General features: G+C 42.5%; 7 protein-coding genes, 1 non-coding gene and 2 pseudogenes across 16 annotated transcripts; 5 read left to right on the top strand and 5 right to left on the bottom strand.

The window, feature by feature from the left end:
* Positions 1 to 46632: 46632 nt before the first annotated feature.
* On the bottom strand, positions 46633 to 47156 carry LOC103215573 (transcription initiation factor IIA subunit 2 pseudogene; annotated as a pseudogene).
* Positions 47157 to 52956: 5800 nt separating this feature from the next.
* On the bottom strand, positions 52957 to 104174 carry LOC140712269 (uncharacterized). Its single transcript, XM_073018614.1, has 5 exons — positions 104037 to 104174; positions 102558 to 103981; positions 101847 to 102057; positions 84822 to 84938; positions 52957 to 53268 (listed from the first exon to the last, which is right to left on the bottom strand). Exons 1-2 carry the CDS (start codon positions 104172 to 104174, stop codon positions 103166 to 103168), a joined length of 954 nt encoding a protein of 317 aa, XP_072874715.1. The 3' UTR covers positions 52957 to 53268; positions 84822 to 84938; positions 101847 to 102057; positions 102558 to 103165.
* RBPMS (RNA binding protein, mRNA processing factor) lies at positions 103921 to 292048 on the top strand. 3 transcript variants are annotated; one of them, XM_007962088.3, is made up of 9 exons: positions 103926 to 104595; positions 192624 to 192701; positions 195934 to 195972; positions 197474 to 197536; positions 222842 to 222992; positions 264610 to 264740; positions 278597 to 278666; positions 285794 to 285897; positions 290435 to 292048. In XM_007962088.3, exons 1-7 carry the CDS (start codon positions 104530 to 104532, stop codon positions 278657 to 278659), a joined length of 591 nt encoding a protein of 196 aa, XP_007960279.1. In that variant the 5' UTR covers positions 103926 to 104529; the 3' UTR covers positions 278660 to 278666; positions 285794 to 285897; positions 290435 to 292048. The 3 variants fall into 3 exon arrangements, with proteins under 3 accessions (XP_007960275.1, XP_007960276.1, XP_007960279.1); XM_007962085.3 differs by lacking the exons at positions 278597 to 278666; positions 285794 to 285897; positions 290435 to 292048 and adding an exon at positions 267361 to 267584 and having other exon boundaries at positions 103924 to 104595; XM_007962084.3 differs by lacking the exons at positions 278597 to 278666; positions 285794 to 285897; positions 290435 to 292048 and having other exon boundaries at positions 103921 to 104595; positions 264610 to 265736.
* A 5571-nt stretch (positions 292049 to 297619) lies between these two features.
* GTF2E2 (general transcription factor IIE subunit 2) lies at positions 297620 to 380166 on the bottom strand. Of its 2 annotated transcripts, none has more exons than XM_007962095.3 (8): positions 379914 to 380166; positions 375308 to 375477; positions 354173 to 354264; positions 336376 to 336483; positions 334066 to 334248; positions 325494 to 325587; positions 299373 to 299488; positions 297620 to 298131 (listed from the first exon to the last, which is right to left on the bottom strand). In XM_007962095.3, exons 2-8 carry the CDS (start codon positions 375471 to 375473, stop codon positions 298015 to 298017), a joined length of 876 nt encoding a protein of 291 aa, XP_007960286.1. In that variant the 5' UTR covers positions 375474 to 375477; positions 379914 to 380166; the 3' UTR covers positions 297620 to 298014. The 2 variants fall into 2 exon arrangements, with proteins under 2 accessions (XP_007960286.1, XP_007960287.1); XM_007962096.3 differs by having other exon boundaries at positions 379727 to 380133.
* SMIM18 (small integral membrane protein 18) lies at positions 357648 to 367739 on the top strand. 3 transcript variants are annotated; one of them, XM_007962092.3, is made up of 3 exons: positions 357650 to 357790; positions 366397 to 366486; positions 367208 to 367739. In XM_007962092.3, exon 3 carries the CDS (start codon positions 367245 to 367247, stop codon positions 367530 to 367532), a length of 288 nt encoding a protein of 95 aa, XP_007960283.1. In that variant the 5' UTR covers positions 357650 to 357790; positions 366397 to 366486; positions 367208 to 367244; the 3' UTR covers positions 367533 to 367739. The 3 variants fall into 3 exon arrangements, with proteins under 3 accessions (XP_007960285.1, XP_007960283.1, XP_007960284.1); XM_007962093.3 differs by having other exon boundaries at positions 366416 to 366486; XM_007962094.3 differs by lacking the exon at positions 366397 to 366486 and having other exon boundaries at positions 357648 to 357790.
* Positions 365585 to 365698, top strand: LOC119618938 (U5 spliceosomal RNA). The gene has a single exon (XR_005235285.1). It is a non-coding gene; the product is annotated as a U5 spliceosomal RNA (small nuclear RNA).
* A 25788-nt stretch (positions 380167 to 405954) lies between the features above and the next one.
* On the bottom strand, positions 405955 to 465932 carry GSR (glutathione-disulfide reductase). Its single transcript, XM_073018024.1, has 13 exons — positions 465612 to 465932; positions 445641 to 445667; positions 442774 to 442862; positions 440561 to 440630; positions 434497 to 434644; positions 431471 to 431525; positions 425805 to 425904; positions 421995 to 422081; positions 417988 to 418146; positions 412436 to 412547; positions 409599 to 409730; positions 408546 to 408679; positions 405955 to 407303 (listed from the first exon to the last, which is right to left on the bottom strand). Exons 1-13 carry the CDS (start codon positions 465915 to 465917, stop codon positions 407154 to 407156), a joined length of 1569 nt encoding a protein of 522 aa, XP_072874125.1. The 5' UTR covers positions 465918 to 465932; the 3' UTR covers positions 405955 to 407153.
* LOC103215582 (small ribosomal subunit protein eS26 pseudogene) lies at positions 442232 to 442750 on the top strand (annotated as a pseudogene).
* An 11731-nt stretch (positions 465933 to 477663) lies between the features above and the next one.
* UBXN8 (UBX domain protein 8) lies at positions 477664 to 499744 on the top strand. 4 transcript variants are annotated; one of them, XM_007962100.3, is made up of 8 exons: positions 477667 to 477798; positions 484759 to 484881; positions 486399 to 486469; positions 488298 to 488420; positions 490086 to 490208; positions 493780 to 493818; positions 496122 to 496196; positions 499455 to 499744. In XM_007962100.3, exons 1-8 carry the CDS (start codon positions 477711 to 477713, stop codon positions 499620 to 499622), a joined length of 810 nt encoding a protein of 269 aa, XP_007960291.3. In that variant the 5' UTR covers positions 477667 to 477710; the 3' UTR covers positions 499623 to 499744. The 4 variants fall into 4 exon arrangements, with proteins under 4 accessions (XP_072874124.1, XP_007960291.3, XP_007960293.3 ...); XM_007962101.3 differs by lacking the exon at positions 477667 to 477798 and adding an exon at positions 477839 to 477977; XM_073018023.1 differs by lacking the exon at positions 488298 to 488420 and having other exon boundaries at positions 477664 to 477798.
* Positions 499745 to 518396: 18652 nt separating this feature from the next.
* Positions 518397 to 545679, bottom strand: PPP2CB (protein phosphatase 2 catalytic subunit beta). The gene is made up of 7 exons (XM_007962105.3): positions 545153 to 545679; positions 532355 to 532564; positions 530387 to 530560; positions 527036 to 527125; positions 526761 to 526922; positions 524248 to 524366; positions 518397 to 519089 (listed from the first exon to the last, which is right to left on the bottom strand). The coding sequence occupies exons 1-7, from the start codon at positions 545252 to 545254 to the stop codon at positions 519017 to 519019; spliced, it is 930 nt and encodes a 309-aa protein (XP_007960296.1). The 5' UTR covers positions 545255 to 545679; the 3' UTR covers positions 518397 to 519016.
* Positions 545680 to 563435: the final 17756 nt, after the last annotated feature.

Raw genomic sequence — 563435 nt, forward strand, 5'->3', positions numbered from 1 at the left:
ACCCCAGCATTTGTGGGTTTGATTTGCTATATGGGAGGGTATCTCTGTTTCTTTTGCCCACATTATTATTTGTTATGAAAAATTATGAGCATGTTCCCTAAGACTAGGTTTTCTAGCTTGGTTCCTTACGGCCAGGGCTGTGTGACTCTCAGATTGGAAAGTGTGTCGAGGAATGAGTTAGTTTTGTCATTTTTAGCTTTTTTACACTTTGAGCTCTTTGAAAGCCAAGGCACACATTTTGACCCCTTTTATCAATGCCCTCTCCATGGAAAGTAAATAAATGAATTACCCAGAACTTCTGGCCGTTGGGTCCTTGAGGGTTGGAGGGATGGCGAGAAAAATCTTTTGTATCAGCCAAACACTTACAAGCAAGGGAAGAAAGGAAGGAAGCACTTTACACAAAAGCCAAGCATCTATTAATATATGAAAATGAAATTAATTTAGCCAGATGACACATAGTCCAAATATCTAGACAATGAATTGAATTTGTTTCCCCATAGATTTGGGGTTGCCAGATTTAGTAGATAAAAATAATAATGCCCAGTTAAATTCGAATCTGAAATAAACCATTTTATAACAGATAGATAGACAGACAGACAGACAGACAGACATTAGTATAACTACGTCCCATAGTTTAGTTTAGCAATACTTGGAACATACTGTGATGGTTAATTTTATATGTCAGTTTAACTGTCCAAAGGGTACCAGATATTTGGTTAAACATTATCCTTTGTGTTCCCGTGAGGGTGTTTCTGCATGAGATTAACATTTGAGTCAGTAGACTGAGCAAAGCAGATCGCCCTCCTCAGTGTAGGTGGGCCACATCCAATCCATTGAAGACCTGAATAGAATAAAAGTCTTGAGCAAGGGACAATTCACACCTCCTCTCTGCCTGGCAGTCTTTGAGCTGGGACATTGATCTTCTCCTGCCTTGAAACTTGAACTGGAACTTACACCATTAGCTCTCCTGATTCTCAAGCCTTTGAACTGTGGGTCTTGGGACTTCTCAGCCTCCATATCATGTGAGCCAGTTAATTAAAATAGGTAGGTAGGTAGGTAGATAGACAGATAGATATATAGTAGATCTATTGGTTCTGTTTCTCTGTATAACCTTGATGAATACAATATTTATACTAAAAAAATAAATTTGTAATTGAAAATTGTAGTTTATATGAAATTCAAATTTAATCTAGTATCCTGTCTTTTATCTGGCAACTCTGCAAAGATCAGATATTTTGGCCTTGTATAGACACAGTCTGAATTTTACTTTCAAGCTAATAATGACTTTGTTAAAGCTATATATCCATAGAAACTAAGTTCTTCCCATGGTTTATCCACTGTCTTTGAAATTGAAATTTAGACTGTTCTTCTTCATTCCAAGCTTTTCTTTGATACAGCGCACAGCCTCAGCATGGGGCGCTAAAGCGTGGTTTAATAATGGATAAGTTGAGTTAATGCTCTATTCTGTTAGTGTGCCCTTTATTAATTTGCCTCTAACTTTGAGTGCATCATAGTGTTTAGTCCAGAGTCACAACCTTTCACCCTCTTTTATGCTCCTAAATAATGGTGATGCAGTCTTCTATTCAAGGACCATTTGTCAAGCATATATTTCTAGACTGTATGGGGCATACAAAGATTTATAAACTTCATTCAATGACTGTATTTGAGCCTATGGTGCCAGGCATTATTCAAGGTGTTAGAAGTGTGAAAGAGTTTCCACCCTTGAGGAACAAGGGAGTTGAGGAGGACACATCAGAGAGGGTGGTGGAAGAAACCAAGATCCTTGACCCCAAAGGACATGCTATTCTGCTAACTGCCTGGGTTTAATTTTCCGGAATGGAATATACAAGCTAAATTTTTTTTCACTTTTATTTTAGGTTCAGGAGTACATGTACAGGTTTGTTATATAGGTAAATTGCATATCACAGGGGTTTGGTGTACAGATTATTTCATCACCCAGGTGATAAGCATAGTACCTGAAAAGTTTTTTGATCCTCACCCTCTTCCCACCCTCCGCCCTCAACTAGGCCCTGGTGTCTGTTGTTCCCTTCTTTGTGTCCATGTATACTCAATATTTAGCTCCCACTTATAAGTGAGAACATGTGGTATTTGGCTTTCTGTTCCCGATTTAGTTTACTAAAGGTAATGTCCTCCAGTTCCATCTGTGTCCCTGCAAAGGACATTACCTCATCTTTTTTATGGTGGCATAGTATTCCATGGTGTATATGTGCCACATTTTCTTTATTCAGTCTACTGTTAAGGGGCATTAAGGTTGATTCTATGTCTTTGCTATTGTGAATTGTGCTACAGTGAACATGCATGTGCATGTGTCTTTATGGCAGAGTGATGTATATTCCTTTGGGCATATGCCCATTGATGGAATTGCTGGGTTGAATGATAATTCTAAGTTATCTGAGAAATTACCAAACTGCTTTCCACAGTGGCTGAACTAATTTACCTTCCTATCAGCAGTATGTAAGCATTCCCTTTTCTTCACAACCTCACTAGCATCTGTTATTTTTTGACTTTTAATTAATAGCCACTCTGACTGATGTAAGACGGTATATCATTATGGTTTTGATTTGCATTTCTCTAATGATCAGTGATGTTCAACTGTTTTTCCATATGTATGTTGGCCACATATATGTCTTGTTTTTAAAAGTGTCTATCTGGGCCAGGCACGGTGGCTCACACCTGTAATCCCAGCACTTTGGGAGGCCGAGGTGGGCGGATCACGAGGTTAGGAAATCGAGACCATCCTGACTAACACAGTGAAACCTCATCTCTACTAAAAATACAAAAACTCAGCTGGGCATGGTGGCGGGTGCCTGTAGTACCAGCTACTGGGGAGGTTGAGGCAGGAGAATGGTGTGAACTCGGGAGGCAGAACTTGCAGTGAGCTGAGATTGCGCCACCGCACTCCAGCCTGGGCGACCGAGCGATACTCCGTCTCAAAAAAATAAAAAATAAAAATAGTGTCTATCTGTCCATGTCCTTTGCATACTTTTTAATGAGGGTTGTTTGATTTTTGCTTGCTAATTTGTTTAAGTTCCTTATAGATTCTGGATATTAGATCTTTGTTGGAGTTATAGTTTGCAAATACTTTCTCCCATGCTGTAGGTTGTCTGTTTATTCTGTTGATAGTTTCTTTTGCTGTGTAGAAGTCCTTTAGTTTGATTAGGTCCTATTTGTCCATTTCTGTTTTTGTTGCAATTGCTTTTGGCATCTTCCTCATGAAATCTTTGCCAGTTCCTATGTCTAGAATGATATTTCCTGGTTTTCTTCTAGGGTTTTTATAGTTTTAGGTTTTACATTTAAGTCTTTAATCCATCTTGAATTGATTTTTGTGTATAGTGTAAAGAAAGGGTCCAGTTTCAATCTTCTTCATATGGCTAGTCAGTTTTCCCAGCACCATTTATTGAATAGGGAGTCCTTTTCCCATTGCTTATTTTTTTTTGTTTGTTTTGTTTTTGGTTTTTTCTTTTTTCATAGTTTTTGGGGAATTGGTGGTATTTGGTTACATGAGTAAGTTCTTCAGTGGTGATATGTGCAATTTTGGTGCATCCATCACCCAAGCAGTACACATTGAACCCAATTTGTAGCCTTTTATCCCTCACCCGCTTCCCACTTTTTCCCCCAAGTCCCCAAAGTCCATTATATCATTCTTATGCGTTTGCATCCTCATAGCTTAGCTCCCACTTATGAGTGAGAACATGCAATATTTGGTTTTCCATTCCTGAGTTACTTTACTTAGAATAATAACCTCCAGTCCCATCCTTTATTGCTTGTTTTTGTCAACCTTGTCAAAGATCAGATGGCTGTAGGTGTATGGCTTTGTTCCTGGGCTCTCTATTTCTGTTCCATTGGTCTATATGTCTGTTTTTATAGCAGTACCATGCTGTTTTGGTTACTGTAGACTTGTAATACAGTTCAAAGTCAGGTAATGTGATGCCTCCAGCTTTGTTCTTTTTGTATAGGATTGCTTTAGCTATTTGGGCCCCTATTTGGTTTCATATGGGTTTTTTGTTTTTTGTTTTTTTTAAGACAGAGTCTCTCTCTATTGTCCAGGCTGGAGCGCAGTGGCACAATCTTGGCTCACTACAACCTCTGCTTCCTGGGTTCAAATAATTCTCGTGCCTCAGCCACCCAAGTAGCTGAAATTGCAGGTGTGCGCCATCATGCCTGGCTAATTTTTTGTATTTTAGTAAAGATGGAGTTTCGCCATGTTGGCCAGGCTGGTCTCGAACTCCTGACCTCAGGCAATCCACCGGCCTCGGCCTCCCAAAGTGCTAGGATTATAGATGTGAGCCACTGCACCCAGCCTCCATATGGATTTTAAAATAGTTTTTTCTAATGCTCTGAAGAATGCCATTGGTAGCTTGGTAAGAATGGCATTGAATCTATAAATTGCTTTGGGTATTATGGCCATTTAAGTGATTCTTCCTATCTATGAGCATGGGATGGTTTTTCATTTTCTGTCATCTCTGATCTCATTCAGCAGTTTTGTAATTCTTATTGTTGAGATCTTTCACTTCCCTCATTAGCTGTATTCCTAGGCATTTTATTCTTTTTGTGGCTATTGTAAATGGGATTGAGTTCTTGATTTGGTTCTCAGCTTGGACATTGTTGGTGTATAGAAATGCTACTGAGTTTTGTACATTGATTTTGTATCCTGAAACTGCCGAAGTTGTTTATCAGATCTAGGAGGTTTTGGGCAGAGTCTGTGGGGTTTTCTAGGTATGGAGTCATATTGTCTGCAAACAGGGATAGTTTAATTATCACTCTTCCTATTTGAATGCCTTTTACTTCCTTCTCTTGCCTGATTGCTCTGGCTAGTACTTCCAGTACTACGTTGAACAGGAGTGGTGAGAGTGGGTGTTCTTGTTGTGTTCTGGTTCTCAGGGGAATGCTTCCAGTTTTTGCCCATTCAGTATGATGTTGGCTGTGGGTTTGTCATACCTCTTATTATTTTTAGGTATGTTCTTGTAATGCCTAATTTGTTGAAGGTTTTCAACGTGAAGGGATGTTGAATTTTATCAAAAGTCTTTTCTGTATCTATTGAGATGTTCACATGGTTTTGTTTTAGTTCTATTTATGTGATGAATCACATTTATTGATCAAGCTAAATTTCTTAAGATGACAATGAGAAAATGTTAAGTTGGATAAAAGAGGAAAGAAGAGGCAACTAGCAGAAGTGAGCTTTTTGGTGGGCAGAGAAAAGATGACTGACAAGGTAATAGATTAAGTTTCTGCTTGGTGGTAAGCATGGGATGTAACCTCTTTTTCGCAGATTCCATAGGCTCCTCAATAAAACATTAATTTTCTCTTAAATGTGTTATGAGATTGAACATGTTTTGGATGATATGACAAAGTGATGAGTATGGTCTCAAAGTGGGTGTAAAGTAAAAGCCAAGGCTTTCAGTGGGAGGCCTACCCTATCTGGGTTACATCAAGGGGAGCCTCATCTCCCCGAAGAGAGACAAGAAATCTAGCTGCATTTCAGATTAAGTTGCTAAGAAGACAATCTCATCATCTGTGCCAAATATCTGGATTTTTGTGTAAGGAGGAAAATAGCCTGGCATGAGCCACAGTGGTCCTTGGCATCATTAAGTTTCTTTTGTTGCAAGCAAACCAAGGCTGGTTAGGCAAGAAAAAAGAGGATGTAGGGAGAAGAGATTGCTGGTAGAACATCTTGAAATTACATGGAGTAATTCACAGACTCAAAGGAAATGCTGGACAGCAAGGCCTTGGGAAGGAAAGGGTGACAGGGAACACGGCTCCTCTAGGGGCCTTGGGGGCTTGTAGACATTTTTCTGGGCTGCTGCCATCGTGTGTTTCAGCCCTACTTAGTTAACATCTTTGTTCATGCTTTCAAGTTTGTGTGAGAGTACAGCTTGAGTCAGAGGTTTCTACCCCTTGAGAACAGTTAATGCAGAAGTGGCCCATGGAGGGATTGATTGATTGGGCAGTCTCTTGCTTTCATGTCTCCCACCTATCTCATGGCTAAAGGGAAATAGTGTAATCTTGGATGCTTATTCTGCTTCTCTTAGTCTGTTAAGTGTTGCTATAAAGGAATACATGAGGCTGAGTAATTTCTAAAGAAAAGAAGTTTATTTAGCTCACGGTTCTGTTGTTCAGCAGGTTCAAGACTGAGCATCTGGTGAGGGCCTCGGGGTGCTTCCACTCATGGTAGAAGGGGAAGGAGAGTTGGTGTGTGCAGAGATCACACAGCAAGAAAGGCAGAAAGAGGAATCAGGCGTGGGACCAGGTTCTTTTTAACAAGCAGCTCTTATAGGAACTAATAGAATTCACTCACCCCTCCCCACACACATCCAGGTAAGGCATTAATCTATTCATACGAGGGATCAACCCCCCATGACCCAAACGCCTTCCATTAGGCCCCACTTCTAACATTGGGGGTCAGATTTCAACATGAGATTTGGAGGGGTCAAATATCTAAACTACGGCACTGTTGTATCTTTCTCTTTGATTAACTGAAAGATTTTCCTCATTCCATTCCATTGGGCTGAAGCAATATTTGAAGACATATTAACTAGACATTTTCGGAACTGATCAGGTACTGACCTAGACATCCAGGAAGTCCACTGAATCCCAAGCAGAGTAAGTAAAACGTTCTTAGATACATCATAGTGAAATTGCATAAAACTAAAGAGAAAAATTATAAAAAGCAGCCAGGAAAAAAAGAGAGAGAGAGAAAGAGAAAGAGACAAGAAAAGATTGCCCTCTACCTTTCCCCACAACCATTAACCTGGAAGTTATGCACTCTGTCTCTGTTCTTTTGTTGGTTACCCTGGGAATTTCAATTTGCATATTTACTATGCCAAAGTTTCAGTTAATCAATATCTGTGCTTTTTCCCAACCAATACAAAAACCTTGGACTACTTAAATTCTATTCCCCCTTATCTACTTATTTATTACTTTATTTTAATTTAATTTTTAACACACAACTAAAAATTCCTAATTATGATCTTAAATTGTCAGTTTATTTGCATTTACCACTTTCTTTGCTCTTCACTCCTTTTTGTATCTCAAACATTTTATATGGGATTACTTTCTTTCTACCTCAAGTATATCCTTCATCATTTCCTTTAGGAGGGTTTTTTAGTAATGAACTAACAATTTTTATTTATCTGGAACATTTATTTTGACCTTATTCTTGAGAGAGATTTTTACTCAGTATTCAATTTTAGGCTGGTAAATTATTTTTTCAGTATATCACAGATATCATATAACTGCTTTGCTAGCTTCCACTGTTGCTATTGAAAATCTGCTTTCAGAAAGGACTAATATCCAGAATCTACAAAGAACTCAAACAAATTAGCAAGAAAAAACAAACAGCCCTATCAAAAAATGGGCTAAGGACATGAATAGACAATTCTCAAAGGAAGATATACAAATGGCCAACAAACATATGAAAAAATGCTCAACATCACTAATGATCAGGGAAATGCCAATCAAAACCACAATGCAATACTACCTTACTCCTGCAAGAATGCCCATAATAAAAAAATTTTTAAAAAATAGATGTTAGTCGGGATGCAGTGAAAAGGGAACACTTTTTGCTGATAGGAATGTAAACTAGTACAACCACTATGGAAAACAGTGCGGAGATTCCTTAAAGAACTGAAAGTAGAACTACCATTTGATCCAGCAATCCCACTACTGGGTATCTACCCAGAGGAAAAGAAGTCATTACATGAAAAATGAAAAATATACTTGCACATGCATGTTTATAGCAGCACAATTTGCAATTGCAAAGATATGGAACCAGCCTAAATGCCCATCAATCAATGAGTGGATAAAGAAATTGTGAGATATATATATATATAGGAATACTATTCAGCCATAAAAAGGAATGAAATATAAAGAAATGGTGAGAGAGAGATATATATAATGGAATACTATTCAGCCATAAAAAGGAATGAAATAATGGCATTTGCAGCAGCCTGGATGGAATTGGAGACTGTTATTCTAAGTGAAGTAACGGAGAAATGGAAAACCATTGTATGCTCTTACTCATAAGTGGGAGCTAAGCTATGAGGATGCAAAGGCATAAGAATGATACATTGGACTTTGGGGACTTAGGAGAAAGGGAGGGAGAGGGGTGAGGGATATAAGGTTATAAATTGGGTGCAGTGTATATTGCTCAGGTGATGGGTGCACCAAAATCTCACAAATCACCAGTAAAAAACTTACTCATGTAACCAAACACCACCCGTTCCTCCAATACCTATGGAAAAAAATAAAAATAAAAATAAAATAAAAAATAAAGAAAATCTGCTGTCAGTCTAGCTACAGCTCCGTTGAAACCAATCTTCTCTCTCTTTTTCCTGGCTACTTTTATGATTTTTCTCTTTGGTTTTATGCAATTTCACAATGATGTGTGATACAGTTTGGATCTGTGTCCCCACCAAATCTCATGTCAAATTGTAATTGCAGTCTCCAGTGTTGGAAGTGGGGCCTGGTGGGAGGTGATTGGATCATGGAGGTGGATTTCTTTTTTTTTTTTGTGAGACGGAGTCTCGCTCTATCGCCCAGGCTGGAGTGCAGTGACCAGATCTCAGCTCACTGCAAGCTCCGCCTCCCGGGTTCACGCCATTCTCCTGCCTCAGCCTCCGGAGTAGCTGGGACTACAGGCGCCGCCACCTCGCCCCAGCTAGTTTTTTGTATTTTTTAGTAGAGACGGGGTTTCACCGTGTTAGCCAGGATGGTCTCAATCTCCTGACCTCGTGATCCGCCCGTCTGGGCCTCCCAAAGTGCTGGGATTACAGGCTTGAGCCACCGTGCCTCGCCATGGAGGTGGATTTCTCATGAATGGTTAACATCATCCCCTTGGTGCTGTTCTCATGATTGTGAGTGAGTTCTTACAAGATCTGGTTGGTTAAAAATGTGCAGCACCTTCCCCTGTCTCTCTTGCTCCTGTCCCCACCATGTAAGACCTGCCTGGTTTCCCTCTCCCTTCCGCCATGATTGTTTCCTGAGTTTCCTGAGGCCACCCTAGAAGCCAAGCAGATGCAAGCATCATGCTTCCTATACAGCCTGTATAGCCACCTCTTTTGCTTATTCTTTTTAAAAATATTTTATTAGTATACTTTAAGTTCTGGGGTACATGTGCACAGCGTGCAGGTTTGTTACATAGGTATACATGTGCCATGTTTGTTTGCTGCACCCATCAACTCGTCATTTACATTAGGTATTTCTCCTAATGCTATCCCTCCCCTAGCCACCCATCCCCCGACAGGCCCTGGTGTGTGATGTTCCCCTCCTTGTGTCCATATGTTCTCATTGTTCAACTCCCACTTATGAGTGAGAACATGCAGTGTTTGATTTTCTCTCCTTGTGTTACTATGCTGAGAATGATGGTTTCCAGTTTCATCTATGTCCCTGCAAAGGACATGAACTCATCCTTTTTTATGGCTGCATAGTATTCCATGGTGTATATGTGCCACATTTTCTTTATCCAGTCTATCATTGATGGGCATTTGGCTTGGTTCCAAGACTTTGCCATTGTGAACTGTGCCGCAATAAACATACATGTACATGTGTCTTTATAGTAGCATGATTTATAATCCTTTGGGTATATAGTAGTGGAATTGCTGGGTAATGGGATTGCTGGGTATTTCTAGTTCTAGATCCCTGAGGAATCGCCACATTGTCTTCCACAATGGTTGAACTGATTTACACTCCCACCAACAGTGTAAAAGCATTCCTATTTCTCCCATATCCCCTCCAGCATCTGTTGTTTCCTGACTTTTTAATGATCACCATTCTAACTGGTGTGATGGTATACAGCCTGTAGAATGGTGAACAAATTAAGCCTCTTTTTATATTACCCAGTCCCAGGTATTTCCTTATAGCAATGTGAGAATAGACTAATACAACGTTTCTACAGATGTTTTACTTATCCTACTTGGGATTCAATGGGTTTCTTGGATGTCTAGATCAGTATCTGGTTCTGCTCTGAAAATGTCTGGTTACCATGTCTTCAAATACTGCCTCTGGCCAGTTCTTTCTCCCCTTCCTTCTAAAATTCCTTTTTAACATTATCTTTTATGTCTCTTAACCTCTCTGTCATATTTTCCATTTTTTGATTCTTTGTTGCCTTCAGAAAAATTAATTTTGCTCTTTCACTAATTGTTTCTTCAGTTGTGTCTAACCCATCACCTGAGCCTTTAATGTTGGCAAAAGCCTAAACTTAGATATTTTTAAAATCCTTAGTTATTTAAAAAATCCTTAGTTATTTTTTAAATCCTTAGCTTTTTATTTTTACTTTTATTTGTATTTATTTTATTTATTTATTTATTTTTGAGACGAAGTCTTACTTTGTTGCCCAGGCTGGAGTGCAGTGGTGTGATCTCAGCTCACTGCAACGCCTGCCTTCTGAGTTCAAGTGATTCTCCTGTCTCAACCTCCCAAGTAACTGGGATTATAGGCACCAGGCCCGACTAATTTTTGTATTTTTTGTAGAGATGGGGTTTCACCATGTTGATCAGGCTGGTCTTGAACTCCTGATGTCAGGTGACCTGCCCATCTCGGCCTCCCAAAGTGCTGGGATTACAAGCATGAGCTACCACACCCAGCTGATCCTTAGCTATTTTTAAAATCCTTAGTTATTTTAAAAATCTTTGACACAGTCAGCAGAGATGTTTTGTAGCTTATAGCTGCTCATTCAATAATATAAAGTCTACATGAATTTTTTTGGCTTTCTTTTGTTTCTGTTGGTTTCCTTGTGGCCTTGGATATCTTTAATTATGTGCTGCCCGTTGGCCTTAGAAAATGATCTGGGGAGATGCTCTGTGGCCTAAGATGAAGTTGCCCTTCTTCTAGGAGAATTTGTATATGCCTCTTTTAGGTACAGAGGTACCTTTCTGTCTGGTACTACTGTAAGCTTCATTCACGGTTTAAGGTTCCTTAGACCACCCACATCTTTTGAATTCGTGGGAGGAACTGTAATTACAACTTCCCATGGATTTTATATTTATCCCTTGCTCCTTCTGGCCGAGTTAAATTGACCCAAACATCTCAAGGGTAGAAGCAGGAAGGTGGATTTACCTTTGAGAGTCCCTTTCCATGCAGAGGCTTCCATTAAATCTTTGTCTTCAGAGGGGACTGCACGTTGGCTTCTGTCCCTCTCACACTGAGGGTCTGTGAAAACCACTGGTCTGTTTCTCAGACCAATTTGCAAACACTGTCAGGACAAAAGTAATTCAGAGTGCTCTGCTGGCCTCTGGATTTTTTGCATTTTCTTAGCTTTTAACCCAATATTTAAAAAAAAAAAAAATTGATCAATTTTATGAAGATTTAAAAAATTTTTGTCATTATTTGTATTATTTTTATTATTATTTTTCTGAGACGGAGTCTTTCTCTGTCATCCAGACTGGAGTGTGTGGCAGGATCTTGGCTCATTGCTACCTCTGCCTCCCAAGTTTAAGCAATTCTCCTGTCTCAGCCTCTCAAGTAGCTGGGATTACAGGTGCGCACCACCACACCTGGCTAATTTTTGTATTTTTAGTAGAGATGGGGTTTCACCATGTTGGCCAGGCTGGTCTTGAACTCCTGACCTCAGGTTATCCACCCACCTTGGCCTCCCAAAGTGCTAGGATTACAGGCATGAGCCACTGCACCAGCCTTGTCCTAATTTTTAAATATTCTTCACCGAAGAGTAGCTCGTGAAGAAGGCATCTGAACACATAGAGTGAACACTTCAGCCAGTTTAACCTCACTATGGGAAATTAGCACTGCATCCTCGTCTGGGAGGCAAAGCTACCAACTCTGCATCCATCAAGTGTTTAGTGATCTTTGGAAGACTAGAGGTTTATAACTGTCTTGAGGCAAATAATTAAAAACATAAAAATAAAAATAAAAAAACTTGGAGGTGGCCAGAATTTTCTTTCTGGAGTCTTTAAAATACTTCTTCCATCCTGCACCAAAAGGGCTCCCTCCACATCTAAATTCCACACCTGGAAAGGGGAAGCATCTGGTGGGTGACCTACCTATAGTAGACTTTCCCCTATGGTCTGTGGCCCCGATTGTGGTAGATAGATGGCGCGTTCACACTTCATTCCTCATGAGTGGAATTTGCCTCAAGAAAGAGGGGCACTTGCACCTCGCAAAGTCAAGTTCTGTCCTTGTTTCAGTTTTGAATTGGCTACATCCATATTTCTGGGGCTTTTATTCCTTCCAAAATTCATGGTGGAACTTAATCCTCAAGGTAACAGTATTGGGAGGTGTGGCCTTTGGAATGTGATGGAATCATGAGGGCTCTGTCTTCATGAATGGGGTTAGGTGCCCTACTAAAAGGGCTTGACAGAGGGAGCTCATCCTTCTTGCTCTTCTGCCTTCTGCTAAGTGAGGACACAGCATTCCTCCCTCCAGAGGATGCAGCATCAACACACCATCTTGGAAGGAGAGAGCAGCCCTCAGCAGACACCAGACCTGTCGTCACCTTGATCTGGGACTTCCCTGCCTCCAGAACTGTGAGGAATAAATTTCTTTTGTTTATATTAATAAATTACCCAGTCTGTGGTATTCTATCATCGCAACACAAAACACACTAAGACATATATCGAGGCTGTGTGGGAAAAAGAAGGCACATAGGTAAGATAGTTGGTAAGGAGAAGATAGAGAATTTGATTGTTTCTGCTCCTGGTGTTCAAATGCCCTTCCCTGTCTTTCCATAGGATTTTGAGCAAGTTAATCATTTCTCATGGTTAACTTGTGTTGAATTGGTCTCTGGTGAAGATGAAAAAAAAATTAATGAATATGATGTCATGATTGGTTTGAGACCGCCCATGGAAAGCTGAGCATATCTGCTTTACTTAATTGTTTACCTGTTTGGCCCCTGTAGCTATTGGAACTTGCAACCCTGGATGATGATGATCATATGAGATACCCAAGAGAATTAACCCAATGAGGAGATGGGAACTTTCATTTAAATGGCACAGGGGAATGAAATCTTTAGCCAGGAAGACTTTGAAGTGAGATGTTGCCTAAGTAGAGTATCTTAACGAGAAGGCAGTCATGATAATCATTTGCAGCTACAGATTCAAGTTCAACTAGCATTTATCAAAGACCTATCGTGCAGGAGGCGTTAGGCCAGGCATTTTGATTTTTTAATTTTTATTTACTTTTTATTTTTTAAAGTAGAGAGGGCATCTCACTATGTTGTTCAGACTGGTCTGGAAGACCTAGCCTCAAGAGATCTTCTGCCGGGCGTAGTGGCTCACACCTGTAATCTCAGCACTTTGGGAGGCCGAGGCAGGTGGATCACGAGGTCAGGAGTTTGAGACCAGCCTGACCAACATGGTGAAACCTTATCTCTACTAAAAATACAAAAATTAGCCCAGTGTTGTGGTGGGGACCTATAATCCCAGCTACTCGGGAGGCTGAGGCAGGAGAATTGCTTGAACTCAGAAGGCAGAGGTTGCAGTGAGCGGAGATCGTGCCACTGCACTCCAGCCTGGGTGACAGAGTGAGACTCCATCTCAAAAAAAAAACAACAAAAAAAACTTCTGCCTCGTCCTCCTAAAGTGCTGGGGTTACAGGCATGAGCCACTGTGCCTGGCCTAGGCTGGGCATTTTAAAAGGCATAACTCATTAAGTTCAGAACAAAAGAATTATGCCCCTTCTTTGGTGCTGAGCAGGGAAATGTGAAAAAAGAAAACTATTTTAGGACTAAGGAAGGAAGGTTTTCAAAAGACATTATGCCATATAGGGAAAAATATTTCAGAAATATTTCCCGGAGGCTCAAGGGCACATTTTAAAGCTCAAACTTGAATAATACACCACTCAATTACATCCTTAGTTTTTCTGAAGAATGTGGTAAGAGTATTCGACATAAAAGATTTGCATTTTCTCCATAGTAGTTCATCTTGCATGTTAACTTTAAGGCAAGATTGTACAACGTGTTGTTTCTATGAAACCCACTGTACATGAGAAGAGGATTCTCAGAACACAGAACAAAAGTGCCATGCAAGTCTGCTAGGGAAGGAAGCACGTGTGTCCACATGGGGAGGTATTTCTGCAAGAAAAAGCACTCTGTTTCTTTCTCTTTGATGGTGTGTATTATACACTGTCTTTTTTTCTTTTCTTTTCTTTTTTTTTTTTTTGAGGCAGAGTCTAGCTCTGTCGCCCAGGCTGGAGTGCAGTGGTGTGATCTCGGCTTACTGCACCCTCTGCCTCTGGGGTTCAAGTGATTCTCCTGCCTCAGCCTCCCAAGTAGCTGGGATTACAGGTCCGTGCCACCACACCCGGGTAATTTTTGTATTTTTAGTATTTAGTACAGACCGGGTTTCACCATGTTGGCCAGGCTGTTCTCAAACTCCTGACCTCAAGTGATCCACGTGCTCCAGCCGCCCAAAGTGCTGGGATTACAGGTGTGAGGCATTGCACCTGGCCTATACACTGTCTTTCACTCTAGCTCTGTGTGTCTGCCTTCCATCTCATACTGAACTTCTGGCTTCTTGGGATCTGGTGTTATTTCACCGCAGTACCTAGCACAGTGAGTTGCCTATCACAGGCAATAATTAATAAGAGGTTGCATGGAGTGCAGATATTAATGCTAGATCTGGCTCTGCCTCTAAAGATGGGAAAACTCAAGTATAGCAGATGCTTGTTCTTTTCATGTTGCCAGTGTTTGTTCTTCCTACTTCTCAATGGCAGACTCTACATTTTTATTGGTTATCTATTCCTTACCTAGGCAATCTATACCTTTTGGGGAAAAACTGAACCTACTTCTGGCTCCAGGGGCAAATCCTGTTTAACTTAGACCAATCATGACATTCTATCATCCTCCTGGCCCCAGGGATTGGGTCAAAGATGGGCAGGTTCCCTGCTCCAAGCCAATGAAATTCCAGATGAGATGACGCTTGCTGGAGATTTTAAGGAAAGAAACTTTGTTACTCGTCTGTGGGTGCTATGGACAATGACGCTCTTTTCTCCCCTGATATGAATAAAGAAACCTAAATTGGTCAGGGGCATTGGCTCACGCCTATAATCCCAGCACTTTGGAAGTCTGAGGCGGGTGGATCACCTGAGGTCAGGAGTTCAAGACCAGCCTGGCCAACATGGCGAAACCCCACCTCTACTAAAATTACAAAAATTAGCCAGACATAGTGGCTCATGCCTGTAGTCTCAGCTACTCGGGAAGCTGAGGCAAGTGAATTGCTTGAACCCGGAAAAAGGAGGTTGCAGTGAGCCGAGATCGCGCCACTGCACTCCAACCTGGGTGACAGAGGGAGACTCTGCAAAGTCCAAAGTCTATGAAAGTTGCCGTCAGTCTTCTTGTGACCACAAAGAAGCCAACCTTAAGATACAACAGGCTGCTTGGAAAGCAGAGAAGTAGACGAAAATAAACTGGATCATTGTCGAGATTATTGAGAAACATGTATCTGGACTTCTCAGTTGCATGAGCCAGTAACTTCCCTTTATTGTGTGAGGTGGTTGGATTGGATTTTTGTTACTTGCAACCAAAAGAATCCTAATTTAATTGGGGTGTAGACATTATGATCAATAATGACTCCTTTCAGCTTTTTTTTTTTTTTTTTTTTTGAGACAGAGTTTTGCTCTGTTGTCCAGGCTCAAGTGCAATGGCATGATCTTGGCTCACTGCAACCTCCACCTCCCAGGTTCAAGCGATTCTCCTGCCTCAGCCTCCAGAGTACTGGGACTACAGGCATGTACCACCATGTCCAGCTAATTTTTAATTTGTAGTAGAGATAGGGGTTTCACCATGTTGGTCATGCTGGTCTCGAACTTGTACCCTCAGGTGATCTGCCCCACTTGGCCTCCTGAAGTGCTGAGATTACAGGCGTGAGCCACCGTGCCGGCCCATTTCAGCTTTTTAAATTATTTATTTATTTATTTTTGAGATAGAGTCTTGCCCTGTCGCCCAAGCTGGAGTGCAGTGGTGCAATCTTGGCTCACTGCAAGCTCCGGCTCCCAGGTTCACACCATTCTCCTGCCTCAGCCTCCCGAGTAGCTGGGACTACAGGCACCCACCACCATGCCTGGCTAATTTTTTGTATTTTTAGTAGAGACGGGGTTCTACTGTATTAGCCAGGATGGTCTCGATCTCCTGACCTTGCAATCTGCCTGCCTCGGCCTCCCAAAGTGCTGGGATTATAGGCGTGAGCCACCACACCCGGCCCCGTTTCAGCTTTTAACATTCAATGATTCTATTAGAACCTGCAGTTCTTGGACTGGAGTTCTTAATAGAAGAGCTTAAAGACTCTCTAAGGCATGGTGACACGTGCCTTCAGACCCAGCTAATCAGGAGACTGAGGTAGGAGAATCACTTGAGCCCAGGAGATCAAGGCTGCAGTGAGCTGTGATCGTGTCTCTGCACTCTAGCCTGGGCAACAGAAATCCACCAAAAAGTATAATAATTTTAATATGAAATGTGATAAGTCAGTATTAACCACGTTGCAACAACACCTACGTCAAGAGAGTTGACCATATACCCAACCTTGAGACCCCAGAGAAATTCTCCAGAGCCACAGGGTACATTCCTTCCTTCTCTCCAGCTGCAAATGTCCCTCAACGTTGCCCGTTTTCCACAGGGGTCCAGGTCCATGTTTTCCCAATTGCCCTGTGAGGGTCCTCAAACTCAGAAGTTCCCCTAACCAGGGAGTCTTTCCAGAAAGAAAAAGTATCTTCTTTCTCTTTGTGTATTCAGCACCTTGAACAGTGCCTGTCACAGACAGGGCACCTAATAAGTATGCATAAATAAATGTTGGAGTTATACAAGAAGTATCAAACACCTATTGTATGCCAGATTCTGAAGAAGGTGCTGGACTACAGCAACGTACAAAGCAAAGTCACTGCTGCGGGTGGGTGGCCTGAAAGGACCTCTCAGGGACTGGTAATGTCTCACTTCATATCGCCAGGTGCTGATTCTATGGGTGTGTTTACATTGCAAACATGCATCAAGTCATTCACTTATGATTTGTGCAGTCACTGCATCTTTGCTTTACTTCAGTAAAAATGTTTGTAGAAACAAAACAAACAAGTTCTTACTCTCAGGGTGTTTATACTCTAGTCAGAGGAGGCAGACAATACAAATAAATATGTACTACGTTGGGAGGTAACAAGTGCCATAAAAATATGGATGTAAGAAGAAAGAATTCAGTGAACGCTAAGATGAGACAGAACAAGTATCCTTTGCTAGATCTCCCTTAGTACAGGGTACCCACACTCCAATCATTTATCTGAGAGGGCTCAGATCCCAACCCACTTTCTGAAGCCAGGCTCACACCCTCCTCCATGCTTCTGCTGAACTGAACTAGGAAGTAATTCCAGGAACAGATGTGGAAGTGAGTAGGGATGGCTGAACTTAGACTTACAACGTGACTCACAAAATAGCACCAGGAAATCTGTCTTCAGCTCTGATTTTTCCACCCACTGGAAACACTCAATCAGAACTTGAGCAACCATTCTTTATACTTTAGGATATTTAATGAGAAAGGTTTAGATTACAAAGATGGAAAAGACTATTTCCCCCAAGCCCAGCAGGCAGTTTTGGAGAATCTGTTGGGTGCTCAAGCACAATGGAGATTCAATTCTAAGTTCAGTTCTAAGATCCAATTCTAATTAAAAGGAGTTTAGCATTTTGTTAAGTAACAAGACCCACACACATAAAACAATTATAGAATAATATCAGAATTTTTAAAACCAAACTTTATGGACTTACATGCTACCATTTGCCTCTCCTTTACAGTATTTGTCATATTTTCCATTTTATTAGTTTTATGTATGTATATATTTATTCATTTATTTTAGAGAGAGAGTCTTGCCATGTTGCCCAGGCTGGTCACAAACTCCTGGTCTCAAGCAACTCTTCTGCCTCCATCTCCCTAGTAGCTGGATTACAGATGCGAGTCACAGCATCCAGCTTGCAATTTATTTATTTATTTATTTATTTATTTACTTGCTTACTTACTTGAGACGGGGTCTTCTTACTCTGTCACTCAGGCTGGAGTGCAGTGGTGCAATCACAGCTCACTGCAGCCTCAGCCTCCTGGACTCAGGTGATCCTCCCACCTCAGCCTCCTGAGTTGCTGGGACTACAGGCATGTATCACCACGCCTGGCTAATTTTTCTATATTTTGTAGAGGTGGGGCCTCCCTTTGTTGCCTAGGCTGGTCTGAAACTCCTGGGCTCAAGCAATCCACTTGCCTTAACCTCCCAAAGTGCTGGGATTATAGGCACGCCACCAGGCCCTGTCTCAGCTTGCAATTGTATGTTTACACATGTGAGTATTTGATTATTTGCCCATGTTGTTCACCATGCACCAGGCATCGTACGAGTCAGACCCACCCATAATCCCCTAGTTTTTGTGGTCGTGGAGGAAGAGGACAAATGGAGACCCTGACCTGTAGCCCATTCTCCTTCACATCTCTCCCAGTTCTGCCTCTGCTTTATCTCATACCAGGAGGGGCCTTGTGCAAACTGTATGGACGCCGCAGCCAACCAACCTAAGCTCTGTCCATACTCCTTGGCTAAAGGCTAAGTGCAAGATGGACCTGAAGAAGTGGCCCATGAGACCCTGAGGTTGGCTTGGGGCCATTTGTGCAAGTAAGTGCAAGGAGTGAGTTCCTGGAATGTCGTCCGGGGTGGGAGTGGGGCTCCTGTGGCACATCCACTTGGCCACAGAAAGTTTGCAGCTGTAGAGATGGGGCAGCGGCAGGTGAGGACCAGAGAGGGCCCCTAAAGCTTGACTGGATGCAAAGGCAGTACTAAGTCTAGGTGCTGAGAATACAGGAAGGAAACGTACAAGCTTCTCCACTTTCATGGTGATTACATTTCAGTGCATGGAGCCAGACGACAAACAAGTACGTGGGATGCTATATAAATCGTCTAATATATAGTGTGTTTAGCAGTAATAAGTACTCTGGAAAAGAGAAGGGAAACAGAGCATATGATTTCAATAATGCTGGTCAAGGAAGGTGTATTGGTTGCCTGGAGCTGCTGTGACAAACTGCCACAAACTAAGTGGCTTAAACAACAGACGTTCATTGTGTCACAGCAGCCCAAAGTCAAAGTTTCAGCAGGTTTGCTCCTCCTGAGGCTGTGAGGGAGAATCAGTCCCCGTCTGTCTCCTAGCTCCTGGCAGCCTCAGGCTTTCTTTGGCTTGTAGAGGACAGGTGTCCTTCTGTGTCATCACATAGTCTTACCTCTGTCCATGTCTATCTCTGTGTCCAAATTTCCCCTTTATTTCTTTTCTTTTCTTTTCTTTTTTTTTTTTTTTGAGACAAAGTCTCCCTCTGTTGCCCAGGTTGGAGTGCAGTGGCTCAATCTAGGCTCACTGCAACCTCTGCTGCCTCCCAGGTTCAGGAGATTCTTATACCTCAGTCTCCTGAGTAGCTGGGATGATAGGCGCCCACCACCACACCCAGCTAATTTTTGTATTTTTAGTAGAGACGGGGTTTCACTATGTTGGCCAGGGTGGTCTCGATCTCTAGACCTGCCCTCCTTGGCCTCCCAAAGTGCTGGGATTACAGGTGTGAGCCACGGCACCCGGCCTCTATAATTAAAATTTGGATGAAAAGGATCTTCCTTTAATGGAAACCTGGCAGCTACTAATCTATTTCAGCATTACGAAAGGACCATTGTAGCCTCAAGAGTTCTCTGTGATTTCTCATGTTAATTCCCCTCAGGAGGCAAATAAGCAGTTCTTTGGACTTCCAAGGAATCATCTCTGACCTTCTGCCTCCACTTATCTCCGAGTTGGAGTGGTCTCTGAGCTGTGAGCCATCACCCGCACCCCAAACGCCTCCCCCGTCCCTCCATCCTGCCCTGGCCTCAGAGAAAAATCACTTTCAAACAGGCTTTGTTCCCACCACGTTCAAAATAGTTCAGAGTAAAGCTGTGTATAAGAAGCAAAGTCATAATGGGTGCCCTGGAAGCCCAGTCCCACCAGTATGCAATGTTCCCATGTAACAAACATGCACATGTACCTCCTGAATCTAAAATAAAACGTAACAGGAATTTTTAAAGCAGCAGCAAAACCGCTTCGTTCCATTCCATTCACCTTCCTCTCACACTCCATATCTCACTCTTAGCTGAAGGGGCCTGACTGTTTTCCCCTCCTGACTTCTCCAGTTCTGCTTGACCTAGCCGGGCTTGTCGTGAGACTCAGTCCTTTGTTCCTATCTTCCCTGTGGCTGTGGGCGTCCTTGCTCGCTGCCCTATGTCTGTAACAGTCTCTTCCTTGTCTGTCCAAGCCTGTTCCGTATCCAAATCCTTGTGTAAGACTCTGGCCCTGCAGCTATTTTCTGGTGACATATGCCCTTGGCTTCTCTCTAGGGACAGGATGCACAGAAACAGACTCGAAGAACAGCGGAGGGAGAAAAGCCACAAACACCAGCCGACTTCAGAGCCTGACATCTTCTGGGGGTTTCACAGGAGAAGTATTTTTTTACAGCTTCCTTTCTTTCTTTCTTTTTTTTCCCCAAGAATCTCGCTCTGTCACCCAGGCTGGAGTGCAGTGGTGCGATCTTGGCTCACTGCAACCTCTGCCTCCCGGGTTTAAGCAGTACTCCTGCCTCAGCCTCCCGAGTAGCTGGTTTGTGCCACATATACTACAGGTATGTGCCACCACACCTGGCTAATTTTGTATTTTTGATAGAGACGGGGTTTCATCATGTTGGCCAGGCTGGTCTCGAACTCCTGACCTCAAATGATCTTCCCATCTCAGCCTCCCAAAGTGCTCAGATTACAGGCCTGAGCCACCGCGTCTGGCCTAAAGCTTCCTTTCTAGAGCTCCATTCTCTCCTCCAAAATAAAGGAGCTTGGTGGAGGTGAGAAATGGGCCATTTAGGCCTGGTTTGTTGTTTCAGCAGATGGATGATAAAGGGAGAAGGATGAACAAAAGGCCTTGTTTGTGCCTGGCAAAGTCTCCTGGGAACCAAGACACACCCAAATATACTTAAAGTGCTCAGAAACCAATCCACACTGAGCCCTGCACATTCATACTTCTTGTATAGTTTTATCTTCACACCACAAAGCCCACTGTGGAGTAGGTTTTATTTTTCTCATTTTATAGATGCAAAAACTGATATTTTCAAGGCTAAGTCCCTCACCTGGTCACAGTGTTAGTAAGAGGTAGAGCCTGGACTGAATTCAGTTCTGAGCCCAAAGTCTGTGCTCTTTTATTTCCTTTTATTTAAAAATAAATGTTGTTGTTGTTGTTCTGAATATCTAAGTAATATATGTTCTTTATTAATAATTTAGAAATGAGAACATAAAATATAAAATTAGCCACCTATAATTCTACCATCTAGAAATAGCAACCATTAACATTTTAGTGCAGTTGTCCTCATTCTCTGCAGGGGATTGGTTCCAGGACCCCGTGGATACCAAAATCCATATATGAAGTCCCTCATATAAATTGGTGCAGTATTTCCATATAAACTATATACATCCTCTGTATACTTTAAATCATCTCTAGATTATTCCTATTATCTAATACAATGTAAATGCCATGTAAATAGTTGCTATACTCTATTATTTAGGATAGCATGACAAGTAAAAAATCTGTCCATGTTCAGTACAAACATAATTTTTTTTCTGAGTATTTTTGATCTGAGGTTGGTTGAATCCATGAATGCAGATGACCTCCTTTTTGTTGTTGCTCTGGTTATTTGTTTTATTTATTTATTTATTTGAGACAGAGTCTCACTCTGTCGCCCAGGTTGGAGTGCAGTGGTACGATCTCAGCTCACCTTAACCTCCGCCTCCTGGGCTCAAGTGATCCTCCCACCTCAGCCTCCTGAGTAAGTGGGACTACAAGTGTGTGCCACCATGCCCAACTAATTTTTGTATTTTTTGGTAGAGACAGGGTTTAGCCATGTTGCCTGCCTGGTCTCGAAATCCTAGGCTCAAGCAATCTGCCTGCCTCGGGCTCCTAAGTGCTGGGATTACAGGCATAAGCCACCATGGCCCAGCCTGTTTGTTTTAAATAGCTTTATTTTTTAGAGCAGCTTTAGGTTCACAGCAAATTGTGAGGAAGCTATTGAGAATTCTCATACATCCACTCCCCCTGTACGTACATAACTTCCCCCGTTATCAACATTCCTAAACCAGAGCAGTACCTTTTTTACAATGAACTTACATTAACATGTCATATCACCAAAAGTCCATAGTTGCATTAGGGTTTACTCCTGGTGTTGTGCATTTTATAGATTTGCACAAATGTATAATTATACATATCCACCATCATGGTAACAAACCAAGAAGATTCAGCGCCCTAAATCCTCTGTGCTCCATCTATTCATCCTTTCCTCCTCCCCGACTCCTGGCAACCACTGAACTTTGTACTGTCTCCATAGATTTGCCTTTTCCAAATGTCATATAGTTGGAATCATATAGTATGTAGCCTTTACAGATGGGCTTCTGAAATGGACTTAAGTTTCCTCCATGTCTTTTCATAGCTTGATAGCTCATTTGTTTTTAGCACTGAATAATATTCCATTGTCTGGATGCATCACAGTTTATCCATTTACCTACTGAAGGACAACTTGGCTGCTTCCAAGTTTTAGCAATTATCAGTCAAGCTGCTATGAACATACATGTACAGGTTTTTGTGTGGACATAAATTTTCAACTCATTTGGGTAAATACCGAGGAGTGCAGTTCCTGAGTGGTATGGTAAGAGTATGTGTAGTTTTGTGAGGGACTGCCACAATGTCTTCCAAAGTGGCTGTACCATTTTACATTCCCTCCAGCAATGAATGACAGTTCCTAGTGCCCCAAATACTCACCAGCATTTAGAGTTGTCAGTGTTCTGGATTTTGGCCATTCTAACAGGTGTGTAGTGCTATCTGATTGTCATTCTGATTTACTTTTTCCTAGTGACATATGGTGTGGAGCATATTTTCATATGCTTATTTTCCATCTGTATGTCTTTGGTGAGGTGTCTGTTAAGGTCTTTGGCCCATTTTTAAAATTGGGTTGTTTTCTTATTGTTCAGTTTAAAGAGTTTTTTGTATACTTTCGATAACAGTCTTTTATCATATATGCCTTTAGAAAATCTTTTCTCCCAGTCTGTGGCTTTTCTTCTCAATCTCTTGATAGTGGCTTTCACAGAGCAGAAATGTTTAATTTTAGTGATATTCAACATATCAATTCTTTCTTTGATGGATCATGTGTTTAATGTTTTATCTAAGAAGTCATTGCCAAACCCAAGGTCATCTGGATTTTCCTCTCTTACCTTCTAGGAGTTTTATAGTTTTACGTTTTACATTTATGTCTATGATCCATTTTGAGTTAATTGTTGCAAAGGATGTATTGTCTGTATTCAGATTCATTTTTTTTTTTTTTGCATGTGAATGTCTAGTTGTTCCAGCACCATTTGTTGAAAAGACTATTTTGCTCCTTTGTCGAAGATCAGTTGATCATAGTTATGTGAGTCTATTTCTGGTCCCTCTCTTCTGCTCCATCGCTCTATTTGTCTATTTTTCACCAACACCACACAGCCTTGATTATGTTATCTTTATAGTAAGTCTTGAAATTGGGTAGTCTCAGTGTCTAAATGTGTTCTTCTCCATCAACACTATGTTGGCTATTCTGGGTCTTTTCACTCTCCATATATGCTTTAGAATCAGTTTTTCAATATCCACAAAATAACCTGCTGGGATTTTTACTGGGATTGCATTGAATCTATGGATCAAGTTGGGAAGCACTGACATCTTGACAATGTTGACTTTTTCTATCAGAGTGTTGTGGTTTTATATATAGCTATATATATAGTTTTATATATAGAGAGATATATATAGTGTTATATATTTAGTTATATATAGTGTTATATATAGTTACATATAAAGCTATGTATAGTTATATATAGTTATGTATATATAAAACTCTATAGTTATATACATAAAACAAAACATATGGGAAATATATATTATATATATTACATATATTATATATTTTGTTAGATTTATACCTGAATATAAATATGGTGCTAATGTAAATGGAATTATCTTTTTACTTCAAATTCCACTTGTTCATTGCTGGTATATGGGAAAGCGATTTAGTTGTGTATATTGATGTTGTATCCTTCAACCTTGCTATAGTTACTTATTAGTTCCAGGAGTTTCTTTATCAATTCTTTTGGATTTTCTACATTAATGATCTTATTATCTGCAAACAAAGACAGTTTTATTTCTTTCTTTTCAATCAGTATACCTTTTATTTCCCTTTATTGTCTTATGGTGCTAGTACTTCCAGTACTACATTGAAAAGGAGTGGTGAGATATTCTTTCCTTGTTCCTGATCTTAGTAGGAAAGCTTTTAGTTTCTCATCATTGAATATGATATTAGCTGTAGGTTTTTTATACATATCCATTATCAAGTTGAGAAAGTTCCCTCTCTATTCTTTGTTTGCTGAAAGTTTTGATCATGAATGGGTGTCGGATTTTGTCAAATGCTTTTTTCTGTAGCTATTGATATGATCACGTGATTTGCCTCTTTAGCCTGTTGGTATGATGGATTATATTCATTGATTTTCGAATGTTGAACCAGCCTTGCACAGCTGGGATAAATCTCACTTGGTTGTAGTGTATAATTCTTTTTATACACTGTTAGATTCAACTTGCTGATATTTTGTTGAGGATTTTTAAGTCTACATTCATGAGGGATGTGAGTTAATAGTTTTCTTTTCTTGTAATGTCTTTCTCTGGTTTTGGTTGGAGGGAAATGCTGGCTTCGTATAATGAGTTAGGAAGCATTCCTTAGGGTTTTATCTTCCGGATAAGGTTGTAGAGAATTGGTATAATTTATCCTTTAAATATTTGATAGAATTCACCAGTGGACCCATTTGGGCCTGGTGATTTCTGTTTTGAAAGGTTTTTTGTTTGAATTCAATTTATTTAATAGATGTAAACCTGTTCAAATTGTCTATTACTTTTTGTGTAAATTTTGGCAGATTGTGAATTTCAAGGAATTGGTTCAACTCTGCTACCAAATTTGTGGGCATAGAGTTGATCATAGTATTCCTTTGTTATACTTTTAATGTCTGTGGGATCTCTAGTGATGTCCTCTCTTTCATTGCTGAGATTAGTAATTTGTGTCTTCTCTCTTTTTTTTTAAGCCTAGTTAGAGGCATATTAATTTTACCAATAGTGTCAAACGATCAGCTTTTGGTTTTGTTGATTTTCTCTATCAATTTCCTGTTTTCAATTTCCTGGATTTCTGCTCCAATTTTTATTTCTTTTCTCTGCTTACTTTGTATTTAATTTCCACTTCTTTTTCTAATTTTGTAAAGTGAAAGCTTAGATTGTTTATTTTTAATCTTTCTTCTTTTTAAATATATGCATTTAATGCTATAACATTTCCTCTGAGAACTGATTTTGCTGTATCGCACATATTTTAATAAGCTGTATTTTCATTTTCACTTAGTTCAAAATATTTTAAAATGTCTCTTGAGATATCTTTTTTGAACTATGTGTTATTTAAAGGGGTGCTGCTTAATCTCAAAGTATTTTGGGATTTTCCAGCTATATTTCTGTTATTAGTTTCTGTTTTAATTCCGTTGTGGTCTGAGGGCAGTGTATGATTTCTATTCTTTTAAATTTTTAAGGTGAGTTTTATGACTCAAAATGTGATCTATCTTGGTGAATGGTTCACATGAACTTGAGAAGAATGTGTATTCTGCTGTCTTTCAATGTCAATTATATTCAGTTGATTGATGGCGGTGTTGACTTCAACTGGGCCCTTACAAATTTCATGTCTGCTGGATCAGTTCATTTCTAATGGGGGATTTTGAAGTCTCTAGCTATAATAGTGAATTTATCTATTTCTCCTTGCAATTCTATCAGTTTTGCATCATTTTGACACCGTTGTTAGGTATGTGCACATTAAAGATTGTTATTTCTTCAAAGTCACCACTTAAGTCTAAGTTTATGTTATGTTGTACAATTTTACACTCTGCTTTTTTCTCACTAAAAACATGATTTTTAATAGGCACAGGCTGTTTTCACTCTACAAGTCCAATATTTCTTAATCAACTTGATTGAGACCAATTTGTAATGATTCAAGTTACCACTGCAGGAAGATGCTATTTGTGTGCTCTGGGGAGTGGTACGATGGGGTCCAGGACATCAGGTAGAGAACAGGTTGTGAAGGAGCCCTAGACAGCCGGCAGCCGTCATCACAAAGAGAGATAGCAGAAAAACAAGTGGAAGCTTTAGTTGGGATTAGGCGAGAGAGCAGGTCGGCACCAGTGCAGAATGGACCAGCAATGCTTCGTCCATTGGAACACCTGACTCTTATTTCAAAAAATTAGGACCAGGAATCCAAGATGAAAGGGAGTTTGAGTACTTCTTAAGAGATGAGCCAAGGACCTGGGCAGAGGGTGAGCCCAGGTTCAGAGTCCACTCAGACCAGTCACCTAGGCTGACTGTCCAGCAGATCTGACCGATGGGACCTCCAGCCTCTATCCTGAAACTCAGGGACTTTATTTCTCTGTGCTTTAACTTTCTCACCTGCCAGCCTGCAGTGTGTATAACTTCATGTGTCCTGAGCTGCTGAAGCACAGTTTGAAAGTGAGTCATGGTAAATGCTTGCTATGTAAAACTTCTTTAGTAACTGCTTCTGGGAATCGCTTCAATTATTGCCCCACTCTGTTTGCCTGGCTGTGGGTCAAGCTTTCCCCTCTCTTTGGGAAACCTGGCCTCGATTGGCCTTGTCTCTGCTTAGAATGGAAAAGGGAAAGGGGACTCTGACATGATTTGGCTCTGTGTTCCCACTCAAATCTCATCTTGAATTGTAATCCCCATGTGTTGAGGGAGGGACTTAGCGGGAGGTGATTGGATCACGGGAGTGGTTTCCCCCATGCTCTTTCCCTAATAGTGAGGGAGTTCTCATGAGATTTGATGGTTTAAAAGTGGCATTTTCCCCTGTGCTCACTCTCTTCTGCTGCCATGTTAGATGTACCTTGCTTCCCCTTCGCCTTCCACCCTGATTGTAAGTTTCCTGAGGCCTCCCTGGTCATGTGGAACTGTGAGTCAATTAATCCTCCTGATACGGTTTGGCTGTGTCCCCAACCAAATCTCAGGTTGAACTGTAGCTCCCAGAATTCCCACGTGTTATGGGAGGAACCCAGGGGGAGGTAATTGAATTATGGGGGCCGGTCTTTCCCGTGCTATTCTTGTGATAGTGAATAAGTCTCACAAGATCTGATGGGTTTATCAGGGGTTTCCACTTTTGCTGCTTCCTCATTTTTCTCTGGCCACTGCCATGTAAGAAGTGCCTTTTGCCTCCTGCCATGATTCTGAGGCCTATCCAGCCGTGTGAAACTGTAAGTCCAATTAAACCTTTTTTTGTTACCAGTTTCAGGTATGTCTTTATCAGCAGCGTGAAGATGAACTAATACACCTCCTTTCTTTATAAATTACCCAGTCTCAGGTAGTATCTTTATAGCAGTGTGAGAAAGGACCAATACATGCTCTAAAGAAAGGATGAATCATCATGAAATAAGAGGTTGGGTGAGAGGTAGAGTTAATGGCAATGCACTTGATGCTACTGAATCAGCTGGGTTTCAGACTATTCTTCTGTCCCGAGGTCTCCAAGGCCTACTCACAGTGCAGTCATGTTTTGGGCTTCAGGACCTCCAGCTTCTTTACACAGTGGTACCCCTGAGCAAGCTTTCAGTGCCAACCAACTTATTGGCTTCAAAGGCAAGGGTTTGCCTTATCTTGCCCTCTGATTAGGGCTGTGGAATCTTTTGTGGACTAAAATTTCTCCTGAGCCATCTTTTGTTTTCATTGGAATACAGTTGCTGCTTTTCCATAATTGGTTAGTAGAGAATGCTCTGTGACTGCAGTAGGATCCTCCAAAAATCATGGCCTTGAAGCAAGGAGACACTGGTGTAGTAGAATTCAGAGAAGGACTCTTTTCAGCACAAACATCAGAAGCATCGAACTTTGAATCAGTATGTGACTAAGTGCAGTGGAGGAACAAGTGAGAGCAAGGCGGAGAGAAAGGCGTAGAGTGATGTGACCAGGAGGCTGAGGCAGATACCCCTTAGTTCCTCCCTGCTTTGTTACCATCAAGACTTGTGTTCATTTTTCACTCAGAGCTTCTGTTTCTCCACGGATTCCCAGCACGGCCTCTCAGGGAAGGGTCGTTTATTCAGCAACTGTTTATTGAGCAGCTACTGAGAAGAAGGAGCCCCTGTAAAGCAGAGCCATGTGTTCATCTTGTACACAACGCACCTAGCACTGTATCTGGCACATCTTAAACATCAAACCAATGCTTATGGAATGAGTAAATAAACGCATGGGTGAGGAAAAAATAAATGAATGAAGAGGAAGAAATGAATCAATATAGAAGCACTGAGGTTTGAAAATCTTCTTGGAAGAGTTGAGGTAAAGATGAACCTTTAGGTTTTTGTTTGTTTATTTTTTATTTAAAAAAAATTTTTTTTTTACTTATTTATTTTGAGACAGAGTCTTGCTCTGTCGCCCAGGCTGGAGTGCAGTGGCGTGATCTTGGCCCACTGCAACCTCCGGCTCCCAGGTTCAAGTGATCCTCCTGTCTCAGCCTCCCAAGTAGTTGGGACTACAGGCACATGCCACCACATCCAGCTAATTTTTGTATTTTTAGTAGAGACAGGGTTTTACTATGTTAGCCAGGCTGGTCTCGAACTCCTGACCTCAGGTAATCCACCCGCCTCGACCTTCCAAAGTGTTGGGATTACAGGTGTGAGCCACCATGCCTGGCCTGTTTTTTATTTTTTGAGACAGGGCCTCATGTTACCCAGGATGGAGTGTAATGGTATGATCATGGCTTACAGCAGCACTGGGCTCAATGATCCTCCTGCTTCAGCCTCCTCAGTAGGTAGGACTACAGGCGTGTGCCACCACACCAAGATACTTTTTTTATTTTTTGTAGAGACAAGGTCTTGCTTTGTTACCCAGGTTGGTCTTAAACTCTTGGCTTCAAACAACTCTACCACTTCAACCTCCCAAAGTGCTAGAATTACAGGCATGAGCCACTGTACCCAGGCAAGTTTTGATGTCTCTAGCAGTCACTAGCATATCCATGGAAGTAAGTGGGAATAAAAGAGTGGACTCCCTTAAAAATACACAGAAGAGAGAGACAAGGTCGCTAGAGAAGCAGTGAAAGTCCAGATGTTAACCAGCCCCATTGTGTAAGGAGCAATGTGGCCCAACCAGACCAATTTTGTTAATACCTTTAATGATTAGTTTCCTAGTTAATAATTGACACATCATAACAAAGAAAGCTGAAAACTGATAAGTCAGTTATTTCGTCGTTTTGGATTCTCCTGTATGTCTAGGTCCTGGTGATAGTCACCAGGTGACAAACCTGGAAACATTAGCAGGGAAGGTACATTTTTAACCTTCTGGTATAGTTAACTAAAATTCAAATAACTTAAATACAATCTCCTCGCTTACCTGAAGAGTAATGCGGGTTGTCAAGAAGGTGTACTAGGCTGGGTGCGGTGGCTCACACCTGTAATCCCAGGACTTTGGGAGGCAGAGGTGGGTGGATCACTTGAGGCCAGGATTTCGAGACCAGCCTGGCTAACATGGTGAAACCTGTCTCTACAAAAATACACAAAAATTATCTGGGCGTGGTGGCAGGCACCTATAATCTCAGCTACTTGGGAGTCTGAGGCAGGAGAATCGCCTGAACCTGGAAGGCGGAGGTTGCAGTGAGCCAAGATCGTGCTGTTGCACTCCAGCCTGGGTGACAGGATGAGACTCTATCTCAAAAAAAATAAATAAAATTAAAAAAGAAGGTATACTGACTGCCAAAAAAATCTGGGTGCCCTAAACAGATCCTTAAATTTTAGGATTTGAGCCCTCAGGACAGTACTGCCGTAGAACAGAGTGGCCCCACACGTAACTGGAGAGCTCGCTTTAACAGGAAAAGCTCTAGGGATTTTTGCGTCGCCATTTCCTCTTTAAATACAACAGAAAAAATCCATTTAGCTAGGATTCTGGAACTCTGCCAGCTCTTCCTGCCCTATCTGACTGTAAAATTCAACAAGGGATCATAAATAATAGACTCTAGTCCAAAAATACATTTGGGGAATCCTGTCCAATAGAATCACTGACGTCAATGACTTCTGCATGGCCTCTGATATTTACTTCAAACAATAAGAAGAGAGCTCACAATTCCCAGTGTTGGTTCCGCTAAGCAGAGCTGAGTGACGGAAATGCAGCCCAGCAGAGGCTTTGCACAGCCTAGGGAGCCCTGGCGTTTAGTTACCTTTTGCTGTGTAATCAATGGCCCAGAACCTAGTGGGTTAAATCAACAACATTGTAGCTCATGACTTTGTGAGTCAGGAATTCCAGAGTTCAACTGGACCATTTTTCTGCTGTGCATGGTATCAGCTGGGGTCAGGCAGCGGTGTTCAACAAGCTGCCTGCCTCCTCTGCAGTATCTAGCATGGCTCCACTCACATCCCTCAAGCTTCAGTGGGGCTGGTTGGAACCATCGACCAGAGGACATTCCCAGGGCCTCTAAGCCACGGCAGTCTCAGGGTAGTCTAGGTGGCCCAGACTGGTGGCCTAGGGCTCCCAGAAAAGGTGTTGTAAGAGACCTGAGTAGAAGCTGCAAAACTTCTTTATGTCCTCTCCTCAAAGGTTCTAGAATGTCACTTCTGTAGCATTTGACTGGTCTAGGAAGTCACTAAGAACAGCCCAGCTCCAACAGCAGGAGCATTAGGTGCCACTTCTCAATGAGAGAAGTAGTATGAAACTGTGGCCTGGAACGTTGCAGAGCAGAAGAAACTTTACTGAGCAGACGTGGACCACCTGCACATACATCCTTTCACTTCTCCAGCTCCTCCTTCCGCAGCAGGAAGGAGACCAGAGAGATCCCAGGCAGGTCTTGAACACATCCTCCCAAGCCCTCTTAGAGACAGGGGATGCTGCAAACATCCCTGGAGATTTGGATGGCCTTCTGGGAACAGCTTTCTCTGTAAGGAACCACTTTCTCTGATGTGTCCCCCTAAGCTCCTAGTCCATCTCTTCTACAAACCTTTTATATCTTTGGAGGTCTTGAAAACTGGAGCTGCTCTTCCTTCAGCAACAGGTTAGGCTTGAACCTGGCACATCCTACCAACACTCAAGTGCATGTGCAAGTTCAGAAATTCCTCCTCTCCTCTCTCCTCTCTCTCCTCTCCTCTCCTCTCCCCTCTCCCCTCTCCCCTCTCCCCTCTCCCCTCTCCCCTCTCCTCTCTCCTCTCTCCTCCTCTCTCCTCTCTCCTCTCTCCTCTCTCCTCTCTCCTCTCTCCTCTCTCCTCTCCTCTCCTCTTACATCATAGCTCACTGCTGCCTCAACCGGCACCGCTGCCTCGACCGGCTGGACTCAAGTGATCCTCCTGCCTAAGCCTCTTGGGTAGCTGAGACTACAGGTATGCCCCAATATGCCCAACTAAGTGTTTAAAAATTTTTTTGGTAGAGATGAGGTTTTGCTATGTTGCCCAGGCTGGTCTCAAATTCCTGGGCTCAAGCGATCCTCCGGCCTTGGCCTCCCAAAGTGCTGGGATTACAGGTGTGAGCCACGGCTCCCGGCCCAGAAACTTTTCTGTTTTTCTAATTCCTAAACACTGAAGCAAGATCATGGGTAAAGACAATCTGTCCAGTCCACAACAGACATTTATTACCCCCAAGCCTGGGGCGGCACAGAGCTGGATGCTGGCAGTACAAAGGAGAAGGAAGAAACACATGGTCAGTCCCCACACACTAAGTGACTCATAGGTAACAATAATAGTGCAGCACTACCGAACCTCATTTACAGATAAGGAAGGAATCAGGCTCAGAGAGGTTAGGTAACTTGTCTAAAGGCACACAGCGAAGAGGTGGCAAATCTGGGCTCAGGACCCAGGTCAGGCCATGCAACTCCATCTCAGAGATAAAAATCCTCTCATGAAAAGGAAGCAAGATGCATTTCTGGGTATTTTTAGAGAGGTTTACTGGGGGTGCTGGTTTTCTCCAACCATTGAGATAACTGGAGCTCACAGTAGAAGACTCAGAAAGGGTCACTTAGAAGGGACCTGATGGCCACACACAGGCCCAGCTTTTCCAGTTAAACTACAACTTCTGCAGGCCTGCACTCTCTTATTTGGTGCTCTCAAAAAGTATCCATCCCCTTGAAATCGGTCTGGCAATATATGAAAAGAGTTATAAAATTGTTCCTATCCTTTGACCCAATCGTCTTGCTTTTGGAATATACCCCAAGGAAATATGCAGAAGAGAAAAGAAAGCAAACAGCACAAAGATGTTTACGGTAACACCGTTCATAACAGTGGAAACATGGGACATGACCCAATGCCCAAAATTGGGAAAAGGTTATGCAAACGATGGTACTTGAAGACAATGGAATGTTAAGTTGCTATTAAAAGGAATTAAGTTTACAGATTCTGTGGATGGATCAAAGTACGTGCATAAGATATTAAGAGAAAAGAATGTAAAAAAAAAAGTATGCTTGGGCTACAAATATAAATCAGTCGGCGTGCTCATTGATAAGGATCAGAAATGAACACGGTGCTGCAAATAGCTGGTACTCTAGATTTATAGCATTGTTTTTTCTTCTAAAGTTCACAGTACCATGAAAATACTAACTTTTGGTGTGGAGCAAGAGAGTGGAAAAAAGATCCATCATCTTTTGCTCATGGTGAGAAGAGAGGGGATTTCCTCATCTGATAGGTCAATGTGCATCTACAATGTAATGTGTCTGCAAGAACAGCCCACTCTGTGTTAATCTACCTAACAGAAACACAGCGCTTGGGAGGCCAAGGTGGGAGGATGGCTTGAGCCCAGGCATTTGAGGCTGCAGTGAGCTATGATCGCGCCACTGCACTCCAGCCTAGACCATAGAAGTAGACCCTATCTCAAAAAAAATAATAATAAAATAAAATAAAATAAATACAGCTTTCAAAACATCTGGCCCTACACCCACTAGGTCACGTCTTGAAAAGTACATATAGTTGTAGGCACCATATTTCAGGGAAGACTGACAAACTAGAGCTCATTTCAAGGATGATAGTGACTAAAGACCATGAGAAAATCTTGAAAAGACTTGAGGATGTCTAGTCTGCAGCAGAAAAACCTCTTGGAGACCCAAGAAGCTTCTGTGTAGGCCTTGGGAAGGATTCGTGTACCAGCCCTTGGTGGTACACAAGCACCAAGACTTGTGTACAGAAGTTATGGAGAAGCAGAGTTTAAGTCAAGATGAGGATCAGGGTTATTCAAAAGAGGCCGTGGGATCCACACTACTAGAAGTGTGTAAGCAAAGCACGAAAGATTCTATCACATGAACAACTAATGGTCTCTTTTTCTGTAACCCTCCAATTTGACTTCCAGCAACTTAAACGGGTTTATGCTTCTACCAGGGGACATAGTTTTGCTGATTCATGAGGCTCTGAGGGAAAGGCATATGGTAAAAATGGAATTATCTGTTTGCCAGATGCTAAGATAGTTCTACTGACCCACTGTGCATGGGAATTCCATTTTGAGCTGTTTTCCCAGGACTGGTCAGAAGTGTTTACAGAGTGATGTGGTGGTGAACTACAGACAACTAGAGGTACAATCTGTTGATTTTTTGTTTGTTTATTTTCAATGAAAATTTAACTGTGTGGCATTGAGCAGCATCTGTGACCTTTGACCCTTTTTTTTTTTTTTTTTTTTGAGATGGAGTCTCGCTCTGTTGCCCAGGCTGGAGTGCAATGGTACCGTCTGGGCTCACTGCAACCTCTGCCTCTTGGGTTCAGTGATTCTCCTGCCTCAGCCTCCCGAGTAGCTGGGATTACAGGTGCCTGCCACCATACCCGGCTAATATTTTGTATTTTTTTTAGTAGAGACGGGGTTTCTCCATGTTAGCCAGGCTGGTCTTGAATCCCTGAACTTGTGATCTGCCTGCCTCAGCCTCCCAAAGTGTTGGGATTACAGGCATGAGCCACCATGCCTGGCCCAGAACAGGCAACTTTTTTTTTTTTTTTTTTTTTAAGAAGGAGTCTCACTCTGTTGCCAGGGCCGGAGTGCAGTGGCGTGATCTCAGCTCACTGCAACCTCTGCCTCCTGAGTTCAAGCGATTCTCCTGCCTCAGCCTCCCAAGTAGCTGGGATTACATGCACCTACCATTACGCCCAGTTTATTTTTTTGTATTTTTAGTAGAGACAGGGTTTCACCATGTTGGCCAGGCTGCTCTCGAACTCCTGACCTGGTGATTCACCTGCCTCGGCCTCCCAAAGTGCTGGGATTACAGGTGTGAGCCACCGCGTCTGGCCCTTTGACCTTATTAATAAAGCAAACAACCATCAGTCAGCTATTTGTGTTTTCCAGTAGTTATGCTATGCCCTCTGAGAAATCCAAAATCTAAGCCATGATCCCAACCTTCAAGAAACATACATGACGCCAGCCACGATGAAAAATGAAGTCAGAGGATCTGAACTTGTGGAGATAATAAACAAGTATATAAGACAGAAAATACACATGCAAGCAAACAAATACCTAACTGCAAATTGCGATCCGTACTATGAAGTAAATAAGCAAGCCAACGTGACTGAGGGGGAAGGGAGGAGGGAGGTGACTTCTTTAAATCAGATGCTCAGAGCAGGCCTCTCAGGGGAGTGTTATTTCTCCCAAAAGCTGAAGACAGAGAAGAGACTGCCACCCAGAAGATGGGAAAGAGAGAAACAGCACGTTGCCAGACACAAAGCATGACACCAAAAATCCTCTAAACCAGAGGGCAAACTTAAACTCATCTTTCAGATGCCTTTGGAGCTCATCGTGTCTATTTAAAATGCCCCCTACAGAGTCTAGAGCAGAGCTTTACTCATTTTTGGTGCTCAGTACACATGGAGTGAACAGACAAGTGGCTCTGAGAATAGCTTTCTTATTGTTGGGCAATTGATACCACATTCAGTGTGTATGTACAAGCCCCTCTTCTTAGTTACAGCTTCCTGGGAACTCTTGTGGATGACACAAAAGTAAGAAGAGGCCGGGCATGGTGGCTCATGCCTGTAATCCCAGCACCTTGGGAGGCCGAGGGGAGCAGATCACATGAGGTCAGGATTTGAGACCAACCTGCCCAACATGGCGAAACCCCATCTCTACTAAAAATAGAAAAATATTAGCCAGGCATGGTGGCACACACCTCTAATCCCAGCTACTCAGGAGGCTGAGGTCCGAACCCAGGAGGCAAAGGTTGTTGTTAATTGAGATGGTACTACTACACTCTATCCTGGGTGACAGAATGAGAATGTCTAAAAAAATAAAAACCTTGCTCTAGACAAGCCGCCCCCTAGTTCTGCCAATGGTGAACATTCCTAGTTAATCAGGGTTACCATAACCCACACCTGGACGTATCAAAGAAAACTGTGCATCTATCTGCTCAAAGTTGTTCAAATTCCCAGCCAGGGCACCTGCTCTTTCTCAAAATGTAAGACTCTGGAATGAGCACTTTGTAAGTTTCAGGTCCACCACAGACGTTAATGTCTGGTGGGTGGGTTGGATTTATGATCAGCATCATCTGGGAATCACATTCTGTCCATTAGGTTGAGCTAAGTGCTGTCAGGAATTTGAGGAAGAGCTCTGCTGAGTGAGGGAGCGAAAAAGTGGTTATGACGTTTTAAGTGACTCCAGATGGCCCCGCAGGTACTGCGGTGGCAGCTCCACACAGGGCACAGTGACCGAGCAGTCTGCGAACTCACTTAACCCTCAGAAGTTTGGAATCCAAAACACTTGCCATTTGCTGTTTAATTTCACTTGCTTTTTACATGCACTAAGATGACAAGAAACCTCGAAGAGAAATCACCCAGTACACATTTTAGATTGAACATGAAAACTATAAATCTGCCCTTGAAAGTCAAACTTGCCTCACATTATAGAGTCTTGTGGAAGACCAAGTCCCATAAGCACAGCTCCCAGGAGTATAGTTAACACTCATTTCTGTTCTGAATGTCTCCGATGAAAAAACAGTGAGGAGGAAAGTCCCTTAACTTTGTTTACAGAGCAATAACTCTGAAGCCAGTAAAAAATTGGACATTGAAACCATAAACAGAAAAAATAGAGAAAGATGTCTTTCTAATGGAACTAGGAATAGCAGAGACACTTCTAATATAAACACGTAACTTCAAAGTAACATGAAATACAGCCTATGGTACTACAGAAATGGAATTTGAGCCATATTCATCATTGTTTATGAAATTAAACCAGGTAGCAACCAAATGTGACAACATTCAAGGGAAGAAGAATATATTCCAGGAAATATTCTTTTGATTTTGATTTTGATCTCTAGCAAATCCCCAAAATTGACAAATAACAGGTGGTAAGTAAGCACTGAGAAAAGGAACGAGTGCAAGATACATCGATTAATCAAAATAAAACAGGGGACCATGATTTGTGATAGAAATCTAACAAAATCTCTCATGGTCTCCTCGTGGTCTGAAGGAGGTCTGCAGCCTCCACGGAGAGGTAATAGCTTCCATAGTTGATAGAACAGCTAAACTGGGCTCTTGGCCCCATACGAGCCTGCAGAGAGATCCCAGAAGCCTTCAAGTGTCTATCCTTAGTCCTGTCCATTTTGATCATATTGTCCACCTTCTAAATGGAAACGAAGACTAGCTGATCAGGTTTATGACTGACCACATGCTTAAGCAACTGCTGACATATTGGAAAGTGCCACACAGGGGTCCACTCACCCACTCACCAGCTGCTGGACCTTCTCTGAGCTTCAATTTCCTTCTCTGAGTGTTGGTCAAATGAGAATACCTCATAGAGGCTTTGTGAAAATTAAACTACACAACAGAAGTAAAATACCAAGAGAGTGTCAATAAATGTTGACTTTCTTCTAGTGTCAGAAACTGCCAGGATTCAATATCATCTCAATAACTGAGACTGATAGATTAAAACTCCACAGTGAAATGTAATAGGACAAATATACATCTTATTTTAAAGTATGCCAAGGGAGGCTGGGCGTGGTGACTCACGCCTATAATCCCAGCACTTTGAGAGGCCAAGGTGGGTTGATCATTCAAACTCAGGAATTTGAAACCAGCCTGCCCAGCATGGCAAAACCCCATCTCTACTAAAAATACAAAAATTAGCCAGGTGTGGTGGCACGCACCTGTAATCCCAGCTACTTGGGAGGCTGAGGCAGGAGAATCACTTGAACCCGGGAGGTGGAGGTTGCAGTGAGCAAAGACCGCGTCATTGCACTCCAGCCTGGGTGACAGAGGGAGATTCTGACTCAAAAAAATAAATTAATTAATTAAAAATAAATAAAGTATGCAAAGGTAGCCTAGAGGAGAATTAACCCAATATCAACTTTGATTTCAGAAAAACAACTCAGGGAATTTTTAATGGGCTACAAATTTAGCATAAAGAGGTTTTTTGTTTGTTTGTTTTAAAAAAGACAATCTGAAAATAGAGTGCTAATGATGCGGTATATGGAGTAGGGCTAATGGCTGAATGTTGTAACCAGGCACGGTTTGTTCCATAAAATGATACCTTAAGCCACATTGAGTTGATAAGAAGTACACAATTAATATGGTCTGTGCTTATCCTATAGAAGCCCTATATTTGACATCACTGTAATAGTCATCAGTTCAAGCTATTGTATACTTATTAAATGATAAACCTAATTATCTCTTAATAATGAAGTGTTCTGTAATTCAAATTTTATAATTTAAATGACTCCTTTTTCTCTCTGTTAGTCAAAAGTATTGTGATGATTTATAACCTAGTCCCACAAATTCGTCTCAAAGAAGGACTACTGTCATATATATGACAAATGATATTAAATATGCAAGAATCCATCCCTTGAATTTTGGCACATTTGGTTGCTACCTGGCTTAAGTTCATAAACAATTACTGAAAATGACTAAAATTACATTTCTATAGTACTGTGAAGTGACAACATTTTTATATATATTAGAAGTGTCTCTACTATTCCTGGTTCCATTAGAAAGACATCTTTCTCTGTTTTTTCTGTTTATGGTTTTAATGTCCTTTTTTTTTTTTTTTTTAAACTGGCTTCAGAATTAATAAAATATAAGTGGAACCTAATTTTTAAATATTCATATTGACTGAGATAGCATACTTTTCAAATGCTGTTTACAGAAACAAGGCTTCACTGAGTCATGTTTACAATGAAGGAGAGGAGAGAAACGTTTAAACAAAAAAAGAAGACTGCACTGGGTCTGTGCAGACAGACATTATGAAAACTTTCACAGAGATACTCAAAATCCACTTTCTTTAAATAAGGCTTTGCTCCTCATCTAGCACCAAATACAGCGCATACCAAAGTCGTTAAAAACAAAGCCATTCTTTTAGCTCTGAGTGTAAAAGTGCATCTGCTGTTTTTTTCTGACAAAAAAAGGGAATTATTTTCACCATTTTTAACATGGTCAAAAAGAACCAAATGGATTTTTAGGGTGTTTTCCAAAAGTGAAGAAAACGGGAAGTGAGCTGTTACTAAATATGTAAGAATCTGGATAACTGAATGAATTTAAACCAAATATTATACATAAAACTTCAGTTTAGCAAAAATCAAAGTATAGTATGTTTCATGGGTTCAGAATTGCTGCTGAAACATAGGTACACATAGATCAGTTGTTACCCAATTTATATTGCTATAAATGCAATATTCATGTGAATATGCTAAGGCATATTAAGAATGTAAGTCTTCTCATGCCTATAATCCCAGCACTTTGGGAGACCAAAGCAAAGCAGGTGGATCACCTGAGGTCAGAAGTTTGAGACCAGTCTGGTCCAACATGGTAAAACCCCATCTCTACTAAAACTACAAAAATCAGCCAGGTGTGGTGGCACGTGCCTGTAATCCCAGCTACTCAGGAGGCTGAGGCAGGAGAATTGCTTAAACTCGGGACATGGAGGTTCCAGTGAGCTGAGATCACGCCATTGCACTCCAGCCTGGGTTACAAGAGCAAAAAACTGTCTCAAAAAAAAAGTATAAGCCTTGCAGGCTGGGTGGGGTGGTTCACACCTATAATCCCAGCACTTTAGGAGGCTTGAGCCCAGGAGTTCAAGACTGGCCTAAGCAAAACAGTGAGACCTAGTCTCAAAAAAAAAAGGGAGGGAGAGAGGAAGGAAGGAAGGAAGATAGATAGATAGATTAATCAGATAGCACTGGATCTTCCAAAACAAAAAAGTGTATAGGCCTTGTAAGCAAAGTACACTATATTACAGTGTTCTATTGTTAGACGTTGTTATCAGTAATTTTGTATCTCTGTCCTTCTCTTGTCACACTTTACACTCTTTACACTAAGCAGAGCTTCCCAGTTAAGAAAACATTCAAAACACTTTCTTTAGTTGCCTTGAATGTGAGACACCTTGAATGAATTAAACCTGCTTAGTGCTACCAACACTCATGTTTCTATTGGCTGCTAGTGCTGACCACAGGGTTGAGGAAGGTAGAAAGATACCCAGATTCCCTCCAAAAATAACCAACATGTTTGTAGAAGCAGTCACTGTCTTCACCACACTTCCTCTTTTTTTGGTTCAAGTCATTTCCTCCATGGGAAATTATCTATAAATGAATCAATCTTGTAGCCTAACAGGTTGCCTTTTCTTCGAAATTCTGTTTACTTGGGATTCTTCCCTAATCTCTCCACCAAATATATTTGGAGAAGGAGAAGGGTTTAATCCTTCTCCTTCTCTGGTTAGCTCTGTGGTTAGAAATGTAAATAGTGAATTTAACGTGACTTCTCTGTGCTGTTTGGAAGGATTCTTGCAGCAAAATATCCCCCAACCATAAAAAGGCAAGGTAAGGTAATGCAAGGAATTAATCTAGCTGTAGATATGTGTATTGCTATAAATGTAAATAAATATCTGACAGGTGTGATTTAAGTTGTAAAAGAGTCTACTAAAACACAACTATTTTTTATTTAAAAAATCAGACGGGGCCAGGTGGGGTGGCTCAACACCTGCAATCTCAACACATTGGGAGATCAAGGTGGAAGGTTCACTTGAGGCCAGGAGTATAAGACCAGCCTGGACAACATAGTGAGACCCCCAACTCTACGAAAAAGCACAAAATTAAAATGAGCTGGGCATAGTGGCATGCACCTATAGTCCCAGCTACTTGGTAAGCTGAGGTGGGAGGATCACTTGAGCCCAAGAGTTCAAGGCTGCCGTGAGCTGTGATCTTGGCACTGCACTCCAGCCTAGGCAATAGAGTGAGACCCTGTCTCCAAAAAAACAAAACAAAACAAAACAAAACAATAAAGGAGAACAGCTTCAAATTACTCATTTGTGTTCCATTATATTCATAAGCCAAGCATTTTACTGGGGCCTGGTTTCAAATTTGCAGTGCTTGCCTACACTCAATGGCAGCTATCTCCATTTCCAAAAGCCCTTTGGCTCTCTCTCTAAAAATACATGAGGCCGAGAACAGTGGCTCACATCTGTAATCCCGCACGTTGGGAGGCTGAGGTGGGTGGATCACCTGAGGTCAGGAGTTCGAGACCAGCCTGGCCAACATGGTGAAACCCCATCTCTACTAAAAATACAAAAATTAGCAGGGCATGGTGGCACGTGCCTGTAATCCCAGCTAGTTGGGAAGCTGAGGCAGGAGAATCCCTTAAACCCAGAAGGCAGAGGTTGCAGTGAGCCGAGATCATGCCATTGCACTCCAGCCTGGGTGACAGAGCGAAACTCCATCTCAATAAATAAATAAGAAAGATATTTTTTTGTCCTAAAAAAAAAAAAAGAAAATGAAAATCACACTATTTGTAGATCAAACCAAGTACATAGGTTAAAAATGTGAAGAGAGGGATGGAAGAGAAATCAGAGTCAGTGTGGATGCTATAGCTTTCAAGCCCAAGCAGTTGGGGAAATGAATGAGTTAAAGTGAGAGGACAGGTTTTATAATCTGCAAAGTGCTACAACAATGTCCGTGATTGGTATAGGTACAAGAACACAGAGAGGAAAAACTAGGAAAGGTGGATGTGGTTAGCAACAAGAGCAATGAGTTCAGCTGGGAACTTCCCATCTTTAAGAGTGAAGTATTTAAGCAGAGATGTACCAGACACAGTGAAAGATTTCCACTTGGAAGTTGAGTAAGGTAGCTCACCTGGAGGCAGATTTAGGAGTCATCACATAGGGGTGATGTTTGAGTCTTTGAGCAAATAAGGGAATGTGGACAGGAAACATCATTAATGATGACAACCCCTTTGAGTTTCACAATATAAATCTTTCCACTGCCTTTTTCTCCAGTACATAGTCAATTGTTGAGGTCTTGTCTATGTCTGCCTTTTCTCTGTCCTTTGTTTGTTTGTTTTAGCTTATGCACTTCCAAAAGTAAGAATGTATCTGTTTAACTCACTTTGAACAGTAGAGAACTCAGTATCACTGGCACAGAGGCTCTACAAGTGTAAAGTTCTTACCCAACATGAGTTGGTTTGGCCTAAGCTTGGAGATGGAGGGTCTGGCTCCAGGATACAAAGCATGGAGCCAAGGGTAAGTGTAGAAGCAGGGCTTCAAAGAAAACCCTGCTCAGGCTAGGCGCAGTGGCTCATGCCTGTAATTCCAACACATTGGGAGGCCGAGGTGGGTGGATCACGAGGTCAGGAGTTTTTGTTTGTTTGTTTGTTTTTTGAGACAGAGTCTTGCTATGTCGCCCAGGCTGGAGTGCAGTGGTGCGATCTCGGCTCACTGCCAGTTGCGCCTCCCGGGTTCATACCATTCTCCTGCCTCAGCCTCCCGAGTAACTGAGACTATAGGCGTCCGCCACCACGCCCAGCTAATTTTTTGTATTTTTAGTAGAGATGGGGTTTCACTTGTTAGCCAGGATGGTCTTGATCTCCTGACCTCATGATCCACCCACCTCGGCCTCCCAAAGTGCTGGGATTATAGGCATGAGCCACCGTGCCCAGCCAAGGTCAGGAGTTTGAGACCAGCTTGACCAACATGGTAAAACTTTGCCTCTACTAAAAATACAAAAATTAGCCAGGCGTGGTGGCACATGCCTATAATCCCAGCTACTAGGGAGGTTGAGGCAGGAGAATCGCTTGAACCCGGGAGGCGGAGATAGCAGTGAGCTGAGATCGTGCCACTGCACTCCACCCTGTCTCAAAAAAAAAAAAAGAAAGAAAGAAAAGAAAGCCTTGCTCAGAAGGCAGCACCTATGAAGGTATGTGGTTGCCTGGTGGAAACCACAAGATAGCAAATGGAATGGGTTAGACAAAGAGGGCACCAGGTCTAATGAATAAGGGGGAAAGGTATAACATATGACGGCTTCCCTAACCTCTAGCCCTCTAGTTCCACGTTCCTGTCCCAGCACCATTCTGACACAGTCTCTTCACAGTTCACCCTGTATTGTAGGCTTTGGAATATGCCTAAGGGCATGTGTGTTCCTATGCATCTCAGCTATTTTGTGCTGCTATAACAGAATACCACAGACTGGGTAATTTGTAATGAATATACATTTATTGGCTCACGGTTCAAAAGTCCATTGTCAAGGGGCTGGCATCTTGTGAGGACCTTCTTGCTGCATCATAGCATGGCAGAAGGTGTCACATGGTGGAAGGGCAAAAAGAGAGGGCAAGGGATAGGCAAGCCCACTCCCACAATAACAAACCCACTCCCATAATAACAAACCTACTCCCTTGATAACAACATTAGTCCATTCTTGAGGTGGGGCCCTTGTGATCTAAACACCTCTTAGAGGTCCCACCTCCCAATACCATTACAATGCCAATTAAATTTCAACATGAGCTTTGGATAGGGACAAACATTCAAACCACAGCGCTCTGTGTACTTTACTATCTTTCCTTAAAGTCAGCTGTGGTTTTGGCTGTCTGTGAATAACCAGATTGTAAGCTTCTCAAAGGCAGGGATGAAGCAGAAGCCCACTGTTCATGGCCTGTCCTGGAACACTGGAGGAACTCCAGTTTTCCTGCTACCTGGGTCTGAATTAAGGACGTCCCAAATTTAAGAATTTGGTTTACTACATACATCACAAGGGCGTTGCCCTTGCTTTACTTTGTTCCTGACACCATTCCCTTCATTCTGCCAGGCAACCGCCTCACTCTCCATCTAGTTATTTGCTTTCCTTATCCCTCACATCCAGTATCTTCTGATGTCCTTAGGCAATGTCTGCATCTTTCTTCTTTGACTCAGCACTCTCAGAAAACCATGCTTTGGAGCACATGCTTAACCTGACCCTAGGATCTCTGCACTTTCCCTGCAAACAGGCCCTGCTCAATGTGTCCCAGAAAGAGATCTGGTCATTTAGTGTTTGTCTATCTCCTCCCTTCTGGCCTGTGAATTCCACATTTCTGACAATCTTACCCTCATATCTTCTGCTCTGAAGATGAGTGAAAAGTTGTGGGTTGAAACCGTTCCAATTGTGATTAGAATGTATGTGGTCATTAGCAAACAAAATATAATAAAATATAACTCAAATGAATAAGTAAAAGCAGTTCATTTTCTGTGGCTATTCAGCTTTTTGGTTATAGTTGCCTCTTTTTGCATAAAATTAGAACTAGTTTGCTGTGTTTACAGAAAAGGCTTGCTTTGCTTTGCCAAGCAAATTGGCAGAGAAAGTGTTCTTGCAATAAAAGGACACAACATTCTAATATCCTTTCCTAGTTCTGCCCTATAAAACGCAGTCTCTATTGCATTCCCAAGCATCAGGGAATTATAACTTCCCTCCATCACCACCAACACTGCTACAGACCAAGAAAGAAAAGCCAACATCTTTATTAACTCTTTGAATAAATTGTTATTGTGCGCACATCAAGTGGTGGGAGCTGGGCTAGGCGTTGTGAGAGTTACAGTCACAAGGAAGCCACGATCCCTGGCCCACAGCTACTTGCAGTCTAGCTGGGGAGATAAGACATGGCTATCAGCCACTATCAGGCAGTTGCCATAAATGCCGTGTACATGAGTGGTGGGATCTCAAGTGCCGTAGGATTTCAGAGGAGGCGGAGAAGAAGTCTGGCTTAACAGAGGAAGTTTGAATCTAGTTGGCCTTTTGTTTTCTCAATAAATATTTATGGGGTGTCTCTGAGGACTGGACTGAGTTCCGTGCCAATTGCTAAGGAACACAACAGTGGGCAAAACAGACATCATCTGTGGCTCTGATGAGAACCTATAGGGGAAAAGATATTAACCAGATGATCATACAATCATATAATTATACCACCTGCTAAATTATCTGAAGGAAGTAGAGGAGCCTACGGGGGCCTATGGGGTCAGGGAAGACTTCCCTATGGAGGGGATGTGGGAGCTAAGATCTGTAGATAAGTAGGAGTTAACCAGGCCACAAAAGAAAAGAAAAGAAAAAAGAAAGGAAAGGGAGAGGGGAGTGAGCATTACAGACAAAGGGAACAGTACGTCCAAAGTTCTTGAGGTAGGAGTAAGCATGGCGATTTAAACAATGAGAAACGCTCTGTGTGTGAGGAGCAAAAATGACAGGGAGGGGAGAAGACTGGAGCCAGACCACCAGGATCTAGTGGGCCCTGGTAAGGACTTGGGTCTTGATCCCAAGAGGAATGAGAATCTACTGAAGGGATTTAATAAGAGGAGAAATGATCATATTTGCATATTAAAAACATATCCTGGCCAGGCACAATGGCTCATGCTTGTAATACCAGGACTTTAGGAAGCTGAGGGAGGAGCGCCTGAGCCCAGGAATTTGAGACTAGCCTGGGCCGCATCATGACATCCCGTCTCTGCAATCAATCAATCAATCAATCAATCAATAAACTAAATAAATAAGCTGAGCGTGGTGGCACATGCCTGAGTCCCAGCTACTTTGGAGGCTGAGGCAGGAGGATCACTTGAACCCAAGAGTTTGAGGCTGCAGTGAGCCATGATCACACCACTGCACTCCAGCCTGGGCAAGAGAGACCCTGTCTAAATTTAAAAAAAAACAAGCCAGGTGTAGTGGCTCACACCTGTAATCCCAGCACTTTGGGAGGCTGAGGTGGGCAGATTACAAGCTCAGGAGTTTGAGATCAGCCTCACCAACATGGTAAAACCCCATCTTTACTAAAAATACAAAAATTAGCCAGGCATGGTGGCACACACCTGTAATCCTAGCTACTTGGGAGGCTGAGGCAGGACAATTACTTGAACCTGGGAGGTGGAGGTTGCAGTGAGCTGAGATCATGCTATTGCACTCCAGCCTTGGCAACAGAGCAAGACTCCATCTCAAAAAAAGAAAACCAGCCAAATAAACAAAAAAAAAAATAGAATAACCAAATAGGTCAGGCATGTCAGTTCATGCCTGTAATCCCAGCATTTGGAGAGGCCAAAGCTGGCAGATCACTTGAGGTCAGGCGTTCAAGACCAGTCTGGGCAACATGATGAAACCCTTTCTCTACAAAAAATACAAAATTTAGCCGAGTGTGTTGGTGTGTGCCTGTAGTATCAGCTACTCAGGAGGCTGAAGCGGGAAGATCACTTGAGCCCTGGAGGCTGAGGCTGCAGTGAGCCGCGATCACACCACTGCGCTCCAGCCTTGGCGACAGAGCAAGACCCTGTCTCAAAACAAAGCAAAACAAAAAACAAAACGGAAACATTATTCTGGCCACAGTGTGGGGAATGATTGGTTGTAGGGCTCTGGAGTAGTTGCAAAAGATCAACTGTAGGCAGTTATACTGATCCAGGCAGCAGATAATGGTGGGATTGGAGGAGAAAAGTGGATGTACGCGTCAGATACTTGAGAACAGAAAGCTGGTATCGGTTCTTAGGAACAGATCTTGAGAGCATGGAAGGTGTTTTCCTCAATCCCAGTGTTTCCTTCCTAGAAAGGAGTTTGTCTCAGCCCTTCTTCTTCCTCTTGAGAGTGAGCTGCCACAGAGAAGAATTCTCTGCAGGTCCTCCTGGCGTTGACGGAGCTGGGAGTGCTGCCCAGGAGTGGGTGGGTGAGTGGATCTCTGTCTTCTATTGTAGTTTGGATGCAGGTCCATTTGGCCCTCACACTGGATTAAGTCCTTAACACTTCTTTATCGGTAAAGCTAATATCTTGGCCGCCATATTTACTCTTTGGTTTATTTCTCTAACTCTGGGCAGAGAAGAGAGAGACGCTATTTATTACAGAGTATTTTTTTTTTTTTTTTTTGAGACAGAATCTTGCTCTGTTGCCCAGGCTGGAGTGCAGTGGCATGATCTCGGCTTGCTGCAACCTCTGCCTCCTGGGTTCAAGCAATTCTCCTACCTCAGCCTCCTGAGTCACTGGGACTACAGGTGCATACCACCAGGCCTGGCTAATTTTTGTATTTTTAGTAGAGATGGTGGTTTCACCATGTTGACCAGGCTGGTCTCAAACTCTTGAACTCAAATGATCCGCTCACCGAGGCTTCCCAAAGTGCTGGGATTACAGGCATGAGCCATCGTGGCTGGCCCTTCTTGAGACTCCAAACAGATTGGATATGGGTGATGGGGCTTGATGGATGGATAAGATTTTTTTTTTTAAGTTTTAAAAGGAGTTTATTGAAGAATATTCTTAGGAAGCCAACAACTTTTGAATTATCATTTTTTAAATGTTATGTTTTTTTCATGCTGTATAATAAAGGTAATGTGTAAGAGGCTATGAGTTACAAGCTTCTTCCTACTGGAATTCTCTGGGAGAGCACAGTATAGTCATTTCTACAATGCTAAAATAATTTGTTTTAAGTTTCTTCTCTGCTTCTCTTCAAAAAGTGATGAATAATAACAGAAGACAGCATTAAAAAACCATTTTTTCCCCATCATTCTGTAGTATTGGAGCCAGTATTTTTACCATCACAGTCTACTATTTTTGCTTCATCCACTTTAATAAGTTCTGTCACCTCTCTGAATTCAACATCATTCAATACAAAAGTCCACAGATTATCACAGAATCTGTACGTATTTAGAAAGCTCCTGAAATTGACTCTGTTCCTAACCCTCTGAGCCAATGTTGAATTTATAGCCTTATCAAACTGAGGTAGAATTTGTAGGTGGTCTGTTGAGACTGTATGAGCTCATCTAGGATCACCTGAAGACTGTTTCCCAAAGCAGTATTTCTGTATAATTGATATGCCATGGCTTAGGAAAAATTGCTCAAACTGCCTTTCTTTTTCCTTTTAGCTTTTTTGTTTGTTTGCTTGTTTGTTTGTTTTTGAGACAGTCTTGCTCTGTCACTGACGCTTGAGGGCAGTGGCACCATCATGGCTCACTGCAGCCGCTGCCTCCCAGATTCAAGGCACACACTACCATGCTTGACTTATTTTATCTTTTTTTTTTTTTTGAGATGAGGTCTCCCTATGTTGCCCAGGCTGGTCTTAAATTCTTGGGCTTGAGCAATACTCCTGCCTTGACCTCTCAAAGCAGTAGGATTATAGGCATGAGACCCTACACCTGGCCAAAAAATTGCCTTTGTTATTCAAGCTTGCATTGATGTACTGCGGGGAAAGGGCTTTCTGCTGCAAAGCAGACAGAAACCACCAGGAGCCCAGCAAGATGTTCCTACTTCCCCAACCACAGAAACCCAGAGGAATACAATTTTGATAGAAATGGAGGGAAAGACATCACAGGTGTGGGGACAACATAAGTAAAGAAGCAAGATGGCTGGGCACTGTGGCTTACGCCTGTAATCCCAACATTTTGGCAGGCCAAGGTGGGCAGATCACCTAAGGTTGGGAGTTCGAGACCAACATAGTGAAACCTCGTCTCTACTAAAAATACAAAATGAGCTGGGCACGGTGGCACATGTCTGTAATCCCAGCTACTCTGGACTCTGGAGACTGAGGCAGGAGAGTCACTTGAACCTGGGAGGTGGAGGTTACAGTGAGCTGAGATTGTACCATTGCACTGCAGCCTAGGCAACAGAAGAGTGAAACTCTGTCTCAAAAAAAAAAAAAAAAAAGAAGAAGCAAGATGACAGAAAAGCATACAAAGTATGACTGTGGAAAACGGAATGAACCAATCCAACTAGAGCTGAAGATGTGTGTGAGGAAGTTAAAGTAGGGCTGGAAAGATGGTTGCATTCAGGTTATGGAAGGTGCAGAGGGCCATGCTAGAGTCTATGGATCTTATCTTATAAGCAAAGGAAAGTTACTATAAGGTTTTCAAGTAGGCAGCATGAGCTAAACAACTTGTGGTGTGTAGAGTAGATTAAGCACAGAAACCAGTCAGGAGATTATTACAAGGTCCTGAACTAGTGTGACAATGATAATGAAGGGATAAATGCAGACATGTGAAGGAAGAACTCACAGGTCTTTCTTGGAAGGTCAGATGGAATGAGTGAGGGACAAGAAGAATCCAAGATGGCTGCAGGGTTTGTGGCCTCGATGCCTGGAGAATGGGAGTGGCATGGGAATGTCAGGAGGAAGATGATGAATTTGGCCTTAGGCGCACTAAATTTGGAATGGAAGAGGGCTATCCAGGTGGAAATGTCCCGTAAGCTTTTGGGCATGAGAAAGATGTGGATTTACAATTGTAGGGAAACGGTCCCTTACCCTATGGGGAAGAAAAGGAAAACCCCTCTGCAACGTCCCCTTTCCCATCTGAGTTTCCAGTGCCTAACATGCATGAGGAGCTCTGTCATGCTTGTGAATTAATGATTTAAGAATGAAGGCTCTGTTCGCCACTTTGGCTTGAGATGCAGTCTTCCCAGGGCAAGGGGCGACTGAGATTCCTAAAGAAGACCCTGATGTCTGTAACCAGAAAGGGGTCAGTGACAGGGGACAGAGGACAAAGTGAGGGACAGATAAGTGGCTGTCTCAGCATGTGGAGCTGACACTGAATGCCTATCTGTCAGGACATGACTCCAGCCTAACTTTCTTTTATGGCTACAGCGTAGCTTCTCTGGGTAGGGACTCCTAAAGAGACTGTTGATGTAAGTGGCTTCAGGCATCTATAAGCTTAATATACCTTCCAAGAGTGGGAGACAAGAAGACGGAAGAAGATGGTTTTCTCATCCAGACGCAAGAATACATTTTACTTAATGGGTTAAACACTTAAAAGTCAAGGATACAGAAACCATATTCAGTAAGGAAGGAACAGTCTTTTAAACAAATGGTGCTGGGAAAATTGGATATCTACAATTTGAAGATATGAAGTTGGATGCTTACCTTATACTATATACAAAAAAAGAAGTCAAAATGGATCAAAGACTTGAATTTGCCTGGGCGCAGTGGCTCACGCCGGTGATCTCAGCACTTTGAGAGGCCGAGGCAGGCGGATCTCCTGAGGTCAGGAGTTCAAGACCAGCCTGGCCAACATAGTGAAACTCCGTCTCTACTAAAAAGACAAAAAATGAGCCAGGCGTGATGGTGGGCACCTGTAATCCCAGTTACCCGGGAGGCTGAGGCAGGAGAATTGCTTGAACCCAGAAGGTGGAGATTGTAGTGAACTGAGATCTCACCACTGCACTGCACTCCAGCCTGGGCTACACAGCAAGACTCCGTCTATTAAAAAAAATAAAAATAAAAAAATTTAAAAAAGACTTAAATTTAAGAGCTAAAAACTATACAACTCTTAGAAGAAAACATAGAGGCAAACCTTCATGACCTTGGATTTAGCAGTAGTTTCTTATATGTCATGCCAAAAGCACTGGCAACAACGTAAAAATAGATAAATTAGACTTCATTAAAATTAAAAACTTTAAAATTAAATTAAAAATTTTTGTGCATCAAAGGACATTATCAAGAGAGTGAAAAGATGATCCACAAAACAGGAAAATATTTGCAAAGAAAATATTTGTATCTGATAAGGGTTTAATATCCAGAGTATACATAAAAATCTCTTATAACTCAACAACAGGAAGACACACAACCCAATTTAAAAATAAGGAAAGAGGCCAGGCGCAGTGGCTCACGCCTGTAATCCCGGCACTTTGGGAGGCTAAGACAGGTGGATCACCTGAGGTCAGGAGTTAACAGTCTGGACAACATGGTAAAACCCTGTCTCTACAAAAAAAAAAAAAAGACAAAAATTAGCTGGGCATGGTGGCCTGCACCTGTAATTCCAGCTACTCGGAAGACAGCTACTCTGCGTGACAGAGCAAGACTCCATCTCAAAATATAAAATAAAATAAAAAATAAATAAAAATGAGGAAAGCACTTGACTAGACATTTCTCCATACAAATTGCCCAAAAGCACATGAAAACATGTTCAACATCATCAGGCATTAGGAAAATGTAAACTGAAACCACAATGAGATACCACTTCACATCTAGTAGTGTGGCTATAAATTTTTTTTTTTTTTTAGTCGGAGTCTCGCTCTGTCACCGGGCTGGAGCGCAGTGGCGCGATCTTGGCTCACTGCAACCTTCCCCTCCCAGGTTCAAGCAATTCTCCTGCCTCAGCCTCCTGAGTAGCTGGGATTACAGGCACATGCCACCATGTCTGGCTAATTTTTGTATTTTTAGTAGAGATGGGGTTTCACCATGTTGGTCAGGCTGGTCTCGAACTCCTGACCTCGTGATCTGCCTGCTTCAGCCTCCCAAAGTGCTAGGATTACAGGCGTGAGCCACCAGGCCTAGCCATAAATGTTTGTTTTAACTGAAAATAACCAAGCATTGAGATCATTTGGAGAATCTGGAGCCCTTGTGGTGTTGCTGGTGGGAATGTAAAATAGTATATTCACTGTGAAACACAGCCTGGCAGTTCCTCCAAAAGTAGAACACAGAATTACCATATGATATAGTAAGTCCACTCTGTTAGTCAGCTCTGGCAGCTATAACAAAATGCCATAAACTAGGTAGCATAAACAACAAACATTTATTTTTTTGTTTATTTTTTCTTGAGACAGGGTCTCTGTCGTTCAGGTTACAGTGCAGTGATGCCATCTCAGCTCACTGCAACATCCGCCTCCCAGGTTCAAGCAACTATCCTGCCTCAGCCTCCCAAGTAACTGGGACTATAGGCACCTGCCACCACACCTGGCTAATTTTTTGTATTTTTGGTAGATATGGGGTTTCACCAGGTTGGCCAGACTGGTCTTGAATGCCTGACCTCAAGTGATCCACCCACCTTGGCCTCCCAAAGTGCTGGGAGGCCAGACATGGGCCAACACGCCCAGCCACAGACATTTATTTCTCACAGTTCGGAGCCTGGAAGTCTGAGATCAAGGCACTGGCAGTTCAGTGTCTGGTGAGGGCCACTTCCTGGTTCATAAAGGGCGGTCTTCTTGCTGTGTCCTCACATGGCAGAGAAGAGACACAAGCTCTCTTGGGACTCTTGTAAGGACACTAATCCCATTCATAAAGGCTCCACTGTTGTGAGTGCATCTGATCCTAATTACCTAATTATCCTAATTACCTGCCAAAGACCCCACCTCCTTGCAAAATCCATATGCTGAAATCCCACCCCATCACATTATGGGGTGGGATACAAGCATATGGATTTTGAGAGGACACAAGCATTCAATTCTGTAGTACATTCTTTGGTACATACTCCAAATAATTGAAAGCAGGGACTCAAACAGGTTCTTGTATATCAATGTTTACAGCAGCATTTTTCACAATAGGCAAAGGCAGAAGCACCCCAAGTGTCTATCAACAGAGTCGAATGGATTTTTAAAATGTATTATATACATACAATAGAATATTACTCAGCCTTAAAAAGGAGTGAAATCCTGATACATGCTACAACATGGATGAACCTTGAAGACGTTAATGAAATAAGTCAGACATTAGCCAGGTGTGGTGGCGCACACACGAGTAGTCCCAGCTACTCGGGAGGCTGAGGCAGGAGGATCCCTTGAGCCCAGAAGTTTGTGGCTACAGTCAGCTATGACTGTGGCACTGCACTTAGTAACAAAGCAAGATGAAAGAAAGAAAGAGAGAGAGAGAGAAAGAAAGAGAGAAAAGAAGTAGGAAGGAAGGAAGGAAAGAAAATAAGAAAAGAAAGAAAAAGAGCTAGACACCAGACATAGGAAGACAAATCTTGCATGATTCACTTGCATTAGATATCTAGAATAAATAAATTCATAGAAATGGAAAGTCAAACAGAGGCTCCTAAGGAGTGCGGTAAGGGCAAATAAGGAGTTATTGCTTAATGGGTGCAGAATTTTGTTTAGGGTGATGAAAAAGTTTTAGAAATAGAGTTGTGATGGTTGCACAACATGACACTACATTTTAAAATGGTTAAAATTGTGAATACTGGGGCCAGGTGTGGTGGCTCATACCTGTAACCCCAGCACTTTGGGAGGACGAGGCGGGTGGATCATCTGAGGTCAGCAGTTCTCCGAGACCAGCCTGGCCAACATGGTGAAACCCTGTCGCTACTAAAAATACAAAAATTAGCCAGGCATAGTGGTGCAAGCCTGTAACCTCAGCTACTCAGGAGGCCGAGGCACGAGAATCGCTTGAACCTGGGAGGCAGAGGTTACAGTGAGCCAAGATCACACCACTGCACTCCACCCTCGGTGACAAAGCAAGATTCCTTCCAAAAAAAGTTTTTTTTAAGAATTGCAAATCTTTTACCACAAGAAAATCAAGAAGATTCCTTTCACTATTAATTAAACATAATAATCATAGCTATCATTTATCAAGTGCTTCCTACATGCCAGGAGCTATACCAGGATTATTTTATTTATCCTCATAAGAACCCTATAAGGGGCATGTATTATTAGCCTTATGTGATATATAAGGAAACTAAGGCTTACAGAAGTTAAATAATTTTCCCAGGGTCACAAAGCTGGTAAATAATCAGTTCAAAACTAAAATGATTTCAAGTTACTTAATTGGAAGTTAAAGGAATTATTATTTATTTATTTTTGGTTGAAGTTAAAGTTTGTATTTGAGAATAATTCTTTTTAAGAAAATAGTAATAGGACTAACAATTATGTGGTTTTCAAACAACACTAAAATACAAGTTTTTGCTTGTGGAATTGTAAAATTTTAAAAATACATGACAAGCAATGTTTTTCAGGATTAATGAATCAGAAACCTTTGAACAACAATTTGGCAATTTAACTTGATACAATCCTTTAAGAAAGATATTTGGCAATACATACCAGATTTTTGTTGTTGTTTTTTTGTTTTTTTGTTTTTTTAAGACGGAGTTTCACTCTTGTTGCCCAGGCTGGAGTATAATGGCGCGATCTCAGCACACCGCAACCTCCCCCTCCCAGGTCCAAGCGACTCTCCCACCTCAGCCTCCTGAGTATCTGGGATTACAGGCGCGTGCCACCTGCCTGGCTAATTTTTTAAATTTTTTGTAGAGATGAGGTTTCTTCATGTTGGTCAGGCTGGTCCCGAACTCCTGACGTCAGGTGATCCACCCGCCTCGGCCTCCCAAAGTGCTGGGATTACAGGCGTGAGCCACCGCGCCTGGACAATATATATCAGATTATTAAACATTCATTTTCAAAGTAGTTTTACTTCTGGAAATGGGTTCTAAACTAGATACTGTGTACAGAAAGAAATTTTTTATGCAAAGGTGTTCATTGAAGTTTTATTTATAAAATGGCAAAAAAATAAAAAATCTAAACTGTCAATTTTTGAATGCTTATAAAAGTTATTATATATTTATTCAATGGAATATCATATTTCTTTAAAATATCTACTTATGTAATATGAGGAAATACTTTTTTACAATGTTAAGTTTTTAAAACTACATATAAAATTGAGTGTCCAGTGCAAGTATAATTCAGTAAAAATATACAGAAGAAAAAAATCACTTTAAACCAAAAATATAAATATGAGATTATTTTTGTGTAGTGGAATTCTACAGTTCTTTCCTCTTTCATCCATTTCCTTTTTTTAAAAAAAATTAATTAATTAATTTTTTTGAGATGGAGTTTCACTCTTGTTGCCCAGACTGGAGTGCAATGGCACGATCTCGGCTCAACGCAACCTCTGCCTCCCAAGTTCAAGCGTTCTCCCACCTCAGCCTGCCAAGTAGCTGATATTACAGACTTATGCCACCATGCCTGGCTAATTTTGTATTTTTAGTAGAGATGGGGTTTCTCCATGTTGGTCAGGTTGGTCTCGAACCCCCGTCCTCAGGTGATCCGCCCGCCTCAGCCTCCCAAAGTGTTGGGATTACAGGCATGAGCCACTGTGCCTGGCCATCCATTTCTTATCCTAAAGTGAGTGTGCATTACTTTATAGTTGTAAAATTAAAAAACTGTTTTTTAAAAGAAAGGTATGGTTTAAAAAGACCAAATTTGGCTGATTGTGGTGGCTCACATCTATAATCCTACCATTTTGCGGGTCTGAAGTGGGAGGATTGCTTGAGGCCAAGAGTTCAAGACCAACCTGGTCAACATAGCAAGACCCCTGTTTCTATTTAAACAAATAAATAAATAATAAAAATAAAAATACCAAATCCATATTCCTCTTTCAAATTACTGAGTAAAATAAAATATTTTCTTTTTCCACTTTCAAAGATGGTATTTTTTTTAGTTTGTCTTGAGGGCATTGGTGTGATTAAAAAGACTGATAAATGACCAAGAATTCATGAGTCATCAAATATTGCTCCCTGATGTATCAGGAGAAAATCTCAAGCCTTGAGATTAATAGTAAAATACCGTTTAAAAAGTCACAGAAATCTACCCAAACTGAATATTCGGTGCCTCATTTATTGTTTTGTAAAGACATGCTCAGTATATCAATGCTGTGAAACTGAAACAAGTTTCAATAACTGACAGCAAAAGAGGCTTCACTAAGTTAGCCAGAGACCCAGCCAGATAAAATTTTGAAATGATTAAAATATCATAAAGGTCCAAGCGCTGTGGCTGATGTCTGTAATCCCAGGACTTTGGGAAGTCAGGATGGGAGGATAGCTTGAGGCTAGAAACTGGAGACCAGCCTGGGCAACAGTTCAAGACTTGGTCTCTAAAAGAATTTTTTTAGTTAGGTGGGCCTGGTGGCATGAGCCTATAGTTCCAGCTACTTGGGAGACTGAGGTGGGAGGATCACTCTAGCCCAGCAGTTTGAGGCTGCAGTGAGCTATGATGTTGCCATGCACTCCAGCCTGGGCAACAGAATGAAGCCCTGTCTCAAATAAAATAATAAAGTAAAAATCAGAAAGAGCTGAAGACAAAATTGGTGTAGGAAGCCCATGACTGATTTAAGCATCTGGATCACTGTGTCTTCAGACTGATGGCTGTGCCTCAGGTGACCCTGGGACAAAACTGGCTGAGAGATGGGGAGAAGCCGATGACTCAATCAAGCTGAGACTCAGGTGTAATTAGGTGAACCTTTATACCAAATGGACATCACAAATCTGTGATTTGATCTGCAAGGGATTTTATTTTTACCCGGACTCTGTCCTATGTCAAAACTTGCCGATTATTTTCATTAATCCCATGACAATTTTACACGGGTCCAAATAATTCCTCTTACTTTTAAATATCCTTATTTAGCCATTAGATTTTGATGGATTGATTTTAATTTTTAATAATGAGTATATTCTATATTTTAGACCAGGGAGCATGAAGCCATTATGCAGTTAATGAGTTTCATCATTATTTACGATACAATAAACAGTGTGTTTATTTAAATTGGGCATACATTAACATAAATGCACAGAACATTTTTAAAAATTCCTCTCTACGCTATTTATGGCACATGGCAAAGTTTAATGGTAGATGGGAAGAAAGAAAGAGTAAGAAACGAGACCCTTGGGTAGCCTGAAGGATCAAGATAGGACCAACTTGGATTCATTAGGGGGCAGCTTTGTGGGAAGGGCTCGGGTGAGCACCCACAGATTGCACTGAGGTGCTATACTCTGAGGTTATGATAAACAGACTTCCCAGCCCCCACAGATCTTTCCTGTAGATTTATCACAGTGCCTGGGGTTCTGCCATTCAGAATTTTCCCTATAGTCTTGAAGGTTAATTATGTTTACAGTTCTACTTTGAAGATTGCAAAGCACCTCTAGGAACCCTTCTTAGCTAATCCCTTGGGGCAGGGGCTGTAACCAGTTGATCAAGCTTGACTGGTGCATCTTTTCCGGAAGAGGCAGTAGCACTGTTAAGATCTCGGGCTTCAGAGATTAAATCCCTGCCTCTGCTGAGAGTGGCCTGAGGCAAGTTATCTTCCCTAAGCCTCAGTTTCTTCATCTATAAAGGAAGGATAATAATATTTACCTGGAAGGCCAGTCATAAAGGAAACAAAAAAACACATGGAAAACACTTAACCACAACAGATGGTCCCCATTTAAGGACAACAGGTGGGTTGAAAGGCAGCTGTTAGCCCTTCATTGAGCATGTGCGCCTCCCTCAGCTCAGGTGCATCCCAGCAGGTGGGCTGGGGAGAGTATTTCCAACTGCTGGGAACCCTACTTCCCTGCCAGCTGTGAGCTGTAGGGAAGGGATGCCTAGGTGGACCAGGTCAGCACCTCCTCTAACATCCGACTTCACCTCCATGAAATCAACACCCTCGCAATCTTGGTATCCTGGGAGACTGGAGAGGGGCCCTAAATGGGAGGGTTCCCAGAAGAAACTTCACCAGCTAGAGAATTCTGCCTAGGGAAGAGGTGTGTGCGTGTGTGTTTGTTTGTTTGTTCTCTGTTGCCCCAGTTGGAGTACAGTGGCACTATCTCAGTCCTCTACAACCTCCGCCTCCAGGGTTCAAGCGATTCTCATGCCTCAGCCTCCCCTGGCTAACTTTTTGTGTTTTTAATAGACAGGATTTCACCATGTTGGCCAGGCTGGTCTCGAATTCCTGAGCTCAAGTAATCCTCCCTCATTGTCCTCTCAAAGTGCTGGGACTACAGGCGTGAGCCACCACACTTGGCCTGTTTGTTTTTTAGAGACAGAATCTCTGTTGCCCAGACTGGAGTGCAGTGATGTAATCATAGCTCACAGCAGTCTTGAACTCCTGGGCTCAAGCAGTTCTCCCACCTCACCTTCCCAAGTAGCTGGGACTACAGACATGCATCACTACACCCTTAATTTCTTTGTAGAAATGAGGTCTCACTATGTTGCTCAGGCTGGTCTCAAGCACTTTTCCTGCCTAGGCCTCCCAAAGCACTGGGATTACAGGTGTGGGCCACCGCACCCAGCCTTAGGGGATAGGTTTTAATATTCATTTTCTAGCTCCAGGAAGGGTTGGTGCCCATGAGTCATCAGGGGTCTTGGCCACTTTCATCTTTGCACACTGGGTCTGATGTTGCCAGGGACAGATGAAAGTGCGGCAGATTGGAGAGAACAGGGAAAGCATGTGGCTCCAAGACTCTACCGAGAAAGGTCTGTTTCTTCTAGAGAGCCTGAAGACAGATGCCGTGACCCAGGACTCTGACGCTTACTGGTACGTGTAACTGTCTACCTTGGCCTCTTTTCTCTTCTCTAATACATTATCACTACTGCATCTTCAGGAGGGTTTTTGACCTAGAGGTCCAAAACCTGGCAATCCATCATCTGCGCAGATTCATTTGTTTTCTAGAATAAGAGATTCTCACATACCAACTCCTTAGAGATTCTGATTTAGGAAGTATGAAAGGCGTAGGGGCCAAGAGTATAAATTCTGGAGACAGATTGCCTTGGTTCCAATCCCAGCTCCCTGGCTTACTATGTGTGCATGTAAGCAAGTCACTTATGATCTCTGCACTTCAGTTTCTTCATCTATAAGATTAGGATAATAACAGTACCTGGCAGAGGGGCTAACAGGGTGAAATGAGTTACTGTTATTAAGCAAGGCACAGGGCCTAGAATTTGGTAGGTATTTTTAAAAAGGCTGCTGATCATGAGACACTGACCAGCTGAGGAATCACTTTGATACAAAACTATTTCTAATTAGCATCCAACCATTGGTCTGTAGTGTAATTTCAGAAGTCGAAACAGGAGATTCAGGGACATCAAAGAATAATTTTTGGCAAGTTCCTGACACTGACAAGAAAGATGAAAATTAGGAGGCATTACTTTTTGATCACTCCTTATATGGATACATTTATGAAACACTGGACAATTTTCAAGGTAAACTATTGAACATCAGGAAGCACAAAGTCAAGAGAGAAGAAAAACCTAAAATTACAGGATTTCACATGACAAATCAAAAGTAAATTAATCATTTTTTCACTGACCTTAATCACAGGGAAAAAATTAATCATTGTCAGAAATGTTTAAAACTGCTTGAGTACTTTCCAAAGGTTCCAGGGAATGAGATATATTCATCATAAGATGAAGAATTCCATCAAATTTGATCCAGGTGCATTTAGAGCAGCACACCTGTCTATGACAACTAGACCAGCTTCTCTAATGGTCAGAAATTGAATGTAGACAACACAAAGAGGGAATTTTAGTACTTTTAGCTGCTTAGTATGTCATCCATACATCCGAACTTCAGAGGTGCCTTGTCAGACATTTTTCATAGCTTCTCCCTACCCTGTTTTGCTTTTTATTCTTTTTTCTTTTTATCTTTTTTGGAGACAAGGTCTTACTCTGTTACCCAGATGGGAGTACAGTGGTACAATCATAGCTCACTGCAGCCTCCAACTCCTGGGCTCAAGCAATCCTCCTGCCTCAACCTCCTGAGTAGCTAGAGCTACAGGCATATATCACCATGTCTGGCTAAGTTTTTTATTTTTATTTTTTGTAGAGATGGTGTCTTGCTATGTTACCCAGGCTGGTCTCCAACTCCTGGCCTCAAGCAATCCTCCTTCCTCAGCCTCCCAATGTCCTGAGATTACAGGCATGAGCCACTACACTGGCCACCTTTCTTATTTTGTTTTGTTTTGTTTTTTTGAGATGGAGTCTCACTCTGTCACCCAGGCTGGAGTGCAGTGGCACAATCTCGGCTCATTGCAACCTTCGCCTTCCAGGTTCAAGTGATTCTTATGTCTCAGCCTCCTAAGTAGCTGGGATTATAAGCGTCCGCAGCCACACCTGGCTAATTTTTTTTTTTTAGTAGAGACAGAGTTTCACATTGTTGGCCAGACTGGTCTCAAACCCCTGCCCTCAAGTGATTCACCTGCCTCGACCTCCCAAAGTGCTGGATTACAGGCAGGAGCTACCATGCCCAGCCAGATTTTTCTTAATCACCTTCTCCAAATTCCTTTCTCCTCCTTTTGAATACTGTCATTTACTCTTCTAAGCTATTACAAAGCAATAAGCTATTGCAAAAATTTAAGTTTTTCATTTTTATTTTTTGTAGAGACAGGGTCTTGCTATGTTGCCCAGGCTGGTCTTGCTATGTTTTATCTTTTGTAGAGACAGGGTCTTGCTATGTTGCCCATCTAGGCCTCCCAGTGTCCTGGGATTATAGGCATGAGCCACTGCACTGGCCGCCTTCCTTGTTTTTCTCATAATTACCTTCTCCAAATTCCTTTCTCCTCATTTTGAATACTGTCATTCACTCTTCTAAGGTATTGCAAAACCATCCCTGCTACTATTAAGCATGGCACCTACGTATTTACACCATTTTTTTTTTTTTTTTTTTTTTTTTTTTGGAGATGGAGTCTCACTCTGTCACCCAGGCTGGAGTGCAGTGGTACGATCTCGGCTCACTGCAACCTCCACCTCCCACCTTCAAGCAATTCTGCCTCAGCCTCCCAAGTAGCTGGGATTACAGGCATGTGCCACCACGCCCAGCTAATTTTTGTATTTTTCTTAGAGATGGAGTTTCACCATGTTGGCCAGGCTGGTCTCAAACTCCTGACCTCATGTGATCCACCCACCTCAGCCTCCCAAAGTGCTGGGATTACAGACATGAGCCACCAGGCCTGGCCAGGGTTACACAATTTAAATTACAATTTTTATCCAGATAATTGTAGATGTACATGCAGTGGTAAGAAATCATAGAAAGATTCTTACATTTCGCCCAGTTTCCCCCAAGGGGAATGTTTTGAAAAACTACAGAACAATATCACAACCAGGTTATTGACAATGCTACAATCCACTAATCTTATTCAGATTTCCTCAGTTTACTGATACTCATTGATGGACATGTGTGTGACTGCTTATTAATATCTATTCAATTTTATCCCCTGTGTAGGTCCAGGTGGCCAGCAACAGGGTCAAGATACTGAATAGTTCTAGCGGCACAAGGATGCCCCTTTGGTTGCCCTTTTATAACCACATCCACCTCTTCCTGCTCCATGCACCTATGGCCCTAAATCCTTTACCCTGGCATCCATTTGTCCTCCATTTCTAAAATTTTGCCATTTAGAAAATGTTTTGTAATTGAATCACATATCATGCAATCTTTTGGGACTGGCTTTTTTGACTCAGTACAATTCCCTGGAAATTCATCAAAGCTGTCACACGTATCAGTAGTTGGTTCCTTTTTATTGCTAAGGAGCAGTACTCCATTGTACAGGTCTTTCACAGTTTGACTATTCACCTGTTGAAGGTCATATGAGTGGATTTCTTTTCTTTTTTTTTTTTTTGAGATGGAGTCTTGCTCTATTACCCAGGCTGGAGTGCAGTGGTGCAATTTCTGCTCACTACAACCTCCACCTCCCGGGTTTAATTGATTCTCCTGCCTCAGCCTCCCGAGTAGCTGGGACTACAGGCGCCCGCCACCACGTCCAGCTAATTTTTTGTGGTTTTAGTAGAGACAGGGTTTCACCACGTTAGCGAGGATGGTCTTGATCTCCTGACCTCATGATCTGCCAGCCTTGGCCTCCCAAACTGCTGGGATTACAGGCTTGAATCACCGCACCCAGCCATATGAGTGGATTTCAATTTTTGCCTGTGACAAATAAGGCTGTGAACCTTCATGTTCAACTGTTTGTGTGAATATAAGTTTTCATTTCTCTGGGGTAAATGTCCTGTTGTACAATTGCTGGGTCATGTGGTGATTGCCTGTTTAGTTTTTTGGGGGTTCCTTGGTTTTTGTTTTTTGTTTGGAGACAGGGTCTCACCCTGTCACCCAGGCTGGAGTGCAGTGACATGCTCCCACCTCCGACTCCCAGAGTGTTGGAATTACAGGCATGGACCACTGAGCCCGGCAGGTGTTTAGCTTTATAAGAGACGGCCAAACTATTTTCCAAAGTGGCTGTACTATTTTACATTCTCGCCAGCAATAAATGAGTTCTCCAGTTTCTCTGTAACACCATAAGCCCTTAGCACTCAGACTTTTAGCCATTCTGATAGCCGTGTGGTGGGGGGATATCTCGTTGTGGTTTTCTTAAATACTTTGCTTTTTTTTTTTTTTTTTTTTTAATGAGCAGTTTTAGGTTCATGGAAAAATTGAGAGGAAGCTATGGAGAATTCTACATGCATAACATACCCCATTATTAACATGCCCCACAGGGTGTTACATTTGCTACAACTGATGAGCCTACATTGACACATCCTTATCGCCCAGAGTCCATAGTTTACATTAGGGTCAACTCTTCGTGTTGAACATTCTATGGGTTTGAACAAATGTGTAATGACATATATCCATCATTATAGTATTATACTAAGTGGTTTCACTGCCCTAAAAATTCGGCTGGGCGCAGTGGCTCATGCCTGTAATCCCAGCACTTTGGGAGGCCAAGGTGGGCAGATCACCTGAGGTCAGGAGTTCGAGACCAGCCTGGCCAACATGACCAAACCCCATCTCTACTAAAAATACAAAAATTAGCTGGGCGCGGTGGTGGGTGTCTGTAGTCCCAGTTACTGAGGAGGCTGATGCAGGAGAATCGCTTGAACATGGGAGGCAGAGGTTGCAGTGAGCCGAGATCACACCACTGCACTCCAGCATGGGCAACAGCGTGAGATCCTGTCTCAAAAAAAAAAAAAAAAAAAAATTCTCTGTGCTCTACTTGTTTAACCCTCCCTCCTCCCAATCTCTGGCAACCACTGAGCTTTTTACTGTCTCAATAGTTTACCTTTTCCAGAATGTCATACAGTTGAAATCATATAGTAGATAGCCTTTTAAGGTTGGTTCCTTTCACTTAGTAATATGCATTTAGGGTCCCTCCATGTCTTTTCATGACTTGTTTCTTTTCAGCATTGAATACTATTCCATTGTCTGGATGTACCACCATTTATTTTTCCATTCACCTATTGAAGGACATCTTGGTTGCTTCCAATTTAGACAATTATGAGTAAAGTTACTATGAACATCTGTGTGCAGGTTTTTTTTTGTGGACAGAAGTTTTCAACTCATTTGGGGAAATACCACGGACTGCAATTTCTGGATGGCATGATAAAGGTTTTTAGTTTAGTTTTTTTGATTGTTTGTTTGTTGAGATGGAGTCTGTTGCCCAGGCTGGAGTGCAATAGCATGATCTCAGCTCACTGCAACCTCCACCTCCTGGGTTCAAATGATTCTCCTGCCTCAGCCTCCTGAGTAGCTGGGACTACAGGTGTGTACCACCACCGCACCCAGCTAATTTTTTGTATTTTTAGTAGAGATGGGGTTTCACCATGTTGCCCAGGCTGGTCTCAAACTCCTGGCCTCAAGTGATCAGTCTGCCTTGGCCTCCCAAAGTGCTAGGATTACAGGTATGAGCCACCACGCCTGGCCAAGAGTGTGTTTAGTTTTATAAGGGACTGCCACAATGTCTTCCAAACTGGCTGTGCCATTTACATTCCCTCCATCAATGAGTGGAAGTTTGTATTGCTCCACATCCTTGTCAGCACTTAGTGTTGTCAGTGTTTTGGATTTTGGCCACTGTTTGGCCAAACAAATGGATTTGGCCATTCTAATAGGTGTGTTATTGTTGCTTTAATTTGCCTTTTTCCTGTTGACATATGATACAGTTTATTTTCATAAGTTTATTTTTCATCTGTATATCTTTTTTTTTTGAGACGGAGTCTCGCTCTGTCGCCAGGCTGGAGTGCAGTGGTGCGATCTCGGCTCACTGCAAGCTCCGCCTCCTCAGCCTCCCGAGTAGATGGGACTACAGATGCCTGCCACCACGCCCGGCTATTTTTTTTTTTTGTATTTTTAGTAGAGATGGGGTTTCACCGTGTTAGCCAGGATGGTCTTGATCTCCTGACCTCATGATCCACCCACCTTGGCCTCCCAAAGTGCTGGGATTACCATCTTATTTAGTGAGGTGTCTGTTAAGGTCACTGGCTCCTTTTTAATGAGGTTGTCTTTTTCTTATTGTTGAGTTTAAAGCATTCTTTGTATATTTTAGATAACAGTCTTTTATCACACTTGTCTTTTGCAAGTATTTTATCCTAGCCTGTGGCTTTTCTCCTTATTCTCTTGAGAGTGACTTTCACAGAACAGAAAAGTTTTAATTTTAATTAAATCGAACTTATCAATTCTGTCTTTCATGGATCATGTTTTTGATGTTGTATCTAAAAAATAATCACAAAACTTGAGGGCGTCTTGATTTCCTTGTATGTTATCTTCTAGGATTTTTATAGTTTTGTGTTTTACATTTATGTTATCCATGTTGGGTTAATTTTTGTGACGAGTATAAGACTGTGTCTAGATTATTATTATTTGCATGGGGATGTCCAGTTGTTCCCGTACCATTTGTTGAAAACGTTCTTTTTGCTCCACTGTATTGCCTTTTTCCTTTGTCAAAGATCAGTTGACTATATTTATGTGGATCTATTTATGGGCTCTCTATTCTGTTCCATTTATCTATCTTTGTGTATTCTTTTATCAAACCACACTGTCTTGACTACTGTACCTTTATAGCAAATGTGGAAGTCGGATAGTGTCACTCCTCCAATTTTCTCCTCCAGTAGTATTGTGAGCTGTTTTGGGTCTTTTGCTTCTCCATATAACTTTAGAATCAGTTTGTCAATATCCACCAAGTAAGCTGCTAAAATTTTGAGTCAGATTACATTGAATCTACAGATCAAGTTGTGAAGATCTGACATGTTGTCAATATTGAGTCTTCCTATCCATGAACATGGAATATCTCTCCATTTATTTACTTCTTTGATTGTTTTCATCAGAGTTTTGTAGTTTTCCTCACATAGATTGTGTATGTATTCTGTTAGATTTATACCTAAATATTTTGTTTTTGAGGGTGTGCTATGATTTGAATATGGTTTGTCTCCCCAGAAAATGTTGCACTTGATGTAACATTTACATCTAATGTAGCAGTGTTGGAAGGTAGTGCCTTTAAAGCATGATCAGGTCATTAAGATTGATCAATCTTTTTTCTGAAAAAACTGGGTTAGTTCTCTTGGGATGGATTAGTTCCCAGGAGAGTGGGTTGTTACAAAGCGAGGTTGTCTCTTGTGTTTGGACTCTTTGTATGCACCCACTTTCCCTTCCACTTTTGAAACATGCCTCCAAATATGTTTCATGCTTCCATATGCGTGCTTCCCTGATGCTGTGAAGCAGCAGGAGGCCCTCACCAGATGCAGCCACCCATCCTGGACTTCTTAGTCTCCAGAACCTCTTTTCTTTATATATTTCCCAGACTCGGGTATTTTGTTGTAGCAACAGAAAATGGACTAAGACAAGGTGCTGATGTAAATGGTATTGTATTCTAATTTCAGATTTCCCTTGTTAATTGCTAGTATATAGGAAGTCATTGACATTTATTTATTTATTTATTTATTTTTTGAGACAGTCTCACTCTGTTGCCTAGGCTGGTGTTCAGTGGCACAATCTTGGCTTGCTGCAACCTCTGCCTCTTGGGTTCAAGTGATTCTCCTGCCTCAGCCTCCCAAGTAGCTGGGACTACAGGTGCACATCACCAAACCTGGCTAATTTTTGTATTTGTAGTAGAGACAGGGTTTCACCATGTTGTCCAGGCTGGTCTCGAACTCTTGGCCTCAAGCAATCCTCCTGGCTCAGCCTCCCAAAGTGCTGGAATTACAGGCAGGAACCACCATGCTGCAGCTGAACACCCAGCTGAAGCAACTGACTTTTATATATTAACATTGTGTCCTGCAGTCTTGCTATAACAACTTCTTAGCTCCAGGAAAGGTTGTCTAGAGTGCGGTGGCATGATCACAGCTCACTGCAACCTCTGCCTCCCAGGTTCAAGTGATTCTCCTGCCTCAGCCTCCCAAGTAGCTGGGACTACAGGCTTGCATCACCACGCCCAGCTAATTTTTCGCATTTTTAGTAGAGACAGGGTTTCACCATGTTGGCCAGGCAGAACTCCTGGCCTCAAGTGATCCGCTCACCTTGGCCTCCCAAAGTCCTAGGATTATAGGCATGAGCCACCACGCCTGACCCTGGTCAATTCTACATAAACTACCAGATCATCTGTGAACAGATTTTTTTCTTTCTTTCCAATATGTATAGCCTTTCCCTCCTTTTTCTTATCTTACTGCATTAGCTAGGACTTCCAGTACAATATTGAAAATCAGTGGTAAGGCCAGGGTCAGTGGCTCATCCCTGTAATCCCAGCACTGTGGGAGGCCAAGGCAGGCAGATTACTTCAACCCAGGAGTTCGAGACCAGCCAGGGCAACATGGTGAAACCCTGTTTCTGCAAAAAAAAAAAAAAAAAAAAAAAATACAAAAGTTAACTGGGAATAGTGGCATGCACCTACCTGTAGTCCCAGCTGCTCAGGAGGTTGAGGTGGGAGGATTAATTGAGCCCAGTAGGCGGAGGTTGCAGTGAACCGAGATGACACCATTGCACTCCATCCTGGGCAACAGAGTGAGACCCTATCTAAGAAAAGAAAGAAAGAAAGAAAGAGAGAGAGAGAGAGAGGAAGGAAGGAAGGAAGGAAAAAGGAAGGAAGGAAGGAAGGAAGGAAGGAAGGAAGGAAGGAAGGAAGGAAGGAAGGAAGGAAGGAAGGAGTGATCCGTTTTAAATTGATTTTATTTTTGGTTTTTTTTTTTTTTTTTTGAGACGGCGTTTCACTCTCACCCAGGCTGGAGTGCAGTGGCACGATTTCGGCTCACTGCAGCTTCCGCCTTCCTGGGTTCAGTGATTCTCCTGCCTCAGCCTCCCAAGTGGCTGGGATTATAGGCACATGTCACCACACCTGGCTAATTTTTGTATTTTTAGCAGAAACGGGGTTTCACCATATTGGCCATGCTGGTCTCGAACTCCTGACCTTATGATCCGCCCACCTCGGCCTCCCAAAGTGCTGGGATTACAGGCATGAACCACCATGCCCGGCCTTAAATTAATTTTCATTTAAGGTGTAATGTTTAGGTCATGGTTTGCGTTTTTGCCTATGGTTGTCCAATTGCTCCAGTACCATTTGTTGAAAAGGTTATCCTTCTTGTCAAAAATCAATTAAGCATATTTCAGTGGGTCTATTTCTGGAATATTTACTCTGTTTCACTGATCTGTATATCTATCACTCTGTCAATACCATACTGTCTTAATTGTGGTAGGCATATAGTAAACCTTAATATTGGATAGAGTGATTCCTCTCACTTTATTATATATCAAGATTATTTTAGCTATTCCAGAGCCCATTCCTTTCCACATAAATTTCCGAATAAGTTTGTCCATGTATACAGAAATGCTTTCTGGGGTTGTAATAGAAATTGTATTAAATCTGTAGATTAATTCGGAAGAATATCTTTATTATGTTGAATCTTTCAATCTATAATCATAGTAGGTGTCTCCATTACTTTTTGTTTCCTTTGATTTCTTTCATCAGGATTTTGTAATTTTCAGCACATATATTAAATAAAATATATTTCGAAGTATATCTAGCCCAGGTGCAGTGGCTCATGCATGTAATCCTAGCACTTTGAGAAGCCAAGATAGGTGGATCACTTGAGCCCAGAGGTTCGAAACCAGCCTGGGTAACATGGTAAAACCCCACCTCTACAAAAAAACAGAAAAATTAGCCAGGCATGTGACCCATGCCTGTAGTCCCAGCTGTAAGGTGAGAAGACTGCCTGAGCTCAGGAGGTCAAACCTGCAGTGAGCCATGATCATATGACTGCACTCCAGGCTGGGCAATAGAATGAGACTCTGTCTCAAAAAAAAAAAAAAAAAAAAAAAAAAAAAAGCTATCTATCTAAATATTTCATTTTGTCTGAGTGTCATATGGAAATGCAAAAGTTTTTTTGTGTGTTGATCTTGTATTCTAAATCCTCACTAAACTCATTTAGTTCCAAGAGATTCTTTGTAGACTTCTTGGGATTTTCTACACAGGCAATTATATTATCGGCAAACAGAGATAGTTTTGCTTCCTCCTTTCTAACCTGTATACTTTTCTTTTTCTTGCCTATTGCAATAACTTCCAGGACCATGTTGAAGTGGTGAGAGCAGACTTCCTTGCCTTTTTGTCGTGATCTTAGTGGAAAAACATTCATTCTTTCATCATTAAGTATGATGCTAGCTCTAGATTTTTGTTTTTGTTTTTGTAGATGCTGTTTATCAAGTTTAGGTATTTCCCTTCTATTCCTAACTTGCTGAGATTTTTTTTATGAATCAATGTTGGATTTTACACTTTTTTGTTTTTGAGATGAAGTCTCACTCTGTCACCCAGGCTGGAGTGCAGTGGCACACTCTCAGCTCACTGCAACCTCCACCTCTTGGGCTCAATTGATCCTCCCACCTCAGTCTCCCAAATAGTTGGGACTACAGACACATGCCACCACGCCTGGCTAATTTTTTTGTACTTTTCATAGAGATGAGGTTTCGCCATGTTGCCCAGGCTGATCTCACACTCCTGGGCTCATACAATCTGCCTGCCTTGGCCTCTGAAAGTGCTGGGATTACAGGAGTGAGCCACGGTGCCCGGTCAAACATTTTTTTCTACATCAAATGGATAGAGTTGTATGATTTTTCTTCTTCAGCTTGTTAATATGGTGAATTACACTGATTGATATTCAAATATCAAACCAACCTTATATACCTAGAAGTCCCACGTGGCTGTGGTACCTAATTCTTTTTATACATTGTTGGATGCAGTTTGCTAATATCTAGTTTAGATTTTTGCATTTAAATTTATGAGAAATATTGTTGTATTCTTTTTTTTTACTGTCTTTGATTTTAGGATCAGGGTAACACTTGTTCCATAAAATGAGTTGGGAAGTGTTTGCGCCTCTTCTCTTTCCTGGAAGAGATTGTGTAAAATGTGTGCTGATTATTCTTTAAGTGTGTGATGGAACTCTCCAATGAAACTAAGCCTGATTTTACATATTTATTTATTTACTTTTCTGGTAGGGATTGAGAGTGAGTAAATTTTTTTTTTCTTTTTGAGATGGAATCTCACTCCGTCACCCAGGCTGGAGTGCAATGCTGCAGTCTTGGCTCACTGCAACCTCTGCCTCCCGGGCTCAAGCGATTCTTGTGCCTCAGCCTCCCAAGTAGCTGGTACTACAGTGTGCATCACTACGCCTGGCTAATTTTTTATATTTTTGGTAGAGATGGGGTTTCGCCATGTTGCCCAGGCTGGTCTCGAACTCCTAAGCTCAGGTGATCCATTTGCCTCAGCCTCCCAAAAAGAGAGAGTAAATTTTTTGGAACGGTTTAGATTTACAGAAAAATTGAAAATATGGCATAGTTTTCAAATACTGCATATCCATTTTCCCCATTAATGTCTTAGATTAGTATGATACATTTGTTAAAATTAATGAATAATACCGACACATTATTATCAACTAAAATCTATACTTTCTTCAGACTTCCTTAATTTTTACCTAATGTCCTTTTCTTATTGCAGAATTCCATCCAGAATACCACATTACATTTAATTGCCTTGTCTCCTTAGGCTCCTCTTAGCTGTGACAGTTTCTCAAACTCTCCTTGTTTTTTGTTTTTGTTTATTTAGGGTTTTTTTGTTTTGTTTTGTTTTGTTTTGTTTTGTTTTTGAGACAGAATCTCACTCTATTGCCCAGGCTGGAGTGCAGTGGCGTGATCTCAGCTCACTGCCATCTCTGGCTGCCTTCCAGGTTCAAGTGATTCTCCTGCCTCAGCCTCCCGAGTAGTTAGGATTACAAGCGCCCGCCACCATGCCCAGCTAATTTTTGTATTTTTAGAAGAGACGGGGTTTTACCGTGTTGGCCAGACTCGTCTCAAACTCCTGTGAGACCTCAAGTGATCCACCTGCTTCAGCTTCACAAAGTGCTGGGATTACAGGCGTAAGACACCGCGCCCGGCCCTTTTACTTAGTTTTTATTTCATAATCTTAACTCTGCAATTCAGCTAGATGTAAAAGGGAATAAGGAAAATATAGAACCCAAAGAACTGCAGTGAGGGTACAAAGATTATGGAAAGCTGCGAGTGAATGGGGTGGTGAGATGCTCTCCTGAGCTATAGAAGGAAAGGCCTGGTAGTTAAAATAAAACACAAGTCAAATGTATTAGAATGATCCACAGTCAGCAATGGTGATCTTCTTGCTGGTCTTGCCATTCCTGTACCCAAAGCACGCCATGGCTTCTATGATATTCATGCCTTCTTTCACCTTGCCAAAGGCCACATGCTTACCATCCAACCAGTCAATCTTGCAGTGCAGATGAAAAACTGGGAACTGTTTGTGTTGGGTCCAGCATTTGCCATGGACAAGATGCCAGAACCCGTATGCTTCAGGATGAAGTTCTCACCATCAAATTTCTCCTTGTAGACAGACTTGCCACCAGCACTACTGTGGCGCGTGAAGTCAACACCCTGACACATAAACCCTGGAATAATTCTGTAAAAGCAGAAACCCTTATAACCAAATTATTTCTCGTCAGTGCTCAGAGCATGAATGTTTTCTGCTGTTTTTGGAACTTTGCAAACAACTTAAAGGAGATGCAGCTCAAAGTCTCGCCGTCAATGGCGATGTCAAAGAACATGGTGGGGTTGACCGTGACTTGTGGCATAGGGCTATGGGTGGCCCCAGCATCTGCAAAGCATCCTTGTTTTTGATGAGCTTAACAATTTTAAGAAGTTCTGATAAGGTTTTTTTTTTAGAATTTCTCTCCATTAGAATTTTTCTGATGTTTTTCTTATTTGAGACTGAAGTTATAGGTTTCAGGGAGAAAGACCACAGACAGAAAGCGACATATTCATCTCATCATATCAAAGGTACATGCTGTCGGCTGGGTGCGGTGGCTCACACCTGTAATCCTAGCACTTTGGGAGGCCAAGGCGGGTAGATCACCTGAGGTCAGGAGTTGAAGACCAGCCTGGCCAACATGGTGAGACCCCATCTGTACTGAAAATACAAAAATTAGCCAGGCATGGTGGTGGGTGCCTGTAATCCCAGCTACTTGGGAGGCTGAGGCAGGAGAATCACTAGAACCTGGGAGGCAGAGGTTTTAGTGAGCCGAGATCACACCACTGCACTCCAGCCTCAGCAACACAGCAAGACTCTGTGTCAAAACAAACAAATTTTAAAAACCACACAGAGAGATACACATGATTCTGTGTTGCAAACTAACTTCTGAAAATTCTGTATTCCTGGCCGGGTGTGGTGGCTCACACGTGTAATCCCAGCACTTTGGGAGGCCAACACGTGTGGTTTACCTGAGGTCAGGAGTTCGAGACCAGCCTGGCCAACATGGTGAAACCCTGTCTCTACTAAAAATACAAAAATTATCTGGGCATGGTGGCACACGCCTGTAATCCCAGCTACTTGGGAGGCTGAGGCAGGAGAATTGCTTGAGTCCAAGAGGCAGAGGTGGCAGTCAGCTGAAATCGTGCCACTACACTCCAACCTGGCCAACAGAGTGAGACTCTGTCTCAACAAAAAAGAAAAAAACAATTCTATATTCCTCTCTCAGAGATTCACAACTCACAATTGTATATTCAAGGCTCTGAGAAGTCCTGTTACAAGGAAACACTCTTATTATTGCTTAATCTGGAGTTACTCAGATCACACAACTTTTTTGGTTGCCACAAAATATCTATTAACATATTTTAGAACTAGTGTTCTGAAGCACATAGTTAGGAAATGTGGATTTGCTCATTTTCTAGATAAGGGAACTTGCGTTAAGTGAGTTAAGTGATTTGTGTCAAGTAACAGGACTACTTAGTGATACAACTGGGTCTAAAACCCAGGGTTCCCAAATTCCTAATGGTCCAGTATTTTTGCATCGTACCACGTCGTCACCTATAAGCCAGGTAGTAAGGCTGCTGAAAAACAATAGGGAATGGCTTTTAAAAGTAATTTTATTGGTTGGCTGTAGTGGCTCGTCCCTGTAATCCCAGCACTTTGGGAGGCCAAGGTGGGAGGATTGCTTGAGCTCAGGAGTTTGAGACCAGCCTGGGCAACATGGTGAAGCCTCGTCTCTACAAAAAATACAAAAATTAGCCAGGCGTGGTGGCATGCGCCTGTAGTCCCAGCTACTCAAGAAGCTGAGGTGGCAGGATCCCTTGAGCCTGGGAGGTCAAGGCTGCCATAAGCCATGATCATGCCACTGCACTCCAACCTGGGTGACAGAGTGAGACCCTGTCTCAAAAACAACAACAAAAAAACCCCACAATTTTATTATAAAATATTTATCTACATAATATGTTGTTTATGACATGTTATATGTTTGGCATAAAACATATGGCATAAAACAATATTAAGAAAAGCAGGCCGGGCGCGGTGGCTCACGCCTGTAATCCCAGTACTTTGGGAAGCCGAGGCGGGTGGATCACGAGGTCAGGAGATCAAGACCATCCTGGCTAACACGGTGAAACCTCGTCTCTACTAAAAATGCAAAAAATTAGCCGGGTGTGGTGGTGGGCGCCTGTAGTCCTGGTTACTCAGGAGGCTGAGGCAGGAGAATGCTGTGAACCTGGGGGGCAGAGCTTGCAGTGAGCCGAGATCGCGCCACAGCACTCCAGCCTGGGCGACAGAGCGAGACCCCGTCTCAAAAAAAAAAAAAAAAAAGAAAGAAAGAAAAGAAAAGAAAAGCACCTGTGTATCATCACCCAGCTTAAGAAGGAGAATATTATTGGAAACTTGGAAGCAACTTGTAGGCCCTTCCCCAATTACACCACCCTGTGTTTATCATTGTGATTATCATGCTTTGCTTTTCTTTATAGTTTCACTACATAGACGGATCCCTAAAATGCATTATTCTATTTGACACATTTTGAACCTTTAATTAATGGTATTACTGTAGTATTCTCTTGCAACTTGCAAAGCTTTTGCTCATTAATTTCTTGAGATTCGTCAATGTTACTAAGTATAGCTGTAACTCTTTCATTGCTACACAGACTATTATTGGGTGAATACATCACAATTTTTTTTTTCTTTTTTGAGACAGAGTCTTGCTCTGTCGCCAGGCTAAAGTGCAGTGGCACGATCTCAGCTCACTGCAGCCTCCACTTCCCGGGTTCAAGCGATTCTCCTGCCTCAGCCTCCCAAGTAGCTGGGACTACAGGTGCACACTACCATGCCCAGCTAATTTTTGTATTTGTAGTAGAAACAGGGTTTCACCATGTTGGCCAGGATGGTCTTGATGTCTTGACATCATGATCTGCCCCCCTCAGCTTTTCAAAGTGCTGGGATTACAGGCGTCAGCCACCACACCTGGCCTCATCACAATTTATTTATTCATTCTCTGTTAATTGATCTTTGAGTTGTTTCTGTTGTAGTCCATCACTGTAACAAAATACCTGAGACTGAGTAATTTATAAAGAACAGAATTTTTTTTTCTCACAGTCTGGAGGCTGTGAAGCCTAGATCAAGGTGCCAGTGGGATCCTTGTCTGGTGAGAGCTGCCCTCTGCTTCCAAGATGGTACCTTGATGCTACTGGGTCTTCACATGGTTGAAGGAAGGAGAGAAGGGGGAAAATGGCTGAACTCCCACCATCAATTTCTTTCATAATGGCATCAATCTACTCATGATGGCAGAGCCCAAATGACCCACATACCTCTCAAAAGACCTCACATCCCAGCACTGTTGCATTGGGTATTAAGTTTCCAACACATGAATTTGTCAAGATATATTCAGACTATAGCACCTTCTCTTTTTCTTTTGGTTTAGTATAAACCATGTCTGAAGTGTTTTACATGCACAGACATGTATAAGCACACTTGCTAGTGTTTGTGTAAGTTATAACCTCAGAGAAATTGCTGGGTTATAGCACCCATCTTCAGTTTTATTAGAGAATATGAAATTGTCATTCAATTGACAATTGACATTGTCACCAGCAGTTTAAGAGTGTTTCCATTGTTCTATACTTAGCAACATTATCTCACCAGACATTTTTTAAAAACTTTATATTATGGAAAATTTCACACAAGTACAAGAATTATATTATAAACTATCCCCTGGCTTCAACATTTACCAACTCATGGCCAATCTATCATGGGCTATTTTGGAACATTTGAAAGCTAATCTCAGATATCTGAGATTACCTCATCTGTAAACATTTCATAATGTATCCCTAAAAAATAAGGACTCTGCCTTTTAAAATTTGAGGTAAAACATACAGTACACAAATCTTTTTTTTTTTTTTTTTTTTTTTTTTTGAGACAGGGTCTCTCTCTGTCACCCAGGCTGGAGTACAGTGGCACGATCTCAGCTCACTGCAACCTCCACCTTCTGGGTTCAAGTGATTCTCCTGCCTCAGCCCCCCAAGTAGCTGGGATTATAGGCATGCACCACCACGCCCGGCTAATTTTTGAATTTTTAGTAGAGACAGGATTTCACTATGTTGGCCAGGCTGGTCTTGAACTGCTGACCTCAAGTGATCCACCATCCTCAGCCTCCCAAAGTGCTGAGATTACAGGAATGAGCCGAACCTGTACACAAATCTTAAGAGTACAATTTAGTGAATGGTGATTTGTTTTTTTTTACATATACATGTACACAACTGTGAAACCACCATCATGATCAAGATCTAGACTATTTCCAGCTCCTCCAGAAAGTTCCTTTGTAGCACTCTTTAAAAACGTAAGAACAACACCACTATCATGCCTAAAATAATTGCAATAATTCTTTAATATCATGAAATATCCATTAAATGATCTAAGTTCAATTGTCACTTTTAAAAATTTGTTTGCTTGTTTTATTGTCACTCAAATCAGGATCCAAATAAAAACCATCTTTGTCCCCTTTCAGGCAATTTATTTGGTGAACAAACCAGGTGGTGTGTTCTGCAATTTCCCAGTCCGGGTTTTGTTGAATGCAGTCACAAGGTGCTGTTTAACATGTTCCAGCAATGTGTGTGTTACATCCAGAGAACTGATCAAATTTCCAATAAGAACATTTCTTAAGTGGTGGTATATTCTTCCATTAGGAGGCACATGACATTTTGTTATGTCTGTTTCGTGTGTTAAGGCAGCAATTATTGATAATCACTGCTTAGTTCATTATTTCTTTGGAGATTCTGTCATTCTTTTTCAATATATTAGCAGACTATGTATCTGAAGAGAAATATTTCATTATCAATTACTTGGTTACCATGAGGTGTAGCTTATACAGGAAACTGCCAGACTTTCAATTTTCAATCAGTATAAAATATAAAATGATGTTGTGGTTTTAATTTTCCATTTCTCTGATTTACTGGTGAAATCATCGTATGTTCCATGTTTTCTTTTTTTTTTTTTTTTTTTTTTTTTTTTGAGGCGATGTCTCGCTCTGTCGCCCAGGCTGGAGTGCAGTGGCACTATCTCGGCTCACTGCAAGCTCCGCCTCCTGGGTTCACGCCATTCTCCTGCCTCAGCCTCCCGAGTAGCTGGGACTACAGGCGCCTGCCACCACGCCCGGCTAATTTTTTTGTATTTTTAGTAGAGATGGGGTTTCACCGTGTTAACCAGGATGGTCTCGATCTCCTGACCTCGTGATCCACCCATCTCGGCCTCCCAAAGTGCTGGGATTACAGGCTTGAGCCACCGCGCCCGGCCCATGTTTTCTTTTTCTTCTGTGAATTGCCTATTCATTTTTTTTTTTTTTTTTTTTTTGAGACAGTCTTGCTCTGTCCCCAGGCTGGCGTGCAGTGGTGCAACCTCAGCTCACTGCGACCTCCGCCTCCCGGGTTCAAGCAATTCTCCTGCCTCAGCCTCCTGAGTAGCTGGGACTGCAGGCATGTGCCACCATGCCCAGCTAATTTTTGTATTTTTAGTAGAGATGAGGTTTCAGCATGTTGGCCAGGATGGTCTCAATCTCCTGACCTTGTGATCCACCCGTCTCGGACTCCCAAAGTGTTGGGATTACAGGCGTGAGCCACCGCGCCCGGCTGTGAATTGCCTATTCTTACCTTTTGTCCATTTCTCCCCTTGGATTGTATGTCTTCTTCTTACTAATTTTTAAGAATTGTTCACATATTTTAGATATGAATTATTTGTTGGTTGTAAATATCTTCTTCCAGTTTGTGGCATTCAACTTTTGGCCTCTGAGGTTTTCCCTTACTTTGTTACCAATTTGGATATACACTTTTAAAAGATGAGCCGAACACAGTGGCTCATGCCTGTAATCTCAGAATTTTGGTAAACTGAGGTGGGAGGATCGCTTGAGGCCAGGAGTTCAAGACCAGCCTGAGCAACATAGTGAGACTCCATCTCTACAAATTAATTAATTAATTAATTTGAGACACAGTCTTGCTCTGTCGGCCAGGCTGGAGTGAAATGGCATCATCTCGGCTCACTGCAACCTCTGCCTCTGCCTCCTGGGTTCAAGCGATTCTCCTGCCTCAGCCTCCTGAGTAGCTGGGATTACAGGTGCATGCCACCATGCCCAGCTAATTTTTTTTTTTTTTTTTTTTTTTGTATTTTTAGTAGGACGAGGTTTCACTGTGTTGGTCAGGCTGGTCTTGAACTCAATTAGCCAGGCATGGTGGCTCACATCTGTAGTCCCAGCTACTTGGGAGGCTTAGGGGGGAGGATTGTTTGAGCCCAGGAGTTTGAGGCTGCAGTGAGCTATGATCATTCCACTGCACTCCAGCCTGGGTGACAGAGCAAGACCCTATGTCTAAAAATAAAAAATAAAAATAAAATAAAAAAATGTTTGGCCAGGTGCGGTGGCTCACGCATGTAATCCCAGCCCTTTGGGAGGCCAAGGCAGGCGGCTCAAGAGATAGACACCATTCTGGCCAACATGGTGAAACCCTGTCTCTACTAAAAATACAAAAATTTACCTGGGCATGGTGGCATGAGCCTGTAGTCCTAGCTACTTGGGAGGCTGAGGCAGGAGAATCACTTGAACCCGGGAGGTGGAGGTTGCCGTGAGCGAAGATTGTGCCACTGCACTCCAGCCTGGCAACAGAGCAGGATTCCGTCTCAAATAAATAAATAAATAAATTTAATTAAATTAAAAGATGTTTATCTTGCCATGTAAAGGACACAGATATGCACACCACTAGCAACATGTGGTGTAAACGTAAGGTGAAATTTACTGGGAAACTTACAGGCAGAACATCAGCAGTCTACATGGATCCCATGTCATCTTGCTGTCTTGTGGATCCATGTGCTTGTACAAGGTACCTCTAACTGACTGAGAAATTAGGCTATAACAATAGGAGCTTCCTGGTCATTGAAACTAGTTTGTTCTAAAGGAAGAGGCTCTGGAGCTCAGCCACCAGCAAACCTGTTCTTCTGCTGAGCAAACACAGACCTGCTGAGGCAGCCTCTTGCTAAGTGTGGGAGAGAAAATGAGCCTCCAATGCCATCTGGATTTGTGTCTCCTTGTATCTGAGGTGTTTTGTAATGGGATCTTTTTTTCAGACTATCTAGCCTGCCATTTTACCAGAAATGGAAGTCCTCTAAAGGATGTTTTAAGGTCAACAGAGTGCTTACCATTAGACTGCGCATAGAATAACATAAGCCAAGCTACACATTGCGGCTAGATCAATCTTCTTGACATTTTCACCTAGTTCATGTTACTCTCTGGCTGAAAAGCTTGCAGTCATACCTCAATTCCTACCTATTAATGTAGGTAGGAATTCTGCAATCTTGTCCCAATCTGGTTCTCTGATCTCACCTTTATATAAATCTCCATCCTACTAAATTGAACTCTTTCATGTCCTTTAAGAGCACCAAGAAATGCTGCTGTCTTGCCTCTTCCCTCCAATTATCCAAGCCAGAAGTCTCCTCTGAGACCTGAGACAAATTCTCCCTTCTCTCTGAAGTGTCCTCTGACCCTTCCTGTCCCTTGTGAACAATTTGACTGTGGAGCAGCAACAATGATTTTTTTTTTTTTTTTTTTTTTTAAAAAAAAAAAAAAAAAACAGGGTCTTGCTCTGTGGCCCAGGCTGAAGTGCAATGGTCTGGTACAATCTCAGCTCACTACAACCTCCACATCTTGGGCTCAGGTGATCTTCCCGCCTCAGCTTCCCAAGTAGCTGGGACTACAGGCATGCAACACCACACCAGGCTAATTTTTGTAATTTTAGTAGAGACGGGATTTCGCCATGTTGGCCAGGCTGGTCTTGAACTCCAGGACTCAAGTGATCTAACCACCTCAGCCTCCCAAAGTGCTGGGATTACAGGCCTGAGCCTCTGCGCCCAACCAATGATGCCTTTTGACAGTCCTCACCAGATTCGGATGTGCTCCCCACATCTCTCAGCATGCTTTGCAGTTGCGTTGGGGCTGTGAAACTAGCTCTAGCCAGGAGACCAAAAAAGTGACATGTGGCACTTCTGGGCCCAAGGCACTTAAGAGTGAATATTTTTCCTCTACCCTTTACTTCACTACTGTGGCAACTGCACGTTCTAGATGGCATTGCTACAATACTGAGGAGAACCATCCTGCCCACGTTGAACATTATGTGAATGAGAAACCATGGAACTTTGAGAATCGATTTATGTCTGCAGCATTGACTAACCTATCCTTCTTCATGCAGATCTCCTTTCATTTGAACAATATAAAAGTGTTAATAGATTATGTCTTGACTCTGACATTATTTTTTCTTTCTCTTACTCATTATTTTTGCCTGCCAAACATCGCCACCCCATCCTCTGAAAAAATACCCCTTATTCCAGAGGGATCTTTGTGGGACTGGTTATGTTCTTACACCCCACAGTTGACCAGTCGAGGGATCTGACCCAAGCCAGGCCAGTGAGCTCCTCCCCATGATTTTTGACTTGGAACCAAGAGAGTCAACTCAGACTTTTCTAGTGATTTGGAGGCCTAGGATATAATCCCAGCAGCTGCCAGCAGCCATGCCCTGACCTGTGGGGAAAGCAGGTCTGCAAGAGGATTGAGTTGACACAAGGCTGCAGAGACACTTAAGACCCTACTTCTGATTGTTTCTGAGGCCTACACATGTCCTAAATCTTCATTTTAATGTGCCAAACCTTTCTTGGACTTTTAGAGGCAGCAAAGCCCAGCTTGAGTTAGGTGCCTTGGACTGTCTGTTACCCAGGGTCTGTCACCTGCAACCTAGCAAGTCCAGCTGATGTCTGTCTATTCTTTCTCCTGCAGAAGCATCCTCAAACCAACAAACCAGGAGTGTGGAAAACTGTTTGTCTCTAAGGTTGCCCCCCAAGTGGTAATGCTCCTTAAGTCAATGAGATGCCCTGATCCACAGTCATATATGTTCCTATCAGACACCTTCTGCCACTGTGTCAAAAAGAGATACATGGAATTTGGCTCCATAGAACCAAAAAGAATGGTTTGGAAAATGAAAGGAGTAGGGACCCTGAAGGCACAAAACCAGCCATGCAGAGGAAACACAACAGCAGGCTGGTTGTGTGGTGTTAATGGGTTCGATGAGACTGTTTTGAGAACAAATCAGTAGGACATCAAGGTTCACACAATTATCAAAGTCCTACTTCAGCAGGAGAGGGTTTTCTTTTAAATGTTTTATAATCAATGAAAACACTGCAGCAGATGCTACTGATGCCCACGCACATCCCTTCAGCCCACCCTCGAGATCACCTGCAATACCTGAGTCTCCTTCCCTGAGGGATTTCTCTGGCTGCAGAGGAGTACCAGGGAGTGGAAACCCCCAAGAGAAACTTTAATTCATGAGGAATGGGAATTGGTGGATAAACATATCTCTCCCTTTGGTAGGACAGGACAATTCTGAGGTGCGTTTTACAGTCTCAAAAAGAGCCCCTTTGGAATGAGCAGTTTCCTCTCTTCCCTGCACTTCTCCACTTCCTCACCATACTAACCATTGATTAATAAACTGCTTGCACCCAAATTCTGATCTCAGGAACTGTTTCAGGGAAACTCAAATGAACACATGATAATAATGGTGATGGCATAATTTACGTGCAGTAAGAGTCACATTTTTTAGAGTACAGTTCTATGAGTTTTGATTAGCAGTTGTGTAAATACCACCAACTACCTATCACCACGCCCCAAAAATTCCTTGGTATTCAACTCCTCCACCTTCGCTACCATTCCCTCATAACCACTGATCTTCATTCCAGGATATCATATAAACAGAATCGTTCCACTATTTAGCCTCTTAGTTTATTTGAGTCTGGCGCCTTCCACTTACCAAAATGCATTAGAGACTCATCCATGTTGATATGGCCAGTCAGTCTATGAGCGCTTCCTTATCTGGTACAACAAGATGTTGCAAACTCATCTTGTGCTTTCCATGCTCCAGACCTCGAACCAGCCATTTCTACAAAGAGCCCTTTTAGTGGAGAATGGTACTTACATACGAAGATCTGGGCATTAGGCCTGCTCATTGTTATGGAGCCTCATAGTGGAAGAGCTAGGGAATATATAAATCACACACACACATACCCCAAGCATATCAGTATTTTATTGCATGGATATGTCATGTACTACGTGTATTCATTCACCAGATGGAAGACATGATGGTTGTTTCCAGTCTTTGGAGGTTATACATAAGGTCATTACAAACATTCCATACAGGTTTTTGTGTGAATAATGATAAGTTTTTATTTCACTTGGGTAAATACCCAGGAGTGGGATTGCTTGGTCAAATGATACATTTATAAGACATTGACAAGTTGCTTTCCAAAAAGCAGTGTAAAAGTGTTCCAGTTGTCCCACTTTCTTATCAGTTCTTGGTATTATCTGTTTTTTAAATTTTGGCCATTCTGACAAGTGTGTAGTGTTATCTATTGTGGTTTTAATTTGCATCTCCCCAGTAATTAATTATGTTGAGCATTTTTTCATGTGTTTAATTGCTACTCATATATCTTCTTTGCTGATGTATCTGTCAAATCTTTAGCCCATCTTAAAATCGAGTTGCTCTCTTATTACTGAGTTTTGAGCATTCTTAAAACATTCTTGGGCTTCAAAATGAAAAGTATTTTTTTTTTCTGATTAGAAATGTAGTGTGTTCTAATTTTTAAAAATCAGGGAGCAGATAAAAAGCTAAAGAAAGTGAAAACAAATTAGAGAACTTTACCACCAAGAGGCAGAGACCCATCAAAGGTGGGTCATTTTACTGACGATGCTAAGGACCTTTCCAACATTACCCCCACTGCTTCCAGCCCTCTGCTATAGGTGGGGTTTCCTCCTACACATAGGACCTCCAAGCTGGTGTGGCCCATGTGATCTGAGGGGCAGACACAGACCCACTGCCAAGTTCCACTAGTATGGCCAAGCCTCTGCTTCAAGGTGAGGATGTAAGCCATGCGCAGTAGCTCACGCCTGTAATCCCAGCACATTGAGAAGCAGAGGCGGGCAGATCAGTTGAGGTCAGGAGTTTGACACCAGCCTGGCCAACATGGTGAAACCCTGTCTCTACTAAAAATACAAAAATTAGCTGGGCATAGTGGTGGATGCCTGTAATCCCAGCTACTCAGGAGGCGGAGGCAGGAGAATCGCTTGAACCAGGGAGGCGGAAATTGCAGTGAGCTGAGATCACTCCACTGCATTCCAGCCTGGGCAACACAGCGAGACTCCATCTCAATTTAAAGAAAAAAAAAAAAAAAAGGCCAGGTGAGGTGGCTCACGCCTATAATCCCAGCACTTTGGGAGGCCAAGGCAGGCGGATCACGAGGTCAGGAGTTTGACACCAGCCTGGCCAATATGGTGAAACCCCATCTCTACTAAACATATCAAAATTAGCCGGGTGTGGTAGCGCGCACCTGTAGTCCCCGCTACTGAGGAGGGTGAGGCAGAGGAATTGCTTGAACCCAGGAGGCAGAGGTTGCAGTGAGCCAAGATTGCGCCACTGCACTCCAGCCTGGACAACAGAGTGAGATGCTGCCTCAATTAAAAAAAAAAAAAAAGATGAGGATATGGTCTATACACTTTTAGTACCTTTTCTCAGGTAGAAACTAGCAAACACCATTCTCTTAGCTCATATAAGCCTGTGAAATGGTGAAATCCAATTACAGTTTTGTTATCTCTGATACAGATACCGAATGGAGAATCCTCTGTTCTGTAGTAAAACTATTTAATACCAGGCAAACACTCTTTCCTTACAAAGAACAACGTCTCACAGAATTCTACAAATGTCATACATTCTTTCCTTGTTATATGTCTATGTGTATTTATATATTCCCTAGCTCTGTCCACTATGAGGGCCCCTTAGCAATAAGCATACCTAATGCCCAGATTTTGGTATCTAAGTATCATTCTCCACCAAAAAGGCTCTTGAAGAAATGGCTGGTTCCAGGTCTGGGGCATGAAAACCACAAGATGAGTTTGCAACATCCTGTTGTACCAGATAAGGAAGTGCTCATAGACTGATGGCCCATATCAAAAAGACCCAAAAGTCAGCTTGAATGGAATTTCTTTTGGCCAAATCTGGGACAATTTGAACATCAAAACAAATAATGATAGCAACATATGACATCCCACTGAATAAAACAGAAATTTACAAATCCATATTATATAAATAGATATACAGAGGGGGAGAAGACAAAAACTCTCCTTGGAGTAGAATGCCAGCTAGTAAGTGTAAAAGGAGTGATGGAATTGGAATACTGCCACTTGTCAATCATTATGCTAATAATTCAGGCACGAAACATCAACCAATGCTAAAACTGCAAGGTGAAAGTTGGATGAGAAACAGGATATTTACACAGCCTCAAAGTTCCTCCCCATGAAGTAGTTATTCATGATAAAATGCAAAAGAGTAGCTTTGGTCGGGCATAGTGGCTCATGCCTGTCATCCCAGCACTTTAGAAGGCCGATGCAGGAGGATCACTTGAGATCAGGAGTTTGAGACCAGCCTGGCCAACATGGTGAAACCCCATCTCCATTAAAAATACAGAAATTAGCTGGGTGTGTTGGCAGGCGCCTGTAGTCCCAGCTACTTGGAAGGCTGAGGCAGGAGAACTGCTTGAACCCAGAAGGCAGAGGTCGCAGTGAAAAGAGATTGTGCCATTGCAGTCCAGCCTGGGCAACAAGAGCGAAACTATCTCAAAAAACGAAACGAAGAAAAAAGAGTAGCTTTGCCATCAGACACTATTAACCTCATTCTGGGACAAACTAACATTATATGCTACCTAAGGGGAATGCAGTCAGTAAAGCTCTCACCATGACTCTCGCCAAAAATGCATAGCCTTGACTGGTGCGATGGCTCACACCTATAATCCCAACAATTTGGGAAGCCAAGGAGGGAGGATTGCTTGAGGCCAGGAGCTCGAGACCAGCCTGGGAAACACAGTGAGACCCCATCTCTACATAAAAAAATTTAAAAAATATTAGTTGGGCATGGTGGTATGGAACCTGTTGTTCCAGTGGCCTGGGAGGCTGAAGCAGGAGGATGCTTGAGCCCAAGAGTTTGAGGCTGCAGTGAGCTATGATCATGCCACTGCACTCCATCCTGGGTGACAGAGTGAGATCCTGTCTGTGAAGAAAAAAAAAAAAAAAACAGAAAAGAAAAAAAAAAGTATAGCTTAATCTAATCATGAGGAAGGAAACATCAGACAAGCTCAACTGAGAGACAGTCTACAAAATAACTAAGCAATTATTCTGGATGGAAGGAAACTACAGAGATGCAACAACTAAGTACAACGTGTGGCCCTGGATTAGATCCTTTTGCTATTAAGGACAGTAACAAGATAGCAAAACTTGATGTTGTCTCTGGACAAACAGGAAATGGGAGTTCCCTGAACTATTCTTGAAATTTTTCTGTAAATTTGAAATTATTTCAAACTACAAAGTAAAAAGAAACAAAATACAGGCAGAGGAAAGCCAGAAGAGTGCTTGATTTATAGGCAGATGCAGAACTAGGACAGAATGCTTAATCTCTTCTTTGTGGCAGAAGGATGAAAGAAACGTCTTTAAACTAAAGTAGAAAAAGAAGGTAACCATGGCTGTAAAATATCAGCATCTCTTTTACAGGCCTTTAATGAAAAATATTTCAGCAAGTAAAATTTTTATTAGTTAGCAAAACTATAACAGAAATAGATCAATCAGGAAAGGAGGCGGGTCTACTAAGGTCAATGTGATTATTGCCACCATCTCATAAACAACTATAGGTGGAAAGCAAGAGTTTAAAGTGGGTAAAATCACTTGCAGTTCAAAATCTAATAAAAATATAGCATTGTGGGCCTAGAGCCAGAGGTATTATTAGAATGGGTTTTAGTACCTATATTTATCCATATGGCACTTTTTTTTTCTTAAGAATCATCCTACTCAACCTTTTCAAATAAAAGATATGCTTTTTAATAAGAAATCTGTGTTTCATCATAAAGATAGAAGAAAGTATGCCATGCCCTTAGCTGAGTTAATCTGGAGACAAACAGACTCTATTTCAAAATTGCACAGTATACTATAGAGACATTGCTTATGGTACGTTTATTTCATGTGGTAAGTCATGTGCAAACATATCAATCAAGGAGCTTACAAACTGACAATGTATGGCCGGGTGTAGTGGCTCATGCTCGTAATCCTAACACTTTGGGAGGCTAAGGCAGGTGAATCACCTGAGGTCAGAAGTTCAAGGCCAGCCTAGCCAACATGGTGAAACCCTGTCTCTACTAAAAAATAAAAAATTAGCCAAGCATGGTGGTGCATGCCTGTAATCCCAGCTACTTGGGAGGCTGAGGCAGGAGAATCGCCTGAACCCGGGAGGCGGAGATTTCATTAAGCCCAGATCGTGTGCCATTGCACTTCAGCCTGGGTGACAAGAGTGAAACTCCATCTCAAAAAGAAAAAACTTGACAATGTATGTAGTAACTCAAGATTGAACACCAGTATTCCCTTGTCGGTGGTTTTGCTACCCATGGTTTCAGTTACCTGTAGTCAACCGCAGTTGTAAAATAGGTAAGTATAATATAATAAGATATTTTGAGAGACAGAGACCACAGTCACATAACTTTTATTACTGTATATTGTTATAATTGTCCTATTTTATTATCAGTTATTAACCTCTTGTGCCTAATTTATAAATTAAACTTTATCATAGGTATGTATGTATAGGAAAAAGCATACTATATATAGGATTTAGTACTATATCTGAGGTTTCAGGCTACTAGATACTTGGGGTCTTGGAACGTAACCCCCATGGATAGGAGCGACTACTGTACTTCCATTGAAAATAACATGCGTACTCTCTCATATGGTCTTGATACCAGCTCAGAGAGGAGGAAAGAGCCATAGTCACTAGTTCAATTTTACAAATAAGGAAACCACATCTAAGCAAGGTGAAATACCCTTCCCAAAGGTGACACAAGTGGCAGAGCTTAGACTCAACATGAGTATCTTAAATTCCCTGCAATTTCCCTGACTCCAGGCTCACTCAAAACAACCATGAACCAACATTAATCTGTAACTCCACGATCTCAAACCATTGTTCATATCTTTCACGTACGGCACAAAAACTCATTTATTCAATAATCACTAGCATAAAGTACTCATATGTAACCCGTTTCTAAAACATTTAACTTTTCTTGAAGTATCAACAGGTGCTTAGGCCAGGCATGGTGGCTCACGCCTGTAATCCCAGCACTTTGAAAGGCTGAACTGGATGGATGACTTAAGGTCAGAAGTTCAAGACTCAACTTGGTGAAACCCCTTCTTTACTAAAAATACAAAAAATTAGCTGGGCATGGTGGCAGGTGCCTGTAATCCCAGCTACTCGGGACACTGAGGCAAGAGAATCAATTGAGCCCAGGAGGCAGAGGTTGCAGTGAGCTGAGATTACACCACTGCACTCCAGCCAGGGCGGCAAAGTGAGACTCCATCTTAGAAAAAAAAAAAAAAGGGCCAGGTGCATCGGCTCACACCTGTAATCCCAGTACTTTGGGAGGCCGAGGTGGGTGGATCACCTGAGGTCAGGAGTTCAAGACCAGCCGGGCCAACATGGCAAACCCTGTCACTACTAAAAAATACAAAACTTACCTGGGTGTGGTGGTGGGTGCCTGAATCCCAGCTACTCGGTAGGTTGAGGCAGGAGAATTGCTTGAACCCGGGAGGCAGAGGTTGCAGTGAACTGAGATCATGCCATTGCACTCCAGCCTGGGCAACAGAGCAAGACTCATCTCAAAATTTAATTAATTAATTAATTAATTTTAAAAGGTGCTTAAAATATTTGTTATTGACCAGACATGGTGGCTCATGTCTATCATCCCAGCACTTTGGGAGGCCGAGGTGGGTGGATTGCTTGAGCCCAGGAGTTCGAGACCAGCCTCGGGAACATGGAGAAACCTTGTCTCTACTAAAAATACAAAAATTAGCAGGCACGGTGGTGTGCACCTGTAGTCCCAGCTACTTGGGAGGCTGACATGGGAGGATCAATGCCTGGGAGGTCAAGGCTGCAGTGAGCCAAAATCACGTCACTGCATGCCAGCCTAGGAAACAGAGACCCTGCCTCACCAAAAAAAAAAAAAAAAAAAAAAAAAAAAAAAAGGTTTGTTATTGATTGTGTTACATGAGCTGAAGCACAAACTTTCTTCCATAATCTCCACATACACACTCTACAACTTTTGTTGACTAGCTGCTGTTGAGTTTAGACTGACATTCAGGATGCAAGGAAAACTGGTAAAATCAGACCAAGTTATAGCCCAGAATATGTGAGAGCAAGTCTGATTATCTCTGGTCAGCTAGAAGTCCAAATCAGCACTCATAAAATAAGTTCCAGACAGCTTCAGAACAAACAATGCGCTTTCAAAAAACATTTTCTAGAATGCTTAACTGATGTGGCCATCAAACTTGAAAGAAATTCAGTGGATTTGCATCACAGTTTGAAAAAAAAAGGATCATCTAGCCAAGTCGGCCTGCCACGGTTTTCACATGTTTTTAATATGGCACAAGTAGACATAATGGGAGTGTCAGATGTGACTATGTCACTTTTTGGTCTTTAAAAGTGAATGATGTGGATTGGAGACTTATTTATTTAAAAGCTATTCATTCTACAAACATTTTACCAATAAAGTGTTAGGCAAGGCACACAATCTAAGTGACTGTATCATTATTTATGTTAATAGTGGAAATTAAGTAAGTCTTGGTTAACATACCAGTGGCAATACCAAGCATACTGAGCGTCCTTGTAACCCAAAATGTTAGTTATTTTAGGACATTTTAAAACATCAAGTCAGGCACCTTCTATTTAGGGCAGGCTGGGTGCTGGGGTTCATGCCTGTAATTCCAGCACTTTGGGAGGCTGATGCAAGCAAATCACTCGAGGTCAGGAGTTTGAGACCAGCCTGGCCGGTATGGTGAAACCCATCTCTACTAAAAATACAAAAACTAGATGGGAGGCCAAGGTGGGCAGATCACCTGAGGTGAGGAATTTGAGACCACCCTGGCCAACACGGTAAAACCCCATCTCCATTAAAAATACAAAAATTAGCTGGGTGTGGTGGTGCATGCCTGTGGTCCCACATGCTCAGGAGGCTGAAGCAGGAGAATTGGTTGAAGCCAGGAGGCAGAGGTTGTAGTGAGCTGAGATCATGCCACTGCACTCCAGCCTGGGTGACAGAGTGAGACTCCATTACAAAAAAAAAAAAAGGAACCAGGCATGGTAGCTCAGGAGGCTGAAGTGGAGAGATTGCTTGAGTTCAGGAGTTCTAGACTAACCTGGGCAACATAGTAAGACCTCTTCTCTTTAAAAAAGAATTTTTTTTTTTTTTTTTTTTTTTTTTTTTTTTTTTTTGAGACGGAGTCTCGCTCTGTCGCCCAGGCTGGAGTGCAGTGGCACAATCTCGGCTCACTGCAAGCTCCGCCTCCCGGGTTCACGCCATTCTCCTACCTCAGCCGAATTTTTTTTTTCAAACTGTAGGAGAACTAGGTGAAAAAGTGGTGGTTGAGAGTAGAGGAAGGAGGTGATGGAGAGTAATGCGAAAGGAGGAAGAAGACCTGGAAGAATACAGAATTAAATATAAGCCTGATCACATCATTTGTTTGCTCAAAACTTTCCAAATGCAGAGAACAACACTGTTGGTTTCCTATCCCAAGGTTATCACTCTTCCCTGCAGATAGAAGTGCCTCCCACCACAGATAATGAAATACCAGATGCTCACCTTCCCAGCAGTCAGTGCAGCTTGGCCCCTGTGTTTGGGTTCTGGCCAATGAGAGATGAAGAATTCTTACAGAAGCTTCTGGGAAAGACTTTCCTCTTTAACGGAGATAAGGCCTATTTTTTCCAAGCCACTGAACATGATTGTGTGAGGGTGCAATGCTTAGAATTGCCACAGCTATTGTGAGTATAAGGGGAGATATCACAGGACCAGAAAAAGAGGTATCATAAAATTGAGAATGGCAGAGTGAAAAGATGAAAAGATGAACCAACCCAGGTACCACACTTCTCATTATGTAAAATTTTCAGAGTTCTGCTTAAGTCACTATTTTTTTTTTTTGAGACAGAGTCTCATTCTGTTGCCTAGGCTGGAGTACAGTGGCGTAATCTTGGTTCACTGCAACCTCTGTCTCCTGGGTTCAAGCAATTCTTGTGCCTCAGCCTTCTAAGTAGCTGGGATTACAGGTGTGTGCCACCATGCTTGGCTAACTTTTTGTATTTTTAGTAGCCATGGGGTTTCACCACATTGGCCAGGCTAGTCTCGAACTCCTGACCTCAGGTGATCTGCCAGCCTTGGCCTCCCAAAGTTCTAGAATTACAGGCATAAGCCAACATGCCTGGCCTCTTAAACTCTTAATAATCTGTCCCTTCTTTACTTATCCAAGCTTATCTCCCAGCACTTTTCTATTTTCTACTCTTCAGTGTTTTCAATTCACTAGTCAAAAATTCTCTCTAATCCCTTTAGCCTCATTTCTGACTGGAACCCTCTTGGCTCTTACCACTCCTACTTTAACTGGCCACTACGCTCATCCTCATCCAGGGAAATATCACTTCCTCATGGAAGCCTCTACTGACCTCCCAGAGTGTGTATTTGTCACATTTTTGAACTCTCTAGAATAGTGAACTTCCATAGGTATAGCACCGATCCCACTTTGTTGTAACTCCTTACCAATTTGCCTAGCCTGTGAAGATAGGGTCTGTGACTCTCTTGCATATCATTTTATTCTAAGAACCTATCATGGTATGTGGCAGTCATATCTGTGGAACACATAAACAGGTTGTAGGATACTGGGGGCAAAATAATTTCAAAGATCAATTAGAAAAAGGCAAACAACATATTTCAAAACATGTTGTACATTACAAATATGTACAATGTTTGTCAATTTAAAAATTAATAACCGGCTGGGCATGGTGGCTCATGCCTATAATTCCAGCACTTTGAGAGGCCAAGGCAGGCGGATCACGAGATCAGGAGATCGAGACCATCCTGGCTAACACGGTGAAACCCCATCTCTACTAAAAATACAAAAAATTAGCCGGGCATGGTGGCACGTGCCTGTCCAGCTACTTTGGAGGCTGAGGCAGGAGAAACTCTTGAACCCAGGTGGTGGAAGTTGCAGTGAGCTGAGATCATGCTTGGGTGACAGAGTGAGACTCTGTCTAAAAAAACAAACAAACAAACCAAAAAATTAAAAACTGTATTTCCCACTAGAAATATGCACAAAGACACAATAGGCAATTTCCAAATAGTCATAAACTGAGGAAAAGATGGTCAGTCCTGCTAATAATCAAGAAATACAATTAAAGGAATGATGTTTTATCATTTTTCACCACCAACTGATAAAATGAAGATTTTTCCAGTGTTGAGAATGTTGTAATGAAATGGACATTCTCATGTAATGTAGAAGCAAGTGGTGCAAATTCTATCATCTTTCTAACCAGAAACATCAATGCATAAAATATGCTTAACATTTAACCTAATAACTTCTTTAGAACGTATTCTAAAGAAATAATCAGGCAATGTATAAAAATGTTTGCACAAAAATGGTCATCAAAGCATTGTTAAATACTAAAAAACTGTAAAAAAAAAAACCCTAAATGTCCAACAATATAGGACTTGTACACCCATAGTAAAATTATACAAAGCTTTTAAAAAGGATGAGGTTGGAAGAATCCAGATGCCTTCATATCGGTACACGTCCATAACATACATTATTTATTATTTCTGCTTTTTTTTTTTTTTTTTTTTGAGATGGAGTCTCGCTCTGTTGCCCAGGCTAGAGTGCAGTGTGTGATCCTGGCTCAGTGCAACCTCCTTCCAGGTTCAAGCAATTCTCCTGCCTCAGCCTCCCAAGTAGCTGGGGACTACAGGTGCCCACCACCATGCCCAGTTAATTTTTGTATTTTTAGTAGAGATGGGGTTTCACCACGTTGGCCAGGCTGGTCTCAAACTCCTGACCTCAAGTGATCAGCCCGCCTCAGTCTCTCAAAGTGCTGGGATTACAGGCATGAGCCACTGCACCTGGCCGAGTTTGGTTTTTTTTGATTCCACATATAAATGGGATCATACAGTATTTGTCTTTCTGTGCCTGTCTTATTTCACTTTGCATAACGTCCTCCAGATTCATCAATGTTTTCACAAATGACAGGATTTCCTTCTTTTTTAAGGTTGAATAGTATTCCATGGTGTATCTATACCACATTTTCTTCATCTATTCATCTATTGATAGATGGATAAAGAAAATGTGGTATAGATACACCATTTCTTGGCTATTGTGAATAACGCTCAAATGAACGTGGAAGAAAGATATGTCATTGACATACTGACTTCATGTCCTTTGGATATATGCTCAGTAGCAAGCCTGCTAGATCAGTTCTATTGTTACATTTTTTGAGGAACCTCCATACTGTTTGCCATAACATCCAGTCATTAGTTTTAAATCTTTTCAGTCTGTGAATGTCCAATTTATATTTACAATGGTTACTCAAGAAAGGCACACATTTTAAAGTGGTTCACTTAGGGTGAAAATTACAGTAATGCTTATTATTACTGGAAGCCTAAATTTACACACACACACACACACACACACCCCTAATTTTCCAAATTTTCAGCCATTGATGTTTACCTCATTAGTCATGTTTTTGCCTTTAAAATTTTTATATGTTTATTTTATAGTTAAGCTGATTTAATAAAACTTTACTCATATGAAGAGAAATAAATTTCTCATAAAAATGATGATATGGGGGCCAGACCTGGTGGCTCATGCCTGTAATCCCAGCACTTTGGGGGCTGAGGTAGGTGGATCACCTGAGGTCAGGGGTTCGAGACCAGCCTGGCCAACATGGTAAAGCCCCATCTCTACTAAAAATACAAAAATTAGTTTGGCGTGATGGCACATGCCTGTAATCCCAGCTATTAGGGCGGCTGAGGCAGGCGAATCGCTTGAACCTGGGAGGCGGATGTTGCAGTGAGCCAAGATCACACCACTGCACTCCAGCTGGGGTGACAGAGCGAGACTCCGTCTCAAAAAAAAAAAAGGAAGATATGTCTGTTTTGTTTGTTTTTCTTTTTCCATTTAGATATTCCCAAAAAGAGAAGAGACAAATTTAAAATGTGAATTTTGGCTGGGTGCGCTGGCTCACACCTGTAATCCCAGGATTTTGCAAGGCCGAGGTAGGTGGATCACTTGAGGTCAGGAGTTTGAGACCAGCTTGACCAACATAGAGAAACCCCGTCTCTACAAAAAATACGAAATTACAAAAAATACAAAAGTTAGCCGGGTGCATTGGCACACCCCTGTAATCCCAGCTATTCTGGAGACTTAGGCATGAGAATTACTTGAGCCCAGGAGGCGGAGGTTGCAGTGAACTGAGATTGTGCCACTGCACTCCAGCCCGGGTGACAAAGTGAGACTCTGTCTCAAAAAAACAAACAACAAAAAAAGTAAATTTCACAGTAAACTGTGAATAAAAAGGGGGAATCTAGGAATGTATTGCTTTCCTTTCGATAATCCACCTGGTTACAGCCCCATTTTCACTCTCACTTCTGAGGTGCCAGCTAGTGCCAAGGCTTGAGTCTTTTGGGGATTCTGTAGCTTCTCAATTTTTTGCCATCAAGCTTAGGATTTAGTTTTCTTAATATTAATCTGCTTCACAGCTTCCCAGATTTTATTACTGTTGTTTTCTTTCATTCTCTCTGTCTCTCTCTTTTTTTTTTCTTTCTGTTTTTAGGAGATGGGGTCTCACTCTGTCACTCAGGCTGGAGTACAGTGGTGCAATTATAGCTCACTGCAGCCTCAAACTCCTAGGCTCAAGTAATCCTCCTGCTGCAGCTTCTCAAATAGCTGGGACTACAGGCATGTGTCACCATATCCAGCTAATTTTTTTTTTCTTTTTGTAGAGATGAGGATCTTGCTATATTGCCCAGGCTGGTCTCAAACTTCTGGACTCAAGTGATCTTTGGCTTTGGCCTCCCAAACTGCTAGGATTAGAGGTATAAGCCACAGGCCTACACCTTTCTTTCATTCTCTTTATCCTTGTTAGTTTATGCTTTAAAATAATGTTGATGACAACAAATCTTTTTTGAATTGTTATTAGAGGTTTGGGGAGAGGGATGGAAATGCTTATGTTTAACCTGGCGTTTTCAAACAATAAAATGTGACAGTTCCTGTAGAGATTACAGCACGGCCTCCTGTTTAGTGCCATTGTCCCTCCAAATTCATGTTTTTCTCACATGCAGAATACATTCTTTCCATCTCAACTGCCCGCAAAGTCTTAACTCATTTTAGCATCAACTCTGAAGTCTCATCTGATATCATCTAGAGCAGATATGGTAGAGACTCGAGGTACAATTCATCTTGAGGCAAAATTCCTCTCCAGCTGTGAATCTGTGAAACCAGATAAGTTATGTGTTTCCAAAATACAATGGGTGGGACAGGCATAGGATATACATTCCCATTCCAAAGGAAGAAATTGGAAGACAGAAAGGGGTGATGGATCCCAAGTAAGTCCAAAACCTACCAGGGCAAATACCACGAGATTTTAAGTCTCAAAAATAATACTCGGCCCGGTGTGGTGCCTCATGCCTGTAATCCCAACACTTTGGGAAGCTGAGGCAGGAAGATCCCTTGAGGTCAGGAGTCTGAGCCCAGCCAGGGCAACATAGTGAGACCCCCATCTCTAAAAATAATTTTAAAATTAGCCATGTGTGGATGTGCACACCTGGAGTCACTGCTACTTGGGGGGCTGAGGCAGAAGAGTCACTTGGGGCCAAGAGTTCGATGCTACAGTGGACTATGATCATGCCACTGCACTCCAGCCTGGGCAACAGAGTAAGACCTTGTCTCCTAAAAAAAGAAAGAATAATTGTCTTTGGTTCAATGCTGTGCCCGACTGATCCACTGGGGTGCAGCTCTGCAAGCAGTATGCCCCTTTGGGCTTTGTGGAGTACCACCCAAGTGGCTCTCTGCAAGGGCCTACCCACCCACCTCTGCTGAATGTCACACCCACCCATGGTGGAGACAAGCTTTGTTCTCAGCCTGTGCAATCTGGGCCTGTGGTGGGAGAAGCAGCTCTGATGATCTCTGAACCACCTTTGGAGTCCTCCTTCCCTTTTCTTGAAGGATAATGCATGTCTGTAGCTTTCCTTCATTCCATCCTGCTTTCTGTTTCCTTTAATCCCAGTTGGCAGGGTTTCTGCTGGTACAATCCCGTGGCTTCTGTTGAGATGGTTGATTAGGTCTGTGGTTTGCACCCACACCAATCTCTTTATCAAAAGGTCAGTTATCCACACCCTTGGTGTTCTTTTCTGAATATCCTTTTACATTTTTTACAATATGGACAGGCGGATAATGTTCCAATCTTGAAGTTGTGGTTCCTTTTTGCTTAACAATTCCTTCTTCAATTTATTTCTCGCTTCTCAAATTTTACTTTAAAGCGGTCAGGAGGCATCAAGCCACTCCCTCAAAACTGCTTAGAAATCTCTACAGCTAAAATTAGCTGGGTGAGGTGGCGGGCGCCTGTAATCCCAGCTACTCAGGAGGCTGAGGCAGGAGAATCCCTTGAACCTGGGAGGCGGAGGTTGTAGTGAGCCGAGATTGTGCCATTGCACTCCAGCCTAGGCGACAAGAGCGAAACTCTGTCTCAAAAAGAAAAATCTCTACAGCTAAATATTCCATTTCATTTCTTGCAAGGCCTACCTTCCACAAAACACTAGAGCATGAATACAATTTAGTTAAGTTCTTTGCCACTGTATAATAAGGATGGCCTTTCCTCCAGTTTTTGTTTTGTTTTGTTTTTTTTGTTTTTTTTTCAGAGACAGAGTCTCACTGTATCACCCAGGCTGGACTGCAGTGGAGCGATCTCAGCTCCTTGGAACCTCTGCCTCCCGGGTTCAGGTGATTCTCCCGTCTCAGCCTCCCGAGTAGCTGGGATTACAGGTGCCTGCCATCATGCTCTTCTGATTTTTTGTATTTTTAGTAGAGATGGGGCTTCACCATGTTGGCCAGGCTGGTCTCAAACTCCTGACCTTAAGTGATCCGCCCACCTCGGCTTCCCAAAGTGCTGGGATTACAGGCGTGAGCCACCATGCCCAGCCACCTTTCCTCCAGTTTCTGATAGCATACTCCTCATTTCCACCTGAGACTGTAACTGGTCTTTACTGTCTATATTTCTACCAACATCTTGTACATGACTATGTATTCTCTAAGAGGCAAGTTTTCTTTACAGCTCCCCTTTTCTTTCTGATCCTTCTCCAGAATCACCTTTAATGTTCCCTTCACAGCAATCTAGGCTTTTTCTATCATGTTCTTCAAAACTCTTCCAGCCTCAGGCTGGGTTTGGTGGCTCATGCCTGTAATCCCAGTACTTTGGGAGAACAAGACAGGAGGATCATTACAAACCAATCTGGGCAACAAAGTGAGACTGCATCTTTTAAAAAAAATAAAATCTAGGTATGGTGGCCTGCACTTGTAATCTCAGCTACTCAGGAGGCTAAGGTAGGAGGATTGCTTGAACCCAGGAGTTCAAGGCTGCAGTGAGGTATGATTGCACCACTGCACTCCAGCCTGGGTGACAGAGCAAAACCCTGTCTCTATTATTATTACTATTTGAGATGGAGTCTCACTCTGTCACCCAGGCTGGAGTGCAGTGGCAAGATCTTGGCTCACTGTAACCTCCGCCTCCTGGGTTCAAGCGATTCTCCTGCTTCAGCCTCCCAAGTAGCTGGGATTACAGGTGCCTGACAGTATGCCCAGCTAATTTTTTTTTTTTTTTTTGTATTTTTAATAGAGACAGGGTTTCACCATGTTGGCCAGGCTGGTCTTGAACTCCTGACCTCGTGATTTGCCCGCCTCGGCCTCCAAAATGCTGGGATTACAGGCGTGAGCCCCCGCATCTGGCAGACCCCGTCTCTAAAAACAAAACTTTTCCAGCCTCTACCTACTACCCAGTTTCAAAGCTGCTTCCACACTTTTAGTTACTTGTTACAGCAGCAAACCGCTTCTTGGCATTAATTGCTTAGTCAGCTGAGACTGTCCTAACAATATAACACAGACTGGGTGGCTAAAACAACAGACATTTATTTCTCACAGTTATGGAGGCTGGGAAGTCCAAGATCAAGGTGCCAGCCAATTCATTTCCTCATGAGGAGACCGTCTTCCTGGCTTGCAAACAGCCACCTTCTCACTGTGTCCTCACCTGGCAGGGAGAGAAGGAGCTTTGTTTCTCGTCCTTTTTTTAAAAAAAAAAAACAAAAACACAGAGTTTCGCTGTCCCCCAGGCTAGAGCACAGTGGTACAATTATAGTTCACTGTAACCTGGAACTCCTAGGCTCAAATGATCCTCATTCCTCAGCTTTGAGAGTAGTAGTTGGGACTACAGACTCACACCAACACGCCTGGCTAATTTTTCTGTAGAGACAGGATCCCACTATGTTGCTCAGGCTGATCTTGAACTCCTGGTGTCAAGTAAATCTCCTGCCTTGCCCTCCCAGAATGTTGGGATGACAGGAGTGAGCCATGTGCGTGGCTAATTTATTTATTCATAGAAATGGGGATCTCACTGTGTTGTCCAAGCTGGTTTCAAGCTCTTGGCTTCAAGCAATCCTCCTGCCTTGGCATCCCAACGTGTTGGGATTCCAGGTGTCGGCCACCACACTCAGCCTCTTTCTCCTCTTATAAGGGTGTGTCCGGAATTTATTCCTTCCGGTGGGAACTTCAAGAATGAAGCTGCGGACCCTCACGGTGAGTGTTAACAGTTCTTAAAGATGTTGTGTTCAGAGTTTGTTTCTTCAGATGTTCAGATGCATCCGGAGCTTCTTCCTTCCGGTGGGTTCGTGGTCTCGCTGACTTCAGGAGTGAAGCCGCAGACGTTCGCAGTGTTACAGCTCTTAAAGGTGGCATGTCCAGAGTTGTTTGTTCCTCCGGGTGGGTTCCTTGCCTTGCTGACTGCAGGAGCGAGGCCACAGACCTTGGCAGTGAATGTTACAGTTCATAAAGGTAGTGCAGACCCAGAGTGAGCAGCAGCAAGATGTATTCTGAACAGTGAAAGAACAAAGCTTCCACGCTGTAGTAGGGGACCCAAACCGGTTGTGGCTGCTGGCTGGGGTGGCCAGCTTTTATTCCCTTATTTGGCCCGACCCATGTCCTGCTGATTGGTCCGTTTTTACAGAGTGCTGGTTTGTGCATTTACAAACCTTTAGCTATTCAAGGTGCTGATTGGCGTGTTTACAATCCTTTAGCTAGACGGAAAAGTTCTCCAAGTCCCCACCCAACCCAGAAGCCCAGCTGGCTTCCCCTCTCTAGGGCACCAACCCCATTATGGGGGCCCCACCCTTGTCACCTCATCTGAACCTAATTATCTCCCAAATGCCTTACCTAATACCACCACAATGGAGGTTAGGATTTTGTGTGAATTTCAGAGGGACACTAGCATTCAGTCCATAATAGGTTTCATCTGAAGGCTCCACTTAGGGACAATCTATTTCCAGGTCTACCCATGCAGTAGTGGGCTGGATTCAGCTCCTTGCTGGTTGTTGTACTGAAAGCCCATTCCTTGGTGGCTCTTGGCTGGAGGCCTTCCTTCCTTGCCACATGAGTGTCTCCATACAGCAGCTCAAAGGCAGCAAGTGAGAAAGCAAGAGAGGGCATGTAAGACATGAGCCATCATCTTTTTTAAAATCTAATCTTAGAGGTGCTATCCAACACTTTTGCCATGCTGTATTCCTTAAGAGCAAGTTGCAAAGTCCAGCCTACACTAAGGAAGGGATTACAGAGGGTTTGAATACCGGGAGGTAGGGATCATTGGGGCCCATTGTAGAGGCTGCCTACCCAGTGTCTTCTAGCTACAGCCTTATCTTTTTTTTTTTTTTTTTTTTTTTTTTTTGAGACGGAGTCTCGCTCTGTCACCCAGGCTGGAGTGCAGTGGTCAGATCTCGGCTCACTGCAAGCTCCGCCTCCCGGGTTTACGCCATTCTCCTGCCTCAGCCTCCTGAGTAGCTGGGACTACAGGCATCCGCCACCACGTCTGGCTAATTTCTTGTTTTGTATTTTTTTTAGTAAAGACGGGGTTTCACTGTGTTAGCCAGGATGGTCTTGATCTACTCACTTTGTGATCTGCCTGCCTCGGCCTCCCAAAGTGCTGGGATTACAGGCGTGAGCCACCACGACCGGCCATCTTTTTTTTTTTTTTTTGAGACGGAGTCTGGCTCTGTCGCCCAGGCTGGAGTGCAGTGGCGCGATCTCAGCTCACTGCAAGCTCCGCCTCCCGGGTTTACGCCATTCTCCTGCCTCAGCCTCCCGAGTAGCTGGGACTACAGGCGCCGCCACCGCGCCCGGCTAGTTTTTTGTATTTTTTTAGTAGAGACGGGGTTTCACCGTGTTAGCCAGGATGGTATCGATCTCCTGACCTCGTGATCCGCCCGTCTCGGCCTCCCAAAGTGCTGGGATTACAGGCTTGAGCCACCGCGCCTGGCCTTTTTTTTTTTTTAAGAGTCAGGTTCTTACTCTGTTGCCCAGGCTGTAGTGCAGTGGCATGATCATAATTCACTGTAACCTCAAACTCCTGGGCTCAAGTGATCTTCCTGCCTCAACCTCTTAAATAGCTGGGATTATAGGCATGTGCCACTATGTTCAGCTAATTTTTAAATTTTTTGCAGAGGCCGGGCGTGGTGGCAGATCACTTAAGGCCAGGAGTTCGAGACCAGCCTGGCCAACATGGTGAAACCCCGTCTTTACTAAAAATACAAAAATTAGCCGAGTGTGGTGGTGCGTACCTGTAATCCCAGCTACCTGGGAGGCTGAGGCATGAGAATTGCTTGAACCCAGGAGACAGAGGTTTTAGTAAGCCATGATCATGCCACTGCACTCCAGCCAGGTGACAGAACGAGATTCTGTCTCAAAATTGTTTCTTTCTTTCTTTTTTTTTTTTTTCTCTTTCTTTTTCACAGAAGGAATCTTGGAGTCTTGCTGTGTTGCCCAAGTTGATCTCAAACTCTTGGCCTCAAGTAATCCTCCCACCTTGGCTTCCCAAAGCACTGCGATTGCAGTTGTGAGCTGCTGCACCTGTCCTTGTCTTGAACTTTACTTATGACTATGTTTTCCTGATAGTACCTGGGATTTGACTTTTGCCCCTAAGCCATTTCTTATTTTGAGAGTTTTGTCCTCTGGAGAACTAGGAATGAAAAGTAGTTTTATTTCAAATCCTGCAAGTCCTGGTTTCTTTATTGCTTCTTCTAAATCCTGATGAAAAATGGAACAGTTTCTTTTTTAGCTCACTGCACTTCTCTGGTACTATATCATAGGCGTGCAAAAGGAACCATTCCGCCCTTTCACCATTCTATCCAGAAATCTCCATAGCCAGATCCACATGTTCACTAGGTACCTTCTCTAGCTTTCACATAACTGCAGACTAGTTTAGTTAATTGTTCTTCCAATACCTACATCAATCCCCCTTTTCTCCAGCCTGCAATAACAGTATCCTCAATGTTCTTTATTTTTATTTTATTTTTTATTTTATTTTATTTATTTTGAGACTGAGTCTCTCTCTGTCGCCCCGGCTGGAGTGCAGTGGTGGATCTCAGCTCACTGCAACCTCCACCTCCTGGGTCCAAGCAGTTCTCCTGCCTCAGCCTCCCCAGTAGCTAGGATTACAGGCACGCATCACTACGCCCGGCTAATTTTTGTATTTTTAGTAGAGACGGGGTTTCACCGCGTTGACCAGGCTCGTCTCGAATTCCTGACCTCCTCCCAAAGTGCTGGGATTATAGGCGTGAGCCACCAGGCCCAGCCCTGCTCACTGTTCTTTAATAGTGTTCTTCAATGACAGACTCCTCAAGGTTCTTCCAGCTTCCGTCCTCCACCTGATCCCAAAGCCCCTGCCATGTGTTTGGTTTCTATTACAGTAGGAATTACCCTGTTGATTTCTATTACCCCACTTCTAGGTATGTAATTATGTTTCAGTTATATATTGTTGTATTACAAACCACACTGAAACATAGTGACTTAAAACAACAACATTCACTTTTTTTTTTTTTTTTTTTGTGCTAACAATTTTGCAATTTGGGCAGGGTTTGCTGCAGAAAGCTCATCTCTGTTCCAGATGGTATCAGCTGCCGCAGCTCAACTAGGGCTGGAGCAACCTCTCTCAAGATAGTTCACTCAGAGGGCTGGCAAATTGATACTGGTTGTCTGCGGAGCCCAGCTGGGGCCGTAAGCCAAACACCTGGATTCTCCTCCATGTGGGCCTCTGATCATGGTCAGGGGGAAGCCAGTGAACCTCAGAATTCTTTAAGAGCTGAAAATCAGGGAGCTGTTGCACAACCATGTGAATATACTTAAGACTACACTTAAAAATGGTTCAAACGGAAGGCTTAGGTGAAATGGTTTATACCTATAATCTCAGCACTTTGGGAGGCTGAGGCAGGAGGATTCCCTGAAGGCAGGAATTTGAGACCAGCCTGGGAAAAAAATTTAAAAATTAGCCGGGTGTGGTGGCAAGAGTCTGCAGTCCCAGCTGCTCAGGAAGCTGAGACAGGAAGATTGCTTGGGCCCAGGAGTTCGAGGCTGCAGTGAGTTATGATCATGCTACTATACTCCAGCCTGGGCAACAGAATGAAATCTGGAAAAACAAACAAGTAGGCTGGGTGCAGTGGCTCATACCTGTAATCTCAGCACTTTGGGAGGCTGAGGTGGGAGGATCACTTGAACCCAGGAGTCTGAGACCAGCCTGGGCAACACAGTGAAACCCATCTCTAAAAAAAAAAAAAAACAAAACCCAGCCTGGCCAACATAGTGAAACCTCATCTCTACTAAAAATACAAAAATTAGCCAGACATGGTGGCACATGCCTGTAGTCCCAGCTACTCAAGAGGCTAAAGCAGGAGAATGTCTTGAACCTGGGAGGTGGTGGTTGTGGTGAACCGAGATGGCACCATTGCACTCCAGCACTCCAACAGAGCGAGACTCCATGTCAAAAAAAAACAAAAAAACAAAAAACCCATAGTGGTGAAGAAGGTAAATTTCATGTTATGTGTCTTTTGCCACAATGATAAATTCATAAATAAAAAAATCAGGGGAAGATGGAGAGGAGCTGGAGGTGAGTACACACGCACAGGGTGAGGGAAAGAGAGGTGTCAAGGATGACAAAAACCAATAAAATACAGCCCCTCTGGCCTCAAGAACTTCTTTGGCTCAGCCGAAGGGTTAAGAGACAATCACAACACACGTGGTAGATACTGCAGCTTTCTGCTGCAAAGCTAACATAGGTACAAAGCTCATGCCATGCAAATCGCCTCAAAATAGACCTTTAATGTCTGCAGTTCCCAAAGGCAAACATTTAAGACATAATTATAGGTTTGGATTTCTTAAGGCAAGCCTCGAAATGAACACTGCCAGAGAAACAGCAGTGAGTAATAAAAAACTACAGGTGTGTGTACAATATTACCCTTTCAAGGTAATCTCGAAGGTCAGGCAATACGGTAGGTAGAGTGTTAGGCTGGGGAGAAAGCGGACTTTTCTGGTCTTCAGCACAACTATTACAGGATATAAAATCCCTTGGTTAGAGCGAAATTCTGTCTCAAAAAAAAAAAAAAAAATCCCTTTGTTGTCTTATAATTCTCAGGATGCCGGGGAACTATTGCTACTGAGGAGATCTTACTTTGGAATCTTTCTTTAAAGTCATAAGCAAGTTGTAATTATCATTTATACCCTGATTGAAGGTACATTTTCCTCCCCCAAACTCAAACTCTTTGCCTTCAATCACAAAGTTTTATAAATAGCAAAAGTCTGTTTACAGATTTTCCTTGAGTTTTATTGGTAATACATTATTGCTCTTTCAAATAACTCTATTCTTCATGGAAAGGACCAAAAGCAGGAATCTCTCTTTTCCTGACGTATTATCCCAACCCCATACATTTTTCTGAAAACACCCTGAATGTCACTCTCACCACTGACTATATAGTATAGTCATTCCTGCATCAGTGTCGATTTTATTGTCTGATATGTCACATTCAATGGTGTGATTTTTTTTCTTTTTTTGAGACGGGTTTTGATCTGTTGCCCAGGCTGGAGTGCAGTGGTGTGATGTTTGTTGGCTCACCGCAATCTCTGCCTCTTGGGTTCAAGCGATTCTCCTGCCTCAGCCTACTGAGTAGCTGGGACTACAGGCACCCACCACCAGGCCTGGCTAATTTTTGTATTTTCAAAAATGGGGTTTCACCATGTTGGCCAGGCTGATCTCAAACTCCTGACCTCAGCTGATCCGCCCACCTCGGCCTCCCAAAGTGCTAGGATTACAGGTATGAGTCACTGCACCTGGCCTCAATGGTGGGATTTTATCTTTTACTGTTTGAAACCTTATCAGTTGTTCCATTCTGCACAAGGTCTCTATCTAGGGTCCTCCCTGCAAAAGCATGACTAAAGACCACTGCTAGGCCGGTGGCTCATGTCTGTAATCCCAGCATTTTGGGAGGCTGAGGCGGGTGGATCACCTGAGTTTGGGAGTTCAATACCAACCAGCCTGGCCAGCATGGGGAAACCCCGTCTCTACTAAAAATACAAAAACATTAGCCAGGTGTGGTTGTGTGCACCTGTAGTCCCAGCTACTGGGGAGGCTGAGGCAGGAGAATTGCTTGAACAATTCTCGCCTGGGTGAGACATTTTCTTAAACAATGTTGCCTGGGCAACAGAGTGAGACTCTCAAAAAAAAAAACAAAACAAAACAAAACAAAAAACACTGCCGAGACCCTGCCTAATGCCATTGCTGTGACTACCTGTTCTAAGACATCTCCACTGATTTAGTCCTTCCTGCTGGATCTTGGAAAAATCCAGTGATAACATTCAGGCCTGAGTATCAGTAACCCATCAGACTTAAAATGCTCATTTATTAAAAAATAACTGAGTGCCTCCTATGTGTTGGCACTGTCTAGATGCTGGGAATACAACAGTGAATAAGCCAGACAAGGATCCTCTCCTGAAACTTATTTTTGTTTTTTTGTGACAGAGTTTCACTCTTGTTGCCCAAGCTGGAGTGCAATGGCGCAATCTCGGCTCACTGCAACCTCTGCCTCCCGGGTTCAAGCAATTCTCCCGCCTCAGCCTCCCGAGTAGCTGCTATTATAGGTGTGTGCCACCACACCCAGCTAATTTTTTTTGTATTTTTAGTAGAACCGGGGCTTCATCATGTTAGCCAGGCTGGTCTTGAACTCCTGACCTCATGTGTTCAGCCCACCTCGGCCTCCCAAAGTGCTGGGATTACAGACATGAGCCACTGTGCCCCAGCTGGAACTTATTTTTGTTTCTTATCCCAGAGATTTTTGACTTTTAACAATGGACAAAGTCCTGGCTTGGCTTAAAGACAAAGGAACCAGATTCTTTATTTGGAATTAAGCCATGCTTCCCTGGGTGGGGATAGGAGAGGTTCTGCAGGCATCCTGATATCACACAACATAGTCCACCTGCTCCCAAGTGAAGTCTGAGTGGAACTATTGACTACATTGTCATTTTTGTTGGGCCCATGCCAGGCTCCAAGAAGACCATGCCCTTCTGTGGACTATGCTCCATGACAGGCAAGAATAGCCAAAGACACAGTGCTAGCATCATGGGCCACCATGGGGTCCTAAGACCACCACTCACCTATATTGCTCGGGAAGACATTGCCCCCTCGTGGTTCCTCATGTAATTGAGGGAGAAGCTGGCAGTGCAAAGGGCTGCCAGTTAAGGCAATCAATACATCCAAACACGTGCAAACTTTCCAGATTCACTGTAGCCTTGTTTCTTCTGAATGTCTTGGGTTGCAGTTTCAATAGACTTGGTTTATTTTCATCCAGGATACATGTTTGTTCCCCTTAGAGAGAAATCACATTATGACAGCAATTAAAAAACATCTTTTCCCTATGGAAATCTTCCTGTTTCAAAATCTCCAAACCCCCAAGATAAACCCAGTATGTAAATCCAAGTATCACTACTGTTTTTCTCATAATGCCCTTAAAGCAAATATTTTCCTCGCTTTCTATAATCGGAAAGAGGAGTCTGAGAGTATCTTGGCTCCATACCACTTTCTTTTTTTCCCCTCTTTATGGAGAACAGGGTCTCACTATGTTGCCCAGACAGGTCTTGAACTCCTGGGCTCAAGCAATCCTCTTTCCTCTATCTCCCTAAGTGCTGAGATTCCAGTGCGAGCCACTTACTACTTTAAACTCCCTAAAGGGAGGGTCCTTATCTGCAACGCCCACAGCCGCCCCCACCCTATCCCCAGCAGCACTTAAATCAGTATAAAGAATGTCTGCTGGGGGGGGGGGGGGGTGGGGAGAAACAGTTAAGCAAATACCCTAGTTAGAAACTTACTGGTGCAGGACAGGAGCAGCAGGCTGGGACGGAGAATTCCTGGGAGTAAGAAGTGGGGCAGAACCCACTGATACATGGAGTTCCACATTTATACATTTGTAGCAGTCAAATCTAAGAGTTTAACACAGTGGTTCCAGACGGCAATTCCATCAGTTTGGGAGGCCAAAAGCGGGAGGATCACTTGAGGACAGGAGTTCGAGATCAGCCTGGGCAACAAAGTGAGACCCTCATTTCTCTCTCTTTTTTTTTTTTTTTTTTTTTAAAACAAGAAGCTTAAACGATCGAGTATTGGAAAAGCTTTCTAAGGCCCGGGAAAAATGGAAGTTTCCTTAATAATAATGTTAGCTTCCATGTATTGTAAACCTAAACGAAGCAAGAATGAATACTGGGTGCTGTACATAGCTCTATCAACCTAAAATCTCGAAAACGCTAGGAGACACATTCAGCTGCTCCCATTTAACGGATGAGGAAACAAGTACGCAATCCTGAAGTTGGTGCAAAGCCCAGGCCCCCTTTCTTCTTTAAGCGTGCTTCCAGCCTCTTACATTCCTCCATGTGGACCCCGAGCTCTGCCTGCAATGAGGAATATTCACTTTGCCAGCAAATATTTATTGAGTGCCTACTATACACCCGGTAGCTCGTTTAAATAGCGGTGGGATTAAAAAGATAAATAGGATAAGTTTGTGGTTTTTCTTCCAGGAAGGAGCTTTCTGAAGGGTGAGGGAAAGGCCAGGTAAACAATCCCAGAACAGTTGGGTGAGAGTTGGGAGAGGAGTCGGGGGCCGCGGGACGCCCAGGAAGCGAAGCGGGGAAGGCTCCGGGCGCGTCGCAGGACCCGCGCTGGAGATGGGTTTGAAGCCCTGTCCTGAAAAAGCCGGCCCGGAGTGGGCTGTCCCCGGTGTCCCTCGAGTTCTCATCCTGTCATTCAAGCAGCAGGGGAAGAACCGGGTCTGGCTCGGGAAGGGTGGGCTTAGGGCCAGGGGTGCAAATCCCTTGGTAAAAGCCGGCAAACAAAAGTCGCACACATCCCAGCTCCCGGTCCTGGCCCCGGCGGGGCAGGGTCCCCGAAGTGCCGGGGCGCGCAGACGCCGGGGCCCCCGGGGGCCGAGGGAACGGCGGGACCCGACCTCCCCTGCCCTCGGCCTCCCGGGCCCTCGCCCTCCGACCAGCCGCCGAGTCGGGGGCTGGGGTCGCCGCTTCCGCCCGCGGCCCGCGGCCCCTCCCCGGCGCGCGCCATCCGGCCGCCGGCCCCTCCTCCCGCGGGGGGCTCCGTCCCGCGCCCCGTCCCTCCGGGCTGCAGCCGGCAGCCCACGTCCAGGGAGGGCGGAGGGAGGAGGAGAGGCGCGGAGAGGAGGGAGGGGAGAGGGGAGGGAGGAAGACGAGAGAAAGGGAGCTGCTTCTATCCCGGACTTCCCAGAGCCTGCCTGGAGCGCGCACTCAGCGGCTCTCGGGTCCCAGCGTCCCAGCCGCGGCCCGCGCCTCTCCGCCCCGCTCCTCCTCCTCTTCCTCCTCCTCCTCCTCCTCCTCTCTAGGCACCCCGGTCCCCTCCTTCCAGCGGCTGCAGCCCCCAGCCCCAACTCTCTGCGCTTCCTCCTGGGACGCGCGTCCTCGCCCCATCCTTTGCTTCCTTCCTTCCTTCTTCCTTCCTCCCCTGGCTCCCGCCCTCCCTATCCAGGTCGCCCTCCCGGGGCCCGATTGTCTCGGTGCCCCGCTCTCGGCCCGCGCCCTGCCCCGTCTCTCCCTCGCACTTCCTGAGTCGCCAGCCGTTGCCGTCGCAGTCTCGCCGCGGGAGCCCCAGCCCAGCCCGAGCCCGAGCCCGACAGCCACTGCCCCGGCTCCAGCTCCAGCCCCGCAGCCCGCGGCGCCCGCCCGAGGGAGCCCCGGCGCCCGGGGAAGGCTACAGTGGGCGAGCGCGCCCTCGCCCAGCCCCGCGCCCCAGCCCTGCCCGGCCCGGCGAGGAAGGACCGGGAAGATGAACAACGGCGGCAAAGCCGAGAAGGAGAACACCCCGAGCGAGGCCAACCTTCAGGAGGAGGAGGTACTGGGCGGCTCGGTGCAGTGGCGGGGGCGACCCGGGACCCAGTGCGGGCGGCCGGCGGGGCGCGGGCGCGGGCCCGGGGCGCGGCGGTGGAAGGTTTAGGCATGGCCGGTGCCCCGGACGCAGCCCCGCAGTGTGGCCCGGGAAGGGTGGATCTCGGGAGAGTGTGTTTTTGTGTCCACGCGCGTCTGCGGGCCCCAAATTGCGTAACTCTAAGGACTTTTCGGAGACTTTTGTAAGTATAATGCTCAGCTTTGTTTGCCCGGGATTTAAAAAGTGGAACCGAGAGCTGACTCCTGGGTGACCTCAGATGATCGGGACTCGGAGGGTCAGGACTTAGGGCTGGGGCTGGAAATTGTATGTGGATTCAGGGTAGCGGGGGGGGGGGGGGGAGCAGTTTAAGGAAGAAACTCGGGGAAAAGTTTTCATTAAAAGATACCTCTGTTCCCTGCCCCCTCCCTTTCCGTGTTAAAAGTTCTTGGTGAAATATCTTTCTAGCCGAGGGTTTTTGGATTAATAGATAACTCATCAGCCACATTCTTCTCTGCTGAGTCAAAGACCCCGAACCTGGGCGGTGAACGCTTGCGAATTTAGGGCCGTGCAGATGAGGGGAGCAGAATAAGAGGGTTAAAAACGCAGCAATTCACCAAATGCTCATCGAGGATATTTTCATAGGACTTTGACTTCTGAGCACGCATTTTAGGTGGTGCGTCCTCACGATGAAAGTTTTGTGACTGCGGAGCGTTCCTTCGGTGGAAACAAAATTGAGTAGATGTGGTCAGAAGGGGAGTCGGACTCAGGAACAAACGTTTCAGAATTCGGTAGTAGGATATTTGTGGTATCCTACCAAATGACTGTTTCTGCAGGTACATTATCTGGAGTCCAAGAAATTACTTCTGGCGTACTTTTCAATATCACACACAGTTGAGTTCTTAACATTCTAGAGGAACTTGAGAGTGTGTGCAGATGGAGGAAAGTGCATGTCTCAATATGACCCGAAAAGATTCACACAGGTATTGCATCCTGATATAGGTGAACACAGGAGGTAAACGGATTCTAAAGCGTTAGGATGTTGAGATCATTGTTGAGACACTGTTGTGTGCAAACTTCAATTCTGATAGTGAAACCAAAATTGCAGAGGAATTCATTAATATATACAAGTTCTCTGCACATTGTCCACTTGGAAAATGGGAACTATTTAGGTGGAGAAGGTAAAGGAGCGAGACTATGCCAAACAGTGCAAAATAGGAGATTTTACTCTCTTACCCAGTTGTATGGTAGTGAAAACCTAGATGAGTTGCAGTCAGTCAAAAATTGCTTTCTCACCCGAGGACATTTTCTATTTTATTATAAAAGACTATTTGAAGAGTTGTTTACATGCATGTTTTCTAATTACAAGTGTAGGAATGCTACTGGCGTTTCTTTTTTCAAAGCAATGGAGAGTTGAATGGTATGTTCGGACTTTTTTTCTTGAACTTTACTGGCTGCTTTGCTATTTATTTTCCCTACCACTTAAAAAAATTTAAAAATAATGCTTTTTTAAATTTGCTTTTTTAGGAATTACTATAGTTAACTAATTCACTTACCATATCAAAATAATTATCGCTTCAGAAATCTTCCTATTTCAGCTAAATGTGCAATCTGTTTGCTTCTCAGGGTTAGAATATTATATCAAACCATCTTTCTTTATTTACCCAGTTGAGAAAACTTTTTATTTTTTTTCCTTTTGGTAGGTAGCAAAAGAGGTTCAATGTCCTAAAAATCATACCCACTTAAAATTAAGTATAGAAAAGTCACATTTTTCCGCTTGACCCATCTTAACAGCTGCCAGGACGGAGGGATTGCCTGCCCTGTTCCTGGACGCTCCTCTGTCCTTGCGAGGTTGTGTGTAATAATTGCTGTATAATCGCGGACCATTGCAGTACGGCTGCTGCCTCTTACTTGTCCTGTTACCTGACAGTGTTCTTTTTCAGGTAGGAATGGCATGTGGCTCTAGAAAGTATCGATATTTTTAGCAAAACACTTGTTATGTAAAAAATAAGGGGACTGGTAGGAAGATTCCAGAACCCAAGTTGTCCAAGAGATATCGTGTACAAAACAGATAAGACTGTGAAGAGAGGGGGGTTTATAATGTCAGAAATTCAGGAAAAGAAACTAAGGTGGCCTGAATGATCCGGGTAATTTTGCCTTAATTTCCTATTTTTGGTTTATATTTTGTTCTTGAAAAACTCTTAACCTCTTTTTTGGTTTTTTTTCTTTCTAACCCTGAAAGCCACAATTAAAATAAATAGGGTATTTGGTAAGTGCCATTAATGAGCCCGGCATTACACAAAACCACTACATTGACCCTTTCCCTGCCCACCCATCGCATCAGCAACTTGCTCTTAAACACATTTAAAAACCTTGGCAGTGGACTCCGGTAAACAGAACACACACATACAACCTATGTATATATACACATAATGACAAGAGGGGAAAAATGTGTTTTGTTGTAATTTCTGGTGGCCATTGAACTGACATGGAAAAATGAGTCCAATCGTCATTAAGGGAAAATAGTTTATTTCACAGACCATGAGGGTGGTTTTGGCTTTCTCCATATTGTAGAATCCAGGTTTGTTTTTTTCTGTGTTTCTAGTTTTGAAACGAATTCCTTTTATCAACTAGTGTATTTTAGCTGCTTTTGAGAGTTTCTAATGCTTACCCTGAAATAATTGTGCTGAAGTGCCTCTTTGGTTCTAATTGTATAGAATGAACAGTTCAGGATCTAGGAGAATTTTTGCAGCTTTTTAGTGTTGGACGTTTTTGAGAACTTGGGCAGAACATGTATTAATACTTCTACTTTAGATAGGATTGAAAACTTTGAGGAAAAATAATTTCAGGATTTGGCTAGCCAGTTGTGTAAGAGAGATGATACATTTAGCTTTTTGGTTTTTAATGTATTACTACATTAAATACGTGTATAATACACGTAAAATGTATTATGCGTGTGTGTCCCCTAAGCAAGTTGTCCTGTACAGACTAATCAGTTGTCAAAATCTCAGATTTACAAGGTTTGTTTATATATGTTTAGAGTATCATACCATTTCTTATATTTTACAATGGATAAAATGATTCCTAGAATTTCTCTAATTTTGCAATCAGACTTTATAAAAAGTAATGTATAAGTAATAGATCCATAATTGTCTTGGCTAATCAGTTATAATTTGAGTTTAAAGTATTTTCAAATATATGAAGACCTTTTCTGTCTTATAGCTAGAAGTAACTTATTTGTTGGTCACTGAATTTTCAAAATAGAAATTTAGATTAAATATGTGATTTGGTTTTTATTTCTACTTTTATGCATGTCATTGAGTACTTTTCAGGCCGATTATAAAACATCTTTAAAAGGCCTTTTATTATATTGAAGCTCTGGTGTTAATTTCTCCTTAAATTGCTTTGAATTGACTTGTACTTATAGTAAAACTAAAGAAGCAAAAAACATGGAAGTGTTGGAATATTGATCAAAAAGATATGCAGAAATCATATAAAGTCAGTTCTTCAGAGGTTAATACAAACCTTTACTTTGCATTCCTTCTTTTAAAGTGTTTACTAATTTTGCCAAAATATTGGGGTTGTAAAGAAAATTGTTTCTTACAGTTGCTACAGAGAGGGTAATGTCAGTATCAGGCAACCTCAAATTTTCATTGAGCATTAAAGTCAGTCTACATTATGACTTCAGGAAGGTACAGAATGGTTTTATACAATTTAACCAAGATTGGGGATCTCTGTATTCCGAGTCCAATAGTCCAATTCAATGCAATAAACATGTATTTCAATTGTAGAATAGGATTTGGTGACAACTGATGCTCCGTGACCCCTGCCAGTACGGCATGCACTTTTGAGTTATTTTTTCAGTAGCGGTTTAAACATTTCCCTGATAAACCTTTGTGTGCGTCTGCAGGCGTCTTCGTTGCCAGTGGCGTTTAGTTTTCAGATGGGTAGTTTGGAAGGGATGGAAGCTCTTTTCATGCTTTCATATGATTTTTGTAGGTTCATATTAATTTTTGCTTTACAGATGAAAGTGTTCAGTGCTGGTGATAAGGCAATAAAGTGGGTACTTTTGTGCAGAGCAGTGGTGATATAAATTAGTGTAGCTTTTCAGAAAGGACTGACACTATCAAAATGTGTTCAGGCCCTTTGATTTAGTACTTTTATTTTTAGAAATTTACCCTAAGGAAACAGTATCAAAGATTTATATATAGGAATGATTTTTGCAGAGTGACTTACGACAGTGACAATTCAGAGGCACTCTGTATCTAACATACAGAAATTGCTAACGAAATCATTGTGTAATTCCAGAAGGGGAATATTATGCAGCCACTAAAGGTTCAGTTTTTAAAGAGAAAAATACATGGGTTACAAAATATGTATTATATATAAATACATATTTGTTATGTATTATACATATGTAGTTACATACTATTTTCTGTGTTCTGGAGGTCAGAAACCTGAAGTCAAGGTGTTGGCAGGGCCAGCATGCTCTCTAAAGGCTGGAGAGGAGAACCTGTCCTTACCTCTGAGCTTCAGTGACTCCAGACATTCTGAAGACTATATTTGTATTCTCATGTTGTAATATTAAATGAAAAGAACTGATTTTAAAGTTTTATACTGTGTGATGCCAGTTCTCCAATAAATATATATTCATAAAAGCAAACATTAATAAAATGTATCTGGTAGATTACAGATCATTGCTATTTACTTTCTGATGCTTTTTAGTGTTTAAGTTTTCTAAAATGACCATGTGAACAAAAAGAATTAAATGTTTTTGCTTTGAGGGTTTCCTTGAAATTGTGATATTCACAAAACCAAGGTTGGTCACGTTTAGTTTTGCTCACAAGCCTAGTGGCGAGAATCAGGCCTGCCTTGTTCCTCAGACATAGTGTTCCTTACTACTATTAGTATTTCTCTTACTCATTGCCTTATCCTGATTATGTTAGTGATCTTCAGCTGCTCTGCTGTTGTGATGCTCTTCCGGAGTCCATCCTTACACTATACTGCTGGGCCCTCCAATGCCACGAATCCTTCAGTGCTACTTGGTACTCCACAAAGTCAAGTGCACACATGGCTTTTGGGATTGCCCTCACCTACCTGTATACTGTGATCCCTTTGCTTCAGCCTCGGTCTTCGTCTTCTGTTTTCTTAATCTAGTCTGAGCTGCTTTCAAGCCAGGATTCAAGTTTTTCAGCCTACGTTTTTGCAAGATCCCCCTCGCCTGAATGTCCCATCCCGTAGAGATGATTTTTCCTTAGAATTTCAGTAAATTACATTCTGTTATGTCCATTTAACTCCTGGTTATTTTTTCAGGTATTTATTTTGTATGGGTCTATGCCATTTTACAGTATTCCCAATGTTCAACACCTACCCCGGCACCAGGTAAATCCCCTCTGTACACATCCACACTTACATATATACACATATATAATTCTTTGTAAATGTATATGAAATAGCCTTAATCGGTGAGGTTGGTGATTTTGAGTTTGTATAGGTAATCAGTTAAGAAGCAGCCACTCGTTTAATGTTGAGGATCCCTTCTGCACTCTGCACTGGGAATTAGAGAAGGCGTGGATGGATCGGCTGGAAAATTACTTCCATCCCTTTGTCATCAGGAGCCTCCATTTGCCAGCACAGGTGAGCCTGCCTGGTCCATCAGATAGCCACTGTCAGTGTGGGACTGCTTGTCCCAAGGTGCATTTGAATTTTCACCATTAGAATTTGGTTTCTGCTGTGGAATTCCATTTGACCTTTTGGATGAGGGCTTCTAGAAACCTTGGTTAGGTGGAAGAGCACGGAGCTCCCTGTGTTCCCAAACAAGCCTGCTCTGTGTGACAGCCACTTTGGAATGTTTGTGTTCAGTTTCATTTGGCACCTTAGTGTCTGCCTGGGGGTAGGGGAAAGGGAATGCAAATGTTCCTCTTGAACAGTGCTTGCTTTGGTCAAAGAAAAAACTTAGGAAGGAATGAGGAGAATGAACCTTAATAGCTGGTGCAGAAGTGGCTGCATAGCTCAGTGGGCTTGAGGCCATCTGGGACCAGGTATTTAAAATGGATGCTATGTTGGTATGAAGGTGTCAATTCCATGCCACTGGTGGGGATGAGCTTATTTGTCATATGGGGATAACTCCTCGCACTCACATTCCTATCTTTAAAAGTGTACCAGGAGATTATTTTAAACAGTTTTAATGCACTGTATTGTGTATGTTTGGGGGTGGAGGTGGGAGGTCCTTGATAGTATCTGAAACGTGAAGCTGAGTAAAGAGGATATGTTTGTGGTCACAGAAGAAAGCTGCCTGGCTTGTCAGTGTTGCCAATAGCTGGAAAAAGGAAATACTGAAATCTTTATCTTGCAGAATTGTCAGAAATCTTTTTATCTATTCACTAAATAAATAATTATCGCCTTTTATTGGGTATTTACTATGTGCGAAGCACTCTTCATATATTATCTTATTTCAGCCTCACAACAAGCTGATGAAGGGATGATGATGATTGTGTTCCTTTGATGGGGAAGTGGCTGAAGCAATGAAAAGCTATGGAGCCAGGGTCTTCATGTGCAGATTCTAGGGATGCCAAGATCTGAGGGAGGCAGTTCCTGTCTTAAAGTGGCTCACAGTTTAATGGTGATGCCTCTGTGTAAGCAAACAGGTGGATAAACAAGCACGGGATTCAAGTAGAGGTAGTTGTTTGAGTTGAGCACAGCCAACCCTGCAAGGGAAGGGATGGAGCTGTGTCATAGAAAGCTTTAAAGAAGTTTGAAGAGTCTCTTCTTTAAAGACGATGTATGAGCTAAACCTCAGTTAAGATTCTGACTGATGAGAAAAGGATTCAGACAGTGGGGAAAAGATGGACTAGGCAAGAAATTCACTCTGTGAATGAACACAGGCTTCAAAAGACCCTTTTGGGGAAGAGCAAGCAAGGCATGGCAGGAGAGAAGAAGGGGAGGGAAGAAGGGGGAGGGGGCATTGGCCCACAGTGGGTAGAGGAGCTGCCTCTGCACTAGGGAATTGGACTTTGTCCTCTGATGGGGCACCGGGGTGGATGTGCCCCAGAAGGCAGCATTCTAGGATGTCCCAATGGGCAGGGGGTTGCAGCAAATTTTGGAAAAGTTGTTGAGAACCATTCTTACAGTGAGGTTTCTGCTGCAAGAGTCCTGGTCTCAAAGTGAGGCAGCAGCCTGGCCATGACAGCTGAGGCAGAGATGCCAGGTGTTTGGGGCCTTGATAACTGTCAGATGTACGGGAGAGAAAGCAAGGAGACAGCCTGGCAGCCTCTTGGGTTTCTCCTTCGGGTGACTAGCTAAGTGGCGCTTGTATTTGTAGGAATAGAAAGTAGAGATGGGGAAAGGGTAAGAAAAGAAGGTACCTAAGAGATGAAGATGTTATTGAGTCTGGGGTGCAAAGGAGAGGTCTGATCTTGAAATACAATTTTCAGAACAATTCAAGAACATGGAGCTGATAATTGAAAATGTGCATACTGGGAGTGAGTACCCAGAAAATGGAATTCATACTTTTTAGGAAACCTTGTGAGGGTTAGCAAGGAAAGAGATACAAAATTTAGTGAAAATTTGGAGTAATGTTAAAAAGTGTTTGAGAAAGGGAGAGAATTGAAAATAATCAGGAAAAATGGGGAAACTTAAAAAAATTAATTTAGGAACATAAAAATGTATTACATATAATCTGCCTGTTTCTGAAGGGTTTGGTATACTTAGCCATTGGAAAGCCTGAAGGGGAGCTTAGAAAAATCTAGTATATGGTATTTCTCATATGCTTTTTTTTGCTTTGATCAAAACTCCGGAATCTGTTTATCTCTCAAACTTGCCATTAATTCCCAGGCTTTTACTTCTCCAACTCTTCATTTGCCAACCCTGTACCTAAAAGGAAAGATCAAGCTACCATAAAATCTGGAGAGGCGTGAGTTTTTTTACAAGATAAAATTTCTAAGTTGCTTTTATCTTTTTTGACTTTATTGGGGAAAAAGAAGAGTAGGATGAGCCTTTGGCCAGCAGCCCAAAGACATCTAATCTGTGGGTCATATTTTCATTTTCTTCTTTTTTTTTTCTTTTGAGATGGAGTCTTGCTTTGTCACTCAGGCTGGAGTGCAGTGGTGCCATCTTACTGCAATCTCTGCTACCTGGATTCAAGCAATTCTCCTGCCTCAGCCTCCTGAGTAGCTGGGACTACAGGCACACACCACCACACCTAGCTAATTTTTGTATTTTTAGTAGAGACGGGGATTTCACCATGTTGGTCAGGTTGGTCTCAAACTCTTGACCTCAGGTGATCCACCCACCTCGGCCTCCCAAAGTACTGGGATTACAGGCATGAGACATCATGCCCGGCCATATTTTCATTTTATTCAATTTATACTTTAAAAATTTGCTGCCTTTTTCAGCCCAGCTAAGTGTCAGCTCAAAGTAGTCCAGGAACTTAAAAAGAAAACAACTTGCATTTGTGTTTCTCTTAGGTTTTAACTCCGCTGCACCTATTATGGTGCATATTGTGTAAATGCTAAAGAGAAAAAGGAAATGGCAGTAATAAATGCCAATCGCACCAGGAAGATGGATTCAAATTCCAGGTTGTAATACAGTATTGTTAACACAAATTTAAAATGCAAAGGGAATGTTTAGGCAGTTCCATTGTGTCAGCCTTTAGGATTTTGCAAAGGTATGAGACATCTGAGAATCTCCAAAATGAGGTCTGGCTCACCAACCTCTGCAAATAAGTTATAGGACAACTTTACTTTTAATTAAGTTTTATTTCTCATGACTTGATTTTTTTGTGACGTTCCTCTGAATTTCCCAGATCCTCTTCTAAGAGAAATCCTAAAGACTACCCATTTTTTTTTCTTGAATCCACAGGATCCTGTTTTGTGAAAATTCCTCTTACGCCCACCTATAGGATAGACAGTGGAGGCCCCCCTGGGAGAAAGTGTACACAGAAAGTGCTATCTAATTACAGAAGCAGCAGAATTTCCTTTGTGCTCAGAGGGGAAGTGCTACAAAAGTGTAATTACTTTACCCAGCATGTGTGATTTACGGGACTTAAAATGTGTGAGTTTCCAAAGAGGCATCTGTTTTTAAATACAGTATCCCTCCCAGCCAGGCAGGATGTGTTTGGGGAGGTGGGAGTGAGGACATGCACTTCCGTCCTGTGCCTGCTGCAGGATGCCTGGTGACGGGACTGAAACCGCTGGTACTTGCTGCCCCTCAGGGTCTTGCTTATCTGAGTAGAAGGAAGAAAATCAGCAAAGGGCTGGAATCTAGTCAGCTACTCCCAGACCAGATCATCCACTGCTCTCCTCTTACCTTCCCACGCCGAATTCTTTTTCCAGGACCTCCAAGACTTTTCCCAGTAATAAGTAAAAGAATTATTAGAGTGAACCCTGAGACCATTCTTAACATTTCTTTTTCTTTTCTTTTCTTTTTTTTTTTTTAAACCTGTTTTTATTTGAGATGGAGTCTTGTGGTGTTGCCCAGGCTGGTCTTAAACTCCTGGGTTCAAGTGATCCTCCTGCCTCGGCCTCCCAAAGTGCTGGGATTACAGAGGAGACCATTTTTGTTGCACAAATTTCCTTGTCAGTCTTTTCCTAATACGCATAAGAAAATCAGCGGGATCACTGATCTTGAAGATCAGGTGCAGTGACTGGGCCGAGTGGCTCACACTTAGCACTTCATGAGGCTAGCACTTTAGGAGGCTGAGGCAGGCAGATCAGTTGAGCCCAGGAGTTCGAGACCAGCCGGGGCAACACGGCAAAACCTGTCTCTGCAAAAAAGTTAGCCAGGCATGGTGGCGTGTGCCTGTAGTCCCAGCTACTTAGGAGGCTGAAGTGGGAGGATTGCCTGAGCTTGGGGAGGTTGGGGCTGCTGTGAGCCATGATCGCATCACTGCACTCCAGCTTGGACAAAGTGAGACTCAGTTTCCAAAAAAAAAAAAAAAAAAAAAGACCAGGTGCGTATCCAGATGTAATCAAACCTGTAAAAACACTTAATGGATTTTGCATATTAACGGATGGATTAAACATTTATGGAGCTGGTGTCTACTCTGCTTTTAACATTGTTCTTTGACAAACCATGTGAAGTGTTGCCATCCCATGTTTTGGGATAAGAAAGCTGAGGCTCTGAGAGATTAAATAATTGGTCTGAGGTTTTACAGCTGGTGGACAGGAGCTTAAAATTCTCCAGTGGCATATGAGGTTCATGTGATCCGGGCCCTGCTGGTTTCTCTGACCTCATCTGCCAAGAATCACAGCCTCATTCATTATGCTCCAGCTGCCTGGGCTTTCGCTAGGTGTCTCCAACTTGCCAAACTTGTTCCTGCCTCAGGGCCTTTGTGCAAGCCATTCTGTGTGCCCGGAAAGCCCTACACTCAGACTTACCAGCCTCATCCTTGCCATTCATTTAGATCTCAATTCAGATGTCACCTCAGAGAGACCTCTGACCTCCAAGTTTAAGGTAGCCCTATATTCCCAACCCTTTTATTTTCCAAATAGTACTTCTTACCTCCTGACATTGCCTTATATGCTTATTGTACTTTCCTGGTACCCTTGGAATGTACCTCCCTGGCAGCAGAGACTTGCCTGCCTTGTTTAACACTGTGCAAACCTCAGGTGCCTAGGACGATGCCCAGAACTGTCCAATACGGTTTTTTTTTGGTGAATTGACTAGAATGTAAATCTGCTTGACAAAGACCAAAGCCTGTCCGATACACTGTGTCATCATAAACCTTTTTCAGCAGTTTTCAGATTAAACTTTGTATTTCTGCCTTGAAGATGATCATTTCTGGTCCCCATCCCCACTTTATTACAAACAAAACCACAGTTGTCATCTCGTATCCTTTAAGCTGGAAGTGTTGTTCAGAAGGTAAGTGATAAAGCCCTTGTAGAAGAATGCAGCAGTTTTTCACACAGAAACGAATCCTTCCTTTTGTCCTCTTAGAATGGGAAACCTATTACAAATTCCACAGAACCAGGAGAGGGATGTGGGTCTGGTGTATAGGGAATGCGTAAGTACAAGTAGGGCAAGGTGAATTTGATTCCTGTTTTCCAGATGTGACTGTTAGCTTGTTAGGGTTAATGTTAATAACCCAGGTGGAATTGATTTGGAGATAGACTTACCACTTCTGATCCTGTGATTGGGTCTAGCCTCCAACTCAATATACCTTCCTCAATTTGCCTACAAGAGGAAAAAGATCTGAAGCTCAGCATAATGCCGGCTGTAGCCGGAAGAATCCAGCCTTTAAGCCATCTGTATGTGTAGCCATGAAGGACCTTCTAATCTGCCTTGTGAGCCTTTATGGGGCCACCTCACAGCCACAATTTATGCCCATGTGTGTCAGCCTTACAGACTCAGGAGCTGTTTCTATTCATTGTAAAGCAGACCAGATGACATTTCAGGATGAAAGAAATATAAGTCGTCATTACATAGGGCATCAGGCTAACAAGTCACCTGTTAGTTGAGCAGACTAGTTAGTGCACTGATGAAAATGCAGACCATTGGATTATCCTCATTTATAGCATTTATGTCACACTTGACTTTCAACAAACTTGGTTAACTTTACCATCATCAGTTACCTGATAGTCTTAGAACCAATAGTATATAAATCCTTATAGAAGTTAGTTCTTGACCAAGCAATTCATGAGTATTCTTTTTTCTCTCTCATTATCTCATCTTTGTTTCTGAGGGATCTAGGACAAGCCACTGAAGGTGCTTGTCTTTGACAAGTCATTTTAACCTGTTACCTTAACTAAAAGGTAGGGATTGTATAGACAATGCCTGTTGTGCATTAAAAGAACCATAAATCTCATTTTTCCACTTTCCATTTCCTCATTGTGATGCAGAAAGCTGCCGTGGCGTGCCAAGACACATCCAGGGTGGGCTGTTTAGGGGGAATGGTTTTAATTTTAAGCCTTTTAAGTGAAAACCCTGAGACCTTGCCTCTGTTTTGTTAAATTACGATTCCAACAAAATAAGCCAAAATGAGTGAAGCACTAGACTTTGGAAACTCTTTCCAGTATATTTGAAAAGATCTTCTTGAGACTGCTTTCCTTACCTGAAGTTGTTTTGTTTTTTCCTAAGCAAATGAGTGCCTCTCCTTGAGAACTGGGTGGGAGTCTCTGGGTGTGAGAGAACGGCAGGAAATGACCCTTTCTAAACAAAAGGACTCTTTAAGGCCTATCCTGAGTCTTTGTGTTTTGAGGAGGGGTTATGCAGAAAACCAGAGCTAGGAAATGAATCTCTGCATTAGCCATTCGAATGGGGGAAGGGAGAATGGAGAACATTGTCTCCCTGCACGCCCTCCCAAGTATCTAATACCAGGGGACACGTACTGTGAGATCCAAAGAAGTGCAAAAAAGACCCCGGGAGCCGAGGTGGTTCTTCAGGAGTGCATGGCTTCAAGTCCCCTGTAGGAAAGAAAGAACCAGGTTGGGCAGAATGATACCCAATGTGATGTTCTGGGTATCAGCTTTAACCTGGACTTTCAGAATTTGTTTGAAAAAGCTCATGACCAACAGAATGTAGAAGTAAGTACAAAATGAAGAAAGTATCAGAGGGGTTTTGTAGGATCTATTTGTCATATGTATTTTTTTTTTTTTCCTCTCGCTCTGTCACCCAGCCTGGAGTGTAGTGGTGTGATCTCAGTGCACTGCAACCTCTGCCTCCTGGGTTCAAGCGATTCTCCTGACTCAGCCTTCTGATTAGCTGGAGTTACAGGTGCCTGCCACCGTGCCCAGCTAATTTTTTTTTAATGTTTAGTAGAGATGAGGTTTCACTATGTTGGCCAGGCTGGTCTTGAACTCTGCTGATCTCAAGTGATCCGCCCGCCTCGGCCTCCCAAAGTGCTGAGATTACAGTGCCCAGCCCGTATATATGTTTGTGATAGATTTACTATATATATCTTTATGATCTGTTTATCCATAGGTAGAAGTTAGAGTGTTATGATTTTCTAATAAATGCCCAGTAAATAAATCAAAGATTTGAATTGCTGTGTTAATGAGAAAATGAACTTTGAGGAATGCAGGTCCCTTTAAATGATCAGGTCCAGAGGGACTTTAAAATGAGACCACAGTCACGTCCTGCTCCCTGCTAGAGCTACATATTCACCTCTCTGTGTTCACTGTTTGCTGTTGCTACAAGTAGCTGTAAATTAACCTAATAATGCCGCACTGGAGACTGTAACTCACTCTATAGTTTAACAATGTAGATAGCCAATCACTAATCAGTGTAATTTGTGTAAACCAATGAGAATTCCTGGTAAACAACTTTATATCAGCCCACTCACTTGTCCCTCCTCCTTTTTTTTTTTTTTGCCTTTAAAAAGCCACTGGTTTTTAATTGGAATGTATATTCAGGGCACCCATGCTCCTGGGTTGCAATCTTCAAGCTTGGCCGAAATAAACTCTATATTAATTTTGCCTCACCTTTTATGTTTCTATCAACTTCTTTTCTAAATCTAAGCTGAAGAGGGAATTAGTAATCATTGCTGAGCGAGGTAGTGGGCCTGTGATGAAGAAATGTCGGGCCTTGCCCTACAGTGGAATGTTCCCTTCTCTCCTCACTTCAAAGTGACCATTCGTTGTGTCAGTATTTGCGCAAGGAGATCCCAGATTTAAAATGCTAGAAAAGGGGATAGGTCTTATCAAAATTATTTTGCTTTTATAAATTCTTGCTGTCTTGGAGCGATGAGCTTCTCTGCTCTTCCAGGGACACTGCAGTTTTTTTTTTTCAAGGAATATAAATCACTCATAATTAGAAACACACGTCTTGTTGAAAATAGTTTTGTGGTTTACTTCGTTTTCAGAACTTGAAATCGACAAACGTCTTTTCTAAGAAAAAGCATTGTTTGTTACACCACCACTGTTTGTAGGCTTTTCATTGTGACTATTTTTAGAAAGGCTGGCTCATGTGTTTGGTGGGGACTGTGTGTTGAGGGTAGGGGGCTGGTTTATTTACTTCACAGCACCAGATGCTTTACAGAATTGAAGATAAGATTAAAGCTGCAACTCAGATCCCATTATGAAAGAGTTTTGTTTATATATTAAAGGCTTGGAAGACTCTTTATCTTAGATATGAAGCCAGCAGTGCAGTATTCAAAAGAGATGTGATTATTTTAAGTTCCAGAGTTGATAGGGAAAAGTTATTCTCACTGAAAATCCCAGTGTCTGAAGTGTTGGTAGGTTTTCTTCATTTTCTTTTTTTTTTTTTTTTGAGACAGAGTCTTGCTGTGTCACCCACGCTAGAGTGCAGTGGTATACCTCTGCCTCCCAGGTTGAAGCAATTGTCCTGCCTCAGCCTCCGAGTAGCTGGGACTACAGGTGCATGCCACCACCCCCAGCTAACTCTTGTATTTTTAGTAGAGACGGGGTTTCACTATGTTGGTCAGGCTGGTGTTGAACTCCTGACCTCAGGTGATCTACCTGCCTCATCCTCCCAAAGTGCTAGGATTACACACGTCGCTGCACCCGGCCATTTTCTTCATTTCTTTTTTTTTTGGCGGGGGGATGAAGTCTTGCTGTATTTCCCAGGCTGGAGTGCAGTGGTGCCATCTCACCTCATTGTAACCTCCGCCTTGGGTATTCAAGCTGTTCTGCTTCAGCCTCCCAAGTAGCTGGAATTACAGGCACATGCCACCACATCTGGGTAATTTTTTTGTATTTTTAGTAGAGATGAGGTTTCACCATGTTGGCCAGGCTGGTCTTGAACCCCTGACCTCAAGTGATTCCCCGCCCCCTCCCCAGCCTCCCAAAGTGCTGGGATTACAGGCCTGAGCTACCATGCCCGGCCCTCATTTTCTTAATACATTGTTTAAACTCCTGATTTGAGAAAGGTTAATGTATAACATAACAATTGGTAAGATACCAATTTACAAATATGGAAATATATATTAATTTAGATTCATTTAGAGGAGGTGGTATAGGGTATACAATTAGCATATGTTTTTCATTCTTAAAGTATCAGTTATTTTCCTGTTATTATCTGTGGTAACATTGCTTGTATTTTTGTTGATGTTGAGACGGAGTCTGGCTCTGTCGCCCAGGCTGGAGTGCAGTGGTATAATCCCTGCTCACTGTAACCTCTGCCTCCAGGGTTCAAGAGATTCTCCTGCCTCAGCCTCCCGAGTACCTGGGACTACAGGTGACTGCCACCACACCCAGCTAATTTTTGTAGTTTTAGCAGAGATGGGGTTTCACTATGTTGACCAGGCTGGTCTCAAACTCCTGACCTCAGGTGATCCACCCGCCTTGGCCTCCCAAAGTGCTGGATTACAGGCATGAGCCACCACGCCCAGTCGCATTGATTGTATTTTTAAGAGATAAAAAAAAAAAAGTGTGATCCATTCTCTAAGCTGCTTGCCACCATGCAATATTGAGAGTCAGAAGAATGGCTCTCAGATCCTGTGCATTAAGAACTGTTTGTGAATCAGCCTTCTAAAGCATGGCGAATAAGACAACATATGCAGTGGAGACAGGTTTCCTGGGATCATTTGTGGTTGAGATGGATTCAGGAATGTAGTTTGTCTGATTTTATTGGGTGCAACAACTGCTTTTTCTATAGCTCTTGGTATTCATGTAACTGATGGTTAACCCCGAATCAGAGTGAAAATGTCCTGAGCAGGCATGTTTGTCCATTCTCTCCATGTTCTTAAATCATCAAAGGGAAGTTCTTGCCCTTTGCAAGACCGGCATCTGTTGCCATTTGGTCATAGTGCACCCAGCCTGCTGACTCTGTATCTTCAAAACAAAAACAAAAGCCAGTAGGGAGGGAGCAAAGACTCTAAAGTGCTGTGGGGCTTTGGAATACTGTGAGTTTCTGATTTTGGTCAATGTACATCCAAGATGTTTTAACCATTAACTGTCCCCTCTTCTACATTCCATTAAACCCCACTGGCCTTTAATCAACATGAGAATTTCTCTTGTGATATCCTGGATTGTGATTATGATTAGATAGATAGAGGAGTCCTATTGGTGTGAGCTTACCTTGAAGTCAATGGAAAACTGTTATTTTTCCTTTTTTTTTTTTTTTGAGATGGAGTTTTGCTCTTGTTGCCTAGGCTGGAGTGCAATGGCACGATCTCAGCTCACCGCAGCCTCTGCCTCCTTCGTTCAAGCGATTCTCCTGCCTCAGCCTCCGGAGTAGCTGGGATTACAGGCATGCGCCACCACACCCAACTCATTTTGTATTTTTAGTAGAGACAGGGTTTCTCCGTGTTGGTCAGGCTGGTCTCGAACTCCCGACTTCAGGTCATCTGCCCTCCTTGGCCTCCCAAAGAAAAGTGTTGTTTTTCTGTCTACTGATACTAAAGTCAGCCCAGGCAAAGCCTGGGTGCTGCTCCGTGCAGGAGACTCAGGAATGGAAATGTAGCAGATTGACCTGGGACCCTCCTCCCTGAAAGAGATGTCAGTACTCTGACATCTCGCCACATAACTCCAAAGCCCTGTACTTTCCAAACTGACATTGCAATCATAGTCTTTAGAACGCTTGCCGTAAATACCTTTCCTCCCTCCCCACACCTAATGGATTAATTTTTAGTCTTATAAATTAGGAAATTTCTCATATAGGGCTGAGATAAAGAGTAAGTGTTATTGTTCATGTAAAGCCCTGAAATAGTTTGCCTTTATCAAAAGCTCTAGGGTATTTTCGCAGGTCTTTCGTTGTACTAAAAATGTGCAGAACTACCTTCTACCCCAGGTGGTCCTTAGCAGAGCTTCTGTGTGGAGCAGAAAGTTTACTCCTGGGATATTTTTGCCTATTTTAAGCCCTGTCTTACGCTTATTTCTGTTGGTCATTTCTCCCAGCATTTCTTAAAGGAAGGATAGTAATGTATTGCTTCTATTTTAGGGATTAAAAGAATGATAAATGTATGAGGTGTTTAATTCATTTTATATTTTAAATTGAAACTACCAAGATTCGTAAGCTGTTTGTTCATCTAATTGGATCACATTGTGTTCAAGTTTCTATTCACTGTTTTTGTTTTTTAAAATACAATCTTAGTTACCCTTTCTCTCCTCACCCCCATTAGCAAACACAAGTAAGCAAAAAAAAAGATTAAAAAAGGAAACAATTCTATAACTCCCCACAACCAGTGTTAATACCTCACTGTCTTTTACATGTTCTTTTCTCTGTGTGTGCACACATGCATCTATTTGAACAAAAATGAGATCATAATAAGTTTTCCATTTATTTCACTTGAAAGTATGTTATGAACATCTTTGCTTGTCATTGGATACATTTCTCTCTCTGTTTTTTGATTTGTCATCTTGCTGTGTCCTCCAGGCTGGAGTGCAGTGGCGCAATGCCATCATAGCTCACTGCAGCTTTGAACTCCTGATCTCAAGCGATCCTCACACCTCAGCCTCCCAAGCAGCTGGGACTACAAGTGTGCACCACCATGCCTGGCTAAGTTTTTCTGTTTTTTCTGTAGAGACGCGGTCTCATTATGTTGCCCAGCCTGGTCTCAAGCTCTTGGCCTCAGGTGATCCTCCTGCCTCAACCTACCAAAGTGTTAGGATTACAGGCATGAGTCTTTGCATCTGGCCAATTGGATACGTTTCTGCAGCCAAATTTTAAATGCTTCCTATTGTGCTACACTATGGATGTGCCTTAATGTATTTGACCCACCCCTTATTATTGGGCTTATTATTGAACATATTTCCAGCTTAAGTGATATAAACAGTGCTGTACATCCTCCTAGCTAAATCTGTGTATACACCCTTAGTGATTTCCTTAGCTTCAACTCTTAGAAGTGGAATTTCTGGGTCAAAGGGCATGCATTCTTTTAAAGATATTTGATGTTTATTGCCAAATCTTCTCTAGAACACTGTACTAACTCCCATTCGTACTAAGATAATCAGCGGGCCCATTCCCTGCATCCTCTGCCCCTGCCATTCAAAAATGTCCGAAGATTGCTCCCTCACTGTGGAGTTTTTCATATTTGTGTTCCATCTGTGATTCAGAATTAATATTCCAGCCTCATCTGTACAACACCTGGATGTTACATAGTGACTTTTTTTTAACCTCATTTGAAGACATATCCCAGTTGTTTCTCATACTTCACTGGGTACAAAAATGCTTAGCAGATAATTTCTGGCGGTGTCATTCTTGAGTTTATCGGGCACCATGAAGTGTGTTGATTTTTGTGTGTTAGGTGCTTGCTATATTTTTCTGGCTATTAATGTCTGACGATGAGGCCAGTATTTTAGGTGTTCTGAGTGCATGTACAGAATTTGAGTCAGCTCTAACATTTGTTAGGTAGAGCAATAACACTGCCAGTTAAAACTTTATTTTAGATGCATCCTGTTTTCACAGATGTTACAGTGTGGAAACATGTCTCAGAATCGGTGCATATATTATTCTCTTATCTGCTTTTCTGTTCACAAGGTTGGTTTGCTCTTGAGGTGAGAACAGAGACAGTCTGGTCAGTTTGACATAAGTTTTGGTGGACAGTGAGCCAAGTACATCCTTGGAAAGAATTTTATAATTACAGTTGAATCAACAATGCCTTTTTTTTTTTTTTGGAGACAGGGTCTCTCTCTGTCACTCAGGGTGTGGAGTGCAGTAGCATGATCAGAGCCCACCGTAACCTCAACTTCCTGGGCTCAAGCGATCCTCCCACCTCAACCTCCTGAGTAGCTGGGACCACAGAGCTGTGTCACTACACCCTGCTAATTTTTTTTTTTTTTGAGACAAAGTTTCACCCTTGTTACCCAGGATGGAGTGCAATGGCACCACCTTGGCTCACTGCAATAGCACCATCTTGGCTCACTGCAACCTCCACCTCCCGGGTTCAAGTGATCTGCCTGCCTCAGCCTCCCAAAGTTCTGAGATTACAGGCTCCTGCCACCATCCCCGGCTAATTGCTCTATTTTTAGTAGAGATGGGGTTTCACCATGTTGGACAGGCTAATCTCGAACACCTGACCTCAGGTGATCCACCTGCCTCAGCCTCCCAAAGTTCTGGGATTATAGGCTTGAGCCACCACGCGTGGCTCACCCTGCTAATTTTAAAATATTTTTGTAGAGATGGGGTCGCACTCCATTTCTCAGACTTTTCTCTAACTCCTGGCCTCAGGCAATCCTCTTGCCTTGATGTCCCAAAGTGTTGAGACTTACAGGCATGAGCTACCATGCTTTGCCCCACAATGCCTTTTATTAGGTAGAGGCCGTGGTGTATATCTCCTTGTGAAAATGATCCTTTTCCTTCTCCTTCAAATTGAGGATGTCGCCTTGGCGCTCCAGCATGTTGCAGCTCCTTAAGTATTACTCAGGATGGAGGAGAGACCATTCAGGGCAATCGCATCTTCCCTGGAGGGGCTGTTTTCACTGTGGATGCCCACAACATACCAAGAGTCAAATCCTATCTGAGGAGTGTAGCTCAGGTCTCCCCGTGTGGGCAGGGCAATCACCATTAACCCCAGCCCACAGGCCTCCTTAATTGTTAACAGACATTCTGAGAAGTACACGCCCTCCACAAAGCCTACACACATGTGTTCGAGTGTGACTCTAGGAAATGAGCAGATGTAATGGAAACCTCAGTATTGACTCATCTGATTGTTACATGTGAGTGGAATTTGCATCTCATTTAGTGTTTATTTCAGTAGATTCCAATTGAGGTCATGGAGTGCTAAATTTATATGCATCATAGCACCTTTCTCAAAGGAATGGGAACTCTTTTGCAAAATAAAAGATGTCTTCTTTTCCTTTAGCCCTTGGTTTTGTTTGGCAGATGGTGTAGGTGAAGAGAACATTAGTTGTGGAAGAGGTATGTATGACTCCCTTGGGTATAGTCATTGATATTTGTTAAAGACAGGCTGAGAGTCTGTTTTCTTGGCCTTTCTGGGGGATGGAGAAGTCGTTACTGAGAAGCAGTTTTCTTGCCTTCTTGGAAAGACCTCAGTCAACACAGGAAACAATGGGAGAATAACATTTGATCCTACTTAAATGGACAACATTGTGTAATATGGGTGGAGAGGGCTTAGAAATTCAGTAAGAGATCAGTGTGGACCAGAATAAAAGGCTTTGAGAAAGAAAGGTGGACCTTGAGGAACTGGTAATATTTAAATAGAAATGGGTACTGGGTTAGGAGAGTTTCACCATCATAAAAGTTTGGGGCCTGGCGTGGTGGCCCATGTCTGCAATTCCAGCACTTTGGGAGGTGGAGGCTGAGGTGGGAGGATTGCTTGAGGCTAGAAGTTCGAGACCAGCCTGGGGAACATAATGAGATGCTGCCTCTATAAAAAGTAAAAAAAAAAAAGATTAGCAGGCATAGTGGTGTGTGCCTGTAGTCCCATCTACTTGGGAGGCTGAGGTGGGAAGATCGCTTGAGCCCAGGAGGTCAAGTCTGCAGTGAGCTGTGGTCATGTCATTGCACTCTAGCCTGGACAACAGAGTGAGGCCCTATCACTTAAAAAAAAAAAAAAAGGTTTGAAAGTAGGAATGAATGTAGCACATTTACAGGAGCAGGGAAAAGCTGTCTCTATTACTTTTTGATGAATGAATTGTATGTATTTGGGGAATTTTTTTTTTTTTTTTTTTTTTTTTGAGGCGGAGTCTCGCTCTGTCGCCCAGGCTGGAGTGCAGTGGCCAGATCTCAGCTCACTGCAAGCTCCGCCTCCTGGATTTAGGCCATTCTCCTGCCTCAGCCTCCCGAGTAGCTGGGACTACAGGCGCCCGCCACCTCGCCTGGCTAGTTTTTTGTATTTTTTAGTAGAGACGGGGTTTCACTGTGTTAGCCAGGATGGTCTCGATCTCCTGACCTCGTGATCCACCCGTCTCGGCCTCCCAAAGTGCTGGGATTACAGGCTTGAGCCACCGCGCCCGGCCTGTATTTGGGGATATTTTAAAGAATTTTTAGGTTGGGCACTGTCCTCATGCTTGTAATCCCAGCACTTTGGGAGACTAAGTGGGAGGATTGCTTGAGCCCAGGAGTTCGAGACTAGCCTGGGCAACATGGTAAAACCCTGTCTCTACAAAATATACAAAAATTAGCCAGGTGTGGCGGCGTGCACCTGTAGTCCCAGCTATCAGGAGGCTGAGATGGGAGGATCAGGATCACTTGAGCCCAGGAGGTCAGAGCCACGGTGAGCCATGATTGCGCCACTGCACTCAGCCTGGGCTGCAGAACAGGACCCTGACTCAAAAGAAAAAAAATAATAATAATTATTATTATTTGTCAATGTCATTGGTTTTCCAATCAGGCCTGTTCCACAGGTGATTGATGTACAACCAGGGAAGAAGTTAGACACCTGCAGAACTCAATGCCAGTGAGCTAAGTCTTTTTTTTTTTTTCCAACTCATTTTGGGTCCTAGGTATGCAAGGCCATGCAAGCTGTTCAGATTACCATACTGGAAAAATAAGGATTTTTTTCTTTGGTTATTCTTCCTTAACTTTCTTTTTTATTCCAGCAGGGTGCAGTGGCTTATTACTGCAACTTCTGCCTCCTGGGCTCAAGCAATTTTCCCATCTCAGCCTCCCGAAAAGCAGTCGCGTGCCACCAAACCCAGCTAATTTTTGTATTTTTAGTAGAGACAGGGTTTCACCATGTTGCCCAGGCTGGTCTTGAACTCCTGAGCTCAGTGATCGTCCCTGCTCAGCCTCTCAAAGTACTGGGATTACAAGCGTGAGTCACCATGCCCGGCCTTAACTTTCTGGATGAAGCCATTTACTCCATAACTTTGCTTATTTTTTCCTTTTTTTTTTTTTTTTTTTTTTTGGTGGGGGAGTGCTTCTTCATTCATTCTGCCTCTTCAGAACAGCATGGCTGTTTATCAGCCATGGTGACTCTTAGCTGAATGTGTAATTCCTAGATGATCTAGTCATCCCAAAGGTACTCAACTCCTACTTGGATTAGTCCCTGCTGGTGCAGTGAGAAGCAGACAGACATTGTCCTTGATCATCCTGGAAGTTACAGTGTAGTTGGAAGTGTATATTAAACAGTTAAACACGGATAAATAGAGAATAACAGACTGTAATAAGTGCTAGGGAGGAAGAGTGCAGTCGATGTGAGATCGATAGTTGATGGTCACAAGGGGACCTTTTTGACTTTATTCTCGGCACTGTTCACATCACTGGGTGTGAACTCGGTCATCTTCACTGTGCTGTGGGGTAGTTATCCACCACCGCTCCTCCCAATAGAGGAGGAACTGAGGCTCAGTGAGTTGAATAACTTGCCATGGGTTACAGCTAATAAATAACAGAGCCTGGATTTGAACCCAGTCAGTTAGTTCAAAATCCATCAATTTCACTAGACCTCACTGCCAGTTTAGAGGTACTAGAGAAGTTTACTTCAAGGGAACAAGAGTTCTCTTCCTTAGGCCCATATTGCTCAGGATCCTGCCTCCCTAAGCAGAAGAGCTTGCAACACAGGACTTGTGTAAGCTTTCGGCGATCAGTAATGTGGAAACTAATCTTGTCAAGGAGATGACCAGTTACAGGATCCCTAGTTTAAGAAAATCTAAATGGCCTTGGGCTTCCTCTTGCCAAAATCTAGTCTTTTCTGCTTCTTCCATCCTACCTGTCTAGACCCTTAAGTTAGACCCCCAGAACCTCAATGGACTCTGCCCACCCTTAGTCCATCTAACACGAATGGCAGATTCCTTTTCCAAAGGCGCTACTTTAGCTGGGCTCGGTGGCTTATGCCAGCAATTCGGCACTTTGGGAGGCTGAGGCAGGCAGATAACCTGAGGCCAGGAGTTTGAGACCAGCCTGGCCAACATGGCGAAACCCTGTCTCTACTAAAAATACAAAAATTAGCCTAGTATGGTGGCAGGTGCCTGTAATCCCAGCTACTTGGAAGGGTGAGGCAGGAGAATCACTTGAACCTGGGAGGAGAGGGTTGCAGTGAGCCAAGCTCGTACCACTACACTCCAGCCTGGGCAACAGAACAAGACTCTGTCTCAAAAACAAAACAAATAAAAATCAAAGACTCTACTCCATAAATCAGTTTCACCGGAAAACATTTGGAGGCTCCTTGATCAAAGATTTGAGGTATGTGAAAGTGTTCTGAAGACAGTAGAGTGCTGTATAGTTGCACACCACCATGTTTTGGTGATAGTAAGATCCAATTTTGAGAAATAATTATCTCATCTCTTAAAATTCAAATTAAAAAGTGTGTAATTGAATAGTTCTTAGAATATTCAGAGCTGTGGAACCATCACCACTATCTAATTTTAGAACATTTTGTCAACCCCTGAAAAAAATCCCAAATCCATTAACCAATCAGTCACCATTTCCTCCTCTCCCTAACCCAAAGCAATTGCGAATCTGCCTTTTTTCCTCTATGGATTTGCCTGTTTCGGACATTTCACGCAAATGGAATGATACAAGATTGGTCTTTTGGCTTTTTTCACTTAGCATCATGTTTTCAAGGCTCATCCATCTTATAGCATGAGTTGGTACCTTTCCCATTATTTGAGTGGTATCACCGGTGTATGGGTGTGCCATGTTTTGTTTGTCCATTCATCTGTTCACATGTATTTGGGTTGTTGACACTTTCTAGATGGCCGTCTGTTCTTACAAAGCGTTCCATCTCCGGGTCCCTCAATGTCTAGTGCCTAGAGTGTTTTTGTTTTTGTTTTTTTTTTGAGATGGAGTTTTGCTCTTGTTGCCCAGGCTACAGTGCAATGGTGTGATCTCAGCTCACTGCAACCTCTGCCTCCTGGCTTCAAGCGGTGCTCCTGCCTCAGCCTCCCAGGTAACTGGGATTACAGGTGTGAGCCACCATGCCCGGCTAATTTTGTATTTTTAGTAGAGAAGGGATTTCTCCATGTTGGTCAGGCAGGCCTCGAACTCCCAACCTCAGGTGATCTGCCTGCCTCGGCCTCCCAAAGTGCTGGGATTACAGGTGTGAGCCACCATGCCCGGCCTAGAGTGTCTTCTTTAATCTTCTCCAGTTACTTCAACTTATTTCTGTCCAAGCTTATCTTTTGGGCTTTCCCCCAGTAGGACTGTTGAGTCAGTTACTGACTTAGCACAGTGAATATGCATCCTAATCCATTCTTTATTTTTTATTTTATTTTATTTTTGAGATGGAGTCTCACTCTGTTGCCAGGCTGGAGTGCAGTAGCACGATGTTGGCGCACTGCAACCTCCGACTCCCTGGCTCAAGCGATTCTCCTGCCTCAGACTTCCGAGTAGCTGGGATTATAGGCAAACACCACCACGCCCAGCTAATTTTTGTAGTTTTAGTAGAGACGGGTTTTCACCATGTTGGCCAGGATGGTCTCGATCTCCTGACCTTGTGATCTGCCTGCCTTGGCCTCCCAAAGTGCTGGGATTACAGGCATGAGCCACCGCACCCAGCCTTACTTACATTCTTTTATGTGTCTACATGTATTCATTTGGATGTTGAGCTCTGTTTTTCAAAAGACAGTTCATCCAACAAGTATATATTGAATACCTACTGTGTGCCTGGCACTAGTTGGCAGTTGGAATAAATTACTGAACAAAGCTAAGAGCCCTACCTCCATGGAGACTTAAACATTTTGGCAAAGCTTACATTCTGGAGGACTTAAAACACACACACACATTTAACTGCTACTCTTTTGTTTTATTTATTATTTTTTTTTGAGATGGAGTCTCGCTCTGTTGCCCAGGCTGGAGTGTAGTGGTACAATCTCAGCTCCCTGCAACCTCTGCCTCCTGGGTTCAAACGATTCTCCTGCCTCAGCCTTCCAAGTAGCTGGGACTCAGGTACATGCCACCATGCCCGGCTAATTTTTTCTATTTTTAGAGATGGGGTTTTACCATGTTAGCCAGGATGGTCTTGATCTGCTGACCTCGTGATCTGCCCCCCTTGGCCTCCCAAAGTGCTGGGATTACAGGCATGAGCCACCGTGCCTGGCCAACTGCTACTCTTTTATATTTCTGGGTGACTTTAAAATATATATATGTGTGTGTGTGTAAAAATAAAATTAACTGCTAATCTTTTATATTTCTAGCACCTGACCACGAAATGTCATATGGTATAGATGGTCAGTAAACATTATTTGATAACTGACATTGAAATTTTCTTTATCTTTTTTCCTGTTTTTTTTTTTTTTTTTTTTTTTTGTTGTTGTTTGTTTGTTTTGTTTTTTTTAGAGGCAAGATCTTACTGTGTTAGCCAGGCTGGAATGCAGTGATGCGATCATAGCTCACTGCAGCCTCTAACTCCCAAGCCCGAGACATCTTCCTACCCCAGCCTCCTGGAAAGCCAGGACTACACATGCAAGCCATGCCAGGCTATTTTAAGGAAAATTTATTTTCAAGAGATGGGGTCTTGCTACTTTGCCCAGGCTGGTCTTTAACTCCTGGGCTCAAGTGATCATCCTGCCTTGGCCTTTCAAGACGCTGGGATTACAGATGTGAGCCACTGCACCTGGCCATGAAATTTTCTTAATAATTTTTAATGAAGCCACTCAGTCCTCTCCAGACTGTAAAGATCTCTGTCTTATTTCATACTGGCACTGTAATCACAGTTGTCGAGTTTATTCATGAAGGTGAAAGTGTCGTCTTGGTGAATAGAAACAAACTTGGGAAAAGCACATCTCACTTCCTTCTGTATGTGTCTTGACTCTAGACCCTGGCCTGTGCTTTGCTCCTCCTGGAGGCTGTTAAGTAGGAGTCTTATTCTAAGGATTGGAATCTTCTGGAGATTCTGTGGAAGATAGAGGAGGGAGGGTGGTGTGTGTTCCTTACTTACTGTCAAAATTGAGAAATTTTCCTCCTGGCTGGCCATGGTGGCTCACGCCTGTAATCCCAGCACATTGGGAGGTGGAGGTGGGTGGATCACTTGAGCTCAGGAGTTCGAGACCAGCATGGGCAACATCTCGAAAACCCGTCTCTACAAAAAATTTAAAAATTAGCTGAGCGTGGTGGCATGCGCCTGTAGTCTCAGCTATTTGGGAGGCTGAGGTGAGAGGATTACTTGAGCCTGGGAGGCAGAGGCTGCAGTGAACCATGATCACACGGCTGCACTCCAGCCTGGGTGACAACGAGACCCTGTCTCAAAAAAAAAAAAAAAAAAAAAGGAAATGTTTCTCCTCCTTTGTGTCCCATAGTAGGCAAGAGTTTGTTTGTTCAGTTACTGACAGAGTTGAGGCTTATCTGGTGATGAACATGGTGCCTACTAGGAAGGGCTGCCAGCTCCTTACACATCTTGCTATAATTAGTGGTAATTAGGCATCTTTCTTCCCCAGTGTCTTTTGGAACTGATAGTAGCAGGGCTTTCGCAGAACACTGTGAGAATTAATGAGTTAATATTTGCAGAGGCCTCTGGAAATGTTAAGTGCTTGGTGTTCTTATCTTTTCTCTGAGCTCAGTTGCCTTATAAGGCTGTCCACTGAGGCTGAGGGACCTCTGTGGGGAACGGGGCCAGCCCTGAGCCCAGATGACCGTGGCAGTCCATGACTGTTCCCAGAATGGGCTCAGATTTCTTATTTTAATAGGAATGACACTACTTTTTTTGTAATTATTAGTGTCAGTCTTGCACGTACTTTCCCCCCAACTTTACTACATCTATTTTTAGCACCCCATCTCCATGGTTCTTGCCCTCTCAAAACCAATTATAGTAAAATCCATTTGAACAGAGATACTCCAGTCCAAGTTAAGTTCTTACATTTTCTTTTCCTGGAAAGATAGGCTACTTATCCCAAGAATTATTTGAAGTTAGTTCATTCTTTTTTAAGTGTTGTATTGAGGAGGAGAGAAAAATAGTAGATATAATATTCCAATAGTACTTCATTTTTTTAAAACCAATGAATTAAAATGCACAAATATTCAATAGAGAGGTCTATAAAAGTTTGTTAACTTCTCATGAAATAGACATTTCTTTTCTAATAATAGTATGTAAACATGGACATTTACATACTCAAAAACTACTTTCAAAGATTTCTCCCTCCTACCCGGGTTGTCAGTATAATGACATCGATTTAGGCTATCATAGGCCTTTTGAGCTGGAAAGTCACCCAAGAACTGTATTTGTTCAACACCTTCACATAAAAAGATGGGGCCAGTGAAGTCCAAGGTTGTGTCTGGAACACATTGCAGGTTTTTCTAATTGACATTGTTCTTTTTTTTTTTTTTTTAATTTGAGGCAGAGCCTCGCTCTGTTGCCCAGGCTGGAGTGTAGTGCCACCATCTTGGCTCACTGCAGCCTCTGCCACTCAGGTTCAAGTGATTCTCCTGCCTCAGCCTCCTGGAGTAGCTGGGATTACAGGCATGCACCACTATGCCCAGCTAATTTTTGTATTTTTGTATTTTTTAATAGAGATAGGTTTTCGCCAGGCTGGTCTCGAACTCCTGGCCTCAAGTGATCCTCCCACCTTGGCCTCCCAAAGTGCTGGGATTACATGCATGAGCCACCATGCCTGGCCGGCATTGTTCTAATTGATCCCTATTTCTCTCTCTGGAAGGAGAGTTGGCATCTCCTTCTGGATCGCTTGAGGTCAAGTAAAATAACCCCTATACTTTTCAAATTTTTTAAGTAGAGAGAATGATAGCTACTCTCAGCCAACTCCAAGAAGAGTGTTATCACAGGTGAATCCTGTAAGATAAATACCAATTATTTGGTGCAGTGGGGAGCATCAAGAAAGTGGCACAAGGTTAGAATGTTAGAATGTTATTTCTTTTTTCTTTTTTTTTAAGACAGAGTCTCACTCTGTCGCCCAGGCTGGAATACAGTGGTGTGATCTGGTCTCCGTGCAACCTCCGCCTCCCCGGGTTCAAGCGATTCTCCTGCCTCAGCCTCCTGAGTAGCTGGGACTAAAAGCATGTGCCACCATGCCTGGCTAATTTTGTATTTTTAGTAGAGATGGGGTTTTACCATGTTGGCCAGGCTTGTGTTGATCTCTTGACCTCGTGATCCACCCACCTCGGCCTCCCAAAGTGCTGGGATTACAGGTGTGAGCCACTGCACCTGGCCAGAATGTTTTTTTCTTAAATCTTTGTTGACCTTAGAAATATTTTTTTTGTTGTGTCCCCTCCCCCACTCCCTCCTCCCCGTTTAATGTCATCAGAACAACAGGCATTGGGTCATTGATTGCTATCTATGCTGGCTCAGTGGCTACTATCATTTTTATTAATGATACACTTCTGTTCGCCAGGGCAGATAGCTTGTAAGTAAACATAAATCCTATTTAGAAACGATGAACAAATATTTTTGGTGAGCCTTGGACCTCCTGGATCTGTGGATGTTTATAGGCAATCTCTTGTTTATAGGAAATGGCGCAGAGTTGAGGAACTTTGGCCTCACTAGTGGTGGGAAGTGGGACAAAGTAGGCCAGGTCTGTTGCTGGTTAGCTCACTTGATTAGAACAGTATGCTAATGAACCCAAGGTCACTGGGCCATCTGTGTATGGGTTAGCCAGCTCTGCTCTGCTGGGATCCCAGACCTTGGCCAGGAGGCTGGGCAATGTGTATCATTGGTCATGAGGCTGGAGCAGATAGAAAGATCTGTACTATTCCATCACCAGACCCAGAAAACAAATTCAAAACACATGTCCTGTGGATAGTACACTATCTGTGGCTCTTTAATTTATGAGGGGATCATAACAGATTTTTATAATTTTCTTAAACAGATTTTTTTTTTCTGATTAATAATAAAATGCATGTTATTGAGGATCCTGGGAAAATAAAGTATGAGGAAGGAAACGAAATTCACGATTTATCCCAGGACTGACAGAGATGTCAGGACTGACATCTTGGATTTTTCCATCCTTGATGTTCCCTTCCCTTGGCTTCCATGACACCACACTTGGTTGACTTTCCTCTTCCTCCCTGACCCCACCCCTACATTCCCCTCTTCCCCTTTCCCCCTGGATTTGGTTTGTAAATGGTAGTGTTCCTTGGCACTCCATCCTGCCTCTTCATTTCTCATTGTCCTGCATTCCCATGGATGGTGTCCTTTGTCCCAGACTTCTGTCCTGAAATCCAGATGCAAATATCCAAGTGTCTACACCACTTCTAGTTGGATGCTAATGTGTCTGGTAAATGATCCCATTATCCCCACTATCTGACCTGCACCCCTGTGTTCCTCCTCTGTAGGAGTCACAGCCTTCACCTAGGTGCCCAGCCCTTCCCCTCCCCTCCCTGACTAATCCATCACCAGATTCAACAATTCTACTTTCCAAGTATCTCTCAAATCTGTTGACTTACCTCTACGCTGCTGCTGTCCTATTTCAGGCAACCAGCAAAGCTTTTGCACAGCCTTAAGCCACTTTCCTGTCTCCAAGCTTGTCTGCCTTTCAGTCCTTGCTGTCTTCAGGAGAGCCAGCTAACCTTTCACATAATGGAAATACACCCTGTCATTCTGCTTAAAACCTTTAACTGTGTCCCCTTGCCAGATAGTCTCATCTGCAACTTTCTCCAGTAGACCCTATACTTAGTCACATAGAGCTTCATTCACTTCTGATAATGCATCATCTCTTTCATCTATCCACTAAGCATTTTTATGGATAATCAATTGTCAGATACCAGGTTCTGGGAGGGTGCTTCAGGAAATTCAGTCTTGGATGGGGAGAGACCAAGACAGACCTGGGAGTATAGGCTTGGCTGGAAAGGCTGTTTTGACTGGCTTTGGGAAAACCTGGAATAAGACCGCTTGGTGTGTTAGAAGGCGGTGTGTGTACACACTCTGCCTTGTGTGATGTTTGGCAGCTTTTCCTCTGGTCTTTGAAAAGGATGCCTCCTTGAAAGAGTTATTCCAGGAGCATGTTGCATAGAAGAAAAGACATCCTGATGTCTTCATCTAAGAGAAATGCTTCTGAAGTTGGTCAATTTGTTTTTGTGTTAGCCTTACACTTAAAATTACTGTGTACGGGGAACTAAGTTTTAACGTAACACAATGAATCCCTTTTGTGACATTCCAAGTGGTATGTCCCATTGCAATGTGGGATTTTCAGAATTGGGAAATCCCTGAGAGCCAGGATGTCGAGTGGTGTTTCCCAATACCCTAGTGGTTTATGAGTTGGGAGAATTGTGTATATCCTAGCCATGTTCCCTGTTTCTTCTTGGGTTTGTTTTTCATCCCCCTTGCCAGATAAACTAAACAAAATGATAAAGAGTAGAAAAGGCTGTCCATTAGTGGAGTTGATGTTTGTGTAAATGTTAATCCATCAAAAATACAGTGTTGCTTTCCAGTCTAACAGACTCTTTGGCCCCTTATCCTACCCTCTTGTTGATTTTCATTGTTTTGTTGTTGTTTGTTTTGTTTTGCTTGAGACAGAGTCTCCTGTTGCCCAGGCTGGAGAGCAGTGGTGTGATCTCTGCCCGCTGCAACCTCTGCCTCCCGGATTCAAGCCATTATTATGTCTCAGCCTCCCTAGTAGCTGGGATTACAGGCGCCCACCACCATGCCTGGCTAATTTTTATTTCTGAGATGGAGTCTTGCTCTGTCGCCCAGGCTGGAGTGCAGTGGTGCAATCTTGGCCCACTGCAAGCTCCGCCTTCTAGGTTCACACCGTTCTCCCGCCTCAGCCTCCCGAGTAGCTGGGATTACAGGTGTGTGCCACCACGTCCAGCTAATTTTTTGTATTTTTAGTAGAGGCAGGTTTTCACCGAGATAGCCAGGATGGTCTCGATCTCCTGACCTTGTGATCCGCCTGCCTCGGCCTCCCAAAGTGCTGGGATTACAGGAGTGAGCCACTGCACCCTGCCCTTTTTTCTGTTTTTGAGACAGTCTCCCTCAGTTGCCTAGGCTGGAGTACAGTGGTACAATCTTGACTCAACTGCAAGCTCTGCCTCTCGGGTTCAAGCAAGTCTCTTGCCTCAGCCTCCTGAATAGCTGGGATTACAGGCATGCACCACTACGCCCAGCTAATTTGTGTATTTTTAGTAGAGACGGGGTTTTGCCATGTTGGCCAGGCTGGTCTTGAACTCCTGAACTCAAGTGATCCTGCCCGCCTTGGCCTTCCAAAGTACTGGGATTACAGGTGTGAACCACTGCTCCTGGCCTTGTTTTGTTTTTTGCTGGGGGAGTTTGTTCTTCCAAGCGACAGATAGACCTTTTTTTTTTTAAAGCTAGTTTAAGAATACAATAAAATCTTCTGATTGTGTTTGTGAACACTGGTAAGTTTGTTACAGTGTTCAAATATTTTACTTCTGTAGAAAGAAATCCGAATATATTACGATTACTGGGTGTTTAAGCTTTTACCAGAACGTTTGGAATTGTCTGATGCCCTCTGTTTTTTCTTAGTGCCTTCATGGTACTGATACACATTGAACCTTCACTACTTAGTCCCAGATAACTGATTATCAGTGGTTGAAATCAATGTGGAGACGTCTCAGAAAACCTGTTTTTCAGAAACTTCTAAAAAGTTTCATAGAAAAAAAAAGAATGTCATTGTATCATCTTATTTTTCTGTTTTTGAAAAATTATGAAGTTTTAAGTAATTGTGACTTTTAAACATGCAAAAGTATGGAAGTACATCTGGTAAACAATGCAGTGTATTGCACCTCAATTTCCTAACCCCATCCCCATTTGCTGTCCAGAAGTGTGACCACAGTTAACGGTTTAATATGCATCTTTTTATGTACTTAACATGTCTGTAAATGTGTCTTTTATCTTTTTTGCTCCCTCTTAAATTTTAACTTGACATTAAAGTTTAGATCTTCCATGTTAGTATGTACAGCTGTAACACATTCTTTTTTTAGTAGCCACATAGTGTTTCAATGTGTGGATATTCCCAAATACATTAACCATTTCCTGCTGTAAGATTTTAGCTTTTTAGAATTCAACTATGTGTACTTTTGTAATTAAAAACGTGAATTTTGTTTTGCCTATGTGTTCTTCATGAAACACGAGAGGTACGTTGGTATAGTTTATATTTATATGTGTTACCATATGTAACACATATATATGTAGAATAACTACATATATACTGGAACAACTTAAGTGCTATTTAAAGATCTTTTTTAACCATATGTCATTTTATAATATAACTTACTCTTTAATTCTAGAACTTGTTTAATATTGAGATTCCTGGAAATGGAATTTCTGGATGAAAGTGATGTGCATTTAATTTTTAAGTAGATAAAGCTGAATGGCTCTCTACAATGACATCAATTTATAGTCCCATCTAGCTTGTCCATTTTTCAGTACCCTTTCTAACATTTGAGATTGTTTCTGTTTCTTTTTCTTTTTTTAAGAGACGGGATCTTGCTATGTTGCTCAGGCTAGCTTCAAACCCCTGGGCTCAAGGGGTCCTCCCTCCTCAGCCTCCCCATTAGCTGGGATGCAGGTGCACACCGCCTTGCCTGGCTTAGACATTGCCCTTCTTACTCTGTAATCATTGGCTATAAGAGGGCATTTCATTGTTGTATTTTGTATTTTTCTTATTAAAGAAGTGTAGCATTTTCAAGTTTTCACTGGCTATTTTTAGTTTTTCCACACTATGGTTATTTATCTTTTGTCTCTTTTTCTGTTAGATTGCATTTTTGATATTGTAGGCACTCTTTATTACTATTATTATTATTAATTTTGAGATAGAGTCTCACTCTGTCTCCCAGGCTGGAGTGCAGTGCGTGATCTTGTCTCACTGCAACCTCTGTCTCCTGGGTTCAAGCGATTCTCTTGCCTCAGCCTCCTGAGTAGCTGGGGCTACAGGTGCGTGCCACCACACCTGTCTAATTTTTGTATTTTTAGTGGAGACTGGGTTTTACCATGTTGGCCTGCCTGGCTGGTCTCAAACTCCTGACCTCGAGTGATCCACCCACCTCGGCCTCCCAAAATGCTGAGATTATAGGTGTGAGCCACCGCTCCCAGTCTTGGCACTCTTTATGTGTTGTAAACATTAATTGTTTTTGTCTTTAATATATTTTAGAAATATTTTCCCTAGTCTTTTTGCTTGTCCTTTTAAAGATAGGCCCCTGTTATCATTTGCAAAATGTTATCAATTGCTTAGAAAATCCAAGATTATCAGTTGGAAAAAAAAAAAAAGAACGAATAAACTTCAGTAAGATGACCAGACAGGATAAACACAAAAATCATAGGGTTTTAATTTTGTTTTTAAAAATATAGCTGGGCACGGTGGCTCATGCCTATAATTCTGGCACTTTGGGAGGCTGTGGCGGGTGGATTACCTGAGGTCGGGAGTTCAAGACCAGCCTGGCCAACATGGCAAAACCCCATCTCTACTAAAAATACAAAAATTAGCCAGACGTGGTGGCGTGCGCCTGTAGTTCCAGCTCTCAGGAGGCTGAGGCAGGAGAATCACTTGAAACTGGGAGGCAGAGGTGGCAGTGAGCCAAGATCGTGCCATTGCATTCCAGCCTGGACGACAGAGTGAGACTGCATCTCAAAAAAAAAAAAAAAAAAGTAAGTACGTGTGTGTGTGTGTTTGTCAGCATAGGAAAGTAGTACAAGTTGAGAGCATTTCTAATCTCAAAATGCCCCACAATCTGAAGCTTTTCGAGCACTGACGTACCATAAGTGAGAGATTCCACACTTGACTTCATGTGACAGATTTCAGTCAAAACTTGGTTTTCATGCACACAATTATTTAAAATGTTTTATAAAACTACCTTCAGGCTATGTTTATAAAGTGTATATGAAACAAATGAATTTTGTGTTTCGACTTGGTTCCCATCCCCAACATATCTCATTATTTTTAAAATATGCAAATATTCCAAAATCTGAAACACTTCTGGTCCCAGCCATTTCACATAAGGGATTCTCACCCTGTACTAATCAATTAGAACACATAATGAAAAACAGATACCATTCCTGACAGCAATGAAAAACAAATTTGCAAGAACAACTTAAAGAATACTGCATTCTGAAGGACAAAAAAGACCTGAATAGGTCTGACGCAGTGGCTCACGCCTGTAATCCCAGCACTTTGAGAGGACGACATGCATGGATTGCTTGAGCCCAGGAGCTCGAGACCAGCCTGGGCAACGTGGCGAGACCTTATCTCAACAAAAGAAACCCACAGGATTAACTGGACATGGTGACATGTGCCTGTAGTCCCAGTTCCTCTGGAGACTGAGGTGGGAGGATCACTTGAACGTCGGAAGTTGAGGCTGCAGTGGGCTGTGATCACACCACTGCACTTCAGCCTGGGCCATAAAGCAAGACCCTGCTTCAAAAAGAAAAAAAAAAAAAAAAAGAAAAAAAGAAAATACCAAGTAAATGGAGATAATAGATTGTATTTCTGTGGATGGATATTGTAAAGTTGTCTCTTTTCTCCAAATTAATTTAAACAGTAAATGAAATTCTGATAAAAATTCCCAAGTACTTTAAACAGAATTTGACAAGCTAATCTGTAAGTCAGTTGGACTTATAAACATACATAAAACCAAGAACATTTGGAAAAGAACTCTTGGGGGGACTTTCCACACCGGATATCAAAACCCATTTTGAAATATTGTAGTTAAAAGAGACAAATCACCAGATGAAACTGAAGTCCGCAGAGGTGAAGTTACTAGTTTAAGGTCACAGAGCTAGATGGACATTTTTCATGCAGGTCAGTTGTGTTTCTCAGTGGCTGGACTGATTGCATGTGATTCTGACTTTCAGCAATGTTGTAGATTTCATCGGGAGGCTTCTTGATTGCCCAATTAGAAAGATATGCAGGGAGTCAACCTATTGGACATTGAATAGAGTGACAAAAGGAAAATGCTAATGCAAATCTGTCAAGCTTTTGTGTTTCATGTTGTAGAGTTTTCCCTGTAAATACTTGCTCTATTGTAGCAGAGTAGTTCAGAGTTGAAGGGTCATCAGGGCAGAAGATGAAGAGAGTCCAGGGTCTGTCTAGGAACAGTAGTTAGGAATGGTTTAGAAACTTGCAATCAATTGACAGGCTAGTTAGTATTTTAGTGACATTATCAGTTAAAAGTTTAAAATACCTATTTGAAGTCATGAAAATGGCTAATTTTGATTGATTTTCATCCCATGCTTTAAATTTATTTGTGCTCAATTGTGAAGATGATGAGTTTAAAAGTACAGGTTAGAGATTTAGAATTTGTATGTAATTACTCTTGTGAAAATTTGTTTTCTTAGGGAGGGGTGTGTGTGTGTGTGTGTGAGTGCGCGCGCGAGCTGGTCAGCTGCAGAACCTTCTGGTTAGCAAACCTGATAGCATCTAGGGAGGGGCTGAGGGGGAAACATGTTTAATCACATTCTCACCAGCTTCCTGGCACTAAGAAAATTATCACCAGACAGCAGCCACCAGGATAATTTAACTTTAGTTCTGGACAGGCAATTGTGCAGCAATCATTTTCAAGTAAATTTCTTAAAGAACATGTAGGAATTATTTGACTACTTTCTGGTGATGTTTCCATGAATCCTCTGTAGTGTTTTGTTATGTTTGTGTTTCTTATTAAAAATTCCTTAAGTGCGAACATCATATTTCGTATTCCTACATTTGAAAGGCAAACATCAAAAATTATTTTTTACAAATTTTCTAGGTACCTACTGTGTGCCAAGGATAATGTCATACCCTCACATGCTTTATGGGTTAGGTGGAAAGTATTACACACAAGATTAAAAAGGCTGATGACTGGCTGGGTGCGGTGGCTCATGCCTGTAATCCCAGCACTTTGGGAGGCCGAGGCAGGCAGATCACGAGGTCAAGAGATCGAGACCATCCTTGCCAGCATGGTGAAATCCCATCTCTACTAAAAATACAAAAATTAGCTGGGTGTGGTGGCACGTGCCTGTAGTCCCAGCTACTCGGGAGGCTGACGCAGGAGAATCGCTTGAACCCGGGAGGTGGAGGTTGCAGTGAGTCCAGATTGCAACACTGCACTCTAGCCTGGGTGACATGGCGAGACTCCATCTCAAAAAAAGAGGAAAAAAAAAGCTGATTGCTATGATAGAGATAAGAATAAAGTAATAACCTGGTAGGTAATTGAGGAAAAGTTCTTAAAAGCAGCAGGGGGCTGGGATGGGTAGGATTATCTACTGTTTTTCTTTTACTTACTTTTTAAATTTTTTTTTTTTTTTTTGAGACAAGTCTTGCTCTGTCACCCAGGCTGTAGTCTAGTGGTGCGATCTTGGCTTCCACCTCCTGGATTCAAGTGATTCTCCTGTCTCAGCCTCCTGAGTAACTGGGATTACAGGCACCCTCCACCACGTCTGGCTAATTTTTGTATTTTTAGTTTAGACGGGGTTTCACCATGTTGGCCAGGCCGGTCTTGAACTCCTGACCTCAGGTGATCCACCTACCTCAGCCTTTCAAAGTGCTGGGGTTACAGGCTTGAGCCACTGCGCCTGGCTGAAATTTTCTTAAATAATACTACTACTAAATTTTCTTAATAATAGAGGTCTTGCTATGTTACCCAGGCTCATCTTGAACTTCTGGGCTTAAGCAGTCCTCCTGCCTCAGCTTCCCAGGGTACTGAGATTATAGGCGTGAGCCACCTCACCTGGCCTGCTATTATTTTATATAGAAACCTGCACCTCATTTAGGCATGAGAGTATTCCATAGCACCTCCTTTGTAGGAACTTAATGTGCAAGGGAAACCCAAATGTATGTTTCCGAACAAATTTAAATAGATATCTGAGGGTGGATTTTAGAAAACTTTCTATTTGGGCTCATTGTTTTAATCTTTTTCTTATGTAAATAAACACACCCAAGAAAATCATAGGAAAGATACATAACAAATGTACCTTTAAAAAAAATATCCCAAGTTTATAATTCATGGTATTGGATGGATGTGTTTTACTGAGACAGAGTTGCATTTTCAGTAAATACTTCTTTTTATCTACTACATGTGCTGGGGAAATGGGTGAAGCAGGGAATTCTGTGATCGCAGGAAGTCCCTTTCTGATATAGGTTCATTTGTAGCCATCATGTTCATTGCAGCTATCCCAAGTGGGGTTGAGAACCAGGACCTGACTTCAGGTCTCCGAGCAGTTGAAATGTACCTTGCAAAGTCCATGCCTTAGGCAGGAGAGCTGCTTAGCGTCACTTCCAGCCTGTTTACTCTGTATTCTGAGTCACCATGGGCTTCGTTATCTGGTTTCCCAGCTTCGCCTACCAGTTCGCTGTCTACCAGTGTTGCACCAGGGCTCTTTTTATTCTTACTCTGACCGGAGATCCAGACTCTCAAACATCTGTAATATTTGTCCCTTATCTCTTTGTTCATGTGTTCCGGCACCTTGTGGATATTTATAGGTCACCAGTTCTGCTTTTGCTTGAATACCTGTCTGGCAGGGCTTGGCACCTCTTTCCCCTTTGTGTATGCGGGGCCTAGTTGCCTAGCTACCTCCGAGGGGGCAGTGAGGGCTGGGCTGCAGAAGGGAAGGCCTGGCAAAGCCTGAGTTAGGCTTGTGCTTGTTCTCCAGTATGGGCGGGGCTTCCAGGGGCTCAGGGGCCATCTATTGTAGGAGTAACGGCCACTTCCCATCCATTTCTTCTTTCCTCTCTCTTTTAGTTCTTTATTTCTGCTTGTGTCTCAGGACCAAACAGTCTGCAGGGTGAATTGGTGGGGAGGAAGTTGAGGGCTAGGGGTGGGGAAGGGAGAACCTCCTGGAAATAGTAAATCTTAGTTTAGTTTTCAGAGACAAGGAGTCACGTGGGTCCCTTGCCAAGAGAGAAGATCTCTCTCTCAGGAAGAAAGGCAGGATGGTGCAGGGTTTAAACTGGGTTTGTATTATGAAAATTTGGATGGGCTTTTTTTTTTTGAAACGGAGTCTTGCTGTGGAGTGCCGTGGTGCAATCTGGGCTCACTGCAACCTCTGCCTCCCGGGTTCAGGCCATTCTCTTGCCTCAGCCTTCCAAATAGCTGCAACCTCAGGCGTGCACCACCACGCCCGGCTCATTTTTGTATGTTTTGTAGAGACGGGGTTTCACCATGTTGACCAGGCTGTTCTCTTAACTCCTGACCTCAAGCAATCTGCCCACCTCAGTCTTCCAAAGTGCTGGGAACAGGCATGAGCCACCATGCTGGGCCTTGGATGGGCTTTGGTGTCTTCATAGCACATGAGTTTTGGGTCAGCCAGTGTTAGGTTTGACATCCTTGTCTCCTAACCTGACTCTGACACTTATTAGCTGTGCTATCTTCGGCAAGTTACTTACTTTCTTTGAAGCTAGTTCTTGAGTAAATTGGGAATAACAAAATCCACAACATAGAGTTGCATATGGATGGTGGCGATACTTAGAGATCATGCCTCAACAGAATGTAAATAGGTGCTCAACAGGTGGAAAGTTGCTATCATTATTATTATTATTTGAAAGGGGATAGCATTGAGACATGAAATGAGAGCAGGTTATAGAGCAGTCGGTCAATAAGCCCAACTTTTGTGACATTGGAAATTTGATTATAAATCAGTTACTAAGGGTGCATGGTGATACTGGATTCATAACTAGGTTCATACTCTGCTCCATTTGGCTGGCTGGGTGACCTTTAATCTCTCTAGACCTTAGTTTTTTCATCTGTTTGTAAGAAGAGAATGAGGATAATAATGCCTACTTCGTGGAGTCGCCAGGATTAAAGGAGATATGTAAAATGTTACACAGTGCCTGGTGCAGAATTTGATCTAGAAGGCCCTTATTATTAGACAGTAACCTTTAAAGCATGCTAAAAGCAGTACTCGGTGACGATTACATTTTTGTGCTCTAGTCCTTTGAAGCATGGCTGTTGCATTTCCAAGGTTTTTGACACTCTTGCATTTTATTTTCTTGGGTATGCGCGCGCGCACACACACACACACAAATTAGCATTAGCCCATTATTAAATATTAACTTTTTATTCCATTTATTTATTTAATTAGAGACAGAGTTTCACTCTGTTATCCACCCAGGCTGGAGTGCAGTGGTACGATTTCAGCTCACTGCAGCCTCAGCCTCAAGCAGTCCTCCCACCTCAGCCTCCCAAGTAGCTGGGTCTACAGGCATGCATCACCATGCCCAACTAATTTTCCGTAGTTTTTGTGGAGACAAAGTCTCACTATGTTGCCCAGCCTAGTCTCAAACTCCTAGACTAAAGTGATCCTCTCGCCTTGGCCTCTCAGTCAGAGTGCTGAGATTATAGGCATTTATTCCATTATTATTACCTTTATGGAAATTCCTATCTTCCTTCAAAAGCTAAGGCTAGGTTCCATATATTGAAACGTATATATAGCATGAGTCTTCTCTGCATCCATGATTTAAGTATTTATATGTGTATATTTGATATATAGAGTAATTTTAATTTCTTTTTTTTTTTTTTTGAGATGGAGTTTCACTCTTGTTGCCCAAGCTGGGGTGCAACGGCCTGATCTTGACTCACAGCAACCTCTGCTTCCCTGGTTCAAGCGGTTCTCTTGCCTCAGCCTCCCGAGTAGCTGGGATTAAGGCATGTGCCACCATGCCCCACTAATTTTGTATTTTTAGTAGAGACAGGGTTTTTCTATGTTGGCCAGGTGGGTCTCGAACTCCTGACCTCAGGCAATCTGCCCACCTCGGCCTCCCAGAGTGCTAGGATTATAGGCATGAGCCACCTTGCCTGGCCATTGGCTACTTTTCTTAAAGGATTTTGGTAAGAATTAGTGTACCATTTGTCAAGTACTTCCTACGTCCCAGATACTGTTCTAAACATTTTTACAGACATTAAGTTCCTAAGTTCTCCTAACAATCCTAGGAGGAGGTACAGTTCTGAGCCCCATTTCATGGGTAAAGAAACAGCAGAGGGGGAAATTAACTTGCCTGAGGTCACATGGCTCTAATGTGATCAAGGCTGGCCTTTGAGACCACGCGGCTGCTGACTGTAACGATGGTGTTGTTCTTAACCACCACTGTATGCTGCCTCCCACCGTGCCCAAAGAGTGCCTGAAGGCTTCTCTCTCTCCTTCCTGAAAAGTGACTTACGGTCCCTTGACTGCACTGCTTTAAAGATGCAGCACGGAGTTCAGCAGTGAAATCTGGCAGTGCTGGTGCTGAAAGATGTAAGGATGCTGACAGATGCTGGAGATGCTGGCTCAAGGTTCACGTCCCATCAGGGGGCCAAATTGCCCATCTGCAAGTAAGGTTTCTTGTCTTCAGACTCTGGTGATTATTTTTTTCCGCAGGGGCCAGTCATCCTTTTAATCTTGTGGTAGAAAATTAAAGTGAGTTTCACTGAAGTGTGGTTGGATTTTTAAGGTTTCTTTTAACTATTAGTTTAGAGAAGTTAATTAAGTACCTGGCCGGTGGATCCAGCTTCCTGCATTTTCTTACTGTTTTCACTATTTAGACGGAGGCTTTGCTTAGGAAAATTAGATTACAAATTGAAGGGTGAATGAATACCTTATCGGCAGATCATGAATGTTTGGAGTCCTGAATAGGTAGCAGGCTTGCATAATGGGACCTGAATAAAGTTAGGCAAACATGCCTATCTCTGATCTTAAAGGCGTTGAACAGGCTGAGGTTAAAGTGTCGTAGTTTCTAAAAGTCAAGGGAGCGAGGGAGGGAGAAAGAGTTTACTTTGTCACTTCGCTTGCAGTGAATTTTTTTTTTTTTTTTTTTTGCTTACTATGTCCTGGGGTTTCTCCAGGTGGTAGAGGTTGCCTGGAGGTCTGGCTCCCAGCTTGCTTGAAAGGAGTGATTGTTAATGTTTTGGGGGATCGTTGATCCCTTTGAGAGTCTGGTGAAGCCTATGGGCACCCTCCCCAGAAAACAAACACACACACACACACACACACACACACACACACACACACACAATGTTTTGTTCATGGTTCTTTAAGGGCCACACACCTAGGCTTTAGCGTATATGGCAGTTCAACATCAGAACTTGTTTACTGCCCCTCCCCTTTTTTATTTTTTGAGAAGGGGTCTCGCTTTGTTGCCCAGGCTGGTCTCAAACTCCTGGGGCTCAAGCAATTCCCCTGCTTCAGCCTCCCAAAGTGCCGGGATTATAGGCATGAGCCACCACGCCAGGCTGACCTCCCCTTCTGTGGGCAGTCCTCAGCCTGGGCCTCCTGGCTCTAAAATTCAGCTAAACGGTGAATTCAGCTATTGTTCTTACAGTCTTGTTTGTACCCCCGAATTATTTGCATTTAAAAGTCTTTAGAACTCCATACCCACTCCAGCTCTATCAGATGTGATCACTTCAGGAGGTAACTGTAAAGGGGACCCTGCTTTACTGGCCACTCTTAGCCAAATGGGCATTGCTGTTGAAAGGGGCCCAGGTAGCTAGCCTGTCAGATCTTCTCAGTGCTGTCCCGTCCCCGTCTCTCTTTACCACCACACTGAATTCCCCGAGTTCACTCACCTTTACCTACTTCGTACTTCGGCAAATCTTGTTCTTTACCTGGAATGCCCTTCCATTCTTCCTCCACCCCAGGAATGCCTGCTCGTCTTTCAGTACCCAGATCAAATGGAAGCCTCGCTGAACTCCCCTGGCAAACTCTCTCTCTTCCTCTGTTTCCATGGCAATTTTTAAAGGTCTGTGTTACAGCATACATATCATGTTGTAATTATTTTTTATGTGTTTGGCAGACTCCACCGCCTGTAAACCAAGTGCTTGTCTTAATCGTCTTTGATCATGCAGCATGGTGTCAGGTGCTAGATATGTTTGCCATTCAGAGTTTATACAAGTGGGTTGTGGGGTTAGAACAGAGGATGCAGATTCTAGCTTTGTGACTGCCATCTCTTTGTGCCTCTGTTTCCTCAGGTGTACGCTTGTTGGGGAGGGGGGGAGAGTCTGAGTAAAGTGGAATAGTACCTAGTGCATGGTGAAATATTCAGCAACTAGACCAGGTGCCATGGCTTATGCATGTGATCCCAGCAGTTTACCTAAGGTGGGAGGTGGGAGGATCACTTGAAGCCAGAAGTTTGAGACCAGCCTTGGCAACAAAATGAGACCCCATCTTTTTTTTTTTTTTTTGAAATGGAGTCTTTATTGCCAGACTGGAATGCAGTGGTGCGATGTTGGCTCACTGCAACCTCCGCTTCCCAGATTCAAACGATTCTCCTGCCTCAGCTACCCTAGTAGCTGCGACTACAGGCGCACACCACCACACCCAGCTAATTTTTGCATTTTTAGTAGAAACGGGGTTTACCTTGTTGGCCAGGATGGTCTTGATCTCTTGACCTTGTGATCCGCCTGCCTCGTCCTCCCAGAGTGCTGGGATTACAGGCGTGAGCCACTGCACCTGACCATGGGACCCCATGTTTACAAAAAATTTAAAAACAATTTAAAAATTAGTCAGGCGTGGTAGTGCGTGCCTGTAGTCCCAGCTATTCAGGAGACAGAGGTGGGAGGATCGCTTGAGCCAAGGAGTTGGAGGCTGCAGTAAGTTGTGATCATGCCACTGCACTCCAGCCTGGGCAACAGATCAAGACCCTGTCTCAAAAAAAAAAAAAATCAGTTGTTAACCATTTTGATATTTAATCATAACATTAAGCATATTACTGAGTGAAGGAGAAACTCTTAAAAATAACCCAGCATAATTGGAGAGAACATTATTTAGATGTACAGAAATTGAGTTAATTCTGCATTCTCCAAGTTTAATCTCAGCCTAGATAAAATAAAGAAATTTAAATTTTTAGGGCTCCCAGAGAGGCTTGGTAGGACACTCTATAATCTACTATTCATTTCTTCATATTAAAGTTAACTGTCATCTATGTGAGGACCTTAAGCCATTTACAAGTAGGTACTGTGGGAATATAAGCCTTTTTTTGGTTTGTTTTTAAAGGGTAGGAAAACTCATGTACACTCTTTTAATAGTATGATTTAAATGTGTTCAAAAACTTTGTGTTTTTCAAATCCCTTTTCAGAGTAGCCCCAATAAGCTTTGGGGATTATGTGTGTAGTGGCATCGCCATTTGTAGCTCCACTAGGCACATGCAAAGCACATGGGAATCCATGAGAAACAATCACGGAAGCATCTGTTTCTGCTTCTAAGCCCTATCAAGGGTGGTGAGAAAAAAGATGTCATTGAAGGAGCTCTTTCCATACTGTATTTTATTTGTAGGCAGGGTAGAAGTATCCTGCTAAAGTCATAAAAGAGAATAGTATTTTAGAATTAGAAGGAGCTTGGCTAGTCCAGCCCCTTCTTGCTTTACAGATGGGGAAACTGAGGTCCCCAAATGTGGAGTGATGTAACATTGTGCTGGGGATGTGGAGAGGGGTGTTTGTCATCACGTGGATGGCCATGTGGCTGGCTCGGGGGCCTCAGAGGGGACTTTGTATTCCATCTTTATACAGGAGCCCCTGTCTGTCTTCAAGCACATGGCTGCTTCTAGAAAGCTTTTCTGGACTCCTCAGGCAGTATTTCCTTTGTGCATTTTAAACTAAATTTTGACTAAATTAAAAGCAATGAAATCCAGGCCTCCTGGAAGGGTATTTAGTTTTCCTTTTTAGCAGAACAATTAAGCTAATGACAGTGTTAGAAGCCCCAACTACCCCATCCAGTGATTGATACACATGCCCCCAAATTCTTGTAGTGAAATATAAAAACAGTCTACATTCTGATTTTGTAATCAAGGTCTAACCAGTTATAGTAGGTCTCAAAAAGTCCTTAGCAATGGGTTGTTAAGTCACCCACCAAAAACCTGTCATTGACTTCCTTGGAGCCATTTCCTTTCATGTTTTGGCTTCTTGGTGTCTACATAGTTTCTAAGATCAGCCTTCCAATAAATTGTGCTATTATCTCCAGGTTTCCATGTCTTACATATGGTGTACATTTGCTGTTGTCTCGTTTTTCAAAATGTAGTTCAATTTGTGACTGTTTAATTTTTAAAGTGAAAGAGAGAGAATGTTTTAGAAGAAGTTAAATAATTTAAAAATTAGATGCCCAAGCCTAGTAACTTTGATTTATGGAAAAATACTTTTGGTTATAGCCATACAGTTATAGCATCTATCCAGAAACTTGGCAAATTTTAAAAATCTGAAATCTGGCCCGGCACAGTGGCTAATGCCTGTAATCCCAGCACTTTGGGAAGCCGAGGCAGGCAGATTGCTTGAACCCAGCAGTTTAAGACCAGCCTGGGCAATATGGTGAAACCCCGTCTCTACAAAAATACAGAAATTAGCCAGGCATCATGGCGCCCGCCTGTAGTCCCAGCTACTCATGGTCATGCCACTGCACTCCAGCCTGGGTTGCAGAGTGAGACCCTGTCTTGGATGGTTGGATGGATGGATGGATGGATGGATGGGTGGATGGGTGGATCAGAGTGAGACCCTGTCTTGGATGGATGGATGGATGGATGGATGGGTGGATGGGTGGATGGGTGGGCGGATGGGTGGGTGGGTGGGTGGATAAATTAAAAATCTGAAATCTCATAAGCCCTCCTGTTGTCAGTAGAGAAGAGAACGTACTACTATATACCCGTAATATCTCTGGAGGAGAAACAAGTTGTACGTCTTGGTTCTATTCTGCAACATGGAACCAAGGTATTTGCAAGCTGACAGCAAAGAAGAGGCTTCATTGTACATATTCCTACACTGTATTTTTTGGTACATTTATCAGAGTTTATAAAGAAATCTTGTACAGAGTTGTTTAATAACTTTTGATCCATTTCCCATTGTACAGTACATCAAAGAACAAAAATGCAGTAATTCCAGCATTGTCAAAATCACTGCTATTTAAATGCTGTATGAAGAGAGTAGTGCTTAAGTTCCTAGTAGCTATCTCACTTACGTGTTGGCTGTGGTAGAGTAATCATTGTGGCAATCGTTTTATACATGTTTGAGTTACATGTATGGCTTTGAGGGACATGTACTAACACCATATTTAGTAGTTTCTGCTAAAGACCAAAATTATAGCCTCATGTTCATTTACTTAGAAATGGATAAAAGTGCTATTAATTTAAAAAATACCTATGTCTTACAGTTCATTTATTCCAAAAAGATATATTAAATGCCTACCATGTGGTAGGCACTATGCAAGTTGCTAAAATTTAAAGACGAATAAAACAAGACCTTATTTGGTGAGGTTGATGAAAAGTGAAGCAGATGATTAAAATCCAATAGTATAAGTAATTATTTGTGAGTGTATTTTTAATGTATGAAGTGGTTTTCAGATGTACTCTTTATTAGTCTCAATCACTTGCATTTCCTTGAATTGAATGGGAGAGGAGGAAGATGTTGGGTTCCGGTGGGTTCACCGGGAAGCGTGCATTATTCTACATATACTGGGGAGCACATGGTGTAACTGGCAGAGTGTATCTGGGGGAGAAAAAATAGCATGTTGGTTCTTGATTGTATTGTGTGGCATATAGGGTGTCACATAGCAAGGGGACAACTCAAATTTTGTAGGAAAGATTGCCTGACTTGGAATCTAGAGTCAAGGCCTATACCCACTCCCCTGCATGCCTTTCCTTTTCCTTTTCCTTTTCCTTTTCCTTTTCCTTTTCCTTTCCTTTCCGTCTCTCTTTCTTTAGATGAGTCTCACTCTGTCGTCCAGACTGGAGTACAGTGGTGTGATCTTGGCTCACTGCAACCTCTGTCTCCTGGATTCAAGTAATTCTCCTGAACTTCTGGAGTAGCTGGGACTACAGGCGTGCACCACCATGCCCGGCTAGTTTTTGTATTTTTAGTAGAGACAAAGTTTCTCCATGTTGGTCAGACTGGTGGTCTCAAACTCCAGACCTCAGGTGATCCGCCCATCTCGTCCCCCAAAGTGCTGGGATTACAGGCATAAGCCACCGTACCCGGCCGTCTCTTTCAATAATAGTACTTATCAGTATATTTATTACTGATTATACAAGTCTGCTATGTCAAGTAAGAGTTTAAAACATTTTTTTGGGCCAGGCGTTGTGGCTCACACTTGTAATCCCAGCATTTTGGGAGGCTGAGGTGGGAGGATTGCTTGAGCCCAAGAGTTGGAGACCAGTCTGGGCAACTTAGGGAGACCCCGTCTCGATAAAAACATTAAAAAAAAATATGTTAGCCAGGCATGAAGGCGTATGTTTGAGGTCCCAGCTACTTGGGAAGCTGAGGTGGGAGGATCACTTGAGCCCGAGATCAAGGCTGCAGTGAGCCATGATCACAATGCTGCACTCCAGCCTGGACAACAGAGTGAGACCCTGTCTCAAAAAAGAACCAAAAACAAATTTTAATTTGACATTTCAAAGACTTTTTCTTTTGAACCAATCTCTGACTTTTTAACAAAGTTTGAAGTGATCCTGCAGTTGTTTAAATAAACCGACTCTCCCAACAGAAAGTTACTATTTTCTTTTTTTTTTTGAGATGGAGTCTCGCTTTGTCACCCAGGCTGGAGTGCAGTGGCATGATCTCAGCTCACTGCAAGCTCCGCCTCCCGGGTTCACACCATTCTCCTGCCTCAGCCTCCCGAGTTGCTGGGACTACAGGTGCCCGCCACCACACCAGGCTAATTTTTTGTATTTTTAGTAGAGACGGGGTTTCACTGTGTTTGCCAGGATGGTCTCGATCTCCTGACCTCGTGATCCGCCCACCTCGGCCTTCCAAAGTGCTGGGATTACAGGCGTGAGCCACCACACCGGGCCAGAAAGTAACTATTTTCTATCCCATTGTCTGATGAGACGCTCTGAGTCTTTGATTAGATGGAAGACTGCAGACAAGTTAGCCCTGCATCTCATTTACGTAGTATTTTTTACTCTTAAGCAAGAAATCTTCACCAGGTCCTCTTGTGATCTGGTGCTGACACAGAGCCGTGACCATAGAGGTGCCCATGACTTCTTTCTGTGTCCCTTGAGGATGTTGTTGCCAAAGGCTACTTAAATCCTCCTCAGAGGGGAATGATTTCATCCTTTGGGAATTATCGTTTTAATTTGTGTCATTTACCAGTTTTACCTTCCTGTCACAACTACCTACATGGAAGTAGTTATATTGAAAAAAGCTGCTTATATTAAAATCAGATAGGCTTTATTAATAAAGTGTAGTGTGTAGGTTTCTATGACTAATAAATAGTTTAAAGTCAGGGTAATAGCTGGTGTAATGAAACGAAATAAAATTTCTGGCTCATTCATAACTGCAATAGTTTACATTTATTCTTTGTTATTACTGACCACTTTATTCTTGTTAGAACAAGGCAGGGAATAAACAAATGAAAAAAAAATGATTCCACATTATTTTCTGTTTGCCTAAATTGCAACATAAAGAAGCAACAAAAGAAAGATTCCTTTCCCTTAAACATTCCATTGACCCAAGAAAAACCACACAGGGTTTGGAAGCAACTTTTATTTGGAGAACTAGACTTGAGTACGTTCAATTGAAAGCCAATGCAAGCTTCTGCTCCTCAAAAGTGATGTCTTTTGCCTAAGAATAGACCCTTCTTTCAGGCTAAAAACCCAGATAAGCTATCCTACAGTGATCCAAATAGCCAGCGGCCTCATTCCCCCCAAACTTGACTAACAACACAGCAATATAATTTTACCGTTTAAAACTTGGCTGACCCAAATGTGAACTTTCAAAGAAAATAAGAGTCATTACTAAAAGAGATTCCATTTCTTTCCGGGGCCTAAGTTATGATGACTTTCCAGAACTTTGAGAAAACTTACTCTTTCAATGGCCACTTAATTGTGTAACAAAATAAACATTCACAAGGGAGGCAAAATATAACATTCCCTATGTTTAGATTTTTCAAATATCTTTTTATCAGGGGCTCATTTTCTTTGTTGGGTTGTCATATGTAGTCTGGAGTAATTTACCAGGTTCCACCCAAAAGTTGTACCAGGATCAAGGATCGCTTGACCCCAGGAGTTTCAGACCAGCTTGGGCACCATGGCAAAACCCTGTCTCTACTAACATTACAGAAAACTAGCCAGGCGTGGTGGCGAATGCCTGTGGTCCTAGCTTCTCTGAAGGCTGAGGTGCAAGGATCGCTTAAGCCTGTGAGGCAGAGGTTGCAGTGAACTGTATTCATGGCCATAGCACTTCAGCCTGGGTCACAGAGCGAGATCCTGTCTTAAAAACAAAAAAAGAAAAAGAAGGTGAATTCTACCTACCTGGCAGGGTCACTGGGAGAATTGCATGAACATAGGATCTGATTCACCACCTAGTACATAGTAGGAATCCATGAAATTGTAGCTGTTCTTCTTATAATTACTAATTTGACCTGGAACTTCCATGTCCTGATTCTTAGATCGCACATGATTATACACATGTGTTATCTAATTGATGACTTTCAAATATGAGCTATTTCAACAATTAAATGGCTGAACAGTCATTAATTTCAGGTGGTCCTAAACCCAAGGCAGTAAATTCTCTGAGGTAGATGCACCTACATTTCATTTGTAGTTTAAAAAGAAAAAGTGAAAAAATTATTTAGAGTCCTGGGTCAATAGTGTGACTTTATCCTTCTAAGCTATAAAACGAAGGAGCTACAGTAGATAGTCTCTAAGCAGTCTTCAAACTCTGAAATTCTGTGATTGATATTAGACTCAATACTGGGCATCTGTGATTTTTAAAATTTCTACAACTTCTAGGAAATGAGGAGTATCAAAGATTGTTACAGGAGAGTGGGGGCAGGGGAGTTACTATCATTGGTCTTTTGTGAACAAGACCAAACAAGAACAAAAGAAAAAAAAAAAAAAGTACAGCAAGCTGGGCACAGTGGCTCACACCTGTAATCCCAGCACTTGGGGAGGCCAAGGCAGGTGGATCACTTGAGGTCAGGAGTTCGAGACCAGCCTGGCCAAAGTGGGGAAACCTTGTTTCCACTCAAAATACCAAAATTAAATGGGCATGGTGGCAGGTGTCTATAATCCCAGCTACCTGGGAGGCTGAGGCAGGAGAGTCACTTGAACTGGGGTGGTGGCCACTGCGGGGAGCAGAGATGGCGCCACTGTACTCCAGCCTGGGAGACAGAGCGAGACTCCGCCTCAAAAAAAAAAAAGGCAACAAAAAGAAGTCAGTCCAGATTTGCAGAAATACAGGAGTTATTCCCACATAAAACACACACACATTTAGTTCTCAAGTATAGTTTTCTCTGTCAGCAAGGATTTTAGGGAGTTCCGTTTGATCAGCAACTAAGGGTTCTCATGGGACAGGGAAAGGAAGACATCATTGTCCTCAAGGAATTTATAATCTGTGATCAGCAGAAAGACATAAAATGGAAGTGTTCAAATACATATTTTTGAAGGGTGAACTTCCAAAGAAGACATCCATCCATCCATCCACCCACCCATCCATCCATCCGATCTAAATGCTTACAGGTTAAGCATCCCTTATCTGAAAATCTGAAATGCTCCAAAACCGAAACTTTGAGTGCTGACGTGATGTGTCACATCTCACCCTATGTGTCAAACACAGTCAAAACTTTGCAGTCAAAACTTGTTTCATGAACACAATTATTTAAAATATTATATAAAATTACCTTCAGTCTACATATATGAGGTGTGTGTGTAATGTATGTGAATTTCATGTTTTAACTTGGGTGCCATCTGCAAGGTATCTCATTATGTATATGCAAATCTTCCAAAATCTGAAATTGAAAACACTTCTGGTCCCAAGCATTTAGATAAGGGATGCTGAACCTGCAATACTTGTGGAGGTGCTAAGCTATAACAGATAGTCTCTGGAGGCCTCTTGGGATATGTTGCCCTTTGATTTGGTTAATTCTCTTTCATAAATCACAGATCTTTGTAATCTTATGGTACCAGTATTCTATGATATATGACATAGGTTCAAAACCTTTTGCTACAATTTAAGATTCCATTCATATCAATAATCCTTGTAGGTCAGAGGGTTCTGTGTTGGTGATATACACAGACAACTAACTTGTGGAAGCTTAGAGAAGAGAAACAGCAACAGATGGGGATAGATGCACAAGCCTATGTGGCGGTGGATGGGCCAATGGAGTGATGAGTTAGGGAAGACTCTACATCAAGCATACTCTTGAAGAGTCTTCAAAGATAAATCAGTGACTGGAAGGAAAAGAAACAACCTTTGGCTAGATTATTCTTTTTTAAGAGCTAGGTTCTTGGCTTTGTCATCCTAGAGTACAGTGGTGTGATCATAGCTCACTGCAGCCTCCAAACTTGTGGCCTCAGGTGATCTTCCTGATTTGGCCTCCCAAAGTGCTGGGATTACAGTTGTGAGCCACTATGCCTGGCCTGGTTAGATTATTTAAATTAGGACTATATTGATCTGAAATATAAAGAGTTGGGGGAATATGGGTAAGTACAGGGAGACAACAACACTTTTTCTGACTCTTTTTAGTCCTTATGTGGAATTCAGTTATTTCCAGTAATTAGCTCCTTTTTCTTTCCAGTGAAACAATTGTCTTTTCTCAGAGTAACAACATCAGCCTCCTCCTTTAATCAGGTCTTTTTTTTCACTTTCCCCAACCTCTAAACATTTCCTGGTACTAGGAGACTTTTATTGCTCAAGCTGGCCCATTTTACTATGGACAGTTCCAATGGTCGCATACTCTCAGGACGTTCCTGTGACTTCACGCTTGGTATGATTTCTACCTTGTTGGATGACTACCATAATTAACCTACTTCTCTAAAAATATTTGAAAGCTGCTGTCTAATTTCTCTTAAGCCTTGCTTATTTCTCCCTTAGGCTAACCATCTCTACTTCCCTCAACCACTGTCATAGGTCATAGTTTCCGGTTCCTTTACTAGCCTGATTGCTTTTCTCTGAATCTCCAACTTTACCCTGCCAGTTGTCAGATGGAATCTTGTGCTCTGGGCATAGCTGTTCTATGCAAGAACAGGGCAGGACTATCACTTTCCTGTATCTAACACTAATATCACTTAGGACTGCAATAGTTTTCTCAACACACGTCACCTTGTTTCCCTGCTTCTCCGAGTCTAGGGTATGTGGTGTGCCTGAGCTTGCTGGTGCCCTTGCATTCTTCCGTGCAGTTGTGGTTTGCTTGTGTTTTTGTTTTAAAAAGAATTCATTGTGTCACATTTATAAAGGAGTTGGATTTTGTTCTAAAAGAGGTTCTTGCTTATGGGCACGTAATAAATATGTCCTGAATGTAACTGAGTAAGTATTGAACCTTTACATGTTTACACTCCCTTGTCCTGATATAGGTAGCATTTTGACCTAGATTTGTTGGGATTATAAGTCAAAATGTTAAAATTGATCTTATCCGAGGCTGCCATTTGGAAAAATAACTTTACTTTAGAAGAATTTTGTATTGAACTCTTTGAAGGCTTTTTAAAAAAATGATGTTATTGGCTGGGCATGGTGGCTCATGCCTGTAATCCCAGCACTTTGGGAGGCTGAGGCGAGAGGATCATTTGAGGTTAGAAGTTCCAGACCAGCCTGGCCAATATGGTGAAACTCCATCTCTACTAAAAATGCAAAAATTAGGCCACGCTTGGTGTAATCCCAGCACTTTGGAAGGCCAAGGCAGGTGGATCACCTGAGGTCAGGAGTTCGAAACCAGTCTGACCAACATGGCAAAGCCCCGTCTCTACTAAAAATACAAAAATTAGCCAGGCATGGTATTGCTTGCCTGTAATCCCAGCTACTTGGGAGGCTGAGGCAGGAGAATCACTTGAACTTGGGAGGCGGAGGTTGCAGTGAGCCCAGATCATGCCACTGCACCCCAGCCTGGGTGACAGAGCAAGACTCCATCTCCAGGAAAAAAAAAAAAAAAAAAAAAAAAGTTGTTGGGTGTGGTGGCACGTGCATGTAATCCCAGCTACTCAGGAGGCTGATACAGGAGAGTCACTTGAACCTGAGAGGTGGAGGTTGCAGTGGACCAAGACTGCGCTACTGCACTCCAGCCCGGGTGACAGAGTGAGACTCCGTTGCAAAAAAAGAAAAAAAAAAAGTTATTTTTACTTAGGAAATGATTTATCTATTTTCGCAAGTTAATCTCAGAGCACAGTTATACCTATTTATTACTTATTATTCATTCCTGTCTTCCTCTTCCCTCTGATAAATAACTTGGTAGTTTTTGGTAAAACAAGCTAATCAGCAGGGTTCTCTAAATAACATAGTCTCATGCCTGTAATCCCAACACTTTGGGAAGCCAAGACATGAGGATCACTTGTAGCCAGGAGTTCGAGACCAGCTTGGGCAACAGAGTGAGTCATTTGCTTGTCTTGGCCTTTTACTTTCCATGTTTTAGGATGGTCATAACTTTTATCAGGTACAGAGTATAACCAAGTGGATTTTCCCCTTCTGTCCTCCCTGCACAACAAAGGAGACTGACCGTAAGTGGAACCAGGATGTGTTGACGTGGTCATTACTGCAAGGAAGGAGGAAAAATAGCAGGCAAAAATGCCATTTATGTGAAACTTGTGACTTGATTGAGGAAACACTTGCTCAAGCAAAAGCTTAACTGACTACCTCTATACTGAGGAATGTGAGAATTACCACATTTACTTCTGCACTGGAATTAAATTCTGTGTGTGATCACTGTCTTCAGCTCTTATTCTAACACTGGGGCAGAATGAGAGAGGCATTTGAAATGCAGATACTATACTCTACCTTAATAAATGTTTTTCTTCATCTTTGCAATAATGATATTATTAGATAGGCTTGATATCCCATGATTTTTGTCATCAAGTTTGTATGGTATGTATATAGAGAGATAGGAAGATGCAATCTTATTTTTTTTATTTATTTTTTTGAAATAGCCTTGCTATGTCACCCCAGGCTGGAGTGCAATGGTGCAATCTCAGCTCACTGTAACCTCCACCCCCCAGGTTCAAGTTACTCTCATGCCCCAGCCTCCCTAGTAGCTGGGACTACAGGTGTGTGCCACCATACCTGGCTAATTTTTGTATTTTTAGAAATAGAGACGGGGTTTCACCATGCTGACCAGGCTAGTCTCAAACTCCTGACCTCATGTGATCCACCCGCCGTGGCCTCCCAAAATACTGGGATTACAAGAAGATGTGATTTATTTTAAATGTTTGTTTGCTGAGGGGGAATATCTGAGTTTACCTTTAAGTGTCAAAAATAATCTGATACTATGGTACTAGTTGTTCTTTTGTTCCTATTTCAGACTGAGTTAACAGGTGTAGTCAGTTACTATGCTCAGGAAATAATGTTTGGAGATAAACTTTGTGCTCTCTGTACATTTCATAGTATCATTTAAAAGCAAACCTCTTTAATAAAAGCCAAAAGGAAAGGATGTGTTCTCTTTCTTCCATGTTTCTTGGCAGATCTTACAGGTGAGTGGGAAGTCATGAATGGGCAATTTCCAAGAAGTACAAAAGTAATTTTGTTCATAAAGCAAAATATTTTCCTTTGATTCATGATTTACAAGGAAACCCATAGCTTAGCACCTACAAGAAACTTAAATAGGCTGACTTTGCAGTGAGGGTCTCAAAGAAGGAATGCTGTGAGAAAATCTTTTGACATTCTGATGATACATTCTTCTAAAGGTTAGGAGGAAAAACTTCTTTCTTAGAGTGTGACTCCCCCACCCCCCACCCCCCTTGCTTCCCTCTTGCTAATTGCCTGTTTTTTGATTTTTTTTTTTTCCCCTTTTGTTTTGAGAAAGGGTCTCTGTCTCCCAGGCTGGAGTACAGTGCCCAGGCAGGAGTGCAGCGGCACCATCACTGCTCGCTGCAGCCTTGGCCTCCTGGGCTCAGGCATTCCTCCTACCTCAGCTTCCTGAGTAGGTATGACTATAGACATGTACCACTTTGCTCAGCTAATTTTTGTATTTTTTGTAAAGACAGGGTTTCACCATGTTGCCTAGGCTGTGCTTATTTTATATAATTAAAAAAAGATGAAAGCCAGGTGCAGTGGCTTACGCCTGTAATCCCAGTACTTTGGGAGGCTGAGGCAGGATTATTTGAGTCCAGGAGTTCAAAACCAGCCTGGGCAACATAGTGAGACTTCGTCTCTACAGTCAGTCAGTCACTCAGTCACTCAGTCATTCGATCAATCAGTTGTAGTAAAGAACACAGAACAAAAGTTTACCATCATAACCATTTGTTTATTTTATTTTTTGGAGATGGGGTCTCACTCTGTTACTAAGGCGGGTCTCAAACTCGTGGCCTCAAGCAATCCTCCTTCCCAGTGTACTAGGATTACAGGTGCCAAGCCCTAGCCTTTTTTTAAGTGTACAGTTCAGTAGTGTTGAGTATGTTCACGTTGCTGTGCAACAGAGCTCCACAACTTTTACATCTTGCAAAACAGAAACTCTATACTCATTAAACGACAGCTTGCTGTCTCCGCATCCACCCCACCCCTAACCCCTTGGCAACCAGCATTCTTACTCCCTTTTTCTATGGATTTGACTATTTAGATACATCATATAAGTAGAATCATTCAGTATGGTCCGTTACTGGCTTTAAGTCAACCTGATGTCCTCAAAATTCATCCATGTCGTAGCATGTGCCAGAATTTCCTTCCTTTTTAAGGCTTCCATCGTATTTTTCCATCCTTCTGTCAAAGGGATGTTTGGGTTGCTTCCACCACCTGGCTATTGTGAATAATGCTGCAATGAGCATGGGTGTGCAAATATCTTTTTGAGATACTGCTTTCGTTGTCACTGGGTCTACTACTACGGGGTAATTGTTTTGGATTTTTTTGAGGTTCCCCATAGCAGCTTGCATTCCCACCAGCAGTGCATAAAGGTTCCAGTTTTTTCCACATCTTTGAGAGCACTTTTTAAATTTTATTTTATTTTATTTTTTTTAAAGAGATAGGTTCTCACTATCTCACCCAGGATGGAATGCAGTGCCATGATCATAGCTCACTGCAGCCTCAAACTCTTGGGCTCAAGGGATCCTCCTGCTTCAGCCTCCCAAAGTAGCTGACTAGCTAGGACCACAGTCACACGTTACCACCACCGCCCCCCACATCACCCCCCTCCAACTAGTTTGTTCCTCCGGCTAGTTTGTTTTTTTGTTTGGCTTTTAATTTGTTTGTAGAGACAGGGTCTTGCTATGATGCCCGGCTGGTCAAGCAATCTTCCCGCTTCAGCCTTTCAAAGTGCTGGAACTACAGGAGTGAGCTACCCTGCCTGGACTATTTTGATTTTTGATAGTAGCTATAATTGTCCATTTTTAACATTAACCGTAATGATCAAATAACTTTGAGCGCCTAGGGTTGAATAAATGTGAGATTTGTGTGCGGTCTGCAAAGCTGGAGTTAAAATTTTTTTCTTTCACTTGCTCCTAAACACTGTTTTGGGGTTTTTAAACTTACAATGGGTCTGGTACAGTGTATCATTGTTTCTTCATGATTTTCAGCATAGTCTGTATTTTTAACCTAGGTAGAAAAAGCAGTGGAACATCATGGTAGCGAAAATTGCAGATCTCAAACTTGGCAGAACTATTAGAGAAAAGTAAAGTTCAGTAGAACAGATTGTGAGGAAAGCATCATTCATGTCGCAAGAGTTTACAAATAACAGGTGTACAATGCACTGGGATATTTCTTGCCCATTAATGGAAATGCTCCGGAGACTGTACAGTCAAGAAGATGGATAAGGTGGTAGATTCTTTCCGCTCTCTCCCTTGATTCATTTTTTTCCCTCATACTGCCGAACTTCCTCTGTTACAGACGCTGGGTAGTATCAACATATGTTTCCTTATTGTTCAATCTGAAAAATAAACCCTCCAAAAAATTAAAAAGGGAAAAAGTAATGTTCTGATTTATCTGCCATCAATATTTTTTATTTGTGGATTCTCTTAATACCATATCAGAAATAACTTTTTCTTTTTTTGAGACGGAGTCTTGCTGGAGTTCAGTGGTGCAATCTCGGCTCACTGCAAGCTCTGCCTGCTGGGTTCAAGCGATTCTCCTGCCTCAGCCTCCCGAGTAGCTGGGATTACAGGTGTGTGCCACCAAGTCCAGCTATTTTTTTGTATTTTTAGTAGAGATGGGGTTCCACCATGTTAGCCAGGATGGTCTCGATCTCCTGACCTCATGATCCGCCCGCCTCTGCCTTCCCAAGTGCTGGGATTACAGGCGTTAGCCACCGCGCTGGGCCTATTTTTTATTTTGTTGTTTCTTTTTGTATAGAGAGTCTTGCTAGGTTGCCCAGGCTGGTCTCAAACTCCTGGGCTCAAGCATAGGAAATGTCTGACCTTAACAGCGCGTGGCTATTGATTAACAATTCTAAACAGTATTTCTTGGGCCTTTACTGTGCTAGATGTTCCCTCTGGTGATATTAAGCCAAAATATAAAATAAAACATTTAGGCTTCTTTACACTCCATTTTCTCCTTCCCTGCCTCTCCAGGTCTCAGTCGCTTTTCACCTTGGCCCTTCGTTTTGTTGCACTCCTGGGATCCTGGAGCCTAGCAGGGTTTTCTCAGTTCATTCCCACTCCTTTCACCCTCCCCGTGGCAGCTCCAGAATGAGGGTTTCTGGCCCTTTATCTTCTGTTTCTGTAAACCTTCGCCGCCAGTCACTGCCTTTTCCATTTTAATTGCATTCTCCCACCCCCGCGGTCTTCCTGGAATGCTTCCTGTTTTGCTCTCGGTGGGGCCAGTCCTCCAGGGATCCGCATTTGCGTCTCTTCTTTTGCCTTCATCTGGCTGAGTCCTGCTGAAGCGCTGAGCCCTAGGCGCAGGCGGAAGCTGGATCAGGTGCGCGGCCGCACTTCCGGTCGTGCGGCCCACACCGGTCGCCATTGTGGTGGAGGTCCGAGCGAGTCTCCTGGGCCCGAACCAGCTGTTCGAAGTCCGAGGGTACTGAGAGCCACGGTACCTGTAAAACTTTCTCAGTTAAACTTCCTCAGATGGGATGGGGGAAAAGTCAGAGGGTGACATTTCTGGTGACCGATGCCTGAACTGGGGCTTCCAGGGGTAGGCTAGAGAAAGACTTGGCGATAAGCTCTCCCTCTTGGGGCCATGACTCCTACCATTACTTTTATTTACTCATGATAGCTTTTTAAAAAACTGTGAAATTAATAATTAATAATTCCCCTGAAATACCCACCTGTGGCAATGGAGCAATGAAACAAAGCACATGCTTAAGTATTCTTGTCCACACAGCTGGCAGTGGCTCCTCCGTACGGAAGGCAGTTGTGACAGTCACTCAAGCCCTGCAGCTTCTCCACAACCCGAATCTGGAATATGCTGCGTGGATATTGCCTTTTTATAAAATATTAGAATCCATTGGCCCAAGGTCTATGTACTCCTAAACTGTAATACTTAATGTTTTTTTCTCTGAATTCTGTTTTAAATAGTTTTTTAAAAAGGTGTCCTGCACTATTGTTTTTCGTAATTATGGCTTTAAAAAAAAAAAAACCTTTAAATGTGCATGATGTAAAAACAAAAAGGCTGCGTAGTATAGTGGTTAAGAGCCCAGGCTTTGAACTGCTTGAGTTCAAATCAAGCTCTAACACCAGCTGTTTTAATTTTGGACAGGTTCTTTAACCCTCACTTTCCTAGGTTGCAAAATAGCTCCTATCTTATAGGCTTGTGGTAAGGGTAATTGGGTAGATACAGGTTTACAGTTGCTTATCTGAAATCCTTGGTGTTGGATGTGCTTAAAAATCTTTCAGATTTTATATTGATTGATTAATTGGCTGAAATAGGGTCTGTCTTTGTCGCCCAGGCTGGAATGTAGTTAGCTTTCTGCAACCTCTGCCTCCCAGGTTCAAGCGATTCTCTTGCCTCGGCCTCCTGAGTAGCTGGGACTACGGGGTGCACCACCATGCCGGGCTGATTTCTGTGTTTTTAGTAGAGACAGGGTTTCACCATATTGGCCAGGCTGGTTTTGACCTCCTGGCCTCAAGTGATCCTCCAGCTTTGGCCTACCAAATTGCTGGGATTACCGGTGTGAGCTACCGCACCCAGCCTCTTTCAGATTGTGAAAGATAACATAGTACATAACCTATAAGTAACAATACAGTGAGGTCTAAGGTAGCACATAGTAATTAATCACATTAATTTTTCTTCAGTGAAACATGAATACTACACTAAGTGAGATAAATTAAAACTATAAATAGTTTTACATCACTTTAGATCAGGTTTTGCCACTAAGTGAGTTTGCACCGCCCTCCTCCCAGACTCACCACTATAGGCTTTCAGAGCATTTAGATTTTGTAATTGTGGATTAAAGGTTGTGGAATCGTATGTAAACCATTTGAACAGGGCCTGGCGTATAGTAAGCACCCTATAAATGTTATGTGCAAAACGGAATTCTTCTTATACTTTATAACTAGATTGTTGTTATTTAAAAGAGTAGTTTAAATCATAGTGGTTTAAAGTGGATGTAACGAAGGCCAACATAACTCTCTGTGTGTATTTTTCGCATATTATCTCATTTGGGTTTCAGGTCTGTTTTTCCCATGGTAAAAGAACAAGAAAGACAGAACAAAGAAGGCAGAGGAGAAAAGTTCCATGTTCCTCCTCACTCCATCTTGCCTAGCCAAAATAATTGAACAGTTTAAGATATCTATTTCAAAGATTTCAAATAAGTTCTAAAATGTATTCGTTTGTTGTGACTTGTGACTTCAGCCTTGACTTGCCTCTACTCTTAAGTACACGGTAAGAACTGAAAGCCACCCTGTGCATCTTAAATCTTTTAATCTGCTTTGCTGCCAGTGGATTATTTCTAAAACATGATGATGTAGAAAATTCTTAAATTTTAGGCAACTTAAATGCTTGTAAGATTTTTTTTTTCTTACCAAAGAGAGGTGGCTTCTGAGTTTAGGACTGTGGGTTTGATGTTTCATGTGAGTTCATGGCTGCATTACATTTGGCCTGAAAATCTAGTGATCTGGTATATTTTATCCTGTGATCTGTTAATATCTATTGAAAATACACTATAGCTCTTATAGTAAAAAATAGTTAGACCTATTTCATCCTCTCTTTCTACTTAATACACATATTTACCCAGTCTAAGCCTGATCAAAAGGACAATGGTGGGAATGCCTGAAAGAATAATGTATGCTTTTCAAAAGATAAACCAGATGCTGGAAGCAGAAACTCTGAAGGACAAAGTTAAAATCTGAAGGTAAATCTTACTGTCCTTGTGTCTGCAAGATAGACAGATTGACAAAAGTAACTATAATACAGAGCTATTTAGATAATTCAAAAGAATTACATCTTTAGTTTATTGGCTTATCTGAAGAACTATAAATTCCATTTTATGCATAAATTAGTAACCTATTAATTTCTTTTAATTCTCTGTAGAAGGAAAGCTGACATTGGAGTCTTTCATCTTTCTCCTTGACATTTCTTCGTCAGTTATCTTTAGTCTGTTACATATATAGATATATACACAGATATATGTATGTATTTTCCTGAAACAAGGTCTTGCACTGTCGCCTAGGCTGGAGTGCAGTGGTACAATCACAGCTCACTGCAGCCTCGACTGTGCGGGATCCAGCGAGCCTACCACCTTAGCCTCCTGAGTAGCGTGTACTACAGACCACCACTCCCGGCTGATGTTTGTATTTTTTGTAGTGATGGGGTTTCACCATGTTGCTTCAGGCTGTTCTGGAACTCCTGAACTCAAGTGATCCATCCAGCTCAGCCTCCCAAAGTGCTGGAATTATAAGCATGAGCCACTGTGCCCAGCCTGTAAATACATTTAGGTGAAGACTTTGCTAAAGAAAGAGACAATGAAATCAGTTAAGACACCAATACGGTACATGAAACACAACTTGGAGCATTAAATCAAAATTGCCAAAGCTCACCTTTTTCAAGTGTAAGGCTTGTTTCTTTGTATATGCTTATCTCTTTTGCAACTTCATGTTACCCTGATGTGTGGGATATTAACTTTAAAGATGATTTTATCGTTTTATGGTAGTTATTTCTTCATTCACTTTCCCCTTTGTTGTGGTTAATCTGTGAAGTAGATTTGGTCATGCAATACATTTTATTTTTAGCAGTCTCACAGTGTTTTAACTCTTGTATTTTATTGCCTTTAATACAAGAATGAAGGCCAATAATCAGTAAGGGTGAGGCTGTTCTGTTTCATACTTGATACTCAAAAACTAACTTCTGTATTTTCTATTTAAGGCTTACTACAGGTAGACTGCTTTTTCAGCCGTCAGTTAAAATAAGCTTTTCTTAAAAATGAGATGATAAATAATTACAGCATTAGAATCCCTAATATGTGCGTGTATGTGTGTGCATGCACATGGGTGCAGTATAATAGTGGCTGCGGCAACAGAAAACCAAAGTAATGTGGCTTAACCATAATAGGCATTTATTTCTCTCTCACGTAAAAGTCCGAAAAGTTATCTATATTTAGCAGACTTTTTTGGTGTGTTTTTTTTTTTTTTTTTGGAAACAGGGACTTGCTCCATTGCCTAGGCTGGAGTGCGGTGGCATTATCCTAGCTTTCTGTAGCCTCAGCTTCCTGGGCTCAAGCGATTTACCCAGCTCAGTCTCCCAAGTAGCTGGGACTCCAGGCACATGCCACCACACGTGGCTTTTGTGTGCATGTGTGTGTGCGGTGGAGGGTAGTTGGTGTAGAGATGGGACTTTAATTTATTGCCCAAGCTGACTTTATATTTTGATTCTCTGCCATCTTCATCAGCTGTCATCTTATGATCTAAGATGGGTTCTCCAGTTCCCACAGTCATCTTCTAGGCAAGAAGAAAGCAGGAAAAAAGGCTCTTTTTATTTAATTTTGATTTTGTTGCATACCAAAGGACTGTTCTCTTTTAAAGGCACCACCTAGAAGTTACAGGTATCACTTCTGTCCATACCATAGGCCAGAGTTTACTAGTATGGTTTGAGTATCCAAAAGAGTGCTCCAGAATCTGAAACTTTTTGATTACTGACATGATGCCCAAAGGGAATACTCAACAGAGAGTGTAATTGCAAATATCCCCCAATATGGAAAAATTCAAAAACTGAACACTTCTGGGCCCAAGCATTTCAGATGAAGGGTACTCAGCCTGTACAGTATTAACTAGCAAGGGAATTTAGGAAATGATGTGCCCAACAGAAATTTATTACTACATAAAATAGAGAAGATATTAGAGGAAGTTAGTGGTTATAATAGTAAAGTGTGTAATCGTGCAATGTTTTGTGAATTTTGGATACTCACCATTATAAACATCTGACAAAAGAAAAAGACTCAACTGCATTATAGAGCTGTTGGGTTCTGTGAATCACCAGTCTTGAGCATCCCTGCAAAATATTTCCTTCCAGCCTGTCTCCCATGGAGAAAAAGATCTCCTAATTCTTAATTTAGGAAAGACTTTATAAGGAGATATTACCATATTAAGAAGTGAAACATACGATAAAAAGAAATATGAATTCCATAACAAAGGGGAGAAAGTAAACGTCTATTCAACTTTCATTGAAATAATTATTTTCAGAACTTTATTGTGTCTGTACAAAATTGTATCTGCATCTTTTTTTTAAACTTAGCAATGAATCTTCGACTTTCTATATCAGTAATGTAGATCTAACTCATTTTTAAAATGATATGTTGTAATTTGGGGAATTTTAAAACAATGTTAATACATAACTCACATATCTCATTTGTGATTACTTTTTTTGCTGGGTGATAGATTATAGATAGCTCTCTGATATAAACAGGAGATTTCTAAAAGCCTCTTAGTCCTCTTGCCTCAGCAATCTATAGTCCATCCTTTCAGTGTTCCCTGAATTTTCTCTGTGAGAATACATGTGCTGTTAAAAGTTAAGAGGACTATGACATGGAAAGCAAATAAACATAACAAAAATTGTTGAGATGATTTACAATTGTCATTCCCATTGTTTAATTCAGAATGGAACTTGGAAAATAAATTAGGTTTCTCATTCTAAATAATGTTTGCCTAATTCTTTTAGAATACTAGAATGTAACTTACTAGTTCTGTGTTGGGTAAGCATTGGAAGAGTCAACCTGTATTTGACATTTTTCACATGCCCTTAACGTTAAGCATGTGTGAGGTCTTCCTGTATGCATATTTGGATGTATAGCCTAACTGAGGTGGAAAACACCAAGATGTTGGCAGGGCAGTTGCATTCCAGCTATGTGTTCTTTTTGCTCTTCCTGCCATTGGCTTCAGGATTTCAGTACCAGTCTTAAAACCAGGTCCTTTTCCGTTCCCTCCCATCTTGACTAGGTTGCCTCTCAAATTCAAGTCAAGGCGTGTTTTCTATCAAATATGGACTTTCAAAATGAAAGCAGCAGTGCATGAAGAAGAGAAAAAGACCAGTAGAAATGTGTAAAAACTAGAGAAAGTATACAGAGAGCAGTGGGTACAAATTGGTGTAATGGTTGACAGCTGTTGGACCCAGGAGTCATGTCTTGTTCAAGATTCAAATCCTGGCTCTGTCACTTTCTAGTTATATTGAACCAAGTTATTTTGAACTTGTTTCCTTATCTATAAAATGGGGACAGAAATAGAATGTAGTATCTGTTAGATTCAGGGTTAAATAAAGAGTTCATGTAATAAAATGCTTGGTAGTATGTTTGGCAACTATTGTACAACTCTATATACACTTCATTTCTTCTCTGTGTCGAGATTATTAAAATGTTGCGAGACCATACCCATGGGGGGGACCTTTTCTGTCTTTTGTTTCTTTTTTTTTTTTTTTTTTGAGGCAGAGTCTTCACTCTGTCGCCCAGGCTGGAGTGCAGTGGCACCATCTCGGCTCACTGCAAGCTCCGCTCCCGGGTTCGTGCCATTCTCCTGCCTCAGCCTCCCGAGTAGCTGGGACTACAGGCGCCCGCCACCGTGCCCGGCTAATTTTTTGTATTTTAGTAGAGACGGGGTTTCACCGTGTTAGCCAGGATGGTCTCGATCTCCTGACCTCGTGATCCGCCCGCCTCGGCCTCCCAAAGTGCAGGGATTACAGGCGTGAGCCACCGGCGCCCGGCCGTCTTTTGTTTCTTTTAACTGCTGTCCTGGCTAGCCTTTTTACTTAGCCTCTGGGATTGAAGTCAGGACTAGAAATTTGGGAGTTTGGCATGTTAAATTGGGATGAAAGCTGGGAGTACTGGAGAATGACAGGTAACTTCTGCAAGGGTAAACAGTGATAAGAACCCACTAATTGCACATTCTCAGGCTTTTGAACAGTTTCCATTGTGGCATGTATTCCTTCAGTGCTTTGTTGTACCTGACTGAGAATGAAAGAAAAGAAGAAACAAAAAGGAAAACTATTATGTTTTTAAACTTGGATTTTGCTATTGTTAAAATAGTAGGAAACTCTAACGTGATCTTTTCTGACTTAGTCTTATATTCAGATATCCTGAAGCAACTTGAATAATGTCCTGTTTCTTGCCCCCACCCAGCCCTTGATTGGATCCTTCTCCTCACACCTCTTTTTTTGAGACAGAGTCTTGCTCTGTCGCTCCGGCTGGAGTGCAATGGCATGATCTCAGCTCACTGCAACCTTAGCCTCCCAGTTCAAGCGATTCTCCCTGCCTCAGCCTCTGGAGTAGCTGGGATTACAGGCGCCTGCCACCACACCCAGCTGATTTTTGTGTTTTTAGTAGAGATGGGCTTTCACCATATTGACCAGGCTTGTCTCAAACTTCTGACCTCAGGTCACCCGCCTGCCTCAGCCCCGCAAAGTGCTGGGATTACAGGCGTGAGCCGCTGTGCCTGTCCCACACTTCCTTTTAAATGGAGACAGAAGCAAGCACTGTCACCTGTACCTCACACAAGGAGAAACTGGGCCTCAAGGTGATTCAGTGGAGGTGCATTGCTGCTCCTATGAGGCTTGAGGCCAGGTTTTCTGCTTCTCTGATAGCCTCTTAGGCATTCTACCTTTCACAGAGTACTTTTCCATTATTTTGTAAAGACCTCCTTCAGGGCCAGATTCCACAGTTTTATGGTTAGAACTTGGTTTCAACAGAAAATCTTGAAAAATTACAATTTACTTTTAGTTACACTTCAGGTCAACTAGGATGTCCTGTTTAGAAGCAAGGCTCCAAGCCTTTTTAAAGAACAGTTTATCTTTCTTTTAAACAAATGAAGGTATTACACAGCTCACAGATGGAAGGCAGGTTGCCACATTAAAATAAATTAGTGCATGGTTTCCTTTTCCCAAATAACTTTCCTCTTAAAGTGAGGGTATGGGAGAGTGGATTAAAAGTATAGATTGCCACATATAGATACTTTATAATAATCAACGGGCGTAGTAACTAGTCAGCGTTTTAATATTCATTTAAAAGTAAGTTACTTTAAGACCCTAGAGGTAGACTATTTAATCATTTGCATGCTAGTTTCTAAGAATTCATAATGAAACAATTCAGCATGAGATGGATTTATAGATGGACTATCTTAGATTTGGTACTCTGTAGCAGGCAGACTTATTTTCAGTCTGGTGGAAACACTGGATGGTTTCAACCTGGTATCTGTTTGCTTTTACTCCCTAAACCCACAACTGGACTTTGAGGAGGAGGGTGGGAAGGACATCATGGGAGGTCACTTCAGGTAGAGTCAGTCCCTGTGATACTGACTGGCAGCTCCCAGGTCATGAGCGAATGGCAACCTTGGTAGTATGCCTCCACTGCTGTCCAGGCCTTCAGTCCCACTTCTTGTCTTGGAATTCATGACACTTGAAAGAGAAGAAGTCATCTCATAAAGTGCTGCGTAGTATTTCCAGAGCTGCATGGCTGTGAAAACATAACTGGAGTTCTAAAAGCTGGCACAGTCTTTTATAACAACAGGTAAATGCAGTGACCAGTTTATTTGTGGCTTTTGGTTTCCCACTGCCTGAAAGAAAAAAAAAAAAAGTATGTGTGTTGTTTTTGAAAACTAAAGGAAGGGCTTTCATTTAAAAATAAAGAAGCTTCAGAATAAAGTTACTTCTCCTTTGCCTTTTATGGTACTGACTGATGAAAGGCAGATAAAATATCTGGTAAAAATCCTACAATGTATATTAAAATGAGTAAAAAATAAAAAAAATAGGGTGACTAGCCAGTGTCTTAATATTTTTGAAAAAATAGACTCCTTGAAAAGCCCTGGAGGTAGAAAATTTAATTACTTTGCATGCCAAAAGAAATATTTCCATCCTGGGGTCTTGTACAGGCTGAGGGTGCTGGATTATAACAGTGTTTCTTTTTTTTGTAACTGACTGTAGTAGACGTGGTGGACAACAACACATTTCACTCTCCTGGGCTTCTGAGGTCTTCAGATTCACACCTGCCATTTCAGTGCCCTAAGACTTGGAAGATTTCTTTCTCCTGTCTCTCCAAGCTAAAATCGTTTAATCATATCCTGTCATTGACTGTTCTGTTTATAATAAACTTTATGTGTAAAATGACATAAAAAATTGCTTCAGCTATTGACACAGTGTCTGTACTCATGGGGCTTTGTTGTTTAGGCAAGACTGAGATGTCTTTCATTATTTAGTGGGTGTTTTGATATAGGTCACGTGAATGCTGTCTGTCAAGCAAAGCAACAGTGCTTTGCACAGGAACTGAGTTGAAATTCTGATAGATACGGATTATTATCTCCGCTGTCTCCTGCACCCCAGACAGTTTTCTCTTTGGAATAGCTCACGTTATTTCAGGCTCTCTAGGAGTGTGAATGAGACTAGTGTCTTTCTCAGGGAAAACTGCCATTTTACTGATTTTTTTCCCATCAGGAAACAGTCTGTTGGTGATGGATATACTGCTAAGAATAGAGAAAAATGAGAAACTACAGATACTTGCACAGGCTTCAGGGGCAAATTTCATTCATTGAGACCTTTAGCCCATTTGTTTGTAACAAATCTGCCAAATCTCTCTTCATCTTTTAGGAACTGGGGGTCGGTAGGCAAGTAGAACAGTGTTATTCCAGGAATTGTCATTAGCCTGAAACTATTATATAATGATTGTGTTTCTTTTCTATCATATTTCAGTCACAGTATCATTTCAAGTGTCCCTCAGAAAGATGTCACATCCATAGATGGCACCTTGTAGGGAGGAAGCAGCAGTCAAGGGTCATTAGTACTAGAACACAGGCCTTTCCTGTCAAGTGCTTTGTCCTCCATATCACTCTGCCTTCCTTCACGAGAGCCTTCTTCACAAGGCTGCATTCGCATGTCTGAGAGATCATCAGTACAGGTTCTAAGGCCGAACAGGTTGTAAGAAGAAGGTGATGATCAAACATGGCATTTTACATCATCAGTCCTTAGTTATGAAAAATATGGGCGTCATATTTTATAGTTATGAAAAATATGGGCGCCCCTCGGGGCGACAACCCGAGGGCTGTCATAAGTGGCCGGAAATCAGGGTCTATAAAGTCCAAGGTACGGGAGAGCTGGAAGCAATGAATAACTCATGTTTGAGGTACAGAGATGATTGTACGCAGTGTTACCATTTACAGAGAAGGCATCCAAGCCATAATAAACAAAATGCTAGACTAGATGTCACTGGGCAGGGCTGGGGTTGGGGGGTATTGGGAAGTAGAATATCACTAGGTGATAGGTAATTCATTGCTGGCATTTTATCCAGACACCAGAGGAACATGATCTTTGCCAGTATATTTATTATCTGTCCTACCTCCACTCCCTACAATAATTTTTAGAAATACTACTAGTGAGTGCATAGGGATGATCCGCATTTCATACCTTTCAGTGTGGTTCATGTAATTCTGTCATCTTTGACTTCTATAATGATGCCTAGGTAGGGAAGAGTGCCAAATGGTCCTTAGCCCTCAAATTCCTGCCAATCACTGAGTTGTTGGTAGTATTCTCTACTACAGGGGATATACCAGGACAATTAGCTTTAGTTCAAAACTATTTATCGTATCAGAGAATGTGGGAGACTGGCTCCTGGCACTTGTTTGTGTCATATGAGATATGCTATTTGTCTAAAAACTATCCTTTTCACATTTGTTACTGTTTGCTAGTCAGAACTTCCAAAATCTTTTCCTTGGAGATTTCCTTCCAAAAATGTCAGTATCTCCTGACTTTCAGAGCAAATTGAGGGTTACTGTTCTTAACAGGCGTCTCATGCTGCCTTGAAGTATGGTTACTTGATACAAATATCTTCTTTCCCCTTCCTTGTGGATTCGTTGTGGCCTCTGTAGCAGTATTTCTCAGTGTGTGTTCTATGGGCTACCTATATCTGTATCATTTAGAGCCCTTGTTAATGAGGCAAATTCCAGGGGCGCAACCTTACTTAGAGTATCCAGGATTCTTCACTTTAAATAGCCATCATACTCTCCCTGTGGTCCTTATGTTTGGGTAACCATTCATGAAGAATCTTGTAATATGGTCTGTGTACCTGACAGCTAGTGTGAAATGCGGAATCTCAGCCCCCACATTAGATCTGCTAAATTAGAATCTACATTTTAGTAAAACGCTACATGAAAATAAGGATGCAAATTGCTTTGTAACTCTTTATAAGTAGGAAGCACTCATTAATCACTGTTGGTTTGTGGATCTGCTTTTCGTATATTCTACTTTTCCAAAAAGAAACCCCCCCAAAAAACAGCTTTTAGCTTCTTGGAAATTTTGGGGGTGTCTCAGAAGAATTGTTCTCTTATTACATTATTTGCAGTGAAGAATAATAGTGAAAGTTCATGCTATCATTAGTATAAGCATAGATTTAGTTATTTCCTCCTAAATAACTGCAGAAGTACCTTATAAAATCCAATTGCAAATCTGTTTCTTATACAAAAGGGTCTAATTCTTCTCTGCCTGTTTGAGATTCACTCAGGGCCTGACTCAAAGGCCTCTGCTCCAAGATCAAGAACATCTTCTCAACAATCTTCAGTGGCACTTGGCAATAGGAGCTTTCAAGGGCCACAATCTCATCTCAGTGGGAGTAGGTACTAAAACTAGAAAACCTTCCTGTGGATTTAGTCATGTTTCCCAAATGTGCTTGATCAGGAAATTCATCTGTATTGCTTATTAAAAATTCGTACCCCTAAGCCTCATCCCCAGATCAACTGAATCAGAATTTCTGGGAGGGAGCCCCAGCAGTCTCTTAACAGATATCCTGGACAGTCTTGTGATCAGGCATATTTAATAAATACTGAATTATGTGATCCTTCCCCCAGCAGATTACCTTTCTGATTATATTTTTTAGCTGATATCATTCCTTTTGTTTTCTTGAACATACATTACCCCAAGAGCAGTAAAGAGGAAGCTCATGATTGGTAGCTTAGTATTGAAAACCAGAAAGTGTGTATAACTAAATACTGCATAATATTGTTTGTCCAGGACTTAAACATACTTGATTAATAAGTATTAACTTAGCATGAGTTTATTAACTTATTGATTAACTTATGCATACTATTTTGTCTTTTCCATGGATAGTGTCCTGAAGATGGCAAGTGTTACATTTAGTCTGCATGTAGAGGAAACAAGATCTAAAATAGTAAAATGGTGAACTGTCATGAAATATGTGGGGAAAAGAAAGAAAGATCAGACTGTTACTGTGTCTATATAGAAAGAAGTAGACATAAGAGACTCCATTTTGTTCTGTATTTGAGATACTGTTAATCTGTGACCCTACCCCCAACCTTGTCCTTGCAAGAGACATGTGCTGTGGTGACTCAAGGTTTAAAGGATTTTGGGCTGTGCGGGGTGTGCTTTGTTAAACAAGTGCCTGAAGGCACTTGTGCCGGCGTGGGTGCTCTGTATGCTGAGCGCTGGTCCCCTGGGCCCACTTTTTCTTTCTCTATACTTTGTCTCTGTGTCTCATTTCTTTTCTCAAGTCTCTCGTTCCACCTAACCAGAAACGCCCACAGGTGTGGAGGGGCAGGCCACTCCTTCAAAATACGCTAGGAGTGTTTGTGTAGGGGCTGACGGGGAGAGGTTATATGTGTGATTTGCCATGTCTTATTTTGCAACTCCTTTTCTTTTCTTTTCTTTTTTTTTTTTTTTTTTTTTGTTGACACTGAGTCTCGCTTTGTCGCCCAGACTGGAGTGCAGTGGCCGGATCTCAGCTCACTGCAAGCTCCGCCTCCCGGGTTCATGCCATTCTCCTGCCTCAGCCTCCCGAGTAGCTGGGACTACAGACGCCCGCCACCTCGCCCGGCTAGCTTTTTGTATTTTTTAGTAGAGATGGGGTTTCACCGTGTTAGCCAGGATGGTCTCGATCTCCTGACCTTGTGATCTGCCCGTCTCGGCCTCCCAAAGTGCTGGGATTACAGGCTTGAGCCACCGCGCCTGGCTGCAACTCCTTTTCTTAATATTAAACTTGTGAATGTGCTTCAACCTCAGGGACAAATTGTTGTTATTTAGAGAAATGAATTATGCATTCTTTTCTTTATAATTACATAGTTTATGTACCATCCTTTTTGAACTTAGCAAAAGGATTTGTTTCTTGTAAAGAAATAAATGTGTTGGCCTCTAATTTAGTATTGGAGTAATCCTTGTGTCTCAGACAAAAAGATAAATTATCCAATACTTTAGGGTACTACTGTGTTACACATTGTTGAATCTATTATTTGTGTGTGTCAATCCATGATTAAATTAGGTAGTGTTATCTAATTTGAGTTATCAAATTCTTGTTTTGTTTGTTTGTTTTTTGAGACAAAGTCTCACTCTGTCGCCAAGGCTGGAGTGCAGTGGTGTGAACTTGTGTAACTGCAACCTCCACCTCCTAATTCACGCAATTCTCCTGCCTCAGCCTCCCAAGTAGCTGGGATTACAGGTGCCCACCATCACACCTGGTTAATTTTTGTATTTTTAGTAGCAACAGGGTTTCTCCATTTTGACCAGACTGGTCTCAAACTCCTGATCTCAAGTGATCTGCCTGCCTTGGCCTCCCAAAGTGTTGATTACAGGCATGAGCCATCACGCCGGGCCTCAAATTCTTGCATTTTGTAAATCAGTTCATGGGTTTAAATTCTTGCTTATGATGGATAGGTGAGAAGGGAGTCTTTTCGTTTTACAACTAAATTCGTGACCATTTCTGTGAAATAATTTAAATACTCTCCAGCTAGGGCTTTTTCTAAGTGAGCGTGTCATTCCAATGCATGAGGAAACTTAGATCCCCAGTCTGAGGAAATTTAAATCTGTGATTCAAAGTTATAATGATAGGTGAATGAGATACCTTGCCTACTCTCAAGGAATTTATAATTAAATTGTAAAGGACTTAACTAAAACCTGTGAAACAATTAAAAAAACAGTAAGTCCTGACTGTGGTATAAACAATGCAGTAGGAGTACAGAAGAGAAAAAAGAAAGAATTGGCGCAGTGGAGAAAGCTGCTTTGGGGAAGGAGAGTTTAATTTGGGCTTCTAAGAGTAGAAGAGAGCCTTCTCTGAAAGTAAAGAATAATTATAAAAGACAATGCAGGCCGGAAGTGGTGACTCATGCCTGTAATCCTTGCACTTTGGGAAGCCAAGGCGGATGGATCACGAGGTCAGTTGATCGAGACCATCCTGGCTAACATGGTGAAACCCCAACTCTACTAAAAATACAAAAAAATTAGCCAGTCATGGTGGTGGGCGCCTGTAGTCCCAGCTACTCGGGAGGCTGAGGCAGGAGAATGGTGTGAACCCGGGAGGCAGAGCTTGCAGTGAGCCGAGATCGCGCGACTGCACTCCAGCCTGGGCGACAGAGCGAGACTCCGTCTCAAAAAAAAATTAAATAAAAATCATGAAATGACAGTGCTTTTATTTGGGAATAAGCAGTGTGTGGTATTAAGACTGACCCAGTAGAACCCAGGGAAGTAATGTATGGAACATTTGAAGGCCAGAGGTTTGGGGATTTTGTTTTGATACAGTTGAAAGAAACTGATCCCTTCTAGCAGTGTTGAGTGTGAGGTCATAAGAGCAATAATTTTGTTGTGTGTGTGTTTTTTAATGCATTTCGAAAACCAGATGTGTGTCTTTCTGTGTGTATGTTATATATGTATCTGATGTTTGTTGCTTTTTAACATCTCTAATTTTTGTCATCTAAGGTGACACTGCAAATAAAATTGAAAATTTCTGATGAATAGTATACTCTCCAGCAAAGATGAAAGATATTTGGGCAAAAAAAGTGATACTTGTGCTAGCCTTAAAGGGTCATCTAAGGGCTGTGAGCCAGTTGTGTAGGTGCTGCTTACACTTGATGGTGTTGAGGGATGAGGTGTAAGGCTAAGGGTCCATATTCTTATTCTCTGGGTCCATAGTACTTTTGACACAGTTTCAGTTAGCAAAAAAGTATTGTATGTGGTGTGTGGTATTAACCACACTGAAAAGATTTTTTAAAAAATCATGGTTATGTTGTAGTTTGGCATATACATATACAGTCTTTTAAGATTTCTGATGAGATGTTGGGTTTTATTATATTTAGAATATTTGGAAATTCTTTCACTGGGGTCGGAACAAATGACCTGTAATTAACAGTAGCTTAGATGTGGCCCTGCAAGAGTGATTGAGAACCTTTGGGTCACACGCAGTGGCTCATGAGGTCAGGAGTTCAAGACCAGCCTGGCCAAGATAGCGAAACCCTGTCTCTACTAAAAATACAAAAATTAGCCGGGCACAGTGGTGTGCGCCTGTAGTCCCAGCTACTTGGGAGGCTGAGGCAGAGAATTGCTTGAAACCCCAGAGGCAGAGGTGGCAGTGAGCCAAGATCATGCCACTGTACTCCAGCCTGGAAGACAGAGGGAGACTCCATCTCAGAAAAAAAAAAAAAAAGAACTTTCAGAACCTTGGCACAATAGAACTGCATATCTGGGATGTTGGTCGTATCTTTATTTGGTCGTACTAAAACACAGACTCTCTGGCACTGTGAGAACTGTCTTGCCTGCACATATCATTGCCTGTGTTCTGGCCAATGCTGGCCTGTCATACCAGGTTCCAAAGATCACTGACAGGCTGGGTCGTGTCTGCTCTGAAAGATCCTTCGTATGCCCCTAGGTTCTGACAATTTTGAGAGAATCCTTTCTCAGTTGAGAATAGTTTTGGGAACTGCCCAAGATGTTTGAAATTCACAAAATGGAAAATATTGAGCTGGTTTCTATAAAATATGCTATTTTATTTGTGCTCTTTACAGATACATTACAAATCTGTATTTTCAGTCACAGGTTAAACTTTGTAAAGTAATTCCAAATTCCTGAAAGGTGGTGGTGGTAGGGGTAGTATAAATAAGCATTTCAGACTGGAAATTCAGTATTAATAATGAAATATTTGTGTTTAATTTGTTTAGTGATATGCAGTTTGTTAAGAGGTAATGTTCTTTTTCTTTGATAGCAATTGAAGCAGTGTTATGGGTAACTTCTCAAAATATCTAGCTAAATGAAATCCTAAGTTTTAGAATTTGATTTACATTCTTTTTTTTTTTTTTGAGGCAGTCTTGCTCTGTCATCGAGTCTTCTAGTCTGGAGTATAGTGGTGCGATCTCGGCTCCAATCTCTGCCTCCCAGGTTGGAGTGATTCTCCTGCTTCAGCCTCCTGAGTAGCTGAGATTACAGGCGCACACCACCACACCCTGCTAATTTTTAGTAGAGACAGGTTTTCACCATTTTGGTCAGGCTGGTCTCGAACTCCTGACCTCATGATCTGCCCACCTAAGCCTCCCAGAGTGCTGGGATTACAGGCATGAGCCACCGCCCTGGCCTTGATTTACATTCTTTAAGTACTTTTTCTGTCCCTGCTAGCAGAAAGTGTAACGGGGTAGCACTTGAGGAATTTATATATTCATCCCTCAGTATTTGTGGGGGATCAGTTCCAGGACTTCTGAGGATACCAAAACCTGGATGCCCAAGTCTCTGATATAAAATGGGTATGGTGTTTGCATATAACCTATGCACATCCTCCTGTATATTTGCATCATCTCTAGATTACTTATAATAGCTAATATGATATAAATGCTATGTAAATAGGTATACTATAATGTGTAGGGAATGATGACCCAAAAAAGTCTGTACATGTTCACTACAGATGCATTTTTTTTTCCCTCAGAATATTTTTGATCTGTGGTTGGTTGAATCCATGATGTGGAACCCACAGATATGGAGGGCCTACAGAATTTGTTTAACAAAACCTTGGGTCATACTTAGTCTGCCTGTCAGGTACTTTTCTGAAGATTCTACAAATATTCACTGATTTATTCCTCTTAGCAACCCTATGAGGAAGGTTTTGTTATTCCTATTTTACAGATGGCACTAAGCACTCATTTAATTAATAGTTGGTCCAAGATTGCTTAGCTAATTGGTGTTGGAGCTGGGATTCAAACCCAGGCAATCTGACTCCAGAGTTTATAGCTTTAACACTATGGTCTGCTGAGTAATTCTTTCACAAGAAAAAAAAAAAAAAACAAAAACAAGTAGATTTAGTCATGGCTGTTAGGTCAGCGTCTGTGATGAACTGGTTGCACATCAGTAATTCTGCAGTTCATTTACCTTGTTTTGCACTGGCAATTCTGTGCTAAATTCTTTAAATTTGTGGCCTCAGACACTGTTGTTGCTGTTTTGAGACAAGATCTCACTGTCACTCAGGCTGGAGTGCAGTGGTGCAAACATGGCTCACTGCAGCCTCAACCTCCTTGGGCTCAGGTGATCCTCCTGCCTCAGTCTCCTGTGTAGCTGGGACCAAAGGCATGGGCCACCACATCCAGAGCTAGCTTTTGTAAAGATGGGGTCTCACTTTGTTGCCTCCCAAAGTGATGGGATTATAGGCATGAGCCACCACACCCAGCATGTTGGCCTTTTTTTGTTTGTTTGGTTTTTGAGATGACGTCTCGCTCTGTGTCACCCAAGGTGGGGTGCAGTGGCACAATCTCCGCTCACTGCAACCGCCACCTCCTGGGTTCAAGTGATTCTCCTGCCTCAGCCTCCTGAATAGCTGGGATTATAGGCGTGTGCCACCACACCTGGCTATTATATTTTTAGTAGAGACGGGGTTTCACCATGTTGGCCAGGCTGGTCTCGAACTCCTGACCTCAAACGATTCTCCCACCTTGGCCTCCCAAAGTGCTAGGATTACAGGCATGAGCCACTGCACCAAGTGGGGTTTTTTTGTTTTGTTCTTTGTTTTTAGATAATGGGATCTCTGTTGCTCAGGCTTTCCTTGAACTCAGTCTCCTGAGTAGCTGGGACTACAGGCATGAACACTGCCCAGCTTCATTCTGTTTTAATTATTACATGAACCATAAATAGATTGTACATTTTAAATAAATGTGTGGTGAAAAGTGGCTTGATTGACAGGTTCTCAATGGCAAGAACTAGGTCTTCCCACCTGGTGTTTTGTGACCTCTGTATGGTTTTAACAAAAGCCTTTCGTTATACCTGTGGAGTTGGAATGGAACTTGGAGATCAACTCTTACACACTTTCATTTCATAAATAAGGAAACTGAGGCCCAACAAGATCAGTCCCGAAGGCCTCAACAGTTTGTTTTAAAACAGAAGCATGATTTAAACCACAGTCCTCAATTTAACGGTCTTTTCCTCCCGTTATAGTCATTGAAAATTTATATAATGCCAGATAAAATATCTCAATAAACAAAATACTTTAGATCAATTTAAAAGTGCATATAATCATGCTAACCTAGGTTATTTCTCAACCGCAAACCTCGCCTTTTTTTTCCTCTCACATTTGTTGTCTTTTGTTGTTTCCAGCAGGCACATAACATTGCTAGTTTTACATCATAGCAAGTCTTGTAAGATCTGTGTCTCTACATAATTAAACATGCATACAAGTAGCATATAAACTTAATATTGACTTGATTCATACAACCACATAAATAGTTAACAGACATAATTAGGTGGTTATCAGATCAAACAAATATGTCTTTGGTGGAGAGTACTAAGTAGGCTGGGGCATATTAATTGTAGCCTAAATGTGCTGAATGTATTCTGAAATTTGAAATGCATACAATTGGAGAAGCTAATCTAAACTAACAATCCAAACTTACAAATATCTAAACTTAAAAATGGAAGTTTGTTCTTTTACTGGAAGTACTCATTGTCAGCACTGGGCTTTATAGTATTAAGTAAATTAGTTTGTGAATTAGAGAAAGGCACGAATGTAAATTATGTTATGTTCTAAAAACTTGTATTTCAGCCATGTGGTGGTCTAAATAGTGGCTGAATGGGATTTTTCTGTAGAAACAGTTTTAGAAAAGTGGGTGATTCTTAGTAGAGAGCTCACCAAAGCCCCATTAGGCTACATAAACATCTGTGCTCTGTGAACGTCCCTAGGCTTGACCCTCTTAATCTTTTTCCTGGTATTAGCTTCAAAATATTTTACATTTATATTCTTGCTATTTATTTTCTATATTACGTGAGATACATCTGGAATTAAGTCTAGATGTTAAAGCAGACTATAGCTAAGATTTCTTACAGTACCATAAAAAGTAGTGATGAAACAAATCAGGAAAATTTTAAGTTGAAATACCTCTTTTTTTTTTAAAAGAGTCATGTTTATTTTATTGCCTTTTAGATTATTGCATCTAGTAAATTAAAAATCAACGGAGCTGGGTGTGGTGGCTCACGCCTGTAATCCCAGCACTTTGGAAGGCTGAGGTGGGTAGACCAATTGAGCTCAGGAGTTCAATAAATGTTTTGACATTTTGTATTTCTCTACCAAAAATACGGAAAATTAGCCAGGCATTGTGGCATACACCTGTGGTCCCATCTACTTGGGAAGCTGAGGTGGGAGAGGATCTCTTGAGTCTGGTAGGTGGAGTTTGTAGTGAGCCGCGATCACACCGCTGCATTCCAGCCTGGGTGAAGGTGAGAGCCCATCTAAAAAAAGAAAATAACAGGGAAAAGACCAGTGTTCTGGTGGGACTTTAAAATAGAAATGCATATGCACCCCTAACTGCATAGCTTCTACTGCCTAGCTTTACCAACTGATACCAATCTCTTCATTGATGATGATATAATTATTTATTCCTGACAGCATTATGGCATCATAAACAAGTGATTTATATAGTTTTAATCTAAATAGGCTCCAAATAAAAAGTGACTTGATAACTTTTAGGGACAATTTTTCTTCAAAAGTTTTAAATATTAAAATTTATTTAACGTGTACTGAAATTTGCTTAACTAAACTTTTAAATTTGACCTCATCGTAGTTTCATATATAGTTTTTGTTTGTTTGTTTGTTTTTGGGAGGCGGAGCCTCGCCCCGTCGCCCAGGCTGGAGTGCAGTGGCGCTATCTCAGCTCATTGCAACCTCTGCCTCCTGGGTTCAAGTGATTCTCCTGTCTCAGCCTCCTGAGTAGCTGGAACTACAGGCCCCCGCCACCACGCCCAGCTAATTTTTTGTATTTTTTAGTAGAGACGGGGTTTCACCATGTTAGCCAGGATGGTCTTGATCTCCTGACCTTGTTTTCCATCTGCCTTGGCCTCCCAAAGTGCTGAGATTACAGACGTGAGCCACTGCATCCTGCCTCACGTACAGTTCTAAGAATACAGAGAGATCACTTGTGCCCTTTGCCTGGTTTCTGCCTGTAGTAACATCTTAGAAAACTGTAGCACAATGTCACAATCAAGAAGTTGATATAATCCACTAATTTTGTTTCTGTGAAGTTTTATTATATGTGTAGGTTCATGGATCCACCACCACAGTCAAGTTAGTGGGGAACAAGTCCCCACTACAAAGATCCCTAAGGTTGCTTTCAAGTTTGTTAGATAAGTGGGATTATGGCTTATGTAATCTTTAGAGGTTTGGCTTTTTTTACTTAGTGTAATTCCCTTGAGAGTCATTCAAGTTGTTGCTTGTATTAGTAGTTTATTTATTCTCATTGCTGACTAGTAGCCCATGTTATGAATATATCTAGTTTGTTTAACCATTCAGGTTTTTGTGTGAACATGAGTTTTTATTTCCTTAGACTAGGTACCCAAGGGTACAACTGCTAGATTGTTTGGAAATTGCATAGTTTGATAAGAACCTGTTTTCTAGTGTGGTTGTACCTTTTTGCATTCCCAACAGCAACATATGTGAGAGATTTCTGTTTCTCTGCATCTTCACCAGCACCAGTATTATCACTGTTTTTGTGTCATATGAGATACAATCAGGTATGGATTTTAATGTAAATATAAAGTAGCTAAAATATCATATACTACAATAAAAAGTGATGATTAAACAAATCAGTAATATTATAAAATTAAGTAACATTATACTTTTTTTCGTTTTTTTTGGTGACAGAGTCTTGCTCTGTCACCCAGGCTAGAGTGTAGTGATGTAATCTCGACTCACTCCATTCTCCTCCTTCTGGGTTCAAGTGGTTTTCCTGCCTCAGCCTCCTGAGTAGCTGGGTTTATAGGTATCTGCCACTACGCCCAGCTAAGTTTTCTATTTTTAGTAGAGATGAGGTTTCACCATGCTAAAGGTGAAGGGGATTAAGCTCCACTTCTTTAAGGGAGGAATATCAAAGAAATTGAGGACATAGTTTAATATGAGGAAACTTAGGAACGGAAAGGTTAAGTGATTTGTCCAAGTGCATACCTTGTGAGTTGCAGAACCTGGATTTGAATCCCAGCAGACTCCATGTGTTTTTGGTGGTTCTGTGAACCATATACTTTGAGCACTTAACCTCTTGAGTACATATTCGAACTCACAAGGTTTGGTGGCCCCTTGCCTGTAATCCCAGGACTTGGGGAGGTGGAGGCAGGAGGATCACTTGATCCCAAGAGTTCAAGACCAGTCTAGGCAGCATAGGGAGAACTCATTTCCACAAATGCAGAAAACAAAATATTAGTCAGGCCCGCTGTGAATACCTGTTGTCTCAGCTACTTGGCAAGCTTAGGCAGGAGGATCTTTTTGAGCCGAGGAGGTTGAGGCTGCAGTGAGCTATGATTGCGCCAGTACAACCTGTTTCTTTAAAATAAAAAAAAGTTTTAATGACTTTCTTCATACTAACGTGTTCATATCTAGATATTCATGAGTGATATGGCCCTCTCTTTTTATATCTGGTTTAGTACTTTGACCCAATTTTTACATTCACTCATTTAGTTGATAGATACTGATCACCTCCTGCCAAGTACTGGGATGCTCACTGTCATACTTTCAGTTTAAAGTATGACAGTTATTTCAGGGAAATAACTTTCAGTTTAAAGATGAACTAACTGACCTGGCACCAAGAAATTTAAACTATATATTGGGCAATTTCTGATAACTAAATATTGGGAAATAAACCTCCCCCCACCCCAGCTTTCTAGTTCACACCTTCTCTAATTGTTAGAAGCACGGTGCATAGTTTTAAGAATGCATTGTAAACTGAAGTTGGCAATGGGATGAAGTTCCTCAGAGTTTGTATATTGCTAATATCAAAAGCAATAAATACTTGAGAGTCCTGGGCAGTGTTGGAACTGTGAACTGCCACTGTCTAATTTTTTTTTTCCTGGTACTTTAAATGACCACGAAGAACTCTGTGTCGTCTGGGTTAGTTTTAACTAGGTAGGTTGAGAGAAGTGAAATGACTCGTTTCTTTGAAGAACTCTGCTTTGTAAAATGAGTCACCAAATTATGCTAAAGGAGAAAGGAAGAGAGGTCTTAGAATTTTGATCTTTTTCATATTCTGTGCTTATATTTCATTTTGTCAGTTCGTAGAAAAGTCTTTATTGTGGTAATCATGTTGACATTAAACTTCAGGGTACTTAGGATTAAACCATAAGGGCCTGTGCACCTTAGGGCATTAGAATGCAACTTTATGTTCATAATACACTGGACTGATGTATACATTAAAAACCTTAATGTTTTAGCATGTATGCAGTGAAATTGTGTGAAAAGTAACATTTCATAGGCTGATCAGGGTTGAAATAGAGCAAGCCACCTAACAATTAGTTAGAAGAACTAAAAGGATGGAGTAAGAACAGGACCAGAGTTAAGGGATGAAGCATCCTGCCTTTATAAGGAACTTCTTTGTTGAACTCTAAGGATTTGACAACCATATTTCTTGTTTGACAGCATTCAGTGAATTTCCTAATACTGAGGTTAAGTTCTCTCATATATACACACATATAGTTTCCTGTCTAGTCTAATTCAAACCTTAAATTCTTAATTTGTATCTGATATACCTCTTTCCCTCTGTGTCTGAGAGTACTAAGGGAATTTCTTAACGAGGTTAAGTGTTAACATGTACAGACACTTCTCTTGCCTATTCTTTGGCAGCTTAAAACCCTAGGAATTCTCACCTTTTCTCTTTCCCTTTTAGATGTATGGCAGACATGAGGAATGGCCTGAGTTGGAGTTTGCTTCTTAAGAAGTTCTATCAGGCGGGGCGTGGTGGCTCACGCCTGTAATCCCAGCGCTTTGAGAGGCCGAGGCAGGTGGATCACCTGAGGTCAGAGTTCGAGACCAGCCTGGCCAACATGGTGAAACCCCGTCTCTGCTAAAAATACAAAAATTAGCTAGGTGTGATGGCGGGCGCCTGTAATCCCAGCTACTCGGGAGACTGAGGTAGGAGGATCGCTTGATCCTGGGAGGCACAGGTTGCAGTGAGCTGAAATTGTGTCACTGCACTCCAGCCTGGGTGACAGAGTGAGACTCGGTCTCAGAAAAAAAGAAGTCCTATCAAAGTCAGACTATGAAACATTCTGATTAGAAGTCAGCATTGAATTGGGCTGGGATTGACTCCTCAAAGATTGAACATAGTGGTGTGGTGTACCCAGTGCTAACTTGCTGTCCCTATTCCCCAAGCATGTCTGAGCAGTGCTCAGGTTCTGCCTTTATGAATTATGGAACATCATTGTTCTTCTCTTTTCCACCTGTGCTCCCATTAGTCTTCCTTCTTTGCATCATCCTGCCGAAAACTTTGTGATCACCTTGGCAAAGGGACCTTGGTTTCCATAGGCCCTAAATCAGGGTGTGAATTTGGTTATTCTACAGATTGTGTCAGTCAGTAACTGTTACTTACAGTAAATACTAGTGGATTCCTCAAAACTAGGGAGTCATGCACTGTGGGTAATTATTAATATATGGACGGCTTTTTCTTTTAGAAAGGAAAGAGCAATGATTAATACTAAAATAGGCTAGGTGTGATAGCTTACACCTATAATCTCAATACTTTGGTAGGCTAAGGTGTGAAGATCACTTGAGACCAGGCGTTTGAGACCAGCTTGGGCAAGACCTCGTCCCTACAAAAAATAAACATAGTAAGAGTAATTGGATGTTGTGGCACACACCATTAGTCCTAGCTACTTGGTTGGCTGAGGTGGGAGAATCACTTGAGCCCAGGCATTCTAGGCTGCAGTGAGCTATGATCGTACCACTGCACTCCAGCTTGACCAGAGTGAGACCCAAACCTGGGAACCTGGGAGTTCATAACAACAGCACAGTGGCTTTTTTTTTTTTTTTGAGATGGAGTCTTGCTCTGTCACCCAGGCTAGAGTGCAGTGGTGCGATCTTGGCTCACAGCAACCTCTGCCTCCCGGGTTCAAGTGATTCTCCTGCCTCAACCTCCCAAGTACCTGGGATTACAGGTGCCGACCACCACGCCGGCTAATTTTTGTATTTTTAGTAGAGATGGGGTTTCACCATGTTGGTCAGGCTGGTCTCCATTTCCTGACCTCAGATGATCCACCTGCCTCGGCCTCCCAAAGTGCTGGAATTAGAGGCATGAGCCACCATGCCTGGCCAGTGGCCCTTTTTTAAATCCTATGGTTAGTGAATCCTTGGTGACTATAGCAATGTGATCTCCTGAACCAAAGCATGCTTTCCCAGGGCACGGAAAAGGAACAAGTCTTTAAGTCCAATAGGTGACCATTTTCAGGAAGTAAGAACCTGACCACCTGCTTTTCTTGAAGTCAGTGCCAACTAGAAACTGGAGCTTGACCAAAGCCAGTTCACTTCTGCTGAGCTGCAATCAGAATTAAATGCCTGGCAGACCATTTTAATGGTTGCAGTAATCCATTTTCATGGTGGCAAGGCCTGAATGGGAAATCATACCAAGACAACAAAGCCTTCTTTGGAAATGAGATGACCAGCAGTCCTCAGCAGGATTGAGTCTTGCAACTTGGTGTTTCAGCTCATGGTTACAAAGTAAACAAATTAACTTATAGATTATTTAAAAAGAGTAAAAGAATTTAACCAGTGTGTAAAATTTACAGACTCGGCTCTGATGCCCCTCTTGTGTGTTAAAACAACCCAGCTCTATGAGATTTGTGCTGCACGGTTGTGTGGAGGCCTTAACTTCTCAGTTTCTGAAACCCAAGTTTATATTACATGGTCTGTCAGAAGAGGGATGGCACTGCCATAGGTCTTGGAATGGGAGTGATCCCTCTGTTCTTGTCTCAGAAGAGCAGTCACAAAGCAAGAATACTCCTTTGACTGAAACCAGGATGTTTCTGCTCCTGGGGCAACCTTAGTCACTGCTTCCCTTTTTTGGTTAGGATTATTTTTTCAGAAGTAAATACTGACTGTTGGTCAGAATTGAAATGTGAAGCAAGTTACATGAATATATTTTTGCCAGATCAAGCTTGTCCCTGAGGATCAAGGACAGGCAGGAAAATGAGAAAGAATATTTCTAAGGACAGTGGACACGCTGAGTTTGTATTTCCAAACCAAGGAAATACATTTGGGCTTGGATTTGTTCTTATTTTTAAAATAGTTATTTATGCTTGTAATTTAAATACCAAAATGTATAAATACATAAAATGAAGTTTATCTATAATTCTACCTTCCTCTCTACTATTAACATATAGATAACTTGGTATGTATTCCTTTAATACCTTTTTTTCCCCCTTGAGCATGTACTAACTTATAAAAACCCTAAGAGAATTAAACCGGGGATATGGGCAGTTCCTGCTGTTTGCTTTTTCCCTTAATAATTATGAACTTTGTTCTATGTCAGTAAGTCTGAATATCTGCTTACTCAGCTTTTTAAATGTGCAAGTTAATGAATTTGGGCTTTTTTTTTTCCCGCAAAAAACTTTGTTAATTACGAATTTGCATTTGTTGAAATTGGACATACGTATTTGTAAGTATGTTTTAATTATCATAAGTTAAAATGTGAATAATTTTCCTAGTAACCATATATTGATCACTATTCTGGTCTATATAGTCCTGAAGTTTTTTTGCACTTTCTCTTTTTGGGTCTATCTCCATTTCAGTCTATGTCTTACATTTTTCTCCTTGATTCAGATTGATTTTTATCCTACTTCCCTTTTCCCCCGTTCTAAATACCTTTATCTTATAATACTAATCTCTCCTGCCTTTTTGCCATATATAGGTGTTTGTCAGTTGATGTTATGTAACTCTGTTGATACAACTGTGACTGGGAAATGCCATCTTATTTTGTTTGCCATGTCATCAGCTGAACTGTTTACAAGCAAATACTTATATCTCCATGAATACGGGATTATGTGAATCTTTGGATTTATGTATATTTCTAAATCAGTCAAGAGATACTTATAGAACATACACTCTGTGTCTAGGACTGTGTTATACACTACAAAAAACAGCCTTCAAACTCTAAAACGCCCAGAGAAAGGTTTCATCTGTGAATCCGCTGTGTGTTTCAAGAATGGTTTCTCCAAAAGAATGATTCAAACATAGAGCACATTTAAAAGCTGCTTTGGGGGTGTTCATTTATATCTTTAAGAATATGGGTAGATTAAGAGAGAGCTAGCAGAGAGAGAGATGAATATAACCATTAACACCATGGGTTTACTCAGAGTGTTTCAAATAAGTAACTATACACAGTCATTCCTGAATCATTAGAAGATATTTATCCTTCCCAGTGCCATGAATTTAAGAGGAACCTCAAGAGGCCAGCTCAGAGCAACTAGATGGATGACCTTAAAACTTTTATGAAAAACTAGAACATGCACAGAAAATGCTCATAGTCTTTGGATACTATGTGTTTACCAGATGTGGCTGCTAGTTGAAAAGTGTGTGATTATTCTCTGTTGTGTACTGAAGTCGAGCATTTTTCTATTGCTTTTTATTTTCATGCCTAGATTACCAACAAGATTAGATACGCTCTTTATTAAAGAGAGGGCCATTTCAAGGCCTGCTTTTGGCCTTTCTCTCCAGGGAAGCTCAAGACTGCCACAAATGACTTTACTTACTGAATCGGAGTTTATTACATGAGAAGCTGGTCAATAAAATGTCTTGCCTTTCCTAGTGGGAGCTGGCAATGCCATTTAAGAACACGTGGCCAGTTTATCCAAATCTGACTGTAGCCTCTGCAGGAATGCTGGATAATGGCTAAGCCGAGAACACTCTTGCTCTTCTGCCCAGCACAGGATGATTTTTACTAGCATTTATTCTTTCAGTCCTATTGGGGTAAAAAGGAAGTTGAAGGTACATCTACAAATCTTTTTGAGTCCCTTTGGGACAAAACTGTCAGCAGTTTCATCTCTTGAACTTCTATGAGGCATGTTGTGTACTTGTCTAAGAAATATGTTTCCCCATGTGTTCCATAAAATAAACATCTGCGGATGCTAAAGGCATAGTGCCAGGCACATCTGTGTCCATAGACATTGCTGGTAAACTAAGGGCTGCTCTGGATAATGCTTTGACCTGCTGCAAAGTTCAGTTGGCGTAGTAATTCATTTGTTATTTTTGGGGAACAGTTTTGTTAATGAGTATTTCATCATGGATTTACATGCTGCTTATGCTTGTATCTTACTCTTGGGGTTTTTTTACTTACTTTGTGAATGAGCTAAGCTTTCTGTGATCACAGGCAGCCATTACATATTCAGTTCATTTCACTGACAGTAAGTTCCCTGAAGGCAGGAATCATGTCTTTATGAATTCAGTAGGCTTAGCAAAGGCAAAACTCTAAAGTGCCCTTTAGTGGCTCAGATGAAAAGTATGATGGTAATATACTTTTTAGAGTAGGGAAACTAAAATATTTTAAAATTTTTCTGTGTTTCTAGGCCAGGCACGGTGGCTCACACCTATAATCCCAGCACTTTGGGAGGCCAGCACGGGCAGATCACCTGAGGTCAGGAGTTCGAGACCAGGCTGGCCAACATGGTGAAACCCCATCTCTACTAAAAATACAAAAATTAGCTGAGTGTGGTGGTGAGCACCTGTAATCCCAGCTACTCGGGAGGCTGAGGCAGGAGAATGGCTTGAACCCGGGAGACAGAAGTCTCAGTAAGCCAAGATTGCGCCATTGCACTCCAGCCTGGGCAACAAAGCGAGATTCCATCTCAAAAAAAAAAAAGAAAAAAATCTGTGATTCTAGATCCCAATCACCATAGAAAAGCATGAATTTGATCTTCAGGAAGCTGTTTTTTCCATTCATTATTCATGATTTTTTAAAAACTTGCTTGATGACTTTCCTAGTCTGAGGAGGTCTCTAGGATTCCAAGCACATTATGCTCTTGGATTTAAGTGACCTCTAGTTGGAATCAAATACATAATGTAAGTATTCAGAAATTATTTCCCCCTTGTCAGTCTGTTCTGCTGGAGGAAAGAATCTCAGTGAGTGAGATGAGATATTCTGGTAGATTTCTGAAACAATAGTGGACTTCATGAGATTCTAGGAAACCTAAGTCTCGTCCATGTTTAAATAAAATGCCAAACATCTGATCTGTCTCCAGTTTGATGAACAAAACAGAGTTGCTTTGAGCCTCTTGGCATCTATGGGTGAATGGCAAACTTAGGCCTGACAGGAGCTCGGATATTCTTTTTCCCTATGTATAGCAATTTTCTATTGAAACACTAAGATAAGAATCTCTTCACTTTCCATTATGGAATATTTACCTAAGAAAGAAGTTCCTCCATAAACTTTATAATATAATACTGATATAAATATCGACTTTGTCTTTAGTCCCTTAAAGAAAGGGAGGTAATAAATTGAGGTAGTTCTCAACCGAATAAAATAAACTTACAGTATTTAATGCATATTTATTTTAGAAAGATGGAAAATACAAATAAGCTAATAAACATTAAAATCAGTTACTATACCATTGAGAGCTAAATGATAGAAATATTTGAGTACACATACTATAAGATAAATTTTTTTCCTTTATCAATACTTATATGTTGGCTACTTTATAAAACAAAGTGGAACTATATGTACTTTTTTCTTGAACAGCATTTTTATTGGCTGTGTAGTATTTCATTGTATGATACAGATGAACTTTAATTTATATTAAGTAACCTTTTGTTGATAATCCCCAGATTTCAAGTAACCTCTGTTGGTAAATTGACGTTTATGATGCTCTTTTCTCTATAACAATGTCATAAATAATAGTTTATTTTCTAGGTTAACTCCTCAAATTCTAATTCATATTTATCACATGGTAAGATGCACCACTAGATAAATGGCACCATGACACCTAGAACGTAGGTTCTGCTTACCGTATCATTTTTGTGGAAATCCCTGTAATCCATTAGCACCTGGCACAGTGTCAGAGAGAAAACAGGCACTGTGAATGAATGGGAGATGATATTCTCGCTCTGCCCAGGTTGTCCTGACCAGAACAACCAAGTGGAACACATGGTGTTCACTTTCTGGACTCTGGGAGGAGAGTTGCAGGTGACAGGGAGGGCACACTGGATTAGCAGGATTTCCTCACTGTTTGTATCTTTGACACTTGTCAGCAATTCTGCCTCGGCCAACTTCATAAAGACCCCCAGGAACTTGTTTATCTGGTGACAAAGTTGGGGGTATTGGAAGTGAGGATGCAAAAGATACAGAAAACTTGAACAACAAACTTCACCTAATTGATACTTATAGATCATTCCACCCAGCCCCAGCAGAATACACATTTGTTTTAAGTGCACACAGAACATTTACCATGTTCTGAACCATAAGACAAGGAATTGATGGGCATAAAAAAAAGCATGTACTTTTCATATATAGGCATTCCACTTCTAGGTGTTTATCCAAAAAGAAAGAAAGTATACATCCATACAAAGATTTGTACATGAATGTTCAAAGCCATTTTATTTGTAAAAGCCAAAGCTAGAATAACCCAAATGTCTGTCAGCATGTGAATGGATAAACAAACTGTGGTGTATCCACACTCCAGAATAGACTGTTGATACATTCAACAACATAGATAAATCTCAAAGTAAATTTCACTTCATGCTAAGGGAAAGAAGCCAGATGAAAAACATACTCTGTGGTTCCCTCTGTGTAAGTGTTTGAAGCATATATATAAAGAGACCAGATCTGTGATTGCCTAGGGGTGGAGAATGGTGGGACAGAGTGAGAGGAAGGATTAAAGGGGCATGAATAAACTTTTGGTGGTGATAGATTGTCTAGGTTGTGATGTTTCTTAGGTTATACATATCTCAAAACATAAAATCGTACACTTTCAAGATGTGTAGTTTATTATATATCAATCATAACCTCAATAAAGCTGTTTATAAATCATAAAATAAGGCATTCAGAATTCTGGGGCTATTTACATCATTATCGTGTTTATCAAACACATGCAAATGGCATGACATTTTACTGGGTGCTGTGCTGGGTCAGTAAACAGGCCTTGCTTGGTGATTCGCACTTCTGTATAACAATAAGCAATTAAAAGTGTTGGGAATCTCACAAAAAGCCTAAAGCTAGACGAGGTGGCTTATATCTGTAATCCCAGCACTGTGGGAGGCCAAGATGGGCGGATCTCTTGAGCTCAGGAGTTTGAGATCAGCCTGGGCAACATGGTGAAACCCCATCTTTCCAAAAAATTAGCCAGACATGGTAGCACACTGTCTGTCTGTCTGTCTAATATTCTCCCTGTCTTTCACTGAGGAAAAATTTTCCATGTATATACATGGTTAACAATTGAACAGTTGAGCATCAAGTTTTCAGTTTTGTTGCATCCGTGTGAGTAGAGAAAAAGAAATAGAAAATATGATGATAATTCAGTAGCTACTCCTTGCCTATTGAATCAAGATCAAATTCCTGAGCCAGTGGCTTTTGATGTTCTGTGTGGTTTGACCCCAAGCTTCTTGTTTAGTTTTGGCTTGCCCTTTCCCGAGAATGTATTTTTTCTTCCTCTACTTCACTGCCTTGGTGAATGCTTTTCTCTGCCTATGATTCTTAGGCATCCCACCTCATCTTTTGGCTCTATTTGGTAAATGCCCATCCTTTAGATTCTTATTTGGATGCTTTCTCTGGTGTTTCCCCTGTGTTCTGTATTTTAGTAGACACTAAGCACATAGTGTACACCCTACACTTTGCACTATATGTATTTACATATGTGTCTTGAATGACTTTTATTAGTGGCACCGTGGCCAGGTACCTTGGTCATGGTAGGCCTATGTGTTGATTGTGCCTTAAACACAATGGGTGGAAGGCAGTATAGTGATTCCTCAAAGATGTAGAAGCAGAAGTACCATTTGACCCAGCAATCCCATTACTGGATATATACCCAAAGGAATATATGTCATTCTGCTAGGAAGATACATGTGCGTGTATGTTCACTGCAGCACTATTCACAATAGCAAAATCACGGAATCGACCCAAATACCCATCAATGATAGACTGGAGAAAGAAAATGTACATATACATCATGGAATACTATGCAGCCACAAAAGGGAATGAGGTCATGTCCTTTGCAGGGACATGGACGGAGCTGTAAGTCATTATCCTCAGCAAACTAACACAGGAACAGAAAACCAAACACCACATATTCTCACAAGTGGGAGCTGAAGGATGAGGGCATAGGGACACATGATGGGAAACAGCACATTGGGCCTGTCAGGGGCTTGAGGGGAGGAAGAGCATCAGGAAGAATAGCTAATGGTTACTGGGCTTAATACCTAGGTGATAGGTTGATCTGTGCAGCAAACCACCATGGTATGTGTTTACCTTTGTAACCTGCACATCCTGCACATGTACCCCAGTACTTAAAATTTTAAAACAAAAATAACAAAACAAAAAAACGCAGTGGGAACAATAGTCAGTGAGGTTGGCCCTGCTGTTTTGGAACCGAACAGATGCAGAATTAATGCATTTTGGTTACTATTTAGGTGCATTGGGCTTAACTGTACTTTTACATTTATTAAAGATATTGTAATTAATGCCTATGAGGAAAGCAGCAACGAAACAAGCAGGAGGAAACAAATTGTTTTTGTATTATTTTTGAAGCACATTATATTGACCATATATTTAGGGCAGGGGAGTGGCAGAGTTACTGTGCTCATGTCATTTTTTTCTTAAGCTAATATTCAAATTATATGGAACCTTCCCCCATCCTTCACATTTTTATAACTGTGCAATGGCTAGTTGGGAAAAGTTAGCTTGTAAATTTAAATCAACTAGATGTAATTCACTCTGAATAATTCACATAGAAATATTCAAGTGTTGGCTTAGGGAATGTACCTTAAGATTACACAGAAAGCTGCGTCTCCCCTAAAATTTAAAAAGGGGAAAAAAAAAGAGTTGGTTTAGTGGCATCTTAACAGTGAAGTATTCACTGTATCATGGAAAGAGCATGAATTTAGTATGAGTTGTGGAACATTTGGAATAACATGTTTTTGAGATTTCAGGTGAGAGTTAACTCTCTGGAGTGTCCACACCCTTGATCACTTCCTAAATTTATTTTTCCAGGTCCGGACCCTATTTGTTAGTGGCCTTCCTCTGGATATCAAACCTCGGGAGCTCTATCTGCTTTTCAGACCATTTAAGGTACCTTTTTTATCTTTCAGAAATTATAAAATGAGACAAAAGTCTGTATGCTTCCTGAGGGCTTTTTGGAGCAAGAAATGAAATATTTGAGAAAGCACTTCATAAAGAGATGTTTTTAAAAGGTTAATGAGTAAAGGAGATTTAACAACTGAGTTCTAATGTATAGTCTCACTTAGGATAATTACATAATTACATATTTATATTTTAAATGCAATAATGTTAGTGAAGATTTATTCCTAATTTCATACCTTATTATTTGAAATAGTACTGTTGATACTGTTCTTCAGAAATGTAAATAGGTTTTTATGAACTGGGTTAAGAACCTAACCACGATTATTTTTTCCATGGCAAAACTTTCAAACAAAGTAAAACAAAATTTTAAAGGATACCTAGTTATGAGTTGAGGGTCATATTTCCTGTTGTTTATTGAAATATTTAGTGCAGTTACCTGTCCTTCCTATGGAAATAAGATCACTCGATAGATACTTAATGTTGCTAGGATTGAAAACTTCATAGTAAATTAGACACCAAGCACTTAGAAACTATGCTGAAATAACCATGCTGCCAAGAAGAAACCTTTTTTTTTTTTGAGACGGCATCTCGCTTTGTCACCCAGGCTAGAGTACAGTGGCCGGATCTCAGCTCTTCCACGTAGCTGGGACTACAGGCGCCCGCTACCTCGCCCGGCTAGTTTTTTGTATTTTTAGTAGAGACGGCGTTTTACCATGTTAGCCAGGATGGTCTCGATCTCCTGACCTCGTGATCCGCCTGTCTCAGCCTCCCAAAGTGCTGGGATTACAGGCTTGAGCCACCGCGCCCGGCCTAGAAGAAACCTTTTGAAGGTTGGCCTTTGGAGGATAGGAGAAAGCTGGAGCTGATCGAATCAGGGCCCTGGAAGGTATATGTGCCTTCCCTGGAAGGGCCTATGTTCAGGAAGTCTTAAGTTGGTCAGTGTGGATGTGTTAGCAGTGCCTGGCAGGGACCGCACTTATGATTAGGTGATGGACTATCTTGATTTCTGGTTAAAGTTCATCCTCATTGAAGCAGGTCCCCAGTGATAAAGGCATGACAGGTTGAAGGATAGGATTCAGCTTCTCAGGGAGAGAGAATAGGATATGACAACTAAAAACTGTTGTGTTGAGGAGGAGGAAGGAGGGTTGCTGGGGCAGCCAGTTAGACCCAACAAAGATAAAACAGTCTAGCTTATGTGCCAAGAGGGCACCATGTCATAATGGACATAACTCCACCTGACAGCTGTCCCTTTAATGCAACAATAATGATGATGGCCCAGGGGAACAGAGGTCAGGTGCCAGGTCAGGTGGGAGGAAGTGAGAAAGGAAGAGAAGGTGGTGTGAAGAGAGTGCCACCTTTTATAGAATTTCCTGAGTTTCTTCTGCCGGGTTGTACTTTTATAAAAGGGACCATTTTTCTATCCTTCTTATAGAATGAAAACTTTTAAAGCAAATTGATCTTCTTAGTATGTAAAATACTGTTATGTTTTGGTGTGTATAGAGAGAAAGACATTCACTAGCAAGCCCCTTACATGAATTATTAAAGTATCATCACAGTCCTTTCAAATGGGTGAATCTCATTTTTTCAAATGAGGAAAATGAAACTTGGAGCAGTTGAATAAATTGTGCTCAAGTTTACACACGTAAAAAATGGCAGAGCCAAGATTCAAACCCAAGCAGTCTGACTCTGTCCTCTCTGTTCTGAACTATTATGTTATACTGCTTTTTCTGTTTGTGACTTGAGAACACAGTATATCCCTACCAGTGGTGTTTTACTTGAGTGAAATATCTACTTGTCCTTTGCCTTCGAGACCTTCATGGTGTTTAAACCTCCAATTTTTTCAGAATAGAACACCTTGAAGAAAGGAAGAGGCAGAGCTATGAGTCATGACCTCTCTGGCCATAAGAGCTCAAGGCCTTTGAGGTGAAATGTTTATAGTAGCTAATTGGCAACATAGTTCTCTGCTGGGAAGATGTAAGGATGAATCAATCTCAGCATCCTGCCCAGAAACCCTGATGATAAAGTCAGCAGCCTGGTACATTCCTGACAACCCTCTTTTAATTAAAGTCCCTGGAGGCTGACCCAAGTCTGCAAATCTGTCTCTGCACTGATGTGTGTAGTGGTCAATCATGTCAAGTGGTGTGTTTTTCCCCTGTGTCATCCATTAATGCAAGCCACCAGCTATTGATTATTTTCAGAAATAAACACATTTTGTTATGCTTATCTTGAGGAGCCGGGAGGGTTGAAGAGAGGGAGTGAAAGGGAGGGAGTGTTTCTGTCTTTCTTGAGCATGAGCTGGAATAAAAATCCAAAGGGATTATTTTTGCATGTCCCAATCAGAATAGCAACATGAAAACTGGTTCCTTCAGTAAGTAAGCAAAATAACTCAACAAAATTCAACATCATTGCCTGCTTAACCTTTCCTGGCAGTTTTGAAAATGTGATCAGGGAGTTTTACCAGGTATATTTTTTTGAGACAGAGTCTGGCTCTGTCTCCCAGGCTGGAGTGCGGTGGCACCATCGGCTCACTGCAAGCTCCGCCTCCCAGGTTCACGCCATTCTCCTGCCTCAGCCTCTTGAGTAGCTGGGACTACAGACGCCCGCCACCACGCCTGGATAATTTTTTTGTATTTTTAGTAGAGATGGAGTTTCACCATGTTAGCCAGGATGGTCTGGATCTCCAGACCCCGTGATCTGCCCACCTTGGCCTCCCAAAGTGCTGGGATTATAGGCGTGAGTCACTGTGCTAGGCCCCAACTATATTCTTAATGTTTTATTGTTGTTATTTTATAGCAGATACATGACCAAATCAATATATGCTCTGACCTTCCTGTTGTATTAAATTTACCTTCTTTCCTTGCCTAGTTCTGTAAAATCCCTATTCTTATCTAGACCAAGAAAACAAAAAGATTGCTTTTAACAGACACACTCATTTTTCTACCATTGTGTAATTTCATGAAAAAAAAAAAAAAAAAGAAGGAAGAGAAACACACACAGATGAATCCATAGATTTATATTTTTTTAAAGGCCCCAAGAATGCAAACAGGTGTGTGTGTGTGTGTGTGCACGTGCACATGCATGTGTGTAATTTGCTTTCCCAGATAACTTAGGAGACATTCGTAAGAGGAGTTAGGTAATCAACAAAGAACTTACTTTTACATGAACAAAATGGTATTACTACAGTTACTCTTGGCTAAACTTGGTTTTTCTTTATTTTCAGGGCTATGAGGGTTCTCTTATAAAGCTCACATCTAAACAGGTAAGAATTTCAAACTGGCATAAAAAGATCACTTTTTTACTTTCTTCAGTAATGTTACTGGGGCTTGACATTCTTTTTTTTTATTCCCATTAGAATTTGAGGGTTTTCTTGTCTTTAAAGTAAAAGAGTGAGATGTATTAGGAATTAGCACAGGAAAATGCTTCATAATTCTATAATCATCAGCTGGAATTTCAGGGACTGTCCTAGAGGAAGATAAACACAGTGGTATACTGAGATTGATTTGTATGTTCAATGAAAATAGTGGTTTATTATTTAAATTCACTTTTATTCCCAAGTCTTTCCCATTTCTTTTTATGAGGTTAAACAAACGTGTATAATCTGTGAATATCAGATAGTGAAGGATCATGCTGTCTGTCAAACCCCTAAACTAAGGCAGAGTCCCGAGTCCAGAATGGAGCAGAGAATGTACAAAATGGAAGTGGTAGTCGGTGATTCTGATAGTTCATACAAGCTTAGAGATTGTAGCTGTATACTTTTTTTTTTTTTTTTAAAGCTAAACACTTGGCATACACACCTCTCCAATCACTATTCATCTCTCTGGCTCATGAGAAGAATGATCTTGGAGGCAGCCTTCTCTACTGAAAGATAGGGAGTCCAAAGGGATTATGGCCTTTCTGTATTTACTCTGAACAGCCTAATTAAGAAGATGATTTTTTGTTGTTGTTTTTTTGTTTTTTTGTTTTTGAGACAGAGTCTCGCTCTGTTGCCAGGCTGGAGTGCAGTGGCGCGATCTTGGCTCACTGCAACCTCTGCCTCCCGGGTTCAAACGATTCTCCTGCCTCAGCCTCCCAAGTAGCCGGGATTACAGGTGCACACCACCACACCCAGCTAGTTTTTGTGTTTGTAGTAGAGACGGGGTTTCACCGTGTTGGCCAGGATGGTCTTGATCTCTTGACCTCATGATCTGCCCGCCTCAGCCTCCCAGAGTACTGGGATTACAGGCGTGAGCCACCCTGTCCAGCCAGCACAGGATTTTTTAAGGCATCCCTTAGGATTTGAGATAGGAATGTTCACTTTGTAATTTTGGTCATGCAGTGAGAGTTCAGGGGTTTTATCATTGTGTCATTGTATTCTTGCACTTACAGTGTACCAAAAGGTGATTCGGTTCTCTTTCCATTTTAAAAGATGAAGAAACTGAGGTACAGTGAATTTGATTTAGGAAAGTAGAGCCTCTCCAACCCAAGTTTTCCTCTATTCCCTTGTTCACTGCTGTTCACCTTTCAACCACTTCTAGATTTTTTTATGATTCTCTAAATCCCCAGCTGTGCCCTTGAAGAACTACCCTCACCATCCCTTTGATTCATGTTAGAAATTTGGCTAAGCCACTGAGTCATGATTCTTCGGGACTTGGCTTTCTTATTTCTGCCCATTGCCTGTGGTCATTTCTTTATCTTAGCTCTTCAGTTTGACGTCACCCTTGACCTAGAAAAATAGACATCGTCTGATTTTTTTTTCTTCATATTTCTCTTTTTTTCCCCAGCCTGTAGGTTTTGTCAGTTTTGACAGTCGCTCAGAAGCAGAAGCTGCAAAGAATGCTTTGAATGTAAGTACTAATGATGTAATTGTAGGGGGTTTCCATATGAGGTGGTGGGAAGTAATGGAATCTCTTTGGACGGGAAATCAAGTGGAAAGAATATGACTGCACAATCTAAGAGGGAGGGATTCATCAATTTAATTAGCCCTCTAAAGAGCTTTTTCCAAGAATTGTGATCAGAGGTGCAGATTATTAAATAGCACTCTGCTTTTTGATTGCTTTGAATGAAATGCTCAAAATATCTGAGATCTGATGATGTGGGTCTTATTTTAATCCAGTCCATCCCATCCCATGGTGGTGTGTAGTGCTGCTTTGTTTTTTCCAGAGGAGATATTTGACATGTTAGCTTGCTCAGCATTATACTCTAAATGACTATGCTCAGAATAGATTGAAATCCTGGCTTTTTTTATGTCATGAGGCTTTCCTTTTAGATATGCAGCATTTAAAAAAAAGAAAAACTGCTCATAGTCTTTATTCTGGTTGATTAAAAATTTACATATAAGGCTTTCCCAAAAGATGTGTGTTGTAATAGAATAAATTACAGTCATTTGTAACTGAGTAAATATATCTGTATTTGGTTTGTAGGTGTTGTTGCTGTGTATTTTGAGACTTTTACCAGTATTGTTTTGGTGAATATTTTTCCTCCTTAATATGTTGAAAAACTAAACAACTTAAGGGGAACTAAGTTAGAGAAGCTGAAAGGAAGCAGAATGTAGTTTCAGATGCTGAGGATGAATCCTCAGGTGAGGAGTCTCAGTGAAGGCTGGCTCCATCATGCTCTAGGCAGTTGGCCTAAGTGGCTGTGAACAAGTGCTGATTGAAGCACTCAGAGTGTTTAGGGTGCTTCCTAGAAAGCAAGCAGCCACTTGACTGGTTGTAATACAGGTACCATTTTGGAGGCTTCTGGGAACTTGTGTCTGGCCTTTGTGTTGCTGTGGTACCTGCAGGTACCCCTGGCAGCTGCTCCTTCGAGTAGACCATGCAGAGTGCTGTTGGAGAGACATGGTATAGGTGATGACTTTGAGGTCCAAGGAAAAGTCTTCATACTTCGTATAATGGTGTCATTGATACACAACCTTGAAAGGTTTTTAGACTTTGGAACAAAAATGTGTACACTCTGAGAAGAAACACCTTAATTGTTGTTGGTTTTTCATATAAAGCATGTAGGAACATCTTAGGATTCCAGGAATTCCAGAGTCCAGAATTTTTCTGGATTTGGATAAATGACCTGGTCAGAATAACTGCCTACTCACTCTGTTCCTCTCCTATAGAACAAAATATAAACCAATTATTTATTGAGCACCAGTAGTATACACCGAAGCACAGTATATAATTGAATGTTTTGATGTAACAGTTGTTTTATGATTTTTGCATTAAATACATAAAACCAGAATTTTCTCAGTATAATGATACTTTAAACTTAAAAGTAGAACCACAATTTCAATTTAGCAGTGTTTTATTTTAACCAGGTGGGCACCTTCTAAATGCAGAAATATTCTGGGTCCTTTAAGTTATGTTAGATGAAGTTTTCACCATGTTCTTTTCATTGTTCTTACAAAGGAAGTAACAAGCAGTTGAAGCTTCACAGACTTGGCTCTCATTGCTTTACTGTATTTCTCTTATGTGTATAAAGATGTCACTGACTCATTTTCTGAACAATAGGCTTTTATAGTGACCTCTCATCTGACAAGGCAATGTTCCCTTAGGCAGTGGGTTGCGTTTTTGTTTTTTAGAGATAACCGAAGGGTTTTGTTTGTTAGTTTGTTAAAGAATAAAGACAGACAGGGTGTTGCTGTGTTGCCCAGGCTGGTCTCCAGCTCCTGGACTTAAGAGAGATTCTCCCACCTTGGCCTTCCAGAGTGTTGAGTTTACAAGCATGAGCCACGACACCCAGCCCGAAGTTTTTTTTGCTTTTTTTTTTTTTTTTCAAATGTTTAAATGATAGTAGTCAAAAAACTGTGTTTCCTCGCCCTACTGAATACAGTGAACATAATTTCAATTTTTCTTGATGCCCAAAGGTTATCATTACAAATAGCAGGTAATGAACCTACTGTAATATAATGATAGAAGTGTTTAACCCTGTTTGCCCCTGTGCCAGCTGGCCACAGATCACTGTTGTCTGGTCCTGAGGTCTGGTTTTAGGTTACTCTTGCACTAGGCTCTCCATTCGTTTTTTTTCACTGGCAGTATGGCTTTCTTCAGCTGTATCTTCTCCTTTAATCATTAATACTCTTTGCTACTTGTGTGTTAATAACTTGGGAAGAACCCCAAATAAAACAGGTCTAATTCTGTCCTGTTCTGTGGGCCTAAGGGAAAATCCATATTTACCTGTGGAATAATGATCCCACTGCTGCCCAGAGCTGACTTATGTAAGAGTGTAAGGCATTTACTGAGCTCCTGGCTGATCTCTTGACATTTTGAACTTTTCTATGTAGAGTAGTAGAGATGTTAGAAATCTTCCTGATGTTATAGTTAGGGAAATAGACTTGGAGGGGATGGATGATTCACTTATCATGTGTAGGTTTAGAGCTGCAACTAGGAGGCAACTAAAAGTAAACTTCTTGCATCTAAGCCTTGTCCATTTTATACATCTTTTTGCTTGCTTTGTACACGGTATGTTGCTGCATTTTTCCTTGTGGCAGTTAAAGACTGTTGAATTCACAATGTCCAGGACAAATGTCTACTGTAAAGTTCAGTGTGTGACTATGGAGCAGACCCATTCAAGGTCATGTATTTAATCATGAAGCTCAATAGGTGTATTCTTTGTGACCCAACATATTAGGCTCTTTTCAGGGTCATCTTTTCTAATTGACAAGTTAAAAACATATGATGCTTGTAGCCATTAACAGTTTCCTCCTCTCATGTCATCTGTCCAGGGTTCTCTTAACAACATTTTCTTATTTTCCTTTGGAGAGAGAATTCAATGTTGTAATGTTTTGTTTTATTCCACTATTGAGAAACATATGCCTGAATCCAGTAAGTTTCCCTGTGTAGAATAGTTTAGTGTTACGAATCACTTCTCCATGTTTACTTTCTCTTTTTGTTGTTTCTGTCTTGATTGCTATCTGGTTCAGTTGTTAGTATTAATGATTAGTCTTTTCTCAAAATGACTGATTTTTAAAATCTATTTTCTTCCATTTTTGGACTGGGCTTCAGCCATTTTGATAATTGTATGGAAAAACATGCTCAGATTGAATTAAGTTGTAACAGTGAACTTTTTATCAGGGAACTACTCAAACCTTCTAAAGTTAAATACAGCACGTTTTGTTTCTATAGCAAAAAGTCCCACGTTAGGCAAAGAATAACTCAAACCCAGACTTCTTTTCAGGTTATCTTTGGTCTCATTAATCCACATCATTAAAAGCCCCATCCATTCTTTAACCTGGCAGCACAATATTTGACCTGTTCTTTGTCTTTAACTCACTTTGTAATTTCTGTACCTGTTTTGAATTTCCAAGCTAAAGGAAGGGGGCACTGAAAATCTTAAGTATCAAATTATTTTTAGGACTTGTTTATAATTTTGGAAGGTAAATCAGATGCACTACTATAGGGAGTTAGCTAAATGTAGAAGAAATTCTGACTTGTGGAAATTTTTAAAAGGAATACGGAAGCAGAGCATGTGGAAGGGTAAAGATCCCCAACAGATGTGGGAGTAAACCATCTGGCTATTCCCAGCAACTGTGAGGACCTCAAATTGTCATTATTGTCTAGTAGGAATCTTGTTTTTATAAATAAGAATGATTTGTAGTTAACCTTCAATTCAGGCGTACGCATGATCTCTGCTAATGTAGAGATCTCTGTAATGACCTGTTATGGCGTTGTCTTGTCTTACTGGTGTCTGGAAATTGTCCATTACTTTAAAAAGTTGTGAACTCTTTAGTATATGTGCCATTCATTTGTTATCCTTCCTTTCCTGATTTTGGATAGTTGTTATTGGGCTAGGTTTTATCTTAGACTGAATTAAGTCACGTGAGAACTAGAGAAGTCTGTGTACATCACTACAAATTGCCTTCCTAACCAAAATTGCTTAGGCTAGTGTAGTAATTAGCTTTACTCTCAAACTATACTCATTAAGTGATCTCTAATTATCAGTGAACCTCCAAGTTCAGTGTTGTTTTTCTTCCAGATAGCTCTTGAGATGTAATTTGCATATGATTCACCCATTTTAAAAATATAATGGCTTTTGGTATATTACCTTATTTTTTAAAATTACGGTAAAATACATTTAAAATGTTGCTATTTTAATGACTTTTAAATGTACGCTTTCTTGGCATTATTTACATTCACCATGTTGTGCAGTCATTACCACTATTTTCAAACTTTTTCATCAACCCAAGCAGAAACTCGATAGCCCTCATGCAGTAAATACCTCCCCATTCTCCCTTTTCCCCAGCCCCTGGTAATCTCTAATCTGCTTGCTTTCTCTGTGAATTTGCCTATTCTAAATAATGAAATATTTTTCTTTTTGCTTCCGGCTCTTCTTTCTTAGCATAACATTTTTGAGATTTATCCACGCTGTGGCATTTACCAGAATCGAATTCCTTTTTATAGCTGGATAAAATTGTATTATATGGATATGTACATTTTGTTTATCCATTCATTTGTTGATGGATGCTTAGATTGTTTCCACCTTTTGACTATTGCGAATAAGGCCACAGTGAACATTGATGTGTAAGTATCTGAATCTGTTAAAATTCCTTTGGGTATACCTAGGAGTAGAATTTCTGGGTCATGTGGTGATCATTATGTTAGCTTTTTACTTACTTTGGTTTGTAATGTTTTCCATAGTGGTTGCACCATTTTGCATTCAAAACTTGTTTCTGTTTTTAAAATTATAACCATTCTAGTAGATATGAAGCAATCGTGGATTCTTGCTAAATGCTTTTTGACTGATTTTAATAGTAGATTTGATTTCTGTAGGAATTTCACATGACTTAAAATGTTTCTTTTAGCAGGGACAAGTAACATTTCTGTGACAGTTCTAAGTAATGGAACTGCGTTTGTTTTACTTATTAATAAATAACAGAAACGGGAAAAACTCAACCCTTGTATTGCTCTTTTAATGAGACAGAACTTGAAGGAAAGGTATTTTGTCAAGGTCTAAATAGATTTTGGAATAAAGAGTTGAAAAGCAGTTTTGTTTAAAAGAGGTAAAATGGCTGCCACTCAGACTTCCATTGCAAAGAAACCTTAATAATAAATGGAAAATTTGTATCTAAACTAAAAATATATAAAATATTATTTCTTGACTGTTGAAAAAATTTGATTCAATAGTATTTGCAGTTGAGAGAATTTTAGAAAACTTTAATAATTTGTAAGAAAATGTGCTGAGAAAAGACTTGATAGTGTCAGATGTTGAAAAAACAGCTGATATGATCAGGAAACCTTAGCCCTTTTTTCATTTCCATAAATTCCTGGCATTCAAATAAACACTACAGTTATTTATAAATATCACAGTGATTACCGTCTCGTACATAATTTGTTATATTAAATCGTTTGAACTTTCCAGCTACCAAGGTTCTTTATAATTAGATATAATTAATTCATTAGTTCTATACCAAGTTTCTCATTTGTGAGGTGGAGGTATTATTTACTTCGAAATGGTAAAGGGAAAACAAGCAAAAGCATTTGCAAATGCTCTGTAAGTAAACCTATACCATGAATATATTTTCTTGGCCAGAAGTACTGGGACAGACCGTTAAGTATGGAGGGGATACCAGGGCAGTCAAGACCTGCACTGGCTACACAAACATTTCATTCAGCTTGGTTAGACAGTCTCTGTTTCCTGTGTTACAGGTTTCCCTGACAGCCTGTGCAAGTTAGGACTTTTGATCTTAATATTTGTACAGCTTGTGAGTTAGGTGAATTATTTCCACCAAACAAAACTTTTTACAAATATAAGCGTCCAGATGGCCTAGCTCAACTCCACTGGCCCCCACTAGACACTATATCAGTATGTTTCTTATCAGTTTTGAAATTTTCTCCTTAAGTTTCATTTAGCATATTGCCGAAAGTGGGTTAAAGAGGCCCAATTAGTAAGATCCCAGCTGGGACTTTTAGATGGGAAATATGCAGGATTGCCAGATGAGATCATGGGCCTGATCTAGTGTTTATCTGTTAAATCTGTTTATAACTGCTTAACTCTTGACTTGCAGACTTTTAAGGCAGCCATTTGATGTCACAGGGTTGGGAACTAGGCTTGTGCCAGTATAAAGCTGCTGTGATGTGGGGCCATTGGGCCCTTTTGTTGTTTTTCTCAGCTCTGTGCATGCACTTTGGAGCTTGACAAACGGCCGTATCCAGTGAACTCCCCGCAAAGAAATTTGAAATTGACTCACCATGAAAGGCATACCACCAAAAGTGACTCCTAACCCATGTACAATTCAGAAAGAAAGCACTAGTTAACAAGTGCCCACTGAGTGATTATTTAGTTCTAGAATCTGTTCAGATTTTCTTTGTTCTGGCTCTGTTTTCTTCATGGTGGCCCTGCAATTTTTGGATGTTATAAAACCTCCCTACGATTATAATAGCACATAAGTTAAAAGTTCTGAAAAAACAAATGAAGATGCATTTGTTTAAGTAGTCTTCAGGTTTTTCCTGAAGAAGAGTAAGTTGATTATTTGAATTTATGAAGCATTTACTTAGGAAACTAGAAAATAAAACACTAGTGAAAGAACCTCGCCAGGCCCAGTGGCTCGTGACTGTAATCCCAGTACTTTGGGAGGCCGAGTTGGGTGGATCACCTGAGGTCAGGCATTCAAGACCAGCCTGGTCCAACATGGTGAAACCCTGTCTCTACTGAAAATACAAAATTTAGCCAGGCATGGTGGTAACCTGTAATTCCAGCTACTCCAGAGGCTGAGGCACGAGAATCACTTGAATATGGGAGGCAGAGGTTGCAGTGAGCCAAGATCGCGCCACTGCATTCCAGTCTGGGTGACAGAGCGAGACTCCATCTCAAAAAAAAATTAATTTAATTAATTAATTAAACAGGATTCACCCCAGGTCTGTATCCAGTGCTCCTACTCTTTACTAGGCTGGCCAACATGGCGAAACCCCGACGTTACTAAAAATACAAAAAGAAAAAAACCAAAAAATTAGCTCCGCACCGTGGTGGGTGCCTGTTATTCCACCTACTTGGGAGGCTGAGGCAGGAGAATCGCTTGAACCCAGGAGATGGAGCTTGCAGTGAGCTGAGATCGTGCCATTGCACTCCAGCCTGAGTGATGGAGCAAGACTGTCTCAAAGAAAAGAATCTCAAGGAAGTTTAAAGAAAGAAAAGTAATCAGAAATATTAGTAGCATCCTTTCCCTGGGGAAATAGGGAGGAAGAACCACACCTTCTCACACATAAACCAGTGTATATTCCAATGACAAGTATATGTGGAAATCTCAACTTCACCCGCCTCTTCTCTAGGTAGAACACTTCATCAGATAATTACATTACTGTGTGAAATAGCTTTCAGAATTTTCCTTAAGACCTTTTTTGAGGATCTATTTGTTTAAACTTACATCATTTTAAAACTCATGCCATTTTAAAAATGATACCCCATTTGACCTCACCCTTTCTCCATGGTTTTTCAGACATTTCAGAAAGTGTTGTGGATCTAATTTGCCTCTATTGTAAATGTAAATAGAAAATATAGTTAGTGTTTTTGGAACATGAAGTGTAGAGTGAGTCTTTTGCTAGATCTTGTTTTGGCTGCTAAGATGCCAAGCCAGTTTTAGAACCAAGAAGTCTTAATGTCGTGACTGTCTTGACATTACTGATGGTTCTGCAGGGCAGCACATTTTGGCAGCTTAAATCACTGTCGTCTTTGTTCTCTTTTACTTTTAGTGAATGATCACATCATCACAATGACTGAGGTCTTCAGAGTTCCCTTTCACACACTGGCTTAATGCTCCTGATAATCCATAAGGATTTGAACTTTCGCTGCACAAAGCTAGAACCCTTGGTCTTACTCTGTAACTGGAATGCATTAAAACATTTTAAAACCTAGCTGGGCGCGGTGGCTCACACCTGTAATCCCAGCACTTTGGGAGGCCAAGGCGGGCGGATCACAAGGTCAGGAGATCGAGACCACGGTGAAACCCCGTCTCTACTAAAAATACAAAAAATTAGCCAGGCGCAGTGGCAGGCGCCTGTAGTCCCAGCTACTTGGGAGGCTGAGGCGGGAGAATGGCAGGAACCTGGGAGGCGGAGCTTGCAGTGAGCCGAGATCACGCCACTGCACTCCAGCCAGGGGGACAGAGCGAGAGTCTGTCTCAAAAAAAAAAAAAACAAACCAAAAAAAAAAAAAAAAACCTTGGGGAGCCAGGTAGGACTTAACCATCTCAAAGATCGAATAAGGTGTTTTGATAGATACTGGTTAATTATTGTACTGTTTCAAGTGTACACAATATGAGGTATTTTCTTTCTTTATAATTAAATGCAGCCTTTTTTTTTTTTGCTGTTTATAGACATTTAATAATTACATGGATGCGTTAAAAAATTTTTAATGAAAATTACAAATAGTCAAAATTTTTTATGTGTAAAATAAGTGAGGGAGAAGAAATAGAGTAAATGTTTATAGAATGTGAAAAATTGTATAATACATAATAAATATGAAACTAGGAGAAATAAATAAAACCAAATTTTAGTGAACATGATTAGACTAATCTAGAATCTAAAAGATAATAAAATCTGTTAACAAAACTAATATTTATAGAAAAATACACCATGAAGTATATTTTCAAGACTAAAATTTCTCTTCTAAAAATCTAGTGTTAAGTTTCAGTAGATAACATTTTGAAAAACTAAGTGATGCTTTGAGTAACCTGGTCATTGCATAAAAGGATACGATTTTTTTTTTCCTGGTCATTGTGTAGCAAGTTAATTTTTAGGATTATTGTTTATAATCAGAAGTTGAAAATAATTTCCCCAGAAAAGCAGTGGGGTAGAAAATTTCTACTATAAACTTATGACCAACAGTTCTCTTATATTTTGAATTTTTAAATCTGTTTTCTCCTTTATTTGCCTTACACAAGACATCAGTCATATGTAAATGAATGAATACATACACAGAGTACTTAAAGAGTTAAATTTGTAAACATAGGACATGAAAATAAGTTTAGATGGAAAAGGAATTCACATCACATTACTTTATAACAAAGGAACAAAAACGTGAAGTATAAAAGCATTATTTCTATGTGTACTGTCAAAAATAAAAATAAAAATACAATCCATCCAAAGTAATTTCTGTATAATGTGTCACAGAATTTAGGTATTCACTTAGAAGTCAGATATAATGATGTCCAAATAAAAGAACATTGAATATAAGGCAGAAACAGTTATTTAAGATTATAGGTCATAGATACACCTCTGTGGAAAAGGCAAACAACCAGGTGTGAAACAGAATCTGACTCTTCACACATCTTAGAATGCTCTATAAATGAGTGACAAAATGAATGGAGGAAAGGCTTTTAGGCTTAGGGATGACCCTAGGTAACTCTAGCAGGAAGATGTTGATTTTAACAAAATTTCACCCTGTCCCCTTGATTTATCTGTAGAGGTGTTTACCAAATTCTGAAAACACGCTTGAAACTATTCTTAAAAATTTTAATACACTGACATTAAAAACATAGTGTGTATTTGATGGTAGGGTGATTTTATGTATTTCTGCATAACATCAAGTGTTAGTGAGTTTGTACTGTAAAAAGGCACTAAATTTGTTAATCGAAGCTAAGAAGAGAACAATGGAAGTCTATCTTCTTGATAACCAGTCATGAGGGTGTCTGAATCCAGCTAAGCTGATTTATATCCAGGCCCTGTCACTTTACTGATTTGGGGGCTCTTCTTCAAGCCTTGATTTTCCTTCCTTTGCTGTTGATCGTGGACACCTCAAAGGGTAAGAGGATCAAATTAAATGAGATGGTGGGTGTTTTCGTTGGTTTTTGATTTTTTGTTGTTAAGACGGGGTCTTGTCCTGTTGCCCAGGCTGGAGTGCAGTGGTGCGATCATGACTCACTACAGCCTCAACCTCCCAGCCTTAAGTGCCCCTCCAACCTCAGCCTTCCGAATAGCTAGGACCACAGACACATGCCACCAGGCCTGGCTAATTTTTTTATGTTTTGGAGAGGTGGTGTCTCTCTGTGTTGCCCAGGCTGGTCTCAAACTCCTGGCCTCAAGTGATATCTCAGCTCAGCTTCGCAAAGTGTTGGGATTACAGCTGTGAGCCATTGCGCCTGACCAAGATGGGTATTTTTGAAGCCATTGGCATTCAATAATGGTAAAAATGCTGATAATTAATGATAATGACAACCTTCACAAAGGACTGTTTTTTATTCCTAAAGTTTCTTTTTCTCTTTTCCTTTTCTTTTTTCTTTTCGCTTTTCTCTTTTCTTTTCTCTCTTCTCTCTTCTCTCTCCTCTCTTCTCTCTTCTCTTCTCTTTTTTCTGAGACGGAGTCTCACTCTGTCACCCAGACAGGAGTGCAGTGGTGTGATCTCAGTTCACTGCAACCTCTGCCTCCCAGGTTCAGGCTTTTCTTCTGCCTCAGCCTCCTGAGTAGCTGGGACTACAGGAGCGCACTGCCACACCTGGCTAATTTTTGAGTTTTTAGTAGAGATGGGGTCTCACTGTGTTGGTCAGGCTGGTCTTGAACTCCTGACCTCGTGATCTGCCTGCCTCGGCCTCCTACAGTGCTGGGATTACAGGCGTGAGCCACCATGCCCGGCTAAAGTCTCTTTTTCTGTATACTGGTTTTTAAAATAATTTTGGTGGAACCCCAAATTCCAGTGTATTCAGAGTATTTCTAAACATTGACTTATAGTTAATGGCAAAATTATTCATCCTTCCTTTCTTGGAGCTCATCAGGGAAACACAGTTGCAACGTTATCCTTAATATTCTCAAGCCAATGAAATATTGTAAGCCAAACAAACACATCCTCATCTCCGTTTTATTCTATCTTAATTGTGCACATCTTTCTCCATTTCAAATTCTAATTGAATCTCTATTTCAAAGACCCAACATCCATTGATTATGATGTTTCTTTAGCAGCCAGTGAGATTCCTGACTTAGAGGGGTTTTTTTTCTTTTTTTTTTTTTTTTTTCCTGAGACGGAGCCTTGCTCTGTTACCCAGGCTGGAGTGCAGTGGTGCAATCTTGGCTCACTGCAACCTCCTCCTCCAGCGTTCAAGCGATTCTCCTGCCTCAGCCTCCTGAGTAGCTGGGATTATAGGCGCGCGCCACCACGCAGTGCTAATTTTTGTATTTTTAGTAGCGACAGCGTTTCACCATGTTGGTCAGCTGGTCTCCAACTCCTGACCTCATGATGTGGCCACCTCGGCCTCCCAACAGACTTAGAGTTTATTGTATAGATAAGCCTTTTTGCAGAAAGGGAGAAATTCAGCCTCAGTTTGGTTAGATCACTAGTAATCTAATTGCAAGGATTCTTTAGAGGAAGAACACTGATTTCAGTTGTTTAGAGGCGAGATAGGTTTTGCCTCACTTTGTTTTGGCTCCCTGTGCAGCACAGGAAGTACTTTGCAGTGAACTTCCTAAGTTTGGACTTGATTGTTTACATTCTTTTCAATTAACTTGTCCCTTCAGCCCCAAGTTCTTGGTTAGAAGGAGCTTGCAAGCCATTTGATGGTGTGTGTTAGAGGTGTTTTAACAATAGGGTTAAGGAGCAAATTTACCTGCTTTCCTTATTTCTGTATTTTTGTGAAATTCGTCAGCGACATCTCCCCCAACCCTACTGATTAATTTAGTAAATGGTATTAGTAAATGATGTTGAGGACCAGTAAATAATATATTGGTATAAATGGCTCATTTTTATCCTTAGTGAAATTAAGGATATAAAACCATTGACTTATAAAATTATTTGTATTTTTTAAATGTAATACAGCTTTTTCTTTCTAAATATTTGTTATTGTCAAGTTGTACAGTTTGAAAATTAGTAACTAGATCGAGACAGTGATTATCTTTGGGGGAGGGGGAAGAAAACAAGAAAATGCACGTTTTCTACTTGCTCTTGGTGTTTAACTTCATTAACGTTACCCAAACTTGGTTGGGCACACACAGGGTGGGAGGCTTCACTGGATCCTCTTGGGGGCTGGGGGGTTCATTACTAAAATAATGGAGAGCAGAAACAGGATTGTGAAAATATACTTGGAGGCCTAGTGTGGTCTATGTCTGATCTTTAAATAGAAACCTTCTCAAAATGGTTTTGGAAAGTTTAGGCAACTGTGTTTTGTTTTGTTTTGTTTTGTTTTTCCAATTGTTGAGTTTATGTGAGTACTGCTTTCTCTCCTCCTCCTACCTCTTTTTTTTTCTTCTGCACCAGCCACTAATAAAAGCTCAAAGTAAACTTTGCAGAATGATCCTTAAACATATACAGAAAGTTAAGATAGGTCCTCAAATGACCTAACAAGCACTTAAGGTGAAGCTAAAAGAAGAGCACATTAAATGCATTCTCTTAGTCTGCCTACCTCACAAGTGGGACTTACTTTTCATGTGCTTTTCCATGTAGACACAGACAACCCCACCCCACCCCCGACAGAGTTTCGCTCTTGTTGCCCAGGCTGGAGTGCAATGGCACAGTCTTGGCTCACTGCAACCTCTACCTCCATGGTTCAGGCAATTCTTCTGCCTCAGCCTCCTGAGTAGCTGGGATTACAGGCATGCAGCACCATGTCTGGCTAAGTTTTGTATTTTTAGTAGAGATGGGGTTTCACCATGTTTGTCAGGGTGGTCTCTAACTCCTGACCTCAGGTGATGCACCTGCCCCTCCCAAAGTGCTGGCATTACAGGTGTGAGCCACCATGCCCAGCCGACACACTTGTTTTTTTTTTTTTTTTTTTTTAAATTTTTTTTTTTTTTTTTTTTGAGACGGAGTCTTGCTCTGTCGCCCAGGCTGGAGTGCAGTGGCCGGATCGCAGCTCACTGCAAGCTCCGCCTCCCGGGTTTACCCCATTCTCCTGCCTCAGCCTCCCGAGTAGCTGGGACTACAGGCGCCCGCCACTTCGCCCGGCTAGTTTTTTGTATTTTTTAGTAGAGACGGGGTTTCACCGTGTTAGCCAGGATGGTCTCGATCTCCTGACCTCGTGATCCGCCCATCTCGGCCTCCCAAAGTGCTGGGATTACAGGCTTGAGCCACCGCGCCCGGCCTACACTTGTTTTTTAAAATAATTCTCTGAGACTTTTTATGTTACACAGTGTTAATCATTCAGCTTATCTTTGAGTGCATAAAGCACTTTCACACATGCATGCATCCATTGTCTCATTTTGCCTGATATGTGCATAATATGTATTAGATGCAAAAGTAGCTTGATCTCCTTTTCAATAAATTAGAAGATTAATGTGCAATTACGTATAATTAGTCCTTTCTTTAAATAGCTGACACCACACTTGTCAACACCAGTAACCCTTTGACTAAAAAAAAAATACCGCTTTTATCTTTAAAGGATCTATATCGTCATCTACTAATTGGATACGAAATTAGTATTTCAAAACCCATCCCTTCTCAGTTTAATCCTGGGTTTTGTACTTGGCAGAAGCTGTGTAGGCACATATGTGGCCCTTATGAATGAAAGTGATTCTCTCAATTTGCTGTCACTAGGAAAAGAGATACAAGCTATTTTTAAAGTTGTAATTGATAATGAATTTGCATATAAACCCCCCTACTTTTTCATTGGCTGCACTCTGTAACTGGGTGTGTATTTTCTAGACTGGCCTGTTTCAGCAATATAGACTGGCTTCTTTAAGAATAAGGTTGTGATTTCTTTTGTCTGTTTTATTGTTGTTTTCTTTTTTTCTTTCTTTTTCTTTTTTTCTTTTTGGTGCCAAATTCACAGATTTAAGCCTATGATTTGAGCTTTACAGAGATGAATCACGTAATCCGGAAATCATTTACATGTTCACATTGACAGGGCATGATTTCTATGCCACATTTCTGAAATTTTTGATGTGGCACCCTTAAGGCTTTAGTGAAATACAGGGAAGTGCTTTGTTGAGGTAGACCCACTATTGATTTCCCAAGTCAGTGAAGTTGGCCATCAAAATTCTCAAGTTTCTTTGGTGTCACTTCACAGTGACAGACATCAGACTGGAATGTCTTGGGCCAACATTAAGCCAATATGGACCATTAAAAGTTTGTTTCTAGGTTTTCCCCAAATCCTCTATCAGAGTTGAAAATTTAACTGAATTGAGAGCTATTGCCTAGGATCTGCTTCCTTGAAGCTTTCATTTTTGAGTGCCTTCATTTAGCAGGTAGCAGGAGTAAAAGACATTGATGCAAAGGGGAAAGAACGTATGCCAATGGGTTTATTCATTGTCCTAACAGTGAGACAGGAGAGGAGGAGGCAGTAAGGACTCTGCAATGAAAGGGACTGCTGCCAGCACCAGCCATGTTTGGTGTTTGTGCATTAAGGATTCTAAGGGATGTTTTTGTGCCGACCAGAGCAGTTGACCTGCTGCTTTACCTTCTGTTCACCTTCAAAGTCCTCGGTGTAAAAATGTGAGCATCAGGATTCCTGAGTAAGAGAGTACCATCTGCACTCTGGCCTATGTTTCTTTCCATGTAATAATATCTATTGCAAAGTGTCACGGTAAAATATTGCTTTAATGGGTAACTGACCGTGTTTGGCTTAGAAACAGCCCCTTCCTATCATTGTCAGGGCTCAGGTCTTTCAATCATGCTTTTCAGAATGGTTTGAGAACATAGTGGCTAAAGTTCAAACAATCATGCCCTCTCAACCCTTTGGAAAATAAACTCTGCTTGACTCTGATTCTCTTGACATGTTAAAGATTGCTTTTATAGCTTCTTCAAAGGCCCTGTCATGACTTTATAGTCATCCTATACAAAGCAGATTCTCCTAGGGCATGGTTATGTACATAGGGATGGTTGGCTAACACAAAAAGTAAGTGTGTGTTGTAGAAAAGAAATTAATTGAACTGGGGTGGATAGTCAAGTCAGATGGAGATTCTAGATACCTTCGAAGTATATCTGCCTAGTTCCTTCTGCAAAGGGAATCCAGTCTCTCCAATTACCAGCCAGGCCCCTAAGACCTACTCAGACTGTGTAAACCAACAGACATGGGGCAGGAGAAGCAGGACACACATCAGCTCCCTGTGGGGGAAACATGGGGAATAAAGGAAACTACACAGCATCAGACTGGATAGCAGCTCAGGTGTCCTGCTGCTTTCTCCCAGTTGGGGCAGTCTCAGAGCAGAGTATGAATCTCCTCTTTTTCTCTTTCTAAGTAATAGAAGAACCTCTCCAAAAAGGCCAAAGGAGAAGAATCCCTATTGGTTCGTATTTGGAAGAGGAGCTCCATAGCTGATAAGCACTGGGCCATAGGGATTAGTGTTTATCAAATGTCAGGCATTAATCTGGTCATTTACAAGATCTCATTTAATCTTTACAATGAATGCTATGAAATATGGACTGTATTCATCCCCAGTTTACAGCAGAGGAAACTGAGACACAGAAAGGTTAAACAGTATATCCAAGGTCAATAGTGAAGTAGTATCTGAATCTAGGAAGTCAGACTCTGAAGTCCACACCCCTGATTCTCACAGTGTAAGCCTCTTGTTCATGGCGAGGTTACACAAAATTGATTGTGACCCTGAGTTGGGATTCTCTTTTATAATTGTGACTATAATTAACTGTAGCTGATGGTACTCCTAGACAACTAGTTTTCTTGATACCTTTGCCAGTTGTAGAAGGGGATTGATTAACTAAGACCATCTTCTGGTTGCTTTTCTAATCCTTCTAGGTTTTGGGAGCAGACATGAGGTTTTCCCCATTTTGTTATTGGAGCAGATACTTCATACCTTAAACAATGTATTGTTTTCACCATAGGAATTTGGCTTAGTGGTGGGAGGGTGTGAGTTTGAGTGCCACAGTTTATTCACAGGAATAAAAGTGAAGCCAAATGTAATTGTATTTTAAGAAGTGGCCTAGTCACCAGGATTTCCTAGTTAATAAGGTTAATGAGGATGAGATTAGTTTTTTCTATCATGGCCAATATTATTCTTTTATAACACTTGGCTTGTTATAGATATTATGAGAGGAGAAATTACACGGGCTTGAAATCAAAGATAAACCTGTGGAAACATTCTAGACTAGACATGGAAACATATTCTTTTCTGTAACTAAAACCTTCAAAAGAGGATAAAATTTTATTGCGTTTTATGGAACATCTGGTTTAGAAACAATTATGAAGATTTTTTTTTAATTCAAGGGGTTAAAAATCAAAACTGGCTTCAAGATATGTGGTAACCTAACACTTCCTGGAAGACTGTTCAATTAGGCCATCAAGTGAGGAACCTGTACCCAGACTCATGGCCCAGCATCACCTCTAAAGGCTCCATGGCCACGTATACGACAGGAAGCCTTGGGAAAGGGGTCTCTTTCTCCAAGTGCAATATAGCTGTTTTACCAATGGAAAGGGAAACATGCTTTCAAATGACTGATTTAGGCAAGGGGAAAAAGGAGTATTAAATCAAATTATTCTAAGGTAAAGCCAGGGCAAGCACTGGGAGGTAGTTGGATTAAGAAAAAGAATGAGGCATAATTGGTGTGATACAGTTTCTCATTGGGCAATAACCCAGCAGCGCAGGCTGTTGTATTAACAGTCCTGATGTCTTTGCAAGCAATGCCCTTATTTAGGAAAAGTATGAAATACGGTTTACATCTGACGGATTCTTTCCCTCACTTGTTCATTCTCTGTTGGAATCCATATCTACCTAAGTTTCATCACAATGCAAACTGAACAACAGCCTCAGTTATTATCTGAAAACAATGTCGTCTTTATAAAATAAAAATCTTTGCAGAACTGTAACGTCCTCACACACACATGCTCTATTGGGAATTAAAAAATTGGATTGTGATATGGATTCTACCGGTAGTTAGCTGGGAATTTAGGCACATTAATTTAGTTTTTTGAATCTTTTTTCATCTGTGTTGGGAAGCCTGTTGGCATTTTGGATGAGAATTCTAACATTGTGTGGGACTATTCTGCTCCATTCAGGACTTTATCTTCCTGCCTAATGAATGCGTGTACGGTATTCAGTCATGTAACAGCCTTCAGATACCTTTGCACATTTCTCTTTCTTTTCTTTCTTTTTCTTTCTTTTCTTTTGTTTCTTTCTTTTGTTTCTTTCTCCTTCCCTCCCTCCCTCCCTCCCTCCCTTCCTTCCTTCCTTCTCTTTCTTCTCTTCCTTCCTTCCTTCTCTTCCTTCTCTTTCTTTTCTTTCTTTCTTGTCTGTCTCACTCTGTCACCCAGGCTGGAGTGCAGTTGCACGATCTCGGCTCACTGCAAGCTCCACCTCCCGGATTCACGCCATTCTCCTGCCTCAGCCTCCCAAGTAGCTGGGACTACAGACACCTGTCACCACACCCGGCTAATTTTTTTGTAATTTTAGTAGAGATGGGGTTTCACCGGGTTAGCTAGGATGGTCTCGGTTTCCTGACCTCGTGATCCACCTGCCTTGGCCTCCCAAAGTGCTGGGATGACAGTCATGAGCCATCGTGCCCGGCCACCCTCGTACATTTCTAAATACCCCTAAGGAGTAGGGGGAAATGGCAATGAGGAGTACTAACCATGGCTGAGAACTGGGTTTGATGACCCCAAAAGTTCAGTACTAATTGTGAATTGCATGATTTATGTAGACAAACCTGTATTACTTACCGTCAGAGAACCTGACCCAGTTCTCTACCAGCTTCCCATTCTTGTGATCTTCACTCATAGTTTGGTATTTTAAAAATGTTTGAGTGTCACAAGTTTTCACTTATAACATAGTGATATATTAATAAATGGTAGAAAACTTCTGCTGTTTCATTTTTAACTCACCTTCACACTGTTGTCTCTCAGTGAGTCCTATGCTCTCCACTGTAATAGATTACCCAGATGCGGGTTTGTCTGTGGCATCTCATGGAGTCATTTCAGGCTCCAACTGAGTATAACAATTGTTTTCACAGACTCCTGGGGAGACTTTCGAATATACCTTGCCTAGTTTCTGTTTCTAATATAACCGAATGTTTTATGATGCCTGTGGCAGAGAAAGCTGACAATACTCAAAAACTGTAAATATATTTTAATCTTGGACCAATATTTGAGAGCTCAGAATCTCTCTAAAGTATGTATTTACTTCCTAGTTTCTGATGGAAATGACATGGCTATCAATTTTAAGAAACAGTTGATATTCCTAACTTACGTTTTTAACTTCTAAAAAGGCAAAAAAGTCAATTATTTCTGCTTCATTTCCTTTTCTCCTGTTGAAACATTTGTGGTCCCTAGGATATTTCCTTTTCTTGTGACCAAAGTGCTCTTTGAAAATAGTAGAAGGCTTTTATTGTGGCTCATGCCTGTAATTGCAACACTTTGGGAGGCTAAGGCGGGCAGATCACTTGAGGTCAGGAGTTCGAGACCAGCTTGACCAACACGGCGAAATCCCATCTCTACTAGAAATTTAAAAAATCAGCCAGGCATGGTGATGCACACCTATAATCCCAGCTACTCAGGAGGCTGAGGCATGAGAATCGCTTGAACCCAAGAGGTAGAGGTTGCAGTGACCCAAAATCATGCCACTGCACTCCAGCCCGGGTGACAGAGTGACTCTGTCTCAAAAAAAATGAAACGGTAGAAGACTTTTATTCTTAGCTCTCTCTAGAAAATGTTTTTTGTTGTTTTTTGTTTGTTTGTTTTGTTTGAGATGGAGTCTTGCTCTGTTGCCCAGGCTGGAGTGCAGTGGCGCGATCTCGGCTCACTGCAAGCTCCGCCTCCTGGGTTCACACTGTTGTCCTGCCTCAGCCTCCTGAGTAGCTGGGACTACAGGCGCCTGCCACCACGCCTGGCTAATTTTTTGTGTTTTTAGTAGAGATGAGGTTTCACCATGTTAGCCAGGATGGTCTTGATCTCCTGACCTTGTGATCCGCCTGCCTCGGCCTCCCAGAGTGCTGGGATTACAGGCAGGAGCCACCGCACCTGGCCACAAGGTCAGAGAGGGATAGTAGCAAATTTGACTTTGAGTTTCATTGGCTGTGGGTTTTCCTTTGGAGTCGGCCATGGGAAAAGGGGCAGTATAAAGGTTGTTAGAATCAATTGAAGAAGTCTTTCACCTTACTAGATGGGATCGTATATTATTACTACCTTACTGTTTGTATCCTATAGTAAAAGGCAGTTTCATCTAGATCAGTACATATGGCTCACATCTACTGGATCAGCAGGTCAGAATGGGAGTATAGGAAGCTCTAGCAGAATCTGATAGGAAGCTCCTAAAGAAGTGACTTGTGGCTGTATCCCAGAGGAGGTAGAGTCTTTGATTATTTAGAAGCTTCCTTGGAGAGGTTCAGTATCTCAGAAAGTCAAAGCAGGTGGGGAGGGGAGTTAGAATTCTAGATCCTCAGCTTTTAGTCAACATTTATAATACTTATTCATAAGTGAGTTAGCAGAAAGATGAATGGGTCAATGAATCAGCTTTCACTTTTGAAATGGTAGAATAGTTTTTACTTGTTGTGAATGCATAGGCAAAGTAGAGACAACAAGGATGGGGAGAGACTCCAAATTGAAGACAAACAGAAACAAATGAATCTAACTGTATTACAAATGAATAACAACCGCACTGAAGGTAGGGGGGCATGGGGAAACTAACCCACAGATAATCCAAATAATACACATATTGACAATTCACATTTAGACTAAAGACAAAAAACTGTAAATAAATATAAGTTGTAGTTAATAGACTTTTTATAGTGGTATCGGTTAGCAATTTTGAAACTAATGTGCGTTTTTGTATTGAGCAAATAAGTAAATGTATAGTAGATAATGAGAGCTAGGATTCTCACTGTTAGAGGAGTTACACATGCAAAGGAGAGGGATAGAATTAACCAAATGGTGTTAGATTGGAATTGGAGCTATCAGTATGAACTTTAATACATCTAAATATATTTTAAATATATTAAAATATTTTTATTAAAATGAAAATTAAAAATGTTTTAAATAGATATGATGCAGAGAAGTAGATCTGAATGTGAGAGCATGTGTGTGTACACAACTGGGACACTTGGAACAGCAAAATAAATAATGATAGTAATGAATTATAAAGCATAGAGCTAAATATAAGTCTAAGTCATTACTGATGTAAGTAATTAATTAACAGGGCAGAAGGGAGAGCTTTTCCATGGAGTAGAAAATTGATACACTGTTTATAAAAGGAACAATGAAGGCAATCCCAGCTACTCGGGAGGCTGAGGCAGGAGAATTGCTTAAACCCAGGAGGTGGAGGTTGCAGTGAGCGAGATCATGCCACTGCACTCTAGCCTGAGTGACAGAGCAAGTCTCCGTCTGGTGGCAGTGGGGAGGAGCAATGAGATTACTAAAGCACCATCTGGCAACTACAATAGTAACAGATGCTTCAGGTAATAATTATTAATAGATGTTAAAATTAGTAGATTTTTTGAAAAACAACGTATTTATATAGTCTGGAAATACCTGTCTATAAGAAACCAGTTAAAAGGGGAAAACATAGCATCTTTACAATAGAGAAACTTGGCAAATGATCAAAGCTAATGTCACTTGTAATGGGACAGAAGTGACATCATGTGCCTCTTGATATTATGCACTGTGCAGGACACACATCTGTGATCTTCTGCCAAAAAATGCGTAACCTGAATCTAAACCAAAAAAAAAAAAATTAGATAAACCCAAATCGAGGGCCACTCTACAAAATAAGTAGCTTGTAGTTTTCAAAAATATCAAGCTCATGAAAGGTAAGGACTGAAGAGCTCTTCCAGGAGACTGAAGTGATAACAACTAAGTGCTGTGTGTGATTCTGGATTAGATCTTGGATCAGGGAAACAAAGGGATGTTCTTGTTTTTAGAAATCAGACTGAAGTAAAGGGTAAAAGAATATCATGCTTGCTACTTACTTTTAATCAGTTCAGGGGAAACATGGTGTGTGTGTTTGATAAATGTGAAATGCTAACATCTAAGAAATCTGGGTAAAGGGTATGTAGGAATTATACTATGTCTGCAATTTTTCTGTAAGTCTGCAATTATTTCAGAATAAAGTTCTTTTTTAAAAGTAACTAGTTTTAAAAACATAGCTGGTTGAATGCTGTGTCCCAGTAGGAAATCCCTTATTCCACCTCTCTGCTTTTGCTTTTAAACTCTTTATTGGATTTTATAAATTACACATATTTGTAAAAATTTCACATGATGGAAAATTGTACAAAAGTCTGTGCCCTCTCTCACCCCTGCCACCAAGTGGACTGCTATTAACCGGTTGGTTGTCTCATTCTAAACCTTTCTGGACTTACACAGATAGAGAAGTATACATGCACATGTATATACAGACTCCTCTACCTCCATACTACTAAACATTGTTGAGTATCTTTTTTTTTTTTTTTCCCCAGCCTAATCTAGCCATGGACATCTTTCTCAATATGTGTATATAGCTCTGCTTTGTTTGTAACGATTTTTTTTTTTCCCTAAATGAGTCATTCCATTGTCCCTGAAACTCATTGTCAAGGACTGATGGACTAACTTTAGTGTAGAACCATTTGTAACAACACCGGGAGCCTGAAGCTAACAGAATTGAAGTACTCTGTTTATTGTACCAGATAACCAAGACTCTGTCAGGCATGAGGGTGCTCTGAAGACCTCAGTGACAGGAATTTGGAGACTTTTGTTCTAGTGAGAGGCTGTTACGGTGACTCAGCTTTGGTCAACATCATTTTCTGTGTCTCTATATAGGCTCAAGGTTGAAATCTTTATAAGAGAAAACAGGTTTGTGGTCAGGGGAATAAGGGCGCAGAACACAGACATTGGCCCCTGAGTACCCTTCCCAAAGAAGAAGACTTAGAAGGCAGTAGCCATGTCATCCCAGCTACTCTTCCCAGGGCTGCTCTAATGATTTCATGTCTGATCTGTTGTAGTCTCTTCATTGAGTCTATCTTTCCTACCACCCCTAGAGTTACCAGCAACCACTGTGATTCTCAAATGTGGTGCCCATACAAACAGCATCAGCACTACCCTGAACTTGTTACAAATGCAAATTTTCAGATTCCATCTCAGAGCTACTGAACCAGAAACTCTAGCAAGTCCTCCAAGTTGATGCTGCTAACATTTGAGGGTCACAGACCTACTACATAAAGCTGATATTATCCCCCTCATTTTTAAAACCTAATGGCTCAGCTGAGCACACACTTCCAAAGTCCTCACTCATGGCCTAAGAGGTCCTTTGTGATCTCGCCCCAGTCTGCTTGTTCAGCCACCCCACTCCCGACCTCTCCCATCCCAACACCCTTTCTGCATCCTGTTACAGAGAAATTTGCTGAGCCCTTTCCTGAACTGCACCTGGTGAACTTCTACTCTTCCATCACTTCCTTGGGTGCCTTCCCTGGCTCCCTGGCATGAAACTGCCCTGATATACTTTTAAGTATACTGGACAAACAAGAATATGTTGTTTCTCAGCAGTGTCCTTTTATCTCCCAGAATTTGCTCTGAGTAGGGAGTTCAGGCTCTGTAGATTATATGGAACCTGGATTGGTTGAGACTATTGACTGTCCTGTAGCCAGTCAGATTGGGGTGCTTGTAAGTAACTGTTTATATTCAAATTAATATACTAATATTCAGAAACTATCCTTTCTGGTCCATGTAATAAATAGGACACCATTTACATTTGGAAGAGAAAGGTTCTCTGTTTATTGTGAGAAGAACGGTGAATTATGAGCAAGAGAGGAAAAGGTTGCTTTTGAAAGACACAGGTTCACCCTTTCACTTGGCAGTAATCTTATCCTGACAGCATTTAATGTGAAGTAATGGTAACCAGAGAAGAATCTTAGTAGGCTTTAATTAAAAACACAAGGAATTTTTTTCTCTTATATTCTTCCTCCTATCTGCCTCTTTTTCATCTTTCTCTTTTTCTTTTTTCCCTCTTCATTTCTGTGTTCTCCCTTCTCCTGCCCCTCTTTTTTCTCCTCTTCATCATCCCTTAACATTTAAAATGTTTTTGGCTTGGCTAATCCCTATGGATGGAAACTTAGCTGAGCAGGATATTGATTACCAAATATGGTATTGCTGCTAAAGATGTTAGAGGAATGTGGCTTGTATTCTAAGCCTCCGGCCTCTGAATAAGCTGCCAAACAAATTAGGTCATTTTAACTTCTGAGCTTTTTTTTTTTAAATAAGGATGCTGGAACTTTGATTTGGAACATGATGTTATTTTAGTTCAAATGGAGGGGGCATGAAGAAGGGGGCAGGGAGTAGGGGAGACTTAGTTCAGCATGTTTTAGGACTCAAGCCACCAGCCCAGGTTGTGTAAGAGGCAAACACATTATGTGGAGCTTCAGTTGGTTCTGGAACCACCAGAGAAAGAACCGAGGCATAGAATTCACATGTACGGCCTCATTTTCTGAGGCCAGATGCTCTAGACCACGACCAGGTCCCAGGATACTCTTCATGTTATCCCCAGTGGCCTGGGCCACAGGACTCATCTTAATGTGAGCTCAGGTTTAGGAAAGTTGCTTCTTCACAGGAAGGTTGGTCAGGTTTAGTGCCAGGGAGGACGTCCTGAAGTTGATGGCAAGTCGGTACTATGTGTGTCTGATGGAGTGTGATGCGATTGAGCAAGTCCTTCCACAGCATACCTGTACTTGACACCCAGGGACTGTGCTTGTCTCCCAGCAGAGACCACAGTTCTTACCTCCATTCTTGGAAATATTTATTCTGTTGTAGTATTAGCTTTGTTAGGGTTGAAGTTGGTCCACCTCAGTGAGATCCTTTGTGACCTCACCTCAGCCTGCTTCACAATGCAGCTTTGCTTTTTGTTTTTGTTTTTCCTTATGTACTTTTTGGGCAAAATAGTATTGAGGTTTCCCAAATTTAAAAAACAACAAAACAACACAACACCAGTTAAAGAAAATGTTCTTATGTTTCCCAGAACGGGCACTATCTGTTCACTTTTCGGTGTTGATTAGGTATGCACAAGGGTATTCTCCACATCCCTTTTGCTACTGCCCTCAATTGGTTTCTTCTCAGAATGAGTGAGTCATGCTTGGGAAGAAATTCCACCCACTCCAAGACTTCTGGGTCAGGGCTCTGTGGCTTTTGTTAGGCCTCCCTAAGGACCTCTCTTTCCTTCCCCTTCCCCCCTTATTTCCTGTTAATGCCATTACTATCCAGCCACAGGCTCTTCCTTGTATCCTTGAAGCTGAGCCTGTGAAGTTTGAAGTTCTGAGTTGTTCATCCTGGTCTCTAAAGTAAGAGAGTCTTATTTTTGTGGATATTTCTTTTTCTTTCTTTTTTTTGAGACAGAGTCTAGCTCTGTCACCCAGGCTAGCGTGCAATGGCGCGATCTTTGCTTACTGCAACCTCTGCCTCACGGGCTCAAGCCATTCTGTCTCAGCATTCCAAGTAACTGAGATTACAGGCACATGCCGCCACGCCCAGCTAATTTTTTTTTTTGTATTTTAGTAGAGACGGGGTTTCACCATGTTGCCCAGGCTGGTGTTGAACTCCCGAACTAAGGCAATCCACTTGCCTTGGCCTCCCAAAGTGCTAGGATGATGGGCATGAGCTAGGGCATGAGCCACAGCACCCTGCCTGCTCTTATTTTTCTTCAAGCTCATTAGGAAGAACGGTGGCGAGGGGACGGGGGATGCTTTGGAGCCCTCAGGCCCATGTGTATACATTCAGAACACTAAATGGCAACTGTGGTCTTTTCATTTTCAGGACTCCAGTCCCTTTCCAGACCACACTATGAAAACATGGGAACTGAGTGGGTCCCATGGGTGCATATTTAAAATACACTCTCTTGGGATAGCTTTTTGACATGTAGGGTCCAGAATTCATGGTATTGGATGCTTAATAATGAAGGCATTCTTGAATGGTGGAAGGATTCCAAATAGACTTGTCTTGCCCTAACTTGTCTTTCATAGTGTCTGTGATTTATTTTACTGAATATAATCTGTTTTAGGTAAACTGCAGGAATAGGGTCAAAGGTAACTGAAATTACTATACATTAAAGTGTATAACTGTGCTAGGAATTTCCTGGTTCAAATTTTAAACTGGAAAGTTTTTGTCTAAAAAGAAAAGGAATAGTTGAAAATCTGTGTAACTACATTTTTTAAGTAAATTAAATACCACTGACTTTCGGGACACTTTGTGTTGTCATTTTTCCTGTAACCTGTGTAAGTAGTAAGAATGACAGTGGTTGCTGACCTTTTTTCCTGATAGACCAGGGTTTACTGGTGTGTTTATTTTGTCACCATTCCGGTTTGACTCTAAGGAAATGAAAACATCTTCCATTTGTTCTCTATTTCCAAAGGGCATCCGCTTCGATCCTGAAATTCCGCAAACACTACGACTAGAGTTTGCTAAGGCAAACACGAAGATGGCCAAGAACAAACTCGTAGGGACTCCAAACCCCAGTACTCCTCTGCCCAACACTGTACCTCAGTTCATTGCCAGAGAGCCATGTAAGTCGATCTACTTTTCATTTAAAAATAATAATAACTAAGAACCGTTCGTGTGCTGCATGTGAGGTTACACCACGGGACATGGAGCTGGCTGAGTCTTATTTTCCATTTCTGTGAAGAGGTTGCCTAGGCGTTCTTGGTGTCAGAATTCCAAATACAGCAATCTTGTTTGCAATGGGCTGTCCCAAAAGATGGTTCAGCTTGAACAGAATCATAACTTCAGAATTTCATTTGATGTACTACAGATTTCCTTAATGTGATATTGACCATTGTGAGTATGCCCCTAGTTGCTTTGGGTATAAACCCTTTATTTCTCCATGCTCAGACATGAGAGCTGGTTCTCAGCATTCACTTTAATCCATTTGTTGAAGGACATCAGCTCGATGGCTTTGGAAAAATAGGATATTAAAAGTGAAAGAAGCGGATCTTAGGAAGTTGGTTCTATTCAGTTTAGCCATAACTCTAGGGGGAAAAGTAAACACACACAAAGAATTTATATATTGGAACAGTCAGTCTAGCAAACTAATACCAGCAAAACTTTAAGGAAATTTGGGGCTTCCTGTTTCAACTTAATTGGATAAGGACACTGGCTAATTGCTCAAGACGTCTTCTACCCCACATTAATAAGCTTATTTCATTATTTCTCCCTTTCATTGAATAACTTTAAAAGATTCAATTTTCTTTCTCAAGCTCAGTCAGTGGCAGAAATGGGGCATGAGACAGGCCTTAACTTTTCCTTTCATTACAGAGCCATATGTGATTTAATATGGCAGGGCATTCAAGGAAACCCAAATGACTTGGATTCCAAGTTATTTGGAATATTTCTGTCCTGTCATTTTTGGTCTGTTTTCTAAACCACACGATTGTGATCTTCTTCCTTTGATAATACATTTTAACTCTTCTTACTGAAATTGAAGGACACATGGATTCCTTGCTCCCCCTATGTCACATGCATGTCAGATTTAATCAGGTTATCTTTGGAAGTCACAGCCATTCTGTAGCTCAGTCACTCTTGCTTGCTACTCATCAGTAGAAACTAATAGATAAGTCTTCCAGAATGTTCTAAAATAAATGTTTCTAAGAATCCAGAAAGTCATAATAGATGATAAAATTATTTTGTTCTTTCACCTTCTTTGTCCCAGGGAAACGAGAAAACTTTGCTTACTTGTTTGGGAAGGAAATCTAAACAAAAGTTACATCTTACAGTGTACTTGTAATACAGGAGAATATAGGAACATCCTTTACATAATTCTTCATCCTTAGAGTATCTAGCTTAATATTTTGTATATTGTATGTATTTAATATTTATTATAGTGAGTGGATAAATTGATACTGAAATTGGGCTACCTGTAGAACTACAGATGGATTTCTATGCCTCTTCTCTCTGAAATTTCTTCTCTCTTGATAAAGGCATCAAAAAAGAGTATTTTTAGGATGCCTGAATTTGTAAAAATAACCTAAAGTAATTCTTTGCCTTTTTAGTGAATTTGCCAACCTCAGATCTCAGAGTTCTTTGAAAAGATTAATTCAGACAGGAAATGTAATGCTGGTGATACTTAACTTTACATCCTCAATTCATTGCTAAGTGCTCTTTTTAACAGGCCCACAAAACTTTTTGTGAATTTCCTACAACAGCCCTGTGACATAGGTAGCCAGGAAGGTTGTAGCCAGGTCACAACATGCTATACAAAAGCAACAAATAGGAACAAACTGAACATTCACAAGTCCCTGAAGTTACAGGAGAGCATAGTAACTGAGCTTAGAACTCTTTTCTGGCAAGCTCTACTCATCTCCCTTCCCAGCATACAGAACAGTGCAAAAATGGCCAGATAGTTTCCATGACAGGGTAAAAACTTGCTCAGCTGTTCACAGCAACACAAATTTGAAGTTAAAATAAATAAATAAATAAATATATATATAAATAAATCCAAGCAGCCAGCAGTGTATTCTTGAGGAAAATAAAAGTCAGCATGATTTATCTTAATATAGCTCATTTTTACGACACAGCGTCTTGATAAGAGCAAGTCCACTGTGGCTCAGGTCAACTTTATTATCCATTGCCATTCCCTCTGGGAACTGGGATCTTGCCCGTCAGATAAACTTGCTTAACTGGAAGCACACCGCAAGACTAAGAACACTGTGTTGGGTTTACACGGACAAACCCAGTTGCATTGTACTCAGAATTGGGTACTCAAGGTGGTCGGTTTAACTAATCAGGTGTAGACTATAATGGAATTGTAGAATTTGGGGATTTTTGGAAAGGCCCTGAAGGCTAATCTTTGTTGTAGGCCATAGAGGTTTTTTGTACATGTTTCTTTTTGTTAATTTTTTCTATGGTAGTGGCTGAAAAGCACTCGTTGCCATCGCTAAAAGAAGAATGTTCTGTGGTTTACTTATACAACAAACATACTTGAACTCTCAATTCTTCATAAATATCTGAACTTAATGAACTTAAACGAGCACCCAGTGTGCTAGACTCTGGAGAAGAAGGAAATTGGTTTCTGCCTTTAAAGAGCTGTCATTCTGAGGAGTTGATGATGGTCAAAGTTGTCAGAAAAACCTGGTCTCATATGAAGGACATAAAACAGATTCTGCAGCTTGGTTGAGATTGCCCCAATCAGACTCCATATTTGCTGAGCACCTACTGCATTTGTGCCAGGGATGAAGAGTGAGAAAACCAGGTGTTGCAACTTAACCTGGGTAGATGGTGGCCTGCGGTGGAGAACTTTGGCTTCAGGCCAGAAGATGTCAGTGAGAATCCTGTCGATAATTTTGCCAATTATTGACAAACTTTGTGACCTTTAAGAAAAAAAATTTTTTTAACTTAGTTGTGCTCCTATTCTCTAAGCTATAAAATAAGAATAATACTTTCTGATTGTTAGGAGAGGTAAATAAAACAATATCCTAGGATTGAGCTGAGGATTAAATAGGTATAGTGTATTTAGAGTACTAGGCAAATGTAAAGTACAATCATAATTTGTTAATAAAGAGGATTGGGTTGCCTTTCTTTCCTAATAGTTACAGCAGGTATTGATCTGAGTTGTCATCACAGTTTGAGTATAGCCAATTGTCTTTGCAAGTTAGGAGAAAGGATGAGTGAAATTGTCATACAATTTCAAGAAAGTAGTATGTCTACCTGCCTAAATTTTTATTAATAGAATTGATCATTAATTTGAGCTTTTCTTTCTCTTTCTTATATGTAATAAAGTTGGAAAAGAACTGTGAGAAAGCGGGAATTAAGAGATGATGAAGAGCCGGGCGTGGTGGCTCACGCCTGTAATCCCAGCACTTTGGGAGGCTGAGGCAGGCGGATCACAAATTCAGGAGATTGAGATCATCCTGGCTAATGTGGTGAAACCCCATCTCTGCTAAAAATACAAAAATTAGCCAGGCATGGCGATGGGCGCCTGCTAAAAATACAAAAATTAGCCGGGCATGGCGATGGACACCTGTAGTCCCAGCTACTCAGGAGGCTGATGCAGGAGAATGGCGTGAACCCAGGAGGCGGAGCTTGCAGTGAGCTGAGATTGCACCACTGCACTCCAGCCTGGGCAACAGAGCAAGACTCTGTCTCAAAAAAAAAAAAAAAAAAAAGATGAGGAAAAATTATAAATGACATTAAATTCTCCTAGATTGTGCATTAAGTTGTATAGGAAGGTAGTATTCTATAATAAGAACTCTGCTTTGGAGATGAAGAAAGAGTAAGTCACTGTTAACTGATTTTTGTTTTTCTCATCTGTAAAGTGATGATGCTGTGTGCCAGATGCTCTCCTAAGCATTTTTACGTGAATTATCTCATTTGATTCTCAATAGCACTTGTTTTCCAGTTGAAGAAACTGAGGCCTGGGAAAGTCTAGTAACTTTCCTGAGGTTACACCGTCAATAAGTGTGATGGCTGAATAGTGTCCCCCAGAATTCATATGGTGACGTCTCTGCTCCTAATACCTCAAAATGTAACCGTATTTGGAGATAAGATTTTTAAAGAGATGATTAAGTTCAAATGGGGCCCTTAGGGGTGGAGCTCTAATCCATTATGACTGCTATCCTTATAAGAAGAAAAAGAGACACCAGGTACGTATACACACGGAGGAAGGGCCGTGTGCGGACAGAGGACAAGTCAGCCATCTGCAGACCAAGGAGAGAGACCTCAGGAGAAACCAACCCTACAGACACCTCTAGACTGGCCTCTAGAACTGTGAGGAAGTAAATATTTGTTGTTTAAGCCACTCACTCTGTGGTATATCACTATGGCAGCCCTAGCAAAACAGTACATCAAGTGATAGAGCCTAGGCTTAAATTCTAGGCTTTTTGTCATTTACTAGTTTTGTAAGTTTGGTTTAGTTACCTAACCTCTTTGTGTCTCAGTTTTCTCAGCTACGCAACAGCAATAATAAGGGCCACAGAGTCAGTACACAGTGGCTGTTAGTGTGCATGTGTAAAAATGGACACATTCATGTGCCTTTTGTCCCTCATAATTAAGAGACCTATAGTTTTTCTGTGTTTGTATACTCCGCATCTCACATCTAGAAATACATAATGGATTTTTTTTGTAACATACCATAGTTTTATTTTTATGTTTTTTCAGTTGATCATAATTGCCTGATTCCCAGCAAGTGTGGAGAGAGGTGCCCTTCAAAGTACTTTTTAAACTTACAGTGTAATGAGGTCTGATTGGGATGTGATTAAAATGCACATATTTAAGATGGCTCATTTGGTTAGTTTGTCATAATACATATGGAAATGATTGAATAAATGTTCTTGATGAGTTTATACTGTTTGCAATATACCTTATTATAATAGTGCCCTTAAAGGTGGAGGCATTCAACACTTTATTAAGTTGAATGAGCCTTTACTCAATTTAGACAGATCCTGTCCTTTCCATTCAGTTTTTATGAAGCAGATGTAAAAAGGCTCCAGAACTCTGCAGTAATGAAGATTCTTACACTCCAGCCCCAAGGAGTCTGGTTCTGCAAGTCTGGGCTAAGACGTAGGCCCTGTATTTTAAAAAACTGTAATTGTTCTTATTTTCCTCCCCTCTGGGCTTTTAAAAGCTCTTTGGGAAGTTTCGATACACAGTTAGGTTTGAGAGTCACTGGTAAATCAAGGAATTTTTAAAGTTAAATTCTCCTTCCTACTTTATTTTTTTAATTTTTTTATTTTTTGGAGACGGAGTCTCGCTCTGTCGTCCAGGGTGGAGTGCAGTGGCGTGATCTCGGCTCACGGCAAGCTCCGCCTCCCGGGTTCACGCCATTCTCCTGCCTCAGCCTCCTGAGTAACTGGGACTACAGGCGCCCGCCACCTTGCCCGGCTAATTTTTTGTATATTTAGTAGAGACGGGGTTTCACCGTATTAGCCAGGATGGTCTCGATCTCCTGACCTCGTGATCCGCCGACCTCGGCCTCCCAAAGTGCTGGGATTACAGGCGTGAGCCACCGTGCCCGGCCCTCCTTCCTACTTTCATATTCTTCTCCCTTGCCCCTGCACCTTTCTTCCCTCCTCCCTTCCCTCTCTCAGACAAAAGCTTGCTCTGTTAAATTGGTACTCTTAGATACCTGATCAGTGCATAACCTCTTGATGAATAATCAGATTACTTCCTTGTTTACCTGCCATGTCCCTGGAAGTTCCCATTTATCCAATACTGTCCTAGGCTAACTGGAGGTGAGTTCTCTATCTCATGTCTTAAGAGACCCTGTGAAGGTTCAGGAAAGCCTGTAAAATATCTCACACATTCCCTCCCAGAGACAACACTGAGCAAATAGGAAATCTCTTAACATTCATCTCTGTGGGATGAAGTCATCCAGGACCTATCTAAAGCTTCCTATGTCCCATGGAACAGAGCCCTGGTGCCTGCATTTTCCAAGGCAGCAGTGCATGGCGTGCACAATTAGAAAGACTGGCAGATGTCTTGTCAGTTTCACGCTTGCTCTCCTCCAGCAGCATTGTTTATGAAGACTGGGCAGGAGGAATACCTAATCAATCTGGGCAGAAGGAACGGGACACAAGGGGATGACTAAAAGTTGCAGGTGTTCTGAGGGCAGGACTTTCTATTTTATTTTTCCCAGATAACCAAAATCCTATATGCTTAGAAGAAAAATTTTCAGGCAGTCCAGCAAAAAATAAAAGTCATTAAATTCTACTACTACCCAGAGACAATCACCATTAACACTTCGGTGCTTTTCCTTACACACCTTTTAATATGCGTAATAAAATGTATCTCTTCCTGCATTTTGAATTTTGAAATCATTTAACTTACCCCTTTATCTTTAGGACAAAGTTTTGCTGCATGTGAGACTAAGTGGCCCAGTAGGGCTGAAAATAAAACCTGGGCTCTCACAAAACATCACCTCAGTCTTCTGCTGCCATTGCTGTAGAGCACTGTGTATTCATGTGACACAGATTACTAGAATCAGAGCAAGAAGGAGTAATAGCAGATAGATGTCTCTCTTAACTCTCTGATGTCTCAAGTAAGCCCAAACCAGCTCCTGAGCTGCTTGAATTCTGGCATTTGATTGAATGATTCATAGGCCTTTTATTTAATGGATGGGAAGAAAGGAAACGTTTATTGAGCAACTACTTTGTTTCCTTAAGAACTATATGTAAAATACCTATTTTGCCCCTAAGGAGACTGAAACTCACAGTTTGAGTAACTTTCCCAAAGTCACATAGCTCATTTTAAGGCCTGCTTGGCTCTAAAACCCATTGCTAGTCTTAAATCACCACACTGCCTTTTTTTTCCCCAGTTATGTTTTTATTATTTACTTCCCGACCTGCTCCCCCTCCTGCCCTTCAACATTGCCTACCTTATGGTCCATTTCTTGATTGATTGGCAGGGTTAGTCACTGTCACCCAGGCAGGAGTGCAGTGGCACAATCATGGCTCCCTGCAGCCTTGAACTCGTCTCAAGTGATCCTTCCACCTCAGCCTTCCAAATAACTGGGACTACAGGTGCGTGCCACCACACCCAGCTAAATCTTTATTTTTTGTAGAGTTGGGGTTTTGCCACACTGGCCAGGCTCGTCTCCAACTCCTGGGCTCAAGCAGTCCACCTGCCTTGGCCTACCAAAGTTCTGGGATTACAGGTGTGAGCCATGACCCACTTCTTTTTTAAGTAGCCCATGGCTGCTGACAGCTACAGTTCTTTCGAAGATAATTCCTTAGACAGTGCTTTAAACTCACTCAGACCTTTGAAAATGCGCTTACTAAAGTCACCAGAGGCCTACATCATATTATATAAAGTCAGGATTTCAGGGATAGTCAGCTACTTATTTGAAAAAATCAAGGCTGGGCGTGGTGGCTCATGCCTGTAATCCCAGCACTTTGGGAGGCCGAGGTGGGTGGATCACTTGAGGTCAGGAGCTTGAGACCAACATGGTGAAACCCCATTTCTACTAAAAATACAAAAATTAGCCAGATATGGCAGCGCTCACCTGTAATCCCAGCTACCCCAGAGGTTGAGGTGGAGAATCACTTGAACCCAGGAGGCAGAAGTTGCAGTGAGCTGAGATCATGCCACTGCACCCCAGCCTGCGTGACAGAGCGAGCCTCTGCCTCAAAATAAAATAAAACAAAAAATCAAGCTTCAGACTGGGCGCAGTGGATCATGCCTGTAATCCTAGCACTTTGGGAGACTGAGGCAGGCAGGTTGCCTGAGCTCAGGAGTTCGAGACCAGCCTTGGCAACATGGCAAAACCCTTTCTCTAAAAAAAAAATACAAAAAATTAGCTGGGCATGGTGGTGTGCACCTGTAATCCCAGCTACTTGGGAGGCTGAAGCATGAGAATTGCTTGAACCCGGGAGGCAGAGGTTGCAGTGAGCTGAGATCACACCATTGCTCTCCAGCCTGGGCAACAGAGTGAGACTCTTGTCTCAAAAAAAAAAAATCAAGCTTCACTATAATTCAGTAGCATCAAATTTGATGACCAAGGTGTATTAACTGTAAAATGTATCCTAAAGTTAAGCCACCAGATCATTTATATTTAGTTTGGTGTACTTTGTACTCTCTGGGAAAACTAAAACTAACATAGAAAATAAAACTAACATAGAAATGTGAGGGACTGTCTTACATGATATTGGGATGGTTATTCAGGGAGATAAAATTTTCAGTCCGTGTTAAGAGAACATGCCTCAAGTCAGTCAGTCTCTCTCTGTTTTTGGAGATTGGGCCTTGCTTTGTCACCCATGCTGGCCTAAAAGTCCTGGGTTCAAGCTATCCTTCTGCCTCAGCCTCCAGAGTAGCTGGGAGTATAAGCACATACCACCTTGCCTGGCATTTCTTCATGTATTTCCTTTTTTATTATTTTTTGTTTTTATTTCCTTGTGTAGTTTTTTTTGTTTATACATATATATCTATGCATGTATACATACTGTATAAAAATACAGCATATGGCAGGTTTTTTGGTTTGGTTTAGTTTTAATTTAGATAAAACATATGGTTATACTACTCTTAACATGAGTTCTCACCTCGTGGACCCCTTTCCATCCAGGACTGTGTATCCAGAGCATTGTTTTTTTTGTTGTTGTTTGGGTTTTTGTTGTTGTTGTTGTTTGAGGTTAGGTCTTTGCTCTTTGACCCAGACGGGAGTACAGTGGTGCAATCATACAGTCATATCTCAACACTTCAGTCTCCAATTCCTGGGCTGAAGCCCAGGTGATCCTCCTGCCTCAGCCTCCTGGCTAGTTAAAAAAAAATTTTTTTTTTGTGGAGACGGGCTCTCGTTATTCTGGGCCTTCTCGCTGGGCCTCCCAAAGTGCTGGGATTACAGGCAAGAGCCACTGCACCTGGCCACTGACCATACTTACACCAATTCTCACCTCATTAACACCTTTCCATCCAGGTAGATTTCATCAAGACTGCCTCCTTAAGCCCTAGGAAACTGTGTTGAGGAGACAGACATAAGAGCAGAACTCCATACGATCTCTTTCGTGTAAAGGGAGGAGTTCAGTACAGTAGTGATAAATAAAAAGGGGAAGGGGCCTGCCCTGAATTTTCTTCGAGATATCACTTGGAATGCTACTGGGTGGGTGCATTTAGAGGTACACTTAGAAAGTAGGAAGAGGTGGTAGTGAGGGCACACGTCATTATTTCACACCTTTTTCTAGCCTCCTGTCTCTGCTGGTGAGGGATAGGAGTGTGAAGAAGAGGTTTTGGAGACAAAGTAATGCAGAGTCCTGGGGCAGTCAGAGCCATCGGGTGATAGCAAAAGAAAGAGGCCAGGAAGTGAGACACAGAGGAGAAAGACATCAGACTGTGGCAGCCGAGCCTGCAGGGGTGTGCTCACTTGACTTGTGCCCATGCCCTTTGAGGCAGCTCTGCAGTGGGGGGACTCCATCCTAGCGATTCTGTCCTTGCTGTGGACCAGTTTGAAGCTGCTATAAGCAGCGTTCACAAAAACACGCGGATGATTTCCATTCTTTGTATTTAGACTTCATAACTCTGAACACCCTCACCGCTCCAGGCATCTGTGGGCCAGATTTTCCCTTCAGATAAGAGAGACTCTTCTGAAGAGTCTCGATGCGTATTTGGCACTCTGAATATGTATAAGAGCACCAGGGTCCAGGCACAGTGGCTCACACCTGTAATCCCAGCACTTTGGGAGGCCAAGGCCAGTGGATCACCAAAGGTCAGGAGTTCAAGACCAACCTGGCCAATATGGGGAAACCCTGTCTTTACAAAAATACAAAAATTAGCTGGGCATGATGGTGGGTGTCCGTAATCCCAGCTACTTGAGAGGCTGAAGTGAGGGAATCGCTTGAACCTGGGAGGTGGAGGTTGTAGTGAGCAGAGATCGTGCCGTTGCACTCCAGCCTGGGCAACAGAATGAGACTGTCTCAACAACAAAAAGCACCAGGTGCCATGGCCTTGGGTATTCTAAGAAATAAAAACATGATTCAAAACCACAGAAAAGGAGGACAGCAGAATATTCTTGGACACCAGAGACCTAATGTTCATTTCTATCCATATCCCACCCTGACACATACAAGAATGAAGCAAAACCCCATTTTTCTAAGAAGAAAGATCAAACATCTGATTTGATCAACACCTGTCTCCTCTACAAATCTGCATGTGTTCCTTGGTATTGCTTAGCATGGATAGTTTTAGTTTTTAATAATTTAATAATAATGTTAGGCAATGGATTTGGTAGGAATGGTTTTCAAATATAGATATATCTTGTTTTATGTAGGAGATACATAATTGCAGCACAGTGTAGATAAGCTGATTCAGTTAATATACATTATGATTTAATGGTAGTCTATCTTTGAATATCAAGGCTATTAACATTTGCCTTGAATTTCTGTTTCTTCCTTTTCTTTCTTTCTTTTTTTTTTTTTTTAAAGACAGGGTCTTGCTCTGTTGCCCAGGTTGGAGTGCAGTGGCACAATCTCGGCTCACTGCAACCTCCACCTCCCAGGTTCAAGCAATTCTCCCGCCTCAGTCTCCCAAGGAGCTGGGATTACAGGGTCGTGCCTCCTTGCCTGGCTAATTTTGGCATTTTTAGTAGAGACGGGATTTCACCAGGCTGGTCTTGAACTCCTGACCTCAGGTGATCCACCTGCCTCCGCCTCCTAAAGTGCTGGGATTACAGGTATGAGCCATAGCACCCAGCTGAATTTCTGTTTCTTTATTAAATCATTGAGCAGCTGTAAACAAATAACAAGAAATCAGGGGCCAGGTACGGTGGATCATGCCTGTAATCCCAGCACTTTGGGAGGCCAAAGCAGGCAGATCACGAGGTCAGGAGATCAAGACCATCCTGGCTAACACGGTGAAACCGTGTCTCTACTAAAAATACAAAAAATTAGCCGGGTGTGGTGGCGGGCACCTGTAGCAGGAGAATGGTGTGAACTCCAGGAGGCGGAGCTTGCAGTGAGCTGAGATCGCGCCACTGCACTCCAGCCTGGGCGACAGAGCTGGAATGCAAAAAAAAAAAAAAAAAAAAAAAACCAACTCAGGGACTCAAATCTCTTTGGATATCACAGAATTACATTGTAATGCAAATAATTGCCCCAACTTTTGTTTTATAAACTCAAATTAATCATTATATTCTTAGAGATGAAAGAGTAAAAGGAGTTGATTTACTGGGACAATCCAGAAGAAATAAAAACAATTATTTGAAGACCATTGCTTACCTCACTTGCTCATTGTGAAGGAAGGTGTTTCTTATATTGTTGATACAGGTTCCTTTTTACTTCCCTTTTGTAATCCTCAAATAAAGAGCTATCTTTTCTTCTACAGTATGGCAGTTCTCAAAAGCATGGTCCACGCACCCCTGGTTGGTCTCTGAGATTCCTTCACGGAGTACATGAGGCCTATATTATTTTCACAAGAATAGTTTGCCATTTTCATGTGTAGTAGTGGACATAACTACTGGCACCTTCATACATATCAAGACAGTGGCACCAAAATACATTAGTAATCATTTACCAATGTGAGCATTAGTAAAAAGTGTGCAGCAGTAAAGTGTGCATCCTCACTCCTGCACACTTTGTTAAAAAAAAAAAAAACAATTTTACCTGAGAATGTTTTCGATAAACAGGTAAAAATTATTAATGTTATGTAATCTCAACTCTTCAGTGCAAGTCGTTTTATGATTAAGTGTGACAGAATGGGGAGTGTACATAAAGCTGTTCTGTAGTTGTTTAAGGTATGAGGTAAATGGCTGCTTTCTTCAATCCATTTTTACTTAACACTCATAAACTATGGTTATTCAGACTTGGATTTTGGCCAACTTTTTCATGAAAAATTGTGAGATGTGCCTGTCACTTCATGGAAAGTGACAGTTTTTGTTCCAAATGATAAAATTTTAGCTTTAAGGCAAAAATTAGAATTTTTGGAAACTAATCTACCACAATGATTTTGACAGCTTCCCAACAGATTGGTGGTGATGTTAATGAATTTTTTTTTTTTAATTGAGATGAAGTGTCACTCTGTCACCCAGACTAGAGTTCAGTGGCTTGATCTCAGCTCCATCTCAGCATTCCCAGTAGCTGGGACTACAGGTGCAAGCCACCACGCTGGGCTTTTTTTTTTTTTTTTTTTTTTTTTCTTCTTTTTTTAATAGAGGCAGGTTTCACCATGTTGTCCACGCTGGTCTCAAAGTCCTGACCTCAAGTGAGCTACCCACCTTGGCCTCCCATAGTGCTGGGAATACAGGTGTGAGCCACCACTCCCAGCCATATTAATGAAATTTTAAATTGCACAATGAAATGGGTCAACATTTGGAAGATCCACATAACTCATTGAACCGTTATCTTCCAAATGACCAATGTATCATATTCCAAAATCATGCATGGGTAAAGGTCATATAAAATGGAACAATGGATTTTTAAAAATCTTTTTTAGTTTTTGCTTTTTATTAGAGACCATATCTCACTCTGTTGCCCAGTGGCTCGATCATAGCCTCAAACTCCTTCTGGGGTCAAACGATCCTCTCTCCTCAGCCTCCAGAGTAGCTGGGACTACAGGTGTGTGCCTCCAGACCCAGCTAATTGTTTAATGTTTTGTACAGATGGGGTCTTACTTTGTTGCCCAGGCTGGTATCAAGCTCCTGGGGTCAAGCCATCCTCCTGCCATAGCCTCCTAAAGTGCTGGGATAGCAGGTGTGAGCCGTCACACCAGGCCAGGACAATGGATTTTAATGGAACATAATAGGAAAGCTCATTGATAAGGCTTCAGATTCCATAATCCAAGACATCTTTAATAACCACCCCTTAATAAGCGTTGGTGTAATAGCAGAGAAGAATATCCAGTTACCCATAAAGAGTATTGAAATATTACTCGTTTGACCAGCTAGGTGCATATCTCTGTGAGACCATATTTTTTTCATATGCTAGAGCCAATACAATATGTTACAGTAGATTTAATTAGAGGCAGATATGAGAAATCAGTTGTATTCTATTAAACTAGATACTAAAGAGATTTGCAAAAATGTAGAACTAAAGTTTTATCTTGTTTTTTTTTTTTTTTCCCCTAAATAGGTAGATTTCATTAAAATATCTTATTTGTAGTAATAGGTAATGGGTTTTTTAAAAATAAAAAAACTATGAATTAATAAACTTTTTTTTTTTTAAGAGATGGGGGTCTTACTTTGTTCTTTAGGCTGGAGTGCAGTGATGCCATCACAGCTCACTGCAGCGTCCAACTCCTGGGCTTAAGTGATCCTCCTGCCCTCAGCCTCAAGTAGCTGCTACTACAGGCACGCACTACCTTGCCTGTCTAATATTCTAATTTTTTGTAGAGACGGGGCCTCTGCTACTACAGGCACGCACTACCTTGCCTGTCTAATATTCTAATTTTTTGTAGAGACGGGGCCTCGCTCTGTTGCCCAGGCTGGTCTTGAGCTCAAGCAGTCGTCCTCATCAGCCTCCCAAAGTATTGCCATTATAGGCCTTAGGCACTGTACCTGGCCACTTACCTTTTTTAACTTCAAAAGTTTATAATATGGTAAAAAACGACACAAACAAAAGTTATTTTTGACTTGATCATTTTTACATGTGTAAAGGTGTCCTAAAACCAACGTTTAAAAACCTCTGGTATTATTCATTTAAGATTAACATTTTTTTTGTCCCGGCGCAGTGGCTCATACCTGTAATTGCAGCACTTTGGGAGGCTGAGGCAGGCGGATTACTTGAGGTCAGTAGTTCGAGACCAGCCTGTCCAACATGGTGAAACCCCATAATTACTAAGAATACAAAAATTAGCCAGTTGTGGTGGAGGGTGGGGCCTCTGTAATTCCAGCTACTCAGGAAGCTGAGGCAGGAGAATTGCCTGAACCCAGGAGGGAGAGGTTGCAGTGAGCTGAGATTGTGCCACTGTACTCCAGCCTGGGGGACAGAGTGAGTGGAACTATACCTCAAAAAAGAAAAAACACCTGCAAGCTTTTTTTTTTGTGCCAGCCTCTCCTGTAAAATGGGTCTTTTATTTCTACTGTATATTCTGTAGTGACTAGCCCAAGAGTAACTGGTTGTATGAGGAGCTGAATAACACACCACCCATTCATTCTTATAGTACCTCTTTGGGAGACTCTGCCCACACCAAGTATCTTTCACAAATGCCCAGTTCTCTCCCACCACAATACCAGTTCCAAATGTGGTACAAACTTATTCCAAGAAATGTGGAAATTAAACAAAAATTTTTTAATACAAAGATTTAAGGCATTTACAAAATTACAAATTTTTTTAAATACAAAGATTTAAGGCATTCCAGAAACATAGTTTTTATTATACGTGTATATACAAGTACAGTGGCATGTGCCACCAGATACAGTGGTATGTGCCTGTAGTCCCAGCTACTCGGGAGGCTGAAGCAAGAGAATCAGTTGAGCCTGGGAATCTAAGGCTATAGTGTGTCTTGCCTGTGAATAGTCACTGCACTGCAGCCTGGCCAACATAGCATGCAGGACTCCATCTCTAAATACAGACACACACGAGTTTTCCTCATGTGAACTGATTTTTTTAATAATATAACTTATTTAAATCTGTATGTTTTAAAAATTGAGTGCTGAAAGTTATGTTACCTACCCAGAGATAAATATTTTAACATTTTGGACGAATATACAGATAGATATTGCATGAATGGGATTTGACATTACATCCTGCTCTAGTATCTGCTTTCATTCTCAGCTCTAGACCTTATTTTTTTTGTTTCTCAGTAGATACATAGGCCAAGACCCTATCTTGAGAGAGAGAGACAGAGAGAAACAGAGAGAGAGAGAGAGAGAGAGAGAGTGTGTGTGTGTGTGTGTGTGTGTCTGTGTGTCTGTGTGTCTGTGTCTGATCCATACAGTGGAATACCATGTAACCAAAGCTCTTTTCTTTTGGGAAAACATTGGCAGAAGTGATGATTGCTTGGAGAGTTAAATCTCTGGAGTACATATAATGTAATCTGTGCAAACTCAGGTCCCTTATCCTTTTCATTCTGCACTTCGTGTAGCTACTAGGATCCTAGCTATACTGAGATATAATGGAGGAGCAGCAGTGTCTCTACTTAAACAAAATAGTTTAATTAGTGGCTGAAGGTGGAGGGGTGTCTTTCTGTCTTTTAATTAAATAGCCCTCAGAAGGTCAAGGAGATCATACTGGTCAAACATTAACAGTTCTGTACAGGAAATTATGGTGAGTTCCTGTTCTAATTTTCTCACTTGAGTTTAGCAAACATTTGAGGGGAGGTGAGAAATTAAAAAGCTGAATAAGTTACAGTTCTGCTCTTGGAGTGTTTACACATAGGAGAGGAAACAGGCCTGTAAGGAACTGCCGTGTAAGGTAGAGCAAGTGTTCAGTTGAAGTTACAGACAATGCTTGTGCAACTGATGAAGCCAATAATTATTTAGTGCATGGGAAAGACCTGGTAGTCTTCTTCTTTTAGCTGAACATGAGAAAGATTTCAGTTAAGTAGAAATTGTGGAAACAGATCTACAGACTGAAGGGGTGGCCAGCGTGAGGATCAAAAACTGAAAGTGTAGGGAGGAAGAAATCACAAAAGAGCTGGAGCTCATGATCCAGTGCAGCTGAAGAGATGCCCAGAAGGAAACAGAAAGCAGCAGCGCTGGACAGGGGTATTGTGCCGCATTTAGGAAATCTAGATACCATTTGTTCTGTGAATAGGAGGAAGCTTTTCAGGATTCACAGAACGCATCTCATCAGCATGCTGCTTTATTCATCTCAGAAGTAGCATGTACGGAATAGGCAAACTGATAAAGGAGTATGGAGAGGTTTCTTGTGTTTTTTCTTTGTTTTGTTTAAAATGACTTACATTAACTGTGTTACACATTCTGTAGGGCAGAATTCCAGGCACAGGTTAACTGGATCCTGCTTGTGGTCCCACATGGCTGAAATAAGTGTGTTGGCTGAGTTGCGATTTCATCTCATGTTTTTCCATTCCCATGTGGTTGTGGTAGAATCCAGGACCTTGAGGTTGTAGGCAGTTAACTAGGAGTATGACTTTTTCATTCATTCATTCATTCATTCATTCATTCATTCATTCATTTAGAGACAGAGTAGAGTGTTGCTCTGTCTCTTAGGCTGGAGTGCGGTGGCATGATCTCAGCTCACTGCAACCTCGATCACTGCAACCTCCACCTCCTGGGTTCAAGCAATTCTTCTGCCTCAGCCTCCCGAGTAGCTGGGATTACAGGTGTGCGTCACCACACCCAGCTAGTTTTTTTGTATTTTAGTAGAGATGGGGTTTCACCATGTTGGCCAGGCTGGTCTTCAACTCCTGCCCTCCAGTGATCCGCCCACCTCAGCCTCCCAAAGGGCTGGGATTACAGGTGTGAGCCACTGCGCCCGGCCGAGCATGACTTTTTTTTTTCTGAAAAGGAGTATGATTTTTAGCTGTCATTTAATTGAACCCCCACCACATGCCAAATACAGGCACATACATACATGATCGTTAACCCCTCCTGACCTCAGTGTAAGCCAGTATTACCTACACTTGATAGATGGAGCAGACAGTAAGTGGAATGCTGATCACACCTTACACCCTGAGCAGAAAATGATGTTTTTCAGGTGATGTTGCTAGTGTCCCCCACCCAGAAGCCTGAATTTAGTTGGAAAGGAAAAGTTTTATTAAAAAGTCTCTCCCTTGTGACTTTAAGGAAGAAGGAGGGGCATGTTTGCAAAGGAAACACTGCTAATGAACGTTTCCCTGTTAAATCACATCCATCGTAGGACTCCTATCTCATGGAATCAGTATCTTCTCGGCAGTTTTACAAAGAAACCTGATTTTAAGGCCACAATGCAGAAGAGATTGGTGTCTTCTATGGCTTGGGTTTTATCTGCTTGGAGGGTATGTGTCTAATTCTCTTTTTCCCTCTCATACTGCTGGTAAATATACCAAAATATAGAGAGAATAGTATGACCAATCCCAAAAACTCATCATTCATTTTTAACAGTTATCAAGATTTAGCCACAACTTTTTGACTGCTTCTTTCTCCTCCTCCTCATTTGTCTCTTTATGATTGAATTGGTCAGTCAATATATTTGCATTAGTTATATCTTTTAAGTGCCTTTTAATCTAGAGCAGTTTCTCTCACCCTACTTGGGAGGCTGGAGTGGGCGGATCTCTCTTTTTTATGCCATTGGATTGTTGAAAAAAGTGCCAGCCTTCCTGGGAAAAGATTATCTGCTGGATTTCTTTTAGATGTCCTTTTGCTTGTTCTTGTGTCCCCTCTATTTACTGTAAATATAAAAGCTTGATTAGATTTGCAAGGTTTGGTTAAATTCAGCCTTGCCATTTTGGGGTATGAGTGCATCATAGGCTGTACTGTGTACTTTATGTGACATCCCTTTATAAAATAACTAATTTGGGGGCTATTCCATGTTTGGTGTAAACTAAGAGGGGTTTGTGGATTCAAGCCTCCATTGTAAGGTCCCTATCACCTTCATTTTAACGACTTCATGTATTGATCTTTTTCCTCATTACTTCATTAGTGACTGAAAAATGTTGATTTTTCTAACTGGTTGTTTACCCTGAAATATAGGTCATCCAAAAAAGCAGGACAAATGCTTAATTCTTTTCCTTTTAGTGCAAATTTTCAGCCTAAGACATTGGTGCCTGGTAATCTCCATTGGTGATCACTGTTTCGTGGGGGGTTGTTTGTTGCATCGTCGTCGTTACTATTTCCCCTTTCCCTGTTTTTGAGTATTATCATGAACTCGTGTTTTTTAGTATATTTTCAAGGTTTTCAGAATACCGCAGTCATTATTCTTTCTGATGTCCAGGGGCAGGGAAGGGACAGTATCTTTTTGATAGAAGGATATACCAGGACTCCCTCAGTGGACTGAGTTTTGGAATGTCCATCATTTGTAAGAGTGATGCGGTCTCACTTCCTAATGGTTCAGAACCATTAGAGGTACTTCCCTGGGTGCCCAGTATGACCTATGACTGTTAGAGTATAATGCACTTCTTTGGCTATTTGTCTGGTTAAAGCAACTCCTTTATCCACAGAAAAGCCCACTTTTACAGCTTTGTGAGGATAAAATTTTTAGAAAGGAAACAGATTTTTAAAAAATTACTAAGATTCTTTAATTAGGAACTACAGTAGAAGACTGGGATTACTAGTGACTATACATTATTTTTTATTTTCTTCCCAATTGTAAGGCTGTGTCAGCAGAACATGAAATTAAGCTAAAAGTGGAAAGGTGGGACATGTAATAGCCAGAATGTTCATCAACAACAACAAAAATTTATCTTGTAAAAAGTGTGTCTTTGCACGTAAAATAAACATAAAACAGACTGAGCACTGATATTGACTAGATGCTTTACAATAAGCAGAAGGGGCAGAAAGTTAAATATTTAGATTAGTTCAAAATGTTAGCTTTATAGTAGTGTGCCATTGATGGAGTATTCCTGGAACATGTCTTCTCTGCTTGTTTTAACACCTGACCTTGGTCCCTGAAATGGAATGTATAGACAGGAAGACAGTGATATGGGCGGGTTTGTTTGACATTTTCTCTTTGTTTGAATAAGCCCTTTAGTTGTTTCTTAATACTATTGAATATTTAGTGGCTTTCTAGGACCAAGACAGTATGGTTCTGTCATTATGTCATGATTGGTTTGGGTTCATTCACGTTTTCCCCAAAAGGACTAGACACACTTGAATCTGAGGTTGAATTTAATTGACTTTTTCATTGTATGTTTATGGTTTATGAAGAATAGATGAACTTTGTCAACAAAGATGGTGCCTGGCAGAAAGATTGAAACTTAGTAGGCTCTTGTTGTGGGAATGCTTATTTCCCTGCTTCTCTCTCTCAGGGTTGTTATATAAAATTATTTTAGATTACTCATATAATTGTGAGTAATCTAAATTATGTGAGTATAATGTGAGCATAACGTCCTCCATGTTTATCCATGTTGTTGCAAATGGTAGGATCCTCTCCCCGCCCCCCTTTTTAAGGCTGAATGATATTCCAATTCATGTATACACCACATTTTCTTTGTCATTTGCCATTTAGATTGCTTCCATGTCTTGTCTTTTGTAAATAATGTTACAGTGAACATGGGAGTACAGATATTTGTTTAGACGGTAAATCTTAGGTTGTGTTGTTACCACATCCTCCAAAATAATAAATAAAGAAGATAGAATGAGAGAATTGGAGAAATGTTGGTCAGAAGAAACAAAATTTCAGTTAGACAGGAGAAATAAGCTCAAGAGATCTATTGTGCATTATGGTGACTGTAGTTAATAATGTAATATATGCTTGAAAATTGCTGGGAGAGTAGATTTTAAGTGTTCTTACCAGAAAAACCTAAGTATGTCAAGTAATTCATAATGTTAATTAACTTGATTTAACCATTCCACAGTGTACACATATTTCCAAACATCACATTGAGCCAGGGCTGGTGGCACAGGCCTATAGTCCCAGCTACTTGTGAGGTTGAGGTAGGTAGATCCCTGGAGCCTAGGAGTTCTAGTCCAGCCTGGCCAACACAGTGAGACCCCATCTCTATTAAAAACAAAAAAAACCACACACACAAAAAACCAATTCCAGCCTGGGCAACAAGAACGAAACTCCACTTCAAACAAACAAACAAAACATGTGGCTGGGTGGAGGGGATCATGCCAGTGATCTCAACATTTGGAGAGGCCAAGGTGGGCAGATTGCTTGAGCCCGGGAGGTCAAGACTGTAGTAAGCCATGATGGAGCCACTGCATTCCAGCCTGGGCAACAGACCAAGACCCTTTCTCAAAACACAAACACACATGTGTAATGTTGTACACCATAAATATATACAATTTTTAATTTGCCAATTGAAACTATAAGTTAATTTTATATAATTTTTAAAAAGGATAGGAGGAAACTTTTGGAGATGATGAATATGTTTATGATATTGATTGCAGTGAGAGTTTCATGGGTATATACTTACCTCCAAACTCATCAAGTTGTAGACATTAACTATGTACAGCTCTTTGTATATCAGTCATTTCTCAGGTGATTTTTTAAAAAAATACTTACCTTTCTGATAGGCAGAAATGGCATGACATTTTAATAGTTGATTAATAAAGTTTTTTGTCATATACTTATTGACCATTTAATTTGAGAATGGTAATTTCCAGTTATTTGTCAATTTCTTGTTTTCCTTATTGATAGGTCTATATAAGAAGAATAATGCTTTCTTGACTAGTGTGGTTTGCTTTCAGGTGGATGCTTTCCTCATTGGTTGAAGGAGAAGTTGGTGATTCTATTTTCTTTTTTCCTCTCCCTCAAAATTAATAGTATGAGCACCTCCACAGCTGATGGTTTCTCTTTAAAATAATGATGGATTAGGCTGGGTGCAGTGCTTCATGCTGTAACCCCAGCACTTTGGGAGACTGAGGCAGGCAGATCACTTGAGGTCAGGAGTTTGAGACCAGACTGGCCAACATGGCAAAACCCCGTCTCTACTAAAAAGACAAAAATTAGCCAGGCGTGGTGGTGCGCGCCTGTAATCCCAGCTACTCGGGAGGCTGAGGCAGGAGAATTGCTTGAACCCAAGAGGCAGAAGTTGCAGTGAGCTGAGATCGCACCACTATACTCCAGCCTGGGCAAGAGAGTGAAACTGTCTCCAAAAAAAAAAAAAAGTTATAATGATGATGAAGTTCCTGTTTTGTTTTACCTCACTGAGCTGTAATAGGAATCAAATGAGATAATGTGCTTTAAAATATGTTAAGTACTACATAATGGCATGTTGCAAATACAGTCCAAGGCTTAAGCAGCTTCATTTGGAGTATCATTTGAGTAAGATTCCTCTAGAAATCCAGCGTGCAGGGGAGGCCAGGGCTGTAGGGTGAGCACATGGCAGGGGAAGAATTCCTCAAAATTGTAACTGTGAAAACAAATCTAACCTTGATGCTTTTTCTTTTCTTGATTTCCATAAATTGCATTATACTTGATATAGACCCATTTTGTGATCTCATAGCTGCATTAGCATGTTAATTTCTGCTGAGTGGGTTAGTAATCAAATAACCAAATGGATAGATAAGAAAAGAGACTTTATAAGTGGATTATCTTGCTTTCCAGTGTTACCATTTTTAATGATGGTCTACTCAGTTTTACTTTAACTTTTTGTTATGGAAAATTTCAAACATATATAAAAGTTGAAGGATTTTTAGCATAACATTTTATTGCTTTAAGTTTGTTTGAATCAACGTTCAATTTCCTAGGTATCTCTGTGGTTTTGTTTAGCATGATTCTGTTTCTAAATTATCTGCAAATGGCCGGGCGCGGTGGCTCACGCCTGTAATCTCAGCACTTTGGGAGGCCGAGGTGGGCAGATCACAAGGTCAGGAGATCGAGACCATGGTGAAACCCCGTCTCTACTAAAAATAGAAAAAATTAGCCGGGCGCAGTGGTGGGCGCCTGTAGTCCCAGCTACTCGGGAGGCTGAGGCAGGAGAATGGTGTGAACCCGGGAGGCGGAGCTTGCAGTGAGCCGAGATTGCGCCACTGCACTCCAGCCTGGGCGACAGAGTGAGACTCCGTCCCAAAAAAAAAAAAAAAAAAAAAAAAAAAAAAAAAAATTATCTGCAAATTAGTAGTTATCTTTTATATTTTTTTTTATCATGCAAGAATACCTGGTAGTGTGTGCTTCAATCAAGAGGCACATTGTGATGTTTACAGCCATTGATTATCTTTATCAGGATCTACCAATTGCCCATTCCTTTTTATGTTTATTTACTTGTCTTTTGGTTATGTTAATGTATTTCATTAAATTAAAAAATATGTATTTATCAAACAGTGCTGTCTGAAGATTATACCAATGTACACAGCCAACAGCCATGTACCAGAATATCCATTTTTTTTATAGATATACAACACTCAGCTCTATATATGTAAATTTTGCGTTAATCTCAGACATAACACCAGTTTTCTTCTCTCCTTTCACTGTTATTGCCCATCTTCATTTTTTGAAAAATTATAGAAAGGCAGATATAAGTAGGGCAAGGTGAGATGAAAAGAAGGGAACTAAGCAGTTAACATAGAAGGGTTAAAGACCCAAATGTGATTTCCAGAACATTCTGCGCTTTCTTCTCTCATACTAATTCTCTAGTGCTTAAAATTATCCAGCCATTGATTGTCATTACTTAGGTCTACTAATTCATTCCCTAATCTTTTGTATTTTTCTTTTTTTTTTTGAGATGAAGCCTGGCTCTGTTACCCAGCCTGGAGTGTAGTGACGCTATCTCAGCTCACTACAACCTCCGCCTCCCAGGTTCAAGCGATTCTCCTGCCTCAACCTCAGGAGTAGCTGGGATTACAGGTGCCTGCCACCATGCCCAGCTAATTTTTTGTATTTTTAGTAGAGATGGCATTTCACCATGTTGGCCAGGCTGGTCTCGAACTCCTGACCTTGTGATTTGCCTGCCTCAGCCTCCCAAAGTGCTGGGATTACAGGCGTGAGCCACCACACCCGGCTTGTATTTTTCAAAATAAACATTTGATCACATTAATAACTTTGGAAACTTAATTTCGAACTTTTCCAGTAAAACTACTTTTTTGTAGCCCTTTAAAGACCACTATTAGCACTATTTATAAAAAGTACCAAAGCTGGGATCCTATTGGAATATTCCAAGTTTAGTCTATCATACCATTTTTGCTAGCACTTCCATCAGTGGATATATTTACAAAAAAATTTAATCTAGATGTGTTTGATGTATCATTAAAAGTTATTTCAAAAATTATTTTATTATAAATGTTTTTCAAACTTAAGTTCTTCTAAAATAGCAGTTTAACTTGATTTCTGGTAAACAGTTAAAGATTAGCAAAGTTTTTAATGTGATAATTTTTAGTAGAGGTTAAATTTAGGAATTAGCAGTCTCCTACTTCTAGTTCAAATCCAAGTGAACTTTTAGAAGTCTAAAATATACTGGCCTCTCTCAAGACCTAGACACAGATATCAACAAATGCCAAAAGAGATATGCAAACAGGAAACTGTGATTCTTTTAAAAAATATTTTACATCATATAATCATTTTTCCACTTGACCCTTCTCCTTCCTCCTCCTCCTCCGCAATAAAAAGAATCTACAGTAATCCTGTAGAAACTTTAGAAATCTTTCTGTTTTTCTTCCCCACAACCCCCTATTTATATATGTTAAGTGCTACCTGATACAGCAAACACATGTAAATGATGTCCTTTCAAAGTTCACTAGCTTCCTCTCTGAAGTCATTTAAAATTCAGAAGCCATAAAACAAACCATCAGATAAAAGTATGAGACTTTATACTGAAATAGAACCATAAGAACATTTTTTTGCAGTTTCTGCAAGGAATTACTCCTTTCAGTGAATCAATAATGACGTTTTAGGTCAGGAGAATGGAAACTGCTTGCGGGGGAACGTAGGTAGGTGACTCTAGTACAGAGAAAGGCATTTGAGGTAGGTGACTCTAGTACAGAGAAAGGCATTTGATGTGGCACAGACCTAAGGCCAGGTAGGTGGCGGGTGTCAGGACCCATGCTGTAGAGCTGTCTGCGGGTTGCAGCTCCTCCAGCTGGCCTTCCTAGCCCTGACCAATTACTCTGAGGCTTCCAGCCCTAAGCTGCTTCTCTTGAATTCTCCTCTGAATACCTATATAGTGTGTGAAAGAATTCCTTGCCACTCATGAGAAATGTATAGATGCATTTGAAAATATTTGATGCACTTAAATCCCAGATTAGTAGCAATTATGCTAACAGATAGCATTTTCATCAATGGTTTGATGAAAAGCCATTTCTAATAGATGGGGGAATCCCATAGTGACATGAGAAGAGATTCACTTCCCACTTTGTAGAGTCCACCTCTTTAGCACACTGTGCAGGCCCTTCATGATCTGCGCCCCCACTCCTCATCCCCAGATCTCCAGCCATTAGGTCTCCTTGAAAGCTGTGTTCTAACAATACTCAGCTCTGGGAGTCCAAAGAGAGTCCATCATGTATTTTCTTTGCCTTCAGGCTTTTTGCTTAAAGTACCCATTCCCTGGCCATAAATTTAATACCTTTACAAATTAGCTGCTTGTCCTTGAGAAGTCACCTTCACCATCGCTTCCTTCATAAAGCTTGCCAGGCTTTCCAAATGTTTCCAAATGTAGGTTAATTGCTCTACTGTGTTGGTTACTGCTGTAGAACTGTGTTTATTCAGGCAGCAGCATAGATACTGATTACATTTATGTGGGACCGTTGGTGGAAGACAGGTTCCCCAAAGTGAAAACAATCCACTGAGATAAATTTTCTGAGCCCAATTTTGTTTTACTGAAGGCTGGGAAGCCCTGAGGTTGGTTCTTGAAGCACACACAGCCTGGAGAAAAGCAATTCTGGATGTATGTGGCTACCCCTTGATTTGGATGAATTACATTCCAGTCAAAAGGAAGAACAGATTTGAAAATGTAATGACAAGACTGACTTCATTCAGGAAATCATAACTAATTTTACCAAGCTAGGGGTGAGTTGATGGTGTGCAATAAATTTGGGAAGAAGGAAATGGGAATCCTGGATTACAGTTAGTAGTTTTCTTTAATTCAAAAGGTATTGGGAGCTATTGCAGATCTGGAAGAAGGAGAATTTACATTATCAGAAAGAACTCAGCAACAAATTTTAAAGGAGATGTGGCTTTGTTTTACGTATTTTCTCATCTAAAAAAATTTAAGAGAATGATTAAAAATGCATCACCAAAAGTGCCAGGGTGATGATTCAGATAGCGCTCTGTAGCTCCATCCTAAAAAGGGCATGCTAGCCTGTTCTTCTGATACGTACTTAGAAAACTTTCCCAGTTCTCTCTCCACCTCTATTTCCAGCACCATTTGCCCCTTTGGATCTGATTCTCATCTAAAGATATTCTATTATGGGAAGTAAATACACCCTGAGAAAAATAACGTTCTGACAAAACCTTGAAGTGAGTTCTTGTAAACCCTCAGACAGGCTACTCATTCTATATTTGTAGCAGGATCAGAGGAATTACCAGACGAAACGGCCCTGGAAGCTGGTGTGAGCGTCCACACCACAGGCCTTCCTCTCGTCCCTAATCACACAGCTACCCTGGGAAGCCTTTTCTGGGGTCTCCCAGTCTCACTCTGGGTGGAGTTTGTTCTTCTTTCCTCAACTGCCGGTTCCTCAGGTCTCTGAATTAAATTTTCTCTTCTCGTCTTTTCTCATAAATTCTCTTTGAAGATCCAGAGACAACTCTCCCAACAGTTTCTATTCCCTCTGAGACATTTGTAAACTACCGTCTCATCACCCACTAGCTGGCCCACAGCCATTGGTTACATACACAGCCCAATCTTTTCATAATTTACCATCTAAGCCCCACACTGTGTGCTGTGGGCTTCATGATCCGTTTACCAGACTGTTCCCAGCCCCAGCATCCTGTGCTGGGCCTCAGCACAGTGTGAGAAAAGGAAAACTTGGAGGGGATCCAGCATGAAAAAAATGAAAGATTGGGAAGAGGAGTGTCTGTGAGAAAAGGATGAAGGAGCTGGGTAGGTTTAGCGCTTGAGATGAGATGGAGAATGAGACATATGTTGAGAGATTATTTCACTTTCACCTTGGTTATAATATCCATAAAGACAGGTTTAAAATGGTAATCCTTGTTTAGTGGTGGACTCGTGTGTGTGTGGGATGTCACATTGCTTTCGGAGAGGTACTAAGGTGCTCAAGCAGCCTCTGCAGTAGGATTTAGTTCCCTGTCTTTTCTATCCCTTGTCTGATCAGTCTTGAGATTTTACTGGTAAAGAGACTGGAGAAAGAGGGGTGGGTGGACAGGACACATAGGATGGGGGAAACTCCTGCAAGTATGTTTGCTTGATGGACTCCAGATGGGGAGCCGGGACATACCTGTGACCGTGGTGGGTCATTAGGTCTTACGTAGTTCTGGGAACTGGTGAAACCTGGGGTCAGTAGATGGTGCCTGTTTGACCTTTGGGCATCTTTAGGAATGAGAAGTTCAAGAATGATGATGACAGCAGCTGTTACTCATTCAAGACGTTTCTGTTAAACACGTTATATTCGTTATCTCATTCAATCTTCACAACACCCTGTTACGTAAATACAGTTGTTATTCTCATTTTACAAAGAGGGAATTAAGCTCAGAGTTTTTAAAATGTGCCCATGGTCACATTTGGTAAGCTGCTCATCTGAGGTTTAAAGCCAAGTCTGTCAGGTCACAGACCCTAAGGTGGGGTTGTTTGGTTTGTTTTAGCAGCGTTATTGAGCTGTAATTCACATACCATTCAATTTAAAGCATGCAACTCAGTATTTTTTGTATGTTATTAATTTTTTTAAATTGTGGTAAGGCCCAGCACGATGGCTCACGCCTGTAATCCCAACACTTTTGGAGGCTGAGATGGGTGGATCACTTGAGATCAGGAGTTCGAGACCAGCCTGGCTAACATGGTGAAACCCCGTCTATACTAAAAAAATTAAAAATTAGCCAAGTGTGGTGGCATCCCCCTTGTAGTCCCAGCTATTCAGGAAGCTGAGCAGGAAAATCGCTGGAACCCAGGAGGCGGAGCTTGCAGTGAGCCGAGATCACGCCACTGCACTGCAGCCTGGGCAACAGAGCGAGATTCCGTCTCAAGAAAAAAAAAAAGGTGGTAAAATATATTTGACATAAACCTGCCATTTTTTAAGTATACAATTTAGTGACATCAATTACATTCACCGTGTTTTGCATCCGTCGCCACTATCTATTTCCAAAACTTTTTCATCACCTTAAAAACTCTAACTGCATACCTGTAATCCCAACTACTGGTGACACTGAAGCAGAAGAATCGCTTGAACCCGGGAGGCGGAGGTTGCAGTGAGCTGAAATGGTGCCATTGCACTCCAGCCTGGGCAACAAGAGCAAAACTCCATCTCAAAAAAAAAGAAAGAAAGAAAGAAAAATGACTCTAACCATTAAGCTGTAACTCCCCATTCCCTCCTTTCCTTGTCACCTGGTAGCTGAAAATCTACTTTCTGTCTCTGTTAATTTGCCTACTCTGGATACCTCATATAAGTAGAATCATACAGTATTTGTCCTTTTGTGTCTGGCTTCTTTCCCTTAGCATAATGTCATCAAGGTTCATCCATGTTGTAGCATATACTAGAACTCCATCCCTTTTTATGACTGAGTGATGACCCATTGTATGGATATCTTGTAAACTACATCTTGGTTATTCATTTGTTGATGGACACCTGAGTTGTTTCCACCATTTGCCTATCGTACAGAGCCCAAGTTTTAGCTGGCATGTATATTACAACTTAAGCTGAGAACCACCCCAGGATGAGATCTCCTGATTTCAAGCTGGAGCATCACACCATGTTGCAGAGAACTGGTAGCCTCAGTATTGACAGTCAGGCTGACCTGAGTTTTGAAATACAAGTCTCTGTCACATTAGCTGTGGGGCATGGGCCAAGTTATTTAACTTCTCTGACTCTGGGTTTCTCAGTCTCTACTATCCAGACAGGTAAACACAACAATACGGTTGAATATGTGTTCTATTGTGAGAAGTTTTCTTTTTTTCTTTTCTTTTTCGAGATGGAGTTTCACTCTTATTTCCCAGGCTGGAGTGCAATGGCGTGATTTTAGCTCACTACAACCTCCGCCTCCTGGGTTCAAACGATTCTCCTGCCTCAGCCTCCCGAGTAGCTGGGATTACAGGCACACACCACCACGCCCAGTTAATTTTGTATTTTTAGTAGAGATGGGGATTCTCTATGTTGGTCAGGCTGGTCTCCAACTCCCGACCTCAGGTGATCCACCTGCCTTGGCCTCCCAAAATGCTGGGATTACAGGCGTGAGCCACCGCGCCCAGCCATTCATGGGAAGTTTTCCTAAACACTTTACCTTTTCAATTATCATGACAACCTACGAGAACAGGTACTACTACTACCACTAGTCTTCCTCCTCCTCCTTTTTTGATAAGGAAATTTGGCCGAGGTCACATAGGTGGTAAGTGACCAAGGACTTCAAACCTAGATCTACCTACCAAAGCATTATACCAATCCCTCATGCAAACCATATATATATGTATGTGCTTGTATTATGTATATATATGTACACACACACATATTTATTTCACTTGTTTATGTACCTTTTTCCATCTTTATAGACAGGTCTTTTACGTTACTATTTTCGGTGGCTATAATAGTGGACCATTTTGTAGTTATTGAACTAGCCCATAGATTTGAACATTAAGGTATTTCCCCTTCGCTAATTAAAAAGAACTTTATATGACCATCTTCATAATACTTAACCAGCAGTCGGTTCTAGATTTGTAGGGGACCTTGCCTGCACTGGGATGGCTTGGACACCTTCATTCTGAAATGTTCTGAAGCTTTAGGGAGGGAAGAAACCCCAGAAACTTCTTGGTTCCTGTGTTGGCAAAGATCTGAAAGTCATTCCAGAGTCAACCAGCCTTCCTGCTGACCCTAATGCCCAGATTTCCTTGATTTTGCATCAGTGCAACTGAAAAAAAGATTTCAGACTGACAGGCAACCTTTTTAGTGTTTGAAGGTAATCAGTTCATCCCAGACCAGTGATCCTCATGAGATAGAATTACTTACTATTCCGCAGAACGAAGAAGCTCAGTCTAAACTCTTGCAGTTTTCTTTTGGTATTTCAGTGCTTCTAACCAGGTTAGGATACCCTGTTCTCATATATGAACTCTGCCTGTCATTCACTTCCCAAGAATGAGTACAGTCTTCAGGAATGAGAGGGCAGGAGGGGGGAGTTGTTTACATTAGCATTTGCCAAGTTTTTACTGTTTATCTTACCGGAAGGTCAACAGTGTGACTATTAACCTCCTGCATAATTAAAATTTGCGTCTTGTTATGGTTGTTCTTAAACTTGTGGTTAAATCTTTGTGATTTTTAGAAGGCAAAGAGATGGAGAGTAAAAGGAAGATAAAATATGACCATTCAGGGGAACTGAGGTCCATGGACACCTGGAGCTGTTCGTTGTAAATTGGCAGGTTCATTGCAGCCGGTGGAATGAATGATAAGGGAATTGTGTAGATCAGAGTCTCCCAAGGTACTCAGCCAATTTTGTTTAATAAAGTTGAGTAGATTTTTTGGAGCAGATCACATTTCCCTGGTGAAGCTGGAGGGCTGTGAGATTTCTTTTAAAGAAAGTCTTCTGTTCTTAAATGAAGAGCATTGTTCTTATTTTAAAAATAAGTACATGAACACCAATATAATTAACAAAGCTCTATCTTCTAGTGATCATTAATTTATTCTTAGTACAAAAGAGCTGAACAATGTGTCTGAGGCATGAAGAATGAGGAAGAAACAGTTAAACATGAGAAGTGGTGAGGGCATACATTCCAGAGCACCACTCCCTGCCACCTCCCTCTGGTAGGTAATGACTGCAGGTCATCTGATGAATCAAGGGATTGTTTTTGTACTGAGGATAGATTTCCTATAGCAGAGACAACATTATTTATACCCCCAGATTGTACTCCTTACCTTTTTTCCTATATTAATGTCACTTATTAACGTTGTTGTTGTTTGACACTGTGCACTTACTATATGCATGTCAAATTCGCATTCAGTTTTTATAATGAACTATGTGTTAGTTTTTGTTTTTATTTTTATCTGAGGAATCGGAGGCTGGCAAGATTAGGTAAGTTATCCAGTGTTGCACGGCTGGTAACATTTACAACTAAAGGACTTAAAGGGGAGAAACGCCGGTTTGACTTTCAGATGAAGATTATTGAGTCACCTTTCACCACCGTACACGTACATTCCGGAATTACCTCATCTATAATACTGATACAAGGAGGTCATTTGTTCTTTTCTTGTCCATACCCTTTTCAGTGACCATCTCCTCACCCTCTAAAGTGTTCCCAGGTCTTTGGGCACTTTTCAGATGACACACCACATCTTCCTTAATAACCTGCCACTGTGAAATAAGGAGTTCCATTTCCAAATAGTTTCTAGTACATTCTGCTACCCACTCCCACCCAGCATCGCCAAGATACATTCAGTTAAACAGGAATTACCTGTAGAGAATCAGGTCCTTTTGTAACTCAGCATTACTGCCCCAAATCTGGGCCGGAAAAATAAATGCTGATGATACTCAACTAGCATTTGCCTCACAGCAGGTGCCTAGTAAGTGTTTGTTGAAGACAAACACTTGTTAACCAAGATGAATTAAAATGTGAGAGTGGCCCCGACCAAATGAACATTTTTGGATTTTGTGGACTTTATTTATTCATGCTAATCATAACTTCACTTAAAAATTAGCCTCATTTTGTTTTTTGTAACTGGAGACTGCCCAATTATTTCATCCATCTTGTGGCCTCATGGCTTAACACTCTCAGAAAACATTTTTTATTCACTGTGATCATGAAGTATGCAGGGGGATTATCCTTCAGTGGTAGTGTGGAACTAGCTTGCCTCTGAAAGCAAGGGAGGTGAAGGAAAGCAACTCTCAGGCAACAGATATTTCCAGAAGTGGAGTTTTGCTTTGCACTGAAAATTTAATCCAAGGGCATCAGATTTTTAAAACATGAATGAATCAAAGTAGGAGAGTTTGGAAAAGGAGGACACTTTTGAGATTTCCACACTTTGTTGCTAGCAGCTTTGTTACCTGTGGAGAGACAGTTCTGAGTCCATGGGTGGCTCTGCTCCTGTAGGTTTTTCTTGTTTCACAGTAATTGGCAGTAACAGACTTTTCTTACTTAAGTGATTGATCTAGCCTGGCTTAAAGAGATGATCAAATTCCTTGGCACACAGAAATGTTTAGCAGCTTTCTTCATATCCATTGCCATTGTGGTGCCTGATATATCTGGTGCTAGTGAATAAGTACTCATTACTCAAAGAAGTGTAGAACAGTTGCTGTGGAATTTCTTTTCAGGACTAATAACAGTGTAATTTTTTCTTGTACACAAATCAGGTTATTTCCCCCACCAGAAGGCCAGGTTAAATTATTTCAAGTCTATAAAAATTGTTTGTTTTGGCCGGGCACAGTGGCTCACGCCTGTAATCCCAGCCCTTTGGGACGCTGAGGTGGGTGAATCACGAGGTCAGGAGTTCGAGACCAGCCTGGCCTACATGATGACACCCCGTCTGTACTAAAAATACAAAAAATTAGCTGGGCGTGGTGGTGGGCGCCTGTAATCCCAGCTACCCCGGAGGCTGAGGCAGGAGAATCGCTTGAACCCGGGAGCCGGAGGTTGCAGTGAGCCAAAATTGCACCACTGCACTCCAGCCCGGTGACAGCATGAGACTCTCAAAAAAAAAAAAAAAAAAAATTGTTTGTTTTTAGCCTAAAACTACAATTTGCACTCTGACTTCTGAAAAGCACAGAAACTCAGTTTGAAGGCAGTGATGCCTTGTCAGGAATGTAGACTCTGGAAACAGATTCTTTAGATTTGTATCCCTCTACCTATAAGCTGTATATGACCTTGGACAAGTCACTAAAACTCTCCAAGCATCAATTTCTTCATCTGTAAAATGGAAATATTTGTATCTAGCTCAAAGGACTAAGGGGAGATTGAGACTTTATGCTTGTGAAAGATACTATACACGTAAGCACAAAATAAATACTTGTTCTGGTTTCTAGGGACACATTAACATAATTTTAAAATAGGATTTCAGTCATTGATGTTTTCAGCATTCCCTGTGGATGGATTAAGGGCAAGTAGCCCACGGCTAGCCAGCATAGATGGGGAACCAGAAGAACGGGGGTGGTGGAGTTGCTGAGTTCCTAGAACAGGAGAAGGCCATGGGTGAGAGTGGGAGCTCAGTTCAGACACACAGCTTCATTCTGGAGTTCCTCACGTGGCTCATAGAAGAGTTTGCTTATGTGTGTTTCTAGATTTGTGTTATTTGTGCTATGGAGTATATTTTGGGGTTCTGACTCATCGGTTTCCTAGGCCAGTGGCAATCTCTTTAAAACTGATAACGATGACAAGTTACTAGTTTCTGCCTTTTTTCTTCAAGGACTGGAACCTTTGCAGATTTAAGAAAACTGACGTTTTCTTAAAAGTCAAGGAAATGTGCTAAACTGTAAATCATTGGGTGAATTACATAATTCTGAAGTTTATATCCTCTTGCTATTTGTAAGTTAGTTGTAGGCACTTTGTAATATCGTTAATTTTAACTAACTTTTCTTGAATATGTTCTGTGTGCCAGACATATGTGCTGAGGATAGGAGATTACAGTTTTGTGAAGGACATAGACACAGAAAAAGATAATTTTTCATGTAAGCAGTAGGTGCAGTGTTCAGGGTACGCATAGGCTGTTTTGGGAGGTGTAAGAAAGGATATCTGGTCTATACTGGATTTTCATGAGAGCTCCGTGCCTTGATGAACACTCTTTTAGGCAGCACCTGTCCCTACTAAGAGTCCCACCTAAGAAATGGAAAGTTCATTAGGTCAGCTTCATTAATTATCAAAGAAATCTACATTAAAATAATAGACTTTAATAACATTTCTTTAAATATAGGGTGTCACTATGTTTGCCTAGGCTGGCCTTGAACTCCTGGCTTCAGGTGATCCTCCCACCTCAGCCTCTGGAGTAGCTGGGGTTACAAGCATGTGCCCCGTTGTGTTTTTAAGGATGATTCCCAGTGTTGTTATATTAAAAATTGGTATAAATGTTGCTACTTTGGGGATTACACATTCAAACAGCACAGTTAGGTGTATTGAGGTCCTTAAAAATGTTCATTTCTGAAAGCTTGGCAAAGGTTATCTGGAAGGCTGAGGAGAGAGGATCACACGGGCCCAGGAGTTGAAGTTGTAGTGCACATTGATGATCAGGCCTACGAGCAGCCGCTGCACTCCAGCCTGGGCAACATAGTGAGACCTTGTCTCTAAGTAAATCAATCAATAATGCATGGATGAATGTCTGCTGTGCAACATGCACTATGCTCGGTACTGGAGATACAGCAGTAAGCACAAGAGACACAGGCCCTGCACTCAGGGACCCTCTAGTTCAATAAGAGATCATCTCTTTTTATGGACTAGATAGAGATGAACCCAAGCAGCAATTTCATTAAAAAGACACCTCTGCCTCCCCTTGCTGTCATAACCATCCTTCTCCCTTGCTCCCTTTCCTCCCTCACCACATAACAGAGATGTATGCCAGAAGAGGTGTGTGAATGAGAAATGAAAGTTTTACTAAAACACTTTTTGTTTATAATTTTTTTATTTAAAAAAAATTAATTTCCACCTGAATCATAGACTCACGTTGCCCTGAAGATATACTTCCTAAAACACTTTTTTTGATGTTAGAAGAAATTTATTTTCCTTCCTTTTCTACTCTTTCTCCTTTGTGGACCTCCTTTGTGGCGGGCACAGTAGTGAATCTAACAGAACAGTATGCTGCTCTTATGAAGCTTACCCAGGTCTCTGGCAGAGTGGGACTGATTTTCTTAGGTTGTCCATATGACACAAAACCATTACGTTCTGAAAATACAGCTTCTGTTAAACATCCAGACTCGATTGCATTTGTCAAGAAACTCAGGCTCGCAGAGAGGCTGGCAGACACTTTGAATCTTCAGTCTGCTAATGACAGGGAATGGACTTTCCTGAGGAAACTCTGGGTAACCCTCATCCCAGCAGCTGCAGGTCATAGGAAAGAAGAGGAATGAAAATGTCCCCATGTGATGAGTAAGAGTAGGTAATAGTAGTGGCTTAAGTTCCCAGAGAAACAGTTTTCTTCCCGCTCATGCTCAGGGTTCCCTTCAACTCTCGGATTAGAAAGCAGATCCTTTTATTTATTTATTTATTTATTTATTTATTTATTTATTTATTTATTTATTTTTTGAGACGGAGTCTCGCTCTGTCGCCCAGGCTGGAGTGCAGTGGCCGGATCTCAGCTCACTGCAAGCTCCGCGTCCCAGGTTTACACCATTCTCCTGCCTCAGCCTCCCGAGTCCGGGACTACAGGCGCCCGCCACCGCGCCCGGCTAGTTTTTTGTGTTTTTTAGTAGAGACGGGGTTTCACCATGTTAGTCAGGATGGTCTCGATCTCCTGACCTCGTGATCCGCCCGTCTCGGCCTCCCAAAGTGCAGGGATTACAGGCTTGAGCCACCGCACCCGGCCAGCAGATCCTTTTAAAATCCTGGATTGCATTGCATGATTTCTTGGCCTCGAAGAGCAGGTGGGCAGTAAAGGAAGAAGACAATCATCAAAGCAGTGACTGGTCAAAAGAATGGCGGAAAATCATTAAATGGAGAAGTGACTCTGGGCCAGTTGAATCATGACCACCTGCTTTTGAAATTTCCTTGGCATACGTATTTTGGGGTCTGTTTGCTTTTTTGCAGACAACTTGTTGCTTCTGCAGTTTGTATTAGAGAAATAGTGGAGTGGGGAGACAGTGGAAGTTAAAGTCGGTCCGGCTAAGAACCTGCATTTGGGTAATAGAAGTAGGGATGGGAATGAGAAAAACATAGAGAAGATATCTTTATCATCAGTAGATGGAGATAATGAACATGGAGAAAGGCAGTGAAGTGCAGAAGTGAAGGGTCTGGACTCATGATCTTGATTTTCACATCCTGGCTCTGTGAGAGTCATTGGGCTGGATATTTAACCTTGCTGTGTCTCAGCTTTCTCATAAGGTAAAAGGAGCTCCTGCTGATGTCTCCCATGAGGATGATTGGTGCACAGAATGTGCTCAGTAAACACGAGCTCCTACTGTCCTTAATACTGCTGTCATCACTATCATTATCTTTGTCATCTCTATTGTTATTAGGACTTAGCAATTGTTTGGACATGGGAAGTGATGAAGGCTTCTAGACTGAGGAAAAGGGATAAAGGAAAGTGTTGGCGGTAAGAATAGAATTGGTTTATGAGTGACAGTAAGTTCACTTCTCGATGAGTTGAGTTTGATGAATTTAGGGTGTTTACTTTGGAGTAGAAATCAAAGCTATAGGCTTATGAGTCATCCTAAATAGAATTAGTAGTTGAAGCAATGGAAATGACCAAGGTCCATGATAGAGAGAAAATAGAAATAGTAGAGAGCTAAGCCGAGACTTGATTTCTCCTCATGACTGCAGCACATAGTACAGTTAGTTCCCTGTACAGAACACAAAAATCGCCATGGTAATTAGTGCTGGGTGGTGGAAAAACACCTCCTTTGAGCTATTCACCCACTTTTTTTTTTTTTTTTTTTGGAGACTGAGTTTCATTCTGTCGCCCAGACTAGAGTGCAGTGGTGCAGTCTTGGCTCACTGCAGCCTCTGCCTTCCAGGTTCAAGCAGTTCTCCTACCTCATCCTCCCAAGTAGCGGGGACTACAGGCACCCACCACTACACCCAGCTAATTTTTGTATCTTTAGTAGAGATGGGTTTTCATGTGGGCCAGGCTGGTCTCGAACTCCTGACCTCAAGTAATTCACCCGCTTCAGCCTCCCAAAGTGCTGGGATTACAGGCATGAGCCACCATGCGTGGCAACACTCAGTCTTTTCATTAGCTTCTTTCATAAAAATCTTCATCTACATTTGTCTTCTTGGGAAGCCGGTGATGTGTTTGACATTCTATGGGAACCGTATTAGTTCCCTGGAGCTGCCGCAACAAATTACCAGAAACTGGGTGGCTTCAATGGACAGAAGTCTGTTCGCTCACAGTTTAGGAGACCAGAAATCTGAAATCACGGTGTCAGCAGTGTTGGATCTTCTAGAGGCTCTGAGGTATTCCTCTGTTTGTAGACATACCATTCCAGTCCCTGTCTTTGTCTGAAGATTCCTAAATCTATCTTCAAAGACCCTGTTTCCAAAAACAGTGACGTACTGGGGTTCCAGGTGGATGTGAATTTGGGGAAATGCCGTTCACCCTATCACAGGAGCTAGTGTGCACTGCCCTGCGCCACGGGAGCTGGTGTGGGCTATATTCTTAGTCCTGTGGCAGAAGAGCATGTCTCAATAGGCTAGTACTTAAAAGAGTGGGCCTTGTGTGGCTGATTTTTAAAAGGCTTACTTAACAGACATGGATCAACTACTTGCTGAGGTATGTGAGTGGGAGTTGACTGCTAACAGAATCCTTGATTTATTTTTCTTGTTTCAAAATTTATATTATTCCTATTAAAAATGGAATTTTTCATCATGTTTGGATTTTCTGTGTCATGGCTGCTGTTTTTCCTGGCCAAATTCTTCATCTTCGAGGCAAGCTCTCCTGGAAGACTCTGTCCCTGAGTTTTTTTATAGCAAATTGAGTATGCTAAAAAGCCAGACATAAAGACCACCTGCATTCCAAATGGGGCCCTGTCACCACCAGCAGCAGTGGGGGCATCACCCACCCCAGGGAGGAGAGGATGGTATATAGAAGGGACCCTGAACTGTGAGACAAGAGACTTGAGTTCTGGTCTCAGTTCAGACATTATAAGTTATCTATGAGACCTTAGATAGATCTTGGTGCCTTTATGTGCATATTTCTCTTCCACCCAGAATTAACCCTCAGTCTGGCTATTTCTTCACCTGAAGGCAGGATGGAAGTATATTTTTTCTTCATTTTCTCAAGTATTAAGCAAATGGTTGATTTTTTTTTTTTTTTTTTTTTTTGAGACAGAGTATCACTCTGTAGCCCAGGCTGGAGTGCAGTGGTGTGATCTTGGCTCACTGCAATCTCTACCCGGGTACAATCAATTATTGTGCCTCAGCCTCCCAATTAGCTGGGATTACAGGTGTGCACCACCACACCTAGCTAAGTTTTGTATTTTTTAGTAGAGATGGGGTCTCACCGTGTTGGCCAAACTGGTCTCGAACTCCAGACATCAAGTGATCCACCCACCTCCACCTCCCAAAGTGCTGAGATTACAGGCGTAAACCACTGCATCTGGCCCAAATGATTGATTTCTTGATACTGTCTTATAATATGGTGGTAGGCATTGGTAAGCAAGAATAAGAGCTTGCCGTCCAGGAGGTAACTGCTGTGACTGGGGAGGTGCAGGATATGGTGGAGCACAGAGAAAGCAGTCTTTTAGACTAGAAGTGCGAGGCCAGGCCCCTCCCCATCCCCGGAAGCGGCGTCTAAGTAGAGCACAGTGAAGAGTTAAGCTGGGTGGAAGGAGTAAGTAACTGATGAGTAAGAGTTAAGCCAGGCAGGAGGAGGGGGAGAAAAGTGCCCCTGGCAGAGGGAGCACTGTGTGGGAGAGAGGCAGGCATAGTCATGCAATGGAAGTGACTGATCCCAGAGCATGAGGGAGAACCAGATGAGAATCAGGGCTGGGGAGGAGGATGAGGGCCAGATCATTTGGGATCTTATAGGCCATTACATGGAGTTCAGGCAGTATCCACAGAGCAAGAGGAAATCACAGAAGGGTTTTAAGTGGCATGACTAAATTAAGAGACAGGGTCTTACTGTGTTGCCCTGGGCTGGAAGTGCAGTGGCACAGTCACAGTTCACTGCAACCTCAAATAAGTCCTAGGTTCGAGTGAACTTCCCACCTTAGCCTCCCGAGTAGTTGGAACTAAAGGTATGTACCACCAAGCCTGGCTAATACTTTGTTTTTTTTAAGATACGGGGTCTCGCTAAAGTTGCCCAGGCTTGTCTCAAATCCTGGGCCCAATTGATCTTCCTCCTCCTGCCTCTGCCTCCCAAAGCACTGGGATTACAGGTGTGAGCCACTGCATGCAGCCAAAATGTGTATTTTTAAAGTTGTCATGACTTGAGTGTGGAAGCCAGGAGGGCTTTTAGGAGGCCTTTTCAGTAATCCAGTAGTGTTGGTGAAGATCAAGCTGGATCATGGGATAGATTCAGCAGGACCTTGATGAAAGAATGAATGAGAGGGAGAATAGAGTGACCACCAGGTCTGTGGCTTGGGCAGCTGAGTGGAAGGTAGCATCTTACTGAAATCTGGAGCCAACGAGGACAGGTCATTGAGGGAGCATGTTTAGTTTTGGGTATGTCGAGCATGAAGTTGCTGTGGAATATTTCCAAATAGATGTTTTCAAGAGGCAAAAAAGTTCTTTTTTTTTTTTTTTTTGAGATGGAGTCTCACTGTGCCCAGGCTGGAGTGCAGTGGCGCAATCTTGTCTCACTGCAAGCTCCACCTCCCGGGTTCAAGAGATTCTCCTGCCTCAGCCCCCTGAGCAGCTGGGACTACAGGTGCCTGCCACCACACCTGGCTAATTTTTTGTATTTTTGGTAGAGATGGGTCAGGATGGTCTCGATCTCCTGACCTTGTGATCTGCCCGCCTCGGCCTCCCAAAGTGCTGGGATTACAGGCATGAGCCACCGCGCCCGGCCTCAAAAAAGTTCTTAAACCTTGTGTTACCAACTAAACTCAGAGATATATGGCCATACTTAAGTCCATTAAAGATTCTCCTTGTTCTTCCGTCTCTCAGTTGTTTCTAAGAGTCATTCACGTTTATCTCTCTTTCAATGTGACCGTAGACTGGAAGCTGCACCTTTCTGCATCTGTTTCCTCATCTAAAACGAAAAGGCAGAAGATGATCTTCCCAAACTCTGTAGGTTTAAACCTTCATCAGAAGCTCTGCAGTTCTTTGGTTTCAGAGGGATTACAGGGTAGAGTTGGAAGTTTCTAGTCCTTGTTTTTCAGAATCCAATTTGAGCTCTTCTGGTTGCATATTCTCATGCTAAGAAAAAAAGCCTATTCAGATGTATATTGTGAACCCTCAACAACATTATCCTCAGAAGGTGCAAAAAAGAAAAGATGTAGCCAGATTGGGGCAATGGGAAAGGATTTGCCCAGCCTCTCAGGAGGGACGGATTAGGCCCAGACAAAAAAGCCCTGGCCTCTTGATCTGCCCTCTTTCTGCTCACTGGGGCCTGGCTCACTCTGGGTGGTCAAGAGCCTCTTTTGTCAAGAGGAATCTCACCCCCTCCCTAAACTCCAATTCATCCCAGTGGGCCTTGGGCAGCAATCTTTGTCTTCTTTTTTCAGCCTTCCATCCTATAAAGTTTGAGCAGGATGATGGGCAGTGACTCAGGAAGGTGAAACCCATCAGGGCCTTGCCTCCTGCTTCAGTGGGGAGTCCTTGTGAAGGGCTTGCGCTGTGGAAAACCAGTCTCTCTAGCTTTTGTAATTTTCTCAAGCAACGAAAAAGCAAACAAATGCAGAAAGCTCATTCTGCTTTAATACCCACTTCCATCAAAGGGGAGTGTATGTGTGTGTTAGGAGAGTGCTCAGGCTTCTACTGAAAAGTTAGGTGTTTGTGAGGCCTGCTTCAGGTGCAATCCTGACCTGGTCAGGCCATGTATCTTTTGATGTTTATGGTAACTCCACATTCCTTCATGAGGGGAGAAGGGAGACGGATGATAAGATGTATCAAGGGATTTATCAAGTGTAAGTTCACCTTAATCTCTTTTAGACTTCTGCCTTACCACTACTTTACTATTACTCAGCAATTTTGAGTTTAGGGGATTTCAGAGCAAATCCTCTTTTCTGCTGGCCTAGGTTTTGTGCAAATGTTAATGGTGAATTGTCTCTAAGCATCAGTAAAGAACTAATGGGAAGTAATGCTTCAGGATAAAAATAGAGAAAGGTCTGGAAATCATAAATTCCAGCAGTCAGGCTGACATTGAAATCTGATTCCAGCTTATCTCTGTTGCTTATCTCTTTAGGATCCGATATCTTAAAGGACATATTCATTTCATTTTTTTTAAGTTTCTAAAGGAAGAACCCACTGATCAGGTAACCACCTCTACCCACCCCACCCCAGTTAGCCAGGACGATAAGGAAGGACCACTGACAGGCTGCAGGCCAAACACATTCCCCCTGAGGGCTCTGTCATTTGGAATCAGTTGTATGTATCAGTTTTATAGTCTTTATAGCTTTATAGTCTTCCGCTGTCACAGTGGGAACAGACAAGCATAGGCCACAGATGAGTGTATGAGGATTTAAAAGACTCAGAATGTCTTAAAATAGCCTGGTGGCTAAACAACAATAATAGCTTGGCATTCCTGAGAATGGTTGTTTGTTTAAAATTCAAGGCATCGGTTCTGGTAGCAGTTAGTTTCCACTAGCTGGGCTCCCACATTAGTTACTCTGGAAATCACAGTCTCATCACAACAGGAAGCACAGGGATCTATTAAGCTCCTCCCAGCCCTTCTCAGGGTGGTCCCTAAGCCTTGGGCTACAGGCACCTACACACCCTAGAACACAGTAGATGCTGTAGACCTGATCATTTTAAGGACTGTAGTGATGTTGTTGTTACCCTGACTAAATAATAATGATCAGTCCACTCTTAGGGGCTTATTTCTCCCACCTAGATACACAGGCAGTCTGTCTTTCCATCACCAAGTCCTGAGGAGGTAGCTTTTACTGCCTTGTTGAGAGGAGGGAGTCGAGAAGGCTAACCAGCAACAGTATGTTAAATCACATTGTTGGGGTCCCATCACATCTGGAAATGGGTACAAACTGCCCTCTGAACGTATCATTAGCAGTCAGCTCTTGACTCACTACCATCCTGAGAGAAGCTCGTGCCATGCAAGCTGGCTGTGGGGAAGCCTCACCTACCCCCTGCCCACCAGATCCACATTCACCCACAGGCTCTGCTACTTTCTGGTTTCTCCGTAGAGCAGTCCCACATCACACCGAGCAAAGCAGTTTTCTGTTGCTAGTCCCCTTTCTGTATTGAAAAGTTTTGGGGGATGGGAAGGATGCAGAGACACTGGGCCTGGAATGGCTCCTTAGATGGTGGGAAGGAATAAAGTGACTCTGTTGACCTTGGGTCACATGCACTGTAGACTTAGGGAAAGTCCTGAATGGCAGAGTTACTAATGACTATCAAATCACCTTTTGCTGACTCCCGTGGCAGTCCTGGATAGCGTCCTTGGCATACTTGATTTCAGATTTTGACAGGTGATAAAAGCACATCTTGAGATTGCTGCTTCACAGGGCCCAGATTCCTTGCTATTGACTGATGTTATTTTTGCCTTTCCTGAGAAGCTTCCTCATGTGTTTGCTGTTACTTTTAATGGATTGCTTCCTGATACATAGGAGGCCCAGGCACTTGCCCTTCAATCTGGCCAACTGCAGCCTGACCTGGGTGGAATTGGAGCTGCCTGAGGAACACTTAGACCAGGCGCTTGGCAATATGACTCACTTTTTCCCCCTAAAAGTTAGTCTGTAAAGAGCAACTGGAAATGTTTACATCTTTGTGGAGTGTAATTTTAATCAGGATTCTCAAGGTTTTTCACCTCAATTCTCTGAATTTTTAAGATCTTAAATGCCCTGTGGTCACAGTATTTGGCCCTGTACTTCTGGGGGCTACATGGAAAATGCTTGATGATCATGACTGACTTGTCAATAGTAATTATGCCAATAAACAGAAAAGCCTTCCAGTTCTGGTCTGTTGAGGCCCTGCCGTTAAGCCATTGTTTTCCCAAAGGCTCTGCAGTGGGTTCTCATGGGATATCTTTCATTGGTTCTTTCTCTCCCTTTTCCTCAGAGGGCCACATTTTCTGTTTTGTGCAGGAAATTCCCACTGTTTTGGGTTCCCCAGCTACAGTTGGAAAGACATCAGAGTGTTCAAGGCGGAGTCCAGGCCTGAGATCTCAGCAGGCCAGACAGACAGCAGATGCTTGTTGCTTTTCTTGTTATATTTTTCGTTCCTTGCTTAGCACTTATGGGACCAAAGCCAACAAACAACAGGTTGTGAAAAGAATGAGAGTCATTTGGCTTCTGACATTGATTGGGGCTCGGGGTTTTTGGGTGTTTTGTTTTCTGATATGAAACTAGCTGTTTGGTAACCACTAACTCTCGCCTTATTCTTTTCTTGCAGATGAGCTCACAGTGCCTGCACTTTACCCCAGTAGCCCTGAAGTGTGGGCCCCGTACCCTCTGTACCCAGCGGAGTTAGCGCCTGCTCTACCTCCTCCTGCTTTCACCTATCCCGCTTCACTGCATGCCCAGGTAATTGATACCCATCGGCCACGACTTCACTCACTCCACCTCCAGTCCTTTCAAACTTGGTTCCCCAGAGCACACCATACAACTAACACCTATCCAGCTAACAGATCCACCTTCAAGAGATTAATGATCCCCTCTAAATCAAGCTGACACTCCTTCAGGACTTACGAGGATCGTCTGACAGCAATGATATCACCCACTGCCTGATGTTTGCCCCAAATGACACCTCTCTCTTCCTTAATGATCTCACCTCATATCGCACATAAGAGACTGGGGCAAGTTTATCCACTTGGCTCCCAGCTAGCTAGAGGGCATCACCGGAGCGTACACGTGTGTGCCTTGTGTGGAAGGGCTACAGAGGAAGGTGTGTGCTAGGAGCAGGGGATATGTGCGTCTGTGCGTGTTTCTGTGTGTTGAGAGTTTTCCACTCTCGTGTACTGTGAGAAGAATCTCTGACCAAAGGGAAAGCTTCCATGGGGGAAGGCTATACTTTCTTAAATATGTTACAGGAAAGATTAAGGGTTCCTTTTCTCCATTTTCAGGAAACCCTGTAGAACAGGAGGTACAAGATAGTGTCTAAGATGGAATTACAGGTCAAGGTAGAGATCTCTATTCTGACCAGCTTGCTTTCTTAGTTAACAATAGCCTGATTTTTATAAACAAACTTCCTGTTTCTCCACAAAGGTTACTATCTACATACTAACACTTCCTCTGCCCTTGGAGAAAATACTCTCTTAGCTTTGCTTTTAGCGCAAGTGGTAGTAATCAGTGTAAAGATTCACCTTTGGAGATCACTCATTCTTTGGCCTGCAAAGATTGATGACCAGTAACAAATAGAAAGTACGTATGTAGGTTTCATTTATCTTTCTGCATGTGTAATTCAGCCTTTAAATTTTAAATTTTCAAAAATTATTAGGCTGGACAGGCGGAGTTTTCATTTGCTTGTTTTGCTCAGTGTTTGTTTACAAGGCTGGATGAAATAAACAGCTTCCCAGAAAACTTCCTTCTGACTTAAAACTCTTTTATGTTGTACAGAATTCACTGTCTTGATAAAGACCACCTAGAAGCAGCCCTCAGTGAGGGTTCTTGAAAGTCATGGGGTCAAGATTGTTGTTGGCTGAACATCTTTTAATTCTTTTCGCTGAGTTACCAACACATTGTGCGTGCATTGACGACCCGGCTTCCTGGGCTGCCTTTGGTGCCTGAGCCCCAGTAATGATTGCCTTCTGTGTTGGGAGAAGAAGGGAGAAAGTAGTACAAGTAGTGAAGAAAAAAATGTAGGTGGTGGTGGTGGTGAGAGTACATGGCACAGAAAATAAAGGAGCCAGGATTACTTGTGCCTTTGGCTTCTCCTTCCCCTGCTGCTTTTTCTTCCTTTTTCCATGTCAGTGCTTGAGAACCCTCACAACTGGCAGGTAACGGGGTGAGGGGATAAAATGTCAACCTGTGGGTTTCTCTGCTGAGTCATTAGGATCTTTGTAGCAGGCTGCAGATAAATGTGTGGATGAAATGGGGCAACTAAGAGCCCCTTTTGCTTGCCACCTCCCACCCCTGCTCTGGATGGTGTCTCCTCTTGCTAGACTGCCGGGTACAGATCACGTGGCAGTTAAGGCAAATGTTAATAAATACCATGAAACAGTGGTTTGCATAGTCTTCTGAATAGCCATATCAAGAGTTGACAATGGCCAGAAAGTACTGGGAATGGTGGCTTTTGGATATGACATCTGCCCATTCTTCATTCATGTAATGGGTAAAATCAGAAGTAATTCTGGAGATACGGTATGGTAAGGGAAGGGCCTAAAGAGTCTCAAGAGATTAGAAAGCATATGCCATTGTAAGGAAGGATGGGGAGAGACAGTGCCAAGATTAGATGGACTCAGCCATTTGACTTAATGGGATGCATTGCCCATAGTGGCACCCTCCCCTGGGAGTTCTTGATCTTGAGACTTTCCCAAACTGGAATCCACTTAGCTCTGCCACATCGGTCCCAGATTTGGTGGGACTCTCATCTGATACCAGTTTTCAACGCCACTTCTTGTTTGGAGTCATTCCCAGTGCAGGCATGGACTCTGTGAACAAATTCCGTTATTTAAATTTATTTGTGCAGTATGAGAATCAGAATGAGCTAGTAGAGGCTCTACAGATCAGCTGGTCTGACCCATTTGACAGATGAGGAAACAGGCCTGAGAAGATGGAGGGAGCTACCCACAATCTGAAGTGGCTCTACCATGACTAGACCCAGGTCACCTGCCTCCCAGGCCTGGCTCTTTCCACTCCGAGGTGCTGGCTCACCACAGACTTATTCTTTAATGGAATTTTGGAAAGGCCTCACTCCAGTGACTCCTTGGATCTTTCTTCTCTAAGTAGATGGGAAGCCTGTAAGAAGAGACTTGGAGGCAAAGCAAAGGGAATCAGCACTTAACCTTCACCCAAAGGGCCCAAGAGAATCTTTATTAACTGGAGGTAGAGCAGACTGGAGCCTTTACGGGGCATCTCCCCATATTGGATAATTCAGTTTTTGTTTTGGAAATCTTATAATGTCTTTGGAGAGGCTTTAAATAATTTTGTTTTTCTTAGCAATGTTATGCTCTATTTTGAGACGTGGATTTTTTTTTTCTTCTAGTGTTTCTCTCCTGAGGCAAAGCCCAACACACCTGTCTTTTGTCCACTTCTCCAGCAAATTAGATTTGTCTCTGGGAATGTGTTTGTAACATACCAACCTACTGCAGACCAGCAGAGGGAGCTCCCATGTTGAATTTGTTAGCTATCTTTCCCCCCTTTCGCAAAAACTATTTCTTGACGACCTTTGAGAGATTTCAATAAAAATTTTAATCAGAGCAAAAATGATCTCAAGTAGACTGCAGCGTTTTGTTTTCATGGTGATGCAATGTTGGAGCAAAGGTATTACTCTCTGACTGAGGTTTTGGGAGAATTGGGCCTGTGACACCAAGTCTGTTTTACATAGAAGGACTCAGAACGAGCTTGCTGGAGAGGCCAGGTCCTGGAGCCGAGGTCACACCACTGCTGCTTCTCTCTGCCTGGGCTCCCGGAAGAGCCACCAAGAGCTGCATGTTGGAAGCATCTCATCCACCAGGAGACCTCACTTCAGCAGGGATGCTGCATCTAGCTAGGGGAGCCCTTGTGAAATGTACGGGTGCAGTGTCCAGTCTGCCCACTGGGATCCACAGGAAGGAAGACCAGGAGACAAAGTGTCATTGAAAAGAAGTTGAGTCACATTTCTAGCTCTGCCCCGGCTTCAGCTGTGGTCTGGTACCCGTTCAGATTTCCCATCTCTAAAGTAAGGATACTTATTTGCCGTCAGATCCCGTTTTTTAGAAATTACTGGATAAGGTAATAGGACTGAAAGCCTCAGTACTGACTTAATGTTTAGAGATGAAAGAACGACCTTGTGCAGCAGACGTTGGATTGCTAAGAAGATCGTTAACGTTTTTAAAAGTGATCATCCAGTTTACTTTCAAGGTCATTGGTATTTGAAATGTATTAATTAGGAGAGGAAGCTTTCATCTGTTGCTTTCAAAAAGCTTATACACTGAAGAGAGCACACAGCTGTTCTGTCACCTCACATTCACACACTTGCGCTTCTTAGGTTTGAGCTCATGTTTTGCTTTCTGTCTTGTGATGGGGCAGAGAGAAAGTTGGTAAAGTATACTGTCCTTACCACATTCTCAAAACACAACACCATGCACCCTCTACTTCAGGCAGAGTCACAGTGTGCGGCCAGAAGCTTCTGTAGGTAAGTAGGACTGAGAGAGAAAGTCCTGGTTACCTGATTCCTCTTCAGAGGCCTCATTTGTCCAGGGTTAACAGCAGTTCTCTCGGATTTCTAATAGGGCTGTTGTACGGCTTACCTGGACATAAACCAAAGGTTTTAAAATTATAACACAGACTGCCTGAGGACAAGGCATGCACGTCCCTTGGGATGGCCCTGTGACACACTGGAAAAATTTTAAAGGTTAAACCCAAAATAAATACAGAAGTGGACCATGGGAAGAGAGACATAGGCTAACCAGGAAGGGACCTCAGAGAGGAGTAGATGGGCCTGGGAATAGTGGGCGGACTACCCAAACTGCAGGGCTGTCCCCACCACCCCTTATCTGAGCATTTGCTCATCAGCAGGGTGGGACTTCGAGAACTAGATTTTAAGAAAAGCAAATTGTGTGAAGCATCTGCATCACTATGCCCTGTAGGAAACACTGAGGCAAAAGACACAAGGACTTCTGCTTTGGTGTCAGGTATGTTTTGAATACATAGGGTACTGGGGGGTGTCTCGAGGGCAGTGCTGCGTATGGACCTCAGTGTGCACGCGGCTCCTTAGGAGTCTCCCAGCAGCGAGACAGCTGTGGATCCCCTCCAGGTGCATGGGCGGCTCACAGGGCAAGGACTCTGATGGTTTTGGCTTCCACCTCCTGTACAGTGGCCAGTGCTGTAAGGGTCGTTGGCCCCACAGGGAAACCTGTGAACAGAGCCATGTCTGGGGCCCCAGGGAGATGGCTTCAACACCTCACCTGGCAGTCCTGCGTCCCCAAAGTAAGGCAGGAGTCCGGAGATTCCTGGTGCTTGCTTCTGTGAATCTCAGGTCACTTTAGCACTTGACCCCTGACTGCCTGGTCCTTGAGGCCTGGGCTTCCTAAGATACATACTGTCTACTCCAGAGCTGTGGCTGTGGCTGTGACTGTCCGGAAAACCACGGCTTTGAAGGACTGCAGAGCTTGCCTTTGGGGCTGTTCTGCCCAAGGCCTTCCATTGTTTTCAGACATAAATGAAACTGTTAATCCTCTGACATTTACCTTTCCCTCTCAACCTGCAGCTCTGTGAAGGTCAGGCTGTGAGAAGCCACCCCTCTAGCGCTCCGTCTCCTGATAGTGCCAGCCTGGCCTGGTTTCCTGTTTGGTGAGGCTTTCTAGGAGCACCTGGCTTAGCTCTCACAGGAGGAGGGGAGGAGGGGGAGGCCAGGCCTCATGCTCACAGCGCCAGCCTCCTGTGAAAGTGGGCTGGGTCTCCTTTCCTTTCCCAGGCCCTTCCTGGGCTGATTTCTATGCCTGCCTCCTGATGCAGGGCCTGTGCTCTGAGCTGTGCCTTTCAGGAGAGCTCTGTGGGGCTTCATTTCCTTTCTAAGCTCGTGGCAGGAATGTAGGGTCGAAAGGACAGGCTCTGGAACTCCCTGGCCAGACACGAGCTCTGCCATTTACACACTGTGCTACCTCAGTTGAGCAAATTTCTTAACCTCTCTGGGCTTCAGGAAAAGGGCCAATAATCCTTCATGTAAACACTTAAGAGAGTGCCCGGCATATTAGAAGGGCTTCATAAATGTTTGCTTTAAAGGTAGCCCTTCCCAGGGATCTTGTAAGGGGCACTTGAATTTTCAGTAAGGAGAAGGAAGCCCAGACTAAGCCTTAGCTACCCACAAGGCAGTGACAGTTAAGACAGGATGGTCAGCACATGTGGATGACGCCAACGGGGGCTGCAGAGGCCTCACAGCTGGAGCCAAATGGAAGACTGGAAAGCATGAAGGAATGACGGGAGTAAGATGAGGCATTGCAGTGGGAGCGCCACCCACAGCACCGACTGACAGCACCTGCCCTGCTCCTGGCAGTGTGATCTCCACAGCTTTTGCCAGCACTGGGAGAGCTTATCCCCAAGAGGGGCCTCCCCAAACCAGGCCGGACACGGCCACCAGCACACCCTTCTGACAGGAAATACATCCGGGGTGGAGGGGGCTGGGCAGCTGAAATCCCAGAGACGGAATGGCCCTTGCCCTCGCAAGTTACTTCACACAAACCCGCTGTCCCTGACCTTTCCAGCTGTGGCCTTATCTCACTTTCCTATCGGAGAAACTGGAGAAGGAACCACAGGTCACCCAGCCCATTCCTCCCTGGACTTTCTGGCACTTTCTTCCCACAGTCCTTTTGCTAGGATTCTCCTCAGCCTCATTTCCAGGCAGTTGAGTTACATCTTGTACTTGGGGAGATGGTTCTCTTCACAGTTCTGCCATGAAACCCGAGAATCCACCCCCGGCCAGGCAGGTGCTGTCTCCCTGGCGACCCTCTCCGCCTCTTCCCTCATTTGCAGTGAGACAGACATCAGCATTTTGTCCTCCACCCCAGCTGGCCTCTTTAGAAGCAGTCCTCCAAAAGCATCCATGCAGGGTGTTAGGGAGAGGTGTGCTTTTGTCCAGAGCTGCTGCGACTGAGGCCCGGACCTCTTCATGTTGAGCAGTTTTAGAAGGAAATGCTGTTCAGAAACCAGAGTCAGTCCCCTAGTATATGGCTGTGTGACTTTGGCCAGGATCACTCACCCCAAGGAGACTTCCCTAGAAATCACAGTATTAATCAGGATGGGCAGAACATCTCAACATGGGCCGCCTCCTGACTGGGGGCAGCATTGCTCTCCATTACTCCAGTACTCTCCATTACTCCAGTACTCTTCATTACTCCAGTACTCTCCATTACTCCAGTACTCTCCATTTGGTACACTGTTTTCCAGGTTTCTAGGTGTGTTCCATGTTGTCCTTTGCGGAAGGTTAAACTCCCCAGATCCTGCACACCTTCTCCCCTGTCCTTATTAGCAGTAAGAGCCCAACCCTGAGTCCCAACAAGTTGCACCTGGAAGTGCCGTCTGCACTCGGCTGTTCCCTGGGATTAACAGCCGTGTGGCCCAACTGTCACAGTCAGGTGCTGCTGAGGGCCTGGCACCTAACTGGGACTCAGTTTTTAAAATCAAACCAGATATTAATGACAGTTCTACCCACTCTACTAAATTTGGGATCCTAGGCAAGTTGGTTTTAACTGCACTGAGACTTCGTTTCATCATCTATAAATGGGAAGAATGAACATCTCCATGGGTTTATTTTGCAGGAAACAGTAACACGTTTGGCTTAAAGTCATAGTTATGATTAAAATAGCTCTTCCAATGCCTTCCGTTTGTCAGGATTTGATCTGGTGTGGCCCAGAGGCTCCTGAGCCCTCCCTGTAGGCTTGAGGAGCACTTAGGACACAGGGACTCCTGACCAGGACCCCGATAAGAGAAACCTAAGGGCCCGGGCTTTTTACTTTGGTAAAGAAGAGAAGCACTGGAGCCAGGGCGAGAATGGTCCGTGGCTGTGGCGTATACCGAGACGAGGCTCTCTGGTTGGGTCAGCTGGCTGTGCACCCAAGGTTTTTGTCTTCCTTCTATAGGCATAGGTACCTGGATGCCATCCGGAAAGTATGTGAACTCTAACTGCTTTGGAAACAAAACCAGGGCTGCAGAGAAACTTTGGAATTATAAAATGTAGCCTTCATAAAAGGGGAAAGTGAACTTTTCTGTGAAGAAAACCAATTGTGACAGTAGGGGAAAAGGAAAATCAACTCCAAATGGAATCATGTTTTATTCAGGGTTTGTGCTGCCGGTGGGGAAGGCCAGACCCAGAGACAGGATGGGAAAGTGGGGCGCCCCAACTTCAAGCTTTGTGCGTTCTGCCACGAAGTTCTATGCGCTTCACTGAGCTTAGCTCCTGGGGACCTCTAATGGCCCTTGATAGCAAACATAGTTAAAAATTAACAGACTGACAGAATTAAATATGGATGACAAGCAACCACTGTGGACTTCATCTGACACAGGGTGTTACACGCTTGGGTGCCTTTAACCCAAGTGGCATCTCGAGTGAACTTCTGAGATGTCTGGGCACATTTCACATGCCTGTTTGGAAGCAGAGCCTAGCTTGTGCTTAGGACAGACGGGAAAAGAGTCTAAGAGCCCAGGAGAGAAAATTCTCCCTGGAGGCTTTTGTTTAATTAAACCCCGCTTTGATCGGGCTTACCAGGATGTACTCAGAGTCCTAGGACCTTGTCCTTGTGGTCTAGACCTTGTCCCTGCCTGGGCTCGGACCTCAGTAGCACCTGCCATCATGACTGGAAGATCCTGCAAGGGCACAGGCCAGCGGGGAGCATGGCCTCCTCCAGCCAGGACTTTCTTGCTCACCTCTTTCCAGCTGTTGAGGCAGGTGAGATGGCAGCCTTAGCCAAGGACCAAGTCATATCAATCTTGACATTCTGCCTAGATCATAGCAACTTAATTGCCCTAGGCAAGGAGTATTAGGTGCCAGACAGGTAATGAAGAATGCTGATGGCATTTTCATGCCTCTGAGTCTGCTGAGAAAGAGTATAGGCTGCCGATTCTGGGGTTCTGGGAGAGGAGGAGTGGTTCCTTTACAGGAGGGCCTCATTTCATGCAGCAGTGAAATTCCTAAAAAGTGTTCTTCCAGTTTTGGTGAGTGCTTTACTAGAAATAGAGGTGAGGGTTGCTATTTAAAAGAATCTTGCAGTCAGCGCTGTGAAGTAAGGAAGACAGTCTTTTTGTATTGCACATCATCCCTCCAGCCTGGTCGATGAGTTTGGAGTTTGTTGGACCAGCTTATGCTGGGCTTGGCGGCCTCTCTTCGCCTGGCATCCTCTGACAGAGTTTGCTGTCACGGCCTAACGTGCTTTATTTGGTGGTGCCACCCAAAAGTGGGTCCTGAGGTCTGGAGTGGGCGGGGCGGAGTTGATGGCAGTTAGTCACTGTGTGAGTGGTTCCCTGCAGTTGCTCCGTTTTGGGAACTGGCCCTCCAGGGGACTTCAGGGCTCCATTCTGGGGAGAGTCATGGAAACCTGCCTGAGAATATCCATGCCTTCAAAACATTAACCCATTAGTTTGAGATAACATTCCTGTCGTGTACATAAAACAACTTCTTCAAGCTACTGTGGGTTTCGTTTTGTTTTGTTTTGTTTTGTTTTGTCTTTTGTTGAGATGGAGTCTCGCTCTGTTGCCAGGCTAGAGTGCAGTGGCGCGATCTCAGCTCACTGCAACCTCCACCTCCCAGGTTCATGCAATCCTCCTGCCCCAGCCTCCTGAGTAGCTGGGACTACAGGCGAGCACCACCACGCCCAGCTAATTTTTTGTATTTTTAGTAGAGACGGGTTTTCACCATGTTAGCCAGGATGGTCTCTCTCTCTTGACCTCATGATCTGCCCGCCTCGGCCTCCCAAAGTGCTGGGTTTATAGGTGTGAGCCACTGCACCCTGCCCAAGCTACTGTCATTAACTATTTTGTTCAAAGAGGGATAGCTGACTTCTGAATGTGGTGCAGGGGAAACCTGCATTCAGGTATAGCACCTGCGCAAGGGGAGGTAAGAGAAAATCTTTAGCTGCTCCATGTGAATGAGACATCAGAGCGCTAGCGGGTTTGGCGGTCTATCTTCCAGCTCAAAGCATGCCAATGGCACAGCCCAGCCTCTTAGATCCGCCAAATGCTGCCACTGCAAGGGGCCTTCCAGACGAGCATTTCTCAACACCCACAGGGATGCACAGCTGTCCATAATCCAGAGAGCCTGCAGTTGGATAAACTTGGGCAGCACAGGTCTAGATCAAGTCAAACAGGTTTCTTTACGGAACTTCTCGGAGCCCTTCCTTTGCCGATATGTATCAGGAAACTGCTGAAGGGACCAAACTGTGCATTTCTCTCTAATGTCCTCGACATAGAGCATTTCTAGACCAATGTTCGTCCAGCCATACTTTTCGAAACTTTAAGAGCAGCATCTGCCAGACTTGAGCATGTACCTGGCGATCACCTGGAGGGCTGGTTACAGTGCTGTTTACTGGAGGCCCCTCCCAGAGTTTTGGCATTTCTGACAAGTTCCCAGGTGATGCCAATGGTCCAGGAACCTGAGAACCACTGTCTGGGTTTACCCCTTCATTCCCCAGAGAAGAAAACAGTCAAACCAGAGAGTGTTTACTTTCAGTAGTGACTATTAATTGAGCCAGTCACTTGCTAAGCACTTCTTGTGACTTCTTCTAAGGGCAGGTATGGTAGTGGGATTCAGCCCCTAGAGAGGGGACAGTGCAGTGGAAATCATTACTGTAGTGTTAGAGGTTTACCCTGTGCCAGTCACTCACCACTGCAGAAGGGCTGGTGCTTCAGGCAGGGCATCCTCCCGAGACTAGTCAAGGTCTTCCTGTCCTTGGCATCAGTATTAGGAACATAAATTCTGTCTGTATTTAATCCTCTGGCCTTTCATTTTCTCATCTATAAATGGGAAAGGATGGAAGTTATTTTTATGGGTGGCTGCCGCTTTCTCTAGCATTCCATTTGATTTTTACTCTGAGCTGCTGCTTTTCCTGGGTGTCTTGGTGCTCTCCTGTTGTCCAGTCCGTCACCGTGCTAAGTGTTGGAGACTTACCGTGTTAGCCATGCAGGGGCACTGCATTTTTAGAGCATTCCTGAAGAAGAGTGATGGTAGAATCCCAAACAGTGTGACCCTGGGTAGTGAACTCTAACATAGTGACAACTGTTACTACTATTGTAAATTCTAGTGGAGAAGATTCCCAGGGTGGTCCATGTTGCCTTAGATGTCACAGGCTGTGTGAAGTGCTTAGCGCAGTCTCTGGCACAGACTAAGTATCAGGGCCAGTTTGGTTAAGTATATTGTGTTAAAGTTTCTCACAGGGTCTTGAGAAGCCCCTGGAATTGTGTGCAAGACTGAGTGTGCACATTTGAGAGAACTATGGGGGAAGAGAGAAAGGGTGTGTGTGTGCGCGCACGCGCGTGTGTGTACACATACGTTTTCTGCACATGGCATGAAGAAATGTCAGGGGCCACTGCCTTGCATGGAAGGCCAGCCCTACATTATTCTAATGAGGAGCCCTAAACTAGCCTGCTGAACTGTTTGGAGGGGACCTTGACGCAGGCAGTCTGGAGGGAACTGTAGGTTTTCCCGTTAAGCACTGTAAAGCAGCCCTTATGGGATGGGCAGGAGTGACCTGGGGCCAAAAGCCGAGCAGAACAAGCAGCCCGAATGGGGCTAAGAGAGAACCCTCTCCTCATTAACCCCGCACAGTGATTAGCGCAGAGGAGCTTGTTCCCCCTACCCGGGCCAGCTGCCCGAACTCTGCTGTGCACCATGAGCCCTGCCACTCTCCCTGGCTGCAGTGCAGGAACCTGGATGAGCCGCTCAGACTTGGCCTGGGGGGCACTGCCCTCTGCTGGAAGCTGGGCGCAGCGCAGCCTCTCAGGCTGGAAGACGAGGCGGCCTTGGGTGTCTGTGGATGCGGTGAGAAGAGCCCCCCACTTGGCAAGCACGTAGTGTCCTAGCCTGAGACACAAGAGCAATGAATTCAGGGGTCTCTGTGTGTCCGTCACCCGCCACCACATCCACTCTGAGGAGCAGCCACCTATTGCATCACTGGCGTCCTCACTCCTCAGCTGAGCACAGCCCCCCCGGACCCCACAGCTCGGAACCCGCCTTCATATCACTCTGGAGTGCGCCTCGACCAGGCTGACTAGAGCCTGACGACGGGCCGCACGCTCGTCCTCAACCCCGCAGGCACCTGTGCGAGTGAGAACGTGAGGGCTGTGTGCGAGAGCTGGTCAGAGAGGCTGGGGCCGGGCTTCCTTCTCGCAGTCACCTGCACCGAAAGCAGAACCATGCCATCCACTGTGCGACTCTCCCCTTCCTGTGTCTCCTGTGAAACACCGTTGTGTCTTGGCCTCGTTGGGGCTCAGTGCCCCAACCCACACCCAGGCCGCACCAGTCGCACCCCTGCGCTCCACACTGACCCAGTGCACACAGACCCATCACCCTCTACTGTGTGTTTAGGTGTCCAGCCCCCACCTGCCATGGGGGCTCTGTGTCCCCGCCCCATCCTTTCCCACCTGTCTCAGGAAGGCAGCTCCAACTCTGCTCTTTGCTTAGTGAGCAAGTGGATTCAGATGCACCAGGCCATGAGCCATGGGTAGGTATGAGTTCTTTCTTCTCCCCACCTCTGCTCTCCTTCTTCTTCCCTGGACTCTTCTGTCCCCCTCCCTGCCCGTCCCTACCTCACTCCCATCTTCCCCATTATTGCCCTCCTTTTGTTCTGAACACACTTCTAATTTCCCAGAGGAGTGTGTTCTCCAGCCTCCCTGCATGGGAAGTTTCTGACCCTTGTCCCTGTAATTGCAATGAGTGCTGGGAGTGACCCCGGCCCTGCCTTAAATGAGCTTTGGTACCAGCTGGTGGCCCTGAGGACAGCAACTTTGCCTTTCCCCGATACCGGGGAGCCTGCTCGTGCTGGTCATCTGATCTCTGGTCATATCTGCCATGGTCGCCAGAGGAGACCCAATGCACAGGCGGCCTGAGGGAGTCGTGCAGACAGAAGCTCCATCGTGTCCTAAGCCTGCATTTCCAGACTCAGTGAGGCCAGCGAGGAAAGAACCGCTCATGAGGAGGCCCGTGGGGAAGAGACTCCCAGGCCTTCTTGTGCTCGGACCAGGGGCAAGGTCAGGGTGCTGTCGGATTTCCCTAGGACCCAATTTCTAGACATCCCTGCTTTTAGAATCAAGTTGGGGGATCTCATGGGACCTCATCCTGGATTCTGACCCCACTGGGCCCTGTGACCCAGGTCATTGAGAATCCCCAGACCTCAGTTGGTGTCCACACCTGTAAAACAAGATGAGGCAGGAGTTTTCCACCAGTCCCTTCAGAGCCCAGCGTTGTGCAGCGCTGCTTCCCAGACCCCCCTGCACCTCCCTTTCGGCCAGAATGGCTCCTGCTTCATCGTGAAGCTTTGGAGATCTGAGTAAGTTCTCCTCTGCCACCCTGCAGGAGGGCACTGCCTCACCTGGCCCTGCAGGCCTCGCCTTCTCCACTCCAGCCGTGCTTCTGGGCCGCTCATGGTGGTCATGGGGAGACCATGCCGCCTCCTTGTGAAAGGAAGAGCGGTGACAGGCGGGCGTCTCCTTCCTGTGTCCGAAACTGACATGGCCAGTGATGGATGCCGTTAAGGACTAAGTGTGCTTGCCCTTTTGGTTTTTGTTTTGTTTCGTTTATTTTGAGACAAAATCTTGCTCTGTTCCCAAACTGGAGTGCAGTGGTACGATCTCAGCTCACCGCAACCTCTGCCCTCCGGGTTCGAGCGATTGTCCTGCCTCAGCCTCCCAAGTAGTTGGGATTACAGGCATGCGCCACCACGCCCAGCTAATTTTGTATTTTTAGTAGAGATGGGGATTCTCCATGTTGATTGGGCTGGTCTCGAACTCCTGACCTCAGGTGATCCGCCCGCCTTGGCCTCCCAAAGTGCTGGGATTACAGGTGTGAGCCACTGCGCCCAACCATTTTTTTCCCCCCTCCATGTTTTCCTTGGCATAGGACCTGGAATATGCTGCCAGGTGGACAAAGTGTTGCTCAATCCACCTGTGTTTGCGGCTGGCCTTCCACTTTGGAAAGCTAATGGAAGAGACAGGGCTGCTGGTCCCACCTGGGGGGCTACTTGCTAAAGGCTGTAGGCCCATCTCCTTAGCAGGGTGAGCAGAGAGCCTGGGGTACCAGACACCCACAGTACCAAGAAGCTGGAACCCTTTTTCTAAAAGAACAGGAACAGTATCGCAAAGAAGTCCTGGCCAGCCACTGGCGTGGATGGGGTCATGAACTGCCCCTTCCTTCCCAAAGCAGCTGTTTCCACACTCTGCTTAGAAAGCCCTTAGATAGCCTTTCACCAGCCTAGGCCCAGGCAAAGGAGTTCGCTGTGCCGGATGTTAGCCTCAAAATGGCTGCTAACCTTTAAAAGGAGGATGAGAGCAGAGGAGTTGGTGGAACCTCGGGCGCTTCTCGAGGTGGGTGCTTTCCTTGGAGAGCTTGCCCGTGTGTTCATAAGGGTGTGTGGAACGCCTCTCAGGACACTGCTCTGATGCTTTTCAGCCCCTTGGGGAAGAGACCCTCACAGGCTAGTGTGAGTGGGTACCATCTTGCAACAGTGGGGCAGTGGCAGCCAAGCAGGATCCTCCATGAGAATGGGGATATGCTGGGGAGCCCTGGCTCACGGCCTTCTCCCCACATGTCTTTTCAGATGCGCTGGCTCCCTCCCTCCGAGGCTACTTCTCAGGGCTGGAAGTCCCGTCAGTTCTGCTGAATACTATGTAAGTACTCGGTTTCCTATGGAATGTGTGAAGCCCCTGGTACGCATCCGTACGTGGTGGATGTGCCATGAATGCGGCTCTCCTCCTTTCTCTGCACCCACACGTTATGCACCTCCTTTGATTGTCCGTCTTTGTTAAACTCACTTGAACTACATAGCGGTGCATCTTTTCCGAGAGGAAGTTTTCACCTAGGTATGGGTGCTAGTCTGTTTGAGTCTAACTTACGAAACCAGTACCTGGCCTCCCCACTTAGAAATAAGCAGCCAGTGCTAGTTTCTGTGGAACAGCTGTCAGAACGTTTTATTACGTAACTGTAGTTCACCTGCTGCCAGCATGAAACCAAAACCTTAATCTACAGGAGGAGTCATCCACTCGTTTACACAGTAGTTGATTATGAGAGATTTATTAGAATGAGTTTCCCTGCATTACCTCATGTCCAAAGTTCTCATCGTTCTGAAGTACCTCGTTTTCCTACCAAAGGTGCAGTGCACAGTTCCAGCAGGCTTTCCTTTAAGGTTTTCATCATGAAGGAAGCGGTATCCTAAATGGGCATTTTTGTGCCATTTTAGGCCTAACTTTGCTTCAGAGAACTACCAAATGCCTTTTCTCCATTTCTACAGAATACCAAATGCCTTCTGTAATTCAGAAATTCTGAATTTCTGTGAAGTACAAGGCACTGTTCTTCTAAACTCTAATTTAGTATGTGAATTTGGAGAGTCTAATACTTCGAGTTAAGTTTTTACAATGTTATAGTTCCACCATCAGCCTTCTCTTGGTTTACATAGTTCCTTCACGAAATAGGAAGGAAAATGAGAAGAGGGAGGGGCCTGATCCTCGTCCTGTTAGAAATGCTGAAGAGATCATGGCAAACCTGTGTACCTGATTTTACAACAGTGTCATGGGCCTTTCCTTGGAGACCTTCTGTTCTAAGATAAAAATACTTCCAAACTAAACTAGCATTCCTTTTCTTTTTCCACCTTAACACTGAGTCCATGTGCCTTTGTTAGATCATTTGAAGCCATTTAGATAGACTCTTCTGGAGAGGCGTTCTGTGGAAAGAACAGGCCCCTGGTCGACTTAGATTCCACCTACGTGGAGAAATGTTTCAGACCCTCACTAGAGCTGGCCTTGCGCAGGTCCATGCCCTGTCAGTGAAGAAGAAAGAGAGCATTGAATAAGATTTGTAAAAAGTGTTAGGGTTTATTTTATACAGGTGAGTCGCCCTGTTGACCTGAAGTCTCGGTTGGTGGGTCAGGTCACCTTCAAGATCTGGGGGGGACTGCTGGGTGTGGACTTCACGTTTGAAGTTCTCATCACACAGGAGGCCGGCCCTTTTGGATGAGCTCTGGTCCGAGTCAGAAGACCCCTTCTGTGTTCGCAAAGGAGAGGTCTCACCAGACAGTAGAGAGATGAGTAATGGGCATGAGAGTGTCAGAAGCTTACAGACGATTCTCAGAGCAGCCAGTCATAGCCCAGCAGCCACCAGGCCATTCACGGCTCTTTCTCTGATGGTAGGGATAGGAAAGTTGAGAGCGAGCGCTCTGTGCTTTAGGACATCAGCATCAGTAAGCTAAAATTGTGTCTACTCTTCCTCTAACCCAATGTATTTCATATTTTAACCCAAATACTTCATATTCGAGTGTAGCCAAATAATAATAGTTCTCAGGGGTGATCGCAGGTGAAGTACACAAATCCTTCCAAGGTCAGTGAAACAAATTTCTTTACCCAAAGATTCTCGGAGCCTTTATTACCATATGAACATCATGAATATTTAAGAGGAGGGGCTCTGGTACACAGTGTTCCTCAAGCTTATTTGAAACCAGGTCATCCTTTTTTCACGGAATCTTAGGAGACTAATATTTCATGCTTGGGGGAACCATATCCTAACCTCTTAGCCAGAAATGAAACCAGAGGCTCCCACATATAGAGATCCTTGGATGAGTATTCATGTGTGATACTGCACATTAATCTGTGATGATATTTAAAAACCCAGACAATGTACTAGCTGCTTTTCTTGTAGCTACTTTTGTTTGTCCCTTATTTTGAAATTACATGTCGTGTGTGTGTGTGCATAAGTACCCTTTTTAAATGGTAGTGTTAGGAAATGGTAATTGTCTCTTAAATGTCCTTTATTAGTTAACATTTCGTGATAGATAAAATGTTATTTTAAAATACTTGTGAATTCTAAAAGTTTGCTTTTTAAAAGATTTTTTTTTGCTCCAGGGAATACCATTTTTAAGCTATAAGACTATATTTCAGATATAGTCTAGGGTCTGTGAAGTCCAGAATTTCGTAAGTCCTTGTTTCGTCTTTGTGTACCCATAATTAACTTTTAAGTACAGATCCCAAAGCCTTATTTGGTTGCATAGGAACCTCTCCGTTACCATGGTGCCCAGCACTGCCTTACGACTCCAGACGGCACTGTTCACATGGACCCTGCTGAGAGCACCTCCCTCTTCCATAACAGTGTGTGGAGCTCTCCATTGTCAGGCTGGTAGGGTGCTCAACTGGAGGTGTCTAGGATGAGGTAACTGGAAATTCTGAAGCACACAAGAGAGGGTATGGCTTGAAACATGGACCTTGCCCTCGGCATAAACTGACCGTTGAGGAAGTTCATGAAACTGGAAGAGAGGCCACTCGCCGAGCACATCTGAGAGCCAAGTGTCAACAGAGAAAGAGCATCCCCCAGAGAGTGGAGAGGGAGCTGGAGGAGCAGGGGGCGCCAGCCACTTCTGTCAGATGCTCTAGGAAAATCAAGCGTGGTGAGAGAAGACCATCGACTTGGCGATTTCAGTTGGTAGAGAAGTTGGCAAAGGATGCTGGCCTGGGACCTAAGGAAGGGCTTTTTTCCCCTTAAGAATTGATGTAGGCCACAGAGAAGACATCCATTGTGAAGCAGTTGCGTGGGTTCCAGTGACAGAGATCCTGGGTTTCATTTGTATCTGCTCACCTAATTTTTTTCCAAATCATTTCTCACAGACCCTTCAGCAATGGCTACTAGAAGGATGAACAATTGCCCTCCTTTCGAAGTACGGCTTATAAAACCCTGTAAGATCCGAATAAGAATATGTAATGGGCCAGGCGCAGTGCTTCACGCCTGTCATCCCAGCACTTTGGGAAGCTGAGGCAGGTGGATCACTTGAACCTGGAAAGTGGAGGTTGCAGTGAGCCAAGATCATGCCACTGCACTCTGGCCTGGGCAACAGAGCAAGACTGTCTCAAAAAAAAAAAAAAAAAAAAGAATATGTAATGTCTCCCGTGGATGAATCATTTGTTCTGAGCTAAGCTTGGGCCATGGGCCAGACTCCTTCCTCAGAGCCTGTGGGGAGCAGGTGAGGAAGGAGTATGGATAATGGTGCCCATTATTCCTGCCCGCGGGAGAGTCCAGTCTCCCAGCCCATCTAAAGTTAGACCAGCTCAGTGCAGATCTGCTATTTCAGTTCCTTCTAGCCTCTTGGATCAAGTCCTTTCCAAGATGCCCTATAATCCAAGCTGTGTAATCTTAGGCGAAAGTAAATTAGAATTGGAAACAGTGGTGCTGATGAGCTAATATAAACATTTTTAAACTAGAACAAGTCTGTCAAAAAGGCCAAATGAAAGGCACATACCATTCATTGGCAGAGGCTCACGTGGCTGTCTCCATTCGGCGGACAGGGCTTTCTTCCCCAGCTCGTTTTCCAAGCATGGAAAGAACAGAAGACGAGCAGGAGTGATGCCGTCCTTCCAAATCCTCAAAGGCCAGGGCCTGCACTCCCAGAGGCCCTTCAAGGATTTTTCATTTATCTACTTGGACTTCTTAGTGCTCAAGAGAAATCAGTGACTAGATTAGAAATGTAAATAAGCCCTTTATTCTCTAGACAAACGTGTTGTGTCTGCTGTGTGCAAGATAGGAAAATGAAAAAACAGGCCTGTGCCCCTCAGGAGGCTGAGTTCTAATGACAGAGAACTGTGGACACATGGACAAGAGAGGGAGTTACTGCACACGATCCTGCAAGACCAGCCTGCTGTGAGGACAGCCAAGCTGAGAGCAGGTACAGGCCATGTGCATGCTGTCGCTGTGGCATAAGCAAGGCCATCAGGAGAGGGGTGTTCAGAGGGGGAGAGGGTGTTACTGGTGTTTTAATTTGCTCCGCCTCTTGCTGACGGATGGTGTTGAGTCTGGCCACAGGCTCTGTCTGCATCACTGGAGTTTTGCTGATGGTCCAGCCATGTGCCAGAGAGCCCAGAATACAGAATCGCCATTGAAAAGAGTCAGTTTCCCAGATAGAGTGAGAACAGGAGAGCATGAGCAATGCTGTCGTCACTCCTTACGTGCAGTGAGAGTGAGGCAACTTTCCTTGAAGGATATTCAAATAGAATTGAACTGTTCATGAAAGGGAAGAACCAACGTTTGGGAGCCAAATGGGATGTAGGGGGAGGTCTTCTTTCAGGACTCTTGAAACTTTCCTGGCCATGGACTGGGACCGGAGCCCAGAAATTATAAGCACATGTAGTTACAGCCTCCCCAAACTGGAGAAGGAAATGGCAAGAGAGAACAGAGAACACAGCGGAATTTGGAGCTGTTTTAACCTTCTCTTCTGTTTTGGGTGGAACGGCCTTGCCTGTCTTTGGCCGTGAGCTTGGAGTCATCCTCAGTGGAGCCCCAGGTGCTGGTGCCCGGGTAGAGCTTAGAGCTTAACAAGGAGGAAAGGCACTGGGGCTCCGGAGGCCCAGACAGCTGCGGTGGCTCCTGCTGTCACCCTGGCCTCCCCTTAGAAGAAAGCCTCGTGTCCGTGTCACGCTGTCACACTGCGGTGCACCCAGCAACCAGTATGAGGCTGTGAGGTCTGCACATCACACCTAAGGCTACGAACGCCATAAGTGTCCGTCACACCTAAGGCTGATACAGTGAGCAGCTGCAGCGTCTCAGGGAGGAGATGGGTAATAGGTAGTCAAATAAACATAATATTTTGGGTGGTGATAGTATTCAGGGAATAAATAGTAAGGCCAGTAAGCAGCTTAGTGCTGTGTGGTGGGACCGGCACTTCTGGTGCCTTCTGCTTCAAGGTAGCAGAGCAGTCAGGGTCCGCCTGAGAAGGTAACATCTCAGCAAAGACCTAGAACTTCACCAGCTTTATACGGGGTTTCTTTGTCAGAACACACTCCTTTAGTGAAGTCTGGAAAACATTTAACTCCTGTAATCTTAAAGTAAATGGACTGGAAGTGCAGCAGGCATGGCTCCTGTGCGGCACTAAGGGATCACTGGGAGAGTGTGCAGGGCCCTCAGAGACCTTTCTCCACTTCCCCAGTGAGGAGACGCAAGCCTGGTTCTGCGATTCCTTCCAGCTCTGGGGTCTGTTACAGTTCCCATCTGAGTTCTAAAGTTGGGGTGGGCCTGAAGACCCCCCATGCTGCCAGTCCTGTGGACGCAGTGGGTGCCCCTCCAACCACCACTGTCCTCTGGACTGTGCCACATCACAAGCACTTACCAAGCTCCTCTGCAAACCACGTGACAACCAAATGCAGTGAAAGTTGCAGCCCCCCCAACCTGCTTCTGCCCATTGTCTGTTTTCTGTGGCTCTGTCTGGAGTCCTTGGAGACTCCTGAGCATGTGCACCAGCAGAGCTGCCTGACTCTTCCCTGGAAGAAGTTCACAGAGGGCAGCCACAAGTTCAGACCAGGCCATGGGGCCCAGGGGCTCCACGACTCCTGAGAGCAGTTCCTGGCCGGACTCTGGCTCATGGCACTGCCCCACCCCAGGGAACCCCGGGGGTGCAGACAACTGTTATTGAGGTCCCAGAAGCAGGTTGTCCCCTATGCTCCTGGGGACATGGAGGAGAGGGAGGGTCCCAAGATCCCAGTACTTGTATGAGTCGCACTGATTAGCTGAAGCCGAGACTTCTTAATCCTAAAAATGCAGCCTCCCAGGAAGCGTGGCCTGGCTCTGCAGCTCTGGGTGGCTCGTGCTCTCCCTCCCATGTGGAGGGGGCCTGGAGAGGTTGGGTGAGCTGATAGGTTTCATGTGCAAAGATAATTATTTTCCTGTTCTCATAACCCAACTTTTACTAGGAAACTAGAATCACATCTAATGTTGTATAGTGAAGCTCTGGGGAGAATATTTTCTTCCTTAAATCTGAGGAGAGAGATGTCCTAGGGAGGTAGTCTTCAGGCTCACCCTTGATTCCAGAGCTGGGTTTCAGCACAGGCAGTCCCCTCCCCCTGAAGAGTCCTGGTGGGGCCACTCGGAGGTGTTTCTGGGGAACCCGGACGGTGCACAGCAGTGCGTTATGCGCTCCAGTTCTCAAAGCCTCGCATAGTGGACACGGTCTGTCTGCAGTAAGGGAGATCTGAGAAACGCTAGTGGGAAATAGACCACTGGTGTCCACATGCAGGGAATTGGGCTTCCTTCCCTGGCTGGAATCCTTGCTGTAACCAGCCGGCTTGGGGACAGCTGTGCCTGCAGGGGGAATATTAGAAACTGATTCTTTGCTGGGTCTTTGCACCTTCGTATTTCAAAATTCTTAGACCCTAGGGAGTAGCCAGATGGGTTCACAAATGTGCATCCTTTTAGTTTTTGTTTTCCAGGAGGTGCTTGGCGCAAAGTTTAGTCCTTGGTGCCTGTGACAGACAGGGATTTCTTACGGCCTTGGGCTGACCAAAACGGCTGTGTTTCGAAGCCTCCTGGAGGCAGTTGTTTCTGGATCTTGCTGTGTGGCGCCTCAGGTCCCATGCCTTTCCTCTGCAGGGCTTTTGGACGGTCCTCGGGGTCTAGGCCACAGCCCTTGGGATGCAACCACAGGGACGTGGGTGCAGAGTCCTGCTTGCTGGGCCCGCAGCCTCCTAGTGCACCCTCAGTGAAGAGTCACATGCTTTTCTTGGAATATCCTTCCTTGCTGACCCCCAGGAGCCTCCTCTCACTTGCTCCACCAACTCCTCAGTGTGTTTTCCTGGCTGAGAGCTTTTCATGTCGCATATCCCAGGCCATCCTGCAGCAGCCTCTCATCCTCAGCTCAGCAGCAGAGGCCTTTGATCTCTTTTGTCGTTGCCTCTCGGCTCTCTGCCCTCAGAACAGGCCGGTGTTCAAGACCAAGGCAGCCCCAAGTGGAGTTGACTGTGCACCGTTAACAGGTGATCTTTCTCCATCCCAGGTCCCAGGTGTGTGATGGCGGCTGCAATCTGTCTTGTGGGTATTAATGCAATCTTCAGTGGTGGCTACTGTTCTCTAGCTGTTCTACAGAACTGGAGCATGCTGGTGAGTAACAGAGTCAGGGCTACACCAGCCCTCAGAGGGGCGGCATGGCCTGGGTGGGGCACGGCGGTGTTGGCCAGTGTGAACACATGGGAACTGTGGGCCTCTGGGGGTGGGGTCTGGCATTCCAGGTGCTCCTGCCCCTCCACCCCGGGTGATTCTGCCCGGAGCTCTTTAACATCTGCTCCAACACGGCCTGCCGAGGGAAGGTCATCCCAGGACAGCAGCTAATACGTTTTTAAAGCACATCGCCCCAGTATTTGGGTACCATGAACATGTGGCTATCCAGCAGCACCTGGAGTGAGGGATTCCACTTAAGGAAATGTTACTGAAATGAAGCTTTTCCCTTTAAGTGTCACCTTTTTTGGGGGAAATTAATCATTTTGTTGGAAATTGTTTCAGTTGTAATGTGTATATCCCCCCATCTTATTAATCCAGTTATACTGAGTATGATCAGCCATTTCTTGATGACTTGGGGACACAGGATAATTACCCTTGGGCATGACTGAATCATAGAATTCTCAGTGAATTTCTCCAGACTGTGGGCCTTTTAGTAGGTCATGATTTTTTGGTGATCTGTCTTTTCAGTTGGTATCACCTGTCACTCCTCAGTTCATTAGCTACTAGCAGAAATGTAGTCTAAAAAAAATCCTCATGTAGCATCCCCAGAGGTGACCTTGCTGCTGGGTCTCTGGAAAACCTGGCTTAGAGCGGCGGGAACGCCAGGGGCAAGTCTGTGGCGGTTTATGTCTCAGCCTAAATAAAGCGGCAGGCTGCATCCCTCTGAGGGGCCTGTAAAAAAAGATGGATCCGAAAGGAACAAGATTCCTGCTACGGACAGAGAACCAAGCAGTTCTGGCCAAGGAGGTGGGACTGCATTTGAGGGGCTTAAGTCACTTCATACTCTGACGGTACCTCTCAGTGCCGAACCAGGAGCAGGCGTTAGGTGTGTGCTCCACTGGGAAGCCTGCCTCCCACCACCCCAGGCAGCTTTCCGACAGGGAGCTGGACCCTGCACTTGGGGCATTTTTCCTGGGGCTCCTGTTTCTTGCACTAACCCAAGCTTTTTTCACATCACATACGGCAGCTGGGTCTATCCCACCAGGCCCACGGCCTTCTAGCGTGTTAGCTGTTCCTTTTGTCATGGCTCTTAACAGTCATCACTCATGCAAGATTTTGTTCTTCCTCCTGGGGATATTTAAAAGTCAGTTAAGCCACTTACACATTTTTTTCCGCTTACGCAAGTTTTGAATGCTGGTTAGATGTCATGATTTTTTTTTTTTTTTTTTTTTTTTGAGACGGAGTCTCGCTCTGTCATCCAGGCTGGGGTGCAGCGGCGCTGTGTTGGCTCACTGCAAGCTCCACCTCCTGGGTTTACGCCACTCTCCTGCCTCAGCCTCCTGTGTAGCTGGGACTACAGGCGCCCGCTACCGCACCCGGCTAATTTTTTGTATTTTTAGTAGAGACGGGGTTTCATCGTGTTAGCCAGGATGGTCTCGATCTCCTGACCTCGTGATCCGCCCGTCTCGGCCTCCCAAAGTGCTGGAATTACAGGCATGAGCCACCGCGCCTGGCTGACGTCATGATTTTTAAATGCAGCAAGTCAACCAAAGTATCAACAATGCAAGGAGCAGGGGAGCTTTCCTGGCAGGCCATGGAAGGGCCTAGTGACAGAGGGCAGGTCTGGGTCACAGTCCTGGGGCAGCTGAGGGTCAGGTTGCAGATGCCCCGGATGTGCCTGAGAGCGCGGCGGCAGCCGTGGCCTTCTCAGCACCATGTGTTAAGGTGGGGCTCACCATTTCTTGGGGCCTTCCCTGGGATACAGGGGCAAGTTTGGAGGGGGCTTTTCTCTTCCCAAATCTGAGGTCAGACGACACTGCTTATGTGACCTACCCTTGTAGAGCAGAGATGGGCCACTCCATGGGCCCCCAGGGCTGGAGTGGAGCTCCAAACTGCAGAACACTGTGCCCTTAGAGGCTTCAGAGAGCGTGAACTTTTTCAATGACATGTTTGAAAATCTCTGTTACAAATTTTATCAGTGCCTGATGTTTTTGAAGATGAAGCTGACAGGTATTAAATGAAAACGGAAGCACTCTTAACTAGGAACCTTTGCCACATGATAGTCCATGTTTGTTTGGAGTTGGGGGAGAATATTCCTTATCTGACTTGGTAATGAGGAATCGTTGGAAACTCTTGGGGAAGGAATCCTCAGGAATTAGGTCAAGGAGCCACAGATGGATCAAGAGAGTCTTTCCTCTGGGAGAACAATCTCCTAAGGCACTGGACCGAGACCCTGACTGGGTGCGAAGAGACCGCAGAGGGAGGGGCAGGTAGCGAGCATCCTGACCCCAGGCCCATCTGCCCTTGCGTTCTGAGTTCTAGCAGAGACCCGAAATGCAGTGTTTTAGAATTGTGTAATATTCCTTAAGAGACCAGGAGACATTCTTCAGTGTCTTCAAACTGGGACTGTTCCCACTTACCTGAGATAAGGAGATTTGCTTCCTGTCTTGACATCCCATCACCTGTATGTCATAGTCGGCCCCTTCCAGGAAGACCCCGCAAGAAGAACCTGCTCCTAATCAGAGCCTTATGTGTTCCCAACCCTGACCCCGCCATCCCTCCGCGGGGCTGTGTTCCGGGATGTGTCTGGATTCTGTTTAAAATGTCCTTGTTAAGACATTCCAAGGTTTGAACTCCGCTCCTAGCTAAACCTCTTCCTTGTTTACAGGGACTGAAATAGCCACATTCTGACCTTCTGTTCAGTCTGGGATCATCTGTGGTAGTGTGACTACATTCCTTTCCATACGAGGATCTCATTTACACAGCAGTTATGGAAGGGCCAGAAAACTAGACTTGCTCCCGCCCTCCTCCTGCCCATGTTCCTTTTCCCTTCAGATTAGCCCTCCTAGGCAGCCATTCCGCCTGCTCAGGGGCCGAGCCGTTGGGAAGCCGCGTGGGTCATTATCCAGGAAAGCTGGAGGCTCCACATCCCCCTCATCAGGGCCATGCCTACCCATGGAGGGCTCAGGGTGCCTCTGGGCTGGTGTGCAGAACCCAAAGTGGGTCCCCACCCTTAGTTTCCTGCTCCCAGGCCAGATGTCATCCACCCCAGGGGCCCGTGTCTCGGTGCCACATGCCATAAATGACCCATCACTCCTGTTTTGTGTGTCCTACAGTCTAAGTGTTTGGAGGGTTTGCATTTGGGCCACCTGCAAGTGACTGTGTCTGGGGTTTTAGGAGGAGGAGAGGGTCTCAGGAAAATAATACAAGATCATCCCTGTGGAAGCCAAAGTGCCCTGGTCAGTGAGAACCCCTGCGAGGAGCTTAGAGGAGGAAGCCCTTAGGCCAGAGAGATCGGAGGCGTGAGTTCTGAAAGACAGTGGGGCCTGTATGTGCTGAGGGGACTAGAACAGAAGAGAGGAAGTAAGAAGAGGCACAGCACGCTCTTGTTGAAAGTAGCCCGCGGCCAGGCTTTTGAAGGCCTTGAAGGATGTGTTAGGGATTTGGAAGCCATTGGAAAGATAAGCAGAGGTGGAGAGTGATTGATTTAGGAATGTTGTCTTGCTGCCTGAAGCAAAGTGGATGAAGATTCAAGGTAGAAGCACACATCCGCACCAGCAGCCCTAAGATGGTGATGGTGGAGTGGAAGGAGCAGATGAGCCGAGAGGACAGGAGAGGAGGTCGGTGTAAAAGGGCAGGGACAGGGCAGGGGTGCACAGGGATGAGTCTGGATTGGGCTGCCTTGAGGGCTGTCTACAGTAAGCATACTTAAGCAGATGTGCTAGAACTATATTATTTGCCACAACCTGAAGAGAGACAGGCAAGTATTAGCTTCCCGTCACAGAGGTCTGGAGTATCCATGGCCCGCTGTGGCAAGCTCTGCCTGGCCTGCCCTTGCTCCGCTGGCCGTTACTACCGCTATCCACTCGTACTGTCGTCCAAAAACTGGGAAGTGAAAAAGGTATACTGGGTCACAGGTCAGATCCAAGTTGGACAGATTTGGTTTGTATAGAAAGGAACATTTACAAGCTCATCCCGTACACTATGTTTCAGTGGTCTCCTAAATATTCTTATTTCAGGACTTTAAACACATTTTCCCAAATCTAACTTGGGACATTTAGATAGGTTATCAGTAATTATCAGTTTTTCTTTATAGCCTCTTTCTGCACACCATGCATATGCTGAGCTGATTGCCTTCTGCATACACCTTTTCTACAATTTCTCAAACGTGTGAGACATGCTGGTAAGATGGCAGGAAAAGGAGTGACCGAATAATACAATATAGCTGAGATGTGTTTCAAGAAAACCTCTGGGCCGGGGTCGGGCTCTGTGAGTGGGAGTCAAGGACTTGCCGCATGTATCTCACCAAGGTGAGACCACTGACACGTGTGTGTGTGGTCAGTAAATATGTTGTATACACACGTCTGCACACTGTCATCCAAGCCATCGTTCTCCCATCCACAGCATCTCCAGGACGAAGCCATCACAACCAGGGAGCGGTTGACACCTGCTCTCCTAACATGTTTTCTTTCTGTTTCAGGCTTGAAAAAACCTTGCCCAGTTTTGATCCCTTCAAGACTTTGCCACAGCCTCTATCACACATCTGTTTTTCTCGAAGAAAAAATATAATAAAAATGTTTTACTCTTTTACACTGTATAATTATAAGAAATAGCGTGTTATTTGTGAATGCATGGTCTGAAATTTCTGTACAGTTTGGAGATATTTTCAAACGAAACGTAAGAGAAGTCAACAATAAAACCAAGAAAAGTGAGTATTTTTATACCAAACATTTTAAGTATGCTGGGATGGACAATCTTACACTGGGTTGGATCACAGTTTTTGTGCTTGACTTTTGAATGCTTGTAATTAAAAATATCTATTTTTTTCCTCTGAAGTAAGTTGCATGTTTGAGGCATGTTTCCAAATATCAAAATTTCCTGAATTGTATTGTGAATATATAGAAATCTGTGCCTGGCCAAAGTCCAGGGTAAATTAGTAGCGTGGTGGTAGGTGTTAGAAACAGAACTGTTACCTGCAGTGTTAGGTCTAGGATCCCAGTTCTCGTAGGACAGCCCTGCAAGACAATCAACCAGAAGCCTCCAGGAGCTTCTACCTATGGCTTATTCACAACTGGGCAAGAAAACATCGTTGGTAAGAACTGCGGAGTGTGCCCTTAGAAAGCCCTGGCAGCTCCAGCTGTGACTGTATCAACGGTGTGCCAAGTGTGAGTTTGTACAGTTTTATGTTTCCACTCTCCTGTACATGTAGCCACTCGATGCCTCACCCACCTTCCACAAGCCAGCCCCGCACCCCTCTCCCCCAGTGGAAGTGCAGAGCCTGCCTCACTGGTAACGGGAAACCTTGGCTTGGGAGGCCAGCCCTGGCCCATGAAGGGGCTGGCTGTGCCCAACCCACTTGGCTGCAGTGGGCAGCTCATGTCTCTATCTCCAAAGTGATGTTTGCAAAACATTGGCTGAATTGAGCTGGTATTCCCAACTCTTGCGGCACTAGGCCAAACCGACCACATCCCATGAGCTCCCAAATGGCGTCTGCTCACTGTGAGACGAGACGCCACACCGCACAGGAGACGGAGGCAGTGGGCATTTGGAACCAATTCTGTTCAGACTTCGTCAAAGCCAAAGTCAGTCTGGTGTTGTCAGTTGACACATCTCCAGAGTTCATGACAGCTCAACCTCTCCCCTTGTACAGAAGCCATTTGTAAAATCACATTGACCTAAATTCAGCTGCCAAACACAATCACAGTCTTTCCTATTGATCTGCTCGGCTTATGTTGAAAATTTCAATGTCATGATTACCTGGTTGGTTTGGGTTTTTGTTTTGTTATTTTCCATTGGAAATAAAGATGTCAAGAACCTTTTAAAGGTCACCACAAAAAAACCAAGGCCAGGAGTGAAGGGCTCTTTCTTAGCGTAAATAAGGGGAAAGGGCAGTTAGCTCGGGGACTTGTGACAGATCCACTTTGGTGTTCAAGGACCTGCTTATGCCCTCAGTGCCACTTGGTCTTGGTGAGATGCCTGTGCTCCTCTACGGCAGAGGGCTGCTTCTGCACAGTCTCCTCCGCTTTCATAACTGTTTAAAGGTACTTTTCTATTGTCATTTTTAAAAAATAAAGTGTTTATTCCAGCCCTCACACCATTGCTTGACAAATTCTTTTTTAGCAAGACCAACTACATGTATCCCACACTGCAGACAAGAGGCCAGCAGATTTCCTTCCCATTTTCAGGCTTCGGCAGAGCTAAGCACTGGCCATTGAGCTTAGGCACAAAGAGATTAAAGGAGGAAGGAGACACCGGGGAGAGCCAGAGAGTAAGCCTGCAAAGGCACGACCACAGCGGCTGGTGAGCTACAAGGACACCAGAGGCAGAGGGACCTCAAGGGAGGTCCCTCATCTACCTCAGCCTACAAAGCTTGACTCAGGATTTTCTGAGTTATATTAAAATGTCACTTAGGCATTCTGCTGACTTAAATATATCTTACGCCAGGCATGGTGGCTCACACCTGTAATGCCAACACTGGGAAACTGAGGCAGGAGGCTTGCTTGATCCCAGGAGTTTTGAGACCAGCCTGGAGAATGTAGCAAGACCCTGTTTCTATAATTTTAACATTAGCCAGGTGCACTAGGACTTGTGGTCCTAGCTACTCAGGAGACCGAGAAGGAAGGACAGCTTGAGCCCAAGAGGTCAAGGCTGCAGTGAGCCATGACTGCTCCACTGCACTCAAGCCTTGGCAGCAGGGCAAGACCCTGTCTCTAAAACCATATTTTAAAAAAATAAAAAAAGGAAGTGGAAAATTAGGCACCAATTGCCAAGACAATTGTGTTTTATATACACTCTCACCTACTCTTTTTCCCTCAAAAGGAGAAAGCAAAAAAATAGTGCTTACATCCAAGCAGTGGCAACAACCACTACTGCGTCTTGCTGGGCACTGAGATGACTCACAGTTAGGCTCTCACAGCCCGCCTGCAGAAGGGCCTAGCCACCACATGCAGGCTGTGTCCACTGCCTTCCAACTCATGTAACTAGAAGGCCAAAAGCTTTCCTGGGCCCAGGCTTAGAAGGCCACGCCAGCATGGCTCTCAGGCCGGCCTGATCTGCCTTTGGTCCACCTGTGAGCTCCAACTCAGGCGCCAGAGATTGGCCAAACAGCTAAGGAATAGAGGCTAGTGAGCTCTTAAGGGGCTCTGCTGCCTCAGGACTGCCCGGACTCCATCCCAGCCAGTCACTGGCTGAACACAGTCACCTGTGATTTTTTACAGGAAGCCTTGGGATGGATGAGCGCTCCGATCTTCCCCATGCTGATGATAGTCATTCGTGATGTGCAAGTGACAAGTCTGGATGGCATTTACTAACCTAGTGTGACCTCCAAATATATTTCCACTCACCAGTCAAATACCAGCTTCATCAGGGTCTGTGCAAAGTTATCCTTTTTGTCACTACTGAACAGGAATGAATGCAGTATGTCTTTTGGAATCAAGAACTTGGAATAAGAAAAAGGCAGGCTGTTGGCTCTGGCTCCCATGCAAAATGTCCCAATTTGTAGGCTCCAGAAAGATGGTAACTAAGCCCATCTTTTTGTGTGATTACCAAATGAACCCTTCCTTGTTAATGTCGAACTGACATAACTATAAAAGTGGCATCTGAAATTAAATACCATGCTTTCCATGTCTATAACAAAATGACAAAGGAATTTGAAAAGAATCTTAACAGTTCACAAAATGAACATTATATTGCCAATTAATCACACCTGGGCTTCAGACTCACCTGGACCCAGGGCGTGCGTGTGTGTGTGTCCGCCCTACTTTCATGGACTAGCTTGCAATTGTTACTGCCCCATCCCTCCCCTGAATTCTGTGTTCCAATAGACAAGAATTCTTGGTGTCTGTCAAGGTAACATAAAGAATTTTTTTTTTTAAGCGACAGGGTCTCACTATGTTGCCCAGACTGGAGTGCAGTGGCAGATTCATAGCTCACTTGCAGCCTCAAACTTCTGGACTCAAGCCATCCTCCCGCCTCAGCCTCCTGAGTAGTTGGGACTATAGGCACGTGCCACCGTGCCCAACTTCAACTAGTAGTTTCTGAGCACTTTGGGCAAGACATGATGTGTGCTAAGAATATGGACAGGTTCCCAAAAGCACTCTCACCCACCCAGTTGGAAGGTTCTGGCACACAGTTGCTCTCCTCTCCAATTCTTAAACCATTCTCTCCACACCCTCATGGCATAAAACAACTTTACAGCCTACATAGAAAACCAAAGAATATTCATTACCAGCGAGGTGTTATCTAAAACACTCATCTTCAAAAACTGCCTCTCCTAAAACTCTAATAACAATGATACTGAAAAACTATGTTGTCAGCAATTTGATCAAGAGCCCTAAACTAGGAAATTTCAGTAACTGCCACTGTAAAGCTTTGTGTCCCTGCTGCAGAACATCCCAGGTGGAACTAATATTAACTCTTGTGCGAACTGGCCTGGTTCTGTAGCTACCCAGTCCTGAGAGGTGCCAGTGCGCTGTGAGAACTAGGCCCCTCTGCAGCTTTCCAGTGAACCTGCCACTTTCCTCTTCCTGACCCTCAGTTCAAACCACATTCATTGCTACTTGGGGGGTGGGGGAGGAGGCAGCTCTTCCTACAAACCATAATAATTTGCTGGTAAATATAAACAAGACAGGCCTTCCGTTCTCCACTGTCCACATACATCTCACCTATGGACGATCTGAGGGGAAGAGAAAATTCGGGTCCTTTGTGTTCCACTTGTCCAGCTGAGAAATTCTTGTGGAACTCTGCCCATGGTCGTTAATTCCAAGTTAGAAACTCGGGCCAAATGCTTAAAGTCAACCCAAACTTCTGAGCAAAAAGGAAGGCCTAAATGCAATGAGAAATGATGCACAAGTTTGTAAATAAAAGATTTACCTGGCCAAAGAGTGCTTTTTTCTTAAAACCAGAACACAGGCCTTGGCATGGGGGCTTGGCAGGCACTTCAAAACCTCACAGTCACCACTCGGGAGACAAACCTGCTCTCGGCGCTTCTAGAGCTGGTCCTGCCTAAATCAGTCTCATCTTCTATGCCTCAGAAAATCACTATTAACTAAGAATCAGGGAACTGATAAACCAAATACCCTCATCCCACAAAACCGTCCCCACTCAGAATCCCATTCTGCTGCTAGAGATTTCAAACAGCTCACAGATGAAGCTGGGGCTGTCCACTCGCGGTCCCTTGAACGCTGGGGCTGGGAGGATGGGATGCCCCCCGCCGCCTTCCCACTAAGCCTCTGCTCAACAGGCGTCAAGTGCCGTTCTGTCCCCTGGGTCCCACCATCATCCGGCCACGTTTACAGGCTGTGACAGCAGCAGCCAAATGTTCGTTTTTTACACTCTGTCCAGGCTTGACTACATTTCTCTTAGCTATCTCCTAAAAGCCTCACATCATGGCGATGAATTATAGATCAAATGCACTCCTGACTGTCATACCCTCTTAACTCACCCAGCCGTGCCATTCCCACGTGCTTCTAAATGGACAGCAGAGCCAGCAGAAATAGGCAGAGGGGAGAACATGACTTCAACTTGGTGTTTCTGGTGGATATGTTTTCAGACACCCAGAAGAACTGCGAAGAGACAGCTTTCTCCGTACAGCATCCCTCGGAGATGCTGCAGACTTGGTTCCAGGCCATCGCAATAAAGCAAACATCACAGTAAACTGGGTCACACAAATGTGTTGGTTTCCCAGTGCATATTAAAATGTTTATGCTACATGATAGTAGAAAGTGAGCAACAGCATTATGTCTTAAAGAACTCAATTATATACTTTAATTTAAAAATGTATTATTGCTTAAAAAAATGCCAACAAAGTGAGCACATGCTGTTGGAAAAACGGCACCAACAGATCTGCTTGAAGCAGGTTCCCACAAACCTTCAATATGGAAAAGAAACTCCATAGTATCCGTGAAGACATATACAGCAAAGCACAATAAAATGAGGTGTGCCTGTAATATGACCGTCCAACACAACTAAACTTCCATCAATGTTCCCACAAACACTGTATCCTCAACACGTCACCAGAGGAGGCAACCCCAGTACCTTGAGATGGGGTACACGGAGGATTTGCTCTTCCATTAGTAGACAAAGTGGATCGAAGCTTAATAAAAGAAACTGTAAGTGAATGAGATAAAGCTACGGAATTTTGTGAGTACAGCAATTCAGTGAGTCACTTCATTTTGCTAGATCTTCATTTCTGACATGAGTTTTAGACAAAATAACTGACATCAATTATCAGGCCAGCCCACGAAGTACAGTTGAGCACAGGCATTGCTAGAAGTCACAACCAATACACAACTGGGAGTAAGCGCCTTACCACAGAGAGGGAGGCCCCGAGGCCCATCTCCCTGCAGAGCAGGTGATATCTCCAAACTGCACTTCCAGACCTGGCCCATAAAATGAGATGGAGTGTGGAGATCACAAAAGTAGGTACCTACCTGGAGATAAGCTAACTCTAGATTTTTCACAGGAAAGCTAGTTTCATGCCATAAGATATTAAAGCTCTTCCTTACCAGAAAAAACCTGATACAAAGCAAGACAGGTTGTATTTCCTGTGTTCTAAATTATCGTGGGAACCTCAGTTACATCCTCTCCTGCCACGTTTTTGAGCTTGGAGGTAAGAAAGAGGTAAAGTAAACAGATGACGCTGTAAAGGGATGAAAGGTAAGTAGAAAAGAGAAACCAACTGAAAAAGCAAAAAGGCTCCTTGTCATCTGCACAAAGCACTTCCTGCTCTGGGTTTCCATCATGCCTTTTCTGAGAACCACCACCTCGTTTCCTGATCCACTACTGTCCCATGCTGTGACAGGAGGACCATGACCACCAGCGCAAAGGACCACAGCAGAACATAAAGAGTGCAGGTGAGGAAAATGCGAACTTCGCTGTGGAAAGCAGGAACCACGTGAATTTCCCGTGAGTCACCCTCACTCCTTTAAAGAACGCTCACATATTTGATAATGGCTCTCATGAGCTGGGCCAGTGGCAGGGTGACAGAGGGCATCTCCACCAGAAGAACCTCGGGTCAGGCCACATGAGGGTGGGGACGTGGTATAGCTGACGTTCAGGCTGGCAAGGAGACTCTACCCAGGCTTGCCATCCTGGAATTTACCAACCCAAGAAGCTGGACACTGATGCTTTTTTTTTTTTTTTTGAGATAGAGTCTCGTTCTGTCACCCAGACTGGAGCGCAGTGGCACCATCTCAGCTCACTGCAACCTCCACCTCCCGGGTTCAACTGATTCTCCTGCCTCAACCTCCCAAGTAGCTGGGACTACAGGCGTGCACCACCATACCCAGCTCATTTTTATATTTTTAGTAGAGACGGGGTTTCACCATGTTGGCCAGGATGGTCTCAATCTCTTAACCTCGTGATCCGCCTGCCTCAGCCTCCCAAAGTGCTGGGATTACAGGCGTGAACCAGCTTGCCCGGCTGACGCTGATGCTTCTTTTTAAAATAAAACATTAACAGTGACATCCAGCACATCTTTATTGCTCAGCTTGCTAACAAGCGGCACACCTGTGTTCCAGTGGTGAAATCCGTGTACTCAGCAACACAGTGCAGGCTGCAGGCTTCATCACATCCCCAGCACGGGACCTGTGGAAATCAGAGACCGGAGCTGCTTCCTGACATTTCCAACAATGAAAAGAAACAGAATTCACTAACATCTTAAAAATCCTTCTACAATGATTTTATTATAAATATGTTATTTTGGAATAAACAAATACTGCATTCAAGACTATGGGCAAACTTGCTCTAAAGTAACAAACGAGGAAGAAAGGAACCAGGAACCATTTAGAAGTGAAGAAAAATACAGCAAAGACATCTGCATGCCACACACAGCGCCTTTCTCCCAGGAAGTAACAGGTTAACAGGGAACGTCACATTGCCCATGAGCCCATTCTACTCAAATAAGCTTTGAGTTTGGTAATTTGCACTTGTTCTGTAAACTGAACTGCTCCTCTCCGCAGCCGCAAGCAGCAGATGGGAAGACAGTCTTCAGACCCCGAGCATCAGCAGGAACGCTCTTGATTGTGTATCTGTGACTCTGTTCCAGGGCAAAGCTGTTTCCTATTTGCCGGAAGTAATGTCAGAGTAATCCTTCAGCACTCCAGCCAAGTGTTCGTTATGAGTCTTAAAGCGTCGCTTTTTCTGTGAAGCAGGCTTTTTCCTTCTCTGAATAGGGGCCTAAAGGAAAAGGTAAAAACAGTTAGAAACCACAGCTGCTCCGAGGGGTGGTGTGGTCAGGATGTTCTGAGCATGACCAGATGCCAGCGGCTGAGGATGCTGGGTCTGTACCCTGCTCCTGCTCTGCCGCCCAGCAGCACACACAGGGCACAGCACACGCCCTGACCAGACCCCGGGCCTCTGTTCCCCTGAGATACAGACGCCATCAGAAATGAAGGAGCAGGCACAAAAACCTATCAAAACGATTCTAGGCAGTAAGTCAAACAAAAGGGGCGGTGAAGCCCTTCAGCTGTCTCTGTCATCAGGTTTAAAAACATATCCACCATTACCAATTTTAAAAAGATCTGAAGAAAACATGGCAAAATCCTGAGAAAGGAGGGGCACATGAAGGTTTGTAATATTCTCTTATTCTTTTCTATATATTTCAAATATTAGCATCACACAATGAAAAAAATCAACAAATAAGACAATAATAGGAAATCATGAAGGGCTACAATTAAACTCATTTGTGGAAAGAGATTGACAGTAAAGCTTCCCTTTTGGTGAGTCCTAAAAATTCACCGAACACACATCCCCACCCCACACCCCAGAAAGACACAGGTGACAAGCTACAAAGCATGACGGTGGACAAGGAAAGCGGGGAGGGGCACAGCGCTGCTAACAAGGGTGCTGGTGAATCATCCTCCCGGGCTTTGTTCTTGGACTACAGATTTTATTTGCTGGTACAAGACAATGTAAAAGTCATCATTTAATGACTAACATCCCCTGAGCGCAGGATTTAGAAACTATACAGACAAAATATCTGGTTCCTAAGGGACCTGAAAGTGACAACGGCAGAACCAGGCACCAGGACGGCGAGGCTCACAGAGCAGGGGAGGGCCCCCCGTTCAAGTCTGAAAGGTTGTGCAGATCTAGGCGCAGCCTCCCTTTAAGAATGAGAAAAAGGGCCTGTAGCAGCTTAGAGTCGGAGGGTGGGGAACACGCAGGCCCTGGAAGGTTCCACATGGCTGGACCTCAAGAGCAGGACTGCTTGGGAAGAGTTGGGTGTGGAAAGGCACTCACAGGCCTGGAGCAGCACCGAAGGCGGGTCTGCAGCCCTGCAATACCTTAGATATGACCTGGGCTGCCCACACTGAAAAACAATGGCAGGGAACGACTCCTGGCTCTTCAGAGGGCAGAAAGCGGAGCAGGCAACAGTTCCCAGGGCAGGGGATTAAGCTGCTTTGCTAGAGGTTACGCACCACTTTCTTTGGTCCAGATTCCTGCATGGAAGAAATACCCTGTCGCTTCAGATATTCTTCAATTTTCTCCTCGTCCATGGAATCCACAGTGACACTCCTCCACAATTTCTGAAATTCTGTACCAAAGAGACACTAGTTATTTTACAACACATTTTTACAAACTACAGCATCTTGATGAACAAAATCCAGGCTTCAGTGTTATCTCCTCTGGATCCAAATGAGCACATCTGAGATGTCATCATGAAACAAGTCAGGGCAAAACATCCACGTGTGGGACACGGTGCAGGGAAGGGCCTGGAGACAGAACTGCACCCACGCAGCCCCCGACAGTGGGGATGTTTCTAGAGGCCGGCAAATAAGGGCTGCTGTGATGGAGCCGCCCTGCTTTTCTGGGGAGGAAAGCCGTCGACAACCTCCTTTAATTCCTCTATTTGGGGCTAACAGCTTAGTTCCTGCTCAGCTCCCCTAAGCATGATACACTCATTCCTCTCTCACTGATAATTGAAAATAAGAAACGTGGAGGGAGATGGGAACTTAAGTTTCACAGAAATGAGGTTATTCAACAATTTATCTGCAAAAAAGACTACTGGAATCAAATAACCCTGGGAACTGGTGACAAAGGAGGCATGAAAGAGAAAGGGGGGGGTGGCTGAAATAGAAGCACTGTCTCACCCCCGCTCTGTAACACAAGCAGAAAAAGTCCTGCCTGCATCTTGTCTTCAGAAACCTGTGGTCCCTCTGCCACATTTCTGCAACCAAGAGAGACCACAATTGGGAAGCATCCCAAATGAACATTATTTACATCTTACATTCTGCTCCTGAAGACAGGTTCTGATCACTGGTTTAATTATCAGCAGCTACTTTCAGACACAAAATCCTAAGACGCACTCAGGAATGAAAAAAGGAAAAGCTCTCTGAGTCCCGAGACTTCACAGAGCCTCCCGCTTACAACTGCCCCACACACTGAGGGGACACACCTTCCCTTCCTTTCTTCCCAACCCAGACCCTCACCCGGCACTGCCCTCCTTTTCTTCCAGAGTCATGAACTTCCCACGGTCCGTTCACAAACGATAAATGAAGTAGGCACCCGATACTGTGCTGGGCCAGATTTCTTTCCTTTCCCTCTTTCCTTCCTCCCTCCCTTCTATTTCATTTCACTACACGCTGCATGAAGCAAATGATGCCCACACAGGCAGGACTCTGGTGATACTGTGGAAATCTGTTTTCTGCCACCTACCCTGAAGCTTTTCATTGCAGGTGACCAATGGCAAAAGTGGCAAAATCTACTACAAATAATTCAACCTGAGCACAAAGTTATTTAAATCCAAAATGTCTCTAAATAAGATTTTTTAATTTCCATAGACACATTAGGGGTTCTTTCTACATTAGGGGTTCTACACACTCACTGAACGTTCATCTGCACACATTATGGACATGACCTAACTGATAACTGTGTGCATGATTGTCTCAGCCTCTGTAAGTTCCTTGAGAACAGGGAGCTCTATTTCCATCTGGTTTCCATGACATTTGGCACTGTACCTAGCACATGACAGGTCCTCAGTGATTTGACTACTGAATGTATGAAACAGCATCACTGTCTACTACAGCCAAGACATCAATGATTTGACTACTGAATGTATGAAATACCATCATTGTCTATTACACCCTAGATGAGACAGACTGTTTTTCTTTTTTTAAAATTTATTTATTTTTGAGATAGGCTCTAGTTCTGTTGCCCAGGCTGGAAAGCAGTGAATGCAGTCTCAGCTCACTATAACCTCCACCTCCTGGGCTCAAGTGATCCTTCCACCTCAGCCTTCTGAGGGGCTGGGACCCAGGTACATACCACCATGCCCAGCTAAGTTGTTTTTGGGGGGCTTTTGTGTAGAGATGGAGTTTTACCATGTTGCCCAGGCTGGGCTCAAACTCCTGAACTCAGGCAATCCACCTGCCTTGGCCCCCCAAAGTGCTGGGATTACAGGCATCGAGTCACCATGTCTGGCTTATATTTTTCCTTTTACATTTTTAAACTTTTTAAAAATAATTTAACACTAACAAAAGGGTTACAAAATGAGTACACAGAGTTCCAATATGCCCTTTACCCAGCTTCCCCTAATGTTAACACTTTACATAATTGTATAATTATTGAAACTAACATGGATATATTACTATTAATTCATCAACAGACCTTGCTGAAACTTCATGAGTCTGACCACCAATGCCCTTTTCCTGGCCCAGGATCCTGCAATCACCTGCCACATCTCTTTGGTCTCCTCCATTCTCTAAGTGTGGCCAGTCTTTGTTTCCCACTAGTCAGCTGTTTTATAGAAACTTCCATTTGGGTTTGTCTAGTATTTCCTCATTACTAGATTGAGGTTATGCAATTCTGGCGAGAACAACACAGTAACAAGCTTGTGCCCTTCTGGGGCACAGTAGCAAGCTACATAGTGTCAACATGGACCCAGTAAACGCAGACCATCAGGCAAGGTGTTATCTCTCACGTTTCTCTGTCATGAAGCTATCAGTTTTTCCTTTGTAGTTAATAATTAATTGGAGAGAGATTTTCAGACTATACAAATACCCTGTTTCTCATATTATCACTAATTTTATCATAGCATCCATTGGTAGTGCTTACCTACAAAAATGATTACTTCTAAGTACCTACTGGCAAATTATTTCCAACATTCCTTCCATATGTACTAATTAGAATTCTACTATAATAGGTCGGGCACGGTGGCTCATGCCTGTAATCGTGCACTTTGAAAGGCCAAGGAGGGTGGATCATTCAAGGTCAGGAGTTCAAGACCAGCCTGGCCAACACGGCGAAACCGCATATCTACTAAAAATACAAAAATTAGCTGGACGTGGCGGTGAGTGCCTGTAATCCCAGCTACTCAGGAGGCTGAGGCAGGAGAATCACTGGAATCTGCAAGGCAGAGGTTGCAGTGGGCTGATATCGTGCCACTGTACTCCAGCCTGGGTAACAAGAGACTCCATCTCACAAACAAACAAAAAACCAAAGAGCTGCTCTTTCTTCAGTTCACTGTTTGTTTGTTGAGGCAGGGTCTCACTCTGTCACCTAGGCTGGAGTGCAGTGGCACAACCTCGGCTCACTGAAGCCTCAACTTCCTGGGCTCAAGCAATCCTTGTCCCTCAGCCTCCCAAGTGGCTGGGACTACAGGCGTGTGCCACCACGCCTGGCTAACTTTCGTATTTTTAATAGAGACAGGGTTTCATCATGCTGCCCAGATTGGTCTCAAACATCTAGACTCAAGAGATCCACCTGCCTTAGCCTCCCAAAGTGCTGGGATTATAAGCCTGCGCCACTGTGCCCAACCTCCAGCTTGTTTTTCAATTATTTAATTTAGCAGAGACTCGTGGATATTACTGTATAGATTTATATCTACATATTTATTACACAGATGATAATCCATGACAATCAGTATTTATTTTGTGGTTCAAACATCCCAGCTCTAATCACTAAAATTTCCTTCATGTTGGTTCCTATATCCCTGACTTGTTTCTTTTTTTTTTTTTTTTTTTTTTTTTTTTGTCAGTTTTTCTTCTTTCTCTCATTTTCTGGTACTAAAAGATGTTCCAGGCTCATCTTGTATTTCCCCTCATTTGGAATCAATCATTTCTTCAAGGATTCCTGACTCATTTTATTATAGAATGGTATTTAAAAACCAAGATCTACGTATTTTGGGTTTTAAAAAAATAGCAATCTCTTTTTTGAAAACAAAATGATCAAGGGACATCAAATTTAAAGGCAGACACTTCATTACGGCAGAAGACAGCCAAGTATCATGAAAGTCAGGTACCCTCTAAACTGTAAGGGTAAATAAAATCAGAACTGATTTAGAAATCTACTCTCTTAGCAGAAAAGAGGAGAAAACAGACTAGAATTTAAAAGTTCAGATTTGATCCTTTCATTTCAAAAGACCCTTCCTTGTCCCACATGAGTTAAGAATAAAAAACTGTGTAACTGCCACAGAAGGGAAGAAAATGAGCCAACTTACCAATGAGGCTTTGCTTAAAATTCCCAAATAACGCACTCACATTCTGCCTGTGCTTAGCCCTTTCCTGTAAATGCAAAAGTGGCACAACAGTGTGGTCCAGGCCTCAGAGCCAGACGGCCTGGCGGTGACCTCAGTTACCCCATTTCCTGCACAAAGTGGCAACTTAATTTTTCTGCCTCCATTTCTTCATCTATAAAGTGAAGATAATAGTAATACCTGCCTCACTGAGCACGGTGGCTCACGCCTGCAATCCCAGCACTTTGGGAGGCCAAGACAGGTGGATCACCTGAGGTCGGGAGTTTGAGACCAGCCTGACCAACACGGAGAAACCCCATCTCTACTAAAAATACAAAATCAGCCGGGTGTGGTGGCACATGCCTATAGTCCCAGCTACTCGGGAGGCTGAGGAAGGAGAATCGCTTGAGTCCGGGAGGCAGAGGTTGCGGTGAGCTGAGATCGCGCCACTGCATTCCAGCCTGGGCAACAAGAGCAAAACTCCATCTCAAAAATAATAATATTGATAGTAACAATAATAATACCTGCCTCATAGAATAGTGAGGATTAGAGGAGTTAATAAAGCACTGAGAATAATGCCTGCAAATGAAACAACATTATCTACACCTATTACTGTTATCATCAACATCTAACACCCATCCTCATTTTCTGGGTGCTGGTGTCTTTAATAAAGGCAATATAAAACATTTAAAAAGAGGATTGGCTACTAGACACAAAGTGATCTCATTTATGTAAAGTAGAAGAAACAAAAATTCTACAAATTTCTTAAAACAAAGGGATCTCATTTATGTCAAGTAGAAGAAACAAAAATTCTACAAATTTCTTAAAAAGCAAAAACACATACATATTAAATACATCGTGAAGATGTGGAAAATACACACCAATAGGTATCCCCAGAGAAAAGAATATAGTTTACTTAGAGAATTTTCAATTTTTTGCTCTACAGACTTGACAAAGGTTTTATTAACAATATGCAGAAATATTTGTGTATTGCTAGTGTAAAATTTCACATAAATAACCTAAAAATAAGGAGGATCATATTTACTAATAATTCACGCACTTGCCACTTTTTCTCAGCCCCACATTAGGCTGTGGTGTTCTAGTGTTAGCATTAAGGTACATCTTTGCCATTTAAAAAACAAGGTAGGCCAGGCCCCGTGGCTCATGCGTGTAATTCCAGAGCTTAGGGAGATGGAGGTGGGAAAATTGCTTGAGCCTAGGAGCTTAAGGCCAACCTGGGCAATATATCGAGACCTCATCTCAAAAATTAAAAAAATGAGCCGGGCATGGTGGTGCTCGCCTGTAGTCCCAGTTACTCAGGAGAATGAGGTGGGAAGGGAGCTTGAACCCAGAAGTTCCACATTGTGAGCTACAATTGTGCCACTGCACTCCAGCCTGGGAGACAAAGAGACCCTGTCTCTAAAACAACAACAAAACCAAATGCAGAATCTCAAGCAGCAACATGCCATGCCTTCCTCCCTTTTCCTTTAACAACACGTGTTATTAACATGACTTTTTATCCTCAAAAGTGTCATTATATCCACTTTGCAGTTCCAGAAAATAGGACATTTCTCGATTTACCTCACCTTCTAGTGATCTTACATTTGAGAAACTATCAAAATAATTTCTTTTGTGTGCTACAAAGAAAAATGCACCCCCACCCAAGATGTCCACATCTTAATCCCCAGAACTCATGAATACATTACCATATATGGTAAAAAAGACTTTGGTGACTAAGAATCTTGAGATGAGGAGATCTCAAGATTTGGATTCTGAATTGGATGAATTAATAATACTGTTAAAATGTCCATACTATCCAAAGATTCAATTCAATCCCTTTAAAAATTCCAATGTCATTTTTCACATAAATAGAAAAAATAATTCTAAACGTCTAATGGAAACACACACAAAAAAACTGATTAGCCAAGGCAATCTTGAGCAAAACAAATAAAATCAGAGGTACCACACTACTTCAAACCATATTATAATGCTACAGTAATCAAAAGAGCATGGGACTGGCATAAACAAAAGCCCAGAAATGAACCCATGCATTTACAATCAGTTGATCTTTGACAAAGGTGCCAATAACATACAATGGGAAAAGGACAGTCTCTTCAATAAAGGGTGTCAGGAGAATGAAATGAGACCACTGTCTCACACCATATAGAAAAATCAACTCAAAATGGATTAAAGACTTAAACATAAGACCTGAACCTGTGAAAATACGACAAGAAAACAGAGGGAATACAACACAACACTGGTTAGGGCAATCATTTTTTGGATTTGACCCCAAAAGTTCAGGCAACAAAAGCAAACATAAACAACTGGGATTACAACAAACCAAAAAGCTTGAGCATGGCAAAGTAAACAGAGTGAAGAGACAACCTACAGACTGGAAGAATATATTTGCAAGCAACACATCTAATATGGGGTTAATATACAAAATAGAGGGCAGGCGCCACGGCTAATGCCTATAATCCCAGCACTTTGGGAGGCTGAGACAGGAAGATTGCTTGAGTCTAGGAGTTCGATACCAGCCTGGGAAATATAGTGAGACCTCGTCTCTACAAAAAATGTTTTAAGATTAGCCAAGCTTGGCGGTGCACATCTGTAGTCCCCAGCTACTCAGAAGGCTGAGAGGATCACTTGAGCCTGGGAAGTGGAGGCTGCAGCTATCCGCGATTGTGCCACTGAATTACAATCTGGGTGACAAAATGAGATGATGCCTCCAAAAAAGAAAGATATATGTGTATATATATATATTTTTCCATATATATGGAACTCAAAATAATAGCCAAAAAAAAAAAAAAAAAAAACCAACTTGATTTAAACAATTGGCAAAAGACCTAAATGTTGTCTGAAAGTTCAGAAATATTCAGAAATCCTGAAATGTCAGAAATATTCAGACATTTCTCAAAAGAAGATACATAAATGAGGCCAGGCACGGTGACTCATGCCTATAATCCCAGCACTTTGGGAGGCCAAGGTGTTAGGATCATCCGAGGTCAGGAGTTCTAGAGCAGTCTGGCCAACATGGTGAAACCCCATCTCTACTAAAAATACAAACTCAGCCGGGCATGGTGGCAGGCACCTGTAATTCCAGCTACTCGGGAGGCTGAGGCAGGAGAATCACTTGAACCCAAGATATGGAGGTTGCAGTCAGCCGAGATTGCGCCACTGCACTCCAGCGTGGGCAACAGAGCAAGACTCCATCTCAAAAAAAAACCATACAAATGACCAACAGATATATGGCTCCTCATCACTAATCATTAGGGAAATGCAAATCAAAACCACAATGATTTCCAATTGGGTCAGAGACTTAAAGGAAAAAGGAGAAAGAGAAGTACAATGAGCCATCACTTCGCACCTGTGAGAATGGTTATCATCAAAAAGACGAAAGATAAAATGCACTGATGAGGATGTGGCAAAGGGGACACCTGTACACTGTTGGTGGAAATGTAAATTGGTGTAGCCATTATGGAAAACTGTATGGAGTCCCCCAAAAAAACTAAAAACTGGATTCTCATTTGATCCAGCAATCCCACTTCTGGGTATTTATTCTAAGGACTTGAACTTAGTACGTTGAGGAGACAGATGCACGCACTCCCATGTTCACTGCACCATTACTTACAACAGTCAAGATAAAGACTCAATCTAAGTGTCTATCAACAGATGAACGGATAACAAAAATATAATATATATATACACACACAATGGAATACTATTAGCCTTAAAAAAGAAAGAAATTCTGTCATTTGCAACAACATGAATAAACCTGGAGAACATTGTTAAATGAAATAAGCCAGGCACCAAATGACAAAAACCGCATGTTTTCACCTCTACATGGAATCTAAAACAATCAGAACTCAACAGAAGCAGAGAGTAGAATGATGGCTACTAGAGGCTAGGAGAAGGGGAATGAGAAGGTGTTGGTCCAAAGAAAAAAGAATCTTGAGAGGCAGGTTATTCTGGATTATTTGAGCAGACCCAATGTAATCACAAGGCTCCTTATAAAGGAAAGAGGCAGGCAGGAGAGCCTGAGTCAAGGCAGAAGCAGAGATCAGAGTGATGCTGGGACATGAGCCAAGAAATCTGGGCAGCCTCTGGAAGCTGAAAAGGCAAGGAAATGAATTTCCCCACGAGTGTCCAGCAGGAGTGCAGCCCTCTTTACCCATTTAAGACTTCTGACCTCCAGAACAGTAAGATACTACATTTGTGTTGTTTTAAGCTGCAAAGTTTGTGGTAACATCTTACAGCAACAACAGGAAACTAATACACACTGCTTGAAATTTTTCTTTTTAAAAAAGTACTGGCCTGGCCTGGCCAGGCACAGTGGCTCATGCTTGTAATCCCAGAACTTTTGGAGGCTGAGGCAGGCAGATCACGAGGTCAGGAGTTTGAGACCAGCCTGACCAACATGATGAAACCTCGTCTCCACTAAAAATGCAAAAATTTAGCCAGGTGTGGTGGTGCGCACCTGTAATCACAGCTACTTAGGAGGCTGAGGCAGGAGAATTGCTTGAATCCAGGAGGCAGAGGTTGCAGTGAGCCCAGATGGCACCACTGCACTCCAGCCTGGGTGACAGAGCAAGACTCCACCTCAAAAAAACAAAAAAGTATTGGCCTGGTGCAATGACTCACACCTGTAATCCCAGTACTTTGGGAGGCCAAGGTGGGAGGATCACTTGAAGCCAGGAGTTCAAGACCAGTCTGGGCAAAAGCGAGACCTCCACCTCTACAAAAAAAAAAATTAAATAATAAATTGGCCAGACATGGAGGCATATGCCTGTAGTCCCAGCTAATCAAGAGACTGAGGTGGGAGGATGGCTTGAGTCCAGGGGAGTTCAAGGCTGCAGTGAGCTATGACTGTGCCACTGCACTCCAGCCTGAGCAACAGAGCAAGATCCTGTCTTAAAAATAAAAAATAAATTTTAAGTATGACTTAAGCAGGCAGGATTACATAAGACAAGTGCCACTTCATCCTCAACATTTCAACAAGTATTTCTTGAGAATTCTGTCACTACCACAGTATGACCTGCTATCTGGACATATGTAAAGAACAGGCATCGTCTGCCCAAATACATGCAGCAGAGGCTGGACAGAATCATGCCGAGAGCTAACTGTGGCTAGAGAGGATGAGAAGAACTTGGCAGCACTTGCTGTTCTTGGTGATCCTGCTAAAATCTACACTGAGCAATCGCACTTTTTACTTGCGATAAACACCAGACACCAAAACAAGAAGGGGTGAAGCCATGGGGTAACTCTTTATCTTGAAAACAGCTTTACAATGGGAGAAACACCATATTCTTTTGAACAACTACTTTAAACTGTCCTTTTATTTTACTAATATATAATTTATGAAAATTAAAATCCTGCACATTTTAGTGTACAATTCCGGAAGTTTTGACAAGCATATGGTCATGCTAACACCACAATAATGATACAGACAGTTCAACAACCGCAAACCACCCTATTCTCCTCTGCAGTCACTCTCTCTCTCCACGGGCAGCCCTTGATCTGTTTCTATGGTTCTGTTTCCCAGGAATGTCATAAACATATAAATAAAATCACACAGCATGTCCCTTTGGAATCTGGCTTCCCTCACTAGGCACGATGCCTCTGAGATTCATCCACGTTGTTGGAATGTCAGTCCTTTGTTCCTTTTCATTGCTGAGTTGTATTCCATTGTAAGTATGTGCCACAGTTAAGGGGAAATTAAGGGACAGTTAAAGACGTGAATTGTTTCCAATTGTTGGTTATGAAGAAAGCCAGTATAAATACTCATGAATTTTACATGAATTTGGGTTAACACCCAAGAGTGGGATGGCTGGCTCATACAGTAGTATATAGTACAATGTAGAGATCTATACCTACTATTTAGCTTTCTAAAGGAGGACACTGGACCCATGTCTCATATCATAAACAAAAACTCCTAGAGGAAAAAACAGAAGTAAACCTTCATGACCTTGGATTAGGCAATGGTTTAGACATGACACCAAAAGCACAAGCAGCTAAAGAAAAAAGATAAAGGATTTGATCAAAATTAAAAACTTTTTTTTTCTTTTTGAGACAGAGTTGCACTGTCACCCAGGCTGGAGTGCAGTGGCACAATCTCAGCTCACAACCTCACCCTCCCAGGTTCAAGTGATCCTCCTGCCTCAGCCTCCCAAGAAGCTGGGATTACAGATGGGGACCACCACGTCCAGCTAATTTTTGTATTTTTAGTAGAGACACGGTTTTGCCATGTTGGCCAGGCTGGTCTCGAACTCCTAACCTCGGATGATCCACCCGCCTCGGCCTCTCGAAGTGCTTGGATTACAGGTGTGAGCCACTGTGCCTGGTCCAAAATTAAAAACTTTTATACCTCATAAGACACCACCAAGAAAGTGAAAAGACAACCCACGGAATGGAAGAAAATATCTGTAAAGCATGTATCTCACAATGGCCTTGTATCCAGAATAAAGAATTCTTACAGCTCTGTAATAAAAGCACAAAACAATTTTTTAAATGGACAAAGGATTTCAACAAACATTGTGCCAAAGGAAATATACAGATGGACCAGGTATGGTGGTTCACACCTATAATTCCAGCACTTTGAGAGGCCACGGCAGGATTACTTAAGGCCAGGAGTTCAAGGTCAGCCTGGGCAACATAGTAAGACCCTGTCTCTACAAAAAATTAAAAAATTATAGTCGGGTACTGTGGCACACACCTGTTGCCCTAGCTACTCAGGAGGCTGAGAAGGGAGGACTGCATGAGCCTAAGAGTTTGAGGCTGCCATGAGTTATGATCGCGTCACTGCACTCAAGCCCAGGAAACAGAGTGAGACCCTGTTTCTACAGCAAAATAAATAAATAGATAGATAAATAAACAAATAAAAATAAAAATAAAATATATAAATGGCCAATCAGCACACAAAAAGATGTTTGACATCATTAGTCATTAGGGAAATGCAAATCAAAATCACAGTAACATTTCACATCCACTAGGATGGCTAAAATCAGTGTTGGCAAGGGTGTGGGGAAAGCAGAACCTTCCTACATTGCTGGTGAGAATGTATGTAAATTAATGTAGCTGCTTTGCAAAATAGTATGACAATCTCTCAAAAAGTTAACCATAGAATTACCATATGATGTAGCAATTCCACTCCTAGGTATATACCTAAGAGAAATGAAAACACATGTCCACACAAAATCTTGTATAGGTATGTTCATAGCAGTATTATTTGTAACAGCTGAAAAGTGGAAAAACCCAAATATCCATCAACTGATACATGAACTGTGTATGGTCATACACCTTTTTTTTTTTTTTTTTAACTAAAAGCACTTAATGCTCTTTATTTCCCTATAAGCACTGCTATAGCTGCATCCCATGAATTTTGATACACTGTGCTTTCACTTTCATTTAATGCAACAACATTTTTACTTCCCTGTGATTTCCTCCTCGAACCACATGTTACTTAAAGGTATTTAATTTCAGGCTGGGTGTGGTGGCTCACATCTGTAATCCTAGCGCTCTGGGAAGCCGAGGTAGGCAGATCACTTGAGCCTAGGAGTTCGAGACGAGATTGGGCAACATTGCAAAACTCTATCTCTACAAAAAAATACAAACATTAGCCAGGCATGGTGACACACACCTGTAGTCCCAGCTACTTGGGAGGCTGAGGTAGGAGGATCGCCTGTGCCCAGGGAGGACAAGGCTGCAGTGAGCTGTGATCATGCCACTGCACTCCAGGCTATACAGTGAGACTCTTGTCTCAAAAAATACATAAATAAAATTATTTAATTTCCAAATGGACAGTTTCCAAATATAGCTAGCTCTGTTATTGATTTCTAGCCTAATTCCATTATGGCCCACACAAATCATTCATGTATAGTTAGCCTTTGGTATCCATGGGGGATTGGTTCCAGGACTCCTAACAGATACCAAAATCTACAGATGCTCAAGTCTCTGATATCAAATGGTACAGTATCTACATATAACCTATGCCTATCCTCCCATGTACTTTAAATCATCTCTAGATTACTTATAATGCCTGACACAATTTAAACACCATGTAAATAGTTATACTGTATTGTTTAGGGAATAATGACAAGGAAAACGTCTGTATGTGTTTAATACAGACACAATTTTTTACCAAATATGTTCAGTCTATAGTTGGTTGAATCCGCAGATGTAGAACCAAAAGACATGGAGGGCCAATGGTACTTTCAATTCTTTCAAATACAATTCAAGTTTGTTTTGTGGGCTAGAATACCAGCTATCTTGGTGAATATTCCAGGTGCACTTGAAAATATAAGCACAGGGCCAGGAACAGTGGCTCATGCACGTAATCCCAGTACTTTGGGAGGCTGAGGCAGGTGGATAACTTGAGGCCAGGAGTTCAAGACCAGCCTGACCAACATGGTAAAACCCCATCTCTACTGAAAATACAAAAATTAGCCAGCTGTGGTGGTGCATGCCTGTAATCCCAGCTACTCAGGAGGCTGAGGCAGGAGAATCACTTGAACCTGGGAGGTGGAGGTTGCAACAAGCTGAGATCACGCCATTGCACTTCAGCCTGGGCAACGAAAGCGAAATGCTGTCTCAAAAAAGAACAAAAGGAAAATACATGCACGGTATTCTGCTGCTGTGGGACACACTGCTCTAGAAATCCCAATTAGGTCAAATTAGTTGATGGTGCTCCTCCGTAATTCTATATCCTAATTTTCCAACTACTTGTTCAATCAACTACTGAGACAGGAATGCTGTAGAGTCTAACTGTGGATGTATCTATTTCTCCTTTTAGTTTTATCAATTTTTAATTCATGTATTTAGAAGGCCTGCTGTTAGATACATAGGTATTTACGACTATTACATACTCTTGGAGAATTGATACCTTTACCATTATGGAATGTCCTTTTTTTTTTTTTTTATCTTTTTTTTTTGAGACAGGGTGTGGCTCCAACACCCAAACTGGTGCAGTGGCACAATCATGGCTCACTGCAACCTCCAACTCCTCGGTTCAGGTGATCCTCCCAGCTCAGCTTCCTGAGTAGCAGAGACTACAGGTGCACACCACCACACCAGGCTGTTTTGTATTTTTTGTAGAGACGAGGTTTCGTCATGTTGCCTAGGCTGGCCTCAAGTGATCCTCCTGCCTCAGTTTCCCAAAGTGCTGGGATTACAGGCGTGAGCCACCATGCCCGGCCCATGTCCTTCTTTATCCTTGGTAATTTTCCTGGCTCTGAAGTCTACTCTGTCTGATATTAATATAGCCACCCTAGCTTTCCCGATAGTGTTTGCAAAGTATATCATTTTACATGTTTTTACTTTTAACCTGTCTATATTTATTTATTTATTTATTTATTTACTTTTCTTTTGAGATGGAGTCTTGCTCTGCCACCCAGGCTGGAGTGCAGAGGCGCAATCTTAGCTTACTGCAGCCTCCGCCTCTTGGGATCAAGAGATTCTCCTGCCTCAGTCCCCCAGGTAGCTGGGATTACAGGCGCATGCCACCACACTCAGCTAATTTTTGTATTTTTAGTAGAGATGAGGGTTTCACCATGTTGGCTAGGCTGGTCTCAAATTCCTGACCTCAGGCGATCTGCCCACCTCGGCCTCCCAAAATGCTGGGATTACAGGCATGAGCCACCATACCTGGCCCCTAGCCTGTCTATATTTAAAGTGAGTTTCTTCTCTTTTTTTTTTTTTTTTTGACAGAGTCTCCCTCTGTTGCCCAGGCTGGAGGGCAATGGCGCGATCTCAGCTCACTGCAAACTCCGCCTCCCCGGTTCAAGTGATTCTACTGCCTCAGCCTCCTGAGTAGCTGGGATTACAGGCACGGGCCCCCACACCCGGCTAATTTTGGTATTTTTAGTAGAGATGAGGGTTCACCATGTTGGTCAGGCGCGTCTCAAACTCCTGACCTGGTGATCCGCCTGCCTCGGTCTCCCAAAGTGCTGGGATTACAGGCATGAGCCACCACGCCCGGCCTAAAGTGGGTTTCTTATAGACAGTATATACCAGACAGCTGCAGGAATTGATCTTTAAAAAAAAAAAAAAAAAGTGTCCAGGCATAGTGGCTCATGCTTGTAACCCCAGCACTTTGGGAGGCCGAGGTGGGCAGATCACCTGAGGTTGGAAGTTCGAGACCAGCCTGACCAACATGGAGAAACCCTGTCTCTACTAAAAATACTAAATTAGCCGGGCGTGGTGGCGTATGCCTGTAATCCCAGCTACTCGGGAGGTGAGGCAGGAGAATCACTTGAACCCAGTAGGCAGAGGTTGCGGTGAGCCGAGATCACGACATTGCATTCCAGTCTGGGCAAGAAGAGCAAAACTCCATCTCAAAAAAAAAGTATATTCTAGAGTCTTGCTTTTGCACCCAAGCTGAAAATCTGTCTCCATCAGTGTATTTAAACCATTTACATTTAATACACTGATGAATGTAGTTGGAATAAAGGCTATCATCTTCACCACTGTTTCTATTTGTTCCATTTACTCCTCGTGTTTTCCTTCTGTCTCTGTGTTCATTTAGGTTAGCTGGATATATGTGTATGATTCCATTTTATCTCTGCTATTGGCTTATTATACTTTTCTCAAAAAATGTTTTTAGTGGTTGACCTAGGTTTACAACATACATAATCAGAGCCTAGCTTAGCGTAAGACACTGCATTTCATATGTCGTGTAAAGACATTAGAACAATATACTTCCAATTATTGATCACTTCTGACCTTTGAGCTAATGTGTCATAAATTTTATTTCACATAACATGCCCTAAACACAAAATATATTGTTAATATTTTTGATTTATGGTCATCTTTCAGAGAAATTAGAAAAACATTTTTAAATAACAAAAACTCTATCTCCAAGAAATTTATTTGTATAGATCCAAATGTCTAATGTCATACCCCTTCTTCCTGAACAACTTCCTTTAATATTTCCAGTAGTGCAGGTCTGATGGCAATGAATTCTCTCCATTTCTCTTTCTCTGAGAGTATTTCTTCTTCATTTTTGAAAGATTATTTTTGCTAGATGCAGTTGCTCACACCTGTAATCCTAACACTTTGGGAGGCTGAGGAGGGCAGATCGCTTGAGCCCAAGAGTTCAAAACCAGACTTGGCAACATGGTGAAACCCAATCTCTACTAAAAACACAAAAAATTGATCAATTGAGCCCTGGAGGCAGAGGTTGTAGAGACCCAAGACTGCACCACTGCACTCCAGCCTGAGCCACAGAGTGAGACTGTGTCAAAAAAAAAAAAAAAAAAAAAAAAAAGGAAGAGAAGAGAGGAGAGGAGAGGGGAGGGGAGGGGAGGGGAGGGGAGAGGAGGGGAGAGAAGAGGAGAGATGATTTTTGCTGTGTACGGAACTCCGGGTTCTAAGGATTTTCTCCCTTTTGGCCCTCTAAAGATGTGCTGCATTATCCTTTGGTCTGCATGGGTTCTAATAAGAATCCTGCATTCTTTTTTTCCTCTGGAATTAGTCTCTTTCCTCTGACTGCCTACAGTATTTGCTATCTTTCATATTCTGCAGTCTGAATATGACAAGCCTTGGTGTTTTTCTGTCATTTGCCTGGTTTAGGGGATGATCTGGTTTGTGTTCTCTGAGCTTCACAGATCTTTGGTATCCATCATTAATTTTAGAAAATTCTTGGTCATCACATCTTCAAGTATTTCTTCTGCCCGGTTTTCTTTCTTTTCCTTCTCAGACTTTAACTACAAATTCAGACCACTTGATATTGTCTCAGAGCTCACGGGCGATCTGCCCTATTTTTTTCACACTTCAGCTGTATTCAAGTTCACAGACTCCTTTGGCTACACCAAGTTTAATAATGAGCTTGTTGAAGACATTTTTCACCTATGTTACTGTCATTTTCATTTTTAGCATTTATTTTATTTTCTTACAGTGTCTATCTCTCTGCTGAAATATCCTACCTGACCACGCAAGTTGCCTGCCTTTTCTACTAGAGATCTTAACATACTAAACAGTTATTTTCGATTCCATGTCTGATAGCTCAAAAGAATTTGGTCTTAAAAATGTCCTGTCTCAATAGTGTGTTGTTCTTCCTTCCTTCTTTTTATGCCTCAAAAACTTTTTTGAAAGCAGGATATCCTCTGTAAGACAGCTGAGACTGAGGTAAATAGTTTTTATGCCTAGGAAATGGGCCCGCCTTTCCTTCTGCCAGATCTTTAGTGTGTGGAGGTTGAGTCAATCTATTGTCAGGACAGGAACGTGGTTTGGAATTTGTTGCTGCCATGGTTACCCACAACGTACCACCAGCTTCGAACCGCGTAGGGTAGTGGCTGGTTTGCCAGAGGATATTTTCCTCAGTGTCTGTTCGACCTTCAGCTTTTTTGGTGTTCATTTTACACGGCATCTGAGCTGGCCTGCCTCCATGTTCCTGCGCCTCTCACAGATCTCCAGTGTCACCTGTCAGTCCACAGCTGTTAGCCTCGTATGGATGGGAAGATTCTGACGTTAGGATTAAGCCTTGGTCTTGGGCAAACGCTGTTTTCCTTGGTGGCCGGGGTGTGGCCTTCTCAGTGCTCCTGCCTTTTCTCCTCCACTAAAGTTCTGGGGCTAGCACATATTCCTGTCCCTCGCCAAGGACGAAAGACTTTTTTTCTGTTCTCTTTCCACAGTGGCTTAAGGCTCTTATCTCATAAGAGCAAAGAAGGGAAGGAGGACTGAGACAGAACTCATGCCTTTCCAAAAGGATCTACTGTCCCCCTCCTCCAGGGGGAAGAGTAATGGACACTTTCTCAGTACCCATACCCTAGCCTCAATCTTTTTTGTAAGCATCCAGTGAAATCTGTGAAGAGCCTGTGAGTGGATACAAATTTCCCTGTGTCTGCAGCCCCCCAGGCGATCTCTGTTTTCTTGCTGGTCCACACTAAGTTCATTAAATTTTAACCGAATTCTCCTACAGGCTGTTCACTTTGTCTGTCTCAGGTAAACAAGTGCTCATGTCTTACCTTTCCATGGGGGTGCCTGTCTCTCCTTACAGTCTGGGTTGGGTGGTTAACCTGCAACCTCAGCTCACTGATGAATTCAAGAAGATATCAACATACAAATTTCTGGGGTTTGTTGTTGCTGTAAGGGTAGGAACGATGCTCTCTAGCTTTCTCCATTCTAAGTAAAAGCTAGAAGTTCCCAACTATCTGCTTTTTAGCCAAACTTTAAAGGCTATGTAATGAATATGGCCAGCTTTGCCCACTACAGGCATATATGAAAGAAAATAATTTCAGATCAAACTTCCAACTCAGCAATAAAAATACCTCTGTAATCCCAATAAAGCATGCAAAATTACTGTTTTAAAATGTATGCAATAGTTAGAATTTTACATGTCAAATTTATTATTATAGCTGTGGAAGAAACTATATCATACCAAAGAACAGTTCTGGTATTCTGATCATCAATTTGTTAAATTCTAATTTATCAACATGTGAAAACTGTATTCATTTCTTTAGAATAGGTATGACATATCTAACAAGCCAACTGTGTACTTCTCTCTGTATAATAAAGGCAAAATGGGAAAAAAAGTACATATGAAAAACATACCTTTTACTCGGTTAATTTCATTCACTTTCTACCACTGCAAAATTTCAGTTCCTTGAAGACTGAAATTACTTTGCCTTTCTACCTGATATGCACAGAAGCTTACATATTGCAGGCCTCTTATGACACAATCGCAGAGGTAATATTACCTACTTAAATAGTAGCAGCAATGGCCTAGAAAGCTGATCTGTATATTAATATACAAAAAGAATACACAACGCTATAAATTTTCATGGCAGAATGGAACTGAAAGTACACTTAAAATTTTTTGACTTAACTATTTCCTTTTGTTTAAAGTCACTTGAGCTATTTTCAGAGAAAAACCCTGAATAAAAACTCTTCAATTTTTTTCAATAAAACATTTATACTTAATCCCTGCCTTTCCTTAGCTCAATGCTGTTGCAATATTTAAATATGACATCTACTATGTAAATGTAAATATATGACATCTACTATGTAAATCATTTAAATATGACATCTATGTAAATGTATTATAGCTGCATAAATACTTAAGATGAATACTGGAACGTAGGGGTATTTTAGAGGTACAATCTCACAGAATTTCAAATTTAATTACTTTTTAACACATGTGGGGACAAAATGTTCAGCTGACAAAGAGAAATAACCTGGCTTTCCTTAATTTTATAAAATGACTGAAATAAAATGAATTTTTAAAACAAGACAGTCTTTGGCTGGGCATGGTGGCTCATGCCAGTAATCCCTGCACTTTGGGAGGCCAAGGTAGGAGGATCGTTTGGCCCAGGAGTTCAAGACCAGTCTGGGCAACATAGCGAGACCCTGTCTCTATTTATAAAAATTAATAAAATAAAAAACAAGATACTCTTCATGTTCTATGAGGTTGGCAAAGTCAACTAAAAACACCCAATCAGTATTTGTGAGGACATGAAGAAATGGATTCCTTCTCATTCACTATTGTGGAGGTATAAATTGGCCCAATTTTACAATAGACATTTGGTAAGGCATTAGTATTTTTAAAAATATGTCTATCTTTTGATCCAGCAATTCAACCTCAAGAAAATGTACACACAGCATTTATAACAGCATAGAGCAAAAAATAAAACCAAAAAAAATAAATAAATAACTGGCTGGGCACAACGGCTCACACCTGTTATCCCAGCACTTTGGGCGGCCGAGGCAGGTGGGTCACTTGAGGTTAGGAGTTCAAGACTAGCCTGGCTAACATGGTGAAACCCCGTCTCTACTAAAACTACAAAAAATTAGCCAGGCGTGGTGGTGCATACTTTTAATCCCAGCTACTCGGCAGTCTGAGACAGGAGAATCGCTTGAACCTGGGAGGCAGAGGTCACAGTAAGCCGAGATTGTGCCACTGCACTACAGCCTGGGCTGTACATACAAAATACATACAATACACATACAAAACTATAAGACCACTGAGTCAGTGACCAGACAGATAAGTAAATAACCAGGTAAGTAAGACTGAAACAACTAGCACCGTGGGCACTATTTTATTTTTCCGATACTAATAATAGTTAACATTACCATGTTCTTACTTTCTACCAGATTCGGTTCCAAGTTCCAAGCACTTTTACTTATATTCACTCATTTAATCCTCAAAGACAACGAGGTAACAATACTATTATTTCTATTTAACAGATGAGGAATCTCAGAGAGAGGTTAAGTATCTTGCCTTGGCTAATAAGGGACCGAGCTAAGATAAAACGTACACGGAGTGAATAAATCTTTTTTAGAGTAAAAAAAAATAAATTGAAAAAAGATAAAACCTACAATCTAACTCCTCAGCACCAGCCTCTTCCCCACATTTATACCACCTTTAAATAAATAAGCTCTTGACTTAAGGAAATAAATGCCTTTGAAAAATAAGATGCATGCCTAGGTCCAACTACTCTGTGTTCACTCCTACACTAGATTAAAAAATTACTAGACAATCAACTCTCTCCTTGAGCTAAATCTCATTTTAGGACAAGTGCTTCTATTACAGACAGAACCCTCAGTGTGCCTGGAAGTGTGCGCATTCAGAGTTCCTCTCTATGGCTAAGGCTGCCACCTAGTGGAACAAAATGAAAATCTTCACACAAAGCATAAAGCATTCTGAGGCATAACAAGAGGAGGAGGGAGAGACTAATGTTAAAACGTGTCCATTTTCAATGGGTCTTCCCTGGAAACACACATTCCTTATATCATTAACAAAAACTTGTTTTGTTTTGTTTTTTATTACTGATTTACGTAATACTGGCACTTTCAAGTAAAAGACTGGTGGTACCTTACCCGAGGTTCCTGTAAGTGGCTATTCCCTCTGGTGTCTCTACAGCACTGTGTGAACACCAAAATGACAAAATGCAAACAGCTGAACTGCACTTTCTACGCCATTCTACCCGCTCAGCCTGGAAGGCCAAAGACAGCAACCTCATTCACTGTGATCTTCCTTCCACCACCGAGTGTGCAGAATGACAGGAGCTGGGAAAAGGAATCTGAAGACAGTGGGTCTCAATCTTCCTCTATTCTATCAACGTAAACTGGACCTTTAACCAAGTTCCCAACAAGGGGAAGTTTGTTCTCCAGGTGACACTTGATAATGTCTAAAGATAGTTTTGGGGCCGGGCGCGGTGGCTCAAGCCTGTAATCCCAGCACTTTGGGAGGCCAAGACGGGCGGATCACGAGGTCAGGAGATCGAGACCATCCTGGCTAACACGGTGAAACCCCGTCTCTACTAAAAAAATACAAAAAAACTAGCCGGGCGAGGTGGCGGGCGCCTGTAGTCCCAGCTACTCTGGAGGCTGAGGCAGGAGAATGGCGTGAACCCGGGAGGCGGAGCTTGCAGTGAGCCGAGATCCAGTCACTGCGCTCCAGCCTGGGCAACAGAGCGAGACTCCATCTCAAAAAAAAAAAAAAAAAAAAAAAGATAGTTTTGGTTGTCACACTGCAGGGAAGCTAAACTACTGGTATCTAAACAAGCCAAGAATGCTGATCAATGTACTATAAGGCACAGGACCACTCCTCACACCAAAAATAAAATTACTCAACCCCAAATGTTAACACTGCCAAGGTCGAAAGCCCCGCTTTAATCCCACCATCCTTCTTCAGAGGGACACAGATCAGTGAAAAATACCAGTTTGTAAAAGTAAGCTGAGCCTACAAACCCAATTCTATTTAACATATATAAACAAAGTATTTTTGGCAGTCTTTTAATACGCTTTTCTAGGAATATACAGTGTACGGAGAATACAGTATTATTTACCTTGATAAATCATAGAAGAAATGTACTTTGTATTTTCAGCACTTTATGAAGAATTCTTTACCACTTAAGGAAGAGACCAGTTATGAAATCTAAGTTGCCAATACATCATAACTATATTAGCCCATCGGTGGCTATCATCTTCATGGTGACTCTACAATAGAAAGGTATACAGCTGTTTCACTTCATTCCATTTACATTCTAGGATAACTGCCTGAGCATTTATACATTTTTGAATTTTTTTTTTTTTTTTTTTTTTTTTTGAGACAGAGTCTCGCTCTCTTGTCCAGGCTAGAGTGCAGCAGCAGCACAGTCTAGGCTCACTACAATCTCCACCTCCCAGGTTCAAGTGATTCTTGTGTCTCAGCCTCCCGAGTAGCTGGGATTACAGACACACGCCAGCATGTCCGGCTAATGTTTGTACTTTTAGTAGAGACGGGGTTTCACCATGTTGACCAGGCTGGTCTCGAACTCTTGATCTCAAGTGATCGCCTAAGGCAGGCCCCACAAAGTGCTGTGATTACAGTCATGGGCCACCGCACCTGGCTGAAATAAATTTTTAAACCATAAAACATATACTTTAAAGCATAAAAAAAATTTTAATTTATTCTTTACATTACACTTAGGGTTATTACACTGACTTTTTAAGAAAGTATATGTATCAGTAGGTTATATTATCTATGAACTTAATTTCACAAGAGCAAAGATGATGTTACAAATCATTTGTTATAAAAAGTGTTCACTGACTTTGGGAGGCCAAGGAGAGCAGATTACCTGACATCGAGAGTTTGAAGCCAGCCTGACCAACATGGAGAAACCCCATCTCTACTAAAAATACAAAATTAGCCTGGCATGGCAGCACATGCCTGTAACCCCAGCTACTCGGGAGGCTGAGGCGGGAGAATCGCTTGTACCCCGGAGGCGGAGGTTGTTGTGAGCCGTGATTGCACCACTGCACTCCAGCCTGGGCAACAAGAGCGAAACTTGGTCTCAAAAAAAAAAAAAAAAAAAAAAAAAATTGGTGGTCACTGAATCTGGGTGAAACAAAAACCACCGTAGGAAAAAAACTAAAGTCCTTCCTACAGTCTTTGTCTTTGCTATTCTATTCCCTCTGCCTGGATACTCGCCTTACAGTCCCACATGTGGACACTATTCTGACCCCTGGCAAAGCTAGCTCCACCTCATTTTTCCTGTTTTGGCTCACTTCATCTTTTTTCAGAGGTTGTATCTGAACTTCACTACCCCCACCTTACCAAAGAGTTCATTTATTTTCTTCCTAGCATTTCATACAATCTGCAATATTTTCAAATTTTGTATACTGTCCCCCTTCAGAATGGATTTTCAAATTTTGTATTATTGTCCCCCTTCAGAATGGAAGCTTTAAAAAGACAGGGACTGGTCTATCTTACCCCTATATTTAGCAAAATGACTAGGGCACTTAGCAGGAGATCATTAAATATTTCTCGAATAAACAGGCTCACGAATAAACATTAATAAACTGTAACAAAAATCCCAGAAATTGTCAACAAGGGAATTAAAAGGCAACAGAGAATAAGAGAATGAAAATAAATTATACCATTTCCAAGTAAATGATGGGGAGATTACAACATATAATAAAGACAGTAAATGTAAAATGACAGCTGATTCAAAAGTTAAGGCCAGTCATATGCCATCTAGAAAGGAAATACTTAACAACAAAAAAATACAGATAGAAAGTAAAAGATGGGCAAAAATATATCAAATTTTTAAAAAGCCAGAGGTTATGAGAGTCAGATGAGATAAAGCCGGACATCAAGGAAAAGAACGTTAAATACAACCAAGGGGGACACTTTATAATGATTTTGAACACAATTCTTAAACTATGACTGTCAAGAACATTTATAAACTAAAAACTGCATGAAAATATAAAAAGCAGTAACTACAGGAAAAATAAACAAAAACATAAAAGTTGTGAGAGATTCTGATGTTTCCTCCATCACTGCTTAGATTAAGTAGTCAGAAAATAAGTATGTATGTAGATGGTGATATGACAGATTATATTTTCTGTTAAAATGAAAACACAACAAACAACAGAGATAAAATAAGTAGTTCACAAAGGAATAAGGAAAGAACAAATAAAAAAGCACGCCATAAAGAGAGAAAATAACAGTGAGAAAATTAAGTCCGAGGGCCACGCTTTGAAAAACTGCACACTATTAAATTTGAAATTTTAAAATGAATGATTTTGTAAGAAAACAAAAGTTATCAAAATTGACTCAAAAGATAGAAAACTTAAGGACATAAGCAAATAAAACATTAAGAATGTTGCCAAGAAAGCAACTAGCACATTTTTAAGGAAACTACTATTCTCATAAGGAATGGGGAGGAGAGGAAGAAAAACTACTTTTCTTTTTATGAACCCAGCATAATAACCATAATCAAAATCTGACAAAGCACACACACACACACAAAGTGACCATACTGAAACAACTGTCCTAAATATATTAATACAAAAAAAATCTAGAAATACATAAAGCCAAAGAAAGGTTATCCTAGGAGTGTAAGGATGGTTAAATATTAAGAAACTTAGCAGTACATTTCACCATATAGTAAATAAGTTAGCAACAACAAAGATCTGAAAAGATGCAAAAATATTTTCTCAATTTACTTCTGCATTATCTTCCTGATTTCTATGGCTACTTCATTAAAATAAAAAAATACATAGCCAATGTGTAAAATATATAAAGATATTTGCTTCAGCATTATTAACGATTTTAAAACCCATTAATCAGGTACACACAGTGGAATACTAACCAGCCATACATCATTATGGACTATCTGTAATGCTGAGAAAGCAAACTAAAAGAACAAACATCAAATTATTTACAGAACTCGTTCCTGATTATGTAAGATTTAACTACCAAGCATATGTTATCACAGGACACGTATCACATATCTGTGATGCATGTTTAATTTCTGCATCACATATGCTGGAGTTTAATATTACTATTTTACTCTACATATTTCTATATTGTTATTGTTTTCTAGGGGGGAAAAGTGAAAATTCTCATTTTGCCCTTATGAGCTATGCAATAAGGAAATAGAAAAGAGTTTAGGCCAACAAAGGCCATATAAAATGACAAATGAAAACAGGGGTAATATTAAGGAAGTATAGATAAAAGATACACAAACAGGAAAAAGCAAAGTTAAAACAACGGTATCCACAGAAAGAGCACACAAGGGACAGAAAGTGACAGCTCAGTGTTCAGATTACAAGAACACATGGGCCTCCCACTGCTAAACACACAATGTACTCCTAAAATAACCCCAAAGAACTACTACTAAGAAATTCTAGAGCTTCATGTACACCCTTACAGAGCTACTGCAATCTCTTTCCTATCAACCACCCACCTCAAGTTAAACATCTGCTTACACAACAGATATGCTATGCTATGCTGCCATCTGCAGAGCAGACTTAACACTAAAATTCCCACTGAGAACATTTAAATATGTTTGTTGAAGGCATCAAAGTAAATGACGGAGAAACTAAAACTTAACTAGTGATACAACTATATTGGGAGAAGAGAGATAGGTATAAGACAGAGAAATGACAGTAAGTCACACTGTTCAAAGTTGAAAAAAAAAAATCAAGAAACAATAGCATAAGCATATTATTAGCAAATGGGAAAAAACTGAAGAACCCAAAATAAAACTAGTTAAGTAGCTGCCACAAAAGAAAGGGACTGCAGCTAGAGAAGGGAAAGGCACATCTGCCTTTTAGTACAGGATCTTACTCTCTATTTGAACTTATAATACTTGTGATAGGTTTTAAGTACTGCAAATATTTTTCAAAATGAGTTAATTATGCCTAAGAATAAAGGAATTGGTTATTTCTTAGATTTTTTTTTTTTTTTTTTTTTGAGCTCAGAAATATCTTAACTGGTTTTTAACTTTCTTTTTAAAGGCAGAGTCTCACTCTGTCACCCAGACTGGAGTGCAGTGGCACAATCAGCTCACCGTAACCTTTAACTCCTGAGTTCAAGCTATACTCTTGTCTCAGCCTTGCGAGTAGCTGAGACCATAGGCATGTGCTACCAAGCCTGGCTAATTTTTAAGTTTTTTATAGAGATAGGGTCTCCCTTTTTTGCCCAGGCTGGTCTTGAACTCCTGGCCTCAAGCAGTCCTCCCGCCTTGGCCTCTGAAAGTGCTAGAATTAGAGGCATGAGCCACCATGCCCAGCCTTAAATGTTTTTAAAAGCAGGAAATATAAAAATTAGCCTAAAGGCAGCATTGCAAGTAACGAAGACTAAAAGCAATATAAAAATCGCCAGGCAGTACTGAAGTCTTTGTTCAATAGGCACCTATCACTACAATGGATAGCATAAGTTCACTAAATATTTGCTTTGTTATATAAAAGAGCTTATTAGAAACAGCAACATCAAAGAACTGGAATATTCTGCACATTTTAACATTTATTGTGAACCAATTACATGTAAGGTACTCAACTGAGATTTTCACAAAAATGCAATTTCCTAAAACAAGTTCAGGGAAACTAAAGCCCTATCTACCAGAACCACAAGCCTGGATATCTATAGCCAGATAACAAAAGGAAAACTTAAGGTCACTGCACAAATCACAAAATCAATTAAATTGATGTTCGATTGTTTCCCTGCCATTTTATATAACTTCAAAAGTAATACAAATTTACAGTAAAATACCACATTTGCTAAAATGGCAATTAGTACTTCAATAATAAATTTTCATCACTAAACCGTTGTTTAAACTAATGACAAATTATTGACAAAAAATTAAAACTAAAGTCCAAACATACGTATCATATACTTAGTAAGAGATTCAATATACAGCTTAGCATCCAACTCCACAATTTCCAGAAAGAAAAACATCACCTCCTTCCTTATTCAATTTGATAATTGAAAGATTCATAAGGTAAGAGAATACTATTCACCAATAAAAGTTTATTCTTTTTCCCATCCTGTATCAAGCTTTTGTATCAGGATATGAACTTACATTTGTAAAAGTCTAAAGATAAAGAAATAAACCCATTTGGTACAGCTGAGCTATAAACATAAGAAATCCTAAACTGCAATTGTAAATATAATTAACCTAAAATCTTTCAAATCATGTATTTCAAATTGCATTCTAAGAAAAAATATGTTAGACACAGGGGCTACTGGCTGTGTTCTAAGACATGATAATGCTAAAAAAGCAATATTATAAGATTTAAATTATAATTGTATTATAAACATAAATTTTATCACCCTAAAATTGTAATATATTTGCAAACTAAAGTATAATACTGAAAAGCTCACCTTCATCCACAGAAAACTGACAGCTCTTATCATTGAAGAAAAGTATTTTCTTCTTATCGGGACGACTTACAAATAGTATCTGGTCCCCCAAAGCCTTAAAGATAGATAAAATAAAGATTTTTCAGTTAACTCCAACTTAACTCACCAAAAAAAAAAAAAAAAATTTAAACAATAAAGAACTTTCATTTTCTTAACACACTCAGTGTACCACCATAGGGTCCCCTGGATCCAATTTTAGTTTTAGTTTTGAAACGAGACCAAAAGTTTAAGAGACTCGACCCATACTGGAGTGCAGCGGCACAACTACAGCTCATGGCAGCCTCAACACCCCCAGGCTCAAGCAATCCTCCCACCTCAGCCTCCAGAGTAACTGGGACCACTGGTGCGTTGCCAAGTCTGGCTAATGTTTTTAATTTTTTGTAGAGAAAGGGTCTCACTATGTTGCCAGGGCTGGTCTTGAACTCCTGGGCTCAAGCGATCTTCCTACCTCAGCCTCCAAAAGTGCAGGGAATACAGCTGTGAGCCACTGCACCCAGCCCCAATTTTAGTTTTTGAGTTTCTTTCTTGAGCAGTTCAATTTTTTAAAAATTGTATTTCCAGACTTGTATTCTTAGAGGTCTTCCAAAGAACAAAAATAAAATGTGTTTCGCTTAAAACAGAAAATTCAATCTTTGTTGCAATTACTATTTGGGTCCATGGGACTCTTTCACTAACCTAAGACACAAAATAGAATCTTGGCGTTCTTACTTTTCCTCTATCTTGAGATATGTTGCTACTTACTCATCATTACCCATCAATTATTTCCAATTGTGCTTTTAAAATGCTAAAATAATAAGAAAATAGAAGAATGATTAAATTACCTAAAAATGTGATGCAACAGTGAAAGATATGGGCATCCTTCAGTTTTCTTGCTGCATCGCCCAAAGGATTACATTACAACTTTTCAAGAAGATATAAAAGATTGGAAGAGTCTTCTTCTTGTCTTTTAACTTTCACTGAGTACACTTGACAAAAAAACTTTGTATTTTCTACCCTTGAGAGCAAACACAAGGAAACTGACCAAAGGCATTTCACAATTATTAGATGAATCAAAATATGAACGCAAAAAGCCAAATAGAAGCACTCTGGACTATCTGGCAAAAATTCATCACAGGAATAAAGTCTCAAGCTATGGACTTATAACTCAAGTGAATAATCTCAAGCTTAAGAATGAACAAGTGAACAAAAATGCTTCTCAATACAAAATGGAAATGATATTCTCATCCCGTTATTCAACAGGAAGATTATCATACAGTATTTTGTGACAAGAATTTTTATCATCTCACTTTGTTAAAAGGATATGTGACAGTATTCTTCTTTTTGATGTGTTTTCCAAAAATTACTTGATACAGAAGTCTGCTGTGTTAAATTCTTACTAAAACCTCTAATAAAGCTATTTTCATCATCCCATTATTCTTACTTATACAAATTGTTCATAAATGACTTAAAGTAGTTTAAAAATAATAGTCCACTAGACCCAGGTGGTAGAAGGTGATAACTACAGGATGAGCAACCCAAATTCCAAAATCTCAAATCCAAAATCCAAAATTTTTTGAGTGCTGACATGACATGCCAAAGAAATACTTATTGGGGGCTGGGTGCGGTGGCTCACACCTATAATCCCAGCACTTTGGGAGGCCAAGGCAGGAGGATCACTTGAGGTCAGAATTTTTTTTTTTTTTTTTTTTTTTTGAGACAGAGTCTCGTTCTGTCGCCCAGGCTGGAGTGCAGTGGCTCTCGGCTCACTGCAAGCTCCGCCTCCCGGGTTCATGCCATTCTCCTGTCTCAGCCTCCTGAGTAGCTGGGACTATAGGCACCCACCACCACGCCCAGCTAATTTTTTGTGCTTTTTAGTAAAGACCGGGTTTCACCATGTTAGCCAGGATGGTCTTGATCTCCGGACCTCGTGATTCGCCCGCCTTGGCCTCCCAAAGTGCTAGGATTACAGGAATGAGCCACCGTGCCTGGCCGAAGTCAGGAGTTTTGAGACCAGCCTGGCCAACATGGTGAAACCCCATCTCTACTAAAAATAGAAAAATTAGCTGGATGTGGTGGCAGGTGCCTGGAATCCCAGCTACTTGGGAGGCTGAGACAAGAGACTCTCTTAAACCCAGGAGACAGAGGTTGCAGTGAGCTGAGATCACGCCACTGCACACCAGCCAGGGCAAGAGAGACTCCGCCTCAAAAAAAAAAAAAAAAAAAAAAGAAGAAGAAGAAGAAAAGAAAAAAGAAATACTCACTGGAGCATTTTGGATTTCATATTTTCAGCTTTGGAATGTTTAACTGGCATAATGAAAATATCCCAAAATCTGAAAAAATCCAAAATCCAAAATCCAAAACAGTTCTGGTCCCAAGCATTTCAGATGAAGGATAGTCAAATTGTACAAATGTAAAATAAATGAAAGAACCTGAAGGCATTGCTAAAAAAAATTAAAGACATGAACAAATGAAAAGAATTCTGCACTCATGTATTAAAAACTTTAATACAGTTACGACGGTAATACTACCCAAAGTTACCTACATATTCAATGTAATCCCTATCAAAATCCCAATGGCATTTTTTGCAGAAATGGAAAAATCCATCCAAAAATTTATATCAAATCTCAAGGGACCTCAAAAAGCCTGAAATGGTTTAGATCTGTGTCCCCATCAAATCTCGTGTCAAACTGTAATCCCCAATGTTGGAGGTGGGGCCTGGTGGGAGGTGACTGGTATGAAGGTGGATTTCCCTCTTGGTGCTGTTCTCCTGATAGTGAGTTCTCATGAGATCTGGTCATGTGAAAGTGTGTGGCACCTTCCCCTCTCTCTCTTGCTCCTGTTCCGGCCATGTAAGATGAGCCTGCTTCCCCATCACCTTCTGCCATGATTATAAGTTTCCTGAGACCTCCCCATAAGCTGAGTAGACACCAGCATCATGCTTCCTGGAGAGCCTGCAGAACTGTGAACCAACTGAATCTCTTTTCTTTACAAATTATCCAGTCTCAAGTATTCCTTTGTAGCATTGCAAGAATAGACTAATACATAGCCAAAACAATCTTGAAAAAGAACAAAATTGTTGATCTCACGCCTACTGATTTCAAAATATATTACAAAGCTACATTAATCTGGCCAGGCGCAGTGGCTCACACCTGTAATCCCACCACTTTGGGAGGCTGAGGGTGGGCAGATCACTTGAGGTCAAGAGTTCGAAACCAGCCTGACCAACATGGTGAAACCGCATCTCCACTAAAAATACAAAAATTAGCTGGGTGTGGTAGTGTGTCCATAATCCCAGCTACTCAGGAGACTGAGGCAGGAGTACTGCTTGAACCTGGGAGGCAGAGGTTGCAGTGACCCACGATTGCATCACTGCACTCCAGCCTGGGTGACAGAGTGTGACTCTGTCTCAAAAGAAAAAAAAAAAAAAAAAAAAGTAGTGCTGGCATGAAGAAAGATATACAGGCCGAATAGAGGGTCCAGAAATAAACTTTCACATATATGGTCAAATGATCTTCCACATGAGTACCAAGACTAAGACTATTCAAAGGGCAAAGGACGGTTCTCTTCATCAAGACACTGTGAAAACTGGATATCCACATGAAAAGGAATAAAGTTGGACTCTTACACCATATACAAAAATTAACTCTAAATAAAGACCTAAATATAAGACCCAAAACTATAAAACTGCTCGAAGAAAACAGAGGAGAAAAGCTTCATGACATTAGATTTGGCAATGATTTAAACATGACACTAAAGGCACAGGCAACAAAATCAAAAACAGACAAACAGGAGTACAGCAAACTCAAAAACTTCGGCAAATTAAAGTGCACAATCAACAGAGTAAAAAGGCAACCTACAGAATGGGAGAAAATATTTGCAAATCGTGTATCTGGTAAGGAATTAATATCCAGAATATATTTTTTAAAACTCCCACAATTCAACAACAACCACCCAATTCAAAAATGAGCAAAGGACCTGAATATATAGTTCTCCAAAAATGACATACAATAGTCAACAAGCCATGAAGGTGCTCACATCACAAATCACTAGAGAAATGCAAATCAAAACTACAATAAACAATCACTTCATACCTATTGAGATTGCTAGTATCAAAAACAAAAAAAGAAAATAAGAAGTGTTGGTAAGGATGTGGAGATACTGGAACCCTTACGTACTGTTGGTGGGGTTGTAAAATGGTACAACTGTCAGGCGTCTGAGCCCGAGCCCAAGCCAAGCCATCGCATCCCCTGTGACTTGCAATACGCCCAGATGGCCTGAAGTAACTAAAGAGTCACAAAAGAGATGAAAATGCCCTGCCCCACCCTGAATGATGACATTCCACCACAAAAGAAGTGAAAATGGCCAGTCCTTGCCTTAAGGGATGACATTACTTTGTGAAAGTCCTTTTCCTGGCTCATCCTGGCTCAAAAAGCTCCCCCACTGAGCACCTTGTGACCCCCACTCCTGCCCGCCAGAGAACAACCCCCCTTTGACTGTAATTTTCCTTTACCTACCCAAATCCTATAAAATGGCCCCACCCTCAACTCCCTTCGCTGACTCTCTTTTCGGACTCAGCCCGCCTGCACCCAGGTGATTAAAAAACTTTATTGCTCACACAAAGCCTGTTTGGTGGTCTCTTCACATGGACACGCATGACAACCACCACTATGGAAAACAGTATGGCAGTTCCTCAAAACACAAAACAACCTTATGATCCAGGACTCCTGCTTCTGTATCTCCAAACACAATGAAATACAGTCCCAGAGTTATTTGCATACTCATGTTCACAACAGCACTATTCACAATAATCAGGAGGTGAAAGCAACCCAAATGTCCATCAAGGAATGCATAAAGAGAATGTATTACATAAATACAATGGAATATTGTTCAGCTTTAAAAAGGAAGAAAATCCTGTCGCAAGTACAACATGGATGAACCTTGAGAATATTATGCTAAGTGAAATAAGCCAGTCACAAAATGACAAATACTGGAAGATTCCACTTACATAAGGTATCTAAAGTAGTCAAACTCAAGTAGAATAGTGGGTACCAGAGACTGTGGGGAAGGGTAAAAGGGCAGTCATTGTTTAATATATATAGTTTCAGTTTTGCAAAGGGTAAAAGTTCTGGAGATCTTTTGCGCTACAATGTGAATATACTTAACACTAGTGAATTGAACACTCAAAAATGGTTGAGATGTTAAATTTCAGGCTGTGGCCAGGCGCGGTGGCTCACATCTGTAATCCTAGCACTTTGTGAGGCCGAGGCAGGCAGATCACCTGGGGTCGTGAGTTCAAGACCAGCCTGACCAACATGGAGAAACCCCATCTCTACTACAAAAACAAAATTAGCCGGGTGTGGTAGTGCATGCCTGTAATCCCAGCTACTCAGGAGGCTGAGGCAGGAGAATTGCTTGAACCTGGGAGGCAGAGGTTGCAGCGAGCCGAGATAGTGCTGTTGCACTCCAGCCTGGGAAACAAGAGTGAAACTCCATCTCAAAAAAAAAAAAAAAAAAAAAAAAATTCTTGTTGCATATTTTTACAACTAAACTTTAATTTTAAAAAGGAACCCTAAGGCAGGGCACAGTGGCTCACGCCTGTAATCCCAGCACTTTGGGAGGCCAAGGCGGGCGGATCACGAGATCAGGAGATCGAGACCATCCTGGCTAACATGGTGAAACCCCATCTCTACTGATAATACAAAAAAGTAAGCCGGGCATGGTGGCGGGCGCCTATAGTCCCAGCTACTTGGGAGGCTGAGGCAGGAGAATGGCGTAAACCCAGGAGGCGGAGCTTGCAGTGAGCCAAGATCGCACCACTGCACTCCAGGCAGGGCGACAGAGCAAGACTCTGTCTCAAAAAAAAAACAAAAACAAAAAAAACGGAACCCTAAAAAGTAGCTAATTCAATACATCACCTTATAATTAATGTATTACATCGCAAATGCAGACTGGCCTAGCAGGAGTGCACTGGCAGTTACTTTGTTACAAAACCCCCACATAACAATTAAGGAGGGACAAGCAATCTGAAACAGTCACTGGCTTTCTCCATTCTCTTGTTTTCTTGCTTTTGCACAGTCCTTTTTGTTCCCTGCTAGTGCTGTATTGCACATTTCTTCAAAGCATTGTATGATCAACAAAATTACAATAATATTTTTATCTCCACCAAGAACTGAAGAGGAAGCAACACAGATGAGATTTAATGTAGATGTGCCGAAGAACTACTTGAGGAATTTTTTAGGTTACAACATATCTTCACATTTTTTAAAGAAGAACAAAAATTTTGGGTTTCAAACAATTTGGAAATAAAGCCTGCCTGAAAATGAAAACAGACTGTGTGCTTTCATAACCCCTTCTACTCTAATTCTAAATAAGGGAACAGAGCCAGTAAAGACAGATGTCAAACTAAATTTACATCACAAAATTATTTAAGATGGACTAAGCCATTATCAGATTATGGCACTGTTGTAGTTTAAAATGTAATGAAAAGCCTACCACATATAGTAACAGGAAAGCCCCTATCAAAATGGGAGAAAACAGCCATGCAGGAAACACACCTAGCACTCAACTGTTAGTCTAGGATTCAGTAGTCCCACTGAATTCAACACACTATAAGGCACACAAAGTATCAACTTTGGTGACATGTCTTTATTGACAACATTTGTGCAGGTTAAGTTGAGACACTTTTTAAGTTAAAAATCTTAGGAGGGCTCTGCTTCTGATAATGATCAAGTAGCTCCTAAAGGACCCAACCTCCCACAGAAAACACTATCAACTCTGGACAAGACATTTTAAAAAATCAACTACCTAGGCCGGGCGTGGTAGTTCACACCTGTAATCCCAGAACTTTGGGAAGCTCAGGTGGGCAGATCACCTGAGGTTGGGAGTTGGAGACCAGCCTGACAACAAAATTAGCTGGGTGTGGTGATGCATGCCTGTAATCCCAGCTATTCAGGAGGCTGAAGCAGGAGAATCACTAGAACCCAGGAGATGGAGGTTGTGGTGAGCTGAGATCGTGCCATTTTGCACTCCAGCCTGGGCAACAAGAGTGAAATTCTGTCTTAAAAAAAAAAAAAAAAAAAATCCAACTACCTAAAGGAACTGAAAAGCAACCAAAAGAAAACAGGCAAAAAGGGGAGGAGGAGGGGTCTATACTCAGAAAGAAAGAGCACAGAGGGCAGGCCACAGTCAGTGCCCTATGAAGCTAAAACTCAGTGTTTTAGCTAATCCTCAGTGTTTCTGCATTGAAGAACCAGGAAACAGAGCGTGGGGCAACCACAGCAACTGGAAAGTGAAAAAGGAAACCTTGGAAAAAGTCAGCCTAGCTACCCTGGGCTATGCATGAATGGAAAAAGATTCCAAGCAAAAGGGCTAAGGCTAAAAGAACAGAAGAGACATATTATATGCTACCTGCTGTAGGGTAGACAAGGTTTGGAGTAACTGCCCACTTAACCACAAAACAAAACAAATAAAAACACTCTTTGGAGGAATGTAACAGAATCCTGAGTCTTTACACATATTAATATAATTCACAAGGTCTAAGACCCACAGAAATGTATTAGATATATGAAGAAACAGGAAAATATGACCCATAAAAGAGACAGTCAGTGCAGACCAGCTCTAAGATGACTCAGTTGTTAGAATAAGAATTTTAAAACAGCTATAAGAAATCATACTCAAGGGTGTAATAAAAGATACCTGTCACGAACAGAAAAAAAAAAAAACGAAATTCAGCAAAGAAACAGAAACCAGAAGAACAATTTAAAAAGAAAGGCTAGAACTGAAAAATACAACTAAAAAATTCACCAACTGGGCTTAACAAGTTGGAAGTGAAGAAGAAAAGTGAGTAAACTTGACAATGGATTAATAGAACAGGAAAAAAAAACCTGAAATAAATAAAAAGAGCCTCAAGGACTTGTGGTACAAAACCAGAAGATGTGACATGTATAATTCCATTACCAAGAAGCAGAGGAGAGAAAAGGCCAAGTTTTCTTCTACAGGTAGCAAAATGAATGAACCTGCTTAATAAGTTAACATTAATCCTTAGCAATTGTGACAAATGAAAACAAGCAGCTTTCCCCAGTGAGTTTCAAATTTAAACTGGAAATGTAATCTGTACCAGTAGGACTTTCATAGGTAGCCCCTTTAGGACTTCAAAATAGCCAGGTTATTAACCAATACTTTTGTGTTTTAATGCCTCTAGTTCCTCAGGTAAGGAACATCTACTACTATTATAGAAGACATTCTTATTTACAAACACAGCTTATAAGAGAAACTCTACTGCCTTTGAGGAAAATTTTCCAGAAATATCCTGAACAATCAAACAATCACATAGCAACAGCAACAGGAACCCGTCAAAGTTACACAGAGATGGCTGCTCCCTTTCCTGCTTGGTGGCACAAGACAAATTTCAAACCTTCAAGTGGCTCACTGTAACCCCATGTGTATATAATGGAAGCTTTAAAAACAATTGTAAAATGTTTGATATTTTTAAAACCAAGAAGTCATTATTCATTCAAATTATATTAAGACACTTTAGAAAGAAGAGAGAGATTACCTTGACAGCTTTCTGGGAATTGGGCAGTGCTTCTTCGATGTCTTCTAAAAGAATCCCTCCTAATCCTCGCTGGTCATGCTGATCTAGGAGCCTAAGTAGGGCCTTCTTATCTCTCACGTTGTACTTGGGCTTGAAAGCATACTTCCCATCTATTACTTCAATTTTGGGATTGTTGACTAAAGCCTGTAACAGTGATACAATTGGAGTATATTAACAAATGGAAACATAAATACGTTCTTTTTTTTTTTTTAAACGAGTCTTGCTCTGTTGCCCAGGCTGGAATGCAGTGGCGTGATCTCAGCTCACTGCAACCTCCACCTTCTGGGTTCAAGCGATTCTCCTGCCTTAGCCTCCCTCTCCTGCCTCCCTCCCTCTCAGCACCTGGGACTACAGGCGCGTACCACCACACCCAGCTAATTTTTGTATTTTTAGTAGAGACAGGGTTTCAACATGTTGGCCAGGCTGGTCTTGAACTTCTGACCTCAAGTGATCAACTGCCTCGGCCTCCCAAAGTTCTGGGATTATAGGCATGAGCCACTGCGCCCAGCCCATATATACATTCTTAATTCTACTAATTATTTTAAAATACAACACTAGCCAATACAGTGGCAAATTAAAAGTACCTTATGAATACAAACTGGCAGGCCTAAAACCCTGGACATCCAGGATTCCAGAAGAGTAGATCAGCATGGTGCTCACTTTTTGTAAAAGAAACTGTTTATTTTACATAAATTCTTTGAAGAGAAATAAACTATTTTATCACAACTACTTTGAAAAAAGCTGAATCCATATTCTTCTAGAAGTCAAAATGGGTAGGAATCAATAAAACACCTAGTGAACTGAGTAGTGCCCACTCCGCCTGCAAAGTATAGCTTATCACATATTGGCATTATAAAGTGAGAGACATTACCCATACTAGTCAATGGTCTTCCCCATCTGCTATCAACTGGCACTGGCAGCTGTGTAACGAACTGAAAAGGACCAGACTAGTGCATACAAGAACTTTACCGATGTCAGCTTGAGAATGAAACTGAGTAGGAATGCAGGAATTACTGAATATAATTATGTTTCTAGTCAGTTCTGTTGTACAGCTAGTATCAGAAGGAAAGCTCTTCAAAAAGAGCAACCCTATATATTTTCTTCTGCAGCTGCCAGCCTGACCCTGAAAGGAGAGAGAGAAGAAATACAGGAAGAAGAAAAAAGGGAGAATAGAATAGCAAAATGATCAAAGTCATTGTTAACTATATGTTGGTAGTCTATGAACTCTCAAGGTTAGCTAAACCAGCAAATTTAAATGTGGATTACCATTGTTTGTATATCACTAAGACAATGAGCTACAATTATGCTAATTAATGGTCATGCTACATTATAAAAGTCAAGACCTATATTTTGCATGGTAAAAAAATAAATGAATTATATGTTAGGAATTTTACATTTGGTTTCTAGAATCTCTCTCTGGTCCTAGAAAGTAGTCTTCTTAGTTTTCACTTCGTATTCAAATTCAAACGCAGTGAACATCTGAATTTTTAAATGCTATTTATTTCCAAATTAGCATGGTCACTGACTGTGCTGGGGTTTCTTCAAATGGTGTGTGTTCATATACAGCATTCACGACTTTTTTCCACATCAAGCCATAATAGCAGTAATTGTGCAACAAAATATCTTCCTATCCCTGCAGTATCTTATGCTTTAAATTTTCTAAAACAAAAACGATTCAATTTACAAGCATACAAATTATAAATCTGGCAATACAAAATAAGCATTAATTAATCTGTAAAAACATAAGTGGAACTGGTACAATGACTTCTTTACAACTTTTACACAGAAGTCTTACCTTTAACATTTTGAAATAGATACATAAAATTAAGTGAAAACCAACAAATCAATCTTACAAATGTGTACATTCAAAAAACAAAGACCCTACAACATTTCTTTTAAGAAAAAGTAAAAAGCATTATCAGATTTCACCATATTAAAACATTCTAGGCAAGGCACGGTGGCTCACGCCTATAACCCCAGCACTCTGGGAAGCCGAGGTGGGCGGATCACTTGAGGTCAGGAGTTCAACATCAGCCTGGCCAACATGGTGAAACCTCAACTCTACTAAAAACACAAAAATTAGCCTGGCATTGTGGCGCATGCCTGCAGTCCCAACTACCCGGTAGGCCAAGTCAGTAGTGAGCTGAGATCACGCCACTGCACTCCAGCCTGAGCAAGACACTTTTTTTAGGCAAGACTCTGCCTAAAAAAAAAAAAAAAAAAAAAATTCTAGTTACAGGAAATCTCTTTGATAATCAACTAAATTCTTACCTCAGTCATTAGCCATTGTTTCTGCTTGAGTCCAATATCTAAATGTTGTGTTTCATCCAAAATTTCATCTAAGGTTAGAGGATGCGTATCTCCTCGCTGATGCCGTGTCTATCAAGTGAAGAAACTGTTATTAGAAGACAGTTTTAAAATGCTAGATGCATTAAATCATAGTTACATGTAAATAAATCTTCAGGAATGAAAACATGTATTATTCCAGGTAGATAATTATAGTGACGAAGAGCTATAGACTATGAAATCAGAACGGAGTTGAAACTCATTGCTCTATAAAATAAAAAGATAAACTGACAAAAAATATATGCAACTCATATCACCAAGAGCTAATTCTTCCTAACATTTCAAGAGCTTCAAAAACCTAACAAATAGGCCAGGCACGGTGGCATCACTTCACGTCAGGCATTCGAGACCAGCCTGACCAACATGGTGAAACCCCATGTCTACTAAAAATATAAAAATCAGCCGTGCATGGTGGTGCATGCTTGTAATCCCAGCTACTTGGGAGGCTGAGACAGGAGAATCGCTTGAACCTGGGAGGAGGAGGCTGCAGAGGGCTGAGATCATGCCACTGCACTCTAGCCTGGGAAACAGAGCAAGATCTCAAAAAAAAAAAAAAAAAAAAACTAACAGAAAATGACCCAAAGACAGAAATGTGCAGATTACAAAAATGACCTTAAACATAGGAAAAGATACTCAACTTTCACCAAACAATCCTATTTCTAGAAACTTATCCTACAGAAATACCAGTACCACATAGAAAAGTGACTTATGGGCTGGGTGCAGTGGCTCACGCCTGTAATCCCAGCACTTTGGGAGGCCAAGGCGGGCGGATCACGATGTCATGAGATCAAGACCGTCCTGGCTAACACGGTGAAACCCCATCTCTACTAAAAATATAAAAAATTAGCCAGGCGTGGTGGTGGGTGCCTGTAGTCCCAGCTACTCGGGAAGCTGAGGCAGAAGAATGGCGTGAACTCGGGAGGCGGAGCTTGCAGTGAGCTGAGATCACGCCACTGCACTCCAGCCCGGGTGACAGAGCGAGACTCCAACTGAAATTTAAAAAAAAAAAAAGAAAAGAAAAGTGACTTATGGTCACTGTAGCATTGTTTATAAAGAGAAAATATTAGAAATAACCCAAGTGTCCATAATCAGAAGATAGATTAACCACAGCACATCCATTCTGCTATACTGATGTTCACAAAGTAAATGTAAAATTTCTCTATGTGCTAATCTGAAAAGATGTCCAGGACAAAGTAATAAGTTAAAATACATATGTATCATGCCTATCCAATGAACACATACACACACACACACACACACACACACACACGTAGATACCAAAAGCTAGAGCAGATGCAAAGGAACAGGAAGAGTGTGCAAAATGGCACAGCCACTGTGGAAGACAGTTCAGCAGTTTCTTACAACACTAAATACACTCTTACCATTTGATGAATCTAGCAATCATGATCCTTGGTATTTACCCAAATAAGCCAAAAAATTATGTACATACAAAAAATCCACTAAGGATGCTTATTACAGCTTTATCCATAATTGCCAAAAGCTGGAAGCAACCAAGATGTCCTTCAGCAGCTGAGTGGGTAAATAAACTGTGGTATATCCAGACAATGGAATACTATCCAGAGCTAAAATGAAATGAGCTATCAAGCTATGAAAAAAAAATATGGAGAAACCTTAAATACGTATTACTAAGGGAAAGAAGCCAATCTGAAAAGGCTACATACTGTATGGCTCCAACTACTGACATTCTGGAAAAGACAAAAACCATGGAGACAATAAAAAGTTTAGTGGCTGCAGGCCAGATGCAGTGGCTCATACCTGTAATCCAGCACTTTGGGAGGCTGAGGCGGGAGGATCACAAGGTCAGGAGATCGAGACCATCCTGGCCAACATGGTGAAACCTCATCTCTACTAAAATACAAAAAATTAGCTGGACATGGTGGCACGCGCCTGTAGTCTCAGCTACTCATGAGACTGAGGCAGTGGAACCACTCAAACCCGGGAGGCGGAGGTTGCAGTGAGCTGAGATCAAGCCACTGCATTCCAGCCTGGCAACAGAGCAAGACTCTGTCTCAAAAATAAATAAATAAATAAATAAAAATTTAAAAATTAAAAAAAGCTTAGTGGCTGCCAAGGGTTGCGGGGGAGAGAAGGATGAACAAGCAGAGCCCTGAGAATTTTTAGGGCAGTGAAAATACTCAGTAAGATACTATAGTGGTGGACATAGGCCATTACACATTTGTCCAAACCCACAGAAAGAACACCACTAAGAGTGAATGAACTCATGTAAACTATGGACTTAGAGTGGTCATTTTTCAACGTAGGTTCATCAACTGTCACAAATGTACTCTTCTGGTGCAGGATGCTGATAGTGGAGGAAGACATGGGGGGCAGGGGGATGGGAGGGGAATGGATGAGAATTCTGTATTTTCCACTCAATTTTGCTGTGAACCTAAAACTCCTCTAAAAAATAAAGTATTTTTAAATAAGAAAAAAATATGTATGTTAAAAAACATACACACTATGAAACCTTGTATACAGGGAAGGGCAGAAATAAGTATACATTTGAACTTTGTTTCTGCATAAAGAACCACTGAAAAAGTCACAAGAAACAAATAAAAGAGGTTACCTCTAGGAAGCACAAGAGGGGAGAAAATGAGTGGCAAGACAGGTGAGAACAAGACTCCTTCATTATACCTTATTATACTTTACTTCTTGTACAAAAAGATATGTCATTTATCCAAAACAAAAATAACTCTTCAAAAGAAAAAAAAAATAAACCCAGGCTCCAAGTTCCCCTCACATTGAGCAGGTTACTGAACCTCACTGGGCTTCAGGCAGGCCCTGGAAAACTAAATAACCACTTCTCCAAACTAGAAGGTACAGACAGCAGATAGAGACATAAGCCTAACACCACACAAAAGAACCATTCATTGAGCATTTGCTGTTAATTCATTCACTTATTCATTCAAATATTTAGCGGTAACTATTATGTGCTGAGAGTACTGCAATGAGACATACAATAAAATGCAAACTACTTCTGCCTTTAAGAGCTCCCAATAGAGGGGAGAAGCTAAACATACAAGCTACAAAGTTAGATATGGTCAGGCATAGTGGCTCACACCTGAATCCCAGCAAATTGGAAGGTTCAAGTTGGCAGGTTGCTTGAACCCAGGAAATTGAGACCAGCCTGGACAACATGGCAAAACTCCGACTCTACCAAAAAATATGCACATATACAAAAATTAATCAAGTGTGGTAGCACGCACCTGTATCCCAGTTACTTGGGAGGCTGAGGTGGAATGACTGCTTGAGCCCAGGAGGCAGATGCTGCAAGTGAGCTGTGGTCATACGGCTGCACTCCAGCCTGGGTGACAGAGCCAGATCTTGTCTCAAAAAAAAAAGCTAAGTATACAACTATCTGTCAGGAAGACATCCTCAATCAGAAGAAATGAAAGAGAAAACTGGACAGACCTTGAATGATGACATGATAACTAGAATACAGGGAAACGCCGGGCAGCTACAGTACAGCTCAGTAGTCTCCTACATGGGGTGTACACACCCCAGGGGCACAAAAGTGGGTACCTCAGGATGATTCTTAAGAATACTTATTAAAATTGTTTTTAATTTCCATTTAAAAGTTATGCTTTACTTAGGCTGGGCGCAGTGGCTCATGCCTGTAATCCCAGCACTTTGGGAGGCCAAGGCAGGTGGATCATGAGGTCAGGAATTCAAGACCAGCCTGACCAATATAGTGAAACCCATCTCTACTAAAAATACAGAAAATTAGCCGCACAAGGTGGCACACACCTGTAATCCCAGCTACTCAGGAGGCTGAGGCAGGAGAATCACTTAAACCGAGAAGGCAGAGGTTGCGGTGAGCCGAAACTGCGCTACTGCACTCCAGCCTGGGCGACAGAGCAACACTCTGTCTTGGGGGAAAAAAAAAGTTATGCTTTATTAATAGTGAATATATGGACTGACAAGAGTGGCTCCTTCACTTCATGTCAGGGCATCCACATTTCCAATTGTGATGTGCATGGAGGAATCCTGAGGCAGGCCTGGGACATGACAAAGGGCCCAGCAGGCGTTGCCTCACTCATTCCTTCACTTTCAGGATTCTGCAACACAGTGAGACTGGCCTGCTATCAGATGGATTGTGCCGAATTTTTTTTTTAAAGACCTTTCAAAGGTAGACATTGTACAATGGTTTCACAAAGCTGTAAGAAATGAATTACAAATTTCTCCTTACAAAAAGGCAAAATGTTTCAAATCTGCTCAATATTCTACGATTATAGCAGCTATTTATAGTTTGCTAACAATTATTTTAAAAATAATTAAAATAAGCCACGTGTTCCTTCAAAGTAAAGCCGGCATTTAATGATGTGTAAAAGTAACTGCTTTTTGAAATAAATTCATGCCATGGAAAGAGCATTTTGAAAAAGACCAGGAAGTATTTCCATCATTATGTCATTTCTGAGTTTAAAAGGTATAAGAATAAAAACTGTCATATCTGCACATCTTAAAAATTTGATAAACTATTTTCTAAACTTATTATTTTCTTTGAGATGGAGTCTCGCCCTGTCGCCAGGCTGGAGTGCAGTGGCGCGATCTTGGGTCACTGCAACCTCCACCTCCCGGGTTCGAGTGATCCTCCTGCCTCAGCCTCCGAGTAGCTGAGACTACGGCGCATGCCACCACACCAGGCTGATTCTTGTATTTTCAGTACAGACGAGGTTTCACCATGTTGTCCAGGATGGTCTCAATCTCCTGACCTCATGATCCACCTGCCTCAGCCTCCCAAAGTGCTGGGATTACAGGCGTGAGCCACTGTGCCCAGTCTACTTCGATAGTTTTATAGTACTTTGAGTGCTGTTTTATAATTTTTAAAAAAGTCTTCCAGACAAAACCTTTCTATGAGTTTAAAATCAAAATTGTTGGTAATTTAAAAATTATAATCCATTTTGATATATTTTGCATAAACTGCCTCTTTTTTTTGAGACGGAGTTTTGCTCTTGTTGCCCAGGCTGGAGTACAATGGCACGATCTTGGCTCACGGCAACCTTTGTCTCCCTGGTTCAAGCGATTCTCCTGCCTCAGTCTCCTGAGTAGCTGGGACTATAGGCACGCACCACCACGCCTGGCTAATTTTTGTATTTTTAGTAGAGACGGGGTTTCACCATGTTGGTAAGGCTGGTCTCAAACTCCTGACCTCGTGATCTGCCCGCCTCAGCCTCCCATAGTGCTGAGATTACAGGCATGAGCTGCTGCGCCCGGCCAAACTGATTTTTTTTTTTTTGAGACAGAGTCTCGCTCTGTCGCCCAGGCTGGAGTGCAGTGGCCAGATCTCGGCGCACTGCAAGCTCTGCCTCCCAGGTTTACGCCATTCTCCTGCCTCAGCCTCTCGAGTAGCTGGGACTACAGGCGCCCGTCACCTCACCCGGCTAGTTTTTTTGTATTTTTTAGTAGAGACGGGGTTTCACCGTGTTAGCCAGGATGGTCTCGATCTCCTGACCTCGTGATCTGCCCGTCTTGGCCTCCCAAAGTGCTGGGATTACAGGCTTGAGCCACCGACAGATTTGTTTTAAATGGGAGTTTACTAGCCAAATTGTCGGGATTAAAAAAATCAGTGTCATAATTTTCTAACGATGATTTATAACCCCTGAATGAATGCATACCCTCCCTCCAAAAACATACACATCCAAATCAACCTGTGGCTGTGTTACCTTGCATGACAAAAGGGACTTCATTGGCATGATTAAACCAAGGATCCTTAAATAGGAGACATTATTGCAGATTTCCAGGTGTCCCTTAAAAAGGAAAGAGGGAGGCACGAGAGTCCAAGTGAATAGCAAGAGATGTGACAACAGGAGAGGTTGGAGGAAGGACTATGAGTCAGGGAATGCAGGTGGCCTCTAGAAACTGACAGAGGGAAGGGATGCTCCCCTTGAAGCCTCTAGAAGGAACCAAACCTGCCTATACTCTGACTTTAGCCCAGCGAGTCTGCCTTTTGGACCTCTGACTTCCAAAACTGGAAGAGAACCAATTTGTGTTGTTTTAAGCCACTAAATTTGTGGTAATTTACAGCAGCAATAGGAAACTTTTATATATATATACACACACACGACATATATTCACAAACATATACATACACACATTCATTCCTTTGAGATCTATAAATCTTTGTAAGGGTCTTTATTGCTAAGACATCAATTAAAACCAAGGTTCCAAACAAATTAAACTTAAAATGAGACCTTCATCACTTTGTAAGAAAAGGCTAAATGAAGATGCTTGACACAGCACTCATTCAATCATACTGCTTTCAGTCAGGAAAAGAGCTTCTTATACTGTTTTAAAAAATTATTTTAAAATAGTATATTTTACTTTTTATCTCTTTTTCATTTCTTATTTCTGTGTAAGCTTATAACATATACAATGTATTGGTATGGTAATACACTAGTACATGTACAAAGAGTAAGCTAAGAAAATTTTAATAGAGTTAGCCAAGCTGGGCACAGTGGCTCACGTCTGTAATCCCAGCACTTGGGGAGGCTGAGGTGGGTGGGTCACTTGAGATCAGTAGTTCAAGACCAGCCTGGCCAACATGATGAAACCTCAACTCCACTAAGAACATAAAAATTAGCCAGGCGTGGTGGCACACACCTGTAAACCCAGCTACTCAAGGTTGAGGCAGGAGAATTACTTGAGCTCCGCAGGCAGAGGTTCCAGTGAGCCAAGATTGCACTACTGCACTTCAGCCTGGGAAAGAGTGATACTACGTCTCAAAAAAAAAAAAAAAAAAAAAAAGAGGTACCTAGGAAAAGAAGGAGGAGAGCAGTGCAGTAGACTTTTGGATATATGGAGCTGGAAGCACACAGCCTAAACCCTAAACTAGAAGGAATAATGGAGGTTAGTGTAGTTTTACTTGTCTAAGGACAGCCAGTATGAGCCTTTCAAAATATTATTCCATATTCTCTATTATCATTACTAAATTTGATCTATGTTCCTTTGTTTCCTTTACATTAAAAGCTTTTTTCCCCCATTACAATCAAACACAAAAGTACCAAAAGGCCAACCTAACCTGAAAATATAAGCAAAGAAGACTACCGCTCAAGAAAAATAAAAAAAATTACTAGCCTTGTATTACTGTTTTTAAATTAAAAATAAATGGAATTATTGGAATCAGAACAAAATCAATGACAGAAGTAATAATCAATGTATGAAAGCCTAACCATCTTCACCGAGCTTTGTAAACAGAAAAGCCAAAAATGCAGCTATCAAGTTGCCAAGGGGAAGCTACTGGATCAAAATGAGTGATGAGCAACAAAAGATCAAGAGAAACTGCAAATCCCTTCCTCACAGATCAGGAATTAAAAAGAAAAATGAAACAGTGCTTATAGAGAGTGCATAAATAATGCCATACAACTAAAGACTTGATTTCATTTCCAGCAAAGAAAACATCTTTGTTAAATTTCTTCCTAATTAGTGGATGAGTTTTGGTGTGCTGCCTTTCGTATTTTATTTCATTTTCTTATTTTTTTATTGTAAATTTGTAGAAATTGATTTTTGTAGATTGATCTTTATTTGGTAACCTTATTGAATTTACCTATTAATTCCAACAGTTCCCAGATTCTTCTAGCTTTTCTACATACTTAATCACGTCATCTATGGTTTTACTTCTTCCTTTCCAATTTTTATGTTACTACTTCCTTAAACTTCCAGTACAATACAGAACAAAAGTTCTGACAATTGGTATCCTTGTCTTTTTTGACCTAAAGAAAACACATTTGCTATTTCATCATTAAGTATGATGTTAAATCTAGGTTTTCGTAGTTACCCTCTTACCACTGGGTTTCTCAACCAGCATTCCACAAAACCCTAGGGTTTCACAAGAAATCGTGATTTTAAAAAATAAATGTTTTTTTAACTTCTTACACCATATGATGCTAGTGCTCACAGTAACAGGCAACTACTGAACAGCCAAACTAATGGTTTCATAAGGAATCTTTTAGCACCATGTGGTAGTGTGCAACGAGGGCTATGTTCACTTTGCTGAAGGCACTATCTGTTTTTGTTTGTTTGTTTGTTTCTTAAGGGACAGGGTCTCACTCTGTTGTCCAGGCAGGAGTACAGTGGCACGATCTCGGCTCACTGCAACCTCCACCTTCAGGGTTCAAACGATTCCTGTGCCTCAGCCTCCCAAGTAGCTGGGATTACAGGCGTGCACCACCACACCCAGGTAATTTTTGTATTTTTAGTAGAGAATGGGTTTCGCCATGTTGGCCAGACTGGTCTCAAACTCCTGACCTCAAGTCATCCACCCGCCTCGGCCTCCCAAAGTGCTGAGATTACAGGCGTGAGTCACCGTTCCCAGCCTGCCACTATCCATTTTTGATGCAACAGGGGCAGTTAGGCCACTGATAATTGGTAAGCTCTATATGGCACAAACAAAAGCACAGTAGGCTGACAATGTCAGCAGCTCCCTTTCCAAATTACATCCTCCAACCTTCCTTCACACAGTGCCACTGACTTACAGGACCAAACAAGCTCTACTGGTATAACAGAAAATCTAAGGAAAACATTCATTCTAAACAAGGAATGTTTACACACCAAGATTCAACTGCCTCTTACCACTCTGAAATGTTGCAAAACATGGATTATGTAGCAATAAAAGTAAAATGTAGCCGGGCGTGGTGGCTCACGCCTGTAATCCCACCACTTTGGGAGGCCAAGGTGGGCAGATCACAAGGTCAAGAGATCGAGACCATCCTGGCCAACATGATGAAACCCCGTCTCTACTAAAAATACAAAATTTAGCCGTGCGTGGTGGCACACACCTGTAGTCCCAGCTACTCGGGAGGCTGAAGCAGGAGAATCGCTTGAACCCGAGAGGCGGAGGTTGCAGTGAGCCGAGATCACGCCACTGCACTCCATTCCTGATGACAGAGTGAGACTCTATCTCAAAAAAGAAAAAAAAAAGTAAAATGTATTGTGAAGTTTTCATATTTTTCTCAACTTTCTCAGTTACTATTCCCTTTAGTTTTATAACATATTAGCATCTATGTCTTTTACACATGTCTGACAGTCCAGTGTGATGATTTCTGAAGATACAATTTATGAGAGAAGAGAATTCCAAACCTAGGCCCAGGAACAATTCTAATAAGGCAAGTAATAAAGAACTATAATCTTCTGGGCCATTTTACTGCACCAACACAGCAAGAAATATAGAACAGTCCACCACTTCAGTGAAAACTACTTATCAATGAACTTCAATAGGTTAGTAATCCAAAGTGTCCTATTCCAATGTGCAGCATCTGTGGCAAACAATTTATGACTCCAGCAAAACTGAAAAATCACTGAAACAGAAATCATAGCTACTGGACAAGTCAAGTACTTACTGGAATCTCAGAGTAAAACTCTTCATTTTTTTTGTTTTTGTTTTTAAATCACATTCAGTGAAAAGGCTCATAAAGCATGTTATTAGTAGCAGAATTTATTGTCCAAAAAGGGGGCATAGGGGGTAGAATCACACCACTGATGGGAACCTAATCATGTCAGCATGTTAAATGACAGGTAGTAAAATGCACAGCATGAGAAACTGAAAAGGTTCCACTCTCAAACAGTATGATAAGTTGACAAATTGATGACATGTCACATGATGCTAAGAGGTTTGTTTAATAAACTGAGAAACAGCTTGTTTATCCGGGCTGACAAACCAACAGATTTCAAGATATATGTCTTGTAAATTTTTTTAAACAATGCTGAATTTCAAGAATAATTTTTGTGCTGCAAAAAACTACCATAAACAAAGGGCATGACATATTCAATGTGGTGTCTTCATATCTAGAAACAAGAAGTCTATCTTAGAGAAACTGCGTTGGCATCTACAGTGATGTTCCCCATTAATGGCTGGCTCACGGCAAGGTTTTATCTCTCTTGTTTTAAAAAAAAAAAAAAAAAAAAATCATGGCATTGCTTTTTTCAGAGCAGTACTAGCATCAAAAATCCTTGGAAATAAAATTTAAGATGCTTTGAATGGGCCAGGTGCAGTGGCGCACACCTATAATCCCAGCACTTTGGGAGACCAACACAGGAGGACTGCTTGAGGCCAGGAATTTAAGACCAGCCTGGCAACATAGTAAGACCCCATCACTATTAAAAAAAAATCTTGAATGATGTTTAAAAATGATTCGCTTTATTAAACACAGACCAGTAGACTTGAGCACCTAAATCTCCTGCTACATACAGAAATCCAGTGGCTCAGCATAGGAGGTATTCTCAACAGAACGCTGAAGCTGAAAGTTGAATTACAGAAGTACTTTCAAGAAAATTGTAGGCCATCCTTTACTGAGTGCTCTGAAGATGAAGAGTGACTGCAGGAGCTAGCCTCTTAGCAGACTTTTAAAAATAATATGAACCAGTTGAACAAGTTTTAAAAAAATGTTTTGACTTCAAGCGACAAGACATTTGGATTTCAAAGGAAAACTGAATCTCTGGAAAAACCATGTGGCAAAGGAAACCTTGTAATGCTGTTTGGGCCTGAAAGTGAGGAAGGATACCAGCAACTCTGAAGCATTCTCGAAAACCACCTGGAAGAACTAAAACACAAAATTGAACAATACTTTACCCCTCTTTCAACACAAATGTGAACCTGGGTAAAGGTTCCTTTCTTATCTCAAGCTTCTGCCCAACTGAGAACAAATAAGTTGCCTACTTTGATCAGGTGAAAAAAGAAATCAAGCAGAAAATTTTTAAAAAGAAAAAAACTGAGGTTTCCTCTGCCTAAAGTACTGACTTGCATAAGAGTGGAGATCCTTTCTGGGGAGTAGGGAGCAACCACACACACAACAGCAGGCTAATAAGTTGGGCAAAATAAATGCAAATACAAAAATATTCTCCTGTCAAAAGGGCACTGACAATTATTACTAACTTATCATATCCACAACTTACTGATAAGCTTAATATATGTGAACTGGAGGTATAGCAATTCTTTGCCTGGGTTCTCTGAGACCTGAAAATTATCTTAAGGGTTCCTCCAGAGTAAGAAGATTGAGAAAGGCTCAATTGAGGAACTTTGCCTCTACTAATTTGCTACAAGTTTTTATCATAAATTGGTATTAAATCTTACCAGAGGCCAGACACAGTGGCTCACGCCTGTAATCCCAGCACTCTGGGAGGCCAAGGCGGGCAGATCATGAGGTCAGTAGATCAAGACCATCCTGGCCAACACAGTGAAACCCCATCTGTACTGAAAATACAAAAAATTAGCCAGGTGTGGTGGCACATGCCTGTAATCCCAGTTACTTGGGAGGCTGAGGCAGGAGAATCGCTTGAACCTGGGAGGCAGAGGTTGTGGTGAGCCAAGGTAGCGCCACTGCACTCTAGCCTGGGCGACAGAGTGAGACTCTAACTCAAAAAAGAAAATCCAAAAAAAAAAAAACAAAAAAAACTTTACCAGCAACTTTTTCTACAACCACTAAGGTCATGATTTTTCTTTATTCTGTTAATATAAATTACACTAATTAATTTTCAAATATTAACCACTCATACATTCCTAAACTTTACTCCATCGCAATGTATTATCAGATCTATGGACATATATATTCATATCTTATATTTGAACAGATTAAATTTGTTCACATCTTTTTAAAAATTTTTACACCTGTATTTAGTAGAGATACTGTCATATAATTTAAATACTTTATTTAAAACTGGAAATAGATCCATATTCTTGACCCAACCCTATTTCATTTAATGTCTATGGACTCCAGAGTTTCTCAATTCAAAAATAACTGTCAGAAGTAATTCAGACAGAAGTTAGGCCAGTGGTTCTCAAACTTCAGCATGTATCACAAGCACTTGAAGGGCTTTTTAAAAAAAAAGACTGTTGCTCATTTGGGTGGCCGAAGAAGGTAGATCACGAGGTCAGGAGCTCAAGACCATCCTAGCTAACACAGTGAAACCCAGTCTCTACTAACAAAATACAAAAAAATTAGCCACGCACGGTGGCAGGTGCCTGTAGTCCCAGCTGCTCGGAAGGCTGAGGCAGGAGAATGGCATGAACCCAGGAGGCGGAGCTTGCAGTGAGCCAAGATTGCACCACTGCAACTCCAGCCTGGGCGAGACTCCGTGTCAAAAAAAAAAAAAGAAAAGAAAAGACTGTTGAGCTATACTCACAGAGTTTCAAATTCAATGGTCTGAAAGAGGCCCAAGAATTTGCATTTCTAAAAAGTTCCCAGGTGATGCTGATACTGGTTGGAGAATGACACTGGAGGAACACTAAGCTAGAATAAGCCAAATTAACCCAGATTTTTCAACACAGTGTTTTACATAACAGACATAAGGAATAATGCTGAAATCAAGAGAAAAATCATTTTATCAAAAATAAAGTATACCCTTAATTTGAGAATTAAAGTGCTGTCTCATATGAAGAGGCATCCTAAGGGGATTTTTGAGATAACTTGGAGTGCTTTTAAAACTTACACCTTTAAGCAATAAAATTTGTTTTACATCAACTATTTCTGTAAAAATCCTCCTAAAATAAACCATGAAGTTCTTCTTTCATCTTAACCAGGTCACTGAACATAATTTAATCTTTTTTGATGTCTCAGTTACTGTTCCAACGTAAATTACTGAGCTATGGTATTACAGTAACCATCTCAGGAGCTGGTGAGATGAGGGGGGCAGTTTGTCCGCCCACTGCATGTTCTTAGTATTATGACCCTGAAGTTCCTGTATCTGCCTTTCATCTTTCTATTTAGCACTTTGTCCAAAGTTATCACTATCTGCTGGAAATCTCACTGTACCTATCTAATGCCTCCCATGGAACTTTTTCCACATAGCTTCCAAATCATTCTCATTTAGCAATTAAACAGTTTCCCTATTAAATAAATAAACTATAAGGCGCATTTCTGTTGTCTGTCTTTTGCTTTCTTTCTAAAGGTACACAAGAGACAGTAGGAGACTTTCCAAGAATCTGTTTACAGATACCTTCCACATGTACGCCTTCCCTTTCAAAATAAGCCCTTCCCCTCTTTACCTTCCAGCTCCCACGCCCGCCACAAAAAAAGTACAAATCTCACCTCCATTCAGAATTTATGGTACACAGCCTCAAGGAATAATAAACTCTAGGGACCCAAACAAACAGATAAGCCAAAAAAACGGTTTCAGGGAAGCATTCAAGAATAACTGAGGTGCCATAAACTATCCATTACTGGGCTTCTTGTCTTTTCCAGTCACGTATTTTTCAAAGAGTTTAAAATATTTTGGCCCCTGCTGGAACATTCTAATATATCATAATCTGTGAGCAGTTGTTTAAAGTTTCCTTTAACAACCATTCCCCCGACAGTCCCACCTCCACTCAGTATTGTCCAAGAACACATTATTATTAGGGAGAGAGTACGATAAAAGCAACGCAAAGAGAACACTAGTTAAAAAAATATAGATAAAAAGAAATATTTTTTCAAGAATTCTTATTTTTTATGAGCGACAAGGTCTTGATGTGTCACCCAGGCTGGAGTACAGTGGTGCGACCTTGGCTCACTGCAATTTCCACCTCCCAGACTCATGTGATTCTCAGCCTCTCAAGTAGCTGGGATCACAGGCATGTACCAACACACCTGGCTAATTTTTTTTTGTATTTTTTAGTAGAGACGGGGTTTTACCATGTTGGCCAGGCTGGTCTCAAACTCCTGGCCTCAAGTGATCCACCTGCCTCAGCCTCCCAAAGTGCTGACAATACAGGTGTGAGCCACTGGGCTGGGCCGAGAGTTTAAATATAAGTAATTCTCAAAACTCATTCCTTGAATATTTATTAGCTTGAAGAAAAAGCATATTCAGAGAGCTAGAACAATATCAATTAGGGAGGCTGATTCCTTTAAATACAACAGAAATACTTTCCGGGACTGCCAAGTCATTCAAATTGTGCTATATAAAAGTCACAGATAAAAACTATATAGAAATTACTTTAGATTGAGTGTGCATTACTCAATACGTTAGTTAAAATCTATGTTGTCAGATCATATCGTTAAAGTTTTATTCTAATTAGTCAATTCTATAGTTTTTCAACAGTTTAATATTTCTACCTCCTACTGACAAAAAGATATGCTGTCAAACTGAGTAGTTTTAAGCAGTAGGTATCTCTTTCATTAATTACCCAAATAAAAATGTAAAGTTATTTCTGATTCATTCCCTTTTATTTATACCTAATAGCTGAAATCAGAGATCAGAAGATTCAGGAACACACATTTAAAAGGGAGTAACAGGCCAGGTCTAGTGGCTCACACCTGTAATCCCAGCACTTCAGGAGGCTGAGAACAGGCGGATCACTTGAGGGATCCCCTGAGCCCAGGAGTTCAAGACCAACCTGGGCAACACTGTGAGACCCTGTCTCTACAAAAAAAAAAAATACAAAAACTAGCCAGGCATGGTGGCATGTGCCTGTAGTCCCAGTTACTTGGGAGGTTAAGGTGGGAGGATCACTTGAGGCTAGGAGATCGAGGCTGCAGTGAGCCAGGATGGTGCCAATGCACTCTAGCCTAGGTGACAGAGTAAGACCCTGTCTCAAAAATAAATAAATAACACAACTTTTATCATATCCCTTGCTTCATATTTTAGCTTAATCTAATGTGACAAGCAGCACAGAAATGTTTAATTATAAAAATTGACAAATTACTGTAATTCTTTTTAAGCCACATAATTTTCATCTCAAATACCTTAGTATCTTTCAGTATACATTCTATAATTTATTCCTCAGTGGTTTTCATATTATCCAAAATATCTGGTAATCTGTTTATTTGAAATTTAAAACAGGAAAATTTTATGATTCAAAGCAAGTTTGTTATGGTTCGTTGGTTTGACAATGGAGACTGGCTTTGTTAACAAGGAGATATTTTCTAAAAACTGAACAAGCTAAACCTTCATCCTAAAGGTTTTCACAAAAATACATTTTAAACGCATAATTGTAATAAAAAAAATTAGCAAAGCTATATTACAATTAATAGTATTTCTATTTTCTCAACTGCTTCTGAATATATCAGATTTTTAAAGAAAGTACCTATGAAGGGAGGGAGGGGAACCGATATAAGACATTTGGTAAGCCTTGTGAAAGTCTTTTTGATATGCTTCCTAGAAGCTAAGAAAATAAATGGTTAAGCACTAGGTAACAAATCCTTTGGCAAGTTGGGTAGTTTCCATTCTTTTGCTTTCAATAAAACTGAAGAAGAACCTAACAGAAGTATTAACTGAAGGATGCTTGATGATAAAATCACTAGTGATTTTTTACATATAACTTGGAAGATTTTGATACCACAAAATTTCCATTAGAATTAACTTATATATTTGAACATTTATGTCTAAGCACTTAAAATCTACAAAATCTCAAAACAGGAAGCGATTTGCCAAACACAAGAACTAATGGAGGAAGAGAGGAAACAGCTGCATTCATTTCATTCAAGAATAAATTTCTGATACAAAGTGAATTTAATCAAAATTTTAATCTATGTATGTTATTCTAATCAACTGTGCACCAGTAATAATTGGAAAAGTAACTCAAACCGTAAGTTATTTTTAACACTTAAGAGCTTTATGGTCATAGGAAAAACATTTTAAATTTCAATTTATTTACATATTATTGTGGCAGAAAAGTTTGACAGATGATCAATAAATGATTTTAAAGATAAAAATATATAACATTTGGATAAAATTCAAAGGGATAACAGATGGGACATAAATATTCAAAGAAAAAATAATTAAAATTCCCAATCACTAAAGGAGTTTGTTTTTATACTTTTAAATAATGACATTTAGATTCTATTAGATAAATTTAAAAGTGATGCATTTTATTGAAATACTACAATATGCCAGAAATTCCATATTTCTGGTCATCATTTAAATTTTTGCTTGAATAGTGCCACTATTTAAACTTTGCTAATATAGTGTAGTTATCATCTCAAATATGTACAAAGGGGTACACAGTTTTTCAAATTGTAGGGAACACGTGCAAAAATTCTGAAGTTCACTTTCTAAGACAGATGAAGTTATAAGTAAGCCACATAGGGAAGTGAAGACCATATTAACAGAGTAGCAAAAACATGGCACTTAAATGTTAGTCTCCCTCAACAGAGTGACAGCCCTGAGGGTGTGCATTTTTTTCTGGGTATTCCCACCATTAGTACCCTAAATAGCAAATAGATTTTCGTAACTGCTTACCATGTGGGGGAATAAATGGATGAAATGAATGAATGGTGAATACTTAAAGTGTCAAAATATATTATTTAATAATGGGGAGTTATAAACTAACATATTTATACTATAACTCAAATACAAGCCACAGAATTTAGACTCAGCTAGACACCAAGTCTATTAAATTACAAAAGAAAGCCTTAGCACAGTTAAAAATCTGATACATATTTTAACCAACAGATGGATGAAATTAAAATAACAAATATAGTACTGTCTGACTTTTTCAAGAGATGCAACTAGTAACTAATTGTGACTAAGAGTTTGGCAGAAGAAGGGAGCAAATTTGAAATTACATCTTAGCTAAAAATGAAATCCCACTTTAATAAATTTAGTTAAGATTCAAAGTTTTGGTCTGACCAGGTGCGGTGGCTCAAGCCTGTAATCCCAGCACTTTGGGAGGCCGAGACGGGCGGATCTCAAGGTCAGGAGATCGAGACCATCCTGGCTAACACAGTGAAACCCCGTCTCTACTAAAAAACACAAAAAACTAGCCAGGCGAGGTGGCGGGCGCCCGTAGTCCCAACTACTCGGGAGGCTGAGGCAGGAGAATGGCGTAAACCCGGGAGGCGGAGCTTGCAATGAGCTGAGATCCGGCCACTGCACTCCAGCCTGGGTGACAGAGCGAGACTCCATCTCAAAAAAAAAAAAAAAAAAAAGGTTCAAAGTTTTGGTCGGGCATAGTGGCTTATGCCTGTAAGCCAAACACTTTGGGAGGCTGAGGTGGGAAAATCACATGAGCTTAGGAGTTCGAGACCAGCCTGGGCAACACAGTGAGACTTCGTCTCTTCTAAAAATAAGAAAATTAGCCAGGCATGGTGGTACATGCCTGTAGTCCCAGTTACTCGGGAGGCTGAGTCAGGAGGATCACTCGACAACAGGAGTTCAAGGCTGCAGTGAGCGACGATCGCACCACTGCACTCCAGCCTGGGTAATGGAGCAAGACTGTCTCAAAAAAAAAAAAAAAAAAAAAAAAAAAAAAAAAAAAAAAAAAAGATTGAAACTAAAGACAAAATCTTACATGATCAAAACTTAGTATTCAAAAAATACTAAATCTTCTACCAAAACATTAAATTCTAATTCTTTTGTGGGTCATTGTTTTTCTAAGACTTAATTTTCTCCTCCAAGATACAGAGAAGCCATCACACCATCTGCCAGAACTATGTACTTCTTACTTCTCACATCAATGGAAGCAATATCCTGAAAAATCAATCACATTCTCCCATTGGTTTTGCCAGACGGTATTCATTAAGAGGTGATATATCTACTGCCTAGGTACACTCTTACTAAGTGAAACGGTGCGCTTAAATTGTACCCTTGAGTTAATGCAGATTAAATATACCTTGGTAACTTGCCACAATACCAAATTAATATAAGGTATAATTGGCATACAATAAAACGCACATATTGAAAATGCACAATTTTCATAAATTTTGGTGTATACAGAAATTTAACTTCTGAAAACCCTAATCCCCTTCTTTTGCCAAAAAGTTAAATAGGACTTTTATTTGAGAAAAGTACTTACCTTCATGTAATTCACAATCTTAGCAAGAACGCCAAACTTATATCCAGAGCTTCCTGACAGAGCTTTCAAGTTAAATGATCCATTGCTATGATCTGGAAATGAAGTTCAAAATAACATCGTCATATTATACGTGATTATGACTCTTGAGCAGCTAAGATAATTTTCATGCTGATAACATATTTCTTGAGTTTTTCATCTAGTATATTCTACCCCGTAAAATTTTGGTGAAAAATACAAAATCTTTGAGTATATACATTAAACTACAATTTTCTCACTAAGGGTAGAAACAAAGTATAAATAACTTAAAAGCACCAAAACACAATTACTTTATAAGTATCTTTATCATATTCTTTTTTATTATATTTTTTAAGACGGGTCGCATTCCCATTGCCCAGGCTGGAGTTCAACGGCACAATCACAGCTCAATGCACCTTCAACTTCCCAGGCTCAGGTGATTCTCCCACCTCAGCCTTCTGAGAGGCTGGGATTACAGGTGCACACCATCATGCCTGGCTAATTTTTGTATTTTTTTGTAGAGATGGGGTTTCACCATGTTGCCCAGGCTGGTCTCAAACTCTTGGGCTCAAGAGATTCACCCACTTCAGCCTCCCAAAGTGCTGGGGTTACAGGTGTGAACCACCGCACCGGGCCCCTTTCCCCTTTATCTCATTCTTATCTTAATTCTGATTAGACTCGCTCCATAATCAGAAGTACAGTTTATTAAACATGCGAACAATACAAACCTCAATCCCATCCATAAAGCTAACACTAGGAGTAGATTACTTCTGAGTGATGAAAAGTTCAATTATTACATCAATTTCTGCTTACCAATTTAAGACCAAAAAAAAAAAAAAGGAATTAATGGAAACAAATAGAAAAAAAGAAACCGCAATTATTTTAAAGTAAACTTTACAGATAAATTAGGAATAAAAAGCCATAGGCACTGCCACTGCATAAACAGGGATGCTTACTTTAAAAAGCATCACAGCACTGCCCACCCACTTTGAGAAACATCCCCCTCTCCTTCTCTATCTGGTGTGGAAAAACCTGTACAAAAAAATCATTTGTTTCAGAACATCTATCACTTTGTTGCATTCTTATAGGAAGAAACCCTAATGTCACCATTGCATCACAAACGCATTCCATTAGTCATAAGCAGGAACAGTAAAAAATCCATCAGAAATACTAGAAAAACATTTTAGAAGTACACATTCTATTAGCAAGGCATGAGATCAGATATTATAAAGTTCCCATGTGGCTGATCCACAAAGAGAGAGGTTAAGTAAAAGGGGAGGGGAGAACCAATCTCTGGCACCAGACTGGTAATAATAATTTAAACAAAAGATTGCATTAGAACAACCACAAGTCAAATGTAACAACTGTCAGAGATCCAAAAGAACAGTTTCTAGATGGCAATATAATAATCCTTTGAGATTAGTGAAGTCTTTATTGAGTATGCTTTTTTGAGACTAAAATGAAAATTCATTTGCAATTTTCCTTTAAAACTAACTTTGTTACAATCTTAATTAATTGGCATACTGAAGTCTACCGTTTTTCCAAAAGTAACAATAACATTAAGAATGCCTTAAAGTTGGGAGGCGGAGGTGGGCAGATCATGAGGTCAGGAAACCAAGACCATCCTGGCCAACATGGTGAAACCCCATCTCTACTAAAAATACAAAAATAAGCTGGGCATAATGGCACACACCTGTAGTCTCAGTTACTCGGGAGAATCACTTGAACCGGAGAGTTGGAGGTTGCAGTGAGCCGAAACAGCGCCACTGCATTCCAGCCTGGTGACAGAGCGAGACTCTGTCTCAAAAAAAAAAAAGAATGCCTTACAGGTACTTTTCCATAAACTATTTCAATTATGAAATAAAGCCTATGTAGTTCATTTTCCAAAGGTGTTCAGCATATCTGTAATAATAAAAGTAACTTTATTATCTGCTAAACGCCATGGTAAATACTCATATGTAATCCCTCCCAAAAATCCAACTTAAGAAGTATTACTGTCCCCTTTTAAACACAATAAAATTGAGGGTAGTAAGCAGCAGAGTAGATTCAAATCCAGTGTAAACCCTGTGATAAACAGCCTTTACACACAGATTATTCCATCTGAAACTGGCCATTTTGTCCAAGTACAGAAATCTGTGACTGCACATTTAATGTTTCCTTGTTTAAATTTAGTAAAATAATATTAAGCTTACCCCATACTGTACACAACTGGGAAGACTATGAAAAAAAGAGATGACAATATATTAAGGACAAACACCACACAAATGGCCAATTATGAATCACATACAGTTGTGCTTATGAGACATGATGCTTATGTCTCTAGTATCTACTACTAACTTAATGTCAAGCTTAGTAAACACTCAATAAATATTTGTTGAATGAATGACTATAATACAGATACTTCCATGACTTCCTATATAGTCCCAGAAACTAATGTGCCAGATTATTTATTTCATTTTATTTTATTTTATTTTGTTTTATTTTATTTTACTTTACTTTATTTGAGATGGAGTCTCTGTCGCCCAGGCTGGAGTGCAGTGGCACAATCTCAACTCACTGCAATCTCTGCCGTCTGGGTTCAAGCAATTCTCCTGCCTCAGCCTCCTGAGTAGCTGGGATTACAGGCGCCTGCTGCCGTGCCTGGCTAATTTTTGTAGTTTTGGTAGAGACAGGGTTTCACCATCTTGGCCAGGCTGGTCTTGAACTCCTGACCCTGTGATTCACCCGACTCAGCCTTTCAAAGTGCTGGGATTACAGGCATGGGCCACTGCGCCCAGCCTTCATCTGTAATTTTAAAAAGCAAGTCTACATAGCATGTACCTGGTCTGCTGCTGTTGTAACAGCCACTCCCATAATTAAAAACCTTCATTCTGCTGTGCTTAGACCACAACTCTAAATAATACACAGTAACTAAAAATACTCTTGTCTCTAAAGAGCCAACCTAGAGATCACTTTGCCATCTACATTTTAGAGACTATTTTTTGAAGGCACGTAGTGTATTTACCTAAACGAGCCCTTTTCCAACTTGCAGGGCTAAAAGTCAATTCTTTCCCTTCATAATTCCTCCTAAATCAAACCACCACATGGAAATAACCACTTCCAGAGGGCAAAAATTATATATGGAACAAGTAACGAAAGAAAAGGAAGAACAAGAAAATAAAAATACATGAGATTTTATGCACACTTTCTGAAGGAAATATCAGGCTGGCAAACCTGGACTGTTTGTTTCCTAGGTTACTACCTCTCCCGACATTACCTTCCAGCCCTAGCACTGAAGTATTCACTGAAGGATCTGAAATTTTATAATGAAAAACTAAAGAATCATCAATTTGTTAGTAACTCACAAATTCCTATATAGGAATTTAGATTAAGAACAAAAAAATAAAGGAGAAGGGATGACAGTTGATACCCCAGACAGTTCTATTCAAGTTTATGAATGATTTACTCTTAAGGGTGGCAAGACTTAATGCAAATGAACATAGAGGAAACTGTCAGCTCCATTGTGGTTCGACCAATAGAAGCACAGCTCCATCTTGGCTGTGCACTAGACTGCATTACAAACAGACGATACCATCGCTTCAACAGCATCCTCTCAGACAAGAGGTAGGTTTATATGATCTTTTTTATTTAGTGGTACATGTCCTTATGATGCAATAGGAAAATATTTTACCCTGAAAAATCAACCAGAAAGCTTTGCTACTACTAAATATCAAGAAAAAGCAATGTATTCGTTTCACTGCTTGGTAGGATTTTATTATGAAAATATGAAGACTGCCTTGTGCTATTTGATAAGCACCCTTACCATCTGTGCCTTAATGGAAAATTCATTACATTTTACATGAACCTGATCTATATCCAGACCTTACAGTAAACCACAGCTTTTTATTTTAACTGGTTACTTGCTAATTTCATTTTCTCTGAGAGATTTCATTTCTGCAGTTTGGTCTGTCTTAACAAAGGATTTTTCTTAAAGAAAAACCTAGACCAAAAGCAAATCCCAGACTAAAGCTTTCTGATTCTATGTGCAAATGATATTGGCTGCTAAAAAACAGTTACTTATAAGAAACTTTGTTACATTTTTTAGAATATGAGAATATACTCCAAAATTATTTTTATTTTACTTTGAACGTAGATGCAGAGAACGCTAAGAAATTATCACAATTTTTATATAAAAGACCATAAAAGGTATTGCAAAATGGGCTGTATTATACTACAACCAGATAATTTATACAGCTTCAGACTTCCTTAACATTTTAAATAAAATAATTCTTCACTGTGAAATTTACCTCTCATAATATACAAGTCATGCTATTAAACAAAAACCTTCTTAAATAGCCTTTCATTTTTGATATCAATTTATCACACCATTTAAACATAATGTTGCAGTCATTCTTAAACTGATCTTCAAAATAAATAAAGTAAGTCCTTTTGATAAGCTGCATTTTAAAATAAAAATATGTCCTAAGAAGAACCAGTTAAGAAAGGAGAGTAAGTACCGTTCTAGGTAACAAGATTATCTTCGTGGCTCAGAGCAATCGTTCATGTCTATTAAAAATTAGTATCAACTGCTGACCAAATTTCTAATTTTATACTATTCAAGCATGAAAATTTAGTTATTTACTAGATGTTAGAACTCCAGGACACATACTATATCTGACCTAAAGAGCCAACTTCTGCCCTTTTACCTTGCCAGTAAGTTTATTTAATCTTTAAAGGGTTTTTTTTTTCCTTCATAATTTCTATTACTTTTCTTAGTCGGCATTCAGTTAGCCTGAGCAAAGTATCCCCTGCAAAATCCAGAGGTTGCTGTAACAAGATATTAGATCTGTCCACGTTCAGCACAGTGGGGTTAATTACCTAGAAACCATTTGTGCTTGCTACAGAAAGTACACAAGCACCAAAGAAAAGTCTCAGATAAAATAAAAATAACTTTGTCAAATAAAACAGTTAACTTACAACTCAAATTTCAGGTAAACTGTAAACAGAAACCCCTACCACCCACATTGTTTTAACACTCTTATCATCAGCCTACATTTTGCTAGGAATATGTCTATTGTTAGCACAGATGGAGACTCATTGCTGTTTCACCAAACTGACTAGAGACATGGCCTAAGTTCCAGAGCTTAAATTAAGTGAGTTGCTCTATATTTACAGGCTATTACAATTAATTGATCACATTTCAAAGTGATATGCTTAAAAGCACTTGAGAATTCAATTCAAAGGCTTTTACCATAAATACAGCAAGAGCATAATTTTATTCTCATCTGGCAACCCAAAAATTCCAGAACAGTTCCAAGTCCCATCCCCATCAACACTCCACTAGGGCCTTTGGAAATGGGAGAAAACATATCAAAATTAACATAAAACAAAACTAAAACACACACACTAAAAAAAATTATGTGATTTACTTTAAAGCTCCCCATTCCTGTAATCAAATTATAAAGCATGGGTAGGGAAGTCCAGAAAAAGACTGTTTTACTTTTTCTACAAAAACACGATTTTCTCTTGTTTTTCATAAAGAATGTTTATAGCATTTGCTTAATATAAACTTACATTTTAATTTCAAAACTAAGTCTCAGGATAGGAGAAAATCCTAATGATATATTTCTCTTTTTTGGCGGGGGGGGACGGAGTCTCACTCTATTGCCCAGGCTAGAGTGCTACAGTGCAGTGGCACAGTCGTGGCTCACTGCAACCTCTGCCACCCAGGTTCATGAGATTCTCCTGCCTTGGCCACCTGAGAAGCTGTGATTACACACGCCTGCCATCACAACCGCTAATTTTTGTGTTTTTAGTAGAGATGGAGCTTCGCCACGTTGTTCAGGCCAGTCTTGAACTTATGACCTCAGGTGATCTGCCCACCTCAGCCTCCCAGAGTGCTAGGACTACAGGTCTAATGGTATATTTCTTTCTGCATGCTTAATTATGCCTAATCCATGAAAGGAAGATTTAGCCTTTACCCTAAATTAAACATCAAAAATTACTAGAGCTCTACCATACTTTGAAAGACGTGCCACACTAAATTTAAGGTGGTAAATGACTCCATATTACAGTGTTTACTTTTTTCAGATATGCCCAGAAGCTAACAATCAATCAATGTTTTGAGCCGTTCAGTTATCAATACACTCACAAGACAAATCATCATCATTTACAACATAAACCTGACCTATACACTTTCTTAAACTGCTTATACACTTCCAGCAAAGCATATAAGTGCCTTTGGAGGTGGCCTATGGTGTTACCCATAGTCATTACAAGCGTAATTTGTTTTGTTTTGGTTTTTTTTTTGAGACAGGGACTCACTCTATCACTCAGGCTGGAGTGCAGTGGAGAAATCACAGCTCGCTACAACCTTAACCTCCTAGGCTCAAGCTATCCTCCCACCTGAGCCTCCCAAGTAGCTGAGACTACAGGCGCAGGTTATCATGCCCAGCTAATTTTTATTTTTGTAGAGACAGGGCCTCCCCACATTGCCCAGGCTGGTCTCAAACTCCTGGGCTTGGCCAGGCACGGTGGCTCACGCCTGTAATCCAAGCACTTTTGGGAAGCCAAGGTGGGTGGATTACCTGAGGTGAGGAGTTCAAGACCACCCTGGCCAGCATGGTGAAACCCCATCTCTACTAAAAATACAAAAATCAGCTGGGCGTGATGGTACACATCTGTAATCCCAGCTACTCAGGAGGCTGAGGCAGGAGAATCGCTTGAACCGGGAGGCAGAGGTTGCAATGTGTTAAGATTGTGCCACTGCACTCCAGCCTGGGTGACAGAGCCAGACTGTTTCAAACCGAAAGCAAACTCCTGGGCTCAAGTGATCCTCCTGCCTCAGTCTCCCAAAGTGCGGAGGTTACAGGCATGAGCCACTGCATCCGGCCAAGCATAATTATTATAAGCATTTTTATGTGTGAATAAAGTATACAGTCTAATAAAAATGACAGTGTTTCCTAATCCCAATTTGAATTTTTTGGAACCCAGAATACTCAATAAATGCATTAAATAGATACATAAACAACAGGCTTTAAGTGAAAGCAGGTTTATTAAGAAAGCAAAGGAATACTCAGCAGTACTTTATAAGTTTTATTAGGCTAAAGTTTTGTATTATAGTGCATCAAATAAGTCAATATTGATAGTTGATTTAACTAGATGTGTTACATTTTGAAAGTACAAAGGGATTTTATCTTTTTGAATTAAAGGAGAAAAGCCAAAAAAAAAAAAAAAAAAGGAAAGGAATAAAAGAATGGTTTCTCCATACTACTCCATATTGTTGGCTAACAATAGACTTTTAAAAGAGCCAAGAATAAGGAATAGTACTTTTTATTTCTCCTTTTAAAAATTGATTATTTATTTAGGTTTCACATAAATAATATATTCAAATGGTTGAAAAAAACAAAAGAACACAAGGTACAGGTTAAGAAGCCTCAAACATATCCCTGTGCCTCACTCTCCTCCCTATGGATCCCCATCCACACCATCATTGTGATTAATTTCTTGTAGGTCTTTCCAAGATTTCTGTACAGATACAAGCAAATAAGAGTATATATTTCCCCTTTTCCTATATACATTGTCCTACACCTTGTTTTTTTCACTTAAGAACATATCCTAAATATCTTTCCTAAAACTCAGTTACCTATGATTCAATTGTGTGGATATACCATATTAATTTAACCAGAAGAATAGTTCATTAATGGACACAAGTAGTTAACCTCAAATAACTGAATTTAGTTATGTATCTGTCTGCCTTCCTGACTGTCTCTTTCTATTTTTGAGGCCAGGGGACCTGAAAATATTTTAAGCAGTTCACTTGTACCTCAAAAGTAGATAAGATATCTTTTTTTTTTTTTTTTTTGGAGATGGAGTTTCACTCCACGCTGGAGTGCAATGGCACAATCTTGGCTCACCGCAATCTCCACCATCCGGGTTCAAGCGATTCTCCTGCCTCAGCTTCCCAAGTAGCTGGGATTACAGGCATGCACCACCATGCCCAGCTTATTTTGTATTTTTAGTAGAGACTGGGTTTCTCCATGTTGGTCAGGCTGGTCTCAAACTCCTGACCTCAGGTGATCCGCCCGCCTTAGCCCCGCAAAGTGCTAGGATTACAAGTGTGAGCCACTGTGCCCGGCCCATTCTAAAATTCCATTTTGAAATGGCAACTTGATCTTTATAACTTCTCCCCAAAAGTCAATACAAACAAAAAAGGTCTACTCACAATAAATTAAAATACAAAGTAATGACTTCAGCATAATTTCAACCAGATACAAGTTATAGATTTATATAGCCAATTTCTAGAAGAAAAGAAAAAACACTAAAGGGACATTATGTTAAGGAGACACAACTGAGAGGCACTTTTATTTATTTAAAATTGCTGCCGGGCGTGGTGGCTCACGCCTGTAATCCCAGCACTTTGGGAGGCCGAGGCACGCGGATCACGAGGTCAGGAGATCAAGACCATCCTGGCTAACAAGGTGAAACCCCGTCTCTACTAAAAATACAAAAAAAAATTAGCCAGGCGTGGTGGCAGGCCCCTGTAGTCCCAGCTACACAGGAGGCTGAGGCAGGAGAATGGCATGAACCTGGGGGGGCGGAGCTTGCAGTGAGCCGAGATCACGCCACTGCACTCCAGCCTGGGCAACAGAGCGAGACTCCGTTTCAAAAATAAAAATAAAAATAAAATTGCTATAATAAGGCCAGGTGTGGTGGCTCACGTGGGTAGATCACATGAAATCAGGAGTTCGAGTCTAGCCTGGCCAACATGGTAAAACCCTGTCTCTAGTAAAAATACAAAAATTAGCCAGGCATGGTGGTAGGTGCCTGTAATCCCAGTTACCAGGAAGGCTGAAGCAGGAGAATCACTTGAAACCAGGAGGCAGAGGTTGCAGTGAGCCGAGATTGCACCATTGCACTCCAGCCTGGGCAACAGAGTGAGACTCCGTCTAAAAAATAAATAAATAAATAAAAAATGACTATAATGATGTTACTTAAATCAATAGTAAACATTTTAAATTAACATTAACTTCACCAATAAGGCAGATTAAACTAATCTGAGAGGCAGAATGTAGGAACTGCTTCTCTCTACTCTCTTTTCTCTATCATCCTTCTCCTTGCAGTTACTTCTAATGCCAGGTTTAGAAGAGAAGGATTCAAAAGAAATTTCCAGATTTTAAAAAGGGTTCGACCTGGAAGGCCTTAACAGAAAGTCTAAGGAATATTTCCATAAATGCTGGGGTGATCCTCAACTAGCCCAGGTAAAGTGACTGGATAGATGCTCAAGCAATTCCTTCTGCTCTTTGCCCACCCACACAAGTGCGGCGCACTGGGTTTCCCGAAAGGTCTGTTCTTCTCCCTCTAACTCTCATTAACTCTGTTCTTCAAAAATGGCCTGAAACTCATTTACACTTAAGTAAAAATAATGTATGCTACCCCTCACTGGAATATCTGTATTTTGGCAGTGCTAAAAATCTTAAAGGATCTCCAAAAGCTGAGCATTTTTAAGGCATTTGAATGTGGGCATGTATGCATGACACTACTCTATTGGGGAAGCTGGGTCAAAGAGGATCTAACTTTTGTCTCCATTTAAATAAGTTTCTGGGCAGGCGTGGTGGCTCACGCCTGTAATCCCAGCACTTGGGAGACCAAGGTGGGTACATCACCTGGCGTCAGGAGTTCAAGACTAGCCTGGCCAACATAGTGAAACCCCATTTCTACGAAAAATACCAAAAAAAAAAAAAAAATTGCTGTGCATGGTGGCAGGCGCCTGTAATCCCAGCTACTTCAGGAGGCTGAGGCAGGAGAATCGTTTGAACCTAGGAGGGGAAGGCTGCAGTGAGCCGAGATCACGCCATGGCACTCCAGCCTGAGCAACAAGACTGATACTCTGTCTCAAAAAAATAAAAATAAGTTTCTACGAGTTAATTGAATATTTGTGTGCATGCTGATGAGAATTAGAGGCAGCAACAAGCCAGAAGTTGAAGGGGCTGTAGCCTATTATGATATTCACATTACACAAGGGGTACCACTTATATCATATTCTACATGAATGGCACCCCACAACACAATATAAATGGTGCTCCCTGGAACTGTGCAAGGTAGCATCCCTACTTTCTATAAGAAGTACTCTGAAGAGGAAATACAAAGGATAAAAGGATAAGTTTTTTTTTTTGTTTTTTGTTTTTTTGTTTTTTTGTTGTTTTTTTTTTGAGACGGAGTCTCGCTCTGTCGCCCAGGCTGGAGTGCAGTGGCGCAATCTCGGCTCACTGCAAGCTCCGCCTCCCGGGTTCACGCCATTCTCCTACCTCAGCCTCCCCAGTAGCTGGGACTACAGGCGCCCGCCACTGCGCCCGGCTAATTTTTTTCTATTTTTTAGTAGAGACGGGGTTTCACCATGGTCTCGATCTCCTGACCTTGTGATCCACCCGCCTCGGCCTCCCAAAGTGCTGGGATTACAGGCGTGAGCCACCGCGCCCGGCCAAAGGATAAGTTTTGAAACGCTGAGTATAGTCTGAAAAAACTGTAATGTAATAGGAAGTTACACATCTCTGTTCCACACCATGTATTTCTGCATGATCCTGAACTAAAAGAAGCAATTGATTCTATTACTGCCCATCAGTCTGTCTCTAACTTCAAGACAAAGGATCACCAAGTACGATAAAACAGGATTCTTAAATCCAAAAGAAAACATGTATTTAAGTCTTTACTTCTGGCTCAGATCATCACTTTAACCTTCAAAATGCAGGAAAAAAGGAAGGAGGCAAGTCCATCCAGAGGTGAAGTGATTCACAAAGTAAACCTAAGAAAACAAAACCCTTAGAAAACATAATTTTATCAACCCAAAATTTTTTATTTATTAAGAAAACAAAGAAATTTAAGGAATTATATTGTTATGGCTTTGAGTTTGGGGTGTGACAATAATACTGTGGTTATGTTTAAAAATAGAGTCCTCACCATTGGGAGATATACACTGAAATATTTCTAGGTGAATGTCTTGAATTTGCTTTAAAAAAGCCAATGGGGTGGAAACAAACGGGTAGAGGTAGAGATGGGCCAAGAGTTGATGAATGAAGTTGAATTATAAGTGCATGGGAGGCCGGGGACACAGTGGCTCCCGCCTTGTAATCCCAGCACTTTAGGAGGCCAAGGAAGGTGGATCACAAGGTCAGGAGTTCGAGACCAGCCTGACCAACATGGTGAAACCCCATCTCTACTAAAAATACAAAAATTAGCCGGGCATGGTGGCATGCGCCTGTAACCCCAGCTACTCAGGAGGCTGAGGAAGGAGAATCACTTGAACCCAGGAGGTAGAGTTTGTAGTGAGCTGAGATCGCATCATTGCACTCCAGCCTGGGGGACAGGCCAAGACTCTGTCTCAAAAAAAAAAAAAAAAAAAAAAAAAAAAAAGCACATGGGATACTCTGGTTTCTCTTCAGATCATACAACTCTCTCACCTTTTACTAAAGATTTCTTTGGAGAGGAACAATTCTAAGTCTTAACCCAATTTTTGAGGCCCTGTATCTACAAGGCTAGTAAGAAAAAAAAAAATAAAGTACATGGGGTTCATACTACTTTGTAGTTTTCGTTAAATGAAACACTCTCACACACAAGGTATCTCCAGAATTTACAAAAATATTTGGTACACATTAGGTAATCAATAAGCATTTGTTATAAAAATAAAATCCTGTTTACAACTTAGTAGTAAAGAAAAAGCATACAGAATGACAATCGATAAATTATTGAAGTGGAACTACATTTTTTCTCTTATTTCCAAAATGTTCTTAGTGCACAGGTTATTTTATAATTTTTAAAACCTAAGTGTTAAAATATTTGTTAGAGATCAAGATAGTAAAAACTAATTTAGTTCCTCATTACTGTAGTTCCATACTAACAAATCTTTGATTCTAACAGTCCCCATATAAGAGCTAACAAGTACCAGGTCAACAAGAGCTAAACTTAATTCAAGAACACTGAAACTTGAACTCACTAGCTTATTTTGTGAAATGGAACAATAATTTAATAACTGATACCTTTGGGAGGGCTGAATTTGTCTGTTTTTAAAAATATTTATGTCTATGGGTCACTTAGGTATACGAAACATTTAAGACTAACATCTCCAACCCCAAGATTAGGGTCTCTTCACAGACAACTCTAAGCTAAAATTTTATTATCCTCATTCTGAAAACTGGCATTATTTGGCTTTTCTTTCTCTACTATTTTTCACTCAGCCACTATTTCCTGATTCAGATCAACAGATAAACTGTCATCAAAGTTTAAAGGAGGGGAAACAGGAGACAGAAATACACTGAACCAAAAAGGTAAGAAGAATCCACAAGGCTAATGATAAAAGCTTTTCCAGGGGCAGTTTGAAGAACATAACCTTAAAACGCCAAGATTTGTTGTAGATAATAGCTCACTGACCACTGCTTTAATCAAGTTTTAAATCAATTCAGCTGCCTTTTCCCCTCCCATTAGCAGTTAATTTCTGTATAAGAATTTTTTTTTTTTTTTTTTTTTTTTTGAGACAAGGTTTCATTCCCATTGTCCAGGCTAGAGTGCAGCGGCACGATCTTGGCTCACCACAACCTGTGCCTCCCTGGCTCAAGCAATCTTCCTGGCTTAGCCTCCCAAGCAGCTGGGACTATAGGCACGCACCACCATGCCTGGCTAATTTTTGTATGTTTTGTAGAGACGGGTTTCGCCATGTTGACCAGGCTGGTCTTGAACTCCTGGGCTCAAGTGATCTGCCTACCTCGCTCTCCCAAAGTGCTGGGATTACACGCGTGAGCCACCATGTCTGGCCTGAATCTTAAATATATATATATATTCATCTAGCAAATAATATACATTAAAAAACAGGGTATGGTTTACTAAGTACGTTGGCCCAGATATATAAAAAAAATCAAAACGACCATTTAGGCATTAATTAAGGAAGATTCATCTTGCCTATACAAATTTACTAAGAAATCTTACTACTGAGATTTGAATTAATAGATCTGTAGTTTGCTTACATAAATTCATTTTCTACCTTTTTTATAGATTCAAAAGAGCAATATAAGAAGTGGAATCTCTAAGAATGGCTTCCAGCCTCTGGAATGAAACCACTACCTCTGTTTATCAGTACCTTGGTTTTCAAGTTCAAAAAATTTACCCTTTCCATGACAACTGGAACACTGCCTGCTTTGTCATCCTGCTTTTATTTATATTTACAGTGGTATCTTTAGTGGTGCTGGCTTTCCTTTATGAAGTGCTTGACTGCTGCTGCTGTGTAAAAAACAAAACCGTGAAAGACTTGAAAAGTGAACCCAACCCTCTTAGAAGCATGATGGACAACATCAGAAAACGTGAAACTGAAGTGGTCTAACACTCTACAGAAGATGAACAAAATCTCTGAAAGCAGCTCAACCTCTTCCGAGAAAAAAAAATCTTCTGAAGCCAACTGTTGCTACAAAACAAATTCTGACTGAAAAGTTAAAAGATTTCTAGTAGAAGGGGAAAAACAAGTTAAATATGCACTGCTTCTGTGTGTAGCCATGTCATTAAATATACAGTAAAACTTCAAAAATGTGAATTTATCAATCTGTTTAATACTGACACTTCGAAAACTGGATAAAAGATTCCTAGAGTTCAATATTAAACAGCAAAAGAAAGGTAAGCTGGAAAACACAAGCAAGGCTAATGATGCTAAGATAATTTTATACCTAACCAATTCACGTAGACCAAAAAATAGTGTGTTGGTAACAAAAATGCTATTTAAAATGTGTTTCTAAGCCCAAAGTAAAATACTTCCACTTATATATATATTTGCATAAAATTATCACAAAACTGACTTACTGTTTAGTTAGAAATGCATGATATAGGAAAGGCCTAGTCTATTTTCAAACTAAAACTTACTACTACACCCCTTCATTTCCTGAGTTTGTTCTTTCATTTTACCTCTCTTATTTATACCTCAAAGGCTAAGATAACCAAGGCAGAAAGACTAAAAAAAAAAAGGTCAAAATACCAAAAAAAAAAAAAAAAAAAAAAAGGTCAAAAGATACGGCCACTCAACACCTGTTGAGAAATATGGTAGTTTTATTTCTTTGAATTCCAAGGGCTATATATTTTGTGACCCTAACACTATTTTGCTATCACCCATGAGCAAACCAAAGCATGCTCTTAACCACTATACTACCCCTAAGTCAGAAATGCCACTCCTGGAAATGTATCCTGAGCACTTAGTTCAAATATAAAAAGCTCAAAGTACAAAGATTTTTACAACAGCATTACTCAAAATAACAAAAAATGGAAAATAGTTAACTAAGCCTTTAACTAAATGTGGCATATCGACTTAATGAATTATTAAAAAGCAACTGAAGGACAGGCACAGTGGCTCATGTCTGTAATCCCAGCACTTTGGAAGGCCAAGGCGGATCGATCACAAGGTCAGGAGTTCGAGACCAGCCTGGCCAAGATGGTGAAACTCCGTCTATACTAAAAATACAGAAATTAGCCGGGCGCAGTGGGGGGCACCTATAATCCCAGCTACTTGGGAGGCTGAGGCAGGAGAACTGCTTGAACCCAGGAGGCAGAGGTTGCAGTGAGCCAAGATTACACCACTGCACTCTAGCCTGGGTGACAGAGCAAGACTCCATCTCAGCAACAACAACAACAAAAAGGCAACTGAAAATCCTGGCAAGATAGAAAAGTATCTAAAAGTAAAAAATAAATTCAGCATATAAAAGTTTTAGTACAATTATTGATGATATTATAAATTAATATACATATGAGTAAGGTTTGAAAACAAATATGGAGAATTAGAATAGCTGGTATATTAAGAGGGCTCTGGGGACAAAAAAAGCACTAGGTATTATAAAAGACTTTTTTTTTAAATCTCCATTACTGATGGCATTTTTTGTGTATAATAAATAACTGTGTGGTAAAGAGAGGAAATCTGTTATTTCCAATTTAAAGAATCTTGGCTGGGTGCAGTGGCTCACACCTGCACTTGGGGAGGCTGAGGCAGGTGGATCACCTGAGGTCAGGAGTTCGAGACCAGCCTGGTTGACATGGTGAAACCCCATCTCTACTAAAAATACAAAAAAAAAAATTAGCCAGACATGGGAGTGGGGCCCCTGTAATCCCAGCTACTTGGGAGGCTGAGGCAGGAGAATCACTTGAACCTGGGAGTCAGAAGTTGCAGTGAGCCGAGATCATGCCATCGCACTCCAGCCTCAACAAGAGTGAAACTCCATCTCAAACAACAAAAAAAAGAATCTTAACTGCCCGTCTGAAATAACTCTTCCACAAAGTTTTTTTAATATTTATTCTCACATTAGAAACACAAATAACGTAACCAACTTTAAAAGGACTTGTGAAGCTTGGGTATATAAAATACTTTGGTAACCAGGAACTGAGCACTGTTAAAACCACGTACATTTTCATGAACGTTGGATTCTTGGCAATAGATGGGAAGTATGCAAGTCTTTTAATAACCAGATTTTTTAACAGTGTACATTATCAACTCTCTCCCCCATCCTATGCTGTAATTTATTTAGTCATCCAACAAATATTTATCGAGTGCATACTACATGTCAGCAATTGGGCCAGATACTGAGGGCAGAATGGCAAACAAGGAACCATGTCATTACAATGGAGCACATTGGGAGCTCTGTCAGAAAGAGTGCTATGGGAACTCAAAGGTTATACACTGAATTCACACTGAAGAATGAGAATAATATGACTTTTAAGCTGAAACTTTAACAGGACAGAACCAAAAGAGGGTAGGAGATAAGAAAGAATATTCCAGGAAGAGGAAATAATATGCATATTATGATATAATATGAATATTAATATGAAGCCAAGAGGCAAGAGAAAATAAAGCATGTTGGAGGAGCTACAAGTCAGTATCACTAGGACAGAGTACAAGGAGAACAGTATGATACCATGCCTAAGAGATAATTAGAGGCCAGATCAGGTAGACACGTGGCCTGCAGTAAAACATTGACTGTATCTAAAAAACAGTAATGATTAGCTTGAGCAGAAAGCAACATGATCTAATGAGAAAAATCACTGCCGTATGAAGAATGAACACGAAAGCAGCTAAACCAGGAGACCTGGTCAACAGCTAATCTAGCAATCCAATGATCGTGGCCTGAACTAGAGTGGCATGGTAGCCTTCAGTGTTTACACCCAATATTTCCAGCTCTCTTCATTAAGGAAAGCACTCACTTCAGAGCCCCCTATGGTTGGGAACATAACTTGGCCAATGAATGACTTGTGACTAACTCTGGCCAATGAGCTGTGACAGGATATGACGTGTGTCACCTCCAGGCCACAGCACTTAGCTGCTAGTGCAAGCTCTTCCAGAGCTCATTTTCCTGCTAGCACAGAGCTCACAAACATTTGAGCTACCAGCTGCTCCATCAGCCTGGGTCCTTGAGTGACTATAACTAGCTAAGACTCCTGCCAAACCATGATAAACATGTAGTATGACGGAGAAACAAGCTTTTGTTGTTTTAAGAAACTGAGATTTTTGGGACTCTTACCAAAACACAGTTTATCCTATCCTGACTGTTAGGGAAAACCCTGGCCAACCAAAGAGAAGTAAGCCCTAGAAAGGCTCTTCCTGCTGTTGAACCAGGACCTGTTTGTGTGGAAGATGAAATTCGCTACCCTATACCTGTAGCCTAAACTACAAAATGCAAAGACATTCTTCAGCAGGTCAAAGGCTCAAGTGGCTTAAGCCTAAGAGTGGCTATGTTAATGTTTAAAACAGTTTTTTACATTTCTGTTTACGATGAGTTAATTCTAAGTAAAATTCAATGGAATGACAAACCTAACATATATTATAAGAATGACAGGCCTACTTTGATTTTTAAAAAAGCTTTGCTTTAAAATCAGTTATTAAAACAGCTTGCAGGATATGTAAAAAATTAACATCAATAGAAATTATTACAATTTGAAGTAGCTAAATAATTTCAGCTGTGAATTAAGTGACTGACATTGTTTAAAAGATAATAATGTAAGAGTAAACTAAACCCAAAGCAAGCAGAAGGAAGGAAATAATAAATATTGATGTGGAAATAAATTTAAAAAAAAACACACACACACACACAAAAGCCAATGAAACCAAACATTGGTTCTTAGAAAAAAATCAACAAAATTGATGAACCTTTAGCCAAACTGATCAAGAAAAAAGGGAGAAAACACAAATTCCTAAAATCAGAAATGAAAGAGGGCACCGGGTGCGGTGGCTCAAGCCTGTTATCTCAGCACTTTAGGAAGCAGCGGCAGGAGGATTATCTGAGGTCAAGAGCTCAAGACTAGCCTGGCCAACATGGTAAAACGCTGTCTCTACTAAAAATACAAAAATTAGCCAGGCATGGTGGCACACGCCTGTAATTCCAGCTACTCTGGGGGCTGAGACAGGAGAATCACTTGAACCTGCAAGGCAGAGGTTGCAGTGAGCCAAAATCGCACCACCGTACCCCAGCCTGGGCGACAGAGCAAAACTCCGTCTCAAAAAAAAAAAAAAAAGAAAGAGGGGATATCACTACTGACTTTATAGAAATCAAAAGGATTATAAGGGAATACTTTGGTAAATGATAAAATGAATAAATTCCTAAAAAGCCACAAAGTACCAAAATTAACTCAAAAAGAAAGAGAAAATCTGAGTAAACTGAAAAGAAAAAATTCCTACAAAGAGTTTTCCACAAAGGAAAGCTGAAGCCCAAATGGCTTCACCAGTGAATTCTACCAAACATTTTAAAAAATAAAGTTTCACAAACTCTTTCAGAAAATAGACGAAAAGGGAGCGCTTCACAAATCGTTTAAGGAGGCCAGAATTACCCTGAGAGGCACCAGAGAAAAACAAAACTACAGATCAAGTTCCTTGGGAACAGAGATGCAAAAATCCTGAACGAAATACCAGCAAATTGAATACCACAACAAATAAAAACGATTATACACCATAACCAAGTAGGATTTTATTCCAGGAATAAATGCAAGGTTGTTTGAACATCTAAACATCAATTAATGTTAATATACCATATTAATAGACTAAAGGGTGAGAACATGATCATCTCATTAGATACAGAAAAAGCATCAGACAACATCCAGTACCCGCTTATGACTAAAACTCTCGACAAGTCAGATGCGGTAGCTTATGCCTATAATCCCAGCACTTTGGGAGGCTAAGGGGGATGGATCCCTTGAACCGAGGAGTTTGAGACCCACCTGGGCAACAAAGTAAAACCCCCTGCCAAAAAAAACCCCTCTACCAAAGTAAAACTCCCTACCAAAAAAAAAAAACCCTCTACCAAAAAAAAAAAATTTTCATTAGCCAAATGTGGTGGGCATGTGCTTGTAGTCTCAGCTACTCGGGAGGCTGAGGCTCGCTCGAGTGGGAGTTTCGAGGCTGCAGTGAGTCATGATCACGCCGCGTACTTCAGCCTGGGCAACGGAGTAAGACCCTGTCTCAAAATAAAACAAACAAAAGGCCGGGCGCGGTGGCTCATGCCTGTAATTCCAGCACTCTGGGAGGCCGAGGCAGGTGGATCACAAGGTCAGAAAATCGAGACCATCCTGGTTAACACGGTGTAACCCCATCTCTACTAAAAATACAAAAAACATTAGCTGGGCGTGGTGGTGGGTGCCTGTAGTCCCAGCTACTCGGGAGGCTGAGGCAGGAGAATGGTGTGAACCTGGGAGGCAGAGCTTGCAGTGAGCCAAGATTGCGCCACTGCACTCCAGCCTGGGCGATAGAGCAAGACTCCATCTCAAAAAAAAAAAAAAAAGAAAAAGAAAAGAAAACAAACAAAAAACAAACAAAAAAACCCACCTCTCAACACACTAGAAATAGAGGGGACCTTCTTCAACTGGAAAGGGCATGTACAAAAACCAGCAGAAATATCCAACATGCAGCCAGTCCAGACAGGCAAAATAAATAAAAATTAAAAAGTTCACACTGGAAAGAAAGACAACTGTTCTTATTCACAGATGACATAATCTTGACGTAGAAAATCCTAGGGAAACCACACAAAAAACTACTAGAAATAAAAAACAAGTTCAGTCAGCTTATAGAATGCAAGATCAATGTATAAAAAAACTCGTTTCTATATACTAGCAATGAGCAATCAAAAAAAATCAAAGAAAACAATTTTATTCATAAATGAAATTGAATCAGAATAAAATAACTGCTGGGTGCAATGGCTCACACCTATAATTCCAATACTTTGGGAGGCCGAGGTAGGAAGATTGCTTGAGGCCAGGAGTTTGAGACCAGCCTGGGCAACAGAGCAAGATCTTGTCTCTACAAAAAAAATTTTTAAAAGCCATCCATTCATTGACTGGAAGACCTAATATTGTTAAGATGGCAATTCTTCCCCAAATTGATTTATAGATTCGATTCAATCCCTATGGAAATCCCAGCAGGCTTTTTTGCAGGTGTTGATAGATTGATCCCAAAATTTATACAGAAAAGCTAAAACAATTCTTGAAATAAAAAAGAACAAAGTTGAAGGGCTTACATTTCTCAGTCTCAAACCTTAATTACAACGCTACAGCACTCAAGAGAAATAATACTGGCATAAAGACACACACAGAAGTCAACGGAACCAAATTGAGACTCCAGGAATAAACTCTTTCATTTATGGTCTACTGATATTCAACAAGGGTGCAATGCAATTCAACAGGGGAAAAGATCATCATTTCAAAAAACGATGCTGGGACAACTCCATAAGAACACTCAAAAAGATAAATGTTGACCCTTATGCTAACCCACAGGCAAAAATCAACTCAAACATACTATAGACCTAAATGTAGGAGCTAAAACTACAAAACTCTTAAGAGGAAAACATAGAAATAAATTTTCATGACCTGTGTCAAAGATTTCTTAGATATGACACCAAGAATACAAATGATAAAAGAAAAAAACTGGTAAGTTGGACTTCATCAAAATTAAAAACTTTTGTACATACAAAGACACCATTAAGAAGGTAAAATGACAAGCACTTGCTTGGAGAAAATATTTGCAAATGTATATCAGATCAAAGAATGATAGCCAGAATATATAAAGAATTATTAAATCAATAGGAAGAAGAAATATACCTCAGTTTTTTTTATGGGCAAAAAAATATGAATAGACATTTCACCAAGGAATATATATGAATAGTCAATAAGCACATGAAACAATGTTCAACATCATTACTCATTAAGGAAATGCATATTAAAGCCACAATGATAGCACTTCACACCTATAGAAACGGCTAAGATAAAAAAGACAAAGAATATCAAGCAATAGCAAGGATGAGAGAAAACTGGAACCCTGATACATTGCTGGAGAAAATGTAAAATGGTACAGCTATTTTAGCAGTTTCTTAACAGGTTAAATAGAAATTCGACATATGACCCAGAAATCTACTCCTAAGTCTCTATTCATAAGAGAGAAAAAGATAAGTCTACACAAAGACTTGTACATGAATATTCATGGCAATACTATTCAAAACAGCCAAAAAGTGAAAATAATCCAAATAACCGTTAACTGGTGAACGGATAAACAAACTGTGGTACATATATCCATACTATGGAATAGTCTTTAGCAATAAAAATGGAATAAGTACTGACACATACTACATGGATGGAACTCAAAAATATGCTAAGTGAAAAAAACACACAAAAGACCACTTATTATACAATTTCATTTATAGGAAATATCCAGAAAAGGCAAACATATAGAGACAGAAAGCAGATTATTGGTTTTCTGGGGCAGGGGTGGGAAAAGTCACTGCAAATGAGGCACATCAGATCTTTCGGGGGTGATGGGAATGTTCTAAAATTGGACTGTAATAACAGCTGCAAAATTCTGTAAATTTATGAAACATCTTTGAACAGTACACTTAAAATGAATGAACTGTATGGTATATAAATTTAACCTGAATAAAATTTTTTTTAAAGCGGTAATAACCTAACTTTCAACTACAGCACAAGACTATTAACATCCTAAGAGCTTAAATTCTCTTATTGTCTCATCCTTTATATTCAACAAAGTGCCTATCAACAGGAGTGCTGAACTGAAAAATGAACTAACCATAACTAAATGGTTTCCTCCTGAATAATCTGAAGAAAAACCAAACAGTCCTAACCAATTTTACTAACCAGAATTTTGTTTAGAGCCTGACGATCCTCCATGTTCTACCTTTGCTTTCTTCTTCTTCGACGATGACGATGATGACTCAGAAGATGCTGAACGTTTTTCTACTACAGGAGTGGAAAGAGCTCGTTTTTTGAACAGCTCCCTTTCTCTCAACAAGCTTGGATCCATAATGCTACAAAGAAAAAATAAGTGTCTTTAATACAAATTCAAGTCACTCAAACCTGCACTCTAAATCCACAGATCTCAACAAGTTACTTCCCAAACAAAATTACCTTTTATTATTAGTTCTCTAGCACTTGTATTTATTCACTTATTCATACACTCAAATAAATATTTCTATAGTGCTTATTATATGCCAAGCACTGTACTAGCCATTATAGGAAAAAAAGAGGCCAGGCATAGTGGCTCAAGCACTTTGGGAGGCCAAGGTGGGTAGACTGCCTGAGCCCAGGAGTTGGAGACTAGCCTGGACAACATGGTAATACCTCATGTCTACAAAAAATACAAAAAATTAGGCAGGCATAGTGATGTGTGCCTACACTCCCAGCTACTCGGGAGGCATAAGTGGGAGGATCACTTGAGGCTGGGAGGTCAAGGCTGCAGTGAGTCGTGATAACACCACTGCACTCTAGCCTGGGTGACAGACCAAGACCCTTTCTCCAAAAAAAAAAAAAAAAAAAAAAAAAAAGGAGGAGGAGGAGGAGGAAAAGAAACAGAATTATTCTCTAAAGCTCCAGAACTGTGCTGTCCAATATGGTAGCCACTAGCTACATGTGCCTATTAAACACATGAAATGTGGCTTGTTAGAATTAAGATGGACTTTCAAGTGTAAAAACACACAAGATTTCAAAGATTTAGTATAAAGAAAAAAACTTTAATTACTAACAAGATTTTTACATTAATTACATGTTGAAGTGATACTATTTTGAATATACTGGGTTAAACAAAATGTTAACATTAATTTCACCAATTTTTCTTTTAAAATATGGCCATTAAAAAAAAAATTGAGACAGTGTCTCACTGTGTTGCCCAGGCCGGAGTACAGCGGCGTGATCATAGCTCAATGTGGCCTTGAACTCCTGGGCTCAAGCAATCCTCCCACCTCAGCCTCCTGACTAGCTAGGACTACAAGTACACGCCACCACACACAGTTAATTTTTTTAAAAACTTTTTAGAGATAAGGTCTTGCTGTGTTACCCAGGCTAGTCCTGAACTCCTGGCTTCAAGCAATCCTTCTCAGTCTCCCAAAGCACTAGGATTACAAACATGAGCCACTGCACCCAGCCTAGAATATTTTCAGTTACACGTGTGGCTCATACTTCCCACTCCCATTATATTTCTATTGGACAACACTGCTGCAGAAACAACATGAGGACTACAGGGCAGAAATTCGAAGGAGGTGGATTTAGGCTCACTGCAAAAAAAGAGAACCATCAGAACTGCTTATAAATAAAACAGCATATTTTTAAAACTGGTGAACTCTTAATAATGAAGTGATGAAGAGGCTGAATTATTATAGTATTTGTTAGAAATGTCTACAGGGAGCCAGGCACAGTGGCTCACATATGTAATCCCAGCACTTTGGGAGGCTGAGGTGGGTCGATCACTTGAGGTCAAGAGTTTGAGACCAGCCTGGGCAACATAGTGAAACCCTATCTCTACAAAAAATACAAAAATTAGCCAGTCGTGGTGACACACACGTGTACTCCTGGCTACGCAGAAGGCTGAGGCATGAGAATCATTTGAGTCCAGTGGAGGTTGCAGTAAGCTGAGATCCCGCCACTGCACTCCAGCCTGGGTGACACAGCAAGACTCTGTCTCAAAAATAAAAAAATTAAAAAAAAAAGTCTACAGAAAATTTCCAATTTGGAGGGAGGTGGTTTAAGGCAACTTCTATGTTGTGGTGGTTGTTTGTCCAGTTCTAAAATTACAACTCTAAGCAACTTCAGTACAACCAGGGAAGCTACAGGTCAACCAAGAAGAATTCTAAACACTCCTCTCTTCTGAACTCTGCTAGAACCTTGCAGAGGGTCTATGAAGACCTCAAGCTGACTATATAAATGAATTTGACACTGTTAAGACTACTGTCAGCTGGGAGGAAAAACACTCATACTTTGAAAGCTTCTAAGCACAGATAGCGCAATAAATGTTAAATGAACAACACATGGAACAACATCTTTAAATTGCTCTGGTCCCATTATTACTGGTTTCACAAGCCTTTATTAAATGTCTTCTGTTTGTGAGGCACTGTGCTCTAAGCTTTGAAAGGTTATGGAGGATAAATCCTTGTCTGCATGCTGCTTAGATTTGAGGAAATGGAGCATTCAGCTAAAAATTTAAAATATAAGCATTAATAAGAAATAATCAGAGTGAATTCCAATTAAGGCGTGAACAACCACTGTACGGTGAATCAAAAACCTGCCTTCTCTCAGTTTCAATTTTTTTTTTTTTTTTGAGACAGAGTCTTGCTCTGCCGCCCAGACTGGAGTGCAGCAGTGCAAAATCGGCTCAATGCAACCTCCGCTTCCTGGGCTCAAGTGATTCTCCTGCCTCAGCCTCCCGAGTAGCTGGGGCTACAGGCGCGAAGCACCACGCACCGCTAATTTTTGTACTTTTAGTAGAGACGGGGTTCATTCACCATGTTGGCCAAGCTGGTCTTGAAGTCCTGACCTCAAGTGATCCGCCCACCTCAGCATCCCAAAGTGCTGAGATAACAGGCATGAGCCACCACACCCGGCCTCGGTTTCAATTCCTAAGAGCCACCTGGCTAGGCAACCCACAAGGCCTCTACATTCAATTTCATAAGTAAAATGAGGACGCTGCGAAAGCTATCCACATCCAGCCCAATTGTAAGAATGAGAAAACGTGTGTTATTTTTTAAATAGTAAAGTCATAAAAACATATGTCATTTCAGTATTACTATTTCTAGTTGGATCTGAAAGAAGAGAATGATTTACTGGGCTGAGGAAGGTAGGAGACAGCCTTGGGAGGAGGGAAAGCGTGGGGCCAAGAACAAGAAAGGAGAATTGTTAAGTGAGAAGGTGGGGGCAACAAGCTGATTGTAAATTTCTAGAACAGGAAACATTTGTCTTATTATTTCACGTTGCAAAGGCAGGACCTTAATCTGGACTTTTAAAAAACGACTCTAAAAGATTTAAATAGGCCGGCCGCAGTGGTTCACGCCTGTAATTCCAGCACTTTGGGAGGCCGAGACGGGCGGATCACGAGGTCAGGAGTTCTAGACCAGCCTGGCCAACATGATGAGACTCCGTTTCCGCTAAAAATTTTTTTAAAATTGGCGGGGTGTGGTGGCGGGCGCCTGTAATCCCAGCTACTCGGGAGGCTGACGCAGGAGAATCGCTTGAACCAGGGAGGCGGAGGTTGCAGTGAGCCAAGATCGAGCCACTGCACTCCAGCCCGGAAGATAGTGCGAGACTCCGTCTCCAAAAAAAAAGATGTAAATAAAGCCGTACAGTTTACAACAAACTAAATGCTTACAGTATTTGACCCTCGCAACTCCAGGAGCAAACAGGTATTAGTGTCATTCCTATTTTAATACATGAAATCTGAAGTGAAGCTGTCTGGTTAAGGTCGCACAGATGGAAGAGCCAGGGCCAGGACCCAAACCTCCTGACTCCTAACTCAAGTGCTCCTTACAACAGACCTGGAATGCTGGTAAAGGCCTTTAAAACAAAGGCCACCTATGAGGTTCGGGAACGTTCAAAGGCATCTAGAGCAGAAGGCTTCGCAATGTCTTCACGTGCTCCGCCTAACTTTTCCTCCTTTTTCAAAGACTACTCAATATGTGTAGTACGTTTTAGATATCCGAACCCACCTATGTAGTAAACAGGTTACATCACCATGTTCATCTTACAATTAAACAAAACTACCACAACTCAAGGAGTTGGCAGGTTCCTCCGCGGGCAGATATGGAAAACCCAAATATTAAACTGAAATCTGCCTCCAAGCCCACGATTCTTGCCATCATTCGACCTCTTTCAACCTTCCTACCTCCCCTCTGTTTTACTTGTTCCCAGCCTCGTTAGTGTCCCTGGCACCTCAGGATCCGGCCATGAAAAGCGGGCTGCTTCGCCCCTAAATGACGGAAGTGAGGAGGTGGGCGGAAAGCGGGCCGCAGCATTGTTGTGGAAAACGTCTTTAGACTGCAGAAATCAACTACTATCGTTAAAGTTTAGGGATCATCACAAACCAAGTCTCCAAAAGGTAGCCCAGAAAGCAGTCCGCGTACAAGCATCATTTTAAATCACAGCCTTGAGCTGGCTGGACCCCGTGGCTCCTCAAACTTCACACGTGGTTCGCTTGGCTACCGCGCCCGTGAACTTGGAGGCTTGGAAGAGGCACAATCAGGCAGCAAACAGCGAATTTTCCCTCTTTCCAACCCAAAAGTTTGCTCCACGAACCTCCGGCCTAAAGACAATGCTCCGGGGAACGGTTCGCGTGCTCGGTGTTTCGCTTCCAGAACGGCGGCCCCAGCTTCCCGTGGGGTGGAGGTCACGCTCAGCCTCCCGGGAGGCGGCGGCGCGCCTGGGTCCTGGGGAACAGCAGGCCGGGGCTCCGCGCCCCTCACCCGGCGGCCGCAGCCCCTACCTGAGTGAGGAGGGCAGCCTCTCACGACTCGCCTCCCAGTTCCTGCGCCTCCGCCTCGGCCAGCCGCCCACGCCGGCACTGCAGCCTCTTCCTGCTCCTCGTCAGCGCCCCCGCCTGCCAGCACGCACGCCCAGCGCTGACCCGCCAGGTCGGGGTCTCGCCACTGGCGGCGGCGGCGGCGGCGGCGGCTGAGGCGACGACTCGACCCGGGACTCCGCCCGCCACTTCCCGATCTGGTGCTAGGAGCTCAGTCCCGGCAGCCACCGCGGCGCCAGGGCAGCGAAGCGAGCGCATGCGTCATAGCGTGCCCCGCCTCTGGTGCCGCGGGAGCAGAACTATCCCGCTGTGGCGTCCTGGAGCCTCCATGACAACGAGGGAAGGGCTGGGGCGGGGCCGAGGAGGGGACTTAAGTGGGAGGCGGTGCCAAGGAAGATGGAAGACAGCTTTCTTTACGCACCCTTAATTAAAGCTGCTACAGCCTGCTCCCGCCTGCGCTGGGATGTGGTGAACCCAACCAGCGACGCTATCTTTCAATGGTTACTTTGTGTTTTTTGTCTTTTTCTTATTAGAGACGGGATCTCTCACTCGGTCGCCCAGGCTGGACTGCAGTGGCGCGATCTCGGCTCACTGCAACCTCCGCCTCCTGGGCTCAAGCCACTCTCCCACCTCAGCCTCCGGAGTAGCTGGGATCACAGGCGAGTGCCACCACGACGGGCTGATTTTTGTTATTATTGTTATTGTTTGTATTAATAGGGTCTCACAGTGTTGCCCAGACTGGTCTTGTACTCCTGAGTTCAAGCGATCCGCCCGCCTCGTCTTCCCAAAGTGCTGGGATTACATGCGTGAGCCACCGCCTCCGGCCTCAACGGTTATTTTGTGAGTTTACCCCAGTGCCACCCACCAGCACCTGCTCTCCGAGAACGCGGTTCCAGCTATTTTACAAGCGAAGAACAGAGGGCCAGGAAGCTAATTAATAAATGACTTGCTCAAGACAGCACAGCTAGCAAAGGCAGCCTGATGTGGAGCTCAGCCCAGGCTGTACCCTCCACCCCTGTGAACTGTCTTAGAAAAGGATTTTGGATTTAGAAGCCAGATAAATGGGTGGAAATAAAGCAATGGTAAAAATAATTGTCGTTGCTCGAACCCTGCAGCGTGGCAGGCCTTCCCTCACTCTTATAACCTAAAGCGCCAGTACAGCCAGTGCTCAGCCATTCTGTGGCTGTCGTTGAATTACTTAACTACTGGTTACTCTTCAAGTTACTAAAACTGTGGCTCAGTTTTCTCACCTGGAAAATCGGGATAATCATTGTACTACTACAATGAGTTACTTGCATTGGACTGTGGTGAAAATGAGAAATACCTAAAATTTTATTCAAAACTTGGAAAAAAGTCAAAAGATAATATTTTGTGACCTTTTTGATTAGTTTCATTCTAGAGAATTTTGTAATAAGCCTACTTGATCATCTGACACCTACAGGAAATGTAACTTTGAATAACAATTGATTAGGGCCCAGAAGATTTACAAAAGGATGAAATCAAAGATTAATTGGTAGGAAACTGATGAGGTGTAAGGGGAGAAAGGGGCAGGGAATTCAGTGCCAAGCTGAATTTATATATATAAAAATATAAATATATTATTTATATATAATATATAAAATATATAATATATATTTTATATAAATATATTATGTATAACATATATGTATATATAATACATATATAATATATAAATATATATAATGTATAATATACAAAATAATATATAAATATATATTTGTATATAAATATATATAAATATGTATAAATATGTATATAATTTCAAAGGTTAAGGTTGCATTGTTCTGAGAAAAATTAACCAGTTTTGTATCAACTGAGCAGTTGTATTTCAGCATTCCTTTCCCCAACGATTGTGTAAATTTCATTTTTCAGAACTGGTAGAAATCCATTTTATGATTCTGCTGGCTCCCTTATTAATGAGTGAGAGACTTAAACATATGGACAATGGCTAAACTGCATATGATAATAACACTCTAACTCACATAAGCCAAACCACAACTTCTACAGCAATCAGTTCAAAATGGTCAGGATTTTCTCAAGAAGGCTGCCAACTTTTCTATTTTAACCTCTCTGTCCCCAGACACCAGTACCAACCAGAGAAAGCCAAATATTCTCCCCCAAACCAATCCTGTTAAGTTTCCTGCTTCAAGTTAGATTACCTCCAGCTTCTCTGCCCACACCCTAAATCAGAACACATCAGAAGCATCCCTTTTTTCCTCCACTACAAAGCCTCCCCTCTTTCCGATTGCTTTTGAGTCTCTGCCAAACTCAAGTGTGGTCGCTGCCTCCATTGCTATAGCAAGCTCTGAATAGTCTCTGTTCTCACTTGGGAGGTCTGCATTTCTTGCCTTAAATAAACTTTGACACATATTCACTATCTCTTCCCTTGAGACTTAGAAATCTAACAATTAGAGAACCTTTACAGAATTAAATCTGCCACATAGAAGGTGCTCAGTAAATGCTTACAGTGATTAATTTCATGTCAATATCTTCACTCATTTCAGCCAGTTGAAACAGCTAAGCTACTGGTAATATCAGAATGTACTATCTATAATCCAGACTCTCAAGTCTCAATTGCATCCCCTTTACCCAGAAGTTAGCTCTTGTTGTTAATATCATTGAAACCCTCTCATACAAACCCCAGCACACCCTATTACAATACAAACTCCTGCTGATACTACCTGTTGCATGTGTCTAGGTCTTAACACTGAAAGCAATGGCTTCATTCATTCTGAGGCAGGAGAATAGGGTCTGGAGGCAGGGAAGCTAAGGCCAATTCACGCTGACTCCCTAGAAAGAACTAAATCAAAAGGAAAACCCTAACTTTCCACACCCAAGTAACAAAAGGACCAGAGGCTACTCTCTTTGCAACCCCTCATCCCCATTTTTCTGCCTGGCAGATGAAAAATTGAAGATACCTCTGGCCGGGCACGGTGGCTCATGCCTGTAATCCCAGCACTTTGGGAGGCCGAGGCAGGCGGATCACTTGAGGTCAGGAGTTCAAGACCAGACTGGCCAACACAGTGAAAGTCTGTCTCTACTAAAAAATACAAAAATTAGTGTGTGGTGGCAGGTGCCTGTAATCCCAGCTACTCAGGAGGCTGAGGCAGGAAAATAGCTTGAACTGGGGAGTCAGAGGTTGCAGTGAACTAAGACCATGCCACTGCACTCCAGCCTGGGTGACAGAGTGAAATTCCATCTCAAAAAATTAAAAATAAAGTACCTCTGATTGGACTCCTTACTGGTTGCAGACCAAGTCTTCATTTGCATAGGAGTATAGTTTTGTACCTTCACTTTAGCCTCTGATTGGTCACTTTCTGCAACCAATCAGATATTTGCATAGGATGTAACATTGTGACTTCACTTCAGCCTCTGACTGGTCCCCTCCTGCAACCAGTAAGACTCATCATGGGCCACTGCTTTGTTTACATAGGGTGTACACCAAGTAACCAATGGGAAACCTCTAGAGGGTATTTAAACCCCAGAAAATTCTGTAACTGGGATCTTGAGTCGCTATGCTTGGCCCGCTCCCGCCCTGTGTAGTGTATTTTCATTTTCAATAAATCTCTCCTCTTGTTGCTTCATTCTTTCCTTGCTTTGTTTGTGCATTTTGTCCAATTCTTTGTTCAAGATGACCAGAACCTGGACACCTTCCACCGGTAACAATTCTAAACACTTTGGGGTAATATCCTGTAACCTGAAGGTACTCCTCAAGTGAAGACAAAAATGGGATAACTGTATGGCTTGTAATTATGTCAGGGGTACTTGTACATGGACACCACACTACAAATGAACTAAAACATAATTCTTTCTGTCTGCTGGCAGTGTAGACTATAATGACCAACTTAATATTGTCCAAACAGCATCCCAAATTGGCTTGATTTCAGAGAGTTCAATATTAGGAGTTAAACATAAAGTGTGCATCCTGCCTTCTCTTTCTTATTATATAACCTAGATATTACCTGGGTTCCTTCCGAGGCACCCTCTAGTCAAGGTTTAAGGAGAGGAAAATAGCCCACTCTGAGGTGAGAAATACAGCTGTTTATATGTTCTATAATGCAAACAGTCTCCACCACTGATGTTTAAATAAACCTCCATCATAATTATAACCACCTAAATGTTGGCAGTCTAAGTATTTCCAGGCCACAAGGGTGTGGCTGTCAAATTATATGAAGAACTAAGCAACTAATGCAATAGCAATTTATGTCTTACCTCACGAATGCTTGTAATATCCTGCATACTCTTTGGTAGAAAGCGTGGTAGCTCCTTTAGGGAAATATAATTTGTATATCTTACAAAATGTTATTCTGTTCAGACCTATCTAACCCTTCTCACCCTCACCTTCAAAAAGTAACTCAATATAACCATAGTTTAATTCCAATTTGGTAGATTAATTTACTGTTGCATTTGCTTGTGGTAAAAATATATATATATATACACAAAAAAATTTGCCATCATAAAATGGTTTACCATTTTAAAGTGTACAATTTGAAGGCATTAATACATTCACAATATTGCACAATCATCACCACTATTTCCACAATTTTTTATCACCCTGATCAGAAACTCTGTACCCATTGAGCAATAACCCCCTATTCTCTCCTCCTCCCAAACCCTGGTAACCTCTAATCTACTTTTCTGTCTAGACAAATTTGCTAGATATCATACATAAGTGGAATAATACAATATTTGACCTTTGGTGTCTGGTTCGTTTCACTTGGTACAATGTGTTCAAGGTTCATCCGTGTTGCAGCATGCATCAGAACTTCACTCCTTTTCATTTAGTGGCTTAATTTTACATTTTAATTGTTTTTTCTTTTTTTAGAGACAGGGCCTTGCTGTGCTGCCCAGGCTGGAATATAGTAATGCGATCATAGTTCACTGCAGCCTAAAAGTAGGCTCAAGCAATCCTTCTACCTCACCCTCCTGAGTAGCCAGGACTACAAGTGTACATCACCATGCCTCGCTCGTTTTCCTATTTTTAATTTTAGAAGAGATGGTGCTATGGTTTGGATTTGTGTCCCCACCCAAACCTCATGTTGAATTGTAATCTCCAGTGTTGGAGGAGGGTACTGGTGGGAGGTAATTGGATCATGGGGCATATTTCTCCCTTGCTGTTCTCATGATAGTGAGTGCTCACTGGTTGTTTAAAAGTGTGTAGCACCTATATAATCCCAGATACTTGGGTGGCTAAGGCACAAGAAATGCTTGAGCCTGAGAGGCAAAGGTTGCAGTGAGTTGAAATCGTGCCACTGCACTCCAGCCTGAGAGAGCAAAACTCTGTTTCAAAAAATAAAAATAAAATAAAAGTGTGTAGCACCTCTCCCTTTTCTCTTCCTCCTGCTCTGGCCTCATAAGATATGCCTGCTTTCCCTTTGCCTTCCACCATGATTGTAAGTTTCCTGAGGCCTCCCCACCCATACTTCCTGTACAGCCTATGGAACCATGAGCCAATTAAACCTCTTTTCTTTATAAATTACCCAGTCTCAGGTAGCTCTTTATAACAGTGTGAGGATAGACTAATATAGATGGGATCTTGCTGTGTTGCCCAGGCTGGTCTCAAACTCTTGGCCCCAAGCCATCCTTCCACAAGTGCTGGGATTACAGGCATAAGCCACTGTGCATGGCCTATTTTAAATTTTTACTTTATATTCATTGTTTGGAAGAAGAAAACTTAGGGAAAGCTGTTGTTACAGCAGGTAGCTAGTCAGGCATGAGCAGGGCAGGAGAGGGCTCCTCTCACCCCACCAGGAATGTCAGGTGACCATCGGTTGTCAGATTATCTCTAAAATAATAACTGGTCACAGCCGGTGCCAGGGAAAGGCAGTCTCCCAATAGAAACACCTGAAACTGGTGATCAGCAGCTTCCCGATAAGATCTCAGGAGCTGGGTAAGAGGGCTCAAGCATGCGCATTAAGAGGCACACGGGCCAAGTTTAACTGGTATGTGACCTTCCAGGAACATCCAACTGGTAAGGGAAGAATGCCTCAAGGGAGCAGGGGTACAGTTCCAGTAAACACACTGAACATGCTCACCTCCCAAGTGCTGGTAGGCCACTGTGCATGCAGACACACCGCCCCGAGGGAGGAATCAGGGGAGAAGGGACGCAAGACCCCAGAAGTATGTAAACATATTACACCCTAAGTCAAAGGTCAAATGGTACACTTGATCTCTCAAGTCACCTGCTTGACCCTCTTGCCAGTGTACTTCCCTTCCTTTCATCCCTGCTCTAAACATTGAAATAAACTTTCACTGCTGCTCTAAATGTTGCCTGAGTCTCTTTCTGCCTTATGCCCCTCAGTCGAATTATTTCTTCTGAGGAGGCAAGAACTGAGGTTGCTGCAGACCTGTAAGACTTCACCACCAGTAATGAATTTACTTCATTCTGCCATCAAGTGATAACTGCCTTTGACTCCCCTCACCTGTTAATCATCCCAACCAACTAAATAGATACCTAAATTCTCAAAATACCCCACAAAGCAAATTAGTCCACACCCACACGAACCAAGAGTTAAAGTGTGTGCATATATTACTCTTCACCTGTTCTGGGTTTCTCTAGCATTAACAGTCTCTCTGCCAGGCCCAGTGGCTCATGCCTATAATCCTAGCACCTTGGGAGGCCGTGCAAAGCTTATAGCTTGCAGTGAACGCCAAGAATTAGTTCTCAGACAATTCCAGCTGAGCGGGGCGGGAAGCAACTCTTCTGAAAGAGTGCCGCCCCAGAATCCGTCCACCAAGTATTTATTGAAGGGTTTGTTAAACTGCACACATCCACCAGATGGCCATTGGAGGTTGGGTACTTTAGGCACGTATGACCTCATAAGAGCCCTCAAACCGCATTCTCAGGAGGCTGTTTTCAGCGTTCTTTATCACACACTCCACTCCTTCTCCTGTTTTCAGGGTCAAGGAGTTACATTCTTATGCACAAATAACATACACACAGTGCCTCAGCATTTTTCTATGCCCCGACCTCAAATGCCATGTACCTAAGCTTGAGTATGTTGCTGTGCACCCCCTACAGGCCGAGGCAGGCAGATTACTTGAGCCCAGGAGTTCTAGCCAGCCTGGGCAACATAGCAAGACCTCATCTCAAAAAAACACAAAAAAACCGTTTTTGTCCCCTCAGAACCTTTTCCCCGCCTTCTAATTCAACTTTCCCAATCCTGAAAATATCTTCCCAAGACCCTGATTCCTTCTCAAGCATTTGTCCTCTATCACACTTTCTCTAAAGGGCCAACATTTTCTTTTTTCTTTTTTTCTTTTTAGACGGAGTTTCACTCTTGTTGCCCAGGCTGGAGTGCAATGGCATGATCTTGGCTAACCACAACCTCCACCTCCCGGGTTCAAGCTATTCTCCTGCCTCAGCCTCCTGAGTAGCTGGGATTACAGGCGCCCACCACCATGACCAGCTAATTTTGTATTTTTAGTAGAAACGGGGTTTCTCCATGTTGGTCAGGCTGGTCTCGAACTCCTGACCTCAGGTGATCTGCCCGCCTCAGCCTCCCAAAGTGCTGGGATTACAGGCGTGAGCCACCGCGCCCAGCCTCCAACATTTGTTTTTGCCTCCACTTAGTAACTTTCAGTCTTCAGGGTTAAAATACCGTCCTTGGAGCCAAACAGAACTAACTTGCATTTCTACTTCACCCCTACTGGTCTTATGACCTGGAGCCAATATTCGACCTTTCTAAGCCTGAGGCTTAGAAATGAGATAAAAAATGGAAAGTACTCAACACAGTGTGGACTAAAGTAGTCAGTAAATTATAGTTACAGGTTGAATATCCTTTAACCGAAATGTCTGGGACCAGAAGTGTTTCAGATTTCAGAAATTTTTGGATTTAGGAAAATTTATATAATGAGATACCTTGGGGATAGGACCCAGGTCTAAACATGAGTTCATTTATGTTTCATATACGCCTTATATACGCAGCCAGAAGGTTGTTTCATATGCCCTATATACACATAGCCTAAAGGTAACTTTATACAATTTTCTTTTCTTTCTTTTTTTTTTGAGACAGAGTCTCACTCTGTCTCCCAGGCTGGAATGCAGTGGCGCAATCTCAGCTCACTGCAACCTCCACCTCCCTGGTTCAAGCAATTCTACTGCCTCAGCATCCTCAGTAGCTGAGATTCCAGATGCGCGTTACCATACCCAGCTACTTTTTGTGTTTTTAGTGGAGTCGAGGTTTAACCATGTTGGCCAGGCTGCTCTTGAACTCCTGAGCTCAAGTGATCTACCCGCCTCGGCCTCCCGGAGTGCTGAGATTACAGGCATGAGCCACTGTGCCAGACCTATACAGTATTTTTCATAATTCTGTGCATGGAACAAAGTTCATGTACATTGAACCATCAGAAGGCAAAGGTGTTACTCAGCTACCCATGTGGACAATCTGTGGTTGTTTGTTTGGCATCATCAACATTCCTGACTCTGAATTTATATGCTTCTGTTTAGAAATAATTTTCTTTTTCCTTTTTTCTTTTCTTCTTTGGAGACAGGGTCTCACTCAGTCACCCGGGCTGTAGTGCAGTGGCGCAATCTCGGCTCACTGCAACCTCCACCTCCCAGGTTCAGGTGATTCTTGTGGCTCAGCCTCCTGAGTAGCTGACATTACAGGTGCATTCCACCACACCCAGCTAATTTTTGTATTTTTTGGTAGAGACGGGGTTTCACCGTGTTGGCCAGGCTGGTCGTAATCCACCTGCCTCAGGCTCCCAAAGTGTTGGGATTATAGGCATAAGCCACCATGCCCAGCCATTTTCTTTTTCTTTCTTTTCTTTCTTTTTTCTGAGACGGAGTCTCGCTCTGTCACCCAGGCTGGAGTGCAGTGGCACAATCTCGGCTCACTGCAGCCTCCGCCTCCCGGGTTCACACCATTCTCCTGCCTCAGCCTCCCCAGTAGCTGGAACCACAGGCGCCTGCCAGCATGCCCGGCTAAATTTTTGTATTTTTAGTAGAGATGGGGTTTCACCGTGTTAGCCGGGATGGTCTCAATCTCCTGACCTCGTGATCCGCCCGCCTCGGCCTCCCAAAGTGCTGGAATTACAGGCATGAGCCACCACGTCCGGCCAATTTATTTTTATTTTTATTTTTTTGGAGATGGAGTTTCATTCTTGTTGCCCAGGCTGGAGTGCAATGGCATGATCTCGGCTCATTGCAACCTCTGCCTCCCGGGTTCAAGCAATTCTCCTGCCTCAGCCTCCAGAGTAACTGGGATTATAGACATGCGCCACCACGCCAGGCTAATTTTGTATTTTTTTAAGTAGAGACGGGGGTTTCTCCTTGTTGGTCAGGCTGGTCTCGAACTCCCGACCTCGTGATCCGCCCGCCTCGGCCTCCCAAAGTGCTGGAATTACAGGGGTAAGCCATCACACCTGGCCTATGTGTAGAATTTTTTTTTTTTTTACTTGTGGTATCATGTTGGTGCTCAAAAAGTGTCAGATTTTGGAGAATTTCAAATTTTGAATTCTCAGATTAGGGATGCTGAACCTGTGTTATTATTATTAGAACCCAACTCTCCAATTAACCTTTGTTTTTCTTTTTTTAGAGACAGGGTGCACTCATAGCTCACTATAACCCCAAACACCTAGGCTCAAGCTATCCTCCCACCTCAGCCTCCCAAGTCGCTGGGACTATAGGCACCTGCCACCACAACTGGCTAATCTTTTTCAATTTTCTGTAGAGACAGGGGTCTCACTATGTTACCCAGGCTGGTCTCAAACTCTAGCCTGAAGTGTTCCTCTAACCTTGGCCTCCCAAAGTGCTGAGATTGCAGGCATAAGGCACCTCACCCAGCCCAGGTTAAACTCTTTTTCAAAGGTCACCAGTGATTTCCCAATTGCCATATCCAGTGGCCTCTGTGGCAGGTTGTATAATTGCTCATAATTATTCATTTCCTCTTCCTGAAGCAGGAGTATGCCTCCCACCCTGTGGAACACAAGAGTGGCATATGACTTACTTTGGCTAATAAAATATGAACAGGACACATATGGCATCCAAGGAGAAGCTTTGATGTAAGAACTAGCCGGGCCAGGCGCAGTGGCTCACACCTGTAATCCCAGCACTTCAGGAGGCCAAGGCGGGCGGATCCCCTGAGGTCAGGAGTTCAAGACCAGCCTGGCCAACATGATAAAACATTGTTTCTATTAAAAATATAAAAATTAGCTGGGTGTGGTGGCATGCGCCTGTACTCCCAGCTACTCCGGAGGCTGAGGCAGGAGAATCACTTGAACCCAGGAAGTGGAGGTTGCAGTGAGCTGAGATTGCACCAGTGCACTCCAGCCTGGGCAACAGAGCGAGACTTTATGTCAAAAACAAAATGAAATAAAACAAATAAAATAAAGAACTTGCTAGAGATTCACTGTCTTGCCTATCCCTCACCCATAAGACTCTGCAGTATTCCAGACTGGGGCACTTGATCCTGGAGCAAAGATAACCTGGAGTGTTGCTGTGGCCATCCACAATGACACATAGTACGCATGAGATAGAAGCTTTGAGGCTAGGTCGGGTGGGGTGCCTCACGCCTGTAATCCCAGCACTTTGGGAGGCCGAGATAGACAGGGTCCAGAGTTCAAGACCAGCCTGCCAAGATGGTGAAACCCTATCTCTCCTAAAAATACAAAAAAAATTAGCCAGGCATGGTGGCGGGCACTTGTAATCCCAGCTACTTGGGAGGCTGAGGCAGGAGAATTGCTTCAACTCGGGAGGCAGAGGTTGTAGTGAGCCAAGATCGTGCCACTACACTGCAGCCTGGGCAACAGAGTGAGACTCTGTCTCAAAAAAAAAAAAAAGCAAAAAACCTCTACCAGAGAGCCCAACCCCATTGCTGCGCACGCGCGCGCGCACACACACACACACACTCTCTCACACACACTCTCTCTCTCTCTCACACACACACACACACGTAGACTTTCCCCAGGTAGTTATTGACCAGGATGGAGTCACATACCTCGTCTAAATCAATCAATCCCCATGAAAGGGAAAGAAACTACCGTGACAATCTGAAAGAAATTTTGATTCACCTTCCTGGAGATGGGGAGGGAGTAGCCTTCCCTGAACACGTGAGGGAGCAAAGACTGAACTCACATCTTCAAAAAGTGAGGACGAAACTAGCTTCTTACCTTGCAGAAACAATAAGAAGTAGTTCCATAATTCAAACTTTCTTTCAAGTTTTCTCTTTGATAACTGTCATATCTTCGCATGCAATACTAAGTGTTTATGATCAACTTCGATAGTAATTATCATAATAAAGAAAATAATATCTCATAACGTTTACATAATTCATGATTTTTGCTACATCAGTGTATTAGAGTTCTCCAGAGAAATAGCAAATAGGATATGTATGTGTGCGTGTGTTTATGTGTAGACAGGAGGAGAGAGAGACCGAGAGAGAGGGAAAAAAAGAAATAGAGACAGTTAGAGAAGGATGTATTTATTTATTATTTAAGACACAGTCTCACTCTGTCACCCAGATTGGAGTGTCGTAGCATGTCCTCAGCTCTCTGCAACCTCCACCTCACAGGTTCAAGCAATTCTCCTGCCTCAGCCTCCTGAGTAGCTGGCATTACAGGTGTGCACCACCACACCTGGCTAATTTTTGCATTTTTAGTAGAGATCGGGTTTCACCATGTTGGTCAGGCTGGTCTTAAACTCCTGAATTCAAGTGATCTGCCCGCCTTGGTCTCCCAAAGTGCTGCAATTACAGGCATGAGCCAATGCGCCCAGCCAGAGAGGGATTTATTATAAGGAATTTCTCACATAATTATAGAGGCTGACAAGTCCCAAAATGTGCAGCCGATCTGGAGGCACAGATGACTGAAGATGTCCTTCCAGTTTAAAGCCATGCAGGCTCAAAACAGGAAGAGCCAATGTTTCACTTCTAGTTCAAAAGCAGAACATAAACTGCTATCCTAGCTCTAGACAGTCAGGCAGGGGGAGCATTCCTCTTACTCACGGGACGGTCAGCTTTTCTCTCCCATTCAGGCATTCAATTGATTGGATGGGGCCTTGCCACATTAGGGAGGGGAATCTGCTTGATACATCTGCCAGTTTAAATGTTCATTTTGGTCAGGAGCAGTGGCTCACACCTGCAATCCCAGCACTTTGGGAGGCTGAGGTGAGTGGATCACCTGAGGTCAGGTGTTCGAGACCAGCCTGGTCAACATGGTGAAACCCCCGTCTCTACTAATAATGCAAAAATTAGCTGACTGTGGTGGCAGGTACCTATACTCCCAGCTACTTGGGTGACTGAGGCAGGAGAATCACTTGAACCCAGGAGGCAGAGGTTGCAGTGAGCTGAGATTACGCCACTGCACTCCAGCCTGGGTGACGGTGTGAAACTGAGTCTCAAAAAATAAATTAAATAAATAAATGTTCATCTCATCCAGAAACACCCTCACAAACACAACAAGAATACTGCTTGACCAAATGTCTGGGAACCCTGTGGCTCAGTCAAGTTGACAAGTAAACGTAACCATGGCAACTTGGCACCCAGACCCCTCCTTAAACCATACTGAATAACCAAATAAAGACAATAAGAAGGTCGTAATTCCACCTACCATGATACCACTATCCTGCATACAAACAAAAACACATTTAACCCCTTTCCTAGAAGAGAAGGTCAAGTCCTTGGGTCATGTTTTCTCTTTGATATCCCATAACTTTTTTTTACTTGTATAAATTTAAGGGGTACAAGTACAGTTTTGTCACATGGATATTTTGCATAGCGGGGAAATCTGGGCTTTTGGGTAAGCATCACCCAAACAGTGTACATTGCACCTATTAGGTAATCTCTCATCCCTCATCGCCCTCCCACCCTCCCACTCTTTCAAGTTTCAATGCCTATTCTTTCACACTCTACACTATGTCCATGTGGACACATTATTTAGATCCCATTTATAGATAAGAACACATGGCATTTGACTTTCTGGGTTGTTTCACTTAAGATAATAGCCTTCAGTTCCATCCATGTTGCTGCAAAAGACATGGTTTCATTCTTTTTTATAGCTGATAGTATTCTGTTTTATTTACACCCACCCACACACACACACACACACACACACACACACACACACCACGTTTTCTTTCTTTCTTTTTTTCTTTTTTTTTTTTTCTGATATGGAGTCTTTCTCCATCACCAGGCTGGAGTGCAGTGGCGCGATCTCAGCTCACTGCAATCTCCGCCTCTCAGGTTCAAGTGGTTCACCTGCCTCAGCCTCCCCAATAGCTGGGACTATGAGTGTGCACCAACATGCCTGGCTAATTTTTTGTATTTTAGTAGAGATGGAGTTTCACCATATTGGCCAAGATGGCCTCGATCTCCTGACCTCATGATCTGCCTGCCTTGGCCTCCCAAAGTGCTGGGATTACAGGCGTGAGCCACTGCACCTGGCCTACCACATTTTCTTTATCCAGTCACCCACTGATGGATACTTAGGTTGATTCCATATCCTTGTTTTTGTGTATAGTGCTGTGATAAACATAACGAGTGTAAATATCTTTTCGATGTAATGCTTTTTCTTTTGGGAAATCTCATAACTTTTTAAACAATTCTTAAATACTACGATATCGAGTCAATACATCTTAGGTTATATGATGCAGGAAAAAGAGAGGGAAGAAAACAAAGATAATTTATACACACACATACATACACACATAATCATGGCAATTACAGTCCTCATTTCTATAACTGGTCACATGGCTCTTTATATGAGTGGGAACATATGGTACTTGTCTTTTTGTCCCTGGTTTATTTCACTTATGATGATGAACACCAGTTATATCTATGTTGCTGCAAATGACAGAATTTCATTCTTTTTTATGGTTACATAGTATTCCATTGTGTGTATGTGTCACATTTTCTTTTTTTTTTTTTTTTTTTTTTTGAGACGGAGTCTTGCTCTGTAGCCCGGGCTGGAGTGCAGTGGCCGGATCTCAGCTCACTGCAAGCTCCGCCTCCCGGGTTCCCGCCATTCTCCTGCCTCAGCCTCCGGAGTAGCTGGGACTACAGGCGCCCGCCACCTCGCCCGGCTAGTTTTTTGTATTTTTAGTAGAGACGGGGTTTCACCGTGTTAGCCAGGATGGTCTCGATCTCCTGACCTCGTGATCCACCCGTCTCGGCCTCCCTAAGTGCTGGGATTACAGGCTTGAGCCACCGCGCCCGGCCAAAATAAACCACATTTTCTTTAACCATTCATCTGTTGAGGGACACTCAGATAGAGTTCATCTTTTTGCTGTTAAGTATAATACTCCTTAAGGCTTTAGATCTTTTTCTCTAGAGTATACCAAGGCAATACTGGCATTTCTTTCTTTTCAAGACAGAGTCTTGCTCTGTTGCCAGGCTAGAGTGTAGTGGTGTGATCTCGGTTCACCGCAACCTCCACCTACTGGGTTCAAGCGATTCTCAGCCTCCTCTGTAGCTGGGCCTACAGGTTCACACCACCACGCCCAGCTAATTTTTTCTATTTTAGTAGAGACAGGGTTTCACCATGTTGGCCAGGATGGTCTCGATCTTCTGACCTCATGATCCACCCCCCTTGGCTTCCCAAGTAGCTGGGATTATAGGTGTATGCCACCAGGCCCAGCTAATTTTTGTATTTTTAGTAGAGACAGTGTTTTGTCATGTTGGCCAGGCTGGTCTCGAACTCCTGATCTCAGGTGATCCCCCCCCCCGACCTCAGCCTCCCAAAGTGCTAGGATTACAGGCATGAGCCACCATCCCTGGCCTTGTTCCATGTTTTAGCCAAACAAACTAACTTTTAGAGCACTTTCTAATCTCCTAAGCTGTAACATTAAATTGGCAGACCACTTGAGGTCAGGAGTTTGAGACCAGAGTGGGCAACATAGTGAAACCCCTTCTCTACTAAAAATACAAAAATTAGCTGGGCATGGTGGCAGGCACCTATAATCCCAGCTACTTGGGAGGCTGAGGCAGGAGAATTCCTTGAACCTGGGAGGTGTAGGTTGCAGTGAGCCAAGACTGCACCACTGCACTCTAACCTGGGCAACAGAGCAAGATTCTATCTCAAACAAAAAACAAACCATTACATCGACAGTCTCTGTTTAGTGGGCCCGTGTCAGTAAATTTGACTTGATCCAACTTTATTTTTCTTTCACCATTATCCCATAGTCTTAATATCCATTCCCACACATTTCGCCCTGGATTTCTGTATGTGTAAATTGGAAAAACGATGTACTCCTTTTGGAGTACAGCTTACCTCTTCACGGGTCACGTTTTGTGCTTCACCTTTTGTGGCTGGCTGGAACTCGAGTCTAGTCATAGGTTTAGAAGCAAAGACAGGTGATGAGGGTGTGTCCTGAATAGAATCAGCAGAGTCGTGCAAGTTAATTACCTCAGAAGAGGACATTATAATATCTTCAGGCAAAGCAGAGATGGAATAGCTGCTTCTACTGGCAGAAGACTCAGCAGAATTTAGGGGTTCAGTGTCCACACCCTCATCAGGATCTTCCCATATATCCCCATTCCAATTTTCAGGATCTCATTCTTTTCCTTCCCAGTCAGTGCCCTCACTTTGACAGCAGATGCCCTGAGAGGTTGGGAATTTGATTTGCATTGTAATTCAGCCACTTGCTGGATAAGACTCTGGGAGTGCTTTTCAGTAATCTCAGCTCTGAAGCTACAAAGATTTTAAATGCTGCCTTAATCATATCATATATTATAATTATATATTTCTGGACTCTATTTTGATCAACCAATGTGATTTTAGCCATATATTGTGGACTTTCTTGAAGAGGGTGATACAGTTTTATTTCCAATGGGTGACCACAAGATGGCGCTAGGTGACTACAATGATCTGCTTACCAAACATTAAAGCCCAAAATTAAGCATAAAGGTTAAGTAATTGCCATATATACAAAAAGGAATACCTTTTAATGTAATATCTTAAAGTTAATACATTTTAAAGCCTGATATATTTTTAAAAGAAATTTGGCACATAAAAAAAGTGCTTGATTAAAATGTGCACTCAGCTGAGCACAGTGGCTCACGCCTGTAATCCCAACAGTTTGGAAGGCCGAGGCGGGCAGATCATCTGAGGTCAGGAGCTAGAGACCAGCCTGGCCAACATGGTGAAACCCTGTCTCTACTAAAAATACAAAAAATTTGCCAGGCACAGTGGCGCATGCCTGTAATCCTAGCTAGTCAGTCAGGAGGCTGCGTCAGGAGAGTTGCTTGAACCTGGGAGGCAGAGGTTGCAGTGAGGCAAGATCGCACCATTGCACTCCAGCCTGAGTGACACAGCAAGACTCTGTCTCAAAAAAAGAAAATAAAAAATAAAAAAAACAATAAAATGTGCACTCAAACAAGGAGTCTCCTCTCTTGTTATCGAGGGACAATTCAGAATCAACGTCAAATATTGTTTTAGTGTGAAAAATCCCTGCTTTAAATTGAGGCTCATGATTTTGTGCTCCTGCTCTAGGGAATTAGACCTACCATGTTGTATTAGCTATGCCTTTTGTTTTCTGTATTCCGATACTTTGACATTTGGGAGCCTTGCTAATCCTGGAGGGCTGCCTGTTCCAGTCCCAGTGCTAGCAAATTTCTAGAGACAGTAAATGATTAGGGGACTATGCCCTTTATATGCCAACCAATCCAGGGCCTACAACCTCAACAACCTTCTTTATTGGGCCCATACTATCCATCCGCCTGCCCTAATCACTCCAGGGCCAGCCCTTATCCCCCAGAGCCCACAGAAATTATTCAAATAAGCCAATGCTAAACTTGCTTACCCAGCCTTGCCTCTTTCTTTCTACAGAAACCACAGTAAATTATCTTGCCTACATTTTCCTTCCACTCTTTTTGCCTCCTGACCAACCCCTGTGCTTCCTGGGTGTCTTTCGTCCTCCCTGGGGTGATATACCCCTTCATAGGATCTATGAGCGTAACAACTATATTTTCTTTTCTTTCTTTTTTGAGGTAGGGTCTGGCTCTTCACCTAGGCTAGGGTGTAGTGGTATGATCCGGCTCACTGCAGCCTCCACCTCCTGGCCTCAAGGGATCCTCCCACCGCAGCCTTAGGAGTAGCTGGGACTACAGGCACTTGCCACTACAACTGGCTAAGTTGTAGTGGCTAAGTTATGTATTTTTTGAGGAGAGAGGCAATCTCACCATGTTACCCAGGCTGGTCTTGAACTCCTGGACTCAAGTGATCCTGCAACCTTGGCCTCCCAAAGTGCTGGGATTACAGGTGTGAGTCCCCATGCCCAGCCACAACTATATTTTCTTTTTTTTTTTTTTTTTTTTTTTTGAGACGGAGTCTCGCTCTGTCGCCCAGGCTGGAGTGCAGTGGCCGGATCTCAGCTCACTGCAAGCTCCGCCTCCCGGGTTCATGCCATTCTCCTGCCTCAGCCTCCCGAGTAGCTGGGACTACAGGCGCCCGCCACCTCGCCCGGCTAGTTTTTTTGTAGTTTTAGTAGAGACGGGGTTTCACCGTGTTAGCCAGGATGGTCTCGATCTTCTGACCTCGTGATCCGCCCGTCTCGTCCTCCCAAAGTGCTGGGATTACAGGCTTGAGCCACCGCGCCCGGCCCACAACTATATTTTCAATGGCACTTGGCTCCTCATCTAATGACCTTGCCATACTAAATAATAATAAAACCTATATTTTTAAAGCAAGCATCAGACTTTGCTGGTTACCTTCTCAACAATTTCCCTACTTTCTTGCTAAAGGCTTTGTTCAAGATAGCAGTGGATTCAGCTTAAATGCTTTCCTTGCCAGGTTCCTTGCAGCTAGCTTGTCTGTGTGACACACACATGGCTTCCACATAAGGAGAAATCTCCTGGCAATTTTGGGGTAAGTTTTTGTTTCCTGATTCAGATACCACTTCTTTCTCCTTTTTCACCCTTTTTGGAACACAGACATGAGACTAGAGATAAAGGACCTGTTTTACAATCATGAAGTGATGAACTCAAGCATGAAAGCTACCTTGTAAGGATAATGAAATGGAAAGATAAAGGAAGCTTGGGGCCAGATACAGTGGTTCATGCCTCTAATCCCAGCACGTTGGGAGGCTGAGGCGGGAGGATTTCTTGAGCCCAGGAATTGGAGACCAGCCCTGGCAACAAAACAAGACCCTGTTTCTACAAAAAATATAAAAATTAGCTGAGCATGATGGTGCACACCTGTAGTCGCAGTTATTCAGGAGGCTTCAATGGGAGGATTGCTTGAGCCCAGGAGATCGAGGCTGCAGTGAGCCATGATCACACCACTGCACTACAGCCTGTGCAACAGAGCAAGGCCCTGTCTCTAAAAGAAAATAATAATATACTAATATCCAATATTAATACTAACAGCTTTCTGAGGGGTTTCTCATTGAATCCTCCCAAAATGGTATGAGATAGATAAAAATGTTCTGACTTTACAGACGGAGAAGCTGAGGCATAGAAGTGTTATATAACTTTTCCAAGGACATACAACTCTAAGTGGAGGAGTCAAGATCCAAACCCACTTCTGCCTGTCTCTAAAGCCTGAGCTAACAACTGTAAACTATTGCAATTAATTGAAAGGCAAACTCTTTGGAGATTCCTGTTTGTATCTCCACAGTGCCTAGTGTACTGCTAGATACCAGTGTTATTTAATCAAGATAAATAGACCGGGCACGGTGGCTCACGCCTGTAATCCCAGCACTTTGGAAGGCCAAGGCAGGCAGATCACGAGGTCAGGAGATCCAGACCATCCTGGCGAACACGGTGAAACCCTGTCTCTACTAAAAATACAAAAAATTAGCTGGGCTTGGTGGCAGACGCCTGTAGTCCCAGCTACTCAGGAGGCTGAGGCAGGAGAATGGCGTGAACCTGGGAGGCGGAGCTTGCAGTGAGCCGAGATCGCGCCACTGCACTCCAGCCTGGGCGACAGAGTGAGACTCTGTCTCAAAAAAAAAAAAAGAAAAAAAAAAAAAACCAAGATAAATAAAACTAAGAGTAATCAAAAGAAAAGAATTACATTTTAGGCCATATCAAGATAAAGTAAACATAACCAAAAACTTGGTTTCAGTATATTTAAATAGACTTAATCTGTATTATTTGTGGATTCCATATTTGCCAATTTGCCTACCCATTAAAATGTATTTGTAAGCCTGAAATCAATACTTGCAGCACCTTCATAGTCACTTGTAGACATGTGCAGAGTGGGAAAAAATTGGAGTTGCCCAAGATGCACGTAGAATAAGGCAACTCTCTGCCTTTCTATTTTAACTCTCACACTGTAAACAAAGGTCCTTTTCCAAGTTTATTTAGCACTGCATTTTTCCGATTTTTGTGCCTTTTGTTGATTTCACTGTTTTTTGTAGTTTTTTTATTTTTATTTTTATTTTTTTATTTGCTTTTTTTGAGACAGAGTCTCCCTTTGTGGCCCAGGCTGGAGTAAGTGGCACGATCTTGGCTCACTGCAACCTCTGCCTCCCAGGTTCAAGCAATTCCTCTGCCTCAACCTCCCAAGGAGCTGGGACTACAGGCGCACACCACCACGCCCGGCTAATTTTTGTATTTGTAGTAGAGATAGGGTTTCACCATATTGGCCAGGCTGGTCTCGAACTCCTGACCTCATGATCTGCCAGCCTCGGCCTCTCAAAGTGCTGGGATTACAGGTGTGAGCCACCGCGCCCGGCCGATTTCACTGTTTAAAATGGCCCTACATGGTGGCTCAAGCCTGTAATCCCAGCACTTTAGGAGGATGAGGCGGGTGGGTCCCTGGGGCCCAGGAGTTTGAGACAGCCTGGCAACATAGAGAGACCCCATCTCTACAAAAAATATTAAAATTAGACAGGTATGGTGGCAGGTTGCCTGTGGTCCCAGTTACTGGGGAGGCTGAGGCTGGAGGATCCACTTAAGCACAAGAAGCAGAGGTTGCAGTGAGCCAAGACTGCACTACTGCACACCAGCCTGGAAGACAAAGTCAGACCCTGTCTCAAAAAAGAAAAAAAAAAAGACGTTTTCTCACCACAAAAGAATGACAACTATGCGAGGTAATGCCTATGTTAATTAGCTTGATTTAGCCATTCCACTATATATATACATTTTATTAATTTATTATTATTTTTTGAGAGGGAGTCTTATTTTGTCACCCAGGCTGGAGTGTAGTGGCGCAATCTCAGCTCACTGCAACCTCCGCCTCTTGGGCTCAAGCTATTCTCCTGCCTCGGTCTCCTAAGTGGCTGGGATTACAGGCATGCGCCACCAGGCCCAGCTAATTTTTGTATTTTTAATAGAGACGAGGTTTCGCCATGTTGGCCAGGCTGGTCTCTTGAACTCCTGACCTCTGGTGATCCGCCCACCTTGGCCTCCCTAAGCGCTGGAATTACAGGCGTGAGTCACCATGCCTGGTCTTTATTTATTTATTTTTTGGAGGCAGGGTCTTGCTGCCATGGAGAAACCCCATCTCTAAGAAAAATACAAAATTAGCCAGGCATAGTGGTGTATGCTTATAATCTCAGCTACTTGGGAGGCTGAGGCAGGAGAATCGCTTGAACCCGGGAGGTGGAGGTTATGGTGAGCCAAGGTCACGCCATTGCAGTCCAGCCTGGACAGCAAGAGCGAAATTCCGTCTCAAAACAAACAAACAAATAAACAAAAAAACCCACAAAGAACCACAACCAGTTAAGCAGCTAAGGCACTTGCTGAAGGCAAAGGGAAAATGGAATTGGTAGTGAAGAAAGGTGTTACAGATACCAGCCATGACCATGTGTCCAGTTACAGAAACAAGGACTATAACTGTTGTATTTCCTCATTTTATTATGAATGTTTGTGCACAGGCACGCGTGCACACACACACACACACACGTATCAGATGTTTTTTCCCTTATCCATCTACTATGTGACATAAAATGTATTAATTTTATGTTATAGTATTTAAGTGTTATTAACTTTACATTACAGAATTTGAATTATGGGATATCAAAGAGAAGAGCAAACATCAACCAAGGACTTTGTATCCTCTTCTGGGGAAAGGGTTTGTGTTGTGGTTGTACCCAAGAGAGTTGTAATCTGTTAGGTGAAAGTATGACCTTGTTATGTCTTACTCAGTTATTAAGTATGGTTTAAAATGTATATAGGGACTGGGCTCAGTGGCTTACCTGTGCCTGTAATCCCAGCACTTTGGGAGGCCGAGTCGGGAGGACTGCTTGAGCTCAGGAGTCAAGACCACTCTGGGCAACACAGCAAGACCCCATCTCTACAAAAAAAATTGTAGCTAGGCAGGCCTGGTGGCGTACACCTGTAGTCCCAGCTGCTTGGGTAGCTGAGGTGGGAGAATTGCTTGAGCCCAGGAAGCCAAGGCTTTAATGAGCTGTGATCACACCACTGCACTCCAACCTGGGTCACAGAGCAAGACGCTGTCTCAAAAAAAGAAAGAAAATTATATATACACACACACACGGATGTCTCTTAGTATTCCTATGCCATTATTACAGGCATAGGAATGCATATATTACATATATTTATATATAATGTATATTATATTATATATAATGTATATATTATATATAATATATAATTATATGTATTTATAATATATAATATATAATATACTATATAATTATATATAATAGATAATATCATATATTATATATATTTATATTACATATATAATGTATATAGGTGCTAAGGTGACTGGGGTGAACTTGGAATGGCTGGTTGCAATGGTATCAACTTGGTGGGTGTTTTTGGATAAAATATTAATCTCACAATATGTTGGTGAACTTTGTGTAAAGCAGATTGTCCTCCGTTATGTGTGTGTGTGTATGTGTGGGGTGCTTAACTGGTAAGTTGAATGCCTGAGCAGAACAAAAAGACCACTTCTCTTAGCAAGGGGGCCTCTCTCTCAACCTTCAGACTGTGTCTGAACCACTGGCTCTCCTGGTCTCCAGCCTGCCAGCCTCCACAGCACATCTTAGACTTCCCAAACTCCATAATAGCATGAGTGAAGTCCTTATAACAACTCTGTTTCTGCATGTGCACATATCCTATTATTCTGAAGAATCCAAATATGCCTGCTTACTCATTTTTCAAAAAGGTAAAGAAATAAAATGTTGACTTTTCCAATACTTTTGATCTTAGTGTCAAAAAATCATAGTAACACACTCTGCTGCCTTGCATCCAAAGTCGCTGCCTGACATCCCAGGAATGATACTGTGAAACACAACATTGGGAAGATGGAAATGAGTAATCTAAGTGAAAAATATCATACACAAAGTGAATATGTAGTGCAGACCTACAATGTGACAAGATTTTATGGCAACACATAATAGAACACACAAAACTACTTACGTCTTCACAAAGGTGATGTTTTAGTCCAGTCTGATAAAATGAGTAGGAGATTGCCAGGTACAATTAAAGATTAAAGATGGGCAAATTCTTTTTTTTTTTTTTTGATGGAGTCTCACCCTGTTGCCCAGGATGGAGTGCAGTGGCACGATCTTGGCTCACTGCAACCTCCACCTCCCAGATTCAAGCAATTCTCCTGCCTCAACTTCCTGAGTAGCTGGGATTACAGGTGGCTGCCACCATACCTGACTAATTTTGTACATTTTTAGTAGAGCCAGGGTTTCGCCATGTCGTTCAGGTTGGTCTCAAACTCCTGACCTCAGGTGATTCGCCCGCCTCAGCCTCCCAAAGTGCTGGGATTATAGGCGTGAGCCACTGCACCCAGCCAACAGGGGAAAATTCTTTACTATTCCTTTCTACCTAGAGGTGAAGTTCAATTCACTTCCTCCTGAATCTGAGCTGGCCTTAGTGACTTGCTTAACCAATATCATGTAGCCGAAGTGATGTTCTAGAACTTCCAAGGTTAAGTCATAAGGCTTGTAGCATCTGCCCAGGATTCTCAGAACACTTTGACGGCCGAAAGGTTCCACTTAAGTCCACCGCTCTGAGACCGCTATGCTGAAGAGGCAACATGTAGGCACGGCTTTCCCTCATCTCTGCCTATGTGTCAGACATTTGAATAATTCTCTTTTGGACTCTAGACCAGCCCATTTGCCAGTTGAATATCACCAAATAACCCCTGCCAACACCAACAGAAGAACCAGCCACTGAGCCTAGCCCCAATCACTGATCCACACATCATGAGATTTAAGATGGTCTCTATTATAACATAGTTAGTTATACAGCAATTTTTTTTTTTTTTTTTTTAAGACAGAGTTTCCCTCTTGTAGCCCAGGCTGGAATGCAATGGGCCATCTCTGCTCACTGCAACCTCCACCTCCCAGATTCCAGTGATTCTCCTGCCTCAGCCCCCCAAGTAGCTGGGATTACAGGCACACACCACCATGCCTGGCTAATTTTTGTATTTTTAGTAGAGATGGGATTTCACCATGTTGGTCAGGCTGGTCTTGAACTCCTGACATCAGGTGATCTGCCTGCCTCAGCCTCCCAAAGTGCTGGTACTACAGGCGTGAGCCACCATGCCCATCCAGCAATACAATAATTTATCCAATCCTTCCTTCACTGTACTTTCTACCTGCTCTGGCCTTTTCCTCTACAGCCCCCACATTTCAAATCTTACCTAACCTCCTTTATGAACCCTTTCTCGCTTTTCCCAGCAACAGTGCGCTTCTGGTCCTCTGAACCTGTATCCTTTTACCTCTCTAATAATGTGTAATGAGGGTGGCAATCTCCTATTTGTTTAGGACAGTACTAATCTGTACCAATTGTGTAAATTGTCAGTGACACCCCTTTCACTCTTGAAAGTGTGCCATTTTAGTCAATAAATCATATAGTCATTCTGTACTTAATTGCTTTATTTGTATAGAAATGCTCTCTCATTCTACATTATAAGATTACTTGAAAGCAAGTAACACGTCTTTCCTTCAGTAAACATCTACTGTGCAACTACAACGTGGTCCATATTATACAACGTGCTGCCTTGTATTTTTTTTTTTTTTTTTTTTAGACAGTCTCATACTATTGCCTGGGCTGGAGTGCAGTGGTGCCATCTTGGCTCACTGTAACCTCCACCTCTGAGGTTCAAGTGGTTATCCTATCTCAGCCTCCTGAGTAGCTGGGTGGCACCAGCCACCACGCCTGGCTAATTTTTGTATTTTTAGTAGAGACGGGGTTTCATCCTGTTGGCCAGGCTGGTCTCGAACCCGCGACCTCAGGTGATCCACCTGTCTTGGCCTCCCAAAGTCCTGGGATTATAGGTGTGAGCCACTGTATCTTTACATTTCTTGGCACTTTCAGTAATAGAGGTTGTTAAGCCACAACACCTCAAGGGCTGGGCCAGTTCAAGGACCGATGAGAAAGCAGACAGGAACTCAGATAAGGGTACTGTACTTTCTTTTTGGTTTACTATGGAACCAGCACACAGGCAACAGAAACGATAAACGTGAGATTAAGAACACATGATGTTAACATAGATGTGGCTACTAGGGCCTCCCATTTCCCTGACAGAGGCACATCTCAAGGTTGGGGCCTGTGCAGAGTGAGAAATCCACCAGCAGAATGGAGCCTAGAACCTTGGTCCACTGTCTTTTAGGCTAGGGGAAGAGGGGAGAAGTGGCTACATTTGTCCACGCCCAAGTTTGGGGATCCTATTTTCTTATCCCACCACAAATACATATAACTTCCTTGCTAATACAATATTTTTCTTTCATTGACATTGGGCCTACTTAAGAAGTCAGCGCAGGCTGGATGTTGTGGGTCACACTAACAACTGTAAACTATTGCAATTAATTGAAAGGCAAACTCTTTGGAGATTCATATTTGTATCTCCACAGTGCCTAGTGTACTGCTAGATACCAGTGTTATTTAATCAAGATAAATAGGCCAGGTGTGGTGGTTCATGCCTGTAATCCCAGCACTTTGGGAGGCTGAGGTGGGCAGATTACCTAAGGTCAGGAGTTCAAGACCAGCCTGGCCAACATGGTGAAACACCATCTCTACTAACGGTACAAAAATCAGCCAGGTGTGGTGGTATGTGCCTGTACTCCCAGCTACTTGGGAGGCTGAGGCAGGAGAATCACTTGAACCTGGGAGGCGGAGGCTGCAGTGAGCCGAGATGATGCCACTGCACTCCAGCCTGGGCAACAGAGTCAGGCTTGGTCTCCAAAAAAAAAAAAAAAAAAAGTCAGTGCAGTAACTGGCCATCACTAACCAGAAAGATAATCAGTAAAAGCTTAACAGAACACATAGTAAAGAATTCAGTGGGCCCGGCATGGTGGCTCATGCCTGTAATCCTAGCACTTTGGGAGGCCAAGGCGGGCAGATCACGAGGTCAACAGATCGAGACCAGCCTGGCCAACATGGTGAAACTCCATCTCTACTAAAAATACAAAAATAGCTGGGTGTGGTGGCATGCACCTGTAGTCCCAGCTACTCAGTAGGCTGATGCAGGAGAACTGCTTGAACCTGGGAGACGGAGGCTGCAGTGACCTGAGATCGCACCACTACACTTCAGCCTGGCGACAAAGGGAGACCCTGTCTCAAAAAAAAAAAAAAAAAAAGATTTCAGTAACACTGGATGACTAATGAAAATCATGGAAAAATTGAACTAGCTGGTAAAACCTAATAGAAATAAAGTGTTAAAGACCTAAATGATTTTTAGGCTTTTCTTCCAACTCGACCATTAATCTGCTAAATGTTGCGTTTATATCTTTGATCTTTATTTTTATACGAGAACTCTCTTTTCACCCCCGTAAGCACAGGCAACCGATTCTCCAATGTGAAATATCCTTAGAAAATGAACCAATTTCCTGTGTACCAGTTAAAGCTCACGGTAACAAATTTTATAAGAAGAAAAAGCTGTTAATTTTATTTTCAAATTTTTGGAAGATTTTCAGAAAAAAATAAAATGACAAGAACACATACAAATACTGAAATTATTCATTGAACTATAAACACTGAGCAGAGGAAGGGACTTTTGAAGTATCTGAATCCACCTCCTTCTGAAAGTAGGAATCACTTCTAAATGTCTCTCGTATCTGTTTTCAAGGTGGGTTTTTCCAGGAGGGTCCCAGCCTCCTCAAATCTTTCCCAAGTTTGATGCACTTCATCTCATAAAAATAATGCATACTTTTTTTTTTTTGAGACAGGGTCTTGCTCTGTTGTCCAAGATTGAGTGCAGTGGCACGATCAGGACTCACTGTAGCCTCACCTCACCCAAGCTCAAGTGATCCTCTCACCTCAGCCTCCCAAGTAGCTGGGACTACAGGTGCACACCACCACACTCAGGTAATTTTTTTTACTTTCTGTAGAGATGCAGTCTTGCTCTGCTGTGCATGCTGGCCTCAAATAAGTGGGCTCAAGTGATCCTCCTGCCTTGGCCTCCCAAAGTGCTAGAATTACAGGCCTGAGCCACTGGGCCTGGCCACAAACCATTTTTAATGATTAAAAAAAAAAAAAGAAAAAAGAAAATAAGGCAGGCCGGCTTCTCACATTACATACCTTTAGAAAAAGGTCACATCCCTGAAGCAGCTTTGTTATATGAAGAGCACAGTACTGGTTTCAAAAAATATATAAAGGTTCTGTGCACTGGTATTGTTTACATGTGAAGAATTGCCATCAACTTCTATGAAAATTAGCAGGCCGGCACAGTGGCTCATGCCTGTAATCCCAGTACCTCAGGAGGCCGAGGCGGGCAGATCACCTGAGGTCAGGAGTTCGAGACCAGCCTGACCAACATGGAGAAACCCCATCTCTACTAAAAATACAAAATTAGTCAGGCGTGGTGGTGCATGCCTGTAATCCCAGCTATTCGGGAGGCTGAGGCAAGAGAATCGCTTGAACCTGGGAGGCAGAGGTTGTGGTGAGCCGAGGTAGTGCCACTGCACTCCAGCCTGGGCAATGAGAACAAAACTCTGTCTCAAAAAAAAAAAAAAAAAAAAATAGCAAGTTCTGTTCATTCAAGTACATTAAGTTAATTGTACTTCACAAAGTTTTATATTTGGGATGAGGCTAAAACAGAAAAAAAAAAAAAAACTAGCACAGAGCTGTTAATAAAAAAAAAAACTTGAAAATATTAATTATTGTGAGATGTGATCAAATGAAAATCAATCCTGGATAACATTACAAATCTCTAACTCCATAAATAAGTTCTACTATGTACTAAAAATTTCCACTATCAGAAGATCCTGATTAAAATAAAGAAATACATAAAACTGAAACAGTAAGTCAATGTGATTGTTTCATTTCAGAAGATCTATGGGTCCCACTGCCAGCCACACGCGTCTCTGGGTTCTCAACGAAGTGTGACTAGCTCTTCTGAAGAGGTAGGGTGAATGGCGACTGTGTTGTCAAAGTCCGCCTTCGTTGCTCCCATCTTCACTGCAACGGCAAAACCTTGCAGCATTTCATCACATCCAAGTCCCTGCATATGGATCCCAACCACCTGGGAAAAAAAGAGAAACATCTTCTTTTCTTTTTCTTTTTCTTTTTTTTTTTTTTTGAGACAGAGTTTCGCTCTTGTTGCCCAGGTTGGAGTGCAATGGCATGATCTCGGCTCACTGCAACCTCCACCTCCTGAGTTCAAGCGCTTCTCCTGCCTCAGCCTCCCGAGTAGCTGGGATTACAGGCATGCACCACCATACCCAGCTAATTTTGTAATTTTAGCAGAGATGGGGTTTCACCATTTTGGCCAGGCTGGTCTTGAACTCCCGGGCTCAAGTCATCCACCCACCTCAGCCTCCCAAAGTGCTGGGATTACAGGCGTGAGTCACGTTGTCTGACCGATATTGTGATCTTAATTGATCTTAATTGAACCTATAAAGAGCCTCTGGTGATGGCCGGCTCTTCATATTATTCCTCTCCATATCGCATTTCTTAGTCTTGAGAAGAATGGACTAATAATGTTTGTCAACTGAATGAATGATAACTGGTATGAAGAAATAACTAAGAAGGAGCCTTCATGATTCAATATCCAGAAATCACAGGCTACTGAGGAATGTTCATGGCACCACCATGCCCAGCTAATTTTTGTATTTTTAGTAGAGACAGGGTTTCACCATGTTGCCCAGGCTAGTCTCAAACTCCTGAGCTCAGGCAATCTGCCTACCTCGGCCTCCCAAAGTGTTAGGATTACAGGCATAAACCACAGCGCCTGGCCTCTCCTCTTCTTTTTTTTTTTTTTTTTTTTTTTGCTTTGAGATGGAGTCTCACTTTGTCGCCCAGGCTGGAGTGCAGTGGCATGATCTTGGCTCACTGCAACCTCTGCCTCCCAGGTTCAAGTGATTCTCCTGCCTCAGCCTCCCGAGTACCTGGGATTACAGGTGCCTACCACCATGCCAGGCAAATTTTTCTATTTTTAGTAGAGATGGGGTTTCACCACGTTGGTCAGGCTAGTCTCGAACTCCTGACCTCAGGTGATCCACCTGCCTCAGCCTCCCAGCGTGCTGAGATTACAGGTGTGAGCCACCATGCCCAGCATCATCCTTATTTTTTAAAAGGAGTGGAACCTCCTTCTAGATGAAATATTATGAAGAACCCAAAATACATATAAGACAGATCAAAGTGGGCCTGCCCAGTTGAATCAGAAGGCTTACCGGCTTGGTCTCCCTCCTTTCCATCCCTGCAAAATACTGCCACCCCTGTCCATTTTGCAGAGCACTATTTAGTTTGCTGGATTTTTCCTTACCTTTTCTTCCTTGTTAGCACAGACCATTTTCATCACACATTTTGTTTTCCTTTTGGTAACTGCATGATACATCGGGGTAAAGCTGGTTGAATAGATCTTCACATTTTCTTCTCCATATTTATGAATGGCCTCATCTACAATGCACATTTAAAAAAAGCATCCATCAGAAAACTAAATAATTACACTGAACTATCAAAGAGGGAGATGGCCAGAAATAACATAACCCGAATCAAACCACGAGGAAATATCAAACCACACCAAAATGAGAGACATTCTACAAAATAAATGTCAGTGTCATATAAGACAAAAGAAAGGCTGAGGAATTTTGCCTCTAGATGAAAAGAAAGGCCGGGCACAGTGGTTTGTGCCGGTAATCCCTGCACTTTGAGAGATGGAGGCAGGTAGATTGCTTGAGCCTAGGAGATTGAGAACAGCCTGGGCAACACAGTGAAACCCTGTCTCTACAAAAAATTAGCCAGGCATGGTGGTGGTGCAGGTCTGGCAGTCCCAGCTATTTGGGAGGCTGAGGCAGAAGAATTGCTTGCACCCAGAGGCAGAGGCTGCAGTGAGCCGAGGTCATGCCAATGTACTCCAGCCTGGGTGACAGCGGGAGAGCTTGTCTCAAAAAAAAAAACCAAAAAAACAAAGAAAAGAAAATGATACTCAGTTTACGTAAGGGCCAGTTCTTAGGAAAGATATATTTGTGTGTGTGTGATGTGTGTGTGTAGAGCGAAAAAATGAAAAAGCAAAAATATTAAGGTTAGAGAGGAGTCCTTTGTACTATTTTTAGAGCTTTCCTTTAAATTTAAAATTAGTTCAAATAAAAAAGCTAGAAAAAAAAGATGAAAGAGATAGGGTGGTGTGAAGGAAAGATACTGTACACTCGAAGTAGTAGTAGGTGAAAAAACTGGAACTATGACAAGAGAGGAACTAAAAAGCAACGTAATCTGGGACTGAGATAGGTTTCATCAGCTGACAGCGACCTAATTTAAAGCTGAGGGCAGGGGAAAGAGGAAGGAAACCACAAATTACCTTCAGTTTTTAAATACCTACCTTCCGTGAGTCCTACTGTCCCAATAGGGGGGTGGCTGAAGACCACAGTTGGGATGTTGTTATAATCTAATTTGGAATCTTCCTTATGTTCAAAAAGTCGATGGGCAAGTTTTCGACCAGCAGCTATTGCAACTGTGGAGATATTTTAAAATCAGTGTTTATCTTACTGTCTATTTTAATATAGCTAAATTGTTCCGCTAGCCATTTATCCATCTAGTTTAATGCCCTAGTTCTGACAGTTTCATGCCATTGTTCATTACACTATCTAGACTACAGTGAAGACATACATGCCTCAGCAAACAACTCAAAATGACTGGCTTATGAGAATTCTATACATTCTATTACAGGTTGAGCATCCCTAATCCAGAAATTCAAAATCCAAAATCCAAAATGTCTGAGCACCATGATGCCACAAATGGAAAATTCCACACCTGACCTCATGTGAAGGGTTGCAGTCAAAAACGCAAAATTATGTCTCATGCACACAATTATTTAAAATATCGTATAAAATTACCTTCCGACTATGCGTATAAGGTGTATGTAAAACAGATGAATTCCGTGTTTCGACTTGGGTCGCATCTGCAAAATATCCCATTATGTACATGCAAATATTCCAAAATCTGAAATTGAAAACACTTCTGGTCCCAAGCATTTCAGATAAGGGATGCTCAACCTGTCTGGCCCCACTCCCAAAAGACACATGCACAAGTTCTCACTTACCTGGCAGTTAATCTACTTAATTAAGATATTAGCTTTTCAATACAATATTTATGGAACAAACTATATTAGTTTTGAGCATCTTTAGTTCTATTTTATAACTGTATTAACTTGAGAGTAAATAGTTTTGTTTTGTTTTGTTTTGTTTGAGACGGAGTTTTGCTCTTGTTGCCCAGGCTGGAGTGCAATGCCATGATCTCAGCTCACCACAATTTCCACCTCCCAGGTTCAAGCAATTCTCCTGCCTCAGCCTCCCAAGTAGCTGGGATTACAGGCATGCACCACCACATCCGGCTAATCTTGTATTTTTAGTAGAGACAGGGTTTCACCGTGTTAGGCAGGCTGGTCTCGAACCCCTGACCTCAGGTGATCTGCCCACCTTGGCCTCTCAAAGTGCTGGGATTACAGGTGTGAGCCACTGCACCTGGCAACAGTAATTTTTTTTTTTTTTACTTAAAAGTTTATTCTCAGCTGGGCGCAGTGGCTCATGCCTGTAATCCCAGCATTTTGCAGGGCCAAGGTCAGGAATTCCAAACCAGCCCGGCCAACATGGTGAAACCCCGTCGCTATTAGAAATACAAAAATTAGCCAGGTGTGGTGGTGTGTGCCTGTAGTCCCAGCTACTTGGGAAACTGAGGCAGGAGAATCACTTCAACCGGGAGACAGAGGTTGCAGTGAGCTGAGATTGTGCCACTGCACTCCCAAAGTGCTGGGATTACAAGCGTGAGCCACTGTGCCTAGAATCTTTATTATTATTATTATTATTATTATTATTATTATTTACAAGCGTGAGCCACTGTGCCTAGAATCTTTATTATTATTATTATTATTATTATTGTTGTTGTTGTTGTTATTATTATTATTATTAGACGGAGTCTCGCTCTGTTGCCAGGCTGGAGCAATGCGCCATCTCGGCTCACTGCAACCTCTGCCTCCCGGGTTGAAGCAATTCTCGTGCCTCAGCCTCCTGAGTAGCTGGGACTACAGGCTTGAGCCACCACGCCCAGCTAATTTTTGTATTTTTAATAGAAATGAGTTTCACCATGTTGGCCAGGATGCTCTTGATCTCTTGACCTCGTGATCCGCCTGCCTCGGCCTCACAAAGCGCTGAGATTACAGGCATGAGCCACCGTGCCCAGCCAAATCTTTATTTTTTTTAATAGAGACAACATCTCACTATGTTGCCCAGCCTGGTCTCAAACTACTAGACTCAAGCGATCCTCCTCCTTCAACCTCCCAAAGTGCTGGGAGCCACCACACCCAGCCAAGAGCAAGAACTTTCTAAAGGAACTAAAACGGTTTGAGTGTGTGACTGGCATAGGTTTCATATCCTGATATAAGGCCCTGGGATGTACTGGAATCGCTGATGATGTTCCAGAAGGGTACAGATTAATAGTAGATCAAGTGGCATCATTAATGGATAGAGATGGGACAGAGCTTGAAATGGTGCTTAGGAAGCGGGTTGAGGTATGGAATGCGGGAGAGAAGGAAATCAGCCTTGGTTGCATCAAGACCAGTCATACAAGAATGACAATCTAGGCTGTGTGTGGTGGCTCATCCCTGTAATCCTAACATTCTGGGAGGCTGAGGCAGGCGGACTGCTTAAGCCCAGGGGTTCAAGACAACACGGTAAAACCCTGTCTCTACAAAAAATGCACCTGTGATCCCAGCTACTTGGGAGTCTGAGGTGGGAGGATCACCTGAGCCCAGGAAGGTTGAAACTGCAGTGAGCCCATGATCATGCCACTGCACTCCAGCCTGGGTAAGAGAGTGAGACTCTGTCTACAAAAAAAAAAAGCCAATCTAAATTACTTCTTCCAAATGCCACTTCCTTCCACTGCCACCAAGCACAAGTCTGCTCCTAACTTAAGAGAGTTCCGCAAAGGGTCATCATATTGTCTGCATGAAAATTTCTGTCTCTGCTAAGCATTTTAAGTCTTTTATTCAGATAATGTCAGGTATCCAACCAATATCTATTTCAACACATTGTACCATTTTGACAACGTAAAGACACTCATCCTTTTAACTTTGCTTAAGCAGACTGCAGATTTGGCAGTGAAGAGCTGAATGGATCAGGTAACACACAGACCCTCCCTCACCAAGAAGGCAAGAGACCTTACCTGGAGTAAGAAGAGCTTTTCCACATACATCCCCCACTGCATAGATGCCTTTTACGTTGGTATTCTGGAATTCATCTACTATGATATGACCCTTGTCATCGGTTTGAATTCCCTAAAATTACAAAGAGACATCATGTAAACACTTGGCCCATCTACAAAAAAAGGTAGATCAAACCTCTGGATCTCCCTCCCTCATTTCACATGGGAACTGCAGCCAGGATCTCCAAGAAACCATGAGACTCAGCTGCAACATGGAAGGCATTTAAAGCTGGCAAGTTTCATGCTGGGTACAGTGGGCCCCCACCTGTAATCCCAGCACTTTGAGAAGCTGAGGAGGGAGGATCCCTTAAGCCCAGGAGTTTGAGATCAGCTTGGGCAACATAGTGAGATCCTGCCTCTATTAAAAACTTAAAAATTAGAAAAAAAAAAAGTTGGCAAGTTTCATATCTTTCTTAATGGACAAGGTAGTATTTTATCCACTTTTGAGGTGTTTTTTTTTTTTCTTGTTTTTTTTTTTAGATGGAGTCTCCTCTGTCGCCCAGGCTGGAGTGCAGTGGCTGGATCTCAGCTCACTGCAAGCTCCCCTTCCCGGGTTTACGCCATTCTCCTGCCTCAGCCTCCCGAGTAGCTGGGACTACAGGCGCCCGCCACCGCGCCCGGCTAGTTTTTTGTATTTTTTTAGTAGAGACAGGGTTTCACCGTGTTAACCAGGATGGTCTCGATCTCCTGACCCCGTGATCCACCCGCCTCGACCTCCCAAAGTGCTGGGATTATAGGCTTGAGCCACCGCGCCCGGCCTTGAGGTATTTTAGTGGGATTTGACACTGCAATGTACAATTCAACTGGCCAGGTAGACATGAAGAGGAATCACTCAACTATCAGGTGTGCCACTTGGAATCCCTCTGGAGTCCAGCTTTTCAACTTGTCCCATGGAAGCACTGCTCCTGAGGCACACTGACTTAAGCAGTCACCAAAAGCATATTTGTATGTTTATTTAGTTTTTTTTAGAGACAGGGTCTCACTCTGTTACCCAGGCTGCAGTACAGTGGTGTGATCATGGCTCATTGCAATCTTGACCTCCTGGGCTTAAGCAATCCTCCTGCTGCCTTAGCCTCCCGAGTAGCTAGGACTAGAGGCATGTGCCACCACCTGGATAATTTTTTAACATTTATTTATTTATTAAATATGAGATGGAGTCTCGCTCTGTCGCCCAGGCTGGAGTGTAGTGGCACAATCTCTGCTCACTGCAAGCTCCGCCTCCCCGGTTCACGCCATTCTCCTGCCTCAGCTTCCCAAATAGCTGGGACTACAGATGCCTGCCACCATGCCTGGCTAATTTTTTTGCATTTTTAGTAGAGACAAGGTTTCACCATGTTAGCCAGGATGGTCTCGATCTCCTGACCTCGTGATCCACCCGCCTCAACCTCCCAGAGTGCTGCGATTACAGGCGTGAGCCACCACGCCTGGCCTTTTAAATATGTTTTATAGAATAGGTCTTGCTGTTTCCCAGGCTGACCTCAAACTTCTGGCCTCAAGTGAGCTTCACGCCTAGATCTCCCAAAGGACTGGGATTACAGGTGTGAGCCACCATGCTGGGCCAAAAGCACATCTCTATGAAGCTTACCATTTTATCTTTAAAAATCCAAGCAACTTTTGCATTCTACTCTAAAACATACTGATGTTTTTTCCAGACTCCCAGAATAAAAGCAAAAACAAAACAAAACAAAAACCACATACTGATGTTTCCCTTAACCAAAAATCTTTCCCTTCATGGAGTCAAATTTTTGCTTTAAGAAGATGTGTAATGCTTATCATGTGGCTTTGCAAATCCTAAGCACATGTGAGCAGTAGAGATATGGCAGAAGTAGGAAGTAAGTAGCCATAGAGCTTAAGAGTACAACCAACCGGGTGCAGTGGTTCACGCCTGTAAATCCTAGCACTTTGGGAGGCCAAGGCGGGCAGATCATCTGAGGTCAGGAATTCGAGACCAGCCTGGCCAACATGGTGAAACCCTGTCTCTACTAAAAATACAAAAAATTAGCCAGGCGTGGTGGTGCATGCCCACCTACTTGGGAAGTCCCAGCTACTTGGGAAGCTGAGGCAGGAGAATCACTTGAACCCAGGAGGTGGAGATTGCAGTGAGCTGAGATGGCGCCACTGCACTCCAGCCTGGGCAACAGAACGAGACTCTGCCTGGAAAAAAAAAAAAAAAAAGTATAACCTTTGGTACGGATTCTACCAGAATTCAAATTCTAGCTCTGCAACTATGAGACCTTGTATAACCTCCTATTTATCAACAAATATTTGAGCTTCTATTACAAATGAGACTTTGACTTCATCACTGACAATACAGACATTCTCCCTACACCACAGAGTTTACAGCCCGGTCAATTATCTAGTATCTCTGTGCTCCTGGTTTCCTTATACCTTGCTGGTTGCTGGCAAGATTAAATTAGATTAGTAACATGTTGACAAGACCTAGCACATAGTAATCACTCAGTTTGCATTATATAAATATATCTTAATGTCAAATGAGACTGAACCTTTTTTTTTGCCTCATTCTTCAAAAATTTAGCAAATATAGGCTGGGTGCAACGGTTCATGCTTGTGATCCCAGCACTTTGGGAAGCCGAGGTGGGAGGATCACTTGAGCCCAGGAGTTCAAAATTAGCCTGGGCAATACAGCAAGACCTTGTGTCTACAAAAATTTTTTTAAAAAATTAGCCAGGTGTGGTGGATGAAGGTAGAAGGATCACTTGAACCCAGGAGTTTGATGCTGCAAGGCTGCAGTGAGCCACGATGGCACCACTGTACTCCAGCCTAGGTGACAGAGCAAGACCCTGTTCCAAAAAAAAACGAAGTTAGCAAATTTAGTTGAAAACTGGACCTACCAGTGCTTATATCTGTACGATGGCAAAATGTCTCTTGAAAGGTAAAAAGCGGAATGACTAGTTTTTTGTTGTTGTTTTCTTTTGGTTTTCCTTTTACTTTTTTTTTTTTTTTTTTTTTTGAGATGGAGTTTTGCTTTTGTCAACAGGGCTGGAGTGCAATGGTGTGATCTCGGCTCACTGCAACCTCCACTTCCTGGGTTCAAGTGATTCTCCTGCCTCAGCCTCCCAAGTAGCTGGGATTACAGGCATGCATCACCATGCCTGGCTAATTTTTATATTATTAGTAGAGACAGCATTTCATTGTGTTGCCCAGGCTGGTCTTGAACTCCTGACCTCAGGTGATCCACCCGTGTCGGCCTCCCAAAAAGCTGGGATTACAGGCATGAGCCACCACACCTGGCCGACGAGTTTTGTTAATATGAAAATAGGCAACTAGTTTTACTAAGTGTCATTGAACAAGATTACAATCAAAACATCTCCCTGAATATTTTCTGAGTTAACATGCAGAAAAATGACCTTTTACAGAAACAAAAAAGGAATCCATATTACAACAGAAATTTAGTATTAGAACATAAATCAAAATGGTATACACTGCTCAAGCAGCTCTATCAAATACATACACTCAGGCCGGGTGCAGTGGCTCACGCCTGTAATCCCAGCACCTTGTGAGGCCACGGTGGGTGTATCATCTGAGGTCAGGAGTTCGAGACCAGCCTGGCCAACATGGTGAAACCCTGTCTCTACTAAAAAAATACAAAACTTCAACGGGAGTGGCAGTGCACGCCTGTAATCCCAGCTACTTGGGAGGTGGAGGTAGGCGAATCGCTAGAACCCAGGAGGTGGAGGTTGTAGTCAGCTGAGATCATAACACTGTACTCCAGCCACAGCAACACAGCAAGACTCTGTCCCCCCTCCCCCCCCCAAAAAAATCAAAATAAATATATGCACCTCAAACATAAAATATTCTATTATTACTAATAGAGTAGTATAGCACATCAGAAAAATCATCATCATTATCAACAGCAGGTGAACACTCACTGTGTTCATAATGTAAGCTAGGGTCTCAGTTATAAATTGCTTTGCATGCACTTTTTCATTTACTCTTCTCTATAACCCAGTGAGGCAAGGACTTTTTTCATTCCCATTGTGAATATGAACCACTTGAGGCAGAGAAATTAAGCTGCTTGCTCAAAGCCATGCAACTGTTATGTCACAAGAACTAAGGTTCAAATTCGGGTCAAACTCTGGGAACCACTCCCCAAGCTCCCACTCTAGATTTTACTTCGACATTTAAAAGAACAAGTAAAAATGCCAACTGTCCACAAATATAGACAGTGTGGGTAGAGCCAAGAGAGACAGCTTCATATCTGTTACCATCCCTGTGTACAATGTACAAGACAGTTACCCACCCAGCAATCTGGATTACCTACTGCAGATGCTAAGAGATCAGCACAGGACTTGAAAGAGACATTCACATAGCGAAAACAAAGTCTGTAAGAGGGAGGCCAGTAGGAAACTAGGTTAGAGGTGGCAGGCTGGCTGGGCATGGAGGCTCAGGTTTATAATTCCAGCACTTTGGGAGGCCCAGGTGGAAGGATCACTTGAGGCCAGGAGTTCAAGAGCAGCCTGGGCAACATAGTGAGACTCCATCACTATAAAAAACTTAAAAATTAGCCAGGTGTGGTGGCACACTCCTGTAGCTCCAGCTACTTGGGATGCTGAGGCAGAAGGATCAGTTAATCCCAGGAGTTCAGGACTGCAGTGAGCTATGATCATGCCACTGTACACTAGCCTGGGTGACAAAGCAAGACCCTGTCTCAAAAAAAAAGAAAAGAAAACTGAAAAGAAAAAGGCCAGATGTGGCGGCACACGCCTATAGTCCCAGCACTTTGGGAGGCTGAGATGGGCGAATCGCTTGAGCCGAGGAGACCAGCCTGGGCAACGTGGTGAAATCTCATCTCTAAAAAAAATAAAAAATAAAAAATAAAAAAATTAGCTGGGCATTGTGGCACACATGTAGTCGCACCTACTCCAGAGGCTGAGGTAGCTGGATCACTTGAGCCCAGGAGGTTGAGACTGCGGTGAGCTTTGATCACACCACTGAACTCCAGCCTGGGTGACAGAGCAAGGATTTGTTATCTAACACCTAACTATCATGTAGAATATGATAAGAAAAAGATATACAACCAAATAAACAATTGAGTAAATAGCATAAAAAGATAACCCACAAAAAAGAAAATACAAGTGACTCTTAACCAAGTGAAAAGATACTCAACCTCACTCAGATAAATACAAATTAAAATTACACTGACACCATTTTTTTCTAATCAGATTGGCAAAACCCCAAAAATTTAATTAACAAGCTTGGTTATAAATCAGCAGGCACTCATACACTGCTGGTAATAATGCAAATTGTCTCAAAACAAAAACAAAAACAAAAAACAAAACCAGAAAAGAAAGGAAAAGGAAAGAAAAGAAAACCCCTTTTTTTTTTTAATTTCAAAGGAAGAAGCAATGAAATTTGATCACAAACTGAATACATGGAAAAAAGAGAAAAGAATCCAACAGAATCCACCCAAGTTTTGAGTGTCTGGGGCGAAAATAAAACCACAGGACTCCTAGTAGATTCACGAATGTTTTGGGTAGACCAAGCCAGCTTACCAGTTTGTCTAAACTCAGACCCTTGGAATTTGGGTCCCGCCCAATGGCCCAGAGCAGGCAGTCAACATCTGGAATCATGGTCATGACGGGTAGGCTACCAGGAACTGCAGTAACCATGCTGACTTCCAAGCCTGATGAAGTCTTTTTAACCTCCTTGACCTATTGGCAAATAAAATGTGTTACACGTGTGTGGAGGCTGGGGGAGGACAGGGGAAGAAGGAAAGCAAATACTGAGGAAACTAGAATTTTTAGCATTAAAGAAAATTCCCACTGAATCCCACAAACGAACATAGACATACACTTTTACGCAAAGACCACCAACACTAGAACTCCCTTAAATCAAGCCTGTTCCCTGGGTTGATCCAAATCTTCTAGTCAGAGGTTGGGAGTGTCAGCTCATGACACCATTGTAATGCCTCACTTTAAAAACAAGTGTTTTAAAGTGTACTGCTGGAAAACTGTAATAACTTTTTTTTTTTGGAAGTCTCGCTGTGTTGCCCAGGCTGGAGTGCAGTGGCGCGGTCTCAGCTCACTGCAAGCTCTGCCTACCAGTTTTGCGCCATTCTCCTGCCTCAGCCTCCCGAGTAGCTGGGACTACAGGTGCCCGCCACCATGCCCGGCTAATTTTCTGTGTTTTTAGTAGAGACAGGGTTTCACTGTGTTAGCCAGGATGGTCTCGATCTCCTGACCTCATGATCCACCCACCTCAGCCTCCCAAAGTGCTAGGATTACAGGCATGAGCCACCGTGCCCGGCCCTGTAATAACATTTTAAGTGGTACACCTAAGCACAGTGCTTCGAAAGCAGGCCATTGCAGCATCACTAGGAAACTTTTCCAAACTGCACAATTAGTGCCTCTCCCTGGATATATATATATGTGTATATATATAAAATAAATATGCACATATGTATATGTAAAAATATATACTTATAAATAAAATATACATATATTTATATTAAAACATAAATATATAAATACATATTTATATATAATATAAATATATAAATACATATTTATATATAAGTAAAATATAAATATATAAATACATATATAAATAAAATATAAATATATAAATATGTATATATAAATAAAATATAAATATATAAATAAAATATAAATATATAAATACGCATTTATATATAAATAAAATATAAATAAATATATATGTAAATAAAACATATATTTATGTATTTATTTATTTTTCTTTAAGAGACAGGGGCTTGCTCTGTTGCCCAGGCTGGAGTGCAATGGCAAGATCAGCCTCCTGGGCTCAGGCTCTCCTCCCACTTCAGCCTCCTGGGTAGCTGGGACAACAGGCACGTGCTACCTCATCTGGCTAATTTTTAAATTTTTCATAGAGATGGCGTCTTGTTATGTTGCCCAGGCTGGTCTCTAACTCATGGCCTCAACTGATTCTCCTCCTGCCTTGGCCTTGCAAGTGCTGGGATTACTGACGTGAGCCACTGTGCCTGGGATCCCTATATATTCTTAAGTGGAATGAAGGGAGGTAAGACTTGGGCTGGGAGAGTGGAGAAAATAAATAGTCTACTGAAGGTCCTAAGATGGTTATGATGGTAGTCTCCACCACCAGCCCAGCATTTTTACATTCACAATTTTATTTGATGTGGTCTATACTGAAAAGGTGAGGCTGTGTGGGGGAAGGGAAGATCATTTTTAAAAGGCTAATTCTCTAGGAAAATTCTGCCTGAAATTCAAGTGATTGCTTGAGGAATAAAGCACTTTGTAATTCTATCTACAAAATTCAAAGGGTATGATTTAAAATTAGATTCTAGGCTGGGCATGGTGGCTCACACCTGTAATCCCAACACTTTGGGAGGCCAAGGCTAGGGGATTACTTGAGCTCAGGAGTTTGAGAACAGCCTGGGCAACATAGCGAGACTCCATCTCTACAATTTTTTTTTTTTTTTAATTAGCCAGCCATGGTGGCATGCACCTGTAGTCCCGGCTGCTCAGGAAGCTAGGTGGGAAGATCGTTTGAGCCCAGGAGTTGGAGACTGCAGTGAGCAGTGATCGTGGAACTGCACTACAGCCTGGGCAACACAGCAAGACCTTGTGTCAAGAAAAATAATTTAAAAAATGAAAGATAGAGACCGGGCACGGTGGTTCATGCCTGTAATCCTAGCACTTTGGGAGGCTGAGGTGGGCAGATCGCTTGAGGCCAGGAGTTCAAGACCAGCCTGCTAACATGGTGGAACCCCATCTCTACTAAAACAAAATACAAAAATTAGCTGGGCATGGTGGCAGTGCCTGTATTCCCAGCTGAGGCAGGAGAATCACTTAAGCCTGGGAGGTGGAGGTTGCAGTGAGCTGTGACTGTGCCACTGCACTCCAGCCTGGGTGACAGAGCGAGATCCTGTCTCAAAAACAAAAAAAAAACAAAACAAAAAACAAAAAAAGATAGGCTGGGCACAGCGGCTCACACCTGTGCTCCTTGGGAGGCTGAGATGAGCGGATCACTTGAGGTCAGGAGTTGCAGACCAGCCTGGCCAAAATGGCGAAACCCCGTCTCTACTAAAAATGCAAAAATTAGCCAGGCATGGTGGTGCATGACCGCAATCCCAGCTACTCAGGAGGCTGAGGCAGGAGAACCCCTTGAGCCTAGGAGGCAGAGGTTGCAGTGAGCCGAGATGGCACCACTGCACTCCAGCCTGGGCAACAGAGCGAAATTCTATCTCAAAAAAAAAAAAAGACAAAAATTAGACTCCGTATTATTTCCTAAAAAATAAGTATAAATCTAAAAAAATTAAGGATGTATAATAAGGCAACTGAGCACAAAAATCAGTTTTAAAATCCAAATTTAAAAAATCAGAGGCTGGGTGTGGTGAGTCACGCCTGTAATCCTAACACTTTGGGAGGCCAAGGTGGGCAGATCGCTTCCGCTCAGGAGTTCAAGCCCAGACTGGCCAACATGGCAAAACCCTATCTCTACAAAAAATACAAAAAAATTAGCCAGGTGTGGTGGCATGTGCCTGTAGTCCCAGCTACTTGGTGGGGGCAGAGATGGAAGGATTGCTTGAGTCTAGGAGGCTGAGGATGCAGTGAGCTGAGATTGCACCACTGCACTCCAGCCTGGGTGACAAAGCGAGACACTGCCTCAACAAGAAAAAAAAAAAAAAAAATCAAAGTTCATCTAAATTCAATTGCCAGGTTTCTAATATTTTACCCTTGACTTCAATGCTGTAATGTAAAATACAGCTTTTTTTTTTCTTCTTTTGAGATGGAGTCTCGCTCTTGTTGCCCAGGCTGGAGTGCAACGGGGCAATCTCTGCTCACCGCAACCTCCACCTACTGTGTTCAAGTGATGCTCCTGTCTCAGCCTCCTGAGTAGCTGGGATTACAGGCATGCGCCACCACACCCGACTAATTTCGTAGTTTTAGTAGAGATGGGGTTTCTCCACGTTGGTCAGGCTGGTCTTCAACTCCTGACTTCAGGTGATCCGCCCGCCTCGGCCTCCCAAAGTGCTGGGATTACAGGTGTGAGCCGACGCACCCAGCTGGGTTTTTTTTGTTTTTCTGTTTTTTTTGTTTTTTGTTTTTTTGAGACGGAGTCTCACTGTTGTCGCCCAGGCTGCAGTGCAGTGGCACAATCTCGGCTCACTGCAACCTGTGCCTTCCGGGTTCAAGCAATTCTTCTGCCTCAGCCTCCAGAGTAGCTGCGATTACAGGTGCACAACACCATGTCCGGCTAATTTTTGTATTTTTAGTAGAGACAGGGTTTCACCATGTTGGCCAGGCTGGTCTTGAAGTCCTGACTTCAAGTGATCCGCCCACCTCAGCCTCCCAAAATGCTGGGATTACAAGCATGAGCCACCGTGCCCGGCCAAAATACAGCTTCTTAGGAGGAAGGAAATGATCGGGAGTACTCTAGAGGGGGAATATACGGACTGGGGTAGACAGTGTTTGTGTTTTAAACTAACTGGGCGAAGCCACAGGCAGAAAGTGTGATCGACTGGGGACCATGTGCGTGCCTGGGCTCAGCATCGTACCTGGGAGAACTTCAGCACCTCCACGCCAGCGTTCTCCAGCTCCTCCGTGCAGTTGGTGCTGATCATTGAATCAAAGCTTCTAAGTACCTGCACATCAACATAGGGATGGGTAATGGGAGAGGAAGAAACCTTGAGCAAAGAGACACCTACAGACTTAGCAGGGAAACTTCAGCATATCTCTCCCCTAATTATTTCCTCCTTACTTATGTCAATATTGGGAATGGAGTATTAATAAATTCCCTACTTTCCTACGTCACCATCACCATCTGCAACACATACGACTTCACCAACTCCTGTCTTACAGTTAAATGGACAGTCATTGTCCACTGTCTTCTCGCAAAGCTTGCTTCTCTTTTCCTTAAGTCCAGGGAACAGAAATTCTCTTTCCACTTTTCGTATCTCAAGGTCTGCTTTCTCTGATATGATTGAAGGGAAGGTTCACTAGTAAAATCTTGTCTAGCCATAAATCTCAACAGGTTGTCCTTGAAGATATATCTACGATCATCCACATATGGAGTTCAGGTGGGAGGTCATGAGTTCTTCACAGAGTAGTTCTTTTCCTTTTCTTTTTCTTTCTTCTTTTTTTTTTTTTTTTTTTTGGAGAGGGAGTCTTGCTCTGCCACCCAGACTAGAGTGCAGGGGTACCATCTCAGCTCACTGCAACCTCCACCTCCCGGGTTCAAGCAATTCTCCTGCTTCATCCTTCCGAGGAGAAGGGATTACAAGCACCTGACATCATGCCTGGCTAATTTTTGTATATTTTTGGTAGAGACAGGGTTTCACCATGTTGAGCAGGTTGACCTCAAACTCCTGACCTCAGGTGATACGCACACCTCGGTTTCCCAAAGTGCTGGGATTATAGGCATGAGCCCCCATGCCCGGCCAGAGTAGCTCTAAAATGGAGTTAACACTGGGACAGGAAAAAGGAGAATGAACTTGGTGCATTCGGGATGGGAGACGGCAGGAAGCCCAAGTCGGATGTGGCTCTCTGCAAAGCAGCCAATTTGACAGATGCAGGAATTGCCCCCTCTTATTGACAGACTGCTGCAGTTTATTTACGTATTTACATATAAATTCAAGCCAGGAACTCCTCTGCCTTTCCCCAATACTTACCTGTGAAAAAATTTTTCAGGACCTAAACCTCGTGGAACTAATTATATAATCAGTTTCAAAGTCACAGAGAAAGTTCCTTGAAGTACATACTGCCTAGGATTCTCAGAATCCCTGTCTCCCTCCATCTGCTCACATAAGAATTAGAATCAGGCCAGGTGCCGTGACTTACACCTGTAATCCCAGCACTTTGGGAGGCTGAGATGGGCAGATCACAAGGTGAGCATCCTGCCTTGGCCTTGCAAGTGCTGGGATTACAGGTGTGAGCCATTCTGCCCGGGATCCCTGTATATTCTTAAGTGGAATGAAGGGAGGTAAGACTTGAGTTGGGAGAGTGGAGAAAATATACTGAAGGTCCTAAGATGGTTATGATGGTAGCCTCCACCATCAGTCCAGCATTTTTACTGGTCTTGAACTTGAAAGACCATCTTGGCTAACATGGTGAAACCCCATCTCTACTAAAAATACAACAAATTAGCCAGGCGTGCTGGCGGGCGCCTGTAGTCCCAGCTACTCAGTAGGCTAAGGCAGGAGAATGGTGTGAACCCAGGAGGCGGAGCTCACAGTGAGCTGAGATGGCATCATTGCACTCCAGCCTGGGCAATAGAGCGAGACGCCATCTCAAAAAAAAAAAAAGAAAAAAGAATTAGAATCATAGCATCTTGGTAGTTAGGGATCTGATAAATTCTGTCCCTGCAGAACTAGGTCCCAAAGGCATTATGTGGCTTACCTAAGTCACAAATTTGTTAGGAACAGTCAGCTGCCCAGGCTAGAGTGCAATCATCTTTGCTCACTGCAGCCTTGACCTCCTGGATTCAAATGATTCTCCTACCTCAGCCTCCCAAGTAGCTGGAACTACAGTCGTATACCACTACGCCTTGCTAATTTTTTAATTTTTTGTAGTAGAGATGGGGTCTCACTATGCTGCCCAGGTTGGTCTTGAACTCCTCCCTGCTACTTGGGAACCTGAGGCAGGAGGATAGCTTGAGGCCAGGAGTTCGAGACCAGCCTGGGCAACATAGTAAGATCTCATCTCTAAAAATAGATAAAAATTAGTCAGATGGCACATGCCTGTAATTCCAAGCACTTTGGGAGGCCGAGGTGGGCAGATCACTTGAGCTCAGGGGTCTGAGACCAGTCTGGGCAACATGGCAAAACCTTGCTGGGTGTGGTGGCATGCTCCTGTAGTCCTAGCTATTTGGGAGGCTGGGGTGGGAAGATCGCTTGAGCCCAGAAGGCTGAGGCTGCAATGAGCCATGATGCGCCACCGCACTCCAGCCTGGGCAACACAGTGAGACCCTGTCTCAAAAAAAAAAAAAAAATTAGTCAGGGCATGGTGGCCCACACCTGAAGCCTCAGCTTCTTGGAAGGCTGAGGCAGGAACATCCTATGAGCTCAGAAGCCTGCAGTGAGCTATGATCACGCCACTGTACTGCAGACTGGGTGACAGAGCAAGACTCTGTCTCTAAAAAAAAAAAAAAAAAAAGAAGTTCAAGTGTATGATCTACAAGATTGCCTTTAATGTAAGTCCATTCAATCTGCAGCAGCCTGCAGGCCAGAGTGCGGACCAAGATGACTTTGAATGTGGCCCAACACAAATCTGTACACTTTCTTAAACTGCTATGAGATTTTTTTTGCAGTTTTTTTTTTTTTTGAGACACAGTCTTGCTCTGTTGCTCAGGTTGGAGTGCAGTGGTACGATCTCGGCTCACTCATTATAGTTACCTGCCATCATGCCTGGATAATTTTTGGATTTTTAGTAGAGATAGGGTTTCACCACGTTGGCCAGGCTGGTGACCTCCAACTACTGACCTCAAGTGATCCGCCTGCCTCGGCCTCCCAAAGTGCTGGAAAGTAGAGGCATGAGCCACTGTGCCCAGCTTGCAATTTATTTTATTATTAGCTCATCAGCTATTATTTGTGTCAGTATATTTTATATGTAGCCCAAGACAATTCTACTTCTTCCAGTGTGGCTCAGGGAAGCCAAAAGATTGGACACCCCTGCTTTAATGCAAAGAATTTAGTAAATTGTTTGGAATGAGTGGCAACCAATCTAACATTACTTGATCATATAAAATTGATTTCCAGAAATTAATAAATAAACCTGGCAGGGCTCAATGGCTCACGCCTGTAATCCCAGCACTTTAGGAGGCCGAGGCGAGCAGGTCAGGAAATTGAGACCATCCTGGTGAACACAGTGAAACCCCGTCTCTACTAAAAATACAAAAATTAGCCGGGCGTGGTGGTGGACACCTGTAATCTCAGCTACTCGGGAGGCCGAGGCATGAGAATCACTTGAGCATAGGAGGCAGAGGTTGCAGTGAGCTGAGATGGTGTCACTGCACTCCAGCCTGGGCAACAGAGTGAGACTCTAATTAATTAAAAAAATAAATTAACCTAACAGTGTGTTTAACTTAGCTAATAGTTATGTTTAGGCCCCCACATCTCCCTATGAGGGCATCTCATATCTACCACTTAGTGATGAAATTACCAGCCAATTTGACCAACTCAAAATCATCATCAACCAGCAACTGGGAGGGATATTGGCCAAATTCAGGTAACTTGGATACAGCACCATGTGAAACCAACCAACTGACCCCCACCTGTTTTGCACCCTAGTATTTAATGACAACATAAGAAAAAATTCTTCATTTTTTAAATTAACATCAAGAAAAGGGAAAAGGAAAAGGTGGAATTTACCTTATCATGCCGTATCATGAGTGATGTCTTAGAACCCAGGGCTGAGAGGATCCCTGCTATCTCCACAGCAATGTAACCTGCACCAACAATGACGCTGCGGCTGAGATGCAAGCACAGGGTTAGAACTTTTAAATAAACTAATTTGGGAATAATTTTACATTTACAGAAAAGTTGCAGAGATACTGCAGAGATTTCCCTCATTATACCCCTTGATCAGTTTTCCCTAAAGTTAACATTTTACTTAACTAGGGTACCATTGTCAAAATAAGAAATTGACATTGGTACACTACTAATGACTAAACCTTAGACTGCAGATTTTCACCACTTTTCCCCTGTTTTTTTGAGACAGGGTCTCACTCTGTCACCCAGGCTGGAGTGTAGTGCTGTGAACACGGCTCACTGCAGCCTCAACCTCCAGGACTCAAGCGATCCTCCAGCCTCAGCTTCCCGAGTAGCTGGGACTACAGACATGCATTGCCACACCCAGCTAATTTTTATATATATATAAATAAAATTATTATTTTTTTAATAGGGACAGAGTCTCACCATGTTGCCCAGGCTAGTCTCAGCTCCTGGGCTCAAACAATGCTCTGGCCTTGGCCTCCCAAAGTGTTGGCATTATAGGTGTAAACCACCTTGCCCAGTCCAGTTTTTCTATTAATCTCTTGTTTTCTGTTCCAAGATCCAATCCTGGATACCACCACAACTTGAAGTAGAAAATATCCCTTTGGGCCTGCCCAACATAGTGAGACCCCATCTCTACAAAAACGAAAAAGTAAGGCCAGGCATGGTGGCTCATGCCTGTAATCCTAGCACTTTGGGAGGCTGAGATGGGTGGATCACCTGCGTCAGGAGTCCGAGACCAGTCTGGCCAACATGGTGAAACCCATCTCTACTAAAAATACAAAACGTTAGCCAGGCGCAGTGGCACATGCCTGTAATCCCAGCTACTTGGGAGGCTGAGGCAGGATAATCGCCTGCCCTCGGGAGACAGAGGATGTAGTAAGCCAAGATTGTTCCAATGAACTCCAGCCTGGGCAACAGAGCAAGGCTCTGTCTCAAAAAAAAAAAAAAAAAAAAACACCTAAAAGTAAAAACAAAAATTAGCCAAGTATGAAGGTGCGTGTCTGTGGTCTCAGTTACTTGGGAGGTTGAGGCAGGAGGATAACTTGTGTCTGGGAGATGGAGGCTGCAGTGAGCTATGACTGCACCACTGCAGTGTAGCCTGGGTGACAAAGCAAAAGACCCTATCTCAAAAGAAAAGAAAAATCCCTAATATTCCCTCACAGAAGAAGGGAAATATATTTTTCACTGTTTTTAAAGCTCTTTAGCCTCATTTCCTCAGAGAGGACACAAAACCTTTGGAAATAAGGAATGATTCCTTATGCAAAGATCCTCACACCTAAAACTGAAATCAGGGCCACAGATCTCACCACCATCACTCTCCTCTATTCAGTGTACCTCCTTGTTTGCTATTTAGTTCTATCAATCATTGCAATATGCTCAAAGGTCAATTTACACAAGCCAGTTGTAATCTGTAGGACAAAACTGTAGTCAAGCTAAACTGCCTGAATAAATTTTGGTCTAAAAAAAGAATCTTGGCCAGGTGTGGTGGCTCACAACTATAATTCCAGCACTTCAGGAAGCCCAGGTGGGAGGACTGCTTGAGGCTAAGAGTTCAAAACCAACCTGGTCAACTGAGTAAGACCCCGTCTTATTTTTTAAAGATTTAAAACGATTTTAAAAACAAAAAATAATATAAAAAATAAAATATGTAAAATAATCTTAAGTACTAGATAAATGCTTGGGTCTAAATTGCTGGTGGAGAAGCTCTGGTTCCTGCCCTAGAGCAATAATGTTGACTTCCATACTACAGCCCAGGCTATAAGTACCTTCGGCTGGAGCTGTCCCATCAGGGACTGGAGTCTTCTAAAGTTTCAAACACTGACCTCTACCATTGCTACAGTGCTAATCAGAGACGAAGGAAACTGTTCTTTAATACCTCCCATAGGCAAGGTATTCGGAGTTCTGAGGGCTTAAGGTCAGGATGGATTATAAAGTAAGAACCCAAATGGCTACAGGTTAGAAGTGATGACTCTTTCATCCTGCAATGCACAATAAGAAAAGACCAATTTTCTCCTTTTTTTTTTTTTTTTTTAAGAGTCTCGCTCTGTCACCCAGGCTGAAGTGCAGTGGTATGATCTTGGCTCACTACAACCTCCACCTCTGGGGTTCAAGTGATTCTCCTGCCTCAGTCTCCCGAGTAGCTGGGACTACAGGCGTTCACCAGTACGTTCAGCTAATTTTTGCATTTTTAGTAAAGATGAGATTTTTATCATGTTGGCCAGGCTGGTCTCAAATTCCTGGCCTCAAGTGATCCACCCGCCTCGGCATCCCAAAGTGTTAGGATTACAGGCGTAAGGCACTGCGCCCGGCCTAAAAAGACAAATTTCTATGTAGTTCAAAACTGTGAAATCGCTCTTTTTCTATCTCCACTCCCTCCTTCCTAACAATGTGTTGATCTCTTTTCCTTCCTCTGAATTTTCCCTCCTTATTTCCTGTGTCTTCTCTTTCTTCCCCAAACATTTATTATGTACATTCTACTTTGAGCTAAGCTTTGCACTACACTGGATGAACAATGGCCCCCATCCTTGAGGAATTTTGTTTTTTTTTTTAGATGGAGTTTCGCTCTTGCTGCCTAGGATGGAGTGCAATGGTGCAATCTCCACTCACTGCAACCTCCACATCCTGGGTTCAAGTGATTCTTTGGCCTCAGCCTCCCGAGTAGCTGGGATTACAGGCATGCGTCAACCATGCCCAGCTAATTTTGTATTTTTAGTAGAGATGGGGTTTCTCCATGTTGGTCAAGGTGGTCTCGAATTCCTGATCTCAGGTGATCCACCTGCCTCGGCCTCCTGAAGCACTGGGATTACAGGCGTGAGCCACCGCGAGTCACTGTGCTCGGCCCTTTTGTTTTTGTTTTTGTTTTTTTTTTGAGACAGAGTCTTGCTGCGTTGCCCAGGCTGGTGTGCAGTAGCGTGATCTCAGTTCACATCAACCTCCGCCTCCCGGATTCAAGTGACTCTCGTACCTTAACCTCCTGAGTAGTTAGGATTACAGGCGCACATCACCATGGCTGGCTAATTTTTGTATTTTAGTAGAGACAGGGTTTCACCATGTTGGCCAGGCTGGTCTCAAACTCCTGACCTTAAGTGATCTGCCTGCCTCAGCCTCCCAAACTGTTGGGATTACAGGCATGAGCCACCGTACCTGGGTGTGGAATTTCTTCTTTAATTTTGAAATTTGTGTGTAGAGGCTGGGCGCAGTGGCTCATGCCTGTAATCCCAGTACTTTGGGAGGCCAAGGCGCTAAGGCAGGAGAATCGCTTGAACCTGGGAGGTGAAGGTTGCAATGGGCCGAGATCACGCCATTGCACTCCAGCCTGGACAACAACAGTGAAACTCTGCCTTAAAAAAGTTCTGTGTAGAGACAGGATCTCCCTATGTTGCCCAGGCTGGTTTCAAACTCCTGGGCTCAAGCAATTCGCTCGCCTCAGGCCTCCCAAAGTGCTGGGAATACAGGCATAAGCCACTGCGCCTGGCTTCTGGAACTGACCTTTCAGGCGGCTGAATCCCTAAAAGATTTCTCTTTACCTCAATACAGCCCCAGGACTACTCATGCCACAGTATTCCACGGTGTTCATGCCCCATCCAACCAGAAGCCCCTCAGCGCAAAAACTAAACCATGCTCTCTTCCCTACATCATTTACTTACTTGTCCAGTTATTTACTTATTCACCAACAACGAAACAAAGATAAAGTAGACTTGAAAAGTCACATATCCATTGTAAATTCATTTTCTTGTGTTTCAGAGCCTTTTGTTGATGACATACATCAATGTAAATATTTAAAATCGCTAATGAACAACTATCTATAATGAAACTTCTTTGAGGGTGAGTCCGGAATGAAATTACATTATCCAAACGTAATGAGTCATGACTGCATGTCTCACTACATCCTCACAAATGTCATGTTATTCAACCCTAAAAATCAAACAATGCAGGGTGGATCACAGGGAAGGAAGGCTGTTCTCTAACACATTTCTGTGACCTGATAGCAAAATGAAAAAGATTGTATGCTTTTCTTAGAACTCCTCCAAGTCAGAAGCCTCCCTGGTCTGAGTATCTTCAAGGGACATTTTCACCATCCTATGGAACTGCAAAGTGGCTCCCCGGTCGTTTCTGAACTGCCTCGTGCTGTCTGAACTGTCCGTGACTCTGAGTGATTCAAAGTGAAGACAGGCTCATGGTCTATTAGTCACTCTCCCTAAAAGACTTTCTGAAAGCATAGGATTAGGACCTCAAACTGGATTAGCACAGCCCCTGAGGGAGCAGAAGAGTTGAGCAATTCGAACTCCACAGTGAGTGCCACTCAGAAGATGAATGAAGGCCAGACCCTGTGCCAACACGTTGAGTCCCTCCACCTGTTTCCAGGCACCACCTCTTCTTACAAGTGACAGGAGGATCCCTCTAAACTAGAAAGCCTGCAGTGTGCAGCAACTTCAAATCAGAGAAACAGCCTTTGCCATGATCTTTCCCCCCCCATGAATCTGAATCCATTCAGCACGGGGGCCCACGCTTGTATGTGTACTGCTTTGGGAGGCCAAGGTGGGAGCATTGCTTGCGGCCAGGAATTCTAGACCAGCCTGGACAACAGAATGAGACCCCACCTCTACAAAAATTCAAATTAAAAAGTTAACCAAGTATGGTGCTGTACGTTTGGAGTCCCAGCGACTCGGGAGGCTGAGGTGAAAGGACTGCTTGAGCCCAAGAGCTCAAGGCGACCGCAAGCCACGATGGCACCACTGCACTCCTGCCTGGGCAATGCAAGAAGACCCTGTCTCTAAAAAAAATAAACGTTTTTTCATGAAAAGAAAATCTGGCCGGGTGTGGTGGCTCACACACTTTGGGAGGCCGAGGCGGGCAGATCACCTGAAGTCAGGAGTTCAAGACCAGTCTGACCAATGGAGAAACCCCATCTCTACCAAAAATACAAAATTAGCTGGGTGTGGTGGCGCTCTCTCTCTTTCTCTCTTTCTTTCTTGGTGTGATCTTGTCTCACTGCAACCTCCGCCTTGAGAATTCAAGTGATTCCCCTGCCTCAGCTTCCCGAGTAGCTGAGACTAGAGGCCCGCACCACCACGCCCAGCTAATTTTCAGTTTTAGTAGAGATGGGGTTTCACCATGTTGTCCAGGCTGGTCTCAAGCTCCTGACCTCAGATGATCTGCCCGCTTCAGCCTCCCAAAGTGCTGGGATTACAGCCATGAGCCACCACATCTGGCCAAAACCAGCTATTCTATTCTAAAATACAAGCTCCTTTAGACACATTCTTAATTGATGCTGTATCAAGTTGAAGAAAGCAGACAGTTTTAGGACTCTGTTATGCAGTCTTCAAATTACTCTGCATTTGACTTTGGCCTCTGATTGAAAGCATGAAAGATTTGAGGGATCTACTGAGGAGTTCTAGGAATGAGATATACAAGGTCATGGTAAGAGGATGGAATTCAGGAAAGGCCTACATCAAATGCTTGGGAGGAGAGGACGAAGAAAAGACACCAGGAGACACTAAGGAAGAGTGAGTCACTGAAGTCAGGTCAGGTCGGCTTACCTAGGCAATTCTTCCAGTTGGAAAAATCCATCGCTGGTTATTCCTAAGCTGGCACCTATGTAGAAAAAGGCAACATAGATCACATAAGACTGCTCTTTCTCTTGCAAAATAATCACAACATTTTATGCAAAAACCAAACACTTTCACAGCCAACAGAGTCTCCGTTTTGACAAGTTTTGTTAAAGTCTCTGCTTGGAAAGCTGCCAACCAAATCCTCCCTGAGTCAACATTTTTATTTTCTCTCTAGAAACAGAAGCCATGATGGCTAAATAACTTTTACATTTCTCTGAAGAATGAAGATCTCAGCAGTCATGAACAGACTCTGCTGGATCTGTTCACCCTCCCACCCCGAGGGTAGGAGGAACCCTGGGGCTTAGCTCATTACAGGCATGAGCCACCGTTCCCGCCTGAAAAGACAAATTTCTATGTAGTTCAAAATCTATGTGGCCTGGCCAATGTGGTGAAACCCCGTCTCCACTAAAAATACAAAAATTAAAAATTAGCTGGGCATGGTGGTGTGCACCTGTAGTCCCAGCTATTCAGGAGGCTAAGGCAGGAGAATCACTTGAACCTGGGAGGCGGAGGTTGCAGTGAGCCGAGATGGTGCCACTGCACTCCAGCCTGGGAACAGAGCAAGATTTCGTCTCATTAAAAAAAAAAAAAAAAAAAAAGATGTGGCCCTTTCCTCTCTGCTTATTCTTTCAAAGGTTTCAACCTATATGGTATATACATTGAATTACAAGAGGTACAACCTATATAGTGAAATAAACATGTAGTGAAAAGCAGATTGAAACCTTTGGATATAGGATAGCAGGTCCTATCTTACAGGACTTCCAAATGCATTATTCCAGGTTTGACTTTCTTCCCAGGTTGCAGTTCCATGTTTCTAATTATCTCGCCACACAATTTTACATTGGCTTCAAGCTTAGTCTATTTAGAACTGAACCTTAATTTTATTTTCCAACCTGTATCTCTCTCCAGTTTACCACTTCAGTTACCATCTGCCCCCAATAATGCAGACAAAGCCTTCAGCTGTCAACTGCTGATTCCTTCTCTCAGTAGCCCTCCTACTTTCATTTCTCATCAGTTATTAAATATATTAGGCTGGGTGCAGGGATTACACCTGTAATCCCAGCACTTTGGGAGACTAAGACAGGCAGATCGACTGAGGTCAGGAGTTCGAGACTAGCCTGGCCAACATAGTGAAACCCTATCTCTACTAAAATTACAAAAATTAGCTGGGTGTGGTGGCGCATGCCTGTAATCCCAGCTACTCAGGAGGCTGGGGCAGGAGAATCGCAGGAGGCAGAGGTTGCAGTGAGCCAAGATCCTGCCATTGCACTCCAGCCTAGGTGACAAGAGCAAAACTCTGTCTCTAAACAAACAAACAAATATATATGTTGCATTTTGGCCGGGTACAGTGGCTCATACCTGTAATCCCAGCACTTTGGGAGGCCGAGGTGGGCAGATCACCTGAGGTCAGGAGTTTGAGATCAGCCTGGACAATGTGGCAAAACCCCACCTCTACTAAAAATACAAAAAAAATTAGCTGGACATGGTGGCATGTGCCTATATTACCAGCTACTAAGAAGGCTGAGGCAGGAGAATCACTTAAATCCAGGAGGCAGAGGTTCCAGTGAGTGGAGATTGTGCCACTGCACTCCAGCCTGGGTGGCAGAGCAAGACTCTGTCTCAAAAAAAAAAAAAAAAAAAAAAATTCACGTTGATAATGTATCTTATGAAGCCAATCCATGGAGAATTCAAAAGATGTATAAACTACGTTCACCATCCATAAAGTCCTTACAATCTAGCTGGGAAGAAAGAAAGAGATCATTTGAGCAATCTCCCATCTAAATCTCCTAGTCAAGGCCTTAGTGAGCTGTGATCACACCACTGCACTCCAGCCTGGACAACAGAACAAGACCCTGTCTCAAAAAAATAAAGTAATATAAAATAAAATAATAGGCCGGGCACAGTGGCTCACGCCTGTAATCCCAGCACTCTGGGAGGCCGAGGCGGGCGGATCACTTGAGGTCAGGAGTTTAAGAGCCACGTGACCAACATGGTGAAACCCTGTCTCTATGAAAATACATAAATTAGCTGGGCATGGTGGCGGATACCTGTAATCCCAGCTACTCAGGAGGCTGAAGCAGGAGAATGGTGCGAACCCGGGAGGCGGAGGTTGCAGTGAGCCGAGGTTGTGCCACTACACTCCAGCCTTGGTGACAGAGCCAGACTCCGTCTCAAAATAAATAAATAAATAAATAAATAAATAAATAAATAAATAATAAAATGCAAAAGCAGTTATGACCATCTCTGAGATTCCTTACAGCTTTAATCTTCTATAATTCTCTACTTAAAAGAGAAAATACGTATATAAAAGCTTACTTAGCTACTTAAGCTACATCCTTAGAAGATTTCTCTCTCTGGAACAAAACAATAAATTATCACGTGTCTTATAAATAACAACCCATCTGACAAACTGAGGCTGGAAACAATGTATGCTAAGCTGAGAAGGAAAGAATGAGGCTTTCATTGATTTCTCTCCCTGTTACCTACAATATGTCTGAGCCTGGGGCCAAATGAAATCTCTTGGCCGGGCGCAGTGGCCTGCAATCGCAGCACTCTAGGAGGCCAAGGTGGACGGATCATCTGAGGTCAGGAGTTCAAGACCAGCCTGGCCAACACGATGAAACCCCATCTCTACTAAAAATACCAAAATTAGCCAGGTGTGGTGGTGGCGTGCCTATAGTCCCAGCTACTCGAGAGGCTGAGGCAGGAGAATCGCTTGAACCCAGGAGGCAGAGGTAGCAGTGAGCCAAGATTGTGCCACTGCACTCCAGCCTGGGTGCCTGCATCATAAGCTACCACTAGGCCAACTGGAGTTAGGTTCTGCAAAGACCTTCTCCCATGGCCTGGCTCCAAAGAGAGAACTGGTTTAGGCAGATCCCTTGGCATGGCTTGTCAGGTTGAAAGCAACGGTAAACTCCTGACTGCTGTTAATGAGTACCTGCTGTATGACTCACCCGGGATCTGGCTCTCATGAGGGAGGGAGGGCACACCACCTGTGGCGATCAGGATGTGAGGCGCGGTGTACTTCTTCCCACTGACCTCTATCGTGGGCTTGGGATCACTCGTGAATGCTGCATGGCCACGGATGATTTCTATATGGGACTAGAGAAGGAACCATGACATTAGCCTGTTCTTAGAATAAAAACAAAGACACCTGCTGCAACTTATCAGAACTTTCATTTATCTACTGAACATTTTGATTCTTGGTTTGCTGATGCCAACACAATTCTCCATTGTTCAAGTTTCTGTAGAACTCCTAACTGGCAATCTATACTTAGGAAAGGGGTTGCCATTAGATGCTGGAAGTACACAGTAAGATGAAATAGGCTGGGCACAGTGGCTTACACCTGTAGTCCTAGCACTTTGGGAGGCAGAGGTGGGTGGATAGCTTGAGCTCAGGAATTTGAGACCAGCCTGAGAAACATGTCAAAACCCAGTCTCTACTAAAAATACAAAAACTAGCCAGGCATGGTGCTGCACACCTGTAGTCCCAGCTCTTTGAGGGGCTGAGGCAGGAGGATTGCTTGCATCGGGGAGGTTGAGGCTGCAGGGAGCTGAGATGGCGCCACTGCATTCCAGCCTGGATGACAAAGTGAAGAGGAGGAGGAGGAGAAGGAAGAAGAAGAAGGAAGTAGGGAAGAGGAGGAGGGGAAGGAAGAAGGAGGAGGAGGAGAAAGGGGGGGAGGAGGAGGAGGAGGAAGAAAGAAGAAAGAAGTTAGGAGAAAGGAGGAGGAAGAAAAGAGGAAGAAAAGGAGGAGAAGGAGGAGGAGAAGAAGGGGAGATGGAGGAGGGAGGAGGAGGAGAGGGAAAAAGGAGGGGGAGGAGGAGGAGGGAGGAAGAGGAGGGTGGAGGAGGAGAAGGAGGAGGAGGAGGAGAAGGAGGAGGAGAAAGACGAAAGAAGAAGAAATACAAGTGCTACCTTGGGCCGAAACCCAGAGACAAAAAAGTATATGCGAGGCACCCCCATAAGAAAGATGACATCTTTGCCCCCAAGAATTGTAGGTGAAAGTTCCTTATGTGCAATGTGAACACATTACAGAATGCTGTGTCTGGGCTGGGCGTGGTGGCTCACACCTGTAATTCCAGCACTTTGGGAGGCCGAGGCAGGGGGATCACCTGAGGTCGGGAGTTCAAGACCAGCTTGACCAACATGGAGAAACCCCGTCTCTAATAAAAATATAAAAATTAGCCAGGAGTGGTGGCGGGCACCTGTAATTCAGCTGCTCAGGAGGCTGAGGCACGAGAATCCCTCGAACCTGGGAGGCAGAGGTTGCAGTGAGCCAAGATTACGTCACTGCACTCCAGCCTGGGCGACAGAGCCAAGACTCTCAAAAAGACTGGTGTGTCTGGAGGAGAGACAGAAGGCTGAGAAAGACAACTGGATAAAGCTGAAATAAGCAGAGGCAAGACCAAGACAGGAATACTCTGGCCAAGGGAGGGAAACGCAATGCTTGTGCTTTCGTAAAATGGGAAAAATACCACAAAAGTACATGACACGGAAGGTCTATGCTGGAGACAGGGAGAACTCAGACTCTTACTTTTGGATGTGCTCTTACTGGAATCCTCTGCACCAAGGCCTTCACTTAGGGGGTGCTGGCATGCTTCTGCCAGCCACGATACATGCAGGGGCATGCAAATGTGGTCAACTTATAAGAATAATGGAACCATGTAAGCATGATTACAAAGTGGAATGCTTTAACATTTTGGAACATGCTTGATTCTGAATTGAGTTATCTTCTCCTTTCCCTGCACCCTCCAGGCCTGTTTCTGCAGGTGCCAGGCTTAATCAAGCTGAATCAAGGTCAAAGACAAAACCCACAGGCCTCCAGAACACCATTCCCTCAGGTCGTAATGACGTCCTCTGCAATGCTAGACAAAAAGGAGTGTGGCCCACATGGCAATAGGACAGACACTAGTTCAGAGGAAGAAGCAGTGAGATTTTTACTTTCATTTTCTAGGATATTAAAAAGAAAGTTTCCTTTGCAATACAGAATTTCGGGGTCAATTGTAAGTAATTCCTTCCCCATAAGATCACCATAAGCTATAGCACACACCAAGATTTCTAAGTATTACAAAATGCTGGTTCCTGAATAATTTTCCTACCTCTTTTGCAAAAGTATTTCAGCTAGCTCCATTAAAAAAAAAAAAAAAAAGTCAGATGCAGTGGTTTATGCCTATAATCCCCACACTTTGGGAGGACAAGGCAGAAGGGTTGCTTGAGACCAGGAGTTCAAGATCAGTGTGGGCAACATAGCAAGACCTCATCTCTACAAAAAAAAAAAAAATTTTTTTTTTGGTGATGGAGTCTTGTACTTTCGCCCAGGCTGGAGTGCAATGGCACAATCTCAGCTCACTGCAAGCTCCGCCTCCAGGGTTCACGCCATTCTCCTTCCTCAGCCTTCCGAGTAGCTGGGACTACAGGCCACCACACCCAGCTAATTTTTGTATTTTTAGTAGAGACGGGGTTTCACCGTGTTAGCCAGAATGGTCTCGATCTCCTGACCTCATGATCCGCTCGCCTCGGCCTCCCAAAATGCTGTGACTACAGGCGTAAGCCACCACGCCCAGCCTCTACAAAAATCTTCTAAAAGTAGTAGGGTGTGGTGGGACAGTGCTTATAGTCCAAGCTACTCAGGGGGCTGAGGTGGGAGGATTGCTTGAGCCTGGGAGGTTAAGGCTACAGTAAGCTGTCATCATGCCAGTGCCCTCCAGTCTGGGCAAGAGAGTGAGATCTTGACTTCAAAAAAATAATTAAAACAAAAAAAATGTGGGGCCGGGCGCGTTGGCTCAAGCGTGTAATCCCAGCACTTTGGGAGGCCGAGACGGGCAGATCACGAGGTCAGGAGATCGAGACCATCCTGGCTAACATGGTGAAACCCCGTCTCTACTAAAAATACAAAAAAAAACTAGCCGGGCGAGGTGGCGGGCGCCTGTAGTCCCAGCTACTCAGGAGGCTGAGGCAGGAGAATGGCGTAAACCCGGGAGGCGGAGCTTGGGCCTGGGCGACAGAGCGAGACTCCGTCTCAAAAAATAAAAATAAATAAAAAATAAGTAAATAAATAAAAAATAAAAAACGTGGTGTGTTTTAGTACTGCCAGTGTTACTCTATACTCAGTCTTAAAATCTCCTGTGCATAAGGACTGCAGGCCTCTAAATATTTTTCCCCCGGATTGTGGATCAAGGTTGGAAAAGATCACCCTCCAAAAAATAAACCCAATGAATAAGAATATAAAACTGCATACAGTTAGCTACCTATGAAGTAGCTTGTCCTAAAAATTGGTTTATAAATATGCTGCTACTGAGATCACAGTGGCCTAATTATCATCAAGAATCTACTGATCTAAGCCAGGTGTAGTGGCTGATGCCTATAATCCCAGCATGTTGGAAGGCCAAGGCAGGAGGATCACTTGAGCCTGGGAGGTCCAGGCTGTAATGAGCTGAGATCATGCCACTGCACTTCAGCCTGGGTGACAGAGTAAGACCCTTCTCTTTTTTTTTTTTTTTTTTTTGAGACGGAGTCTAGCTCTGTCGCCCAGGCTGGAGTGCAGTGGCCGGATCTCAGCTCACTGAAACCTCTGCCTCCCAGGTTCAAGCTATTCTCCTGCCTCAGCCTCCCGAGTAGCTGGGACTACAGGCGCCCGCCACCTCGCCCGGCTAGTTTTTTGTATTTTTAGTAGAGACGGGGTTTCACCGTGTTAGCCAGGATGGTCTCGAGCTCCTGACCTCGTGATCCGCCCGTCTCGGCCTCCCAAAGTGCTGGGATTACAGGCTTGAGCCACCGCACCCGGCCAACCCTTCTCAAAAAAAAAAAAAAAAAAAAAAAAAAGGCCCGGGCGCAGTGGCTCACGCCTGTAATCTCAGCACTTTAGGAGGCCGAGGCAGGTGGATCACGAGGTCAGGAGATCGAGACCATCCTGGCTAACACGGTGAAACCCCGTCTCTACTAAAAATACAAAAAATTAGCCAGGCGTGATGGAAGGCGCCTGCAGTCCCAGCTACCTGGGGGGCTAAGGCAGGAGAATGGCGTGAAACCAGGAGGCAAAGCTTGCAGTGAGCCAAGATCGCGCCACTGCACTCCAGCCTGGGCAACAGAGCAAAACTCTGTCTCAAAAAAAAAAGTTTCTGATCTAAATATAACCTAAGAGGGCCAAGGGTGGTTGCTCACCCCTGTCATCCCAGTACTTTGGGAGGCTGATGCAGGCGGATCACTCAACGTTAGGAGTTCGAGACCAGCTGGCCAACATGGTGAAACCCTATCTCTACTAAAAATACAAAAAAAAATAGGCAGGTGTGGGGGCATGTGCCTGTAGTCCCTGCAACTCGGGAGGCTGAGGCACAAGAATTGCTTGAACCTGGGAGGCAGAGGTCGCAGTGAGCTGAAATCACACAACTGCATTCCAGCCTGGGTGAGAGAGCAAGATTCTGTTTCACAAACAAACAAACAAACAAACAAACAAAACCTAAGAAGTCTTAGAAACAGCAAAGTGAGACCACAAAGACAAACGAAGAGTGGTGGAAAGATACTGTCAAGAAAAAGAAGAGTTAAGTGATGCACAGGTTGTGAATGTCACCCACATGTTCCTGGTGGGAAAGGTGTCACATCCCAGCACTAGGGGGGAAACCATCAGGATAGTGAAGGATGACATACAGTTGCTGGAGGCAAACACACAGGAAAACCCAGTTTTCTTGATCAGATGTCATTCATAAAAACCACCTTCTGAATCCTAATTTGGTCTCTTAAAGAGGTCTTACTCTAGGCAAATAAACAATGGCAGGTTTGGCCGGGCACAGTAGCTCATGCCTGTAACCTCAGCACTTTGGGAGGCCGAGGTGGGCAGATCACTTGAGACCAGGAGTTCGAGACCCCTGGCCAACATGATGAAATCCTGTTTCTACTAAAAATACAAAAATTAGCTAGGCGTGGTGGTGCACGCCTGTAATCCCAGCTACTTGGGAGGCTGAGGCAGGAGAATTGTTTGAACCTGGCGGGAGGCAGAGGTTGCACTGAGCTGAGATTGTGCTCTTGCATTCCAGCCTGGGTGACTAGAGAAACTCTGTCTCAAAAAACAAACAAACAAATAAACAAACAAACAAACACACAATGGCAGGTTTTCAGCTAGATGGCACTCCTCTTTTTAATTAATAAACTGCCACACTGGTGCACAAAGTCTCTCGTATGTGACTTCTGAATCTAAGTGCCAGGCCAGATCTACTCAAGGTGCAGCCATTAGGTGAGGCCTGGTCTACCAGCTCTGGCACATGCCACCCTCTCTCTGCAGAAGAGACTGGCCAGCTGGGTCAGAGGCTTCTGCTCTGACAGGTCAATTTCAATAAGAGAAAAAGTAAGAGGCCAGGCACAGTGGCTCATGCCTATAATCCCAACACTTTGGTAGACTAAGGCAGGAGTTTAAAGACCAGCCTAGGCAACATAGTAAGAAATCTCTACAAAATATTTTTAAAATTAGCCAGGTGTGGTGGTGCGTACCTACAGTCCTAACTACTAAGGAGACTGAGGCGGGAGGAGCCCAGGATTTGGAGGCTGCAGTGAGCTATGATTGCACCACTGTACTCCAGCCTGGCGACAGATAGAGACTTGGTCATTAAAAATAAAATAGGGCCAGGCGCGGTGGCTCACGCCTGTAATCTCAGCACTTTGAGAGGACAAGGTGGGCAGATCACCTGAGGTCAGGAGTTCAAGACCAGCCTGGCCAACATGATGAAACCCTGTCTCTATTAACAAATACAAAAATTAACTGGGCATGGTGGCACACCATGTAGCCTGTAGTCCCAGCTACTCAGGAGGCTGAGGCAGGAGAATTGCTTGAACTCAGGAGGCGGAGCTTGCAGTGAGCCGAGATCACGCCACTGCACTCCAGCCTGGGCAACAAAGCAAGACTCCGTCTCCAAAAAAATAATAATAATGAAAATAAATAAATAGAGCTGCAGTCTGGCAAGACTTCGCTGAGTACTCAACAAGGGAACAGCTTTTTCTCAAAGTTAAAAACCCAGCATACACACCTTGGTGAGATTGTTTTGATAGATGGTGTTCAGGCGGCTCACATAGGCATCCCGCTTTTCCTTAATAACACTGCAATGAAACCCAAGTCAGTACTCAGAAACAGGATCTTCCCCTTCCAGTTAGTAACTAAGGCATCTGTCCCTGAACACCCGAGCAGAGAATCACTGACTGTCAATAGGAACCACAGTGAGTGAAGGTCTCCGAAGACAGTCATCCCTTCCCTGTGTCATTCTGCTGCCCCATGTGTTAAAAGACTCTGTGCCACTCAGTGGAGAACGCACTCAGTTGGCATCATCTTTCTGCACAGAAGACAAGGAGAAATGCTTTGGCACAGTCCCTAGAACACGGCGTGCGTAGGACGTGGTGGGTACTTAATAAATACCTGTTACATAAATTTGCTAAATTTCTTCACAACTGTTACGGCTTCAAAAGATTTACAGCAGTTCCTTAAATAGTTAAACACAAAACTGCCATATGACCCAGCAATTCCACTTCTAAGTACAGACCCAAAAGAAACTGGAAGCAGAGACCCAAACAGATAGATACCTTTACACGAATGTTCATAGCAGCATTGTTCATAATAACCAAAAGGTAAAACAGGCTGGGCGCGGTGGCTCACGCCTGTAATCTCAGCACTTTGGGAGGCTGAGGTGGGTGGATCACGAGGTCAGGAGATCGAGACCATCCTGGCTAACACGGTGAAACCCCGTCTCTACTAAAAAAAAAATACAAAAAATTAGCCAGGCGTGGTGGCGGGCGCCTGTAGTCCCAGGTACTCAGGAGGCTGAGGCAGAAGAATGGCGTGAACCCGGAAGGTGGAACTTGCAGTGAGCCGAGATCGCGCCACTGCACTCCAGCCTGGGTGACAGAGCTAGACTCTGTCTCAAAAAAAAAAAAAAAGGTAAAAACAACCCAAAAATTCACTAACGAATGAATGGATAAACAAAATGTTTTATCCATATGATGAAATCTTAATCTGCCTTTAAAAGGAATGAAGGTTGGGCGCAGTGGCTCACACTTGAAATCCCAGCAAATTGGGAGGCTGAGGCGGGAGGATCACTTCAGCTCAGGAGTTCAAGACTAGCCTGGGCAACACAGTGAGACCTCATCTCTACTAAAAATAAAAATAAAAAAAATAGGCAGGCATGCTGGCACATGCCTGTAGTTCCAGCTACTTAGGAGGCTGAAGTGGGAAGATAGCTTGAGCCCAGGAGCTCAAGATTGCAGTGAGCTATGATTGCACCATTGCATTCCAGCGTGGGCAACAGAGCAAGACCCTGTCTTAACAACAACAACAACAACAACAACAAAAAAGGCAATGAAGTTCTGACACATACTACAACATGGACAAACCGTGAAAACAAAATACACTAGATATAAAGGAACAAATACTGTATGATTCCACTTATATGAGTTTCCTAGAAGTGGCAAATTCATAGAGACAGAAAGCAGAATAGAGGTTCCCAGGGGCCAGCGGGAGAAGAGAATGAGGGGTTATTATTTAATGGAATAGAGTTTCTGTTTGGGATGGCAGGAAAGTTCTGGAAGTGGTAATAGTAGTGACGACTGCACACCTATGTGAATATGCTTAATGGCACTCAATTGTATACTTAAAAATGGCTAAACTGTAAATCTCATACTGTAAATATTTACCACAATTCCTCCTCCATCCCTAAAAAAGTTTGCGGCTCACTTAGTTATGAAAGAAAACTATCTCTTCGGTCCGTACATCCAAGATGACAAAGAAAAGAAGGAACAATGGTCGTGCCAAAAAGGGCCGCGGCCGTGTGCAGCCTATTCGCTGCACTAACTGTGCCCGATGCGTGCCCAAGGACAAGGCCATTAAGAAATTCGTCATTTGAAACATAGTGGAGGCCACAGCAGTCAGGGACATTTCTGAAGCGAGTGTCTTCGATGCCTATGTGCTTCCCAAGCTGTATGTGAAGCTACGTTACTGTGTGAGTCGTTCAATTCACAGCAAAGTAGTCAGGAATCGAGCTCGTGAAGCCCGCAAGGACCGAACACCCCCTCCCCGATTTAGACTTGCGGGTGCTGCCCCACGTCCCCCACCAAAGCCCGTGTAAGGAGCTGAGTCCTTAAAGACTGAGACAGACTATTCTCTGGAGAAAAATAAAATGGAAATTGTACTTAAAAAAAAAGAAAGAAAAATATCTATACTTGGAAACTGAACCCTCTCAGTGTTGACACTTACCGCCAACTGAATTTACCCTCACAACTTGGAAAGCCATAATCAGCATGATCGTGCATGAATTCGGAGTGGACAGCTGTGTTCCACATTACCTGTTTAAAAAAAAAAAAAAAAAAAAAGGATCAAAAACAGCAGTAAATGAGTCCTGAGGGAAAAAAGAAATCATGAATGAATGGTAACTAGGTAACAGCAGATAAAATACTGCCCTTTAAATTAAAAACAAACCTGGCTAGGTGCGGTGGCTCACACCTGCAGTCCCAGCACTTTGGGGAGGCCAAGGCAGGTGGATTACTTGAGGTCAAGGGTTCGGGCCGGGCGCAGCAGCTCACGGCTATAATCCCAGCACTTTGGGAGGCCAAGGTGGGCGGATCACGAGGTCAGGAGTTCGAGACCAGCCTGGCCAACATGATGAAACCCCGTCTCAACTAAAGATACAAAAAAACTTAGCCAGGCGTGGTGGCACACGCCTGTAATCCCAGCTACTCAGGAGGCTGAGGCAGGAGAATCTCTTGAACTTGGGAGGTGGAGGTTACAGTGAGCTGAGATTGTGCCATTGCACTCCAGCCTGGGCGACAGGGCGAGACTGTCTCAAAAAAAAAAAAAAAAAAAAAAAAAGAGTTTGGGACCAGCCTGGCCAACATGGCAAAACCCCATCTCTACTAAAAATACAAAAATTAGCTGGGCATGGTGGCACACACCTGCAGTCCCAGCTACTTGGAAGAATGAGGCAGGAGAATTGCTTGAACCATGAGGGCAGAGGTTGTAGTGAGCCAAGATCACACCACTGCACTCCAGCCTGAGTGACAGAGAGAGACTGTGTCTCAAAAAATAAAAATAAAATAATAATAATAATAATAATAAAATCTACTATATCTTGCTAACTTAAAACTTTTTTTTTTTTTAAGAGATAAGGGGAAAGATATTAAAAACAGACTAAAAAGAAACAAAAACAAGGCCGGGTGTAGTGGCTCATGCCTATAATCCCAACACTTTGGAAGGCTGAGGGAGGTGGATCACTCGAGGTCAGGAGTTTGAGACCATCCTGGCTAACATGGTGAAACCCCATTTCTAATAAAAATACAAAAAAAGGCAGGGCACGGTGGCTCAAGCCTGTAATCCCAGCACTTTGGGAGGCCGAGACGGGTGGATCACGAGGTCAGGAGTTCGAGACCATCCTGGCTAACATGGTGAAACCCCATCTCTACTAAAAAATACAAAAAACTAGCCGGGTGAGGTGGCGGGCGCCTGTAGTCCCAGCTACTCGGGAGGCTGAGGCAGGAGAATGGCGTAAACCCGGGAGGCGGAACTTGCAGTGAGCTGAGATCCGGCCACTGCACTCCAGCCTGGGCGACAGAGCTAGACTCTATCTCAAAAAAAAAAAAACAAAAACAAAATTAGCCAGGCATGGTGGTGCGCGCCTGTAGTCCCAGCTACTCGTGAGGCTGAGGCAGGAGAATCACTTGAACCTGGGAGGTGGAGGTTGCAGTGAGCTGAAATCACATCACTGCATTCCGGGCAACAGTGAGACTCCATCTCAAAAAAAATAAATAAATAAATAAACAAACAAAAAGAAACAAAAACATATATAAATGAACATACATAAATGTCTACCACATATGATCAGAAGGAATAAGTAAATATAAGAATAAAACATTACAAAATCAGTTTACTGTACAGTATTAGCCCAGCAATATATTTTTTAAAAAATAAACTTGCACCAATCAACACGAAATTTACTACCATAACTGGTTTAAACTACATAAAACCACCTTATAATGAATTTATATAATTCATACAGTCATAATTGCATGGTTCCAAGTAGAACAGATTCCAAAAAGTATGACTAATAGGAAAGGAAACAGTTGAGGGAAAACGTACCAGAGAAAAAAAGTCTTCCTAAGACAGAAAGAAAAACATCACCTATACCAGGCAACAGATTTCAAAAAAGCTTTTTGGAATTAAACTCAGGTATGCATCACTGATGAGATTAAGAGATTTGCTTACATAATACCAAAAAGATGACAAGTTAAAATGGAATGCCATTAATAAAGGTGGTAAGCTTGCGATTACAACATATGTTGAAAGTTCATTCAAATGAGTGGCATTCATTGCAAGTATAAGCAAGAGGCAGCTTTAGAAATAAGAGCTGCTGTTTTTTCCTCTTTGTCAAGGGTAAAAAAATGAAATCATTCAATGTGACCTGCACCACAGATATTAATACCAAAAAAATCACCAGCATGATACAGAAAATCCATGAATCCACGTAAGAAGATTCCATTCAACAGTTTGGTTTGCTGGCTGGGTCTTCCTGCTGAGAAAAAACTATCCTGCGGTGTAGATGACCAAACTAAATTACTAGACCGTGGCCGGTCTCGGTGGCTCAGGCCTGTAATCCCAGCGTTTTGGGAGCCCACGGTGGGTGGATCACTTGAAGTCAGGAGCTCGAGATCAGCCTGGCCAACATGGTGAAACCCCATCTCTACTAAAAATACAAAAATCAGCTGAGTGCTGTGGCGCGCGCCTATCATCCCAGCTACTTGTGAGGCTGAGGAAAGAGAATCACTTGAACCCAGGAGGCAGAGGTTGCCGTGAGCTGAGGTCGCGCCACTGTACTCCAGCCTGGGCGACAAGAGTGAAACTCCGTCTCAAAAAAATAATAATAATAAAAATAAAAAGTAATTAAAAATAAACAAAAAATTTTAAACACAAATCAAACAAAAACAATCCTATTGCTTAAGCCACTTTTAGTGGGGTCTAGGGTTTTTTTGGCAGAATGAATTTTAATGGATACATTTGGAAACATTCTTATTCGGATTATGATTTACAAATAGAAAAAGGATTGTAAAGGGAAAGAGAAATAAAAATTCTACCTTTTTGGGTACACATCCAACATTCACCTGGGGAAAAAAAAAAAAAGACAGACTTTAACAATATTGAATTCAAACCATCAAACAAATCTGCAAGAAATGCACACTAAGCATCAAGAGAGGAGGCTTCCTTGGGTTCTAAGTCACAGTACACTAAATTCTAGTTACTTTCTTTGTTAAAAAAGGATAAGAACATTATTTTCCTTCTGTGATGAGGGAGAGAAGTTTATTCATCAGCATTTTCTCAAGGAAAGCAGACAGAGAAAGGACAATCAGCCCATCTGAGCAGCTGTCTAAGAGGACTTCTGGGGAAAGTACTGCAGAATACATGGATAAACACCCAAGATGGGCCAGGCCTGGTAGTTCACACTTGTAATTCCAGCATTTTGGGAGCTGAGGCAGTTGGACTGCTTAAGCCCATGAATTCGAGATCAGCCTGGACAACAAGCGAGACCACGTCCCTACAAAAAAAAATTAGCTGGGTGTGGTGGTGCACACCTGTGGTCCCAGCTACTCAGGAGGCTGAGGTGGGAGGACCACTTGAGCCCAGGAGGACAAGGCTGCAGTGAGTCATGATTATGATTGTGCCAGTGCACTCCAGCCTAGGTGACAGTGCAAGACTCTACCTCAAAAAAGAACACACACACACACACAAAGGTTGAACACAGAGATACTGGTGAATAGTCACCAGAGGCACAAAAATTTAAAGTACATGGCATGGAACTTGGGATGTTGATTAACCATTAGTAAAGAAACTTGAGAAAACCTAAATAAATATTAGATCTCATAAAATGACTTTGATTTATAACTACTTGGCATTTAGCCTAAAGAAGTAACCAAAGATGTAGAAAAGCGAAACGCACAAATGCACAGATTATATCATGTTATGTACAAATATATATTTGGTTACAATCATTTCCATTTCACTGTTAGTTAATATATAGAAAAATACTTACGGAATAAAAGTAGGAAAAGCAAGACCAGAAAACTACTTTTTTTTTTTTTTTTGAGACAGAATCTCCCTTTGTTGCCCAGGCTGGAGTGCAATGGTGCGATCACAGCTCACTGCAATCTCTACCTCACGGATTCAGGCGATTCTCCTGCCTTAGCATCCCGAATAACTGGGACTGTAGATGTGCACCACCACGCCCAGCTAATTTTTGTATTTTCAGTAGAGATGGGGTTTTGCCATGTGGGCCATACTGGTCTCAAACTCCTGACCTTAGGTGATCCACCTGCCTCAGCCTCCCAAAGTGCCAGGATTACAGGCGTGAGCCACTGTGCCCAGTCAGAAAACTGCATTATTTTGTTTGTTTGGGTTTTTTTTGAGACCGAGTCTCACTATATCGTGCAGGCTGGAATACAGTGGCAATATCTCGGCTTACTGCAACCTCTGCCTCCTGGGTTCAAGCGATTCTCATGCCTCAGCCTTCCGAGTAGCTGGAATTACAGGCGCCTGCCATCCTGCCTGGCTAATTTTTGTATTTTTACTAGAGATGGAGTTTCACCTTGTTGGCCAGGCTGGTCTCGAACTCCTGACCTCAAGTGATCTACCCACCGTGGCATCCCAAAGTGCTGGGATTACAGGCATGAGCCACCACACCCAGCCGAAAGCTACATTTTTTAAAAGTAAAGATAACAGATAATTTAAATAATGAAATATTTTTCATCTGTCAGATTGGCAAAAATTTTAAAGGTTGATTATAACTAGTGTTAGCAAACACATCCTGATTGGCCCAGCAATTCTCCTTTTAGAGTAACCTAGAAAAGTAGTCACATATTATGCTCCTGTGTCGAAAGATGCATTTATAGGGATATTCCCTGAAGCTTGGTGATAATGGGTAACTACAGACACATTAAAAATCCATCAGCAGGGAAGTATCAAATAAATTGTTATACATTGAGTCTGTGGAATATTCTGCAGCCATTTAAAAAGGGCAAGGTAGATTTCTATGCACTATATGGAAAGAGTTCTAACATATACTGTTATGCATCAAAAGAAAGTTGCAGAATAGTAGTTATGCCATGACCCAATTCATATTTATACGCAGTATGTGTATGTATATATATATGGGTGTAAACACAATTTGGCTATACTCCAAGCAATCAACAGTGTTTCTCTGGAAAGGGAGAAAACTTTCACATTTTGTTCTATATTCTTTTTTTTTTTTTCTTTTTGAGACAGTCTTGCTCTGTCACTCAGGCTAGAGTGCAATGGCGCAATTTCAGCTCACTGCAACGGCGCAATTTCAGCTCACTGCAACCTCCGCTCCCCAGGATCAAACAGTCCTCCCTCCTCAGCCCAAGAGTAGCTGGGACTACAGGCGTTCACCACCATGCCTGGTATTTTTAGTAGAGACAGGGTCTTACCACATTGCTCAGGCTTGTCTTAAACTCCTGAGCTCAAGTGATCCGCCCACCTTGGCATCCCAAAGTGCTAGGATTACAGGCATGAGCCACCATGCCTGGATATACTTTTTAAAAAAAAAAAAAAATATTTTTCTAAAAATACAGAGACAGGGTCTCACTATGTTGCCCAAGCTGGTCTCAAACTCCTGGGCTCAAGCAATCCTCCTAACTCGTCCTCGCAAAGTGTTCAGATTACAGGTGTGAGCCACCATACATGGCCTATATATGCTTTTTATTTTATTTTATAAATAAAAATTAAAACTACTTTACAAAAATAGAGACAAGGTCTCAGTATATTGCCCAGGCTGGTCTTGAACTCCTGAGATCAAGCGATTCTCCCGCCTCGGCCTCCCAAAGTGCTGGGATTATAGGCATGAGCCACTGCGCTTGGCCTGTATATGCTTTTGGAAAACAGTTTAACGATCACTCACCAAAATTCACAGGAGAATCTTAGATGTTTACAAGCAGCAATTATTCCACTATTCCTGTCAGCACCGCATCCTTCATGGTAGAGTGTTACAAGTAAAAGTTTCTGGCTGTTTCATAGAGTATCACAAGTAAAAGTTTCCGGTTGTTTCATCTACTTAAAACCAGATATAAGAAACAACCTAAGTCTTAGCAACTTTAGGCTTCAATGTAAAATCACGAAAGCTGGCCGGGCGCGGTGGCTCAAGCCTGTAATTCCAGCACTTTGGGAGGCCGAGACGGGCGGATCACGAGGTCAGGAGATCGAGACCATCCTGGCGAACACGGTGAAACCCCATCTCTACTAAAAATACAAAAAACTAGCCGGGCGAGGTGGCGGGCGCCTGTAGTCCCAGCTACTCCGGAGGCTGAGGCAGGAGAATGGCGTAAACCCGGGAGGCGGAGCTTGCAGTGAGCTGAGATCCGGCCACTGCACTCCAGCCTGGGCGACAGAGCCAGACTCCGTCTCAAAAAAAAAAAAAAAAAATCACGAAAGCTCTCGGCACTTTAGGAGGCTGAGGCAGGAGGACTGCTTGAAGCCAGGAGTTCATGACCAGCCTGGGCAACAAAGCAAGACCCCATCTCCATAAAAAATAAAAATAAGTTAGTTGGGCACAGTAGTGTGCCTGTAGTCCTAGCTACTCAGGACACTGAGGTGGGAGGGTCAAGAGTTCAAGGCTGCGGTCATGCCGCTGCACTCCAGCCTGGGTGACAGAGCAAGACCCTATCTCCAAAAAAAAAAAAAACTCTCTTGGAATTGTTTTCTCTCTGAAAGCAGTTCCCCTGTCCAGAAGATGCTTACAGCCCACACATCTTCTTCCAACTGGCCAAGACAGTTAAAAACTTCAAAATGCCCCAAGAGGTCCAAAAATTTAGTCAAGGCAAGTATCAAACAGGCTACACACTTACTAGGTGTGACAAATCTCAGAGTTTTGAGAAAGACATTAAAATCATCATGGAATCCTTGGAGGACTGAGACACTAAAGCAACAGTGCAGACGGTCTTAGAGGAAGTCTGGAACCAATACTTCTTCTGTCAGTAATAGGCCTTTCTAGACTTCAATCTAGAAGAAGATGATTTTTTTTATGCTTTGAGTTAGGAATCTGTCCTTTTGATTTTAACTTTCTAACAGCTTCCCTCATATGTTTGGGTTGTAGTGGTGGCATTTCTTCCCACTTCTGACACACATTCAGTGCTGCTTCTACCACCTCCCAGACAAAAACCTTGGAAAGATCAGACACAGCAATAACAACATTCTGAGACATAGAGGTGCCACTGATGGACTGGATCAGCCTTTTGATGGCTGCCTTAGGGAACGCTGAGTGGCAATACATTTCATAATGGTTCAGCTGCTCCACAGAAAAAGAAGAAACCGCTGGGCACAGTGGCTCATGCCTGCAATCCCTGCACTTTGGGAGGCCGAGGCGGGTAGATCATGAGGTCAGGAGTTCAAGGCCAGCCTGGCCAATATGGTGAAACCCCATCTCTACTAAAAATACAAAAATTGGCCGGGCGTGGTGGCATGCGCCTGTAATCCCAGCTACTCAGGAGGCTGAAGCAGGAGAATCGCTTGAACCCGGCAGGCAGAGGTTGCAGTGAGCCGAGATTATGCCACTGCACTCTAGCCTGGGCGACAGAGAGAGACTACGTCTCAAAAAAAAAAAAAAAAAACAACAGAGAGAAAAAGAAAAAGAAGAAACCAGGATTTGCATCTTCTGAATCTCATCTTCATCTACTTTCTTTTCTTTGGTATCTATTTTCAGTTTTTTGGCTGCAGGAGTAAATAACAATGAGTTTTCCCTTTCAACTGTTGTTAAATTTGAGACATCCTGACTCTTGAGCTCGCTTTCCTCCACTGCAGCTTCTTTCAAGTCCGCATCTGCGTCTCCATCAGTTTCCTCTGGGATTCCACCCACGTCGGTAGCCCCCGTGTCCCCGGGAGCAGCGGCTGTCTCATCTGGCTCCCCTGTCTCTCCACCTTTGTCCGTAGATGACTCGCAGGCATTGTCCATCGCCGATAGGATTGGAGGGGAGAGGAGATCACGGCGTTGTCAGAGGCAGGAGATCGAAACCCCGAGCTACCCAGACTCTACATGCTTTTTATAATGGGAAATAGTCATTTGTCACTTGTATAATTGTTTTTAGACATTTATAAACCAGAATAACCAAAAATACACTAAAATGATTTAATTTGGGAAGTGGAATTTTGGTGAGTGACTCTTCAATCCTTCATCTATAACACAATTATTCTTTTATATTAAAATGAATGCCTTCTAGACATAATTTATATTAGGGGCTTGTAGCTCTGCCAATCATGACCATAGGAAACTAGACTGGCTTTCTGTTTGCCCCAGTAATACTAGCCTAGCTCTCATAATAGAATGCTTTCTGGGTATCCTTCTGTGGTGGATCCTGAACCACATACATACTAGCCAAGGCACTTCATACAAAAAGCTAAATTCAAAGAAACCTGCCCAAAGCTTATGAAGATCACTAATGTTTGAAACAGATGGTCTTCCTGAACAGTAATCTTCTATTCCTTTAGTTGTTTCAAAATTCTAATAGCGTACCTGCTACAATTTCATTATAATCCTATTATTTGTTATTATCCTGCACTCGGTTATTATAAAGGAATGAGTGATGGCCAGGTGCAGTGGCTCATGCCTGTAATCCCAGCATTTTGGGAGGTCAAGGCGGGTGGATCACTTGAGGTCAGGAGTTCGAAACCAGCCTGGGCAACATGGTGAAACCCCATTTCTACTAAAAATACAAAAATTAGCCGGGTGTGGTAGCATACGTCTGTAGTCCCAGCTACTCGGGAGGCTGAGGCAGGAGAATCGCTTGAACCTGGGAGGTGGAGGTTGCAGTGAGCTGAGATCCGCCACTGCATCCAGCCAGGGCAACAGAGTGAGACTCCATCTCAAAAAATAAAATAAAATAAAATAAAATAAAATAAAATAAAATAAAATAAAGGAATGAGTTATGTTTCCATACAGTCTCAAGTTATCAGTTACATGGGATTTTTTTTTTTTTTCTTTTCCTGGAAAGAGATAGGTCATACACTGTCAAGTTTTGGACTTGGATTTTTTTTAATGCAATTATGCTACAATAAGAATACTAAAGGCAACAGAAACAGGAACTCATGGGATTGAGAAAAGGGTACAGAATTCAAGCCTCATAAAAGAATCAATACCTACAACAAGCGCAAGCACACTATTCAGAAAGTACTTCATATTAAAAATTAGAATAATTTATGGGCTGGGCGTGGTGGCTCACGCCTATAATCCTCATGCTTTGGGAGGCCGAAAAGAAAGATGATTGCTTGAGCCCAAGAGTTAGGGACCAGCCTGGGCAACAAAGTGAGACCCTGAGACCCCATCTCTGCAAAAAATTAAAAAATAAGTTGGGCTTGGTAGTGCATGCCTGTAGTTCCAGCTATTCAGGAGGCTGAGGCAGGAGAATCTCTTGAGCCCAGAAGCTGAAGGCTACAGTAAGCTCTAATAACACCACTGCACTCCAGCCTAGATAACAGAGGCAGACCCTACCTCTAAAAATAAATAATAATAATAATAATAATAATAATAAATGTATGGCTCTCTATCTAGAGTGGCCTTTCATCTGGCCAAGCTGAGGATATGCTATTTCTCAACCCCCAAGTACCTGACATTACTGGGATAAATAGAATAAGCCATTTTGAAGAAAGGAGGACGGCAGGGATTTCTTAAAGGTAAGAGCAGAGAAAGGAGGTCGAAACTCTGTGGGAAGTACAACGCTGGCCCCATAATGGGAATGATTTTCTCTTCCAACCTGCCTTTTCCAGTTATTTGGCAGGCAACGTGCTTCCCAGCGCCCTCCACCCAGACCTTTATATCCTGCAGTTCACCATTTAAGTTTACTAAGTGGCTTCGACTAGGGCAGACTCCAAAAGCAATTTTCCCAAAGGTAGAGATGATTTGTCTGCTAAATAAATACTGCTGGTCCTCCAGCCACCGTTTCTTGTTTCCCAAGAATCATTAAAAGCAATCCAAGGGTGTCATAAAGCACTCAATGTTCTAAACTACTCTCACATACCATGAGTTTGTTCCTCATGTATATTTGAAGCTACTTTAAAGTTACTTAAGACTTCTTTTTTTAAGTCTTTTAAAAATATGTTTTTAAAGTTTTTTAAAAATATGTTTAATTTTAAAACATATTCTTTTTTTGGAATATGTTTCTTCAAAGCGCCAAGGTGGGCTTTCACTGGTGCCTGGTGTCTGTAACTCTGGTTTGTTTTTTAGAAGTTTCTGCCTTTTTCGCTTCTACATAGTCTTAGCTTGCAGTCATTCATTCAGAGGTACTGAGTAAGCACCCACTTGTGCCAGGCATTATGCAAGGTAAGGCACTAAACAGATATAGTCCCTGCTCTTGCGGACTGTATCAGTATCCTGGCCTACAGTGCCAGCCAGAGAGAGGTTCTGAGCCTATCCAAGATACTGACTCAAGGGGCAGCAGCAGTATCACCACATTCCCTAAAATTGAAGAGCACTGGGCCAGAAACCAGAGGAAGAGGATGGTGGAAAATTGTGGCCCTGTTGGGTAATAGGAGCTGCGCCCCAGCACAACACTTTGGGGCCTGGGGCACTGGTTGAAAGGAAGCCTATGATCCTGAAATGCCACCGTCCTATTTTGGCAGCTCCTGTGAACAGGTCTCCAGGGATTTCCACTGCTTTTAGAGAACTATTTACATGCCAGCAACATGATGTGACTTCAGCACCTCTGACTTGGAAGGAATGAAAAGCACATTTAGGCTGGGAGTGGTGGCTCATGCCTATAATTCCAGCACTTTGGGAGGCCAAGGCAGGTGGATCGCTTGAGGCCAGGAGTTCAAGATGAGCCTGGGCAACATGGTGAAACACCATCTCTAGAAAAAATACAAAAATTAGCCAGATGTGATGTGTGAGCCTGTAGTCCCAGCTACTGGGGAGGCTGAGGCAGGAGGATCACTTGAGCTTGTGGGTCAAGGCTACCGTGAGCTGAGATAGCACCACTACACTCCAGCTTGGGCAACACAGTGAGACCCTATCTCAAAACACAGATACACACACTTAGTTCCACTGAGAGCTGGGGAGGCCAGGGGTGAAAAGCTGGCATAGTCTCGTTTACCCACCCCCTCTGCTGCTCCCTTCTCTTTCCCCCATTTTTTTTTTTTTCAATTTCTTACAAATTAGAGAGGGAGGCTGGGCATGGTGGCTTACACCTGTAATCCCAGCACTTTGGCAGGCTGAAGCGGGCAGATCACCTGAGATCGGGAGTTCAAGCCCAGCCTGACCAACATGGAGAAACCCTGTTTCTACTAAAAATACAAAATTAGCTGGGCGTGGTAGCACATGCCTGTAATCCCAACTACTTGGGAGGCTGAGGCAGGAGAATTGCTTGAACCGGGGAGGTGGAGGTTGCCGTGAGCGGAGATCACGCCATTGCACTCCAGCCTGGGCAACAAGAGCGAAACTCCATCTCAAAAAAAAAAAAAAGGAAAAAACCAAACACACACACAAATTAGGGACAGAGTCTTACTATGTTGCCCAGGCTGGTCTCAAAATCCTGGGCTCAAGCAATTCTCTTACCTTAGCCTCCCAAAGGTTGGAATTACAAGCATGTGCCACTGCACTCGGCCTTCTTTCCCCTTTTTCTAGCTCAGGGGTCCCTGTCCCCCAGGTGCCTATTAGGAACCAGGTTGCACAGCAGGAGATGAGTGGCGGGCAAGTGAGCGAAGCTTCATCTGTATTTATAGCTGCTCCTCATCGCTGGCATTACTGCCTGAGCACCACCCACCTCCTTTCAGATCAGTGGCGGCATTAGATTCTCATAGGAGCATGAACCCTATTGTGAACCGCACGTGCAAGGGATGTAGGTTGCACACTGCTTATGAGAATCTAATGTCTGATGATCTGTCACTGTCTCCCATCACCCCCAGATGGGACCAACTAGTTGCAGGAAAACAAGCTCAGGGCTCCCTCTGAGTGTACATTATGGTGAGTTGTATAATCATTTCATTATATATTACAACATAATAATAATAGAAATAAAGTGCACAATAAATGTGATGCAGGCTGGGCATGGTGCCTCAAGCCTGTAATCCCAGCACTTTGGGAGGCGGAGGCGGGCAGATTACCTGAGGTCAGGAGTTCAAGAGCAGCCTGGCCAACATGGTGAAATCCCATCTCTACTAAAAATACAAAAATTAACCACGTGTGGTGGTGGGTGCCTGTAATCCCAGCTACTTGGAAGGCTGAGGCAGGAGAATCGCTTGAACCGAGCAGGAGGCAGAGGCTGCAGTGAGCCGAGATCACGCCATTGCACTCCAGCCTGGGCAACAAGAGTGAAACTCCGTCTCAAAAAATATAAATAAATAAATAAATGTGATTCACTTCATTCCTCAATCATCCTGAAACCATCTCCCCACCCCTGGTCCGTGGAAAAATTGTCTTCCACAAAACTGGTTCCTGGTGCCAAAAAGGTTAGGGACAGCTGCTCTAGCTGACCTGTGCATCAGGTTGTCAGAGGGAGCACAGGCCTCAAGTCAGACAGATAGGAATTTGACTCTCAGCTCTCCCATTTAGTGGCTAGAGGTGGGTGAGTTTCCAAATTTCTCCTAGCTCAGTTAAGAAAACAATGCTTCCATTATGGAGATTTTGAGCAGGTCAGAGGTAAGGTATACAAATCATCTATTTCTAATCTATGAGAGATGTGATGGTGACTCTGACACCTCTGAATTATTTCTGCGTCTACTGGCTCCTCACATGCACATGAAGCACATGGAAAGGAGGAGATAAATTCCCCAGGCGCCTTCCTACCTAAAACACATCAGCTGATCACAAAGGAAGTTTGCCTCCCAGACTGGAGCATTATCCAGGTAAGTTCTCAGGGCTCTGGTTGCCCAGAGTTGCACACTGCTGAGACCCTAAGCATACAACACTGGCAGATTCCCTAGTTCTCCAAGTGGGCATTAATGAGGGAGAAGAAACAAGTTTCTTTTATTTTATTTTTTTCTTGAGACAGAGACTCGCTCTGTCACCCAGACTGGAGTGTGCAGTGGCACAATCTCAGCTCACTGCAACTTCTGCCTCCCGGGTTCCAGTGATTCTCAGTCTCCCGAGTAGCTGAGATTACAGGCACACACCACTATGCCCTGCTAAGGTTTGTTTTTTTTGTTTGTTTGTTTGTTTGTTTGCTTTGTTTTGAGATGGAGTCTCACTATTGTTGCCCAGGCAATGGCACGATCTCGGCTCATCGCAACCTCTGCCTCCTGAGTTCAACCAATTCTCAAGCCTGAGCCTCCCAAGTACCTGGGATTACAGGTGCCTGCCACCACACCCAGCTAATTTTTTTTTTTTTTTTTGAGACGGGGTCTCACTCTGTCATCAGGCTAAAGTGCAGTGGTGCGATCTTGGCTCACTGCAACCTCCGCCTCCTGGGTTCAAGTGATTCTCCTGCTTCAGCTTCCCGAGTAGCTGGGACTACAGGCGTGTGCCACCACGCCCAGATAAATTTTTTATTTTTTATTTTTTTATTTTTAGTAGAGACAGAGTTTCACCATGTTGGCCAGGATGGTCTTGATCTCCTGACCTCATGATCTGCCCACCTCGGCCTCCCAAAGTGCTGGGATTACAGGCATGAGCCACCACGCCTGGCCAATTTTTGAATTTTTAGGAGAGATGGGGTTTCGCCATGTTGACCAGGCTGGTCTCAAATTCCTGGCCTCAAGTGATCCACCCACCTCGGCCTCCCAAAGTGCTGGGATAACAGGTGTGAGCCACCACACCCAGCTAAGAAACAAATTTCACAGGCCATTCAGTAAACACATCATCAAGGAGACTCCTGTAACTCAGCCTCCCTTTCCAAACTGATGATCCATTCCTGAGAGCTTCCTCTTCCCACCAATCTAGTGTTCAGAATCCCAATCAGTGGGCCTGCTGGCATTAGCTTACAGTGAGGACAGGGCCCCCCTCCAAGGAGGGACTGAGCAGGTATAGAGTCTGGTGATAACAGGTGGCAAAATTCAGAAGCTTCACCATTTTTCCTAGGGCCTCCCTCATTACCTTCAATCCTGCCTAGCCAGGTAGAAACTTCACATTGCCCATGTTGGCAGTAAAACAAGAACTTGGTTAATTTGCAATTGCACCTGCCAAGAACATCATCTGTGTTCAATAGTGAACTTCCAGCTGGGTGTGGTGGCTCAAGCTGTAATCCCAAAACTTTGGGAGGTGAGGCCGGAGGGCTGCTTGAGCCCAGGAGTTAGAGACCAGTCTGAGAAACACGGTAAGGCCTCGTTTCCACAAATAAAAAATTTAAAAATTAGCCGGGTGTGGTGTTGCATGCCTGTAGTCCCAGTTACATGGCAGGCTGAGGTGGGAGGATCGTTTGAGCACAGGAGTTTGAGGCTGCTGTGAGCTATACTGCACCACTGCACTCCAGACTGGGTGACAGAGCAAGACCCTGTCTCAAAAAAAAAAAATTGTTGGCTGGGCGCGGTGGCTCAAGCCTGTAATCCCAGCACTTTTGGAGGCCGAGACGGGTGGATCACGAGGTCGGGAGATCGAGACCATCCTGGCTAACACGGTGAAACCCCATCTTTACTAAAAAATACAAAAAACTAGCTGGGCGAGGTAGCGGGCGCCTGTAGTCCCAGTTACTCGGGAGGCTGAGGCAGGAGAATGGCGTGAACCCGGGAGGCGGAGCTTGCAGTGAGCTGAGATCCGGCCACTGCACTCCAGCCTGGGCGACAGAGCAAGACTCCGTCTCAAAAAAAAAAAAAAAAAAATTGTTAACTTCCTTCCTCTGGTTCCCCTAAACCCCCCACCACAGAATTGCCTAGTTTCCTCCCTCTGTCATCCTTTTCTGCCTAAAATCTAATTCAAGACCAGAATGACAGAACTACTTAGAAAATAGACGAGTCATAATTTCCAAAGCAAAACAGTATTGATTCATCAACTCAATTATTTCATAAACTATATATTGAGTACTTGCTATGTGCAAAACACTGTTGTAGGGGCTTCAACTATACTGATGACTTAAACAGATAAAGATCCCTGTCTCTGTTGCATTTCATGAGCTTTACACCAACCATGACTAAATAGAATGCTGTCTGGATACGGCCCTGCCCCTGGCACATATTCGCTATTCAACATCCATGTCTCCACCTTCAAAGTGTTTTTTTCATTTCAGATGAAGGTTCGTTCAGTGGGGCATCAAGCTTGAGAAAGAAAGAAAAAAGAAAAGCACTCTGTGTGAAGCAGAATCTAAAGCAAGAAAATCAATGGATACATTTGCAAGAGATATTAACAAAGGTTGTTTTTGTTCAATTCTTAACTAAGTAAAACATTATATTAACCTGAACCTTCCAGTCTCAGGAAATCACCAGATTTTTTAAGTGTGACTGGGTGCAGTGGCTCACACCTGTAATCCTAGCACTTTGGCGAGTAAAGACTGGAGGATCCTTTGAGCCCAGGAGCTTGAGAGGAGCCTGGACAACACAGCGAGACCTAGTCACCATAAAAAATAGCCTGTAGGCCAGGCGTGGTGGCTCACGCCTGTAATCCCAGCACTTTGGGAGGCCGAGATGGGCGGATCACGAGGTCAGGAGATTGAGACCATCCTGACTAACACGGTGAAACCCCGTCTCTACTAAAAATACAAAAATTAGCCGGGCGCGGTGGCGGGCGCCTGTAGTCCCAGCCACACGGGAGGCTGAGGCAGGAGAATGGCGTGAACCCGGGAGGCGGAGCTTGCAGTGAGTAGAGATCGCACCACTGCATTCCAGCCTGGGAGACAGAGCAAGACTCCGTCTCAAAAAAAAAAAAAAAAAAAAAAAATAGCCTGTAGTCTCAGCCAGTTGGGAAGCTGAGGCAGGAGGATCACCTGAGCCCAGGAGATTGAGGCTGCAGTGAGCCATGATCGTGCCACTGCACTCCAGCCTGGGCGACAGAGTGAGACCCTGTCTCAAAAAACAAAAAAAAAAAATTTTGTTTTAAATAAAAAGAATTGTTACTCTGGGGCATTCAGGGAGAACAACAAATAGTTTTGTGAGACAACTCTTTCAGGGATGTCAGTCCCCACTATTACCTGATGCCCACCATCTCCCGTTCCCCCCAAAAGAAAAGGACCTGGGACCTCTACATCCTATTAGGCTAGTGCAAAAGTAACCGCAATAATATTTAATGTTGCAACACCTAGTGAATAGAAGGTAATTATTTGTCACTGATTGGAATCCACTTACAAATGCCAAAGTGGGCTGGGCATGGTGGCTCAGGCCTGTAACCCCAGCACTTTGGGAGGCCGAGGCAGGCAGATCACTTGAAGTCAGGAGTTTGAGACCAGCTTGGTCAACACGGCAAAACCCTGTCTCTATTAAAAATACAAAAATTAGTCAGGTGTGGTGGCGGGCACCTGTAATCCCAGCTACTCAGGAGGCTGAGGTAGGAGAACCACTTGAACTTGGGAGGTAGAGGTTGCAGCGAGCCAAGATCGTGCCACTGCACTCCAGCCAGGATGACAGAGTGAGATTTTGTGTCAAAAAAAAAAAAAAAAAAAAAGCCAAAAGGTATCAGTATTTCCACGTCATTCCTGTAGTTTCGCTCTATAAAAAAAGTTCTTGGATTCTTGGCCAGACACGGTGGCTCATGTCTATAATCCCAGCACTTTGGGAGGCCAAGGCGAGTGGATCAGTTGAGGTCAGGAGTTCGAGGAAAGCCTGGCCAACCTGGTGAAACCTCATCTCTACTAAAAAAAAGAATGAGCTGGGCGTGGTGGCGCGTGCCTGTAGTCCCAGCTACTCAGGAGGCTGAGCAGAAGAATCGCTTGAACCCGGGAGTCAGAGGTTGCAGTGAGCCGAGGTGGCACCACCGCACTCCAGCCTAGGTAACAGCCTGACTCTGTCTCAAAAAAAAAGCATTCTCTGTGGTTACTTTTCAAAGTATGTTTTACAAAGAAATAGACACCCTGAGGATTCAGAGGCAGTCTTTCTTTTCCTAGCCCTGCAGATTTAGTGGGTTTTGAGGCAGATGGCAAAGCAACAGTATACGAAGACTAGTACAAAAAAACTAAGCAGCCAACAAGGTAAGTTAAAAGCCAAATTTCAACAATAGCATTTGCTTGCTTTAGCCCCACCCTTTATGGCTACTCCTTTATTTGTCACTTATGAATATGAGTGGGCCCCATTCTATGAAATTCTAAACCCGGGAGACACATTAGGGTACCCTTCTATTTCGGAAAGCTATCTGTCAATATTGTAGGAACTGATGACAGAGTTCCTTTAAACTGACCTCCTTTTAGTAATTTAATATTTAATAATGTATGTTTAAATTAAAACATTTAATAATGCATGTTCAGGCCGGGCACGGCAGCTCATGCCTATAATCCCAGCACTTTGAAAGGGTGATGTGGGAGGACTGCTTGAGCTCAGGAGTTTGAGACCAGCATGGGCAGCGAAGCAAAACCTTATCGCTACTGAAAATTTAAAAAATCAGCCGGGGCAGGGTGGTGGCCATGTGCCTGTGGTCCTGACTACTAGGGAGGCTGAGGCGGGAGGATCACTTGAGCTTGGGAGTTCAAGGTTGCAGTGAGCTATGATCATGCCCCTGCACTCCAGCCTGGGTGACACCGTGAGACCCTGTCTCAAAAAAAAAAAAAAAAGCATGTCCAGTGTTCAGCTTTCTCAGGGTATAGACATAATATCAAAGTACACAGTATCACTTCCAAGTGAGGTTATGATTTACCTGTTGCTGGGTAATTGTTTTCAGCCTAGATGAACAATGATTCACTGAGCAGCCTGTTGTTCACGGATCTTTCGAAGCCCCTACTTCTCTCCCCAGCAGGCCTCTCCAACTGGGGCTATGCAGCACAGTTCACTGTGACTTGGCGATCATGAACTTTTGTCACATGATCAACCCTCACTACCCTACTCTCACTGGTGAGAACTACTCGCCAAAACCACAGGAACCTGGTTATTCTTATCACAGAATCAGTACACTCAGCAGGAACCCGGGACCACAAGCTCCCCAGGCCCTGGGGCAAAGGGAGCGGCAATTCAGAAAGAACTTTTCCTTAAGTTGACTCTCCCAACACCTGTGTAGGCAGAGAAGCGAACCACAGAGGCAAAGCTCCCAGAAGGCTCTAATTCACCTTGGCTTTGGGCGATCTTTGCGTTTCTCTCCAGTCTACACGTGATCATGAGAGGAGCAATTTATTTAACCTTTTGGAGACTTCAAATACTGAATTCAAGCAAGGCTCAGTGGTATCTACCTGCAGAACCAGCTAGTCAGGAGGCTGAGGTGGGAGGATTGCCTGAGCCCACGAGTTTGAGGCTACAGTGAGCTGAGATCACACCACTGCACTCCAGCCTGGGAAACAGAGGGACACCTTGTCTCTTAAAAATGAAACAACACACCAGACGCGGTGGCTCATACTTGTAATCCCAGCACTTTGGGAGGCCGAGGCAGGTGGATCACTTTAGGTCAGGAGTTCGGGACCAGCCTGGCCAACATGGTGAAACCTCAGCTCTACTAAAAATACAAAAAATTAGCCAGGCATGGTGGCGTGCGCCTGTAGTCCCAGCTACTCACGAGGCTGAAGCACATGAATTCCTTGAATCCAGGAGATGGAAGGTGCAGTGAGCCGAGGTCACCCCACTGCACTCCAGTCTGGGTGACAGAGCAACATACACACACACACACACACACACACACACCCAGGTCTGCTGGGACGTAGTACAGGAGGCTGGTTCAAAACAATGGCCTCCCATAAACTTTAACAGTTGAACAATTAAATGAAGGAACACTGATAAAACGATGAAAAACCAACCAATTTCACTACCTGTAAATGACCCCTGCTAGACACACATTCTAATTTGAACCTTCCGTGTGAGTTCATTCACCACAACTTTAAAATTTCCCCAAGCTTTACAAATTAATGGATTTTATTTAGGAAATAACTCATAGGAGAACCAATCTTAAACTTCTGCCATGCACAGTGGGTCACACCTGTAATCCTAACACTTTCAGAGACCAAAGCAGGAGGATTGCTTGAGTCCAGGAGTTCAATACCAGCCTGGGCAATGTACTGAGACTCTATCTCTATAAATTAAAATAAAAAGAAAAAGGAAGACAAAATTCTTCTATTGGGCATCACCAAGGGTGAGATCTCAATCCTATGGCTTACTACAAAACTACTTTCACTGAGTCACTGGTTTGCTCAAACCCGCCCCCGCCCCCAGTTCACTGTGTGTCCAGAAACTCCACATTTTTCAAACCACAACCTACCCATCAGCTTCTCATCTCTTATTTCTATTAAAGAGACACCATTTGCTCCAAATTTGATTACACAACATATCCCGTTTCCATGCCTAGGCCTGGGACCCATCTTTTAAGGTTCCAAATGTCAAAGAATACTACCTAACCCCCCACCTTTTTTTTTTTTTCTTTTCTTTTTTTGAGACAAAATCGCACTCTGTTGCCCACACTGGAGTGCAAAGGCATGATCTTAGCTCACGGCAACCTCTGCCTTCTGGGTTCAAGTGATTCTCGTGTCTCAGCCTCCCGAGTAGCGTGTGCCACTACACCCAGCTAATTTTTGTATTTTTAGTAGAGACGGGGTTTCACTATGTTGGGCAGAATAGTCTCAAACTCCTAGCCTCAAGTGATTGGCCCACCTCAGCCTCCCAAAGTGCTGGGATCACAGGCGTGAGCCACTACGCCCGACCCTATCTTTAGAGGTCCTGAAAGATACCATCTCCTTCATGAAATCTTCCCATAGTGCCCACACATAAGTGATCACTTCACCTGTTCTCTGGACTACCATAATTTCTTATTACTTGCAGCAATTAACACAAACCACTCCCCTTCGGGGTTGACTGTCTGTATTTTGTCTTCCCCGCTGCAAACCAAAATGTGATTGAGGCAGGTCTCAATCTACAGAGATTTATTTAGCCAAGGTTGAAGATGCACATGGGAAAAAATACAGATCGCAGGAGTACCTATGACCTATGCTTTTTCCAAACGAGGTTTTGGGAATGTTAGCATTTAAAGGGGAATGAACAAGGAGGAGGAAAAAGAAAAGAGAGAAGCATAGTCAGTAAGGCAAATTCTTTTTTTTTTTTTTTTTTTGAGACGAAGTGTCACTCCATTGCCCAGGGTGGGGTGCAGTGGCATGATCTCGGCTCACTGCAACCTCCGCCTCCCAGGTTCAAGCAATCCTCCTGCCTCAGGCTCCCAAGTAGCCGGGATTACAGGTGCCCGCACCACGCCCAGCTAATTTTTGTATTTTTAGTAGAGACGGAGTTTCACCATGTTGGCCAGGCTGGTCTCGAACTCCTGACCTCAGGTGATCTGCCCACCTGGGCCTCCCAAAGTGCTGGGATTATGGGAGTGAGCCATCACGCCCAACCTAGATGGCTACATTCTTGTGAGGTTCTTATGAGCCTCAGCAAATCTACATTTTACATAAGATAAAGTGAAAACAGGGAGTAGAGGAGATGAGGCTATGACATGGGATTGTGAAATTACAGCTGTCTGTTTGGGAACAAAAGGAAAAGCAGTTTTTGCGTGATTCAGTTCCCAAACCGAACTTTCCCTATGGCATAGTTTGGGATTCCAAGATTTTTTTTTCTTTCACAACCACAAAATTCCTTAAGGGAAGGGACATGTCTCACAAACAATTATATCTACCGTTTTCTCCCTACCCGTCCCCAATCCAAGCACTTAAAATACAAAAAAATGGGACAGGAGTGGTGGCTGATGCCTGTAATCCCAGCATTTGGGGAGGCCAAGGCAGCCCAACTGCTTAAGCCCAGGAGTAAGAGACCAGCTTAGGTAACATGGCAAAACCCTGTTTCTAAAAAAATAAAAATAATGAAAATAGGCCAGGTGCAGTGGCTCACACCTGTAATCCCAGCACTTCGGGAGGCCAAGGTGAGTGGATCACGAGGTCAGGAGTTCAAGACCAGCCTGGCCAACACGGTGAAACTCGTCTCTACTAAAAATACAAAAATTAGCTGGGTGTGGTGGTGGGCACTTGTAATAGCTACTTGGGAGGCTGAGGCAGGAGAATTGCTTAAACCCTGGAGGCAGAGTTTGCAGTGAGCCGAGATTACACCACTGCACTCCAGCCTGGGTGACAGAGCAAGACTCCATCCAAAAAACTAAACTAAAATAAATAAATAAAATTTAAAAATTAAAAATTAGCCAGATGTGGTGGCTCATACTTGTAATCCAAGCACTTTGGGAGGCCAACGTGGGTGGATTACCCGAGGTCAGGAGTTTGAGACCAGCCTGGCCAACATGGCGAAACCCCATCTCTATTAAAAGTACAAAAACTAGCCGGGCATAGTGGCGTGCACCTACATTCCCAGCTACTCGAGAGGCTGAGACAGGAGAATTGCTTGAACCCAGGAGGTGGAGGTTGCAGCGAGCCCAGATTGCACCATTGTACTCCAGCCTGGGTGACAGAATGAGACTCCCTCTCAAAAAAAAAAAAAAAAAATCGTAACAGGAAGGTAAAGTGGGTGAACCTCTGAAGCAGATTATAACATAAGCAGAGAAAGAGGAAGAGAAAAATGTGGCAAGCAGAACCGAAGTGAGCAGTGATCAAGTACTCTCACGAGGTGTGGGAGGGGGCACTCAGTGGGACCCCACAATCTGCCTTCTGGAGAGACAGACTTCTAACCTTCAGTCTGGACTATGGTGTCAAAGTGCAAGTTGATAATTAATAGGGATTTTTCCTTCCTCTTCAACTCCATGTTCATTTTTTAAAAAGGGCACTTAACAATGAAGTCAGCCTTTTTCATAACTGTCAATTTCTAGTTTCATTCATTGCACAAGTGCTTATTGAGTAAGGGATTTTAAGGTGATAAGAGATACACAAACATAGAAGCCCATCCCTGTTCTTAAGTTCCCATTTTGACATAATTTAAATATTAATCTCCAAAGGAATTTAGAGAACCTATCCCGAATCCCAGGTTCCTCTTGGATACAGCATTTTAATCGTCAACACCCAAATCTTGTGATAGAAAAGGGTGGGCACACCAATAACTTGGAAACAACATTTATTTTTAGGATGAGTGCAGTGGCTCAGCCTTGTAATCCTAGCACTTCGGGAGGCTAAGGCGGGAAGACAGCTTGAGTCCAAGAGTTTGAAATCAGCAGGGGCAACATAGCGACACCCCAATCTCTACAAAAAATAATAATAATTAACTGGGCCTGGTGGTTCGCCCCTTGTAGTTCCAGCTACTCAGGGGCTCGAGGCGGGAGGATCTCTTGAGTCTGAGAGTTGGAGGCTGCAGTGAGCTATGATGGCCACTGCACTCTAGCCTAGGTGACAGGGCAAGACCCTGTCTCAAAAAACAAACACACACAAACAAAAACCCTTATTTTCAAAAATTATAAAGTTTGTAAATCTCAGGATTTACATCCCTGTTTTTAGTTTTGCAATCCACATGAAACCAAGACAAAACAAAAGCTCTGAGAACTCACCTAATCAAGGTCGCCTTGGCTGCAATTCAGATCACCTGAAAATCCCAAAGCCCAGGCTGCACCTCAGACCAATTAAGTCGGGAATCCAGGCACCCTCAGGTGATTCGAATGTGCAGCCAAGGTTGACAACAACCGCTATAAATCATTCTGCCCTTGAAACGGGAGAACCAGGATCTACATTCTTCAAGGGTACCCTCCACCATCAACGACACCGTCACCCTCGTCCCTACACACAGGCCACCAGCAATGTTCCCAGATGCAGTTTTGTGTTTGACGCGGTCAAGTATAGAATCCAATCCTCTCCCACTTGGACAAGTGAGGATGGAGGAAGGTTAATCTAACCCGCCCCGGCCATGGTCAATATCGCATCCCTGCGGAAGCAGACGCTGCCTTGGCTTTGGGGGCCGCAAAGAAGCCCCTGGACGCTTCTCTCTTCTCCACCTGCTGGGGTCCCGGCTTCGGAATGGGGAGTTGCAGGGGTGGAAAAGAGGAAAGCGCAGCTCGGGGAGACGGGATCGCCATACGAACGAGCACAGGCTGTCCCCCGAAAGGCCGAGACAAAGCGGCGCCCCCTGATCGAACAAACGGCGGTACTCACGCAAGTGCCACCCAGCTTGTGGCTCTCCACCACGGCGGCCCTGGCGCCCAACTCGGCCGCCCTGCGCGCGCTGGCCAGCCCACCCGAGCCGCCCCCGATCACCAGGTAGTCATAGGAGGCCACGGCGCCAGCGGCGGGCGGCGGGCCCTGCGGCTGCGGCTCCTGCCTGCAGGCCATGGCACGGGAGAGGGCGCGTGTGACGGCCGCGGGCTCAAGCAGAGGCAGCTGGAAGGCTGCGGAGGCGCGCGCCGCCCGCCGCCAGCTCGGCCCCGCGCGGGCGCTCACGGCTCGAGTGAGCAGTGCCATGCACGCGGAAGTGGCGCGCCGAGGGGGGCGGGCGGCCCGGGGGCGGTCCCTGGGGAAGGGGGGCGCGGGCCTCCGGCAAGCGCAGCCTCACGGTGACTAAGCACGCGCCCGCCGCTAGGCGAGACCCAGGAGGGTGCCCAGAGTCGGGGCCGCCTCCCTGTTCCCCGCCCCGGTGGCGGAGCCTGAGGGGTTTCTCCGCCTCCGTCCTCACCCCGGCACCCGGATCCCGAGCGGCGCCTGCAGCGTCTAGCTTTCTGAAGTCCGGTGGAGCGAGGCGGGGGACGGTGAACGTCCTCTCGTCCCCTCGTTCTCTCGTTTCAGCTGGCTTTTCCCGAGCTGGCCCCCTGGGGAGTTGCCATTGGCACCGGCTTCTCCAGGAAGAAAAATATGCCTCTATTCGGGGGGTTGTTGTTTCTCCAGGTTTGTTCCAGAGACCACTTTTGATTGTTGTTTTTTCTTTGAGACTGGGTCTCACTCTCCCCAAGGCTGGGGTGCTGTGATGTGATCTCTGCTCATTGCATCCTCCACCTCCCGTGTTCAAGCAGCGATCCTCCTGCCTCAGCCTTCCCAGTAGCTGGGACTACAGGTGTCCGCCACAGCGCCCGGTTAATTTTTTGTTGTTGTTTTTTGTAGAGATAGGGGCTCGCTATGTTACCAGGACTAGTATGGAACTCTTGGCCTCAAGCGATTCTCTCACCTTGGTCTCCCAAAATGCTAGGATTATAGGTGCCAGACACCGTGCCCAGCCTTATTTTCCTTTTAAAGTCAGGGGTCTCGAACTCCTGTCCTAGGCTCAAGAGATCCTCTGGCCTCAGCCTCCTGAGTAGCTGGGATTACAGGCGTGCATGTGCCCAGCTGGGAACTGCATTTTCACCAACACTGTTTCTTGCCTTCAGGTGACTCATAAATTTGAGAAACATTGGAAGAGTGGATTAATTTGGAGTAGCGGTTTTTGTGATTCACAGATGAAGCACAGAGAAAAGGATAGAGATGGAGACACAAAAACATTGACCTCCCAAGCTGTAGAGACTGATGTCTCCTTTGGGAATATCTACAACTACCAACTGCACAACAAAGTAGTAAGTGCAGCTTCGAATTTGTCTTGTGGTAGGCCACAATCCTGTGCCCACAAGGACCGTGCACAGGTCATCCGAGCACACAGCTGAGCCCGGTAGGCAAAGGAAGGAAGATCCAGGTCACAGGGCAGCCAGGCCCAGCACAACGAGGGAGAATGGGAACATACCACACCCCAATTAGAATGGGATCCAATTCTTTTACAAAAATTTTTTTCTGATTACAAAATGTAAGGGAAGAAGGGAAAGTTTTTCCTTCCTACAGGCTGACATGTAATAAATGGAGACGGAACACAGAAAAAACACCAATTTGGACTGGGTGCAGTAACTCACACCTGTAATCCCAGCACTTTGGGAGGCTGAGGCAGGAGGATCCCTTAAGCCCACGAGTTCGAGACCAACCTGGGCAACACAGGGGAGTTCCTCATCTCCACAAAAAAAATTAATAATTAGCTGGGTGTGGTGACATACACCTGTAGTCCCGGCTACTCTGGAGGGTGAGGTGAAAGGATCACTTGAGCCCAGGAATTCAAGGTTACAGTGAGCTATGATTGCACCACTGCACTCCAGCTTGGGTGACAGAATGAGACACTGTCTCTTTAAAAAAATTTTTTTTTTCTTTCAAACACTAGAGGATGTCAGGCACAGTGGCTCATGCCTGTAATCCCAGCACTTTGGAAAGGGAAGCCACAGGAGGAGGATCACTGGAGCCCAGGAGTTTGAGACCAGTGTAGGCAACATAGTAAGACCTGGTGTCTACAAAAAATTTAAAAATTAGTCGGGTGTGGTGGTGCATACCTGTAGTCCCAGCTACTCAGGAGGCTGAGGTAGCAGATCACTTGAACCCGGGAGGTTGAGGCTGCAGTGAAATGTGGTCACACCACTGTATTCTAGCCTGGGCAACACAGACGCTGTCTCAAAACCCCTCTGGACAAACGTAGGTGATTTCTATGAAGACACCATGAAATATTTCTCAAAATAATAAACCCATAATTAATATGTATGGAGCTAAGCACTGTGCTAAGAGCTTTATATATTATCCTCCCTCAACCCAATAAATACCGTTATTGTCTCCATTTTATAGATGTGGACACTGAGGTCCAAAGAGGTTAAGTAACTTGCACAAGATTAAACAGTTGGTGACTTGTGTTTTTCTAGCATAGTCAAATAAAAATTCTGTAATGATAAAAAAATTTAAAAATTAAACAACTGGTGAATGGCAGAGCAGGAATTCAAATCCTGAAGGCCTAACTCAGAAGCCTATTAACCATTATTAGAAAGAAACCATCACTGAGTATGTCTTAAGGTGAAAATAAAAGACCAGCTTGGGCAACAGAGGAAAACCCGGTCTCTGCTAAAAATACAAAAATTAGCCAGAGTGGTACCTGTAGTCCCATCCACTCAGGAGGCTGAGACATGAGACTTGAACCCAAGAGGCCATGGTTGCAGTGAGCTGAGATGGCACCACTGCACTCCAGCCTGGGCAATAGAGTGAGACTCTGTCTCAAAAAAAAAAAGAAAAGAAAAAAGAAAAGAAAAAAGGAAAAACAATGCTGAGCTTGGTGGCTCATGCTTGTAATCCCAGCACTTTGAGAGGCCAAGGTGGGTGGATGACTTGAAGTCAGGAGTTCAAAACCAGCCTGGCCAACATAGTGAAACCCCGTCTCTACTAAAAATTCAAAAATTAACCAGGTATGGTGGCGTGTGCCTGTAATCCCAGCTACTCGGGAGGCTAAGGCAGGAGAATCGATTGATCCTGGGAGGCAGAGGTTGCAGTGAGCTGAGATGACGCCACTGCACCCCAGCCTAGGGGACAGAGTGAGACTCCGTTTCAAAACAAAAAAATCCTTTCCCACTAATAGTGACTAATTCATATTACAACTCTGTGTTGAGGTTGTAGGTGAAGAGATATTGTGTTACCAGAAAGGTGGTGATAGTACTTCTATAAACAATTTGAGAAATCTATGCAGGAAATAGTGGTACAGAAATAACTTTGCAAATACAGGTTGCTCAATAAAATTTTTCATGTTCCACGTATGAAGATAACTGCAGTCACTTAGAAGGATAAAAATAACATGAGGAAAGGAATAACTGAATATTACTCAGTTACCCAATATCAGTATTTAATATCGAAATGAAAGATAAACACTGAAGAGGCAGAGAACAATAACTAAATATGGAATTAACAAAAAGCAAGTTATACAGTAAAGGGAAAGAAATTTTCAGAGGGACATAGCAAGTCTGCCTTGTTGAAAAAACTGGATACAACCTCAGAAGACAACATCTAAAGGGAAATGACACATGCACTGAAGATCTCTTTCACGCTTTTGATCTGATTGTTTCAGTAACATATCTTGAAAGATCATGCGGGAGATCATAAAAACTTTTGGAAATAACACTACTATTCCTATTCTGAATATAAATATGTGGTATTTTTTCTGTAACTGTTTATTTTTTATTTTATTTTTTTGAGACTGTTTCGCTCTTGTCTCCCAGGCTGGAGTGCAATGGCACAATCTCAGCTCACTTCAGCCTCGCCTCCTGGGCTCAAGCGATTCTCCTGCCTCAGCCTCCTGAGTAGCTGGGATATCAGGCACCCGCCACCATGCCCAGATAATTTTTGTATTTTTAGTAGAGACAGGGTTTTACCGTGTTGGCCAGGCTAGTCTCGAACTCCTGACCTCAGGTGATCCACTCCCTTGGCCTCTCAAAGTGTTGGGATTACAGGCCTGAGCCACTGCGCCCGGCCCTCTCTTTATTTTTAAATTGTATTTTGCAATATTTAAGATAAACAAAGTACCTGTATAAAGAATAATACAATGGCACATCCACACCTCTTAGCTTAAGAAATGTAGTACTACCACACTGTCTAGTTCTACAGTTACCCCAGTTGCATCCTTCTCCCTGTCTCCCTCCCCCAAGAGGTAATCAATGTCTTAAATGTGGTGTTTTATTTCCTTCATTTATCTGTTCTTGGGAATAAATGTCCATCAAAAAATAGATATTCATATAAGGGATTAATGTTCTTTTTGTTTAATTTTCATACATTTAGAAAAATAAGAAAAAATCATAATTTCACCAGTCTGACATAACCATTTTTCCTTGTTGACATATTTAAAGTTGTGTCTGTGGATTCCATCAACTCTGTCATTTCTGGGTCTTTTTCTATTGATTGATTTTTTTTCTCCTGCTTGTGTTACCTTCTGCTTTTTGGCATGATGGTGCAGTTCCAGTCTAAAGGCAGTCTGTTGGGAAATCACTCTTATTCGGGGAGGCTGCTCTTTTCTATTTAGGCATTTAGCTGACTGGATGAGGCCCACACACATAATGGAGGGCAATCTGCTTACTCAGAGTTCAGCGATTTAAATGTTAATTTCATCCTAAAACACCCTCCCAGCTGACATCTAAAACTAGTCATCACACACTAGTGTACAGACTCCATGGTGTGCAAGAATCTTGTCTGTCTCATTTGTGGCTATATCTCCAGCATCTGTAACAGCACCTGGGGCATGGTAGGTGTATCATATTTATTGTTCATTGGATGACTCAAGTCTATGTGAGCCCAGAAGGTCAAGGCTGCAGTGAGCCGTGATCTCACCACTGCACTCCAGCCTGAGCAACAGAGCAAGACTCTGTCTCAAACGAACAAAAAAGTTAGGTATGGTAGTGCACACCTGTGGTCCCAGTTACTCAGGTGGCTGAGGTGGGAGGATCATGTGGGTCTGGGAGGTGGAGGCTGCAGTGAGCCGTGATTGTACAACTGCATTGCAGCTTGGGTAATGCTATTAGACCCTGTTAAAACAACAACCAAAACACACACACACACACACACACACACACACACACAGCCACCTTATTTTTTTAGGGGGGAAAAAGAGACTACTAAAAAAGTAATTTCATAAACCTAAATGTAAAAGTTAAAATACAAAGCTTTTAGAAGAAAACATAGGAGGCCCAGCATGGTGGCTCACACCTGTAATCTCAGCACTTTGGGATGCCAAGGAAGGCAGATTGCTTAAGCTCAGGAGTTCAAGACCAGCCTGAGCAACATGGTGAAACCCTATGTCTATTTTTTTAAAAAAAAGAAAAGCGGCTGGGCGCGGTGGCTCAAGCCTGCAATCCCAGCACTTTGGGAGGCCGAGACGGGCGGATCACAAGGTCAGGAGATCCAGATCATCCTGGCTAACCCAGTGAAACCCCGTCTCTACTAAAAAATACAAAAAAACTAGCTGGGCGAGGTGGTGGGCGCCTGTAGTCCCAGCTACTCGGGAGGCTGAGGCAGGAGAATGGCGTGAACCCGGGAGGCGGAGCTTGCAGTGAGCTGAGATCCGGCCACTGCACTCCAGCCTGGGCGACAGAGCGAGACTCCGTCTCAAAAAAAATAAATAAATAAAAATAAATTAAAAAAAAAAAAGAAAAAAAAAAAAGGAGAATCTCTTGACTTCAAGATAAGCAAAAGTTTCTTAGGACACAGAAAGCAATAATCATAAAAGAAAACTTAGGCCGGGCGCAGTGGCTCACGCCTATAATCCCAGCACTTTGGGAGGCTGAGGCAGGCGGATCACAAGGTCAGGAGATCGAGACCATCCCATCCCGGCTCACACAGTGAAACCCCGTCTCTACTAAAAATACAAAAAACTAGCCAGGCGTGATGGCGGGCGCCTGTAGTCCCAGCTACTCGGAGGCTGAAGCAGGAGAATGGCATGAACCTGGGAGGTGGAGCTTGCAGTGAGCCGAGATTGCACCACTGCACTCCAGCCTGGGCGACAAGAGCGAGACTCTGTCAAAAAAAAAAAAAAAAAAAAACAAAGAAAACTTAGATAAATTATCATCAAAATTTAAAACTTCTACTCATCAAAAAGTCAATAAGAACTAGGTGCAATGACACATTCCTGTAGTGCCAGCTACTCAGGAGGCTGAGGCAGGATTGCTTGAGCCCAGGAGTTTGAGACCAGCCTGAGCAACAGAGCAACCAAGACTCTGTTAAAAAAAAAAAAAAGAAAGAAAGAAAGAAAAAGCCAGGCATGGTGGCTCACACCTGTAATCCCAGCACTTTGGGAGGCTCAGGTGGGTGGATCACCTGAGGTCAGGAGTTTGAGACCAGCTTGACCAACATGGTGAAACCCCATATCTACTAAAAATACAAAAAATTAGCCAGGCGTGGTGGTGGGTACCTGTAATCCCAGCTATTCGGGAGGCTGAGGCAGGAGAATCACTTGAACCCAGGAGGCAGGGGTTACAGTGAGCTGAGATTGCACTCCAGCCTGGGCAACAAGAGTGAAACTCCATCTCAAAAAAGGCTTTTTGTTGTTGTTGCTGCTGTATGATTCATTTATATAATATTCTTGAAATGACAAAATTGAAGAGATGGATTTTATCTGTCAATTACACCTCAATTAAGATGGAGGGGAAAAAAGGAAATGGAGACCAGATGAGTGGTTTCATGGGGGTTGATGGTGGTGAGGGTAGAAAGTGAGGTGGCTGTGGAAGGGTAGCATGAGGAATTCCTGTGATGGAACTACTCTATATCTTGACTGTAGTGCTCAGAGGAATTGACACAGGTGATAGTATTGCATAGAACTAAATCACACACACAAATGAGTATCTGTAACTGGTAAAATCTGAATGAAGCCACTGGATTGTGTCAATATATATTTCCTATTTATGATATTGTACTGTCCTTATGCACAATTTTAACATCGGGGGAAATGGTAAAGGATTTATGCAACCTCCATGACCTCTTATAACAGCATGTGAATCTATAATTATCTCATAAAATGTTGAAAAGTATGCAGTGTGAACAAAGCCTTATCCAAAGAGTACATTTTGTATAATTTACAAAAGTCCTAGAAGAGGCAAAATTAACCTACGGTGGAAAAAAATCAGAGCAATGCTTGCTGTTTGTGCAATGCTTTGTTTTTTGTTTTTTGTTTTGAGGCAGGGTCTTTCTGTCACCCAGGGGGGAGTGCAGTGTCACAAACACGGCTTACTGCAGCCTCCACCTCCTGGGCTCAAGTGATCGTCCTGCCTCAGCCTCTGGAGTAGCTGTGACCTCAGGTGCATGCCACCACACCCAGCTAATTAAAATTTTTTTTTTTTTTTTTTTTTGGGTAGAGATGGGGTCTCACATGTTGTCCAGGCTGGTCTCAAATTCCTGGGCACCTCAGCCTCCCACAGTGCTAGGATTACAGGCATGAGCCACCATGGTCAGTCAATGCTTTGTACCTTGCTTGGGATTTAGGTTGCACTAGGCATGCATACATTGGAACTCAAGGAATGGTATGCTCATGATATGTCCATTTCATTGTAGTTAATGATATGCATGATGAAGTATGTAGATCAGATGAAGTATGTGAAGGAAACCAGAAGGTGCCACCCCAAAATATGCCTCTTTGACATAAAAATTATTTTTTGGCCAAAGGCAATTAAGGAGCAGAAAACAGGCCGGGTGCGGTGGCTCACACCTGTAATCACAGCACTTTGAGAGGCCAAGGCGGGCAGCTCATGAGGTCAAGAGAGTGAAACCATCCTGGCCAACATGGTGAAACCCTGTCTCTACTAAAAATACAAAAATTAGCTGGGCGTGGTGGCACGTGCCTGTAGTCCCAGCTACTCAGGAGGCTGAGGCAGAAGAATCTCTTAAACCCGAGAGGCAGAGGCTGCAGTGAGCCGAGATGGTGCCACTGCACTCCAGTCTGGCCACAGAGCGAGAGTCCGTCTCAAAAAAAATAAAAAATAAAATAAATAAAAATAAATAAATAAAGCAGCAGAAAACAGAGTAAAAGCTCTCCCTATCCTCTCACTTTTCTGCCTAAAGACAGGACATTCTCCTTTACTGGAGGCAGCTCAAGACTGTTACCAGCCCAAAGTGGCACCAGAAGAATCTACAAACAAAACTTACCCCATTAGTTTCCTTGCATATACAGTGCTTACCTTCCCACAGCCTCCCACCTTCTGAAGCCTAAAACCACCTTCCTTTGCCCTGTCATTTCCCCCTAAATTCACTGCTCTTTGTTAAACTCTCATAAGACAGAATTCTAAGCCATTGCTTTCAGCTACTTCTCATTGAGATTTCTCCTGTCTAATGCACACAGTATGCGTTAATAAACTTGTTTTCTTCTTGTTAATCCGTCTTTTATTATACGAGTCTCAACTAAGACCTAAGATGGGGAGAGGTGATCTTTAGCCTCTTCTACCTATATACTTGTGACATAGTTAACAATATACATGTTGAAGTATTTCAGGGAAAGTCTGCTAATGTTTGCAACTTTGAAATGCATCAAAAACTAAGACTGATGAAAGGATGGAAGGATTGATAGGTATGTTATCAAATAAGGAGAATAAAATGTGAGTAAAAATATTTTCAACTGTTGGTCTGAAAATTTTTATAAAATATTGAAAAAATAATTGACTTTTTTAAATGCAAAAATTCTGTAATAGTTGGGTGTGGTGGTGCACACTTGTACTCCCAGCTACTCTGGAGGCTGAGGTGGGGGGATTGCTTGAGCCCAGGAGTTTGAGGCCAGCCTGGGGAACATGGTAAGACCCTCATCTCTCTTAAAAAAAAAAAAAAATTGTGATCTGAGAGACTAAAATAGACAATTATTTACCCCTTTATCAACTAAGATGGACCCTAAGATTAAGGAAACAAAAAGTCAGCTACTTGTTGAGGGTTTAGAGCAGAGCTGGCAGGGCAATTTTCTAAATTCCTACAAGAAAAAACACATATGTTCAGGTGCCATGGCTCATGCCTGTAATCCCAACGCTTTGGGAGGCCAAGGCTAGAGGATCACTTGAGACCAGGAGTTCAAGATCAGCTTGGACAATATAGTAAGACCCCATCTCTTGGAAAAAAAAGAACAAAAATTAGTCAGTCATGGTGGCATGTGTTTGTAGTCCCAGCTACTCGGGAGGATGAGGTGGGATGATCGCTTGAGTCCCGGGGTCCCAGGCTGCAGCGAGCTATGCTTGTGCCACTGAACTCCAGCCTGTGTGACAGAGTGAGACCCTGTCTCATAAACAAATAAGAATCACCCGTGATGTCCCCTCTGAGACACTAAGATTATGTCAAAGCAAGAGTCTTTTTTCTTTTTTTTTTGAGACTGAGTCTCACTCTATTGCCTAGGCTGGAGTACAGTGGCATGATCTCACTGCAACCTCCACCTCCTGAGTTCAGGCGATTGTGGTACCTCAGCCTCCTGAGCAGCTGTTACTACAGGTGTGACCACCATGTCCGGCTAATTTTTGTATTTTTCGTAGAGACGGGGTTTCACCATGTTGGCCAGGATGGTCACAAACTCGACTTCAGGTGACCCACCCACCTCAGCTTCCCATAGTGCTGGGATTACAGGCGTGAGCCACCGCGCCCGGCTGCCATGTTCTTTTCTAATGCAGTAAGAAACTCAGATTTACTTAGTGACAGGTTATTCCGGTGGTCTTTGGTGGGGAGAGCTGGCAGTTGCAGTGAAGAGAGTTCACAAACAACTAAGTTTGGGAAATGCTGGCTTCCCACGTTAAGACAAAGTAAATTTGGAATGGTTAGGAACTTCCTGTTGCAGTCCAGAGATTCAGTGGCACCATCAACATATTAAATTAGGTAATATGGAAGTCCAGGGAGGAAGAAAAAAATAAAAGAGGTGGGTGGTTAAGAACTGTAGAACTTCCTTTCCTGTCTTCCTCCTTATGCATGATGAACACAAGATACAGACAACTATGGGAACATCTGAACTAGTCAATATAATTTATTATTTTATGGTATGTCATGCTATAATTTATATTACCTCACCCTTACTGATCTTGAGACTGTGCCCTAATATTTTGCACCTTTACTTGGAGGATAAAGTTCTTAGCCTATATACAATGGAAAGCTTCTGCAGCCCTAGCAAAAATCTACCTCTAAAAGCCTTCATTCAGCTTTATTTTTAGAGACACGGTCTCGCTATATTGCTCAGGCTGGAGTGCACTGGCATGATCTTGGCTCACTGCAGACTTGACCTCCTGGGCTCAAGGGATTCTCCCACCTCAGCCTCTTGAGTCGCTGGGACCACAGGCTACGCCACCACACGCAGCTATTTTTTTTTTTTTTTTTTTTTTTGAGAGACAGGTTTAGCTATGTTGCCCAGAGGGGTCTGGAACTCCTGAGCTCAAGCAATCTGCCTCCCTCGGCCTTCCAAAGTGCTGGGAATACAGGAGTGAGCCACCGAGCCCGGCCTCAAGCTCTAAACTGCAGCAGTAATCACTGGTAGTTCCTTTGCACTCAGTTTCCTAACCTTGAAATCCCACCCTTCCCGGGCACCCTTGCCAAGATTCCTAACCTTTCAACACAATGTTGAAAGGGACTTCCTTTTGGAAAGCCTTCTGCAAGCCTTCCGGGTATGGTTCTGCAACACCCTGTGTATATCTCTATCATAGCACTCAGGCACTGCATTTATTTGCTTACAGGGCTATCTTTCCCAGTTTTTTTTTTTTTTTTTTCTTCTCCACAGAACCAAAGTAGAGTAAGCTGAGTTTCTTGAGGACAAATTCAGTAACGTGTATATATTTCAATCTCCAAGAGTTGTAGAGTACCAAACTGTGGAGCTCAATGTCAGATCGACTAAACTGGAGTGAGGTGGGAGGATAGATGGATGGGTCAGGAAAAAGAATTTTCCTTTTTTTCTCCCAGTGTGCTGGATTACAGGTGTGAGCCACCGCGCCCGGCAAGGAAATATAATTTTTTTCTTTTTTTGAGACGGAGTCTCATTGTGTCACCCAGGCTGGAATGCAGTGGTGCAAACTCGGCTCAAAGCAAACTCCGCATGCGGGTTCAAGCAATTCTCCTACCTCAGCCTCCCGAATAGCTGGAATTACAGGTGACCGCCACCATGCCCGGCTAATTTTTGTATTTTTAGTAGAGACGGGTTTCACCATATTGGCCAGGCTGGTCTCGAACTCCTGACCTTGTGATCCGCCCGCCTCGGTCTCCCAAAGTGCTGAGATTACAGACGTGAGCCAGGCCAGGAAAGAATTTCTAAGTATGAAATGTTGTAGGTTGGGAGGATCTCAGTAGGTTGGGAGAAGTGCACAGCGGTGAGTTACAGGATGGCAATGAGGTCACAGAACTATGAAGTCAAGGTTAACAATAACGCATACGGGAAAAACTGACAAGTGGCGCAACAAGGGGTAGCGGGTCTCCAGGACGTGGCATTAGGACGTGCATGTTGAGGGGCAGGTATGTGGAACCAGGCCCCATTTTCGAGTTGTCTTTCCGCAAGAACCAGAGAGTGAGGTCGGGAACAGGAAGCAGGAACCGTTAGGGAGATAAGGAAGGTGCTACTGCCCACATCCATCCTCTACGGCCACAAGGTCAGGGGGGCCAGGCCGCCTTCTCACAGCATCAGCGTTTTCTTCGGCTTCATTTCCCTCTGGAAAGCGCTTCCTCACCGACGCTGCAGAGACCTTAGGGGCAGCCCCTGCCCTGCTACCCTCCAAGGAGCCACCACTCTAGAGCTCACGCTCCTCTGGACATCATGTGACCTTGGGGACTACTTGCCTTTCTTCTGAAACACGACTACAGACTATGAGTCAAAAACACTGGGCTTAGCTCCCCCTCAATAACGACACAGCCGTAGGACGATACCCTCTCCCAGCCTGCCCGCCGCAGTAAGAGTTCCACTTCCTCCCCCAGAAAACACGGCCGGAAGGGGCGGGCTTTCCGCCTGGACCAGGCGCTTCCGCCACCATGGCTGCACGTGGGGTTGTTGGTGTTTTTTTCCTCTCTGCTGTCCCTCTTGTGTGTCTGGAGCTCCAGCGTGGAATCCCGGATATAGGTAAGTGTTGACTTTTTCCCTTCGACAGTTACAGCTGGGTAATTTTCGCAGGAATGTTGCATAGAATGACCGCTTCTTCGGCTGCGTCGCTTCGGAGCGGCTTTGACTACAACTCCCAGACTGCATGGTGCCTGCCTCCCACTTCCGGAGCCGACTTCGGGGGAGCTTTTTGCCTCCAGGTGTGATGGTTTTGCGTGTAAGAGAGTAGCGGCAAAGAGCACAGGGGCAATCATAGACAGTGCTTCCGTATCCTGGAAATCAACAGGTTGATAAGATGAAGGCCTTCTGAGAATTTAGGCTGAGAGGTTTTTTGTTTTGTTTTGTTTTTAAATTAGAGACAGGGTCTCACTATGTTGCCCAGGCTGGTCTCGAACTCCTGGGTTCAAGAGATCATCCTGCCTCGGCCTCTCAAAGTGCTGGGATTACAGGCCTGCGCCACTGCGCCTGGCCCTGGGATTTAAATAAGGGGCCACACCCGTGAAAAGCCAGTGGAGGCAGGGAATGGGTTGGGGAGGGGAGGAGTATTCTAGGCAAAAAGATTGTGACATGTTGGAGGAAAAGGTGAATCAAGGAGAGCTGGGAGGAGGAGGAGGAATTGGCTCAAGATAATGACTTTTACCGAACACCTATTATAAGCCAAATACCAGGTGCTGGTTATTATCTCATTTAATCTGCACTGCAGTCAGAGGAGGGTAAGCACTATTATAATCCCCATTTTACAGCTGAGGGAACTGAAATTTAGGGAGATTAAGTGACTTCCCTAAGGCTTTAAAAAGGTCATTCGATTCTGTATGGAGAATGCTTTGGACGAAGCTATGGTGGAAGCAGTGAGGCACGTCAGGCTTTGGAAGTTGACAAGTGGTGATGATGGCCTGGACTAGGACAATAAAAGAGGAGATGAAATGTAGACAGATTTGGGATATTGACGAAGTAGGATCAACCAACAGGCTGTGTTTATGGGTTGATGTTTGGGGCAAGGGAAAGGAAGGATTCGAGGATGACTGCCTCATAGGGGATTGAACAAACCTAGGTATTTGGTAGTGCTACTGGTGAAGGGAAAATGGAAAGAAAAACAGTGGAGATGCTGAGAATCATGAGTTGATTTTTGGACATTTCAGTGATCAGTTTACATGTCTGTCTCCCTTTTTAAGGTCAATTCTAAAGTTAGAGACCATAATGAAACTTGGCTTTGTGTACTCCCTCTCTTTCTCCACCTTTTCTCCCTGCTCACAAGGAGTCAGATGTCTAGAAAAGTTGCCTGCAATAAGAAATGAAAATAAAATGCTTTAAAAAAAGATGTACACTCTCCTGATGCTTCCTACTCACTCAAGCTGTGTTAGAATGTAACAAGACTTTTATCCAAAGGATCACAAATGTTGAATTCACACTCACCATTTCCAGAATTCACCTGTTCCCTTGTCTTTTCAACATCCACCCCTACTCTGCTCATTTATTATTTTTTTGAGACAAGGTCTTGCTCAGTCACCCAGGCTGCCGTGCAGTGGCACGATCATGGCTTACTGCAGAGCCTGGACTTCCCGGCTCAAGTGATCCTCCCACCTCAGCCTCCTGAGTAGCTAGGACTACAGGTGCCACACCACCATGCCGAGCTAATTTTTTGTATTTTTTGCAGAGAAGTGGTTTTGCCATGTTGCCCAGACTGGTCTGGAACTCCTAGGCTCAAGCAATCTGTCCACCTCGGCCACCCAGAATGCTGAGATTATAGGTGTGAGCCACCATGCCCAGCCAGAAATCTGTTTCTTGAAAGCAGAGACCAAATGGAATTTGTTTTTGTATTCCCAGCACTTACCGGTGTCTAGTTTAATAGAACTAGGGACAAGGGTTCTAGAAATTGCACCTGGGCTCCTGGCAGCATCTTTATCTAGTTCTTGAAATTTTCATGGAATTAGCTTCTTTCTCAGAATTCTGAATGAATGATTGTTTCTTTTGGATTGTTTTCCCTTTTTAAGTTTTTTTTGTTAATATATATTTTTTTCCTTTTTTTTTGTTTTTGCTACCTTTGGATTCTTGATAGTGAGCTTCCAATAATTATTTGTTAACACTATTTAAGTCTGTTTTACATATCATACTTTATACCAACAACAGGGCTGGTTATGCCTATACTAATATTCAGACATATATTGAAAAACTAGCCTTGTCTTTTTTTTTTTGAGACGGAGTCTTGCTCTGTTGCCCAGGCAACAGATCTTGACACGATCTTGGCTCACTGCAAGCTCCGCCTCCTGGGTTCATACCATTCTCCTGCCTCAGCCTCCCAAGTAGCTGGGACCACAGACGCCCGCCAAGATGCCCAGCTAATTTTTTGTATTTTTAGTAGAGACAGGGTTTCACTGTGTTAGCCAGGATAGTCTCGATCTCCTGACTTGGTGATCCACCTGCCTCGGCCTCCCAAAGTGCTGGGATTACAGGCATGAGCCTCTGTGCCCGGCCTGTGTTGTCTTTTTCTACTGTGTAAAAAAACCTTTGTTGTCAATACATTTTACTTGTACTTAAGCTAAATATTTTTTTTTTTTTAAGACGGAGTCTTACCCTGTCACCCAGGCTGTAGTGCAGTGGCGCAATCTCAGCTCACTGCAACTTCCACCTTCAGGGTTCGAGCGATTCTCCTGCCTCAGCCTCTTGAGTAGCTGGGACTACAGGCATGTGCCACCATGACCGGCTAATTTTTTTTTTGTAGTTTTTGTAGAGACAAGGTTTCACTATGTTGTGCCAGGTTGGTCTCCAACTCCTGACCTTGTGATCCACCCGCCTCGACCTCCCAAAGTGCTGGGATTACAGGTGTGAGCCGCTATGCCTGGTCTAAGCTAAATATTTTAAGGCCAGTTCCTCACGTTTGTTATCCATTGAAGTACACTGTTTATGGGGTCTGTAGTTTAAGTACACAAAAAAATCCCAGCACTCTGGTAGGCTGAAGTGGGCGAGTCATGAGGTCAAGAGATTGAGACCATCCTGGCCAACATGGTGGAACTCTGTCTCTACTAAAAATACAAAAATTAGTGGAGCATGGTAGCGCACGCCTGTAGTTCCAGCTACTCGGGAGGCTGAGGCAGGAGAGTTGCTTGAATCTGGGAGGCAGGGGTTGCAATGAGCTGAGATCACACCACCGCGCTCCAGCTTGGCAACAGAGCGAGACTGTCTCAAAAAAAAAAAAAAAAAAAAGACCTTAGAAAGTTTTTTTCTCGAAAGATATACACACAAATAGAGTTCTTTCATATTCCCATGTGATGTTTGCAGATTGCTTGTTAGAACAAACAGCAGTAGTATGAAACATTGAAACATAAATCCCACACCTCAATGGTTTTTTTTTGTTTTTTTTTGAGACAGAGTCTTACTCTGTTGCCCACGCAGGAGTGCAGTGGCGCAATCTCAGCTCACTGCAATCTCCGCCTCCCAGGTTCAAGCCATTCTCATGCCTCAGCCTCCCAAGTAGCTAGGATTACCAGTGTTCACCACTATGCCTGGCTAATGTTTGTATTTTTAGTAGAGATGGGGTTTCACCATGTTGCCCAGGCTGGCGACGAACTCCTGAGTTCAAGTGATCCACCCACCTCAGCCTCTCAAAGTGCTGGGATTATAGGTGTGAGCCACTGCGCCTTGCCTCAGTGGTTTCTTTCTCAGCTCACTGCAAGCTCCGCCTCCCAGGTTCACGCTATTCTCCTGCCTCAGCCTCCGAGTAGCGGGGTCTACAAGCGCCCGCCACAATGCCCAGCTAATTTTTTGTATTTTTTGGTAGAGATGGGGTTTCACAATGTTAGGCAGGATGGTCTCTATATCTTGACCTCGTGATTCTCCCGCCTCAGCCTCCCAAAGTGCTGGGATTACAGGCGTGAGCCACCGCGCCTGGCCTCAGTGTTTTGTTTACATACCAATACTCTAGACGTTAAACTACTTTTGTACTGGCCAGAGATAAAATAAATTAAATTATATGTCGTATTGAATAACACCTGAATGAATAGTTAATACTGTCAAGTTGGAAGAGCTGTGATTTTTTTTTTAAGTCATACTTCTTCTCTAAACAACTTTAAATTGGTAGGGTTTTTAAAAGAATAATATTAGGCCAAGCATGGTGGCTCACGCCTGTAATCCCAGCACTTTGGGAGGCCAAGAAGCGGGCATCATTTGGGGAGGGGAAAAAAAAAAAAAATATATATATATATATATATAAAATCTGATAGCCCACATCTGTGGTCCCAGCTACTTGGGAGGCTGACATGGGACAATTGCTTGAGCCCTGGAGGTCGTGGCTGCAGTGAGCTGTGATCAACTGCTGCACTCCAGCCTGGGCAGGAGAGTGAGAGTCCATCTAAAAAAAAAAAAAAACAGGCAAGAATATACATCTGTTTTCAGTTTAAAATAAAACATTTAAGTCTCTATATGTTTTTCTTTTTCTTTTTTTCTTTTTTTTTTTTTGAGACAGAGTTTTCACTCTGTCGCCCAGGCTGGAGTGCAATGGCCTGATCTCTGCTCACTGCATCCTCCACCTCCCGGGTTCAAGCCATTCTCCTGCCTTAGCTCCCAAGTGGCTGGGATTACAGGTACCCACCATCATGCCTGGCTAATTTTTATATTTTGGTAGAGATGGGAGTTTCACCATGTTGGCCAGTTTGGTCTTGAAGTCCTGACCTCAGGTGATACGCTTGCCTTGGCTTCCCAAAGTGCTGGGATTACAGGCATGAGCCATCTCGCCCAGCCTATATATGTGTTTTTCTAATTCCTTCTTTAAGTTTTAGTTAATTGACTAATTACCAGCCTTGATCACATTGGATTCCTCTGTATCTCTGCCATTTATCTTTTGAGAATTAAAAACACAAAACAAGAGTAAAAATTCCGAAAGGATGGAAATCATTTTTAACCCAGCTTCGTCTTCTGTCCCTCAACATTTGCCAAATTGTATTATGCAAAGTAGGTAGTAGATTTTTGCTCAAATAATTTTCACTTTGGTTCTTAATATAAGACCAAATACTGGCTGGGTGTGGTGGCTCATGCCCGTAGTCCCAGCACTTTGGGAGGCTGAGGTAGGCGGATCACCACCCACTCCTGGTCAGGAGTTCGAGACCAGCCTGTCCAATGTGGTGAAACCCTGTCTCTGCTGAAAATACAAAATTAGCCAGGCATGGTGGTGCATGCCTGTAGTCCGAGCTACCCAGGAGGCTGAGACAGGAGAATAGCTGGAACCCGGGGGGCAGAGGTTGCAGTGAGCCAAGATTGCACCACTGCACTCCAGCCTGGGCAACAGAGTGAGGCTCCGTCTCAATAAATAAATAAATAAATAAATAAGAAGACCAAATACTAAATTTTTACTTTTTCCTCGGCAAGCATGTAAATTGTAACTTTACTTACAAGTGACTAAATGTCAAGAAATACAGAAGCACACAGTTGCACAATTGTGAGAAATAAGGATTTGGTGTTTCAGTGAGAATGTTTATCATAGAACTAGAATTTGAATTTGACAGGATGATTTCTTTTTTTCTTTTCTTTTTTTTTTTTTTTTTTGAGACGGAGTCTCTCGCTGTCGCCCAGGCTGGAGTGCAGTGGTGCGATCTCTGCTCACTGCAGGCTCCACCTCCTGGGTTCATGCCATTTTCCTGCCTCAGCCTCCTAAGTAGCTGGGACTACAGGTACCTGCTACCACTCCCGGCTAATCTTTTGTATTTTTAGTAAAGACAGGGTTTCACCGTGTTAGCCAGGATGGTCTTGATCTCTTGACCTCGTGATCTGCCCACCTCAGCTTCCCAAAGTGCTGGGATTACAGGCGTGAGCCACCACACCCGACCAACACGATATTTTCACAGTTTTATTTCTAGTTATGTAATTTTTTCTATATGGGAAACTACAACTTATACATTACTGACATTCATATTTTTAGTGTAGCTGATTGCTGTAATTATAACTGTATTCCCAAGATAGTGTTTATTCTAGAATTATGCTCTGTACATTTGTTCTGGAAATGACAACCATTATGAGTTTTTTAATGCCCAAAGGAGAACACAGTAAGCCTTCTGTATCTGTGAGTTCCACATCCGAGGATTTAAGCACCTGTGGATTGAGACTATTCAGAAAGGGCTGGGTGTGGTGTCTCACTCCTACAATCCCAGGACCTTGGGAGGCTGAGGGGAGCAGATTGCCTGAGTTCAGGAGTTCAAGACCAGTCTGGACCACATGGCGAGACCCCATCTCTACAAAAAATACAGAAATTAGCCGGGTGTGGTGGTGCGTGCCTGTAGTCCCAGCTACTTGGCGGGGCTAAGGCAGGAGGATCGTTTGAGCACCAGGAGGTTGAGGCTGCAGTGAGCCGTGTTCTCAGCACTGCACTCCAGCAGCCTGGGTGGCAGAGCAAGACCAAGAAGAGCAACACACTGTCTCTTAAAGAAGGAAAGAAAAGAAAATATTCAGAAAAAAAATGGGGTAAATGGATGTTTGTCTGTCTGTCCCGACCATGTACAGACTTTTTTCCCTGTCCATAAACAGTAAAGTATAGCAACTATTTATAGAGCCTTTACGCTGTATTGGGTAGTATATGAATAATCTGTAGATGATTTAAAGTATGTGGGAACATAGACTATATGCGAACACTATGCCATTTTATATCAGGTACTTGAACATCTGTGGATTTTGGTATACTCAGGAGTCCTGGAATCAATACCCCATGCATACTAAGGGATGACTATATATGAACAAAATCATAAGACAGTTATATAACTTTACTTTCCCAGTACAGATAATCTTCTAATGTGTTATAATTTATTAGGAGTATCAAGAAAAATGTTTTGAGTTGGACGCGTTGGCTCACGCCTGTTATCCTAGCTAGCACTTTGGGAGGCCAAGGCAGGAGGATCACTTGAGCTCAGGAGTTTGAGACCAGCCTAGTCAACATAGTGAGACCTCATCTCTTAAAACAAAAAGTTTTGAATTTTAATTTTAGTTTTTTTCCTTTGTCAGGAATCAAGGATTTTCTTTTGCTTTGTGGCCGGATTTTCTTACTGCTTGCTCTTCTTACTTTAATTATTTCTGTGACTACCTCATGGCTTAACTCATTTAAATCTTCCCAAGTTTATCTGAAGGGTAAGTTTATTATTTATGCTACCCTTTTATGCCATTCTACTCAAATTTCTTTCCTTTATTTATTCTAGAACTTTGCACAGTAAGAGCCATTTTACTATTAATTTGTGATGTGTAGTTTCAGGGAGAGTAATCATCACAACTTTAGTAATGATTTTTTTGTGTGTGGTTTTTAAAAATTAGTGATGATTGCTTTGCATGGACTATATCCCAACATTTTTATGAGAAATTGTACATTTTTCTCATATATATGTGTTTTTAAGCTATATCATTTCTAAGTTGTTATACGGTAAATTACCTAATTTTAAATTGTGTGTTTGTGTTGCTTAACTGCCATTTGATACCTATAGTTTATGAGCTGTTCTACAGAGTGAATGTATCTATCATTAACCTTTTTTTTTTTGGAGATGCAGTCTCGCTCTGTCACCAGCTGGAGTGCAGTGGCGCGATCTTGGCTCACTGCAACCTCCGCCTCCTGGGTTCAAGCGATTCTCCTGTCTCAGCCTCCTGAGTAGCTGGGACTACAGGCGTGCACCACCATGCCTAGCTAAATTTTGTATTTTTAGTAGAGATGGGGTTTCACCATGTTTGCCAGGATGGTCTTGATCTCTTGACCTCGTGATCCGCCCGCCTCAGCCTCCCGAAGTTGGGATCACAGGCATGAGACACTGCGCCCTGCCGATCTACCATTAATCTTGAAAGGCTTTTCATCCTCATTTTTTGTTCCATTCTAGCAGTTTTTACTTAGACACCTTTGTCTTTTATATGTAAATGTTTTTAATTTTAGAAAATCATGCTTGCTTTTGGTTTTTAAATTTGAGACAGAGTCTCGCTCTGTCACCCAGGCTGGAATGCAGTGGCATGATCTTGGCTCACTGCAGCCTCCTCCTCCCAGGCTCAAGTGATCCTCTCATCTCAGCTTCCCAAGTTTTGGGACTACAGGTGTGTGCCACTGCATCTGGCTGATTTTTGTAGTTTTTGTAGAGGTGGGATTTCGCCATGTTGCCCAGGCTAGTCTCTAACTCTTGGGCTCAAGTGATCCACCTGCCTCAGTTACCCAAAATGCTGGGATTGCAGGCTTGACCCACTTCGCCCAGCCTGTTTCATTTTTGATAAGCAAAAGTTTGTGAGTCCTAGAAGCCTTTTAAAATAATATTGTACTTAGCCTCAGAACAGGTGAATCTTAAAACCAAAAACTACATATTTTCTATGCTACTAGGAAGAAGCTTGTCATTAGTGAATTTGGTACATTGTGTTTTCACTGTTTATTTAAATGTAAGTAAATAAAAGGAAAGTGACCAGTGTTGAGTGTATAGCCCTTTCAAATTAACTATGAATAAAACCATAATCCTAAAAGGTTATACTATTCAACCCAAACATAAATGACAGTGTGATATATTAGGGTCTCCCAACCGTAGACTTCAGATTTTTTTTCCTTCTTTTGATAAATTATTTGATTGGTTATACTTCAAATGAGATATTTGGGAAGTAAAAAGCACTTTCATGTTTTGATGTCTTAGAAGAAGAAGAAAAGAATGAGAAAAAACAAAAACTTGTGAGAAAAAAACAACAAGAGGCACAAGGAGAGAAGGTAAGCCAGAATTTTTAGAGACTTTATGCGTAGAGAAATACAGAAATCTCTGAGGCAATTAAAAATAACGTCTGTTGCTTCTGTGTTTGTGCTAAGATTTAAAAAATATATATTGAGGTCAAATTCATGTGACATAAACTTGACCATTTTATGTTACTTATTTGTTTTCGAAATGGAGTCTCACTCTGTCACCTAGGCTGGAAAGCAGTGGTGAGATCTTGGCTCACTGCAATCTCCGCCTCCCAGGTTCAAGCGATTCTCCTGCCTCAGCCTCCCAAGTAGCTGGGATTACAGGCATGCACCACCACACCCAGCTATTTTTTGTATTTTTAGTAGAGATATGGTTTCGCCATATTGGCCAGGCTGGTCTTAAACTCCTGACCTCAGGTGATCTGCCTGCCTTGGCCTCCCAAAATGCTGGGATTACAGGCATGAGTCACTGTGCCCAGCCACAATTAACCAGGCTGTTCAGTGACATTTAGTACATTCACAAGGTTGTACAACTACCACCTCTGTTCCATCTCCCATGAAGAAAACCGTATACTCTTTAAACAGTCACTCCCCACTCTCCCCTCCTCCCATCCTCTGGCAACCACCAATCTGCTTTCTGTTGGTATGAATTTACCTATTGTAGATGAATAATATTCCATTGAATAGATATACCCCCCCCCTTTTTTTTTTTTTGAGACTGGGCCTCTCTCTGTTGCCCAGGCTGGGGTGGAGTGGTACAACCATAGCTCACTGTCACCTCAAATTCCTGGGTTCATGGGATCCTCCTGCCTCAGCTTCCCGGGTAGCTGGAACTATAGACACACACACACCGCCACATTCAGCTAATTTTTTAAAAATTTTGGGTCAGGCATGGTGGCTCACACCTGTAATTCCAGCACTTTGGGAGGCTGAGACGGGTGGATCACGAGGTCAAGAGATCAAGACCATCCTGGCCAACATGGTGAAATCCCGTCTCTACTAAAAATACAAAAATTAGCTGGGTGTGGTGGCATGTGCCTGTAGTCCCAGCTACTAGGGATGCTGAGCCAGGAGAATGACTTGAACCCAGGAGGCAGGGGTTGCAGTGAGCCAAGATTGTGACACTGCACTCCAGCCTGGCGACAGAGTGAGACGCCGTTTAAAAAAACAAAAAATTTCACCAGGCTTGGTGTTTTCCACCTGTAATCCCAGCACTTTGGCAGGCAGAGGCCGGTGGATCACTTGAGGTGAGGAGTTTGAGACCAGCCTGGCCAACATAATGAAACCCCATCTCTACTAAAAATACAATAATTAGCTGGGCATGGCGATGGGCACCTGTAGTCCCAGCTACTTGGGAGACTGAAGCTGGAGAATCACTTGAACCCAGGAGCCGGAGGTTGCAGTGAGTGGAGTCTGCACCACTGCACTCCATCCTGGGCGACAGAGTGAGACTCCGTCTCAAAACAAAAACAAAACAAAAACGAAGGATGTTGGCTTCCCTCTCCAGATTTAAGACCTGAAATTCTGAAGATGACACTTGGTTTCCCATTTGTGACAAATCCTTGGAGTTACCATACTGGCATTCCATTTGAATCAGGATATGGGATTGTTCCCAGCATGAAAACCACAACCTGGTTGATAGTTTCATAATCAGGCAGGTCAAAAACCAATGTCTGTCCAGCTTGCTGTCTACCTGTCGGCACGAGCCTCCCCGCAACCAAGCAGCCAAACAGGGTGGCAGTGGCTCTATTCAGCCAGCAGGGCTCTTACTTGCTTCTTATTTACAACTTTATAGATAGCGTACATTTTAAGGAACATTAATGTATAGTAACAACGCCTAATTTGTTGTTTTGAACAGGCCAGCAGATACATAGAGAACATTTTAAAACCTCACCAGGAAATGAAATTGAGAAAACTGGAGGAGCGCTTTTATCAAATGACGGGTGAAGCCTGGAAATTAAGCAGTGGTCACAAACTTGGGGTTGGAAAATATTCTCATTTTATATTTTGAATCCTCTTACTGTGTTTCCTATTACATGATTGATTTGTAATTGAAACTGATGTTAGTCTGTTTTTAGGAGTTTTTATTGATAATGATTGTATATCAGTTTTTGTTCAGCATACTTGTTTATCGCATGGTTAAGGGGTTGGTCTTTGTTTTTAAAAGACAGGGTCTCTTGCTGTTGCCCAGGCCGGGGTGCAGTGGCACTATCGTAGCTCACTGCAGCCTCAAACTCCAGGACTCAAAGGATCCTCCTGCCTCAGCTTCTTAGGTTGATAGGACTACAGGTGCACCCTACCACGGACTGCATCTGGCTGGTGAAGTGTTTTTTGGTGCCTAAAGAGCATATAACTTGGTTCCTTAAAAAGCTGTTGTGGTGGCTCACGCCTGTAATCCCAGCAATTTGGGAGGACAAGGCAGGCAGATTGCTTGAGACCAGGAGTTTGAGACCAGCCTGGGCAACATAGGAAGACCCTGTCTCTAAAAAAAAAAAAAAAAAAATTAAAAATTAGCCAGATGTGATAGTGTGTGGCTATAGTTTCAGCTACTAGGGAGGTTAAGGCAGGAGGATCACTTGAGCCGAGGAGGTCAAAAGGCTGCAGTGAGCTGTGACCACCGCTGCACTCCAGCCTGGGAGACAGAGCAAGACCGTTTCTCCAAAAAACAAACAAACAAACAAAAACTGTGACATAAGATAGTCTTTAAAACTGTCGAATAAATTGCTATTGTCTTATATGAGGGCAAGAACATTCTGATCTTTCCTCAAGTCAGGATCTCCAAGGTATTAAGCTCATGTTATATATATTATATATTCTGATTTTTAAGTCAAATTAAACTTTGGTTATGTTTTCCTTCAGCATTGAATATGAATTTTGTCAGTTTCTACAGAAGTTTACAATTTTAAGTTTTCTTTTTTTTTTTTGAGGCGGAGTCTCGCTCTCTTGCCCAAACTGGAGTGCAGTGGCACCATCTCAGCTCACTGCAACCTCTGCCTCTCAGGTTCAAGGGATTCTTCTGCCTCAGCTAATTTTTGTTTTTGAGATAGAGTCTCACTCCATCACCCAGGCTAGAGTGCAGTGGTGTGATGTCGGCTCACTGCAACCTCCGCGTCCTAGGCTCAAGCGATTTTCCTGCCTCAGTCTCCCGAGTAGCTGGGATTACAGGTGCCTGCCACCACGCCTGGCTAATTTTTGTATTTTTTTTAGTAGAGGTGGGGTTTCACCATGTTGACTAGGCTGGTCTCGAACTCCTGACCTCCAGTGATCTGCCCACCTTGGTGTCCTGAAATTCTGGGATTACAGGTATGAGCCACCGCACCCGGCCAATTTCTGTATTCTTTTAGTAGAGACAGCGTTTCACTGTGTTAGCCAGGCTGGTCTTGGACTCCTGACTTCAGGTGATCTGCCCTCCTCAGTCTCTCAAAGTGCTGGGATTACAGGTGTGAGCCACATCACCCTGCTAAAGCCTCGTGTTTTCTTGTTGACGGAGATAATGCTTTAATTTTTTGGGTCTCATAATGGCTTGCTAATATTTTTCTACTGACATGCCATCAGGGTAAAAAAAAAGAAAAAGGAAAAACAATTGTGAATATAATAAAGTTGATAGAAAACATCTCTTTAGAAATTGTCTGTTGTGTTTGACCAGGGTGATGAAAGTACAAGTCAGACATCTTTTGAAACATCAAATAGAGAAGCAGCAAAGAGCCAGAACTTGCCTAAACCTTTAAATGAATTTCCATCTCCTGCTGAACAGCCCACATGCAAGGAGGTAAAGTACTTCATGCCTGTCATTGAATTGTGTTTGTGTGCAGTAGGACTGTCAAACTCTGGGTGAGGTGGGTGTACTGGGTGAAGATCAGGACTGGCCTTTTATCCAGATGGTGTCTTCCCGCTACCTTAGAAAGCGATCACCTTTATTAAGAATAGACTGGGCGCCGTGGCTGACACCTGTAATCCCAACACTTTGGGAGGTTGAGGCCAGGAGTTTGAGCCCAGCCTGGCCAACATGGTGAAACCCCATCTCTATTTAAAAAAAAAAAAAAAAAAAAAAAAAAAGACTTTTCCTTGTTCAATATTAAGGCTCTGAATCTAACTTGGAAGCAATAAAGACAAATGATAATAGGTCTAGAAAATACTCAATTATTGACCGGACATGGTGGCTTATGCCTGTAATCCCAGCACTTTGGGATGCCAAGGCAGGCAGATCAGCTGAGGTCAGGAGTTCAAGACTAGCCTGGCCAACATGGTAAAACCCCATCTCTACTAAAAATACAAAAATATTAGCTGGGCATGGTGGCAGGTGCCTGTAATCCCAGCTACTGAGGAGGCTGAGACAGGAGAATTGCTTGAACCCGGGAGGTGGAGGTTGCAGTGAGCCAAGATTGCACCATTGCACTCCAGCCTGGATGACAATAGTGAAACTCTGTCTCAAAAAAATAAAAAAAGGGCTGGGCGTGGTGGCTCATGCCTGTAATCCCAGCAGTTTGGGCGGCTGAGGTGGGTGGATCACGAGGTCACGAGTTCAAGACCAGCCTGGCCAAGATGGTAAAACCCCGTCTCTACTAAAAATACAAAAGTTAGTGGCAGGCACCTGTAATCCCAGCTACTTGGGAGGCTGAAGCAGGAGACTCTCTTGAACCCGGGGAAGGGGAGGTTGCAGTGAGCCTAGATCAAGCCACTGCACTCCAGCCTGGGTGATAGAGTGAGACTGTGTCTCAGAAAAAAAAATACTCAATTCTTTTTTTTTTTTTTTTTTTTTGAGACGGAGTCTCACACTGTCGTCCAGACTGGAGTGCAGTGGCGAGATCTCAGCTCACTGCAAGCTCCACCTCCTGGGTTCACACCATTCTCCTGCCTCAGCCTCCCGAGTAGCTGGGACTACAGGCACCTGCCACTGTGCCAGGCTAATTTTTTTGTATTTTTAGTAGAGACAGGGTTTCACCGTGTTAGCCAGGATGGTCTCCATCTCCTGACCTCGTGATCCTCCCGCCTTGGCCTCCCAAAGTGCTAGGATTACAGGTGTGAGCCATTGTGCCTGGCCAAAGATACTCAATTCTTTTTAAGGAATTTGATTATGTAAAAATGAAAAATATAATGCTTACGAGGGGAAGCATTCCTGTTGACCTAAGACATTATCAAGCCCTGTCTTGTGAGTGGCTAATAGCTGTCATTAACATGAGTGTATCATTTTCCTTATTGGCCCTTCTAGGGAATAGATTAGCAATCAGTCACTTCGGATTAGTGCCCAGGTTTATTATACATGTTTTTCATTCAAATCTTCAATCCCTAATGTAATTCCGATTGGAGCTGGAAAAGATTGGAAATAAGAAATCTGTTTTTACCAGCCCTTAGGGAAAGCTGGGAAGCTGTCTGTTCCCTGAAAATAGTTTCTAAGATACTGCTTCTCAATCTGAGATTTCCTGGTCCCGTAGTGGAGATTAAGCAGAGGAATCCGATTATTGAACTATCACTGACATTTGAAAAAGGTCAATATGAACTACGCGGACTGATTAAAAACACATGTTTGTGTTTTGTTAATAACACTATCTTATGCTGATGGCAGATTTTACTTGACAGTCACATATGCTTTTGATACCAAAGGAAAACAAATGAGTTATTTAGTAAATGCAAGTAAGGTTAGATTACATGTTATAAAATACATTCTGTGGTATTAATCAATAAAGAGAGTTCCTGGAGATGAAGTCATTGGTAACAAATGTTTTAATGAAAGAAAATGGTCTAAATATCTGGATTATTTTATTTTTATTGAGACAGAGCCTCACTCTGTCACCCAGGCTGGAGTGCAGTGGCGCAGTCATGGCTCACTGCAGTCTCTGCCTCCTGGGTTCAAGAGATTCTCGTGCCTCAACTTCCTAAGTAGCTAGGATTACAGGCGTGCACCAGCACGCCTGGCTAATTTTTGTATTTTTAGTAGAGATGGGGTATCATCATGTTGACCAGGCTGGTCTTGAACTCCTGACCTCAGGTGATCTGCCTGCCTCAGCCCCCGAAAGTGCTGGGATTACAGGCGTGAGCCACCACACCCAACCCAATATCTGGATTCTTAATAGATTAATGGAAATAGGGAGAAATGAGTAAATGACAGAAGCAACCAAAGTAAATGGTTTCTGGCAGTCACCTGGGAGTGTGAGTGACGATAAGTTCATATTCATGTTAAAATTTGTTCGGCGGCTCACACCTGTAATCCCAGCACTTTGGGAGGCTGAGGCGGGTGGATCACAAATTTAGGAGATCAAGACCGTCCTGGCTAACTCAGTGAAACCTCGTCTCTACTAAAAAATACAAAGAATAAGCCTGGCATGGTGTGGGGCACCTGTAGTCCCAGCTACTTGGGAGGCTGAGACAGGAGAATGGTGTGAACCCGGGAGGTGAAGCTTGCAGTGAGCCGAGTTTGCGCCACTGCACTCCAGCCTGGGTGACAGGGCGAGACTCCGTCTCAGAAAAAAAATAAGTAAATAAAATAAAATAAAATAAAATGTGTATATGTTTGAAGCAAAATAATTTTGGGGTCTAATTTTTTTTTTTTTTTTTAAAGATGGAGGCTTGCTCTGTCACCCAGGCCGGAATGCAGTGACACAGCCTCAGCTCATTGTAACCTCTGCTCCCTGGGTTCCAAGTGATTTTCCTGCCTCAGCCTCCTGAGTAGCTGGGATTATGGGCACATGCCATCATGCCTGGATAATTTCTGTGTTTTTGTAGAGATGGGGTTTCACCATGTTAGCTACCCTGATCATGAACTCTTGACCTCAAGTGATCTACCCACCTCGGCCTCCCAATGTGTTGGGATCACAGGCGTGAGCCATTGTGCCTGGCTGATTCATGTTAATATTTATCCTGTTTTTATGTAAATGTATGTGTATATGCATACACATCATGTTTTTTTTTTTTTTTAAAGTGACAGAGTCTTGCTTTGTTGCAATGGTTAGCCTTGAACTTCTGAGCTCAAGTGATCCTCCTGCCTCAGCCTCCTGAGTTGCTGGGGTTCCAGACATGAGCCACTGTATCTGGCTGTTTTTAAAAAAATAGTACATTTTTATATATTAGTAATATTTTGGAACATAATAGAAGCAAAATCCTTTAAATATGTATAGCTTGGGAGCTGTTATCTCAAATCCTATTTTTATGATTAATTTTAGCATACTTGCCCAAAAATGTTTATTAATTGAGCTATTTGCATTATAAACTTTTTATAGATGTGTAAAGATTTAAGTAAGCTTAGATGTGTGTCTAAACCCTGTATTGAGGGGAACTCTTCTCGCTGACACTTTTGTTTGCTTCTTGAAAATGTTTACATTCCTCTTACCAATCCTTTTCTTTAGATTCCTGATTTACCTGAAGAACCTTCTCAAACGGCAGAAGTAAGTCTGTTGTTCTCTTTGAAAAGTAAACTTATTTTCTATTTTCCTTGCTTAACATCCATTAAATATGTCTTATCTAAGCTTGGGTTTAGAAAGATATGATAGCGTAAGTGTTCACGTGATTATACTGTAACTAGGTCTTTTTTAGAACATAGAGACAGGGTCTCACTATGCTGCCTAGGCTGGCCTTGAACTCCTGGGCTCAAGTGATCCACCTGCCTCCGCCTCCTAGTCAGTCAGTCTTATTTGGAATGCAGTGTAGTATCAAATTCCTCAGCATGAGTCCGATTTTGCAAGCCTGCTGTGTGCTGAGTTGTCTTTTTTTTGAGATGAAGTCTCGCTCTTGTCGCCCAGGCTGGGGTACAATGACTTGATCTCAATTCACTGCAACCTCCGCTTCCCGAGTTCAAGCGATTCTCCTGCCTCAGCCTCCCAAGTAGCTACCACCACACCAGGCTAGTTTTTGTATTTTTGGTAGAGACAGGGTTTTACCAATTTGGCCAGGCTGGCCTGGAACTCCTGACCTCAGGTGATCTGCCTGTCTTGACCTCCCAAAGTGCTGGGATTACACCCACCCACTGCCTCAGGCATAGGATACACGTGGGCTTTTCCAGAACTTTAGGTCAGATAATGCATGGCTTACTAAAACAGAATCAAAATAGGCATATGTCCCAGCACTTTGGGAGGCCAAGAGGGGAGGATTACTTCAGCTTAGGAATTCAAGACCAGCCTGGGCAACATAGTGAGACCCTGTCACTACAAAAAGGAAAAAAACTAGGCAAATGACTTCAAATTGCAGTTCTCCTTTTCAAAGGAGAAAATGAAGAGGGCAACTACGTTGTAGATGTTTTAATTTAGGAGTGGTTTGCTGTTGGGGGCTGGGCTAGGACTGATCCCCAGCTGTGTCAAGCTGCCTTCTTCCCAGTTGCTGAGTCATAGTCCGTGGTGCCTTCCTGTCACTGGCCACCCTACTTATAGACACTTCCTCATGTATGGGGAGTACACACCTGTCTTGAAAGCCATTAAGTCATTTGGGCAATAAATCCAGGAGAACCCACTTCTTGGGACTCGGCAACAGCTATACCCCGTGGAAACCTTTTTTTTTTTTTTTTTTGAGACAGGCTGTTGCTCTGTCTCATAGACTGGAGTGTGGTGGCACGATCATAGCTCACTGCATTTTCAACCTCTCAGGCCCAAGTGATCCTCCTACCTTAGCGTTCCAAGTAACTAGGACTGCAGGCACATGCCACCAGGCCTGGCTAATTTTTAAATTAAAAAAATTTTTTTTGGTAAAGATTGGGTCTCACTGTGTTGCTCAGGCTGGTCTGACTCCTGGTCTCATGTGATCCTCTCACCTTGGCCTCCCCAGGTGGTGGGATTATAGGTGTGAGTCACTGATGGGAAAGCTTTTTTTTTTTTTTGAGACCAAGTCTCACCGTGTTGCTCAAGCTGGAGTGCAATGGCACGATCTCGGCTCACTGAAACCTCTGCTTTCCGGGTTCAAGCCATTCTCCTGCCTCAGCCTCCTGAGTAGCTAGGACCACAGGTGTGTGCCACAATGCCTGGCTAATATTTGTATTTTTAGGAGAGATGGGGTTTCACCATGTTGGCCAGGCTGGTCTCGAACTCCTGACCTCAAGTGATCTGCCCACCTCGGCCTCCCAAAGTGCTGGGATTACAGCCTGAGCCACTGCACCTGGCCTGTTGGAAATATATTCTAACATAGCTTTTCTGAGAGGGAGGGGTGCTGCTCTAAAACTACCGCTTATGCATAATATGATGCCCACATAACTCCCAGCACAGTTAATGATCATGTTAGTCATAAAGGGTTTCTTGACAGTTGAAAAATAAACACTAATTTGTCGTCATCTCATTTTATAATGTCTTTTTTTTTTTTTTTTTTTAAAGACTGGATGACAATCTTGCTCTGTCATCCAGGCTGGGGTGTAGTGGCGTGATCACAGCTAACTGCTGTCTCAGATTCCCTGGGCTCAGGCAATTCTCCCACCTCAACCTCCCAAGTAGCTGGGACTAGAGGAGTACACCACCATGTCTAGCTAATTTTTCTATTTTTTTGTTTTGGGGGGGGGTGTCTCAAACTCCTGGCCTCAAGTGGTCTGCCTGTCTCAGCCTCCCAAAGTCCTGGGATTATAGGCGTGAGCCACCACCATGCCCTACCTATGTCTTTTAATAATTAGCAAAGCAGCATCTAAGTCCTTTTTAGCTGCTTAGCTGTTTTATAGAATGAAAGGAATTGCAAAGAGCAATGGATCAGAGTTCTTACGTGAATCTTTCTTCCTCAGGTAGTTACTGTTGCTCTCCGATGTCCCAGTGGGAATGTCCTGAGGAGAAGGTTTTTGAAGTCCTGCAGCTCACAGGTAAGTGAAGGAATTCGCATTTTGAGAAATATCTTTGTTGAATTTGGCAGTAGTTTATTCACATGCCGTTGGGAAGGTGTGATCACACTGTCATCCTGCACCTCCCATCACGTATGGATAAAGGACATTTCCAGGTACTCCACATTGCAGAAATTTGGCTAACTAGGCATGCATGCCGGATGTCTCTGAATTGTGATCTCTGCATTCACATTTTAGTTATTCTTTCCCTTTGGTGTATTTTTCCTTTGTTGTTTGCTTTCATTACATTTTCATAATTTGATGGGCAAGATGCTTTTAAATCCTTAGGAAGTAGCCACTATTAACTTTAGACTTTTTCTTCTTTTAAAAACAGTACTGTGGGCTGGGTGCAGTGGCTCACGTCTATAATCCCAACACTTTGGGAGGCCAAGGCGGGCAGATCACTTGAGGTCAGGAGTTCGAGACCAGCCTGGCCAACATGGTGAAACCCCATATCTACTAAAAATATGAAAATTAACCGGGCATGGTGGCGGACTCCTGTAATCCCTGCTACTTGGGAGGCTGAGGCAGGAGAATCACTCGAACCTGGGAGGCAGAGGTTTTAATGAGCCGAGATCGTGCCACCGCACTCCAGCCTGGGTGACAGAGCAAAATTCTGTCTCAAAAATAAGAAATAATAAAAAACAATACTGTGGTTGTTAGTGATAATTTGGAAAATATGGAAAAGTAGAGTGAAAAAAATTTGATCTGTAGTCTCATGCCAAAACCAGTTACTAACATTTTGGTATATTTCCATCTCTAATTACATTTAAACATAAAATTATGTGTGCATTAAAAATATATGTAAATAATTTTCTGTCCTGTTTGTTGTATTTAACCTTCAATGACAAGAATGCTGTAAATCGTAATGGAAAATACTGGATTTGACTACATAAAAAATCCAGCCAGGTGCGGTGGCTCACGCCTGTAATCCCAGCACTTTGGGAGGCCAAGGCGGGCGGATCATGAGGTCAGGAGATGAAGACCATCCTAACATGGTGAAACCTCGTCTCTACTAAAAATACAAAAAAATTAGCCAGGCGTGGTGGTGGGCCCCTGTAGTCCCAGCTACTCGGGAGGCCGAAGCAGGAGAATGGCGTGAACCTGGGAGGCGGAGCTTGCAGTGAGCTGAGATCACTCAAAAAAAAAAAAAATTAAAAATTCCGTAAAGAAACTGTTCATAAAGTTTAGATTTTTTTTTTTTTTTTTTTTTTTTTGGAGACAGAATCTTGCCCTGTCACCCAGGCTGGAATAGAGTGGTGCAATCACAGCTCACTGCAACCTCCATCTCCCGGCCTCAAGCAATTCTTGTGCCTCAGCCTCCTAAGTAGCTGGGACCAGAGGCACGTACCACTGTTCCTGGCTAATTTTTGTATTTTTAGTAGAGACAGGGTTTTGCCATGTTGGCCAAGCTGGTCTTAAACTCCTGGGCTCAAGTGATCCGCCCACCTTGGCCTCCCCAAGTGTTGGGATTATAGGCGTGAGCCACCACAACCAGCCCATTTTACTATTTATGTGTGACAGTCATTTTTTATAAGGAGCTTAAATCAAGGAAAAGATAAACACCTCAGTAGACAGAGAGGGAAAGAAACATATGAATATCATGTTTCCTAAAGATGACTCAGTGACAGATAAATATATGAAAAAAATGTTTGGCCTCACATAGAATCAATGAAGTACAAATAAAATGAAACCATATTTTCTACCTAACTGGACTGTCAAAGATTAAAAAGAAATAGTACCCAGATTGGAAAACAGGGATGCTTAAAACTTTAATAGTTTTTTGGCCGGGTACTGTGGTTCACACCTGTAATCCCGACACTTTGGGAGGCTTAGGCAAGCAGATCACGAGGTCAAGAGATCGAGACCATCCTCGCCAACATGGTGAAACCTTGTTTCTACTAAAAATACAAAAATTAGCCAGGAATGGTGGTGGGCGCCTGTAGTCCCAGCTACTCAGGAGGCTGAGGCAGGAAAATTGCTTGAACACGGGAGGCGGAGGTTGCAGTGACCTGAGATTGTGCCACTGCACTCCAGTCTGGGAGACAGAGCAAGACTGTCTCAAAAAACAACACAGAAAACCTTTAATATTTTTTATATTTTAAAAATAGAACAGGGTCTCACTATGCTGACCAGGTCAATCTTCAACTCCTGGGCTCAAATGATTCTCCTGCCTCGTCCTTCCAAAGTGCTGGGATTACAGGTGTGAGCCACTGTGTCTGGCCATCATAACTTGTTAATGTGAATGTAAATAGGATCAGTGTTCCTGACAGATAATTTACAATTGTTTTTATTTATTTTTGTGAGATTGGTTCTCACTGTGTCACCAAAGCTGAAGCACAGTGGTACAATCACAGCCCACTGAAACCTTGACATTCCCGGGCTCAGGTGATCCTTGCACCTCAGCCTCCTGAGTAGCTGGGATTATAGGCACGCACCACCGGGCCTGGCTAAGTTTTGTATTTTTTGTAGAGACTGGGTTTCGCCATGTTACCCAGGCTGGTCTCAAACTTCTGTGCCATTATATGTTTGGAAAAAAATGTATACATACGTGTGTGTGTGTGTGTGTGTGTATATATATAGTTTTGAGACAGAGTCTTGCTCTGTCACCCAGGCTGGAGTGCGGTGGCAGGATCTCAGCTCACTGCAACCTCCACCTCCTGGGTTCAAATTATTCTCCCTCCCCAGCCTCCTGAGGGCCTGGGATTACAGGTGCCCACCACCACGCCTGGCTAATTTTTGGCTGGGCACAGTGGCTTATGGCCGTAATCTCAGCACTTCGGGAGGCGCAGGCAGGCAGATCACTTGAGGTCAGGAGTTCAAGACCAGCCTGGCCAACATGGTGGAACCCCATCTCTACCAAAAATACAAAAATTAGCTGGGCATGGTGCCAGGCGCCTGTATAATCCAAGCTACTCTGGAGGCTGAGGCAGGAGAATCGCTTAAACCCAGGAGGTAGAGGCTTCAGTGAGCCGAGATCGTGCCATTGCACTCCAGCCTGCATGACAGAGCAAGACTCCTATGTCAAAAAAAAAAAAAGAATATTCCTATCTCAAAACTCATAGCAAGCTATTTTCCTTTAAGCTCTAGAAAGTTTCTTTGAAAGGTATGAAAATTCTGTCTCATGACCGCTAGGGATATGATTTTACATTGACAAAATTATAAAATGTTATGGTGGTCTAAAGGGACACGGTGTGTAAAGTTTTTGATAATGACTAAGCCAAGCTTTTTATCTTCTAGGTCTTACTTGACTGGATGATGAGAATTGGGTACCACACATCTCTATACAGCCTTTCTACTTCCTTTCCCAGACGGCCTCTGGCAGTGGAACGGGGCCAGTCACTGGAGGACGTAGGAATAACTGTGGACACTGTGCTCATCCTGGAAGAGAAGGAGCAGACCAACTAGGAAAGAAGTTTGAGACCAGCCTGGGTAACATGGCAAAACCCAGTCTCTACATGCTCCTTGTTCTGCTTGAAGTCAGCTATGCCATCACCTCCTGGCACAATAAAGGCTTCACGTTAAAACCACACCATACCTTGATTGAGCTCATGGCAGTAAACATTGAACATTGATATCCATGGGAATAGGATTAGAAAAGGATTGCTTTCTGCATATAATAATCTGTGGACTGTGCCATTTTACAATGTACCAAATGAGAACGAGGTAAAAATGTATGCAGTAAGGCACTCCGTAATTGCTATTTTTTCCCCAGCTGACATGATTTCTCAGCATTAGAAAACAAACCCATAGAACTTTGCTTTCTGCCTCTTCAATCCATCTTACCACACAGTATTTCATGATTCAGTCAAATTCTTCAAAGTCTTATAAGCAGGAGTGTTTATTCTGCTGTATTTCTGTGAAATTAAAAACTTGGAAGAAGCTTCAAAGCTCTTGGAGGCTTTAAAGTTCTTTCTGATGGGTATGCATTACAGTTGGCTTAACTCATGTTTGCGATTTATATAATTTTGACTTGTATTAAATGTTATATTTACAAAGTTCCAAATGAATCAGTATTTTTAAAAATAAAACTATGAAAGCATTAAAATATAGGTGAATTTTAAAAAATGTATCTGATCATTTCCCTCTCCTGCTTATAAGGTTATAATGATCAAGTCATGCACTGTTCAGACTCCAAGTGTGGTTATAAAAGGCTTTTAACTTTGTTCTGCTCACTCCTTTTTTCTTGTCTCATGCTCTGTTTTAAAAGTCTGCTCAGGCCTGGTGTGGTGGCTCATGCCTATAATCCCAGCACTTTGAGAGGCTGAGGCGGGCAGATCATGAGGTCAAGAGATCGAGACCAGGCTAGGCACAGTGGCTCACGCCCATTATCCCAGCACTTTGGGAGGCCAAGGCAGGTGCATCATGAGGTCAGGAGTTCAACACCAGCCTGACCAAGATGGTGAAACCCCATCTCTACTAAAAATACAAAATTTAGCCAGGTGCAGTGGCAGGTGCCTGTAATTCCCAAGTATTTGGGAGGCTGAGGCAGGAGAATCGCTTGAATCTGGCCAGCAGATATTTCAGTGAGCTTAGATCATGGCACTGCACTCCAGACTGGGTGACAGAGTGAGACTGTGTCTCAAAAAAAAAAAAAAAAAGAGTTGAAGACCAGCCTGACCAACATGGTAAAACCCCATCTCTACTAAAAGTACAAAAATTGGCTGGGTGCAGCGGCTCACGCCTGTAATCCCAGCACTTTGGGAGGCCGAGGCGGGCGGATCATGAGGTCAGGAGATGGAGAGCATCCTGGCTAACACGGTGAAACCCCGTCTCTACTAAAAATACAAAAAATTAGCTGAGTGTGGTGGCGGGTGCCTGTAATCCCAGCTACTCGGGAGGCTGAGGCAGGAGAATGGCATGAACCTGGGAGGTGGAGCTTGCAGTGAGCTGAGATCACGCCACTGTACTCCAGCCTGGGTGACAGCAAGACTCCGTCTCAAAAAAAAAAAAAAAAATTAGCTGAGAGTGGTGGTGTGCACCTGTAATCCCAGCTACTCAGGACGCTGAGGCAGGAGAATAGCTTAAACCCAGGAGGCGGAGGTTGCATCGAGCCTAGATCGTACCACGGTACTCCAGCGTGGCGACAAATCGAGACTCCATCTGAAAAAAAAAAAAAATCTGCTCATCTGGCTCTCTTGGGCATTCCCTTTATCCCCTTCTGTAGAATTTGTCACACTGTATTGTAGCTGTGTTTTGTTTTCTCAAATAGGCACTTTCTCAAAGGCAAGGACTGTGTTTTTTTGCCCTCCGAAGTACCTACTGTATGTTAGATACTTAATACTTCTTTGAAAATAAATAGTAGGTTGTCTCAACCTTAAATTTGGGGTGGGAGGGCAGGTTGGTTCTAGAATACCTCACATTGAAAAAAATGAGGCCAGGCGCAGTGGCTCATGCCTATAATCCCAGCACTTTGGGAGGGCAAGATGGGCAGATTGCTTGAGCCCAGGAGTTCAAGACCAGCCTGGGCAACATGGTGAAGCCCTGTCTCTACAAAGAATACAAAATACAAAAATTACAGAATACAAAAATTAGCCAGGCATGGTGGCACGTGCCTGTAGTCCCACCTACTAGGGAGGCTGAGGTGGGAGGATCACTTGAGTCTCAAAGTGGTAGTACATCACTTCTGAGATTAGGTTATAATAGACCATGGCTGTCCTGGTGGTCTCTCTTGGGTCCCTTGCTCTGGGGGGAGGGGAAGAAGTCCTGTTGTGAGTGACCCCATGGAGAGGCCCACACAGCAAGGAACTGAAGCTTCCTGCCCACAGCAATGAGAGAGAGCTTAGAGGTGGCCCTCAGGTCCCAGCCAAGTCTTCAGAGCTGGCTGCTCTGGCCAACAGCTTGAGTATAACTGCACGCAAGCCTGAAGCTGGAACCACCGGGCTAGGATGCTCCCAGATTCTGACCTCTGAGGATTTGTGAGGCAGCTAAGTTTTGAGTTCATTTGTAATGTATGGAGCAATATATAACACAGATTTATGTATCGGTTAGCAAGGTGCTGCCATAACAAAACCCTTCAATGCAGGAGTGGCTTTGGAATCAGGCAGTGGGCTTTGAGGAGAGTGCTGCTGAAAGCCCATAGTGCTTTGAAACTGATAAATGCCTCACAGTTGGAGGCGGGCATGGTGGTGCACACCTGTAGTCCCAGCTACTCAGGAGGGCTAACACAGGAGGATTGCTTGGGTCCAGGAATTTGAGGACAGACTGGGCAACATAGCAACACCCCTATCTCTAAAAAAATTTTTTTTTTGTTTAGGCATGGTGACTCATGCCTGTAATCCCAGCACTTTGGGAGGCCAAGGCAGACAAATCACCTGAGGCCAGGAGTTTGAGACCAGCCTGGCCAACATGGCAAAACCCTATCTCTACTAAAAATACAAAAATCAGCTGGGTGTGGTGGCAAGTTCCTGTAGTCCCAGCTACTTGGGAGGCTGAGGCAAGAGAATTGCTTGAACCTGGGAGTATTCCTGGGCACTGCAGAAAGGGAAGTCCTGGTTAGAGGCAGTAAGTTCAGCAATGCTATCACCTGCAGTTGTGTGGAAAGTGGAAAATACAGCTAAGGAGTGAGCGATCTAGCTAAGTCTGTTTCCAACTAGAGTGAAAATGCCATTGGTTTCTTCTTGCCACTTGTAATAAAATAAGACAGGAATGAAATAAGCTAAAGAAAGAACTGTTGAAAAAGAAACCAGTGCTCACTGGTTTAGAAGATTCACAGCTTCTCCAGGTGGCAAATGATTACACTAACATTTAAAAGTGGCTTCAGAGCAAAGATTAAATTCAGAACACTCAAAATACGGTTTAAAGATTAAAGTGAGGGTGTAACTATAAAATCCTTTGTTAAAACCGGAGAAAAGACGAAGGTGGGCCAGGCACAGTGGCTCATGCCTGTAATCCTGACACTTTGTGAGGCCGAGGTGGGAGGATCGCTTGAGTGCAGGAGTTCGAGACCAGCATGGGCAGGATGGTAAGACCCCGTTTCTGCAAAAAATTATTAGCCTGGCACAATGGCATATGCCTGTAGTCCCAGCTGCTCGGGAAGCTAAGGTGGGAGTTTTGCTGGAGCTCAGAGATTGAGGCTGCAGTAAGCTAAGACCATGCCACTGCACTCCAGCCTGGGCAACAGAACGAGACCTTGTCTGTAAAATAAAAAATAAAAATCAAAAGGTGATACCTCAATATGATTCACAGAAGACGAAGTTTAAAAAAATAATTACATCAGCAGTAACTTGGTCAACTTGAACTGAAAGAGACAAAGTAAAAAAAAAAAAACAAAAAAAAAAACAAAACCGGCCTTGAGATTTCCAAGATTCTACAGGCAGGAAACAAGGTGAGAAAAATGCTTTGCTGTAAATCCACACCCCCTTTCATGTAAAAGTCTGACTACTAAGATGGAATTAAGTCCTCCCAGGGCAGAGTCAACAGTCTGGAAAGTCATTTCCTGGCAGGAATAGCACTGGGTTTCAGTGCTTGCCCAGCTGGATTTCAGAACTGCCTATGGACCAGCAATGTGTGTGCCTTTCATTTGCAGCCTTTCTGAACAGGAGCGTCTGGGCATCATGTAACTGTCCCACCACTGCATGCTGGGTGTTGGGAGGGTGATAACATGTCTAGTTCTCAGCCTTGCAGATCAGGAAGAACTGTCTTAGAGCTGTACCTGAGAACCACAGCCTAGGGTCGTCATCTGCCCCTGCACCTAACACAGATAAGATGAACTCTGAGCTGATGCTGTGAGCTGATGGGACTGTCTTGTTCCTTGGGAGGGGGTGAATGTACTTACATGTGGGAGGACTGTGGATTTACGGGGGCTAGAGAGCAGAGTGGGAGCCAGCCTCCAAGATAGACCCCAACAATCCCTCTCTCCTGATATTCAGACCTTATGCCATCATCCCTTCCCGCAGTGTGCCAAGATAAATATTTGAGATAAATCTTTAAGACCAATAGAATTGGCTAGGCGCGGTAATACCAGTAATACCAGGTAATACACGCCTGTAATACCAGCACTTTGGGAGGCCAAGGTGGGTGGATCAAGAGGTCAAGAGATCAAGACCATTCTGGCCAATGTGGTGAAACCCCATCTCTACTAAAAATACAAAAATTAGCTGGGCGTGGCGGCCCACGCCTGTAGTCTCAGCTACTTGGGAGGCTGAGGCAGGAGAACCAAGGAGTCAGAGGTTGCAGTGAGCCAAAATCGCACCACTACACTCCAGCCTGGTGACAGAGCAAGACTCTGTCTCAAAAACAAAAACAAAAAACAACAGAATTAACAGAAGTCATGGTATGTCTCTTCCTAGGTGAGATGATCAAGGACTGCACTTCTTTTGGTTCTCTATTCCCGTCTTTGGTCTAATCACTTGCTCTGGCTGAAACCATGTTAGTGCACTGGGGAGGACCACATGCTAAGGAACTGGAGCCTCATTGCCAGTAGCTCCACGAGCTAGCTGGGAGTGAACCCTGCAGCCCCAGTTGTATCTTTAGAGACTGCAACCTCATGACAGACCTTGAACCAGAACCATTCAGCTGAGCTGCTCCTGGAGCCCAGACTCACAGAAACTACAGGAGATAATAAATGTTGTTTCGTAATTGCCCAGTGGCTTTCTCCCACCCTCTGCACAGACAAAAATCAATTCACTGAGGCCATGGCATTGCAGCAAAGAGAGTGTAACTGATATGAGGCCAACCATGCACAAGAGGGAGTTAGTACTCAGGTCAGTCTCCCCGAAGGCTCGTAGGTTAGAGTTTTTCAAGGATAGTTTGGTGGGCAGAGGGCTAGGAAACAGGGAATGTTGATCGGTTGGGGATGGAATCATAGGGGTGTGGAAAACGGTCCTGGGGACTAAGTCCCCCTCTGGGTGGGGCCACAGGACCTGTTGAGTCACAAGTTGCAAGCCCAGGTGTGGTCAGTCAGTTGCCCGAATACAAAAGTCTGCAAAAACATCCCAGAAGACCAATCTTAGGTTCTACAATAGTGATGTTACTTACAGGGGCAACTGTGGAGGTTGCAAATCATGTGACCTCAGAACAATGGCTGGTTATCATTTAATAACTCCGTATTATCAGAATTCAGGCCGCTCTCATAATCCTAACCTTGTGGCCTGTTTATTAGTTTTATGAAGGCAGTTTAGTTTTGGGAAGGGCTAGCATCATCCTTGCTTAAATAAACTAAACTCCTCCCAAGGTTAACTGGGCCTATGCCAGGAATGACCAAGGACAGCTTGGAGGTTACAAGCAAGATGAAGTCAACTATGTCAGATTTCTCTTACTGTCTTAATTTTGCAAAGGCAGTTTCTCTTTAAGCTGTTATGTTTTGGGAAAATGTGTTATGTGGCAATAGATAACTATTATAGGAAGTATTCAGGGTATTTTCCCCAACAATATAAGGCCCTTAGGAATGAAATAACATTTACTTTTCTGGGTAGATGGTTTGGTTTCTCTAGCTGTTGATATCTTTTTTTTTTTTTTTTTTTTTTGAGACAGAGTTTCACTCTTGTTGCCCAGGCTGGAGTGCAGTGGGGTGATCTTGGCTCATGGCAACCTCTGCCTCCCGGGTCCTGGTTCAAGCAGTTCTCCTGCCTCAGCCTCCTGAGTAGCTGGGATTACAGGCATGCGCCAACACTGCTGGCTAATTTTTGTATTTTTAGTAGAGACGGGGTTTCACCATGTTGGCCAGGCTGGTCTCGAACTCCTGACCTCGTGATCCGCCCGCCTCGGCCTCCCAAAGTGCTGGGATTACAGGAGCTGTTGATATCTCTTAATATCTCTCTTTTTTGTTTTGAGACAGGGTCTTGCTCTGTCACCTTGGCTGAAGTGCAGTGAGGTGATCACAGCTTACCATAGCCTTGGTCTCCTGGACTCAAATGATCCTCCTGCCTTAGCCTTCCGAGTAGCTGGGACTGCAAGCACATGCCACCAAGCCCAGCTAAGGTTTTAAATTTTTTGTGGCGACAGTTTTGCCTTCTTGCCCAGGCTGCTATCAAACCACCTGTCTGGACCTCCCAAAGTGCTGGGATCATAGGTGTGAGCCACTGCACATAGCCCACAGACTTTCATAGGCTCTATTTTTTTTTTTCCTTATAGATGTATTTGTCTCTCTCTCCATATATATATTTATTTATTTCAATAGGTTTGTGGTGTTTGATTACATTAATACTTTTTTTTGTTATTTTTTTTGAGACAGAGTTTCACTCTTGTTGCCCAGGCTGGAGTGCAATGGCATGATCTCAGCTCACTGCAACCTCCAGCTCCCAGGTTCAAGCAATTCTCCTGCCTTAGCCTCCCAAGTAGCTGGGATTACAGGCACTGGCCACCACACCTGGCTAATTTTTGTATTTTTAGTAGAGATGGGGTTTTACCATATTGGTCAGGCTGGTCTTGAACTCCTGACCTCAGGTGATCCACTTGCCTCGGCCTCCTAAAGTGCTGGAATTACAGGCGTGAGCCGCCATGCCTGGCCAAGTTCTTTAGTGGTGGTTTCTGAGATTTTGGTGCACCCATCACCTGAGCAGTGTACACTGTACCCAATGTGTAGTCTTTTGTGTCTCACCCCCCTCCCACCCTTTCCCTGGAGACCCCAAAATCCATTGTATCATTCGTATTATAGGCTCTATTTTCCATTGTCCCTCCACATCCATTTTCAAGGATTTTGAGTACAGAAAATGATTATCACCAAAAAACTGGTCTTTTATACAGCAAAAATTTCAGTAATTCATGACATTTGTGGAATAATGGTTCTCCTCTGCCCTCCTCCCCAGTTCCTAACATAAAAATCATTAGAGCCATTTCTTGACATGGTAATGCAGATACTTTTCTTCAACAGAAAGGACAAACATCAGTTGCGTATATAACTAAAGGGCTAAAAATAGAGATGCTTGTTTCCTTAGTTAGAAAAGCAGCATTCTTCCTCTGCATTTAGGGAAAGGAACTACTGATCTTTAGGTTCTTGGTTAATTATACTTTTTTTTTGTACTGTAGCCCTCTTGCAATGAGATGGAAAAATTAGAAACATATGATTAAAACCAGGCAAGATGGCTCACACCTGTGATCCCAACACTTTGGGAGGCTGAGGCAGAAGGATCGCTTGAGCCCAGAAGATTGGGACCAGTCTGGGCTACTGTATTAGTCCATTTTCACACTGCTATAAAGATACTACCCGAGGCTGGGTAATTTACAAAAAGGTTTCATTGACTCACAGTTCTGCAGGGCTGGGGAGGCCTCAGGAAACTTACAATCATGGCAGAAGGGGCAGCAAACATGTCCTTCTTCACAGGTGGCAGGAGAGAGAAAAGTGAGGAGGGAAGGGGAAAGAGCCTCTTATAGAACCATCAGATCTTGTGAGAATTCACTATCATGAGAACAGCATGGGGGAACTGCCCCGATAGTCCAATCACCTACCTTCCTCCACATGTGTGGATTCCAGTCCCTCCCTCTACACACAGGGATTACAATTCAAGATGAGATTTGGGTGGGGACACAGAGCCAAACAATATCAGCAACATAGTGAGACCCCATCTCTACAATTTTTTTTTTTAAATTAGCCAGGCGTGGTTGCCTGCACCTGTGGTCCCAGCTACTCTGAAGTCTGAGGTGGGAGGATCACTGGAGTCCAACAGGTTGAGGTTGTAGTGAGCCGTGATCTCACCTCTCTTCTCTAGCCTGGGTGACAGAGTGAGATCCTGTCTCAGTAATAATCATCACCGTCTGGGGCAGCACATGCAGATACAGATGAGTAAATATTAACGCTAAGGGATTGCCTGGGCATGGTGGCTCACATCAGTATTCCCAACACTTTGGGAGGCCCAGGCAGGTGGATCACCTGAGGTCAGGAGTTCGAGACCAGCCTGGCCAACATGGTGAAACCACATCTCTACTAAAAATACAAACATTAGCCGGGCATGGTGGCGGGCACCTGTAATCCCAGCTACTTGGGAGGCTGAGGCAGGAGAATCGGTTGAAATTGGGAGGCAGAGGTTGCAGTGAGATGAGATTGCGCCATTGAATTCCAGCCTGGGAGACAAGGGTTAAGACTCCATCTCAAAAAAATCTAAGGGACAGGTACATGAGTATATTTTATACTTTTCTCTCTACTTCTGTATAATATTTAATGATTAAATGTTGAAAAGTATCAGCAGGCTGAAGATTAGAAGGAGGCTGATTTGTAAATTTGTCAAGTGCTCTATGAGAAAGCTCTGACTTTAAAAAGCTTTAGTTTTTGTTTTTTTGAGACAGTGCCTGTCACCTGGGCTGAAGTGCAGTGGCACAATCACAGCTCACTGCAGCTTCAACCTCCCCAGGCTCAAGCCATCCTCCCACCTCAGCCTCCCGAGTAACTGGGACTTTTACCTGATGGAGTTGTCAAGGTTCTTGGCGTGCTGAACAAAGAATTGAACAAAACGCACAAAGTAACAAAAGAACAAAGCAAGGGAAGACAAAGCAATAGAAGAACAGACTAGGGAAAACAGACCTATTGAAGACAATTCACAGAGCGAGAATGAGCTCGAACAAGCGGCTCAAGAGCCTCCTTAATTAAGATTTTTATCAAGCCCGAGGAACCCGGCAACACCCCTCAGTGCCCTAGAGAGGCCTCCAATTGGCAGCACCCCATGAAGGATTGGCCTGCAACCCAGCAGACGCTGAACTGGAGACAGCCACAGTCAATCAGAGGCTGAAGCGGCTTGTTATCATGGGAGGGAGGATGTGGCCTATATGCTGCACCTGCTGCTCTCCTGTTTATCGGAGCTGGCTGCACCTGCTGTTCTTTTGCTTATCAGAACTGGCTGCACCTGCCGAACCACCGTTATCCTAATTCTCTATTCTCTTGCCACAGGACCACAGGTGTGTGCCATCATGCCTGGCTATTTATTTATTTATTTTTATTTTTATTTTTTCAGATGGAGTCTCACCCTGTTGCCCAGGCTGGAGTGCAATGGCACAATCTTGGCTCGCTGCACCCTCTGCCTCCTGGGTTCAAGTGATTCTCCTGCCTCAGCCTCCACAACATAGTTGATTTCTGTCATGTAAAAGCTTACAGGAGCCGGGTGGTGACTCACGCCTGTAATCCCCGCACTTTGGGAGGCCGAGGCGGGCAGATCACCTGAGGTCAGGAGTTTGAGACCAGGCTGGTTAACATGGGGAAACCCCATCTCTACTAAAAAAACACAAACACAAACAGTCAGGCATGGTGGCTTGCACCTGTAATCCCAGCTACTTGGGAAGCTGAGACATTGGAATCGCTTGAATTCGGGAGGTGGTGGTTGCAGTGAGCTGACGTTGCACCACTGCCCTCCAGCCTGGGTGATAGAGTGAGACTCCATCTCAAAACAAACAAAAAAACAAACAAAAAGCTTATAGGGACATTATCTCAGTTCAAGGCTTTCATCTTCAATGTCACCTGGTATTCAAAACTGGATGCTAAGATTCCAGCTATCCTGTCCACACTCCAAGAATCAGAGAAGAGGAGGCCTCTTTAGAGAGCTTTGGGAGCTTCCACTCACATCTTATTGCCAAGCTTAGTCCTGCGGCCAGCGGTCATCTTTGAAGGGGGCATATTGCTGTTCCTTGCAAAACAGGTCTTGTACCTTGATCTTAGTTTGTACCTTGATCTTAGTTAACTGGCCTCAGTTCAGACCTTGTTTCCAACACGACAAAACCCAATGGCCCAGGAGAGGTGGAGGAGGCTGAGACCAGAAGGGGAAGGGCCTCGGGACCGTGCTCCCGATGACGTTACCAGCAACCCCAGCGCCCACACGAGGTGCAGCCCTCGGGAGCAAGCCCACACTGGCGCAGGCTGCACCACCCAGGACCCTCCACTGCTGCTGATCTGCCTCCCATGCCTGGCTAATTTTTATTTTACTTATTTTTCATTTTTTATCTTTAGCTTTTTTTTTTTTTTATTACAAAACCTCAGAGTACCAATGCCCAACTATTTTAAAATATTTTTGTAGAGATAGGGTCTCACTGTGTTGCCCAGGCTGGAATGCAGTGGCCCAATCTCGGCTCACTGGAGCCTCGACCTCCTGGGCTTAATTGATCCTCCTGCTTCAGCCTCCTGTGTAGCTGAGGACTGACCACAGGTGCGTGCTACCATGCCCAGCTAATTATTTTTTATTTTTGTAGAGATCAGGTCTCACTATGTTGCCCAGGCTGGTCTCCAACTCCTGTACTCAGGTGATCCTCCTGCCTTGGCCTCCCAAACTGCTGAGATAACAGGCGTGGGCCACCACCCTACATGGTCTTAGAGAATTTCCCCTCATTTTATTACTCTTCATCTCTGTATTTCACTTTGTAAACTCTCTTCCTCACTATCATGGATTGATATGGGAGCTCTGCTCATTTGAGCTTAATTATACAGTAGCTATTATCACAAGACAATAATAAAGTCATTCTAGGTTGTTCTATTGTGACAGTGACACTAAGGGGTGTTTTGTTGTGGGGATAAAAGAAAATAAAGTGACCTTTTTCTGAAGGAAAGATTTAAATTAAAACATGTGAAATCTCCCTTTAAAGGGAGGGAACAGGCTTTAGTCAGGTAATTGCTCTGCTAGCTGAAATTGACATTCTAAAAATAACAAGCTCTAAATCACAGGGCTTATTTAGACTTCCACTTAGGACACAGAGATCTGTAAAGAATGCTGCTCTCACCCTAGCGACAAGAAACAGCTGGATCTAGCTGGGTGCATGGTGCATGCCTGTGGTCCCAGCTACTTGGGAGGTTGAGGTCGGGGGATCACTTGAGCCTAGGAGTTCAAGACTAGCCTCAGCAATATACTGAGACCTTGTCTCAAGAAAAAAAGGAAAAGAAAAAGAAACAGCTGGATGATACACAAAATCATAACATTTTTGAGCCCACAGTGAGCTGAGGCTGCAAAGCAATTATGTAAACTGAATTCCAAAAAGAGATAACCCTCTCCAAGGAGAGACGGGACACAGAAACTGTCTTCCCTTTGGCAAAACATGGGAGAAAAGGCAGCTGCTATACAAGCTAAGATTTTGATGTTTGTAAAGGTCACTCATGGGCTACTGCATCAGTTTGGAACCAGACGGGCTATTTAATTTGTGGGCCTTAGTGCAAAACGAAAATGTGGGAACCCTTACTCAAAAGTGAAGAAGTTCAAGATGGCAACAGCAATGTAATAAACCTAAACCTGAAGCCTTCTAAGTGCGGGGCCCTGCACAGGTCCCATGCCATGAAGCCAGTCCTGGCTGGGGGCTTCAGACACAAACGGAGTGCCCATTCTCTAGAGAGTTCTTCCTCATCACCCTTCAGTAGGTATTCAGGAGGAGTGAGGCAAGGCAGGAGACCAGAGAAAGCCAATCTCAGAGCAAACAAGGAGGGGACTGGTGGCTGTAGGGGAACAAGCACAAAACTCCACTGGCTTCCGCAGACCCTTCTCTCCTACCAAGCCAAGGTCTTAACCATTGGGGAAAGTACAGCAAGTACTATGGCCTGCCAGGCACTGGCAGATCTATTGTCTCTGGAAAAGGAACAGAGGCAGACAAAACAAAACAAAACCAAAACAAAACCCATCTGCTTCTCCCAGGACTCAGGCAAAGATTATTGCTGCCAGCAGAAAGTCGAGGCAAAAACTCTCTACCTTGGAGGGAAGAGTGGATACAGATATCAAACAGATGTCTACTCTTGTTAGGAATGGGGCCGAAAACGCCCAGCCTACACCAACCACGGACACAAGGAGAAGTTTGGCGGCCACAGGTAGAAGGAGCAAGAATGCTCAGAAAACCTCACCTTGAAAACCAAAGACACAGGCTGGGTGCGGTGGCTCATGCCTGTAATCCCAGCACTTCCGGGAGGTTGAGGCAGGCAGATCACCTAAGTTCAGGAGTTCGTGACGAGCCTGGCCAACATGGTGAAACCCTGTCTCTACTGAAAACACAAAAATTATCTAGGCATGGTGGTGTGTGCCTGTAATCCCAGCTACTCAGGAGGCTGAGGCAGGAGAATCGCTTGAACCCAGGAGGCAGAGGTTGCAGTGAGCCAAGATTGCGCCATTGCACTCCAGACTGGGCGACACAGCAAGACTCCGTCTCAAAAGATAAAAAAACCCAAAAAACCAAAAAACACAAAGCACAAACAGCCAGCTCAAGATTGAGGCTGAATTGGGACAACAGAGAACCTCACCTGCTCCTGCCATGAGCCCAGCACTGAGTGATACACAGCAGCAGTCTCCAGCTGGGGAGGGGGTGAGAGCATGGGGACGGACCTCCCTCGGACGCAGGCATGCAAGGATTGCTGAATGGGGAGCAGGAGCGCCTGAGAAAAACCCAGCACCTAAGCACAAGGTGACAGCAGTCAAACTTAAATTAGTAGAATTGCAGGCTAAGGGGCTGTGATTCCATGGGTAATGATAGAATTCTATACCTAGTAAAATAATCTTTAAAAAAATTTCCTTTTTTTTTTTTTTTTTTTTTTTTGAGACAAGAGTTGCCCAGGCTGGGGTGCAGTGGTGTGATCTCAGTTCACTGCAACCTCCGCCTCCTGGGTTCAAGTGATTCTTGTGCCTCAGCCTCCCAGTAGCTGGGATTACAGGCGCAGGCCACCATGCCCAGCTAATTTTTATATTTTTAGTAGAGACAGGTTTTCACCATGTTGGCCTGGCTGGTCTTGAACTCCTGGCCTCAAGTGATCTGCCTGTCTCTGACTCCCAAGATGTTTGGATTACAGGTATGAGCCACTGTGCTCAGCCTATACCTAGTAAAATGATCTTTCCCAAATGAACATGAAAGAAATACTTTTAAAGACATACAAAAGCTGAAAAAACTCATCACTATCAAACTTGCACTACGAAAAATGTTAAAGTCTTAAGGCAGAAGAAAAATTATACCAGATGGAAATACAAAACTATAAAAAGCAATGAAGAACACTAGAAATAACACAGATTTATAAGAGTAAATAAACATTTTTCTTATTACTAAATCCCTTTAAGGGATATTTTAGTGATGATAATATAATAGAAATATTGCATGGGGCTTATAAAACCAAAATTTATGACAATAGCACAAAGTTAGGAATGTATATTACAAGGTTCTGATACTCTATGTGAAGTGGTGTAATGCCACTTGATGGTAGACGGAATGAAGTTAAAGATGTATACCACAAATCCTAAAGCAGCCACTAAAGGAACGAAACAAAAAGGTACAGCTAATAAGCCACACAAAAGAGATAAATAGAATAAAAAATATTCAATTAATCCAAAAGAATTCAGAAAAAGAGGAAATAAATGGGACAAATAGAAAATGAATAGCAAGATGACAGACTTAAACCTAACAATATCAATAATTGTATTAAATATAAATAGTCTAAATATCCCCAAATGAAAAGTAGAGAGTATTAGCCGGGTGCGGTGGCTCACGCCTGTAATCCCAGCACTTTGGGAAGCGGGCAGATCACTTGAGGTCAGGTGTTCAAGACCAGCCTGGCCAACATGGCAAAATCTCGTCTCTACAAAAAACAAAACAAAACAGAAAAACAAAAATTAGCTGGGCTTGGTGGTGCACAACTGCAATCCCAGCTATGTGGGAGGCTGAGGCATGAGAGTCACTTGAGCCTGGGAAGCGGAGGTTGGTTGCAGTGAGCCGAGATCGCCCCCGCTGCACTCCAGCCTGGGTGGCAGAGCAAGACTGTCTCAAAAACAACAACAACAACAAAAAAGTAGAGAATATTAGATTAGAATTGAAACAACAACAACAACAACAACAACAACTGCTGCCTACAAGAAACAGTGGTAAGGAATAAGTACCTCCAAAAACCCCTACCACTAACATGAAATACTAGTTGTCCTAATCAAAGCAATATGAAACATACAAAAAGTCATAGAGATTAGAAAAGAAGAAAAAAGCTTTGTATTCACAGACTATGTGACTTTGTAATTTTAAAAAATCCAAAGTAATTTTGCTGATAAATAGAGGTTGAGTATCCCTAATCCAAAACTCTGAAATACAAAATGCTCCAAAATCCAGAACCTTTTAAGCAGGTACACTTGATGCTCAAAGGAAATGCGCATTGGAGCATTTCAGATTTGTGGAAAAGGGATGTTCAATCAGGTATCTATCTGCAAATATTCCAAAATCAGAACAAATTCTAAACCTGAAACACTTCTGGTCCCATGCATTTTGAATAAGGGATACTCAACTTATATAAGAACTAAGTGCATTTAGGATAGCTACTGGATAGAAGAAAATATTTTGGCCAGGCGCGGTGGCTCAGGCCTGTAATCCCAGCACTTTGGGAGGCGGAGGTGGGTGGATCACCTTAGGTCAGGAATTAGAGACCAGCTTGACCAAGATGGTGAAACCCCATCTCTACTAAAAATACAAAAAACTAGCTGGGCGTGTGGTGGGTGCCTGTAATCCTGGCTATTCCAGAGGAGAATCGCTTGAACCTGGGAAGTGGAGGTTGCAGTGAGCAGAGATTGTGCCACTACACTCCAGCATGGGCTACACTGAGACTCTGTCTCAAAAAAAAAAAGGAGGTTGCAGTGAGCAGAGATCACGCCATTGCACTCCAGCCTGGGTGACAGAGTGAAGCTCCATCTCAAAACAAACAAATAAATAAAGTATTTTAAAAGATCACTTTTATTTCAATTTATCATAATTAAACAATCAGAAAATAGAAAGGTATTACCCATGACAGCATTTTAAAATCAAATGTTATGGTTAGATGGAAAGACATTTATACCAAATATTATAATACATTGTTGAGAGAAATTGAGGATTTGATCAAAGAGGTATTTTATACCATCTCCATGGACTAGAAGGTTCAATAATGTAAAATAACCTGTTCTTCCTAAACTGATAGAGGTTCAATACAATATAATACCCAAATCCCAGCAGAATTTCTTTTATCCGTGTGTGTGTAAATATAACAAGCCGATTCTAAACTGTATTTTTTTTTTTTTTTTTTGGAGACAGACTGTCACTCTGTCGCCCAGGCTGGAGTGCAATGGCGTGATCTTGGCTCACTGCAACCTCCGCCTCCCACATTCAAGCTATTCTCCTGCCTCAGCCTCCCAAGTAGCTGGGATTACAGGCGTGCACCACTACGTCCAGCTAATTTTTGTATTTTTGGTAGAGACGGGGTTTCACCATGTTGGCTGGGCTGGTCTCGAACTCCTGTCTTCAGGTGATCCACCTGCCTCGGAGTACAGCGGTGTGATCTCTGCTCACTGCAACCTCCGCCTCCTGGGTTCAAGCGATTCTCCTGCCTCAGCCTCCTGAGTAGCTGGGATTACAGGCATGTTCCACCACACCTGGCTAATTTTTGTCTTTTTAGTATAGATGGGGTTTCGCCATGTTGACCAGGCTGGTCTCGAACTCCTGAACTCAAGTGATCCACCCATCGGTCTCCCAAAGTGCTGGAATTACAAGCATGAGCCACCGCATTTGTTTATCCATTAATCTGTTGATGGAATTTGGCTCGTTTCCACCTTTTTTGGCTATGGAATGCTGCTGTAAACTTTGGCACCTAGTGTATTCTTTATAAGATGTAAATGTGTGATTCAACTTATTTCATCTTAATAATGACAGAATTAGACTATATTTGAGTCAGTTTGATAAATATTCTAGTAAATTACTTCTGTAATTTCTTGTTTTCAAATGTAATGGCAAATGCTATTCATAGTATCCTCAGTTTTTTTGTTTTTGAGACAGGGTCTCACTCTCACCTCGGCTGGACTGCAGTGGCAAGACCATGACTCACCACAGCAGCCTTGCCCTCCACAGGTTTACGTGATTCTCCCCTTCACCTCCCGAGTAGCTGGGACTACAAGTGTGTGCCACCACGCCTGGCTAAGTTTTTGGTATTTTTTGAGATGAGGTTTTGCCATGTTGCCCCAGGTTGGCCTTGAACTTTGGGGCTCAAGTCATCCTCTTGCCTCAGCCTCCCAAAGCGCTGGGATTACAGACATGACCACTGTGCCCAGCCTATCCTCAATTTTTGATTTTTGTTACATTTTATTTTGCAAAATCATGCTTTTATTTGTGCCTTGTTTTTTTTTTTTTTTTTTTTTTTTTTTGCAATTTCTGTTTTGTCTTTTCAAGTAACAGTTTGTGGTTTTGTCCTTTCGATTTTTGCTCTTAATCTGTTAACTTTTACATAACAAACACCTAGCTCATTACTTTTCAGCTTTTGTTCTGTTACAAGCATTTAGTTAAAAATTTTCCTCTAAAGACTGCTCTGGTGGTATTGCACAAGACTTTTTTTTGAGCATCTTGCTCTGTTGTCCAGACTGGAGTGCAGTGGCATGATCATAGCTCACTATAGCCCCAAATCCCTAGTGCTGGGATGACAGGCATGTGCCACCACACTCAACTAACTTTATAATTATTTTTGAAATGGGGTCTCACTATGTGCCCATGCTGGCCTCAAACTCCTGGGGTCAAGTGATCCTCTTGCCTTGGCCTCCTGAAGCGCTGGGATTACAGGCATGAGCCAGCATGCCCAACCCGTCTTATTTTTTTGCGACGGACTCTCTGTTGCCCAGACTGGAGTGCAGTGGCACGATCTCAGCTCACTGCAAGTTCTACCTCCTGGGTTCACGCCATTCTCCTGCCTCAGCCTCCCGAGTAGGTGGGACTATAGGCGCCGACACCACGCCCAGCTAATTGTTTGTACTTTTAGTAGAGACGGGGTTTCACCGTGTTAGCCAGGATGGTCTCAATCTCCTGACCTCGTGATCTGCCCGCCTCGGCCTCTCAAAGTGCTGCGATTACAGGTGTGAGCGACCGCACCCAGCCAAGCCCATCTCTTTCTTTTTAAAGACAGCTTCACTGAGGTATATTTTACAAATCATAAAATTTTCCCATTTCAAGGGTACAATTTAAAGATTCTTGGTAAATTTACCAAATTGAGCAACAATGACAATACTTTAATAACTAAAAATTGGAAATAGCCTAAATGTTTCAAATGCACACATTAGCTGATGAATGCATAGACAGAAATGTGTTATATTCACACCATGGCAAGCTGCTTAGGAATGAAAGAATGAACTGTTAAATACGACATGGAGGAACTTCAGGACATGCTAGTGAAAAACCTGCACAAAAACTATTTATGTGATTCCACTGATATGAGCTGGCCAGAAGTAAATCTGTAGACAGAAGCAGGTTAGTGGTTGCCTGGGGCTGGTTGGTGGCAACGGAAATTAACACAGGTCAAGAGAGAGACTGAAATCATGAAAATATTCTAAAACTGATTTATTGTCAAGGCTGCAGTGAGTTGTGATTGGGCCACTGCACTCCAGCTTGGGCAACCCAAAGTGAGACCCTGTCCCAAAAAAAAAAAAAAATGTGTGTGTGTATGTGTGTGTGTGTGTATATATATATATATACACCCCATATATTTTAGTTTTTGAAAGTTTCTTCCCAGTTATATTCTAGTTTTAGTAAATCCATAGTTGTACTTAAAAATGTGACATTAATATAAATTACTTAATAAATTTTTTAGAATGGCTTTTTTTATGGTCTAAAAGTTATCAGCTATTTGAATTTCTTCCGAAAGTCAGTCCTGTAACAAAGAATATTACAATCAAATTTCCTCAACACAACTGTTTATTTCAAGTCGAGAGATTTATTAAAAAAAAATAGAGATGGAGTCTATGTTGACCAGTATAAGGATCACTCAATCTCCTGAGTTCAAGCAATCCTCTTATCTCAGCCTTCCAAAGCAATGGGGTTACAGGCATGAGCCACCATGCCCAGCCTATTTTTTATTTTTTAGAGATCTTGCTATGTTGCCCAGGCTGCCTTCAAACTCCTGAGTTCAAGCTATCCTCCCACCTCAGCCTCCTGAGTAGCTGGGACTATAGCCATGTCCCACTGCCCTGCTTTGAAAGATTTTATGTTGTTTCAAGATAGCAGGCCAGGTGTGATGGCACATGTCTGCAATCTCAACACTCTGGGAGGGCCACTTGAGGCCAGGAGTTCGAGACCAAACTGGGCAACATTGCAAGACCCCATCTCTACAAAATATTTTAAAAATTAGCTGGGTGTGGTGGTATGTTGACTGTAGTCCCAGCTACTCAGGAGGCTGAGGGAGGAGGATGGCTTAGGCTCAGGAGTTCAAGGTTGAAGTGAGCTATGACTGTGCCAGTGCATTCCAGCCTGGATGACAGAGAAAGACCTGGTCTTAAAAAAAAAAAAAAGTTTTCATTTAATGCACAACACAATAAATGAACGTTTTTGTTTAAAATGAAAAGTTTATTTGCTGAGTACACCAAATAGGATGCAAGCACTGCCATGACTAATATACAGAAATATGCAGATCAACATAAAACAGTAATTTAGTTTAAATGAAGGGAAATCTCTTTAAATGTTATGACAACATACTCCCAAGAACCTTTTCTTCAGTTAAGTTAATTATACATTTCAATAAAATAAAGGGTAATGGATTAGTGGATGTTAGCTTGTGAATTTTTCTTAAAAATAAAACTCCAACTCTATTAATCCATGCCAGTTAAACACTATAACTAAAATTTCCAAGTAAGCGCAAAAGGAGATGAAGCAGTTAGTTACCTTTTTTGCTTGAACAGTCCAGAGGAAAATGGTTACTATAAATACAGCAGGCAAACTGTTAGACTGACCTATCTAGAACATAGTGTACTAAATTTCAGTCTCAAATTGTGCTAAATGCTCATCATTAGTATGGCACATTTGGTCCATGATGTGGTTTAATGCCAAGACAGATCCCAATTTGTTACAGAAACACATAGATTACTGTTGCTTTTTGTTTTTAAATACATATATTTTAAAAAGCCAGGTATACTTCCACATACAAAGGCAGGTTTCCCAGGATAAATTTATAGGAAGTAGTCTGGGGTGCGCCGTGTAACATGAGGCTCGCCACGACGAGGCGCTGGGTCAAACTGAAGGCTGTAAATGGCAAAAAAGGAAGCAAATAAAGGATTTGACTTTGCAAAGCAAACAAATGAATAAAGAACAAGACACTGTAGTAGAAAGAGCAGTCCTGCTTTCCTACCATGACCACATCACTTATGGCTGGAAAGGTCATGGGCAAATCACTGCAGATGCTCCCATTCCAACTAACTGCTTCATAGGGCTATGGTGAAAATTTAAGAAGACAGAATGTCTGGTCTGGTGCCTGCCATAACAACTTCTAAATATTACTATTATTTAAAAGTTTAAACAATTAAAGATTAAGAAATATTAAGTTTAAACAATTGTTTAATATTATTTAATAATAATATCTTTTTTTTTTTTGAGACAGAGTCTTACTCTGTCACCCAGGTTGGAGTGCTGTGGCGCGATCTCAGTTCACTGCAAGCTCCGCCTCCCTGGTTCACGCCATTCTCCTGCCTCAGTCTCCCAAGTAGCCGGGACTACAGGTGCCCGCTTCCATGCCCGGCTAATTTTGTTTTTGTATTTATTTTAGTAGAGACGGGGTTTCACCGTGTAAGCCAGGATGGTCTCGATCTTCTGATCTCATGATCCACCTGCCTCGGCCTCCCAAAGTGCTGGGATTATAGGCATAAGCCTCTGCACCCGGCCTAACATCACTATTTTCTTGAGTGTTTCTGGTATGAAACGCTGGTGGGTTTTTCCAATTATTTTTGTGCCTCTATTGAGATGATCAGGTTTTTAAGCCCTTAATATTAATATGGTTTATTATATTGATTTTCATGTTTGAACCAACCTAGCATTGCTGGGATAAATCCCACTTGCTCATGATGTATAATCTTTTTATATATTGCTAGATCCAGGTTGCTGGTATGTATGTTGAAAAATTTTATATCTGTATTCGTAACAATGCTGGTCTGTGTTTTTTTGCCTTTGTCTACTTTTGGTATCAAGGATAATAATGCAGGTATGACAGAATGAATGGAGTAGTCCTCCTCTTCTGTTTTTTGGAAGTGTTTGTGAAGGACTGGCATTAACTCTTTTTTATTTTTGAGACAGGGTCTCACTCTGTTGCCCAGGCTGGAGTACAGTGGTGTGATCATGGCTCACTGCAGCCTTAGCCTCCCTGGGCTCAGGTGATCCTCCCACCTCAGCTTCCTGAGTAGCTGAGACTATAGACTGAGCCACCACACCAAGTTAATTTTTGTATTCTTTATAGATACAGGGTTTTACCCAGGCTGATCTTGAATCCTGGGCTCAATCTGCCTGCCTTGGCTTCCCAAAGTGCTGGGATTACTGGTTAGAGTCACCGCATCTGGCCAATTCCTTTTTTAAACATTTGGTGGACTTCATCAGTGAAGCCAATTGGGCCTGGCCTTTTATTTGTGGGGAGCTTTAATTTTTTCACTCATTTAGTTATATTCTTTTAAATTAAATAGGGACAAGGTCCTGCTATGTTGTTCTGGCTGTTCTCAAACTCCTCGTCTCAAGCAATCCTCTCAGCTTGGCCTCCCACACCTGGGATTTACAGGTGTGAGTCACCATGCTGGCTCAATATTTTCACATTTGAAAGGTCATTCAGATTTCACATTCTTTGAGTCAGTTTCAGTAGTTTCTTTCTAGGCATCTGTCCATTTTATTGAAGTAACTGAATTTGCTGGCATATAGTTATTTATTATATTCCTTTATAATCCTTTTTATTTAAGTAAGGTCTCTAGTGATTTGGTAATTGAGTCTTTACTCCTTTTTTTCTTGCCAGTCTAGTTAAGGCCTTTCAAAGAATCAACTTTGGGTTTTGTTGATTTTTTCTCTAATGATTTTCTACTGTTTATTTCCACTCTAAACCTCATTTCATAAGCTTACATCAGGTTTAGTTTACTCTGCTTTTTCTAGGTCCTCAAGTATAAACACAGGTTACTGATTTTAAACCACCTTTTTTTTTTTCTTTCTGAGACAGGTGTCTTGCTCTGTTGCCCAGGCTGTAGTGCAGTGCTGTGATCACAGCTCATTGCAGCCTTGATCAACTGGGCTCAAGTGATCCTCCACCTCAGCCTCCCACACAGCTGAGACTACAGGTGCTTGGCACCATACCTGGCTAATTTTTTTTTTTTTTTTTTTGAGACGGAGTCTCGCTCTGTCGCCCAGGCTGGAGTGCAGTGGCCGGATCTCAGCTCACTGCAAGCTCTGCCTCCCGGGTTTACGCCATTCTCCTGCCTCAGCCTCCCGAGCAGCTGGGACTACAGGCGCCCGCCACCTCGCCCGGCTAGTTTTTTGTATGTTTTAGTACAGACAGGGTTTCACCGTGTTAGCCAGGATGGTCTCGATCTCCTGACCTCGTGATCCGCCCGTCTCGGCCTCCCAAAGTGCTGGGATTACAGGCTTGAGCCACTGCGCCCAGCCCTTACCTGGCTAATTTTTAAATTTTTTTGTAGAGACAGGGTCTCCCTATGTTGCCCAGGCTGGCCTCAAATGATCCTCCTACTTTGGCCTCCCAAAGTGTTGGGATTACTTGCGTGAGCCACAGCATCGAGCCATGTTAATGTCGTCTAATTTCATTTCCTTGTGTTTAGAGAATATACTTTGTAAGAATCCAATCTTCTTAAATTGCCTGAGGCATGTTTTATAGTCTAGCATATGACTATGTTTCATGTTTACTTGAGAGGAATGTATTCTGCTGTTGTTGGGTGTTGTTTTATAGACATGAGGTATACAGTCAGTTTACAGTGTTGCTCAAGTCTTCTACTGCCTTCATCTCCTGCCTAGTTGTTCTATCCAAGAGAAACAGTTTCTGTTGCTTAGCTTTTTCTTGTGTAGAGGTCACACTCTCTTGTTCTTTCCATGTCTTATAATCTGTGGTTGAAAAATTGGACATTATAGATAATACATTGCAGTAACTCTGGAATTCATGTCCCTGGGGACTGATCTTGTGTTTTTGGTGGTTTACTATTTTTGTTTAGTGACTTAGCTGAACTAACTGTAAAGTCTACTTCCCCCATAGTGTGCAGCCCCTGTGGCCCTGCTCAGATGTTTTTACTTTTTTTTTTTTGAGACAGAGTTTCGCTCTTGTTGCCCAGGCTGGAGTGCAGTGGCGTGATCTCAGCTCACCACAACCTCCAACCGCCGCCTCCCAGGTTCAAGCGATTCTCCTGCCTCAGCCTCCCAAGTAGCTGGGATTACAGGCATGTGCCACCATGCCCAGCTAATTTTTAGTAGAGACTGGGTTTCTCCATGTTGGTCAGGCTGGTCTTGAACTCCCGACCTCAGGTGATCCGCCCACCTCAGCCTCCCAAAGTGCTGGATACAGGCATGAGTCACCGTGCCTGGCTGTTTTTACTTCTTTTAATCTTTCACAGCCTGGCTACTGAGAGGCTGTCTCTGGGTAGGCATAAGCCACTTACTGATCAAAGATTGGACTTAAGCCCCCTTGGCCAGTTAAGATCTTAAAGCCCACCCTAATGACCACCAGAAATGTTATGTGACTTGCAGATTGCTATCAAAGCTGAAGGAGTTTACATTTTAGTTTCCCATTCAGTCAGGGACTAATAGTTGGATCTTCATTCTCCACTCAGTCCAGAGAGGGCATGTACATATTCTGCCAGACTGTCAGGGATGAGTGTGATTTTATTTTAAAGCCTGACTTCCTAGGAGGTGCTCCTGGGTCAGAGTAACTGAATGTTCAGTCAATGATTAGAGGTTGTGTTTAAGCCTCATATACCACTGACGGTTACACCATTTGTTGATCAATCCACTTATCCGTTTCCTGGGGCTGCTGTAACAAATTACCGAACTGTACAGCTTATATAACAGGGATTTATCCTCTCAGAGTTCTGGAGGTTCTGGAGGCTACACGTCTGAAACCAAGGTGCTGGCAGGACCACACTCTCTCTGAAGACTCTAGAAAAAATCCTTCCTAGCCTCTCCCTAGCTTCTGATGGCTCTGGCAATCCTTGGCTGGTAGATGAATCACTGGAATCTCTGGCTTCACACAGCATTCTCCCGTGTGTGTGTTTCTTTTCCTCTTACTTAAATCCCGTTTGAATTGGATTTAGGCCCACCCTAATCCAATACAATTTCATCTTTAATAATTATATCTGCAAAGATCCTATTTCCAAATAACATCACATTTTGAGGTTCTGGGTGGACATGAATTATTTGGGGAGGGGGGACACTATTCAACTCAGTACAATCTATGTGTGGCCTGAAAATATTATCTGAATACCCCACATCCTACTCTGACTGCTCCTGAGTGGGTATGGCTAGTGCATGTGCACAGCCTTCTTGTCCCCCAGGGCTGACTGTGATCCCAGAAGGGCTCTTCTTGGCTTCTTCCCTGGTGCTATTTGTTGAACAATCTATTGCTCTGCTCTTTTGTATGTTGCTCCTAGTATCATGGGAGCTATTACAGCCCTCTTAATTGGTCTCCATCATGACATCCACTGTTTTCCACAAAGCACTCAGATTTGGAATTCTCCATCACCTAAGTAAGGTAAGTCCACTGAGGAAGAACTGAGGAATTTCTGTGACCTGCCTTTCCTCCTGCAAACTTCTGTGCCAGTGCGGGCTCAGTGACACCACCTGGTTTACAAGCAGGTGCTGGGGTAAGAGCATTGGGAAACCCAGCATTCTCATCTGCTATGCATGCTTGGAGCAGAGCTTCTGCCCCAGGAGCTGGGACAGGGAAGGGGGCCTCAGCCTGCTTGACTGCGTCCACCAAGAGTAGAGCTTCTGTAACTCCAGACCAGGAGAGGTGATATATGCTGGTATCTGACCTCTGCGAGTGAAACCACAGTCCCAACGCTGGGAGCTGGTAAAGAGGGGGAATCCCTTGGCCTCCTGACTGTACCAACCCAGACTACAGCCCCTGTAGTCGTTTCTGTGAGAGGGATCTGGAAGGAGTTGGGGGGAGCAAGTCATAGTTCAAATGCCACAGACAACGGCTATTATTACTGAGATTTAGTAGGTTTTCTTGAATTAACTGTTCTCCATCTGCTGTATGCCCTTAGGAGAATTTCCAAAAGCTTTGAAAAATTATTTAATGGTTGTTTTTGCTGGGTAGGCACTTTGCTATACTCATCCCACCATTTCAGAAACACAAATCTTCTACTTCTATTTTTAACATTTAAATTTTCCTTCTGAAAGTAAGTATATACAATTAAAATTTACAGTTACTCACAAGGAATATTTTAAAGTGTCATCTAATTCCATGATAGCAGCCTGGTTCCCACAACGGTAACAGTAATTGGGTGCACTGAAAATAGTAACCACATTCCGATCATGACACCAATTGTATCCCTGCAGGATAAAAACAAATTCAATATTTCATTATAATATTATGATTCTGACACAGATACATTTAAAAAAAACTAAACTCAAAAACTGCAGGCACTCTCTGTGGAAATGTAGTCGTCTATATTACTTTATAAGGTCTCCATCTTTAATAGTTTGTGTACCTGTACAGAACCCTGTGCAATTCGTGGGCCTAGGATTCTGTTAAATGCAGCTCGCTAATTGTTGTTTTGCCTTAACCATGCTTGAAATCTTGGCAAGGATGTGTACTGAATTTCTCCCACAATCCTCAATTTTCCCTCATGAATTATGCCAATTATTCTTTATATATTTTGAAGCTATTACTACGTAAATACAAATACAGAATACTTTCTTCCTAGAGAACTGGGACAGATTATTTCATCAATAACCTCTTTATTTCTAACAACACCTTTTATTAGAGCCTATCTCATTCATATTATTGGCTATAATTAGTATTAGATATAGCGTGTGTATATATATATACATGTTGTGTTATGTATGTGTGTATATACATGTATATGTGTATGTATACACACACACACACACACACACACACACACACACACACACGTGTTGCTCAGGCTGGAGTGCCGTTGCATGATCTAGGCTCACTGCAACCTCTGCCTCCTGGGTTCAAGCAATTCTCCTGCCTCAGCCCCCTGAGTAGCTGGGACAACAGGTGCACGCCACCACACCAGTCTATTTTTTTGTATTTTAGTAGAGACGGGATCTCACTATGTTGCCCAGGCTGGTCTTGAACTCCTGAGCTCCAGCAATCCGCCTGCCTCAGCCTCCCAAAGTGCTGGGAATACAGGCACGAGCCACCGCGCCAGCCTATTAGCTGTATTTTTGATATTTTGATTACTTGATATACCAATATACCATTTTCCAACTTTTACCTCTAGTCTGTAGTGTCTTTTTTTTTCCCCCTTTTTTTTGAGAGAAGGTCTCACTCTTTTGCCCAGGCTGGAGTGCAGTGGTATGATCACAGCTCACTGCAGCCTCAACCTCCTGGCCTCAAGTGATCCTCTCACCTCGGCCTCCCGAGTAGCTGGGACAACAGACATATGCCACCATGCCCAGCTAATTTTTTGACTTTTTTTTTTTTTTTTTAATAGAGATGAGGTCTCACTATGTTGCCCAAGGTGGTCTGAAACTCCAGGACTCAAGAGATCCTCCCACCTCAGCCTCCCAAAGTGCTGGGATTACAGGCATGAGCCACTTTGTCCAGCCAGTCATTTATGTTTTAGGTACATCCCAAATAACAGCTACATTTTGATTATTTATCCAATCTAAGAGTCTCAGGCTAAAATTTTAGTCTGTTTCTTATAATCACTGATATAATTAAATTTATTTTTTCTATATAAATTTCTGTTTTTTTTATCATGCTCCCTTGTCTCTACTGGGCTGGTGAAGTTTTCTCTAACGTCTTGAAGCCACTCCCTACTGGTCTGGAGGGATTATGTTGTTTATATTCCCTTAGTAGTTGTAAAACAGTTAACATTATAGTGGAGAAATCTGGCAGACATCATCTTAACTAAGTGATTAAAGTTGCCACCACCAGCACTGAGACAAGCAGATTTTAGGACCACTTGATAAAATGCACGGAGGAGGACACACCATCTTTCTACGGCAAGACTGCCAAAAATGCATACAGTGAATCCCTAACTGCAAGGAAAACATCAAACCCCAACTGAGGGATATTTTTGTAAAATAAAATGCTCCTACTCTTCCAAAATGTCAAGAATGTGGAAAACAAAGAAAATCGGAGGATTTCCACATCAAAGTAGAATGAACACAACCTAATCTTTGGATTAGATTATGCACATACAGTATGCACAAAATTAAATTTTGCTATAAAAGACATTAGTGAGACAATTAGTAAAATCTGAATATTCATATTAAATAATAGTACTATATGAACACAAATTTTCCCAACTGTGGTAACTATACGGTGGTTATGCAACAGCATGTCCTTAATTTTACAAAATACACATAGAAAGTTGGTAGTAAAGGAGTATTTGTCTGCAATAGATATTCAAATGGTTCAGAAGAAAGTGTGGGGGGTGAAGAGGAAGGGAGACACAAAATGATAAAGCAAATATAGTAAAACATTTACAGTCAGGAATTTGAATGACTCATACACGGAATTCTGGGGTACTATTTTTGTAACCTTTTTCTAAGTCTCAATTTCAAAAATGAGTTATAATTCTGCTCCGGTCTACTAGTGCTTTCCCTACTTGCTAAAACCAGCAAGTTTTTCCTCTTTTCACCTAGGTAATAAATGGTGAGGAGTGTTTCTTAGTTAAGTCAAAATGCCTTATTACAGAAGTATATGCTAATCTGAAATAAAGATCATTCTGTAAGGAAAGTACATACCTCCATTACAAGCTGGTGGGCACGAGAAACCAGTGTGAGACCATTGGCGTGGTTAAAGGTTTCAGAAATGTCTTGTCCAAATGTGTAGCCAGCACCACGTGGTGAAATACCCCATCCACCACGATCATCTGGATCTGACCATAACAGATCACACATTGGGCCCTGACCAAGAAAAATAAGTACATGTTACAAATTATTATCAGTCATACTTTATCGTCCTCAAAATGTGGTTATATTTTCTTTTCCTTTCTTCTTCTTTTTTAAACTAAGGTTACCTCATGTGGAACTTCCTGTAAACGATCCAGGGCTCTTATATGATCCAGTGTGTCTATGGATGGAGAGAGGCCACCATGGAGGCAGAATATCTGTTTATGAATTAACAAAAGAGAATGTATTTGTTTTACTAACTGCTAACAGTTAACAAAGAGTAAATAATGGTTAAAAGTGTCAGTCCAAATAATGCCAACATTTAAACACATTTTGTTCATCTTTTTTTCTTCTTTACCCCTTCTCTGGTCAATGGTATCCCCAACCTTGGGGACCCACCATTAAATTTCTTTTTTTTTTTTTCCCCCCTCACTCCCACCGTTCCTCCCTTCCTTTTCTCTGGCCAATGGTATCTCCATCCTTGGGACCTACCATTAAATTTCTTTTTTTTTCTCCCTTCCTCCTTCCCTCCTTTCTTTTCTTTCTGTAGAGATGGAGTCTTGCCGTGTTGCTGAGGATGGAGTGCGGTGGCTATTCACAGGCATGATCACTATGCAATGCACCCATGAACTCCTGGGCCTAAGCAATCCTCCCGCCTCAACCTCCTGAGAAGCTGCGATTACAGGTGCATGCCACTGTACCCAGTTGTCGTTACAGCTTCTGTTGGTTATTGCTGATATATACAATTTTTTGTTTCTCTTACAGCCAATACTCTGATTCCTGTTACTGGCTACAATACATTTTCAGTTCTTTCATATTTTCTAAGTACATGATCAAGTCATCTGCAAAAGTATTTTTGTTTTTTCTTCTCAATGTTTACACCTTTTAATTCTTTTTATTGCTTAGTGCATTAGCCAGGACTTCTAAAATAAAATGGAATAATACAAATGTTTCTGTTTTGTTTTTTGTCAACTACCTAGTTTCAAATCCATGCTCTAGGTATTCTGAATCAGAGAGAATAATATGTTTTAACAAGCATTTTCTTTCTGATTTTTATTTTTTTATTTTTTGAGACGGAGTTTTGCTCTTGTTGCCCAGTGCAATGGTGTGATCTCGGCTCACCGCAACCTCCACCTTCCGGGTTCAAGTGATTCTCCTGCCTGACCCTCCCGAGTAGCTAGGTTTACAGGCATGTGCCACCATGCCTGGCTTTGTATTTTTAGTAGAGACGGAATTTCTCCATGTTGGTCAGGCTGGTCTTGAACTCCCGACCTCAGGTGATCCATCCGCCCTGGCGTCCCAAAGTGCTGGGATTACAGGCGTGAGCTACCTCGCCTGGCCTGATGAGAAGGTTTCTAATGTTTAGCTGATAGTATAACCAGTATTTCTTTATCCACTTAATATTATTATTTTATAAAATAACTGAGTTTTGAATCATATAGGAATTTTTTTTCCAAATGATTTTGGTCTGATTTTATTTTTCTGTGCATGCCACGTCTGGTTTGGCATTGAGGTTATACTAGGCATATGGTGTCAGTTTTGAACTCTCCATCTTTTCCCAAGTTCTAGAATACAGAAATTATATGTTCCTTAAAGGTTTGATAGAATTAGCCTATAAAACTATTTATACCTGGTTGCTATTGGTAGTTTACTTATATTGGACGAACTTCTGCAAGCCAATTTTAATAACTGGTATTTTAATATAGTAAGCTTCATTCAACTTTTTAAATTTAGTGCACTAAAGCTGCACCTGTTCTTGTGATACACAAACTCCTGCACAGTTATAATTATGCCTTATTTCATTCTTAGTGTTTTATGTGCCTTCCCCCTTTTCTTCTAGATCAGTATTGTCTACTATTATTTCTTTTCTGGTAACTTTTCAGAAAGAGAGGAAGGGAGGAGGAAGGAAAAAATATATAAAAGCTCTACTAATGCACCCATTTAAAAAACCAGATACTTCATTAAAACTGATAGACTGTCTTTTAAAAATCATTCTGTCCAGCAATTTTTTTATTGAGGACTGTGTGCTTCAAAACAATTTAAAACAACTTTAATTAAAATTTAACATCTTTTAAATTCACATTTTATTTTAACAAGTCCAGGCAAAGTATTGTCCTTTCAAATTAATCATGGCAGTGTCCAAAATCACGGCTGAGAAAAAAAGACTGTCAGGATTACATAGAGAAAGTTATAACCAAATTATATTCCCACAAGCAGTCTAAGAGAGAATTCATCACATTCTTGACAACTCTGGGCTTTTATAATTTAAGAATTATGGAGTTTTATTATATGTTTTACATTTATATTTATTTTATTTTTTGAGATGGAGTCTCACTTTCTCACCCAAGCTGGAGTGCTGTGATACGATCTCGGTTCACTGCCACCTCTGTCATTCTCAGGTTCAAGTGATTCTCCTGCCTCAGCCTCTCAAGTAGCTGGGACTACAGGCATGCACTGCCATCCCTGGCTAATTTTTGTATTTTTAGTAGAGATGGGTTTCACCATTTGGCCAGGTTGGTCTTGAACTCCCAACCTCAGGTGATCTACCCACCTTGGCCTCCCAAAGTGCTGGGATTATAGGTATGAGCCACCATGCCCAGCCTTTGTTTTATATTTAAATTTAAATCAGTTCATGCTTACAGTGATTATCTCTAGAAATTGAAATAGGAAATTTGCATAATTTCTTCTTATACTTTTGAATGTTTCATGATCTGTCCGCACTGCAGAAATAGCATTTGCTTCTATTTTCTTTTTTTGTTCTTTGAGATGGAGTTTTGCTGCTGCCCAGGCTGGAGCACAGTGCTGTGATCACGGCTCACTGCAGCCTTAACTTCCTGGGCTCAAGAGATCCTCTCACCTCTAGCTTCCTGAGTAGCTAGAACTACAAGCATGTGCCACTATGCTTAGCTAATTTTTAAATTTTTTTGTAGAGACAGGGTCTCACTACATTGCCCAGGCTGGTCTTGAACCCCTGAACTCAAACGATCCTCTTGCCTTGGCATCCCAAAGTACTAGCCACTGTGCCCAGACAAGCATTCACTTCTCAGGGAAGAAGGTGTAATACACAATATAACATTTGCAATTACCATGAAAATAGAAATGCAAAGTTATTCATGGTAACCAGCAAAAACTGTGTGTATACGCAGAGATAGTTTTAAATAACATCTTGCTTTACTAGTACTACACATCAGTGTCTTAAGCATTTATTTATAATATTTATCGATATCTTAAAAAGCACAGCATATTCTTTGGTCAAAAGATTTACATACATATCTGAGAACAGGAAAATTTGCTGGTACAAATGTACGTGAAACTTATCCACTTCCCTGCTTTGAAATTTTAAGTATAAGGGAAGGAGGAAAAGGCCAAGGAGATGCAGAAACACAGGTCATATGAATCTAGACCCTAGCTTACCAATAGTCAATCTTTGCCTTCATTTACCTCCCCTCCTCCCAAGATGTGAGCACACACATACATACCTGTCCATCTACTAAAGCTGTAAGTGGAAGATAATCAAAGAGATCTGTAAAATATTTCCAAACGTTGGCATTCCCATACTTTCGCAGACATTCATCATAAAAGCCATATACTTGGGTAATTTGTCGGCTTTCGTGATTTCCTCTCAATATTGTAATGCGTTCTGGATAACGCACCTGGAAGAAAAGGAGTAAAACCCATGGTAAAATCCCATTTTTACTAGTGTCATGTGAAGTACATTAGTCTCCGACCCATTGTTAAACACGGTGCTTTTGGCCAAGTATATTAAATGTTAATTTCATTTTCAAAATAAAAAACTGGCTTATTCATAACCAGGTATTACTGGTTAACATTTGATATGTTTATTATAATCATCCTTTTTCCTCATGTTTTGACCACCCTCATCAGAACCTTTAAGTAATACTCATATTACTATAATAAACTTGTATCTGATACTTTGTTTCTATTATCTTTTCAATCATCAAATTATTACTTTCCTAAATCTTTTAGAACACTATGACTTCTTACTGTGAGTAGTGTAAATCACAGGTTTGAAGCTGAGACCAACTACTCTACAGATTAACTTCTTCCCTTTTCAATTTTTATTTCCCACAGGAAGATCGGATTTGCCAATAATAACACAAAAACAGGCCCTTGACAAAACTGGGCAAGAATTCAAATGTATTAATAGTTTCCTTTCTATTACAAAACAAAAACATAAGCGACTATTTAGTTAGCAATGTGTCTGATAAGAAATATGAAAAAGCATTGGATTCTGCAAATTAAGCAAAAAGCTGCAAGTATATACTTCAATTCATACAGATTTTACTAAGCATCCGTTATGTGTCTAACGTAAGTTTGGTGCTAGAAAGCCAGATGCCAGGTCTACACAAGTACAGTCATGTGCTGGGCAACGTTTTTCTTAACAACAGATTACATGTACAATGTTGGCTGGAGCAAGAGACTACACCACATAGCCTTCGTGTGCAGTAGGCTATACCACCTAGGTTTGTGTAAGTTCCAAAGATGACAAAATCACCTAATGGCACATTTCTCAGAATGTATGCCTGTCGTTAAGTGACCCATGACTGTGTAATATATGGCTTCTGCTGTTGAGGGACTAACTTCAGTAAGGAGATATGTAAAGTAAGTAATACAAGGCAGTAAGCCACTTTTGCAGCATAAATAAGAGCTGGGAGAATAAGTTTCCTCATAGTCATTTAGAGTAGAAGGAATAAGGCTAAAATGGTTGCAGGTTACATGAAAGAAGTGAGACCTGAGCTGAGTCTTGGCAGAAAGGTAAGAAATCAGGGACAGAGTAACCTCGTGGGGGAAATCGAATATGGAAATACACAGAGTCCAGAGCACTGATGAAGAAGAAACTTTGATTTGAGCCAGAGTTCATGCTACCAACTGCCGGCAGGCAAAAATTCAGACTAGACTATAAAAGGCCAGGCAAGGAGTTTGAGTTTGTTTCTACAGGCAACAGGCAATCAACAGGAAGTAACAATAAAAAATTGTTAAATAAAAGAGATTTCATCGGCCAGCATATGCCAGGTGGATTTGGGGGGGGGGGATCAGATCTTGGAGGCACCAATATTAGTTACCAAGCTATTGCAACAATCGAATTGTGAAGTGATAAACGGTGTGGTAAAAATAGAAAGAGACAGGAACAACAGACTTTTCAAAGCAAGGATTTAAAAAGACTTGTTTATTGAGTCAATATGACGGCTAAGTGATAAAGTCAAATATGATTCCAAGACTTAAGCTATTCAAGAGAATGATACATTTACAAGGAATATACAGAAGTTTTCCTTTTCACCTCTCCTTTAAAAAGATGTAAAACCAATTATTATTTTAAGGGGCTATAAACTGAAAGACCATAAAACAGATGATATGCAATACTGTCATTCTTGCTTTTTGCCTGGTTTAAGTCTTGAAAAAAAAAAATTGAATTTCAATAATCATACCTTTAATGCTACAAGAAGAGTCACAGTCTCCACTGAATAATATCCTCTGTCTACATAGTCACCCATGAATAAGTAGTTTGTATCTGGTGATTTTCCACCAATTCTAAAGAGTTCCATAAGATCATGAAATTGACCATGCACATCTCCACAGACAGTAACAGGGCAACGAACCTCTTGCACATTTGATTCTTTTGTTAAAATTTCCTTTGCCTGTTAGAAAAGTGAAATCAACAATTACAAAGTTAAAAGTATCATTTCTTATCTATTAAAAGAAAATTTGGGGAAAAAAACACTTGAAATGTGCCTTATCAAAGCATATGTGAAAACCAAACCATGAGATAACACTTCACAAGAAAGGCTATAATAAAAAAGACAGTTAGAAAGTGTTGCAAACATGTGGATAAACTGGAACCCTTATACACCGCTGGTGGAAATGCAAAATGGTGCCGCTGCTATGGAAAACTGTATGGCAGTTCCTCCAAAGTTAAACCTAAAATTACCATATAATCCAGTAGTTCCACTCCTAGGTATACACTCAAGAGAAATGAAATCCAGTTATACATGTTCATGGCAGCATTATTAATAACAGCCAAAAAGTAGAAACCACCAGATACTGATCAACCAATGATGAATGGACATAATACATTCATATAATGGACTATTCAACCATGAAGAAATGAAGTACTGATACATGCTACAACTTTGAAGACATTATGGTAAGTGCAAGAAGTCAGTCACAAATGATCACATAATGTACAATTCCATTTAAATGAAATGTTCAGAATAGGCAAATCTCCAAGGCAGAAGGTCTGTGTTTTAAAAAGAATAATCTTATTATTCACAAGTTTAAAAAGGTCAACAAAAGAAAAAAGTCAAAATTATGCAAATTCTTGTGTAAACAAACATTCTTACACCAATTCATAGGCCAACCTTTAATTTCTTTATTCCAATTATTCTGTATTTACAGAATTAAGTTAGAACATACCATTAGGTGGTCCTGAAGTACAGAATTTACGCTTAACCACTGGCAAATGAAATGTTCTGACTAAATCAAAGTTCACTAATGGCTCGTCTATCTGGCCTCTGCCTAATAGCAAAAGACCCCAGAATCAGGAAGAAAAATTTAAAAGCCTCTGAAGTAACAAAACAGACATCATAAAAATGATGTACCTCCCCACTAACCCACCAAAAGAGTCTCTCACGCCTTATTCTGGGCCTACTGTTATCTACAAAATTCCAACAAGCTATTTACCGAGTTTCCAGGTCCACAACAAAATTAGAAATAGAAAACCAAGAAAGGTAAGAGATGAGCACTGGGACTAATACAGAACGCAAACTGAGAGGAAGAAACAACCGGATGGCTAGCATAGCTAAAACACAGGGGAGCTGGGCGCGGTGGCTCATGCCTGTAATCCCAGCACTTTGGGAGGCCGAGGGGGGAGGATAGCTTGAATCTGGGAGTTTGAGACCAGGCTGGGCAACATAGTGAGACCTCTGGTCTCTATAAAACCTTTAAAAAACAGCTAGGCGTGGTGGTGTGTGCCTATAGTCCCAGCTACTTAGGAGGGTGGGGTGGGGTGGGAAGACAGCTTGAGTTGGGGAGTTCAAGGCTGCAGTGAGCCATGGTCGCACCACTTTGCAGTTAACCCTGGGTGAGAGTGAGACAAAAGAAAAAGAAGGCAACAACACAGCACAATAAAAGTCAAACAGGGCTGGGTGCAGTGGCTCACGCCTGTAATCCCAGCACTTTGGGAGGCTGAGGCGGGCGGATCACGAGGTCAGGAGATCGAGACCATCATGGCTAACACAGTGAAACCCCATCTCTACTAAAATTACAAAAAATTAGCCGGGCATTGTGGCCAGCTACTTGGGAGGCTGAGGCAGGAGAATGGTGTGAACCCGGGAGGCGGAGCTTGCAGTGAGCCGAGATCGTGCCACTGCACTCCAGCCTGGGCGACAGAGAGAAACTGTCACACACACACACACACAAAAGTCAAGCAGGATGAAGTTTAGAGTCGAGTCCAGTAAGCAGATGACAGCTCAGACTGGTGGGAGAGAGCACAATTTTAGGGACAGACAATTCTCTGATAATCTGAAGAGTATTTAAAATCATGGATTTTGAGTTTCATTTTATGTTCCTGCTACTCTGCATTTTTGTCAACAGACTTTAGCACTGAGTTGAGGGATACTCAACCTGTAGCGATTTTCAACACACACAATAGTTTGCATACACACTGTAGGAAACATGAAGTTATTCTAGCCCCAGATTACTTATGCCAAATAGATGCACCCAGCCTAGACTCTTAATTTGAAGCAACTCTAAACAGCAGAGACAATGGCAAGTTCTATTCCAACAGAGGTGTTCTCTCCAGTGTTCTAAAACATTTCTAAGGTATGATTCTGACTGACCTCTAACCTCCCTTAATTTCAGCAAAATGCTCATGCTTGGTTCTCCAGCTTTTCTTTTGATTCTAGGCTACCATGTATTCTTCTACAAATGCCTTTTCTGCTTATAGCCTGGTAGGATTCCCAAAAGTTATGGACAATACAGCCATACTTTCTTCTCCTTGCCTGTAATTAATTAGAATGAGATTATATGCACTGAAGTCTTCCAGAAAACATGGGTTCTCTTCACAGTTTTAAACTAATTGTGTAATCTTAAGGCCTTTATACCCTTCAGTTTCTTTTCCTAAGATCACAAATTAAACAATAATTTTACCAGAAGCCAAGTTTATTCCACAAGACAGCTCCCAATACACCACAAACATTCTGCACTCCACATGTTTTTTGCATATGAAGAACATGGCCAAGGAGATTATAAACAGAAATATAATGGTTGTCTGGGAGGTAGGAGGGCAGTCGATAGGGATGGTGGGTAGAGTGCATTTGCTTTTCTTCCTACCTTTCTGAGGTGCTTGCAAAAAAATTTTTTTGAGACAGGGTCTCACTCTGTTGCCCAGGCTGGAGTGCAGTGGTGTGAACATGGCTCACTGCAGCCTCAAACTCCTGGCTTACCCAGTCCTCCCACCTCAGCCTCCCAAAGTGCTGAAATTACAGGTCTGAGCCACTGTGACTGGCCAATGCTCAAAATTTTAAAAAACAAATTCTATATTACTTTTTCAAATGGAAAAAACCTGGCTTCTTAAACTTCAAAACAAATTCCAGATGGCAGTAATTATAAAAACCACTACAGTGTTATATCCACACAATGGAATTTTATTCAGCAATAAAAAGGAACAAAGTCCAGATACATGCTACAATATGGAGGTATCTTGGAAATATTATGCTAAAAGAAAGAAGCCAAACACAAAAGACATAACCCTGGAAATGAAATTCAAATCAAAAGTACACAGAAGAACCGACTGTGGGAATGCTGACAATGCTGCTGTTGGAGAGACTACAAATACGCAGCTAGGAACTTAGCAACATGCAGAAACTCAGTGACATAAAGTAGTGAAAATGCAAACTTATTGCATAAATGAGGAAAATGGTTTTGATGAGAGGATGAAGATATACCAGAAGAAGTGATGCTAGCAAAAATCTCTTTCTGTATTTGTCAGGAAAGATACTTTTACTTCAGCTCCTAAATATCAAATAGTTCCTAGGACTTTATAGGTATATTTAAGATTATCTCTTGTATCTCACTAGCTATTTTTTTTTTTTTTTTTAAAAGACACGGTCTTAATCTTCTTGACAAATACAGGTATTTCATGACACTGAAAGAACAAAGGAGGCCGGGGGCAGTGGCTCACACCTGTAATCCCATAACTTTGGGAGGCAAAGGCAGGAGGATCACTTGAGCCCAGGAGTTCAAGATCACCTTGGACAACATGAGGAGACCCTGTCTCTACAAAAAAATGAAAGGAAAAAAAAAAAAAAAAAAAAGCCAGGTGTGGTGGTGTATTCCTGTAGTCTCAGCTACTCAGGAGACTGAGGCGTGAAGATAGCTTGAGTCCAGGAGTACAAGGCTGCAGTGAGCTATGACCATGTTACTGTACTCCAGCCTAGGTGACAGGAAGATTCTGCCTTAAAAAAAAAACAGCAGCTTCCTGGACCTGCCCAAGACATAGTCAACCAGTCTCTGGAATGGAATCAAGGACCCTGAATTTCTTATTTCTTTCCCAAGTGATTCTTACGTACACTTAAAATTTAAGGAAAAGATGGACAAGCAGACTATATAAAAATGCTAAAACTTGCACAGTAAAAATTACACACACATATCACATACAAAGTAGAAAATAATAAACATTTTTAAATGGCTAACTTTTAATTTCAAAGAATTTATACAACCAAGAAAAGACAAAATACAATTTCTTTTTTTTTTTTTTTGAGACGGAGTCTTGCTCTGTCACCCAGGTTGGAGTGCAGTGGTGTGATCTCCATCTCGGCTCACTGCAACCTCCGCCTCCTGGGTTCAAGTGATTCTCCTGCCTTAGCCTCCTGAGTAGCTGGGATTACAGGCGCGTGCCACAATGCCCCTCTAATTTCTGTATTTTTAGTAGAGATGGGGTTTCACCATGTTGGCCAGACTGGTCTCAAACCTCTGACCCCATGATCGCCCGCCTCAGCCTCCTAAAGTGCTGAGATTACAGGCATGAGCCACCGCGCCCAGCTAACAAAATATAAAATTAAAACAAAAAAAGAATATGCCAACTCATTGCACACAATCCTGATAAATCTAGCCTTGTTTTCTTCATGTATTTTGGTATTGCCATTTATTTTTATTGAGGTTCTCATCCCTTAGAATTTGCTATGGAATAAAAGTCTGTGTAGTGAAGAATTAACCTCATCCGAGGAGAGGTCTGGCCTTTGTCCCTGGAATTTCCTGCTTGGTAAAGAGTCTCTCTCTGCGGGGGTGGGGGGGTGGTTCTGACCTGCGGGGCTGTTAACAATGTGACTTATGATGCGGGCTTTGGGTGATGCCATTATCAGTTTGGTCTCTGAAGGACTGGAGACTACAGATGTCAGCCCCTCTTGTACTCTGCCCTTATGAGTCTTTTCCCTTGGCTTACTTTAAATTGTATTCATTCCCTGTAATAAACCGTAATCATGAGTATAACAGCTTTAAGTGAGTTCTGTGAGTCATTCCTGTGAATCACTGAACCTAAGAGTGGTTTGCGGAACCCACTGAACTTGTAATTGGTGCCAGAAGTGAGGCAGTTCTGGGGAGTGTTCCCTGTAATTTATAGTTCACTAAACTTTATTTTTTATTTGTCTGCTGTTCTGAAGGTATATCATGACTAAACTTTTGAAGATGGTGTCAGAGGTGAGAACAGTGTTAGGGACTGTGCCTTCTAACTCTTGCAAAATCCTTTTTTATTACAAAAGTAAACCACATTATAAATAGTTTGGAAGGTTTTCTACGACCACCCTGTTAAAAAAAAAGAGTCTTTTGAATTCAAGCCCATCACTGTCCCCATCTTCTGCTTTTTCTAGCCAGCAAGAATCACTGTCTGGTGTTCATTAATCGTGTTCCCTCTTCACAGCTGAATCTCTAGCACGTTGAACAGTCTGGTACATAGTGGTTCAACTAAAATCTGTTGAATGTATGGGATAAATACACAGTGGCAGTATTCTGTCAACCAGTCTTCTCCTTTCTTCTTCACTGCCTAAAGGAACAAGCGCCTCTTTTGCTAATCAAGCCGAGAATACACTGAACCAATTCTGAGTCCTCATCATCCAGAACATAAATATCATGTGGAACTCTTTTAAAGGAAGATGAAACTTAATTATTTCCCTCTCTATAAAATGGGATTTTGAGCTGGGCGTGGTGGCTCATGCCTGCAATCCCAGCACTTTGGGAGGCCGAGGTGGGCGGGTCACGAGGTCAGGAGATTGAGACCATCCCGGCTCACACAGTGAAACCCCGTCTCTACTGAAAATACAAAAAATTAGTCGGGCGTGGTGGCGGGCACCTATAGTCCCAGCTACTCAGGAGGCTGGGGCAGGAGAATGGCGTGAACCTGGGAAGCAGAGCTTGCAGTGAACCGAGACTGCTCTCCAGCCTGGGCAACAGAGAGAGAAAGACTCCGTCTCAAAAAACAAAAACAAAAACAGAAACAAACAAACAAAAAAGGGATTTTGAGCAGAATTAAACTACAGCCTACATACTGTATCTTACACGTCAAAAAAATGCTAAAAAGTTAATTCAAATAAGCTTTTTTCTAAGATTGAATAGGTGAGAACACTTAAATTCACCACTGTATCCCAGTCTCAAAATAAAAATGATTGTCTTTGCATAAAATATTCACTTAATAGACCTCCAATGGAGTTTCGCACATTTTTGGTGTAACATGATGCTATTATAATGCAAGTCAGGAATCTCAGGTTGCACCTCAGGATTGTTTTAATTCATTTGATCGCAAAAGTATCTCAGTCAAAAAACAATTTACAAGGAATGATGATAAATATTTCTAAATTACAAAGGACACAACAGCAAACCAGTTCTAAGCTTGAGCGCTTGAGCTCTCCCATTCTCCAGAAAGGAAATGAAATCTGTAATACACAGAACTCCTTCCCAGGGTTAATACGATTTTTTTTTTTTTTTTTTTTTTGAGACAGAGTCTCCCTCTGTCGCCCAGTCTGGAATGTGGTGGCGTGATCTCGGCTCACTGCAAGCTCAGCCTCCCAGGTTCACACCATCCTCCTGCCTCAGCCTCCTGAGTAGCTGGGACTACAGGTGCCCGCCACCGTACCATGCCCGGCTGATTTTTTTTTTTTTTTTTTGTATTTTTAGAGGAGACGAGGTTTCACCATGTTAGCCAGGATGGTCTGGATCTCCTGACCTCGTGATCCGCCTGCCTCGGCCTCCCAAAGTGCTGGGATTACAGGCGTGAACCACCGTGCCCAGCCGTTAATATGATTATTAATGAAATTTAGAGTTGAAAAGTAACATACATGAACTATTAGATCACATTTGGTCATTAAGGAAGAAAAGATGTCTTCATACAAGTTTCTTTAAACAATCTGGATTAGGTTTACATTTCATTACATTTACTTGAAGGAAATCAGTCCAAAACAATAAAAAATTTCTATAACACAGACTCAGATTTCTCAAACAGATTATGTCTGTAATTTTAATATCATTCTTCTAGAAAAAACTACATTCAGAAAACAATCTAAGAAAATAAATTAAGCATTAATTCCATCCTCAATTTCTGGCATTTTTGTTTCCTTTTACCAAGGAAGGGCTTCATTCACCAAGTCTTTTATAACATTTGTACTGAAGAAAAAAGACTGTGAAGAAAAAATTTCTACAAGATCTTCAAATAAGAATAAAAGGCACACACAGCAATTAAAGGTAGGCAATGAAAAGAAATTTTACATTGTAAATATCTTCACTTTATCTACTTAGGTATACAATTTGACACATCATATATAAAGCAGAGAAATGTAACAAAGTCCACTTTCCTGCCATTAGCAATAGTTCATGCTAGTCTAGTTTGGTTTAATTTCTTTACCTGTCCACTAAGAGGCTGGCTTAGCAAGGAAAACAATGATTTGTTCAGTCACTAGAATTGGGTCTTGACCCTCTATTTCGCTGTAATCATGCCACTCTTCGTTATAGTAAGAAAGGAGCTATTTTATCACTGCATTTTAGATTTTATCAATGGACCACCAAAGCTGGTACTAATTTTTGCTCAAGGGAAATTAAAAATGGAAGTACCAGTTAGGCATTTTGCCTGTCAAGACCACTATTTTTATTTTTTAAGCTGTAATCAGTCACAGAAAGTAATCTAAAAAATTTTTCTCAATTCACAAAAATCACTCATTTTTACCAGGATCTAATCTTCATTAAGATGGTTTTGGGCATTCAGGAACAAGCATACTATTTCACATTAGGAATGAAGTCATATCCTAAAGATATTTCTGCTTATTTTGAGGCTAACGCCAGGACTCAGAAACATTGCCATCAGTTCAATATAAAATCTACATATTTATACTTCTACACAAGCCTCAACATTTTTCTCAATAGGTACTTTATAATCAATCATCAGAATAAAGATCTGCCAGCACACAAATTGGCTGAATTCCCCCCCCCCCCAAAAGAATCATCACTAAGGTTCTTCAGTTATAAAATTTATCAGATCAAAGAACTTAAAATTTTTATTCTTTCTGAGACAAGAGTTAAATATAATTCTAGTCACAGAGTGTCCTGAGCAGTGCCAGCCTGGCTCTCTAGGCACACAATCTTCTAAAATAACTGCATACTGCTGATGCAGGAATGAATCACAGAAGCAATTTCTCTGCACACACAAGAGGAGTCAAATTCACAATTAGCTTCAAAAGCTGGATTGCTAATTTAAGTTAGTGTTAAGAGCTAGTCTTCTCAGAAGACAGGCCTTACTATTTTATGCAAACAATTTTTCACTAGGCAGAAATTAACCTTGGAAGCCAGACACACCATACCATTCATACTCTTATTTTTTGTAGTCATTCACCCACTGGCACTAGGATAGTTTTATTTTTGCTACTACCTCAAAATAGGCCTTTACTAGTACTACTCTGGTCTTGATTTCAGTGGACTCCAGTCTTTTTTTTTTTTTTGGAGATGGAGTCTCGCTCTGTCGCCCAGGCTGGAGTACAGTGGCAATCTCAGCTCACTGCAACTTCCACCGCCTGGGTTCAAGTGATTCTCCTGCCTCAGCCTCCCAAGTAGCTGGGACTACAGGCACACGCTGCCACGCCTGGCTAATTTTTTTGTATTTTAGTAGAGATAGGGTTTTACCATGTTGCCCAGGCTGTTCTCAAACTCCTGAGCTCAGGCAATCCACCCACCTCAGGCTCCCAAAGTGCTAGGATTACAGGGGTGAGCCACCATGCCCAGTCGACTCCTTCAGTTTTTAGGCAATCTGAATTAGAATAGAAATTTAAGGAAAAACCACCACCATACGATGTAACTTTCTATAGAATAGTATTTCCAATAGAATTTAAAAAATCATGGTATTTTAAAAAAACCCAAAAATTGAATCACAAAGAATTAAATAAAGATAATTTATATAATTAGGTTTGACTTTTATTTTTCTCATATATTCCTTCTACATGCCTGCTACTCTTGCCCTGGAAAGGAAGCTCAAGTATTAAGCAGACCAAGTCAGGAGTAAAGATACTTCACACAACTGCTATTAATCCCAGTACTGTGTGGTTCACATAACAGGGACCACTCCTTTTCAGGGTTCTATAGCCACTATATAAAAAAAACTCCTTTGAAGTACATTTACCACAGAAAAGCCATATCGGCACATCTATTTATTTTTCATTTCTTACAAAAGAAAATGGGGTGACATTTAAGATTAAAACTTTCAGCCTTCCTTTATTTAACATTCACTGAGTGCTTACTTCTCATTAGGACTTTACATGGACAGTATTTTTTTTTTTTTTTTTTTTTTTTGAGAAAACTGCACTCTGTCACCCAGACTGGAGTGCAGTGGTATGATCACTGCTCACTGTAACCTCTGCCTCCTGGGGATTCTTGTGTCTCAACCTCCCGAGTAGCTGGGAGTGCAACACTACACCCAGCTAATTTTTGTTTGTTTGTATGTTTGTTTTAGTAGAAGCAGGATTTTGCCATGTTGGCCAGGCTGGTCTCGAACTCCTGGCCTCAAGTTGATCTACCTGCATCAGCCTCCCAAAATGCTGGGATAACAGGCGTGAGCCACTGTGCCCGGCCAATGGATAGTATCTCAGCACTCACAACCAACCCAGGAGGATTGGGACATATCATCTCTGTCATAAGGAATCAGAGGTGCAGAAAGACTGACAGCTAGCAAGCTGTGAAGCAGGACTGGAACTCAGACAGGATGAACGCTACACTTGTTATGTATCAATGAGGAGGATAGGGGTAGGGATATAAAATGGAACTAGAAACTAAGGTCAGAAAACACATATATGTATATATACACATGCACACACAAACCACAAAACTAGGTCATAGCTGCCAGAAGAGGGCTGCAAAACTAAGCACGGCTCAAAAGAGTAGAGATACGAGTATTATCACACTTCTCCACCCCACTGGCAACTCCATCAATGGGGGTAGAGAACAAAGATGAATGAATTTCACTAACAAATTCATGTTTTGTGGGTGAGTACAAATATTCAAAGAAAAAAAAAGGGCTGGGAGTGATGGCTCACTCCTGCAATCCCTGCACTTTGGGAGGCCAAGGCGGGAGGATCGCTTGAGCCTGGGAGTTCAAGGCCAGTTTGGGCAACATGGTGAGACCCCATACAAAAAAATATTATCCCGGTGTGGTGACACATGCCTGTGGGCCCAGCTACTTGAGAGGCTGAAGTGGGAGGGTCCCTTGGGCCCCAGAGGTCGAGGCTGCAGTGAGCGGTGACTGCCCCATTGCACTCCAGCCTGACTGATACACCAAGACTGCATCTTAAAAAGAAAAAAAAGAAAGCTAGTAAGATACAAGAGATAATCTTAAATATACCTGTGAAGTCCTAGGAACTGTTAGTTTGATTTATTTAGGAGCCGAAGTAAAAATAATCTCTCTCGACAAATACAGAAAGCTTCCTCAAGTGATCGTTGACACTCCGGTGTGATTATTTCAAAGTACAGCAGTGGTACAATATTCTTCTCTAGGAGTTCACCTTAAAATTATTAGAAAGTCAATGGGGACTGTGCATGAGGCTCGTGCCTGTAATCCCAGCACTTTGGGAGGCTGAGGGATCACTTGAGGTCAGGAGTTCTAGACCAGCCTGGCCAACAAAGCGAAACCCCATCTCTACTAAAAATACAAAAATTAGCAGTGCATGGCAGCGTGTACCTGTAATCCCAGTTACTCGGGAAGCTGAGGCAGGAGGATCCCTTGAACCCAGGAGGTGGAGGTTGCAGTGAGCATAGATGGCACTACTGCACTCCAGTCTGGGCTACAGAGTGAGACTCTGTCTCAAAACAAAAATAAAACAAAAAAAAGAGTGAATGGAAAAAAACTGATTCAACTAACACTTTGCCCATAACTTCAAGTCTGTATTCTGATGCTCATAGTCAGGTTAACTGACTCAGCTCATTTCAAACCTGTACATTTCACTTGGCATTACAGCTTGAGAGAGATGTTTAAAGCATATAAGCCTCATGAAATTACAGGTTACCACAATAAAAATGAACATCGACTGAAGTCACAAGTAAGCAGTTTGTTTCAGAAAGAGAAAAATACCACCTGCTTGGCACTTCTATATACAAAAATAAATCCTCCTGTGTTAACAGTTACTTAATACACAAAGGCCCCAGCCAACATTATACCCGTTAAAAATACTATTTTAACTTAACACCATCTATTAGTGCTCCTTTCCTAAGTAAATTTCATGATTTTAAGAGTGCCCTAAAATTAGACTAACAAAATCTTTTCTTCACCTACTTCTGCGACATCATGACTTCCAAACATTATGGTTAAGAAAATTGTATACATTACATCTTAAAATAACATCGGTACTTCTTCATGGACTTCAAGTGAGAATTTTTAACATAAAAATACATGAAAATTATTTAGTCCACCTTGTAAAGGATGAATTTGGAAAACTCTAGACTTTAAAGATGGAGAGATCGAAATAATTCCAGGAGTTAAGAAAACAATGGATACAGAATTCAGAAAGTGAAGATCACACACGATGTACAAGAACGAAATTGATCACCTGCATGTTTTATTATTCTTTGGAAAAGAAAAAAACTTTATATATATTAAAAACAAAAATAACTTTCTGCAAAGTGTTATCGTGCATGAAAACACACATCCCATTTATTTCCAGCAAACACTGTTCCCAAACTTAAGACCAGCTCTCGTTTCTGAATCAACGCTTTACTTGCAAGAGCCACTCAACGCAAAGATCAGTCACCATCTGTTTCCACCAAAGTCAACCTCTATTTTAAAAATCACAGTTGGCCATCACGCCTACCTATCCACAAACAAACGCTTGACACATTCAAGAGTCAGTGATTTTTTTTTTTTTTTTTTTTTTTTTTCTTGAGACAAGGTCTCGCTCTGTCGCCCAGGCTGGAGTGCAGTGACGCGATCTCGGCTCACTGCAGCCAGCCTCCATCTCCTGGGCTCAAGCGATCCTCCCACCTCAGCCTCCCGAATAGTTGAGACTACAGGCACCCGCCCTCACGCCCTGCTAATTTTTAAAAAAAAAATTTTGTGGAGACGGGGCCTCACTGGTCTCTAACTTCTGCGCTCCAGGCTGGTCTTTAACTCCTGGGCTCAAGCAATCCTCCCGCTTCGGCCTCCCGAGTAGCTGTGACCACAGGCGTGAGCCACCGCGCCCGGCTTGAGTTAGTGATTTCTGAGGTGCCCCGTTCACCTGACAAAAATTCTACATTTATTAACAAGTTCATTAATAGGCACGACATTCTGGTTAATTTTAGGCGCATTTTCAGAAACTGGTCTGAAAATGGTCCTTTTCGGATGTCGCTTTCGTTATTCCACTCGGGAAAAGCCAGAGTGGCAGGAACTCCAGTGGAGCGCAGGCGACCCCGACCCACCTCCGGCTTGCCTCCGGGGGCTATGGTTCCCCGCCCGCCCGCACTCGAGCCTCCCACGACCAGGATCTGGGCTGGGGGCGTGGGGCGTGTACCACGCGGGGGCAGACGGGCCGGGCGAGGGCAGCCCAACGCCCCGGGGCCGGAACGACTGGGCCGGCCGCCCGGGTGGACGCCGGAGCCGGACCCACATCCCCGCGGGTCCCCGGTGGGCCGTGCCGGGCCAGGGGCCAGCGGGCGGACGGGCCGGGGCGGGCAGGAAAGCTGCGGCCCGTCCCAGTTCCGCGCTCCCGCACTCGCCCCCGCGGCGCCCTCACCTTCTCGCACAGCGTTCGCACTTGGTTCTCGTTCAGCTGCTTACACTCGTTCAGCTGCTCGACCCACTGGTCCAGCTCCTTGGTGAACGCCTTGTCGTCCATGGCGGCCCGATCCCGATGCGGATCCCGAGCCCCGGCCCGGCCGCCGCCCTCCCCCCTCCCCACCCGCCCCCGGCCCCGGCCCGGGCGCCGCTCCCCTCTCCCTCAGCCGCCGTCGCCAGATCCCACAGGAGGAGGACCGAGCCGGGGAGGGCGGCCGCGGTCCCCGCGCCCCGCCCAAGCCCAGCAGGCGGCTCCGAGCGCGAGGCCTGTAGGAGACCCCCGCCCGGCCGTGCGCCGCAGGAGTCGGTGAAGGACGCGGGGAGGTGCCGGGAGGGCGGCGCGGGCCCTTGGACTAGCTCTCGCCGGACGAAGGCCGCCAGCTACCGCTTCAGGCCCGCCTCACGCCTGCCGGCCTCTCCCGGGTATCTTTCCCCTTCTCTCGCTCTTTCTCTCCCCTCCCTCCGGGTTTCCGTCATCGCTGGGGCATTTCCGCCGGGAAAAGGCGAGCAGGCGGCGGCGCCGCCGGGTCACGGCGCGCTAGGGGCAGAACGGCGCCCTCGCGTGGCTTGGCGGAGAAACGGTCCGAGGAGGCCAGGATCCCTCCTGTCCCAACCCTGCCCCAGACCAAGCTCTGCTGGTTCTCCCTTTAGATATCCTGATCTCTGGGAACTTTGTCCTCACTTTAGCTTCCTGCAGTGCTTTTTCAGCACTCGGAACAGGGAATTGGAAAACTTGGGCTTCCCTTAACATTGTCTCCCCAGAGTCTAGCACTCAATAGTAGGCATTCAATAATGATGGAATAAATTAATTATTTCCAGGCTCGCCTGTAGCCCTAACATCTTGAATCCTCCCTTTCAACATTAGAAAAGTGAAATGATTGCTCTGTAGGATAATCTGTGGCCCTTCTAGCTCCAGCGCTCTTGGCTGTGTTTTCTGCAATGTGTACTGAGTTGTAATGATTTGTTCATTCAACAAATATTTATTGAGTGAGACACAGCAGGGACCCCTCTTAGGGGCCTTCTAGGCACCCCCCGACCACCCTCCCCAAGCATGGAAATAAAGGAAAATCTTGAGTTCCCTGAAGGGACATTCCAGGCACCTAACTTCCTCAATAAGTCAATGAGCAACCTGATAAGCAAGAAGGTAATAATAGCTTAAGACAGTAGCCAAGGACGTTAGATTCACAAAATGTTTGCTTCCCTATATAAATTGGAGACAACATATGTCCCTGAGTTGTTTTTCAGAAACCTGGACCTCACCAAATGGAAAATGGTGTCCACTATCATGGAGATCTCAAACTACCTATCTTTGTTATAAATTTCTTCCTGAGGAGCCTGGAAGAATTCACAAAGCTTTGCCTCCTTAGCCAATTGCAAATCAGAAAATCTTTGAATCCACCTATGACCTGTGGGTCCCTACTTCAGATATCCTGGCTTTTTAGATCAAACCCACGTATAGCCTCCATGTATTGATTTATGACTTTGCCTGTAACATCTGCCTCCCTGCCTTTAAAAACCCTTACCTGTGCTGGGTGCAAGGGCTCATGCCTGTAATCCCAGCACTTTGGGAGGCCGAGGCCAGGAGTTGGAGACCAGCCTGCCAAATTGTGAAACCCCTTCTCTACTAAAAATACAAAAACTTCCTGGGCATGGTGGCGGGCGCCTGTACTCAGGAGGCTGAGGTAGATGAATTATTTGAAATCAGGAGATGGAGGTTGCAGTGAGCTGAGATCTCGCCATTGCACTCCAGCCTGGGTGACAAGAGCGAAACTGTTTCAAAAAAAAAAAAAAAAAAGCACACAAAAAACCTCTTATCTGTAAACCATCAGGGAGTTGGGGTCTTAAGCATGAGCTGCCTGATTCTTCTTGGTTGGTGTGATGCAATAAATGCCTCATTTTCACTGCAAACCCCAGTGTCAGTGTTTGGCTTTGCTATGCTGGTGGGAGGACCTAAATTCAGTTACGTAGCATGAGCAACTGCTAGCTACCAGACACCTTGAATAGCAAGTGCTAAATGATCATACTGTGTCTATTAAAGGTACATACTACTGCAGCTGGACCCAAGCGGAAGGTAACATCCTGTATCAGAAAGCAAGGGTTCTTGTGTTTGCTAACCCCCTAGCTATGTCCTTGGGCAATCATCAAACCTCCTTAAGCCTCAAATTCTTCATCTGATAAAATCAGTAAAAGGCCTACCTTTGTGAAGATTAAGTTTTAAAAGTGCCTGCCCAATAGTACCATATGGGAGCGATATGTTAGTTACCTTATCCCTCCTAGGGAACAATTACAGAAAGCTTTAGAAAGGCGGTGTTTGAACTGAATTTTCAACTTTCTCCCAAGGCAAAACCTTGAAGTTGCCTGGAGAAGAGGAAAGAAGGTCTAAGGAATTTTTTTGTGTGTGTGCCAGAAGACAAACGAGTGAAAGACCATTCATTGTCTGTTTGGAAAGCTATAAATTCTCCTAGCAACAGAAATAGATCATATTGTTGGAAATAAGGCTGGAAGAGCTCCTGCTCTCACAACTTGTAAATAGTAGCAAACCAGTTGAACAAAACACAAAAGGTGATGAAACAATACTGGTGAGATATCATTGCAATAGATATTACATTCTCTGAGGAGGTTAGGCTATAAGGCTTTAAAGGAGGCTGGGCCAGGTGCAGTGGTTCACACCTGTAATCCCAGCCCTTGGGAGGCTGAGGTGGGAGGATCACTTGAGCCCAGGAGTTCGAGACAAGCCTGGGCAATATGGCGAAACCCTGTCTCTACAAAAAATTAGCCGGGCAAGGCCAGGCGTGGTGGCTCATGTCTGTAATCCCAGCACTTTGGGAGGCTGAGGTGGGCGGACCACTAGGTCAGGAGATCAAGACCATCCTGGTTAACATGGTGAAACCCCATCTCTACTAAAAATACAAAAAATTAGCCGGGCATGGTGGCGGGCGCCTGCAGTCCCAGCTACTTGGGAGGCTGAGGCAGGACAATGGTGTGAACCCGGGAGGTGGAGGTTGCAGTGAGCCGAGATCACGCCACTGCACTCCAGCCTGGGCGACAGAGGGAGACTCCGTCTCAAAAAAAAAAAAAAAAAAAAAAAAAAAAAAAAAATAACCAGGCATGGTGGCGCATGCCTATAGTCCCAGCTACTCAGGAGGCTGAGGTGGGAGGATCATTTGAGCCCAGGAAGCAGAAGTTGCAGTGAGCCAAGATTGCACTACTGCACTCCAGACTGGGCAACAAGTGAGACCCTGTCTCAATACACACATACATACATACATACATACATACATACATACATACATAAAAAAGGAAGCTGATTTTTGGCTAAGCTTGGAAAGCTCATAACAAAAGTGAGAATGAGAATATGTTCAGCGTTCCGAGAGAAGATGGACTGAAAACAAAATATACCCTGAGGGCAAGTGGGAACTGTGGATGGTAGTTAGGGTGGGAGGTCCTGGAAATAGAAGCAAATGTGTTTGAAATGAGTGTGAGACAATGTTCTTAGAGTTAGAGGTGAGCAGGTGTTTGTGAAAATAGTACTTCTAAGAAGTTTAGTCAAGTAGTGATGCAGAACAAAGAAGAATACTTTCTTTGAGTGGTTCCTATATATTAATGTTTTTACATGTAGCTTCTCATTTAATGCTCCAGTAACCTCATGAGGCTGGCGTTATTATACTTTCCATTTTACAGATGAAAAAAAGACATGTAGAGGTTTAAATACACTTTCAACTCACACAGATAGTACTGGTAGAGTACAGGTTAACACCCACATATGAGATCTACTCCATGCTTTATGTTCTATGGTCCCTGCAATGTGGATGGGAACATGGAAAGCCCAAGAATGGTAGATTGGCCAAGGGACTTGGTGACGATAATATCAGTTTTTGCTATTTTGGTTGTGACGGTCTTTTAATTATAAATAAGAACAATAATTTCTTTTTTTTTTTTTTTTTTTTTTTTTTTTTTTTTTTTGAGATAGGGTCTCACTCTATCGCCCAGACTGGAGTGCAGTGGCACGATCTTGGCTCACTGCAACCTCTGCCTCCCAGGCTCAAGCAATTCTCCTGCCTCAGCCTCCCAAGTAGCTGTGATTACAAGCACATGCCACTACCACCCAGCTAATTTTTGTATTTTTAGTAAAGACAGGGTTTCACCTTGTGAGACAGGCTGGAAGAACAATAATTCTTAAACTTATTTCTTTTTTGCTTTTTGCTTCTGTCAGATGTACGTGTGTGTGTGTGTGTGTGTGTGTGTGTGTGTGTGTGTGTATTCTCCTGGAGAACATAACCATCAACCTCCAATCCTTGCTAAATTACTTGTCATGCTAAACTGCATTTCATCTTAGGTTTATAGGCCAGATCTAATTTTCTTTGTTGACCCAGAATTTTTCTTATTTTTGTTCTGTTTACCTCTCTCCTTTTGGTCAAATTATTTAAAAAAAAAAACTTCCACAGATCATTTGCCTTAAAAGTACCTGTGAGATTTTCTTCCTACCCAATTGACTAGGCTCTTTTAAAATATATAAACGATATTTTTCCTAATGTACTATATACCATTTAAAATATGAAATATGAATCATTTATATCTTGTAATGTATCCAGATAATTATATGCTATAATTATACGTTGTGTGGGTCTAAAAATGATTCTTCTACATCACTGTAATCCTCCAATGATTAAAGAAATATTTTCACTTCCAGTTCAAATACCTTCTGATACTTAGAATGTGAATATGATATTATCAAAATTGTCACAGAGAATTCTGCATGAGAATATCTATTGATGATTACAAAAATTAAAATTAAAATAGAAAAAATCAAATTGGAAATGCTTTCTTTGCATTTAAAAGCAACAAATCACGATCAATAAAAAGATCATAGTTCTCATCCTCTCTTCTCACCCTTCTGCCCAAAAACGTAGTTCTGAAAAATATTTTGAGATTTATCAGACAAGAGATGGAATTATTCAAAGGCAAAGGAATTAGAGCAGATGCCATGTTGAACATTTTGTCATTTGTTGACCTCAGTAAAAGGGTTGGTTCAAATATCTTACTAAAACACTACAAAAGTGGATTCCTTTATATCTTTAAACATTTTTATACCCAGCTATTCTATGTTATGTATCTGACAATTTTTAAGTGACTGAAGATGTTTTTCTTGTTTCCACTGACTCTTACTCATAGTGGTTTTCCTTCTAGTATGTATGAGTTGACAGCTTGAACAGATTTTGTGGGAGTCCTGTGGGCCTACCTTGGGAAGGTTTTCCTCTAGAAAGTTTGCATCTCTCTCTCTGGCAGTTAAGACATAGTCTTATTCCAGTATACTTCAGCCAGTTTTGGCTCACACTGAGAGTGTCAGATCCCCTAACTCACTGAGTTTCAAGGCTCAGTGTCCCTACAGCAATGTTGCTTTAGGAATCCAATCTCAGAGCAATCTCACACCTTCTGGCAGCCAGATTGTTTAGGCAGGCTCTCTGTTGATTTAGCTGCCTCCTACTTTGCCTCCTGACCGTAGTTTCCAGTGATTCTGTCCCAAGCTTCCAGTTTCTTCTCAAATCTTCAGATGGCTTAAGCTCCAGATCCTTTCCATTTCAGTTCCAGTGTCTGCCTGGTCTGGGCTAAATTCATGTTTGTGTGTGTGTGTGTGTGTCTAATCTGTGGAGAGCTATCCTACCCTTGTGAGACCAATGAAACCTCAGAAAATGTGTCCTATCCCAGGTCTAGTTTTGAAGTAGGCAGCTCCCTCAGGGCTCCTGAACATTCATAACACTGGAAGTGAGACTCCTATGTTGGAAATATTTAAAAATTCAGCTAAGCATGGTGGCTCACGCCTGTAATTCCAGCACTTTGGGAGGCTGAGGCAGGTGGATCACCTGAGGTCAGGAGTTCGAGACCAGCCTGGCCAACATAGTGAAACCTCGTCTCTACTAAAAATACAAAAAAATTAGCTGGGCATGGTGGCACAGGCCTGTAATCCTAGCTACTCAGGAGGCTGAGGCAAGAGAATCACTTGAGCCCGGGAGGCGGAGGTTGCAGTGAGCCGAGATCACACTGCTGCACTTTAGTTTGGGTGACAGAGCAAGACTCCATCTCAATAAATAAATAAATTAAAATAAATAATAAAAATTTGATTTGTACATTCATGTTGATACTTTTTCTTCTATGTAATGTAATTTTTCATAATCTCCCACTATGGGCTATTAAAAAAAGTTTTTTTAGGGGTCAGTTTTTTTTTTCTATTTTATTTTCTCTCTGTCTCTCTGTCTCTCTGTCTCTCTTTTTTTCTTTGAGATGGAGTTTTGCTCTTTTTGCCCAGGCTGGAGTGCAATGGCGTGATCTTGGCTCACTGCAACCTCCACCTCCCAGGTTCAAACGATTCTCCCACCTCAGCCTCCCAAGTAGCTGGTATTACAAGCATGCATCACCACACCCAGCTAAGTTTTTGTAGTAGAGATGGGCTTTCACCATGTTGGTCAACTCATCTCGAACTCCAGAACTCAGGTGATCCACCCACCCTGGCCTCCCAAAGTGCTGGGATTACAGGCGTGAGCCACTGTACCTGGCCTATTTCTTTATTTTAAAAAATTTCAACTTTTCTTTTAGATTCCAGGGTAAGGTACACGTGCAGGTTTGTTATATAGTATATTATGTGATGCTGAGGTTTAGGATATGATTGAAACTGTCACTTAGGAAGTGAGTTTGGTACCCAACAGTTTTTCAACCATTTCCCTCCTTTTTCCTTCCCACGTCTAGGAGCCCCCACTGTCTATTATTGCCCTCTTTATGTCCATAAGTACCCAATGTTTAGCTCCTATTTATAAGTGAGAACATGCAATATTTGGTTTTCTGTTCCTGTGTTAATTTGCTTAGGATAATGGCCTCCAGCTGCATCCATGTTGCTACAAAGGACATGATTTCATTCTTTTTTATGGCTGCATAGTAATCCATGGTGTATACATAACAAATTTTCTTTATCCAATTCACTGTTGATGGGCACCTAGGTTGATTCCATGTCTTAACTATTGTGAATAGTGCTGCAGTGAACATACAAGTACATGTGTCTTTTTGGTAGAACAAATCATTTTCTTTGAGATATATACCCAGAAATGGAATTGCTGGCATGAATGGTAGTTCTGTTTTAGGTTCTTTGAGAATCTCCAAACATCTGCAGTGGTGGAACTAATTTACATTTCTGCGAACAGTGTATAAGTGCTCCCTTTTCTCTGCAGCCTTGCCAGCATCTGTTGCTTTTTTGACATTTTAATAATCACCATTCTGACTGGTATGAGATGGTGTATTTGTCTATTTTCACACTGGTGATAAAGACATACCCAAGACTGGGCAATTTACAAAAGAAAGAGGTTTATTGGACTTACAGTTCCACATGACTGGGGAGGCTTCACAATCATGGTGGAAGGCAAGGAGGAGCAAGTCACATCTTACATGGATGGCAGCAGGCAAAGAGAGAGAGCTTGTGCAGGAAAACTCTTTTTAAAACCACCAGATCTTGTGAGACTTACTCGCTATCAGGAGAACAGCACGGGAAAGACCTGCCCCCATGATTCAATTACTTCCCCACAACACATGGGAATTCAAGATGAGATTTGGGTGGGGACACAGCCAAATCATATCAGATGGTATCTTATTGTGGTTCTGATTTGCATCTCTCTGATGATTAGTGATGATTAGCATTTTTTCATTTTTTCATGTTTGTTGGCTTCTTGTATGTCCCCTTTTAAGAAGTGTCTGTTCATGTCTTGTCCTTTGCTCACTTTGTTGTTGTTGATTTTATTTTTATTTATTTATTTATTTATACTTGAGACAGGGTCTCATTCTGTCACCCAGGCTTGACTGCAGTGGTGCAATCTCAGCTCACTGCAACCTCTGACTTCTGGGCTCAAGTGATCCTCCCACCTCAGCCTCCTGAGTAGCTGGGTCTCTAGGCATGTGACACCATGGCCAGTTAATTTTTAGTTTTTTAATAGAGACAAGGTCTCCCTACATTGTCCTAGCTGGTCTCAAACTCCTGACCTCAAGCAATCCTCCCTCCTCAGCCTCCCAAAGTGCTGGGATTATAAGCACGAGCCATAGGCTGGGTGCAGTGGCTCACGCCTGTAATTCCAGCACTTTGGGAGGCCCAGGCAGGTGGAGCACCTAAGATCAGGAGTTCGAGACCAGCCTGGCCAACATGGTGAAACCCTGTCTCTATGAAAAATGCAAAAATTAGCTGGGCGTGGTGGTGGGTGTCTGTAATCCCTGCTACTTGGGAAGCTGAGGCAGGAGAATCGCTTGAATCTGAGAGGCAGAGGTTGTAGTGAGCTGAGATCATGCCACTGCACTCCAGCCTGGATGATGGAGTGAGATTCTGACTCAAATAATAGTAATAATAATAATAATAATAATAATAATAATAATAATAAACAAGCATGAGCCATTATGCCTGGACTTTTACCCACTTTTTAATGGGGTTGTTTTTTGCTTGTTGATTAAGTTCCTTATAAATTCTGGATGTTAGAGCTTTGTCAGATGCATAGTTTGTGAATATTTTCTCATTCTGTAAGTTGTCTATTTACTCTGTTGACAGTTTTTTTGTTTTGTTTCATTCTGCAGATGCCTTTAATTAGGTTCCACCTGTCAATTTTTTATTTTTATTGCAATTGCTTTTGAGGACTTAATCATAACTTTTTTCCTAAGGCCAATGTCCACAATGGTGTTTCCTATGTTTTCTTCCAGTATTCTTATAGTTTGAAATTTTACATTTAAATTTTTAATCTACCTTGAGTTAATTTTTGTATGTGGTGAAAGCTGGGGGTCCAGTCTCATTTTTCTGCATATGGCTAGCCAGTTATCCCAGCAAGATTTACTGAGCAGGGAGTCCTTTCCCCATTGCTTATTTTTGTTTACTTTGTTGAAAATCAGATGGCTGTAGGTATGCAGTTTTATTTCTGAGTTCTCTATTCTGTTCCATTTGTCTGTGTGTCTGTTTTTGTACCAGTACCATGCTGTTTTGGTTACTATAGCCTTATAGTATAGTTTGAAGTTGTGTAGTGTAATGGCTCCAGCTTCATTCTTTTTGCTTAGGATTGCTTTGGCTATTTAGGTTCTTTTATGGTTCATATGAATTTTAGATAGTTTTTTTCTAATTCTGTGAAAAATGACATTGGTGATTTGATAGTAGTGTTAAATCTATAGATTGATTTGGGCAGTATGGCCATTTTAATGATATTGATTCTTCCGATCCATGAGCATGGAATGTTTTTCCATTTGTGTCATCTGTGATTTCTTTCACTAGTGTTTTGTAGTTCTTCTTACAGAGATCTTTCACCTCCTTGGTTATCTGTATTCCTAGGTATTTTACTTTTTTGGTGGCTATTGTAAATGGGATTGTGTTCTTGATTTGGTTCTCAGCTGGAATGTTATTGGTGTATGGAAATGGCACTGATTTTTGTACATTGATTTTGTGTCCTGAAACTTTACTGAAGTCGTTTATCAGTTCCAGGAGCCACTACAGGCCTTCAAAAAGCTGAGGCCATGGTTTTCTAAAGACTGACACACAGCTCAGGTACTGATTTCTCAGTCACAGCAAAGGCTCCAGTTTCTCCACCACAGAAGAAGCTTTAGTCACTTCACTCCTGATAGCCACTTTATTGCCCCATCATAATAACTTTTGGGAAATGCTTTAATCTATTTTATTCAATCAGTTACTATTTTCTCACTTGTCCCCCACTTTCTTGGCACCATCCTTTAATTCATGCTTTACTTCCACATGAAACGCTTCTCTTTCTCTTCTATATATATGTATATAAATAAACCTTTCCAATTTTTTTTTTTTTTTTTAAATAAACAGGGTCTTGAGGCCAGGCGTGATGGCACACGCCTGTAATCCCAGCACTTTGGGAGGCCGAGGTGGGTGGATCACAAGGTCAGGAGATCGTGACCATCCTGGCCAACATGGTGAAACCCCATCTTTACTAAAAATACAAAAATTAGCCGGGCATGCTGGTGGGCACCTGTAGTCCAGGCTACTTGGGAGGCTGAGGCACGAGAATCACTTGAACTCAGCACGCAGAGGTTGCAGTGAGCCTTGGTAGCGCTACTGCACTCTAGTCTGGCAACAGAGCAAGACTTCATCTCAAAAACAGAAACAAAAAACAAAAAACAAACAAAAAAACAAAAAAACAGGGTCTCAATCTGTCACCTAGGCTGGGGAGCAGCAGCCTGATGAGAGCTCACTATACCCCCAAATTCCCAGGCTCAAGTGATCCTCCCTCCTTAGCCTCCAGAGTAGCTGGGACTACAGATATGAATCACCATGCTGGGTTTTTAATTTATTTTAGAGCTGGGGTCTGACTATCTTGCCCAGGCTGACCTTGAACTAGCCTCAAGCAATCCGCCCACCTCAGCCTCCTGAAGTGATGGGATTACAGAGGTAAGCCACCATGTAGGGATATCTTTCCCAATCTTGAAGGACAAGTGTCAGGACTATTTTTTGTTTTTTTCCAAGAAGCCCTTTATCCTTGCTCTTATACCAGAAGAAACTCATCTCTGCACACTTTAAAATTTCATACCTTTGGATCAGTCCCCTTTTTCTACCACATACTTTCTATCTCATGTTAGTTATTTGCATGCATTTCTCCTCTTTCCTATTAGACTATAAATCTCTTGACCACAAGATACATATGTATATTAGATTTGTAATATCAAAACACATCTATAGAGAGTAGGTGCTCAGTAAATATTTAAGTAAATTTGAGGAAAGTAGCAGGGGCCATAAGAATAAATGGTAACTAGCAGTATGACTAAAAGGATTGTTTTCAGTGCTTAGGATTGGCCCCCCATTAAGGAAGGCCTCAATATTTTCTTCATCTACTCTTTCTTTTAAAAGGTATATTTATATTTTCATTATTATTTGGATACCATATATAGCTTTTTGGATACCATATTTTTCATTTGAGATAGTACTGGTATAGCACAATTAGTAGTTTAGCCAATATCCACTGCGCATTTCTTCTTTATTAACAATTGTTTGGAGTGAAAAAATGCCTTGCTTGAAAAATTACCTAGGAGTGGCCAGGGGGTCCCATTCTGGCAAACAGATGGAGTGCAGTGGTGCGATCTCGGCTCACTGCAATTTCCGCCTCCCAGGTTCAAGCGATTCTCCTGCCTCAGCCTCCCAAGTAGCTGGGATTACAGGCATGCACCACCAAGCCTAGTTAATTTTGTATTTTTGGTAGAGACGAGGTTTCTCCATGTTGGTCACCCTGGGCTCAAACTCCTGTTCTCAGGTGATCAACCTGCCTCAGCCTCCCAAAGTGCTGGGATTACAGGCATAAAACCACCACGCCCGGCCTATTTGCCTCTATGTTCTTGATATATGAAGTATATTTATAATTGCTGATTTTATATCCTTGTTTGGTAATTTCATCATTTCTATCATTTCACTGTTTATTTTCCTGGTAATGGGTCGTATTTTTGTGTCGTTTGTTTTGTCTGCCTAGTGATGTTTGATTAGATGACAGATACTATGAATTTTACACTGTTGATTGCTGAATTTTGTCGTGGTTATTTAAGTAGTGTTGAGCTTTGTTCTCGTGTGTGATTACTTGGAATTAGTTGGTTTTTTTCAAGGCAAGGCTTGCTTTTGAGCTTTTTAAAGGAGGAGGGTTCAGAACAGCTTTTAGTCAAGGGCTAATGTGGCCCCATACTAAGATGATATCCTTCCGAAGACCCTACTGTATGTTTTCTATATTACAAGGCCTTTCTACCCTTTACACACTATTTCCAGCCCTAGATGAGCCCTGGGGATTGTTTCACCAAAGCTTCCTGATGGTTCTTTCCCCAGTCTGGGTAATTATCTTAATGCATAGATTAGTACTTAGTGAAATACTCAAGGGGGCTTAATTTATACTGATACCTTTTTTTTTTTTTTTTTCTTGAGATGGAGTCTCACTTTGTTGCCTAGGCTGGAATGCAGTGGCGTGATCTTGGTTCACTGCAACCTCCACCTCCTGGGTTCAAGCGATTCTCATGCCTCAGCTCCCAAGTAGCTGGGATTACAGGCATGCATCACCATGCCCGCTAATTTTTGCATTTTCAGTAGAGACGGGGTTTCACCATGTTGGCCAGGCTGGTCTCGAACTCCTGACCTCAAGTCATCCACCTGCCTTGGCCTCCCAAAGTGTTGGGGGATTACAGACATGATTCACTGTGCCCAGCACTGATATCTTACTTTTGAAATCTCCATCCCTTTGAAGATTCTTCCTTATCCTTCCTTCTTCCACAATGAGACCTCTGACTCCCCAAAACATCAAATGACATTTACTCCTTTGTTCAGTTCTATCATACACATAAAATGGTTTCAGAATTGCTATGCCTATTTATCACTGTGAAAAATAAACCTACTAAAAAGGTTCCAATATTTGTTTGTCGTTCTTTTTTATTCCTCTTATAATAGAATAAAAGTTTTTAGCCCCGCTCCCAGCTTTAATAAATCTTTTGACAGCTGAATTTATGACATTTACAGTCCTGGTTAGCACTACAGTTGAGTTTTATATAACACTTTTTAAAACAGTTGAATTTTGGCCAGGCATGGTGGCTTATACTTGTATTCCAAACATTTTGGGAGACCAAGGCAGGAGGATAACTTGAGGCCAGGAGTTCAAGACCAGCCTGGGCAACATGGTAAGACCCTGTCTCTAGAAAAAAATTTAAAAATTAACTGGATGCGGTAGCATGAGCCTGAAGTCCTAGCTACTTGGGAGTCTGAGGTGGGAGGATTGCTTGAGCCCTGGAGTTCAATGCTGCAGTGAGCCATGACTGCACCACTGCACTCCAGCCTGGACAACTGATCCAGACCCTGTCTCAGGGTAAATAAATAACTAACTAAATAAATAAATACAATTGAATTTTAAGTTGCCATATTACATGATAATTTGTTAATGCATGCAATTTATATGCTTTCATAATTTGCTAAGGAAATTAACTCCTTACTTTCCCTTTAAAATTTTTTTTACAATTTTTATTATCATTCTAATATACAGAACAAAGTATATAAATTCAAACTATTGAGTTCTGGTGAAGAGTAAGTTGTTTTTAAAAATTATTCTTTCTTCATACACTAAAAACATAAACTATGGTGCCCTAGGAGTCATTTGGGCCGCTTTCCTCTCTGTTATGACTTATATTCAATCAGTCACAAAATCCTGCCAACTCTTTCCTTCTCAAATGCCTCTAGAATCCAATCCTCCACTCCTATGGCCACCCTCTAGGCAGGGCCCTTATCACACCAGGCTTGGTTTGGCACAACAGACTTATACATACAGCATTTACTATCGTTTGCAAGGTGTTTCAAAAAGACTACTAATCAATCTCATGCAAGAACTATCTTTCCATCTTTGTATCACTGCAAATCTGAACAATGTTTTTTTGTGGCCAAAATTTACTTAAAATTTAATTTTAGGTTCGGGGGTACATGTGAAGGTTTGTTACATAGATGAACTTGTGTCATGGGGGTATGTTGTACAGATTATTTCATCACCCAGGTATTAAGCCCAGTACCCAATAGTTACCTTTTCTGCTCCTCTCCCTTCTCCCACCCTCAACCCCTAAGTAGACTCCAGTGTCTGTTGTTCCCGCCTTTGTGTTCATGAGTTTTCATTATGTAGCTCCCATTTATAAGTGAGAACATGTGGTATCTGGTTTTCTGTTCCTGCCTTAATTTGCTAAGGATAATAGCCTCCAGCTCCATCCATGTTCCCACGTAAGACATGATCTTGTTCTTTATGGCTCCATAGTATTCCATGGCATATATGTATCACATTTTCCTTATCCAGTCTGTCATTAATAGGCATTTAGTTTGATTCCATGTCTTTACTATTGTGAATTGTGCTGCAATAAACATTCACATGTGATTTATATTTTCCTGGGTACATACCCAGTAATGGGATTGCTAGGTCAAATGGGAGTTCTGCCTTTAGCTCTTTGAAGAATCACCATACTGTTTTCCACAATGGTTGAACTAATTTATCCTTCCACTGACAGTGTATTAAGTGTTCCCTTTTCTCCACAACCTTGCCATTATGTGTTATTTTTTTTTTCACTTTTTAATTTAATAATAGCCATTCTGACTGGTGTGAGATGGTATCTCATTGCAGTTTTGATTTGTATTTCTCTAATGGTCAGTGACATGGAACTTTTTTTTCGTATGATTCTTGGCTGCATATATATATTTTTTTGAGATGGAGTTTTGCTCTTGTTGCCCAGGCTGGAGTGTACTGGCATGATCTTAGCTCACCACAACCTCCGCCTCCTGGGTTCAAGCAATTCTCCTGCTTCAGCCTCCCGTGTAGCAGGGATTACACGCACGTGCCACCACACCCGGCTAATTTTTTATTTTTAGTAGAGACAGGGTTTTGCCATGTTGGCCAGGCTCATCTCAAACTCCTGACCTCAGATGATCTGCCCACCTTGGCCTCCCAAAGTGTTGGGATTACAGGCGTGAGCCACCGCGCCTAGCTGTAATCTTTAATTAAACAAATATATTCAGTTGGCTAGACCAGCTTCTCAATTCGGACTCTCATTCACATTTGAAAAAAGAAACCTGTCAACGCCCTAAATTGTTACTTAATAAAGGTAAATAGTCTTTAAAAAAAAAATTATTGGCTGGGCAGAGTGACTCACATGTGTAATCCCAGCACTTTGGGAGGCTGAGATTGCAGTGGGCCGAGATTGCACCACTGCACTCTAGCCTGGGTCACAGAGAAGGACTGTCTCGAACATACAAAGTTATGAATCCGAAGATAAATGGTGTTTTCCATGACAATAAATTAGAATGTAGTTTTCTTCTTCTTTTTTTTTTTTTGGTAGAGACGGGGTCTTGCCATGTTTCCCAGGCTGGTCTTGAACTCCTGGGCTCAAGCAATCCTCATGCCTTGGCCTCTCAAAGCATTGGGATTACAGCAGTGAGCCACAAAGTCTGGCCAGAATGCAGTATTTTGAGGTTAATAGCTCTACAGGATATCTTAAAGAAGTCTTTTGGCTGGGTTCAGTGGCTCACACCTGTAATCCCAATACTTTGGGAGGCTGAGGCAAGAGGATTGCTTGAAACAGGAGTTTGAAACCAGCCATGGAAACAAAGTAAAACTCTATCTCTACAGAAAATTTAAAAATTATCCAGGCATGTTGGCAAGTGCCTGTAGTCCCAGCCACTTGGGAGGTTGAGGTGGGATTGCTTGAGCCCAGGAGGTTGTGGCTGCAGTGAGTTATGATTGCACAACTGCACTTCAGTCTGGGTGACAGAGTAAGACCCTGTCTCTAAAAAAAAAAAAAAATTAAAAAAAACCCAAAGGAGATTTCTTATAAATAATTCTTGAAAGTAATAATAAAGCAGACAGCAGGGCTTAGAGAACAAGAAAGGAGTAGGATTTATATTCTTACAAAATTTTACTGTCCACATTGCATCAGTAATCAATAACCCCTTAATTTCCCAGTTTTATTAGCAATTGCTAGGTAGGAATCTGTAGCTGCTGCTCTTAGAATCTTATTAATCAAAACTAATTTTAAAACACTGATCTTAAAGGAATCAACAACTTACCTTTCTCTGCAATACTATTTTAAAGACTGCATGGATAATTGTGAGTTTACCATGTTATTCAAGCAATATGAATATTGTATGAATTGAAAGCAAACTATGCCTGCAAAAACATTTAATAGCAGCCGGGCGCGGTGGCTCACACCCATAATCCCAGCACTTTGGGAGGCTGAGGCGGGCAGACCACCTGAGGTCAGTAGTTTGAGACCAGCCTGGCTAACATGGTGAATCCCCAAATCTACTAAAAATACAAAAATTAGCTGGACTTGGTGGCACACACCTATAATCCCAGCTACTCAGGGGACTGAGCCAGGAGAATCGCTTGAACCCGTGGGGTGGAGGTTGCAGTGAGCCAAGATCGCACCACTGCACTCCAGCCTGGGTGACAGAGTGAGACTCCTCAAAAACAGCATCAGCAACAACAAATAGTTTAAAAATACCATATATGCCTGAATATAAGTTATATTCCCCCCTAAAACTACCCCACTGAAAAGGGTATGGAACCTTAATCTTATTTTGAAGCCTTAAGCCACCACTACTCTAGGTAATGTCTTTGGGGAAGATACTAGTTTGAAATGACCTCAATTAATAGCAGTTTTGCATATATCTACATACAGATTTTTAAAATACATTTTTAAAAAAGCTATTATTTCAAACTTTGATAACAGGATGACATGCTTTGGAAAACACAGTCAGAGAGCTAAAGAAGTCTCTAATGATGACCAAGAGATTGATGTCAAAGACGGAGAGGACAAAATTATCCTACAAAACATATGCAAAGAGATGCTACAACGTTCTTATATAACATACAATTGACATTTATAATACTTCATCTATATCTCTAACGATTTATATAATCTTACCAAAATATCGTTTTAGTGAAATCTTATTGGAAAAATGGGGCATAGCCTCCTACTTTGCTAGGTTCATGAATGCTTGTCAAAGATGCCATCATTGAATCTCAGCTTATGTGTCATCCATTCTCTAGTCCATTACTTATTTTTTTTTTAACATATCACTTCTCATGATACAAAATTACTTAATTATATATGTATTACTTGTCTCCCTTGACTGGAATGAGAACTGTATAAGGGCAGGGACTTTGGCTTGTCATATGAAACTCAAGCTGTAATGTAGTTTTTAAGAATGACAGCAAATAGGGATAGAGGTGAAGGCAAACACAGCTGGGGTGGAAAAGGTGCTCCAGCAGTTTATTTAGTTATCTAATTGCTATGGTTTTAATGTGTTCCCCAAGGTTCGTATGTTGGAAAGTTAATCCCCAATGCCAACATTGTCAACAGGTGGGACCTTTAAGAGGTGATTAGGCCATGATAGCTGTGCCCTCATGAATAGATTAATACCGTTATTGTGGGAATGGGCTAGTCTGTGGCAGTGCATCCTTATAAAGGATGAGCTCAATCTCTTGCTCTCTCTCACCATTTTATGCCCTCACAAGATGCAGCCCCCTAGATCTTGGACATCCCAGGCTCAAGAACTGTGAGTCAAATACATTTCTTGTCCTTATAAATTACCCAGCCTGTGATATTCTGTTATGGCAACAGAAAATGAACTAAGAACATCATGAGGTCAGTTCCTTGTGGACTGTTTTTAATGTAATGGGTATGTGTAAACCAAGGACCACTCACATTTTTTTTTTTCTTTTTGAGATAGTCTTGTTCTGTTGCCCAGGTTGGACTGTAATGGCACGATCTCGGCTCATGGCAACCTCTGCCTCCTGGGTTCAAGCAATTCTCCTGCCTCAGCCTCCCGAGTAGCTGGGATAACAGGAGCCCGTCCCCACTCCCAGCTGATTTTTGTATTTTTAGTAGAGATGGAGTTTTGTCATGTTGCTCAGGCTGGTCTCGAACTCCTGACTTCAGGTGATCCACCTGCTGCGGCCTCCAAAAGTGCTGGGATTACAGGCATGAGCCACTGCGCCTGGCCCATATTTATGCTTATTATTCAAGAAATACAAAAGAAAAACCCCCTGAAATTAGAAGGAATCCAGTTTATTCAAATAATTCTTCTTTAACAATATTTACAAACAGGTTTTGCTTATAAAATTTGCTCAATTTTAATTTGTTCTAACATTTAGAATCGAAACACACACTTGGGGGAAAAATACTCAATTTTTAAATATTCTGTCAAGTACAGATTTTTTAAAATACGTAACTGAATATTTAGGTAAGTCTTTAAGAAAAATTAAAACCCAAGAAATAAAAATGTCACAAAGACAATGTCAACGGAATCTGGAAGTTGTTTAAAGGAAGAGTCCTTAACTAGAATATTTAACTTTTGGTTTACATATTAGTAGTAGTATTAACAATAAATGCCATAACATTTTGCCATAACCAAACATAAACCAAATGACTAAGGGAAACATAAATCAAATGGCTGTTATTCATTTTTGGCTGTTATTCATTTTTGAATACCAGTTAATATTACTGCTTTCAAAATTGTTCAGGAGTTCTGATTTTCACAGACTATTTACAAATAAAACTGCATGGACAAAATATAAATGTTTTAAAAATATTGTTTTAACTCTATTGTCTTCTCAAATCTCTTATTTCTTTCAGTTACTGTTCTTTGCTTGACCTTCCCTTTTTAAAGGTCTGTATGTTAAGCAGCTTAGATATTCTGAATTCCATCCTAGTTGGTTTAAGTG

Source organism: Chlorocebus sabaeus, chromosome 8 (assembly GCF_047675955.1).
Source record: "Chlorocebus sabaeus isolate Y175 chromosome 8, mChlSab1.0.hap1, whole genome shotgun sequence".
Classification (NCBI taxonomy): Eukaryota; Metazoa; Chordata; class Mammalia; order Primates; family Cercopithecidae; genus Chlorocebus; species Chlorocebus sabaeus.

Coding starts and splice junctions, on each gene's coding strand:
- SMIM18 (XM_007962094.3), top strand. CDS start 367,245: ATGGCTTCCAGCCTCTGGAATGAAACCACTACCTCTGTTTATCAGTAC.
- UBXN8 (XM_007962100.3), top strand. CDS start 477,711: ATGGCTGCACGTGGGGTTGTTGGTGTTTTTTTCCTCTCTGCTGTCCCT. Junction 484,882..486,398: donor TTCCCAAGTTTATCTGAAGG/GTAAGTTTATTA, acceptor TTGATGTCTTAG/AAGAAGAAGAAAAGAATGAG. Junction 490,209..493,779: donor AACAGCCCACATGCAAGGAG/GTAAAGTACTTC, acceptor CCTTTTCTTTAG/ATTCCTGATTTACCTGAAGA.
- PPP2CB (XM_007962105.3), bottom strand. CDS start 545,254: ATGGACGACAAGGCGTTCACCAAGGAGCTGGACCAGTGGGTCGAGCAG. Junction 530,561..532,354: donor CTCTTCTTGTAGCATTAAAG/GTATGATTATTG, acceptor CTTTTCTTCCAG/GTGCGTTATCCAGAACGCAT. Junction 527,126..530,386: donor CAGCTTTAGTAGATGGACAG/GTATGTATGTGT, acceptor ATTCATAAACAG/ATATTCTGCCTCCATGGTGG.
- LOC140712269 (XM_073018614.1), bottom strand. CDS start 104,174: ATGGGGCGAGGACGCGCGTCCCAGGAGGAAGCGCAGAGAGTTGGGGCT. Junction 103,982..104,036: donor AGGAGGAGCGGGGCGGAGAG/GCGCGGGCCGCG, acceptor TGCGCGCTCCAG/GCAGGCTCTGGGAAGTCCGG.
- RBPMS (XM_007962084.3), top strand. CDS start 104,530: ATGAACAACGGCGGCAAAGCCGAGAAGGAGAACACCCCGAGCGAGGCC. Junction 192,702..195,933: donor TGCTTTTCAGACCATTTAAG/GTACCTTTTTTA, acceptor CTTTATTTTCAG/GGCTATGAGGGTTCTCTTAT. Junction 195,973..197,473: donor TAAAGCTCACATCTAAACAG/GTAAGAATTTCA, acceptor TTTTTTCCCCAG/CCTGTAGGTTTTGTCAGTTT.
- GSR (XM_073018024.1), bottom strand. CDS start 465,917: ATGGCACTGCTCACTCGAGCCGTGAGCGCCCGCGCGGGGCCGAGCTGG. Junction 445,668..465,611: donor ACAAGCTGGGTGGCACTTGC/GTGAGTACCGCC, acceptor TTTTTTCCCCAG/GTGAATGTTGGATGTGTACC. Junction 409,731..412,435: donor AAAAGCTCTTCTTACTCCAG/GTAAGGTCTCTT, acceptor ATATCTCCACAG/TTGCAATAGCTGCTGGTCGA.
- GTF2E2 (XM_007962095.3), bottom strand. CDS start 375,473: ATGGATCCAAGCTTGTTGAGAGAAAGGGAGCTGTTCAAAAAACGAGCT. Junction 325,588..334,065: donor ATTCCCAGAAAGCTGTCAAG/GTAATCTCTCTC, acceptor TCTATCTTTAAG/GCTTTGGGGGACCAGATACT. Junction 299,489..325,493: donor TCAGTTTTCTGTGGATGAAG/GTGAGCTTTTCA, acceptor TCTTTGGTACAG/AATTTCAGAAATTGTGGAGG.